This window comes from Podarcis vaucheri (genome assembly GCF_965113315.1).
Source record: "Podarcis vaucheri genome assembly, chromosome: 8".
In the NCBI taxonomy this organism is placed as follows: Eukaryota; Metazoa; Chordata; class Lepidosauria; order Squamata; family Lacertidae; genus Podarcis; species Podarcis vaucheri.
This window is the reverse complement of record NC_138766.1, coordinates 59,496,141-60,023,401: the sequence shown is the minus strand read 5'-3', so window position 1 is coordinate 60,023,401 and position 527,261 is coordinate 59,496,141. Positions and strand designations below refer to the sequence as shown.

At 41.1% G+C, this 527,261-nt stretch overlaps 13 protein-coding genes, 5 long non-coding RNA genes and 1 pseudogene across 76 annotated transcripts; 8 read left to right on the top strand and 11 right to left on the bottom strand.

Annotated features, from left to right (window-relative positions):
* Positions 1-2,486: 2,486 nt before the first annotated feature.
* On the bottom strand, positions 2,487-3,980 carry LOC309539807 (protein transport protein Sec24A-like; annotated as a pseudogene). Its single transcript has one exon. The product of its transcript is annotated as a protein transport protein Sec24A-like (transcript).
* Positions 3,981-33,559: 29,579 nt separating this feature from the next.
* Positions 33,560-74,839, top strand: CPA6 (carboxypeptidase A6). Of its 4 annotated transcripts, XM_082235333.1 has the most exons (12): positions 33,653-33,690; positions 39,404-39,444; positions 46,924-46,999; positions 50,956-51,080; positions 53,153-53,267; positions 53,661-53,762; positions 54,493-54,597; positions 57,627-57,737; positions 58,317-58,407; positions 64,008-64,210; positions 70,517-70,601; positions 74,575-74,839. In XM_082235333.1, coding segments are annotated over exons 2-12 (1,203 nt in total). In that variant the 5' UTR covers positions 33,653-33,690; positions 39,404-39,442; the 3' UTR covers positions 74,763-74,839. The 4 variants fall into 4 exon arrangements, with proteins under 4 accessions (XP_082091457.1, XP_082091458.1, XP_082091459.1 ...); XM_082235331.1 differs by lacking the exon at positions 39,404-39,444 and having other exon boundaries at positions 33,560-33,690; XM_082235332.1 differs by lacking the exons at positions 39,404-39,444; positions 46,924-46,999 and having other exon boundaries at positions 33,560-33,690; positions 50,937-51,080.
* A 12,107-nt stretch (positions 74,840-86,946) lies between these two features.
* On the top strand, positions 86,947-156,475 carry ARFGEF1 (ARF guanine nucleotide exchange factor 1). 2 transcript variants are annotated; one of them, XM_082233723.1, is made up of 39 exons: positions 86,947-87,582; positions 110,885-110,915; positions 113,242-113,398; positions 114,084-114,230; positions 115,356-115,535; positions 115,862-116,138; positions 116,467-116,580; positions 118,286-118,461; positions 119,132-119,265; positions 124,773-125,007; positions 127,497-127,599; positions 127,736-127,875; positions 127,982-128,090; positions 129,831-130,032; positions 130,957-131,068; positions 132,550-132,755; positions 132,835-132,919; positions 134,103-134,274; positions 135,825-135,976; positions 136,760-136,888; positions 139,179-139,337; positions 139,638-139,788; positions 140,860-140,950; positions 142,019-142,059; positions 142,146-142,315; positions 142,633-142,784; positions 142,886-143,058; positions 143,421-143,581; positions 144,755-144,885; positions 146,285-146,414; positions 147,142-147,277; positions 147,363-147,501; positions 148,657-148,723; positions 149,443-149,572; positions 150,860-150,999; positions 151,649-151,817; positions 152,686-152,824; positions 153,717-153,834; positions 155,133-156,475. In XM_082233723.1, exons 1-39 carry the CDS (start codon positions 87,459-87,461, stop codon positions 155,295-155,297), a joined length of 5,547 nt encoding a protein of 1,848 aa, XP_082089849.1. In that variant the 5' UTR covers positions 86,947-87,458; the 3' UTR covers positions 155,298-156,475. The 2 variants fall into 2 exon arrangements, with proteins under 2 accessions (XP_082089849.1, XP_082089850.1); XM_082233724.1 differs by having other exon boundaries at positions 86,948-87,582; positions 127,497-127,596.
* Positions 156,476-157,927: 1,452 nt separating this feature from the next.
* On the bottom strand, positions 157,928-216,557 carry CSPP1 (centrosome and spindle pole associated protein 1). 6 transcript variants are annotated; one of them, XM_082233747.1, is made up of 30 exons: positions 215,178-216,557; positions 210,209-210,359; positions 209,262-209,358; positions 202,277-202,374; positions 201,180-201,203; positions 199,799-199,879; positions 197,278-197,379; positions 196,347-196,759; positions 194,630-194,700; positions 192,470-192,563; positions 191,341-191,413; positions 186,494-186,684; positions 185,455-185,579; positions 184,986-185,067; positions 183,901-184,021; positions 183,632-183,779; positions 182,514-182,666; positions 180,455-180,567; positions 177,805-177,954; positions 177,054-177,203; positions 174,401-174,466; positions 173,228-173,288; positions 172,984-173,107; positions 171,857-172,002; positions 167,989-168,123; positions 166,671-166,726; positions 164,877-164,928; positions 162,507-162,613; positions 161,738-161,873; positions 157,928-158,145 (listed from the first exon to the last, which is right to left on the bottom strand). In XM_082233747.1, the coding sequence occupies exons 2-30, from the start codon at positions 210,308-210,310 to the stop codon at positions 157,949-157,951; spliced, it is 3,468 nt and encodes a 1,155-aa protein (XP_082089873.1). In that variant the 5' UTR covers positions 210,311-210,359; positions 215,178-216,557; the 3' UTR covers positions 157,928-157,948. The 6 variants fall into 6 exon arrangements, with proteins under 6 accessions (XP_082089873.1, XP_082089872.1, XP_082089874.1 ...); XM_082233746.1 differs by having other exon boundaries at positions 174,401-174,505; positions 177,075-177,203; XM_082233748.1 differs by having other exon boundaries at positions 177,075-177,203.
* A 287-nt stretch (positions 216,558-216,844) lies between these two features.
* On the top strand, positions 216,845-227,213 carry COPS5 (COP9 signalosome subunit 5). Its single transcript, XM_082233960.1, has 8 exons — positions 216,845-217,133; positions 219,032-219,266; positions 219,863-219,991; positions 222,509-222,574; positions 223,718-223,803; positions 224,788-224,899; positions 225,444-225,592; positions 226,830-227,213. Exons 1-8 carry the CDS (start codon positions 216,982-216,984, stop codon positions 226,912-226,914), a joined length of 1,014 nt encoding a protein of 337 aa, XP_082090086.1. The 5' UTR covers positions 216,845-216,981; the 3' UTR covers positions 226,915-227,213.
* Positions 227,214-238,425: 11,212 nt separating this feature from the next.
* On the top strand, positions 238,426-254,349 carry PPP1R42 (protein phosphatase 1 regulatory subunit 42). Of its 3 annotated transcripts, none has more exons than XM_082233954.1 (8): positions 238,426-238,559; positions 239,424-239,590; positions 240,225-240,363; positions 241,501-241,617; positions 246,133-246,250; positions 247,638-247,769; positions 250,587-250,746; positions 254,035-254,349. In XM_082233954.1, exons 1-8 carry the CDS (start codon positions 238,431-238,433, stop codon positions 254,111-254,113), a joined length of 1,041 nt encoding a protein of 346 aa, XP_082090080.1. In that variant the 5' UTR covers positions 238,426-238,430; the 3' UTR covers positions 254,114-254,349. The 3 variants fall into 3 exon arrangements, with proteins under 3 accessions (XP_082090080.1, XP_082090081.1, XP_082090082.1); XM_082233955.1 differs by lacking the exon at positions 254,035-254,349 and adding an exon at positions 248,882-248,992 and having other exon boundaries at positions 250,587-250,726; XM_082233956.1 differs by lacking the exon at positions 254,035-254,349 and adding an exon at positions 248,882-248,972 and having other exon boundaries at positions 250,587-250,724.
* LOC309538477 lies at positions 239,669-261,743 on the bottom strand. 7 transcript variants are annotated; one of them, XR_014222205.1, is made up of 6 exons: positions 261,585-261,688; positions 254,433-254,504; positions 250,767-250,838; positions 246,079-246,193; positions 243,134-244,629; positions 239,669-240,110 (listed from the first exon to the last, which is right to left on the bottom strand). It is a non-coding gene; the product is annotated as an uncharacterized lncRNA (long non-coding RNA). The 7 variants fall into 7 exon arrangements; XR_014222206.1 differs by having other exon boundaries at positions 244,497-244,629; XR_014222203.1 differs by lacking the exon at positions 239,669-240,110 and having other exon boundaries at positions 241,627-244,629; positions 261,657-261,743.
* Positions 261,744-261,895: 152 nt separating this feature from the next.
* Positions 261,896-270,332, top strand: TCF24 (transcription factor 24). Of its 9 annotated transcripts, none has more exons than XM_082234062.1 (6): positions 261,896-262,007; positions 262,418-262,484; positions 265,543-265,638; positions 266,826-266,897; positions 267,611-267,996; positions 270,203-270,332. In XM_082234062.1, the coding sequence occupies exons 5-6, from the start codon at positions 267,625-267,627 to the stop codon at positions 270,314-270,316; spliced, it is 486 nt and encodes a 161-aa protein (XP_082090188.1). In that variant the 5' UTR covers positions 261,896-262,007; positions 262,418-262,484; positions 265,543-265,638; positions 266,826-266,897; positions 267,611-267,624; the 3' UTR covers positions 270,317-270,332. The 9 variants fall into 9 exon arrangements, with proteins under 9 accessions (XP_082090188.1, XP_082090186.1, XP_082090189.1 ...); XM_082234060.1 differs by having other exon boundaries at positions 266,649-266,897; XM_082234066.1 differs by lacking the exon at positions 261,896-262,007 and adding an exon at positions 262,018-262,327 and having other exon boundaries at positions 266,649-266,897.
* Positions 270,333-274,727: 4,395 nt separating this feature from the next.
* On the top strand, positions 274,728-282,972 carry LOC309538473. The gene is made up of 4 exons (XR_014222193.1): positions 274,728-274,841; positions 280,284-280,735; positions 281,568-281,907; positions 282,357-282,972. It is a non-coding gene; the product is annotated as an uncharacterized lncRNA (long non-coding RNA).
* On the bottom strand, positions 278,352-279,936 carry LOC309538508. Its single transcript, XR_014222253.1, has 2 exons — positions 278,953-279,936; positions 278,352-278,885 (listed from the first exon to the last, which is right to left on the bottom strand). It is a non-coding gene; the product is annotated as an uncharacterized lncRNA (long non-coding RNA).
* A 579-nt stretch (positions 282,973-283,551) lies between the features above and the next one.
* On the bottom strand, positions 283,552-301,276 carry MCMDC2 (minichromosome maintenance domain containing 2). Of its 19 annotated transcripts, none has more exons than XM_082233795.1 (16): positions 299,507-300,121; positions 297,182-297,516; positions 296,939-297,090; positions 296,727-296,857; positions 296,577-296,636; positions 295,927-296,122; positions 294,857-294,979; positions 293,603-293,710; positions 291,244-291,372; positions 289,389-289,626; positions 288,876-289,081; positions 287,858-288,024; positions 287,313-287,492; positions 286,468-286,610; positions 284,700-284,809; positions 283,552-283,783 (listed from the first exon to the last, which is right to left on the bottom strand). In XM_082233795.1, the coding sequence occupies exons 3-16, from the start codon at positions 297,036-297,038 to the stop codon at positions 283,617-283,619; spliced, it is 2,058 nt and encodes a 685-aa protein (XP_082089921.1). In that variant the 5' UTR covers positions 297,039-297,090; positions 297,182-297,516; positions 299,507-300,121; the 3' UTR covers positions 283,552-283,616. The 19 variants fall into 19 exon arrangements, with proteins under 19 accessions (XP_082089921.1, XP_082089935.1, XP_082089922.1 ...); XM_082233809.1 differs by having other exon boundaries at positions 297,332-297,516; XM_082233796.1 differs by lacking the exons at positions 297,182-297,516; positions 299,507-300,121 and adding an exon at positions 301,240-301,276.
* Positions 301,277-302,037: 761 nt separating this feature from the next.
* LOC309538377 (serine/threonine-protein kinase Sgk3) lies at positions 302,038-356,257 on the bottom strand. 7 transcript variants are annotated; one of them, XM_082233894.1, is made up of 19 exons: positions 355,407-355,724; positions 327,661-327,768; positions 327,163-327,245; positions 321,913-322,117; positions 316,197-316,280; positions 316,006-316,078; positions 313,439-313,514; positions 310,781-310,868; positions 310,109-310,158; positions 309,569-309,626; positions 308,951-309,034; positions 308,736-308,867; positions 308,130-308,242; positions 307,848-307,884; positions 307,660-307,746; positions 306,454-306,549; positions 305,254-305,409; positions 303,573-303,662; positions 302,038-303,070 (listed from the first exon to the last, which is right to left on the bottom strand). In XM_082233894.1, the coding sequence occupies exons 4-19, from the start codon at positions 321,988-321,990 to the stop codon at positions 302,900-302,902; spliced, it is 1,473 nt and encodes a 490-aa protein (XP_082090020.1). In that variant the 5' UTR covers positions 321,991-322,117; positions 327,163-327,245; positions 327,661-327,768; positions 355,407-355,724; the 3' UTR covers positions 302,038-302,899. The 7 variants fall into 7 exon arrangements, with proteins under 7 accessions (XP_082090020.1, XP_082090018.1, XP_082090019.1 ...); XM_082233892.1 differs by lacking the exons at positions 327,163-327,245; positions 355,407-355,724 and adding an exon at positions 356,090-356,257; XM_082233893.1 differs by lacking the exons at positions 327,163-327,245; positions 355,407-355,724 and adding an exon at positions 355,731-355,949.
* A 9,720-nt stretch (positions 356,258-365,977) lies between these two features.
* Positions 365,978-378,983, top strand: VCPIP1 (valosin containing protein interacting protein 1). The gene is made up of 3 exons (XM_082236046.1): positions 365,978-370,221; positions 373,025-373,111; positions 376,623-378,983. Exons 1-3 carry the CDS (start codon positions 367,539-367,541, stop codon positions 377,495-377,497), a joined length of 3,645 nt encoding a protein of 1,214 aa, XP_082092172.1. The 5' UTR covers positions 365,978-367,538; the 3' UTR covers positions 377,498-378,983.
* A 10,091-nt stretch (positions 378,984-389,074) lies between these two features.
* On the top strand, positions 389,075-410,914 carry MYBL1 (MYB proto-oncogene like 1). 7 transcript variants are annotated; one of them, XM_082233791.1, is made up of 17 exons: positions 389,075-389,550; positions 391,037-391,200; positions 393,339-393,444; positions 393,533-393,604; positions 393,803-393,895; positions 394,562-394,782; positions 396,325-396,508; positions 397,871-397,945; positions 398,943-399,044; positions 400,198-400,431; positions 400,845-401,198; positions 402,172-402,317; positions 402,514-402,622; positions 403,132-403,248; positions 403,750-403,854; positions 404,469-404,645; positions 406,362-410,914. In XM_082233791.1, exons 2-17 carry the CDS (start codon positions 391,139-391,141, stop codon positions 406,488-406,490), a joined length of 2,286 nt encoding a protein of 761 aa, XP_082089917.1. In that variant the 5' UTR covers positions 389,075-389,550; positions 391,037-391,138; the 3' UTR covers positions 406,491-410,914. The 7 variants fall into 7 exon arrangements, with proteins under 7 accessions (XP_082089917.1, XP_082089914.1, XP_082089915.1 ...); XM_082233788.1 differs by having other exon boundaries at positions 389,078-389,550; positions 402,508-402,622; XM_082233789.1 differs by having other exon boundaries at positions 389,078-389,550; positions 391,034-391,200; positions 402,508-402,622.
* Positions 410,915-420,271: 9,357 nt separating this feature from the next.
* Positions 420,272-434,471, bottom strand: VXN (vexin). 3 transcript variants are annotated; one of them, XM_082234044.1, is made up of 6 exons: positions 434,391-434,471; positions 431,158-431,213; positions 425,867-426,035; positions 424,792-424,853; positions 424,028-424,116; positions 420,272-420,796 (listed from the first exon to the last, which is right to left on the bottom strand). In XM_082234044.1, exons 1-6 carry the CDS (start codon positions 434,452-434,454, stop codon positions 420,607-420,609), a joined length of 630 nt encoding a protein of 209 aa, XP_082090170.1. In that variant the 5' UTR covers positions 434,455-434,471; the 3' UTR covers positions 420,272-420,606. The 3 variants fall into 3 exon arrangements, with proteins under 3 accessions (XP_082090170.1, XP_082090171.1, XP_082090172.1); XM_082234045.1 differs by having other exon boundaries at positions 424,028-424,113; XM_082234046.1 differs by lacking the exons at positions 431,158-431,213; positions 434,391-434,471 and adding an exon at positions 429,745-429,801.
* Positions 434,472-439,172: 4,701 nt separating this feature from the next.
* ADHFE1 (alcohol dehydrogenase iron containing 1) lies at positions 439,173-459,939 on the bottom strand. The gene is made up of 14 exons (XM_082233888.1): positions 459,770-459,939; positions 456,828-456,865; positions 453,100-453,143; positions 452,648-452,701; positions 451,877-452,031; positions 450,043-450,239; positions 448,141-448,218; positions 446,205-446,310; positions 445,662-445,814; positions 444,918-445,016; positions 442,586-442,664; positions 442,366-442,462; positions 440,976-441,133; positions 439,173-439,555 (listed from the first exon to the last, which is right to left on the bottom strand). Exons 1-14 carry the CDS (start codon positions 459,922-459,924, stop codon positions 439,472-439,474), a joined length of 1,497 nt encoding a protein of 498 aa, XP_082090014.1. The 5' UTR covers positions 459,925-459,939; the 3' UTR covers positions 439,173-439,471.
* LOC309538510 lies at positions 446,365-448,126 on the bottom strand. The gene is made up of 2 exons (XR_014222255.1): positions 447,547-448,126; positions 446,365-447,282 (listed from the first exon to the last, which is right to left on the bottom strand). It is a non-coding gene; the product is annotated as an uncharacterized lncRNA (long non-coding RNA).
* Positions 459,940-463,230: 3,291 nt separating the features above from the next.
* Positions 463,231-465,403, bottom strand: RRS1 (ribosome biogenesis regulator 1 homolog). The gene has a single exon (XM_082233949.1). It carries the CDS (start codon positions 465,118-465,120, stop codon positions 464,044-464,046), a length of 1,077 nt encoding a protein of 358 aa, XP_082090075.1. The 5' UTR covers positions 465,121-465,403; the 3' UTR covers positions 463,231-464,043.
* Positions 465,404-469,868: 4,465 nt separating this feature from the next.
* LOC309538472 lies at positions 469,869-473,367 on the bottom strand. Its single transcript, XR_014222192.1, has 2 exons — positions 473,142-473,367; positions 469,869-470,103 (listed from the first exon to the last, which is right to left on the bottom strand). It is a non-coding gene; the product is annotated as an uncharacterized lncRNA (long non-coding RNA).
* Positions 473,368-527,261: the final 53,894 nt, after the last annotated feature.

The window sequence follows — 527,261 nt, the reverse complement described above, 5'->3', positions numbered from 1 at the left end:
CCGATGACATCTTGGATAGTTAATCAATCGGGTAGGTAGCAGATTGGAGGTGCAGGACCTTGGATAGCTCCAAACAGTCATCCTATTGGGACATGGTCTGGCACTCAAACTGAGGCAATATTTTTTGTCCCAGTCTCTGTCTGTTCCTGGAATAAAGAGCCTCTGGCCTGGAGTCTAATACTCCATGAGGTCCTGCCTCTGACTTCTGCCAGGAAGCAAGAAATTCAGGTCCTGAAGGCCCCAGTCTGGAGGGAGGCGGTCCCTTGGGAGTATCTGGCTCAGGAATTCTAGTTTAAGGGTCTCTGGCATAAGCAGTTCCTGGTTGATAGGCTCAGGCTCAAGCCCTGTATAAGGGCCTAGGTCTGGGTTTAACATCTCTGCAAACTAGTTACACTGCTGGTCCACCTCCTTGCCATAGTCTCAGTTGCTGGTTGCAGTCAGGATAATGTTAACATTCCTATTTTGCAGATGGAGTGCATGAGGGTTGCAGGAGAGTGCTGTGTCAAAGGCTACCTAGTGGAACATAGGACTCTGCCTTATGTCCAACTAGTTGAGTACTGTGTGACTAGCAGCAGCTCTCCAGGTTTCAGAGGGGAATCTTTCCTAGTCCCTACATAATTTTAGTATAAAATGTACTAAGCTTGATAATAGCAGAACACATTAATCTTGATTCCTCAAAGTAATTAATAATTCAAGAAATTCCTCAAAATAATTTGCTTGAATTAAAGGGAGGCATAAAATGAAAAAAATTGGCAGGAGAGTACCTAATTTCCCCCCCCCCCATTATAAAGAAAAAATAGTTGAAGTACCATAGATTTCCTTCAGAAGATATATCGTACTATGTTATGTCATAATATTATTTAAATAAACTAATTATAATAATTATAATTAAATGTATATAATTATAATTATTAATTATAATAAATTATACAATGGGAGCTAAGAAGGCACTGCGATTGAGGCTCTGCTGAATTTTGCTGGTTTGCATTTTTTATCAAATGTGCCAAGAACCTGTTGTCCAATTTTCCAAAGATTTGACAGATCAGCTGAAATTGCTGCTGGTTTCCTCATTTGTATTCTTCAGGACATGTCACAAGAACTGTGTTTCTCATTAGGAAGAGTATGGTGGTATCCTTGCATAATGGAAGCATGCTTTGTGTCTCAAAAGCTGCTAGAATTTTGACCAAAGTGAGAAGAGATTTATTTTTTTTTAAAAAGGGGGGGAATTCAAATAGATGACAAAAATGAACAAAACTCCGGTGTTGCTTCTGTAAATCAGACTTAATTTCAATATATAAATATGATTGCAGATTGGGAAGATATCTGTGTTTAGAATCTGAAGTCAGCCCTGGTTCATTTTGCATACTACTACTACATGGGTGTGTGTGGGTGTGTGGGTGTGGGTGTGTGGTGGTTATATATAAATATATATCCCATGCCTTTAACACAGTTGTGTTCCCAAGGCATTCTAATAGAAACATAATTAAAACAGCATACAATATAAATGGTGTGCTGGTGGAAGAGAAGTACAAGAGGGCATTGTTCCTTTCCATAGGATTGTGTAGATTAGGACTGGGGAATCTCTGTCCCAGAGGCCAAATTTGGCTCAGCCTGGCTCCCAATTTGGCCTGCCAGGCTATTTCTGGCAAACCATGCCCACCTACCCCACACCTGATGTTCTATGTGCTGTCAGGGTGGGGCAGGTACTGACACGGCTTCCAAGCAAGAATCTGGAAATTAAAGTTAGTCTTCAGTTGTTCCTTTGTTGGAGCAACACACACTTCTCCCACCTACCAGTGCCTTTTGCTCCAGGAGCTGGAAGCAGTTTGCATTGAAACAAATGCTTTTAAAAGGATTTTAAAAACCTCCATTATAGCAGCAGTTTCAATGCCATGAAAACTTGTTCCAGCTCCTGGAGTAAGACACACTCCAATCACCCATCAGCTAACACCACCAGTCAGCCTGTCGCCCATCCACAGCTGTTCTGCCACAGCTGGTGGGAGACCTGTTAACACAGAGAGCTCAGCAGAGAGGAATCTCCACCTAAACCAACTAACACCTCTGCAGCTTTGAGGGCCTTGAATTGCTTTGATAAATGCTAGATACATAAACTGGAAGTTTATTGTACCTCCAACCTTCCACACTCTGCCAAAGTCTTAGGTTGCTATGTAAATCTAAAAAATAGTAAATATTTGTAAATAATAATAATAATAATAATAATAATAATAATAATAATAATAATAAATTTATTTATATCCCGCCCTCCCCAGCCGAAGCCGGGCTCAGGGTGGCTAACAACAATAAAACAGTACAAAAGTACAGCATAAACAACATTCTAAAATCATTCATTATAAAATTAATTAATTCAAGCCACTGGCAGCCATTGGGCCAGAGCTCCGCGAAGATTGCCGAGGGAGAGAGTCAGGCTGTGCCCTGGCCAAAGGCCTGGTGGAACAGTTCTGTCTTGCAGGCCCTGCGGAAAGATGTCAAGTCCCGCAGGGCCCTGGTCTCTTGTTTGTCCCGGTTTGGAATGCTTTCTGCTTTAAGAGAGCCAGCACATACAATGGGAAGAGATGTAATGAAATTGGAGCCATGAGTCCAGGCTGCTGAATGGTTAGGACAGAGGACCGGTACGCAGACAGGGAATCTATTACAGCATTCACCAGTGCAGCTCGAGCATCACTCAGGCTAGCAGTAACTGACCGGTCAACAGCCATATTGGCTAGCAGCCCAGTAATTGCTTGCACGTCAGCTCCCAAATAAACATCACTCAGCTGGCTAACAACTGGTAAGCACAAAGTGTGAACACGAATCCTCCTTTCACCTTTACTAGATGTATAGAGGAGAGCTGACTGGAAGCAGACAACCTGCATGTCTGTGAGATTCTCCTCTACTGACATCTGTACTGCATATCCTGCATCAGGGTTCACATTGGGTAAAGACAACAGATCTGTTGACCGTACAAAGAAGTTGCCATGGAAGGTATGAATCGAAAGGCCTTTCGTACACCTTATTCACATGACAGCCTCAAAACCAATCTTCCGAGTCAAGTATCGTTTCAGCTCTTTCTGTAGTTTCTCCACCAGAAGAGGATTGTGAATACCTCGATATACAACCTAATGAAGCCAAGTCAGAGTACTGCTCGCTAAGGAGGAACAGGTCAACTGCAACCTGCTGTCCAGAACAGTCCAAGGCCAACTTTTTATAGAAGTCAGTAGATGGTGTAAGATGGATATCCTTTGCAGCGGCTTTTTGGTTAGGCTCTTCCCGAGGTTTGAGCGCACCCACTCCTACAGTTGGAAGTTGTGTCTGGAAGACAGAAATCCGACCACCAGTGGGGGACATCAATTTAAAGGCAGCCTGTAGTGCAGGTCCCAGAGCACTCTGAGTTTCGAGGGAGTTAGTGAACATTTGAGGCAAAGTTTTCAATAAATCTTGAATTAGCTCTTTACTTTCATTTAAGTTTACTAGTAGGTTTTCCGGCATTGGGATAAACACTTCTTCAGTATCTGAAACTATCAACATCTGGGGCTGGGAGAGACCTTCCTGAAGGCTATAGAAATGGATTGTGCTGTCAAATGTTATAAAGCCTATTTTTGTTCTAGTGTTTCCTGGAAGTAAATCTAGATTGTCCAACACGGTCTTGCATACAGTGTTCAAGTATCCTGTTTCTATTGCATTATGTGACACATCAAACACAAAGAGGTACACAGGAGGCTGAGGTGGACGTAGCATATTTTCAGAAGGAGCCATAAACTCAATTGTGGCATTTTGAACTTCAGGTCTTTTATGAGGTTCTCCATAAACTCTTGTCACAGGATATGTACACTCTGTAACATAAATTGCACTTCCATCTCCTTTGGTCAAGAAAGGACAAAAGGATTGATGTATGTCCTACAGCTACGACATCTCACAATTGTACTGGAGGTTACCACAGGCAATTGCGATAGGTCTTTGAAAGGATGAAGCAGCCTCCTCATTTCAATGCCCTGGATTATTAAATAGCAAATCAGCCTCCTCATTTCAATGCCCTGGATTATTTCTTGGAATCACTCAGAGTAGTTTCTGAACACATGGTGGTGATTTATCCTAAATATAAGCAATTGAAAGATGTGCTTTAATAATAGACTCACATAATTGTAGAGTTGGAAGGGACCATGAAGGTCATCTAGTCCCACCCCCCTGCAATGCCTTAATGTAATGCCATTAGGTTAAGCTTAATGAATTCGGGCTGTGTAATTTTATAGGTTTGGAAACTTGCATCTCTCTCTTCCTCTCCCCTTCCTCTCTTTAATACTTTAACAAGTGGTAGCATTTAAACAAGATGTTTCATCTTCAGTCTTTTAGAAGGATGCCTATTAGCAGGCCTGTACAAAGTTAGGAACATGTTTTACCAATAACTTTTAAATTGTTTTAATCAGTTGGAAGCACTCTGAACAAACCAAGAAAGCAAAATAAAATCTAAATCCCCTCTTCCTCGAAAGCCTTCTAAGTACAATAGTACCTAAAATATCAGACGGCACCTTGGGAGGATATAGTTGTTGTTTTCCAAATGTTTCCAGTAAAAGGAAACTTGCAGATTAGTATACAGACGCAAGATAAAGTACTAAGGAGGTAACCATAGTAACTAAAAGAATGCTGTTGGGGAAATGCCAGTCATATTAGACTTGGTCAAGTTCAATGAAATGATGTTTTTCCTCTTCCAAGAACATTCATTCACTAAATATACGATGTAATCTCAGTAACATAATGGGAAGTTGTTGGGGGGGGTTGTTTTGCTTTTTAATTCAGTATAACATGCACCAGCCAGGAAAAAAATCATTGTTAACTTAATGGGTGGGAAAATGTCATAGAGCTGTGTGAAAACACATTCCAAATACTTGGTTATTTATTTTCAAGTGGATACTTACTTTACACAGGCAAGTCTAGACATACAACTCCCACCCAGATGCTTGCAGGGAGTGCACAGACATGCATTATCATTGGTGTTATTCCACTAGGACAGGCTTCCTCAACCTCGGCCCTCCAGATGTTTTTGGCCTACAACTCCCATGATCCCTAGCTAGCAGGACCAGGGGTCAGGGATGATGGGAATTGTAGTCTCAAAACATCTGGAGGGCCGAGGTTGAGGAAGCCTGCACTAGGATAGCTTGCCCAAGGACTTCTCTAAACTTTCCCTGCACCCAAGTGTATGAAGGAGGTACTAAACCAGGCACTATGGGATGTAAAACCTGCAGGGGCATAAGCAGCTGGGCTGTAAGCCCTGATTCTGTGATTGTGGTATGTTGATTAGGGACTGAATAGTGTATATAACTTGGGCAACTATAAGAACATACTTTGTGTGAGCAGAAACAAGATTATACAGAACAATTCTTCTCTGGATTTAAGCGATAGGAATTGTGCTCATTAATTAATATGTTGTTTGTAAAATGCACATCCTGATTTGTTCCCAATATACTTAATGAAATGTATTTGTATCTTTAAAGCGGTGCATGAAGCTATTTAGGGTAAGACATTTGTAGATGGAATTGAATCAGGGTACTTATTTGTGCAGTACAGTAGAATAAAATGTGCACATTCTCCTTCTCCCCTGATACTCGCTGCATTGCTGTTCTGACATCTGAACTCTACCTTAGTATAATGAGATTTCCTGGTAAGCAGACTTGGGGCTTGTTATCATTTCTTTCTCCTTGACAGGGCTTTGTGAGCAAAGCAGTGATTCATTTCTGTAACCTGCCACACTCTACTGACATTATTTTGAGTTGAGCAGCAGGCAGACACCCCTATTTCAATACATTTGACAATTCTCAGGGCTTCCCTTTCCTATTAATTTATTCGCAGTTTGACTTTTCAAAGCAAAGCACTACAATGCATTTGTAGTGTCCTGTACTTAAGCAAAAGCTACCACCTTATAACCCTTCCCATGCTTTATAACCAGCTTACTTATCAAATGTTGCCTTTTGGCAGAAAGGCAGTACCTTCTTTGCATTTGTCCTTTTGCCCCTTCACTCAAAACTTGTAGAAATAAAGTAGCTTGCTGGAGTTAGGGCTTTATAAACTACTATCCTGCATTTATGGTCAGTGGTGAAGTAGACATGGCCCCATCACTGGTAACTTTCAAAAAAATTCAAGTGTTCTTATTTTAACCCCCTTTTTGTTAATTGCTGGCATAAAGGGTCAGCACTGTCAGGTATCAGCCAAGCACCCAGGCACAGCTAACAAAAGGCCCCTGGACCTGCTCTCTCTTCATCCTAACAACCTGTTTGCTTGTTCATCCATCTCTTGCTCTGGCTCAAACAGTGCTGTTGTGAAGGAGCAACAGGAGATGCTACTGCCTGCTTGTTCATTGGGTCTCTGCCTGGCATTGGTTGTAATGTTGGCGGGGAGGAGCTTCTAGTGATAATGACAGTGAGGAGGTGGGCTTACTGAGGGATGGAGATGTTTGAGGGTGTCTTGCCCAAGACCCCTCCAAAACCTGGAGCCAGTTCTGGTGTCTAAAGACACAAGAGGAACTCTCATTTGTGACGGATGCACCTGAAACCACACCACTGATTCAAATAATTGGCAGCTGCGTACAGACAACTTGATTTCATCTCATTTATATGCTGGCTTTCTTCCAAGGAACTCAGGGAACTCAAGCTGGGGTACACAGGGTTTCCATCCAGGCACTGACAAGTTCCAGACATCCTTAACTTCCAGAACCAACCCAGGACATTTGTTGCTGGAGGCAACAATTGTTTTAAAAAATAAAATCTGCCTCCCCTGCTCCACCACCTCCTCCACTGCCATGGGGAAAGAAAAGGGGTCTGAAGAGAAGCAGGCTACTGCAGGATGTGGCAGGTGTGTGTGGCTATGGGCGGTGTGGTAAAAGGATGTGGTAGAGAGGCAGGAGAGGAGCAACCACCTGAGGTGACTGCTGCCTTCTGGGCCTGCTGGCCTCAGTAGCATTGTTGCATTGTGTGCCTTCAAACCATGCCCCAGGGCTGTGGGTACCCTTATTTTGCTGCTCACTACTGAAAAACTGCAAATAATTTGACATGAATATTTATTTTTAGGAATCTAATTGCTTCCATATTTCCTATGAAAGAGATTATTTGTCTCTGGCATGCACAAAAGAATCATTTATCGACAGCAGACGTGTCTCACGATTATTCCCCTTTCTTGATGTTTCTCCAGGTGTCCGTCAATGTTCCCTTTGTATTTGTTGTTTTTGTACTTTAGATGAGATGCTAAGGAAATTTCAAATTAGGCACTCATTATCTTTTTGAAGAGTCCAAGTGAGTGCTCTTTTGAGGAAAGCACATGTACCCATTAACAAGATTTACAATGGATTATATGTTGAATACGTATTATCATTTAATATTTTTAAAGCCTATTTTCAGGATGTGCAGATGTGATGGATGATGATTAATTAAAAAAAGAAAGATTTCAGGACTGAATTGCACAATATAATTACTTACTGTTAACCATTTCGAAGGCTGAAACTAAGGTTTCAGGTTTGCTGCTGTTAAATAGAGTCATAAAGTACCAAATTTTACATCACACTCAAATGTCTTTTCCCCATGAATGTTTTTAGTCAATGTTATAGCTAAAATGTTTACAGTGGTACCTTGGTTGTCAAATGACTTGGCTTCCGAACTCCACAAACCCAGAAGTGAGTGTTCCGGTTTGCAAATGTTTTTTGGAAGTCCAATGTCCGGCGCGGCTTATGCGGCTTCTGATTGAGTGCAGGAAGCTCCTGCAGCCAATCAGAAGCTGTGCTTTGGTTTTTGAATGGACTCCTGGAACAGATTAAGTTTGATAACCAAGTTACCACTGTAATGGATAAGTTGGTTAGAAATTAATTACAGTACAGTGGTACCTCAGTTTACAAACTTAATCCATTCCGGAAGTCCGTTCTTAAACCAAAACCATTCTTAAACCAAGGTGTGCTTTCCCTAATGAGGCCTCCTGCCAGCAGTGCCCTTCCACCATTCAAATTCTGTTCTTAGACTGAGGTAAAGTTCACAAACCAGGACACTACTTCCAGTTTTACGGAGTTCGCAAACCAAATTGTTTGTAAACAGGACTGTTCTTAAACCGAGGTACCACTGTAATTAATTTGCAATCCTTATTTTAAGTGAAATTTAAATAGTAGATTAATTGATTAAACACTTTTAATTAACTGAAATTGAGCCCTTAATTAATAATACAGTATATATACTGTTTATAACTAGTTCTTATAAAATATGTAAGCTATTTATTTTAAAATTCATGTGCGGCGCAGGATGTCAAAAACTCTGGAGGAGGAACTAATAAAATCAGGAAATAGACCTTTGACGCCACTAGCAAGGTATGCAAAAAGACAGAAAACAAGGACATACTAAGCACCTCCATCTAAGGTGTGCTCTTCCTTCTCCCTCCTTTAACTAGGTCGCCTATGTGTCATCCTTAAATTAATCAAATGGGTTTTTTAAATTCAAATGCATATCCTCTTCTGTCTTCTTTTTTGTAAATGCATTTGTTTCTTTTGGTGATGTGTAAATGGGCACAGTATTATTAAAAGTAAAGGACCATGTACCACGGCTATACATTTGCAATATTGACCCCCTGTGATTGGCAGGCAGTATGAAGCCTCTGGATTGGCTTGTCCTAGTTATAAATAGTTTGAATCAAGCCTGAAATCAGACCTACCTTCCAATAACAACTTCCTCATTCTAGCACTCAGCAAAATATAATTTTGAAAAGATAGTATCTTCATCATCTTTTTGATTTGTTCAGGATAAAATCATGTGTTATATTTTAAAGTAGGAAGGCGATACAACAGGAATCATTTTAGTCTGCCACATAGCCGAACGTTTTGCTTCAGGGAACTGACTATGGTGTGTTTTTTATGATAAATAGTCTTGAAGGAGACTTATAGAATAATTGAACAGCGGAGAAGTAGCTATCCATAACATCATTTTGGACTCATTGGAAATAACGTAATGTAGAACTGTGAAACCTCAAGTGATTACATTCATCTCCCAAACTACTGAGAAATATGACCTAATTAGTGCCACCCTATTTTTCCACAGCTGTCCCAACACACTGAAACCTTCCCATTCATTTCTCCCTTCACACTTTGAAAAGGATATCTGAGCACCTAAAGTGGATCATTTTCAATGAGGCCTCATTAACGCTCATTCAAATGCATTGAACTTCATAACATGTTGAAATATTTTTGATATATAGGCTGAAGAACTGCCTATGATTATATAAATGGGAGCTGGATCCACAGATAGGAGGCTTCAAAGAAGCCAAAGAAATACTGTCTCTAAAAGCTGGTACTGTATTGTATATGATTTGGGGAAAACTTACCAGCGCTGCACTCTTTTTAAGTGTGCAACTTACTGAGCTGGAATAGTGCAGTGGTTATTAGCAGTGAGCTTGAAGTCCTCCCAGTTCAAATAGTAGGTTAGTGACCTAAGCCTGTTCCCTACCCCATCTGCAATATATTTTGAGGTAATAATATTAATGGCAGGGACGCGGGTAGCGTTGTGGTCTAAACCACAGAGCCTAGGGCTTGCCGGTCAGAAGGTCAGCAGTTCGAATCCCCGTGACTGGGTGAGCTCCCGTTGCTCAGTCCCTGCTCCTAGCAGTTCGAAAGCACGTCAAAGTGCAAGTAGATAAATAGGTACCACTCCGGCGAAAAGGTAAATGGCATTTCCATGTGCTGCTCTGGTTCACCATGCTGGCCACATGACCCGGAAGCTGTCTGCAGACAAACACCAGCTTTCTCAGCCAATAAAATGAGATGAGCGCCACAACCCCAGAGTCGTCCGTGACTGGACTTAATGGTCAGGGGTCCCTTTACCTTTTAATAATACTAATCTCTGACAGAACTTCCTGTTGCTGTTCTGTTCTTATTGGAGAGAAGCAATGGAAGTTCTTGTCTAGCATTCTAACTGCTGTGTCCTCTAAGCTTTTCACAACAAATGGGATCAGAACTGCTCTTGACCCACAATCAAACTCCAATTCTGCCACCAATGGCTTTGCCACCAATTCCTTTTTTGAAATGTGTCTCCCATGGAGGATGTGTAATTAATTTCAACCAGGTAAGTAACTGCCAGATGAAATTGTCCCGTTACCACAAGGCAAATCTAGCATTGCATTTGCAAATCTGTATAATTGGTATATTTGAAATTAAAATTCAAAAGTCACTGACATATGAGGATGGAAAAGGGAGCCAGCTCAACATGCCCAACAAAATTATTATTGAAACTGACTTTCTGTTAGAGACCCTCATTAGAGACCCCTGCTGCCAATGTGACAGACTGCTTATCACTCACACATGCCAGGGTCCACAAATTCATTTATTTATTATTTATTATTCCAAGTAATTGTATCCTGCCTTTCTATTGAAAGAAATCCTCACTGCAACCTACACTCTAATCAAGATATTAAAATAACAACAAATAATACAAAATAACCAATGAGAAAAGAAAGAAAATACCAGTTAACCTTAAATCAGGGCATACCTTCATGGGATACTATAGGATGGATCTTCTGTATATAAGCAGGACCATATATATGTTGATGTATAAGGGAGGGATGCGGAGCCAGACAACATTTATTCTGAATAAAATATGAATATTGGCGATTTGGATTAATCTTCCCAAATATATTTTTGCTTCAATAAACACACACACAGTTGTTTACATATGTGCCTTGCTTAAAAAACACAATGGGAATGTATAACAGAGTCCAAAAATTCTGTTACCATCATAAGATATGGGTAGCTGTGCAGCTAGATACAGAAATATTGCAGCTAATAAAATATAAGAATAAAACAAACATATGGCTTTGGTTCTCTATGAAAGAATATGAAAAAGTGCTGATCCCTTCATCTGTGGCACTGATCTTCCTACTGATATCTTGAGAGTACCAGCTCCTCAGCAGAAAAGCATCATGTAGAAAGAGCTCATAAAAAGCATATGGCTTGGCTCAACCCAAGTGGAAGCTATAAGCCAGCATCTTGCCTGTATTAGTAATACCTACATGTGTTTGAGAATATGATTGCCAAGTCAAACTGTCCAATATAATTGACAGCATGGTAGGCTCATGAGATTCTCTTCAATTGAATTTTACAGAGCGCTCATGTTTTGTTAATCAAGTGGTGTTCCTCCCAAGATAAGAGTTGTTTGCCAAACTTTATTTTTGAAGCATTTGTTTTTTTAAAGCCATTTCTGTCATTTCATGTAAATAGGTACACTCTTGATATATTCAGCCTGATAGAGGCTGTTTTGCCATTACCTCTTTACAGTCTTCTCCCCAGCCCCATATAGAATTCTCTTGAGATTTATGTGGATATGAACAGCATTTGATTTCATGTTGATTTCAATAATAAAGCCATATGGTTTTCATTTTATCGAGACTGAAAATAAATGAAGCACATTCATCACCAGCCTCTTTAAATTGTAAATCTCTTCTATTTGGACTTGAAGGCCAGTACTTTATCTTTGTGGCAAAACTCACTACACAAATATTTAACCATATGGTATGGTTTTTTTTCAGGGAGATATATTAACCATAGTTAATGCTATGGGGTACTCATATGTCACAAAAACACATATATAAAACGACTATTTAAAAATTAATTGACCTGAATCATGCAACACTTCTAGAATCCCTGATAACAAAACTGTTCCATGTGTGAGGAGATTACTTGTTGCAGAGAGACTGTTACTTGACCTTGGGGTATTTGGTTTATTTTTGGACACCTGGTTCTCCAAGAGCAAACATCAGTTAAAAAATCCAGTTAACAAAATTGCTGTTTCTGGTGACATAAACTTACAGGTCTAGTTAATATGCCCTAAGGCCTTTCTGAACCTTGTCTGAGGGCCTCTGAAGATGCTATGGCTTATGCCCAAGTGGGACAGCACTGCCTGAAAGCAAGGAGAAAGCACACTCTGTTGGGTTGCAACAGGCCACTACTTTCATTACCAGCTTAGTAAATATCGTCAGGTTTGGCAAAAACACCAAGGCTGAAACCACAATATCAGTTGTATTTCTAAGCCAAGAGTTGATTGGACTAAATTAAGAGGGAAATTGTGTTAAAAAGAAACAAAACACAACTTTCCTCCGCCATAATACTTTGTAATTGCAATATACCTCTTAAGCCTTCTGTGGAACCTGCTTCTCTCAGAGCTAGGATGAGAAACCTGTGGCCCTCCAGGTGTCTGTTGGGCTCCAACTCCCATCAGCCCCAGTCAGTATGGCCAATGGTCAGGAATTATGGGAGTTGGAGTCCAGAAACATCTGGAAGGTCACTGGTTGTTCACCACAATGTAGAGAATCACAGGTGCCCTTTCCTAAAAAACTTAAGTCCCAAAATAGAAGGAGGTTTTTGAGGGAAAAACTGATGAGGAAGAGAAAAGGCAGATAGGGAATATCTTAAACTGAAACAGTTTCCTTTATATCAGTTAATAGTAAGTCATAAAACCTGAGGCACCAAGTTTTATTAAAGTCCCCTGAACCAGCTAGTTTCAAATCATGGTGAACAGAACTCTGCAAATAGTTATGCTCCTTCATTTGGGAATACACACATGCTTAAAATTAGGCACTTGGGTGCAATTTTTGTGAAACTTACCAAATCAAAAGTATATTCGAACATGTATTTGAATCCCATAGATGTTTTGGCCACATTCAAATAAACTATTCTATAAAGCAGAGTGCAAAAGTATGACTGTGTTCTTTATTGTGATGAATAACACAATAACACAGACCAAAATGCCACAGTTTTGGTCCTGATCCTTGCTAAAGCCAAGCCATTCTTGCTATGGTCTGTGGCAGCATGGGAGATCACCTGGGAAACCTATGCATGCTGCCTTGAGCTCAATGCCAGAAAACCAGGGATGATTTAAATGAGAGAGAAAGAGAGGGAGGCTGACTGAAGTTAATGTTCAATATTCAAACCACTTTAAAGGTATCCAGGTCTTAAAACTATGAAAGTGTGAAGAATGACAGAAGGCTGGGATGAATCCATGGGAAGCTAAATGTGTATTTGCAATGCATCTAACGTGCAGTGTTGTTGTTGTTTAAAAAATGCATCAGCTGAGATAAGAGCACTGAGGAGGAATTTAACCCTTTCATCCCTTGCTGGACTCCTGACAAAAATCTCTCTTCTGAAACTAAAGCTTGCTTTGAGGGAGAAATCCCATATAGGTGCCATTGGATGGATTGCAAATGCCACCTAAATTTGTATTTCAACTTGTGTGAACAAATTAAAACTTTGTAGTACATTTCAAAATTTTCCTAACAGAGCTTTTTTTTTTACAGAACATATACATAAATAATAGAATACCTATTCTTATCATTTTTAAATGTATGTGTTTCCATTCTCCTTTTTTTAAAAAAAAGGTTTAGAAAAAGGTTAACTGCAGCAGAGTATGTGGATCTGATTATTTTGTAAACTTGGAAAACCTTAATATACACAGAAATCCTTAGCCCTGAGGCAAGTCAAAGGAGTTTATAATATGAGTAACTCTGGCTTGTATTCCCAATATATTGACATACTGGAACTAACATGGCCCGTAGAGATTTAGCCATATTCAAACTGTATAATTTAAACCACACACCAGGTCCATGAATTAATTGTGTAAATATACTGTTAGATAGCAGCATATGCTGTCCATTTGCATACATACGAAACTTGATTCTCCGGGTGTTCAACAGCATCATTGTCATAGATGTGAGAGGGCCTTGCAGCAATAAAACACGGGAGGTTCAGAACTAAGCAGAATCTATTTAGCAGATAAACATTAAAACATCTCTTTTTTCCAGTTTATAGCATTGCTAACCTAGGATGCCTGTCTTTGTTTCCTGGGAATCTGCCATGCAGCTGACTCACAAACAGCATTTGCATTGGAAAATAAAATTACTTTATGCTCAGCGGAGGTTTCGACTATGATTCCCAAGTTACAAAATGTAGTTTCAGAAAATCTTGATGCATAGACAATTCGATGTGGCAACAGACAGTGGGAAAGAATCTCCTGTGAAGTTGAAAAAGTTGTTGTGATCACCACACTGTTCAGAGGCTAAAAATACACCCTCTGCTCAAAAGGGAACATTTGAGTGAATCAAGTGGCAAGTTAGTGAGTCATCTCATGAAATAAAACTAAAAGAACAAGTGCTCATTGATATGCTGTAGGAAAATGTATTCCAAAAGAGATGGAGTGTGGGCAAGTTTGAGATCAGTGTGGGAGATATCAGGGCCTCTAAATCGCCTCAGAAGCCACCAGCTGCCTCATCCCAAAGGCACTACCTGATTGTTGTGCTGTGCTTTTGAGAACTGGTTTTTGCTTTTAAAGGTGGCATATGTGAGCTGGAGCAAAATATTAATGGGAAACTCTCTATTGTCAGCAGAGTTTGAATTTGGGGTGCTTCAAGAACATCAGCCTATTTTCCTCAACAAGGAGAATGCATTCTGTCTTCCAACATGATATTCCCTGCCCCTTAACAGTTTTACATGCTTATGCCAAGGGATGGGGAAATTGCCGAGGTGGTGGGGGGCAAAAATTCCCCTTAACTCCATTTTTGCTCAACACAAACTACTATGGTCTGAGATACAAAAAGAATCTATATCCACACTTCCAGCAATTTGTGGCGACATTCCACTGTCTATTGTGATCCTTGAACATTCAATGTCTCATCTTATTATTTTTCTTCTGCCATAAGCTACCCTTCCTCTCACAAAGTACAGTATTACATATTGAAAAGAGTGAAAAGCCAGACTGCCATCTGAGCCACCATGAATTAGATTGTGCCTAGGATCACCTATGTGTAGTTCTCATCCTCAGGGTCCTTGCTAGGCACAAACCTACCTGGGCACAAAACTTAACAGTCAGATGGGATTGCAACTTACTCAGAAAATAACAATCAATGTCTGTGATGCCCAGCAACTGGTATTGGGAGATAGTAGAGACAGAACATAGGAGTGCCTAGTACCTGTTGATAGCCTTGCCTTCTTTGATTTTGTCCAATCCTCTTTTAAGGCCATCAAAGTTGGTGGCCATCACCTGCTCCTTGTGCTTGCTAGTGGTCAGTTCACTGAATCTCAATAATGTAAGCATACATGTTGCATTATTTGATGCTCAGAAATCTTAAAAAGTATGTTTTACTCTAAATTCAAAAAAATCTAAATTGTGCTAGGTTGTTTTGTTTTTTAAGCACAAAATAATAGTCCTGTCTCTCTCTCTCTTTCTAGTTATTGATAGCAATCAATCTGACATGCTATGGCTTCAATGAGCTTTGTTAATGTGTTCTGCTTTGGTAAAACAAGCCATTTATCACTTTTTTCAGTGAATTGAAGCGCTAAGTTTCTGTGATGTATTACTGACAAGGTATTAAATTGACTTGTCCAAAGAAACTCTAGAGCATGAATATCAAATCAGGTTAGGAAACAAGGAAATAATATTTCCCAAACTGTAATCATGCCTTTTTTATTTTTTGAAGGAAATTCTAATGTGTTGGGAGGAAATGCGCGCTGTGTGTGTGTGTGTGCATATTCTGGTTACTCATCCATTTCATATTTTATGAAGAGAAATGTCTTCATTCTCCATCATGTGCATTATTCATCACTGTCATATACTTTTCATTTTATGGTTGAACTAATGATATCACCATAACATTTTGCTTCAATTTGAATTCAAATTTAGGTATGAGAGCAGGGGGGAGAAGTACTCCCTTGCCTTAAGGGGAAACATGCAGGCTACAAAGAGTAATCACTGTATTGTAAAATTATTTAACTGTAGTCATCATTGTATCCACCTGAACCCTTATATCTCAGCTCAAACACTCAGATCATGTACAGGAGCATCATTGGACATTACCAAAGCTGGAAAGGCTCATTTAAACAAGAAGAAACCAAGGCTTTGGCCTACTTCTGTGGAATATTCTGCCAATATAGATTCAAGCAGGGGTCTTCTGTTTCAACTTCTAAACACCTGCTGAAAACTTTTCTATTCTGTCAGGCTTTTGTAGGCTTACTAGATAGTTGAATTCTGATCTTAACATTTTTATATGGTTTTTCATTATATGACTGTATGTATAATTTTTGTAAACTGCTCTGATATTTTTTGTGTGAATAGCAGTTATAAATAGTTTTAGGGGGGAAAACAAAATAATCAAGCAGCAATGTACACACTTACTTGGGAGGAAATCCCATTGCAATCAATATGTATAGGATTACCCTGTCTCATCAACTGAGACAGTACCATTCTTGATCCATGTACAAGAAGTGAGTATCTTTTCATTATCTGGCCAGGGTGGAGAGTCTGTCTAGAATTAATATTAATATGAATTACGGTAATATTTGAACCACCTTATCATGACCAAAATAGTAAGTTGAATCCTTGATGGCCTGTTTAGCAAGACTTCTTTTAATACATGATATTTGGGCAGGAATTGATCATTTTGCATTATTTGTCTAAGTGTGTGTGCTTAAATTGTTCTAACTGCATGGCTAAATAAACTGAGACTTTCCCTCCCTGATTTATGGCTTAGTCAAAAGAGTAAAATTGCAAAGAACACATAATTGGAAGGTGTTAGCCTAACAGCAAGCTGCTGGTGGTCAGATACTATTCCAAAAGGAAAGTTCCAGAGTCTTGAGTGTACTAGCAAAAGATTTATTAACAAGTAGAAAGGACTTTCCTTTGGAAGGAAAAAAGTAGTCTAGTGTTGAATATTTACAGACAACCACCCTTATCCAGCAATTTCAACTCAGCTTGGCGACCCCTTGCTGGCACTTAGACCTCCCAATTTACGTCAAAGGGCATAAAGGAAGCTCCACATACGCAGATCAGTTTACATGCAGGAATGTTCTCTCCGTTAAAGAGAATGGGGATTCCGCCACACATGTAGGAACTATGCTCGTGGAAACATGCTTCTCGCAATTGCAGCATACATGTGTTTCAGGCAATATGATCAGAAAGACCAATTGTCCCCAATGGTCTTTCACCATTTATTCTGTTTGTTATAGCAACTTGGACCTTTCTGTTCCAACGGGAGTCTGACATCTCAACACCTTCAGCATTTCAAAACTCCTTACAACTATTCTAACAGAAAGACAATTAAGTAAGGCCTACTTCAGAAACTATACACAATGCTCCTTAATAAATAGGAGAGCTGTTCTCGAGCACAGAATAATAGTCTTTGTCTTTCTTTCCTGTGCAACTGGGAGAGCAGCTGGCTTTTATCAACGTAATTGCTCGGGAAAGCTACGAGAAAGGAAAGAAGTGCTGTCCACTTTGAAAGGAAGGGTATTTTGTTGCAGAGAACACATGCTAGATTACCCAACAGGCAGACTAGACACTAGCAAAGTTTATTATTGATCCCCACCTAAACCAGGGGTCATCCTACTAACATGGGTTGAAATAATGAAAGGAAATCAGATCCTGTCATATGTTGCAATAAATCTATGTTTTGGTTTGGCATTTTATTTAAAAAAAATATGTTATGGTTTAGTATTGCTTTTATTTTGGATTACATGGGGAGGTGCCAGAATCTTTTCAGTGCTTGGGGCCTCTAAAGGTCATAATCCAGACCTTCAGAGGACAGACTGGCTAAGAGCAGTCAGAGGCTGCAACCACTTGCTGTTATATTATTTATGCTTCACTGTTACAATTTCAGTTGTGAGACACACCTTCTCCGTCTCCATCAACAGAGCTCCATGCCTTTTGACATGTGAAAGTCAATAATGTTGATTGGCAGGTAGCATTTTACAGCAAGGGATATTAGCAGAGCAGAACTGGAGAACCCAGGGATTGAAATATTAATGTTTAAAAACTCTCTCTTAACTCCTGTCATGCCAAAATCATTGGCACTGGTGTTGAAATGGCTTTACAAAAATCTCAGAATTAATGCTGGAGTCTGAGTCACATAACTACCTTCTCCCACACATGGTGACTTTTATTTTTAGCCCATCATTAATTTATATGAAATGGGCATCCTGTGGAGAGCTCCAAAAAGATATTTTCTAGCCTTTGTCACATTTATATCCTGCCCCTCCTCCAAAGATCCCAGGTGGCACAGACAGGATTATCCCATTGTTGACATCCTCACAACAACTCTGAGAGGTAGGCTAGGATGAGAAGGCAGTGAATTAGATAACCAGCCAGTGAGATGAGTGGAAATTTGAACTCGGATCTCCCTCGTCCAGTTCAGAATCATCTTGTGGCTCTCTGGAAAAGGACTATCACATGGATGTTGCCACTTCATAGTAAGAGGAAACAATACTGCAAACCAGCTATAAGAAAGCCAGTAAAATTTGCCTAGATTCTTACCCTCCATGAGAGGGGCTGGAGGGAGAGAAAATAAAAGACTAAGTAAAAAGTAAGATCATGCAGAATCTATTTGTAAATGCATCAAGAGCTAGTGAGTTTATTGCCTACTTTTATTTCCCCAAATGAGTCTTGTTTGCCAAAGCTTAAAACATTTACTCAAAATTTAAGAAAGGTAGAAGAACCAACTGTCCTTGTTCAGTTTGAGGCTGCAGCTGATACAACAGCAAACTGTGTTTTATGCCCATTGGACTCCCAGGCAGATTCCACAGGCTTGGACTTGCAAATAAAAACTGCTGCCAGAGAGGTGCTCTACTATAGTCCTAGAGGGACTTTAGTGTGTATGTTGGGGTCTTATCCCCTCGCCGCTCCATCCTGGCAAGAAGTAGATCTGTAGTGGGAAGAATGTGGCCTGGGAGCAGTGCTCCCCACACTTCTCCGGGAATCTGTGTGCGAGCAGTTGTCAGGGGGAAGGGAAGAAGGGGAAAGTCAAAACAGACTGAGAGGTTGAAGAAAGGAGAGGGTGGGGAGAAAGAGTGCCCTGTACAATCTTTCAATGCTGCAAAGTATGCTGGGGTTTTTTCCTCAGGTTCCACAGACCACAAGCATGTGGCCCCTGCCAGATTATCAATCTTAACGTGATTTTGCAGCGCATGCCAGTTATGTAATACCAAGAACTTGGAAACTGCTGTGATAGTTAAACATCTCATGCTGGAAACATCAACTCCACCGTGTATTGAAACTTGGACAGGCAACATTCTGAACTTCACATGCAAAGAACAAACAGCATTTAATATTTGGGATGCGAGGGTTTAATTGAATGGTGTCTGAGTGCTTTGAATCCTCATTTATTCATTGGTTCTTTCGTTCATTCCTCTCTCCTCCTCTTTACCCTCCTCTATGTTCCCATGGGTGGTGTCATGAGTGATGGGTATTTTATCCAGAGAGAATGGCCCGTGCTGCTGATTTTAAAAATATTTTTAATTTCAAAAAACAAAAAACAAAAAACATTTCAATATGCCATACATAAAAATTTCCCCAAAGTAAGGCTGCAATCTTATGCACACTGACCTGGAAGTAAATCCAACTGAAAACACTGGGACATACTTCTGAGTAATCATAGTTAGGATTATGCTGCATGTCTCACTGATTTCAAAAGTGGTTATTGCCAGATACATGTGTTTATCATTGTAGCCTAGATCAGAGAAAATATTAAGTATTTCAGCCTTATAACACTCATAATTTTTTCAACCATTAACATTCAAAATGCAAAAAGGAATTATCTTTAATTTTGGCATTGTAATTAAATGTGCTTTGACTGCATTGGCTGTGCCGCACAAATAGCCAACCTGTGACTATCACAACAGTTGTGATCTGGTTTCTAATTAATTATAATTAAGTTCTTTTTTATGTAGTTGTGTCTTTTTCTGACCCAACGGGTTTAAAGTAGATTATGCAGTCATATTTCTGGGGGACAAAACTATTGATTTGCTGTATTTAATAGAGCAGTGCCAGAACTATTGGGCAAGCGGACTGCCTAGCTGGAAAAAAGTGATATTTTTGCAACTCACCATTTAATTCCATGGGGTTTAAAATAGATTTGAGCTTATTGAATGCCCTTTGCTCTTTTGATTTTTTAAGGAGAAAATAAAGTCTGTTTTCATTACACTGACCATATACTGCCCTCCAGTGGCTTCTTGTCAGAAATAAAACAATGAGCATATTTATTTAGCATTCAATTTCTTCAAATGCATCAAATTCAGCCTTCCTTGAAAATACAACATAAAAAATGCTGGGAAGTTCCATCTTCCATGTTACAGCACGGAGATAAATGAAATTTACATAGAAGACAGGAAGACCTCCACTTAAGAAGGGATTGGGTGTGCATTTTATCCACAGTCCACCCAGGCAGACAACCATTTGTCACATAATTGAACAGTGCAAGGCTTTCAGCAGGACTCCTCCTTAACATGTTCTCTCCTGATTGCAGCTAAAGACAGAGCTACAGTGGTCATCAGTAACTTTGCTACTACTTAGCCGAAGTTCTAGGTTGAGTAATATGCAATCTGTCCTAAGTGCTAGACTAAGCTATCCAGTGCAGTGCTACCACTGGTTATGAACTTAATTCATTCCGGAGGTCCGTTTTTAACCTGAAACCATTCTTTTTTAAAAATAATAATAATTTTTATTCGTTTTAAACACATTTATATTGTCATACATTTTACAAATTTCCAACTCTTATACAATCTTTTGGACTTCCGTCAGCTCCTTTGATGATCTCCCATCTTTAAGATTTCTCCTGCATTTCTTAAATTTATATTACCTTTAACCTCATAACCGATATCATCCCTAACCTGAAACCATTCTTAACCTGAGCTACCACTTTAGCTAATGGGGCCTCCTGCTGCCACCGCGCAATTTCTGTTCTCATCTGAGGTAAAGTTCTTAACCCAAGGTACTATTCCGGGTTAGCAGAGTCTGTAACCCGAAGTGTTTGTAACCTGACGTGTTTGTAACCTGAGATACCACTGTATTTCTTATTCCCTATGGCCATTTTTTTGGCTGGTTCAACTCCTTGAAGCCTGATGCATCAAAGCCAAGTCCCAGTAACAACATCCAAAAAAACGCCAAACAAAACTAAGACATCAAGAAAATGCCAGTAAGAGAAAAACAGTCAGGCAAAACTCTTTTTAAAACCTAGCCACTTCAAATAATAGACAGGGCCTGATGCTCTCCACTTAGCAAACTGAGGGCAGCACAATAGAAAAGGTCCTAGCCCAGGTTATTGCAAGACATGCTTACCAGGAGCCTGTGGTCTGGAGCAGGGCTTCAGATGAGAATCAGAACAGGTAAGGAGGGACAAACAGAAGAAGGTGGTCCCTAAGACACTCAGGCCTTAAGCCATTTAGAGCTTTAAAGGTTAACAGCGTCCTGATGTGTTTGCTGACATCAGTAGAGGCAAGGCAATGTTTCCCTGGACAGGAAGAGCTTGGGCTGAATACTACATCAGATGTTGCTTCAGCAGCAGGTACTCATGGACTAAGCTTCATATGGATACTTGTAGTTCTGTCTTCAACTTCACTGAAAGGTGCCTCTTGACTCCTTTCAGCAGATGGCTCCTCCAGCAGATGTTTACTCCAGTGGAAAAGGGGAGCCCCTGGCTGCACGGAAGCTTCTGAGATGGAGTCATCTGAGGAGTACAACACAACATCCTTGGGCTGGAGGGTCCTGGCTCCATGGGCTGTTCTTGTGGAAGCAGTTTTATTAGCTTAGGTGTTTCTGGAACAGGCTATTAGAGCAATTCCCTGCTCCCAGTCTGAGTCCCTGGCCTCATCCCTCATTGAGTCTCCAAGAAATTCAGGGTGAAGTGCAGAATGTTCTGTCTTTTTATCCTCACAATAAAGCCACAATATGTTCTGGCTGAGGGACTGTTGACTCTCCTAAGTATGAATGTTACAACAGTACAAAGATTTCTCCCTGGTCTCTCTGCAACACTCCATTCTATGTATTTCACTGCCTGTTCCACAAATCATTTTTATCAGAGACAGAACAAAGCAAGCAACCCGAATCCCACAAGGAATAGCAAAGCAATGCATTCTTCTGCAGAAACTAACCCTGTCAGATTGTCTGGATGGTTGGTTAAGGACCATTTGCACACCCTCCAATTCTTCCTTACTGCTAGTCAGTTCTGAAATGATAGAAAGAGTTTTTTGATAGAAATGATAGAAAGAGCTTATATGTTTTTCCATTGAATGTGAAATACCCTGGAGTTCATTCTTCTCATACTTATTCGCCTTAGCCTTTTAAAACCATTTATTTTACTTACAGCAGCCTCTGAATTGGGCTTTTTGTCTGAGGCTGATAAAAGACTGAAAGTATTATTATAAACTGAGCATCTAAAATCTGTCAGCTTGCTCCCTAATGATATATATTCCTTATAAAAAGGGGTGAAAGAGGCTGTCCTACTTTTCAAATGGCTATTATAAATAAAAAGACAAGGTGTTGCAAGTTCTGAGGGCTGAGAGAATGGTTCTTCTTCAGGTGGACAGAAGAAATTAAATGAATAGACTAGTCAATCTAGGTCAGAATGAAGCAAAACCTGCCATCTGACTGGAAGAAAAATGCTCCATACACCAAAATACTCAGGAAGATGTGTACACATAAAACAAGAGTATCTCAAGGTCATACTCTAGGTCTAGGGCACTTTTTATGACCATCATCTTGTTTTGCCATTTATTTTGTTTGATTCTTAGCGGGTTAGTGGGTTCTTAGCAGGTTCCCATGAGTGGAATTCTGCTTGTAGGACACTCCCTTTGGAGTGAGTGATGGCAGCTATTGTCAGTTCCTTCTTTCCCCTTCAGCCCCCTCCAGAAGGAGAGTTTCAGAATGAAAATGGTGTGGGGAGCTGCAGGGAGGAGAGGAAATGGCTAAAAAAAGGTCTTCCTCCTGTAATGTTCAAATGCTCCCACCCCTCAAAGCTTGGAATATAACCTTGGTGAGGAGTCTCTGTCTCCCATGCCAGGTCCTACCAGGCCAGGAAAAAAAGGCTATGCTGGACTGTTTAGGTTTGGAAGACTATGTTCCAGGACAACCCTATCACCCCTGTACTAGAGGTGACTATGGTTTCAGAACCAGGCAATGACCCTTTAAGGGAACAGACAGTTTCTCAGAATCTTCATAAGGCTTTTGCAACTTGCTGGAGCAACTGCTCCCTCTACACAGCTCCCTCTGTCTAGAAATTTAGCCTGGTCTCAGTGTGACTCTGCCTTGTGACCCTGTTACACTGGCAAGAAGTACCACTGCCATAGTTTGTTTCCCTGGGAGTTGGGAGCCAGGGGAGCACAAGACACCCCTTTCCTCTAGCTGGAGGACCTCAGACCCTTTCACAGGTGAAAGAAGCTCTTCGCTTCGCTGATCCAAACTGTGGACCCTGAGAAGCTACTGTTAGTGATCACTAAAAGCTAAAAGGCTTTGCCATTGCAATTAGCTCGCTCTGCACAGCTAACTGCATAGTTTTCCATATCTCTTGAATTAATTAAGACAGAAGAATTAATTTTAAGTGATACCAAACAGTCCCTTTTGCATTTAAAAAGCTAATAGTTGGGATTTGCATGTAATTCAAACTGTACTTTATCCAAAATAAAGTTATGGTGTTATTGTTATGGTGAAACAAGGAACACTATAAGAATTTAAGCACCACTAATCATTAGTCCTCTCCTAGATCTGTAGGGATTTGTACCACATTTACATAAACAAAACTTGTAGACTGCCAAACAGAGCACTGAGACATGAGGATGGACTCAGTAAGTTTTTGACTGACATTTTCTGCCCATTAACTTTAACATATATCATACTTATTCAGATTATTATCTTCATTAAATGCTGTATTCTTAAAGATTTTGTGGTCCAACATCATGCAGGAAGTGAATAAAAATGAAAGTTTAACCCAGGTGAAGATGACACTGGATATTTTATTTGCAATATTATTCTGCTGATTCAGTATACAACTGAAGTCTAAACTTGCATGAATATTTACTGAAACTTGTGAAGCTTGTAGCAAGCAGAGCTCATGTGGTTTGGAAAAAGATACACACTGAGCTTTTAAAACCACAAGCAAGCACACTGATGTAGATGGAGCTGTTTTAGCAGAGAAGAGAGCTGTCAAAATGCCTTCATCAATATGCATGAAGACTTTGACTTAACAGTGGTAACATTTTAAAGTCAGTTCTAACTTACGCGTTGGGATACAGTTCATTGAGGTCCTAGCAAGCTGGAAACTTTTATAAATTCAAAACAGTATCAGTACATGACCAATCATAACACCAAAAAGTATACACCCAATGTTCTCCCCATTATAAACTGGTTGTTCCTGTAGCATGGACTCCCTGTTAGTCACTAGAACATCACTGAGTCATCATTTTCTCTAAACAATTCCCTTCATAGAGCTGTGTGAAATAAGTGTCAGAAGGTGTGAACCAATTTGACAGTGTTAGATTAACTATGCATGTTCTTGGATTCCGTTGATTTGTCATGAGAGGAGGCTGAAATCTGGGTTACGTGATTGCAGTGATTATGAAACGTATTCTGATATTTTGGTAGCTTGCAGAAACCTCCTAGTTTTTAATGAAGCATCCATACATTTTTCTGCTGGGAAATGAAGCACTCTTTCCCTGAATTTTGGAAGGCCTAATATTATTTGCCTCTTACTCCCAGCAATGGTAGAAAATGGAAATTACACACTATTACAGCTATTGCTAATAAGATGAAATACACAGTCCCGTTTAGAACAGCCCTCTTGATGTGTGCGGTCAGCCTGGTAGCATTTGGATCTATGTACGGATGACACCAAGTCACCACTAAACTGCAGGTTTCCGCATCTACCTAGCCCAATGGTAGCCAACATGGTGTCCTTCATATGTTATGGGCTACAGTTCCTATCAGTCCCGGCCAGCATATTCAATGGTTACATGTGATGGTAGTTGTAGTCCACAACACTGGGTGGCACTACATTAGCTACACTGACCTAGGCAATGATGTGCCCTCCGGCACTGCACTGACTCTACCCAACTAGGTTGGCCATTGGACACCCTTGGAGAGGAAGGTGTATAAGAGTGTTTAATGCCCCAGCTAAGCCTTGCCTGAGCAACTTAGCCTTCCTGAGCTTTGGTGTTTATTCATTGTTATTTTGTCCTGCTCTCTGGCTTGCTCTGATTCCTTGTTTGCCCTGAAGATCTGACAACTGCTGCTTCTTCTGTTCTGGCTTCAGGTTCTCCTTCAGATCTGACTCCATCCCTTGAGTCAGATTCCCTGGAGATGCTCCTGGTTCCCAGTTTCTGGCATACCTCAGGCCACTGACTGCAGCTTAGCTTTCATACTGCCCTGACACTGGGCCCAGTGAGGAGATTTCACCCCTCCCATACCCAAGAATCTCCTGATCATCTCCTGATGATCTCTGCTGACTCTCCAGAGAGGAGGAGGCGTGTCCTGCCTATCTACTTATTCTGCCCAGCAACATCTCTGTGTGTGTGAGAGAGAGTCAGTCAGTCAGTGTATCGGAGAAAGTGAGAGTGTTAGAGATCCTAGAGATAAGATTGCTGCTAAGAGCAGCTGCAGACTTTCAGTGTAGCATTGATTTATGCTTAGAATATTCAGCTCTGTATATAGTTTTGTATCATAGTTGTAGTTACAGAATAAAAGGAAGATATTCTACAGAGCTGCTCTCCGAGTGGTTTATACTCTGCAAGACTCTGCAAAACTCTGCTGCGCAACGACTGTATTATTGAGACAGTGAATCCGGTGCTCTCAGCTCTAAGCTGTGAGTCCACAGCACTGTGACCTGTTCCTGTGAGAACGGAGGTCTCTGGCGGTGCTACCCAGCTCACCTAGCCCATTCGGGGTTGAGGTGCATGAGTCCAGTTGGTGCACTGGCTCTAGGGCGATGCTGACACCCAGATGACAATAAAATGCATGTAACTTCCAGGTCCCCATTCACCTTGGGAATTCACATTCATGACAGCATGACTAGCTTATATTCAGCATTGTCACAACTTCACAAAAGACAGTGGGTGTTCTTTCTTTCATATAGTGCAGCTCCAGGGTGTTGAAACCTGGCATTGCTATCATCCCTTTAAATAGACAGCTAGAAATTCAGATGCATTGTAGTAAAGGCCTCATCTGTTATTGGCTGAAGGTTTTCCAAGGTCGATAGCACAGTTGGCAAGACCTGTTATTGACTCGGGACTCTTTGGGAATCATGATATGTAAGTTGCAATTCCCGTCCCTATCTGTACATTATACAAGTCCAACCATTTTGCAATTATCCTTGAGTTTATACGTCATTAAATGCATTCAATTTTATTTTATTCTTGCTTGTTCTGTCCTGTGCTCTGATATACCATGCAAGAGTTTAGCACTCTTATGAAGTTTCCTTTAAAGGCCTCTGTTCATAGGGTAATCCTGTTAATATTATTTAGCATATCAAACACAGTGTGGGGTGTAGAATAGCCTATGCAGCTTTTGAAAAATATGCCATGTTCTGCTATAATCCTGCATGTCTGTAACAGTGAGTTCTATAAACAATATATTGGATTTTAAGCAAATACAGTAAGCTTGGTAAGATAGATATCATCTTGTCATATATATAAAACTACTTATGCTAAGGCTAGAGCATTAATAAAAGCTGTAACTCTATTTTGAAACTTCGTAAGTGTGCATTTTGCAATATTCTGCTCATCAGAGAAACTACGGTATATAAACTCCATTAATGGCAAAAGGGATAAACTACATTGTTTCTGACACTAGATGGCAGGAAATTATTCTGTTCCTAAGATGGCTTTACATTTCATGTGTGCTGCTGTAATAAGAGAGCTCAGGACTTTCAGAAGCTACCAGTGTATTTTTGCAATGCAACTTTGCTTTAATCTGTATTATGATGAATGATAGCATATGCTTCCCTTTTAGTAGGTTCTCAAAATTCATGCAAAGAATTTAGATATTGGTGAAGAATGGACACAATATTCAAGGGTGGCTAAACATGTGCGTCTTGAGATTTTTGGATTCTAACTCCCATCAGCCCAGCCATCATGGCCAATGCTCAGGGATGTTGGCAGTGAGGGGCAGATGGGGCTTGTCCACCTGGAAAGATAGCCTCTCTAGAAGAAGGAAAACCCTGCTCCTAAACCTCTGCTGTCTTGCAGAATATCTTCAGGAAAAGAAAAAGCTAAGGAGTAAACCTTACACAAATCCAGTGTGGACTCCCTAAGGCAGTTGGGTGGCACCTCATATGCCTTCTTTTGGCAACTCCTGCAACCAAGCTGATGCCAAACATATTGCTCTGCTTTCCTTCGGACCACATCAGTGAGGCCAAGAGGGGGGTCTTGTCTAGACAACCCAGGACCTCCATACACACTGCCCTGGCTTGTGTCCTGGGGAGGTTACTTTGGTGCTGTTAAGACAGTGATTTGACTTCATCTGCAGAGGGGCGCTCCATTGTCTCTCAGGACAGATGGATGCCAACAACGTTTTCTGAAATCTCAGGCTTCTGAACATGGCAACTCTCTCTTCCTCTTACTCCTTAAGATTTCCCTTTTTCACAGTTGCAGCATATATATGTGATACAATAGCTCAACATGCACACTCACTTGGTCTTTAAGTTTAAAGTTGTTGTCTCTGAGTCTGTCTAGATGTGATGATAGCAGACCCACTACAGGAGGAGGGTGACCATGAGAAGAAAGGGATAATTGTGGGATGGTTGAACTTTTCACATACCCAGTGGCCCCCTCCAACTTCCTCCTGTCATTTTTCTCTGTCTCTCCGGGTCATCTGTTTTTCCCCTAAGCCTAGGAATTGCACTGGACCAAAATTGACTGGGGAGGAGGCAGTGTCACGGAGTGAAGCTTAGGAAAGAAAAGGAGTCAGAACTTGACTTCTACCTGCCTCTTCTTTTCATGAAATTACCCACCATACCCTGCGCTATACCTGTTCAGAACCATCATGCCACCATTGTAGCTCATATCAGACCCAGAGAAGCCAGCTCCAATTCTGAAGACTTTGAGTATCTCCAGAAGCTTGGAAGGACATACTTTTTAACTGACAAAGTAATTTATGAGAACATGTGTAGCTTGGTGTTTCCTAATTTAAGCTTATGTGTAAATATGAAGTGTGGAACATTTTCTTTGTACACAGACTTCAGACGTTATTCTCAGTACGCAAGTTAAGACATACTATATGATAATATTAATCAAGCAGGCATCATCAAGTAACTTGGACTACCCTTGCAGGTGACAGATGGATTAACAACATCTGAGCATTGTTTCTTTTTTGCCTTTCTTTAATATAATTTTGTGTACACAATATACCTAATGCTATATTATTATAGGCACCATGTGTGTATGTTTACACAGTATTTATCTTCCTACTTGGGGTTTTAAACCAGGAATATAATGATAGGCTAGTATTAAAACCTTGCAGCTGTGAATAGTTTGAGTTGCGTGCTATTAGTCATCTGCATTATATTGTGGAAGTGAACCTAGAAACAGCGGCGGAGCAAGCCCATCAGGCGCCTGGGGCGGTGTGCATGCCCTGCGCCCAGGGGTGGGGCTAGCCGTCCCTGGGGCCGGGGCCAGCCACCCGTGGGGCAGGGCCAGCCGGGGCAGGATGCTCTGTGGGCCCTCTGAGGAGTCTGCAGGCGTCCTCCCACTCAGCTGCCCTACAGCTGAGGGTGAGGCAGCGGGCGGACGGTTTGGGGCAACACGGAATCTGCGGGAGCTCAAGCCACCGTGTCACTCCCAGGAGAGATGTGTGGCTCGGATGCACTGCAGGCCCCACAGTGAGTGCCGCCCGGCATTTTGTCACCCCCCTCAGTGGTGACACCCGGGGCAGACCGCCCCCACCGCTCCCCCCTTCCTCTGCCCCTGCCTAGAGATGCCTTTGTATTTAAATTATTCCATATCAGTATGAACAAATAAAACTCAACTTCTGCTGCCTTGGTAGTTTTCAGTTGTTCATGAAAATGTTTGTGCTAGTTACATTGAACCATTTATTTGTAATGGTGCCATTCTATAGACACTTGTACATTTAGTTTGAAATAGGCTGAGAACCACATGTTAACAGTTACTAACTCCAGTCTGCTCCCACCACTGGTCGTTGAAGCTAGTGGTATCCTACATCTTATGGAGAAATTTTCCTGTTTGATGCACTTTCTGTCAAAACGGCCTCCATCTGATTCGGAAACAGAAGCTGTGGTAAAGCTGAGGTGTGTACCCTGGAGACAGCCATTGCACATGCACAAATGACAGCACATGTGCAGATGACAGTTTCAGTAAATTTGATTTTGGCATGGGGAATCAGGTAATGTGCATCCTCACAGCAGGTCATGTGCATCTTCACAGCCTTCTAAGTCAGGGAACTTAGAAGGCTGTGAGAATGCACGTTACCTGATACATCCTCCAGGGCTTTTCCCAAGCAGAGAATGTGTTTGCATGAAGCCAACCTCTCCTTCACCCTCTTCATGCCGCTTCTAGTTCTGGGAGACAAGGAGCGGGGATGTTATGTACTGAGTTGAATAGGATCCAAAATGCAGCAGTCTGATTGGTCCTAGAACAATAGGATTCAGAATGCAGCAGTCTGATTGGTCCTAGGACAATAGGATTCAGAATGCAGCAGTCTGATTGGTCCTAGAACAATAGGACCCAGAATGCAGCAGTCTGATGGGTCCACAGGAGCCACCCAATCCAGCTCCAGGTGGAAGTGAATCCACAACCTGATTGGCCTACAGGAGAATCCCGGAATTAGCCAATCACGTGGGGCCCATTGTGTAAATAATGTATATAAAGCAGACATTCTGGGGGAACTTCCATTTTTTTCCTTAAAAGTATAAAGTGGTATAGAAATGAAAGGAACAACGACAGCAACAGCAACAACTAGCCTAGCCCAGGTGGTGGGCAAGCAGGAAACAAAAATATGAAGGGCTGTGGATATGAAAGTGAGCTCATCCACTGACCCTTCGCAGAGGAAATCCGATAAGGCTTAAATGGTTGCAGAACTGCACCCTTTGACCACATGCACGTTTCCTACAGCTACCCCCCAAACTATTTATTGATCTGCTCTGGAATGATTTCATAGCATGTGAAAACTTGCTACTGAATTAGCATGGTGTAGGGATTGGACTTTGGGAGGCTCCCGGAGGCAGGGAGTGGCAGGGTGGGATGCGGGAATCTGCAGTAACAGCTGAGGCCATTAAATAGATCTATATCTCCGGAATTGCTGAAGCTGGTCCACATCTGCTTGGTTTTTCGCCAAAGGAGCAGCTCACTTGGGTAGTATATATAGAAAGATTGAGTGGGAGAGGGTGGGGGTGGGAGAAGCTAAGCACTTCTGGGTAGGCTTTTGCAACCCTTGAAGTACTAGAACGGGGAATGAACTCTTTGCATCACACAAAAATAAAGGCACGTATGTCGCTTGATCTCTGCTGGCTGCAACACACAAGCCAGACACAAGTCATTCATCTGACTTCAGGAACACTTTTAGAAGACTCTTTGAGAACCAGCCTCAGAATTAGAACAGCATTTGGTGGCTTACCGTGCCTTTGCCATGTGGATTATGTTGTTTGCAAACTGTGAAATGCCAAGATGCCAAATCCTTTTGTTGCTGGAAAACACCCCCTTTTGTTGACCAGATGCCGCCAGCTATTTATTATTGTTGTTTCTCTGCAAGGGCTTTGCAAAGCACGAGCATGTGCTATATGGGATTAACCCTGCCGGCACACAGGCACCCACCACATGAGGCACTGCCAATTAAACTGTCAAATGTCAGGATAAAGCAATAGGTCAGACTGATGGTAAAGCTTTCGTCTTTCTGTGATCGGCGTGAATCTCTTTAACTAGTCTTTGAGTAACAAAGAAATAAAAAAACACCACCACCTTGGGATACATTTGTAAAGGTCCATACCTGTGCATTTGTTTCTCAGGGGTAAATAGGCAACCATCTCCTGTGATCTAAGATGCAGTCTGGTGGCATGTTGTACTATGCAGCACATTTAAAACACAGAATGATAGGCTCATACACTTGCCTTATTATTATCCTGGTGTCAACCTGGGGCCAAGAATGATTTAGGCTGCAATCCTAAACACTCTTTCCTGGAAGTAAGTACCATTGAACTCAATGGATATTGCTTCTCAGTAAGCCATAAATAGGATCACACCGTTAATAATTTGGTATAACTCTGTGCTGCTATACCATTCCCTAAGTTAGACATATAAAAATACTTTATAATCTTTCTTCATGTTTCTCACTGTGTTAGAGCAGGGGATGGAAAGAGCTCTTACTACATAAATGGTACACAAAGAAATGTGCTTTTGGCTTAGATCCAGAGATATGTGGGGAAACTTTTACACATGTAGCCAGGTTTTTTTTCCACTCTCTGCTGCATCATCAGAAGTCAAGGTTTTTAAAAGTTGCTTGAAAAATGGCTAGGAGAATTTGGGGGAGACAGAATTCTCAGTTTTGTGATATACATTTGTCCTTTTATCTTGTTGTGATCCAGTTTTAAGGCAATTTTACTGAATGTTGTTTCCATTTTTACTATTCTATTTTTATTATAAACTGCCTTAGAGAGTTTTTTTTTATTTTAAGTGGTTTTCATTTTAAAATACATAAAGATATGTTGTGTGTGTTTGAAGCTCTCTGCAGAAGATCAATGTTTTCTACAAAGTTGCAGGCTTTTCTTTTGCAGACCTAAAATCGATTCAAATTAGAAAATGCTGAAGATGCATTCACATATTCAAATACAACCAGGGAACAAAATTTTAAACCCCACAAAATAGTTTTATAGCTTCAACTCACAAAGAGAAAGCAGCAACAGCGCAGGGAATAGACTGAGCTGTGATCAAAGAAAACACTGGTCCAAATCACACATGTGCCATGAATTCCCTAGATGCCCTGAGGCATGTGACTGATTTTCAGCATCCCAGAAAGGAATAGCTGTATTGACCAATTGTTGACTTGTGAGCTAGAGTCAGGAACTGGCCTCCTTGAAAAGCTGACAGCACCCACCAGTGATGTTTGCCCTGGGCACCACTTAATATCCTACCTTTTCAGCATTATGAGCATGGGCGTAGCCAGGGGAGGCAGGGAGGGGCAGCTGCCCCCCTAAATCAATAAAAATACATAGCATAATGTAGGTTCTGCCTCCCCGTAACAAAAGGCTTGTCCTCCCCCCACAAAAATCCTGGCTTAGCCCATGGTTATGAGTTCACCAAGCACATTTCACAAAGCAATGCATTGTGGGAAATTAAAATGATGGGTCTCACCTACTCACCTTTGCTCAGAGAGCTGCTGCCCACTGGCACTGCTGCCAGGTGCATTAGAGTACATTTTGCACAGTTCCCTCAGAAATTATTATTATTTGCATACATACGTCCATGAGCACAGAGCTTTGCAGAGTACAAGAAGACCCAGGGAGCTTGCAGTCTAAATACATCCCTACACATCCACCATCGTCATCATTATTTATCATCAGTGCAAAGTTCAACTGCATGTTCTGCAGTGCCTCCCCCCCCCCCCAGGAGTGAAACTTTTGCCACCAAGAGCTCAGCTGAAATTAGAGCCCTTTAAGAATCACAGTTGTTTGGAGAGGCCACCCATGGGAATGTTTTCATTTTGTATGTTCATGTCAAATATCTTTTCATTCTATCTTTGTTACGTTTTCAGTATATAGATGGGTGATCTTTGTTTCAGCACTACTATTTTACATGTGTTAGCTGACAAAACAAGGTACAAGCCAATCCTCCATCAACAGTAAATATTGTTGTGAGTTCGGGAGGCAGGATTAGGCTGTACGTCTGAGTCCCTTCTAATTCCTGGATCCAGCAAGGATTCAGTTGTTGGAGTGGCCAGGCCATCTTCTTGGTAATGGCAACTAAGGAAGGGTCATTAGGGTAACAAAGGAAGTGGCTCCGTGCCAGACGTCAAATGGGTAGGCCCCTCTCCCTCAACCTGTTGATAGTCAGGAGGACAAAAGGACTAGCTGAGGGGTGTGTGTGTGTGTGTGTGTGTGTGTGTGAGAGAGAGAGAGAGAGATGGCTACCAGCAGGCAGAAGGAAGAAGGCTGAGAGGGAAAGCCAAGCTTAATTTCTTTTTATTATTATTATTATAATTTATTAAATAGTAAATTTTATTAGTATTTTCCACACAACAACAACAAAACACAAAAAATAACAATACACAAAAACAAGCATATTTAAAAAATCCAAATCTTACAAATTAATAATATAAACACTAAAAAGGAAAACAAACATTGACGTCCACCAATCCCACAGCACCTCCTTTGCCTCTCATTCTATCTTCCTGTTGCCAAGCTTAATTTCTGCTTGAATCCAAGGCTTAGGCTATGAGAGAAATTGAAGTCCTTCTCGGGGTGTTAATGCTGTGAGCCCCTCCAGTGTGGACTCAGGTTGCATATCTGTATCCTCATTTGCGCGCTTTGGACTCCGCTTCAAAAATTGCGCGCCTCCTCCATTGGTCTCCGTCGAGCGCCGAGCGCCCCCCCCCCCCGAGAAGCGCGCTCAACTTTCTTCCCAGGGAACTTGCCTGTTGCTCCAGCCGCAAAACAGCCAGCCGCCCCCCCCGCCCCTCCCAGAAAAGAAAAGCGCGCCGGGGGTGGAGGCTGCTCCACGCTGCTGCTCCTCCCTCCCGCCTCCTGGCTCTGGCGGGCCGGCTCCTTTGTACGCCCGGCAGAGGCGGAGGGACGCGCAGGGCAGCTCGACGCGACCATGAAACTTCAGGCGGCGGCGCCCGCGCCTTTTCTCCCGCTCCGCCCGCTGCTGCTGCTGCTGCCGCTGCTCCTGCAGGCTGTGGCAGGACGAAGCTCCGCTTACGGCAACCGCTACGCCGGGTAAGTGTGCCGAGCGCAGCCCTCTCCAACCTAGTTGCCTCTCCAGAGGCTGCTGCGCTCCAGCTCCCCTCATCCCTGACCATTGGGCGCGCTGGCTGGGGCTCATGGGAGCAACCAGGGCGCGGAAGTAGCGCCTCTCTTGCTCTCATCTTGCACTTTGCACGGGCTGATGGCAGCCACTGTTGGGGAATTGTGGATCGTTATAATTGCGCTCTTGGATTTAGCGTCGGAGGACCTTGATTGTTCATATCTCACTTATTTAATTTCTTCAGTCAGGGGTGAGGGAACCGTGGCTTTCGAGATGTGGTTGGATTTTCAGCATGGCCAGTGCAATTCTAGGGATGTCTAAAAGTCTCGTCCTCCTTGGCCGCTGGCCATGCTGGCTGGGGACTGAACTGAGTTCTGCAATGTACCGAGGATCCAAAGGATCCTTGCAGAAAGCCCTTGAGTCTTCAGGAATATACACCTGAAAGCATGAATGCTAATAGGCATTCTACTTTGCTGATAAGGCTCGGTTTCCAGACCCTTTTAGCATCATAGTCACCCGCCTCTGCAGACCTTCCAGCTTGTCAGTATCCTTGAACTGTGGTGCCCAGAACTGGAGACAGGACTCCCAAGTGGAGTCTGACCAAGGCAGAATAGAGCAAGAGTATGACTTCCCTTGATCTGGTTGTTAGACTCCAGTTGATGCAGCCTAAATTGCATCAGCTGCTTTTTTTTTTCTTTTTTTTTTTTTTTTTTGGTGCTGCATTATACTGTTGACTCTTGTTAAGTTTGTGGTCTGCTAAGACTCCTAGATCCTTTTCACATTAGATGATGTTGTGCAGGGCTTTTTACCCTCCAGCTGGAACCACCTCTCAGGTGCCATTATAAGAGAACAAGGGAGATATCCATGGTGAGTTCTGGCACTTCTTTTTCTAGAAAAATGGCACTGCATACAATAATTTGAATTTACAAATTGCAATGCATCATGGCAAACCACCGCTCTCGGAATTGGCAGTGCAAGCTGACCTATGTCAGACAAGTAAGTCCTGTTGAGCTAAACAGAACTTACTCCCAGTTAAGTGTGTACAGTATATAGATCATGCGTTTTATTAATACAAAAAGAAAATCAAGTTTCTGAAGGAAGATCCATCAAGTCCAGTATCTGGAAATCACAAATAATAATATAATAATAATATAATAATAATAATAACTTTATTGTCATTGCCCCCTCTTGGGGACAACGAAATTACTTGGCTGCTCCATCCACCCAGGTAGGGCACTCCACACAAATATAAGACTGAAGCCTAAGACTTGAAGCCTTAGACACACAGAAAAGTAGCCAGAACAGAAATGAAGATTCCTTTTGAAGTGAATTATTTTTCGTCTTCTAGCTCAATCCCCATAATTCCCACAAACTTGTGCACAGGGTTGCAACCTTAACGTTTACTCAGATGGAAGACCCATTGATATTAACGATGGACAACCTATGCTAATAAAGGTGGCCACTGATTAAACCAAAATGGATTGATCCAGATTGTTGTTATTAACATCTATAAGCCCCTCCACGGCATTGCTCTCTGTGTGACTCACAAGCATAACATGACAGACTACAATTAAATTTTGTTCTCTTTTTTTCTTGTACATGTTTTTGTTGCTAGCCATCTTGAAACCTTGGTGAGAATGCAGGGTATACATTCTGAAAACAAACAAATAAAATAAAACATTTTAAGACCCATAAGCAAGTAACCAAATAGGTGTGAAATGACCCAAGAACTAGGCTGGCATGATACTGGCAAGAGGAAGATGCAGGTGAAAATACAATACGTTCCACCCCCTACCCACCTCCCCAAGATGGAATGGCAGATAATACTTAGAGCAGGACGGAGCAGAACTTCACGTCCACGGCCAGGCTAGAGCAACAGAGTTCTCTCCATTCCAGTTGTGGAGATTGTCATTTCACTAATGTAGTCAAATAATTCTTTGAAGCCCAGAACAGCTGCTGTGCAAATCCAACTTCCGCTTTTGAATTTTTCTGATGCCTTTTACCAGCACTAGCTCCAGCTTAGAAGGGATGGGGACCCTGTGGCCTTTTAGGTATTTTTTGGATTCTGCTATCACTAATGATTAGGGATGGAAGGAGTTTTAGTCCAGCCACATCCGGTGAGCCAAAGGTCCCCCACCTCTGCTATAGTGGAAGCTCCTACCAACAACTAGTTTTAGTACAAATGCAAAATCCTTTCCTCAATAGCTGTAGTCTTAGCACTTCCATAGCTGGGAACTAGGGCAGATACCATGGCTCATGTATATTATGTAGAAGAAAGACTAAGAGATGGGGAAAAGATTTCATCGGAGGCCCTGGAAAGCTGCTACCCGCCAGGGTAGATAATACAGAGATAATCAGACACTATATAGAACACCTTCCCATGTCCCCAGCCAAAGCACAGCCAACTGAACTACAAATATGCTTCCTTAAGTGGTTCAGTGTTATATTTTTGTGTTTAAGTGCCTTTAAAAATTACACAGTTGGCATTAACAATTATGCATCCTGTATCACATAGTTTGCAACCTGCTTTTTGCAAAATAGACAAGATAGAAAAATAATTTTCACAAGTGACCCTGGAATACAAGAGAAATGTCTCATATTGGAAAGATGCTTTAAACAAAGTTGAGCATTGACTTTCATTATTGCAGTAGGCTCTTCTGTTAAATGCCAAGAATTTACCCACTGTATTTTTCTGTCTATAAGATGCCTCCATGTATAAGACACCCCCTATTTTTGGGGACTCAGATTTAAGAAAATGGGGGAGATGTATCCGTGTATAAGACGCCCCCTAATTTTTGACATTATTTTTAGGGGGGAAACCTAGTCTTATGCATGGAAAAATACAGTACTCCTTCCCCACTTTAATTCTGTTTAGTGTGGACAACCAGATAGTGCATGTTCTCAAAATAACTGGCTGTGGCTTCAGAAATTGCTTACCTTATAGAGCAATGCTAGTAAAACGATACCTTTTTCAGTGCACAATCTGTGTAGGATTCATTCAAAGTGGTGCTTTTTTAGGTGGTTCAAGATAAGCAGAAAGAAATCAGAATGGCCTTGCCCTTTTCATTTTTATTAAAGTACTAAGGCTAGGCATGCAAATTCCACAGTTAAAACACAACCATTCACTGAAGTTTAAAAAACATTCCATACGCTTTAGGAAAAGAAAGTACATGGAACGGGTAATACGATATAAAGGATTTCACCCCTAGGTCACTAGCAGTGACAGGGCACTTAACACATGACAGCTGCTTTCTGGTCTGAGTCCAGTGCCTACTTGCAGGTATCTTCCTGGTGAAAAACAACCCCCCACAATTTTGACCCTTCCTGATGATGTCAAGACAGGCCAAAAACTTAACGAATGCTTAAAGAAGATTGCTTAGGCTTGTGATTAGTAGCACAAGAACAAAGTTCACTGGAGGAACGATAGGCAAGCTAGAACTTCAGCTATTGAGGGGATTAAAAAAAATGTAGAGAGCAGTTGTTGCCAGTACAATGAAATTAGTACCCTTTGTGAACAATAACAGCAGGTCCACATTATTTAAGTTGCCTTTAGGCTTCGATGAAGCCTTCAGGTTTAAAGTTTCCCACCACATCAAATCCCTTTTGTAACTACCATAGTTAGTTCTCTCTCTGTCTCTGTTTTCCTCAGTCATACTGTAAAAGTGCTTCAGGGCTCTTGAACAATGAATCCATGTTGCTGTTACTCTTCTGTTGTGGTAAATGCAAACCTCTGTCCTCAGAGAAGTATAAAATTTGGGAGTTGGAAGGGGCCTTTGAGGTAATTTAATCCCACCCCACCCCCGCTCAGTGCAGGATTATTGCATCCCTGACAGATGGCCATGCAATTTCTTGCTTCATCTGTTCTATACATTTAAAGCAGTATCATGCTACCTTAAACAGGCATGGCTTCCCCCAAGTAATTCTGGGAACTGCAGGGTGCTGAGAGTTGTTAGGAGAACCTTATTCCCCTCACAGAGCTACAATTCCCAGAGTTCCCTGGGAAGAGGGATTAATTGTTAAACTACTCTGGAAACTGCAGAGGCGGAACCACAAAACTACTTAACAATAAAAGGAATACACAGTCTTAACCTAACTTCAGTGGGATTGCACTGGAGTAAGTTGGTTATGTAGCTTATAAATTACAATGTGCAATTTATTGTATTAAACAAAGTAAAATCCGATGATTGACATGAGCTTCTTTTTATAAAGTTTGTGAATACTATAATGCAGGATAAAAATAGATTCTTGCCAAACATCCATACTTTTTTGGAATTATTCATAAAAGTGTTCTCAAGCAGACACTAAAGAGAGATCCATTTATCATTTATCTTTTAATTTTAAGTGATAGTTTTTACTTTAAACATTAAAGGTTTTAGATACTAGTTAAAACTGGGCAGGCAGTATACCCTTGTAAAAGCTTTGTTATTATACAGTGGTTATTGGAAGAGTCACCATTTTCCAGAAGAAGATTTGTTTGGCAGTAAATTCTTCATCAATCAAAGATCTCAACAAGAGTCATATGATTGCCTTACAACACATTCCTTATACAGTTAACTCAGAAAAGTTTCACTAACTTCAGTGAGACTTAGTCTTAAGTAAGTGTACATAGGATTTCAGCCTTGGACTATGTACAGAACTTGTGTGGGGGGTAGGACTTCTATTCTGTTTATATAAGAAGAATAAATTGAATTCTGAAGATGGCTGTAAATAAGATGAATTTTTCAAAATAAAAATTTGATGCATTTATTTATAAAACAATGTATGCACTACTGTTCCCATCCAAAAAGGAACTGATGGCCAACAAAGTATAAACAAGTACAAAAATAACCCAAAACAGCCAAGTCTAAAAGCGGAATCAAAAAAACAAAAACAGCAGAGAGAGCTAGAGCTCACAATATATAAATTTAATCAGTAGCGGGCAGCAGTGCTCACCTAACCTCCTGACAGCTGAATTGCTGCTGCTTACTGGGAGGGAAAGGTAGTGGTGAGATCAGTGTGGTGGAAACACATAGGCAGAAGCAGTCCAGTCGTCCTGATAGTGCATTTGCAACCACATTGACCTCCTCATCCCCACGACCCTTCCTCTCTGTTTGTTTGTTTGTTTGTGCAGAGTGGTTGCATCCCATTCTTCAGCCATAAAGCCTCCTCAGAAGGCTTACATATACTCAGTTAAAACAGTTTCTTTTTGCAGTATTACCGTTGAAAAGATAAGGCACAAAAGAAAAAAGGAGGGAGGCCGGAGGAAAAAAGCAAACTCAAGCAGAAGTCAAATAGTAATTCTTATAAAACCACCTGGAACGGAGACAATTCAAGAGCAGCAGATGGCGTTGGACTTTGTTGGTCTCCATCATTGTTGATGGAATGAGCACTGTTTCCTATCTTCCCTGTTTAGGGAAGGTTTTAATGTTTGACGCACTATTGTATTTTAATATTTTGTTGGAAGCCGCCCAGAGTGGCTGGGGAAACCCAGACAGATGGGCGGGGTATAAATAATAAAATTATTGTTGTTATTGTTTACAAAATGTAAGTTCTTATTATCTCATTCATCCAAGCAGGCAGGTACAGTGCTCGGCTTGTCCTTATCTGCTTTGTTGCTTACACTTGGGAAAAAAAGAAAAAAAGTGTCTCTCTCTGGCCCCAACATCTGTAATCCTACTGTTGTAATCCATCATGATGTCAGAGCAGATCCTTCCTGAAATCCATACCTCAAAGGAACCAAAAGCCATGTAGGTTGAAAAATAGGTTTTCATTTTAACCCTAAACTAAGAGTTTTACCTTGGAAGTCAGTACTTTAAAATGAGTGTCAGATATGTTGTAAAAAAAGAGGTGTGGGCACTTGAAGTTGTGGGTGAATTCTGACTATTTTTAATTGGCAAACCGCTTTCATGTGCTACAGCCCATTTCCTCAGATGCATCAAGTATTAGCTCAAGTTTCTCCCTTTCAGAACTGGGTCCAGAAATCCTTGGAAGGCAAGACCATTAAATTGGTTTAAGTGTATCAAACCTCCCTTCCTCTGGGTCTGCACATTGCCACCTGCCCTCTCCTTCTCCTGCACGGTCACAAGGAGATTGGAAGTTTCAGCTTCCATTTTAAATGAACCACAGTTTTGTGTGTCTTTCATGGTTAGTGAAAATAAGCCAGCTTCACAAACTGTTGTTTGAAATTGGCCTGTTTCCTAACCATACTTAAGCTTAACATGACATGGCCTATTATGTTTAAGCAAAAGCAAAAGCCACAGTTTCCCAAAACCTTTGTAGCTGCACTAAAGAAAGAGGAGTATGAAAGCCCAATGCTTGCTGCAGTTCATTCTTGTCATGCTAAACTATGGTTTAGTGTATTATCCAAAATGGCTTTAGTACTGTTCATCAGACGCTCTCCTTTAGCAACTATTCATTTTTATCAACAGCTAAGGTTAGCTATTGGAGATCTAATTTTTAACTTGCTTGTTTCTCAGACATCCCCATAGTACCCTACCAGGCTTACTGCAGGAACTACAAGTATTCCTTGGGGTCTTGTTCACTCAACTCTGAACCTATAAATTGTTTTTGCGATCATTTTCAGCTATAAATTGGGTAATACAGTAATTCCCAGGTGATTGCAGGTTTTACTAGCTCTCCTCCAGTTAAGACTTGCAACAGTAACAACCATCTAAAACATTTTACCAGTAAAATGGCACAATACATGATGGGATCTCTCAACATTTATGTCTTTATCCTTTAAAGTAGTTGCAGGGTGTTCTGGATTTGAGTGGAGCGATGACTTTGGGGGGGGGGGTTAACCCTTTCCCCGTGCCATTTTCCTGATCTAAAGACCACCTCCGAAGCTGGTTTTGAATTGTGGAGGGAAAAGTAGAGGGCTTTAATAATACACACAACCTCTAACTGTATTCCTACCAATGTTAATAAAACTAAACACCCCTTTAGTTTTAGAAAGAGTAGCTAAGCAGTATTACAAAAGGTAAGGGAAGCAGGCCCCTAACCCAAAGTTTATGGGGGGATAATTTTCCTCCCCTATGCCACTGCTCTTATCAGATGAGTGATCCCTAGAACTACTTAAAAGTAAAAAATGCATTGGGAAATATGTCATCCCTGGCTCCTAGAGTGAATCCTTTCAGAGTAACACCCTAAGCATTTAACACAGTGTCTGGGGGTGGTGGTTATAAATCTAAAATACACCACATTGTTAAACTGTGAAACTTACTACCATGCCCTCCAACTTTTATCCAATGAAAATAGGGACGTTCCATTCCATGATGATAATTTTACCCCACACATCTTATTGGGCACTCTGGGCAGTTTCCAACATATATAAAAACATAGTAAAACAATAAACATTTACAAAAACTTCCCTATAGTGGATTGCCTTCAGACAGGCTTGGGGGTTGGATAACCCCGTATCCTCCAACATTTCTCCAATAAAAATAGGGACATGCTGAGGAAAAGCGGGAGATTCTGGGATCAAATCAGAAACCAGGACAGCTTCTGTAAATCAGGGACGTCCCTGAAAAACAGGGGCACTTGGAGGGTCTGCAGTACTACAAATGTTGTGGCAGCCTCCAAAATGTAGAACTTTCAGAGTAGATTAGACAGACTCATGGATGATAAGACCATGTGTACTACCTCAATATTGGAGGTAGTTCTGAATCCTGGTTGATGGGGAACACAACTGGGAAGAGTTGTGTTCTTGCACTCATGCCCTGCTTGGGGACTTCTCATAGACATCTAGTTGGCCACTGTGAGAATGGGATGCTGGAATAGGTGCGCCTTTGGTCTGATCCAGCAGTGTTCTTCTTATGTTCTTAACCGGGTTATTTCTTAGAAAGCCCTACTATGCTCACTGAAACTTGGGAGTATCTCACTAGCCCCCTTCAAGCTTTATACATGTGAAGTGGGGTTCCCTGTGATGAGGGGGACAGTGAGGCTGTGCTACTGGCTCCAAGAGCACAAGGCTTCCCATGGCTCCACACTCACCTAGGCATGGATTTCTGCAGAAGGAAAGCCTATGCTCATAGATCTCTAGGCACTGTGCAGTGGAACTCTTAATTGGACAGGGTTCCAGCCTCCAGGAAAGCCTAAGGACATTGGTGTTCTCTAATCACATAGGCAAACATCTGCACCTAATGTGCAGGTGTCAAAGGTGGGGGAAGCTACATTACCTCAGTTTGCTGCCTAATTAATACCTTGCTGTCTACCACTGTGGAACTTAAAAAGGTAAAGGTACCCCTGTCTGTACGGGCCAGTCTTGCCAGACTCTAGGGTTGTGCGCTCATCTCACTCTAGAGGCTGGGAGCCAGCGCTGTCCGCAGACACTTCCGGGTCACGTGGCCAGCGTGACAAGCTGCATCTAGCAAGCCAGCGCAGCACACGGAACGCCGTTTACCTTCCCGCTAGTAAGCGGTCCCTATTTATCTACTTGCACCCGGGGATGCTTTCGAACTGCTAGGTTGGCAGGCGCTGGGACCGAGCGACGGGAGCGCACCCTGCCACGGGGATTCAAACCGCCGACCTTCTGATCGGCAAGTCCTAGGCGCTGAGGCTTTTACCCACAGCGCCACCCGCGTCCCAATATGTGGAACTTAGTTCCTAGTAAAAATACAGAGGGACAGCCTATTTTAAATTCATCACTCACTGAAAAGATCTAATGGCATGTGCATTTGCTTGAGAAACGCTTGTTTTTAGATGCAGACATAGCCTAGCAGTGGTGCATTTATCCAGTTTTTCACCTTTGTCTTATAAAAGTTAACCAAAAGTATGCTGATCTTCATGAAATGTGTATGTGGCATATTACAAAGTGAGAGAGGCAAGTTTCTTTTCAATTTTAACAACTGTAGGAATAGCAGAAGCACAGCTGAAATAGTATTGGAATGGAACGAGGACTGCACAATGCCTCGGAGAAAAAGAAAAGAGATAGCGTAAAATTAACTATTCCAAAAAGATTTTATTGTGTGCAGTAAAGGACTACAAGCTGGCAGCTTTTGCTGCGCAATCAAATTGCATGTGCGGTGCTTACCTTTCAACTGGCAGTTAGGTACCAGATGTTGCCCTACAACAAAGGAATATCAGAGACAAGCCATACTGGAATATTCAGTGTGTTAATTTTAAGCAGAGATCGCTTGCCTTTTTTTCTTGTTTAAAAAGGGGGAAACTCTTACAATGTTACATTAAACAGACCAACTGTCATCAACATCACTCATGAATTATTTCCCTGTAGTTCAAGAATCTGACGCCGTCCAGATGTGTTGAACTCCAACTCCCATCAACCCCAGCCTGCATGGCCAGTGGTCAGGGATGATGGGAGTTATAGTCCAGTAACAGCTGGAGAGTCACAGGTTCCCCAAACCTACAGTAGCTTTTCGTGCATTCACAGGTAGTTGAAGAGGTCTTCGCCGGCACCCACAGGAACCCCTCCTCCTAGCTATCTTTTTTGTAACTCACTTTATTTATTTTTTACAATCAAGCAGTGTATAAATTTTATTTATTAAGCAAACAAACAATTTTTCAAAAATCAAAGTACTTAGGACATGAACAGATAAATCTGATGTTTACAAACAAAATATTTTCCAGCCCAAGTCTATAAATTGTTCTGCTAGCTGAGTAACTAATTGGACCAACCCATAAGGCATACATTTCTCAAAACTACGTAAATTAATAATCCGTGGGAAGCAATAATATTACCATTATGCCATTATTTAGGGTATCTTGCCTGAACCAATGATATAAATTATTATAGAGAAAATCCAGCCAAAGTTAAGCAGTCTCAAATCCCATTAAAACCAATGGGATCAGTTATTAACTTTGGAAAAATCTATTGTATGTTAACTTTCATTCCTAGTAAAACTTGTATAAATAACAGTTGCATCAGAAGCTGCAGTTTCAATAATTGACAAGAAGGAACGGTCTTAAGGAGTATGCAGAGCTGCTGCCTTGAATTTGCAGGATTGTAATTGTACATACATAAGGTATATAATGTAAATTTCACATTAGTAAACATATCTTATAAGAGTTAAAAATGCATACAGCAAATAATTAAAAAGTCTTTTGAAAATCTCATGCTGGATGAATGAATTATGTAAATAATTTAAAATATAGTAGATCCAATAGAACTACATTTTTGGCAAAATGAATACAGTATTTACTCACATCTTTTCCCCACATTGAGATAAGGTTTCCTGTGGAAGTTATCCCAGTGGTACAATCCCTGATTCCTAAATTCCAATTCTAGAAAAAGTCTTTGTTTAAAAAATATTGAAATCAGGAAACCAGGTAAACCATTTCATTTCGGTCACTTGATATTCTAGCCTTAATCCTAAAGTCATTAATAAGCCTTCATACGTTTGAGCCTAATTAAAATTACATATTGTTATTAAGTACATATCATCTCCATGGTGAAAAGAGAAAGGACTGTAATAAGGTTCAAAAGTCTAGCTATCTAAAGAATACCAAGTTTAACCTCTGGATTTAGCAACTGATCTGTAGCTGTCTTATTGCCTCCACACTTCTGACAGGCTAACTAGCTTGCAGTAAAACATGATGTGTATATTAGAATTTGTGTGAAGCAGCATGAAACTGTCATGTTCAGTTTTCTCTCTGCTTCAGACTAAACACTTAAGTGCTTTTATCTCAGCAGCTCACAACAAGACATGATACACAGTGCAGCTAAAGGGAAAACAAGATGTGGTCTCTGCTCATTAGCAGAAAAACAGATTTATACATTTCAAATTGGAGGGGAGGGGATATTATATTGCAACAGCCGAGCATAAAACTTGACTTTTCTCAAGAGGTTGACTGTTTGGTGCCAGCTTATTCTCAGATACATCAGCTGCATTTTAATATAACTTGTACCTTTTTCAGTGAAGCCACTATGCGGTTGTTCTGTCATCCGAACCAAATGATGTACACTGTACCAATTAGAAAACTCCAGTTATGTTTGTTCATGTATATTAATCAGTTCATGACTCCCAACACCAAGTCATGACTCATAGGAGGAAAACAGTCCTCAGGGTACACCTGCATGAGAAAATGTTACAGTATATGTACTAATTTGGAAGTATGAGAAGTCGTCACCTTGTGAAGCAAGAATCAAGAAGCTACTGCTTGCTCCCAGTAGGTGGGTTCTTAATGGGGTTGACTTGAGTCAAACTGCTTGGGAAATTTTCATGTGGGAAAACTGTGCAGTCCATACATTTTGCTCCATACAGATACACCTGAGACCAATGAGATAGCTGACCCTCAGGGTGCTGTGTATGTCAACGTTCCAGGAATACGAGTAAGAGCATGCACATAATTGCATAAAAGAGCCTTAGGTGGGCATAGCTGGGTTTGAATTAATTTGGAAGCAAGTGTGGATAAAATTCTTCAAGCGCATATAGCCTCAAGCTTGTAGGCAGTTATGTGCCTTGTTAACTTTATCTGGCATCAGTGAGAGTCTGGGAATCTGAAGCTCAGGCAATGCCTAAGAAAGTATGAGGCACATTTTGCAAATGTTGCCTGTCTGCGCTAACAACCACATTCATTTATTGATATGGAAAGGTGGCTTTAAAAATCCAGTATTATTCCCCCCCCCCCTCAATTTAAACATATTTTTCCAAATACCTGTGAGATTATATCTAGCACTATATAGTTCCCCCGTAGGGTCCTCAGTTTGAAAAAAATATATACACATTTGTAAGCTAGCCAGAGGCACTTATACGTAACCCTCCGTAATGAGGTTATGTGTGGGTGGCTGAAGTATAAGTATCATAGGGATTGGGCCTGGGGCTGTATGTCTGACTGCTGAATTAAGTAAATTACTGCTGGTGGTGCAAACAGTGAATAGCTTTCCTTTTCAGAGTCACTAATTTAATCTTCTCATCACCCTCTAAAGTGATTTATTAACTATAAAGCTATAATCTGTATACTCTTTAAAGCACATCCATATGCTTGGTTATAAGCAGCGCTGTCAGTATGTGGAAGAGAGGATAATGTTTCATTAAAACCTCAAATCCGACCACACTTAACCGAGACCTTCTTCCCCTTTTCTCCTCCAACCTCTATCAACTATGGGCTCATCCACACTCGTGCTTGCCCCGTACCTAGAAAACATGGTTCCTAGAGGTTTTCCACTTGCCACGTTACATTCCCTGGCAAACCCCACTGTTTACCGCTGAATCAGGAAAAACAGTTGACTTCTGTTCCTCTACACCAGAGGTGTATCCTCCAGATGCTGGCATCCTCCAGATGCTTTAGACTGCACCTCTGATCATGCCCAACCAGCATAGCCAATGGTCAAGGATAATGTTTTTTTTAGTCCCAAGCATTTGAAGGGCAATATTTTGGCTGCCCCTGCTCAACATCAACCTCCCTCCTGTTGTGGCCAACTCAGGTTTGTTTTTTGTCTTTTAATGGACATGGGCTGTGAACATACTAGCTGTCATGCCACTCACCATTTTTAATTCTTCAAAAGCAGCTAGGATTGGAAGAGAACCACACGAGGCTTGTTGCTCCAGAAAGTGCTTACATAACTTATTACCATACACACAGATTTCACTGATATTGAATGGCAATAAAGTGTGTAACAAAGGAACATGTGACCATATATATACTGTTGAACTCCAAACTTCCATCAACTCTAGCCAGTATAGCCAATGGTAAAGGGTATGGGAATTGCAGTCCAGAAAATCACCAGGAAGGCCACAGTTTTCTATTTCCGTATTAATCCATCTGAAGCAGGCACATACCCAATATAATTAAGATTTTTGTAGGTCACCAGTCACTTCCAATATCTGTTCCCTATCTGACAATATCCTTTGAGCTACAGTGCTTCAGAATCAGGTTTTTATCTGTTTACACATACTCCATCTCCAAGCTATTTCCTTTATACAATAACCCTTAAGTTTTGGTGTTTCTTTGTTAATACTTTTTTATTGGATAGGAAGAGATTATCTCTCCCCCCCCCCTTTCCAGAATTAATAAGAACAACAAGAAGCAAATATTCACAGCTTTTCATCCTTTTTAACAACTCAAAGCGGGAGAGTTCACATTTCTCCAGGTGATGGTATGAATTATTCAAGACATTGACATAAAAAAGGTGATACTGATTTGTGATCGGTATGTAAGCTGTAGTTAAATCTGCATCTACATTTTTATTGTTATCCTCCCTGCCTCTTACTTATGTTTCTTTTTGAAAAAAAGAATACTTAGGGTTTCATTTCAGTATTCCTTAACAGGGATAAAGTGCTACGGGTTGTTCCTGAGAATGAGAAAGCAGCAAAGACACTGAAGATCCTTTCTCAACAACTTGAGGTGAGTTTGGGGGCCTAGGAGTGCTGTGGACTGAGGGACAGAATGAGCAGAGTGTTTCATCAGAGGCTTTTAAATATGTTCTGAAGGATCATTGACACACATATCTCTGTCTCAATCTCTATCTATCTATCATCTATCTATTCATTCATTCCGGCTTGTGGTCTGAAGGCACTTGAGGCCACCAAGTTGCTGAAGCTCAGTACATCTGGGTCTGTTAAGAGCTTAGATGGCAGCTTACAGGCTTTCTGGGAGCCATATGCACATTACACTGCATTCAAAGAGGCAGTATATAAATGTAAGAACATGAATGAATGCTTAGGGAGGCTAGAAGAACTGAAGGATGGTGGTGGTGGTGGTTGTTGTGGAGAAATGGAGAAAAACATGAGAGAGATGGGCTGACAAAGAAAGTGAGGGTGAGACCAGAACAAAGCAATCCTGCGAACCCTTCCCACTTTTGTCTCTGGCCCCACCTACTGCCACTAACTGATTATCCCCAAAGGAAACTTCTTTGAGATTGTTGTTTTTACAATCAAGTGGTATATAAATTATAAATAAATGCAGGAATGCAGCTTGAGTGATAGGAATCCATAGCATAAGAAGCTACTTCATACAAGATTAGACTATTCGTCCATTTAGCTCAGAATTGTGGCAGGAACTTCCAAATTGCTTGCCTGATTGTTTTAAATGAAGACACTAGGGATGGATTCTGGAACCACCTGTTTGCAAAACATTCACTGTACGGCTAAGCGGTGGTCCTTCCACACAGAGTTTGTTCTGTGCTTAGTTACAAGCCATTTGCAAAAGACAGGGTGAGAGGCATCAGAAAAAACATCTTTTTATACCATATGAACCCTGTCTGATTCTCATACTTTGACACCATTTATATAGTTCTGTATTAAGCATGCCTCTAATATTATTCTAATCCTTTTAAAGCAACAAACATTTTTTACTTTTATGAGCAGTAGCTGTGTACAATCATGAACAATTTCCTCCAAAGCATCTTTGCAATGCTTTTCTAGCAGTACATCACTTATAAATAGGAGACTATTGTCTCTGTGTGTGTAACTTAGGGAAAAATAGAGTCTTATCAGCACAGCAAGAAATAAAGAACAAAAATAAGAGATGATGATCAAGAATGTCAAGAACCAATGTTATCATATGAGGAATTTCTGAGTATCTGTATTTTTAAATGTTTTCTGTATTTTTAAATACAGGCATGCCTGATACCAGATAGAAAATAGGTAGGTAGATAGCCTTCAAGCATGACCTCCTCAATAGGGATATCAAATAGGGTGGCCACTTATACATTGCCAAAATAGAGGAGATGTTTCACCATAAAGAGGAGCAGATAATATACACATACACAATCATCTTACCATCATGGGGAAGACTGTGATCAAGTGACCTGTGTGGTTGCTCAGTTTATGGACCAGGTGCTGATCATTGATGGACAAACCCAAGATCCCTCCTGTTCTCCCTTATTATGGCTCTTTATCTTTAAACTGGGACACGGGTGGCGCTGTGGGTTAAACCACAGAGCCTAGGGCTTGCCGATCAGAAGGTCGGCGGTTCGAATCCCCGCGACAGGGTGAGCTCCTGTTCTTCGGTCCCAGCTCCTGCCAACCTAGTAGTTTGAAAGCACGTCAAAGTGCAAGTAGATAAATGGGTACCGCTCTGGCGGGAAGGTAAACAGCGTTTCCGTGCGCTGCTCTGGTTCGCCAGAAGCGGCTTAGTCATACTGGCCACATGACCCGGAAGCTGTCTGCGGACAAACGCCAGCTCTTTCAGCCAATAAAGCGAGATGAGCGCCGCAACCCCAGAGTCGGTCATGACTGGACCTAATGGTCAGGGGTCCCTTTACCTTTACCTATCTTTAAACTAGGACCTGCAAACATTCCAATAGAGAACTATGCCCTGCCAGTCCTTCAAACCAAGGATTGTCCTCTTCAAAGTGGGACACGTAGCCATCCTGTGATGCAGCCAGTTGCTATCTGATAGCGGGCAGGATAACATCGCTTCCACCATCCCCAAACACCATGCAAAACAGCCACATATTTCTGCCTCTACAAATCTATCAGCACAACAAAGGTTGATAAGCTGAAGAGTAAAAGAGCCAAAGGATAGCAATAACATACAAATGGCTTTAATTTTATGATTACCTTCAAGGTAAATTTGAGACCTTAGAATGCAGACATGTTTTAAGAAGCACATACTGAGTGCTTCTGGCTTATGTTGTAAATCTAAGTCACCTATCACATTACCAACATTCTTCCTTCCTCAAGGGAAAAAGCAAATAAATTTGAAACCAGTGTAATAAAGTTGAGAATCTATCCAAGAAGGAACTTGTTTATACCTAAAGAAATGTAAGCCCACAAAAGGTTTATTCTAATTGGTTCGTTCTCAGTTTACCCTTGGCATTTTTGTGTTTTCCACCAAGTGCACACACTGTACTTAGGCAAATTTGTAAAGCTACTATTCTTTGACAAATTTATGTATTCTGTGCGATGCCTCGTTCAAATCTCTGCAACCATGTTTCCCCCCAGGAGAAAAATGGGGGAGGGGAGTGTGGGGCAATATAAGTTCTCAGCTTCTGTTTACTCATGCTGTGGTTTAGGGACAGGTCAACGATTCAGTTCCCAACATCTAGGGACATGAAGCGGACTGAAGTAGCCACTTTGGGGGCCAGCACCTCCCCATTTTGCCTCAGGTGGCAAAACGGGATGGGCTGCCCCTGCCAACATTTCAAGGCAGGGCTGAGAGAGACCCCTGTCTGAAACCCTGGAGAGCCATTGCCAGTCAGTGTTGACAATAGTGAGCTACACGGTGTGACTGTGTATAATACACCTTCCTATGTTCCTGTCTCCCCACACTTGTAGGAATTCAGCCTCACCACATGGTGGCTATTGCAAATGGCAAATTGTTTCAGCCTGACATAGCTAGTGGTGCTGAGGTTTGCCCAGTAAAATCTTGGAAGATTTCCACTGCCATTATTCCATGTGTCTTTTCTCATTGGGCCTCTTATTAAAAACCTACTTGGGGAAGAAGATACTCTAATCTTGCCCCTCAGAGAGATGTTCTTTTCCCTCTCTTATGTTTTCAACTGGCTTGGGCTGCGATTCCAGGCCACCTTTACCTCGGAGTAAGACCCACTGATCTTTGGTCTTACTTCTGAGCAGTGCACCTTAGGATTGTACAATTAGTTTCATTGTCTGAGTTTCAGTCTTTAGGACTTATGCCTTAAATACCCCTTGCTTTAAAACAAACAAACATTTTGCCCTTTCTTTGCCCAATGAACTGTCATCCAGAGCTTTTGCATGACACTTTTCCAAGGGATGTGTTGCTGTAACGCCAAATGCTTTCTACTTATTGACAGATTCCTTTCCTTCGGTTGACCTGTTAGAAGAATAAACTCTGAAAGGAACATCTACTGGCTACATCATCTGATATAATATTAAGAGACTACGCGGTATTTTGAAGAATTGTGTAGGAATCGGATGCAGAGAATACATTTAATCACTGGTTGAATTATGGTAGCCGTGTGGCAGATAAGAGTATTTGTTTTAGGGTTTTTTTTAAGATTTTCATTTTCAGACACCAAATCACTAAAGCAGCATGCACATATCCTCTGACATGATTTTTGAAAGGATGTATATCAAACAGTTATAGACTATAAATCTGCTTAAATGTACAGAAAAACACGTGGGCTAAAAATTAAGTTGAAGAAATTGTGCCTTATACACATTACCCATTTCAGCATAGGTGTTTTTTGGCTATTTCAGGATCAATGTTTAATATTAAATCTGCTTTTCTCAGGGTGTAGTAAGTACCTACACATGAGGATGATCTCTGACATGTTATTAGAGTGCATAAGAAGAAGATGACCTTTTATATAGTAAATTCATGTTCTCAATCTAGACTGAATAAATATGAATTACAGGTTGGTTCCTGCACTACAGGTAGACCTGTGGCAGCCTGGCAGCATCTCCTACATCTCAAAGGGTGCAGTTACAGACATACGTGTATCAAGGAACAATTCGCAAATTCTTCTACCTTACCTACAACAAGCAAACATCCAATATACGTAAGCATGGATTTCAGTTCCTCTAAGGCCACCTGATGCATTCTGCCATGGTTTAGGTCTGTTACATCTATTTTATTTAGAAATATGCTCCATTTAATATTGTGCCTTTTTAATTACAATGGCTGGAGAGTACACAGACCTCCTACAAAACTGTTATTTGAATGGAAGCATGCAGGAACTCTCTTGGGCAGACAGTTTAATTAAAGAGTCCCCTTTAGAATGAAAACCAGTATCTCTTCAGTGCTCCCAGGTCTGGTTTATTTGTTATATAAATGGTAATTATTGCCACTGGTTCCGCAGTCTGCTTAATTTGCACTTGAATGTTAAGTAGAAGTATGCTGAGTAGTTGCAAGCGCACACATGCTTTTAAATTATATGCTAGGGATACACTAGTCAATTTCCTGTCACCAAAAAGGCCCGTGTGGAGCACAGATTCATTATTATTGTTAATTCCTCTGCTTTCAGTAGGAATTGCACTTACCATTCCACATTGTCATGTTTTTAAACTCTCAGCGGCATTTGTCAGAGTTCTGTCTCTCTCAATAGGAGCCAATAATTCTAAGATCAGGATTTGTGTGTCAGGAAGATGGAGAAATTAGCTAAATAACCCTTATTTGGGATTTTTATACTGGAGGTGTAGTGGGAGTGTGTATCGAGATGCCATAATGCTGTGGCGTTGTTTTCTTTTTTAAAATGGCAGATTGATTTAACTAGATCATAGAATGTGACACTGTTGACATGTTTCTACTTGAGCCTTGTCTTTGCCATGTTAGGAAAAGACTCTTAATTCTAAAGTTAATGGAAGTAGCACACGCATGTGCACGTAATTGGCGCAAAGTATTCTTAGTGGAGACATCGCACAAACTTTGAACTTAGACTCCTGGAAGACATTGCTTGTTCATTTGGTTTTGTGTTGCTATTAGCTTTAACAGATGTTGCTATTACATGTTCCAACTTTTCTGTATGGCTCTGGGGGCTAAAACATATCTTTAAAAAACAACAACACAAGAAGTGAAGCTAGCAAGGTGCTTCTTAGAGTTTCCTTTGAGCTATCAAATATTCAAGGGAGGATATACGGAATGATTTAATTAACAAGCTAATTAAAATTCTATCCGACCCATCCTCCGAAAGGGAACCTGGGACAGCAAGATAGCAAACACATAACAAATTTTGTGGGCTTGAATATAAGCATTATTTATTTATTCACAATGCTTCTGTAATGCACCCATGGAGCAGTTTACAACAGCAGCATAATATCACTATAAAAAAATAAAAAACAAACTGGAGAATAAAGTCGATATACCAAAACAAAACAAAACCCAAACCCACCTCTCAGCCACACCAATAAATAAATTAAATAGGCTTTTAAAAATTAAGGGTGGAATTCAGTGTTGTGATACTACAAATGCCCTGTGTGCACAAGCACACCAGAACAATCTTCCCTCTCCTCATACACCTTATGGGAGTTCTCCTGGCCAATTTGGGGGTGCAGGAGGCCCATGGTGAGAGGAGAGGGGGCAAAGCCCTCTTGCACAAGTCCTCGGCCCATGGGAAAGCTGACAAGGTTTAGGCAAAGCTGAGTAGAGAAGCTAATGCAACAAATGGCTGAGCCCAGACCCACTTGCATTTTCAGGTTCAAAGATTAACGTATCCCAGATAGGAAAAAGAGATTAATCTTCTTTCAGTTTCACAGTAACCCTTCTTAGAAGTCTGGACGTAAAACAGGATCTAGCAAAAATGTGGAAGATACTAAATTTTTCATTTAAACTTCAATACTGGCTAATTACTTTACATCATGTTCTGTCATTCCCTTAAAAAAAACCAAAAAAACTCAGCATTTTCCAAAGTACTGTTATATTTCAAAACAACTAGCTTGTTTGACAGCACATTACAGTATACCAGAATGCTATCACAACCAATTTAGGCAGGCTTATGAAAGTGACACAAATAGTTCCTCGACGTGTTGCAATCTATGTAACTTCAGCTTACCGTAACAGTGTTATTTTCCTGCATTTTTCTGTGCCCTTTCTTCCTTGGTCTGCATTTATTCATTTTGCTTTCTTTTGACACAGCGTCCTCATATCTGATCTGCAAAAAGCAGTAGAAAAGCAAAGTGGTTTGGGGTCATCCAGGAATCGTAGATCATTACCAGGATACAGCTATGAAATATATCATTCACTGGAGGAAGTAGGTAACGTTAAAATGGTATCCCATGTATTCGCAAGTGCATGTCCTGGGGAATTAGCAAACTTGTGTTATTTCTAGAACCTTTTAAATAACCTTTAAAAAATATGCAAACTAGGAAACTCTATAATACGCATTGAAAACACTTTAAGGGATTCCTAGCCTTTGCAATATTGTGCTGGTTTTTCATTGTCATATATGATAAGTTTACTAGATATTTTTTTCAATGAATCCTGGGACACTTGTCAACTTCAATGGATTTTGTATGGGGGCTGATTTGTAAATCCGGGGACTGTCCCCGGGAAACGGGGATGTCTGGTAACCTTAATATATGATAAGGAAAATGATTCAAATTAAAAAGATGCATCTTGTCTCTTTTTGTTTTTGCTTTTTCAGATTCAAAGTTGGATGTATCACCTGAACAAAACTCATTCAGATCTTGTCCACGTGTTCAGTGTTGGCAAGTCATATGAAGGAAGACCACTTTTTGTGCTAAAGGTAAAATAAAATTGATAAAATGTTTGTGAAGTTATTGGCATATAATGCTGTAGGGCCACCCCAATCTTTGAGTGGTGCAAAATTGCAGTGGTTTCATGTGCTAACCTGGGGTTCGGTTTCCTTGGAATGAGTGACGGCGGAGACGGTAGTGTCTTTATGATATATGGTTTATTTACACATGCATATTTACAACCAAAATACAAAAAGGGTTCCTCCTGAAAGGTTCAGGATTGAAAATGTGCAGGTGTAACTGAGTCCCTGTTGAATCCAGGAACTCAAATGCCTATTGAATCAGGCATACAGCCTATCCAACCCACTAAACTCACAACAATAAACATGAATGGCCAAGGAAATTCTACCTAGGAACATAGAATCATACAGTAGAGTTGGAAGGAAGCCTGATATGTAATTCTTTTGAAAGTGTTCAGAAGGAGGGGAAAACATACCATCAAATTTTATTTTGTAAGATAGTAGAGCCAGGAGCCAAAGAATTGTGAAACTATTTCCGTGAGTCCAGTAGGAGATTTAAGCTTGTTTCTGCTCTTGCTGCTTCCTCCTGCGCTGCAAAGTTAAGTTCTTCTGGAACTATCAAAAGCAGTTTATGGTGCTCAGCTGTTTAAAGAAAAAGGAAACAATTCCACACAAGGGTTTGACACAAGTAGTAGTTTGGACGCTGGCCTGTGTTTTTTGTTTTTGTTTTCTCCTCACTTATGCACATTTACTATTGCAGCTCGGGAAAAGATCACGCCTTTACAAGAAAGCTGTCTGGATAGACTGTGGAATCCATGCAAGAGAATGGATTGGACCAGCATTTTGCCAGTGGTTTGTGAAAGAAGTAAGGATCAATTCCTCTGTTGTATTTTGGAATTAGGAAATTGTAAGTCCGGCGCATTCAGTTTGCTGCCTTTGTATCTGGAACTTATTTGTAATGGTTAACTAGGGTGAAGGTAGCCGTATCTGTCAGAAGCGAGCCGAGGCTATGGTGCTCTCAAACCTTAACCTTTGACAATATTGCTAGCAGCCATAATGCAGCTTAATCTGCTATCAGCCATTTCCTGCATAGATAAAGATGAAGCGCCCTGGTACATCCCAGTGAATAACTCCACTGCCATTGTGACTAGCTGATTTCTTGACTTAGGACAGCGGGGGTTGGCACTTATCGCTGGGCCTGGCCTGCAGGGCACGTGAGCCACGTATCTCTCCTGGGGGAGTGAAGTGGTGGCTTGGGGTCCTACGCTGCCCGAAACAGCAGCATGGGGCTTGCGTCCGCCAGGCGGACTCTGTGGGCGGCTCGCTGCGTCACCCCCCTGGGCGGATTGCTGCGGTGTCCCCGTGGGTGGCTCGCCCACCCCTGCCGCTCCTGGTGCCAGAGCAGCTAGCTACGCCCCTGCACACAGTAATGTAGCTCTTACATGTTGCTCTCTATGCACTGATATGTGGCAAATCTTCCAGTCCTTTTGAGATGTATGATGGTTGGGGAGCTGAACTAGGGCTAGGAAGACCATGGTTCAAATTTCTACTCAGCTATAATGCTCACCAAATGACCATGGCTCAGACATTGTCTTGCAGCTTAACCTTATCTCACAGGGTTATTGACAGGATAAAATGGTTTGGGATAGGGAGCCTTGCACACCTTCTCACTTCCTTGGAGAAAGGGAGGAGATAAAACTGTAATAAATATGAAATATGTTCAGCAATGATTAGCTTGCTAAGCATTCTTTTAAAAGATAGGGTGCAGTACCTACTGTTGCCACAGTGAGGCATGCCATACATGCTTTTGCAAATAACTATGGCAGTTTCCAAATCTTTGCCATGACATTGTGTGTTTATCTACTTCAAAACAATACAAGGAATACAGGAGGAGAATAAATATAGCATAACTGGAAGGTGTACAGCAAGAGTGGCTAACCTTTGGCCCTCCGGCTGTTATGGGACTACAACTCCCATCACCCATCACATTCTCAGAGTAGTTCAAGTGCCGATCTCTCTTCCCAGGGAGTTCTGGGAACTGTTGTTCTGTGAGGGGAATAGGGGGTCTCCTAACAACTCTCAGCACCCTTAACATACTACAGCTCCCAGAATTCTTGGGGGAAGTCATGACTACTAAAGTGCTACCATTATATGTATGGTGGGAATGTGGCCTAAATCTAGGGTCTAATGTTACCTAGCTGCACCATTGTGCTGGAGATGTCAGTTGAACGCTGTTTCTGGCAGCTAAAAGCTATTTTGCATTTTATAAAAATTGTACTCCTCAGCATTTCCTTTGGATGAGCCAAGTTGCTGTGTCAGTCTCTCTGAGAGTGCAATATTCCATAATTTCCAGTACAGTGGTACCTTGGGTTAAGTACTTAATTCATTCTGGATGTCTGTTCTTAACCTGAAACTGTTCTTAACCTGAAGCACCACTTTAGCTAATGGGGCCTCCTGCTGCTGCCGCGCTGCCGGAACACGGTTTCTGTTCTCATCCTGAAGCAAAGTTCTTAACCTGAAGCACTATATCTGGGTTAGCGGAGTCTGTAACCTGAAGCATATGTAACCTGAGGTACCACTGTACCACAAATATACCAATATCTCTAACCTTGCTGCAGAAAGTACGAACCTAATCAGTTCCCTTATGTAACAAGTGATGCTATGGGCTTTTTATGATTAAAACAGGTGTTTTTTTAATTCAGTTATATATTGTTTTCAGTTTCACATGCAATCATTACGGGGCATGGCAACTGAATTTAATTCTGAATGAAAAACATTCATGAACATAAATGAAGTTTTATAAACCTGATTTTGGGAGGCGGGGGGGGGGGGGAGATGGGCTTCACAGTAGAAGCTTCTGCATGAAGGAATTTTCAAACAACCATCACAAGACTGCTGTGAAATTATTAATCAATGGGGCATAGACACCCCAGAATCCATTAAGTTTTAATGCTCTTCCATGTATTTTACTTGCAAATATGAATTGTTGCGAGGCAAATATACTTCTGTATGCCATAATGAATCAGTTCAGCATCCATGGATCATAGTAGTGCTCAGACCCTGTAGACTGCAGTAGTAGACCTAGTTATCTGCAGATTGTTAGCTGTGCTCTTAAATCTCTATCTACTTACTATTTTATTTGTTGACCTAGGCCTGACTCAGGCTGGAGTGGGAGCTGCTTCCAGGTCATCTGGTTCCATGTTGCCCCAATAATATCTGAAGACAGGAACTAGATTAATGGCACTGGAATGTTGGGGGTTTTTACGCCATTCCAGAATAGTGGACTTTGGCAACAAAGAAGCAGAGCTTCTTTTTAATGGCATTATCCTAGTACGAGGGGATGCCTGTCTTAGTAGAACTTTGCTTGAGCACCAAAGTCTATCTGAGTTCTAGCATGCCTTATGTTTCTAGTCCTGCTCTGTGTGTCCCCCCCCCCAAGCATATATATATATATATATATATATATAACTAACAAGAAGCCGAAAGCACCAGCCTGAAGATGACGAGTGAGACCTCGTCGAAACGTCGCACAGACACCCCGACTCTTACACGGGAAGACACCCGAAGACACCAAAACCTGCATTCCTGTACCCGTGAAAATCTACGAAAGCATATATATATATATATATATGCAGGTTTTGGTGTCTTCGGGTGTCTTCCCGTGTAAGAGTCGGGGTGTCTGTGCGACGTTTCGACGAGGTCTCACAGACACCCCGACTCTTACACGGGAAGACACCCGAAGACACCAAAACCTGCATTCCTGTACCCGTGAAAATCTACGAAAGCAATATATATATATATATATATATATATATATATATATAGGGTTCAGGATGGTTCCTATGGGTTTTTGATTACAGACATTACTTTGATTATTCTTTTGCCCATTCATAGGCTCTCCAGACCTATCAAAGTGACCCAGCCATGAGAAGAATATTAAATCAACTGTATTTCTACATCATGCCTATTTTTAATGTGGATGGATACCATTTTAGCTGGACCCAGGTAAGTCATGTTTCCAGAATTAAGATATTAGTAGAGTTAGAATTCAGTATATATTTTTACTGATATCCTCCTTGTAGTGCAGCAGTAAAACTACTAGCACATTGCAGGATCTGGAATGGTTTAAAATTGAATGGGGGGGCTGCATGTTCAGATTTCCGCATTGCAGGGGGTTGTACTAGATGACCCCTAGGGATCCCTTCCAACTCTACAATTCTGTGATTCTACGAATGCAGTCAAGTACAGGTAATTTGCAACATGCTTGCATTTAACTTGTGCACGTTCAGCTTTATGCACTTGGCCAAATTAAAAAATAAGGAAGATGGCGGACATCTAGGAACAAGGACTTTGGCAATCCCACCTACCGTTGAACCCAATGTGTTTTGACTATACACAGTTCTGGATTTACAGACTATCCCTGGAACTTAACCCTAGCATATGTTGAGAGCCACCTGTGTTTCAAAATATGTGTTTGGGGAGGGAGTTCATGAAGTATCTTTACAAGAATTTGTTAATTTGCACATGATGCTTTTTTTACCAATATATATGTTGTATTTCCATGTTCTAAACAATTATGGATAGGATCGATTTTGGAGAAAAACAAGATCAAAGAATTCAAGATTCCGTTGCCATGGCGTAGATGCCAATCGTAACTGGAAGGTGAAATGGTGTGGTAAGTCTAGAATTAGCCTGTATTTGAATTAGCAAGCTATGGAGCCATTTTATTATCTAGGATATTAAATTGCACTGCAAATTTTTTATAGGATATGGTCCAGGTTGCGAAGCAAACCAAACCATGGTTAATGGTTTTACTATGAACACAGAGATCAGTCACACTTCACTCCTCACCTGGTGCAAGCAGAAAGAAAGAAGCAACAATCCCTGGCCTAGAATTACATCCATACTTAAATGCAAGTCCCACTGGGGCAGCTCAGTCAGCCCCGCCCTTTCCCCCCGTATTCCATTGGCAGTGTGCGTATATGGCGGGTGTGGGAGGGGGCACTGATGCAGGATAGAATGTCCCTATTTTTATTTGAGGAATGTTGGGGGATATGCCATCGGACTTTGCAGTTTAGCCCTGTAGGCCTCAATATGAAACTAGATGTAGGCATAATAACCCACTAGAGAACTACAAAGTTTTGTGGGTTTCAAATAATTGATGTGACCAGTGCTTATTTTCCTAAAAAAAATGTTTAGGGGTACTCTCATTTTCCTGTTGTTGTTTAGTCGTTTAGTCGTGTCTGACTCTTTGTGACCCCCTGGACCAGAGTCCGCCAGGCACTCCTGTCTTCCACTGCCTTCCGCAGCTTGGTCAAACTCATGCTGGTAGCTTCGAGAACACTATCCAACCATCTCGTCCTCTGTCGTCCCCTTCTCCTTGTGCCCTCCATCTTTCCCAACATCAGGGGGTCCTTTCCAGGGAGTCTTCTCTTCTCATGAGGTGGCCAAAGTATTGGAGCCTCAGCTTCAGGATCTGTCCTTCCAGTGAGCACTCAGGGCTGATTTCCTTAAGAATGGATGCATTTGATCTTCTTGCAGTCCATGGGACTCTCAAGAGTCTCCTCCAGCACCATAATTCAAAAGCATCAATTCTTCGGCAATCAGCCTTCTTTATGGTCCAGTTCTCACTTCCATACATCACTACTGGGAAAACTCATTTTCCTACTCATATTGAAATACTGCCCCTCAATGAGGCCAAACTTAGATTCACAAAATGTTTAGGGGTATGCATACACCTGCGTCGCCCCAGAAAAAAGCACGGTATGTGACTAATCAGCAGCCCATGTATGCAATTAATAAAAATTATAATAAAATTTATTACCTTACCATTTGTATAGCGCTTTCAAGTGTTCAAAGTGGTTGACGTTTATTATTTAGCTGTAATACATACAACATCCCTGTAAAGTAAAGTCACTATTGCTATTACCTTCCATATTGCAGATGGGAAGGCTGAAGCCAAGAGCGAGAGTAGATTGCCAATGGCTACCTACTGTGTTCAAAATGAGAGATGAAATTCAAAGCAGGAACTTCCTGATTCACAGCTCCACATCTTAGGCCCATTCTAATTAATTTATGCTTAATTAGTTCATATTATAGCCTAAAGAAACTGAGAGACTGCCTCACGGTTGCCTAGTGAATCTATGCCAGTGCCTCTGGTCTCCTTCATTCCTTTAATCCCCTGTTGCACAACAAAACAGAAGAGAATGAAGTGAGTAAATTCTTTAATTCTGAAACTCAGTTGCCCTTTTTTTGAAGACATGAAGAACAGATTTGCATCTGGTTGGCTCTCTTATCTATATATTGCTTGTTATTACATCAAATGTGTTCAACCCAGGCGGGAATTCATCCCTCATTTCAGTTAGTTTTTACCTTTCACATCAATATACACGTCCGTGCTTGCTCTGCTCAGATGGCACTCCCATGTGCATCCTTCCCCCCCCAAACGTGCCGTCCTATAGATAGCTGATTCTTAGAACAGTCCTTTTTTGATGTCAGTGATTTTTCAGAAGTAAAATGGAGACATGGAACTGCTGCATATTTGCCCAAGGATACAATGCAAGCCAACAACTATGACAGAATTAGAGCTTGAAAGTCCTTTGCTCCGAATCCCATGAACATTTGTCATCTTACATTGCCTCTCTCAAAGAGACCAAAAAAAAAAAAAACTGAACAGGGAAGTCATAGTTTGTATTATCTTGACCTGTTTTTATTCAGAAAAACAACCTTCACTCTGTGTTCTCATGGAGATGTCTTAGTTCCATCTCCAGTTTCCAGGCCTTGAAATTCTTAACAGGTGCCTGAGGGCAGGTAGGTTTTGAGCACGAATCCTGTTTTTGCATTTCTTCTGCACATGTTTGGCATTCAATGAGCGAGACTGTTTCTTTTCCTTTAAGGCAACATTTCTGTGTCAGCTCTGTTTCTCTTCCTTTCTGGCATAAGCACCTTGACACAGCGCCTACCTCTTGTGGCTCACTCCTTTCTCTAATGCAAGTAGGAATATCTCCAGATTTGGCTTTGCAGTCTATGGTACACATGGGATGGAGTTATTTGTTTCATTTGTGTCTCTAATTTTACTAGTGACATACATATAGGCACACCCAGACTGTTTATTTTTGAGAAGCTCAGTTGTAGATCATATGGTTTGAAAGCAAAAGGTCCCAGGTTTTAAATATACATATTTTTTTTATTTTTATGGAAAACAACAACAACATAGAAGCTGGTAAATTCTTCTCTGGCACAAATCCAGATTTGGGGTCCAGGGTTTCTGGTATCTTGGGGCCAGGGGAGCTGGGGTTATAGTTTAGTGGTGGTGCTCTTCCACTGGCACTACTGGACCCTAAGACTCTGTGTCTGAGTCTCTGGGTTTATGACAGAAGGAGATAATGCCATCTCTCTCAGCCTATATAGTTGGGACGTTACAGGTTATCCACTGTTCCATCTCTTTGCATCAATATGAAAGCCACTACCAAGTTTTTCAACCCATACGCTCTGTTTTCGTTCCTTCATCCATCTCAAGAAAGCACAACATATCGAGTTCACTTTAATGATTGTCTCCTGCAGTGGGAGATGAACAATTCGGCCATCTTCTGAAACAACCTTGTAGAGCAATTCTGTCATTTCCTGGATTTTTATTGTCTTGTTGTGACAGTAACTCTGGCATTTGACAATAGCTGACATTTACTGAATTCCTTTTTATCCTTCCCCACCTAAACTTGAAAACCTTATCTGAATGAAAAACATTAGATAATATAGTAATAATATAAAGAACTGCATAGCTGTGCATGGCAGCTAGCATTTCTCTTTTAATATTTGTGTTCCTCATAATTGCGGGGATGATACAGGAATAGTACACAGAGATTCTATTGGTTCGATAGGAAATTGGAACAGCTGCTATCAGCTTAGCCTACCAAAGTTAAGTATACAATTTACCTGAGTCAGCTGCAAATCATAGCTAGTAAAAGAAGATTGAGGTTAATCATCCCATATATAAATGCTGTAAAATAATGATCAAATCCATCTAAAAATAATAATTTATTGCTTTGTTTCTGTCTGAAAGAATCCTCTCCTGACTTTGTAACCTTAAGGAAGTAACCATCTGAGGTAGGCCATGCAATAACAGCTATATTGCATTGTGCCATGTTCTCAGGCAGTAGCAAATTGGTTTTGTGGCCCCATCAGAGAATCCCATCACGTATGAGTCTTGGAGTCTCTACTGCAACAAAGGAGACATAAGTCAGTGTGACCCAGTCCTCGATTAGATCTTGTAACTACCATTTACAGCAGTGGCCAGCGAACTTTTTCAGGAGGGGGCCGGTCCACTGTCCCTCAGACCTTGTGTGGGGCTGGACTATATTTTGGGGGTGGGAATGAACGAATTCCTGTGCTCCCACAAATAACCCAGAGATGCATTTTAAATAAAAGCACACGTTCTACTCATGTAAAAACACGCTGATTCCTGGACCATCCGCGGGCCGGATTTAGAAGGCGATTGGGCCGGATCTGGCCCCCGGGCCTTTGTTTGCCTACCCATGATTTACAGGTTGTGGCAGGATGGTCATGAATAGAAGCATCCATACCTAACTTTCTCTAGCCTGGTATAAACTCAATTTCATCTGTGCTAGTTAACATCAGTAGCAGCAACAGGAGGTAAAGATAAGTCTTTTAACAGCTGCGAAATTAGCCCTATGAATGAAGAACACCAATCCATTATATTGGCAAAGACCCAAAGCTGCCTCAAGAAAAGTTTTGGAAGAGCATCTAAACAGCTCAATTTGAACTAATGCGGGTCTTTTCAAGCCAGACAAGTCAATATGGGAATACTTTCCTGAAGCGAGAAGGTTTGAAAACAACTGAGTTATAGCATTTGATAAGAAATTAGGAGATGATTCTCTTGAGTTAGATTACTTGGTGGCTGTCTGTTTAGCAGAGAGTATACCACATGCCCTCGCTACCACAAAGTACCCATCTGAGCTCAGACAAAGATAATCTTTGCATTTTTTCACTGATGGCCATGAAGAGAAGTTCTTGTGTCTTAGTTCCTCAGACTATGCAAGTGCTATTTAGCTACTTCTGAGTTATTATGCTAATTATATAGCCTATTATACTTCATATTTTTAAGGATCATCATGCAATGCTGGTTCTCATCCCCTTACTATTTAAAGTACATTTTATGCAAATGGTATTTATTAAAAAGGAGTGTTTAATAAGCCCCTTGTGGCAGCAAAAATGCAGCAGTCAAGGTCTCATTGTTATGCAGAATTCCTGGAAAAAATATATTTTTATGTATTAAACCCAAGCTAGTTACACATTTTTATGTATTAAACCCAAGCTAGTTACACAAAGAGCATAAAGGACATCATGCTAACCATTAACAGATCAGAAACTGGTAAACCTCCCTGTGACTAAGCCATGGTTAGTGTTTTGGGAATGTTGCATCTGCACTCCTGTGGTCGTAACATACATGCTGGTAGAAACAAAAACTCCATCCACTTCTTTTAATTGGCATGGCTATTCTGAAGTATTGAAGCTACTACAAGAAAGGTTTCAGGCACTATCCAACCTGGTTTAAATAACGCCTTCAGTTTAAACAGCCTCAGTGGAAGGGCTCCAAGTTCTGATTTAGGCCAAATCCTTTGTCCAAACCAATAAGAAACACACCTGTGTGCAACTCAGTGTTGGAGGACAGAGCTGCTGTGTCACACAGCACCCCCCTGCGCCCATCAAAGTGAGCCTGTCGAACTCAGGTGCACTGTCCCTTTGCCAGGGTTGAAAGTGAGATTCAGCAGTCAGCCCATATATAATGGACTTCACCTTTGCCCAGCCCAATATATTTTGCTGCCTGAATGGTACCTCCACCATTCAATGTACAGAAACGCACTAGAATGGCAGTTCAATCTTACTTTCCACATGGGCAATAGGATAATGTCCTCCAGTGCACCTGAAGACAGTAGGATAGTTATGGGGGTGCAGGACAAGCCATGTGGCTCACACCACTCTGTCCTTCAGCAGCTCCTTCTGCTGCCCACCAGCATTCGCTGAAAGATGCTGTTACCTTACTCTCCCTAACGTCACCCCTGCCTTAGCCTCAGGCAGCAAAATGGTTTTGGCCAACTGGTCCTTTCTATTCCTTTTTTGTTTTGTTTTGTTTTGTTCAAGAGAGTTTATTTTAATAAAAATAGAGCCCAGCATGATATCTGTGGGCGTTTTCCTGGCTTGCGTCCAATTTAAATGTTGTGGGTTTAATTTGGGCTTCTTTTTCTTTTCAACACGCAGATGAAGGGGCTTCCACCCACCCCTGCGACGACACATACTGTGGTCCTTTCCCTGAATCTGAGCCAGAAGTGAAGGCTGTAGCTCACTTTCTTCGCAAACACCGGAAGCAAATAAAAGCTTACCTGTCCTTTCATGCATATGCCCAGATGTTGCTGTATCCCTACTCTTACAAGTATGCGACTATTCCAAATTTCAGCTGTGTGGTAAGTATAGGATTTGAAGAATTTTGAATCCTTGCAGATCACTTTGAATTTGAAGAAAGTACCGTACTTTTTCATGTATAAGACAATGTTTTTTATTTTAAAGTTATGTTAAAAAATAGGGGGTCGTATTATACTCGGATAGTGCATAGGGGGGACATGGGATTTGTTGCTGTCGCGAGCCGGAGATTGTCTGCGGCTATTGGGCGTGTTATTGGTGGCTGCGGCAAGGGGTGGTATTGACTAGCTGCTGCTGCGGGCGATTGGAGGGGACAGATGATGTGCGACTTGCAATGTGTGCGAGTGGCAGCATATGTCAGGCAGGTGAGCGATTTTCCGGATTCCCCCCTAAAAAAAGCTCAGCAACTCTGGGCAATCTCCCCCCCCCCATTTTCTTAATTTGGAGTTCCCCAAAATAGGGGGCGTCTTATACTCACCTCACAGAGTGTTTGTTGTGGGAGAGGAAGGGAAAGGACATTGTTAGCCGCCTTGAGACTCCTTAAAAGGTAAAGGGACCCCTGACCATTAGGTCCAGTCATGACCGACTCTGGGGTTGCGGCGCTCATCTCGCTTTATTGGCCGAGGGAGCCAGTGTATAGCTTCCGGGTCATGTGGCCAGCATGACTAAGCCGCTTCTGGCGAACTAGAGCAGCGCACAGAAACGCCGTTTACCTTCCCGCCCAAGCGGTACCTATTTATCTACTTGCACTTTGTGCTTTCGAACTGCTAGGTTGGCAGGAGCAGGGACCGAGCAACGGGAGCTCACCCCGTCACAGGGATTCGAACCGCCGACCTTCTAATCAGCAAGTCCTAGGCTCTGTGGTTTAACCCACAGTGCCACCCGCGTCCCTGGGACTCCTTAGGGTAGTGATAAAGCGGGATATCAAATCCAAACTCTTCTGCTGCTTCTGCTTGGTGTGTGGCTCTCAGTTCAAAGTAGTTATACTTCATATTTATGCATGGGCATATCATGCAATGTAATTGTTATATGATCAGTAATGAATACAATAAGCAATTTGCTTCATTTGAGGATCCAAGAGAGATAGTGCAAAACATCAGGAGTGTTGCAGAAAGATTTTGTGGCGCCGGGTCTGACAGGAGTTAGATGAGTGCCCAAAATACTGTGACAAAGGCAGCCAGGGATTTAAAAAGCCAATCAAAAATGCCCATGTGTATTTAACTTGAGGTTAGACTCTGTTTCCTTGCCTCCTTAAACTTCAGTCAGTGCTTTCACCATCCATATAGCTATGCTAATATCTGTTCTATGGGAAGAGAATGTATTATGGGAATTGCTAGGCAACAGATTACGTGCTCTCAGTCAGTGCTACTTGCAGTTGAGAAGGGAACCTCTGAAGCAATGCAACTGATTGCTTGGTCTAAGAATATTTTGAAGGATACCAAAAAGCCAAAGAGGTGCATCGGAGATCATTTGCAATATCACAGAGGTGGCCAGAGCATCATTCTTGGACCAAAGTCAGGGCTTGGTGCAAGAGAGCACCTGCTCTTCTCCATACTTGGCAGAAAGGTGGAGACTGTTTGGTCTCCAGTGGATCCCCTGTATTCTATGCACATTCTCTGTCCAGTAGCAAATTGCAGCACGGCACGAGGCACAGCAGGAGAACAACACCCTCATGTCAAGAGATATGTCAAAAGGCCATGTCACTCTGTTTTCACATTGGTGGTGAGGAAGAAGGAAACATGATGGAGAACTGCAATGAAAGGTCACAAGCCATCAAGTGCACTTGCACAAATATCAAATACCCAAGGACAAGGCAGTTGCACAGAAAACAAAAGAAAGGCGCATTTACCCATGCCGTCAACAACCATGTAAGATGTGATCTCAGTTTATTGTGAATGGCACTGAGCTGCAAAGCAGAATCACAAAGGATTTCCTTTCCGTTTCCATCCCCGGAGGCAAACTTCACAAGCACCAGATCCTCAGATTTATTTTGCATGTTGAGATTGGCCAACAGATGAAAGCTTTACCATGGGCTTCAGTATTCAGAAATGAGGGGACTCTTTAATAATTCCTGAGCTGAAGGCAAACAGGCTTCTGTCCAGCATACTAGACGGAACTGTGCAGCCAGCCACTCTTTGAATTAGTGCACTAAATTATTTAGGGCCTTGAAACTGGAGAAAAGGATACACAACTCCCCACATTTAAGTCTTGTCTTTGACTGCGTTTTACAGCACAGACATGTTCATGTGTAGTCTATTTCAGCCTTTTGGGGAGATGGTTATTTAATTTATAAAACTATTTGTTTCAGTAACCATGGTCAGGGGATCTGAAGTGAAGTTGTATGACAGTGGGATTGAGGTGGGATTGGACCCTAAGGGTCATCAGTATCATGGGATAGGGTTTGTCGAGGATTCACAGCAATGATGCTCTCAGGAGCAAACTTGCAATAAAAGTCATTTTATTTTGTTTAAATATAGAATTAAAAGGTATTCACACAGAGTGGTGCATGCTCTAATCTCTCGCTTGGACTACTGCAATCTGCTTTGTGTGGGGCTACTTTTGAAGGTGACCCGGAAACTACAACTAATCCAGAATGCGGCAGCTAGACTGGTGATTGGGAGTGGCTGCCGAGACCACATAACACCGGTCTTGAAAGATCTACATTGGCTCCCAGTACATTTCTGAGCACAATTCAAAATGTTGGTGCTGACCTTTAAAGTCCTAAATGGCCTCGGTCCTGTATACCTGAAGGAGTGTCTCCACCTCCATCATTCAGCCCAAACACTGAGGTCCAGTGCCGAGGGTCTTCTGGCAGTTCCCTCACTGCAAGAAGCCAAGTTACAGGGAACCAGGCAGAGGGCCTTCTCGGTAGTGGCATCCGCCCTGTGGAACGCCCTCCCACCAGATGTCAAAGAGAGAAAGAACTCCCAGACTTTTAGAAGACATCTGAAGGCAGCCCTGTTTAGGGAAGCTTTTAATGTGTAATAGACTATTGTATTTTAATATTTTGTTGGAAGCCACCCAGAGTGACTGGGGAAACCCAGCCAGATGGGCGGGGTATAAATGAATTATAATTATTATTATTATTATGTAAGAAGTCCTACTCACAGCAGACCCATTGAAGTTAATGGACATGGCTAACTTAGGTTCATTGATTTCAGTGGGTTTCCTCTGAGTAGGACTTAGTTGAATACAGCCCTTTATTTTTATTTATTATATTAATATCCCACCATGGAATTTGGGGCAGCATCACTCCCAGGCAGTCATTCATCCAGACACTGTTTCCAGTCATTCATCCAGACACTGTCTCAACAGAGACCTGAGCTGAAGCACAAAGTACTGGCATTTGGACAGTCACTACACACACACAAACACACATCCTTATCCTCAGAACACATCCAAAGGAGAAACCAGGGGTGCTTGAGGAATTTGATTTCTATAGATTCTGATGCAAATTGACACCTTCTGGATGAATGTGTGAATTGGTATGTATTATCTTTCTGATTTTGCTCTTCTCCAAATTTGCAACAGCAGCAGAAAAATAATAATCAAATTCAGATAAATATGTATTTTGATACATATTTTGAGATAGAATAGGTTACTTCAATACATGTTTAAATATAAATGTTCATGCATTTTTGTAAATATATATATATATATATATGTATATGTATGTATGAGATTAATGTGGAAACAGGACAAAATGAACCTTATGAATGAACATCTGCAGTACTGACATGGATCAGAAACAGACTGTTCTGTCCATCCCTGGTTTCCATATATGGATCAGCAATGCATAAAGTTAGTGACCTCTCATATGGCAACCTAGTTAACAGATGTGGAACTGCAGGCGCATCCCTATTTAGAAGCCTAGAATCTGTCTTCCCATGATAGCACAACAGAGCTCACTCAGCCTCCTGCTTCTTCTTCTGTGGTTCCCTGTATGAGAATAGCACTTAGACCAGAGAATAAAACTTGGGGGGAGAAGAAAGAATGGGAATGCAGCTACTTCTGTCTCCACAGTCCATATTCTTCCACTACCATCAGTCCTGTTGCCATTTATAATACTTATAAATAAATAACTGTAATGAGCTTTACAGAATGCAAGGGGACTGATCCCCACCTTGAGCTTAGAGTCTAACACAGAGAAAGCAACCAAGGAAGGATGCAGGGTTCACAGGGAAAGAACATCCAGTTCTTTCAGCTGCACATGATTAGGCTGCAAGCTTGAATTCAGTGGGGCTTCCTCTATGTAAGCAGGGTTAGGATTACTTATTACAGGATAAGTTGCAGGAACTGTGATACATTATGGGTTGAGCCAAAGGCTTTGAATGAAGATGGTGGTGGTATCAGACAGGTGTTTTGGGAGGTGATTCTAAGTTTCCAGGGCAGCAAGGGAGAAAGGGTGGAGTCTTTTGAGGGAGCAGGAGAACTAGTTCAGACAGCAGAAGGTTGTGAAGCTGGAGAAGCAAAGGTCATGGGCAGAATGTACTGAAGGCCATGGAGGACTGTGAAAGCACAGTCAATAAGCTTGTGCTGGATCTGGGAGTGGACAGGAAGCCAGTGTAAGGTTTTCAATGAGTGGCATCTCACAACCAGAGTGACAAATGAGGTGAATGGTTTTGGGAGCCAAACCTTGCTTGGGTGTGAGGGAACCAAGGTAAGGCAGCAGAAGACCAGAATGGAAATCATGCTGCACAGAAAAATCTATTGAAACCGTTTAGTAATAGATGTGTGACAGAATGGTTGTTATCCTTGTGGGCACGTAGCTACACACTTCTTCAACTATTTTACCAAGTACTGAATAAATTCCACCTATTTCTTCGTACCATGGCGGATATCTGCTGTGACTCTTCATAACTGTTACCGCCAGCTCTCTAGAGGTATCCAAAAATGTCAGCACATCTGGGCACTCTGTATATACTCTCTCATTTGATTCTTAAATGTAAAATATATAGCAATACAGAAGCAGAGTCTCAGCAGTTCCCTTATCTGTAACATCATAATTAAGTTTTTTGAAAGTTGGTTCCCGTCACAGACTGGCTGTTGCAACTGCAAAATATAATTCAGGGATATTTCTGCTTAGTGAATGGTTCTTGTCAAGATAAATCCCTTTCTTTTTCATATCCTGGACAGAAACAACTCTGCTACTGAAATCACTTAAATATAATGATATTCTGAGTATTTCAGTAAGCCCAGCCTTGTCGCTCTGGAACTGCATCTTCTTGAGTGTGAATTGGATGAAGATTCTCAGTAGACATCTGAAAAGTAGCCTTAATGGCATGAAGATCCTGGGAATCTGGGGCAGGTACCAGTGTACCACCACCACAACCCGTCAAAGTTAACCTGCAGGCATGGGAGAAGATAAAGATCTGGCATGTTGGACCAAAAGATTCCCCACTCTTGCACAAAATTAACTATTCTCATAAGGTGAATTGGAGACCCGTTGGAAGCAGAGCATGAAGTTCCAGGGAGGGATAGGACCTTTCTTTTTCTGCAGCCAACCCATGCATAGATTGTAAGCATCCTGGCAGAGGATCCTTTAATTGCCCAGTCATTCCAAGGATGCAGGTGGCGCTGTGGTCTAAACCACTGAGCCTCTTGGGCTTGCCGATCAGAAGGTTGGCGGTTCGAATTCCCGCAATGGGGTGAGCTCCCGCCGCTCTGTCTCAGCTCCTGCCAACCTAGCAGTTTGAAAGCACGCCAGTGCAAATAGATAAATAGGTACCGCTGCAGCAGGAAGGTAAACAGTGTTTCCGTGCGCTCTGCTTTCCATCATGGTGTTCCGTTGCGCCAGAAGCGGTTTAGTCATGCTGGCCACATGATCTGGAAGCTGTCTGCGGACAAACACCAACTCCTTCGGCCTGAAAGCGAGATGAGCGCCGCAACCCCATAGTCGCGTTTGACTGGACTTAACCGTCCAGGGGTCCTTTACCTTTTACCTTACCATTCCAATATGATCTTAGAAAAAAGGGGAAGATAGAAAACAAAACTTTTCTTCTTTGTTCATCCTTGTTCACTGCTTTAAGGGTGGGGGCAGAGGCATCCTTTCTTATGCCTCCTTTAATGCCATTGTTCGAATTAGTAATTAAGTCCACAAATCCTTACATGCAGTGACAGGCAACAGGTATATGGCAGCATACAAGACCTCATACAAGACCTCTACATGCTAAAATGTGAACCAGATTATTTATGCTGGGTTTTGAAAGCTTTGAAATGGGAATGAAGTAAAAACAAGTTTGAGGAACATTGTCCTAAATTGTTGGATGTCACTTTTGAAATAACTATAATTGTTTCTCTCATTCTCTCTCTGTTTGTTTGTTTTTTGTTTTGTTTTGTTCCCTTCCCAGGAATCTGCTGCTTTTAACGCTGTAAATGCCTTGCAGTCAGTTTATGGGATAAGATACCGATATGGCCCTGCCTCCAGCACTTTGTGTAAGTTTCTCCAGTGTGCTAGTTCATTGGTTTTGTATTTGTACTGTGTTAGTGTTGTTGGCTGTGTTGTAAAGATGCAAGCAAACCATTTCAAAGAGAACTTTGTTCAGTATGCTATGAGAAGCAAGAGACGGCTGCATGAAATTTACATTATATTTTTACACACCACCCTAATCTCTTTGAGTAGTGCGAGATTTCTGGGGTTCCAGACACTTATCTACAGTTTCTGTTTCCTTTTGGGGAATAAGGCACAGCAGAGACTGTGGTGTTTTTATCATATATGGTTTTATTTACATGCCACACACACACACACACACACACACACTTACACAACCTGCACCTAGATGGAGGGATTGCAGGACATTCACATCCTATGAGGGTCTAGCTTCCCTCTTAAGGGCAGCTTTGGATTCAAAGTCTCTTGGTCCCAACCTGTCACCTCCAACTCACATGGAATTCTGCCCCTCCTTCCCCTTCTTGCTGCCAGCTGGCTTCAAGGACCTCCCCCCAACCTAAAACCCAAAGCTGAAACCCTAAACTTGGGCGTTGTCTGCTACCATTGGCCTTTGCTTCTGCTGTTCACTCAGAGCTGGCAGTATTTACATTGCCAGTCGTTCTTAATGGCCCAATATTTTGCTCTCTTTGTTTCTTGCTAATGACCCTCCCAAGGACTTCCTGAGCATGGAAAAGTGGTTTGAACTGCCCTTTTGACACTACAGGATTCAGAAGTCTGGCAGCTTCCCTTAATACCCCAAGCATCAACTTATTCCTAACATTTACTAAATCTAAGAATTTAGGGAGATCTTGCCCCCACAAACTCATAACAGTATTTAGATGCCAGCCTGACACATGTCTTGTGCACAAGCAAAAACTCTTCCATGCATGTCCAGTGGAGGGAGCAATGTGCCCTTTATGTGCCAGACTCTTGTACCCCATGGGATTCCCACAGGACCTTGGATGGACTTTTCAGTAAGAATGGAGATTGTCCCTGGAAAGGAAAGCTGAAGAGCTCTCATGAGTGAGCAGAACTATGCATGCAATGCTTTGGGTCCCATCCAATGACTGAAGTGGGATTTAAGAAGCCTAACCATGTGACCCAGATCTTCTTGATGTACTAATAATTGTAGCAATGGAGTCTTAGGCTGGCAAAAAAAGCCCCAACAACCACCACTCTGCCTCTTGGAGACAATATAGAAGGATCTTTAGAGGGCATTGAGAAACAACTGTCATAATAAATGATGTTTGTGATTATTCAAATGGAGCTTTCAGTCCAGCTCAGTTTATGGCCAACTAGTCAGAAGTTAACAGTTGATGGTGCAAGTTGAATTCCCATTCATCTAAAGGGACACTCAGCCCATTCAGTGGTGTCTGAATGAGGACCACAGTGTGGATGGGCATCCAGACACGTATCTGAATGTGGGTCGGTTACAGGAAAAAAAAATGCTTCCTTGCACGGATCTCTTTTGCTGATCAGGGCATATGTATTTTGAGCTTACAAGGATGTCTGGGTTGTCTCTTATCACATATTTGTAGAGAATATTGATGTACTGAGAATTCACTCAGACTCTGGGTTATGTTCTTTTTGAATTCTGGGTTTAGATCACAATCATTTTGAAGACAATAAAAAACCAAAGTAAAATATCTTCAACAGGGAAATATTTTACAGAATATTAAAAATTCATCTTCTTCCCAGCGGAGTTTGGGATGTTTAAAGTCTGAATTTTCAATAACTGTCAGAGCCTGAATAGAAGTCTCCAGACAACTATGATAGACAAAAGAAATCCAGCAGCTTTATATAGCAAAGGAATATATGCTTCACTCGTTTAGTTTGTTCTGATCTGAAACGTTGGAAGAACGAATGCAGAGAGAAATAAATGCTTTTCTTCAATCTACTGAAAATTTAGTGGTACAAAATGAAAAGTGGTATGAACATAGCCCAAGGACTAGGGCACCTGTGGCCCTTCAGATGCCACTGGGATACAATTCCCTGACTGTTGGCTTGGGGTTGATGAGAATTAAAAGTGTAACAATATCCGTAAGGCCATAGGTTGCCACCGGTTTCCTAGACAAAGTATTAACAGGACACTTCATTCCCTAAGGCAACCAACACCACAATCCTATAAACATCTACCCATAAGTAACTCCCACTGAGTTCAGGGGGCTTACTGCCAGGTAAGTGGCTATAGGATTGCTGCCTTTTCTGTTTTTTCATACCAACTGGACGTTTGGTTAAGCATCCCCCGCCTTGCCCCAACTTCTAACAACATACTTCCTCATGCTGTTTTCAGCCACACAGCAACTGCCATGTCATGTTAGGTTTTTAAGTTTTAAAAAAAATAGATTTTAAAAAGATATTGTTATAGTTAATGAAGACTATAGTGGGAGGGCTCAGCTTGTAGTTAGCCGCAGATTGCGCCATTCAACCCTTGTTTAATTCAGTACTTCGGTGTGGGAAAGCACAACAAATAAGAACTGCACTTCACTCCTTCGGCACCAGTGGAAATGTGGGAGGTAGCGTGTTCTTTTTTCTTCTAGCCCACAGCAAGCTGAGTGCAGCTCGCGACAGGGATTAATGTTCTTCTTGAGAAATGTTATGATTAAGGCTGGAGTTCTGTACATATTTACCTGGGAGCAGGAAGTGGGGGATTTGATACAGTTGACGCTTAAAGATGATCTTGCCTGATTCACACTTTTCAAAACACTATGCAAACCATATCCATTCTTCACAGTTTGTTGCTGTTTTTATTGTTGTTCTAATAATATTTACATCCCTCCTTTTGCTCAAAACTGGGACTCGATGTGGAACACAAAAATTAGAACAAATACAGATAAAACACACAAATACAGCTGAAAACATATAAAAGGCTATTGAAATTTGCAGTTATCCAAATTTGCAGGGCAGTTCTCCAGCCAAGTAATGTGTACAAACATGCATATACTAAAGTTTGCATATAAAAGCATATATTAGTGAAAATAGCATGCTGGAATGCATATGGGGAAACTGCATTGCAAATATGTGTATAGAGCGCAAAACTGAATATAAAATGTGTATAGTGAGGGAAATTCACAGGAAAAATGCTGATCGATTTCCATGAAATGGAGATGTGGAGAACTGGAGCTAAGGCTAGAAAGATGAGAAACTGAAAGTGACATGTTTATCCATTCCTAGCGGGCAGTAAGTTTCATCAAACTCAGTAGGATTTAAATCTGACTAGACATGCATAGGATTGCATTGTTAGTAAATTGTAAGGAAGTTTTTCTTCCTAGCCTTTCCTTTCCTTGAGCCTGATCTTAGAAAATAAACTTCCATGTATCGTCTTACACACAAGGCAAGTTGAAACCTTTGTGAAAGGAGAAAGTAGAGAATGTTATCCATGCTATTTTGTTTTCCATTGTGTAATATGTAGATCTTCTTTAGAGTTAAAATTAATTACATCAACCCTGGTCCTCTGAGTCATTGCAGCAGTGGAGAAGTGGTCAGGTTGATTTGGTTACTAAGTCTTAAACTTGCCAGCACTGTCAAATGGGCCACTCCAGCATCATGCAGTGCTAAGAAGCAGCATAGAAATGGATGAAGATGGGCTGACTGTCTCAGGTCACTGCAAGCTGATAGAACCAGGTCTGCCAGCACAAAATTGCCTTGGTAGTCAGCAGTTTGAACTCAATTACAAAGCAGATATAGTGCAGCAAGGTGAAGGACTCCCTCTTGCCCCACCTGCAATATAGGTATTTTCACTGTACTACATACATCTACAGAATCAGGGGAAAGAGAGCTGATGAAACTGTTTTTGGATCAAATTTTAGTCCAACTTGCAAAGCTTCTTTCTCTTCGGCATCTCTGGATTTGAGGACATTAAGCGCCTTTGGAGTTGCTTAGAAAAACAACTTAAAATATAAACTTGTGGAATTAGCATGTTCTTTCATACACATCACTTAAAATTGCTTCCCCCCCCCTTCCTCTTCCTTTTTCCAGATGTGAGTTCTGGCAGTTCTATGGATTGGGCATACAAAAATGGCATCCCATATGCGTTTGCATTTGAGCTGCGTGATACAGGTCATTTTGGATTTCTACTGCCGGAGACCCTAATTAAACCAACGTGCACAGAGACCATGCTGGCTGTTAAAAATATAACCATGCATCTGCTGAAAAAATGTCACTAGGGTTTGCAGCAAAGGGCCAAAACTGTATTTCTTTTTAACTGTTATTGAAAATGTTTATTACTTAGACAATGTCAAGTCAATGGAGCCTAGAATCTGTCCTGCTGGTGGAGATAATAAAAGTGGGGGGAGGAATGACATTCACACTGCATGTAGGTTGAAGAGTGTGATACATATTCAGGGCTATGTGTATAATGGAATCATACCACTCAAGTGTAGACATTGGTTTTGAGCTGGAAGGAATATGGGTTGGCAAGGCTGAAGAAATTCAAAGAGCTGGGGATGAGACTATAGCAGAGACGGGGAACCTGTAGCCTTTAAATGTGGGACTCTAACTCCTGTCAGCCACAGCTAGCATGACCAGAGGTCAGGGATGATGGGAGTTGGAGTCCATTGTGATTTTCTTTGAACAGTGTATGAAAAATAAATGTAAGCCCTGTCAAGGAGGGGGTCGTTTTCCCAAGTCCTCCCTCCAAGCTACTAATCAATCACACACGGGCACTGAACGGGTTCCAGGCTTTATTGACTTCTTCTCTTCCACCAACTACAGAGCATCAAACAGCAAGTTTAAAACATGGCATGTCCCCCCCCCCCAGCAGGTTAATTCAAAGATTTACAGGGGCTGGGGAATGCTGGCAACCAGCCAGCCCCATCACATGCTCCCACTTTGGGGACTAATTGTTACCACCTTCCTGAGGGGCCCCACCCAGCACTACTTGCTCACAGGATCACTACTTCATGACAAGACCTGGCCCTCTGTTATTAGCATAAATAATTATTGTGGTGCTTACCACAGCAATTAACACATCGTCTCTGAGTTGGCAAGAATGGACTGTACAAGGAGTGTGCAACCTTTGTTTGTCAAAAAACTGTATTTCCTCAATGGTAGTTCGTTGGGGGCCATATACCAGAAGTGAAAGCAGAATAACATGGATGGGACAACTAATTTTCTCTTTCTGCCACTCCTTTCCCTCCCAACTACCCACCTTTTTTTCTCACCCTCTTTTTTCTCCCCCTTTTTCTCTTTCAGTCACCACTCCCCCCTCCCCCCCCCATATTTTTCTGCTTCTTGAAATTTGGCTGAGGGTCACAGGTTGCCCACACTTAGCCTGGAGAATAAAATATGTGAGCCTTATTGCTTAGGGGGTTGTGGAACAGTGATCCAGTCCAGCTGTAGTCTGGAATTTTTGCTGATGGACATCATTCTTGCTGATGGACAACATCCATATTTGGATATGCAGTAAGATGTGCTTTCCAGTCTAGAAAATGATGGAGCTTCCACATGAGGAACTCCTTCATTGGATTGGGGTGAAAATGTGCAACTGTACTGGCCTTTGCTCCCTTGATACTTCTTTTAACATCAGTTGTAAATGGAAATTTTATATATTTTGCTTTTAATAACACCGGAACTTGTTAAATAAAGCACATCTTTAACTAAAATGGCCTGATATTACTGCTGCTGTGATTCTGAAAGAGAAGGGATGGTCACCCATGACGTTCTGTAACATATATTCCCAATTCTTTTGGCTTGCAAAATTAAATTGCAAACTGCAAAAATACATCACCTTTATCCTCATTAATTTAGCTACCATGTAGTCACTGATAGCCCTTTTCTCCGTTAATTTTTATAATCATATTTTAGCCATTCAAGTTGGCAACCATCACTACTTGGACTTAGCCCTCTTATTTTGCCAAGTGAGGAATCCTGATCAAACAATTGACATATAATTTTATGTTAAAATATCCTCTCCAAGGTGCATTCGGAAGAAATAACTTCCTAATAGATTGGTGGTTCTTCATCAGTTATCATTTGCAGCAGTTTCCCTAGGAGTGTTCACATACCTTTTAAACAAGATACTTAAAAATGAACAGACGTATATGAGCAAACCCTCAAAAAAATGGATAGTTTTCTCTCTCTGATATTGGCTGACCGTTTTTAGCATTTCAATGGGCAGAAGAAAGAAATGTGTGCCCTGACACATTTTATTTTTCATCGGTTATTAACCAGCTAAAATGGAGAACTTTGACTCTAATTTATGGAGAGTTGCAGGCTAACCAAACCACTGCGCGCACACAAAAATGACTTCTGAGTGGAGTCACTGCAACAGCACCTTTTTATTCAAAAGGCAGATGAGTGTTTGGACCAGAAGGCCTTTCCCTCATTCTTCTTGACTGACAGAAATTGAGCAGTCAGGCAGAACCATCCAGCTGTCTTCATGTTGCAGTCCCTTGCAAAGTATCTCCCCTGGGTGAAAAATGCCAGGTCACCTATTGGATGGGTTGCCCCTCCATTAAGACATCAGGGAGTCTACTTATGAATAATACATTAAATCAGTAATTGAAAGAATCCCATTGAGGTACATGGAGGGGCCCTTGCACATTAAAAATGCAACATTAACAATGGTGGGGATAGCTCATGTGTGTTGTAAATTAAAAGAATACAGTATTTATTATTGGCCTTATACTGCATATTTTGCATTAAGGGAGACATGGCTTAAACCATTTTATCCCTGTGGTAGACTGCAACACCTCCTTTTTAAACAGTTACATTTCAATATATGTTCATCTTTTGCTAAGTAGGCTGTATATTGCTTTAAATTATGAATGAATTAGAGCTTATTATGATTCCTAAACTGGAATGCATTTTGTGTTTCAGGCAGGCAGAAGCACCATCAGGTTTAAATGTTAACTACAGATTATTGCGTTTTTGAGATGTGAACAAACATGACTGGAGTTAAGTGTGTGAAGGATAAGTACTCCTTTATCCAGCCTGCTGCTATTGCAAAGCTATTGTGTTCTTATGCCAACAAACTGTTGAAGACATGTCACCAAATGTATTGCTTCTAGTGAGGGGGGAATTCATTGTGAGGAGGTACATACATAACATCTGTCTATAAATTGGAAACATATTTTTGAGATTAAAATCAATATACAGTGGAACCTCAGTTTTTGAATGTAATCCGTTCTGGAAGACTGTTCGAAAACCGAGGATCAAAGGGCTGGCTGCAAAGTCAATGGGAAAAATTGAAGCCATTTGGCCATTTGGCTTCTGAAAATTGTTTGAAAACAGATGCATTCACTTCCGGGTTGTTGGCGAATTTTTCAGCTTCCAAGGCGTTCGACAACCGAGATTCCACTGTATAATTACAGATTTGGTTATTACTTAATGTGGCACACCATTTCTGAGAATCACCACACCCTGTAAGACTCTTCAACGGCATGTTATTGTTTTAGAAAAGGGTGTTCCAGCACTGTTGAAAATGACAGGTCTAGTTTTAAAAACTGAGAAGCACTTCTCCTTTCTAGAGAATATCATCCACTGTAGGAAGTGACCTACAGTTGTTGGGTGGTTATGTGTTTTTCCTCTTCTGGGCCTTCATATGCAACAGTGTGAAGTTCAGCTGCGCTCCTCCATCCCACTCCAGCAGAACTGTTGCAACACCCATTCAATATACACCTGGACCATGCAAAAGAGAAGCAACCACTAGCACAGCACTGTGAATGACAGCAGCTGTGATGGAGACATTGCAGTGCAAAAGCAAGGGGTACAACTGCTGCCAAGAATTGGGACTTTTGCACCTCATCCTGCACCACTGTCTCGCCATAAAGAATCATAGAGCTGGGCCATAGCATGGGGAAGTTTGTAGCCTTGTTCCTTAGAAATATTACTACATGCTGGAGTTGAACGTATTGTCAGAAAGGGTAAAAAAAAATATCAAAATCATCACCCATTACTGCATCCCACCTACGTTTCTTTTCACCCCCTCCAAAAAAAATTAGCTAATGAGGAAATCTGAACACTATACTAAATCTTAACCTTTGGTGGAATTAAAATCCTGAACCTGTTTTAAATATGTGAACTTTCTCACATACCTACGCAGGCTCTTTCACTCGGAAACAAGATGTCTTTCTGCACAGTGTGTACTGTATGATGTTTTATGTAATGGTACAAGTGTAGCATTTAATTGGCAAATCATACAGTTGCTAAAAGCAAGCCGACTGCTCCAAGTGTCTGCATTCTATCCTGGAATAGCACAGATATATGGCTTGGTTGATGTGATCCCTAATGCTTCCTGAGAATGCATGCACACTTTTTTTGAGGTACATGAAAAGCACTCTTTAATCCACTATAATATGCAGCTGGGAGGCTACCCTCAGGAGTAATTTGCCTCCATCATGGCTAGCATGCTGTCTTCACTCTGGGCTCTTCCTTTTCATTGCCAAGTTTAACCCTCAATGTAATCAGCCTCTTTTTCATCCAGGATTTGCAACAAACCCTGTAATTTCGGCACAGGGGGAAGGGTGGGGAGGGAGGGTTGCAGCACAAAATTGTCCACACTGTCGCCATCATTGTGCCCAGCCTGCAACGCGTTCCAATGGCCTGAGGTGTGGGCAAATGCACAGATACATTGCAGTACCTGTATGCAAAATGCAGCCAAAGAGTTGGCTAGGCTTCATGTGTGTGATGAGGCCTTGTTCTTTGCTGGGAAAAGCAAAATGCCACTTTGGGACATGCGTTATATTTCCAGACATCACAGATGCATTTCTGACGCTGACAGAAGCCCTAAAATGGATGACAATACTATGGTGTTACTAGAATGGTTTGTAGTGATTCTGTATGAGAAACCAACTCATAAAACCAGCGGATTGCGCAGCCAGTGAAGCAAGTCAGCATCTGTTTTCAAGAAGGTCACAATCTCTGGAGAATATTCCAATAACACAGGCAGATATCAAACAGTAGACTATGTGTGACTCTGTCTGGAAGGACACATATGAAGAAAAGTATTTTATTTTTTCAAAGAGATTCAGTATTGAAAGGTCCCGCAGACTGGGATCAGGAGAAGAAAAATGGGTCTCAGTAGCAAGCAAAGTGGACAATTCCTAACTCAAAAAATAGTATCAGTCTCATTATGTTCAGGGTAGGGGAGGCTACTATCAGGTAAATAGATACAGAGTTGAAACCTTACTCTTTAACTCATCGAGACTTTGCTAACTTTTGGTTAAATCTTAATTTATAATCCTTCACTAGATATTTAGCTCTCTGCTTCTATCTAATATTTGGGAGGAAATAGGTAATCAAGCCTATTGTCCCCCTATCGGAAGATCAATGCGTGAAACGGCTTGAGCTGGTTGCTCCAGCTGTGCCACATGGCCCTCAACAGCTACTGTTACCACTTTTGTAAGTTTAACTGCCTGTGCAACTTTTCTGACTGCTGTATGGAAAAGCACATGAATCAGACCTTTGTAAGTAAACCAAATTTTAACTTCCCAAATGTGAAGTTTTTTTCCTATGCTTTAAAAGAGTATTAGGCATATCCATGAAGGATAAATCTATCAATGGCTACTAGCCATAATGGCTATGCTCCCTGGTCGAAGGCAGTATGCTTCTTAATACCAGTTACTGGAAACTACAGGAGGGGAGTTGCTCTTGCACTTAGGTCCTGCTGGCAGGCCTCCTATGAGCTTTTGACGGGAGGTTATGAGATTTATAGTCTAAGGACATCTGGGGAAGGACGAGTTAATGGTTTTAAAGATCAAAAGCAGTATTGTAAACTGCTCCCAGAAACAATCTGGGAGTTAGTGCAGCTGATAAAGTATTGACATAATATGACATAAATACCCAGTCACAGTTGATGATCTTGCAGCTGTCTTTGGGCCTACTGTAGTTTTTGGGGCTGTCTTTAAAGGCAGTCTTACATACACCTCATTGCAAAAACACGGGAAGTTCCTTGCCCATAAATAACTGTGATTGAGTTATCCTCATCCAGGTATGCTTGCAAATCTCTTATGTATTTCTGAAGGACTGCGATGCAACACCAGGCAAAATGTGTGATCATAGTATTTGCATAGCTTTCACACTATTGTCAGGAAAACAAACAGCTCTTCCAAAAATTATTTTTAAATGGTTAGTATTAGATAGATCAGGTGCTTGGATGAGTTATTGCTGTGATCCCGCATTATCTCTTTTTAGACAAGAATTATTGTAGTTTCCATGCAATTTCACCTCCTGTGTTATTCATATTTAAAACATTTCATTCCTTCCATGCAACCTGTTAATAATGGGAAGGTTGAGATACCAGTTATTGCATTTTTTGACAGGAAATAAGTAGCTGGTCTTGCTGGAGGAAAGAATCATGCAGATCCAAATATCCCTTCTTTGCAGTTAAAAGCGGTAATTGCTCCAGTCTCATTGCTTCCCACCTTAATTCACATGACTTTATGACCTCTCCATCTGAGCCTTTCTACCAAGATATTAAAATGCCTTCGGGGATGAACAGCTGAAACCATCCTTGTTATTCATAGTACTATAATCCAAAAAGTAAAAGGGTAAAAAATATTTCCTGTGCTAAATTCTCATTCAGCATTTCATAATTCTTTGTACTTTAGTTCATTAAAATAGCAAAATAATTATAAAAATCAAGTTGAAAATACCTCAAAGAAATGCATAGGAGTCTCGCAAACAGAATTTGCACATAGAAAAATGGGTTGCTAAGCGTGAATATGACTTGCATTTTCCCCTTTCTTTCACCTTCCAATTTTCATCCTAATCAGTTTCCGCTCTACAAGACATCCATATATTTTATCCTGGCAACATCACGTCAGCTTCAGAAATCTTCAGATGTGCTTTGTGCCGGTAAGTAAAAAATCCAGTATTCCCCACTCAATATCCAAAATTATTTTGCAATCTAATAACTGGATCATTAAACTCAACACACACCATTTAAATCTTACTGTGGAGTGTGGGCACAGGCATTTTGGGTTGTATCCAATGTTGTTCCTACTTAGCATAGGCCCATTGAAATTAAAGGAAACAACTAACTTAGGTTCATTAATTTATTCTAGTAAAACTTTGTTGGATACAGTCCTCTGTTTATAAAGAGGTAGGATTTTAAAAGTATGAGGAATAAATGGTGAATTCTATTTAGAGAATCCTATAAATCAAGTTTCTCCAACTATGGGTCTTCATATTTTTGTTGGACTACAACTCCCATCATTCTGAGCCAGCATGTTCAACGTCTTTATAAATGATAAAGGAATTGTGGGGATGCTTATCAACTCTGCAGTTTACACCAAACTGGGAGGGGTAGCTAATGCTGCAGAAGATTCAAAATTACCTTAACAGATTGGAGAACAGGGCCCAAACTAACAATGAATTTCAGTAGGGACGAATGTAAACATCTGCATTTAGGCAGGAAGAACTAGATGGCTTTATTTCATCGGGAACTCACCAGAACTCAATTCTGGCACCTCTCAGGTGGGAGCCATTGCCATTATAAGAGAATGAGGGAGGCATTCATGGTAAATTCTGGCACCTCTTTTTCTATTAAAAAATAGCACTGGGGATATCTGGCTTACTAGGAGTACATGTGAAAAGGACCTAAGGGTCTTAGTGGACCAGACACTTACCATGAGTCAACAGTGTGATGCAGCAGCAAAAAATGCTAATGTTATTTTAGGCAGCATCAGCTCAAATATTGTGTCCAGATCAAGTGAAGTAATAGAACTCTATTCTATTCTGCATTGGTCAAACCACACTTGAATACTGTCCAATTCTCGACACCACAATTTAAGGATATTGACAAGCTGGAATGTGTGCAGAGGAGGGCAACCAAGATAATCAAGCCTTATGAGGAACAATGGAAGGAGCTGGGTATGTTTCTCCTGGAAAACAGACTGAGAGGAGACAAGACATCCATCTTCAAATATCTAATGGGTTGTCACAGGGAAGATGGAACAAGCTTGTTTTCTCCTGTTCTAGCGGATTGGACCCGAACCAATGGCTTCAAGTTACAAAAAAATATGGAAAATCTTTCTGACAGTAAGAGCTTTTTGGCAGTGGAACAGTCTCCTTCAGGTTGTGGACTCTCCTTCCTCGGAGGTTTTTAAGTAGAAGTTGCAAGGCCATCTGTCTTGGATGCTTTAGTTGAGATTTCAGCCTTGCAGGGGATTGGACTAGATGACCCTTGGGGTTCCTTCCAACTCTACGATTCTATGATTGTATGAATACCTCTTGGTGATTTCCCTCCCATGTTGCCACAACAGTGGTGACAAATCCTGGGCCTGATATGCCATACCTGGATCGGGGCCCTGCAACCCCCTCCCCAGTCTATTGCCAAGAATTCCTGCTTATGTATCCATATTAACTCATTCTAGGGCTGTTGCAAATATATTGTAAAGATACATTGTCTCGATATTTTAATGTGAAATCCACAATTCTCTGCCTCCACTGCAGGCTTCCCACAGGGATCTGGTTGGCCACTGTGGTAACAGGATACAGGACTAGATGGTCCAGCAGATGTACCAGAACCAAACAAAAAGCTTGCCAACACTGAATATGTAGAAGTGCACACACCACATACAATAGCTCATTGTCAAAACCAGTTGGTAATTGCAGAGTAATTTTTAAAAAAATCAATAGTAGTTTCCTTCCAAATAACCACAGTGGCACCTAAACAAGCCCTGCCTAAATTGCTTTAAATGAGAGGGAGATTGGCTAAAGATTAAAAGGGGCCATTGTTGATGCTGCTGCCATTGGAGTCCCTCCACTCCATGGACCAATGTTCTACCATTAAAGCTGCAGCATTGCTGCTACTTGCCTCCACTATTCACTCACTCCCATACTCCCATTGATGCTAATATAGCTCCTTTAGTAATTGCTGCTGCCCCTGGATAAACATATTGGTGAGAAAGAGTGAGTGAGGTGACTGACTGAAGGCAGAAGTGAGCAGACATGCTGCACCTTTCCAACCCATACTGTCAAGCGGGGATTGGTGTCATGTGCTCAGACCATCTTGACCCATGGAGTAACCTGACCGCTAAAATCTGTGCCAGCTGCAGTTTCCAAACGATTTAAAAAGGCAGCCATATATATAACACATTTCAGTAGGCTAACCTAGAAGTTACTAGGGCATAGGCTACAGAAGTTAGGCTATCCCTGCAGTGGCGTAGTGTGGGGCGTGCCAGGGGTGCCGGCCGCACCGGGCGCAACATCTGGGAGGGGCGCGAGTCCAGAGGGCCCAGCCCTGTCGTGCCCTCGGCCCGCCCCTATTGTCAGAGCGGCCGGCCAGCCTCTGCCTGCTCCTACCTTGCCTACCCGAGGACTGCGGCAGCGCCCGCCCCTGTGGCCACCTACCCCCGCCTCGCCCATTGGCTTGCCTCCCTCGGCCCCGCCTCTCTCCGATGGCCACGGGGGTGTCCTGCTCGGCGCCGGCACCTTTTTTCAGGATGTAGGGAGGCTGGACGGGGAGGTGGGGTCGGAAGCGGGCAGAGAAGGAGGAGAGCTCGTAGCCAAAAGGGCTGCACCGGCCAGCAAAGGGCCGGGGAAAGTTTGGAGAGGAGAAACGCACCGCCATGATTTCCCGGTGGAAGCGGCAGGATTAGGGATGGCGAAGCGTAATTACGCACGAATTTTGCTGGGTGAGAGCTTCGGGGATCGATCGGCGGAAATGGGAATCAATTGGAATATGAGAAAGAGAGAGAGAGAGGGACCATCATTCATAGGCATAGATTTGTAGTGTTAGGGGGCGCAAATCCACGGGTTAGGGGGCGCAAATTACTTGCCTTGCCCCGGGTGCTGACAACCCACGCTACGCCGCTGTATCCCTGTCCAGATAGCGACACAACTGAAGCTGATGGAAGGCACGTCACACTACTGAAGTCACTTGAGCTTCAAGCAACAGTAATGGATCCAGAAGTATCCCATGCCTACTACTTCAGAGGGAGTGCAATCCATTCCAGAATAAGCCACCCATTCAGTTTAGGGAACCGCCCATGAAGAACACTTCAGTCTTAACAGTATTAAGCTTCAGCTTTAGTTTCATCCAGTCCATAGCCAAGGCCAGACATCCATAGGCATTGATCCAATGATTTCTTTAGACCTAGTGGGATTATTATTTTTTAAAAAAACTTTTCTTTTAAAGTATAGCAGACCCCCTGAGTCACATCATAAATTGTTTTGGATCCTGGCCATGAATTGTTAACACAGGGAAACTGATAGGGCAAAGACAACCGCAGGGGAAAGCAACAGTGCATTTTGCAGAAATAAGGTACTATGCTATCAAGCCAAAAATTACTCCCCCTGCCCCATAAAGGTCTTTTATTTGTGATTGCCTGTCACTTATAGCCTATAATTTCTCCACGTTCATCTAGTGGCCAGGAGCCTTCTAACCTCTTCATTTTTCTTAGGCCAAACATTTATGAGAATTGCTATTGGTCCCTGACATTTTAGACTTATAAAATGGTGACAGATATTTTCACAACCCAGGCTTTAAGGAATTAAAAAGCCAGCCATACACACAGGCACACGAGTTGTAGATGGCATCTCAGTATTTCAGAGAATTCATAATTTTAAGTGTTTCAGTCAAATAGAAAAAAGCTGGCAGTTATTGGTACTCCTTATTTTTACTTTGACAAACATTTTCCGTGACTCAGGCCTTACATTATATTGTATTTATACTATGTAATTTATTAAATATACTAAAAAGCCGTGTCAATCTACTTAATAAAAACAAAATTAAAGCATGACTGAAGTTTTTTTGGCATCGCTACCTATCCAAAAGTGTAAATTGCAATTCTCAGACTGCATACATAGTATATTAATTTTATCTTTTGAGCACAAGTTGAATAGTCTAGAATTAAGACAAATAGACCAAAAGGATCATTAAATACCTGTAGAGTGGAGCATGGGTATCTGTGCTAGAGGTGATTGTGTGTGGATTAATTTAAACTAGGCTTCCAGGGACAATGCGCCAGGTTATTTGAGGAACAGCTTTCTCTATGTACCTGCAGCTACTTTAGCAACTGCATGGGCCCAGCAAAGAGAGAAATTTCAGAGTGAAATTTTAAAGCACTTTACTTTGGCTGGATAGACTCCCTAATATATTATGACAAAAATGTAAAAATAGTAGGTGCTTCTCTCCCTCTCCCTCTCTCCCTTTTAAATGTGAGACCTAGAAGCAGATCCACAGAGTGTAGTTCTACCTGAGGATTTCGGCAAAGTATACAAAAACTAGAAAGGTAGGGTAGGAAAACAGGTACAACATAATTTGGTTTAACTTGTATTGCCTCTAATTCTAATTGTATTAATTCACTCTTCAATTTTTGCCCTCAAAAAGGGGGACGAAGACCTGCCAGTTATTGAACCTTGACTTTTGGTATTGAAAGCATGTACGCTAGCACACTGCTCGCTGATGTCTTTCACAGCTAAATGAAAATGCTAGAAAACAAGTCTGGAACATGTCGCATCCAGGTATGTTTTAAAAATGGTTTTACCACTTTCTTAATGCCATTCCACTACACAAATTGTAGGGTTAGATGATAGGTCTGGTGGTTATCCATGCTTGGTGTAAAGCCATGATTCACAGCATGCAAACAGGCTTTCCTAAGGAAGTTCAGTCAGTTGCTAGGGCTATGTAAACTGATTACTGGCTATCTCTCAGCTTTTTTCTTAGGTGTGGCTTAACTGGACAACATGAAGAAACTTCCATTTGTTCATTCACCCTGACTGCAATTCCAGCCATACTTACTTTGAAATAATGGGCTTTAGTTTCCAGTAATAAATGAGGTGACATGGCTGTGTGAGTCCAGTAAACATATATAAGGTATATTGTGGCATCTTCAAACCCAACATATTGTGGCATAATTTTTTATGGAATAGAACCCACCATTAGTTGCATAAAGTGTGTGTGTAATATATGATAAATGTTCTTGTATATAATGTTATATTTGACAAAGAGAACTCTAGTCCACAAAAGTTTGTATCACAGTTTTTAAGGTTCCACTTCTTGGTTTGCCTCCAAAACGTTAAGAGCTCACAGTCAGTGTCATTTCTATGCAATCTTCGAACGACCACAAAAAAAGCACAGTGGCCGGCAAACCCTTTGCGATTTGCCCCATCACCACAGAGCGAGCAGTGAGACATATCTGCCCGAAAGGAGGCATGGAGGAGAAGGCGGGGCTCCAGTCCGAGGTAACAAGCAGAGCGGGGCGAGCTTCCTTTGGCTAGCCGGAAGGAGTCTCTGCCACCACCGGGAAGCGTCTGAGGGGAAATCCGAAGTGACAGGGGCAAAGGAGAGAGAAGCCCCCGCCGCGTAGGAACTCCGTGAGGGAGGCTGAGCGCGCTCTGGTCTGCAGCCTCGGCGCCGCTCAGCCTCTCCCCCATTGCTCTCCGAGGCAGGAGGCGGCGACGGCGAGGCCCCTCCCTTGCTCACACCTGTAGCGCGGGGCCGGCCGCCTGTCCCGGCTCAGCCTCGCCAGCGCTGCTGCTGGTGTTGCTCGCTCCCTGCGGCTGCGCCTCCTCCCGGTCTTGGAGAAACAGCAGCAGCAGCCGCCGCTGCCGCTTCCTCCTCTGCAGCCACTCGGGCCGCGGCGGCCTTGACGTCGTTTCCTTCCAACATGGCGAGCGCAGGAGGAGGTTGCTGCTGCTGCCGCCGCCGCTGCTATTGCTCCTACTGCCGCCGCCGCCGCTGCTGCTAATGGAGGCGGAGGCCAGCCGGCTCTGAGGGCTGCGCGTTCTCCGGAGGGCCGGTTCTCCTTTCCCTCCACCCCGAGCGAGGTCCGCAGTCGCCGCTCTTGCCCGAGCCCAGCCCGGAGGTGGGAAGAAGCTGCGCTTGGGGCTCCTTGGCCAGGGGTGCCGCCCGGGCAGCTGCGGCTTGAGGCACCGAACCAGCTCCCTCTTCTCCCCTCTCTCCCTGCGCCCCCATGTATGAGGGAAAGAAGACCAAAAACATGTTCCTGACCCGGGCCTTGGAGAAGATCCTGGCCGACAAGGAGGTGAAGAAGGCGCACCATTCCCAGCTGCGCAAAGCCTGCGAGGTGGCCCTAGGTAAATCTGGGGAGCTGCGGGGAGAGAGGAGGAGGAGGCGCAGAGGGTAGGGAGCCCGAGGCACCTGCAGAGGGGAAGGGAAGGGAAGGCAGGCCGGGGCCTGGCGCTGGATTAGGGCAGCTGTCATTGTGGGGACGAGGCTGGCCGGGGAAGGGGAGAGGAGTGGCTGGCTGGCTGGGTGCGCCGAGCGGGGCAACAAAAGGCGGCTGTTCGGAGCAGGTTTCGGGGAGAGGAGGTCGGTGCTGATGCATGAGGCGGGCCTTTGTGGTGAGGCTTGGACGTGGCGGTGGGAGAAGATGAAAGGCCGTGTGTTTGTGCGCTACGTTAGTCTCGGGGAGGGAAGTTGTCCCCCGTGCGGTGTGTGTGTTTTTTTTTTGGGGGGGGGGAGCTGAAGGCGCGTGCGTTATTGGGAAGCTTTGGCTTTGTTGACAAGGAAATGCAGGCGGTTGCCTTGACACACGGGGCTTTTCTCTTTCGCTGCCTCCTTGGCGCACCTACACACCCTGCATGAATAGGCAGAGAAGGTGTGTGGAGAGCTGACCTGGAAGAACAAGGCCGCCGGGGAGGGGAAGGAGGGAGCAGGTGACGGGCGGGAGGAGGAGGAGGAGGAGGCGAGGACGGAAGCCGAAGAGAGGCGGGTGGTGGAAAACAGGGACAGTGACACCCTGTCAACATTTAAAATTGATGCCTGCTCTTTGAATTGAGAGGCTGTTGTGTAGCGAGGGAGAATGACAGCAGGGAGGGATGCAGTGGTACAAGGAGTCTTTTATAATACATCAGCCCAGGAAATATAACGCCGCTGGGTGGAGGAGTTTCTTTCATGTACCATGTGGTTATTTCATTCTGAATAAAAGGAAATATTGGAATGACAAGGTGAGATACTTGTCCAGGTTATTAGATTGGGGCTTAAACCTTCCACTGAAGTTTTCAGAGACAATTGAATCGTTTTATTAGGACATTGTTGTTGTTTTTATATATTTATTTATACTCCACCTTTTTCCCTGTTAAGACTCAAAGCAGCTTACATATAAAAATGAGAGCTGCTAAAAACATAGAAAACCTGATACACAGTTATTATATGAGGGAAGGCAAAAATAAATAAATGCATCTATGGACTGAGTTGACCCATGCATCCAGGGACTGAGTTTAAAAGCAGGGAAGTAAAATATTTGTTAGATCTATAACAATTGGAAAGTCATTTCCCCTCATCTTTGAAATTGTGGAGATATATATTACAATGTGGTGTGGTTTTTTTACATTAACTCTTGTTTGTATAATATTCACTTCACAAATGTCTGTATTTAAAGAAAATGGCAATCATCTTAGTTTACTGCTTGTCTTTTATAACCTGATCCAGAGATCTGTGCATGTAAGCATCCCTTCTCTGAGTCAGAATCTATTCCCAAACCAGAGCTGCATCTACATCTACATATCAATTTGGATGTCCAGCTCAACTACTTTGTTTCATTGGAATGTGCAATCATATATGCAGCACCACCCACATTTTGTGTGTAACTAGAGCTGGATTAGGGCAATTATTTTCACACTTGTGGGTTTGCCATTAACCAATTTTGTGATTTTTTTTAACAGTTTCTGTGTTCTCTTTTCTATACTGAATTGTATTACTGCCTCTGTACATCACAGAACAGTATAGTTGCAGTAGATTCTTAAAAATTAAACTTAGTTCTAATGCAAGGCCTGAGGGGGAAGGTGAATAAAGGGCTCTTTAATTTACCTTACAGATTTTCCTTTACCACTTACTTGATTTGCATTAATAGTGAAGGGAGCTAAGGGAGCTGGGCATGTTTAGCCTGGAGAAGAGGAGGTTAAGGGGTGATATGATAGCCATGTTCAAATATATAAAAGGATGTCATATAGAGGAGGGAGAAAGGTTGTTTTCTGCTGCTCCAGAGAAGCGGACACGGAGCAATGGATCCAAACTACAAGAAAGAAGATTCCACCTAAACATTAGGAAGAACTTCCTGACAGTAAGAGCTGTTCGACAGTGGAATTTGCTGCCAAGGAGTGTGGTGGAGTCTCCTACTTTGGAGGTCTTTAAGCAGAGGCTTGACAACCATATGTCAGGAGTGCTCTGATGGTGTTTCGTGCTTGGCAGGGGGTTGGACTCGATGGCCCTTGTGGTCTATTCCAACTCTATGATTCTATGAAAAAATCAGGAGGCCAACAATACAGTATTTATTTGTATGCAAGACCAGTCAAGGCCAGAGTTCTATTGTATAGTAGTTATAATCATTGTTTGGCCAATCTCTGCCTCTCAGGCCTCAATTCTTATAGAGCATTTGTACATAGACACATTATGCGGACTGACATATTGGGCAGCTCTCTGTTGCAAAGCTTTCCCCCCTCTAGCTTTGATATTATTTATATGTCAAGTTTTAACTTTGAATGCAGGCTACCTTGAGAGGCCCTGAAAGTCAGCATACAAATACTGGTAATAAATAAGTAAATAGGTAGATCTCATGCACGATCTGTTGCTGTATAAACAAAGACCTGTCAGATCGACATGAGCAAGGCCTAGGAAAATTGGAATAATGGCTGGAAGTATAAACAGCAATGGAGTGATTAACTCAAGTTGCAGGTTAGTGTGACTTGGTAATTTACACAGAACATAAACATCACAAATGGAGAATAATTTATAAATCTATACAAGATGCCCTTTTTGTGATCTGATATTTCATGAAACATCCAAGACAGACTTGAACTGAACTGATTTAAAACTGGTTTCGTTTGTTACCTATTCACTATAGGCACTGTAATGACATAGAACTAATACCATAACTCCTGATTCATCTGAGCTTGACTTTGGCTTTGTCCATTTTATTATTTACTAGCTCCTGTTTATTGTTTGCTGTGAATTTTAACTGTGTAGTATGGTTTTTATTTATTCAGAATGTTCATTATTTATTATGTAGAAGATTTCAACTAGAGCCCACAAATATACACATGCTCAAAAACCCAACCAATCCTGTTTGAATTACTGGAACAGGCTTAACGTGGGGCTGGCTTTGAAAGGTACTCATAAACTTCAACTGGCTCAAAGAGCTGCAGCCAGATTGTTGACTGGGACTGGTTATAGGGAGCATACAACTCCTTGTTAGAACAGCTTCACTGGCTACTGGTCTGTTTCCAGGCACAATTCAAAGTGCTGCTTATGACTGAATGGCTTAGGTCTAAAGCTAAGCTATCTGAAAGACTGTATCCTCTTATATGAACCTTCCTGGGTTCTGAAATCTTTGAAGGATGTCCTTCCCTCACTGCTGCCACCTTCACAAGCATATTTCATAGGGATGCAGAAGAAGGCCTTCTCAGTGGCTGCTCCCAGACTTTGGAACTCCCTCTCTAGAGACTAGCTCTGGCAGGCTTTTGGGAACTGACTGCTTTTAACGAACTTTAGTCCCTGTCAGGGAATAATATGGGGTATAAATAAATATAATATCCCATAATAATAACAATAAACAGCCACGTGGTGGCCAACTGCTTTGGCAGTCATGTTGCCTGAAAAGCTGTTTATAGGCAATAATAACAATGAAGTAGAAATGCCTTATTCACAGGGTTAGAATGACTGGTTAGGAATAGCAGGAGCAACTGTTCTGAAATAACTCAACTGAAATTGAATTGCAAAAGAACATGGCTGTTCCAGGATCATAACTCATCACTCACTTCACTACAACTTGTACAAGAACACAATTATTTGTGCACAACTATAATTCATTTAGAGGTGCTTCTCCAGGAAGTATTCCCAGCCATAGTGCTCCATATTTCTATTTGTTTATAAAACAAAAAGTCTTACTCAAATGCTTACATTTGAAATAGGCCATTTGTATTGATCCCCCAATGTAATTTAACAATATGTAACAATATTGATATCCCAAATATACTAAGAAATAAGTGCCATTACTTGTGCCTGTGGGAACTGCATATGAGAAAATAGGGCTAGGGTTGGTGTGCAATTCTAACTCATGCCAGAATATAACATTTACCAAGAAGTAGGTCTTACTGAACTCAGTGGAACTTATGAGTAAATAATGCTTACTTTATGGCTGTCTTAGAATATTCTCAAACAAAATACAGTGGTACCTCGGGTTAAGTACTTACAGTGGTGCCTCGCAAGACGAAATTAATTCGTTCCGCAAGTTTTTTCTTCTTGCGAGTTTTTCGTCTTGCGAAGCACGGTTTCCCATAGGAATGCATTGAAAATCAATTAATGCGTTTCTATGGAAACCGCTTGCCAGGCTGGCGGTGCGGAGAAGGACTTTTCTCCCTACCGCAAGCCTTCAGGACAGGTACGGGAACAGAGGGGAAGGGGCGCAGCGCTTCTCCCCTGTTCCCGGGGCTTGCGGTGGGAGGAGGGTTTTTCCTCCCCACCGCCAACATTCAGAACAGCATTCTGAATGTTGGCGGTGGGAAGGAAAACCCTCCTCCCACCGCAAGTCTTCAGGACAGCCATCCGAAGGCTGGCGCGGGGAGAAGCTCTCTCCGCCCCACCGCCAGCCTTCGGAGCAGCCTTCCGAAGGCTGGCGGTGGGGCAGAGAGCTCTCCGCCCCACCGCCAGCCTTCGCAAGGCTGCTCCGAAGGCTGGCGGCGGGAGGAGGGCTCCCCGCCCCACCGCCAGCCTTCGGAAGGCTGCTCCGAAGGCTGGCGGCGGGAGGAGGGCTCCCTGCCCCACCGCCAGCCTTCGGAAGGCTGCCCCGAAGGCTGGCGGCGGGAGGAGGGCTCTCTGCCCCACCGCCAGCCTTCGGAAGGCTGCCCCGAAGGCTGGCGGCGGGAGGAGAGCCCTCCTCCCACCACCAGCCTTCGGAGGAGGTCCGAGGACAGTGGGGAAGACGCGCTGCGCTTCCCCGCTGTCCCGGAGATTTCCCTATGGGCTTTCGTCTTGCGAAGGAAGCCCATAGGGAAATTCGTTTTGCGAAGCGCCTCCAAAACGGAAAACCCTTTCGTCTAGCGGGTTTTCCGTCTTGCGAGGCGTTCATCTTGCGGGGCACCACTGTACTTCGTTCCAGAGGTCTGTTCTTAACCTGAAACTGTTCTTAACCTGAAGCATCACTTTAGCTAATGGGGCCGCCACGCCGCCGGAGCACGATTTTTGTTCTCATCCTGAAGCAAAGTTCTTAACCCAAGGTACTGTTTCTGGGTTAGTGAGGTCTGTAACCTGAGGCGTCTGTAACCTGAAACGTATGTAACCCGACGTACCACTGTATTACTTATGGAAAGAACAATATCAACTGATTATGGGGCAAATATTTATTACTAGCCATTCATCAATATTACTGCATGTGTGCACATGCAAACAGCATCTGAGAGCATATCTGGATAGTAATAGCAGTTAAAATACACATGTGTCTGGCCTATAAAAATGATAAGATAATTCTTGGATATCTTTTTTGTATATTATAATTAACACACATTTGTCCAGGATGTATATAATGCTAATTAAACAGAGTTCTGAATATTTAAAAACATAGTGCTCAGTATTTAAAAATAAAAAATAGTGCAGAAGAGAGACTACATAGGTAGGAAAAAAATAGTCTTGATTTTGTATCTGTTTCTATCAAATATCAATTTCAGTTAATTTTTATATGGAGATTGAACCTTATGAAAAGTTGTCATTTTCTCCCTGTCTCATGATAGAGGCATTTGTGTCTCCAACTAAGCAAACCTCTGCTTTTATGATAATACGCAATGCAGTCCTATGCATTTCTATTCAGAATTAAGTCCCACTTTGCTCAACGGGCTTATCCCCTTGTAAGTCTGTTTAGAAATGTAGTATTTGAGAATAAGTTTCATTGAACTCATTTGGACTTATTTTTGAATAGACACAAATAGAGTTATAGTTTTATTTTTTCTTATGCTGGAGAAATAGTTTTCAGACCTTGGATTTGATCTGCCTTATTCTAATTACATGTGGCCTGTATTTACTCCATTTCCCCTCTCAATGTTCCTTTTGTGTTTTTTTTGAAACTCATTCATTGAATGCCAAAGAGCTGTGCAAATAGCACAACTTAAACAAACCAGTGTTGGGGCAGTAGAACCATTAATATTGCTGTCTACCCAACATCTTACACAAGTTTGCTGTATTAAATGAGCAAAGCATGTTAATATAGATATTTCATTCCCTGTTATATTATACTTTAAATATTAGCCTTTATTTAACCATCTTGTTTCCTTCCAAGAGAGAAGCTCTCTAATTTTGGTAATTTAATAGCCCAATATTAACTTTTTTTATATGGCTTAGAATAATAAGATAATTGGTTTTGTGTGTGGGCTTTACAAAGAGCTCAGTTCTCATCTTGTTCATTTTTTTTTTTTTTTTGCTCCATTATTGCAGCATCCTTTGAAATGCTTCCACATGTTGTGAGTTTGGTGTTAATGTGTGATGGTTGCTAATGTGGATTAAAATGAAACCTGGTGTGCCACTTTCTGAAAGCCTATATTTAATCATGATACTTGAAGCGCTTGTAGCATACTTGGTTGCATTTTAACTTGGGTTTGTCATGATGTCTGTTGTATAATGAGAAAAATGGGTAGAGAGAATTAAAGGATGTAGAAGATTACAAGACCTGCTCTTGATTCCTAAATCCTGGTTGGTTCACTTGTATATCTTTCCCCAGTCCCATTTCTCCCAATGTGTATCTTCCTCTCTACAGTCTTGGATTGTATTAATAGTTCTCTCATCTCATTTCAAATATACCTTCCCATGCTTTGCATTTCTCTGTGTAATGTAAGAGGGCTTGCTTTTTAGTAGTGTATATAAAGTGAAGGAGTTCTTAGACTGCTGAAGCATAAATAGTGTAGATCTTGCTGTTGTAAAATTCCTCTTATTTCAATGGAGCTTATGAAGGCAAAGTATTTTCATTTGTTACGATGAGTCATCTTGGCTTTCACACTTCCTTTTCTTAGTTAATATCACAGTTTTTAACAGCATATATTTCCTGCTGCTACAACAGTCACCTTTGACTTTGCCCTATTTTTGTTCTTATCTTTTTACTTTCTCAATCCCCCCCCCTTTCTTGTTCTGTTACCTTACCCTACCTTACTTTACAGAAAGCTGCATGTGTATCCACTAAGGTGGAGGAGTGATCACTCATATTAATACTTAGTTACAACTTCTGAAATCAAACCTAAGAACTCCTGAAGAATCCTAATATATTGGAGGTGTGGTGCTAATACTACAAAGTGTGTTTAGGCTGTTTATATACTTGGTGGTCTATGAAAATAATGTGATTCAGTGATTTTTGCCCATGGAATAGAAATTGAGGAAGGAATAATAGTAGATGTGAAAACATTTTGATGTTGCACTTGCTTTGCAGTACATATTGCTGCCATCTGTCTATCTCAAGAGACAATAGAGTGGGCCTCCAAGGGTGAAGTCAAACTGCTGTGTTAGCAAAATCGAAGTGACCTCCCAGAGGCACAGGCCTGGGCAGTTAGTATGAGGGTCCTGGATTTCTCAGACGCCAAGACCCCCCTCTTGACCTCAGTGATGTGGTTCAGAGGAAAGCAGAGCAATATGTGTGGCCCCATCTTGCCTGCAAGAGTTGCCAGGAGGCGTACAAGGCCGTTTTATGGACTCCACTCCATATTTATGTAGCGTTTACTCATTAGCCTTTTCTTCTCTTAAAGATATCACACAAGGCAGTGGAGATTTAGGATCAGAGTTTTCCTTCTTCTCGATGGGCTACCTTCTCAGGTTGATAAGCCCCATCTGCCCCTCACCTCCCTCTACAACCTGTGCAGAAGCTTTCTTCTTGACCATTGGACCCAATATTGGTCTTACCTGCTCAATCTGCTGGAGCCTCTCTTCACATGCAGGGGAAGTCCCTAACACATTGAGGGTTTGAGACCTATTGGCTACCCTCACCAGGTTTAGCTGGTCAGTTGGAGCCGTTCCCAGAGTATGGCCACTGCCACATGCTGACAGCTTCTAGGAGCCACAGATGAGTGCTGAGGGCAGGGTGGGGACCAAAGGTGGATAAACTGCTTTAGAAGGAGCATGACATGACTCCACGAGCAACCAAGATGATCAGTGGTCTGGAAAACAAGCCTTATGAGTAATGGTTGAGGGAGTTGGGTATGTTTAGCCTGGATAAGAGGAGACTGAGAAGAGATATGATAGCCATTTTCAAATATCTAAAGGGCTGTCACATGAAAGATGGGGCAAGCTTGTTTTCTCCTGTTCTGGAGGGTAGGACTCAAACCAATGGTTTCAAGTTACAAGAAAGGAGATTCCAACTAAACTTCAGGAAAAAACTTTCTGATGGTAAGAGCTGCTCGACAGTGAAACAGATTCCCTTGGAAGGTGGTGCACTCTCCTTCCTTGGTGGTTTTTAAGCAGAGGTTGAATGACATTTGTCATAGATGCTTGAGAATCCTGCATTGCAGGAGGTTGGACTAGATGGCCCTAAGGGTCCCTTCCCACTCTACAGTTCTATGATTCTATATTGATCTGTTACTCCCGATGGGCGAGGTCAAACTTTTACTGCTTATAGCCAAAGACCTTGGCAGAAATTCAGAGTTCTAATACAAATTGCATTTGCAAAAACAGTTAGCGAAACTATTTTGTATATAAAACACATTTTGCTTTCCCCTTATTTATTTACCTACTAATTTGTATAGCTGCCCCAGAGCAGAAGTACTCTAGGAAGCCAGTGTGGTGTAGTGGTTAGAGCGTTGTGCTAGGACTTGGGATATTAGGGTTCAAATCCCCACTCAGTCATGAAGCTCACTGGGGAACCTTGGGCCAGTCACAGCCTCTTAAACTACCTCACAGGGTCCTTGTAGGGATTAACTGAGAATGAGGGGATGAACATGCACTCCTTGAAGAATAGGGTGGGATATAAATGCAGTGAATAAGCTTAAGGAAGCTGGAGGGGGCAACCAGACGGAGATGTCTGTCACCGGCCTGGCACCCACAGATCTCTACATGGTCACTCCTCTACCCCCTTCCCGGTCCCTGGCAATGAAGCAAAAAGAGGATGAGCAGAAGTTGGCCACTTCAATAGCATTGTTGCTAATATTCAGCTTGAGAAGTGCAGCACAGTGCTATGACAGCTGTATACCATCCTGCACTTTGGACCTTAAAATGGATGTGAGAATGACAGGAGAAAGAGTACACTGAAATTGATGACTGCTACAATGCAAACACAGCACTACATCGGCGCTGGATGGGTATCTGAAGGCAGGATATATAAAGAAGCCTCAGAGTCACTTATTTTGCAAGGCTGCCTTTTGCAGTCACACTAGAAAAAAATATGGGCTAATAATTTCTATCAACCTACTTCAAAGATGCTCTTGCTATATTGTAATTTGAAGCTGTGAGCTTTCAAGCAGTTTGATGTGTTCTGGCAAATAGGGCCATGAGATACTACCTAGGTGGTAAAGCTTAGGGAGACTTCTCCTTTGTTAATCTGGTTCCCTGTACATAGAATTTCACACAGGTTTTGTTTTATCAACATCATTAAATCAAGTTGAGCATTAGCAGACTTCCTCTTGATTTCAAAATGTCAGCTGATTGAAAGTCTGTAGTGTTCCAGGGTCAATTGCATTCATTAGTCTCTTTTGCCGTTGTTCCACTTTAAAGCCAGACATATATTTTGGGTGAACACCAGTTCTTGGAATGATGGGGATAGGCTGGAGTCCACTAATATAGTGAACATAAAAATAACAATTTTGACTTCTGCTATCTGCTTTATAGTGGCATCCCCCCCCCCCCAAAGCATAGGGCCCATCTAAATAAAGCAAATTTAGTACTTTAGTCCCTTAACAATACCAAAATGTACCTCACTCCCATACAAAGCCCTGCATAGAATGCATGGAGGTGGTTGTTTCAATCACAAAATAGGTTTCTACTCTGGAGAAGGGGAACTGTCAGCTGAATTTGAAGTCTCCTGTTTGGCAGCTTCAGTTTGTCACCTATCCTGATCTCTTATGTACTGGATAACATATCCCAAGTGGTCACCCCTTTGGGGAAAAGTTACAGCATTTGTGGCTTTTTAGTTCAATTGGAAAAAGGCAAGCAAAGGGGGACATAATGCAGTGCGTAGAGAAAATTGGATAGAGAGAAAACCAAGGCCATCTAGTGAAACTAGAGGATTCAGGACAAACGAAAGGAAGAACTACACCACACAGCCCATGGTTAACTATGGAATTCACCATCTCAATATGGCACCAAGAATCGGCACCAAGTTGGATGATTTTAAAAGGGATTTATACAAATTAATGGTATCAGTGGCTACTAGTCATGCAGGCTTTTTTCTATTTCTGGTATCAGAGCTGATGTGCTTCTGAATATCATCTGCTGGTGAGTGCAAGAGGGGAGAGTGATGTAGGGCTTGGGTTCTGTTTGCAGGCTTCCCATAGGTAGCTGGATGGCCACTGGAAGAACAGGAGGCTGAACTAGATGAGCTTTTCTATCTAGTTTTTTTCATTAATAATAACAAAGCAAAATAATAAGTACCAAGGGGCAGAAGAAGCTTTTCTCCACAGCTGAGCACCAGTATTTGAAATTTGTGACACACATTCAAAAATCTCTTCAAAATTTGTAATTTACATAATGTACTTGGCAGTGTTCAAAATTCCCATTGTTCTAGGTGCATTTTGCAACAGGGAATTTAATTAGCACCAGTAGTTTCTGAGCTCTGGGTGCAGTACTTCACCTAAGATTTCAGACTAAAACTGCAAAGTGGAAGGAAATAAGAACCTTTTCTGCCTCCCCACTTCCAGCTACTCTCTGAAGACTGGAGTAGAGACCCTGTTAAGAATATTAGGGAGGTAGATACGGGAAGGATTAGACTATCTGAAAAATGAACATAATATTTTAGCTGCAGTTCATTCGTTTTCAACTTTGTATTCTTGTTATTAAAAAAGTTTGCCTAGACATTCTGTTGTTGTGTCCATAACCAAGTTTTAAGGTGCCATTTAGCTCTTAGCTTTCATATCTCAGTTTCTAATACTGGTACTCAGTGTGTTTTGGCTCATAATTTGAATCCTTTGCAGAGACAGAACACTATTTGCTGCAGTGCTCAGTGTTCAAAGATGGAATAGAAAGGAGTTTTTGTGATATCTGATGTAATGAAAGATAAGTTTCCATTAGGAAGATGACTGAACTCGTAAATGTTTATGAATATAACATTCATGATTTCACTTGGCCTCAGAGAAAACTAGTTACTAAAGCTGTGATTCTTTGCACAATTACCTAAGAATAAGTCCCATTGAATTCATTTACTTGAGTTAAATTGTATCGAATTATGTTTTATAGGTTGATTTTGATATTTGTAGATTTTCATTTATTTTGAAATAGGACATTCAGCTATATTGACAGCTATCTTCTCTGTGTTACTGTAACAGGTTCCTTTTACTTTCTAGTATCTCACTAATGTAGAAGGAATTGCTATTTTTCCATATGGTGGTTATGAGATACCTCATCCCTTTCACAAAATGAGAGCTGAAGCTTTGAAACAATGGTCACAAAAAGCCTCATGCTGAAGTTCAGTTGATTTTAATATGAGGCAGAGTTATGTGCTTATGTAATTTTCTCTGTTTAAACAAAAATGCTTAGTTCAATCAAGCCTAGTAACTTTTAAAAAGTTTTTACCTATGGGACTTGAAACTTCATAGTCTTTTTGATTTATTGATTCTTGAAATTTTGTTTTATTTAAAAATATATTGCCTTTTGAGCACAGCAATCAAGGCAGTTAAATATTGTTTATAACAATGCAAAATTACTTAAAAGAATATTGTCATGTAGAAACATGCCTCTATGGCTTGCAGGTTTATTATGGCTGGTCTGCACAATTCTGAGTGCCAGTTCTGACTAATCGAATTTGGACTTTGGGACCCAGCAGTTGGTCTGGCTGCTTAACCTGAAACTACCTCATTTTGCATTGGCTCCTACACCACTTCCCACAACCAATCTTCAAGGCTGCCCTTACCTATTGGTAAATCTTCATTTAGAAGTTGGGACTAAAAGCTACACATTAGCCTTTTGCACTCGTGTGAAGACTCTGATTTCAAGACTTCAGTGCAAACTTCCATGCTACTTTTTTCTGTACCATTATTGATTAAATCTCTATTAATGTTAGAGGAGAGGGGGATATCAACATTAAAAGTTTATAAATACTTGAATGGCATTACTAAGAAATGCAAACTGACATATATATGGGCAGGGATACTGATGGATCCATTGGATGTCTGATCAGAAGGCTACAGTCCTAAGGACTTTCTTCTGAGTAAACATGTGTAGTGTTGGTGGAAGGCTTTGTTGAATTATCTATCCATAATATTCTGACAATATTGGACTGAGAATTCCTCTGCCATGTGTTGTTGTGAGGGGAAACTATCTTTTTAAAAGGTGTATTTTATTGATTTATCAAACTTAAACAGAATTACATAATAACTACAAGAAGTAATATTCCCTCCCATCCATCCTTATTGGATTTGTCTCTAAGTAAGACATAGCTTCAGTCTAGCTCTAGGTTTTCACAAGCATCAATAAAGTAATATATTGAAAGTGTCATCCCACACTTGTTGCATGTCCTCTTGGTGAGTGAAAGCTGTGTTCATACTGTGCATATTGAATAAAACAAAGCCAAACTCTTACTTCCTGTACAATGTTCACATAGTAAGGTGGTTTGTCCATGAATATCAAGCCCCATGTCTGTGAGATCCAAGCTTCAAATCTATCCAAATTGTATTTGCTTCCTCCCTATCTGCTCAGAAAAATGTCACATATCCAGTGCCCCACAAATAGCAGGGCAGCTTAAAGATGGTGATATTGAACTGAAAAATCAATGCCAAGAAGAGCAAGCACTAGGCACCTCCTTCCTACCTACCCTTCTGCTCCATCAGCCTATCCAGGCTGGTTTTAGTTGTGGGGTGGGTGGTGGGGCTGAAATCTTAGGAAGATATAGTTAAAACCTTGAGTAATATCTTACACTGGAAGGTTATTTTGTGTATTCTGAGTAGCTGAGGAAGCATCTGAGTTTTGCACTAATCTTTTAAGGCCTATTGATTCTTTGTACTATTTATTGGGCTCCATTGGGAATAGGCACAGTGCATGTTTTGTACTCTTACTAGTGCCCATGAGAACTTCCCACGAGGGACCTGCCTTTTGCCATTATTTTCTCCAATGCCTGCTGCTGGCATTTCATTAACCTTTCCACAAGAGTTCTGACATATCATTTCAGAATTGCAAATACACAGAGAGAAAACCCTTTTCACCAATTCCTTTTTATTATCACTGTGGATTGCATGGGGCGGGCAGGATAGAGGCATTGGATCAAAGATTTGCTGATACACATTTTACCTGACTTCCTCAATTTGGAATTCTCACAATGAATTTACTAGGATCAAAGCATTGTTGGGTGAATTTCTTCTTTTGACACATTTACAGGAATGTTTCTGCAACTGAATAAGGCATTCAGTTACCATATTTTTCTCTCTATAAGACGCACCAAATCATAAGACGCACCTAGTTTTTGGAGGAGGAAAACAAGGGGGGGAAATTCTGAATCCCAGAAGCCAGAACAGCGAGAGGGATCGCTGCACAGCACTCCCTCTTGCTGTTCTGGCTTCTGGGATAGCCGCACGCAGCCTCTTCAGGGCAGGGGGAGCCTTCATCCCCGCTGCCCTGAAGGCTCCCCGCTGCCCTGAAGAGGCTGCATGCGGCTAAGCCAGAAGCTAGAACAGCAAGAGGGAACGCTGCGCAGCGATCCCTCTCGCTGTTCTGGCTTCTGGGATAGCTGCAAAGTCTGCATTCGCTCCATAAGACGCACACACATTTCCCCTTACTTTTTAGGAGGGAAAAAGTGCATCTTATAGAGCGAAAAATACGGTAGTTGGTGGGCTGGGAGGGCTTGCTTCCAAGACCCATCTTGCCAAATGTTGGCAGTAGCAGCTGCTTTGATCAAGAGAGTCCTGTTGAGATATATCTCCCATGTCACTACTGCTGTGGTCCACAGAGCAGGCTGGAGTTGAAAGTTCCAAGCCATTCCATAAGTAAGGGGAGAAAGGTAGTTTCCTTTTTCCTTCTGAATTAGCAAAGTGTTGGATTTGGGAGAAGATAGGTACACGAAGCATGGCCCCATGGTACATGGGTAGGCAAACTAAGGCCCGGGGACCGGATTCGGCCCAATCACCTTCTAAATCTGGCTTGCGGATGGTCTGGAAATCAGCATGTTTTTACATGAGTAGAATGTGACTTTTTATTAAAAATGCATATCTGGGTTATTTGTGGGGCATAGGAAAAATATAGTCCGGCCTCCCACAAGGTCTGAGGGACATTGGACTGGCCCCCTGCTGGAAAAGGTTGCTGTGTTTTCACATACTAGCTTTCTTTTGGCTCTTTTTATTCTTTTCCTCATGCTTGTTCTTCAGAAATGAAATTTAGCATGCAAAGCCTAGTCTCATTGAGGTGCTAGTTTTCTGTATTTAGGCTGCACTATAATGTGCAGTGGTACAGTTCAAACAGATTTACTACCTTAGTGAGAACTGGACCTAAGGTTGACTTGTGCTGCTGCATAGGTGTTGTAGTAGGAGCTGCCTGGATGGGAAAAGAAATGTGGATAGAATAATAGGTTACTGTGACTAGATAGAAGCGAAAACAGTGAGTTTTCTGGAAGTTTTCATGGATCTACAGAATACTCTTTGCTATCATCAGTAAAGACCTGGGGAGTACTTCAACAAAATGTTTCAGGATATTCTTTCCTAACTGGAGTACTCTTGTTCAGGGGTCTAGCCAACCAGCCACAATCTCCTTTCATTCAGCCACCATCTCATTTTCAGGTCTGCTTTTCTAACTGATACTCAACAATCTGTGGCTACTGGAAGCCGCCATAGTCCAGGGCTCAGCTTGGGAAACATAATACTGTAGGGGTTCCTTTCTCTTCTTGGGGTCAGGAGGTAGAGAAAAGCTCTGTATTATGGGTGGCAGAAGAAAATGTAATTAGGGGAGTAGGGCAGGAGAAAGATGACCACTCCTGGAAACCTTGCAAGGTTGTCTTTGATACTAACGTTAGGAATTGAAGAGATGCTGTTTATCGTAGATAAAGGTTAGACATGACATTTCTCTTCTTTCATAGTTTTTTGAATTGCAAAGTAAATGCCACAGGCTTAGATCCAAAGTGCTCCATGTATGAGGGGAAGAGTTTCCACTGATTCTCTAACCCCACAGCCTACTATGCCTTTTAGTCACCGTTCTCCTAACCCACAGAAATGGTTTTTCATGGAGTGCAAGGGGCTGAAAAATCCTTGTGTTCTGCATGGTGCTTTGTGTCCAGGTCAGTTTTCTTAACTTTGGGGAAATGTTTGCTTGGTCCCAATTCTAAAATAACAATAAAGAAATGCACTTTAGTCTAACTTTCTGGCCCTATTCTTTGCACAACAAATGGCGTTGTTCTTTGTGGTTAGCTCAGTGTCTGTTTACACCAGGTTATTTCTCTAGTTGTCTTTCCTGCACAGCAGGTTTGAGCATTTTTATCCTATGGCCTTTGTTGTAAAACTTGTTCTTTATCACACTGTAATACTCCTTCTCACACTGTAATATTACTTCCTGGAGAATAATTATGGAAAAATTGTGTTTTGCTTCATGGTTTCTCCCTTCCCATATATAGAACACATATGCTATGGAAAACACTTATTTGGGATAATCCTCATACTCTTACATTTAAGATCCCAGTGTTGAGCTGCATCCTAGAAACCTTGAGAACCCATGAGAATGCAGTATTGAACTACAAAGAATGTTCATGACAAGTCATGACATGCCTGTTGTATCTTTGGTGCTTACTTGCTTGCAGCATAAGCAGTTGTTGTACCATAGCCACTGAATGCAATCCATAAATTCAAGCTATTTGAAAGCTAGACCACCTCTTTGAGAATGCATAAAACATGATGGGGAAAGAGTTTGTCTGGTTAAGTGAATCAGGCTCAGAAAGCTCCTTGCATAGTCTTGAATATATGGCACACAGAGGGTAAAATGCTCTGTGTGCTGTAATTTTATGTTGCTTTTCCCTGTTAATTAAATATTCTGTGTGTTTGCTGGAAGGCTGCTTAACTTTGGCCTTCTTGCTGCTTCTGTAGTCTCTTTTGGTTCCACAAATGTTGTCGGGAGGTCTGATAATCAATGTGTGAGGATGACATTGTAGAATTGGAAGAGACCCTGAGGGTCATCTATTCCAGTCTCCTGCAGTGCAAGAGTATCAATGCCACTGATATGAATTTCATGAATTTCCTGTTAGGACCGTAAATATCACTTCCAGCGCCATAAAATTCAGCAGCCAATATATAATTGGGCAGTACTGTGCATGAATTGGTTGATGTTGCACAAAGGAAGAAATGCTTTGTTAAATAATTCTGAATAGGAGTTTAAAAGCTATTATTAGTTGCAAACAAGTCCATCAAGCCTAAATAAAAATTACACTAACCAAACCACATGTCTTTTTGTTGTAATAATAATAATTTAATTTAATTTAAATTAAATTCTGTCTGTCAGTGCAAAGTTTCCCAGGATGGTACATAACAATATATTACATATACAAATCTATTTTGTTTAGTCATTTAGTCATGTCCGACTCTTCGTGACCCCATGGACCAGAGCACGCCAGGCACTCCTGTGTTCCACTGCCGCCCGCAGTTTGGTCAGAGTCATGTTTGTAGCTTCAAGAACACTGTCCAACCATCTCGTCCTCTGTCGTCCCCTTCTCCTTGTGCCCTCAATCTTTCCCAACATTGGGGTCTTTTCCAGGGAGTCTTCTCTTCTCATGAGGTGGCCAAAGTATTGGAGCCTCAGCTTCACAATCTGTCCTTCCAGTGAGCACTCAGGGCTGATTTCCTTCAGAATGGATAGGTTTGATCTTCTTGCAGTCCATGGGACTCTCAAGAGTCTCCTCCAGCACCATAATTCAAAAGCATCAATTCTCCGGCGATCAGCCTTCTTTATGGTCCCACTCTCACTTCCATACATCACTACTGGGAAAACCATGGCTTTAACTATACGGACCTTTGTTGGCAAGGTGATGTCTCTGCTTTTTAAGATGCTGTCTAGGTTTGCCATCGCCTTTCTCCCAAGGAGCAGGCGTCTTTTAATTTTAAAAATCTATACAAAAACCCATATAACCATATAACCAACAATATAAAACAAATATATTCCAAAAATGAAGTAGAAAAGAATCAAAATTAGAAAATGCAGTGGCATTTCAGTTCTCAACCCGCTTCATGTACCTGAGAAAACAAACACATCTGGAGCTGACATCTAAAAGGAAATTATGTTGAGTGCAACTGAAGCTCTGTGAGAAAGGAATTCCACATTTGTGGTGCCATAAGAATCATGGCTCTTTGCCACTGTCCCTCTAACTCTGGATATCAACAGAATTATGAAGTGGTCTCTCCTGAAGAATTTAAGGCACAGGCTGGCTGGAAATTGTGGTTGTGGTCCTGAAGATACTTGGTTTCTAGACCATATAGGACTTTATAGATCACGTCAACACCTTAAATTGAGCTCAGTAGCAACAAGACAGCCGGTGTAGATCCTTTAGGACAGGTGTAATCTGATCTATTGTGGTGAGCGGGTGGCGCTGTGGTCCAAACTACTGAGCCTCTTGGGCTTGCTGATCGAAAGGTTGGTGGTTTGAATCCCCGCAATGGGGTGAGCTCCCATTGCTCTGTCCCAGCTTCTGCCAACCTAGCATTTTGAAAGCACGCCAGTGCAAATAGATAATTAGGTACCGCTGCAGTGTAAAGGTAAATGGCGTTTCCATGCACTCTGGTTTCCATCATGGTGTTCCGTTGCGCCAGAAGTGGTTTAGTCATGCTGGCCTCATGACCCGGAAAGCTGTCTGTGGACAAACGCCAGCTCCCTTGGCCTGAAAAGTGAGATGAGCCGCATAGTCACCTTTGGACTTAACCATCCAGGGGTCCTTTACCTTACCATTACCTTTAATCTGATCTATTATAACAGATATTATTGTTAAACACCAAGTTCCTAACACGTGTGAGCTCATAGGTTTCCGTCAAAACTCTGAATCATTCTGGGCATTCTGTTTTATATCTAGATATATTCTTAAACTACAGTAGGAAGAGTACTTTAAAATAGAAAGTTATCATTATAAAGCCACAGGAAGTCACATGAGGCATAAGAGGATTTCCAGAACCTTAAGTGAACCAATGTCATTTTTAAAAGGCTTCACATGAAAAGGTGAAAAGTGTTCGAAACTCCCATTGTTCTATATGCATTTTGCAACAGGGTATTTCATTAGTGCAAGCAGTTTCTGAGCTCTGGGTGCAGTACTGCACCTAAGATTTCAGATTAAAACTGCAGAGTGGAAGGAAAGCACACCTAGACATTCTGTTGTTGTGCCCATAATCTAGGTTTAAAGTGCCATTTAGCTCCTAGCTTTCATATCTCAGTTTCTAATACTGAAGGTGAAGTGCATAATGCTATGTCAGATTACTGGAGTTAGTCAAAGTGAGTTTAGCCTGCATCTTTTTTATTCTACTTCACATTTAATTTTCAGCAACAGATTATTTTTGCAATTAAATGCTTCTGTTTTCCTGAAATTAAACAGGAATAAGCAAGTTAGTTGTATGTAGCTGCCAGCAAGTGGGTATACTGAAGTAATCTGTACGATCTGACACACACACCCCAAAAAAATCTGGAATATAGAGCAAACTAAAGCTAAATGAAGAGTTGGATTTAATGACCTAAGCCGAGTGTCTTCAAACTAGTATTGCATGCATTGTATGCATTTCCCCCCTCTTTCTTCGCTGAAATATGGGTTTGCCTTTGTGCTTGACATGCACTTTGGAGCACTTACCAGATGCCAAGGCAGAGCAAACCTCTGTCCCCATCCTGTGCTGTGTTGTTTGAAGGATTGTTTTGTGCCTCCATTTCTCAGCTCTGAGTTTAAAATTGGAGTGAGGAACAAGATACTTTCTTCTAACCTCATGCTGTGTTTCAGAGATGTACATCAGGGCCAAGATCCTACTCCTTGGAGGGAGATACTGGCAACAAAATTTGGGTGGACTAGCAAGCTCAGTCAAAGTTTGTTTATTCGTGATGAGGAACATAAGAGCATAAGAAAAGCCTTGCTGGATACAGTGGTATTTCTGGTTACAAACTTAGTTCGTTCTGGAGGTCCGTTCTTAACATGAAACTGTTCTTAACCTGAGGCATGCTTTCACTCATGGGGCCTCCCGCTGCCGACGCGCCACCGGAGCACGACTTCCGCTCGCATCCCGGGGCAAAGTTCTCAACCAGGAGACCTATTTCCAGGTTAGCGGAGCTTGTTACCTGAAGCGTTCGTAAGGAGGACAGTACGTAACCTGAGGTTCCACTGTGAAGCCAAAGTTCCATTTAGTCCAGCATCCTGGTCTTGCCAGTGGGCAGCTAGATGCCTATTGGAAGTCCACAAGCAGGATCTGAGTGCAACAGTGCTGTCTCCATTTGTGATGCCAAGCAACTAGTATTCAGAGACATACTGCCTCAGATAAAACACAGTCATCATGACTAGTAGGCATTGATGACCTTGTCATCTTTGAATTTGTCTGGTATTATGAGGTAATATTATGTGTTCTTGTCAAATTTTCAAGGTATTTTCTAACCATAGAGTTGAAACATTTTGAGTTGGATGGGACTACAAGGGTCGTCTAGCCCAACCCCCTGCAATGCTGGAATTATCACATGGTTGATTATCACATGGTTATGCTTTCTGGTTGATGTGTCACTGCCAAGTTTATGCCATGATGTGTCTGAGCACAGAGAATCCAGAAGTAGTTCTGCAAGGACTTCTTTGTTTTTTCAAACACACTGCCATTCATTCTCATTGATTCTGTTCAGTATTCCTCACAAGCAGATGAATGCCACTGTTAAGACTGGGGCTGGGATCTCTAGAATTCTGAATAAGTTTGGATTAAAATCAGGTATTTTGGAGTGTACTCATGCAGCCATTTCCACATTGATGTGAAGACAGTGTTGGCTCCATTAGAAGAGTTGAGCAATCCCTTTCTAGAAGACACTGAAGAGCCACTAGTTCACAAAGAATTTCACAATGCAAAAAACATGGTAAAGATAAACACATTTGACTGTGATGTTGGACTATTATAGTTAAGGAAGTTTTGGCAAATGAAATATTTTGACTAGCTGAAGAAATGGTCAGTTTGATCTCAAAGGACTGTACTTTTGGTTCTTGAACATTGGGGGGGGGGGAGTTGCTTTCTTACAAAAAGAATGGAGTGCTACTTTGAAGTGTGACCTAAATCCATTTGAAGACTTGTTGCTAGTTGATTATTAGTTGCAAATGGGAGATCTTGAATACTTCTTCAGACAGAAAAAGCATAGCTGGTTGTCATCTGGTATGAAGTCTGGCCTAGCTTGTGTGCCTCTGTTTTTGCATAAACAGATAAACATTTTTCCTGACATTAGTTGATTATTTTACCTTGGTCAGTGTATTCAATGTGGATAATGCTTAAAATTTCTTAAGTATGCTGGATTTAATTTCCTGTCAAATTATTTGATACCATGCAACACAAAGTCTATTTATATCGGTGTGTCTATTCTGAGTAAGGCATAGCTGAATATTACCACCCCATGTGAATAATAAAATGTAAGAGAAGAGAGACACATGTGGGAAATACACTGTGGCACCCTTGCCCACAGCTGCCCACCAGCTGGCAGACCTTCTTGAGAACTGATGAAAATAACTGATCTGTTCAACTTCCTTGCAGAAATTATGATAAAACGTAGATATGGCAAGCTATTGATCAGCATGTATGAAGAGCTCATAATTTCTTTTCAAAATGACTGTTGCTGGATGTAAAAGTGAGCTGTGGATGAATACTCCATTATCCTATGAGTTGAGCTATGGCTTGAAATGGCACAGGCACACAAAATACTGTTCTCTTGGCTAGACAAGGGCAGAATATCAGGCTTCTAGTATCTATACCAAGGTGGCTAATCCGGAGGCTAAATGGCACCTGCCGATTGCAGGGGCCACTGCTATAGACTACTATTCTCTTCCGTTCATTCTCAGAGAAAGTTCTAATGCTGGGGTGCTCATAGTCCTAAGTAGCTTGCTAGGCTAGAGTCCCTGCCATCTGTACAGGAGTTCCAGTTAACAAGCTCTGATACGGCTGACTTTTTAAACTACGTTTGACTGTAGTTTTGAAAGGATTTATTCTGTGTCAAATTCATTTACATCACTGTCATCATTTCCATCAGGTGAACCAGGCCATAAAGTATGATTGGTTTTTGTGATGGAAGCTTATTAAAGATCTAAGAAATTTGACATTTAATTGAAGAACAAATCTGGGCCTTTGTCTTATTGTGTTCTCCGTCTGCATTCCCTTGGCAGTTAATCATATAATGCTCCTGAGCATGAAATTAACAGTAAAAATGACATAGCTGATGTTCCATCTTTGGAAATGGGGGGAATTCTGAAAGTAAATTCTGAAACTTGGAATATTTTTAGAGTAGAGGATCTTTGTGCTTTGAGAATTGCATTTTAAAATGGTTTATGTAAACCATACTACTACTAGAATTTTGGGCTGTCTGTGTATAAAGTACAAAGAGGACTGAATCTCTAGGGTTCTTTAAAAACAAAAGGGTTGATTTGTTAGGAGGTTTAATTCAGAGATTTCCCACGAGCAGAATTCTGCTCGTGGAATGTCCTGCAAGAGAAAGTGGTAATATTTGCTGAACCCTCCTACCCCCATGCCCTCTGAAAGGTTTTTTAGATGGTTATTGGGCCTTCTGGAACAGAAGGCATGGTGAATTGGGTTCTACAGAGGGAAGAAAAAAATCAGCTAAAAATTCTCAGCCCCTTCCTTGAGTGGGAACCTTAGCTGGATCAGAGCACTTTTCATAAACAGAAAGGGCATGTCTGGATCCAACCCACAGGAAGGATTATTTGCAAATTTTGCATTTGAGCAGTGGTGTCCAAACTTTTTTCAAGGAGGGCCAGATTTGATTAAGTGAAGGGCTGACCAAAGAGCCAACCAAAGTTGTTGACCTTTGCAGGAAATAAACTGCTACAGGGGCAGGATTAAACCAACCAGCAGGCCGGATTAGGCCCCTGCAACGGACTTTGGACATGCCTGAGATAAAGCATAACTTATTTGTCATAAAACAAGAGTGAGGAAGCTTTCTCAAATAGAGGGGTTGCGTTCTCACCTGGGCAGCCTTCCAGGGACTGCTTGCCATTGATGGGCAGGGCCAGAAATAAAATGAGCGAAGGACCAAAAGTGAATTTTACCAATGTACAGCAGGCTAATTTCTGCACACACTCACCACTATCCACCCTTCAGACAACCATCAGGCGTTACCCGAGGTTCAAGGACACATACCAGCCAGGCGAAAACACTCAGTGGTATGAAATAGGTCTGGTGAGAGGAGTGGCCTGGGGAAAATCCCAAGGGCAAGATAGAAAAGAGGTCTGAAGAGCTGCAGTTTTCCCCAGGCCTGAAGTATATATATTTATAAAAGTATATATTTATTAAAAAATTAGAAGAAAAATAGAAATATTTGGCAATTTGAACAGCTATTTTGGTGGCACGGTTGGGGGAGTTTTCTATTATAATCTAGGAAGTCTACATAAAATTCAGCTATAATTCCAAAGAAATTGGCAATAAACCGATGTTCATGCCTGTTATGAATAAATGTTCTATTGTGAATATATTTTCTAGCTAGCCTGTTGTGAATAGATTAAAATTACTTCAAACTTCCCAGTATAATGTCTGCTTATGGCAATGGTGAGATCTGTATGGGGTGTGTTTATACACATGTGTGTCGCTATTTGTCCATGTTGTTGTGTAGTGCAGTATAAATTACATAATTTCAGACTGGAAAACAGTTGTGCCTGGAGGGTTGGGAGAGAAGTCTTGCCTACTTATTCACCTTCTGAACAAGATTTCTTAAGGATTTTTTTCTTTCAAAAGCACATAATACAAATTGTTTTACATCTTGTCCATGAATGTTTATGGGTTTTCAGGGTTCAGTCTACATTTGATGCTTGCTTGTAAGCAGGAAAACATTCTTTTTCAGTTTATCTTGAGACATATTCATAATTTAATTTTAAATTGTGATTGAAGTGGGCTGAATCATACTGTGGTATATGCATGTGTGTATATAGTAATGTAATCCTAATGTGTTCTTTGGCAGTTGAGCAGCACTGGAAATGTAGAACGATATTTATAAATGTTTATAAATTTTAGTTTAATGTAATTTAATGTTAGTTTATTTAGGTTAGTGTTGCTGTAATGTTTGTAAAACAGGTTTTTATTTCCTTTTTTTCTCCAGAGGAAATAAAAGCAGAAACTGGAAAACAAAGGTACTTTTTTCTTTATTAATCATGATTAATTGCTCTGAAAATACATTTAGCATCATTTGTACAGAGATGAAGTCAGTTGTCATTGTACCTTTGGGGGGGGGAGTTTTATGAACTATAGTAGGACCTCGGTTTACGAACTTAATCCGTTCCAGAAGTCCGTTCTTAAACTGAAACTGTTCTTAAACCGAGGTGCACTTTCCCTAATGAGGCCTCCCGCCATCGGTGCCTTTCCACCGTTCGGATCCCGTTCTTAGACAGAGACAAAATCCTCAAACCAGGACACTATTTCTGGTTTAGCGGAGATTGTAAACCAAATCGTTCTTAAACTGGACTGTTCTTAAACCGAGGTACCACTGTATATGTTTTGTCACTAAGTTACCATGCCTAGAGTGTATGACGTTCACTGCATACTTGCTGTAACTTGAAGAAATTAAAAACTTTTTCTTGTAGCGTACAAATTAATTTTCAGAGCACTTTCTTGCTAATCACTCTGACTTCAGTTTACACTTGGAAAACGTGTAAAGTATGTCAGCATGTTGTTAAGAATAATTAAGAGTATTAGCATCCTTTGTGAGAAACAGGTTTTTCATGCTTTGTTAGACATTTCATGGCTTCAGAACAGTTTTGAGATGGAAAACCTGGTCTCATCACATTTGTCCTTCTGACACAGGACCTCCCTATAGGCACCCAGTATGAAGGGAACTTTGTAGCTCTTTCAAATTTTAGAAAGCAAGCAAGCCCTAAACAAGGGTTACTTTTCAGATGGAGATTGGATTAAAACTTTAATTGCAAGTCTATAAAACAGTCTTCCCAATCCCCTGCAAATGAAACATGGTAAAGGAGCACATATAAAGGGAAACGGCAAAGAACTAAAAAGATACTCATGTCACAAGGTTCTAAAGCATGAAGGTACAAAATGAAATCCTTACCCAAATGTTAGCAAGCATAGCAATTAAGGAAACAATTTTTAAACCGCAAAGTAACATTCGATATAAACACACAGGATGTATAAACTGAACCAAAATGCCTCCTAGCAGTGGTCCAGAGGCAGTATATAATGATGATCTAACAGGTATAACAGTGAAATATGTAGTTAGAAAACCAAACTGGATACGTTCCAACCCATATAGGTATTCCTTACTGTAAAATGACAGCAGTGTTAATATATAGCCTCTCTTTCCAAGCTTGTTAAAGAACAGTATGTACAGGAACAGAGTGAAGACACATGCTATAGCAGTATTTACAATACCACTAATGCCATACCATGGTATTTACAAATACCATATCACAAGTCGGATTATTGGTTACCATAGAAAGGAACTACACCCCTACTAATATTGAAAAAAAGTGCTTCAAATCCATAAATTGAAGTTGTTAATGAGGGAGTGGGGTGCCACCTTAATACGGAATTGATAAATTTCACCCAAAAATTGCAGAAAAAGCATGAAAGCTTACATCCAGCGTCATGTGAACTTCTCCTTCCTTTCTCCCCCCCCCCAATGTGCTCCAGAGGGTTGGGAAACCCCCACAGTGCATTTAGAGGATCATGGGGTTTATAGGAGAGAGGGGAAGTCTCATTGCACAATTAAGTGGATGGATATCCTAAGTTAGGTACTGAAATAGTCTTGCAATATATATGTTTGTTCTTAGGAGGGATGCAAAAGCCTTCCATCAATAAAAGATAGTTGGATTTTGTATGCAAAATCCAACCTTACCTGTCATGAAATCATTACTTAAATACTGAAAAGCGGTTAGTCCTAATTTACTGGAGGGCAATCATCAGTGTCTCGGATCATGATAAAATGAATTGGAAAAAACCAACTGGATGCCGTTACATGTTCCTGCACAAGTAAATGATGGTACACATCTTTTTAAATCCTAGCTCTTAAGAAACATCAGTTTATATGTAACCCTTTACTTTATCCATATTGAGGTGCCTGTTATTCATATGGAGGACAAAACCTGTTCCATATCTAAACAAACATGCACAAAATCTATTTCACATCCAAGCCAGCGTGCACAACCAGCCAATCAGTTAGCTGACTCCAACTAATACATATTTTCTTTGAAAGCCTGCTAAAATCCATAACCTGTTGCTGTGTTCATTGCAAATTGTTACATTTGTCTTGACTTCATAGCAGACTGTTGCTAATGTCTGTCTTTATTTCGGTTCAGTTTTAATTGGTAAGATGAATTTTTGACTGTTAAAAGAGAAAAACTGAACTTACATCAAATATGTGGTGGTCAACTGTAGATGTGTCTATGTTCATATTAAATTGTTTTGCTGTTAACTCAACTGCCATTCTAATTGGATCTTTCTATTCAGTCCTCCTCATGGAGAAGCGAAGGCTGGTTCAAGCACTCTTCCACCTGTGAAATCAAAAACAAGCTTTATTGAGGCAGACAAGTACTTCTTACCTTTTGAATTGGCATGCCAATCCAAGTGTCCAAGAATTGTTAGTACGTCATTGGATTGTTTGCAGGTCTGTATTGAATTATATGCCATTAACTTTTTTTCTTAAATCTGTGGTTTCCTTTTATAAAGGAAGGAAATATAGTTGTTTCCCTAGATTATATTTTTAATTGCTAACACAGTACAACTAGTGAGGTTTAAGTTGTTTCATAAAATTTCAGCATAGAGAAATTGTTATTGCCTTGCTAAGAATCTTTATTAGGAAACAGTTGGACTGCTCACTAGCCTGGTTCAGATGTCATGGTTGATCTATTGTTTAGTCGTGGGGAATGTGCTATTGACGTCTTGTGTTTCCTCCTTCCTTTACACACCAATGTGCTTCCCTACTTCTTTGTTTGGGCCAACAGTAGTTTTTCTACTATGTTTTAATAAAACTGAAATAATGAACCGACTTCAAACTAGAGTTTCTGGTTGTCATTTGGAGACAAACTATATGCAGTGGTAACCATTACTTGCCCTAGTTGTAATGCCACAGTTAAAGACAGTCACTGTAAACTGCACTAGTGATGGAGTGCACCACTGCCTTGCTAGTTCCCGCTTGGATCTGTTTTCCCTCTCATCTCAAGTGTATCCCAGGATTTTAAGAAATCTAATACTCTGCAATGTTACTGTCAATGAGAATTAACCTGCATGGTGCAAAATATAATAATGTGTTAAGCTGGCTTGTTCAGTTGTACTTTTGCTTTACTCCCCAGAAACTTATAGCTTATGGACATTTAACTGGCAGTGCTCCAGATAGTACAGCGCCTGGGAAAAAATTGATTGATAGAATTATTGAAACAATATGTGGCTGCTTTCAAGGTCCTCAGACAGACGAGGGGGTTCAGCTACAAATTATAAAGGTAATCTGATGTCAACTGATCATTAGCTCTCATTAGAGTTTGCTGTTGAAATGAGTTCTATGCCCAAGACAGTGACCTGCAATTCAAGCATGTTGAACAAGAGCTGAACCTGAAAACATGTAATAGTTTGTTTAATCAGTTAGTACCTTAATTGGACAAGAATATTCATTCAGTGTTGCTTATCAGTTTCACAAAAACATTTTACGGTTAACAGAAATAGAATTGCTTTTTCAGGGCCCTATCTAATAGGTTTCAGAAAGGTGATTGGAATTGACAGCTACAACTAAGCAGTCATTTGGCTGGAATATGAGAGAATTAATTCCATGAATCCTTTTCCCTCCCCTCTCATCATGTAGTTGCTGTAATTAAAATTTATATCACTTATATGTTTAGAGTGAGGAACATCACACATAGACTCTAAAGACCTTTATAAAGTTGATAGTGGGTATTTGGGATTTACTGTGGAACTAATCTGTGCTCAGGAGCCAGGTGTCATCAGGAAGAAGGCTTGTTGACTGGAACCTTTCATTCCACATAGTAGCCTCTTTGAAATGAGTGCTAAAAGTGGGTTAGTAAATAAGAATTATTCTTGAACAATTTATGTCTGAAATGCACATTGAGTAGTTATGCAATGTTGAGTTGGAGGTTCGGTGTCTTGATTTACAAACTGAATTTTCCTTCCTTGTTCTGGGCATGGATTTTTCCAGTTTGCCTGAAACATGCAATTTAACATTTCAGGCACTCAGTTCTTCCATTAACTAGGTACATTGTCCTTATTCAATGGAAAGACAGAGATAAATGTTTAATGAATAAGATCATTAAATGCACAATCACACCATTGCTTAATTGCAGCAGTAAGGAGAAAATGATATGTGCGTGCTTCCTTGTGTACAAAGGTCCTATTTAAATGGTTATAGGAGCCATTGGCATAAGATCCATCTTCTTTAAATGCACTTAGCATGTGTGTCCTGGTCTTTATATATATGATGATGGTATGGCAGCAGTCTGGATTTGCTACTGTATCTTAAAACTGCACACTCAAAAAGCAGGGTACACATTAAGCATGATTAAATGAGGTGAGAGCCTCAGTATTTTCAATTGCTAACTTTATTTTTATATTTTTAGGCTCTACTCACAGCAGTAACTTCTCAGCACATAGAGATTCACGAAGGGACAGTTCTGCAAGCTGTAAGAACATGTTACAATATCTATCTTGCAAGCAAAAATCTCATAAATCAAACCACAGCCAAGGCTACTCTCACACAAATGCTGAATGTTATATTTGCACGTATGGAAAACCAAGCAGTAAGTATGTTTGCATTTCAAATTGATATTGATTTCAAATGCATATTTAAATTCTAGTATTCCTGTGCAACACTTGGATTGATTTGCCAGCTGTGTCCACGTTGTTTAATTTGAAATAATAGTCCAGTGAAAGACACACAATTTAGCTTGTACGAATTTCATGTATAGAATACAACTGAAGACCAGAAAAATTGAAAGAAGCCCTGAATTGTGCATCTTTTAATTTATGGATATTAACGTTTCATACTATCTGGTGTGTAGAGGAGCAGGCATGGTTGTTCTGATAGAAGAGATTTTCTTTAATACTTTATTTATTTATTTCATAGCTTCAAGAAGCCAAGCAAATGGAGAAAGAGAGACATCGGCAGCAGCACCATCTACAGCAGTCACCCTTAAGCCATCATGAGCCTGAATCACCTCAATTGAGACATATTTCAGAGCAGACTATTGATCAGCTCTCCCAGGACCATGAAGGGGACTTGGACCATCATGCAAATGATGTGGACAAAAGCCTTCAAGAAGACACAGAAGCAGAAAATGGATCTGATATTTTCAGTGCAGAAAATGAGCAGACTGAAGCTGACCAAGCAACAGCAGCAGAAAGTAATAATGGGTGTCTTTTTCTTGTCATAGTGGGGTGAAAGAGGGTATGAAGTCTTGAGAAATAATTACTACTTTTTCATTTAGCTAAAGTAACATGTAGATTGCTATCAGGTGGTGTTATAAAGTTCATTGATTCTTTACAAAGCTATGCTGTAGTCACAGTTGACATTCTACTTGTTTTCCAGTTAATTGCTATTAGCTCAGATTAAATAAATGCAACGAATAACTCACTTCTGTTTAAGAGCTATTTCTTTATAAAGTAATAAAACTGACTCAAATGGAATCCTGATATATTTTGAGTAATATATTTTCTGTTTTTATTTTGTAGCTCTGTCTAAAAATGATACAGGGCCATATGATGGAGAAAGCAATCAATATGAAGAAACGGCACAGGATATTGTACAAAGTATAGTCCAAGAAATGGTGAACATAGTAGTAGGAGGTACTATACTTACCTTTAAAGTGTATTGCTGAATTGAGAAGGGACTTGCAGGAACTTAGTAGAAGGAAGTAGTGGTAAAATTCCTTTGTATGTAGGGCAAGAAGTTGGGCTTTAAGTAAAATGATAATGTAGACTTGACCTTCACTTTAAAGGTTGTGCATTACTGAGGTCTAGTTCATATGTAAACAGTATCAGTCTTATTATGATTTATCAGAATGAGAACAAGTGGTGTACCTGTGCATGCTCTCCTGTTTCTCATACTCTAGTTGGTTTCACATGTTACAATACAGCAAACCAGCGCAAATGACGAATCGATAAGAGATTGCAGCTGTTTTGCTTCTCCTCGCTTGTTCTGCCTTTGTGCTGTGCTGAATCATGTATTGTCCATTCCCAGTCTCATGGGTTTACTTTCTCCAGACAAACTATGAAATGTAACCAATATTTGTCCTATAATTTATAGCTTGTGGTTTGGTAGGGCTGCACTGTAAGCCTTGGTACAGACAACACTTTAAGCCAAACCATGACTTAGCACAGTGCAGCAGCAAAATGACCATGGAGGAATAAAATGACCCTGATCTCCTCTCCAGGAGCCCACACATTTGCTCATTCATGTTAAACTATGGTTTGACTTAACTTTATGTGTGAACCAGGACACTGTAGTAGAATACTTTGCAAGGTTGTTTAAATAACAGTTTCCTATTACATACAAACTGGAAAACTATGGTTTAATCTCTCTTTACAAATGAGGATATGAAATCTGATTTCATAAAACCATGGTTTCTTACATCGAGATCATTACGTTTGAATTGAGCCTGAGAGATTTTGTCTTGCGGCTAATTATATCTTCCAGTCATTGTTGGTTCCTTAAACCTCTCTGTTATAGGACTTTGGCTTATTAAAGAAATTTAATCAGTGGAAATTGAAGAGTTAAATTACACTTTAATTTAGTCATATCTCAGTTGTTTCTACAGCATCACCTGTTTTTAGCTGCACTGGTGCTCATATTAGTAAGGCAAGCAGAAAAATGTTTTGGGGCAGTTGTGTTTCTGTTAAAGGGAAATTTCAAGTGATACTTGAGCTAATGAGTTGACCTAGTTTGAGTTATCAGGATTTGACAACTTATTTCTATATTTTTTTCACTCCTTCTGTGTGAGCTCTTCACAGCAGGTTTTCTTTCTCTCCAGAAAAACTTAATGAGATGTTTATTAGTTGTGACACTTTATTAAAATGTTTGATCAGAGCTGAGAAATTGCTATAAATTTTGGGGTTCTGGCCCTGTTTAGTGCTCATAACAAATAATGTATGTGTTACGGTCATAATTCAATAGACTAATATTATAAAACCCACATTAGCTCTAGGTAGCTCATTAAGCTAGTTTCCTGTAGTTACTGTCAGCAAAGCTGAACATTTGTTTTAATTCTTAGGTGCTAACATTAAACTCTTGATAGTTCTTTGTCCTGGTGAACATGATACTTTCTCAGCCAGGTGTTTTAATGTTGAAAATGTAATGTCTTTCCGATACTGATTTTATATAGTAGTATGGAACCAAGGCTATCTGTTGTCAGGCTGAAAATCTTCTGGTCTTGTATTTGACAATGTACATTAAAGACTTGACATTTTTATTCTGCCAATAATATTAATACACCATATTATCAATTCCTTTTAAATATTATGTTTTTTATTACATTGTTCTTTTATCCTGTAGATGTAGGACAAAGAACTGCTGAAAAGGTTATGATTGATGGACCAATGGGGACTTCAGAAGATGGAAGTGACAATGAAAACATCCAGGCAAATGGAATTCCAGGGACACCTATTTCTGTTGTTTATACACCATCTTTGCCTGATGACAGGTTGTCAGTCTCTTCCAATGACACTCAGGTATAGGCATGTTTGCTTAGTCTGAAACCCAGTACACCTTTTGAATATAATTATATCAGATTACAATTTAAATAGGGGGCCTTTTACAGAACATTGAAATGGTAAATGCTGTGTAAAGAGAGCTTGCAAAATTCTGTAATACAGATACTTTATGGCAAAGATTATTACTATGTCCTAGGCCAAGATTATGTGTGATATTGCAGTCAAATAAAATGCAGGAATAACCTTTGACTCTTGGATTTACAAGAGGATGAATATGATAGCTTTCATTTTTATAGTAATTTCAGTTGTATCAATTGGTAGCTAATCAATTTTTGTTTAAATTCACTCTCAAAGTCACTTCTGAGCTCTTTGAGTTTCTAAGAGTACATAACACAAAGGCAGATTTCTGATTTGCTGACTATAATTTTCCAGGCGCCAAAATGGTATATATCTGATCACTATCATTGAAGAATGTGGTGTAAATTGACTTTTTGAACCAATTCACTTCAGAAATGTTAGGCTTGTGATTTTTGAGCATGACAGCTGACTTTGAAAAGTACAGTAATAACTGCTGCGTTATTTGCTAGCAAATATTTTATCATATGCTTCTATCCCCAAGCTTGGTTTTTACTCCATACACACCTGCTTAATGCTAAATGGCTTATTAAAAACATGTTAATTTCTTTAGGAATCTGGAAATTCTTCAGGACCTACCCCTGGTGCTAAATTTTCCCACATCTTGCAAAAGGATGCCTTCCTAGTATTCAGGTCACTGTGTAAACTCTCTATGAAGCCTCTGTCTGATGGTCCACCTGATCCAAAGTAAGTTGAGATTCTTCTGCTATGAAATACTTAGATGATGTATATGCATCCGTAGCTGCACTTGCTCCTCCTGATGCACTTATCATGTGATGCAGTATCTAACACAAGATATTTAACAGTATCACTATCATTGAATCATAGAAAGCACATCTCGAATACGGTGCAACTGAATCAATGGAAATAAATGAAGCTTCTGGATAAATTATATTTGGAAACTTTGGGGTTTGGAAGTTCTGTTCCATGCACATGAAGTCCTCTCTGCAGTCAATTGGGTTTTATGAGGGTCTTGAATTGAGAGTAACTAAAAGTATCTTCATTTGGGCTACCAATCTTGTCTTCATGATTATGTTCCTTGTACCTCAGAATAGATACTACTGGGTAAACCCTTGTTTGAGAATAATAGAAGATGACAATTATTTAGATGACAAGCAGTTTTTCAGATGATACATTAATCACTAGTGCTAACATATAAAACGGAAATGGTGGTTTAAGAAATAATTGTTTTGGATTAGACCCAAAGAGGTGGGTTGAATCCTAGCATGTCCTTCCTGTCGTGGAATAGCCCCACAGGAGCCAGTCCTTCTCCTTTCGATCCAACACCCTGAATTATATGTTTATATAATTTATAGGCAGCCCAAATGGGCTGACTTCCATGGAAAATGTATTGGCAAATATTTGGTAAAAACTTAAAGTATATATGAAGTCTTTAAATTGATTTTGGCAATTTAACGGAAGTTTAAATTATTTACGCTGCAGGATATCACATGCAACATAACACTTCCATATTGGCATGTTAGTACTTAAGTGAGCTAAAAGGACACTGTACAAGTCTTTTTCAAATTTTATTTTAGACCAGCAATGTATAGAAATATTCCAGTATATATCCAATTTGATTTTCAGCTTTTCTCTGGCCTGTTAGGAATGCTTGCAAGCAACTTTTTTCCAGACTGTATGCTAAATTGCAATGTTTTGTGCAGTACACCTTTATTTTACCAGTCTCAGTTCCAGGTCAGCAGGATGTGTTGATGATTGAAGGCAAGCAGCAGCCTTTTGAGAGGTAGGGCTCCCATCATGCACTTCTGCTCCTGCCTTCATCAAGGTCAGCCAGTTACCATTAGCTCCTGGTTTCTTCATTCTTTGCCTTCTTTTACCTACCTTAATACTTTGATAGTATAGATAGCTTGGTTAGAGTTTTTCATTCCTTACCCATGTAAGTGCTCTGGGAGCTTTATTGGCTGAGGAGTGGGGTACAAATGCTATAAATAAATAAAGTATAATAAAATAGCCCAGTGTGGTTCCACCCATTTCTATCCTAGTTTCTGGGGACTTGCAGGATGGGAAGTCCATTGCCAGGATGTTTAGATCCAAGGTCAGTGGTCACCAGCAGAAGTGACAATGAACATCAACTGGCTGGAACTCAAGGCTGCTTATCTGACTCTCCAGCACTTCCCAAGCCATCTTCCCCTTCCTTATCTGAACAGACAACACAGTAGCCAAATGGAATATCAACAAGCAAGGCTCAACTCAACTCAACTCTGGGATCTCCAGAAGGAAACTGCTAATGAATTGGGCGGAAGTCAACATTCAGTTTCTCACTTCAGAGCACATCTCAGGCCTCCGACACATCCAGGTGGATTGGCTCAGCAGGAAGCTCAGAAGTTGGATCAGGTGAATATTTGGCTAGTTTAGATGTATTCAAGTCTCCAGGGCCAGATGAACTGCATCCAAGAGTATTAAAAGAACTGGCAGATGTGATCTCAGAACCACTGGCAGTCATCTTTGAGAATTCCTGGAGAACAGGCGAAGTCCCGGCAGACTGGAGGAGGGCAAATGTTGTCCCTATTTTCAAAAAGGGGAAAAGAGAGGACCCAAATAATTACCGCCCAGTCAGTCTGACATCAATAGCAGGGAAGATTCTGGAGCAGATCATTAAGCAAACAGTCTGTGAGCACCTAGAAAGGAATGCTGTGATCACCAATAGTCAGCATGGATTTCTGAAAAATAAGTCATGTCAGACTAACCTGATCTCGTTTTTTGACAGAATTACAAGCCTGGTAGATGAAGGGAACGCAGTGGATGTAGCCTACCTTGATTTCAGCAAGGCATTTGACAAGGTGCCCCATGATATTCTTGTAAAGAAGCTGGTAAAATGCGGTCTTGACTATGCTACCACTCAGTGGATTTGTAACTGGCTGACTGACCGAACCCAAAGGGTGCTCATCAATGGTTCCTCTTCATCCTGGAGAAGAGTGACTAGTGGGGTGCCACAGGGTTCTGTCTTGGGCCCGGTCTTATTCAACATCTTTATCAACGACTTGGATGATGGACTCAAGGGCATCCTGATCAAATTTGCAGATGACACCAAACTGGGAGGGGTGGCTAACACCCCAGAGGACAGGATCACACTTCAAAACGACCTTGACAGATTTGAGAACTGGGCAAAAACAAACAAGATGAATTTTAACAGGGAGAAATGTAAAGTATTGCACTTGGGCAAAAAAAATGAGAGGCACAAATACAAGATGGGTGACACCTGGCTTGAGAGCAGTACATGTGAAAAGGATCTAGGAGTCTTGGTTGACCACAAACTTGACATGAGCCAACAGTATGACGCGGCAGCTAAAAAAGCCAATGCAATTCTGGGCTGCATCAATAGGAGTATAGCATCTAGATCAAGGGAAGTAATAGTGCCACTGTATTCTGCTCTGGTCAGACCTCACCTGGAGTACTGTGTCCAGTTCTGGGCACCACAATTCAAGAAGGACACTGACAAACTGGAACGTGTCCAGAGGAGGGCAACCAAAATGGTCAAAGGCCTGGAAACGATGCCTTATGAGGAACGGCTAAGGGAGCTGGGCATGTTTAGCCTGGAGAAGAGGAGGTTAAGGGGTGATATGATAGCCACGTTCAAATATATAAAAGGATGTCACATATAGGAGGGAGAAAGGTTGTTTTCTGCTGCTCCGGAGAATGGATCCAAACTACAAGAAAGAAGATTCCACCTAAACATTAGGAAGAACTTCCTGACAGTAAGAGCTGTTCGACAGTGGAATTTGCTGCCAAGGAGTGTGGTGGAGTCTCCTACTTTGGAGGTCTTTAAGCAGAGGCTTGACAACCATATGTCAGGAGTGCTCTGATGGTGTTTCCTGCTTGGCAGGGGGTTGGACTCGATGGCCCTTGTGGTCTCTTCCAACTCTATGATTCTATGATTCTGTGATTCTAGGTGGAGTGGCAGCTGAATTTACAAATATTCCAGCTCATCCAGTATATTTTCAGCCAGTGCCAAGTCTACCTCTTCACCTGAGAAAGAAATAATCAGCTCTCTTGCTACTTCACCAGGTTTCACACTCTGAAAGAAGAAGCCTGGGGTGCTCATCTTGCCCTGGCTTCAGGGACTAGGCATTTCCCCCAACACCTGTTTTGCCACAAGTCCCATGCAAGACCAAGGAAGAAAAGATCAGAGTAATTCTTGTTGCACCATTTTGGCCACCCTGACCTTGGTTTCACAAAATCCTGCATCTCTACATCTCCCCCCCCCCCATTTTTACTACACAGTCAGCTGACTGTGGAATTTGAATGGGAACGTTTTACAAAAAGAAAGCTCTTGTCAGCAATGATAGACATTTTTCTTTATTCCAGAAGACCTGCTGTAATATGCATCTACCAAGCCACCTGGAAGGCTTTCCTCCTGTCATACTCCACCAAGCTTGACATTTCCACCATTCTGGAATTTCTCCAAGAAGGCCTACAAAAAGGTCTGAAAGTTAATAATCTGAAACATCAGGCAGCAGCGATCGCCTCAGTTCTTTCAAAGTTACGCTCCCCTCCCCTCTCCTCTTACTCCTTACTAAAATGCTTCCTCAGAGGTGCTCCACTAATTTGTCCCCCCACTATTGACAGATACCCTTTATGGAATCTACACAGGGTCCATTTTGCCCTACAATGCCCCCCTTTGAACTTCTCAGATGTTTCTCTCCAAATCCTGTCTCTCAAATTGGTTTTCCTCATTGCTATTGCCTCTGCCCACAGAGTCTCCAAATTAAACATGCTCTCTATCACTAAACATCTCTGTATTTTCCACGAGAACAGAGTAGTTCTCAGGCCTGATCCCTACTTTCTGCCTAAAGTCTCCTCTTGTTTCCACCTTCAACAGGAGATCGTTTTACCAACCTTTTGCCCATCCGTGGTATACGCCAAGGAAAGGGCCTGGCACTCACTAGATGTGTGTAGAGCCCTAAGGTCAATATAGCCAGAACTGAAGCTACACAGACAATCCAAGAGCATATTTGTCTCCATCCATCTCCCACTCCCTGGGGAATAAGGTGTCAACAACCACTCTTTACAGATACATCAAGGCATGTATAGTGCTAGCATACAAAGCCCAAAAAATCTATGTTCCTCATCATATCACAGCCCACTCCACTAGGTCTGCAGCCACTTTGGCCACCTTTCCCTCTCACACTCCTTCAGGAGATTTGCCGCACAGCCACCTGGGCCATGCCTTAGCATTTTACCAGACAATACTGCTTGGAGACATACACCTCACCTGAGGCAGTGTTCGGTCAGAGGGTCCTGCAGCAGGTGCTCCTCCCTAGCTCCTGCAGCTGTAGCTATTGCACATCCCATCCTGCTAACCTGTAACTGGAAATGGAGAAAAGTACAGCTTCACTCACCTGAAATGTAGTTTTCCATTACCAGTGATAGGTCAGCAGGCCCCACCTTAGGTAGTGGGCTGCAGGAGTCTTTTTTCCTTTCTATCATTTCATTATACCGTTCAAGTTGGTTGTGGTTTTTGTTAGGAGGAGGTAGGTTTTCCCTTCTTTATGACTCCTGCTTTCTTGAGCTTGGTGAGTCCTTGAACTGCATGATGGGAGCCCTGGCTCCTGAAAAGTTGCTTCCTGCCTTTGATCAGGGGGAGGAGCCACCAACCAATCCTGCTGACCTGGAACTAGGAATGGGAAACTACATTTCAGGTGAGTGCAACTGTAGTATTGGGTTCCCCCCACCCCACAAAAAAAGTACTGGACACAACTGATATGTAAATCTCCCATGCCATCAAAGGGAACAAAATTTATCCTTATCTTGTGCCTATGATTTAGAAATAAAAAGGGCTCTCCCCTTCTCCCCCTCTCAGTGCACAAAGAGGGGGAAAATATTTAGGAAAGCTGACATGAGTTTTTTGAGAATTGACAGGCTAGCATTTAGAACATTGTAACTGCTCCATAAAGGTCAAGGTGCTGTTCATAGCAATGAAAGTGATTAAACTACTGTTCCTGATTGGTGTATTGTGCCTGGGGTGTATGAAATACACAGTGTGCTCTACTGTAAACACTTACTTTCAGTAAATCATTGTGTAATGGTAGTTGTCTAATACATTAAGTGGTTGGTTTATATTTTATATAATTGCCCAGGATTTTCTAAAAATGGCTTAGAGACATTCTTAGTCGTTTTTATAAAGAGAAATATCTCCCACGAATTGTTCAAATAACTGCAATTATTCCTTCTAGGTCTCATGAATTGCGGTCAAAGATCCTTTCATTGCAGTTGCTGCTGTCTATTCTGCAAAATGCAGGACCTGTTTTCAGGACAAATGAAATGTTTATCAATGCTATTAAGCAGTATCTTTGTGTTGCACTGTCGAAAAACGGAGTCTCATCTGTTCCAGAAGTGTTTGAACTTTCGCTTTCTATATTCCTGACTCTACTTTCAAATTTTAAGACTCACCTGAAAATGCAAATTGAGGTAAGTTAACATCCAGCAATTTAAGCACCTTACTTGAAGTAATTCAGTATCCCTCTAGGCATCGCATACTGTTCAGTTAAAATTCATAAGGTTCATAAAATAACAATTTCGTTTTAGCCTCAAACTAACTTGACTTCGTTAGGTTTAATGATCACCTTGTTTTAAATAAACTCATATAAATTGAACCAAAACTGCTACTTATCAAGAGCAAAATTTACTGCAGCATTCAAAGAAAAGAATTGTAGATGTCATCCCTAAGCATTTTTTATTGCTGGCCTGAGTTTACTAACTAAGTAACTGTTAGTTGAGCATTTCATTTGCTACTGTATTATTGTCACCTGCCACTGCTCTCCTTGGTTTTACACATTATCTGTACCAAAATGTTGCTGTTTTAGTTTGTATTTCCGTTGTTTTTTCATGTTGTGTAATGTTTTTCTTATAAATCTTCAGTAAACATCTAGTTGGGGCAGTGGGGTGAGGGGAGAGAATAGAATTGTACCCTCATGCAGATGTTCAGATAGCAAAGTAGGGAATCAGGATCATCCATCCCCCACTCCATCTCCACCTGTCATTAATGTGTTGGACTTCAAGTTTGTGTGGCTTCACTTATGGACCCTTGACATAGTTAATCCCTTATCAGCATGATCTTTGCAGCCCAGATACTGGAAGCAGGGCCTGTATAGTGTGTGTGTGTGTGTGTGTGTGTGTGAAGGCCTCTATGCAAATTTGAAATAGAACACATGTGGGCATGGGGATTGATTTATACTCCATTTTTCTTTTAAAATCGTAGCTAAAGCTGCTTACAATAAAAAAGAAGATAACATAATAAAACAAAGCAATAGAATAATACATCCATTAAAATACTGAACAGCTTTAATTGAAACTGATGCTTCAGTCAAACCAGCATAAAAGCATTGTCTTAGCTCTCACCTCTAATTAGCACCAAAAGTACCTGAGAAATATAGGGTAAAACTCAATACATCATTTGACTCGAAAAGGTCATTGTAAAGCACCAAATTATTTTTTCATCATACAAATACTTCTTGCCAATTTATGAAGCTCTTACCTAAAATGAATGAGTTTCTTCATGGTTCCTGAAATACTAATAGAAAACATACTAAATTAAAATATATAACTGTGTAAATGTAAATATAAGTGATTTGCATATTGAAATGACAGGCGCTGTACAGTTTATTACATTCTGCCTCCACCTTTGGAAGAAGGCAGGAAGTTATCGTTTTCCAGTGGTGAAGATGAGAGTTGGTGATGAGGATTTAATCTTGTGTGTGCTCTGCCTTCTGCTGTTCATCTCCTATTTGCTATGTGGCAACAGGGATGGATACTTGTTACAATTGTTTGTGATAAAGTTGCAGGCTGTTTTAATACTAGCCTTGTGTGTTGGTCTTCCCATTTCCTGTAGGCACTGTGTGCATATATAAAATATAGGAAATTTCCATTTAGATGTGTCTCTTTGGTTGAAAGCGGGTACCACTCTTAAGAAACTTTTCTCAAAACTTCTACTCAACCATGCTGATGAGATTTATTAAAAACAATAACCTGACATGTCATATTCTAACCCATATAGAGGCAAAATACTTAGCTGCTTAGACAAAAGAATCTAAAGAATTGTGAAGTTAGTTCTGTGACTCTCAAAAAGGGCTCTAAGAGTTGTGGGTTGTTTGACATGACATTGGGTTGAACTGGTCCCCCAAAAAGTTCAAAAACAACAATATGGGCTAGTCATAAGTAGCTCTTTGGCTTCCGGCCATGGGAAAGTGATGAACACTTTTTTTTATATAGCTGTATCAACAGGCTTCACACAACTGACTAATGTTTTGGAGGCAGAAGATTCTTAAGTATGTAGCTATTGCCGCTTATGCCCTAGGTTGGATATTAATTAGCCTGAAAGCTGTTGTCAGATGACAAAAGCATTGTATTCAATGATGTTCCTTTTCCAAATGAAAAAAGGCACTTTAAGAACCAGTTGAGATGTTCTCTTTCATGGTTTATGAATCCAAGAATGAGCATTGAATCCATGCACCATTTCCACGCTACCTACTTCTGCACGCTGCCTTCAGTGCACAGATCCTGGATTTCTTAAACCAGGGCTGTCTTTTTTTTCTGTTTTGCTTTTTTCAACTTTGCCTAGCAGGACATCCAAATGCAATTTAACGGAGCTGATAGAATAGTAATTGGAGTGAATGCAATTACTGTTAAAATCAGACTTTGTGACCTACAAGAACTCTCTATGAATCATTTCCCTTGAATTAAAATGGTCCTGTACAACACATGGCTACATATTGTCCTGATGAAGGGAATAACATATTTTTATTAGCATCGGTGCTAAATCTATATAGCAAGATTAATATATGAATTCTATATATGTTAAGCTTTGCATGGGCCAGATGTTGGATTATAACAGTTAATGAATGAAGTACAGGGTTTGGGAAATAAATGTAACTTCTTTCTGTCCATACCATTTTTCCTAGGTTTTCTTCAAAGAGATTTTTTTGTATATCTTAGAAACCTCTACTAGCTCCTTTGATCATAAATGGATGGTTATACAAACACTGACAAGGATATGCGCAGGTATTACTCCATTGGGCATACCTATTTGCTTTTCAAAGGTTTAGGGTCACATGTCTTGCTAGTTTTGAGGGGTTTTGTTGCTATGCCTATATGTTTACCTAGCAAAGCTTTTCAATGTATAATTTTGTTCCTGTTACAGATGCCCAGAGTGTAGTGGACATCTATGTAAACTATGATTGTGATTTGAATGCTGCAAACATATTTGAAAGACTAGTTAATGACCTGTCCAAGATTGCTCAAGGAAGAGGCAGCCAAGAACTTGGAATGACCAACATTCAGGTAAAAACTATGGCATATCTCAGTATGTTTCTAGTAGTAAAAAAAAATTTAAATTAACATTGAATATTACCTAAATCTTTTTGCAATTATATACAAATTATTGCAGGAGCTAAGCCTGAGAAAGAAGGGACTTGAATGCTTAGTCTCCATATTGAAGTGCATGGTGGAATGGAGTAAGGATCAGTATGTAAATCCCAACTCTCAAACAACCCTAGGTAAGCTGTTTTGACATTCTTATTCCTTAGTGATGTGTTGACCTGAAATGCACTGAAGTTGATTTTCCTGTTTGCTAAGTACAGCGCCTGCCCACCTAGCAGTTCGAAAGCACCCCCGGGTGCAAGTAGATAAATAGGTACCGCTTACCAGCGGGAAGGTAAACGGCGTTCCGTGTGCGGCTCTGGCTCGCCAGAGCAGCGATGTCACGCTGGCCACGTGACCCGGATGTGTCTCCGGACAGCGCTGGCCCCCGGCCTATAGATGTGAGATGGGCGCACAAACCCCAGAGTCTGTCAAGACTGGCCCGTTCGGGCAGGGGTACCTTTACCTTTTAAGTATGACAACTTGCCCTGCTCAGATATGTAAATTACTGCAGCTACAGGTATGACCGGGCTTTGCATGCATGTGTGAAGTCTGCAAATAATAGAGCATTGGATGCAGAGAGACACCCGCAGAGGAAATGCTGGTGTTGGCACTGTTCTACAAACTGTTACACAAGAGACTTCAAACAACCGCATTCTTACCCAAGCACATATTTTGAGACCTTGGGCAAGAGATCATGCAATACCCTGTGATGACAGAAGCACACAATTACCTCTCCTCACATTTTGTTAAGTTGGGAAAAGTTCTTCCATTTGCAGTAGTTTTCCCACAGCCACTTGCCAGACGGTTTCCTACATCCTTTACAGATATGTAAGCTGTTTTTATGTCATCATATAATGTGCTGCAAAGATTCACAATGTCTAGAATTGCAGCGTGCTTTGATCTTGTAAAGGGTTGTATCATTCGTTATAATAAATACATCTGTCAGGGTACAGTGGTACCTTGGTTCTCAAACTTTATCCGTTCTGGAAGTCCATTCCAAAACCAAAGCGTTCCAGAACCAAGGTGTGCTTTCCCACAGAAAGTAATGCAAAACGGATTAATCCAGAATTTTAAACAGCAATTTAACATGAATTTTACTATCTAATGAGACCATTGATCCATAAAATGAAAGCAATAATCAATGTACTGTACATAAAACAAATAAGACAGTATTGTAGATGATAAAAAAAAATCCTTACCTGCACTGATGTTGGTCATTGTTTGGATGGGGGGCTTTTATCCATTTCTGCAGTCACACAATCAGTCAGTCAGTCAGTAGCTGAACTGGGTTCCACACAGTCACAAAAACAAATTAACCAAAAAAGCCTCAAAAACAAAAACACAAAATAAATAGCAAAAACCAAAGCACCAAACTTAATCCGTTCTGGAGTCCGTTTGACTTCTGAAATGTTTGAAAACCAAGGCGCAGCTTTTGATTGGTGCAGGCGCCCCGGAAACAATAGCCGACAACCGCACCAGACATTTGGCTTCCAAAAAACATTCAAAAACCGGAACACTTACTTCCAGGTTTTAGACGTTAAGAACCAAGGCGTTTGAGTACCAAGGCGTTTGAGAACCAAGGTACCGCTGTATTATTTTAAATCTTTCAACTTTTTGTTATTATTATTCTATAAAATTAATTTTCTTCCAACTTTCAGATCTGATATTCTTGTTTAGGTTCATTTTCAAAAAAATAATAATGTTAATGTTATGACTCTCTGTCACATAGAACTAGTGACGTATATCTTACTAAATATTATTAATAACTAGACTTTGAATGTGATGATGGACAGTTAACAAATCAGCAACTTCTAAAAATGGAACAAACATCAACTAACTTGTAAAGATCATTTTCCTTTGCTATTCTTGTGCAGGACAAGAAAAACCCACAGAACAAGACAGCACTGAAACAAAACACCCTGAGACAATTAACCGATATGGCAGCTTAAATTCCTTAGACTCCACAGCTTCATCAGGAATTGGTAGCTATAGCACGCAGATGTCTGGTACTGACAATCCAGAGCAGTTTGAGGTTCTAAAGCAACAGAAGGAAATAATAGAACAAGGAATAGATTTGTAAGTTTATTTGTTTAACCCATAATGTAAATTGTCAGAATGCAGGGGAGTCTCCTGATACCATTTTCTTTCATCTACTACCTTTTACTTCCTTTGTAGAAAGAATATTGTAGCATCTATTTTTCAAAGTGCAAACTTCACTGGAACTGTACTTACAAACTTTGCGGACTACAGACTTACAGGCCAATTAATCAGATTTAAGTCTTAACTGCATTCAGTAAGACTTATATTCTAGGATGTGCACTTGGGATTTGAGCCTCAGTTTGACTCTGGTTTTCTTTTGGCCTTTTACCTCACAGTTACTAAGGTGTTACCCAATTACATCTATGCTGAAAGCTTTGGTAGTTTTTTTTTTCATTCCTTGCTTTCCTGAGCTACTGCTAGAAATGGAGTAGGATGTGAATGCAGTTGTTTAAAAAACAAAACTCAAAAGCCAGAAATGTGGACAAAGATCAGGTGGAAACAACAGTGATAATAGATATAAAGTCAAGGAGAAGTAGAATATTAATATTGCATAGGCATTTAGAAGGAATTTAGAATTTACTGTGATCTTATTCTTATGTATATTAAGAAGTAGTTATGAGGAACTGCGAGGTGGAAATATGACAGCCTGATGTTGAAATATATTATGATTTTTATATCCTTTCCCCTCTCTTGTCAGCTTCCCACCCCACAAAAATGCATTCAAATATGTTAACAGTATGGTAAATTGGAACTTCTCCTACTAATTTACTATTGCTTAGGGATGGGTTTCTTACTCTTCAAATTATGGCTCAGATGCAGAAGAAGCTTCTCTGGGTTTTGATTTTTAAATGGGTCTTGGGATGATTGTGGTGCCAAGTTGTGAATCCCCCTCAGCATGCAGATGTTTTTGCCTTTTATGTGCATTTTCAGTGATTAATGAACATGTGATTTAACATACAGGTTTAATAAGAAACCAAAGAGAGGAATTCAGTACCTGCAAGAGCAAGGTATGCTTGGTACTACTCCTGAAGATATTGCCCAGTTCTTGCATCAAGAAGAAAGATTAGACTCTGTAAGAAAAATGTTATTAATGTCCAATGTATTTCATATGCGATTTGCTTTGTAAATACAATTGCAGTAGTTTGAGCTAGACTCCAACTTATTCCAATCATAACTGTGTAATGGTAAAGAAGTGTTTATAGCTACACCCCAGAGAGTTCATTTAAGCACACCCAAGGGCCTCACATGTCCAGCAGGACTTGTGGCAAAACAAATTGAAGCAGCAGCAGCCCTTGTACCACTTTCCCCACTGTGAGCAAGAGACTACATTCTAAGAATAGTCCTACTGGCTGTCTGGAATATGTGTAGCTTGCACATAGCTTAGACCTGATTATGAATTTGTAATAGATGGATAAATAATCCCATTTCAAGCATCTTAAGAGTTTCATCACAAATAAATGGAAGGCTTTCTCATCTGTAGTGTGTTATCTAAAATAACTGCTCTCCCCTTTCTAAATAGCTGGTGGCAGTGGGGGAAAGACTGCCTTTACTGGCTTCAGCAAAGTAAAATTATCCCGGGTTTCCTTGGTGCAGCAGGATCATCCTTAAAAGGACAAATACAGTACCCATATTTATTTTTAATTTAAATGTGAATACGCTTCTGAAATCTAGAGCATCTTATAGGTCAAGATGAATGTGAAGATGATCTTCTGGGCATGTATGATCTTGGTTGATTAGAACTTCAAATTTCAGAGCTTGAATGATGCAGAATCTGTTATGGGCCAGAACCTAATTGTCTCAAATGCTGTGGGCAACAGTTCATAGAACTGGGGGTTGGGGGAGTGCAGTAAAATAATAATAATAATAATAATAATAATAATAATAATAATAATAATAATAATAATAATAAAAAATTTTATTTATATCCCGCCCTCCCCAGCCGAAGCCGGGCTCAGGGCGGCTAACATCAAATAATCCAACACTCTAAAAAACATTTCATTATAAAAATTAATTAAAATCAAATTGATGGCAACCGTTAAGCAAAATTCTGTGCAGATTGCCAGAGGAGGGAGTCAGGCTGCGCCCTGACCAAAGGCCTGGTGGAACAGCTCTGTCTTGCAGGCCCTGCGGAAAGATGTCAAGTCCCGCAGGGCCCTAGTCTCTTGTGACAGAGCGTTCCACCAGATTGGAGCCGCAGCCGAGAAAGCCCTGGCTCTAGTTGAGGCCAGCCTAACCTCTCTGTGGCCTGGGACCTGGAGGATACCATCCTAATGTGAGGTTGCTCTCTTGCTTACATTGGCAGTCAGCCAGTTTCTTGCCTTTTTTTAAATGGAAGGAAGGTGGTTTTCTTCCCCTATCAAGCACTTCATTGGAGCTAATAAACTTTCCTGTGCTGTAGTGTGGATTGCAATAATCAGCAACCAACAGAGCAATGTATTTTGGGTGTTTATTTTTTTAATATTTAAAAAAATGAAAAATGCAGTATGGCTGGATCACTTTCCATTTGGTTGTATACATGTTGACCTGACCTGGAATTAATTATTTTCATTTTAGACTCAAGTTGGGGAGTTCCTAGGAGACAATGATAAATTTAATAAGGAAGTTATGTATGCATATGTGGACCAGCATGACTTTTCAGCAAAGGATTTTGTTTCTGCTCTGCGCATGTTTTTGGAAGGCTTTCGTCTTCCGGGAGAAGCTCAGAAAATAGATAGATTGATGGAGAAATTTGCTGCCAGATACTTGGAGTGCAACCAAGGGTAAGTGGCTTTCTCTTGCCTTTGTCTAATCTATAGCTGGATAAAGGGGGAAATTGATTATATATATTTTTTGTTTCAGGCAAACCCTCTTTGCTAGTGCTGACACTGCTTATGTCTTGGCTTATTCAATTATCATGTTGACAACAGATCTCCATAGCCCGCAGGTACATTACTTAGAACCTATTAATTATAACTTGAATCTACAAAGTGACTCACTCAGGTTTATTAAACCAGCACCATTTTAAGCTGACTTTACTTCTGATTTAAATAAATCTTATTTTCCTCCTGCATCTTAAGTCTTGATTGCAACCCCTTGACCCTGGAACACCTTCCCAAGAGTTCCAGATGGCTCCCATGTTGATGATTTTTAGGCAGGTGGTAAAAACTTACTTATTTCTTCAGGCTTCTGGCCTGTTTTAAATTCTTGCCTGCTGATTAGATTTGTCTGGGTAGATTGTGGGGTTTGTGCATGCGTCTTTTTAAATGTTCTGTCCATTTTTTGTATTGCGTTACTATGTTGTAAGCCTTTTGAGGGCCGAAAGGCAAGGTACAAATAATTTTATAAAGTCGACTGTTTTCTGCCACAGTAGGGGCATTTCTGTATATGAATGTGTTACAGTACTTTAGATAAGGAAACCAACATAATGAAACATACTTTTGCTTAGATGTTACCAGCACTATTAATAGAACAGATACATTATTCAAAGGCACCCACAGACAAAAGCTTGGTGAATGCTAGTAGGCAGGCCGTTCGAGTGCACAGTGTGTTGAATATGAACCAAGCCTTTTTCTTCAGAACTGCCCTTGGAGAGATATGGAAGCTGCCATTATCATTCTGATTTTTATAGCCCACTTCTATGTCTGTATGAAGTTGATGAAGTTTAAGAGCCAGTGTGGTGCAGTGGTTAAAAGCGGTGGACTCGTAATCTGGTGAACCGGGTTCGCTTCCCCACTCCTCCACATGCAGCTGCTGGGTGACCTTGGGCCAGTCACACTTCTCGGAAGTCTCTCAGCCCCACTCGCCTCACAGAGTGTTTGTTGTGGGGGGAGGAAGGGAAAGGAGAATGTTAACCATTTTGAGACTCCTTCGGGTACTGATAAAGCGGGATATCAAATCCAAACTCTTCCTCTTCTTCTTAATCAACAGTAGCAGAGACTGGTGGGTGATGGAGGAGAGAGAGAGATACCTGAGTGTGTGGACTAGATGGGATCCTTCCCTGGGTATTTTTTCTTGAAGTTTCCTCTCTTGGTAGATTCTGTGACTATGTATTCATACATCCTGGTGTAATTCCTACTGATGTTGCTTTCGTGGCTAATACTAAACTGCTCCCCCCCCCTAATTTCTAGGTAAAGAATAAAATGACAAAAGAACAATACATTAAGATGAACAGAGGTATCAATGATAGCAAGGATCTCCCTGAAGAATATCTATCTGCCATATATAATGAAATAGCAGGGAAAAAGATCTCAATGAAGGAAACAAAAGAGTTGACGATACCAACAAAAACAAGTAAACAAAGTAAGCCCCCACAGCATACCAAGCTTCACAGAATAATTGTTGCTTCTCACTTCCTTGTTGATACTGACAACCAACCTAATAAAACTATCTTGTTATAATGTATCTTTCAAAAAAATAATAATCAGTGAGCAAGTACATGTACACATCTCGTTACTCTTCTGCATTCTCTGTCTTTATATAGAGATATAAAACTGTGTGTGCAAATAAATGGCAACAGCAAAATTGCACTAAATTGCAGTATAGGAGGGAAGTTAAAATAAATGCATTTTCATATTTCATATAAATGTAGCTTTCTGTTGAAACCAGCATATGTATTGTGTGTTTTTTATTACAACCATGAATTTGTTGGAACTGAACCTGTTCTTGTCTAAATTTCTAGTTGTACAGGCATGTTTCAAACGGTTGGCCTTTCTTCCTCTCCTGCAATTGATAACACTCATGAAATCTGTAATAGTTCTTGTTGCAACCATTAACTGTTCACATTTCAGCTCTGAATATCAACATATTATATATTGGTGTCAATATTTTCAAGGGAGTAGGCAGAGTTTTGTTAGGGTGTAGCAAATTATCCCCCTCCTTCAAAACCAGTCCTTTTCCAGTTTTATTTGTATTCTTAAGAAAATCTATGTGTGTGGCTAAATCGTGGATGATAAATCACTTACGATAATGAGTGGGGAACTTGGACCAATGCTTCCATCATCCCTGGCCATTGGCCATGCTTGTTGGGGCTTATGATGTGCAGTCCAGCAACATCTGGAGAGCCATGGGCTCCTTACACCTTCTTTAGATTATTTCACTGGGGTGACATCAAGTGATGCCTCTTTAATTGTGCCATAGTTTTCCTCTATGCCTTGAGCATATCGCCCCTTTCCCAATTTGAAAACTGAAAACATCTTGTTTAAAAGCTTAAAACATTCCATTGTGTCTTTGTCTTGTGAGAAACAAGTCAAACCTTATATGGTAAAATGGGCAAAGGTTTTACAATTGTATATGGTAGGTTTAGCAAAAAGTGTTAGATCTGTTAATAAGAAAGTGGAAATTGGTTTCATATATGGTAGATGTCTGAAGCCAAGAGAGTACTGAGCAAAGATAAGGAATAAAAGAGAGCTAATAACACAGAGATTTGGAAATTGATCCACTCTTTTTTTTGTTATGCAAGAGATTTGCCAGTGGGTTTCCAGTAAATAATTATGTATATGTGCATTGTATTAATGGTTAGATTTTGTATGCCTGTCAGCGAAGGACAGCAATTCCTACAGTGCGGGTAGAATATATGACTGCATGGTTATTTAAAAACTAACCAAGTAAGAATGTAGGAAGGAAGACAAACATAAAACAATTTTTATAGGATGGAAACTATTTATTTATTGAATGTTGGCAGAGCACGTCCATAGGCACAAAACATTTATTTCTTTGATTAAAAACGTATCAACATGATTGTTACAAGTTGTGCATATATTGCTGGCGTTATAAGTATGTTTTTCTTTATATATTTGTTTTGTCTTGGTTTAGATTTTGTATAGAATAAAATGTTTTTAAAATGCTTCCAGATGTAGCAAGTGAAAAGCAGAGGCGACTTCTTTATAATTTAGAAATGGAGCAGATGGCTAAAACAGCTAAAGCTCTGATGGAGGCAGTGAGCCATGTTCAAGCTCCTTTCACAAGCGCAACACACTTGGAACATGTAAGACCAATGTTCAAGGTAAGTCTTATAAATATTCCTCTTTTGTACTATGACTGCATGCTTCCTCTAAATAGGTGAATATTTTACATTTTAAAACACTATTGAAGGCAGTTCTTTGCTTTCTAAGAACACAAATTTCACTAGCACCAGTGTCAATTACTAGCTAGCTAAATGCATAATAAATAGCTTAACGAGCAATCTTATGCACAAGGAGCTGGTAGAGAGCAGGGCAGCACAAACGAGGGCAGCGTAAAGTCACAGCAGATCCTGGGCCTGTTCGGAAGCCCAAGGGGGGAGGAATTTACAGAGTGGCAACACAAAATACAGAGAGCTGGCACGCTTGGTGTCACCGTGGCAACCAAGGCCAACTGTTGACATACACAGCAGACAGTTCCCAAACTCCCTGTCCAGAATAGACGCACTGTGAAGCCATGCAGAGAGAGCCCATGGATAACAACGAGAATACCCCTGCTTTGGAGTGTAAACATGGAAGTAGGGGCAGGGCAATTTGGTGACTCTAGCAATATGGCAGCCATAAATGCAGTGTACCCTGGCCATGCCCATCATAGGCCATACCAGACACACAGTAACAGTGTGACCAGGTAAATAAACCCGTATGGAAAACACCAGCATCCCTAAGCTTTATTTATTATAGATTTAAAACTAAATAAATGAAAAGTCAACAGGTGAATCAAGTTTGTCTGCATTATAGCTTTATAATGCTGTTCACATTTATCTGGACTACATAGTAATTAAAGTGTGTGCTGCTGTTTGAACAATTTATTTGTTTTTTTATTCTAGTTGGCATGGACACCATTCTTGGCTGCATTCAGTGTAGGTTTGCAAGACTGTGATGACACAGAAGTTGCCTCTCTTTGCCTAGAAGGCATACGATGTGCAATTAGAATAGCATGCATTTTTAACATCCAGGTAATACTGAATTCTAAGGTTCACCAATACCAAGGTTCTAAGTATTGTAAATATTTGTGATTATATAGTAGCATTGTGCCATAAAATACATGGTGTGATTTTCAAACAGTATAATGTTATATCTTACTCTGGTTTTAGCTTATTGGTGATTTTTTTTGTGGAATGTTTTAATAACAGTTTGCACTTACAATTATATTGTTTTATTCTTTTTGTAAACAGCTTTGAGCATTTTTGACAATTAAGTAGTATATAATCGTTAAACAAGTAAAAGTCACTTTAAAAAATGGAAATAATTATAGATTTCAAATGTCAATGAGATTAATATATACATGAGATTGCAAAGTGGATATAAGGTTATCTTCGGGCACCTTGCCAGCACCTTGTACTGTTTCTAATTAATAGTTTACTAAGAGAGAAAAGACATTCTCATACACAATACAGTGGTACCTCGGGTTACATACACTTCAGGTTACATACGCTTCAGGTTACAGACTCCACCAACCCAGAAATATTACCTCAGGTTAAGAACTTTGCTTCAGGATGAGAACAGAAATCGTGCAGCGGCGGCGCAGCGGCAGCAGGAGGCCCCATTAGCTAAAGTGGTACCTCAGGTTAAGAACAGTTTCAGGTTAAGAACAGACCTCCAGAACGAATTAAGTTCTTAATCCGAGGTACCACTGTATAGGCAGAAAGTAGTGGTTTCCCTGAGTTTCATCATGAGTAATTCCAGTTCTTTTATTATTTTGGTATAGGAAAAGCTTCCTTAGTAAAATATGTTGCTGTATCTTTTAGTACACCAACTACTAGGAATTCCAAACCTGTTCACTTTGGGGGAGCAATCACTACTGATTAAGCTTCAGCATTACCTGCATTATGTTGATGTATCTGGAAAACTGCTGAGTGTAGATCTCAGATCTATTTCTTCTGTATTTTGTTGTGTTGAGTGAGTTCATACCATAGTAGGCAAGTGTTAGGATTCCTGATTATCTCATTGAGATCATAACCTTTTGGGTTTTAATTTTGTTCATGTATGGAACAATTGTTTATTTTTATTATATGGATAGATATAGATATACTGCCTGTTAAGAAAACGTCTCAATAAAACCCATTAAAATGCAATAATAAGATAAATCCAGAAGCACTGAATCAGTAAAAAAATTAACTAAAAACGTTATGACAAATGGCTGGCATCAGATTATAGCCGTCCAAAATGGTAGCTGTTTTCATATGATCTTTGAAGAACTTGAGGAAAGTAGGTGACTCTCATAATTCAGTTTGCACACTCCTCTAGGAATGATGCACCGACACATAAAGAGAAAAAAGCCTACTTCCTATATAAAATCTGGTTCACAACATTTGTAGTATTTGTGTTTGAGTACCGTAAGGAAGGGACGCGGGTGGCGCTGTGGGTTAAAGCCTCAGTGCCTAGGACTTGCCGATCGAAAGGTCGGCGGTTCAAATCCCCGCGGCGGGGTGCGCTCCCGTCGTTCGGTCCCAGCGCATGCCAACCTAGCAGTTCGAAAGCACCCCCGGGGTGCAAGTAGATAAATAGGGACCGCTTACCAGCGGGAAGGTAAACGGCGTTCCGTGTGCTGCGCTGGCTCGCCAGATGCAGCTTGTCACGCTGGCCACGTGACCCGGAAGTGTCTGCGGACAGTGCTGGCTCCCGGCCTATAGAGCGAGATGAGCGCACAACCCTAGAGTCTGGCAAGACTGGCCCATATGGGCAGGGGTGCCTTTACCTTTTTACCGTAAGGAAAGGGACGCGGGTGGCGCTGTGGGTTAAACCACAGAGCCTAGGACTTGCCAATCAGAAAGGAAGCGGTTCGAATCCCCGCGATGGGGTGAGCTCCCGTTGCTCAGTCCCTGCTCCTGCCAACCTAGCAGTTCAAAAGCACGTCAAAGTGCAAGTAAATAAACAGGTACCGCTCCGGCAGGAAGGTAAATGGCGTTTCTGTGCGCTGCTCTGCTTTGCCAGAAGCGGCTTAGTCATGCTGGCCACATGACCCAGAAGCTGTATGCTGGCTCCCTCGGCCAATAAAGCAAGATGAGCGCTGCAACCCCAGAGTCGGCCACGACTGGACCTAATGGTCAGGGGTCCCTTTACCTTTACCGTAAGGAAGCAGCCAGAGTCTCCTGTGTTTCCCCTCCCTCCATTACATTGGCTTCAATATTGACATCTTGCGTCTCTATTAATACAATACTATTCTGTAGTAACTGCTGTGATATCTAGCAGTAGATGAACTAGGTAAATCTTGATGAATTAAAACACTCATTTTTCTTCCTATAGCTTGAAAGGGATGCTTATGTCCAAGCACTAGCAAGATTTACTTTACTTACGGTGAATTCTGGTATTACTGAAATGAAACAGAAGAACATTGATACTATAAAAACACTCATTACAGTGGCTCATACTGATGGAAATTACTTGGGAACTTCTTGGCATGAGGTAGATTATATTTTTAATTGCTATATAATAACTGAATGTGTAGAATATATATTCTCTGTGTATATATTTGCATGATGCATAGATAACTTTTTCATATACTAAAACCATATTGTCAAATTTAATTGTATATTGATATTTCTAAGAGTGTTTGTGTCAGTGTGAGATACCTAAAAGGTTTCTGGAAATTTGCTTATGTGTATGGATGAAAATTGCAAGGGTTTACTAACATTTGATGTTAAAAATGATCTGTCTTTCAGTAGATTGATTATTTTATTTTTTGTATTCTTTTTTAAATTCAAGATTTTGAAATGCATCAGTCAGCTTGAATTGGCACAGTTAATAGGTACTGGAGTAAAGCCACGTTACATCTCTGGGACTTCGAGAGGACGAGAAGGTTCTTTTACAGGAACAAAGGATCAGGCACCTGATGAATTTGCAAGTCTAGGAATAGGCAAGTATTGTAAATACTAACTACTAGCTGGCAAAATTGCTTTAAGTACATTATGTCTGCCTTGTTGCTGGTTTAGATTTGTTGGTGACAAATTATTTTCCTGTAGAAAGAAGAGAACTATACAGATATTATATACTATTGCCTGGTGCCTTCATGACATTTCCTTAAGTGCCAGGTGAAAACGTTTCTCTTTTTTTAAAAGATACTTCTTTATTCATTTTATGTACAATCTTTAGAACAGAAAATTTCACATCCAAGACGAAACAGTATATAACAAAACCTTGAGTCTCATATTTTCGTTTGTACTGATTCTTCTCAGATTCCCTTATTTTACTATTCCTTAATTATTTATTTCTCTATATCCAGGCCTTCGGCTGATTAACATTCTGTGGGCTTTTAAATGTGTTTGTGGGATGGGGAGTTATTGGTTTGTTTTCATTTTATTATGTATTTTGTGTTCCCATTTTGTATTTTTATGTTGTGAACCACTCTGATTTGATGAAGTGAAATATACAATTTTAATTAAGAAGAAGAATGGATGGTATCCAAAGTTAGCCATACTTGGAGTAAACCCATTAAAATAACTGAAGGGGACTAACATAGGTGTATTATTTTCAACAGGACTTTGCACTAGTACATAGTTCTTCCATCATATTCCATGCTGTTCCAGAGGGCCCTGTGATTATCAGGCGTAGCCTTTTTAGAAATATAAGGAGTCCAGTGGATATTTGGGGGGGGGGGAGAGCAAAAATTAGACAACCAACCTTTCTTGCACAAGTGAAAGTTATTTCTACTAACATAAAGTCACCAATCTTTGTGTAAAAGAGCTGTATGTGTCATTGGGCCTTCGTTCATAACGTTGACAGACAACAGCTCCTAACAATAGCCAGACGACATTGCAGTGGGAAGTGGTGTGTGTCCTAACTCTAGCACACAGATTTCATCCATTTCTACCATTATCTTCAGTATTGCTAGCAAATATAATTATTTCAATGTTTGCAAAGTTACTTTTTTCCCCTTTCCTCCCTTCAACAATCCATCCCTTCTTTTAAAAATTGATATATCTGCTAGTTGGAGGAAATATGGACTGGAAGCAGATTGCAAGTATTCAAGAATCCATTGGAGAAACTAGCTCACAAAGTGTTGTTGTTGCTGTAGACAGGTATTGTATTGTATTTGCCTTTTGCTTGATATTGTGGTGTTTGTATAGTAGCATAAATATTTTGGCTGCATTGGAAATAGTCATATTACTTGTTAGTGTTTTTTGGGGTTTTTTAAATGATACTACCTCTAGTAATGCTCTAGTAATGTTTGTTGATCCAAAGAACTAAATGATACAACTGAGTTAGTGAGGGCAAAATGGAGAGGGTTGGTAAGGTTGCGGGGGCAGAAAAGAAGCATGGGAGGACTGCAGATGGCTTTGCAATCCACTTTGCCCTTATTTGTACCTCTGGCATGAGAGGGGAAGCAAGGGGATGACTGCAAAACTTTGAGAGGATCAGCACGAGGCAGGCATTGTAAGCCTTCCTGCATTTTCAACCTCTGACTTGGGGATTTTGACAGGTGGGTTAACCACCTGTCAAAGCTGAGGTGGGGAGGCAACAAGGTCCCCCCCCCCTTGGTCTAAGGCAGGGGTCAGCAACCCGTGGCTCCGGAGCCGCATGTGGCTCTTTTACACCTTTGCCGCGGCTCCGGGGTGGATACTAGCGAGGGGAGGAGGCGCACTGTGTGCCCCGACACTCCCCACTGTTTTAAATGTCGCAATGGTTTTGCAGCTCCCAGTTTTTTCTTCTTCGGTTCAAGTGGCTCTTTTTGTCTTAAAGGTTGCAGACCCCTGGTCTAAGGGGAGCTTCGTGAGTTGTGTGTCTGGTAAATGGAGCTGTTGGCAAGTAATGCCAGCAGGGACACAGCTCCTTGTATATGTACAAGCAGTCACCATTTTGTGCAGGGGTTCCATTCCCAGCCCCTGCAGGCATCGGGGGAGTGTGCATAAGCATGCCACACACACCCCATTCTTCCCTTTCCCAGGTCCAAAAGACCCACACATCGGCAACATCAGTTGGATAGGCCTAAAATGGCTGTCCCCTGTGTATAAATATAAACACAAACACATATATTTATATGTCAGATATTCAGTGGTAGGGTTTGTTGACCTTTAATCTTTGTATATATTGAGGAAATCTTCCGTGAAAAATTCTTACACAGTTCTGTTAAATTGTGTCTTTGACAGAATATTTACAGGATCTACAAGGCTAGATGGAAATGCTATTGGTAAGTTTTGGATACTGCTTACCATACTAGTGTATTAACATTTGTTAAAAAATACATATTAAGTGGATTCTCTGTGGATTTAACAGTGGATTTTGTTCGATGGCTTTGTGCTGTGTCTATGGATGAACTGCTGTCTGCCACTCATCCTCGGATGTTTAGCCTGCAGAAGATAGTGGAGATTTCTTACTATAACATGGGGAGAATAAGGCTTCAGTGGTCTAGAATCTGGGAAGTTATTGGAGATCATTTCAATAAGGTATGCCTCATATTTACTAGCTCTTCCATAAAGCCAAGTGAACCTTTTAATCTATATAATAAAAATGCCCCATCAGCATTTTGAGTGCTGAAGATACCACCAGTTAATTACGACTTACTGAAAGTTAGACTTCGAGAAAAGTTTTAGAAAATAATTATGCTAATAAATAGTTCTACTTAGAGGAAGCGGTGCATTTTTAATGTTTTTGTATAATTTCCTGCTGGTTTTGCCATACAGTTATTTACAGATTTAAATAATTATGTATATTTTTTACTTTTTACATTGCGTATCATGAGTTTCTAACTTGGCTTTGCTAGGTTGGCTGTAATCCCAATGAAGATGTAGCTATTTTCGCAGTCGATTCCTTAAGGCAGTTATCAATGAAGTTCTTAGAAAAAGGGGAACTTGCTAATTTCCGATTCCAGAAGGACTTCTTAAGACCATTTGAACATATCATGAAAAAAAACAGGTAAGAAATGATGTGTAATGGGTGAGCTACCTGAAATCATTCTCTAGTGTACAAAACTAAAGCTTAGAGTAAATTGTTTGTAAATTTTGTGTCTGTTGTAGATCTCCAACCATTCGTGACATGGTTGTTCGCTGCATAGCCCAGATGGTAAACTCCCAAGCAGCAAACATCCGCTCAGGATGGAAGAATATTTTCTCAGTTTTTCATCTGGCGGCATCTGATCAGGATGAAAGTATAGTTGAACTTGCCTTTCAAACTACAGGTCACATTGTCAGTGAGTACCCATGTATAATTTACAGCCTTTTGCCAGGAGGTATAATATATTCTGTTCTTATTGTGTTGCTTTTTAGCTTCAGAATTTAATTGCGTGGTAAAACTTAAATAATAATACTTAATAAAAATCATTCTGCTTTAGAAGGTAAGGAACTTGTAGCCCATCGGTAGATGCCATTGGCCTACAACTCCCACCATCCCCAGCTGGCTGGGGGTTTTAGGAGTTGAAGTCGCAACATTATCTGGTTCACCCCCACTGATTTTATCAAGATAACATCTGTATCTTAAAAACCTTAGACGTTGTATACTGTGGTTTAATTGGCAGATATTCTAACTGTTCATCTGTACTTTCTTTCCTTCCAGCAATTGTGTTTGAGAAACACTTCCCAGCAACTATAGATTCTTTCCAGGATGCAGTTAAATGCTTGTCCGAATTTGCATGCAATGCAGCTTTTCCAGATACAAGTATGGAAGCAATTCGCCTTATTCGTCATTGTGCAAAATATGTATCAGAAAGGCCACAGGTATAATTTATAGGTGGTAGTAGTATTTATGTACAGCTTCATCTGCTAAGTCTTGACCATAAATGTTCTGGTATAAAATAGAGGAGAGAATTTCATGGGATGACGTTTGTTTCTGAATGTGATCCAGTTTCAGCCAAGCCCAGCGCATCCCCCCCCCCCCCCCGGAGACCATGGCATCTGGGGGATCTGGTCAGAAAAAAATCTCTCTCTAAAGATATTAATTCCAAGATATGTGTGATATATATTTTATAATCTCAAAATAGTATTTAATGAATTTACAGTATGTATTCCAGATTATTTAAAAATTATTTAGGAATTGCTTTAAAATTAATTTTAGGTGCTGTTCACCAATGTGAATTTAGGAAGCAGAATGAATAACAACAACAATAACCATAATTTTATTCCTTCCAGTAGCACCTTAGAGACCAACTAAGTTAGTTATTGGTATGAGCTTTCGTGTGCATGCACAGTTCTTCAGATACACTGAAACAGAAGTCGCCAGACCCTTATTATTTATACCCTGCCCATCTGGCTGGCTAAGCAAATACTGTGTCTTCTTCTTTGTATTATAAATCCAAAGGAAGTTTTTATAAATAATTTTTATAAATTATTTATTAAAAGCATATTTTTTTTATCCATCTGTCAGCAGGATGGAGAAGGAAACCATTTTTGGCAACTCCCCTCCCCGAATTCAGAGCAGATTGCGGGAAAGGGGGGATCAATTGGAAATTGCTTCGTTCCTCTGTAAACACCTTACATGTCAGCTGAGCTACTCCATTGGATGTCAAGCTGTGGGTGTAATAAATTATTGCATTTGTTAACATCCTTTTGGAAATTCTGATGAAAGCAATAGTTGGATCCAAGGTGGTCTTCAACTAAGTCTTATTCAAAGTAGGCCCATTGAAATTACTGAGCATTATAAAGGCAGGTCCATTAATTTCTAGAGGTGTCCTCTAAGTAAAACTTAGTTGTATACTGCCCACACAACTGCTGCTGTTTATAGAAACCTCTCTGAATCAGGGCCTGATATGTGATAGTTAAAGTAGCTTTACCTAGGAAACAAATTATAATTTATTTAGCATCAACTGGCACGATGATTTTCTGGGTATAGAACATAGAAATTGCATTTAATACTGTGTTTCTGCTGTAATAAACTTGTGTTTGCTCCCAAAGGCTTTCAAAGAATATACCAGTGACGATATGAATGTAGCTCCAGAAGACAGAGTCTGGGTGAGAGGATGGTTTCCAATTCTCTTTGAGCTTTCCTGTATCATCAATAGATGCAAATTAGATGTAAGAACCAGGTAACAAGCCATATTTGTAATTCAAACTTTTAAAACATTTTGTTTCACTTGCAAGTCTTCAAGCAAGAAATGGGTGGGAAATAACATTATTGCCATATAAGCAATCTGACTATTAGCAGGAGACAGCATCTTGGAAGGAACTGAAAAGCTGAGAATACAGGTCCTCATAACTGTTATGCAATTATATCCCTTTGTTTGCTATGGGGACTTATTTTCGCTTAGCAAATTGGTGAAAATCCATTGTAAATATGTAAATAGTTTGTTGTTGTTTAGTCGTTTAGTCGTGTCCGACTAAATAGAGACAGATATTTAGTGTAGCAGATATAGGTTCTCTCTGTAAGGGAGTAGATTTCTAAATGTAAATCTCTAAATTTACTTAATAACCATTCAACAGCACATTAAAATTTTAAACTTATTTACACAGAGAAAATGGAGTTATTTATATAGGAGGCTCTTAAAAAAAAAAGTATTGAAACAGCACATAGCCCCCAAACATCTTTCTTCACTGCAACAGAACCTTTAAGATCAGAATCTGAAAGCATGCATTTCAATCTCCAATCTGCACATAAAAGTTAGAAAGCAAAATAAAAGACTGTGGTCCTTTGCTGTATCTGGTATTGAATTGTGGAAGGCAAGTGGTTCTATAGACAGATTATCTCCTCTTATGTTCTTAAATGTGTGAATACAGCATTAAAACTGGGTTGTTGTTGTTTTGGAGATTAACGTTCCTCTGTGTCCAGTAAAATACATTCTGTTCAGTGCGTGTATATTATTGCTTCACCCACCTTCGCAGTTCTTCACCTACCCATCGGCTTGGAAAAATAAAGGAAATGGTGTTTAGAATTGAATTTCTAATGCAGCGAAGAACAATGCTGCATAGTCTTACCACATTTCATTGCAGAGGCTTCTGTTCTCGTGTGAAATCTTAGTTAAAATAGAAACTTTTGGAAGTTCTTTGCTTTGCAAAGGGGGATGGGAATAAAATCTGAATCTTCACCTCAGCTTTTTTAAAAAAATATCACTGACGTTTGGCAGAACTGAATCCTATTGTAAACTGCATTTTTGTAACGATTCATAATTCCCTGTGAACTTTAGAAGATAACTGCGTAGGTAGGAGTTTGTGTCCTCGCTTCACATAAATGCCTTTTTTATTTTTGTCCTTCCTTTCTTTCATGATGGAAACTTAAGATGGCATATATGTAGGATTCTCTGTGCAGGCACTATAAGGTTACTGCATCATATGCCTTCAGACCTTGCCCTATTGGGTACACTGTGCCTGTTCTTACTAGTTTCAAGATCCTCCTTCAAGTTTAAAAATAGATTTTAAAAGTCATTCTAGGAGCTGAGATGTTCTGTTTTGCTCAGGTTTCCCATATTTGCCATTTGCTTTTTATTCCAGAGGCTTAACGGTTATGTTTGAAATAATGAAAACATATGGCCATACTTATGAAAAACACTGGTGGCAGGATTTGTTTCGGATTGTTTTCCGGATATTTGACAACATGAAATTGCCAGAACAACAAACTGAAGTAGGTATAGTTTATGTCTTACGACTAGAGTTCTATTTATTTTTCTATTGCTGTCATAAGCTCTTTTGCTCAAACCTTTCTTCAGATAAGATGTTGCCCAGCTGGCTATATTGTAGAATTGTCATTGTGTTCCCCTGCCTCTGTGCTTCATCCCCATCTACAGATCTGTATATGGCGTCCCTTGATGGCAAACTTTAATGTTTAAGCACATGGGAGTTTATATCTGCATGGTGAATAGCAGTATAACACCTCAGTTAAATCTCTTTCCATAATGCCATTCTGAATCAGAGGGGTAAAGAGATCCCATCTCACTTTATTAAGCCCAGGACTGGATTGTTGTAAATAGTTGTTTTCCTTATTTAGACAAAACGTCTGCTTTTTAATCTTCTTGTGGTTGTGAAAAGCACTTTACTAACGAGATACTGGCGTTAGAAAGGCCTTTTCCTTAAAACTGGATTTTATCTTACTACGGCTGTTTTTAACAAATATCCAATCCAGTGCCATTTTTCTAGAAAAAGAGGTGCCCAGAACTCACCATGAATGCCTCCCTCCTTCTCTTAGAATGACAATGGCACCCACCTGAGAGGTGCCGGAACTGAGTTCCACCGTGTTGCAGCTGAAAAAAATCCTTGATCCAATCTCACTTGAGGGATTTGTCCCTACTTTGTTTTTCAACTTCATTCTAACTAATTCCTTCATTGCTAAGTTCCCTCTTCCTTTTTCCTAGAAAGCTGAGTGGATGACAACAACTTGCAACCATGCACTTTATGCAATATGTGATGTATTCACCCAGTATTTGGAAGTACTTAGTGATGTCCTTTTGGATGATATTTTTGCCCAGCTGTACTGGTGTGTTCAGCAAGGTAGGTGCAGGGAAGCTATTGTACACAATGAAACAATTTACTCTGTATAGCATGAACAAACCAATGCCTTTGTTTTGTGTTTCAGACAATGAACAACTAGCACGGTCTGGTACAAACTGCCTAGAAAATGTTGTCATTTTAAATGGTGAGAAGTTTACCCTTGAAATCTGGGATAAGACTTGCAACTGTATGCTGGATATCTTCAAAACTACGATTCCCCATGCGTAAGAGATTTCCCCCTTTCATTTAATTGGCATGAGAACAATGCATACTTTTATATACTTGTTTTATTGTCTATGCTTGGCTTTTATGGCATACAAACATAGGAGATGTGTCATACCAAGTCAAAGCACTAGTACAGAGTTTTCCAAACTGTGTTTCACATGAACACTCCCCACGCTTCTCCAGGGGCTGGAAAAGGGTTGGTTTAACCTCTGGTTTGCTAGTAAAACTGAATTACTGCGCCGCAAAATGATGCTCTGTACTAGTACGTCTAGCTCAGTTTTGCTGACACTGACTAGCAGTGACCCTCCGGGCTTTCAGACAGGGCGTCTCTCCCAGCCCTACCAGGGATTGAACATGGGATCTTCTGCATTCAGTGCATGTGCTCTGCCACTGAAATACAGCCCTTTTTGTTTCTGTATAGCTCCTCTTATTTGTGAATCTGCCCAAAGGGGACCTGCATATGCACAGGCCAAATCTGGATGAGTAACATGGGAAGCTGCCTTATTCAAAGCCAGACCATTGGTTCCTCTAGTTCAGCCATGGTAGATCGCAGGGTGTTTCTGGTAGATCCTGGCAGATCTTTGCCCCCCCCTCCAGAAAAGGGGGGGGACCAGTGTGGCTTCCTAAAAAAAGCTCAACAACTTTGGACCATCCAATGACAATGGTTAGATCACTGCCAGTTTTTTTATACTGTGAGTAGATCACAGTCTGTTGGGAGTTGGTCGTCCCTGCATCTAGTTCAATATTGTCAACGCTGACTGGCAGTAGCTTTCCAGGGTTCCAGGCAGCGTTCCTTCCCAGCCTTACTTGGAAATGCCAAACAATACAGTCATCACAGATTTCACCTTGTGTCTAGAAGAAGGCTATCACATCAGTGCCTGTTTGCCTTCTTTAATTTGTGAACAGTCTTGTCTTGACTGAACGCCCATCTATGGGGAAAGAGCTATCTCAGGCTGAGCTCAAATAGATTTCCTATGAATAGAATTTCATTCTATATTTATTTGTATAAGTAGCCTTGGAACATTTTATGTGTAACTTTTATCTCCTTTCCTGCTCATAATGCTATGCAAAATAGGTTTATCACTGTTCTTGTCTTCAAAATTTAAGATGTTACCGGTACTTCTGTGACCGAACTTGTGTTTTATTTTTTCAAGGCTTTTAACTTGGCGGCCATCAGGGGGAGATATTGTTCCTCCGTCTCCTGGAAGAGAGAAACAATTGGTATGTTTTCCATGTGAAAACGGCAAGGGAAATGCTTTCATACATATGTGTAAAATGTACCTTTTGTAGAACAAGAGAGGTTTTCTTTGACCATTTTTTTGTTGTAAGTTGAAGTCTGCAGGTTCCATGTATTTGCATTTGTGAACTGTAGATGACAGCTAACTTCTGAATAAATACCCATAGAATTGGTCTGTTACACTAATTTTCTCATAAATGTTGACTGGATTCGGACACAGTGTCAAACCATTTTTTTGGTATTACATGAACTAGCCTGGAGCTCAGCACTCCCCTTCCTCCTTTGCACTCTCTCGCCTTCGTAACAAACATTTGCCTTTGCTTCTGAATCCATGGCTTGCCCAGTTTGGATAAAAGGAAATGCAGGAGGAGGCAAAGAGAACAGAATACTGAACCTGACACCAAGTCTGTGCTGCTGTTGAGTCTTGTTATTGTGTGGTCCTTAAATATTCTAAGATGAAAGAAGAGTTCAGTTTATTAATCCCTAGAGCAGTTGAAATAATATTCATTTTTTAAAGTTCTGACAGCTGTGTTTATAGCAAAGCTTAGAATATGAACTGTACCCATGTCCTTCTAGGAGACATAATGACTGTCAAGTGGTGACTAAAATGTAGGTTCGCAAAAATATGCTCCCAAGTAGGTTTTCCTCAACACTGAACTTCGTTTTGCTGAGGGTGCTTTTTGCTGTTTCTTTCCATTTTCAGGATACACTATCTCAGAAATCTGTAGATATCCATGACTCTGTGCAACCAAGATCCTCAGATAGAAGACAGTTTCAGCCCATTGTAGGGCTACCAGCAAGTGAGGAGGCCAGCAAAAACAAGCCTCCTGCAAGTGAGTGGTTCCGTTTAAGGAGTTGTTTCCCAAAGGCTGGGCTGCAAAGGCCCTAGTTCAGCCTTTCTCAACCTGTGGGTCCCCAGATGTTGTTGAACTGCAACTGTCATCATCCCTAGCTAGCAAGGCCAGAGCTCAGGGATGATGGGAGCAGTATTCCAGCGACATCTGGGGACCCACAGGTTGAGAAAGGCTGCTTGATAAAAGCACTTCTGTTTATCCAGTGGGACCTCCCTATTCCCCACCTCCTTTCCCTGCTGCTCCATATATTGGGCTCTAGACTACTTCCAAAATTCCTTGAAGATTTGGGAATGACTTTTCAAGTGCTGCTTTTAAAAAGAGGAAGGTATGCCCAAAGCCTGCGCAGAAGTTTCCTTTATGATTTGTTGGCTCTGGGCTGTGCTTGTATAAAATGAGAGTGCTGATGCGTCCAGGACTGCTGCAGAATATATTTCATTCAGGTTGCCTATAAAACAGTTTTGCATTTTAAAATGATTGTACTACTTTACCTTGGACTGGATATATTAAGAAGATACAGATGCTTTTCAAAATGTCATTTATAGCCTGAAAATTTAAGCTTAGCTTTTTAGCAGCCTTTGTTTGCACTGATAAAGAAGAGGTAGCACAGGATACTTTATTTTATTATTTAAATTATTTATAACCACCTCTTCATTGTTCGGCCGAGCGATCTCGGCCCTGAATGGGAAGCCTGGACTTTGAAAGTCATCTAATCTTCCTTGCTGTATTATACTGTATTGTTTTAATTAGTGTTTTTATAGTTGTTTTGATTTTGTGTGGAGTGCCCTACCTGGGTGGATGGAGCAGCCAAGTAATTTCGTTGTCCCCGAGAGGGGGCAATGACAATAAAGATATTAATTATTATTATTATTATTATTATTATTATTATTATTATTATTATTTATTCACGTGATCCCAGAGCGAGGAATAACATTAAAATACAACAAAACAATAATCAGTTGAAATACAACTTAATATAAAATTAGACAACATATTATCAACATAACATAACAGCATCTGCCATGCAAGGGGTGCCATTTTAGCCAAATGCTTAGTTGGTTTTTTTTACCTGTTGTTGAAACTCCATTAGTGTTAGAGCTGAACACACCTGAAAGGGAAGTGTGTTCCAGAGTTGGGTACCACTATTGAGAACCACTAAATCATACAATAATATGTCTTGGCAACTGTACTGCTGTGCAGTGTAAGTATCTTGGGAGTACTTAAAAATTTGCTTAAATTGATCTTATTGTTTTGTGCTTTGTTTTAAAGAATTTCCTGACCAGAAACTGTTTGGTGCTCTGTTGATCAAATGTGTCGTTCAACTGGAACTCATTCAAACAATCGACAACATCGTCTTCTTCCCAGCAACCAGCAAAAAGGAAGATGCAGAGAATCTTGCTGCAGCACAGGTAAGTACAGTTTGCCAGTTCCAGCCTTTGGAGATGTGCATTTATTCTCCATTTTTTGGTTCAGTGGTCTGTTTTGTAACATCCGCTTTCTGCTGGAAAATTCCTGAATTTCCATGGAAGAAAATTCTCTTATCGAGAGCGTAGCCAAGTTTATATAGAACCTGGGAAAGAACTGCCAGTGACCTTTATGCTTTATTTCTCCTGCTTCTGGTGTAACTTTTGAAGTGCCTCTAATTCAGACTAACAGTACACAAAGAAACCTCTTTTTCTAGGTATAATATGCCACAAGTCTAATGGGAATGTCCTCGTTTGCCGTTTGACTCTCCTCTGTGCCCTGGGAGCCAGTGATGTAGATTTGTAGGAAGCTCACACACAGTCTTTCCCACCCATTCATATACATCCCCAGCCTCAAGGGATTACAGCTCAAAAAAGCAGCTCCCAAGTGGCATACTATAGAGATTTAACAATGTGTGAGTAGACATCAAGTAAAAGCAAAGTTCAGATCAATCTGCTTCTGAGGAAAAGAAACTAGAGTAATGCAATCGTGAATAGTTTTCACCATTTAGTTGCTGCAGGTATTGAGAAGTTTCATGATCATATTAAAACTATTTAGCAATATGAATGCCAATTCCATTTTTCTTTTCTTTAGAGAGATGCAGTAGACTTTAATGTTCACGTGGATACACAAGATCAAGGAATGTATCGCTTTTTAACATCCCAGCAGCTTTTCAAGTTGCTGGACTGTTTGCTGGAATCTCACAAATTTGCTAAAGCTTTCAATTCAAACAATGAGCAAAGAACTGCACTGTGGAAAGCAGGTAAAACTTAAGGAGTTTTAAGGACTTTCAAAAGAATATTATATTACTTTATAGGGATACGGGTGGCGCTGTGGTCTAAACCACTTAGCCTCTTCGGCTTGCTGTTCGGAAGGTCAGTGGTTCAAATCCTTGCAACGGGGTGAGCTCCCGTTGCTCTGTCCCAGCTCCTGCCAACCTAGCAGTCTGAAAGCACGCCAGTGCAAGTAGATAAATAGGTAGCGCTGCAGTGGGAAGGTAAATGGTGTTTCCGTGCGCTCTGGCTTCTGTCACGGTGTCCTGTTGCACCAGAAGCGGTTTAGTCATGCTGGTCACATGACCCAGAAAGCTGTCTGTGAACAAATGTCAGCTCCCTCGGCCTGAAAGCGAGATGCGTGCCACAACCCCATAGACCCCTTTGACTGGACTTAACTGTCCAGGGGTCCTTTACCTATATTACTATATTCTGATATGTGCAATAAAGAGTGACAAAGAGAAGCATGTTTAAATATAAATCCGTTTGCATTTTTGAAGCTTCCTGATCCAAGTAGATGGATGCCATAAGCATTATGTGAACTAGCTTGTGCATCCCCATTCTTTTCCCTGCCCATCTACACACATTGGGCAGTATTCTACTAACATGTCCCACCAGAGCAACAATTTCCACTTGTCAATGGAATGTTCTCCCCCTCTCCTCCCCCTGTGCACATCATCCCATGACTCTCCCTAAATCTGCTCCTCTAGAACAGACTAAAGGGGCAAAGGGGAGAGAGAGAGAACACTCTGTTTCACAAGCACATTACCTTGGAACTAAGTTGGATCCCACCCGTTACTCCAAAGTAGGCTTTCCGATAAAGGTGGTGAAATCTAAATAGTGATAATGTTTTGACAGGTTTCAAAGGAAAATCTAAGCCCAATCTGTTGAAACAAGAGACAAGTAGCCTTGCCTGTGGGTTACGCATTCTGTTCCGTATGTATATGGATGAAAGTCGCAAAGACGCATGGGAGGAAGTGCAGCGGAGACTACTAAAGTAAGGACCCATTCACAGACTTTCAAAACATGAAAGGGTACCGTTCAATTCTGTAGTATGCAAATGTGTTGAATATTTACTTGAAATGAAAATGTGCAGTGTGCAAAAATAATCCTGGCTCACATGATCCCCCACCCCCGGGTCCTGTCCATTCAGTTCCTTTCCATAGGGAGATCATGACTGTTTTAGTTGCGTCAAAACATATAAGTCATTCTGCATAATTAGCGGAGGTGTAGTCACGTTACTTGTTGCAGCAGAAACAACAACCATTTCATGCATCTGATAAAGTGGGCTGTGTTCTATGAAAGCTTATACCATCATCAGCTTATTAGTCTTTAAGGTGCCACAAGACTCTGCATGTGTTCTGCGTAATCACTCTATAATAGTAAGATCTGCATTACAAGCACATGTGCCTACAAGTGCACCTTGCATTTATGATTCTGTCATTTCAACATGATGCCATTCTTGTATAAACCATACAGTTTATCTGTGAGAATGAATTTCCTGTTCTCATTCAGCTGGTTTGTTTGGCAGTTCTGTAAACATTGATCTCTCCCACTACTCAGCCTTATCTGCACATTTTTCCTTTTCTTTGATCAGTGTCACTGCCCATTTTGAGATAGGACTACACCCAGTTTATGTGATCAGTGAATCATTTATTTATAGCTATTCCATAGAAGCCTGTAGAAGTTACATGTTTTATTTACTATTATTGATTTTAATTCTCTTTTGAATATTTATAAATACATGTTCAACTGTTTTTGTTGATAATGTTTTATTTTATATTTTGGCGAAGCGCTTAAAGGTTTTCTTACTTTTCTGACAACTGTAGACAAAACTCCTACTGTAGCTAATTGTTCTCACACCTGGAATTGTCTGTTGTGCTTTGCAGTGTCTGCAGTGAAGCTCTCAGTTACTTCCTTACTTTAACATCAGAAAGTCATCGGGAAGCTTGGACTAGCCTGTTACTTTTATTCTTAACAAAGGTCCTAAAAATAAGTGATGATCGGGTAAGTAATAATCTCAGATAGGTAAGGCATGCTGAATATTGATCCCAGGCCTCAATGGGATACTTTTGAAGACTGCAGAGTTTGAAAATGGAAGGGGGACTCTCCCCAGCCTGATTACTGATTAATCAATTTATCCTGGATTTAGTGTATGTTGGGTCCCTGCATCAAGTAGTTTCTGGCAGGCTTGGACTCTGGGCTTCAGTGTGCCCTTGATGCTGCCTTTCCAACATAAATTGGTTCCTTCCTGCTGCCTCATGGATGATAATTTTGCTGGAGGCCATGGTTATAGCAGAGAGGGACCCATCTACTGTCCCGAATCCCTTAGCTTACAGAGATACCACCACATATGCACAGTTCATTCAAGATACTAATGGAAAACATCTAAGCACCCCAGATTATTCAGGAACCCCAGATTCAAGAGACTCCGTGATAAATGTCCTACCCAATATGCTGTGTGCACCATATATAAAACGTAGAGTCCAAGACCTATATGTATTCTGAGGCCTTTGGGACATTCTAATCAGGGCCACTCCACTGAAAAAAACCCAAACTAATGTTGTGGGAGAGAGGGAAATGAATAATGATTAATGGAGATACGTCATGGTTGAGCCACACTCTGCCCTTTTCCTGGCTGTTTTTGGAGCAGACTCTGAACCAAATCTGATAAATGAATGTTGCACTCCACTGCTGGAATCCCAGTTTTTGTCAACAACTCCAGTGAAAAATAGTAAAGCAATTATCAGCCATAGAAAAGCACATAGCATCTCTTGCTGTTTTGTCAATGATCTGGCTCTATCTGCTCCAACAAAAAAGAAAAGGCAAGGTCATGGTGGGGATCATGTGTCCTTATGTGCATAGGATGGTGTACATTTTTTTTTAATTTGAAGGGTGTTAACTTCTCCCAGTACTCTAGAATTATTGTATTTGTCTTAGGATGGTTTCGTCTCTTCACCTTTCATCGCATTTTGAGAATCATTGTAAAGAAAGTTGTTGTTTTTAAAAAAAATCTTGAGGAAAGGAAACCAAAATGTTCCTCTGTGAAAGATTTATAGAATTGTTTTGGATTTTTTCATGTGTTTTTTTTTTCTTGAGCTAGGATAAGCCACTTAAATCAAAAGTAGCTAGAAACACCTCATTTCAGTTCTGCTGTTGCCTCCTCCTTTACTTTGGAAAGCCACTGCAGATTCTTTGTATTTCACTAATTCTTGCCATAATTATTGATGTAGCGTCTCTATGTAGTTGGGTTGTCAACTCATTTCCCCAAAACTAACAGGATTCCCTTTCCCCCCATTCAACAGTTCAGAGCTCATGCCTCATTCTACTATCCTCTCTTGTGTGAAATAATGCAGTTTGATCTGATTCCTGAGCTGCGAGCTGTTTTGCGAAGGTTTTTTCTGCGGATAGGGGTAGTTTTTCAAATATCTCAGCCACCAGACCATGGAATGGGAACAGCCAAGCAGTAGAAGTGTGGCTAAGGAAACAAAGGACCAAGATCACTTGCACTGAATGTCCATAAAAAGGGGCTCTCTTGATATGGAAGTGTGCATCTACGGGTTCACAATACAGATTAAAACTGTAATTTAGGCTTGCAACACTCTAATTCTCCAGTGGGTTCTCTCTCCCCCTCTCCCTCCACTGGCTTGTGTTGACCATAGAGCCAGTTTTACCACGGTCTTGTTGTCAGCCTGGACTGTGATAGCCTCTTAACTTTCCTAGACAGAGATATATATCAAAAGATGTTTTTGATGGGTGTGAATTTAAGATGTACCCAAAGAACTAACACATTCAAGAAGTTTGAACTTTGACAGAAGTACAACTCAGGAGGGCTGCATTTTGAAAAAGAAAAGTTTGTAGTAAAAGATATGAAAATATTGCTCATATAAGAGATCTAGCAACTATGTGGAATTCTTATTCTGGAGATTTTTTTTTTGCACACTCAGGCTATCTGAGATAAAGGTAATCATCCTTCTGTGGAAAAAAAATGTACAGAGATGCAGGTCTGTAATATAAAGTCCTAAACACTATATAGTTATTCCTGCATTCTTTTATTTCTTAGAGACCTGTACATTTGTTTACCAAATGCACTAGTAAGGGGTTGAGTTCTGATTTTTTCCATCTGTATCCCAAAAGCTAGCCTTGCTGCCTTTTGTCAAGAAAACAGATTGAAAATGTTACAACTGACTTTAACTGTTTGTAATATACCTGTGATAGGGCTTTTAAATATAATAAGCCATCGCAATGATCCTTCAGGACTGGAACTTGAATCACTGCAAACAAGTCTAGGTTTTGTCCGCTGTCACTTTTTTCCCTCTTTTTTTTTTGGGTTGTTTGATGTAGATTTCACTATGTACAGAATTTAATGTTGAATATATTCAAGTAACAAATCCGGCATGGTTTGAGGATGGTTTTAAATTTATTGGAAATGTATTCATACTGTGAATTGTGCTCTGATGGTTAAAGAAAAGATTGTCAAGCATTCTGTCTTACAGTGGATGTAGAAAAAATTTTCAGATGGAAAAAATGTATATGGTACAGCTCTGTAAAGTTTTCTATGTAAATTCTGTACAACTTTCTGTACAATATTGGTTCTCATCTGGCATATTCTAATCAGGTTATAGGTCAATAAAGTTTTTGAATTCTTTCACTGGTGCAATCAAAACAAATGCAATGTAAAAACTAATTGCTTCAGTGTTTCAACTTTAAAATCCTTAGCAGATTGGTCTAACTGCCTTTGGAAACGTTGCAAGCACAATAGTTGTGGGTATTTAATTGTATAGCTAATGATGTTTGTCAAATGGCCAGGGTATTGCTTCTACAAAAAGAAGAGAGGCATGTAAACTAATAGGACTAGTAGCCACTGACAGTCATCCACGGAGGATAAAGCTAATCGCCCTTTTAAAATCATGACCATCACCACGTTTCCAAATTTAAGTACTTCATTTTGTCTGTCCTGAATTTCTCATCCACTTAGCTGCACTGGATGACCCTGGGGCCTAGTCTTATGAGAGGGGGGGACTTTAAGGGATGTAGAAAAGGGGGGTACTAATAGCATATGTACTTACCCCAAGAGTATAGCATGGCTGAACTGGAGCTCCTATCTCCACTACTCCTCACACATCTGGTCCTGTGTTTTCAGTTCAAGAGCTAGAAACAAAAGAACTCGTGTTTTTCAGACCATGTCACTGGGCAAGAGTGAATGGGAAGCGTGAGCAGAGGAGGGTCTCACACTCTGGTTCTTTTAGAATTCATCTCCACAAGAATGGTTTTAAACGTTTTTCCTAGTAAAATATAATTTATTTTTTAATCTTACATTCATGACCATAAATATATTTAATAGTATTCACTACTGACATTTAAAATACAGAAGAACACAAGATGACAGGGTAATTTAGAATATTAGAACAAATGATTAGATAGAAAGTCTTGAAAACAGAGTAAGGGTTTAACCATGCTTAACTTTTGCCCCTCATACTTTCCAGGCACAGCTCTGTGTCTGAGCACTCCTTTTCCACCGTCGAGCTTTCACAGTGGTAAAAAGTGTGGGTTTCCATGGGGAAAGCTCTGGAGCAAAAAAACTGAGCGCTCAGACACAGAGCTTCAAAGTGTGGGCCATGCCTGCAAAGTGCAGAGGAAAGGTAAGTGAGGATAAGCCCTAAATCAGCAAAAGGAACACTTATCAATCAATTCAGATCATTGAATACCTATGAAATGCATGAGAAATCCAAGCCACGGCACTCAGGTCTGTTAAATGCAGAACACATTTCACACTCTTGTAAGACTTGAGGTCTGAGGTAATTTTTCAAACAAAAAATACCAAGCAGGTAAACTGGAAAGCTTTGCCTCTGTGCCATCTAGCTGAATAGATGCATGTTTGGCTCTAGCTTGCCAGTTTCAAGACGACCTAGTATGCAAGTTCCCCTTCCAAGTTTAAATCATATCAGTAACATACTGACCATTTAACTTCAGAAGATTGCAGCAGGTTGTCAAAATCTTGTTCACAAGATTTGTTACAGCTGTGCTTCTCTGCACACAGCATGTAAATTAAAGAACTGAAAGTGCAGTAGTGGAGAAACATTCTTTTGAAAGGCACAACTGGCTTCACTACAGATTTTATTCAGCCATGGGCTGTGGACAGCCCCTGCCAATTGAATGGTAAGTTCATCTCAGAAGAAAGCTTAGCTTGACTTGACTGCTCAGCCATAAATCTTCTAAGGGTTTCTGATGTCCCAGGTCTCAGCCACGGTTCGGTTGCCACTGTGTCCACAGAGCTGGGTCTTCTGTCATCGGCATTTCCCAATGGAACATCATCAGCTTGAGGAAAATAAATCAACTTTAGCTACTGGTACAGAAAAAGCACACTTTTACAATGATAACATCATTCTCTGACCTAGCAAGTTTCCAGACTTTACAAGATTCTTCTTCAGTACTGGGTGCTCAGAACAAAAATGCAGTAAGGTGGGTTAAAAAAATAAATACAGCCACCCTGGTTTCAAATATTCTCCACTTCCAGTGCCTAGTACAATGAGATGCATGTTCAAGAGATGCATGTTTGGTAACAGTTATCAAAAGAATTCCCCAAAGCTAATTGGATTGAGGAATAGGAATTATGCATTCTCAGGGGACTAGTGTTCCACAAGCAGAAATAGATTTCTGGCTGCACACCAGCTGTGCTGTGTGGGCAGAAGCTAGTTGTAAATGACACTGAAAGATGGTACAGAGTGATGAATGATTTGGAGGGGGAGCAACATTCAGCAAACAGGCTTCCATGAATCTGTGAAAAAGTGAATCCCTTTTACTCCCCCACCAATAAACATTTAAAATGTTCTGTAGCGCAGATGCCTCTGGACCTACTTGTCTCCAATCTCACTCATACCCGAGGGGCATCTCTCTCCTGTCTGCAAGTTTCAGACCAATTGCTCACAGCACACTAAGCAAGATGATGATAATTCCTTTTTTATACACCCCAAACTGTAACATGCTTGCAGGAAAACCACTTCAGTAAGACATTTTCAAATTTGGAAGGGTTTATTCCCTCACTAGGGGTGACCAAGGCTGCAAATGTCATTTAATTATGCCCCAAAATAAAGTTAGAGGTGTTTCCTTTTTCTAAAAAAAAACAAACTACCAAGGTGTTCAGGCCCCCTTCTGTTAAGCCTGCCAAATTACAAGCAAATGTATCTTAACTCATTTGGGGGAGGGGGCTGTTATGTCTGTAAATTTAATCCATTTTTGTTGAAAGGGGGTGCGATAGCCTTTCCCCCCAAAATAGTGAATGACAGGAAACAAAGCTGTTTTCAACAAATCTGCTCCTGGCAAAAAACAAGAGTTGAATCTGACAGACCACGGAGCACCTTAATGTAGACTTGGCTGCTTCCAGAAGTGACAGATTCAGATCCAAATCAAATCTTGTGGCCGATGCACACCCATACCAGAAAGCATATTCAAATATCTATCTATCTAACTAACTACTGAAGCAAGACACCAACTATGGCTAGTTACTCACCCTGACCACCACTTCCTTTCTATAAAGAAAATGTCAAAAATGAGTCCCGATTTTGTTGATGCAACATGCTAACCTATCAAGAAAGAATACATGATACAAGGGGGAAAGATTTTTAAACACTTTTGTTAGTTTCTACGATGTTTAGGAATGACGCCTACAGTATTTCTTAATTGATTATTCTTAATAACGATGAAGGGGTGAAAGAAATGAATCCCTGTCAAATTTGCACGTGACACAAAACTGGAAAGTAAAGTTAGCATCTCAGAAGATAATAAAATTCAAAATGGCATTGATAAAACAAACATTCAAAATGACATTGATAAAATAGAAAAAGTGAGTTGAAACTAGCTAAAAAACTCCAGTGACAAATGCAAGGTTCTGAATTTTGACAACAATGAAAGAACAACTGCACAAGTTTTGATAGAGAAGAAGAAGAAGAAGAGTTTGAATTTGGTATCCCGCCTTTCACTCACTTTAAGGAGTCTCAAAGTGGCTAACATTCTCCTTTCCCTTCCTCCCCCACAACAAACACTCTGTGAGGTGAGTGGGGCTGAGAGACTTCAGAGAAGTGTGACTAGCCCAAGGTCACCCAGCAGCTGCATGTGGAGGAGCGGGGAATCGAACTCGGTTCCCCAGATTAGGAGACTACCGCTCTTAACCACTACACCACACTCGCTCTCCTAGAGGATGCCTAGCTTGGCAGCAGTACATTTGATTTTACATTGCTGCTGTTTTTATTCTGTTAGAATTTTCATGCTTACGTCTTACCTTTTAATCTTACGGTTTTAATTTTTCAATGTACACCACTCAGAAAACTTCTGTTGCTGGGCAGCATGCATGTTGAAAAAGGCATCAATAAATGTGGCAAAGATCTCAGAATTGTAGTCAATCACAAGCTGAACATGAGTCAGCAGTGTGATGCAGTTTTCTATGTGCTAGACCTCATCCAAGTACCACACTTTAAGGGGGATTTTGACAAACTAAACTAGGTTTGGAAGAGAGCAGTCAAGAAGTCCTATGAGTAAGAGTTGAAGGAACTGGGTATGTCAGCCCTGAGAAGACCAATGGGAAGCTCTTCAAGTACCCAAAGGGTTGCCACATGGAAGAGGGCAAAGGCTTGTTCTCTGCTGCCCTTGAAGGAAGGACTAGAACTAATGAGGTTAAATTAGAGGAGGGGACATGTGCAGTTGAAGATTAGGAGAAACGTCTTAACAGTAAGAGCAGTCTGACAATGGAACCAATTAGGGGGCGGGGTGGGAGTGGCTCTCCTTCACTAGGTGCTTTCAAGCAGAAGATGGGTAGCCATCCATGCTGAATGCTCTCTGACTGCCAGCATCTAGCAGAAGGCTAGACTAGCTAGCTCACAGGGGATCCTCCAACATCACAATTCTCATTTTGTGGAATCTGACCTACGGCACACAAGCCACAATGTAGTGGGAGGACCTGTGTGCATAGCCAGTCACCACTCCAAAGTAAAGCTGATGAAGGCCACACAGAGTTTGTACCTAAGGGAGCCTCACTGGGGCTCTTGGCACCTCCTGGCCTCCCCTTTTGTTTGCTCCTGCTCTCTTCAATACCTGTGCTGCTGAGCGCAGAAAAGAGAGAACCTGGAGTCCCATCATTGCTCACCCCCAGTTCTTGCATCAGTTTAAAAGCTCTGCAGCAGAAGTGGGGAAGAACAAACAGAAATTGATTAAGGGCCTTTTAAAACTTTCCCCAGCCACCCCAATTTTAGGATAATTTTTTAACTGGTGATGGTAAGATCAGTTAAAAGTTTAAAGACCAGAGAGAGAATGTGGAAGGAGCTTTCAGTGGTCCAAATTGGTTTTATCCCCCTCTCCATGCTTCTCTTTCAGATTTCTTCTGGTGTTCTGCCTGCATAAAAGTGAAGTGAAATGCCAGTTTGGGCCCTTTACTGCTCTTCCCTAAACTTTCTTCTTGTCAACAGCATTGTTTCAAAGGCACAAAGCCTAAAACCTGGTCACATATTTCTCTGAAGGTGAGACGTGTTCTACGTAGGGCACTTCAACAGCTTCCAAATACTTGGATATGGCAATGTTGCAGAGCTTCCTTTTGCTGCGCAGGAAAACCTCAGCAACAGGATGCCAGCAATTAATACTTGGAGCCCTTCAAAGCAGTAGTGCTATTACTGTGGCAATTTTTGCTCTTCTATTTACTGGGTGGTATTCAACTCTTACTCAGAAAAGACTCATTGAAATTAATGAACATGACTTAAGGGCCAATTTTAACATGTCTACTCTGAAGAAAGCTTCATTAAATGCCACGCTGCAAATTTGATTCCCCCTATGCAGAACGGAATGTGTGTTCTGTAAATGTGCGTCAAATTCCTGACTGCTATGTCAGTGTCCTGGCTACTGCAATTCAACAAAATGACCATACCTATATGAATGGCCTTCTTTTGCAGCTCATTCAGCCTTCGCAATCGCTCTTCATTTCTGGCTTTCAGCTGATCTATATTAAGACTAGAGTTTGAGTGCAGAGAGTCGTCGTCAGTCGGCCCAAGGGCACCAGCATCCTAAAGATGTAAAGAACCATGAGATGCTGCATATGATATGTATTGGCTGAGGAAAATTTAGAAGGATTTCTACATAAAATATACACACAACTTCACCCACATAATGCCACTCTTCTTCCCTCTCTTGGCTTGGCACTAAGGCTGAGCAGACACTTCCCTAATATGCCTCCTTGCCTCTGTCTTCTCCTCTTCTGGGGTAAATTCCTCCTTATTTCCTCCCCCTTCCTGCTTTCTAGCCTCCTTTGTCTCTTCTCCCTCATATCCATCTCTAGTTTCCTACTTTCTCAGTCCTACCTCTTCTCTCTCCTTGTTTCTTCCCACACGCACTACCTGGTACAGGCCTCTGACATGCTCACAACCTCCATTTTATTCTGTCAAGTGCATCCTCCAGCCCCAGCATCTCACCTGCCCATTTCCATCCTATCCCACTCAGCTTCTGGTCAAGCTGATGGAAGAGCTGATTGGAAACCAGTGAACCTGACAGACCCATTGTTTCTACATAAAGGCTCTGAGAATGCAAAGCATTCATTGTGCTTGTGTCCCATTGGAAAGCCCGCAAAGGGGACAAGTTAGTCCCAACAACTGAGCACCACTGATTTCAATAAATGCAGCTAGTTGGATGAATTCTACTACCATTTTCTTTTCTCGCCTCCTTTCCCTTGCAGATACTGGCGGTGGTGGAGGTGAATTCACATTGAAGTCATGGTCTTCTAAAATAGGAAAGGTCTCACCATCAGTACCTAGGAGAAGGAGAATTAAAAATATTAGCACTTGGATTTTTAAGCAAAGTTCATTAAAAAAAACTTAATACACTCAACATGCTAAAGACAGGTTCATATCTTAAAGCACAGCTACAAAAGACTCATCTACACATGTCTAAATGAAATATACAGGGAAAGTTTATCTCTGAAGTGGAACTCATGCCCTGTTTGTGCATTTCCAAGAAGTATCTAGCTGCCCATTACTGGCAAGAGTGAAGCTGCCTTAGATTTCCAAACAGACTAAGTATGTGAGCATGTGTGTAACTATTCTAGAATAGCTAAATAAACCCTCTAAATAAAACATGTATACCGTTATGCTCAGATTAATTTTGTTCCATATATCCTACATAATACAGAAGCAGCAATAAAACATCGGGGTTCCTTTGTTTTATATTTTCTTTTTTCTGTTTTCTTTTTTTCTGTTTTCTTTTTTTGCAAAGCAGCTACGTTTTGGGAAGATAGCAAGTTTTGTCAACAGGATTTAATTAGTGCCCAAAACAAATCCTACCTATGTCTCTTTTCATATGTACACATCACTTGTGTTATTTAAATCAGTGTTTCCCAATCAGAGCCCATATGGTCCCCTGGGGGTCCAGGATATTCCAAGGGGGCCGCAGGTGAAAATGGTGTGAATGGGGAGCCACAGCACGAGGCTGGGGGCCACAGAGGGAAGTGAGAAGTGAAGAGAAAAAAATCCTAATTAACTGGCTATGCGCTTGGCCAGTCACAAGCAGGTAATGGGATGGCCCACCAGGCCTAATGCTCCTTTTTGCCACGGGCATTTTAGTGGAGCAATCCTGGTTTCTTTCCAGAGGGCGACTGTGATTGTTGAGCCTTCCATTTTGACCAGCAGAGCCTGTGATCCACAATCCCCAGGTCATGTAAGTTCGGTGGTGGGATGGCAATTGGTAGGGCTGGGAAAGCCAGAGATGCTTCTTGTTACTGCCAGTGCAGGGTGCAATCCATCCCAGCGCCTAGCGGATCAGGGTCTTTGGACATTGCCAAGGGACATAGTGCCCGTTGGCATTGGCAGCCTGGCTCTACAAGGCGTGGGGTGGAATCCACCCCAGCACCTAGCCGAGTGGGGTAGTCTGGTGTTGCTGACTTGCATCCAGTAAATAACTAAGTGTCTCCTCAGAAGAAAGCCACAATGAATTCAGAGGGTCTTGGCTTACTCCCAGGTAAGTGTATGTGGGGCTATAGGAAGGAAACAAGGTCAGGAGGAGGCCGTGGTTGGGAAAATGGTGGGAGACATTGATTTAAATTATCTGGAGAGTCTCATCTTGCATTAGGAGATGTGCTTTGAACCAGCATGGCACAGACGACTAAAAGAAGGAGAAGGGAAAAATGGTTCAAATCTACACTTGGCTAGCAGAAAGCTACACATGGAAATATATATGTATATAAGTTTGGATTTGCTATCACACTTTATCACTCCCCAAAGGAGTCTCAAAGCGGCTAACATTCTCCTTTCCCTTCCTCCCCCACAACAAACACTCTGTGAGGCGAGTGGGGCTGAGAGACTTCAAAGAAGTGTGACTGGCCCAAGGTCACCCAGCAGCTGCATGTGGAGGAGCGGAGACGCGAACCCAGTTCACCAGATTACGAGTCCACCACTCCTAACCACTACACCATGCTGGCTCTCACATGGAGACCCTCAATAAATCATTTATGGGGAGATTCTGTTCAGGCATCCTGGACCACATCCTACTCTCCAATATTATCCTCTCTCTCAGCAGATTAACTTCCAAATGGACTTGGGATTGTAGTCAACATAGGGCTAAGTAACTGTGTGTGCTTTCGGAAGTCGTTTCACTCCCCTCTCCTCCTCTCATGTGCCCCCTGTTCTGGAATTCCTCTAACCTTTGGGAACAGATTTGGAAAAGGACCAGTTTGCCTGCTGTGCAAGCAAAATCGTTCTATTGTTCAGTTGAATACAGCCACCCCTTTTTCAACTATAGAAAACAGGTCATTGCACACCAGGTAACTTAAATATACAAATATGAGCAGGTCTCTCTACCACCTTCTCTACCTTCTAACCACCTTCAGCTTTTCAGAAATTTAGGAAGACGAACGCCCTTCGAACCATGTATACTAGTTTGGGATCGGATGAACACTTATTACGGATGCCAATCCTGAACTGTACTTTTTCTTCAGCCAAAGAATGAGCAACTCTTGGCAGCAGTCTGATCAAGCACAAGAATTATACAAGAAACAAGTGCCTCTGAAAAGATATACTCACCAATAAAAGCACTATCAGACTCTAAAAGTGAGTTTGACACATCGTCTCTGACCTACCAAAGAAAAGCAACAGGAAACTTGCTTCAGGTTTTAAAAAAACTGTAAAAACACATCTAGCTAAATGAACAAGAGTGGTGAATGTCGCCAGACTGGAAGTTATTAAATCTCTTTGTAACACAAGAAGATTCTCCAACTTTTCCAAAATTAGAACAGTGCAGTGTAAGTGCTCAAGGTAGCAACAGCCTTTCAGAATGAATGACTACATTTCAAGAGTGGGCTGGGCACTTGAATAACATTGGCGTTCATGTACTGAATACCTACTCTTGTTTCCTAATATAGACAAATGCTACACAAACATCATATTACTGTATTTATGTAAACTTAAAAAGCACACCTTTCCCTTTTATGAATAGGTGTTTGTATTCATGAAAGGTAGGCTGATTCTGGAAGTAACAGTAACTTGCAGCTGACTCGAAGGTTTGGTTCTGGGGGTCCACACATAGATGCAGAAATACGTAAGGTAAGCCAGGCACCCCCAGAACCAGCCCCCCTGCAAGGTGGAGAGGTGCTTACCCAGCTTTGGGAAGGTGGCACAATGGCTCTGGCAATGTCCCAGAGCCTGCCTCCTGCCTTCCCAAAGTCAGGTAAGCCTGCGATCACAGCTTTGTGCTGGGGGGGGGGGGGAGGGATAAAGGGAAAGTAGGTTTCCTCGCCTCTCCATTTATTTATTTATTTATTTATTCCCCCCTCCCACATCTGCACGAAGCTGGAAATGCCCACTCACTCAGCGTAAGGAATGCTGAATGGTATGGCAGGGAAGATTCACGCTTGTACGCTATCTTACTTTCTGACTTTCGCTGCACATGCCTCTCTCCATCATCCATTTCAGACACTATCAACCTCACACCTTGCCAAAATCCCAGCCCACAGTTTTGCTTTTCTCCAGGCTGAAATGATGACTCATGTACTGAATAGCAACTCTTATTTCCCAGTGCAAATGATTGCTAAACAAATGCCATACTAAGACATTTATTACACTTTCTCCCCATTTATGACCTGCCTTTCTTATCATATAGTCAACACATCTCAGAAACATGTTACAATGTATAGTTAACACTGTGGAATTCGCTGCCACAGAATGCAGTGATAACCATAAACTTGGATGGTTTTAGAAGGGAGTTAGACAAATTCACGGTGAATAAGGCTGTCAGTGGCAGTATGCCTCTGAACACCAGTCGCTGGGGAACACAAGGGGAGAGAATATTGTTGCACTCCTGCTCCTTGCTGGTTTCCCATAGGCACCTGGTGGTCCACGGTGAGAGCAGGGTGCTGGACCAGATAGGCCAGCTGGCCTCATCCAACAGGCTGGACAACAATAAAATTTCAGCTTTCCATATCACATAGAAGTGATTAACAATAGGCAGCTAATGGAGGTGTTTCATCACTGGCGAATATGTTCTCAAAGGCTTTTATGAGCAAATTTCAACTTAGCCACTGCAGTTTTCATGAAGTGAAGTTTCCAGGTACTTCTGTGGCACCTGCATACAATACAATACTCAATCCTGGATGTTATTAGCACTTTTAGAACTGCTGGAGATGAGGTGATGAAGAGTTATTTGGGAGCAGCTAGCGCAGAAAAAGATGGGGTTATGTACTTTACAAATGAGCATCACTTGGAGGTGGGATTTGAAAGAAGGAAGGGACCTGTTCCAGACACAGGAATTAGTCTATGTATATTTGGCACTGTTCGCTACTTTGGAATAAAAACAAAGAAACCAGTTCCATTTCTGCTTACCATTCCTCTGTCTCTTGGTTTAAAGCCAGGCACAGGCTCATCAAAATCTAGGGCGGCTATTAAAGCAAAGGAAAGCAAGGATGAAAACAAGATTAAGAACAAAGAGCGTTAATGGTACAAAAGCATAATGCAGCACTTAAAATTCAGGGACTACAATAGGTGTTATCTTTATTAAAGCCATATATTTACTATCATACCAACAATAACAATAGCTGTTTTGCAGAAAAATGGCTACAGTAATTACCATAATTACAAAAATCAGATAAAAGGGGGGCAGAAAATTGCAGAAGGAACAAACACTGGATTCTTCACTGTATTAAATATGTATTTACCAGCTTACAACAAATAGATTCAAGGGTACACACACACACACACACACTCAACAGTACTGCAATAAAACTAACTTTATTTTTCATTCCTGAGGCCCCAGCTCACATAAAAACATTGCCAGGTACAGTGGTACCTCAGGTTAAGTACTTAATTCATTCCGGAGGTCCGTTCTTAACCTGAAACTGTTCTTAACCTGAAGCACCACTTTAGCTAATGGGGCCTCCTGCTGCTGCCGCGCTGCCAGAGCACGATTTCTGTTCTTATCCTGAAGCAAAGTTATTAACCTGAAGCACTATTTCTGGGTTAGCGGAGTGTGTAACGTGAAGTGTATGTAACCTGAAGCGTATGTAACCCGAGGTACCACTGTATTAGTATAGACCAATGAGTTAGGTAGTAATGATACACATACAAAACTTGGGTCAATACAACAGGACCGGCCTAGATTTAGTTGACCTCCTGAACTACATGGTTTAACTTCTTTAAGTTGATTGCTTGAGGACCTGTACTTTGTAGCAGCAGCAGCTGTGCATTATGGCATTCAGGCTTGCTCAAGACATTTTGCAGTCTGAAGCAAGATGGTGCTCCCTCCGTTCCACATACAGATGTAGTGAAATCTTACTGGCAACAGGGCAGCCTAACAGAGGGCAGTAGACTCACTTAGATGACACAGGGCAGAGAGTGTGGCACACACAGCTGTGTCCTCCAACACCTCACTGCTCTCTGCATCTGCCTGAGGAAGCCTATTGAGTGGGTGAGTTCTCTGGGTCAAACTAGGCAAGTCATTTATGGTTGCGTGTCCCCCTTGTAAAAAACAGCCATAGTAGGGACCTGATTTGGCTTGGGATTACCTTTGTATTTTATGCAGAAAACACACTCAATCTAGCACCAAATGCAGAGTAAATCTCCTACTAAAGGTCACCACATCCATTTTAGGAAGACAGTCCATAAAAAGACACCCTCAGTTTTGCTCAAATCCGCCCTAGCTTACCTTCTGCATTTTTCCTCAGTTTTTTAAGTTTCTTGTTCTGCTCTCTTAGCAATGCTTGCTGCTGAATGTCCAGGGCGTCATTAGTCGTGGGAGGATCAGGATACATATATCGTGTTTCTACCCGTGTGTCTGACTCTGTTACATAAAAAAAAGAACACAATTCGCATACCATGAATGGGCCTTCCAGGGTGGTATTGGGAGAGATCTGCTTAGAACAGCAATGGGGAGTCTGTGGCCATCATCCCACGCCACTGGCCACCCTGGCTGGGGCTGCCGAGTGTGGGGAGTCCAGGCTCTCCAATCCAGACTTGAATCCCTGATTATGTTCTCCCCTCTCTGGTGGAACCTATGTTCTTTTCTCAGGGAAACCCACTTTGCCAGATGTGGAAAAGCTATATGAATCTAAGGGTGGGCCAACAACCAGAAATGAAGTTGATGTTTAATCCAGGAGGAAGGATGTTCTGACAAAAACATCACTTGAAACCACCTTCTGAGGAGGCATGAGGTCCAACTTTTAATTTCTTGTGAATGTAGAGGCTGAAAACAACGCAGCCACAATGCTGACTTCTGCGGACAAGGCTGCTTTTGCTCAGTGAAACAACCAGGTTATTCATAGTGGGGTAGTAATAGGCTAGAGCCGTGGTTTTCAACCAGTGTGCTCTGGAACCCTGGGGCCCTTGAATGATGGTCAGAGGTGCTGCGGGCAACACTGGCCTCTGTTCCTCTTTCCTTCCCTCTGTCCTCTGATTCCCTCTTGCATCTCTGCCTCCCAAAGGCTTGCACAGCTGTTTGTTGCAGCAGCCCTGACTACAAGCTCCGCAGAGGAATGGTGCCTCTGGGGCTGGTCAGGGGATGTTTCCTAGGCCCCTATGGGGCAGTGTGAGGAGGTACCTCTTTTGGGGCTGGGGGGGGGCAGCTCAGAGAGCAGTAGTGATAGCCCAGAGGATTCTCAGGGAGAGGGGAGAGGAGGCTGAGGGTGGTTGAAAAAGGGTGAGAGGCTGCCAAGGGAGTCATGGACTCAAAAAGGTTGAAAACCTCTGGGCTAGAGCTATGCAGGCTAGAGCTATCCACCAGGCTACAGTTACAGATAGGTAGCCGTGCTGGTCTGCCATAGTCAAAATAAAAAATTTCCTTCCAATAGCACCTTAAAGACCAACTAAGTTAGTTCTTGGTATGAGCTTTCATGTGCATGCACACTTCTTCAGATACCAGGTATCTGAAGAAGTGTGCATGCACACGAAAGCTCATACCAAGAACTAACTTAGTTGGTCTTTAAGGTGCTACTGGAAGGAAATTTTTTATTTTCACCAGGCTACAGTGCAACTAGAAGCCTTGTTCCCTTAGGGATGTTGGAGGCTACTGAAATGTCTATGTTTCTATCCTTTGGATGTAGATTTCTTTAGTGCCCTTCCAATGCCTCTCTTATAGGCAAAGGTACTTGTTGACTGAAAGGGTGCTGGGGTCCAACACACCTTCTGAAATATCAGGAGTGGTCCTGCGTACTTCTGCTCTGGAATGGAATACTGGCAGGTTTGGAGTCTTTATGCACTCTCTTATGATGGTGAGAAGCAAGGTGGGGCGATATCTAGAGCGCTGCTGCATTTAGAACTGCCTTAGATTTTAGTTTCTTGGGAATATTAAATAAATAAATAATAGTTGTTGTTATATTTATTTATTTATTTACTTACTTGCTTATTTATACATGCATACATACATACATACATACATACCCTGCGCATCTGGCTGGGTTTCCCCAGCCACTCTGGGCGGGTTCCAGCAAAATATTAAAATACAATAATTCATCAAATATTAAAAGCTTCCCTAAACAGGTGTCTTCTAAAAGTCAAATAAAGGTAAAGGGACCCCTGACCATTAGGTCCAGTCGTGGCCGACTCTGGGGTTGTGGCGCTCATCTTGCTTTATTGGCCAAGGGAGCCGGCGTACAGCTTCCGGGTCATGTGGCCAGCATGACTAAGCCGCTTCTGGTGGACCAGAGCAGCGCATGGAAATGCCGTTTACCTTCCCGCCGGAGCGGTACCTGTTTATCTACTTGCACTTTGTGCTTTCAAACTGCTAGGTTGGCAGGAGCAGGGACCGAGCAATGAGAGTTCACCCCATCGCAGGGATTCGAACTGCCGACCTTCTGATCGGCAAGCCCTAGGCTCTGTGCTTTAACCCATAGCACCACCCGTGTCCCTAAAAGTCAGATAGTTGTTTATAATAATAATTATTATTATTTATTATTTATACCCCACCACTCTGGGCAGCTTCCAACAAAATATTAAAATATAATTGTTTATTAAACATTAAAAGCTTATGGGAGGACATTCCACAGGGCAGGCACCAATATTGAGAAGGTCCCTCTGCCTGGTTCCCTGTCACTTTGCTTCTCACAGTGAGGGAACTGTAAGAAGGCCCCCGGAGCTGGACCTCAGTGTCCAGGCAGAACGATGGGGGTGGTCTCCCTTAAGGCTTTGCATGATCTCCTTTGTAAAAAGGAGGGGTAGGAAGAAAGAAACAGATTGGATAAGTCAATTCTCTGTGTTGCCAAAGAAGAAAAATGAATTATTACTATCAGAATCATTTCCCCTCTTTTTCTGCTTCATACATGTTATTGTCTGGTGCCGTCTGGTGGCCAATTTGGATATTGCTTGAAGTTTCAGAAATAGCTGTGTGCCTTTTTTCTGTCCAGTGGTAGAAAGGACTTCCAAAGGATTGGTCTCCACTGAGTGGACTTGCTCAGAGCCAGGCAAAGTGGATGGTCTGTTCGTGCCATCCCAGTATATTCCCCACCCGCTTCTAGCAATGACAGAGAGTAGTGGGTGGAAGAGCTCAATGCTGAACCTATCTAAGCATACAGCAGGGTGAGGAATGGGGGGAGGTTTTGTTTACAGCAGATCCCTTTTTGCAGGATTCTTACGTATTGAATTGCTATGCTTTAAGGATTGCCACTGATAGCCACAGCACAGCAAACTGGCAAAGAGAAGTCTGGCAGATCAGGAAAGGCAAACGGTGGGGGGGACGGGACTGAACTTTTTGGGAGAGAAAAACTAAGTGATCCCAAAAGAATGAACCAAGGTGGCTGAGGAGGAAGATAGAAACAGAACAGTTAGCCAGAGCTCAGAGGAGAGGAAGAGGACATCTGCTTTGGGGTTAAATTGAAGGAAGAGTCAGAGGAGAAAGAGAATAACCAAATCTTCCAAGTCACGTGTAAGTGCCATAGGGAAATTAGGCAATACGACCCTTTAAGTGAATGTTTCCCACACCAATCTAAGAATGACATTTATAAGTCTCATGATATCCTTTCTCATAAAATATTACCAAACATATATAAAAATAGTGATCAGAATGTGCTCTAGTTTCTTTGAAATGATGAGAAAGTGTTTTCTTATTTAACCTGGAAAAAGAGTACTATGGATAATACATACACAGTCCTTTTTACACAATTATTATTTGTGGGAGAGGATTGGCATATACTGATTGTGGTTTTGGGTTTTTTTGCTGTCTGTTAGGTAAGGCTAAATCATACTTCAACATGTTCTTAAAAGATAGTCAATACTGGACGTATTCTGGCTGAATTCATGATTTAGACGTACACTGAACCAGCAAAGGTCTAATTGCTTGAGCATGCTCAGTGGGCATGGAATATTGACTGACAGTTGGTGGAAGGGGTGTGGAATGGGGCAGAAAACCAAGGGAGGAGGAATAGTATCCTTGAAGAGTGCTGTGATTAGCTAGAATCCTGAACAGAAAATTTGTTGCAGGTCCCACTTGTGTACCACAAGCAAATTAAGCAGTTTCCTTTCATTAGAATTCCTCCCTTTAAAACTGAGGAAGTGTCCCGTCGTAAGAAAGACAAGAGACTAACCTTTGTATTTAAGTTCATTAAACTCCCGGATATTCTGCACGTTGATAGGATCAGCGACATCTTTTGATGACGGTCGTCTGACTGGCGCTTGCATACGAAGCCTAGCCATCTCAAATACATCCATGTTGTATTTATCTTTCCTCCTGCTAAAAATAACCAAAACCATGCTTAGAAAACTAACCTCAGAATGATGTAGGTTCATTTATAAACAAAATGGAAATAAAAATTAGAGAATTGTTGAGACATCTGATTCAGACTGGAGTTTAGAAGCCAACCAAGAAAGAAATGCAGAAGCCCAGTTGAGAAAGCATACTAGTTACAGAGTCAGATAAAACCAAGGGAAGGGACAGGCAACATGATCTATACTAGCACTTTGGACAGAGACAGTTTGCCTGCAAAGTTTCTGCCCATTATGCCAAAAGTATGCTAAATGCATATCTAAGCTGGGCCAAACTTTGAGAGATAAAACAACAAAAACTTATATGACCCAACACTTACTAAATGCTACATCACAGTCCTAACATTTGCTTAACTTCATATTCCTTAGAAGACCCACAAACCTTTCTGGATACAATAAGTGAAGAAAGGAAGTCAGAATAAACCATGTGCCAAAGGGCCATTAAGTAAGGACGACTAGAGTCACGAGTAGCTTTAAGGTGAGAACAAAGTCCTCAGTCTTAGGCTCTCTTGTGCCTTATCAACAGATTTGTGGATCTAAGACCTGATGCAAGGAAAATTCATTGCAATGAAGCATTGGCACTGTGGCTTTAGTGTGGATGAGAAAGTCTTGAGTCCATCCCAGAGCCCACTGCTTCTAACATGAGCTCCATCCTAACTCTTGCACCAGGAAAGAGGCTACAGGGAGACTCCACTAATGGATTATTCTGCAATTTTCTCTTTGCACTTCAACAGCTGCAGAAGGTGCCAGGATCAGACCACCTGGGTATAACTTACAGAAGTGTGTAAAGCAACAAAGGTCAGCACAGCCAAAGCCCCTTTTCACTCCTTCCACTGGCAATTTTTAATCCCGGGGGAGCATCTTTAATATTTGCTCAATTATGTATTACCTGCCCAAGAGAAATTGCACACTTTACCAAACGCCAAAGTATAGCCTGAAAAACACTCACCCTTTCGCTGGCATGTCATCGTCATCACTGTGGACTTTCAACAACTCTTCCTGGAGTCGCCGCTCCTCACTGCGAAGCTGCTTCCTCATCTCTGACAGCTCACTTATTACATTCTTCTTTTCTTCTGTAATTCAGTACAGTAACAAAACAAAAATGATACAGAATACCCAAGGAAGCATTTTTCTTGGCCAAAAATCACAGCCAAAGAAGTGACATATTCATTCATGGCATACAGATTTCTTACCATAGGCACGTAGCTGGTTTCTTCTAGCTGGAACTGGAGGAGATGGGACTCTGGGAACATCCTAGTAAAACATTAACACATAAATTGTACTAAAAATGACTGCATCAATAAAATGAAAACAGTAACTTCGTATGGCTCATTTTCATTCAGTCTAAGAAACAAACATTCACAAGCTCAAGGAAGAGGTTCGGTTTTCTCATAACAGACATTGACATACCACATGGCAAACTGCTTTTGAGAACAAGAGGAGTTTCAAAAGCCGTCTCTGTGCACCATGAGGACCTAGGTGTGATGCAGGAGAGCAGTGACTGAATATGGAAAAAGCATTATGGGTTAAGCAAGGCTGCAACTTTTTTTGGTTACAGTGCATATCAGGGGCTGGTATGGCACAGGGCATGGATCCATTTATCAGGCACCCCTCCATATACTGGCCAATTTATCACCTAGTCTATCTGCTGGAGCCACGTTCTCAAGGCCAACCATGCCATGCTCTGCTCCTGTGGGTCCAGCCAGCAACCTGGGTATGAGGCAACTGGCCCCAGCTGCCCAAAGCTGGAAGTGCCCCTACTCCCTTATGAGAGTCCCATGCAAGCTATGTATCCTGTCCAATGCTTTCCCTCACGAAAGGCAAAAACCTTGCAGGAGTAGGCCAGCTATAACTACGAATAACATTTCTCTCCAGCCCTGTCAACCAGGGGCCAACAAATGTCCAGAGAAAGAGAACATACACCAAGAGAGGGAGGGAGGGAGGGTGGGGAAGATGGCAATGGCTGGAGATGCAGCCTGGGCTCTTATTGGTAGCTCAGGCAACAGATTGAGGGGGGAAGGTCTTCCCTCCAGGTTGCACTCTGAGTCCCACCCCCAGGAACCAATGCAGAGCCCCTATTGGCTTCTTGGAATGGGTCCTGCCCACGCCACGGTGTAGCCACATCAACCAACTGCATCTTTTCCCTGGCCTCTTGCACCCAAAGCAGCCCCGGGAGCTGGGGAGTAGACTATTCAAAGAGAAAGGAAAGCACAAAATGACAAAATTATCAGAAGGTTGCCAAGATATTAGATGTCAACTGATAATGGTGGTATTTTTCCTCCATCAAAACATCCCCTGGGGGTTGTCATGATGCAAAGTGCCAGAAATACATTCACGGATTATATTTGAATAAAAGGCAAACATACATGTGTATAATAAGACATACGGCTCTCCACTAAAAGAGCCCTTTCTTCTTTTACGACAGCTTTGTTCTGAGGAGATGGAATGAGAGGAGACGGTTGTCTAGAAATCTGAAAAAAATGGAGAGGGGTGAGAAGATTAAAATTTCCTACTTAAACAGCAACTCAAAGGTATTTATATACCAAGGAAAGTCTTCCATCTGACATAATAAGCTTTGTCAGAATCTATTTCCAAAAGCAAAGCCCACTTGGCTAATCTTTTAGGAATCTATGGCTACAAAGAGAGGGGTACTGGGAAATTAAAGAACGAAATGCACAGGAAATGCAGGGAAAAGCAAGCTTGCCCATTTACCCTAAAATCAGATAGATAGATAGATAGATAGATAGATAAAGTTAAAAGTCATTTGTTAAATGTATACTCCAATTTTTAAATTCTCTGTTGCTGCTAACGATAAGGACTCTAACTTCAGTTGATTAGGAACTCAATTGACTCAGTTGCACAGATATTTTTGGGAAGGTTTATGAACATTCCAACTACGCAGAAGTTTTTTTATTAATATTGAATACACAAAGTCTATGGGATATGTACAGTGATGCACCATTGGAGGAAAGAGATTCAGCAAAGAAGTAGGCAGCATAATCAAAGAGCTTGCCCCCTGTTGGACCATGTTTAAATCTTACAGTGTGGGTGGGGGGCGACTGCGAGGAACAGAAAGGAAATCAGATACTGACGGTATTGCAGAAGATATACACAGGTTTTTCTCTGCACATGTAATATCTGCTTAGCATATATAGATTTATCTTATCTTTCTTTTTATAGGATGAAGCCATTTCACATTATAAATACAGGCCCTTTTAGAGTTCAGTTTTGTACCCTTGGAAGAAAAGGGGTCATAATTGCTATGGGAGGCCCACCCACTGCACCCACGCACCTTCCATATGTTGGTCAGAGCATATCCAGGTCCTCACATATAAACTCCAACCACGCAGTCTGTAAACCCCATCTTCCCATTGTACTGAACACAGAGGACTCTAAGCATGTCCTACATATCCAGTCCCATGCAAAACTAACTGAATGCTTGTACAATATTTCTGAATGTTACCATTAAAGAGCTAATCTGAAAAGCTGAAATTCAGCAAATTAAAATATTAATCTTGATATGATATATCTTGGATAAAAATAATCTAGGTTATGACAGCCTAGAAATTTATCTCATTAAGCTTGGTGTGGATTAGATGGAAGGAGCTGGTGAAATGAAATTAAGGACTCCTTAACTGTCATTTTAAGAAACAGGCCTAGCCATATATGGATGCTCAATAGCAGTCAGTCAGGTGGACTGCAGAACCCTCTGGAAAGCTGTGTCTGTTGAGGGTGCTCATGACCCTACTCCCCCTACTCCTCACAGTTCCACCACCAAATAACAGAAGCATTAGAAGAACTCAAAGTTCAAATTGTTGCTTTGAACTCATGAGCCTTTGGTGTCTAATTCTTTTGAATTCAAACTATAAAAGGAGTATACTTCATTATATACATATGGAATATTTACGGTTCTTTCAACTGTTTTCAAAATTCGTGAAAATTTTAAAAGATAAAATGCTAGTAATATGAAAGCAGCGGTTCTCTGCATAAATGAAAATACTGTAACCGTGGTAGTTGAGGAGATGCCTCAATACAACACAAAACAAACAGTAATGGGTATCAATCATCAATGTACAGTCATAGCATGTGGAAGGCAGAAAATAGCAGTTGATGTTCAAGTTAATAACCAAACTAAAAAGATGTAGGACTTACATGAAGACTAGGTTTCTCCACGTGTGAGTTGATAAAGGGCAAAAATATAAACCAATCAGTATCAAAATATCTTTTCATCCCCACCATCCTATGTCGCTATGTAAGTTTATCAGTCAAAGCCAAGTACCATGCCCTGTCATGCTACTTGAGGATAATATATACAAAAAAAGTATCAGGTGTTATAACGATTGTAATACAACAAAACCAAAATACCAAACCAGCTTGCAAATATAAAGGGCAATTTTACTTAGTTCAGCAAATTAAAGTGCAACGTGCATATCAAAGCCTGGAGATACTTATAGACAGATAGTCAACTAGTGGCACAACTCTGCCAATAATGTATATAGTAATTGTGTCATAGCACAGTTGAAACAAGCAAATCGTTCTACAGTTAGTTATCTACTGGAAGCGCAAAGTCCTGTAAGTGGGAACGGTTGCAAGAAAGGCTTCTTCACATGGCCTTATGTAGAGGCAGGGGTCATATGCAAATAGTAGTCGCAGACGAGTACCTCCTCAATGTCCCACAGCAAAAGTAGTACAATAGATCAGAAGACCTGTGCTCTGGATGTTAAGCTGTGGCTATGATGATCTTATATTCTTGGTGTATCGTGTTGAGTGTATAGTATTATGGACTGATTAAGCTGTTCTGATTCCCCAACTAGGAGGCACTTTCGCTCATACAGAAGTTCACTCTTCCTCTCCCCCTCAGTCTATAGCTCCTCCACCCCTCAGAAAGCCATTCTGGAGGTTCCACACACACACCTAGAACCCATTTTTATGAGAACTGTAGACCCGGAGAAGGAGGAGGAAAAAATCACCCTCCTCAAATCCAAGCCAACAAGGAAATAATTTATGAAATATGAACACCTTTTCTTCTCCAACCATTACCTGTCTTTCATTTTCACTATTCTGCTGGAGCTGTTTATCCAGTCTTTCTTCCTCTTCTGCCCTTTTTCTCTCTCCCTCTTTTCTTCTTTCTTCAGCTAATCGATACAGTTCTTCATTTTTTAATCTTTGCTACGAAGATTTTAAAAAATGTGAAGTTGCAAAAAGCAAAACAAAAACAAAAAAACAAACCCCAGTATGTTTAGCAAACTTTGACTGCAATTTGAAAAATACAGACACTATAAAGTTATTTTTCACTTAAAAATCAGGAGCAATCACATGACTGCACTGGAGGTACATCTGCAAAAGTTGCCCTAACACTGCAGTGAATGTACAGGTGGTGTACACAAAGAACATGCACAATTAAAAAGAGCCTAACACTCAGAATGTCCTTCTTAGAAATGTGCCCCACTGAAATCAGTAAGTCTTGCTTTAATCCCTTTGTGGGATAGAAGTGTAATTTGTGGGGTGAATAATAATGAACAAATAAACATAATCCTCTCAGTCACTAATTAACTAGTAAGTCCTGAAGGAAGAAGTGAGTATCTGGTGTACAATGAAGAAAGATTACTTTCAGCCATTCCCTCCTTGTCATCTTTTAGCATTATGATTATTATACTGAGTCTTTTTTTAAAAAAAAATGAGATTTCACAAGAATTTACTCTATTCCAGGGGCACCTGATTCTCTTTAAGGAAGAAAACCTATCACATCTATAGAAGTCAGATACCAGACCTCTTCTTCTCTCCTTCGTTTCCTCTCTAGTTCCTCATCATATTCTCTCTGTATTTTAGCCCTCTGCTCAGCTAGCCTTTTTTCTTCCCTTTCTTCTTCAAGTCTTCGTTTTTCACGTTCTTCCTCTTCTCGTTTTCTTTTCTCCTCAATCTACGAAGGAAAAGACCAAATATTTATCGGCCAGAAAGAGCAGCTAAGAATATTCAAGCCTTTACAGAGATTATAAAATCTATTTTAAGATCTGCATCATGGCTGTAAGTGGAAGTCTACCCATCTCTACCCACGCACAGATAAAGTCTTTAATCCATTAAAATATTTTGCTTTGAGTCTTATTTAATAACCAGAGATTGCCTTGATACCATCTACCAGACAGACTTATGCCCCTCCTCCTTTCTATACAGGGTGCCAACCCCACCTTCTCAAGCCACAGGGAGCCCCAGCTGAAAAAGTGTCTTGGCCCCAGTCGACAAAGCATCAAGGCAAGTTAAGAAGACATGCAAGGAGAGGGAAAGTAACATCCACTTATTTAAAACTTATCTGACTAATAAGGGCACAGTAAGATGACTATGTGCTAGGAGCCAAATCCTGTAAGAACTTATCTCAGGAGCTAAATTCTAGGGGTAGGAAGTCTGTAGAAACCTGGTGTTCAGCACTATCCTAGAAGAAAAGCTTGAGGGGACATAGTAAACTAGACTAAAATTTATAGTTTTGGAGAGGGAATAAAAAGGAAATTTCACTATATATACACACACACAGTTCCACACAACACAGATCTAGCTAGTTAGAGTCAGCTTAGTTTTAAAAGGTTTAGGCTTAGCCTTCTGTAAAAACATCCACTCCAAGCTGTTTTCCTTGGTTATAAAGGTTAGACTGTTTTAGTGAAAAAAAGACTCAGTTGAGTCTTGTTTTGCTTGTGTTGCTTCCTACTGCAACACTAAATTTTGCAGTATGAAGTTCTCCCATGCAAGGTTCCTGCCAGCCAAGCCCTTTTCTATGTTATTCCGTTTCCACACATACCAGGGGCAAGAGGACTTCCTCTCTACCCCTCTTGGCATTCAGTTTGGTGGGCACAAAGCATGCTCATGCTCAGCCCCTGCTCCACTCCTGCCTCCACACTCAAATTTCCTTCTAAAAATTGGGTTTGTTTTGCAGATTTGGGGTTTTCCCCAAGCCTGACAATACTGGCTTTGTATGTGCAAATGATGCTCGTTTGGCTATATAAAAGAATCAGCACTTGGATAATGGATTCATTATAAACATACAGAATACTATATGAATGAATATATATCTCCAGAACCAAACGCCTGGCTGACAAAGACCACTTGACAACTGAGTTACAGAATCTCTCAAATGTGTTAATCGCCAATGGATACCAGAAAAACAGGGTTACGAAGCTAATCCAAAAAGAAACACCCCCCAAAAACCAAGACACAGAAGAAAACAATGGCATGGCCCTCCTTCCTTATATCAAGGGCACTACAGACAAAATCAGCAAAATCCTCCATAAACACAATATCAAAACAGCCTTCTGCACCAACCAAAAAATAGCCAATATCCTCAGAAACCCAAAAGACAAAATCCAGCTGGAAAACCAAGGGGTCTATGAAATACCCTGCAAAGTCTGCCCAGCCACGTACATTGGACAAACAAACAGACGAATAAATGCACGTATCGCAGAACACAAGAATGCCGTCAAAAAAGAAGAAAAAACTTCCTCTCTTTTCCAACACATGAAAGAAACAGGACACGAAATTAATTTTGCAGATTCCAAATTGCTCTTTAACATGGAACATCACCACAAGAGAATAATCATGGAAGCCATCGAGATAGAGAAACACCCTCACAACATGAACAAGCGTGACGACACGTCCCGCCTGCCAGACATCTGGAAATTAGCCCTCCCCACAAAAACCGACACCAGAACCAGAGGCACACAGAACGCCGTCACCAATCAACCACACCAGACCCAAACCCAGACCCTCTCCACAGACATATTACAGACTCCATCCAGTAGCCAAACTATAGTGGCACCTCCGGATGCTGCACCCCCCTGCAATCCCTACACAGATCTGGCTGGCACAAGGCACAAAACCACAGCTCGCCCCTATACACGAAGCCAAGCCAGAGCACAACTAAATGCAGCACAGCCATCTTCTCAGAAAAACTCTTCACAAGCTCAAGAGGTCAAGACACGAAAGCTTTAGCAACTAATCTACACTTAATGACCCACCCAGTGGTATTCAGAATATCACTCATGAAATCACCCAAGATATCCCTCAAGTAATTAAGGAACAAAAGAAGAAAAGGCACACTAATCTAGGAACTTCCTCTCTGCCCAGAACGTTGGAGGCTATACACCACACCCCTCAACAGTATTTATAGGAACTCAAACACCAGACTCTGCTCTGTTCCAGTAACAAGAAGCCGAAAGCACCAGCCTGAAGATGACGAGTGAGACCTCGTCGAAACGTCGCACAGACACCCCGACTCTTACACGGGAAGACACCCGAAGACACCAAAACCTGCATGAATATATATATATACACACACACACACACACACACACAATCTTTAAAATTTATTTTCATTAATACAGGTTTGCTAAATTAGAAAATATTTTATTTCACTTAATATTGATATACACACTCACCTGGAAACGAAGAAAGTTCTTGTACGATTCTTGCCGCCTAAGCTGCTCTGGTGTTGGTGTTTCACCAAAAATGTTACCACGAGCAAATGGAGATGTTTGTGTATATGTGAAACCTATTTTTTAAAAAGGAATAGTTTGCATTGTTAAAGCTGTTATCTCGCAGAAGATTTCAAACTTATGTTTGATATCTTGCTTTAAAGAATACTATAACGCTGGCGACATTAACCCAATGAAACTTGCCTTCGCAACATGTGAAACTCCCAACAAAACCAGTCAGCAGGTGCTGTAGCGTGAGAACAGCAAAACCTAAAACGCCTGAATTATCTGAGCTTAAAAATGAAAGAAAAAGGAAACAGCATCTGGTCCACCGGGAGCAAATTAAAATGATGTACAATGGTACCTCTGGTTACAAACTTAATTCGTTCCAGAGGTCCATTCTTAATGCGAAACCATTCTAAACCTGAGGCGCGCTTTCTCTAATAGGGCCTCCCGCTGCATGTTTGCCTCTGGTGCGCAATTTCCGTTCTCATCCTGGGGCAAAGTTTGCAACCCGGAACAACTACTTCTGGGTTAGCGGAGTTTGTAACCTGAAGCGTTTGTAACCCGAGGTACCACTGTACAGCAGTTTCCAGATCCTTGAAAGAAACTCTTTCCCCTATTCTCCTTGCCTACGCATGTGGACATGCAGGCTGTGGAACAGGCCACTGGGGGAATGGGAGGTCAATGAATACTTAAAACACTCTCTGTCAAAGCATAAACGACTTGCACCAGGCTATGTGCATGAAGCAAAGGGCATGGGGACATGTGACATATGTGCAGATCTTCCATTCCCCTTCTGAGCCTTCTGCTCAGTCTGTGCACACATCTCTGTACAGGTGTAGGCAATGAGATGGCAGAAACTGGCTCCTTTGAGCTTGTGGGAAATCTCTGAATTTGTGCACTATGTCCATGGTGTTTTAAGCTATAAAAAAGGTTTGCCTTATATTTCAGTTTATTAATATTTTAAAAAATAACTATTTGCATGGGGAAATTGCATCTGATAACCCCACATGCAAGAGTAATCTCAGTGTTTGATTTCTGAATTCCCCCTTAATTCTACTTTAAAAATACATTTGTAAATTTAGAAAGTAATTCTATTACAAAACTGAAAATCCTGGCATCTGCCTCCAAGCACTTCCATGTGGTTGACGAAACAAGAAAATATAATAATTAGGCTGTGGGTTATGTTTCTTCTCTCTAACCCAAAAAATGCATTTAAACATACTATATACCTTGCCATGTTCCATGCTTGTGAACACTGATGTATAATCCCATGTTTTAAAATAGTTTTCATTGTGACCAACTAGTAAGTAAAAATATAAAATACCCATGGGCGATCAAACTGCATGCATTGCATTGGAGATATCTGCACACCAGACTACTTAGCACTAGTTTTCTGGATCACGGCTACAATGTACCATATATTATGGTTGGGTTGCAGGTACTCAGTATATAGGTGGACATAATCAAGCTCTATCTTATTCCCAAATAATATTTTCTTGAGCATTTTTTACCTCTTTAAAAGAGCTCCTTTTTAACGTCACTAACTAAAAACCAAGTCAAGAATGAAACCTTTTTTTTTTTTTTTTTTTTGAAGACTGCTGCTTCTTTTCTTCCTGGCAGAATATTGGAACTTGAACACTAGTATTCAGATGCAAAAGGAGAAGGAAAGAAGAGACAACACTAATAGGAAATAATTTACGCATGAGCCAGTGATTATAATGCACACTAAGGAGCTTCCTGTTCTCTTTCTTCATTTGATGGCGGACACCGTGTAAATGCGCAAGGAACCCCTTGGGCATGCACAGAGTGCTTTCACAATGGGGAACAGGAATACAAAAATATTTATCAGTGCAACCATACAAAGAGTTTCTAGTACTGCTAACTAAACCACATCCAAGAGGATTCAAGGAAACATACAGGATTGTCTTCAGTGGAAAGTACAGCATAGGAAGAATGTACAGTCATTCATCAGGGACACAACACACATTCGCAACTGAAAATATGGTATTATTTAAACCTGCTATTTTATTTGAAGATTCATCTGTATTCTCAAGTCTTGGGGAGGCCAAACTTAGGTCAACAGATACTATAGCCCTTTTATCTTCATATACTCGTGCCTCTGGATTATGATATGCATCTTCATTTTGCTTGTGCATCATATTCAAGTCAGCTGAAGAAAAGGGGGAAACAGCCATGTATAATATTTTATTCCAATGTGAGGCATGTTTATGACACAGTTCCAAGCCAAGAAATGTTTTTCCAGAGCTACAGTTAAGAGGAAATACAAAGGCCACAATCCAAGATAAGAGCTGCATGTGCTGTGTAGTGTGTGCTTTATGTAAAACCTCACTAAAAATCCAAAACAATCTGTCATGATCCATTTATTATTATTATTATATTATATTATTATTATTATTATTATTATTATTATTATTATTATTATTATTATTAAAGAAGATGTTAGCACTACGTTTAAGCCATAAGTGGAAGGTCTCAGAACTCTAATGTATTGATGCATTGAGGTTTTCTGCTGTTTGCCTAACAGAGTTGTCTCCAGATTTATCATCTCTTCACTTGCAAATTATTTATGCTACAGCTGGCAAATAACAACTACCATTCTGATTAAAATGTATTTAATAAACACAATAAAAATTCCAAACTACTAGCAGGAGAGCCACAGTATTTTAAAGAAGATTAAAAAAATCTAGCCATAATTAGATGTTTATCCTTTATCAATATAAAACAAGAAGCAGACTCAATTGTGAGACTGGTAAACATGTTTAAGAATGACTCTAAAAAGCTTTGTGTGGGAGGAAGACTCCGTATTCATAAGCCTGTCCTCAGTGTACTACAGTATTTTCTCCTCCATTATACATCTTCCTTTTATTCCTATTGCCACATCTTGCTACATTTTGCCAAAAATATCATCCTTGTAAGAGCAGCTCCCACTGAAAGAAGCAAAACTACTGTTTGACTGTCTAAATAAACAGAGCTGATTTCTTCCATGCTGTAAATTCGCTGTAGTACATCCATTTTACTCTCCTGCCAAGTGTCATTTGTTTCTCAACAAATATAAATAAATATAGACATAAAGATAGATAAAGTAAAAAGAAAATCCCCTGATTTCAAACATACTTATGAGGTTTCCTTTTTTATCTCTGAGAGGAGCACCACCACCTCCTTTGCCCCAAGGATTGTACGCTCTCATTTCAGCTTCTAATTTGGCCTCATACCGTTCCTTTTCTTCCTTCTCTTGCCTGCGACGTTCTTCTCTTTCCCTTATCTGCAAAAAAGTATCAGCATTTGGCGTTACATGTCTCATTAACACGATAAAGATTAATATTGAATTCAATGTAAGTCTAAGCACTTACAAACAAATTTCCAAACAAATTTAAGCTTCTCACCTGTTGTTGTAATTCTTGCTGATAAGTTAAAGTAGCCTCTTTTGAGGTCTTTGGTTTTTCTTCAGGAAACATACCCAGACCTTTTGGCCTGTCATTTGCAATTCTTGCTCCAATTTTACTTCTGCATTCAAAAGAGTAAAAATGCAATGTGTTTTTAAAGAAAAGCTAAGCGTGTTACTAATTGAAATCTGTCTTTCTCAGGTGATACTTTATTAGTTTTCACTACACTGTTAATTTATGATCTAAAAAGCGGTTTCAGTTTTGCAGTTACATTCAGAAAGCTGGCAAATTTTCCACAATTCCATTTCAAAATCAAATAGCAAAACAGGTAAGAGGAGCAACTCCAGAATAGGCCCTACAAAATATATTCCAAGACAATAACGCACATTAACATGGCAAAGAACTTATAAAGCCACTTACTCTCAGCAGCTAGCAGTGCCTCTAACCAGACACTGGAGGGGCCTATTGGGAGTGTCCAGGGACAACTAGTATTAAACTGTATGGGAAACCACCCTATTAAAAAAACTAACCAGCAAACTGAAACTATCATGGGGCAAACCAAAGAGAATGCTTGCACCCTTGTTTGCCCCCCCCCCCTTATCACATATACAAGCCAAGAAGACAATGACCGATCTTTCCTGACAACATAAAAATCAATATGGCTAACAACACCCACGTCCCACAAACAAAACACACTGCTACCAATCAACTGCCACCAACCCTATCTTGGGCCCTTTGACCTCTTGCTCTGCCAACAAAAATAAGACACCTATTCCAAGTGACACTGACAAAAAAGCTCCACTCATATATGCAAAAATGAAATTTTAATGTCTCCTTCACCTTCCCCCTCTCCTAAATGTCTATTTCTCTACTTTCTTCCCTTCCCACCCCCTCAACCCCACATTGTATACAACAAAAAATGTCTCAAACTGATTTTACTTGATTTGTATCAGGGATGCTACAATTTAAAAACAGAATGTACTTTCGTTACCTATGGAAAATCTTTCAATAAAAACATCTTTTTTAAAACTCACATTCCCAAATAAAGAGCCAAACAATGCTAAACTAATCTTATCGATACTTACGCAGTCATAGGAGGAGGTCTGTGAACAGTATCTACAGGTGGAGGTGCAGAAGAAGGCTGCATCCCTGTTACACCTGGGCCATCTAAAACAATCAAGACATCCAAAACTTAAATCTAGTGTTTTACAGTTATTAAATCTAGTGTTTTACAGTCTGGACAGTTATTTTAATATGTTATTTTATTATCTGAAGAACATAAAATGCTGGCATGTCAAGAAACTGTGCAGCCAGTAATGTAAAGATGCATTTATTTATAGAAATATTTCTATAGCATCATATCATAAAATATAAAGATAGTGTAAACAGCTATAACATAAACATGATTATTATTTTAAAAACTGAATTTAATGGATTAATATGACTGGCTATCATCCTTACTAATAGGAAACTGAGCTAGTGAGTGCCATCTGAGGCAATAACCTCCAGAGAGTATATTACTATAGTTCTACACCACTTGGTTAATCAACTTACAATATGCAAGGCTGGGGTCCAAAGGGTTCCTGGCACCATAGTAGTAGTATGCATCGTCATATGGAGTTCTGTAGTTATCAATCAGAATTGGTGGTGGTGGTGGAGGAGGTGGTAACGGTGCAATCCTAAATCCAAACAAAAATGACAGCGTATTTTAAAGGTGGCTTTTTGAAGCATGCCTCACCATGAGAGAAGAAAAAGTGTGAACAAAAATATCTGGCCATTTTTTCCATGCAGGAATTCTGTCACTTGATCATAGAATCTTAAGCTGGAAGTCTCCCAAGGTGTATGCAGTCCGAACCCCTGCAATGCAGGAATCAGTTAACGCTTCTCACTGATACTAACATGCCAACTTTGTTCTAATCACTGTCCACTTTTGATGGTTGGTAAAGTGCACTGCTTCAGAATACCTAGGCTTATCACAAGGCAAAACGTACTTATGTCTGATTTATGTGCTTCTAGGACCCAATAACCACCCCACAGTGTCTTTGTATATGATACTTGTATAGCACTATGCATTTATAGCAGTTGTTTCAGAAGATTTAAAATATCTTTCACTCAGTGTTTCCAGTTGTAGCCAAATATTTAGCTGCTTGAAAAATGACACACACACACCCATAGCATGCCTACTGCAATATGAAGTAGTGCATGGAAAATGACTATGTGAGCTTCTACTGGATGGTACCTCTGATAAAAAACCCCCTCTCTATTCCATACCTGTGGAATGGTAGTGACATAAAATACCATGTATTTTTAATGCACTTTTTGCTCTTTTCAGAAACTTGATGCTTGATTGAGGTGGTGATTTGCATTTCCATCAGAACACTGGGCTGCTGCCCAGCACTTTGTCTACTTAATGTTTTTCCCTTTTTGCAGCTGCCACCAAAATTGAATGGAACTTTGGGGGGGGGGGAGACCACTTTGGGGTGATGCAGATCACGTTCCTGGCTTAAGGGTTAGCCACCCTTGCCACAGACTTAGATACCTCACATGTACCCAAGCATCAGACAATGGCAAAGAAAACACTACAGAAAGTCACCTGGGAGCCAACATTTCTCCAAGAGTAGTGGACAACCCTCTGTGGAACTCTTCATTCACAGGTGAGATAGGAGGTGCAGATATGGAGGTAGGTCCAGGTGTAGGAGTTTGAAATGCTGGTCTTGGTCTTTCTGGTGGTATTCTCTCATCAGATATTCGTGGTGTTAATCCCAGTTCTTTCAGTCGGTTAGGCTATGGAAAAAAAATGATTTATTATTTAGGTTATTAGGGTGCTCAAACTAGTTAATTACTATGAACCATTTCAGAAAATAACGTTTTCCAAAAGCAATGCAGTGCTTTAAATGTCACATTTAAGAACCCACTGAAATTTTAGTATAAAATTATTTTTCGCAAAGTAACTGTCATGCTAAACGTTTAGTTGAACATGCTAGTAAAAAAGATAAATGATAATCAACACTTGTGTTAATCTTAGAAAATTTGGAAACAGCTATTTCAAAGAAGAAGCAACGTACTATAGCATTTAATCGAAAGGAGAAAAATATTGAAACAAGCCCAATAAACATTTCTAAAAAACATTAGCTATTAAGAAACACCACCAAATTATCTTTTTATAGATATCCATTATATTAGACAAGATCTTATTAATGCTTTTTTTTTTTTTTGCTTTTCATTTTAAAAACACCACAATATAGTACACTCTATAACTCTGCTAAATAAAAATGTTTATTGACGGTTGGAAGAGGATACAAAAGAAAAAGAGGTGGTACCATGCACTTAATTCAAAAAGCATGTAGGTTTCAAAACTATGCCACTAACTACTCCATGGTTTCCCCAACAGTTACTGTGTAACTTGTTACTGAGGACATTTAAAACCTTACTCTGAAAACTAATGTAACATGAAAGGTCTCAGAGAGATTTGTGAAGATTGATTTCCTATTGAATTTCTGTATCACCATGTTTATGGCCAGAAAAATGTTGATAGCTCTGGAACCCCACATGCCTGAAGTGGGCACTATACACCCATCTAGGTAGAACAGTTGTTGACAAAAATAGCAATATGTTAAAATGTTTACCTTTTCTTCACTTAGCTGCAAGACAGTATATACAATATTGTTAGTACAACGCAAGTGTGGGCTACACCCAATTTCTAATAGATTTTTAATTGCAAATGTTTCTGCCTGATACAAGGTGAGTTGTCTAGTGGAATGCCTTGTAGCATTCTTTGGTCAGAATCCAAGGGGGAATCCTAGCAGTTGTTTCCCTCTTTTGGCAAGTTTTTCAGACTGCTTTTTGGACCTAGATGAATCTGGAGACTGGGAAAGGGCACTGTCTTTAAGGGGCAGAAATAAAGGCCTAAGCAAACAAAAAAACCCTGTATCCCTGCCAGATATCGAAGTACCGTATTTTTCGCTCTATTGGACGCACCGGACCACAGGACGCACCTAGTTTTTAGAGGGGGAAATCAAGGAAAAAAATATTATCCCTCCCCCCAGCCCCAAAGAGCAACGGACAGGCTGTGCGCAGCCTGTCTGCTTCTCCCAGAGCTTCTTGGGGCTGCGGGGGAAGCCCGGGTTCCCCCACCAGCCCCAAAGAGCAAAGAAGCCAAGACAGCGCACGGGATCCATAGCCGCGCAACCTCTCCAGCCAGGAGCTAAACCTCTCCAGCGCAGCTAAAGAAGAAGACAAGGCAGTCCAGGGCAGGCACTCACTGCCCTGGCTTCCTCTTTAGCCTTGCACAGCATCTTTAGTCTTGCACAATGGGATGGATTGCGCCCGCTGTCCACCGGGGCTGGACTAGATGACTCCTGGGGTTCCCTTCCAACCTTGCAATTCTATGACCTCGGAAGGTGTTTGGGGTCTCCACCATTGGAGGCTTTTAAGCAGCGGTTGGGGGACCATCTGCCTGGCGTTCTTTAGCTGTGATTCCTACATTGTGAGGGGGCTGGGCTAGATGACCCTCAGGTGGCCCTCCCAACTCTATACAGTCCTACAGTTCTGCAGCAGGAGATCCACAGCCACTTAGAATCATAGAATCATAGAATTGGAATAGACCACAAGGGCCATAGAGTCCAACCCCCTGCCAAGCAGGAAACACCATCAGAGCACTTCACACAATGCCCACACCATCAGAGCACTTCACACAATGCCCACACCATCAGAGCACTTCACACAATGCCCACTCCCAATTTTCATCTGAGAGACATGTGGCTTCAGTGTCTAGGTAGGTACCCCCCTACTTGCCACACTTCCCCCACCTCACTTAAGCTGAGGGAATTCCTGCCCAGAGAAGCTCCCAGGTGAGGCAAGGGTTAAGATCTACCTCTGGTAGATCTCTTGCGGCTGGAGAGGCACGCAAGGCTAAAGAGGAAGCCAGGGCAGTGAACGGGATGGATCGCGCTCGCTGCCCTGGCTTCCTCTTTAGCCTTGCGAAGCCTCCCACCCCCACCACCCCCGCTGGAGAGGGGCGCAAGTCTAAAGAGGAAGCCAGGGCAGCGAACGGGATGCATCGCGCTCGCTGCCCTGGCTTCCTCTTTAGCCTTGCGAAGCCTCCCCCCGGCTGGAGAGGTTGTGCAAGGCTTTTCTAGAGGAGGGAGAAGGGACTGACTGGCGGCGTCAGTCCCTTCTCCCTCTTGGGGAAAAGCCCGCAAGAGCCGCGCGAAGCTTGTGTGGGGCTCTTGAGGGCTTTTCCTGCCTCCTCCTCCCTGCATTCGCTCTATAGGACGCACAGACTTTTCCCCTTAGTTTTTAAGACGGGAAAAGTGCGTCCTATGGTGCGAAAAATACGGTATATAACAATTACTCTGTTTCTAACCAGGGACCTCTTGTATCATATGCCTGCACTTGTTCCTCTTAGCTAAAGCTCTACATATACAGTGGTACCTCAGATGACATACACTTCAGGTTACTTACGCTTCAGGTTACACACTCCGCTAACCCAGAAATATTACCTCGGATTAAGAACTTTGCTTCAGGATGAGAACAGAAATCGTGCTCTGGCGGCACGGCGGCAGCAGGAAGCCCCATTAGCTAAAGTGGTGCTTCAGGTTAAGAACAGTTTCAGGTTAAGAATGGACCTCCAGAATGAATTAAGTATTTAACCCGAGGTACCACTGTACTCCCATACTGAGCTATGTTAATTCTCAGAAGTCAGAGGCACATTGAAACGTATTTATATTTCCCCCCCCCCATAATCTCTTTTCTAGGGCTTAGCCCTAGAAAACTTTTAAAAGCAGCAGAATAATTTAAATAGATGGAAAGTACTGCCAACTTTAGGTCACCTAATACAATGTTGATGCTTATACCCTGCCCCAGTTATTCTTTTAACAAGGTATTTACATTTACTAGACCTTCTTTCATAGCCTCTTCTGAGGTTACATGTTCCACTGTGTGCCCTACCACAACAAATTCCCCAAAGCAATCGTTGTGTGTCCTGTGTGCAAAAATTGTTGGGTCCTCTGCCCCTTGTTCACATAGAAAATATGACTGACAGTACAGGACCTGTCCAGACACTGCCCCTTCCCTTAGAAAGACCCTTTGACCCTTATTTAACTCTTCATTAGCACTTGGCCCACAATCCAATTTTGCCCCATCGAACACACCTGAAAGGTTTGTGGCTAGCTTTGCTGAGGTGGGGTCGCTTGGGTTTTTTTTTACGGGGGGAAAACTAGCCTCCACTTCACAATGGGATTGAGGACATCTGGGAGTGATGTAACACAGCATTGTCCAAAAAGTGCTTCACGCAGCAGTCACTAGTTGAGCATGAAAACCTCTGCTTCCCATCAGCTTCAGATACTAGCCTGTTCAGAAACAGCTTCTTAGCTTAAGCAGGAACTATTTGGCAGGCCTTTATGTGGTTCGATAATTCTTGGATTATCAGCCTAGGAAAACCATAATATACTGAAATCCTACACAACTGGAACAACTTCAGAAACCTGTGAAAAGAGGCTCTGTGGACAGCAGGATTATTTTCACCAAGTGCTTTGACAGATATACATAAGATGAGTATCTTCAGTCAAGAGACTGTGTCAACTTACACTAAGAATATTCAAGTGTCACAATAAGCCATAATCTATGTCTTGCACTTGCACATTCCCCCCTCTCCACCTCCTTCATGGCCAGGAGAGGAACTTGGAAAGCTTTGTTTGGTTGTTTTCCTTAAACAAAGTGGCTTATAATTTCGTCAAAAATAGGGATCAGGACTGATCCAAACTAAAGTTAGCTTTAACAAGGCAACTTTCTAACTCATGGTTTGTAGTCAGCTTGTTTTGAAACTGATCATAGTTCATGGCAAAAAACGTTTCCCTGCTTTGGATAACATGCCGTGTTTAAGGGAAAGCAATAGTAAAGACTCCAAAGTTACCTTTCCAGCTGCTTGTCAGGGGAGGGGGAAATGCGCAAGCCCAAGGCTCACTGTGGCATACGCACATGATGTTAAGTCATGATTTATCATGGCACAAATGCATCCAGTGTTGAGTACCTATAAAGTTAACTCTCCTTGCTTACAAAGAGGCACTGCCATCTGGCTTTTGTTCCAGTCCGTTACTTGCCCCAAAACAAAGGCTTTTCATTTTTATATCAAAGTCTAGGAAGCAAAGAGTCCTAAGGAGTCCTCAAATCATGTTTGCAATGTTGTACAGCAGGTGCGGGGAACTGGATGCCCATTCCCATGTTCCTGGTTTTCCCCTTCTCAATTTTATTTTCACAACCACCCTGTGAGGTAGGTTAGGCTGATAGACTGTGACTTGCCCAAGGTCAGCCAGTGAGCTTCATGGCCATGGGTGAAGTTGAACCCTATGCTTTCAGGTTACAGTTCAACACTCTAACCACTGCACCACATCGACACAGATTCATCTTAAAACGATTAGCTAAAGCTGAGAAGGCCTGAACATTAAAATTTCTCACCTTCTTCTCAGGGTCTACAACTCCAGATGCAGCAACTGGGAGCTCAAGCTCTTTTTCACTATCAAAGAAATACACACAAAAGATAAGGACAGAAATATTGTGCATAACATTTGTATCTCACACTTTCTCAAAGGAACAATGGGTGGGATACAATGGGTCCTTTCACTTTATCATCAGAACAATCCTGAGAGTTAGGCTGACTTAAGAAGCAGAGTTTTAACCAAGGCCACTTAGTGAGTTTCATGCCCAAGCTGGGATTTGAACCCATGCCTCCCTAGTTCAAGCTGAACCACCCTCATCCAATGCACCCCGTATCTCTGGATCTCTCACAACAGAACAGTTAAAATAACTAATTTATGCTTTAATTTAATAATCTTTTCCTAATAGTCGAACATATAAGTTTTTGAAGAACCAATAGGAACTTGTTTCAGATTACATTGGTCTAGTGATTAGTCAACCATCTCCCTCATTATAATTCCCATGTGGATTCATTCCTACTTTCCATTACGTATATGTGAAACAATCTTCAAGGGACACATACTGAAATGAAGGGGGAGGAACCAAGGTTGAGGATTCTGTTCTGCCTCCCATTACAGTAGTACCTTGGGTTGCAAACGCTTCAGGTTACAGACTCCACTAACCCAGAAATAGCACCTCGGGTTAAGAACTTTCCTTCAGGATGAGAACAGAAATCGTGCGGCGGCAGCGGGAGGCCCCATTAGCTAAAGTGGTACCTCAGGTTAAGAACAGTTTCAGGTTAAGAACGGACCTCCAGAACGAATTAAATTCTTAACCTGAAGTACCACTGTACAACTACGAGGTACCTTAAGCTTCTATACAGAGTTAGGTTTCCATAAGCAGAAATGACCAGACAAAAATCATCCCTGTTTCCTTATCCTTGCATTAATTACCATTCTGAAGATGCAATAGGACATGCTTTCAAGAGATAAGAAAGCAATTTGGGAGGAAAAATGAAACTTTTAAGATTTAAATATCAATACATTATCCCAAACTATTAGTAATAAAAAGATTTTCCCTTCATATTTCTCACAAAGTTTTCAATACTTGTCACTCATCAATTTGAATTATTGTTAGTCCAGTAGCTTCTGGTTACCGTCTCTTATTTCTTTGTTGCTCTGCAATTTGTTCCATCAGTTCTCGCCTGTATTGCTCTTTTCTTCTCTGGATAAGCTCTCTGTCTTGACCACCTAAAAATGAAGATAGAAGCTAAAATATGTAAAAGTTGCTCTTCTAGTATCAAAGATACATAGATTCTGCTAAAATTGTGCCACAAACACAGCAGAACACTATCACCTGCAGCAATTCCACTACTCCTAAAATCACTACTTCCAAGGAAATGCATTTTCCAAACCTCTTCCCCCTGTTCTCCTACTTTGACAACAAAAATGAACTATAGATCTCTTCCTGTCTTGGGCACAATCCAGACTAAAGATGAATAAGCACAAATCCTAGTGAACATCATTGTGCCGAAGAATATATTGCACTCTATAGTTTGCAACTAGGGCTAAAATACTAATCACATTGAATTCAATAGTATTTATTTCTCAGTAGATGTGGCAGCTCAAACCATTTTCACATTAGTGTCAAAGTTGGAGAAATAGCTGAACACTTGTCAGAGTGAAGCAACTACAAAAGAATGTAGTCATGCCTTCACCGGGAGGCACTTAAGCTTGAGAGGAAACAAAACGTAAGAGATCCAGTTGCAAATCTTCCACATGGCTTAGCCCTTGAACTGTAATTCCAGGCAGAAGGCCTTCTCGGTAGTGGCACCCATCCTGTGGAACGCCCTCCCATCAGATGTCAAGGAAATAAACAACTATCTGACTTTTAGAAGACATCTGAAGGCAGCCCTGTTTAGGGAAATTTTTAATGTTTGATGTTTTATCGTGTTTTTAATATTCTGTTGGGAACCACCCAAAGTGGCTGGGGAAACCCAGCCAGATAGGTGGGTTATAAATAATAATTATTATTTATCATTATTATGCTATTAATAATTATTTATTATTTGTTATTTAATTATTTTGTTGGTGCTCTATTTCAGAAACAGCAATTTATTAAAGTGCTAGAACACGGCTATTTTTCTGCAGCTTTGTATTAAAATGTTTTCAGGACAGGAACAGGAGGGTGAAACATTTCTTCTAACGTTGTACTCTGGGGTTTTTACAATCTCTAACCTTTAAAAGCTACAGCGGTCACAAAATTAAAAGACGCCTGCTTCTTGGGAGAAAAGCAATGACAAACCTAGACAGCATCTTAAAAATTAGAGACATCACCTTGCCAACAAAGGTCCGTATAGTAAAAGCTATGGTTTTCCCAGTAGTGATGTATGGAAGTGAAAGCTGGACCATAAAGGCGGCTGATCGCCGAAGAATTGATGCTTTTGAATTATGGTGCTGGAGGAGACTCTTGAGAGTCCCATGGACTGCAAAAAGATCAAACCTATCCATTCTGAAGGAAATCAGCCCTGAGTGCTCACTGGAAGGACAGATCCTGAAGCTGAGGCTCCAATACAGTGGTGCCTCGCAAGACGAAAAGAATCCATTCCGCGAGTCTTTCCGTCTTGCAGTTTTTTCGTCTTGCGAAGCAAGCCCATTAGCGGCTTAGCAGATTAGCGCTATTAGCGGCTTAGCGGATCAGCTGTTAAGCAGCTTAGCGGATCAGCTGATAAGCGGCTTAGCGGATCAGCTGATAAGCGGCTTAGTGGATCAGCTGTTAAGCGGCTTAGTGGGTTAGGATCAGCTGATAAGCAGCTTAGCGGCTTGGGAAAAAGGGGGGGAGGAAAAAAACCCCGCAGGAACTCGCAAGACATTTTCATCTTGCGAAGCAAGCCCATAGGAAATTTGTTTTGCGAAGCACCTCCAAAACGGAAAACCCTTTCATCTAGCGGGTTTTCCGTCTTGCGAGGCATTCGTCTTGCGGGGCACCACTGTACTTTGGCCACCTCATGAGAAGAGAAGACTCCATGGAAAAGACCCTGATGTTAGGAAAGACGGAGGGCACAAGGAGAAGGGGACGACAGAGGACGAGATGGTTGGACAGTGTTCTCAAAGCTACCAGCATGAGTTTGACCAAACTGCGGGAGGCAGTGGAAGACAGAAGTGCCTGACGTGCTCTGGTCCATGGGGTCACGAAGAGTCGGACACGACTAAACGACTAAACAACAACAACAAACACCTAAAATCCCAACAAAAGGTATAACATATTATGGCAGTTATCACAACACAATTTCCCCCGCTAGGTAGATTATACATACCAATGATTAGTCCTGTTGCATATGGGACACTGCCAGCAGCAGCTTGTGCTTGCTCATTAGTGCCTTGGATTCTGACATGAGAAAGAAGTAGATAATAGGCCAATCAAAACAAACTACATTTAGTACGCAATCCTCCTGTCAAGAAACTCTAGTTCAGGGCAAGGTAAGTTGCCCCTAGTAACTCACTGGTTATCGAAAGAATCCAAACCTTAAATTTGCATCCCTAAGGATTGCAGATGGGTCAAAATAAGCAACTGCAAAGGTATCTAATGTGATTCCCAGGGCACATTACCCAACCATAAGGAGAAAATACAGTCGTACCTTGTTTTGCGGTTGGGATCTGTTCCACAGCCCCGAACGCTAGCTGAAAAGGATGCAGGGCAAAGGGCCGAGTCTGCGCACACGCGCAGAGCGGTTTGCACTTCTGCACATGTGCGAAGCACGATTTAGTGTTTCTGCGCATGTGCGAGCAGCAAACCCAGAAGTAACTCATTCTGGTACTTCCAGGTTTGCTGCGGAGGTTCACCGGAATGGACGCTAGACAAGGCGGATGTTCACAGAGGGATTACTATATCAAAAAGGAATGCACATTAAAGTCATGTGCTTGTAACTGCTAAGCTGAATCATGGATTTAGGTGAAATCTCTTATATGATAGCCTCTGCATAACTCCTATGTATTTTTACCTTTTCAAGCTGATATCTTTAGGCAATTTTGCTTCTGATCAAAGAGAAGAAATCACTCTTTTTAACCCAATGGAACTGAATATACCATTTTAGAAAAGATAGAAAACTAATGAAGTTGAGGTGTTGCTAATTGCCAGAAACAGAGGTTTATCACAGGTGTTTGCTGTATGGTGGTGGGAATTTGGGGCCCTCATCTATGCTAAAACACTCTAAAGCTCTGGACATCCAGATAACAAAAATCCTGCTTTCTCAGAAAGTAATTGTGAACCGTTTTAAAAAAACAACACATTTCTTATAACTGAGATTTGTGTCACTCTGACTACGTAACCCTCAGAGATAGTACAGTTGTCAGAGCTTATAGGAAAATGGCCAAGAATCAGAGTGAGATGAAGTCACAGAGGTGTGTGGATTCCAGGATTGATGTCCATTGCATATTTATGTTCTCCCCTCCCTTTCAAAACGGCTGCACAGCTGCACCCAGGATAGAAATTCAGACTTAGTATGGTAGAACATAATGCTCTACTCTAAATGCACAATCACATGCAGTAGTTGAACTGAACTGAAGTAATGGTATTACCACACCATATTCCAGTGCCAGCCTTAGCTAAAAAAATGAAGTTTACAAACATCCTTCTTCTGGGCTGGAGGTGGTTTGTTTCACTCAATTAACATATGGATAGAGACAGAAAAGGGAGACGGATCTATTTCTGTAATTTGCCAAACAGTGTGCACCTGTTTTGCACAATAAAGGAGAGGTGATGCTAAATGCATCATCAGCAGTCAGGTGTTCTTAAGGATATTAATAGCAGACTTGAGGAGTTGCTATGAATGAGCACAAACAGGAACTGTTCTTTCAAGTCTGGTAACGGGTTACGGGGAGATTTTCAGAAGGGCCACACCATTCTTTTTCTCTCCAGTATAATCCCAACAAAAATAGGACACCCTCATATTGGCTATTAGTTCTTATAAAAACCAGAGTGACAGAAAGGTTTCATGTCTAGTTTGGCCCAAAGTGCCAGGAAGTTAAAGTTACCTTTGAGCATGAAAGACCCTCAGTGGCTTTTTGTCATAGTCGCTTTCATATCGAAATCTAGGGTCCATTTCATCGTCTATTTCAGGATCATGACCTTCATCAAACCTGTGATGCCTTCTAGAAAAGGTCTCAGGTTTGCTATCCAGTCTTTGGTGCTTTCTGTTGGAAATGTTCAATACTTCATCAAGTTGTTTGTGCAACAGGGTGTCCCCATGTCCAACGTCATTCTTTGGTTTGTAGTGTTGATCTACTGATTGTCTCTTGTCTGACAGCTCTTCAAAGGTATCTGTAGAAGTGCAAGCATCTTTCTTGAAGAATTCTTCATCTCTTATTGGTGGCTGTAATGCTGGGGTATGTACTGCTGGCTGGGATCTGGTGACTGCAATGCCTTTTTTGTTTGTGTCTGTGTCATGCTGTTAACACAAAGACAAACATTTTTAAAGCCAAACACAAAGGAAGCCGTTAATCATTGCAATTTTAATAAGCCGTTTCAATGCCAACCCAGAAAAGCAGGCTTTAAATTAGGCTGCATAATGTTACTACCACTTATTAAATGGCAATATTGCAGTGCGTACTGTAGTGAATATCAGAATCAATGTTCGATTTTATCTGACTAAAATAAATACATAAATGCAAAGAAAGCAGGATGGAATGAGGGGCCACATCTTCACTGCAACTGGGTATTTTTATCCATCCCCCCCCCCAATTTTCATAGAGCTAAAAAGGGGAAAGAAGATAACAAGGGATGTGACACATGCAGCATCTTCCAAATAAAATCTTAAGAATAAAAACAGGATTCATTTTATATTTCAACAAGCTATAAATATTAGCCTGCCCATACCGTGCCATGCCCAGAATAATTCTAAATTTAAAGTCTAAATAATGGGTTTGTGAACAGTGAAAGAGTCGAGAATCTCTGTCTGTGGTTTACCTCTGCGTGCTTCTTCCCTACTCTTCTTAACCTTTCGTTCCAGTCTTCTCTTTCCCTGAGATACTGATTGTATTCTTTGTTTCTTTCAAGTCTTAACCTGTCCTAGAACAGATATTGGAAAGCGTATCGGATCTACAAAAGGTTTTAAACACCACAGAGACAGGATGATAATAAAATGATGCTTCTTATACTGTTTACAACATTTTATTAGTAGAGTAGTACTTATGAAACTCTGGCCTGGAAAGAAGGTGTTGCAAAAGAACTTTGGCTTTTCATTAACGTTCCTCTTTTGTTTTTGTATTAGTTCGTGTTTCAAATATGCTAAACTTTGATATCTTCTAGCATGTAAACTTATGAGACTTCAATTTAAGCAAAGCCGTAACTTCATTTTCTTTTTAAAAGTACCAAGAGATCAACAAAAATACTGAAACACAGTCAATGGCATGCTAATGCACACTGTACAACAATATTTGATTTTGTATCTCACATTTTATTGTAAATAAGCTGACTGTTGATTTTATATCTTATGATTGGAAAATAAACAAGTAGGGTTTTTTGTTTTTGTTTTTTAAAAAAAAAGCTTCCAAAAACATCTGAATCACAAGTGATCCTCCAACTAGAACTAAGGAATGTGATTTGGCATTAATACTGGAGAGTAATAAATTAAATAGTCTTTACTTTGTTTAGCCATAAAGAAATAAAATCAGTAAGAACCAGACTGAGGAATGCTTTCCCTAAAAAAGTTACAGCTTGATCATTTCCTTTTAACTAGATTGGTAGTCCATTGCAGAAGGGACCTATCCTCTCATAATTTGTATTCATGATGCTACAGAAATAATAGTACAGAGAGCTCCGAAATATAGTGGTACCTCTGGTTACGTACTTAATTCGTTCCAGAGGTCCATTCTTAACCTGAAGCACCACTTTAGCTAATGGGGCCTCCTGCTGCTGCCGCGCTGCTGGAGCACGATTTCTGTTCTCATCCTGAAGCAAAGTTCTTAACCTGAAGCACTATTTCTGGGTTAGCGGAGTCTATAACCTGAAGCGTATGTAACCTGAAGTGTATGTAACCTGAGGTACCACTGTACAGACAATTTGTTTGGGTGACATGCATATAACTAAATCTGCAAGGTGAAAATTAACCAGTTAATATGAAACAGTATGTGGAGTTTTCTTCCTTAGAGCAGGAGAATAAACTAGAGCTTCTATTTATGAGGAGTACCCAATATCTGGCATTCTCACCATCTCTTAAATGTCAAAAGGCCAAGTATCCAAGAGGAGTTTGTAGATGAGATATGACATAAAACAATCCACAGAAACAATACTAATGAAGATAAATATTTTGCACAACATATGTACTACTATTTATCTCAATTTTCAGAGTGCTGGTGCTATAACCGCCAAAACAACACAATCTTAGGAGTAAGAGGGAGGTGTCAACAGGAACAGGGAGAGAACACCCAAAATAGCTCAATAAGAACTGAGTGTATTCAGGAGCTACAGAATGGTGTTCAGGGGGAAAGACAGAAAACAAGGGTTTGGGGGGTGAGGAAATGGAACGGAGTGTCCTGAACAAGAGCACTCTGCAATGCAACATTTTGTCGCAAGTTCCACCTCTAAAAAAAGTTCCAATCCAACAGAGGCTCAAAAAAGATTTCATTTCTGGACTGAAATCAAGGCAGCATTCTAACTGATTTGAACGGTTGTACAGAACCAATAAGAGATCCACACACCAGGAGGATGGGTAGGGACAGTGGAGGGGGCAAGGCATGGCAGCTAGTCTAGCGACACATCCATCCCACAACTGAAGCGCAGGGTGGTAGTAAGAAAGCATTTACTTCTCCCCACCCATTTTTGTTCTTTTTTTTAAAAAAAAAAATCCTACTTTTCTTTTTTAAGCCACTCCTCCTCCTGAGCATAGCCATCCCTTGGTTCCAACGGGAAGCAGAATTTGTTATGCCGGCTCCAGGCCAAAATACAGACAGGGCCCTATCCTGCAGCATCTCTGGACAAATGGCCTCCATCTTATCCCTTCCTGCTTCTGAGCCTAACTCTGGCTACCGCAACCAATCAGCTGCAGAAGCACTACACCAGGCTTCCTCAAACTCGGCCCTCCAGATGTGTCTGGCCTACAACTCCCATGATCCCTAGCTAGCAGGATCAGTGGTCAGGGATGATGGGAATTGTAGTCTCAAAACATCTGGAGGGCAGAGTTTGATGAAGCCTGCTCTACATCCACAAAGCTGTCCTCAGGTATAGTGGGGGCCTCCATTGTTAACTTGCCCCTCTGACAGTGAGGCACTTCCACTGCTTTCCTAATTCCAGTCAGCCAGCAGTTTTCAGGTTAGGGACTGCACTGAAAGTAAAGGGCTGTGCTTTCTCCAGCGGCATCAAACTAAAACCTTCTGCAGGTGGCCTGCTAAGGTACATCATACAAAAGCTTCAGTTTTCAGAGGTGTGGAAATTCTATATATTAAGCTGCAAACACTATGCAATATTTACTGAGTTTTTGTGCACCTACCTTAGCAGACCTCCTGTCACCAATAGGAAGTGATAGTCCCTGAGTAAATGGGTCAACTTCACCAGATGTAAGGTATTTTTTCTGCACAAAAGAAAACCAATGACCATATGCATTGATCTGATATAGACAATGCCAAATAATTTAGTAAATATATATTTCAAAGTAGTTCAGCCTTACTATGTATTATGCATTGTATCCAATGGTGCCACTTACAGTATTCAGTTTACAGTAAGATTTCCATCAGCAAAAGGGAAACCTCCCCACCTCTCCCCCCAATTCACCTCTCCTCTGTTATTCCATCCATGCCCAGGCCCTGAAATCAAATCTTGGGAAATTGCCCAAAATTACTTCCCTCCTTGTTCCACTGAAGGAAGGCATACTGAGCAACACTATTAGATACAATCTTTTAAATTAATCTCAAATAATTTCTATGACAGAGCCAATTTATACAACCCAATTCTTTCAGCAAAATACAGGGTGTTTTTTTGCTTATTCTGAGCACAGTAACCTAACTATGGGCCAATGCATCATCATGAAACTACCAAAATTTACTTGAGTAGTACTGTCCTACGATCTGTACTTATTGTGACCCAGTATTTTATTATTCCACCACTCATTTTAATCTAAATTAGATAGTAAAAGCCTAAATCATGGTTATTTTATTGCACACACAAGGAATCTGGTGAATAGAAATATAAAACATGCTACTGCATTTTTAAAAATATGCATCATTTGAAGCTCCAAACAGAAAATGCTGTATTTGTGTACACCATTTGTATCTTAACTTTAAAAAGAGAAGTTAATAACAAGAGACACCATCAAGTTGAGTAACATGTAGCACAATCTTATGCAAGTTTTATCAGAAATAAGTCCCAGGGTATAAAATGGGATTTACTCTCCTGAAAGTGTACAGAGGATTGCAGTTTCTTTTTTGGTCTACATGCCAATAACTATTATATGTTTCCATATTATTGGAATTTTTTTGGCGTAGGCGGGTAAATCCAAGATAGAATTCCAATAAGGTATAATTGAATAATAAGGCCCTCTTTTTAAGAGCATTCCAAGATTAATCATTTAAATTAGCTCAAACTGATGGTTCCACGGTACAGAGATTCCTCAATATTAGCATGCTCTGTAGCAAACATTCATTAAATTAAAGCTAATGAAGAGGACTATCAATTGAGCAGTGAAATCAAAGGAAAAGACAATGTGGAAAGATGACATTAATGGAAATTATGCATAATTATCTTGTGATGAGGCAGCTCACAGAGCACAGCAAAGCACAAAGACTGATTTTCACCCCCAAAACTTTTCATTAGCAATTTACAACCAAGCACTATGTTATATTAATTTGAAAAGTAGCATGATGCAAGCACCCTACCTTCTTTTTTGTCTGTGAAATACCCTAAAAGTCAGGAAAACAGACTATTCATAAAGAACATCCTATCAAAATCCGTTTCATTGCAGTCTCACTCACCCTTCGGAGTGGCATGTGTGCATTTAAAAATATTTCAGAAAAATAGTTTTTGATTCTTGAGCAGCAGATTCTGAACATGTATATTAAAATGCTTCTGAAATACATTTATCTACTCTGCTGACCTTTAAATCTCTACTGAGAGTATATAATATATATAATCTGTATAAAATTGGAGAAAACAATCACTGAGTTTTCCCATCAGCCTTCATTTAGTAACCTCAGATATATAATCTATCCTTTTTGCCTGCACTTTTTGACATTTGGCTCTCTGATCCCCTCTATGTTTCAGTGCACTGAAATTGTTCTTTTCAAAGCTTATGCTAAGAATCTAACTGCTTCGTTCTCCTTGACCTAGCACTTTTGGCATCAACAACCTGTCCTCCCAGCTGCCTTTGTTTTCAAGGCATTGTCCTCTCCTGGCCCCACACAACTCCAGTTGCTTTTCAGCAACCCTTCTTCATCTTCCACCTTCCGCAGGTTTCAGTCCTCCAACCAGTCTACACACAATTTATGTAGTATTTCTCAGCATGTTCTTTGTTTCGATGATGCTAGGTGTTCTGCATTTCCTTTTATAACAACTATTCCTACGATTACTTATGCTGCAGCACTGGCTGTGGTTCTCCCCACCCCCAAGCCCCCACCCAGTGACTGTGTGGTCCCCATCAGTGAAGTCTTCCGTTTCTTAACCCCCTCCCCTTCTGCCAACACTACGTCATTCCCTTTGTCCAAGAGACAGCTTTGCCCTGTTCACCAGACCACCTACTTTTCCTTCACCAAATCTCCTGAAAACCCTCTTCCACTAATCTATTCCAAGAGCTTCTTGTCATTTATGTTCTGTACAGCACCCAGCACAATGTTGGGACTAAATAATGTGCAACATAAGCCACAGTAATAAATTCTAGAAATTAGTATCTCTCCGGTTCTTAGCAAATGCCAGCTTAAATGTACTTTTCACTTTGCCAGCCAGCACCGGAAATTTAATCAAATATAAAGTCCTTTACCTGAGAAAGGTAGCGCCTGTAGTCTTGTCGCAGCTCCTCCTTCAATTTGTGCTTTTTATTTTCATATTCTTCCCCGAGAGGCAAGCTTAAGCCATAATCTGCAAGTAAGCATTTCAGAACATAGGCATGAGCCACGCAAACAATGTGGATGTGCATGTGTTGCAGACTGGACACCAAGGACAGCATTCAAAGATAACAAATTTGATTTCTATGTAACAAAAGGACTTTTCACTGGTGATCAGGAACTTGTAATCCAAGTTCAGAGCACTGTGCTCTCAAGAAAACTCCAATTTAGCCTGGCCTTGTTAGGTGAAAAGAATTACCACCAATTATGGATGCAGGTGGCACTGTGGTCTAAAACTACTGAGCCTCTTGGGCTTGCCAATCGGCGGTTCAAATCCCCGCAACGGGGTGAGCTCCTGTTCCTCGGTCCCAGCTCTTGCCAACCTAGCAGTTCGAAAGCACGCCAAAAAGTGCAAGTAGATAAATAGGTACCGCTCCAGCGGGAAGGTAAACGGCGTTTCCGTGTGCTGCTCTGGTTTCACCAGAAGTGGCTTAGTCGTGCTGGCCACATGACCCGGAAAAACTGTCTGCGGAAAAACGCCAGCTCCCTCAGCCTGTAAAGCGAGATGAGCACCGCAACCCCAGAGTCGTCTGCGACTGGACTTAACTCTCAGGGGTCCTTTACCTTTACCCCCAACTACAAGGCCTGCCCATTAATCAATACAAAGTACAGTATATATTGTTCAATGATACAAAATAATTTTGCCTAACATAAAAGGCAATTGTACACTCTGCTCCTCCCCAAACAGTGCCTTTAAGAGTTCTGACATATGACGCTTTTAAGAGTTCTGACATTTGCTGTCCCCTATTCCATAGCTGAACCCACAGTACAGTACATGTATCCCCTTCCTAATCTTATCTGCAGGCAGCTTCAGAAAGGTAAAGAAGGGGATGCGTTCTTATCCAAGGTGAAAAACCTGAGAAGATTATCTCTTGACAGGCACTTCTAAAAAAAATGTGACTAAAGGATGGCCACTCTAGCTGGATGATGAAAATAGTAACCTTGTGTATATTTGCGATATTATTTTTGAGATACACTTAAAAGGGCAGTATTCAAATAAATTATACTCAGAGTAAACACATTAACATTAATGAACCCAACTTGGTCATGTTCATTAATTTCAATGGGTTTACTCTGAGTCAAACTTAGTTGGATACTATCAGACTTATTTCTTAAGCCACATATGTGATTCTATTTCACAGTGCATATGCATCTGGCAGAACTCCCAAAGCATATCAATCAGAAATGTAAACCTAAAGCATTATTTGTCCTTTAAAAAAATGCCAAAAGCAATTTTTCACATGGTTATGATGAATGCCTAATTTAAGGTTACCAGACGTCCCCCTTTCCCGGGGACAGTCCCCGGATTTACAAATCTGTCCCCATACAAAATCCATTGAAGTTGAAAAGTGTCCCAGGATTCATTGAAAAAAATCTGGTAACCTTAGCCTAATTCTCATTCATGGAGAATAAGGTTGTCAATGGCTACTGGCCACCATGTCTGTGCTCTGCCTCCATGGTCAGAGGCAGCATGCTCCTGAATACCAGTTGCTGGAAACCGCAGGAGGGGAGAGTGCTCTTGTGCTAGGGTCCTGCTTGAGAATTTCCCATAGACATCTGCTTGGCAACTATGAGAACTGGATTGCTGCAATAGACAGACCATTGGCCTGGTCCAGTAGGCTCTTCTTATGTTCTTACGTTTTCCCCTTTCAAAGTCACTAAAGAAATCTGGGAGCTGTGAAGCAATGGAAGCTGGCCACAAAAAGCAGTCAAAGAGGAGTGATTAAAGCTACCTCGGATTAAACTATGTAAATTTCAATTGCCTTTTTTTTTAAAGAAGCAGTGAAACAGTATACCGTATTTTTCGCCCTATAGGACACACTTTTCCCCTTCCAAAAATGAAGGGGAAATGTCTGTGTGTCCTATGGGGCGAATGCAGGCTTTTGCTGAAGCCTGGAGAGCGAGGGGGGTCGGTGCGCACCGACCCCTCTCGCTCTCCAGGCTTCAGGAAGCTATCCGCTAGCCGTGGGAGACGCAGCTCTCCCACGGCTAGCAGAGAGCTTGCTGACACCCAGAAGCTTGGGGCGCGCTGAGCTCAGCATGCCCCAGAGCTTCGGGTTTCGCACAGTCCTCCGCTAGCCGTGGGAGAGCTGCGTGACTTCGTGCAGCTCTCCCACGGCTTGCAAATAGCAGCCTGTTCTGGGGGCTGGGGTCGGGGGAAGCTCGGGCTTCCCCCGCCCTAGCCCCGCACCTGGGGGGGAAATAAATTTTTTTTATTCCCCCCCCAAAAAAAACTAGTTGCGTCCTATGGGCCGGTGCGTCCTATGGGGCGAAAAATACGGTACTTATCTGGAAGGAAAGTGTGGGTTGATATGCTATTTCGAAAGAAAATGATCTACAAACACAATGAAACAATTCATTAGATCAATGTATGCTGATCTAACTGTATCCATAAAAAAACCAACACCTTACAGTAACACTCCAAGGAACCAAAGAGCAGTATTACTTTAAAGAAAAAATTAGCTGAGCTAATCACTGAGATAATTCCAAAGGAGTGAACTATGTAGTTGTCTCAAAATTAGTTCATGTTTCAACACTGGTATATGCAGAGTATTTTCAAAGGCTGAAACCTTTAGACTTATATATAATTTTAAACATGTTTTGTCATCAAACAAAGTTCGAGTTCAGGGATTGAGATATGTAGTCCATATGTTGTTGGACTACAGTCCCCATAATCCTTGACTGTTAGCCATGGTGGCTGGAGACAGCAATATATGGAAGGCCAAAAAGTTCCCCATCTCTATTCTGGTTCATGGAAACTATGCAACTGAGGGCACATGGCAATGCACTTCAGGGCAACAATTTAACTTTTGCACCTCATAATGCACATTATACGGTGGTAACAAAAATGGCCGCATCCTCTTTTGTTGTTTGTGACATCACAGGACTATTTCAACCAAAGCTAACCCTATAACAGATCACTGCAGCTGACAGAAAGGCAGAGAGATATGTACAACGGCAAGACTGTAGAATAAATGTTTAGCTAACTGCAGCTGGGAACAATTTTGACTAGTAAGTAGCATCACATGTAGTGCCTAGTTTACGTTGTCAGCTAAAGCCCTGCATTAAGAATATGCTAGTTGCTTTCCCCCCTCTAATATAGTTTGCTGAAGTGTGGCATAAAAGGGTTAACATCCGCTAAATGGAACTCCCAATGACAGAGGTGGTTAATCATTAGATACCAACTGCTAGAACAAACAGAAGAAGAACATCACCATCATGTCCAGCTTGTGAGATTCTCATAGGCACCCAGCTGGCCACTGACAGAAAATACAGCACAGAGCTAGACAACCATTAGTCTGATCCAGCCACCCCAAGCTGGTGCCCTCCAGAACTTTAGGACTAAAACTTCCATCAGCTGTAGCCAGAATGTATCTTATATCCTAACATACAACAGCTTACAGATGAAAAAATAAATACAGAAGACATACATTTTTTGGTGCTGTCATGGTGTTTCCTCAGTGGCCTCTGAGAGTGAGCAACACTTAATTGTTATTTTAAGGTCATTTATAGTGATGTCATTTAACCTACTGTCAGATTACTGTCAACATAAGTCTAAACTTGAACATTTACAGTAAAAGTGTACCACTAGATTAAGCGCTATTTCTCAGACTTCTAAGCTTACCCATAAAATCTATTAGTCTTTCAAAAGTGGAAAAAATAGGACCAGCTTGCACTAAATTTAATTCCAAACGGCTGAGTCATTGGGAGATTTTTACAGACAGGAAGAAGTGAGCAAGATAACTTTTCTGGCTTTTATAGCATATGCAGCTATGTGGCAGAAGAATTTCATCATAACAAATGACAGTGCTGGAGGAACAAAGATATAACCATTCTACTTTAACCAAGGAGCCTTTTTACAGCAGATATTATTTTCTCCTGCAGGAAGGAAGAGCAGCTTAGGAGGGTGGGGAGTGTCAGCAGGAAAATGGGTTAAGCAAACCCTCCTACCACCAGTTAATATTGTCAATATTTAATGTAAGATTTCATTTTCTGGCAAATCTCTCTTTCTACTTTCTTTGGCTGATATTAATGGCTCTTATTTCAAGTGAGGGAAGGCAGGATGGATATCAGATTGTAGTGTTAGTTAGAACCAGTGGATAACTCATTGGTTCCTTAGATTAATAATATTTTATTATTATTTTTCAATTACACCACCTTTTGCACCTTAAAGTCCTTGCAGTTGGTTTCTTCTGCAGTTTGTGATCTCATCTCTTTTAGCACGCACCTGTACTTTACTCCAATTAAGCTCTAGTTAACAGGAGAACCTCTGCTTCTTAATGGCGGTGGTGGTTTTCGGCAGGTGAAGTACTTTTACACTCAGCGCCTTCCTGACCCCTGTATTCCATGCCAGAGCAAGAGTCAGGTACCAAGATGAACTGCGAGTGAAGCCCATTCCCCGTCCCTGGGTGGAATTTGCAAGGATGATTACCCTCAATCATCCTTGGGTTTTTTCCTTCGCCAACGATCTCCCGCTGTTGTGGGGGCTGCCTCCATTAAGGCAGAGCAGACCCAGAAGCAGGTTCCTTAGCTTAATTTCTCCATCTGAAAGGACATTGTCTGCTATGGTCTAAATACATAATTCCATGTATTTATAGTAGCCACTTTTCAGCAAGCGTGGAGATACTTTTACCCTAGATGTATATCTCTGGGTTCATGTCTCTCAATTTCTTAGTAGCAAAAGTATCCTTTATCTGTAACTTTTAACTTCCAAACATACACAATATATTGTGTTTTGCCCAAACATTCCTGCAAAGTAGGTCAGTGTCTTATTCATTTGGTCAGATGAAGAACTGGCACCCAAAGAGTGACTTGCCAAAAGCCGCACAAAGCAAGTCCGTGCCAGAATCAATATTTGAACAGAAAGCTGCCGAATCCACATCTTTAGCCACCAAGTGTCAGTGTCTCGTGTTACCTGTTTGCTACATGACACACATATTCGAGTTACGTATCTAGCTATTGGATGTCATTGATCAGACCATCTTGTAGCCTTGTCTTGGATAGACAGTGGAGACAGCTTCAAGGCCCAAAGACTTAGAAGGGGATTCTCACAGTCATAATCAGCTGTAGGGCTTTATCTGCAAACTTTAAACAAAATATTATCTATATGATTAAGGGGACCTAAAGTTAATTACTAAGTACCGTTTACAGTGCTTTTTTTGTAGAAAAATAGGTCCTAGTATACACCATGAAGTGCCGGTACAGTAACTGCCACGCTTTTTAGCAACAATAAAAAGAGATGCCAGTACTGCGTGCCCTTGAGTGGCCCCTAACCATTTGTTTAAAGAGCTTCAGTCTGCCTTTTGAGTGACAGGGCTTCCCAAGTGAAAGAGAATGCATAATGCCAGCCTCAGTATCGATCTAAGGTACTACTGCTGTTATAACTTGCAGACAGGACATGTTTTCCTCAGCTAGTGTGCTGGTACTTCTACTATCTGAATTGGAAAACCCAATTGCTTTGATATGGAGCAACATGGCTCTTACTCTGCTTTCTGAAAGAATGAACGCAGAACTTAACTAAAGGTCTACTTTAACATTACCTTCCTCACCTAAACAAAGGGTCTGCGATTTCAGTTTCTAATTAGTTCAGTACCCATTTCCATGGACATTTATATAGCAAGCTCAAATGTCATTACCAAGATTGGGGGGGGGGGGCGCCTTGATCACAGATGGAAGCCACAAAAAATAGCAGCATGACAGCATGTATGAGAATAAATTAAATTTAAGCAGCATAGAGCTACACGCTGAGAGAGACGAAAGGTGTTGCTAAGCAACGATAAACTTGCTGCAAGAACCCTCTGTAGGAGGTATCTGTCCCTAAGCCCAAAATGAAAAAGGAATTGGTGCATCTGCGGATGGAAATTGCAGAGGAAAAACAAGCAGACAGTAAGCTACTGAGAAAAAGAGACACCTGAAAATGCAGAGGCTGGGAAATGCAATATAGGTAGCTAGAATATTTATATATTTTAAAGAAAGCAATGTAATGCACATGAAAGAGGCAATGCCAATGAAAAGTGCAATCTTTCTAATTTAAAGAACTTAATGCTGCGAAAGACTATAAAAACTACTCCATTTCAAAGATATTAAAAGCTGTATATGCTCCACTTCGTATGTACCTCTAAGTATTTACTGAACGCCAAGGGTATATTCAGGGACACGGGTGGCGCTGTGGGTTAAACCACAGATAAATAGGTACCACTCCGGCGGGAAGGTAAACAGCATTTCCATGCGCTGCTCTGGTTTGCCAGAAGCTGCTTAGTCATGCTGGCCACATGACCCGGAAGCTGTACGCCGGCTCCCTCGGCCAATAAAGCGAGATGAGCGCCGCAACCCCAGAGTCGGTCATGACTGGACCTAATGGTCAGGGGTCCCTTTACTTTTTAAGGGTATATTCAGACCGTATTTTATCCATTGAGTAAGGAATCTCAGCTATTGCAGTTTATGAAAAGAATGGCAACCAAAGTAAGAAGGCAGGCCGTAATACTTTAGTGTTACTATGCAAGGGACACCCAAAGACCTGCCATTACAACTAAATGCTTCATAGCACAGTATCAGTAAAGCCATATTGCCTCAGAAACTATCTCTCCAAAAACACAACCCAGTTGCACAGGAATCCCTCTGTGTCAAGAAAAGATATTATTAGCTCTGTTGCAGTTTCTTATTATGAGTATATAGTACTATGTGCATAGTTCTCTTTCCCTGCTTCACATTGGTGGAAAAGACCACCACTTATATATATTTGACTTTGAGTAGTTTGGTGTGGGACTACATTAGGAAATAAAGTGACAGTAAATACAGTAATATTCTCTCTTAATGTAATACAATAAGCGTTTTTTAAAAATAAAATAAAATTGTGAATACCGTGTATACTAGTCTGTTGACTATTTGGTGGAATGTTTTCTTTAGCCATGGCTATTAGCATTTTGCTGGTCTCAGAAAGCTTCTCTGCACTTTTGTTCTGAAAAGGGAAAAAAGTGTAAGGCAGACAGAATTAACATGCTGTCACTATAATAACATTACAGTAGTACCTTAGTTCTCTAATCCGTTCCGGAAGTCCGTTCCAAAACCAAGGCATGCTTTCCCATAGAAAATAATGCAAAATCGATGAATCCGTTCCAGACTTTTAAAAACAACCCCTAAAACAGCACTTTAACATGATTTTTACTATCTAACAAGACCATTGATCCATAAAATGAAAGCAATAAACATTGTACTGTAGTCACACAATCAATCAATCAGTAGCTGAACTGGGTTCCACACAGTCACAAAAACAAAACAAAAAAGCCACAAAAACACAAAATAAATATCAAAAACAGACAGACCTCAGCGTAACACTGAAAATGGAAATGTGGCACTCAAATCGGAAGCGTAACACTCAAAAGGGAGCACGTTCGGCTTCTGAAAAATTTTTGCAAACTGGAACACTTACTTCTGGGTTTGCATTTTTTGGGTTCCAAGTTGTTTGAGTACCAAGGTGTTTGAGAAGCAAGGTACCACTGTATTTAGTTCAGGGATGTGGCACCTGTGGCCCTAGACTATAACGCACCATCCATGACAGTTGGCCATGTTAGCTGAGGTTGATGGGAGTCAGAGTCCAATAACATCTGGAGAGCCAGAGGTTTGACAACCTTGTTTTACTTTGTGGGTTGCATGGCAATGCAACAGAGGGACTTCAGAATTTCCCTAGCATTTTCTAAAGAGATATTGACACTGGTGAAAACACTATCTTCCAGAATTGTTTTACATACAGGAGCACAGTCATAATATTCTTCATCCATTTTTTTTAAAATAAAGTATCAATTTCCTACCTGCATTTCCATGTAAGGTGGATCATTGTCAAGCTTTGCTTTGTCTTGTGCCAACTTTGCTTTCTGTTCTTCAAGGAACTGGTCTAGGTCCTCAGGCATCATTTTTTCAATTTTGGAAATGATATAGGGTTATTGATCCATCAGATGCAACCTTCAACAACAGAAATTCATTTTTCTAAGAGCTACTTTATTAAGAACTTTGAATTACTCAGAGATCATCAGAAATGTGCAAATGAGACAGGGGGGAAAATACAACCTCTTTTTTATTATCTATTCTTTTCAAGATCTTACTGCAGTCTTACAACACAAGCAAACCACACATGTGGTTTCTGAATAATCAACAGGACAAGCTGACAAGAGGCCTGCCCAAACAAGATTGCTTAAAACAAAACCACACTGAAGTGTGTCAAGCATAAGATCTTAACAGCAGCCCAGCACAAACATTTTTCCAGGCACTCCAAAACTATAATCCAGAGGCAGTATAAGTGCAGGGATATCCTTTACCATTATTTCCCTCATTGATGGAGGTACCAACTAGCTTCTAACCCTTCCTTCTGCTTGCCATCACACACACTAGAGCAATTATTTTTAACAATACACATCTAGCATCGTGCATCATTACTGAGATTCTAATTCACTATGTTCAAATTATTCCAACAATTACATGTGAAAATTGGCAGTTACACGTTCCCATCTGTACCATGATTTATAACATATTTATAACATTATAACCTTTATAACATACAGTGGTGCCTCGCAAGACGAAATTAATCCGTTCTGCGAGTCTCTTCGTCTTGCGGTTTTTTCGTCTTGCGAAGCACGGCTATTAGCGGCTTAGCGGCTATTAACGGCTTAGCGGCTTAGGGGCTTTAAGAAAAAGGAAACAAACTCGCAAGAACTCGCAAGACGTTTCGTCTTGCGAAGCAAGCCCATAGGGAAATTCGTCTTGCGGAATGACTCAAAAAACGGAAAACTCTTTCGTCTTGCGCGTTTTTCGTCTTGCGAGGTACCACTGTATTGGTTGGCTCAATAAAGGCATTGCCTTAATATATATTGTGGAGTTTTCCCTTATGGCACAACAGTTAACCTTGGCCTGTTTGTTTGTTTGTTTTTTTGTAACATGGAAAAAAACCCAAATTTAGCCAGGATCCTAAACTAGAGGGAAAGGATTTTATAGCACCTGAAGATGGTATTTTATTATTAAAGGAAGAATTCCCTCCAGCCACTGGGTAAAGCTACCCAATTTGCATTTTGTTGACTTTTTCACCTAGCACAGCAGCTATATTTTATCTCTACCAATTTTTATATAATGACTGCATTTTTTTTTAATTCTCTACCTACCAGAGGAACGTGTGTGTTTCACCAAAGGATGGCAGCAAAACTAAGCAGCAAGGGGTGGTTGTGCATTTGCAGAAATGGAGACTCAATCATTATGTGTTTTCTCCTTCCCAGAAGGCCTGGGTTGAAATCTGATACAAGCGAAACACCTGAAAGGGTCTCATTTGAATGTTTGCTACCTCCTCCCACCTATCAGGTGCAGACAAAGATGGCTTTAATAACAGCCTTCCCCCCTCTCCTTTTTTTCATAATCTAGCCAGTGGAAGAATTCTGGGGAACTTGAAAATTTACACACTTTTGTGACATTATGGTTGGCCTAATAAAGGTAGTGCCTTAATATGTAGCTTTGAACAGTAAAAATGGCCCACTCTTCCATGAGATTGCACAGAATCATGAGCATATTGGTTTAGAAGAAATAACAAACACAGCTGAAAAAATGGATATTCTTAAATTGATGGAAGTGTTTGTTGTCATAAGTATACAATACTAATTAAACAGCAACCCACACGTACATATTAACTTGATTACTCATGTGATAGCTTTGCTACATGAAAAAGTGCGCACAGAATATGTACCACAGGTAATAACTATGTCTTTACCACTTACCGTACTCTCTCACATGAAGTCAATATGCAGAAAGTTCAAGTAATAATAATTGCATTCTAGGATAATTCAATTACAATCCTCCTGATACAGAACAATCAATGCTAAAAATAAGTTCCCTTTTGGAGTCCTCTAAATCCTTAATCACATTAGTTTGCATGCTGATAAAATACACGACCTTAGAACAGGACTGGTAGGACAGATTGTTATCTCCCTACACAGGACAAGTTTGAAAGGTGCATGGAGCCACTCACTTGTCAATCACTTGACATCAGCTGACCTATTTTGCCTGCTATTTTCTGCTGTGCTGTGAACCAGCCTCTGGAGACCTGTCCATCAGCTCATGATCAAACATTCATAAGTTCAGGTCAAAGCGCTGCAGAAAACAGTTATTTTAACTTGTTAAGTTCATATGTCTAGATATTACATGCTAAAAAAATGTCTACCATGCAGGTAACTTATTAATGTGCAGTATAAAAATGCTGTAAATAAGTAAGCATATGTTTACAAATTTATCAGTGAGAGACAAAATTTTCAATTACTCTCCCCTCACAAGCCAAGCAGCCGTTTGAGATCTCAATGCCAATTAGCATCAGACAATACATAAAGCCAATATTATAGTTTGGTCCTAGTATTCACACCAAGTTGTTATTATTTATTTAATTATATACCGCCCTATACCTGGGGGTCTCAGGACGGTTCACAGAATAATTGTAATCCCTGCAAAGGAAGAAGTTTGGCTAAAGCATAGCATAAGAGTTTCCTCATGAGCCCCCAGTGGGAAAAGATTCTATAACGAAAGGTCAGAACTCCTCTCCTGCCTCCCTGCAGCAGTATGATGGTTATACGTATTGGAACCTCTTGTGCAGCACTTCAAAAAGAAACTCTAGCATTGTTGTCAAAGTACGGTATATGGCAAGCAAGTAATAGTGAACCACAGAGAGAACTTGACCTTCAAACAGAGATGGCCTGGATTTACCAGAAATACCTTGTCAGATGGTACTGTTACAAAAATGGCAACAGCAGAGCTTTTTATCGCCACAAACACTGTCAGGTTATTTGAACAGAACTCCTGCTGCTCAGTTGTTGAGCATCAGTGCCAGTTGAATATCTACCCTTGAACTTCACCAACCACCTGCCTAATGTAAACCAGACTCGACAACAAGGTGGAGGTGATCGCCAAAGAGAACCACTCCAATAGGTTGCAGCAGTTGTCAAGCAGGGCCAATCCATCAGCATTCTACTGAAAGGTCAGTTCTGTCAGGCTCCTCAATCCTGGAACTGTTTTCATTCCAGCTGGTCACTATAAAAACTGCTATTTAACTTTGGTGTCTGAGTGCTTTACCCACCTCTTTCCTCCCCATCCTTTTTTCATTTTTGTGTCGTGTATTTTAGATTACAAAACCTATTTTTTGATAATATGTAAACTACTCTGGAAGCCTTTTTGGCTGAACAGCAGAGTAAAAATGCACTAAATAAACCATGCTAGTGACAAAAGGTCAACCTGCTTTTTCACCAGTCCAGTCAGGTCACTGAAAGAGCAGCCTGCATGGTCAATGAGAGTGGGAATCAGATATCCTTTAAGAGCTTTCTACAGTTAGTTCCACCAATGTCACCACAGGGAAAGCCTCAACTATGCCAGTGTTATTTAACACACCTGCAGTGCTGGAGCTAGAGGATATGCCCCAGGTGGCAGCAAATATCATTCTGCCCCGAGTCATGTCTACTCAGAAGCAAGCATTCAATGGGGCTTACTTCCAGGTAAATAAGTGTTAGTAAGAGAACTGCAATTTTAATCATGGCAGTTCATAAGTCAGCCCTACTGAATTCAACTGAGGCAGCAGCAGTGCAGTCTTTTGCCCTCTGCAGCAAAATTTATAAAGCCTGCACTGCACACTCAACAAGTGGCCCACCTGTTTCTAGACTGGTGCTGAATATATTGGAAATGCATCCCAACCTCAATTTTTACTTGGTAAAAACCTCTATTTGTTACTAAGGCCAAGAAGCCACCTTTCACAGCCATTTATTGCAGCCCATAACAATGAACCGAGATTGCCTCAAAACCACTCATTGAAGAAATCCATATGCAATAGTCTGACTAACAGATTCACTAGCAAACCAGTTTGTAAATGAAACAGACTTCTATTCACTAAATGGTGGAAATGATCACTGGCCTTCAGATATATTATTTGTTGAAACGTTTCACACTACCACTAGCCATTCCTTAATACTAAAGTTACAATCCCTTGTACACTTATTAGTAAGTACCATTGCACTGGGCCGCATTTGCTTTTGAGTAAACATACTTACAATCACATTGTATGTATTTTGGGAGGTATTCATAAAGGTAGACGCTTATGACAAAACTGTCTTGACCGTCCATAAGAAGAGTCCCTTGAACAGATGCTGTTCATTCATGGGCTGGTAACTTTACATATTTTCGTCTTTGAAGCCCTTCTTCACATCCATGCGAAATGGTTAAGGCGCCACAGATACCCGAGAGCAGAAACCTTCCCTATCTCCAGGCATCAACAAAGGGAGTCATAGGATAGGGGAGGTTGGGGAAAGAAAGAAAGGGTGGGCTCGGAAGAGAAGAGCAACTGTTGCTTCCACGCCTGCCCAGGGCGTCGGTCTCTTTAAGAAGCTATACGGCGTTGTTAGGCAACCAGATTACAACAAAACCCGGGGCCTCTCCGCACTCCTGGAGCCGCGCAGTCTGCGCTCCTCTACAGAAAGGCACAACTCCCAGTCCGAGGAATAAGACTTCAAGGTGCAACATTCCCCCCACCCCCCAAAAAAGAGGATTTTGCGCGCACAAAAACTCCCCCCTACCCGAGCGAAGCTCCTCGAGGAGAGCCCCAAACTCTCAAAGGATGCATGCGGGGACTTCCCTCAGCACCCCGCGCGCGCCAAGACGCCCCTTCCTCACCCTCGTCTACTTAGGGCGCATATTCCACCCCCGGGGAAGTGGGATGCGCTCTTCTTTGCGCGCACTTCCCAACCCTCTCCAGAGAGCGAGCCAAGTTACCGGACGGGTGCGTGCCTCTCTCTCTCGTCCGAGGTCTTTGGAGCTGCAGCCGCTCGGAACCCGCCCGAAACGCACCTCTCGCTCCGGAGAGGCCCAGCCGCCGGCGGGTTGTCAAACAGCTGCTACGGCAGCGCCTCCCGTCGCCTCGCCTCGCCGCTCCGCCGAAGTCGCTCCAGCCCTCCGCCTTCTCGGGGAGGAGCCAGCCTAACGGCCGGAGAGGGGACGGGGCTGCCGCGCACGAACAGCTCCCTCTGGTGCTTGTCGCCAAGAGGAAACCCGGCCTAAAACCTGTAGCTCAGGAGAACAGCGCGTTAAGGGGGTTTTGTCTCCTGGAAAGGAAAGGTGCTAAGTGCTACTCCTTTAGCACTCCTTTAAAGTGCCTCCTTTAAATCCTTTTAACATCAGGTGTTTTGAGAGTTGCGCGTGGTTGCTCAGCGGCGAAGGGCGGGCGCTCTGTGCATGCTCGGAAAAACATGTTGCTTTTGCTATCACTTCGTCGCGGAGTGAGTGCAAACGGCACAATCAAAGGCTAGCTAGGCAATGTTGTTGGAAACGGAGAGCAGTAACACCCCGCTTCTTATTAGGCGGACCCAGTTGAGTCTGGCCTGGCCACTCTGTGGGTACTTTGCGCATGTTTGTATTCCGCACCCTGGAATATAGGCGTGTTCTTTCACTTTCTAGAATGGCGAGATCTCTCCTCAATATAGAGGCATATAAGAACTCAATTTCTCTCTGCTCTTGACTATATTAGGGGAAATCGAGAAGCTGTTTCTAAGCAAATGAGTGTTAAAGAACCTATGCCCTATATTATTCCCTCAGAGAATTCTGGGCACTGTAGTTTGTTAAGGGTTGCTGGGAATTGTAACCGAGGGATAAATGTACAGTACTTTAAAAAGGTATAGTGCGTGCACAGTCTTAAAAGTATGGTGTGTACACAGAGTCAAGAACAACACGGTGATGCAGAATATGAGGAGTGCCTCAACAGATGAAAATGCATTGATTATGGTGGAGCAGAGAAGGGGATTGTTTACAAAATAGTATTCCGGCTTCCTTCGATGCGTTCTTATATGTTCTTTCAAAACGAAGCTCAGTAGAATAGATTAACAGGGAACGTTTCATAGAATTTTAAGAGTTGAAAGGGATCTCGGGTGTCACGTAGTGCTCAACGCAGAACCCACAATGCAGGAGAGGGGAATCCTGCTTCCCTGACAGGTGGCAGCCCAGCCTCTGGTTTTAAATTTCAGAGGTGAAAGCTATGAATAAGCGGGAAGGCATACCCCATAATGCGCCATTGGGATGTCATGTTTTTTAGATACCAGAAACTCACTTTAAAATGTGGAGTAGTTTGCCCTCACAAATAAAAGGCGGGCTTTGCGATGGCAGGGAAGACGTGGATATAATTTTTACGCGTCTTTCCTGGAATTCAGACGTGGGGTGGAAATAATTCTTTCGGGGCAGAGCGGGTTAATGACTGACTCGCGGGAGGGCTCGTGCCACGACGCCTCTCCTCGATGGGCAACCCCGTCCCTGCGAAAAGACTGGGATGGCCGTTCTCCGCGCGGGAGGCTAATTCCACCATTTCTCGCTAGGGGCGGGCGAGCCAGCTCGAGGCGTCGCGGAGCGGGCGGAACCATTCGCGGGGGACACTCTATCCCCGCCCAGCCCGCTTGCCCAGCGCCTACACCCACTTCCGCCGCGCTTGCTTCGCTCTGTTGCGGCAAGCAGGCCGGGAGGCTCGACTGCCCGGAGGGTCTATCATCGGCTAGCAGGGCCCGGCTCGGCTCGGCCTGAGGAACCCGGTGAGATGGCAGCGGCCGGCCCTTCCGGGAGCGGGATGGCCCAGAAGACGTGGGAGATGGCCAACAACATGCAGGAGGCTCAGAGCATCGATGAGATCTACAAGTACGACCGCAAGCAGCAGCAGGAGATCCTGGCGGCGAAGCCGTGGACCAAGGAGTAAGTGAGCGGGTGGGCAAAGCGGGGGAGGATCTCCTCCCAGGCTACTCTTTGCGGCTCAGTTCGAAGGACTCGGCCCGGACCCCGGTGCTGTTTGGTCCCGGTAGAGGAAGGGCGAGGGGCTGTGATGATGCACCTGCCCTAGATATTACCTCTCATGTAGGACTTGACAAGAAGAGGTAGAGGTGAGTAAGAGATCAAAATGCAAAACTCTGGACAGGTGCAGGTAAGAAAGATTGCCTCTTGGAGATCTTAAGAGAAGAAAAAGTAACAGGTCTTGACAGTCGTTTGTAAAGATGGGGTGAACGAGGGAAGGCGGGGAGTCAAAGATAAATCCAAGGAAAGTAGAAATGATGGGTGAATGCCCCATATCAACACACAGACACGCCATGATTCCTTCATTTTGACACTGAGTGAAGGCAAGGCGGGGGGGGGGGTTATGAAATGAAAAAACAAGCAGCCTCCCAAGAACAAATGTTACTAGCAAAGGAAACGTCTTAAAATGCTGTATGCTGAGAAGTCAAAGGCCTCTTCTGGGAGAAAATAAGTAACTCACACACTTCTGGAACTCCCCCTTCTCACAATTTTCTAGCTATTCCCAAATGTGTGAGGGGTCAGTCATTCGATCTTAATTGAAGCAGGATTATGTACCTGGGTTTCTCACATCCACACAATTTACTGCTGTACAACATAGGTTGCTGGTTACATTAAGAGAGAAACATTTTGTTCTTTTGAAATCTGGATCTATTTTATTAGTTTGAAATATTTATTTGCCACCCTATAACCATGTTCTCTGGGTGCCTTACAACAAATATAAAGGCAATTAAAATATGCATAATAAATCTATAAAATATATTTCATTAAAAATCCATAGCTCTAGTGATAAAGGCCTGGAACAATGAAAAGATTTTACTGAAATGACATCAGATTAGGCATGTGGTGAGCCTCTTTGGGGAGAACATTTTATAGCCAGGCTACCATAAATGAAAACACCTTTTTGTCAGTAGCTACCATATGCACCTCCTGAAGAAGGACCGTAGAAGATCTTATGGTTTAAGTAGGTGCATATGGGTATGTACTATACTGTTGAGTATATCTGTAACCTCTGTGTTTAGCGATTGCAATTCTCCAGCTTCACCTGGTATGCCATCTATTCCTGACCACTATAGTCCTTGTATTGATAACCTCAAAACTGGATTACTGCAATGTGCTCAATGTGTAGAGCTGGCCTTGGGCCTGGTACTGAAACTCCAGCTAGTGCAGTGTTGCAGCTAGACTGCTGAGGAAGGCAAATGGCCAACAGAATTTGACACCTCTGCTAAAATATTTGGCTGCCCACATGCTGCCAAGCCAGGTTCAAATTTCATGCACAGTATTACTATATAAACCCTGAAGAAATTGGGTCCAAGATACCTTAAGGACTGCCTGAGGCCTTACATCACTCTGAGAAGTACTCTTAGTTGTCCTCTTTGTTACAGATGCCCAACTTAATTCAGCTAGAAGTATTTAGTGTCCCTGGTCCCATGCGAAGATTCAGCAGGCATTCTCACTGCTAACTTTCAGATGTCTCAAATATGTTTTTATTAAGATAGTGCTTTACATTCAGTGATTTAAATTTTCCAAAGGTTGGCCAGTCATTTTTGTGATTATTTTGTATTTTTTATGGTGGCATTGTTTTTATTGCCTCTGCATACTGCTGTACACCACCTTGGTATTTCATATCTGGTTGATTTAAAAAATATTCTTTATAAACAAAATATTGTCCCGTATCATTTTATTGATTCTGAGTTTCAGGGTGAGCTCTCTTGCCTTAAATCATTTATTGTACTTTGTGTTTCTTCTTTTCCTTTTCTGTCATAATAGATATTGTGCTAAGCTCTTTTGTTTTTCCATTGCAGTCACCACTATTTCAAGTACTGCAAGATCTCTGCTCTGGCCCTCCTGAAGATGGTCATGCATGCTAGGTCAGGAGGCAATTTGGAAGTGATGGGCTTAATGCTTGGAAAAGTGGATGGCGAAACTATGATTATCATGGACAGCTTTGCTTTACCAGTCGAAGGCACTGAAACACGAGTTAACGCTCAGGCTGCTGCATATGAATATATGGCTGCGTATATAGAAAATGCAAAGCAGGTAAAAAGGGAAGACTGATTTCCTTTTAGCAAATTAGCATTGTGTTAAAACTGTTTATAATCACATCTGGGATTGGAGACGCCTCAGTTTGTAATTTATGAACAACATGTGTTGCCCTTAACCCCAATATGCTGCCACTTACACCACCAGTTGAGTATAAGTTTGGATCAGATTTAGTTCAGATACATTTTTCTCCTCTAGTTACCTTATTGAAGGGCTTCAATGTTGTGTTTTTTTATGCATATTCTTACTGCTTCATTTTCTCCATTTTATGTACATCTTAATTGTCTTAGAAATTTTAAAGAAAATTTCTTCAATTTAATTTCTGCTTTTGTTAAGTGAACAACAAGCTCATTATTTACAAAAATAATAATACGGTAGCTTCTGAGCTTCCTGCCTGGCCATGTTTTTCAGAAAACAATTTTGGAGTAGATGGGCTTTGTGTCTGATCCTGTAGGGCTTTTTATGTTCATACATGGCTTAATTTTGAAATATCTGTGGTTTGCCAACTGTCCAAAAGAGGGCAGTATTCACAATGATTAAATTCAGTTTAACCTGCTTTCTTCCTCTTTCCCTTTTTTAAAAACTTTGGTTAGGTTGGTCGATTAGAAAATGCAATTGGCTGGTATCACAGCCACCCTGGCTATGGCTGCTGGCTTTCAGGAATTGATGTCAGTACTCAGATGCTTAACCAGCAATTTCAAGAACCATTTGTGGCTGTGGTTGTAAGTATATATTGGAATTCAAGCAAATTATTTTTTTTTAAATCATATTTATTAAAATTTCCAATAATAACAGAATAAGAAAAATAGAAAAGATAAAGAAAAGAAAGAAAAGGAAAGACAAATTTAAGCCCTTATTTTCATAACCTTCTTTCTAGGACTCCCTCCTTCCCCTCCTGACTGTATTCCCCTTTCCCTAAGTTGGTTCCACAAGCTCTCATTCCCAATTTAAACCTAATATGTTATACCCATTAGCCAATTTAAATTTATACAATCTTAGCATCACTCATCTTTAACAAAATAGAAAAAGATTTTCCCCCCAAGATCTGCCCCCATTTCCTTCCACGAATTCCCCCTTTTAAAAAAAAAAAAAACACATGTTAGATCAAAATACCAAAGTTATATAAAGAATAAAAGATAGAAGATATAAGAAAATTCAAAAAGTTGGTTACATAGCCTTTGGATTCTAAGATTCCCCCTCCCTTCCCCGGTTTGGATTCCCCATGTCTATCTGTCTGTATGTTGTCAGCCTGGAGGAATTCAAGCAAATTAAATACGAAATAGAGTTAGACAGTAAATTTAAGTTCTATTGCTGGTTTTTTTTGTAACCAGGTAACTCCTATTAAAAAAACTGTTCACACTACTTGGAGACCTTTCTGTTTCTTATATATTGGATGTAATTTCTTTTATATTTTGTTCTATTGAGCCATAAACTCAGCTGCCCTTTTAATTGATCACAACTAATTCAAGTCAGTATTTGCAGGATCACTTTGTAACATTGGAAAACTATGCATATACTGAATTGCCTATCACAGGGTAAGAACTTCTCATTGATTAGTTGAAGACATGCTCATGGGAGCAGATTCTTCTATTAAAACAAATTACATTTACATTTTAAGGGTCTTGTGCAGGACCTAAAATGAAGAAGGATAAGGCTTCCCGAATTCCCTAACTCCTCTGCTGTCTGTATGGACATTGGAGTGTTAGGGTCCATTACTCCCCTTTCCAGAGTTCCCCTGTTCACCAGAGAGAATTTTGTTACTTACACAATGTGAAGCAGAACCAAGAATAGCTCTTGTTATTACACTTGTTATTACAACTAAGACTATTTTCAAGATAGTCTTTAATCAGGAGAACTGTATGTCTAAATAATTGCTTAAGAGAGTTTTAAGAAGCATAAATCAGGAGACAGGTCTATTGTTGGCTGGGAGGTGGGTACCAAATTTAGCCTCCCCAGCCTGTTTTTACTACTACTACACCTGAAGAACATCAGCTTGCAGAGAAGTCAGAAGGTTGTAGCCAGTTAGTGCTACATCTTTAGCTGCTTCAGAAGCCTATTTATTTGGAGGCTTGATTGTTGGTGGACTTGCTCCTAGGTGTGAGATTGGAGAGGGGGCAGGAGTTATGTGAGTGAGCTTAGCTTCTAAGTAAGAGGATGAATGCTGGAGAGCTATGTGGAGAGAGGATGAATGCAGTTCACAAATGCATATCTAGTACAATTGGTGGGTATTTGGTAATTATGCATTCATTGTTCCTTTATTGCATTTTCCCTTTGCCTAAATACTCTATTCACCCCTTAAGGGGCCTTAGGACCAAAAGGTAAAGGGACCCCTGACCATTTGGTTCAGTCGTGACCGACTCTGGGGTTGCAGTGCTCATCTCGCTTTATTGGCCAAGGGAGCCGGCGTACAACTTCCAGGTCATGTGGCCAGCATGACTAAGCCGCTTCTGGCGAACCAGAGCAGTGCACAGAAACGCAGTTTACAACAGCAACAAAATTATCTTGTGGTATTTCTAGACTTTGAACTTACATTGTGGAATGTCCAGTAGAAAAGTAAAACTTTTAACATATTGGGGTAGAAGCCAGTATTTGCTCAAACCTCTCCATTGTGGGCAGCTGTGTCAAATGGTGCTACAGTAGAAAAAGAGGGAATCATTCGAAATTGGGTTGAAGAATCTTGCACCAATGGAACAGTTTCTTCTATTGATTTTAGGTAGTTCTCTCATCATTTTGCAGCCCCATATGAAACGTCCCACAATGTTCAGGAGGTTTTCAGGAGAGACTTTATTGGAAGCAGGAGAGGAGGCAAGATTAGTTGTGCAAGCTTCCATTCATTCATGCAACCACTAAGTTTAAGCCACCAAGCTAGAATCTTTGAGTTTCTACAAAAGTCATATTATATTTATATTTTTTGGATAGGTACTAATCATCATTCTACTATAAAGGTTAAAGTGATCGGAATAATGCCCTTGATCTATAGCAGCGATGTCCAACTCTTCCTCCCTAAAAAGAAGCTCAACAACTTTGGCCTCCCTCCCCCCCCCAAAAAAAGAAGCTCCCCCTAACAAAAGCTCCTCCTCCCTCCAATGACAATGGGTAGATCACCGCCAGTTTTTTTATACTGGGAGTAGCTCACAGTCTCTTGGGAGTTGAAAGTGCCTGATCTAGAGTTAAGAAAATTGTGTTCAATTGCTTCTTAGAGTGCATTTTGTACAGTAATTCTCAAATGCATTTTACAGATTGACCCAACAAGGACAATATCTGCAGGAAAAGTAAATCTTGGAGCTTTTAGAACATATCCTAAGGTAACAATAATTATATAACCAAATGTATATGATGTAAGGATCCACCCTATGGATTTATTTTGTTTATTTAGCAAAATTTATATACAGTTTGATTGTAAGAAAAAATAACATTCCAAATGCATTACAAATGCTTTTTATTGATAATTAAAATTATCAAGCATCTAAAAATATTTAAAAGACTGTTAAAATCAATAGTAGCTAAAATATATATAAAACACATGTAACTTCTGCAGGACTGTGTAGGCTTGCCTAAACAAAAATGTTTTCAGCTGTTGCCAAAAGAATACAGTGAAGGTGCCTGCCTGATGTCAACAGGTAGGAAGTTCCAAAGTGTAGGTGCTGCCACACTAAAATAGTGATTTCTTACAAAGGCAAAATGAGTATTATGTGGCACCTGTGATCATGCCAGTTCCACATACGAGAGCAGTGTACTGGGCATATCTAGGGGAAGGGAATCCCACAAGAAAACTGGTCCCAAGCTGTTAAGAGCTTTGTATACTAAAAGGAACACTTTGAACCTGGACCTGTAGCAAATGGACAGTCATTGCAGATCTCTGAGCAGAGGTATTATATATGGACATGGTCTCACTTCTGTCAGCAGCCATGCTGCAGCATTCTGCACTAGTTCCAGCTTTCAAATCAAGTGCAGGGGAAGCCCCATGTAGAGTGCACTGCAGTAATTCAGTTTTGAAGTTACCAATGCTTGAACTACTGTAGTCAAGCTCTCCTGGTCCATAGTTTTCACAGCTGGGTAAAAGGCGCTTTAGCCACTGACAGTACCTGGGCCTCCATTTACAGAGCTGGATCCAGAAGCACCCTATATATATATATACCTGTTCCTTTAGGAGGAATGCAACCCTGTCCAGGACAGGCAGTTGACCAATTTATCAGACACAACAACTACCACTCGTCCACAGTGCCTCTGGGTCTTGCCAGGATTCAAGCTCAACTTATTTTCCCACATCCATCCCACCAGTGCATCCAGACACCATTCCATGGCCAGCCTGGCCTCTCCTGATTCAGATGTTATGGATAAATGAAGCTGAGTATCATCAGCATGCTAATGGAAAAATCTGGATCTGTTTATATGAAAAGATGTTGCCTTACAACTTCAGTATCATAATTTGTTTCTTTCTCCTTCAGGGCTACAAGCCTCCTGATGAGGGCCCTTCGGAATATCAGACCATCCCACTTAATAAAATAGAAGACTTTGGTGTGCACTGTAAACAGTAAGGAATTATTTCCTCATAGATAGATTTCAAAATGTTTTCCAGCTTGAAAAGAAATGTTTGAAAAGATTTGTGAAATACCCAAGGCTTCTTGGATAGTCATATATTGAGGGGGGTGGGAGGTATGTTTTCCTTTTGAAACAAAAAGAGGACAGTTGCTCACTAACAAACAAGAGGTTCCAGCCTTCCTCTCTGAATGGAGTTTTTCTCATGGAATACTCCACTGGAAGAAGGGGGAGGAGGCAATTTTCTCCTATTCTTCTCCCTGTAAACTCCAGTGCTCCCGAAAAAGTTGGTCCAGAAGTGAGGGGTACTCTGTAGAACAGCATTCCCAATGCATTGTGAGGAAATTTTATCAACAATGTGTTGCTTAAATGAGTTTTAGTAGAAAAGTTGTTCTGGGCAGTTTTTCCTCAAGAAGCATTAAACTTGATAAAAGTTTCCTTGCAGCACATTGAGAACTATATCTAATATGCAGCTGTCCACTGTTTTGTTTTTGGATTTTTCTATGGCTGTTGTTTATCCCCTCTCCACTTCTGTGTAGGTGTTTGTTTTGCCCTATTCAAAGCTCAGGCGAAGGGTTATGGTGATAGTTCAGTATCCGCAATACAATCATTCTGGTATATGTTTTGAGCATAAGACTACTGTGTGGCACTTTGTGGAACCAAGGCACGATTGATATTGCAGACATGAAATGCTCCCTTAAATACTATCATACTGGGTGTACTGGACTGTTTTAGAATAGAGGTAGAGAACCTATGGCTCTTCAACTCTTGTCATTCTGGCTAGGGCTGATGGGAGTTGGAGTCCAGCAGCATCTGGAAGACCACAAGTCTCCCCACTTCTTTTAAAAGGAAAGATGACATTATTTCTTGGTCACATTTATGTTCTTGGGATTTGTCTATATTTGAGAGTTTTTAAAATGTAACATTTCATTGTGCAGTTCATGTTGAAAGTTGTTCATATACTTTTCTTGCAAAACAGGTATTATGCTTTAGAAGTCTCCTATTTCAAATCCTCTTTGGATCGCAAGTTGCTTGAGCTTTTGTGGAACAAATACTGGGTGAACACACTAAGTTCATCTAGTTTGCTTACTGTAAGTATCTTCGTGACTTTTAACCCTGATCAGTATGGTGTTCCAAAAATAAGCACTTTGGAAGTTCTTTCTGTAGGCTGGAAGATAAAACGAAACAGGAACAGAGAGGTATATGGAAGTGGAACCCAAGAGAAGCCTGTGCAGTGTACATGTTCTGTGCAAGTGATCTTGTATCCAATTACAAATCAGTCAGCACAAATCTGTTGCAAACTTTATGTTGAATTCATTGCAAGGAAAGAAGCTGGAAAGAGGCCAACTTTCTTCCCTCCGGCTTTTTGCATCTTTTCAGAGAGTGCTGTTTATCTTGTCTAGCAACTAAATATTCTAAATTTAATTTCTAACTGGCTACTGCTAAAAGACAGCGTAAACTTTAAAAGAACTAAAGTGCTTTAAATGAATTTTAATTACATTATTGCCTTACGCACAAAACAAAGTCTAGTGGTTGTAAATGTTTTAAAGGTGGTTACTTGCTCAACATAGACTGTTCCAATTAGAAGCATTAATGGCAGTTAAAGAAACGTAAAATCTTATCTTCCAAATGCAGAATGCAGACTACACTACTGGGCAAGTATTTGATCTATCAGAGAAATTAGAACAATCAGAAGCCCAACTGGGTCGAGGAAGTTTCATGTTGGGTTTAGAGTCCCATGACAGAAAATCAGAGGACAAACTAGCCAAAGCAACAAGGGACAGGTAAGGTCTTCTCCTTAACTATATGATTTCAGAACATAAATTATTATGATTAAAATCACTTTAATCACTACCTGTGGGCTGTTGTGACATATCACTTGCCAGTTTCATGGATTATTGAGTTTTCTTTTTAAGTCTTTGGAGCTCCTAGATGTTCCACCATTCCATTTGTTCCACCATTTTTCTTTTTATGTCATCTTTAGAATATAAGCTTAAGTAAGTATGAGGAGAGATTGACACAATGGATCGATAAGTGGATCTGTGCTGCAACTACACTTGGAATACTATGTCACGTCAAAAAGGTTATGGTAGAGTTGGGAAAGGTTCAAAAAAAGACAACGAAAATGATCAGAGGGATTGAGGATCTTTCCTATGAAGAAAGGTTGCAACATTTGGGGCTTTTCAGTTTAGAGAAAAGTGGAGACATGATAGAGATGTATAAAGTGAGGCATGGTGTAGAGAAAGTGGATAGAGATGTTTTAGCATTAGAACTTTTGGACATCTAACAAAACTGAATGTTGAAAGATTCAGACAAAAGAAAGTGCTTCACAAAACACAGTTAAATTGTGGAATTCACTCCTGCAAGTAACAATGGCCCCTACCTAACAAGAGAGGCTTTAAAAAGGATTAGACAAATTCATGAAGAATAAGGCTATAACGGCTACTAGCTATGATGGCTATGTTCTCCCTCCACTATCATAGGAAGTAAGCCTCTGCATATCAGTTGCTGGGAATCATAAGTGAGGATTTGGTGCACTCATGTCCTGCTTTCGGGCTTCTCACAGGCATCTGGTTGGCCACTGTGAGACAAGGATGCTTTACCAGATGGACCATTGCCCTGACCCAGCAGGCTTCTCTTACGTTCTTTAGTGCATGCAACATGCAACTTTAGTGTATATTGAAACAATATACTACTTCTCTATGTATCTGTCTCAGATCTTTAAACTACTATTGACATAGTACAATAGCTGACATTTATTTTTGTTTTAGATTTGAGGTGTCAGACACATAATGTCTGAAATTGTATGTTTCCATATAAAGCATGTTTGAATTTACCTTTTAAAACAAACAACAGTTCAGTCAACTATCAGACGCTATGTCTGCCTTTTCATAACTGGATGGTTGTAGAGATTCATGGGGTTATGGGCACCGTGAGCTTCTTAGACATCTGAATAACTTGTAATATAGTGACAGAATTGCATTTAGCCAGCTTTAAATTTATGCCTTTGTTTTCCCCCAGCTGCAAGACCACCATAGAAGCAATACATGGATTGATGTCTCAGGTTATTAAGGACAAACTTTTTAATCAAATTAACATTGCTTGAAGTATATCACCGACCGATACGTATCTTCAGAATGGAGACAAACATACCTAGTTGGACTTGTTCAGTTTGGAGCTGAAGCCAGAATGGAAATCTTCAGTTAATTTGTTGTACTTTAAATCATCTCTACCACCTCTTTGCTCAATTTTAAGAACAGTGCTCTAAAATTTATTGTAATCTGTTCTTTACCATAAAGTTTTGGTTGTTGCTTCAAAAGAACAATAATTGTGACTGTTTCTGGATTTTGGAAGTTTAGAATTTATCTCTTTGTCAATCTGCAATAAAGATCTCTTTAAAATGGCCAGCTGCTTTTTTCATTTGCTTTGTTTCATTTTATCTCTGAAATTTATCATTCTTTCTCATTCCCATGTAGAACTCTTGAGCCAGAAACCGTAAATTGTCCCAAGCTTAGACCGAGCAGCCTCTCTACTTCTCAGTGCAAAAAACACTACAATTTGTCTCTGGTACATTATCTGCTCTGTACATGTCTTAGAGCAGAGTTCCTTCTTGAAGCTCAAACCTCTAGAATACAGACACAGACAAACACATTTGTGAACATGGTAGTTGTGGTTTTGTCTTGAAAGCCTGTGTAACTGTTTTATGTAGACTCCATAGGCTTATGTTTTCCAAGATCGCTTTGCACTTCTAGTCACCAACTTTGTTGTGTGGATTACTGCATCTGTACTGGAATAGTTTTAAATAAGTTTTTACTGTTTTGTTACTTGTTTGCTACTGTGGGCTCCTTTGGGGAGAAAGGTGAGGTATAAAATTTTAAAATAATGCTGTTAAGGCATGGTTTGAGAAACAACATTTTACCAGCAGTCATGGTGAGACTTCCTCTGGTATCGCTATCTGTTTTAGAACAGAAGCAGGGGGAAAGAGGATGAGTAAGAAGACCCTCTTGTGCAAGCAAGATGCCTCAACTGGATGTAGCCCCCCCCCCTTTATTTTTACATTGGGAATAGAAAAATCTCATAATTGGAGCATACTTTTCAATAATTTCAGAAACCAACTATTTAAGTGTCCATAATTCCTCTTGTCGCTCTTTACCTGTTGCTCTAAAACAAATTAGCATCTTATTTTAGTCAAGCCAATGGATGTAAGTAAGCTGCACACCGTATAAGCTGAGCCTAACACCCTTTCATAGGGCACAGATAGAGATCTGGGCACCCACTTTTATCAAGTCTATTCTGTTGAAGTATAAATACCCTGTAAGTGTATAAACCGTCCCACAAGACTAGTTTATTTCCTGATTTAAGTACTACAAATTTAAAATGTGGTCTAGTCTTAAGATTTCAAGGAACTTAGGTAACTGATAATGCTTGAATAAAAATGTAAGTGATTGGTGCACTGCTGAAAAAGGAAGCCACTTTCATTGAACAGTATTGTTCTGCAATGCATTCTCACTGATTTGAAGCTATCACTTTAAGATATGTTGGAGGTAATATACAAAAACTCTTCCAGCTTGGAGGTTCCTTGTTTTTAAAATCAACACAATGTCTAGCCAGTTTTTATTTTGAACAGTCACAATATTGAACAATACAATAGTACAATGGTATACAGTGAACACCTTTTGAAAATAAGCATGACAAGGCCACGAAGCTTGGAATTATTCTCAGTGTTTCGCAGTTTGAATATGGTATGTTGCAGAGATAAAAGATTACAGGAAAACTCTGTGAATGATATGATGCAGATGTAAGAATAATGCATGCACAGGAATTCATTTATGCTCCTGAAGTCTGCACTGTGTCTAAATTCGTTGTATAAACTTAAGTGAAAACATACTGTTTACCTTTCAGCATTCTTCTATATTTCTGGATTATTTTAAAGTTAGTTAAACTGCAATGGCAACTTTGGTGAGCAGGAGCAATAGCTTTCTTTGAGTAACTAGTTACATAAAACAGTGCTACAACTGCACTATTGTTCTCATATTTTGTATACATTTAAAGTATGAATGTGGATGCATCTGTAGACACACACATTGTATGTTTAAGACTTAGAATTGCTCCACGTATTTACTCATCAATACTTTTGAACTATCCAGTTCCTCCATAAGTATATACGTTACTTTATAAAATGACAAAAAACAAAACAAAAAACAACCTCTAGACTCATCTTCCAAGTTCAGGTTGTTTATATGATTTGTACTAAACTTGCATGATGGACTCCATAGATTTTCTGTAGTTCTAAATGTTTTAGCACAGCTGACTGAGTGAAGGGAAGCAGGGATTTACCTGGAATACTTCTATCTCATTGCTCTGTCTGACTTACGCTTTTATAATTATGCCGGTGGCGATGTCCTTTTACAGTAGATGTAGATCTGGGTGTCCTAGTGGGAGGTTATATATCTGAGGCAGTTTGTGGAAAAGAGACATGCATGCTTACTCGTGTGCTGGCACATCCATTTCCCCCTCTTCTTTTTTTTTTTAGGACCATATTAAAATGGAGACAGGATGAACAGCCCTACCTGTTCTACACTGTTTTTCAATTGTACTATTTTATAGTATTAGTGTATTGAAAACAAAATATAATATACATAATATTGAAATGATGACCTGCCTTACACAGTTGATCTCAGAAGTAAAAATATTGTAAAGGTGTCAGCAAATGAAGTGTTACACACATGGATAAAATGGATTAAAAATTAGTCTTTCTTTGATTTTCTCCAGGCTGCAGTTTTGCACAACTTTTTTGTGCAAACAAATCCTACTGAATACAGTGGAACTTACTTTTGAGTAAACATGCATAGAATTGTGCTATGAGACTGAGTATCTTAAAATTGCTTGATCACATTAGATGTGTAGGTACTGACACAGAACTAAAAAATATAGCACTTTGGGTTTTTTCTCATGTTCATAGCTACACGGATCACAGCAAATACTGTGTTTAAGACAGACAGGATGCAGAATGTGTTGCTGTTGTACTTGGAAGTCACAAAATCTTATCTCTTCTTGCATTCAGATCTACTAAAATTCCACTCTTTATCCAATGTTTTATTCAGAAGGCTCTTCTAGTGCCAAACTGGACGGCATTTCAGCACCAGCCAAAGACCATTTTATTTTCCCAGGGTTTTTAATTGTTGCTTTTAAGCTGTTTGGTGTTTGATAACTCTGCTTCTTCTATATTGCTCTTTTATACTGTGATGTTTGAATGTTGTTTTAATATTTTTGCTTTAGTATGTTTTGTTTGTAATTTTAATTCTTTTGTAAGCTGCCCTGGGAACTTGTTAAGGGTTAGAATATAAATCAAATAATTAAAAAAAATTGATACAAATGTATCAAAATGAGCTTGATAACTTGTTTTAAGTACTTGGAAGAAAGAAATTGCTGAACTGTATTTGATCATATCAATGATTAATGGCTTGACTGTAGATCTATTTTTTTTTTTTGCCGAGGCATAGGGACAACCAACATTGGGGAGCCTCTTGTAAGCTAAGCAGCATTCATATTTATTTTGGAGTTAAGCACTATTATGCTGAACTTTGAAATGACCTAATAAAATGGAAGGCAAAAAAATCCTTCAGGGCACATTTTGATTAACTACATTCACATTTTTCAGTCATATTAACAAAGAAAGTGGTTCAGTTTTGGCCCCTATTCTTTCATCATTCATAATGGAGACAAATGAATTGTTAATTTTATTATAAAATTGTCAGGGGTCTAGGAAAATGTCTCTGTGTGTTTTTGAATACTGGTTAAGGTTGGTGAGAGTTGTAATCCAAAATATCTGAATGATACTAAGCTGGAAAGGCTCTCGTGGAATACCCTTCAAAGACCTGCACCCATAAAAATGCACTTTGCACCTTCTGTGCTCTTCCCATTTTTGTGGGTGGGTTTGTGGGTGGGTGTGCGCGTGCAGCCACTGATAACCTTACATTCAGTAATGCAGTGGAGTAGGAACATCAGCAAGACATCTCCAGTACCTTTTCATAAAAGGAGTGATGACATATGCTGCTAACAAAGTATTTGTCAGTGGTGTAAGCTTGGATGGTGGGTCTAGCACATTTTTGTTAGATAGGCTAGACTCAGTAACTGACCCAAGCTCACTCTGCAAACTTCATGACTGATCATGGATATAAACACAAATCTTCACAGTCTTAGACCAGCATCATAGTCTAACATCCATGAAATACCAATAAAATGGGTGTTGTGCTATATATTGCTGCTTTTTTGGAAATATTAGTACAGCTTACTGTATTTTTATTCTCTTAGGAGTCATGGATATGGACCACTTTAGGGTGTGATTATGGGGTTTGACATGAGAGCTCCTGTACTTCAAATTGTAACATGTCATAGCCAATGTCCAGTAGTATGCACATCATATACAGTATAGGCATTAGCAGGGAAGCCTAAGTAATTGAGGCAGTTTCATATGAATAAAGATGAGCTAATTTGGGGCACGCACTATGTAAAATAATGTTTGAGAATAGTTTTGGATCATAATGGAGAGAAAGTGCATGAACCCTTTGAGAGGAAATTAAATTGTTTTAGAAACCTTCATTTTTACTGAAGTCTACATTCAACTCCTATGTAATTCATCTATCATTTCCTGTGTAAATTTCTCTGTTTATTTTAGACTCAGTTACCTTAGCACTTATGTATAACAGCAATGGCACTACTATTAAAAAGGAAATTAATATATGCGTTGCATGCAATCTTTTGTGATTGTAACCATCTGCATTTTCCCCAGTTGTTGAAAGTAACAGTCATTCATTTGATGTATCACTTGAATTTGGATTTAAACAAATACATTTAAACTAATGCAGTTTTACTGCTTGTTGTGAAAGAAAGGTGTTTGCTGGATGCTAGTGTTTTGCTGTGTTCAATAAGAACAGGAATGGGAGGGGAATGTTTACAATGTGGTGCCTTCTTGAAAACGCACTGTGTCCACTATGAATTATCCTAACAAATGTTGATTTTCAATAGATATTAAGAGCTAAACACTTTATTTATTAAAAGTAACGTGTGTTTACATTGAATTGTGATATTTATCTCTTTTGGTGTATGTGCCCATTTCACTGCCTTAACTGGTTCTGGTTTAAAAGACAGGTGGAGCTGGGTATCATCTGCATATTGATGAACACTCAACACAAACCCCCTGATGATCTCTCCTAACAGCTTCATGTAGATGTTAGAAAGCATGGGGGAGAGGACGGAACCCTGAGGCATCCCACAAGTGAGAGCCCAGGGGTCTGAACACTCATCCCCCACCACCACTTTCTGGACACGGTCCAGGAGAAAGGAGCGGAACCACTGTATAACAGTGCCCCCAGCTCCCAACCCCTCAAGACAGTCCAGAAGGATGTTGTGGTTGATGGTATCAAAAGTCACTGAGAGGTCCAGTAGAACTAGAAAACAGCTCTCACCTTTGTCCCTAGCCCACCGGAGATCATCGACCAGTATGACCAAGGCAGTTTCAGTCCTGTGGTGAGGCCTGAATCCCAATTGGAAGGGATCCAAATGGGCCGCATCCTCCCCAATAGAACAATATTTAACACACCCAATAGAACTTTAAAGTGTTTAATTTTTATTAGATTGTGCCTTTTTGGCAGCACCCAGATTATAGTAGCATGAATTTTATAAGCAAAAACAATTATTATCACAAAGTAAGGTTGTGTGGATAGTGGGGCTGATTTGAAGCTGATCTGATCTTAGTGTTTATTGCCTGCGTTGTCTGCACTGAGTTGGGCCAAATTATAGAGAAGTATTGGTAGCTTTGGGTTCTTTTCACATACATTGCTGGAAAAGCCTGGTTGTAGTACAGCCTCCTACAGTGCTAGTCTAGATTTTGCAATCCTGCAGCAGCCACTCAACTCAGCAACCATGCAAAACTGACTGGAGTAGCAGGCAGCCAGGGCACCATTAGTGGCTAGTGTTGGATAGGTTCCAATCCATCCTAAGCACTGAACTTCCTGGATGACCTTGGGCAAACTTTCAGCCAGAAATGGTGGGAGGGAGATCCTATGCCTGGAAAGAAGGGCAACAAACCCATCTTCCAAGGCCATTTGTGTGTGATGAAGTTTTGAACTGATCTCTGCAGCTCTGTGAGCATAAAAATCCACGCACAGAGGTAGCAAAGCAATTCTGCCTTGGCTTTATCTCTCTGTCCTCACAATACAACAGTCTTTGCATGACCAGGTGCCTCACAAGAGCTAGAAGTAGCATTGTGGGAAATTAATATAGCAGCTCAGGGAGAGCCATCCAGGGCTGCTCAGATAAACAGTCTCTCTTCCTCTCCTCCCCCTCTCCATACCTACATACATACTGCAGGCCCCTAAAAAGTCGTGGACTTCAGCAGCTGCCCCAGAATGCCAAGTGCTGGCATTGGGTCTGTCTGATATAGTTGTACCTTGACAGTGAACTAACTAACTAACCATATACATAAAATTTACTTTACAGAGTTCCTCAAAGACAAAGTCTTTTTGTATTCTGACAACCTGAAAATACACAGACAATATTTCAACGTTCTATGCCAGTAGATTAGAATCTTATTTCAAATCCTGATGAACAAATATTTTCTCTTAAATCTCACATAATATATTTTTAACTGAATTAGTAACAGAGACGGCTTTAGACACCTGCAAAAACTACAGCTACAAACAAGTCAAAGGTCTGAGGGCAAGGTAAGTTTAATAATATAAAAGCCCCTTTTTAAGGGGATATATTTCCCAGAACAAGAACCTTTAGGGCACAGTCAGTTTTGATTGCAAATTGAAATACAGGAATAAGTTTATATTGTAATATTTTCTGTCATTTGATAAGTAGGCAAATGAACTTCCAAATTTGAAAGATTTAAAAGTTTTATAGATCCTGCCAAATGCTAGGAAGAAATGGAAATGTTGAAGCTCATCTGGGATAACTCAAAAACTCATTAGGCAACATGTGCTCTTATAACAGCACAGAACCGAGGCCAGTGACAATTAAGCATATTTATGGTTCATTAACTTAAATAGGATTTCTTCATGTAACAACTGTTTTTAGAATTATATGTCCTAAATTATATGTCCTGCATAGATTTGTTCCGTGGGCTGGAGGGTCCCCAACCATCTTAGCCCTTAGCTATCCATTTCCAGCTGCGGCAGTGCCATACTAGCTTATGGACTTTAAAAAACAACTCCCTTGTAGACTCCTTCACCACTGGGAATAACTGCGTGTTTCCCCCAAATGTTTAAAAAACGGGAAACCCCTAGTGCAACCTGTCATCCCATCCCAAGTAATCCCTTCCATTACACTGGAACTGGCTATTGTGTTCCTGGTGTATTGTCACTACCGTTTATGACGTCACGTATAGCATTAAAGGGGGGGTGCATAAAAAATAATGTCACTCCTCTGCGCATGATGAATCCTGATTACACAAAGGCATTTTACTCTAGAAAAGCCTTTTTTTCTTGTCCACTTTAATACTAAAGTTGCTAAGGTGGCCTGAGAATTTTATATACTGTCCTAGCAACTGCAATACATTAACATTATACCATTTTCCTCTAATCAGCAAAATGGATGGGTTAAAAAAGAAGCAGTAACAGCAACTGAATAATTCCATTTTTTACTTAGGTGGTGGTATAGCCTTGTATGGAGTGTGCCATTTCACAATGCAGTTGGAGGTGTCCAGTTAAAAAAACAATGCGCAGATACAGCATGGGGAAGGCTAGATACAGCATGGGGAAGGCTTAATCTTCCTTCAAATTAAGAGTTCCTGCCTGCAATCTTAAGTGGAGCAGCTGAAGCAAAAGTTTACCTGCAAAGTTCATAACAGGTGTCCTCAGCCGCCAACGAGATGCTAAGGAGAAAGAAGCCCACCTCAGACTCATTGAAATGAATGGCACTTCCAAGCAAACATGCACAGGAATGCACTTCACAGCTCTCCCAAAAGGGAGTGCTCAGCTTTGGCTGGCTAAACCAATCATCTCGACAACAGATGAAACATTAGCTGAGGAAAATAATCTAGAAGGTCCACGAGAAGAACGGCGGGTTTATTATCATTCTTCAGTAATAGTACTGCGCGGAAAAGCAGCTCCAAACCCCGAGGTTTGGGACGGGGCAGATTCAAAAGGAACCCCAAAACAGTAAAAAAGGAAGTCTACCTCTTGGAAGTACGGTATATTATTTTTTTCCCCTATTGACGACGTCGTCGTCCGAACAATTTAGAATTGCATTAAAAATGTGTGTTCTGTAGCACACTTTATTATATATTCCCTATATCTTTAACAAAGCGGGGGGGGGGGGAGGATTCGGCCGTTAAACGATACGTCTCACACACACAAAAATGGAATCAAGTCCCTTTGTGAGGTAGCCGCGCGAACTCAGCTGCGCGCGCCGTTTCGAATGTCAGCGGCATTCAACCCGCCGGGAGAAGCCCCAATAACAGGCAATTGCTAGGCGGCGACCGCGCCGAGCAGACGTGAAATTGCGCGTGCGCAAACCCTTACCTTCTTCCTCCTCCTCCCGGCTCCTTTCCCCGCTTCGACCGCGACTCGGGAGCGCGCTTCGCTGCGCGGGTCGTAGGTGCGCTCTTGCGCCTCCCGCTGCCCGCGGAAGTGTTTGGACAGGCGACCTTTTCTGCCTCCATAGCAACGCGCTTGGCGTCTCCGTCCGTGGCGGCGAAGCCTCTTTGCCTGTGTTCACACGCGCCCTGCTGCGACCCGTCCCCTTACCTGTCGCTGGCGTTTGGCGGGGAAAGAGGTTGTGGGGAAGCGCTGGGCAGAAGGGCGTGGAGTTCGTGTGAGTGGGGAAGGAGACCCGTTTGCGTCGGTGTCGGTGAATAGCGGGGCTTCGGCGGCCCAGCCGCCTTCTTGAGACATCATATAATTTGCTAGTGTAGGCGCGTTAGCCCTTGCCACACTTCGTCCGAAGGGAGACGACAGTCCTTCTGAGGAGCCCGTATCAAGTGTGGTTTGTGTGTAGCCCCGTAGAAACTGCCCCCCACCCCTTGGCAATCTTTCCCTTCCGACACTTTTATTTCCCCCAGTCTGGGCTCGATCTGATAAGCTGAGAGAAAAGCGATTAGGGATGCAGGCAGATATGCTAGTGCTTCGTTTGCCATCTCCCCCACTCTTCTTTCTATATGCATGGGTGTAGCTGGGAGGGGGTCAGCTGCCCGCAAAAGAATACAAATCAATACAAATCTGAGGTTCTGCCCCCCCTAACAGAAGCCTCTCCCCCCCCCCAACAAAAATCCTGGCTAATTTCAGCATTTTTAACACGCCAAGATGATTCCAGCACTACCACCATGCATAACAGTAAATTGAAGTGTCCCTGCATGACACATCGCAGAATTATAAGGAAGTCGGGACCCCCAAAATCATCTAAACAGGAGGAGGCATTCGCTTGTTCTGTGGCATTCAAGACAACTTTCCAGAAAAGGGTGTTTCTGGGTATTGCCTTTTACCCAAAATTAATGGTCAGGCTGCAATATTTTGCAGCTGGGAAAATGTGATTCTCCCCACCCCTTCAGCTAGAAGCATTGCTACTGTAAGGACCATCTTTCATCCGCTGAATAACCCCTATACAAAAGGCAAACCAGAGAACCATGGGCGAAGCCAGAATTTATTTAAGGCGGGGCAGGCTTTATATTAGGGGGGCAGAGAACCGAGTTAACTAACTGCCCAGTTGTGTCACAGGTAAATATTTTTATATATTTACTTGATTTGAGGGGGCAGCTCACCCCCCTGGTTATGCCCTTGCTTAATCATCGTGCCCATTACACAATTTTGAAATTTCAAAGAGTTCAAATTCATTTGACCCTTAAATATAAAAAAGTGGTTGAAGTTCCATTTTGCTACCAGCAGTGCTGTACCATTTCCTGGGCCTTTTCTACTTGTCAAGCACTGGTATTTCTACAGATCATTTTAATTTAGAAGTAGTGAACAGCAGTAAATTTATTTCTTGCCCATATCAATAGGACATCTTTCTCACAACTGTTATATGAGGATTGTCCCTGGATCAAGATGAACACAATATAGCACTATACTTGTTTTTAAAAGGTCCTAGAATTCCATATTCTAGAGGCATTTCTGGGTAAAAAGCATTCCAATTTGATGAAAGGTTTTCAGATTTTAAAAATATCATAGTGATATCAATCTTTGCATTCATCAGATTTGCCAGTACAGTGGTACCTTGGTTTAAGAACAGCTTAGTTTATGAGCAACTTGAATTAAGAACGCTGCAAACCCGAAAGTAGGTGTTTTGGTTTGTGAACTTTGCCTTGGAAGCAGAACACATTCCGCTTCCTGTTGAGTGTAAATTGAACCCCCCGCTAAGGGAAAGCACGCCTTGGTTTAAGAATGCTTTGGTTTAAGAACGGACTTCCAGAACAGATTAAGTTCGTAAAGCAAGGTACCACTGTACTGAAATGAGCTTACCTGACTCAATTCTGTGTATCTTCTCACATATACAGTAGTGTTGGGAGCTCTAAGGTTCTGGGATCAGCATTTTCTAGTACTTTGTGAGGTGGGGGATCAGGAAGAAGAGGAAGCCCCAGGACTTTTTATTAAAGTACCCATAGTTTTTTGTAATAAATATATTTTTTTGCAGTATTGTCACTCTGTGACCACCAGTTTAATTATCAGCCAGAAGTGAGTCCCTTTAAAAGGAACTCAATTTCAAGATAGTTAATAGGACTTTAATTCCAAATTAGGATTATAAAGTCAGGTGTAGCTTGACTGAAAAGCTTTGAATAAAAGGTTGCCCCTATGAAATATATATATATATATATATATATATATATATATATATATATATATATACACACACACACACACATACATACACACACACACACACACGTACTTATAAGAATCCTAGATGACAAGTGCCATCTGAGCAGAAGTCCTTATCTCAAACAGAAACAAAGCTTATTCTGAAATACTGTAGTACTTGATCACTACTATGTTTTTCCCCTTCAAAACTACAGTCGTACCTCGGGTTAAAGTAGCTTCAGGTTGAGCATTTTCAGGTTGCGTTCCACTGCGACCTGGAAGTCACGGAACGGGTTACTTCTGGGTTTTGCCGCTCGCGCATGCGCAGACGCTCAAAATGACATCATGCGCAGAAGCGGCGAATCACGGCAGGCATGGGGTGTGTTCAGCTCAGGATGCGAACGGGGCTCCGGAACGGATCCCGTTCGCATGCAGAGGTACCATTGTAATGGTTTTATTCATATGGAATTTTATACAGATTTTAAAAATTAAAACACCATTAGCCTACTATGTCCTGCTTCTATATAAAGAGCTAGGATGTTAGTATAATAGTCTGTAGAAAATTTGGGAAGACATCTGTTACCATTAATCTTTTCTTTATTAGGAATATGACTAAGAATGTCTCTGAAAATGAGAAGAAAATCTCATTGTAATTAAATTATTTCATAGTAACTAGAAAATAATGTTGGAAAAAGAGTATACAATAATTTTATGACTCTGAAATATACTTTATAACTTTTTGTTTTATTTGAAGGCCCTGTGTGACAAAAAGGAATACATGGATATTGAATTCTTGGGAGTAAAAAACTGACTTTACTGCAAGATTATGGTTCGACTAACATTGGAGCTAATTGGTAAAAGCCTCAATCAGAAGAATCGCAGAGATGAGTCCTTGGCCCATTACTTGAGGAAAACGACTCATCTCAAGTTATCAAATAAAAATATAGATATAATTGTAAGAATACACTGATTATTTGAAAATACAACTTCTTTTTTATTTGTTATTTGCTTTCTGTTCTTAATAGCAATTCAAAGCATTTTTATCCTGCTCTTCAGCCAAAAAGTCTGCCAGAGGTGGTTACATAACTTCAATAAAAACAAAACTCTTTCAGTTAGCAAAAGAGTCAGGAGGGAATTTGTTAAATTAAATTTTATACCATTACAATAATCAGCTTGAAATTACTGACTAAAAGACAATAACACTTAGTTAATTTAAAGCACCTTTCATTTGTACTGAAAGTTTTAAATCAGAAATATAGTTTGTTTTAAATATATTTGAGTATAGTGGAAGTAAATGTATAGTTTTCAGAAATTTGCTTGAAATTTGGGAAGATCATAGCATCCCTATATTCTGGAATGATATACAATTCTAGTGTAATTGTCAGTTGGAAAATATGAGCTGAGATCTGAAGAACTAGTTCAGGCATTCCTAAGGGTTTGGCTACGGGCAGTTAGAACTTTCCATTTTCTCCTTTGAACAGCAGACCCCCATGCCCAATAATAAAGTGCTTCTGAAAGTTTCATCCATTTCAAAAGTACGGTAACTTGCTATGTAACATAGGGGGGAGGACAACTTCAGTGGCCCCTTAGATATTTAGAACAGCGTGCTATTCTTTAGTTCCTAGCCATCATAAATTAAGATAGTATCCATTCATTCTATATTTACAACTATAGCTACCAAGGATACCGTAGATAGTAAGATCAAAATGCTGAAGTATAAAAAAGCCCATGCAGTAGGAAAAGGCTGTATCTGGGAGCTGAAGCATTTTATTTATGAGTGAACTACACAGTAACACACTTTCTTCATTCTTTCTCTTAGGATGACCTGTCTTTGTGTAAAAACCTTAATGTCCTTTATTTGTATGATAACCAAATTAGACAAATACATAATTTGGATTTTGCTACAAACCTAAGACACCTATACCTGCAGAACAATTGTATTACACGAATTGAAAATCTAGCATCATTAATAAAACTTGAAAAATTGTAAGTTTAAAATTATTATTGGATTTATTAACTTATGTGTAAATTGATATAAGAAATATAGCTACTGTATATACTTGCTGAATATAGTCAATATTTTATTTCAAATATGATAATTTTGTTCTCATATTTCATTAATCCGAGAACACATTAACCCAAAGTTTGGCTAGTGATTTTATTGGATGAGTTAAGCATATGTTTGACTCTGTCCCACTGAAATCAGTTTGATTTTTACAGTTTTTTCCTTTGCCTGGATTATGCTTCAGATTAGCAATTGATAATATCTGGAATATTTCTTTACATTTTATTATTAATATTTCTACAATAAAGTAATGAATTATATAGGACAACGTTCCACCCTGCCTCTATACATTGCTTTAAAACATTTTCATTTTGTTTGGGTTGTTTCCAGGTAATTTTCAATAGATTTGCATACTCTGATTTCTCTTCAGATTTTATAAATCTTTCACCTTTTACAAAATAGATTTGCTTGTAGAAAACTCTGTGATGGTTCCATGGAGCCCTATGGAAATTGGGATTTTAGTTTAATACACTTTATTTGTCATAAAATACACTTTTTTACTTTTGGAAATGTGTGCATTATTTAAAACAAATAATGTACTTATATACTGTTAAGGTATCTGGGCGGCAATTACATCACTGTAGTAGAAGGCTTAGAGACTTTAGAAGAACTAAGAGAATTACATGTTGAAAGCCAGCAGCTTCCCCTAGGAGAAAAGGTTTTGTTTGACCCAAGAAGTCTTCATTCACTAGCGGTAAGAATATAGAGTTTCAGTGACATCTGGTGAAAGATATTGATTGCGAAAAAATTACAAGAATTATTTTTAAGTCTAATATCTGTTTGCCAAAGAGCTACATTCCCATAGGATATGAATGCAAAAGGGTTAATTTTTATTATTACTAGTACTACTATTTGCACATCAAAAATATGTGTAAAACAAAGGGTGTCCAATAGTAGTGTTCTATGGTAATTCTTTTTGTTTTGCAATATGTTCTGTAATCATTTATGTTGCATTCATTTCTCATCATTTGATAGAATATGTTTGTCATTCCCATTGCCAAGAACATTTGGTTGACAATGAGCATTTGCTCGGTTAGGTATGTTTAATTTAGAAGCAAAACCCTATTATAATTTTTGTAATCGTATGAAACAAACCAAGGTTGCAAGAAATGTGTAGATTGTTGGCTATAGAATCCTTTTTTAAAATTTCCATTTAAAACTGAGCAAGCACAGCTTAATTATAAGCATTATATGTATTATATATACCCATTAGATGCAGCAAAACCTGATCCTCTTGTATTCCTTCTCACTACTCATTTGTCATTTGACAACTTCAAAACTGAAGCTACAAAAAAGTACAGCTCTATATTTGTATTTTGTATGTATTTTCTTCCTCATCGTAGTTTTTTCATGGTCAATCTACTGCCATTTGTATTATGAAAGAGCATTAAAAGTACCCAGTTTCAGACTATTTAGATTGTATTGTGTACTGATTAATTCCTCCAGGTCCAAGAGCTTTTCTGATCATCCAGTGAAAATCAAGTTATCTCACTTCAAATTTTCGGCACATCTGATAAGATCTGACTTAGTGGGTAAGATCAGGTTTTCACAAGGCACAGCTGCAGAACAATGAGAAAGGCTCTCAGTCCCAGGGGAATTAACCAGTACACAATACAATCAAAATATGGGTCAAGCAAAAGTGTAGATGAGCCCAAAGCGTTCGTTATGAGGTGCTGATAAAACATACAGTTGTGTGGTGCAGTGCTATGCATGTTTTACTCTAGTGAGAAGTTAGTCTCACTAAGTTTAATCAGGTTTATTCTCTAGTAACCACATATGATTTCAGCAGTTAACTTTTGACTTTTCTTTTTAAATGTTAATTTCATTGCAGAAGTCTTTAACAGTTTTGAATATCAGCAATAATAATATTGATGAAGTGAGTGATTTAGCAATTCTGGAAAATATCTCCCACCTTATAGCTGTTGACAACCAAATTCACCATGTGAAGGTAATAAAGAGGAAATAAGATTGATAAGCATATATGGGAAATTAAGGCAGTTAATATTTAGTAATCTTTCAGTGGTTTGAATTATTTGTTTTTATGGGATAATTTAAAGTTAATATGCATGGATATATTTTTATTTTTCTGTGGCCTACAGTGATGAAGTCCCATTTCACTTTATGGCTTTTACAACACTGTTTATCACACTCATTTTTATCTGTTTATTTATTTCATATAATTTATATACTGCTTGATTGTAGGAAGCAAACCTCAAAGTGGTTTACAAAAAAAGATAAAACAGTAACTTTGTCACTAAAAAAACTGCAACCATAATTTAAAACATACAGAAAGTTAAAACCATAACGGAATAGACTAAAACATTTATCTAAGAGGATTAAACAGATCATGAAGAGCAAGGTAATCAATGCTTATTAGTCATGACGACTATATATTACATCCAGGATCAGAGGAAACATGTCTCTGAGTATCACTTGCTGGGAAGCAGTAGGAGAGGTCTACTGCTCTCATGCACAACTTTGGGCTTCCTATAGGCAACTCTTTAAGACCATAAGAAACAAGATGTAGGGTGCATTTGGCTTAACCTAGAAGGCTCTAATTACGCTTTTTAAAAATTAAAATACTAATCCATGTGGTTACTAGGTAAAGCTACATCCTAGGGTACAGATGTGATGCTCTGTCCTATGAACCACCAAACAGACAATTAGCACTGTCAGCTCTGCGATCCTAATCACATATACACATTCCAAGGTTTCACATTTTGTTCTATGCAACCAAATGGCATGTATGCCAAAAAATGGATCGCCTGTCTCCATGTCGCACAAGAGTACCCCCTTTATGCACATAACCATGGATTATGGTCTATAGGTTCAGATTATAAGACTCTCACTTTTAAATAACTAAAGTAGTACCATTCCTATTTATTTCGGAAAGCCTTACGCTGGTTCAGTGTTCTGGGAATATGGTTGTAAATCTTTAATTTATTCAACCTTTTGCCATTATTGATTATGACAACAAGATATCAAAAAGATGAATTCCTTCACTTCACAATTCAGTCAGGAACAAGAGAGAAAATATAGATTTTCTGAAAGAGATAATGGCAGACCGTCAGAATGATGACAAATTGCTGTCTACAGATGTAGTTAGGGCAGTTGAGCTAGACACAGCCGATAAAAATTGGAGTACACTGGTCAAATACAGGTTCTTAAATGGCCATCATTAATTGGGAAGAAGGCTGCTGCTAGTACTATGGATGTCATCTGAGGCTTTCACCTCCCACAGTTTGCCTAGAATATAATTTGCTCTTTAGTATTTTGTAGCAGACCTCTAAGTGATAGCATGACATGATCATTTATCAAACAGAGACTGCCCAAAAAAGTGTCTAGTCCCTTTAGTATAGCTTATTGAAAGGCTGTAAAGTGAAAGCACTTTATTAAAGACAGGAAGGCAATGAACAACTAGAGCGTATCCAAAGGGTAATCATATTTCAACATGGGATTAGTACCTTCTTAGATAAACATACAATGGCGTGAGCAGGTTCTGGATCATTTATCAAGTGAGTAGTAGTCAACAAAAATCTGGAAAATTCTGTGGGTACATTCATCAAAGTTTAGCTATTTACTTAGCAAGGTTCCAAGAAATATATACTATTTTACATTTTCAAAACCAGCTTTAGTTGATCTAATTTTTCAAGTGCATTCTAGTTTTTCAAGTATAGGAAGATGATTTCAATGGATCTTACAATGTAAATTTTGACATTTATGGAGACAACAAAGGCAGAGTTTAGGTTGATAAGAGATTAATGTGAGCCAATGTAATTGCATGTACTTGGACTTTGTTTCAGTTTGGGAAATAAAATGCCAAATTGTCCAGATACGCAAAACATTAGATATGTGAAACACTGTATCTGATATGAAAATACATCCTGATATATTTTTATATGTGAGAAATAATATGTGCCTTTTTATTTAGTAATCAGAGCAGAATATTATGTATATAACTATGAAAGAAAACAGTTCCTTGAGGTTAATGTTACAGAAGCAGAATGTTTCTATAAATAGCTCATTGTGGGAAAGCTTAAAAGAAAATCTCCATGTTGCTTTCCATCTTCTGCATGACTCCTCTGGCAAACTTGAAATTTAACAGTCCAAGGATTATGGATTTTCCCAAATATGAAATACTGGAGAGTAAAAAGAAACCCTTGCTCTCCTGCTCCTTGCATCTGGTTTGTGTGGATAACTGGTAGACACTAGAAAATATTGCTGAATAGCTTAAGAGGTTCTGTTGTACATTGAAAAGTAACATTTCCAACAATTTAATCTAGCTAGGACATGACATGAAGCTTCTGCATGTATGTCTGAAACTGGATAGAGAACCATACGTGTAGACAGGACCTGCCAATGCAGTTCCCCTCACTGATCCAAATCTGGTTCTGTGCAGGGGAAACCCTTTCAAAAACTTAGCGTTTGCCACTCATCTATCTGGGAGCAGGGCGGGCACAACACACCTTTTGTCATAGAACTGTTTGTGTGCATCCCTGTGTATTGAGCCACAAGTGTTTCGTGATAATCATTGTAAACGACATGCAGGAATGCAAATACAGTAATAATAGATAATAACTTGAGTTCTGAAAAAAGCCAGCGGAAGAGGGTTGGCAGGAGGTAAATTTCGTTCTCCACTCCTCACTGACAGTCCTCTAAGTAGCCTCTCCTGAGGGTGAAATACTCTCCAGAATAAGGGTAGCACTGTGGCCTGGGATGTGTGAAAAGGGAGTTGCTGAAAATGAGATGGAGGCATCTTCTTTAAGCAGGATCTCTACACAGAGAATGTGCTCTGCTTGAATTCCAGTGGTTCTCCCCACAGCCTACCTCATTCAGGAGAGTCCCTGACTCTCAGAAGACGCTTGTGAAGCTGCCGATGGAGGGGGAGCTGGTGGGAAGGAAAGCTGCCTTGTTGACATATTTATAACTCTCCCTTTGTCTGTAGAGATATCAGGGTGGCCTACAAAAAATGTGAGTTAAAATTAGCCATGGCAAAACAGTATAGTGAGCAAACTCTAAAAAAAAGTTGAAAACAAATAGAACACTCTAAACGGTCATCAACTTCCGCTGGCACTTCTCAGGATCTAAGTCACTGTAAAGGTAGTGGCATGTTACAAAATTTTCAATAAGAGCATAAAGAAAAAGAGAATATTTACACAGATGGAAGTGAAAATATTTCTCCACTGGTGGAAAAAGCAAATTACTTTCAATTCAGTTGCCAAGTGCTATTATTTCTGGTTGCTGACAACAGTATCCAGAAATGCAATAAGAAGGTACTTGAGCAGTGCATTTCCACAAGAAGTCCCATATCTGCCAAATCTTCTAAGTCATACAAGCCATGTTAACCAGTTTATATATTGTAGTAATATAAAAGAAAAACTAGGTCAGATTGCCCTTAATAAAAAAAGAAAGAAACCCATACTAGATAAAGGTTATGTAAAAACACAAAACTTTCCTTCTCCTAGCTCAGGCCAAGAAAATAACAGATGTGGAGGAAATTTATTAATTTTATTCTAAATAATTACAATAATCATGAAGGAATTATCTACCTGTGGCTTCCTCTCCATGAACAAACAACTCTGAATTCATTGGCACGTGAAGGGTTTTTGTATATAGTAGAGTGCCATCAAAACAACAACAACAACCAGTAGTAATATTCCAGTGCAATCTACCAAGGTTTCATATATATTCAGTCATCTACATTATGGCCGGCATCCAGAGATATACCTCCACATATGGGGAGTCTATTTTCTGCATGTAGGCCCTGGTGCAACTTGCATGAGGAAAATCAAGCCATATATACAGATTTTTTTGCATGTAAGCCCCTATGATTGAGCACATGTATTGTGCAACATCTTATATATATATGTATGAAGACCTGTGCAAATGGTAGCTTGAAAAGATTAGACAGATTCATGAAGAAACAAGCTATTGATGACTACTAGCCATGATGACTATGCTCAGCTTCCACCATTGGAGGCAGCATTGCTTCTCAATACAAGTTGCTGGAAACCAGAGGAGGGGAAGAGTTCTCTTTTTTTGCCCAAATCCTGTTGGTTTCCCACAGGCCTCTGGTGGGCCACTATGAGAACAGAATGCTGGATGAGCCACTGGTCTAATGCAGCAGGCTCTTCTTATGTTCTTATGTGTTTCTGGTGTTCTGGATTTTGGCCTATATTTTACATTTTACCTTTACAGTAGAAAGTGAAGATCAAAGGGTTGAAATCATGTTTAAGGAATAATTATTAGAAGGTTGCTTTTTGGCTTTATGTGTAAAGCATTGTGTTTCTTAATTTAACATACCACATGCCATCATGTGATTACTTTATAAAGGTAGCTGTGTAAATAACATTACTTTAGGAAGTTTACATTTAATTGAATAAATAGAATTATGAATCCACTTAGTTACAGCACTGAGCTAAGTTAGCAAAAGTATTGATTTTCTTTTCTTTGGTATTTGCAGGACTTGGAGTTTGTGCTGGGTGTATGGACCAACCTGCGCAAATTAGAGCTGAATGGAAATCCTGTTTGCCAGAAACCAAAATATAAGGACAGAGTTATACAGCAATCAAAATCCCTTGGTAAAATAATGTACTTTCAGAGAGCACTTTTCTTTTACCAGAAATTAATCCATGCATTAACACACTTACCTGGGAAAAAGTCCCATGATGTACTCATTGGGGCTTGCTTCTGAGTAGACATGTCTAGGATTGTGTTGCATACCATACAACAAATTTCCTGTGAATATGTAAGCTAAGTGGGTATAGGATTGTAGCCTTAGACTTCTATATAGGCCAACAGATGTTACTAGGTCACAAAAAAATTACTAGTTTGCCAGTCCCATATATATATTAGTTGTTAGCAACCTTCAAAATACATTTTTAGTAGAAATAACCTGCCTAGACACCTGAGGCAATTCTTACTCTCCACAGGGGTCCAGGGAGAGGCCTATAACAAGCCACCACCCAATCCTATGTACATTTACTCAGAATTATTGTTGAAATAAAACTCTTCTAAAAGTAAACAGTAATGATTCCAGGCAGACCTCCCATGACTGTTCCAAATCTTGGGTGCCACAGACAAAAAGGCCCTGTCTGAAATATCCAACTGAGAAATATCTGCTGTATTTCTTATGAAGAATGAAGCCTTCAAGCTCACATGGAGGAAAGCACACAGTCACCTGCCAGAATCAGACTGAGCTGATAGAACTACTACAGAAGCCCTTAGGATGCCACCCAGGATGCTGGCACAGCCACCCTCTTCCCCCATGAAAGCTTTCCTAGATCCTGCCAAAGAACTGGTAGAGCACCGGTGGTTGTTGTGCTACCCCACAGCAGGGCTCACTGAAGCATGGAGATGAGATTTTCTCTTGTGCTAGGAATCTAGCACCTATACCATAGCAGGTGGAGATTAGGGAAACAAACTGGTGTTTCAGGTCTGGCGTAAGCAGACACGCGGGTGGCGCTGTGGGCTAAAGCCTCAACGCCTAGGGCTTGCCGATCGAAAGGTCGGCGGTTCGAATCCCCGCGGCGGGGTGCGCTCCCGCTGCTCGGTCCCAGCGCCTGCCCACCTAGCAGTTCGAAAGCACCCCCGGGGGCAAGTAGATAAATAGGTACCGCTTACCAGCGGGAAGGTAAACGGCGTTCCGTGTGCGGCTCTGGCTCGCCAGAGCAGCGTTGTCACGCTGGCCACGTGACCCGGAAGTGTCTTCGGACAGCGCTGGCCCCCGGCCAATAGATGTGAGATGGGCGCACAAACCCCAGAGTCTGTCAAGACTGGCCCGTTCGGGCAGGGGTACCTTTACCTTTACCTTTAAGCATTGATGGTGAAAGAACAATTCATACTGAGGCAAAAGTTTATCCATGATTGACTTCCTAAGAATACCAGAGCCACATCTAGGAAAGGATTGGGTAAGCCAGAGTTAATCAACATTTTCTTGATACATGTTTACAAATATTACCTCTTCAGAGTCCCTCGATGGAAAAGAAATAAAAGAAATGGAAAGGCAATTCCTGATGAATTGGAAAGCATCCAGAGATGCCAGGAAGAAAAACAGGACAGAAAGCATGATGAATGAACATGCACCATATTTACATTTTGGTACACAAACTTTATCTTCATGATCATTTACAAAATTAAGAAAATAGGCTGTTTAGAAGGAAAAGGTTATAATGCTTTTAAGGTTACTGCTAGGAGTGTTTAGTCTTTTGGTGAATGCTGTGGGGGGATTTTTCAACTGGCATGGCCAATACTTCTTCTGAAGCAGTTCTCAAAAGGATTGCTCCTAGAAGCTCTCTTCAACAGGGTAAAACCCAAATGGCTCCCTGGAATACTGAGGAACCTAAATTCAAGGAGCAAGAAGAGTGATGGCTAGATGAATCTGACCAAACACGGTTACAAGCACATCTTTGTGTCTACTGTGTGGCAGTGGTTATGGGCTTACTTCTCTGCCAATATTACATCTTAAAGTAGCCATCCAGCAGAGCTTTCCTTTGTGGTAAAGGGTTTTCCCAGATGAAGGAGGTTGTCCCATTATTGGCCTGCTATGACAAATTTGCCAGGCACTTCAAGGGTAAAGTTACTCAGATCCATTCTAAATTGGATGCTAAGTTTGGGTATCCTATAGAGCCTTCCAGAGGACTGACTGGTCCGCTGTTACGAATCAGTTTCAAATATTGCAACACAAGGACATGGACAAGCTGCTCTAATGTATGTAGCCAACCATGTGCCTTCTTGACTCTTCTCCTGGCTGGCAAGAGCAAGCTGACAGGGAGCTTCAAGCATGCTCTGATGAAAGCAACTAGACCCATTTCTTTCTAACTTCATGCCAGGTTTAGTGACTGAAACTGCTTTGGTTGCCCTGATCAGTGACATTTGTCAAGAGATTAACTGGGAGAGTGTGGCCTTATTGATTCTCTTTGCTTACTCAGTGACTTTTGGTACTATTGGCAATGGTATACTGCACCCCCTGAGTTGGAAGCACTGCACTGCAGTGGTTTCATTCCTATCTCCAAGGACAGTTCCAGAGAACAGTATTGGATGACTTCTGCTTGACCTGTAGGGGTTGTCCTATTGAGTTCTGTAGGCTTAAATCTTGTTGTAGATGCTATTTAATATCTATATAAAGCCACTGAGAATAGCCATCAGGGGATTTGGAGCAACTTGTCATCAGTATGTTGATGACACCCAACTCTGTCTCTCTGTTCCATCAGTACCAGAAGAGGCAATGCAGGCCCTGAACCAGTGTCTGTCTGAAGGCAGTGTTGGGCTGGATGTGGATCAGTAAATTGAAGATGAATCCAGGCAAGCCACAGATACTGTGGGTGGGTAGTTCTCTTGCCCAGGAGTTGGCAGAACATGTACTTGATGGGGTTGCACTTGAACAACAAGGTGCATGGTTTGGGGGTGCTTTTGGAACAATCTTTGTCATTTACGACTAGGAGTGCTTATGCCCGTTTTGGCTGGTATGCCAACTACAGCTATTTCTGGATAGGGACATTCCAGCCATGGCTGTTATTGTAACTTCCAAATTGGATTTTAATGCACTCTATCTAGGACTGTCCTTGAAGGTGTTCCAAAAATTTTAACTAGTGCAGAATGCTGGTAGGGGTAGCACACTGTGAGCATATTACTCCTATTTTAAAATCAGTTGCCAATTGTTTTCTGGGTCCAGATGAAGTTGCTTACTTTGACATGTAAAGCCCTAAGTAGCCTGGACCACAAAGAATGCCTTTTGCTATACTGACATGCCCATGCTGTCTTCTTTGTAACCTCTAAATGGGATGAAATACATAGTGTGAGGACCTGCGGAAGGGCCTCTTCATTGGTGGCTCCTTGTGTGGAATTCCCTTCCCAGTTGGGCCATTACAGTGGTACCTCTAGATACGAATGGGATCCGTTCTGGAGCCCCATTCGCATCTAGACGTAAAACATATCTAGCGACGGCATGTCTGCGCGCACGCGTGTCGCTTTTCGCCCCGTCTGCGCATGCGCGTGATGGCATTTTGAGCGTCTGCGCATGAGCAAGTGGCGAAACCAGGAAGTAACACTCTCCGTTACTTCCGGGTTTCTGCGGAGCGCAACTTGAACGCGCTCAACTTGAAGCAAATTTAACCCGAGGTATGACTAGTTCAGATTCACTTTTTTTCAGAAAGCATTTGGAAGATGAGAGACCTGACTGGAAAAATAGCTTAGTTTGCTGCTGATAGTATTAGTAAATTGTTGTGTTGCTATGTTATGTATTTGGGGGTTGTGTTATTTTATGCTTTGTTTTTAAATTTTCTGATTTTGTTGCCCTTTGGCTTGTACGAAGTACAGTAGATAAATCTTCTAAAGAAATAAAGTATACTCATTCTTTTTGATAATGCAGTAAAATGATTGATGAATGGGTTATTTATCTTCTGTAGCAAATCTTCAAAATATTTTATAGGAACAATTTTGAACTACATTTACCCAGTATTTTAAAAGTTTATGTACTTTTATTGTGTACAGTTGAGCAGTTATAGTATTGCTGCCTGTAGAGAATCACTGTGTAAAAGTAGTTTTTTAAAAATAATCATCATCATTATTTACCTATTTATATCATTTTCCAGAGTCTTAGTTTGTAAAATGAGTAACAGAGCAAAGGCTCCTCTTTATCATTTTTCTGCTACTTCCAATTTTTAGCTGAAAATTCTGCTTGGATAATGTTCTCAGACACTTTGACATTAAACATGCACATCAGTAATGTTTATAGTTTATTTTTGAAAAATGCTATACTTCCATATATTATCCATGGTTCTGTTAAATTGTATTTCCACTTTATCTAGTTATTATATATTTTGCAGGTGTAACCATGTCTTCATTGTTTTGGTTAATATTTCAGGAAAAAAGTTTTTGGAATTAATTAATGCATGCATGTGTTTGTGTACCCTGCAGATAATAATGACAAAGAACACCCACATTTTCCTATTTACTATTTCCCAATGACCAAAGAAAAACCAAATTTTGCAATTTTGTCTGGGATGCATAGACCTCCTTATAGTAAAGAATCCCATCGAACCGTCCATGAAGAAGACAGAGTTGCTGAGAAAATCAGGTATATTTCTTGTAGCATACCTTTGGAGTCCATCAGTATATGAAACTTCTGCATAACTGAAAGTTCTACATAAATGAGGGGCTGGAAGTGCACTGTTTAGAGAGATGGGTTCACAGAGGTTAATCCACTAAAATTTATATTGACAAGATAATACATACTAAAAGAGAGGGAGGTTCAGCTTCCTGTGTACAGCTGTAGCACACAGGGACTATTTTGTTGATATTTGAACAATTTTTGTTTTTGAAATTCTTCCTTTTTTCATTTCATATTTTTTAGCAAAATTTTGATTTAGGCTGATCATATTTTGTAACTGATAGGGCCAAACTATATATGTGTAACATTATTTGTGATAGTCCTTTTTAAATTGGAATGTCATTTTGGTAGTATGCTGTGTGCACGCAGGGCGATGGGGATTTCCAGTTCATATTTGGAAGTTACTGGGGGCAAAAGCCCCTTATAGGGTGATTGGAGTGAAGAAACAGCACACATACAGTCTGCTACCACTTCTCTAATACCGTTTACTGTGAAAGCCTGGAAGGGAGGAGAGCTCAATTGATCCTTCTGCCAATCCACTCCTGAGTGGTACAAAATCACCACAATCCAATAACTCTGATATCCTACGCTGATACCTTTTGCTGATCTACATGGCAAACCGAATCAGTGCTGACTGTGCAGACTTTATATGCAGCTGATTCTAATGCATGTCTGTATTTTTTTTCTCAACACAGCTAGTAGCAGTGGGGGTGATTTTAAAAAAGGAATGGAGTATGAGGTTAAAACTTCCCAGAACCACTTCCTGGACCTAATGTAGGATTCTTGCACATGTATTTTTTAAAGTCAGGAGATCCTTGGCCTTAAAGCTGCTTGGGTTTTATGCATCATATATAGGATGTGATCCAAAGATATCTGAGTGTACCAGTAAACTGTCAAACTATCATTGAACTCAAGGATTCTCCCTTTGTCCTTCGCTAATGAAAGTGCAAATTGTCTCTTGCAGTGAGAGGAAACTGGATGCTGGACTCAGCCTAGTCCTCACTTTCCCCCAGAAACTATCAAAGCTGACTGCACTGATTTCCTGTTCAGCAATATATGCACACTGCAGAAGACCACAGGAGCATGGTTGAATTCTGAATGTGCCTTCCCTTGCCTGGCAGTAGCATTCTGAGCTCCTGTCAGGAGAAATCTCCCAGTGGAAACCTGTCTCCACAGCAGACCGCCCTAGCTGGGCTCTGCAGTTAGACAGAGAACAGACTCCTTTATCGGAATGATCTGGAAAACATTTGGATTGCCAGAATTAAGATAAATGGGGAAATTATTTATGTAAAATACAGAGTATACATCTGTGCAAAGAACACAAAAGAAATACAAGTATCAGGCATTGGGTAACTGAAATTCAGATAGGAAGTGTTCTGCATTTTCATTTGCATTGCACATATCTTTCTAGTCCTAACACGAGTATATCAAGCAGTTATTAAGAATACATTTCCATACCCACAGTCTGGGAGTAAGTGTCATTGAACCTGAGGTTTTGTTTCCTGAGTAGACATGCCACAAGATTATGCTGTACCCTCAAATGAATATTTTTTACTTATCTCGTAGAAACCAATGATAATACTGCAGTCATTGTATGTTCTAGTGGTATTACAGTTTGCATTGCGTAGGGATTTTTTAGATTTAACATTTAGGCTGCAATCCTGTGCATACTTAGAGTGCATTGATCTCCATTGAACAAAATTGTATTTATTTCTGAGTAAACATACATAGGATTGTACCATTGAACATATATACTGTACTGGGGACTATACTGTTTATTTAACATCTACAAAAAGCCTTTAGGAGCGAACCTCAGGATATTTAGAATGTGGTGTCAGCAATATGCTGATGCTATCCAGCTCTATTTCTTTGTTACAGTTGAATCAGATGTGGCTGTACAGGTTCTGAACCTGTTTCTGGATGTAATAACGAGAGCAAGTAATTTGAAATTGAATCCTGACAGGATGGAGGTGGGTGGTTCCAGGGTCCAGCAGTTGGGTGATGTGACTGTTCTGGATGGGGTTGCTCTCCCTTCTAAAGAAGGAAGCACACACTTTGGGAGTCTAGCTTGATTCATTTCTGTCTCTGGAATCCCAAGTGGCTACAATGGCTAGGACTAGGAGTACCATATATCGGCATTGCTGTACCTATTCCTGGACCCAAATAACCTGGCCATTGTGACCATGGATTGGTAACATCAAGAATAGACTACTGTAATAATGCTCTCTGTGTAGAGCTTTCCTTAAGCTTGGTCTGTAAGCTGGAGACTGCTGCTACTATGTTACACTGTGGAGTGTCCAATTACCATATTTTCCCATGTATAAGACTAGGGTTTTTTCCGTTTAAAAAAATGTCAAAAATTAGGGGGCGTCTTATACATGGGGCCATCTCCCCCCATTTTCTTAAATCTGAGTCCCCAAAAATAGGGGCGTCTTATACATGGGGGCGTTTTATAGATATGTGTGTATTGCACTACCTCTAAGGGAGCTGCATTGGCTGCCAATAAGCTACCAGGCCAGGTTGTAGGTTTTGGTTTTTGCCTATAAGGCCTAGATCACTTGGGGCTAGAAAACCCACAGGAGCATCTTTCTCCTTACTGCTCCGTTCAAGCATTTAATTCAGCCGAGGAGGCCCTCTTAGTTATACCAGTCTTGGTGAGCAAAAACTAAGGAAAGAGCCTTCTCTGCAGCAGCCCTCTTTTTATGGAACCACCTCCCCTCTGACAAGCACCAACACTGATGATATTTTGGTGCTTGTTAAAAACACAATTGCACTCAGGATTTGCTGGCCCTTTTTGTATGTTGGTAAATGTTTTTATTTAAAATGGAGGAGTCAGATACTGATTCCCTTAGGGTTACCAGCTACAATCATATTCATTTCATTATGATCTTGCTGTTTGAACAGTTTCATTGTGATTTGTGTTTTATACCTGTGCACACCAGCTCAGGGCAGATTGTAATAGGTAGTAGCTAAAATATTTTTATAAATAAATATAGCCATTTATAGTGCACTTCTATACATACTCTGTTTAGAAGAATGTGGGTATAGGATTGCAGCCTGAATGTACTGCCAGAAATAAATGTCTGTGGAACATGGTCTAGTCTAGTTACATACTGAACACTTATGCAGAATTTAACAGAAGCTTAAGCATAGAATATAAACACATCTATGGAGGCAAATGGCATTAAACTGTTATTGTATCCAGAATTATTTTCATCTTTAAAATAATTGCTTTACAATGTTTTGTTCATGTAGCCATTCATCCCTGAAGAATCCTCAGAATGTACAGAAAAACCTGTCTGAACCTCACCTCCTAAGACAAATGCCTCTTTAAGAAGATACTGGAAAAGCAACATCTTTTTGTGTTATCAAGAGAACAAATGAGTGCATCAAACCAACTATGAAGAAAAACTGAATGTTGTGGAGAAAGTTTTATATTTTAATCAGAAAACACTAAGGCATGTTTTAAGTTTTTCATTGCTGACACAGTAACTTTTCATAATACAAAAGCAATATTTTGTATAACAGATCCAATATATGTAACTTCATAAATAAAAAGTTTAAAGTAAAGTACACAGGTGTCTTAATGAGAAAAGGTGCATGGGGAAATCCCAAGGTTTGCAGAAAAAGCTTAAAGCAGAATAAAAACTTACGGTAGAAAAAAGACCCTATCAAAACAGGCCAATGAGGACTCCATATGCTCAGTTGGGTTGGACCGGTGACTGCTGAGGATGGAAAGATAGATGGACTTTTTGACAAAGGACGTGGAGCTATCCTATCAAAAGGAATCAACACTGCAACATTTGTTTGAAGTCCCCACACATAGGCACTATTTGCTGGCCCTTTTTGTATGTTGGTAAATGTTTTTATTTAAAATATCACACTTTCATAGAAGCCTGTGTACAACATAAAACCAATAATATAATAACATCAATACATACCAGTAGGTAAAAAATTCACAATTCAAAGGCCTGCCTGAAAAGTAGTTTTCAAAAGGTGTCTAAAAGAAGACAAAGATGACTCCTAATGGGCTGCTACAGGCAGGGCCTGTCACATTAAATGCTCAGTCCCTGGCAAAGGCTGACCAAACCATGGGTCTCTACCAACAAAACTGCCCCATCAGAAGAGCATCAGAAGATGCTCTACTGAGGTAGATCATAAGAAATTAGTATTGGCCCCACGTAGTTTAGGGCTTCGGCTTAACAAAAGAACCTTAAACCCGACATGGTAGCAAATTGGCAACCAGTGCAGTTTTCTCAGCAAAGGAGCAGTATATTGCTAGTAACCTGTTCCTGTAAGCAGTCTGGCCTCTGCATTCTGCACTACTTGCAACTTCTGGTCCAGATAACACAATCAAACCAACAAAGTTTGCTACAGTGATTCTTGAGGTTAGCCATGCATGGACTACTGTAGTCAGACTGTCTTGGTCCAGAGATGGTTGCAGCTGGTGTACCCAGCAATGCTAGTAAAAGCCACACAGGTCACTTGGGCCTCTCATGACAAAGATGAATCAACAAGTGCCTCTAGCTTGCAAACCTGCTCCTTCAGAGGGAGTGAACCCCATCTAGAACAGATTGGGCATAATGGAGAAATTGAGTTGGCTATCATCTGCCTACATATGGCACCGTTCTCCAAAACTCCTAGTGACTACCCTCAATGGCTTCATATAGCATTGGGGAGAGCACTCCATTGGATAAACTGGGTTGAAGAGCACTCTCCCAGCTCTACTCTCTGGACATGATCCTGCAGTTAAGAATGTGGCTACCGATACACATCTCCAGAAGTCCATGGACCTACACCATTAGAGTGACCGTTCTGACAACAATTCCAAAGTCTGCTGTCATTTCATGCAACACACAAGAACCAAATTAGTAGCATCTTGTGTAAACAGTACCTGCTCTCCTGCTAGCTGTGGTCCCTTGAGCTCTCTCTTTTTAATCAGTATCCTGTACCCATAATTTTGAACATCATTTGATTTGCTGTAATTTGCAAAATAAGTGATCTCTTTGTGTCATCATAGGTTGATTCACAGTTGATGGCCAAACTGGGTGAGATGCTGGAGACCTTGGCTGGAGGAAAACAGACTTAATTCTTGCCCTCTAGGCTGTTATTCTGGGGGGGGAAATGCCTCCCTGGTTTTTTCATCCAAAGGGCAAAAGAACAGGACCCTATGGTTGTGGAAACAGCTGGGGGCATGACTTGATTAGAAAAATGTCCTGCAAGGAAATATTTAAGCATCCTTAAATGGCTGCATTTAAAATGAAGGGGGGGCATCAGGGGACTGTTTATGCATCTCTCCTATATTGTCTAATTTGGCCCTCATTTAAATTAATCTGCTTGGAATTTAAGCTGATTTACATCATAGTCCTCAATACACTTATTTGGAAACATGTTCCAGTGATTTCAGAGGAACTTAATGCCAAGTAAATGTGTTTAGGAGAAGGTGCCAGTTGGCTTAAATTATTGTACTTCAGTTTAACTGGGATTATAAATGAATAAAAGCCAAAATTCCCAAAGGAAGCATTGTTCATCCTGAAAGAATTTTAGCTGCAGACCCAAATACTTCATCTGAGTAATCCCATGGAAATCAGTGGGACTACTGTAGAAACAAGCAGCATAAATTTTTGCTGCTTTTCTGTTTTGCAGTATCCTGCATCTTATACCATCTGTCCTTTAAATTACCGTAACTTTTCCCTAGACTCCACTTCCTAATTACAATTAATACCAAATATTTTAATTTTCTTGGCTACATAAAGGGCAACAAATAAATCAGGCTTTATTTTTCTGTCTTGCTGGGTCAAAGATTTGATTTATTGTGTCTATGTTATCACACAATCAAAATTTCATTCCCAGTGTTTGTTTGGGAAAATTCTACACCCTGCCTATTTATTTTGAATGTCTCTTCTCATTAATGTTGCTGAACTGTAATTTCCAGCCTCCAAATATCACTTTTTATTGTTCAGAGTCCCATAAATATATGGTTGTGTGTGTTTTAGGATATATATTCACATACATAGAACACTACCAACAAAGTCCCATTGAATTCAGTTCAGCTTACTTCAATGAGATATAGGATTACAGTCTGAATGTGTTTAGGGATAGATTTCAAATCCAGTCAAACACTGCTGTCCCAGATTTTGGCATTCCCATTTTTCCAGCACAATTTTCAGAGAAGAATTTGGTGAGGATTTTTAGATTATTATTTTTCTCCAAGTAAGAACAACTAACTTGGAGTTGGGGGTATTTCCAAAATGATGCAAGGATTAAATGGTGGAGTATCACAGTTAAAATTATTGGAGAGAACAAAGCAATGAGTTGTCCTTTCTTCCCACACAGAATATTTTGGGCTTCAGCAGTGCAGGTGGTTGTTTTTAAATTTCCTGTTAGTTTTGATTGAGACATTGTCACCATTGTGCAATTACTAAATTGTGTGTGTGTGGATGGGGGAGGGTGTCAATAAAATAAATGTTTAAAATTATATGCTTAGAGTGAGGTAATGGTGCATACACAGAATTCTATCTCTTGTTCTGAAATCTGGATTTATCATATGGAGTTAGGCCAGGTGGAAGCAACCAGATATCAAAATCTGGAACAATAATGGGACCATCTCTAAATATGTATATATATTCAAATTGCTATAGTTGTAAAAACTAATATTGACCATCTCAGTGTCCATCCCACTAATGAAGTAAGTCTGTGTACTTTTATAATATTATTGGATATCAAGAGGGTTTCAGAAATCTACTCCAGGCATGACTAGGGACTTGGACAGACTTTTCCTCCCTTCTTTCATTGTAAAGCAAGCCCATATGCTGTATTACAAATAGATTTAAAATTTTAAATGTGATTTGCCCCACAGCGTGCTTCTGCTTCTGTGGGGATGCCAAAGGCACATAGAATTAGTACTGTCATTACTAGAGCATGGCCCACAGTCTTCATATTCTGTGGTATTGCGCTCCACACACACTTGCCCCAAACATATGGAAAATCTGTTATACAACAGTCTCCCTAATAAGGGCTATAGCTGAATGCATGGAAAACCCAACAGATTCTCCTATTTTTGTATTCCTACCTGCAAAAAAAATTCTCAAATGGGTCCTGGGATTGGTGTTTCGGGAGAAATGGTATTAATTGAAAAGATCCAGTTTTGCCCCTTCTCCCCCTGCAAGGGGATTTTACCCCACCACCTCATACCCGTACCCCACACCATCCCCAAATCTGCCCTGGAGGGTTTCAGGCATGCCCAGAACAGATTTAGGGGGCATGTATGGGGAGGAAAGGCGAGGACATTCCATTGTGCAAGGAGAAATCCTTAGTACTACACTGAATACAACCCAACTGTTTAAAGCACTAGTGATGTTTGGTGGATATCATATAGCGAATTACTATCTACACACAAACATGCACATGGGACAGCTATTTAGCTGTACCATGAAGGTAAGATTTTGGGTCAGAATTCAAGGGCCCCAATCTTCCCAGATTTTGAAGGAAGAGGAGGCCCCTGAAAGACCATTAAGTTTTGGAGCCTAAAAATGACCAAACTGCACCACTGCAGCTAACTACAAATGATAAAACTATAAAATTAAAATTACCTTAATGCTGGCTATTTTAATGTGATGCCTTTCTCTACATGGCAACTTAAAAGAGTTGCTATCTTATTTATCTAGGCTTAAAATATCATTGTTTATTAATTGTGGGAAAGGTTATTGGAAAATATGAAGAGCCGTGACTTTCTACTCTTTGGCAAAGGTCAATACTGGCAAATTCTGAAAAAGAATAATGGGAGTAAAAGAAAAGAAAAAAGGAACTTATGAAAAGATTGTTTAACCTCCGAGCCCAACGTTTAAATTACTCCCCTCGAGCAAAACGGTTACTTTATCCTAACCCAAACAATTTTCATAAAGAACAATTTCAGCGTTTGTACCTAGAGAATATAGGCATTGCTTTCAATCGTGCAAACGCCTCCCAGGCTTCTAATGGAAAGATGATTAATTCACAGAGCTTGCAACTATTTCCTTGAGGAGAGTGAGATAAGGTACCGGCTAATGGTTTGTTGAGAGCGTCCGTTCGCATCTTGTGGTCCGTGGCTTGGAAACTTGGCTCAGGGCCAGCTTTGGGTTTTATTCTGAAACAATCCTTTGGATTTCATATCAAAGCAGCTTGTCCCCAGTCCTAATTTAAAGCTAGGAGTTAGAGGGAAAGGTGAGAGCAGGGTAAATAAAAATCTCCAAAGAATTTAATCGCCAGCTAATTTAATGCAGAAAAGTGTGTTTAATTAGTCGGGCAGCCATCCTGAGCTCTATTTATATTTATATCTTGTTTCCACATAAAGAACACAAACCAGTGAAACTCAAGGACTTCAAAACCCCACTGATTTCAACAGGAGAGATTTAAGTGTAAAATCGGCTCTCCCATTGAAATTGATGAGCCTTAAGCCCTTAATTCAGATTTTAATAACTGACTTCTATTGATGCTCAGTTAAGTGTTTAGCAGTTTTGCTCTGATGATTCAACATATATTCAGCAATTCTGTTGGAAGCGTACTCTAGTTCAGTATCCCAGTTCTCAAAATGTGTTTCCTGCTCTGATTTGCCAACTACAGCTTCTTTCAGAGATGATTTGGCCACCACAATGTGCACTATGGTAATCTCCAGACTAGACAGCTATAATGTGCCCTACCTGCGACTTCCCTTAAGAAACCTTAACTGGTCCCAAATGCAGTGATCAGGTTACCAACTAAGGTTCTATTTAGATAGCCAACTAATATTTACTCAGAGTAGACCCACTGAAATCAATGGTCCTGAGCAGTGCTATTTTTCTAGGAAAAAAGAGGTGCCAGAACTCAACATGAATGCCTCCCTTGTTCTCTTATAATGGCAATGGTGCCCACCTGAGAGGTGCTGAAACTGAGTGGTACATAGATTTTATAATAAAATGGGGTATTAATTTCCGCCCCAACGCCTAATCAATCTGAATTTTATTCCTGCTACAACTGTCTCATCCACACAGTGAGATCCTATAGCACTGCCTGGCTTTGTCGTTTGCTTTCTACTGTGGTTATTGCGAGTGCGTAGGATAAATTAGGAAGCACCATTGTGTGCCACTGCATATAGGACTGGACCGCTAGGTTTTGGCCCATAAAGGCTGTGATCATAATAAATTAAGTTCTAGGTGTCTCACGTGCAAGAAAATGAGTTGAGCGCTAATCCTGCTGATTACTACAGGGCAGGCACCCTGAGATCACCTCATGCATTGCTTTAAAAGAGAGTTAGACAAATTCATGAAGGATAAGGCTATCAATTGCTACTAGCCACAATGGCTGTGCACTTTCTCCACTGTCAAATGCAATCTTCCTCTGAATACCAGTTGCTGAGTTGCGAGCAGGGACGCGGACTTATAAAAAATATTGGGGGGGCCCGGGAAAGCTCGTGAAATGTAAATAAGCTCATGAATATGCAAATAAGCTCATGAATATGCAAATAAAGTGGCGCCGCCCCCTCGTGAGCGAATAGGGGAGAGCGTGCTGCTGCCTATTAATCAGCTCCGGAACAGCTGATATGCGGGAAACCTGGGGCTAGAGGCAGAAGCCCCCGCCCCCGGGGATTCCCCTGTTCTCGCGGGGGACGGCCGGGGCTCTCCAGCTAGGGCGCGCGGCTGGCTGGCTGGCTGGGGAGGGAGCAGGTGGGGAGGAGGCGGGGGACGGCGGCAAGGGCGCCCGAGATTATTGGGGGGGCTGAGCCCCCCCAAAATTTTTTTTGAGGGGGCTCAAGCCCCCTCAAGCCCCATGGAGTCGGCGCCTATGGTTGCGAGAGTGCTGTGTTTGTGCTCATGTTCTGCTTGTGGTGTTTCCTCTGGCTGGCCAGTTTGAGAACAAGAAGCTAAACTAGATGAGCCACTCCTCTCATCCAGGGCAGATTGTCTCATGTTCTTTTGCCTGACAGCATTAACAGTTTGTACGCTAAACTTCTAACTTTGCAGAACACTGACAGTGGGCATGTTTTAAAACCAAATAGCCATCCAGAGCTTGAGGAACTAATACTTTCATCTGTGGGGGGAGATGCAAGCAGAGGCCTAATGGACGTAGTCAGGCCTTTCGTTAGGGTGGCAGGCCTTTTGTTGGTGGGGGCAGAACCACAGTTAGCTATGTATTTTTATTAATTTTGGGGGCAGCTGTCCCTCCCTGCCCCCCGCCCCGCTACACCCATGCTAATGCCCAGCAGACCTCCAGATTTTTTCCTGCTTGATTCACCACCCCCTTCATCAAATAACGCGGTTGGGCCCAGTGTTGGATTTACATATAAGCTAAACAAGCTATAGCTTGGGGCCCCACTCTCTTGGGGCCCCCCCAAAAAATTAAAGGGAAAAAAGCTGGATGTACATTTCCAAAATATAAGATAAAAAACAAATAAACTAAAACCAACAGTTCTTTGTGTTGTGTAGGCTCCTATGAGGTAAGTAATGGGCCCTGCCTGCTAGCCTGCTCCCTAAAATATCACTGGTTTGCTCATTTCTATATATAGGGTGCCTACATTTTGCATGTGCAAATGGCTTTAGATACCTATGAGGTCTATAAATTACCAAATATTCAACACAAAAAGCAGCCACAATTTGTTGTTGACAAAGGACAGCGGGACATATAACGGGCCCCAATACCTTCAGAAGCTTAGGGCCTCATCAAACCTAAATCCGGCCCTGGTTGGGGCCCTAAACAAAACGCCAGGCGTAACTGACAAAAATCAGAGGTGCCCTCGCCTCAAACCTGCCTGGCTGAAACCCTGCCAGAGACCCATGCCTGGTTCTACTCACTAGATAAGCACTGCACTCTGCCCATGCCCAGGCGCCCTCTTCTCCTCATCAGGAGCTGGCGTCAGGCCAAACCTTGAAGATGGATGCCAGGCAGGACCATGTGTGGCTCAGATGAGAGCTGCGTCTGCTCAGCGGGAGGAGAGACCGGGTGGAGGAGGAGGAAGGTGAGGCCGCTGCTTTGCCGCTAGGCAGCAGCCCCGCTCTCCGTCGGAAGGCGCCTCGGCCCCCTGCAGGGGAAAGAGGTCGAGCTCGCCAGGAAGGACAGGGGGCGATGCGAGAGGAGGAGGAGGAGCAGGAGGAGGAGGCGGAGGAGCCCCTCGGAAGTCTATAAGAGAGACGCGCTTCTCCCCTCCCAGCCTGGACTACCTCGCTACTGGCCGGCCAGGCGCCTCTCTGCCCCGGGTGCTCACCCCAGAAGACCAAGTAAGTGCTTTCCTAATGTAACTTTCTGCTCTCTCTATCTCAGTAACGAACAATTATGCTGTTTTGTTATATTTCCTCTGGTTCTGTATTTGCGTGCAGTCTCACTTATTGTTAGAACCCAGTCACTGGGAAATCAAGCCCGAAACGGTTTCCTCAAAAAGTGCTGCTTTAGAGATGCATCTTGGTGGTCTGTCTGCCCTTTGAACATGTTCTCCTGGAAGTTGCCTCAGTAACTTCCCTGGGAATAAAAGTTACCCTGCAAATCGAGAGAAGCGGGCTCGCTCAGCTTTGGCGAACTCCGCAGGCTCAACAACAAGCAGGTACAATTTTAAATTGGATTGGCTAGCTCTCCCTAATCATCTTGCCATTACACTCAGGAGGGATTGAAAGTGATATTTGTTTCCTTGCAGGATTGTGCGCGAAGTCTTGCCGCTCTTGATTCGTGTCGGGAGTTATTCTAGGCTCAACTGAAGAAAGGTGCGAATTTGTGGGCTTTCGGAATAGGGAATATCTCGATCTCTTAGAAGCTCCTGGCTTTTCGGATGCGAAATCAGTCAGCTGCTGTTTTTTCAGTGCCAGAAAGTCAAAATGCGTAGTTGTAAGAAAGCAATTTGCGTTACAGATGTGGTGTATAAGAATGAATACTTTTCGATGTTCCAACGGTTTGAATAAAAACATATATATATATATATATATATATATATATATATATATATATATATGGATGGAATGTATTACAGAACCTTTCATCCCGATCTTAAAAATAGAAGTTATTTGTGTGTATTGAGGATCAAACCATTCATTAGCCGCAAATTGACCTCAAACCTCAAGAAAGTGAGAGTGGGGAAAGGCATATTTACATCCGGCTGCCCAATAAAGTAGTGAAAATCACACTGATGCTTGGGGAAATTGTTGTACCTAGAACATTGAATGGGAAATTCTGCACTACTTTTTCTTCCCTTGCAGTCCTATAAACATCTGCTCATAAGTAGCAGGAATTTAGTTCAACAGGGCATGCTCCTAAGTAAACAATGCTGCATACTAGCTTTATCCTTTTAGGTTTAATTTTTGTAATAAAAATACTTGGGCGGCAATGCTAAATTTAGTGCTTTCTTGGCTTTAAGCCTCATTCAAATAAGACTTCCAAATAATAAAATTTTTGATTGATGAATTTATTTGATAATAAGTCCTACTGATTTTCCCCTACTCTTTGTTCAAATAAATGTTAAGAATGGGAAGGTGGCAGTAATGCTGTTCATTACTCCCTAAACATCTCTCTTCATTTCTCCCAGTTAACTGATGTTACAGCCAAAGTGGTGTCTGAAGAGATCCTAAAAGCCCAATAAGGCACTACCTAGAATCCTTCTGTATCATCAAACATTTTTCAAATCCCTCAAGTGTAAAAGAGTTTAAGGGAATCCTCAGCTGTTCGCTTACAGTGTATTTGTTGGATGCTAACTAATATAATTTACTTGTTGGAATCCTGGACCAGGAAAGGAAATGTACACATTCTATAGCAGTTCAATGGGCACCGAATATTTACTGAGCATTCAGGCAAATTAATTTAAAAAACAACTATTGACAAAACAAATCAAAAGCAAAGGAGCTAAAACCTGAAAGGGAAAATATTGGGGGCATACTAAAACAAATGACAGGCAATTAAAATGCACTGATTACTTCCAAATCGGTTATAGGAGTACACTTAATTTTGGAGTGCCACCACTGGAAGTTTGGAGACCATCTTGACTGGTTTTCACTCTTGACTACTTGCAAGTCTATCTTTAGGATCTTGTTAAAAAGATACTGATGCAGATTTGCACTAAGGAAAATAAATGCATATAGGTTATAAACTGCAGGTGACACATGATGCACTAAATATCCCATATAGATTTTGATCAGTTATTTCCCTACATGTGTATAAATAGTGTTTATGGGAGATTCTGTGCCTCTTTTAGAAGGGATTTTTCTCTGTCTACTGTAAGAGGAAAACTGTCACCACAGAAACTGCAAATTAGTCTGTGCCTGTAAATTTTTCTGTGTGAACAGGAACACAGGAAACTGCCTTAAACCAAGTCAGACCATTGGTCTACCTAGCTCAGCATTTTCTACCCTGACAGGCAATAGCATTTCATGGTTGTAGACCACAGACATTCCCAGCCCTACCTGGAGATGTCAGGGAGTAAACCTGGGATCTTCTGCATGGAAAGCATTTTGGCAGACACAACATTAAAATTACACACTACTACATTTTAGACATTCCCTGCAATGTATGTTTCCTATTTCCTTTACATTCTGTCCCTTAGATTGTAAGCCTGATGGCAGGGGCTGTGTTGTTTTTTGATACCTTGTTCAGCTCCTTGAAAACATTAGGCTCTAAATGTTAAATAATAATAATTAATAATAATAATATCAGTAGTTTTGTTGTTTTTGATGACAGTCTGCTGCAATGACAGCATTCAGTTTTTTAAATAACTTAACAATTGCAACAGTACAAAAATAAGAATCAGACGCATTCATCACCCTAAGTTTTTGCAAAATACTTGAATGGAACAGGGAAAGATTCTGAAACTAGGAGAAACCTTTGAGATGGGAATACGGTTCTTCCAGTGGTCCCGATCCTGTTCTCACCATAGGCATAGAATGTGTGTTACGCTTGTTCCCCCTCCATTCATTTTTCCACTTGAAGCCCCTTCCCTATGTCCCATTGATGAGTTGCTGTTAAACCCCTGCAGAAACACCCTTCCACCCCAATCACACACTATATACAATGAAGTGCAAGACTGAGCATCAAAATAAATTTTTGCCTGGGATAGCAGAACAGTTTGATTCAGCCCTGTTAAGAACTGGGTTTCCTTTTGCAAACTGGTCCCTGGGTTTGCTACTAACCCAACTAGAATATACTAGATTCAATAAATACATAATATATACATGTACAAGGAGCACAATCTCCTCAAACTCGTTGCCAATGAAATCTGTGGGACTGAAGTATACAGCTGATCTGTAGTCCCTCTGATTTCTGTAATAATTTATGCTTGCTGATTGTGTGTACATGCAGACAACTGTATATATACTCAAAAGAGCTAATCGGAAGCACAAAACTGTTCATCCTCCCCTTTGTATCTCAGCCTTTTGCATACAGTATATACTTCAAAAAGCAACTCCTGCAGGTCAGAAGACCTTCCAGAGGAGCTTCTCTTGCAATGCAAAGCTTTGTGGAAGGAAATGAAAATGGGCAAAAGCTTCAGCATTTGCACTAAAGCATTTTAGGTATGTGTCTAGAAGTCTTTGGATGTTGGCCAATGTACCGTATATGCAAACACATATACATAGATATTCCAGGTATTTCTATGACTGTACACAATGGCCATGACTGAAAGAACCACACACCTAATTTTGAGTACCCAAGTGGTACAGTATGCACCCAAATGGCAAGGTGCTGTTTACAGAAGGGGGGAAATCCAGAGGATCTCATTCACAGATGCAAACCAACGTTACGATCATTTGCTCTTTTATCCTGACAAAAACACATTAAAAGGTCCCCAGAAGCTGTCTGCGGACAAGCGCCGGCTCCCTTGGCCTATAGAGCGAGATGAGCGCACAACCCCAGAGTCGTCCGCGACTGGACCTAATGGTCAGGAGTACCTTTACCTTTTTTAATTTGTAAATTAGTGTAAACTGGAAATGACAAGAAACCATCTCTTTTCAGTTTGTTTACTGTAACATATATTCAGTAAAAGCACCTTATTTTAAGGGTCCTGAATTGCAATCCTTCTCAATCAGAATTTTCAAGCAGTATTTCATGTTACATAACATCATCTGAACACTCATTTATGCAATTAAATAAGTAACTTTATTGTTACCAATGATTTCCAAAGTGGTGATATTTCAGTTACGTTGAATAAAAACAATTTCTCTTCAAAGTTATAGAAGTCATTCCAATCAAAACCTTGCCGAATAGAATTTATTGCCATTCGTTATTTAATTACCAGAATCTTTTGTGAAACAATACAAAACAAAATACTTAGGGAACAATCCACCCCCAGCATCCACCAGCCCAGAGGAAATAGGGTGTGGATCTTTCTGCCAAATGTTTATATTTTAAAAGGAAAGAGGAGATTGAACTAAAGTTTAATTTCTACTGGAAGATTTAAAAAGAAAGAATGAATACTTAACCTCTGGAAGAAGTGTATTTTTTTTTTATTCTAAAAGGACAGCTCATTTATTACCCACGTAGTAGAGTCAGATTCTGTGTAATTTGATTTTTCACACTTAATATAATAAGATATTATTTACAGAATGCAGAATTGGGCTCTGGACATAGTTTTAGGGGTGGTTTTTATTTAAGGAGAAATCCATCTGTTGAGCAAATATAATATAAGCTGTGTGATGCTGGCCCCACCATTAGGCAGAGTGAGGAAACTGTCTCAGATTTTATGAAAGGGCAGAAAATTCTGAGTTATTTAATATTTTTATTGTATTTTAATTACTTTCTTCCTTGGGAGTTGGGTGCCAAAATAACTTGTCCAGCCTTTGTCATTACACAATTTGACTTGGGAAAGAGTACTATGTGCTGTTCAGCTCAGTCAACAAAATATCTGCCATTTCTGTAGATAACTTTATTGGGCACCCTTAATGTTTAAGGTCACAGTATGTTGGTGCAAAAGCGGAAATTAATTCATTGAGTGAGAACACTGTTCAGGGAATACAATTCTAAGCATGTGAGTAAATTCTAAACTTGTAAGTTTGACTGGTGTTCCGCCTAAACGTATACTTTTAAAGTTACCTGCTTCTGATTGCCTCCTATTTTATTGCTCTCAGGTCAGCCACTGTTTTCTGAAAGTCTTTTAGAACTGCCTAAACTCTGTACATGACCACAGTTCTTGGCCACAGGTGATGTGAATGCCATTAGGCAGTTGAATGTGCATGCATACTCATACCCTTCAACATTTCTCCGGTGAAAATAGAGACAGCCAATTCCATAACGATTTTACTATTTATACCCCATGTATCTTACTGGGTTGCCCCAGCACTCTGGGCAGCTTCCAACATATATAAAAAAATAATAGAACATGAAACATTTAAAAAATCCCTATACCTATGCCTTTAGATGGCTCGGGGATTGAATAACTCTATACCCTACAACATTTCTACAATGAAAATAGGCACATCCTAAGGAAAAGTGGGACATTTTGGAATCAAATCAGAAATTGGGATGGCTTCTCTAAATCAGGTATGTCCCTGGAAAATAGGGACACTGGAGGGTCAGCATACGCCATCCATTTCCCTCCCACCCACGCTTCCTCCACATAGCCCCGGGTGCTGCCAACCCACGCTACACCACTGCCTAAAACTAGTGGCCAACCATGCAGATTGTACTCAAGAATTACAAAATCAGTTCTATACCGATTTAATGAACTGTCTGTTATGAGCTGTGTTCCCTGAAAACACAGTGATAAAAGCGAAAAACAAATTGTACATCCAAAGTGTTGCCGTAATACTAAAAAAAATCATCAGGTCAGAATGTAATGATAACAACATTAAAAATACGTAATTATGATCATCCTCTGAAGTACTTGGAAAGTAAGTGTTGTTGTTGGCTGCAGGTTCATCTCCACGAATGGACTATAGAAATGTATCGGAGAACTGCAAGGAGCTCGCTGCGCCCTGCTCCAACTCCAGCTCTCTGCCAGCCAGTGTGTCTGGCACAGATTCTTCAGCTGGCCAACGAACTGCAATAGCCTTGGGGAGGCCAGCAGCTGCAAACGCCGCCCGAGAGCGCAGCCGAGTGCAGACTCTGCGCCATGCTTTTCTGGAGCTGCAGAGAACCCTGCCCTCTGTGCCACCTGACACCAAGCTCTCCAAGTTGGACGTGCTGCTCCTGGCCACTACCTACATTGCTCACCTTACCCGCAGCTTGCAGGATGAAGAAGAGTTGCCCGGAGAGGGCTTGGGCACACTGAGAGGAGATGGCTATCTGCATCCAGTTAAGGTAAGCAATGCAAAACAAAGGGGTTTTCTTTTGCTAGGCCGAATCAAGGAAGAGCATGAAAGCTTTTGTTATTTGTTATTAAATTTGTCAGCTGCTTTATCTTGTCCAGGGCAACCCAAATCAGCTTACAACCAACCAAACAGACAGACAAAAAGTCCCACATGCGTCCATTAAAACCAAGAGAAAATTGAAATGCATTAAAAACATCCTGCCCACTTCTAAAAGGCCAACGGCCTGGTTATAAAGGAAAGTTTTTGCTTGGCACCAGATGTCTAATGATGGTGCCAGGCAAGCCTCCTTGGGGGAGAGCCTGCCACAAATGGGGAGCTACCACAGAAAAGGCCTGTTCTCATGTTGCCACCCTCTGAATGCTTTTTTGAGGGGCGCACAAAGAAGGGCCTCAGATGACGACTGCAGGGTCTAGGTCGGTTCATATGGGAAGAGGCGGTCTTTGAGGTATTGCAGTCCTGCACCATTTAAGACTTTTAAGTAAAAATCAGCACTTTGAATTGGGCTCAGAAACTAATTGGCAGCCAGCTCAGTCAGGCCAGGATTGGAGTTTTATGCTCAAACTGCCTTGCCCCGGTGAGCAACCTGGCTGCTGAATTCTGCACCAACTGAAGTTTCCAGACTGACTTCAGAGGCAGCCCTATGCATAAGACACTGCAGTAATCTAACCTAGAGGTTATCAAAGCATAGATGATAGAAGTTAGGATATCCCTGTCCAGAGAGTGATGTAGCTGGGCCACCATCCAAGCTGCTACAAGGCACTCACCACCACCAAGGCCACCTGAGCCTCAAGCAATAGAAATGGATACAGACATCCTAAGCTGTGTGGCTGCTCCTTCAGAGGGAATTAAATAGGGTTTCCATATTTCAAACAGACAGAAATGTTGTTGAGCTTTTTTTACCCAAAGTTGGCTTTTGGGGCAAAATTGCAAAAAAGCCATTTTTGAGCTATTTGTATGGGAAAATGGCAAAAGCAGCACCGCCAACATGGGCTGCCATGCGCCCGAATTTTCCAGGACATTTGTCTGGTTTCCACCCGGACACTGCTGCCGACAGCAGTATTCCGGATATGGGAAAATCCAGACGTATGGCAACACCTGCAGATGTAAAGGAGAAGTAGAACTCTTTGTCAGATAGAACTGAAAGAAGTCATCTTTTTAGTTCAGTGGAATCAAGAAAATGCCTCTCATTTACTTTGCGTTAAAGCAGTGCTTGCTCCTCCTGGCTACTGGCTCTTTAATTACTAATTTCCTGAACTGGTTCCCTCTTGGCTTAGTTCAGGGAACTGCAAATTTAAAGGGCTGGTAATCAGAAAAGACAGGCAAACTATTACTGTAAGCAGCTCTTCACTTATTTATTTCCTGTACTCATTCTATTCACTAGTGGTATTAAATTGGCCCTTGCTCATTAAAAAATACATATTCTAACATGCCACCCCAATCTCCATGAGCCGTGTGAAACTCCAGGAAATGCAGGTGCACCTTAACTCAGGATCTGTGTTTTCTTTTTGACTAATGAGGCACAGCGGAGATTGTGGTGTCTTTATGATATATGGTTTATTTACACATATGTACAACCTGAACCTAGGTGAAGGGTCTCACAGCATTGGCACCCTAACAGGTCCTTCCTTCTTCCATAGCCAGAGCCTTGCTCTCAAATGGTCAGCAAGCCTCATGCCCTGCCCTCTCTCTAGTTTATATCCCTGATAACTGTAACCCACAGGTCTACCCCCTTTTATCCCCTGAGGGATGAAAGAGGCATTCAGTTTATTCACTATTGAACACAGTGGATTACTACTATCAAGGCACAGAACTGTAAACTACAGATACCTGCACTCGTGTGTGTGTGTCTTCAGTATACAGTCGTACCTTGGATCTCAAACGCCTTTGCTCCTGAACAAATTGGCTCCCGAATGATCGAAACCCGGAAATGAATGTTCCAGTTTTCAAATGTTCTTTTGGAAGCTGAACGTGTGATGGGGCTTCTGTGGCTTCCGATGGGCTGCAGGAGCTTCCTGCAGCCCATCAGAAGCCACACTTTGGTTTTTGAACATTTTGGAAGTCGAATGGACTTCCAGAATGGATTCTGTTCAACTTCCAAGGTACGGCTGTAGTTTCATTCATCTCTTTTGTTTCAGAAAGCATGACATCTAAGCAGTACTAATCTATTGTGTACTTTTGTATACATTGTCTTCTAGAAATGGCCAATGCGATCAAGGCTATACATTGGAGCTACAGGGCAGTTTTTGAGTCACTCAGCGCAAACAGAAAACACAAATCAAGGAGAAACTTCAAAAAATTCACAAATGTAATGCTATGTTTTTATATTGAATGCTGTGTATTTATTATGCTGGATATATTTAAATTAAAACACTTCTTCCAGCAACTATGACCCTCCTCCCAATTGTATCTGACACCATTTGAAGTAGGTGGACAAGCTGAATTTGAAGGTAGTCACACATTCCTTTAGGTTGCTTTCTTTATGTCCAGAAGCAGTCTATTTGGGTGAGCAGTGCATTATGGTCCTCCTGCCGCAAACAACTGCCACGATTTCTGAAATAGCAAAATGTACACGCGTTGTACACATGATACCAACTGAGATTCATGAACTCCTGGCGAATGTAACATTATTTGAGTCAACAAGCAACCCATCCCATTTGTGAAGGAAATGGCTGAATGTAACGTGTGAGCTGACCCAATAGACAACTTGCAAGCATTAAAGCAACAAGGTTTGTGATTAACATAAGAATTATGGACTATCACAATGAAGGGATTCATTCTGAACATATCCCTCAAGAAACACAGGTGTGCATTCTTCTGGCTGTTCACATGCATCCAAGCTTTTAAGAACTTAAACAGAGCTTTGCCGGATCAGCGATCCATCTATTCCAATGTCCTGTTTCCAGAAATGACTGCACAGATTGTCTCACGAAGTGCACAAGCATGACATCAAAGCAACAGCCCTCTGCCATTGTTTGTGACCACATCTGGTATTCATAGGGTTCTTGAGCATGGTTTTGCAGTTGTGGCTAATGGCCACTGATAGATCAGCATGAGCCTGTGTGTGTGTGTGTGTGTGTGTGTGTGTTTATATAAAGCATCTATAGAGTTTACAGTGTAGTCTGGCTGATCTTGTAAAGAAGGAGCTTAAAAAGCAGATCTGTGTTTATATGAACTTTGGATATGAATTTCTGTGTTGCATCTTAAGTGTGTAGAATTAAGATGCTTCTGCAATAAAATATAATTTCAATAAGCTGCAAATATTAATTAACCATAAAATGCAAACTTTTTACACTATGAGGTTTCTATACTGCATACTGAAAATTTAGTATTTTTTGTTTCATTACAATTTGACCTCACTCTTTACAATTATTTTCACTGTATAATACCTGCCATATTAGGATAATACCAAATGTGGTTGATGAAGTGGACTCTTTTCCACAAAAACGCATGCTATAATATATCTATTTAAAGTGCCACAAGACTCTTTGTTGCTTTTCCGCAGAGGTCCAAATGACCTTTGGAAGCATCTACTGTTCAAGAGCCTTTTCTCAGATGAATTTATTTGCCTCTTTTCACTGATAAAATGAATGTGTGTTAATAGTCAAGTGAGAACATTACAGTAAACAAAAACAAAACCACAATGTAAGCAGCTTTGTGTATGAAATCTAGCAATATTATGGGTGTTGTAATATAATTTATTATTTGTGTTTATCTCTGCTTTATGGTCTGAACTGCATTAATGTTTGAGGGGAAAGCTTACCGTACTTCTATACTGCAACATGTGTACATGTTTTATAGCTTGATCTGTTCATTCCAGAAAACAGAGCTTGCATGCTCAGCTAGTTCAGCTAAAATATTTGCAGCATGTAAGCAAAGTGGTTAGAAGATATGTGCAGTAGAGGTTCACCTAGTTATCTTCTCTTATTGTATATGTTATACATGATTTTACAGAATTTTAATATTTATATTAAATACTTTAAAAACTGCTATGATTTGTCAGAATCAAAGAAATGAAACTGTTCCACAAGAAGCCAAAAATAAAATAAAATGCATTTAAGAGGAATATTTGGGAAATTCCTTTGCGGTACAGGAGTTAAGAATGTTATCATGTCTTATAATATTAGGATTTTCTTTAAAATAATAATAATGACAACTGATTAGCCTTTGACTCAGCCATCGCTATGGCTTATTCCAGAACCATTCCAGCTACCATTCCCATGCTTTAACTGTGAAAAATGTGACTTGCAGACACACAGTCTCTGTAGAGGAATAATTCCTCCCCATATTTAACAGTACCTTTTCTAAGCACTAGTACTTTATAAAACTGAACACTTCCTTTGTTATTGACATCATTCAGTTATTTCAAGAAAGACCATTCAGCAAGACCTGTGCATTTTTACTCAGAATACCTGGTTTCAGTTTTACTTATTCTAGTTGGTATGTGTGCATAGGACTAAGGCCTAAAATGCTTGAACCCTGGTGTGACTCCTCACTTCCATCATAGCTTTCCCTCCACCCCCATACTAAAATCGAAAAAGGAGCCTGCCCCTGCCATTTAATCCCAGCCTCAAAGCCTCACGAGAGCTGTTTCTGTGGGCCTTCTAGGCATAATGGCACAAGCGCATCTCCTGTGCATTGGTGCTGGGTAATTCTGGCCCATTCCTCAGTTCTCACAGAAACATCTTCCATCAAAATGCATGTGCGTCTCATGATCTGGAATACACACCTCATGATTTTTTGGCATGTGGGCATACAAAAATGTATACATTTATAGCTAACCAATCCATAATTTGGAACAAGTCGTGACTTTAATCTCATTTTTTTTTCTTCATGTGATTCCCCCAATCTCATTTTTCTCATCATTTGAGTCCCCCTCCCATCTGCCCCAAGCCTTTACTTTGCACAAAGGCTGCTCTGTTCCATGTGGTCTCTAAGGGAGCAAATGGAGATTGACATAGAATATATTAACACAGAAAATGTTTTAACTAGAGGGTATACTATTGTAATTACAGCTTATAAACATGAACCCAAAAGCGCATTGTATATAATATTTTAAATGTTTTGATTATATATGTGTATGTTTTTATTTATTTATATTTTGGGTGTGTTTCCCTTTGTCTGCTCTGTTGGCAGGGATCTGTTTTATTTAATCTTGTACAGCAGCATCTCAAATGAGGCTGCTATATAAACAATAAGCCACCCCATGGAGTGGGAGCAGCACCAAATAAAATTATGGGGGAGCACAGAATGTGCAAAGTACATGGGCGTAGCCAGGATTTTTAGGGGGGGGAGGCCTTTTGTTGGGGGGGGCAGAACCTCAGCTATGTATTTTTATTGATTTAGAGGGGCAGTTGCCCCTCCTTGCCCCCTCACGGCTATGTCCATGGCAAAGTATTTTTGGGGTGGTAAGTTGAGTGTCTTACATATTGAAACAAAATAAAAAAAATCCTTCCAGTAGCACCTTAGAGACCAACTAAGTTTGTTATTGGTATGAGCTTTCGTGTGCATGCACACTTCTTCAGATACTTACGTACTGAAGGAAGGAAAAATAACATTAATATATTAATGGCAAGAGTCTAGCAACAGGGGAAGGCAAGTGAGGTGGGGGAGACCTGGGAGAGCTCCTTATGGGGGGCACTTGTCCACCTTTGGTGCACCCCATGTTAGAGCACACACTTTTCCATGACGTGGAAGTGTGGTACCAGTCTTGTAGCCCCTTAAAGTCTTAACACGTTTATTAAGACAGGGTAGTCCATTAAAGGTTATGCCGTTATAAATGTGTCAGACCCTCCGAGTGTCCCTGTTTTCCAGGGACAGTCCTGGATTTTCCCAGATAATCTCGTCCTGGTTTCTGATTGTCCCGCTTTTCCTTAGGATGTCCCTATTTTCATTGGAAAAATGTTGGAGGGTATGGAGTTATCCAGCCCCAAGCCATTTGAAGCAAGTTGAGTTTTTTTTAATGTTTTATTCTATTTTTATATGTTGGAAGCCGCCTAGAGTGACTGGGGCAACCCAGTCAGATGGGTAGGGTATAAACAGTAAAATTATTATGATGGAATAAAGGTAAAGGGACCCCGACCATTAGGTCCAGTCGTGGCCGACTCTGGGGTTGCAGTGCTCATCTCGCTTTATTGGCCGAGGGAGCCATCATACAGCTTCCGGGTCATGTGGCCAGCATGACTAAGCCGCTTCTGGGAGCAGTACCTATTTATCTACTTGCACTTTGACTTGCTTTCGATCTGCTAGGTGGGCAGGAGATTATTATAGAATAGGGTGTCCCTATTTTCATCGGGGAAATGTTGGAGGGCATGACGTTAGTCTTAAAGGTGCCACCAGACTTTTTTTTTTTTTTACTTCTTGTCTTTACTGCCACCACTTTGGAAATCAGAGAAAAGCTATAGCTGATCTCTTCTTCCACCGCGAGAGGGTGCGAGATTCAAAACCCAAAATCTCTGGCGCGCAACCAGCATGGATTTCCCCCCTCCCGCCTCCCCGCCCCCGAAAAAAAACCTTTTTCGCACGTCTCTGGCAAAAAAAAAAAAAAAGCATTTGCCCTGTTGCCTTTTGGGTTAGCCAAGGTGATGAAATGTTGGACTCCAACTCCCGTCAGCCTCAGCAAGCCCGGCCCAACTGTCAGGGGGATGATGGGAAGTGTAGTCCAGCAACGAAACTAACTTGTCGGCCACCTCGCCCGGAAAAGAGCGAGCGCAAAAGGCGCGGGGGGGGGGAGAAAGGGCTGGTCACGTGCTCCATAGACTTATAATTCCGGTTCCGGCCACCCTCGCGCTCCTTTCTTATGGAGGTCTGCGGGGTTTCGCGTGGTCTGCAGAACAGGTAAGCCGTTTGAGGGCGAGAGGGGAGGGGAGGCGGCGGTTTGGGCTACCGTTGGCGGCGGCGGCTGCCTGGGCGAAAGTGTGTGTTCGCGCCGACCAGCCTGGCTGCGTTTCCTCCCTCTTCCTCGCCACGTACCTTGAACTCAGCTAGGCCAGGACTCGTGGCGGGTAGAGCGCGCAGGGGGCTTCCCGCCTTCAGCTGGAGGCCGAGGCGGCGGCGGGTAGGGGAACCATTGTGGGTCTGGAGGCCCTTTTTCATAGGCGGGGCCACGTCGCGCTCCCTCACAAAGAGGATCCCGCGCGGCTCCCGCGCCTGATAACTGGTCGGGGCGCGGCACCTTTGCCCACTTCTTGAATGCAATTGATAGCTGTCTGGCAGAACTATAGAATGTGTGGTTGTTTTGGGGAGCCTTGTTATGCACTCTCTTCTTTAGAGCCTCCAGCCCACTCTCCTATTCCCCCCTCCGACCTAACCAGTGAAAGGAGATGAAGGTAAAGTTGTCTATTCCATTAGCAGGTGGACCCTACTGCATATATCTAAAAGCAGTTTTTGTCATAACGTGCTATTGTCATGTTACCTATATTCCTCGTGTAGTAACTTGAAAAATAGAGGATTGTTAATACACGTCATGCCAGAGCTTCCCCAAATATGTGTTGTGACACAGTATGTAGGTGTTTCACAGCTCCCCCTGGGGCTGGAAAGGGAGCGGGCAGCCCGCTGAGTAGCTGCTGCCATGCTGCACAGAAGCCTCCCCACCCTGCCTGCCCGCACGCTTTCCTCTCCTCCCTGGTCGAGGCTGCTTGTCAGGTGCTCGGATCTGATGATCCATGCTTTCCAAGGAACCATTGGCGACTCATTCGCTTGCCCCGCCCCACCATGTGCTGGGCTGGGTGCTAGCCCTCCCCTCTTCTCTTGCAGCCCTCCTGCCTCTGGGCCAGTGCAGCACCAGGCCAGCATGAGGCCCTGGCCCAGGATGGAAGAAGTCTTCTCCCTGCAGTAGCCAAGACTAGTTGCCACCCACCCTCACTGGCTGCTGGATCCCACCACTTTGGCCTTGCACTTGTTGCAGAGTCCACCACCACCTGCTCTGAGGGAGTTTAAGTGCTGATGCTGCTATTTTCATGTTTGATTACTTAAATTGCAGTTGAATTACCCCCTAAAATGGATAGGTTTCTAATTAAGAAAAGTTGGTGAAGATGGCGTTTACAATGAACAGAATATAGCCGCTGTAGAGGAAACTATACAAGAATCAACTGTTGAACAGTGCTTTAGTACATAAGAAGTGTAAAGGAAAAAAATTCCAAGCCTCATTTATACAGTAAAGTTTACAGTATATGAAACGGGGATTCATTTTCTGGTAATGAAAACAATCCTTTTCCCCAGTGTCGTTTGTAGGGATATACTTACAAATGAAAGTATGGTACCAAACAAGTTGAAGTCATTTTACCTCAAAACACAGTCATTTGTCAGAAAAAGCAGTGGAATACTTTATTGAGGTTTCAAAACCTATAAAGAAGCCATCTGCATCACTCATAAGGAGAATGCAGACGTTAGAGAAAGCTTAAAAGGCAAGCTACTTGGTAGCTCAAATAATTACCAAAAACAAGGATCCACACACTATTGCAGAAACCACCATAAAGGAATCTTGCTGTGCTATTGTTCGAACAATGCTTGGGCCAGAATTTGAAAAAGAAGTTAATAAAATCCCTTTGGCAGATAACACAATTGGAAGATATGTTCAAGACATATATTATAACATTAAGCTGCAAATGAAGGATATTTTTCAAAATGATAATACAATCTTTACATTGCAACAGATGTCAGTAGCACAATTATTTATTTTTACATGTTTCATTCATACTGACAGAATTAATGAGCAATTCTTCTGCTGTCTAGAACTTCCAATAAGAACTAGAGGTGAAGATATATTTAAAACTTTAGATTGCTTCATGAAGGAAAGTAATTTGCAGTGGTTAAATTGTGTATGAATATGCACAGATGGCCCACTCTCAATGGTTGGTTCAACAAAGGGTTTTATAGCTTTAGCAAATAAAGAATAAAAATATAATTACTTGTTGCTTTTTACATCACGAAGCACTAGTCACACACTACTGGAAATGAATTAAGAAAAGTTATGGACAAAGTGGTTCAAATGGTCATTTACATTAAAAGTAGACCTCTTGAATCAAGATTATTTGCTCATATTTGTGAAGAAATGGGGGCAAGTTTTCAAAAGCTTCTACACACAGACATTTGTTGGCTGTCAAGAGGTCAAGTGCTTTGTCTTGTATATGAATTGAGGGAAATGATGCTTAAACTTTTTGAGGAAAATCAGCAAAAGGAATTCTGTGATCTCATTCAAAACAAACTTTGGTGTGCAAAATTGGCATATCTTGCTGACATATTTGAACATTTGAATAAAATGAATACCAGTATGCAAGAAAAAGGAGAAAATATATTAAAAGTGGTAGATAAAATTTGTTCTATGAGAGAACAAATAGAAAAGGAAAGGAAATTTTGAAATATTTCCCAAAACTTCTAAGTGCGAGCTAAAATGTGATATCAGCTCACTAATTGCTGACCATTTAACATTGCTCAGAGAGAAAGTTCATCATTACTTCCCAAGTGTTGAAATCCACGACTGATTTGATCAGAATTCCATTTCTTTAAACTGCAAGGAGAAACTTTTCACTTATTGAAGAAGAATTAGCTAAAATTATTGAAATCTGTTAATGATGTATGAGAAGGTGACTTGCACAGTCATGAGATGTTGTGTCCCCATACATTTCATTATTACAATTTATGCATGTATCCGAATCTCTTAGAAGGGGTTAGTTTAACCTCTGGTTTGCTAGTAAAACTGAATTACTGTGTCGTGCTATGATGCATGTCTAGAAATTGTGCCACCAACATGAAAAGTTTGGAAAGCTCTGCATTATACACAAATGCACAAGTAGTGTGTGTGTGCATGCAGCTGATATCTATATATATTTGAAAGTGGAGGTACATTAACTATGGCATTGTGAGACCCCCTTTTCCTTTGTATAATTTTTCTGGAATTGACCTATATTTTAATTAGTTGGTCTGTTGAAAACACAATGGGGAAAATGTACTTCTAGTATTGATTATTTTGAGTTATTTCCAGGCTGCCAAGTTGTTTGAATGATGATGAATTAGACAGCTGAAGATCATTACTAGAACTGATGTCTTCATAAATCAGTAGCATCAGCTGAATGTCCTAGCTATAATGATAAATTGCCTCTTTGTCAGTGGGGAAATTGGTTAGAGAGTTGTCTTATGGCCCTGACCCATGACCTCTTCACTGTGTAGCAATCTATTTTTGGCTTGATGGTACTAGGAAATACCATATACTCAGTTTTCAGATTGAACTGAGCCTGTAGGGAATATGTTGTGCTTGTTCACATAGCTGGAGTCCCAAAGCAAAGTTCACTTTAATCGTGAAATTTTAGTTCATATTTTATACCTGCCAGATAACATAAACCTTAAAAAAAAAAAAACCTCTTTGGAAACATGGTGTCTCTATAAAATCTTTTAACTTTGCAAGGAAACGCCACCCCATAATGATTTTTGGAACTGGGATCTAATGGCCTTCGCAGTTCCTCTCATCATATTCTGACAATGGAATCTACTGTTATGTTTACGCTCAGTGGCTTCAGAATCATTTGTCTGGGATTCAATTGTTGTTTCAACCAACAAGGTATAACAACATGAACCCTTAAGAATACTGCATATATGACATTTCTTTGTAATGAAAGCACACAAAACAGAGAAAATATATTAACAATTTAAACCAACTTACTTTAGCATCTGCTGATTGGATAAACTAAGGCATAGCTACCCTTTCCAAGAGCAACTCAATTTTAAGCTTAAGAAATGATTACCGGAAAGCAACATTTGGTACAGGTAGATTTCTATATTAGTACCATCTGCTTTCCTCTGCTCTTTAATTAAGGAGAGGAAATGGATAGATGGATTGCCTTGCAGTTTGTGTTCATGAATGGCAGTAGCCACATCACATCATGTCTGAAAGGTTGAGTAGACTTTGGCAAAATGCTTTGTATAGGAAGTAGCAATATGCTTTGAAGGCAACAGCTGCTGAGGATAACAGACGTTTGCTTGGATCCAGATTTTGCTTCTGCCATTGGGAGTATCCACCTAGTGGAGTTTCCATTAATAGGATGTGGTGGAGACAGACAACCTTTGCTAATCCCCCTATTACCCCTTCTAAAAATCTACTTTGGAAGATTGGGGGACCCTCCAAAACAGTCTGGGAGGGAGGGAAGTTTGTGGAAAGGAGTGGGGAAATGTGCAAAAGTTGCTCCTGCCTGCCAGTGCGATCCCTGTACTGGATCAAAAGCATTCCATGGATGAAAGGAGCATAGCTGTCAACCTTCTCTTTTTTGCGGGAAATTCCCTTATTCTAGTGCCGTTTCCCCTGCTATCCCAGATTAATAGATATCCCGTAAATTTCCCGGATTTCAAAGGAAGCAGCTCCTTTCCCTCCCTGCCGGCCAGGGAGGCTCCTCAGCTGCGTTGCTCAGATGTGTTGCTCACCAATAAGGAGTCTGAGAACGACTAGGGGATGGAGCTTGCATGCCTTGTGCCGATAAAATTGGCCGCGTTGCCTGGGGACTCGCCTTTGCTTCAGCGGTGTGGTTTTCTTGCTGCTGTATCCCTTTGCCAGGTCGCTGTGCTGTGGGAACGGCTTGAGGCTTCGTTTGGCTGCTGGCTGGGCTTTGGGCCTTTGGCTCGGAGGGGCTCAGAACTTACCTGTGCTCGGAATCGGATGGATACATCGACAGCACACTCACCCTTGCCAGGCATAAGGTCTGTCTGGAGCAGGGGCACATGGGGAAAAGAGAAGGAGCAGCTGGTTGAGTACAGTGGCGGGCAGCAATCTCATGGGGGGGGCTTTTGGATTTGTTTTGGAGGCTCCTTCGATTGACTGCTGTGGGGGAAAGGAAAGGAGCTGGTTGACTAAAATGGTGGGCGGTGATCTCATGGCGAGGGGGGAGGCTGTCACCGCCTCTCGTGTGTGTGTGTGTGTGTGTGTGTGTGTGTGTGTGTGTGTGTGACTAGTTAATGCAAGCTGAGGGGGTTTTTGAATGCTGGACGCCGTTTTGTTGCACGTGTTGTGGTGCATGTGATTTAGATTCTATTCAGTTGAACTTCTGGTTACAAAGTTGACATTTTTTCAGCAATGCCCTCCTAGTGAGTCTTCTTTTGTTCACTTCTTAAATTTATTTTGAGGCAGTGCACACCTATGTTTCTGGAACTGCAAACCTTTCCAGTCATGTGTTACTCCACTCAAATCCCACGTATGAATGTGGAAGAGGTAGGATTGCTACAGGAGAGCAATCTCTTCGCAAATTGCATGTGTGGCTACTCTGATGTGTTTCTTTTCTTCTTTTTCAAACAAAGAAAGATGGATGGAGGTGGAGAAGAAGACATTCCTTCGAAAAAAGCAAAGAGGCTGTGCAAGTATCGTGAGAAATGGGAAAAGGAATTTAGCTTCTTGAAGAAGAGCAGAGTGGGGCATGGTCATGCATTCTGCACAATTTGCAGTTGCAATTTTAGTGTCTCCCATGGGGGAAGGACCGATGTCACTCAGCATAAAAAATCGGCCAAGCACAAGCGCGGGCTAGAGGCACAGAAACATGCCCCGACGATGTCCGCATTTGTGACTAGCAATACCACAGAGGCTGACCAGGTCAGAAATGCAGAGGTTAAAATGGCCATGCTGTGTGCCAAACACAACATTTCTTTCACCTTCTGCGACGACTTTAAAAAGTGTGTAGCTGACATGTTCCCGGACTCTGCCATTGCACGAAAATATTCTGCGGGGAAAACCAAAACTACGCAAATCATTAAAGGTAAGTTGATCCATATTATGAAAACAATGGTACCACGGGTTAAGAACTGAGGTACTACTGTAATATTGCCAGCTTAGGAGTCCTAAGAGGCCGAAGTCTGGATCTTGGGGTCACCTTACAGCAGTTTTAACTACAAAAAGACTTGCTCTCCACTTCATACTGCTGCCTTAGGCTGTAGCATCTCATGCAAATTCAAGATCTCAAGTGTGAGTGATAAATTTGTGGAGTAAGTTTAGTCATCTGTTCTGTTATCAGGCAACAGTTGATTCAAGGTACAGCGGTACCTCAGGTTATATACGCTTCAGGTTACAGACTCCACTAACCCAGAAATTGTGCTTCAGGTTAGGAACTTTGCTTCAGGATGAGAACAGAAATCGGGCTCCGGCAGCGTGGCGGCAGCAGGAGGCCCCATTAGCTAAAATGGTGCTTTAGCTTAAGAACAGTTTCAGGTTAAGCACGGACCTCCGGAACGAATTAAGTACTTAGCCTGAGGTACCACGGTACACTTAAAAAGTTATCCCTGTTAACCTTAATATCCTCAAATCCCTACAGATTGGGACAGAGCTAGTACTAGTTTCTAACTTTTGTGTGCTTGCATTCAGCTATGGAAATTTAGAACAACAAATACAGGGTCAAATACAAGGTTCTAAACAGTCCATAAGCTCCTTGTATCTGTGCTGATTGTGACCTAAAATATTTCTAAAACACCCAACCATGATTATGCATTTGGTATAAAGTACCATTTCAATGGGCAAGAACCCCCCCCCCCCCGCTCCACATATTCAAGGATCTGTGAAAATTATTTTTCAATGATAAAATTATTCTTTTGCAGGGGATGACTAGCATGATGACTTGTACTTCGTGGTATGTTGAAAATACAGTCGTACCTTGTGTTGCGTAACCTCCAGGTTCCGGAATCTTTGGGTTACGGCTGCAGCAAACCCAGAAGCAGTCCTCCAGTTACGGAATTTTCGGGATATGGCCGGGCCTCTGGAACAGATCTCGTTTGTATATATTTCAGATAAAAGACAACTTTTGTACAAGCCAAACAATTAGTTACATAGTTGACATTTTTAAAATAGTATTTTCAGCTGGTTATCTATAAATGTCTTATTATTCTGTTAGTTTAGGTCTGTCAAGATGCCCTGTTGACCCCTAAAGTATGGATAATGGTAAGTGTTACTCTTTAAAATTTTAACTAAGTGCTTTAGTAAAACTAGTTTTTAATAGACACATAGTTTGAGTTTAAATTTACTTGTACAATATTCCTTTTCAGTAAACCTTGTTGGGAGGTTGATGACACTTCATACAACCTCAGATTGTTATGTATATGACTTTTCTTGTTCCCTGCTTTTGGGAAAAAAAAACTGGAGGGTTCATTCTGCAAGCAATTACAAAGCCATGGAAATAGTTTAATTTAGGAAATCGTGTTTTCCATTGTACAGTATAGATATTAAAAATTGCATTGCTGGCACAGTGATGATTTCCTTTTGCCGTTTACCCATCTGAATTTATACTGATGTGTATTTCCTAATTCTGAGATGCCAGTAAAGCTTTAAATGGCCCAAGTAACATAATTACTTAGAACATTATAAAGTTATGTTAATTGTTTTTATTGCAGTGGATGTTTTGATTGTGTGCCTTCCTGAATTCGGATGTATTCAGAAATGAGACCAGATTGTCAAATCGTTTTCAACCATGAAAGTGCTACTTGCAAGTTTGAGGTAGTTATTCACTAAACCTGTAATCCACGTATAAGAAACCAAACTTGACTGTTTTGCAAATGTTATATGAAAAAGAAATTTTATTTTATTGTAATAAGAAATTTTTGAGATAAAGCTAAGAAGATTACATTATGAAAGGGAGCCATTCTGTCTGAATACTGATGGCATAAGAGCAGCTCCGCTGGATCAGGCCAAAGGCCCATCAAATTCAGCATTCTTTTCCTGCTAGATGCAGTTGACAGTAATGCTTGAAATTCAGTATCTTTTGAAATTTAGAGAACTGATTTTCATTCAATCCTTAAACCACAAATATTTTATATTTGATGTTCTAATGTATGCCTTATATGCAACCATCTCCCCCCCCCCCTAATTGAGAACAAAGTGTTAGGGCTCATCCATGCTGCTGCTTGTTCCTTGACTACAAAGCATGGGTCCAAGAGGTTTTCCATTTGCCCCACCACTTTCCCCAGAAAACCTGATTGATGTTTGCTCCGATTCAGTGCTATAGAGTGGGTTTTCCAGTGGAAAGCAATTCGACAAGTGGAAGTGTGAACAAGCCCTTACATTAACGTACATCCATGGGACATACCCAAAGAAAGTAACGATAACATTGTTATTCAGGATATTGAAAACCCTTTCATTGTTTTAATATGTTCTTAATGTTGTTTTTAATGCCCTGGGACCTTACTGTAAAGAGAGGGTAATAAATAGAAAAATTATTAATAATAGTAATAATAATATATTTAAGAGACTATTTTCCCACATAGTCTATATAGCAATAGTGAGTTGAATTACACTCCATTTAAGACATTCATAGTAAAAGCTGCTCTTATTTTTTCATGAAACTTGGGAGGCTATAACAGGAACCAATGTCATACATCTCTTTTCACAAAATGGAAAATGTTTTCTTCCTCTGTTCCTCCCCGCCCTGAGAAATGCAAGACTAGAAAGGAAAAGCAATGTCTGAAATAGTAGAATTCTGTGACCAAGCATTGCATCCTTCATATTTCCAATGTTCTAATGTGACAACAGGGAAATCAGTTTTGCTGACTCTCAAAATGTATGTTTGACAAACATTAAGAACTACATGAATTGATCGTACAACTATTTACACATTCAAGTTTATTTTTAAAAATAGACCTCATTTTGCAGATAAACTAATCTTCGCTAATAAGAACATCTGTTGCAGGTCCATATGTAGCAACAAATTGTTTCAACTGTTGATGGCACTGCATCAAGTAAATATCCCTTTGATTCAGAGAGTTTTCACTATTGAGTTCAAATGGAAACACAGCATTTGGGGCCACACAAAACACAGAAGCACCTGTGAAAATAAAAGTAGAGGAATAAACTTATATAATTTATTTTAACTAGGAAATGTTAAAGTATAATTGAAAATGTGATTTACATCAATCGAAATTTCACATAGAAATATCCAGTGATAGGCATCCATGTAGGTAACAGGTTTCTGAACACAGTAAGTATGGGCAGAATGTTTCTCCATCTATAAGTACTTTCAGATGTTAAGATTTTTTATATGCAAAAATATAGTTGGTTCTTAGAATTGGGCTCATTCAATCTTTCTCTGTCACTGTACTAATAAATATATTTCTGGTTTTAAAGGTGGCCTGTCATTTTTTAAATGCTCTTTTTAAGGATGCTGTTTCCAAGGGAGCTAATATGAGTGCATGAAGACACACACAATTCAAATCCCAGTTCAACTTATCAACCAAAGCTGTTAGTCTCATATCCTGGGTGCATATCCAATTGAAATGGGTCCACATGATCAGTATCCTACAGGAGTACCTGGAGTTGTGAGTCTGAATAGCAGTAATTGAAATTTATCGCACAAAACCAGACTAGATGATGCACTGGACACTTCTCTGAATTCACTCATTACAGTGGCATCTTGGTCAAGATGGACGCAATATATTTTGTGTGAGAAAGAGGGGCTCTTTATAGGAACCAAGTGCAGGAACGTCAAGTGTCTTGTTTCTGACAGTGCCCTTCAGTGCAGACTCTTCAATAGATGGTGATGTCAACACAAAAGGAAGGGAAGAGAAATCTCATCCATGGAAATGAGACTTGGGGTGGACAAGCAAAACCTTGAGAGGTAACCAGACATTTGGTATTTGGAGCTCTGCTTTTCAGCCCAAGCAGAAAAGCACCCTGCATTTAAGGATTTTACGTGGTTATTTTAATAGCCCTCATTAAGAAAGGTTCAGTTAAAAGGTTTATACCGTATTTTAAAGTGAGAGATGATTCAAATAGTAATACAGCAATCAAAACATCTTCTTCAAGTACTTCTGTTCTTAAACTCAGCTTAGCATGTGCTTTAGACAGTGAAATCCTACAGCACAAACATAAATTTAATAATTTTAAATCAGTTGTACAAAATTTTAATAACAAAGTCTCTGTTGCCAGAGATGATGTATGAATCTTTACACACAGAGAAATGTAGCTGCTACAGACATGTATGGGGAGAAATGGGACTTGCGTATTTTTGATATAATTCAGGTCAATTACTAGTACAAATAGAGGTGTGGTTTTAGGCTGATGGAGCCATAGTGGTTAAAATAGCTATAGTGCACAAGGCAAATACCCTCTACTGTGCAAGCCCAATTGTTAATTAATGTATAATGTATACATAGATCTTTATGTATTAATGATAATAGAGAGGTGGACAACTCTATTAGATTACTATTTGTGAGGTTTGGAAGGAGCTTATGACTTCTCTTGAAAAACTGGCTATGAGAGTCAAGTTTAAACTGATACATCATATTCAGAAATTTAACAAAACGGAAAGTTATATAAAATGGCTTTTGAGCTCTTAAAACTTTATAATTTTTTTACAAAATATAGGATTAGTGCTGCTTGAAATTACACATTTGTTCACATGTAACATACAGATAAGCTATTGCAATTTAAGAAACAGGAACTGAACAATCACATGTCTAAAACTTGCAGAGCTAAATCCCAAATCTAGCTCTGGGATTTGGGATATAGTATAGAATTAGAGGAATGGCAAAAAATATGGACTGAAAATTTGAACTTCACGGCATGTATCACGTTGAAAGAAAACACTATGAAGATGGTGTACAGATGGTATATGACACCTGCTAGGCTTGCAAAGATGTACAAAACTTGTAATAAATGTTGGAGGTGCAAAGAGAAGGAGGGTACATTTATGCACATGTGGTGGGAATGCAGAAAGGTAAAGGGGTTCTGGGAAACAATATATGGTGAGTTAAAAAAAATGTTGAAGTATAATTTTGTAAAGAGACCAGAATTTTTTTTGCTAGGAGTAACCAAGAATGCAATAAATAAGAGGGATAGAAAACTTTTTCAGTATGCAATAACGGCAGCGAGAACCCTACTGGCCCAGAGGTGGAAACAACAGGAGACACCGACTTTGGAAGAATGGAGAGCAAAACTAACAGACTATGCGGAACTGGATAAGTTAACGGGAAAGATCAGATTTCAAAGAGACCACAAGTTTTTGGAGGACTGGGGAAAATTTAGGGAGTATTTGGAAACTGTATGTGAGGATCATATAACGCTAGTATGTTTTAAAGAAGCTTTGTGAAAAAATTAAGGAATATTGCAAAAAAGAAAAGGTAGATAGAAAAATTTATTTAAAGGTGATATAATAATTAGGAATGCGTAGACGAAGAAACAATTACGGATGATTACCAGGAGAATTGAGGGAGGTCCATTAAGTGAATTATGTGATGTGTAAATGGAATGTTATGAGATCATAAGAAAAACCTTTAATAAAAAATTATATGCAAAAAAAAAAAACTTGCAGAGCTAAGGGGAAATGTATTAGGAACATGGTGATGGTGGAATCACTGATCCTATTTTCTTTCCCAGCTAATGGAAGACAAAGGGATATTTTGGCTTATAGCCATCAGATTTGGGTTTGTCATAGTTACTTATGCAGAATTATTACACAGGTTAAATACAAATTTTGAAGAACACATACTTGACATGTAAATGAAAACCTACAAGATATTCAGTGCAGTTGCTGAGAGATTTGATCCATGAACAGGATGTGTTCTGATTCTGCGACTTGCTAAGTAGTAACCGTGAATCAGCCTTTCCGCTTCTGAACAGAGTTTCACATGCAAATTTTTGGAGAAAGCAAGGAACTAAAATGACATAAATTATTTCATTGGTTTATGAATTCTGTGGAAAAATCACTAGATTTACCAGTGATCTTTAAATGTCAGGTGTATCATTTTAAAAAGTATTTTCCAAGACACAATTTTCATTAAAATATTAATAATTTGTCAATTCATTATTCTTGACATATTTTCACATTACAAAGAACGTGATTTTAAAATAGGAAAAAATGTGGATTATATGAGTGGTTGCATAAATACAAACTCAACCTATTTCCTAAGCGTTTAAGACAGTTTACACCAATCACCATGGAAGTTAAGATACTCATGATTTAGCACGGTTGGTACACCGTTCTGCAGTCAAGTAAGTGTTGGGTCAAACACCTTCCTTGCTTCTTTTCACTTGTATTTTGAAGCCACTGTTGGATTTCACAGCTTTACTAAAGATGTAGATTTAGTGTAAGAAAAGTTCTCATTCCTATTCTGAATATTGGACATTGAAATTGTCTGAATTTGATAAAGTGCAGAAGAGTCCTTTAGCAAATATGTCTAGTTAGACACGTAACATATATTTTGTAAGTTGGTTACTTGTACAAATTGAAGTTAAAGTAGCAGAGGAACAAAAGGGATCTTAATTATTCAAATGCACATAATCTGAAATATGATTGATAGAACAGCAGCTTATCAAACCACCCCTCTTGTTTGGTTCAATTCATAATGTCTAGTTACCTCCTCATAATCTTGTGTTCCAAACTGTTTGGAGATAACATAGACTGTATCTTCTGGATTGATGGCCTTTTTTAAAAGGAGATTCACAACAGGAAGAACTGGATTGGAAAATGCTGATTCATTGCAGTGTATCAGAAGCCAAAAAGCATCTATAACGTTAGCTGAAATAAAGCTTAAATCCTAGACAAAAGCAATATTTATATTTCAGAACAGAATTTCATACGGTTTCCAGACAAAACCAGCAAGTGAATTATTTGGGATTGAGGGTATCTAGAAAAATGTAAAATTCAGTGGTTTTTCTGAGAAACACATTTTGGAACATTTCATTTAGCATTCTTGGTTTATTTAACGCATGCATGCACTCTAGTCCTAGTTTTAATATTGTAGAAGCTACCTCAATTCACTGATGAAAATAGATTGCATGACTGGAGGAAATCACTTTCTAGAAAGTGGCTGCAAATTTTGTATATCAGTGTCACTCTAAAAGCTATTAGCTATTTTTAATTAATGTCATTGTGCAATTCTAGCAAAGAAACGTTACTTACCATTTGGCCTATTAGAGTATTATCTCCTTGGATATGCTTTTTGCAAGAAGCATCCACATCAATAAATGACCAAAAACTGGTTTGAATTGGAAGGGTAACCTGCTGATCAATTTCTTCTCCATATTTCTTTCCAGGGATGAATATAGTCGTTGTTCTTCCTTCAAGTACTTGTAAAGTCAGACAATAAAGACTACTAAAATCTGATATATATATTTTTTAATTTCACTATAAATAGGTCTTTGAAGAATGAAAACAACATAGTGCCATTGTCTTAAAGAAGATAACTCACATGCTATATATTCAAATTACAGAAATGCACTGGAAGTGCTGCATATCAAAATGTAGCAGATAACAGGTTGATATACTGCTCCCTATTTTGAAGGACATAGAAATTGGTGAATAATATACTAATTTCTATCTTGGAAGGTAGTGGTGATACCCAATCTTTTCCCCTGTATCCACCACATATGCCCTCCCCCACATCTGCTCTGGGGACCTCCAGATATGACAGCAGTAGGTTTTGTGGACATGTGGAAGCTGCCAGGAGTGGAAGGGACCTTCTCATTGCACAAGCGGAAGTCCTTTCCACTAGCTACAGGCACAGTTGAATGTCACCTTAGTTATTTTTTTATTTTTTAATGATTAAAAGAATTATTCTTTATCAATACATTGCCCTGCTAGCAGACAAACAATATCCCAGTGTTGTGCTCTTTCTCATATGAAAACTACTACAAGCTGCATTTGATCAAGGCAAGTAAAGTGCTTCTGCATGAATTGTCATTTGCAAGCCCATGTGACTAAACATAGTGGGTTTACACACGCATACAAAATGTGATATCTTCTGAGGTGTAGAAAGCTGTTGCAGTTCTGATTTCTTACTGTGGAAAAAATACTGTGATGGACAGAAACCTGGCATAAGGGAGCTTTTAAGTCAAAGTGTATTTGGACATTTGGATAACTGAAATAAGGTATGCCAGATTTTAGGTACTACATTATACAAAACTTTCAGTTGGTTTACCTGACTGCAACTGTTCAAGCTTATCCTTCCTATGTGAAGATAATTCTCCAATGAAGCATACTCCCCCTTTGGCCAGCAAAGCACTATTAGCCTGAATGCTTGCAGTTCCAGTTCCATGCTTATCTTTGGACACAGTAGGAAAAACTTCACCAGATGGAATATGCCGTATGCCCCGTGGAACAAGACAAATGCTGTAGTTCATAACTCTAGGTGATGGGGAAAGTAGATATCTTAGTTATGGATGTGTAATACATTTGGAAAAGAAATCAAGTGTTTTAAAAAATAATTTTAGTTTACATGACATTGCAGTTCAGTAGAATAATTCTATCCTTGGAATAAAGAAGCATATGCATTGTTTTACCTCACATATTTTCCCTTAAAAGCAAAATAAGAAATTGGAACAACTGCAGTAACAACATTGTTCTTTGCACAAAGCTAATTAAAAGGGTATACACAGTCATTCTACAAAAGGGGGAGAGAATCTGCTTATTAAAGAAAAGAGCAGTTAGTTACCTCTCTAATATTAGCGAATCATTCGTCAATACCAAAATATCCAGGTAATCGGCTGTTAAGTCATTTCTGTCACTTGTCTGTACTAGACTTAACAATATAGCTAGTTTGAGAGTGTTGTTAATGCCTGGTGGAAGTACTTGTGAAGCAAAACTATTGGCCAGAAGAGCTGTAAATCTCCAACACGACTTTGAAGTCAAAGAAAGAAGATACTTAAATTTTTCACTGATCTGGGAAGGGCCTAATACAAAAACACACCAAAGCCAAATAAATCTATATGAACAACATATCTTACAATTTTTACAAATATATTCAGTTTCATATCTTCCATTTGTAATTACAAAACTAGAAAAACAGTTTTAAAAACACCCACCTTAAGCTCAGTCTTATGCATGTAAATTCACGTGGTTCCCAGCTAAGTGCTCATAGGATTGCTTCTCAGGTGTGAACACTTTAAAATCAGTTTCATTTTGTTAAATGAAAATAGGCTATTCCTTCAACAGCCCCTATTACTTGGGCCATTCTCTACTGTGTCTAATTATGTGGTCTCCCAATTCTGCAGTGCTTTGTTTGCTCAGGCTGTCAGTTGAAAATCCTACCTTGTATCCTCAGGCAAGATCCAAAAGAATATATCCATACCCAATTTCAATATGTATGGACTTGGTTCACAGTGAGTTAGCCCTCATGATGTCTAAATGACATTAAGTACAAACTATTGTTTGTACATTTACAGTGGTACCTCGGTTTACAGACGTTTCAGGTTACGGACGCGCCGAAACCCAGAAGTACCGGAACAGGTTACTTCTGAGTTTCAGCGCATGTGCAGAAGCACCAAATCTCGTCACATGCGTACGCAGACACAACGCTGCGGCTTGTGAACGTACCTCCTGCACTGATCACATTCGCAACTCGAGGTTCCACTGTATATAGTTTTATGTGGTTCCTTTCTACAAACAACAAGGCATTTTACAATGTGGTATCCAACCAAGTCATACTCTGAGCACCCAACTGCAAACAATGGACTTAACCTAGACATATCTAAGGGCTTGTCCACATTTTTGCTTATCCTGTGTCAAGAAAGTCTGGATCCGAGTGGTTTTCCCCTTGACCCATGCTTTCTAGGCACAGATCTGAGCAATTTTCATCTTGCCTTACTCCTTTCCCAGGGAAAACCTGCTCTTCAGTGCTCAATCGGAGCAAACATTGATCAAGAGAAAACCCAAATTGCTGTTTGCTCTGGTTGAGCATTAAAGAGTAGTTTACTCCAGGGGTGGGGGCAGGGAAGAGAAGCAGAAATGTGGCTAAATCCTAACTCATATGACTAAAGTCAGATACCACAGAATTAAGCACAGAACTACAGATGAAATGCAAGCCCACAAAGAAACCCAATGAACAAAATCTGCACAAGACGCCAGTACTATTAGAGCAATTTGTAAATGTAAATGTAGGAGAGTGCATAATTGATAGTAAAAGGCAATGTAGGTTTTATAAACACATTTAAAAGTAATTTACCGGTAAGTCTCAAATGTGAAGTCATTTAAATGCTGTTGGATCACAAATAAATAGGTAGAGGGCACTCTCTGACTACTATTACCATTCACTTAATTCTTATCCAACTGAAATAGCAGACAGAGTGCCCTCTAAAACACAGTGTGAATTGTGTGATCTGTATTTATTCAAACCAACTTTAACAGCTTGTTTATTCATATTTGAGAGGGAGAGAGGAAGAAGCAAATTTCAATCAAAGTCCCAAAAAGTTTGCTATACATATACATACACACACACACAAACACAAAAATCTCCACTTGTTCAATCAGGAACTGAATGCACACCTACTTCAACTATCCCCTTGCCTTACCTGTGAGATTACAGAGATGTACACTGTTGGCTTCCAGGCAAAGTGTGATTTGTATGCAGCTTGGCATACAGACTGGAATTCCTATAACTTTATACCTGTTTCCTATTTCCATTTTATTAGATAGTTCATCTATAAATTAGCAAATAAACATGTAGGGATGTATGTATCTGCTTAAGACATACCCTGCCTTTATTCATAAAAGCTAGGTAGTTAACAACAGGAAAAAAGATCACAAACAATTTTAAATGTTACGGGTACTAAGACTGCAATTCTAAATGCTCTTACCTGGGAGTAAGGGCCATTGAACTAAAGTTCAGGTAAACATGCACTGTAAAGGAGCAGCAGGAAGCAACACAACATGGAAGCAGTAAAAACTATTCAAAAACCAGGAACAGTTGAAAACCGGCTTAAATAAAACAGCCATTTGTTAACCAAACGGCTTACTGAAGATGAAAGTTTTCCCTAACTTGCAAAAAGTCACACATAGGATTGCTCTGCCCAGCTTACTGCTTTATGTAGTTTGGTCTATAAAGGCTAGATTACCTTTATGAGGATAGAAATAAGAGTTACCTCTAGGAATGATCCATTCCCACCATCTTCCTTCTGCATTTATAAGATTGAACACAAAGCTGCATTCATGTGACCAAATCCATCTACTTTTTAATTTTTTTTTATTTTTTTAAGTTTTTATTGACATGTTTTCCATAAGTAACAAAAGTACATTCAGTGGCTCTGTTTTTAAATTGTAGCATCCTTCATACAAATAAAATACAATCAGTTTGAGACTTTTTTGTTGTAGACAATGTGGGGTTGAGAGAGGAGAGAAAGTAGAGAAAAAGAAATTTAGGGGAGGGGGAAGGTGAAGGGGACATTAAACTTTCATTTTTGCATATATGAGTGGAGCTTTTTTGTCAGTGTCACTTGGATAGGTGTCTTATTTTTGTTGGCAGAATAACAGGTCAGAGGGTCCAAGGTATGGTTGGTTGCAGTTGATTGGTAGTGTTTTGGGGGGGCATTGTTAGGTTACATTAGCCATATTGATTCATATGTTGTCAGGGGCGGGGGATCAGTCATTGTCTTGTTGGCTTGTGTATGTGATGAAGGGAAGCACACTTGGGTAAAGGCATCCTTTGTTTGTCCCATAGTCATTTCAGTTTGTTGAGAAGTTTTTCTCGTACGGCAGTTTCCCATAGTGCCTGGTTATGAGACTCCTAGCTGCTGAGAGTAAGTGGTTTATAAGTTTTTTGCCATGTGAATGTGCATTTTTGCCTTGGAAGAAATTTAGTAGGACAAATTTTGGAGTTCCTTCTATTACCTGTTTTGTTAATTTACAAATTTCTTGTAAGACTGTTATCCCAAAAGCTTGAATTTTGGGGCATTCCTACTACATGTGGAGGTGTGTGTCAGTGCCAGTGGATCCTCTCCAGCACTTAGGTGAAATTCCTGGGTGTATCATCACCAGCTTATGTGGTATTAGGTACCACCTCTAGATAGGTTTCAGTTCCCTTCTCTTGCCTGAGAGGGACTTAAAGGGTGGTTTAGTCCACAGCTTCCACCATTGGGTTGGGTTTATTTCATTCAGCTTTGTTCCCATTCAGCTTTGATTGTGGTAAGGGGACTTGTAGTGTTTTGGAGTAGTGTTTTATATATTGCCAGTACTGTCCCTTTGCTACTTTTTCCATAATTGACCTATTTCAGCCTTGTGGTTCATCCACTTTTAACTTTGTTATTAGTGGTTCAACATGCAGTCAACTGTGTTCAGAAGGCTTTTAAAAAAGACTTCAGGCAAACTTTTAAAGCAAGAAAAAACCACACTTTCAGGGCATTTCATACAAAGCAGATATTGTTCAAGTTATTTCAATTAGATGTGTGCAGGAGAAAAATCTCAGTAGAATGTCTCAAAAGGACAGAAACAAACCATTTAAAAACAACAAAAACCGAAACACAGAAATAGGCTCCTATTTTAAAATCTGTGAAGATGAATTATGTAAACCAGAAATGGCAGACATCTCAAGAGAATAAGGGAAGTAGCTAGATTGAGGAAGGATGTTACAAAACCTAGTTACTTACAGAAAAGCTTTATCATATGAACTGAAAGGAGGAAGTCAAATTCCAAGGACAAGATAAGATTGTGTTTATTTTTTAAAAAGAGTCTACATTTTATTTTCACATACTCCCCTTTCCTAATATATGAGCTTCTCTTCATATACATTCACATTTGATTGATAGGCATATCTATTCAGAAAGTGAAATATTTATTCCATCCAAATGCTATTTTGTATAACACATGCTAGACTAACAGAATTCTGCCACACTTGTCAGCCTAATAATAAAAATTTACATTAAACACAAAACTTACCTCTTAGAAAAACTGTGAAAGATTGAAATCTGAAAGGGGTTTTACTGCTGGAAAATCCTTGAAAAGCACTAATTGCTTTAGCATCAACTATTTCAATAACCTGCTTATCTTTAAAAAAGAAAAACGTAAGATTACATTTTAAAAAATTAATCAGAAGTCCATCTCAAGCCATTTGCCCAACTGGGATTAGTATTATTAAAGAAACCCCACCCCACGTCACTCCGGATCCCCGAAACCGGGTTTCCCCGCAAGTAGGGGAGGCACAAAAGGTGCCAGCCGAATCCCACGTTCACAGGTTTCTCCCGCCTGTGATTTTTTGTGGGTCCCCGCCTTCGCTGTGGCGGCTACACCCTAATTTCCATGAAGCAAATTCCTCCCGATCAGAGGAATTCAGCCATTACCGGAGGCGCTAACCCGGAAGTCCCCCCCCCCATCCCCTGTTCAGGGCAGTAGTGCTGGGAGGTGGGCCGCACCCACAATTAAGCCTTGAATTTTAAAGGTGCGGCTTATTTGCGGGTGTGGCTTATATTTGGACCAATACGGTACTTTTTTCTTGTGCTGGTTTCATGTTAACAAAACGGGGGCAATTTTGTCCAGTTCATGGGGCAATTTCTTTACGAAAATCCTTTTAAAAAAAACACAACCCAGTTTTATGAACAAAAAGTACAAGGTAGTACAAAGGCACCTTTCTTCTCTGACCCATTATAGTTGCTTAAACCAGCTAATATCTCCTTTTCTCATTTGTGTTGACACAACGGAAATTTTAAAAAATGTTTTAAAATGGCCTCAGAATATGACGGTATATCTTAATGTGCAGTCCTTTCCTGAATTGTACAGAGTTTACAAGGACAATCCCCACAGACGTTTGGGGGTAGCCACCATTTCCCCTTCCCTTTTAGCATTTTGTCTTTAAATTATAAGCATGTGAACGAAATTCATCACTGAAACCTCAGGAAACTTTGTGAATTCAAAAATAAGCTTACTAATTAGATTTTCTTCACACACTATAAAATGCTAAGAGACTGGGCTAAATCTGTATTTCAGACACATTCGGAGTCTGAATGTGGGGAGCCTATCAGAGTCCCAATGCAACCATGGGGCATACATTATAAGCTTCACTCAATGTAGGGATGACTTTAAACTCCCTCCTCCATGCTTTTTCCTTCTCTTGTTGCCCAATAGTACACCTCACCATAAAAATATAGCTCTTGAAATGGTATAATTTAGGGCTAATAACTACTATATAATGTTTACCACCAAGTACTCTGTATTTCATATCTTCCCGCAGTGGTGAAGTACACAAAGTGCACACAAAATTGTTTCTCACTGTTGCAGATTCTGTCGCTCCAGGAGTATGTACTCTTATATACTGAAATCCTAGGGGAAGTGTATAAAAGACCATATTTAAAGTTCTAAACATTCACAAAGTGCTATATATTGGTTTATAATGGATTCCAATTTAATTTAATTAATCATCACCAAATGATCTCTGATAATGTACCTACTTGAAAAGAATATTGACATCCCGTTCATTCATTTGGGGCAAGTGCCAAAAAAATTGGCATCCCCTTTTAGAGTTGTTTGAATGGCACACTGCTTTGCCATCTTAATACAGAGTCCTCAGTTGACTATAATGCATGATAGTCAGATTCAGTTAAGACCTGCCATGCTAGTGGAAATAATTTTAATGGCTCCTGCTGAGCCTCTCCCCTCCCCTCCCCTCCCCCAAATCTCCACCAAATCCACTGTAGGGGGTCAGAACAACTCCCAGAACAGTATGCAGGGAGAGGAGAGGATGGAACGTTCTGTCCATGGAGAAGGAGAAGTCTGAATCCCACCCGTTGTCCACCAGCAAACAGAAATATTTGCATGATAGACAACAGAAGTAGAGTATAATCTTTTAATTTTTGGAATATACGATTGAGAACAATCCACTGAACAATCCACTGCTGAGTGGTATGGTCAATAGCAAATGAAATAGCCAGTGTAGTGCAGGGCACACAGATGCATCTAAACACAACAAACAGGCATAAAAGTTATGAACACAGAGATCAATTATCTTCTCTGCTTTCTCCTCTGAGTTCCCTTCTATAGCCAATGATCTGCTTGATAGTAGGAAAATCAGTTTGTGAAACGATGTTCATGCTTATCCAGTATGAGAAATCACAGGTCTATAACGCTCTCGCAAATATGTCAGCAACATGCAGTGTATTAGATTTTATATACAATGTCTTGTACAAGCTTACAGTATATTTTTTAAAAGCTGAATTTACTGGTGTAAGTCAGTAAGTTATAACAGAATTCAAGATTCCAGGTTGGTGTACCTTCAGAAAATGGACAGTTTTCATCACAACAAACAAATCTTGCTCCTTGTGTATATTTTGTTACAGTGGACACTGCAACAACTATTCCCTCTGCCATATAAAATCTCTGAGAAGTATAATCAAATGGAAATTTGCAAAGACTGAAAATATAACTGGGCAGGGAAGGTAAATGTGTTAGTTTCAGCACTATGCTCATCTGAAAAAAAGAGACACAGAAATACCATGATGATGCCAGTTATAAATAACAGATACTACAGTGGTACCTCAGGTTACATACGCTTCAGGTTACAGAATAGTGCTTCAGGTTAAGAACTTTGCTTCAGGATGAGAACAGAAATCGTGCTCCGGCGGCATGGTCGCAGCAGGAGGCCCCATTAGCTAAAGTGGTGCTTCAGGTTAAGAACAGTTTCAGGTTAAGAACGAAATAAGTACTTAACCCGAGGTACCACTGTACAGTGGAATCCTATGCATGCCAACTCAGAAGTCAACAGGGCTGACTTCCAAGGAAGCTTACTATAATTAAGATATGCCTTGAACGCATTTCAGAAGATATATTGCAACAAACTAAAAGGTCAGTGAAGCTATATTGTTTTATAAATACAACTAATTTCTTTAAAAAGTGAAATACGAAAAGCAGAGGTCAGACCTACCTGAGCTTCAGTCTGTAGCTGCTGAATTAGTGACAGTGTTTTAACTGCTGTAAAACACACCTATAATTCAAAACCCAATTCATTTCATAAGGCAACTGCAGTTTAAAAGAGTGATTAACAAATTTCACCAAAATATATGAGATTCCTTACAGACTGAAAAATTTGAGTGGCCTTCACAGGTTTATGCAAAATGTAATTTCCAAGGGTAGCATCCAACTCAATAATATCAGATGGATTTATCAATATAGGAAACTGAAAAATGGCATAACTTTGCTTTGAATCTGTAAGAGTAGAAAGTAAAAACCATCAACATTGCCCATATACTGATTTAAACTATAATTTTAAAAATTGCTAAATACTACCATTGTATAATTTGCAGGCATTCACAAATTTCTGAAGGCCACCACTCCTGTCAAGATAGATCATTGCAACTTCCTTCATTCTGAGAAGGTCTGGCTTCATTTTCTCTAGATGGTTTTATTTCAGTACTAAACCCTTAGATCACAAGTACAAACTATGGGGAAGAATTTGATATGTTAGTAAGGTCAAGACAAATGGAACATGCAGTAAGAATTCTGCAGTGACAAGTTATCATTAGCACTTACAGAAAATGAATTATATAATACAGAGGTTGGTGCCATGGCACCTGCATAGGCCTTGATTGATATCCCTGGGCAGGCCCCCACCCCAACTCTGAGCTTTCTTCTTTCTTTCTTTCTTTTTAAAGAAACTTATGAAGCAAATTGTGCAGGTACCCTTCCAAGTATTTTCTTTGAAATGAGTGCAGTGTATACTGTCCTCACAATGTATATGTCCATACAGAGATACGTCTCCTTGTGTTTAATGGAGCTTACTCCCAGGTAAGTGGGTACAAGATGGCAGCCTAGGCTTTGGTTGGGGTTGGCATTAGGGGAAAGAGGGTTCTTGTGCCTTTTAACAGCTGTAAGACAAGCAGAAATACAACAGGAAAAGCTTTATCATAATGACTCTCTTTAATTTCTTTGTTATGTAATGCTCACCATGACAGCTATGTTACACTACGCTATGCTCCCATGGCAGTCATTTTGTGATTGATGCTCATAGCACTTAACATTCAAAATCCACCCATGGTCCAAAAAGTTTGGTGATCCTTGATATAATGCAAAGCCTTGCTTAATTTATTCAGATACTGGAGAAAGATCCGAGTACTGGAATATGCTTTAGATTACAAGCCAAAGCATTAGTCTTGTGGACGTGTACTTAGCAATATGGGTGGAATCTTTATTACTTTCTTTTTTTAAAGGACAAATAAAATATATTCACTATGTTCTGGTCTTAAATAATTTATAATAAACTATTGCAGTATAAATCTTATAAAAGGAAACATCTTGCTGTATCAGTTTTGTCAAGAATTTAAATCCTAACATATTTCAGTTGGACTTCTATGTAATTAAGAGGAAATTAGATAATGCATAAGGAATTTGGGTTGGGCATCTGATGATCTTAACTGTAAAAACTACATGTTAGAAATATTCTACATGGCTTTTAGATTTTCCAGTACTCTGATTTCTCTGCAGTCCCAACAGTGAGCACTATATCTACACTTATTTATACTGGGGGTTAGGAAACTCCTGTTCCATCCAGTGAGAGTTTCCCTCTCAACAATGAAAACAGTCAGGGGGGGATGGGAATCCAGATTAAGACTGCAATGGGGGATAAAATACACTTACTCCCCACAAGTGTCCCAATTGTCCCACACAATTCACTTTTTAAAAGACATTCAGTGTGAATAGAGTTGCAATTAATTTGGCCACCCAAAGCCAGTGTACTGTAGTGGTTCAAATCCCCATTTGGTCATAAAGCACAAGGAACACTATTCAAAGAACTATGCTTGGTATAAAGTCAAAAATACCCATTCAAATAGTCCCAATTGTATGTTCTGTCTGGAGCAGTAGCATAATCTACCCACCAGAGAGCTCTGGATCTAACCCTATGCCACCAACTGGGCAGTTGCTGAACAATTTGAAATGAGGGGGGCTCAGCAAGAAACAGAACCAAAGATATCAGTGTCACACCTATGTATACGTGCCTCATATTCAGATTGGGTGAAATAATTTAAATGGTGATTTAAATCTAAGTTCTTAAGTGTCATTTTCCACCATGGATATAATGGGGTAGGCATTTCAATATGAAAAACAAAGAGTAATTGTAGAGCAAACACATATTCTAACGTAAAAAAAAACCCCAAAAGCTCAACAATTTTGGTTTTTTCCTTAAAAGCTCCATTTTTAAAAAGCACCCTCAGGTCCACAGTTCCATTATAGATGCTTTTATATCCTGGCCTCAAAACCCTTCCATTTCTGCACTGATGTTGCAATGGCCCACCCACTACATTGTCACCCTTTACTGCCATTACTAATGTAGCTCTGTCTCTTCTTCAGGCATGCCAAAACCAATGTGTTACAGTTCTCTTGCAATGGTGCATTAAAAAAATTCAACTAAGTTGTTTGTGTGAAAAGAATCTAACAGCACACTTGAACTTAGCCTCACACAAGCCACTGCATGTGTTGTACAATTTCCCTGTCTTGTTTTTCTTCAAAAGCATCCTTGGAAGTGGCTGTGTGTTCAAGTTGAAGACTAGCACAACAGCAAAAGGAGGAGCTGTTTAACCTTATGGGTTCTCCCCCACAAGCTGATTTTCAGCCTACAAGCAGGAGGATATAAGTGGCTCTATGTATTTAATTTAATGTTTAGGGAAGTTTTTAATGACTGATGTTTTAATGTATTTTTAACCTTCTGTTGGAAGCCGCCCAGAGTGGCTGGGGAAACTGAGCCAGATGGGCAGGCTAGAAATTTTATTATTATTATTAGTAGTAGTAGTAGTAAAAAGTGGTCAAGATCCTACCGCACATTATGTGCAGATTTGTGGCAAAACAGTTATCTGTACCCACCCATAGTTATGTGTGACTGAAAGATGACGGTAAACTGATTAAATGGGATTCTAGAGCCCTGTCATAGAGATGGCACTCCAGAGGACAAAAGTGGGGAAGTGTCTAGCCACCCCACCCCAAAAAACCTACTCTTCTCCCTACCTCCACTGAGTAGCACTGCTGGCAATAGCAGGCCCTAGAGCAAATGAACAAGCTTTCTGTATTTTCATTAACAATTTATGCCTATTACAGAACTTTTCCCCTCAGACTTGTTTTGCCCTCTCTTGTCCTCCCTCATATTTTTTCTAGTACTGCCCTTGCTTCCTTCATTAGCCTTTCACTCAGAGGAATAAAACCACTGAACCTCCACCCCTCTTTCTGTTCCTTGCGTCTCTCTGAAGGGGAGCTGATCCAGGCACAGAGAAGGAGCCAGACCTCAAACTTCCCTCCATATGAACACTCCTCAGAAAGAAACAATGGTCAACATCCACTTCAGGTGGACGCTGTCTCTTGCTTGGCAATCCTACTGCCAAATCTTATGTTTTCAAGTTTCTGTTCCACAACTCTGCTGTCAGCAGAGATATTCTCAACTCTGATAGGATAAAAAGCATCACAGGCACAAAATTTACCTCAGATTACATTTCCCCCCAATTACTTACTATCTCACCAAAACTGCAATCCTAGCAAATCTTACAAGGGAGCAAGTCCTACTGAACTCTCTGGATCCTACTTCAGGGGAAACCTATTTTGATTTAGGCTTGTTAGTTTAAGTAATCTTTGAAAAAAGTGTAACAATATCAACTAAGTGCATTTCAGCAGTCTTCATCAGTGGTCTAGGGTATTTATAAAAATGAAACAATTTTGCAGAAATAAAAAATCCAGGTTAACACTTCTAAAGCAATAATATTTCAAAAATAATGAACTCACACTCAGTGATAGGGTTTGATTTCTAATATTACTTAAAGGGGCAGGACAGAACATTCCACTTCAATCCTGTACATAATAAAGCACTAAAGTGCAGTGCCAATCTCATTTAAGTAGTTATATATTAGAAGCTAAAGCCTGTCAGTGACTCTGATTTTTTTGTTTTTGAAATGTGGTTGATTTTCCTTTCAGAAGTGCTGAGCCTGAAATGCACATTTTTATTTTGCGGAACTGTTGAGTTTTAAATAACACACTAGGCCACCGATGAAAGCGCTGCTGAAACACGTTTAAGACAGACAGTGGTTCTCAAACTTTTTTCTCTGGGCCACACTTTCAGAATACAAATTTGCTCGTGCCACACACATTGGAAAACAAAACAGCAGTGCTTGATTTATAACACAGAACGTGACTACTTTATTTCTTTGATTGTCCTTGAATCTTCCCGCCACACTTGCCCTCCTCTCCTGCCACACCCTTTGAGAACGAACCCCTGACCTAAGGAGTTGGTAGGAGTGCGTGTGTATGCATGCGTGTATATGTATAGTGATAGTATCCAATCGTTAATAAACAAAACTATTTTCTTTACACATTTTCAAAGCATTTGCACATTTTCAAAGCATGAAAAAAAGGAAATATCTGCTTCCCTCCCTTTTGTTGGCATATGTTTGTGAATGAAAGATGTATAAATAGACGAGGATATATTTATTCTGGATTAATTAGACCGCTGTATTAAAGTACTTGTATAAAAAGGAGTGGCTAAACTAAGAAACCTCCATCTAAACGTGTTTATTCTGAAGTAAGTCCCAGATAATTTGGTGGGTGCCTGCTACCTAGCAATAGCCAATGGGAGTGTTGCCATGAGGGTATTAGATTGAGGTGAGAGAAGCATTTCTTTCAGTTACTGGGGGCTGGATGGTAAATTCCTTTTGCAGCTAGAGTTGGGATCCCAGTAAAAGATGCACTAATCTAGCACAAAAGTGGGTCTTTTAGCTGGACACCGGTTGTGTTTGTTTGTCTGGAGCCTCTGCCAAGTGTAGTTTAATTCTGTTGGTTTTTATCTTTTCCTCTTTTGTTCCTAGTTTGTGCTAGGTATCTTCCTAAGCTTAGTCTCTCAATATGAACTTTCCTTCTAGGAAGGTTAGATATTTACTTTGCTTTTAAAGCAAAGCTCAGAGTCTGAGCCCCCTTGCTGGCATGGGCCCTGGCAACCTCATTGTGCCATTATAATCTGACCAAGGGTACTCAGTTGCAGTCTGTTTGCATTGGCTTGATACTGCAAGATCTCTTAGTGCCCAGATTTTGTTCTGTTTTTTGGGGGGGTTTGTTACACACTCTCTCTCTCTCTCTCTCTCTCTCTCTTCTTTTCATGATTCAAGACTTTAGATGGAAGTATAAAAATCCAAATAATGGCCACAGTGGAAACAAGACATGTGGACTATTTTCTTCAAGTTGTAAATTCCATATTTAATTAATTCCTTTGAGGTTTCTGTTTTCCCCAGCCACAAAATTCCACACTAGATTTAGGAGAGTTGGGCAAGTAAAAAAATGTGTCTATTGTGGCCAGTCAGTCTTTTTACAAATGGACTGTGTTAGCTTTTTTTTAATCCAAGCATGAACTAATCAAAGTATAGATCTCATGAAAGTGAATTTTAATACAATCAAATCGAAATATATTAGTTTTCTAAACACAAGAACAAAATTTCCCTTCTACAAATGCAGTCATTTTTTTCCTTATATATTTCCTTGGAAAAAGCCATTTATCTTCTACAAGAAGAGGAAAAACGTTATAGTCATTATGAAAAGCATTGCTATATATAAAAAAAAATACTTAAGGCTAATTTGTTCCACCTTTATTTAACCTAGAGAGCACATTTCTAGGTTTTACTAATGGAATGTATCAAATTACTTGAGTAAAGTGGTAATGGTTGCAATTCAGGGCCCAGTATAACTAAAGGTGGCAGAGTTTGGCCTTAAGATGGGAAATATTGTACAGATTCTTGCTTGGAGTTAAGAAGAAGTGATACCAATAAATCACCTTGGCTTAAAGAACAAGCAAATTGTGCAGAGTATGCTTATCTTCTTTAAAAAACAGTGCTATACAAAAATATTTGCATAGTAACATTTCAAGCACAAAGTCACTAGATAGCTTACAAAGGCCTTTAAATGAGAAACTGTGCTGCTTTGAAAGACAGACAATTTGGAACTATCAATGTAAACTTGGGGGAAAACAGTCAGTGTCCTTTCTTACAGAGAGTCAAAGTTAAGAACAGCTAACTAAAGGTATTGGTTCAAAAAGTATTTTTGTACAGCAGGTGTAACAGTCGTAAGGAAGTAATCCAAAATGCCCAGGTTCCTCATATTACAGCAGAAAAAGTTTGTTCAACATTTCAAATGAGGCACTAGTTGCACATATTTTTGAATCCGTTCACAATCAAAACGTTCCAGTCCAACTAAAGATGACTTGCAAGTATTTCTTAGAATCCAGAAATCTTAGTGAAATAAGTCTTCAGAAGGTGGTGCATAAGAAAATCCAATGAATGCATCATCTGCTTCCAGCACACTGGCATTTACAATATTATAGTCAGAAGAAATGCAAACTGAACAGGGTACCATTTCTTCTGTAAATGCTGTGTCAAAGTTTCTGATGTCATCTGGACCAGACTAGGAAATAAAACATACAAATTGTTGTAAGAAAAAGGTATGATTTCTACCTCTAGTATTTCGTATTTCAGTTCAAACTGGAAGGTCTATTAATTTATCAACAAAACAATTTATCAGCAAAATAATCAATGGTACAATCTTACCAGGGAGAGTGTCCCAGGGTCCATAGGATATTGTGGACCTCCCTCTCTATGGGTGGAAGTAATGGAGGGAACCAAAAATAAAAATAGTTGTCCATACCTTCTGCCCTGGCCAGGACAAGTGGGCAGGGCTTAGGAAATAGCAGTAGCTCCACCACAGATCTTTACACCCTGATAGGATTGCTTTGCTAGTGTTAGTATATCTCATCATTATGATTACTTTAAAGCTCTGCTTGAAACTTTTTTTTTCAAACTTCTTTTTGCATATTTTTTATTGCTGCTGTTTTTTATAGCTAACTGTAATTACTTCTTGAATGAGTTCTTATATTCCAGTTTACTGAAGTATGAACTATTGTACCTACCACATTAGGATTAAACGGCGGTGGGATCTTTTTTTGTTCGAGGTCAGTCCAGCTGAGAGATTCAAAGAAGGGATGCCTCTGAATTTCAAGCTGAAATACAAGATACAATTGCATGATACATATACACTTGTCTTATACCGATCAGAAAGCAGTCTTTTGCCTTTGTCAAGTACTTTGCTGATTTATATAAAAAGGGAACAGAAAAGACACCAAAGATAGAGGAATATCTTAAAAAGAGTAATTTGCCAAAAATAAAAACAGATAAGTTAGCAGTATTAAATGAAGAAATAACAGGGCAAGAAGTCTTAAATGCAATAAGTTAAGTCAAGCAAAAGTTGGGAAATCGCCTGGACTGGATGAGCTATCACCTAAGTATTACAAGAAACTGAGTGAACAGCTTGTGAACCCTCTAAAAGATCTGATGAATGAAATTCTAAAAATAGGGAAGGTTCCAGAGACATGGAAAGAAGCATACATAACACTAATTCCAAAACAAGATTCAGATTTGATGTCAGTTTAAAATTATAGACCTATTTCTCTATTAAACAATGATTACAAACTGTTTGCGTACATCTTAGCAAACAGATTAAAAAAGGCTTTAGAGGAATATATTCATAGAGACCAAGCAGGATTTCTACCAGGTAGACAAATGAAAGATAATATAAGAAATATTTTGAATAGAATAGAATACCTGGAAGTTAGAAATGAAAAACAAGTGGCCCTAATGTTTATAGACACACAGAAAGCCTTTGATAATATCTCTTGGGACTTTATGAAAAAAGTCCCAGAAGAGATGGAATTTGGAGAAAATATATGAGGGGAGTCCAAGCTATTTACTCAGAACAAAGAGCAAAACTAATTTATGTATGCTGCAACAGCAGCAAGAATCTTGATTGCACAATATTGGAAGACAGAAGAAATACCATCAAAGGAATGGCAAGTAAAGCTAATGAACTATGCAGAATTGGCTAAGCTAACAGACAAACTACAAGAGGACAAAAAGGACTTCAAAAGAGTCTGGGAACTATTTACAGTTTATTTGCAGAAACAACAGAATGGACTGGATTCACTGGCAGGATTTGAATAAACTTTCAAAACTTCATTTGAGTAACACATATTTTAGAGAAATGATAAGGGATTTTATTTTTGTGTAGGAAAAGCAGGATACAATAAATAAAACTAAATAACTCAGCAGGGGGGGGGTTGAGGTAAGTCCAGAGGAGGGGAGGGAGAATAATTGTAAAATAACATGATGAATAAGATTTGTATCATTAATTGTTATAAAATTCAATAAATATTTTTTTTTAAAAAAGAAAGCAGTCTTTTGCTGCCAACAAAATAAACCTTTGTAATATGCTAGAGTAATATATTTCACAAGGCAAATATCCTACAGGAGCATAACTACTTGGGTGTTACATATGTTTTCAGTTTATGCTGAGCTAGCCAAGCTGAAGAAATAGTCCTAATTGGAAAATGCATTTTGTTTACTTAAAGCAACTGCAGTAGCCAGACTCAGATTATTTAAATGGTTCCTATCAATAAATTTCCACACCTTTTAGGATTGCCTTGGCAACTGATAATTTTCAAAGGAAAGTCAATATTTAGAATTCTAAATTGATGTTATAACTCTAAGCTTGACATTGCCTATTGATTGATTGATTTCTTCAGATACATTACGTACAAAATCTTCTCTAGCTCCAAGTCTGTTTTGTCTCTCCTTCTCCAAAAGTTCTTCTAGAATAGACCAAGCCGTAAGACTGATGCCTGGCCTTAAATGTAGGGGTTTGTGGAGAATATTTTCATACATCTCAGCAACATCACGGCAGTAAAAGGGCGGCTGGAGAGGGCAAGGAAAACACACAGTTAGGATGCTAAACTAAAAATCACTAGGCTTATTCAAGAAATGTCGATAAATGAATAATTTGGAATGTTCACTCATGCTAGATTGGACAGAGTTCACTTCAGAGATCACAAGGCAGAATAGTCAAGAACACCTGTTTAATCTGTGTAGCTAGTTCATGTCATATAAAGGCAAGAAAGGGGCTTTTTTGACCACCACTTTGGACCACTTGTCTCTTGGATACTCATAAAGTAGCTTATGAAGCACTATCAGCCCTTCTTAATAGCTGATTTAAGAATTTTGCTGAAAACTGTTATACACCAGAACAATATAAATAGCAACTATATACAAAAATTGCTTGTAGTGCAAGCAATTGTGTGGCCTTTTGTAAGGTCAGTAAAGCATTTTATAATAAAGAAAGAAGAGGAAGAGTAACCCTCTCCAGCATTCTCCTAAATGCAGAAAAAAACATACTCTTCAGCATAAGTATTACAAGCCTGTAATAGATACATTTTACTCTGGTATCTAGGCGAAATACAAGAGCAAATGAGAACATGTTGCTTATGTCCTGGACATTGACACTGACAGCCTTTTCTAGTTAATTCCATTCTATTTAGCAATGAATAGCATCACTGCCACTTCAGTTGTCTGTTCCATCTGTGCTGGGTGACATAATCTGTTTACAGTAGAAAGTCAGGAAATTAACAACATAAAACCAAAAGCAGCACTAGACAATGCAACAAGATCTGCTAAGTATTTATCAAATTTTATTAGGCAGTCAAGCCCAACAAAACCAAGTAACCTGTTCATAAATATGAATCTGGAATGTAAGATGTGTTCTTAATATTGTGAATGATAGGAACAGTTCTGTGAAATCAGAGCATTGGTGCCTCTGAGTCAACATCCCATTTCCAACAGCGGAACCCCACAATAGGACAGGAAGACAAAGACTCTTCTCTGTTTCCCCACAACAACCGCTTTGCAGAGACATCTGGAAGTACTGCTTTAAATATGATGCGTGAAAAACATGAAAATTCTTACCAGACCATATAGCATTTCATACAAAACAGCACCAAGGCACCACCAGTCTACTGTGTTGTCATAGGGTTGCTTTCTGATCACCTCTGGGGCCAGGTACTATAGAGGAAAAGAAGTTTGACGACTAACTCAGAGATACAGCTCCTCTTGCCAAATGAAATATTGCATGAGAGAGTATTGTTACTTTGACAAAGGCAGCGCAAAAATGTCTTGATTATAATCTAGTAATATTAGAAATCACTAATAGCAGCACTGAAACACATTTCTGTGCACTCATTGCCTTTGCTCTTCTGTAAGCTCTCTAGAAAGCTTGGTCCACTGTTAAAGAATCCTTATACAGTTGTACCTCGGGTTAACCCAGAAATAGTACCTCGGGTTAAGAACTTTGCTTCAGGGTGAGAACAGAAATCGCACAGCAGCGATGTGGCGGCAGCGGGAGGCCCCATTAGCTAAAGTGGTACCTCAGGGTAAGAACAGTTTCAGGTTAAGAACGGAACTCCAGAATGAATTAAGTTCTTAAGCCGAGGTACCACTGTAGTCAGGTCTGTGAAGATTGTCTGAGGCCCAGGGTGGGAGTCTTGTTAGAATAAAGTTATAAACACAAACAAAAAGGCAGACAGTGCCTGGCTGGACCAGCCAGCCATCTTAGCCTCCTGAGGCACAGGGTATGTGTACCTGGCTGTCCCCAGTCTCTGCATGGGCCTGATTATAGTTAACTGTAACTTTGAGAACTGGTGTCCAAATGTACTTTCCCCCCTTCTTCCCTTTGTGTTGCATCTTTTAGGTTGTAAGCCTGAGGGAGGAGACCCTCCTTTTAAAAAAAATGATCTGAAAGCCTTTTTGGCTGAAGAGGGGGGTAACAATGCATTAAATAAATAATAAAATAGCACACACCCCAATGTTTAGCCTGTGTTCATTTTCTTACAATGTATACTTAAAATATTGTTTCCAAGTCTGTCACTACAAGGCCCATATATGCACTAACATTTTCCCCACTAAGAAAACATAGCAGCTGAAATTATTTTGCCCTTGTGACAAAGCCTATGAGTTTGCTTTTCAGTAAAAAGAGCACCAGCACAGAGTAGCATGTAGCTTGTCTCTTACATTGGTACAGACCCACTGATTCAAACACTTCCTCCCCACCACAGCAAGGTTTTGCAAAATGCACTGCAAAATATTTTCTTAAGTCATGCAAAGAAATTTACATACCTCTGGTGTACCACAAAATGTTGCTGTAGTTTCTGAAGTAGCAATTCCTTCTTTACAAAGCCCAAAATCTGTTAAAACAACATGCCCCTGCATTGAAAACAAACATTTTACTGTAAAATAATGCAGGTTGTTAGTGATCATATTAAAAATAAAACCTGGGGCAACAGGAAAATATATTTAATGCCTACCAGTGAGTCTAGAAGGATATTCTCTGGCTTCAAATCCCTGGTCACACGCACAAAAAGAAAGATAGTTCAGAATAGGATTGTAAGCAGCACGTTTAGCAAATAATACACACTTTCTTACATAAGCTTTTAAAAAGAAATCAGGCCTCTGTGGAAACCATGATTTGTGAGCATGAGAAACAAATGCACATACAATAATACAAAATGTTGGCATTCAGCTTTGTGGTCATTTAGACTACAACTAAATGTTGTAAATTATTACCTTTAATTATTATAAATTATTACCTGTATACAATGTTTATGGAGTGTAGGTAACCCAATGCACTGGCTATTTCAGCAGCATAAAACCTGGCTCTGTGTTCAGGAAAGGAACGCTCTTTTTGCAGATGAAAGAAGAGCTGCAAATATGCAGAGTGCAAGTTAAAAGAATGCAGCATTAAAAACAAAATAGATGGTGTCATTCTTAATGATAGATTAGTAGAACTGGCGATTTCCCTATGAACAACTATAAAAACAGTGAAAACAGATTCTCTATGTGCATAATCATTCACATCCTTCACATCCTTCCTTTAATCATTTCCTTATTTTGTCACATCTGTAGACCCAGCATACTTGGGCCACAGCTGGTAAATGAGGTAGATTTATGTTTAGATGTGGGGCTAATATAAACTGCTACTGTGATGGCGTAAGCTGGTTGTTCCATATGCTGAGAATCAACACCATATTTCCAGCAGACTTGCTACAGAATCTAAGTGATGCAACAATATAACCATCTTGAATTAAGTTGACTCAGTTCATTATTGCAGCTTCTAAGTGAGTCTAAACTAGCGGTTCTGTCGATTTCAATGGGCACCACATTGCCACAATACAAAGACCCAAAAATATACCTACCTCCCCTCCATTAACAAAATCCAGAACAAAGTAAAGCTTCTCTGTAGTTTGGAATGAATATTGCAATCCAACTAAAAATGGATGCTTCACATTTTTCAACAGCACATTACGTTCAGCCATAATATGTTTTTGCTGCAAGGAAGTGAAAGGTCAATAAGTAAATAGGAACAATTTGGTAATTGGGAGGGAAAAATAAAATATCTATTTCCTTTCACCTCTTTCCTGTTGAGAATAATCTTTTTCTGCAGCACTTTAACGGCATAGAACTTCCCATCCAGTTTTCGTTTTGCAAGAAGAACCTGAAGAAGAATTTGCATATAGTGTGAAAGTCTGTTCTTGCACTAAAGTGTTAAAAGTAAAGGAACACCACTAAATTTCAACTTCTTAGCTTTTCACAAATACACAGAGGGTGCAGCCTTTATCAAGACTATCTGTCCCTGTAGTAATAATAATAATAATAATTTATATCCCGCTCTCCCTAGCCAAAGCCTGAGAGCGGCTAACAACAGTAAAAATAACACAGTTTACATAAAATCACAATCAATTAATTGAAATACATTCTAAAATCAGTTCATTCTAAAATGAAGACCACTATTGCTACTCTTTCTGGCAGCAGCAGCCCAGGACCTGAGACAGAAGTTTCTCTCATCACCTGCCAGCTATTCCTTTTTCCCCTTGAGATGTAAAGGATTGAACATATAACTCCCTGTATGCAATACGTGTGCTATAATCCCTCACCTCATGCCATCAGCAAAAGCGGATTTCTCCACAAAAGAAGCTCAGGTGGAAAAGTATGACAGAAGAATACATAAAACAATTAAAATTAGGCCTACCTTGCCAAAGCTGCCCTTCCCAATAACTCTCAGGAAGTCAAAATCTGTTGGTTTAGCACTGGAAGGGATTGAGGAAAAAGAGGGTTACTTAAAGTAGTCAGGATGGTTTTATTTAGCAGTCCAATGACAGACATGGCACACATTCCAACCATCATTATTTCTCTTCCAAGTGACCATCCCTTCTATATTATCTGTACTCTCTTCCACAATTCCCATTTAGCCATCAGGCATCTACTCCTTTGCAGCCTCTCTGAGCAACAACCAATCCACATAGCATTTCCTGCTTTTATTCATCACTGTCCTCCACATTTGGTTTTGCTTGCTTGTTTTTGCTCAACATTTGTTGATTCCCAGAACTTTGTCATTCCCCCTTTAGTTTGCACTAAGCTCACAAGAAATATTCTATTGGTACTGATTTGGGGAGGAGGAACTTCTTCTAAAGCTGCTCAAAAGGGCAAATACATGCATGGAGCTGCTTGAATTTTTTCATGGTTAATAAATTCAGTCTAACGTTCGGTTTATATTTAACTAAAAACCTACTGAGGATTTCCAGATGGCCCCAGGTTGATATTCTGTGAGGTAGAGTTTGGCTGTTGAAAGAAAGAGGACACAAAAGAATAATAAGAGTCACATCAAGGTTTTAATTATTTTTATTTGCTAGAAAGAACATTTATTCCTACATTCTCAAGAGCAGACCTATCAATCTCAATAGATCTACCCTAACTATGACTAATGATTCTATAAGATCAGACAGCACTTTGTACACCAAGCACTGAATAATAGATGAACAAAATATGTATACAAGGCTTTAAAGTAAGTAGTGAGAGAGTTGGCCTTGAGTATTTCCTTAGAACTAGGATAATCTCAGAGCAGTTTTGATGATAAGCAAGCAGCATCTGTTGTTGTTATGTTTACTATTTTAACATCCTAGATGTGCTTGTAACTTGGCTGTTGGAAGACCAAAGGATCCAAACCAATATTATAAATATAATAGTCATAATCTTTACTGGAACACAGGATGCATGGCAATAAAATAGGCAGAAGAATAGAAAGTAGTCCAAGATTCAAATAGTGGAATTACCGTTTATGAAATATCATGTGGACTTACAATTCTAATTATGGATGAGGAGATACAAGCAGTGCTTTACTTTCCATTACACTGTACAACAAGAATCCACACTTTCTAGGAAGGAACCCAGAAGTTTTAATTACCTTTTGACTGTTCCTTTCATCTTCATCTTCAGATGGATCATAATGGTGCTTTGGATTGTTCATCTGAAGAAATGCTTGGACATCTGGGCTAAAAAAAGGGGTGGAGATTAAATCCATCCATTATAAATAATAGTACATTTATACTTTTTCAATGTGAGCAGAGGAAGCTTCTCTATTTCACTACTTTCAGAAAGAAACATTACCAAATTTCTATTTTATCTGCACATAAACATAAATAAAACAGGAGCAGAAACTATAATGACTACGTAAGACGGAAACTGAATCAAATCAGGGAGTTAATCTAACTGCATTATTCCCTGTTTTTATTCAATTTCCATGTTACAATTTCAGAGTTTGTTAATTAGAACCAAATTTCCACTTCCACTTCTAGAGTGTATACTAATTGGATAACTTGTGAACACCACCTGGAATAAGCCATTTCCTTTCTAACACCTTCAGCATTACTGTCATTTTCTGTTTCTAATTTGCTAATTTAATTAAAACTAAACTTAAACTAGCACAGAGAAAATTGCACACAACCAAATGCAAAGCAACAGAAACTCCAGCAGCAAAAGCTAGTGCCACGGTCAATGAACTCTGCTAAAAGCCTTCTTAAAAAAAAGAAAGAAGAAGAAGAAGAAGAAGAGGAAGAGGAGGAGTTTGGATTTGATATCCCGCCTTTCACTCCCTTTAAGGAGTCTCAAAGCAGCTAACATTCTCCTTTCCCTTCCTCCCCCACAACAAACACTCTGTGAGGTGAGTGGGGCTGAGACTTCAGAGAAGTGTGACTGGCCCAAGGTCACCCAGCAGCTGCAGGTGGAGGAGCGGAGACGCGAATCCGGTTCTCCAGATTACGAGACTACCGCTCTTAACCACTACACCACACTGGCTCTCCAGCTTTGTGTTAACAAGCTACAGGGAAGTCACCCAGGAAGTTGCCAAACTTGCCTCAGCTGGCTTATGTCCTACCATGGAATAGGTACTGCTCTGTATTCGTACAATTCAGGCATAGGCAAACTCAGCCCTCTAGATGTTTTGGGATTACAACTCCCATCATCCCTAGCTAACGGGACCAGTAGTCAGGGATGATGGGAGTTGTAGCCCCAAAACATCTGGAGGGCCAAGTTTGCCTATGCCTGGTACAATTCTTATATCCCTTGTGGATGGGTATAATAACAATGCCTCCCCCTTTAATCAGGGAACATGAGGAGGTACATTTGGAAAGAGGCACTCCTGGAGAGATACAGGCCTCTGACCGTGAAGGTTTTAAAAGCTACTGTCAGCACCTTCAGCTGGACCTGGAAACTAAAAGAAACCCACAAGGCTGAGCCAGAACTGGAACAACATGCTCCCTGTGACCCTTATTTCTCAAGAGAAGCTTAGCATGCTGCAGTATCTGAGGCTTCCGAACAGTCTCCAAAAGGCAGCTCAGTGTAGAGCACTGTGCAATAGCCAATTCAAGAGTGCATCAAGTTTAAATGGCCCCGGGAGGATTACAAATCAGGGAACAAGAGTGGGTGTTTCAAATCTTTAAAGTATGTTGTCCACATCCTTGGACAACAAGAGTTTAAAATACCTATCAGGAGTGGATCAGCAGATAATTCAGATACTGCTCTCAGACTTCACCAATAACAAAATTTGTGTGGGTAGATGCAAGAGATTTTATCTGATAAAATGTTTAAGAGATAGATTTATTTTAACATGAAAGCTCAATTGGCAACATTTGGGCTTTTTTACCACCTTAGCACAGAATTAAAATGGAGCTTTAAACTTCGCCCAAGTTTTCTTCCCATCTCTCCAGCAGCCTCATATTACAGAGCTCTGGATTAAAACGAGGAACACACCCAAGACCACTGTCTGATAAGGTAATGTCTAAATTCAATTGCATCGTGAGCCAGACCACATTTGTCAATTTCATTAAGCCACCAGGCTGGTGAAAGGAAGGCTGGCATCAACAGGCAAATTCCTCAGAAAGTTCTGGAATCAGTTTCTGAAGATGGACCAGTCAGAGAAGCTCAAATTTTGTACCCTCATTAAACTTATTGAAGCACTTCAGGAACATCTAACTCTGCATAGTGACATGTGGCTAAGAAAAACAGTACGTCCGGGCTTCTTTTCAGATTCTTTAAGGTACTAACATGTTTTGCCAACTAGTGAAACTGCACAGTCTAGAAACCTCTGTTTCTTCTATTTAGATAAAGTGTAACTTCAAAGTATTATTGAGGCTTGAATTATGATTATCAAAGGCAGGCACAATATTTAATTATAATTTGATATTTATGAAATTTACAGCTTTGAGAACTTTCCTTTGGGATGGAAAGGTAGGATTTTAAAAAATCTCATAGTAAGTCTTATTTAGGGAAGTCAATGACTGATGAACATTAGACTTTCCTTCCTGGAAGGAGCAAACCAGTCCATCTAGTTGAGCATTCTGTCTAATCATGGTCAGCCAGATGCCCCTGAAATACTCTCAAGGAAGACCTCATGGTGATTAGCCTTTCCTTTTTGCATGTGTAGCATCTGGTAGTCACAGGTGCATTTTTTTTAAACAAAACTGCTTATAGTGGAGTACTTAGAAGCAATTTGTAAATAGCTTCCTTATACGGTTGATAACATACCCTTACTTCTAGGAAAATATATGTGTGTGTGTTAACTTACTGATTGCAAAGTTCTGGCTGTCGTACTAAATTCTGAATGAATTCATTCAACCCTGCTCTTCTCTGCTTAATGAAATCTGAAAGAAAATTAGGAAGGACCATACATTAGATTTCTTTTTTTAAAAAATTGAAGTTTACACTTTTTTTCAGATTACTTCAGTGTTAATCAGTTCGATAATGTAAAGACAAAGGCCCACATGCTCCTGTTATCCTGACTGTATCCTCTAAGGGTCAATGGGTTGGTGAAACTGACTAGACCAGATTGCAAGAAGCTTCTGGTCTTCAGACAAATAAGAGCTCTTACAAAAACAATAAGAGATACACAAATACATGTGAATACGCACCAATCCTTTCAAACAACAGTTTTAGTTCCACAAATGTTCCAGACCATTAAAATGGTGGAGAGAAGGCTTGGGCCAATGACATGTTGGGACAGCCCCATGGTTGTCAGGGCAGCCATGAAGTCCTGAGCTGTCGATTGCCTCTGCATGGATGTCGAAGTCCCCCAAATCCAGCAGTACTGGAAGCCTCAAGACCAGCTCTTTCAGCAAAGGCAAGGACACTGCTGGGCAGCGTGGCAGGAGGTGAACCAGCAGATTCTCTCATCTGTCCTGATTGTCTAATGCTGGGAACACACACTCTAGATCCTGCCCCCACCCCACAACTGGACAGAGGGCCTGGAGAGAGAGAAAATTTCTAGGGACCACAGCAACTCCCCAACTCTCAAGTCTACCCAGATACTGAACTGTGTGGGCACAGCTGGGTGATGCCAACTGTACCCTGTTCACCCACCCAAGTCTTAGTGATACAGACCAGATTGGCCTGCTCATCCACAATCAGATAATGGATGAGGGAGGTCAGAGTTGACCTGGCATTCAGCAGCAGCAGTCTCAAAGGCTGACTTATACGACAACAGCAATTCCCCAGTTGGAGGAGGGTCTGGCACTTGGCACAATCACTAAGTGCCTGTGCTGTGTGCCCCTTACTTGGCCTGCTCCACCTCCCACAGCACACCTCTCCCTACCCTGTAGATACTTGCTTCATTACCCATTTATTATCCTATCATCCAATCTTTACAAAATTTAACAAAGAAAGAAATCTGGTGCAACATGTATGGATATAATATATGCAGTAGAAAGGACATGTTGAATGAATCAAGGTTGACAGCTGAGTTTGAGAAGATATAACAGAAACTTTATTTGCATTTAAATAAGCATAAATTGGTCTGGTTGTTTACAGAATTACTAAAATGGAAAGTAATTTACATCCCTTATATTTTATTAGCATTATACATTCCACAATGGACCAGAATATACCACTTACAATATAACAAATGAATGGTAGTGATGTGCATGAAACCTGCTGCATTAAGCACCATCATGGTTTTTTAAATAAAAACAACAACCACCCCTGATCCTTAATGCGCTTGAGTTGGCAGAATTCCACTGATTAACAAAGTCTTGATTTCAACCTGTTTCAAAAGTCTTAAGCTATAAATAGAATTAAGTCAGCACTGAACCAAGATTTTCAAGGGATCTAATCACAGATTTGTGCAGAGAGACTAAAAGGTCAAACCAGCCCTTTGCTTGGTAAGGGTTTGTGCCACATGTCAGTCCACATAGAATCAACATAAAATGTGCCCCAAGAGGAGGGTCATAAACAAACACTATGCGCTACAAGTATGTGGTACCAGCAGATCAGATGGCTCAAAAGCTAAGAACTCTAATACCCAGTCATACTGTATTACTATTAAAAATAACTTTAAACAGACACTATGTTAGAGTTTATTGGAATTATAAACACAAATAGCATTTCTTACTTTGCAGCAGTACTTTAGAATATAGACATGCCAGGAAAAACATAACACCTTCATCCACAAGCCATACAATGATGCAACTAATCCTGCATGCCAAAAATACCTCATTCCGTTCTCCCCCAAGCCCCAGAACTCTAGCCCGATCCTGTGCTCAGTGAAAAGCTGCTTTTAATTCTCAGGGGAGAATTCTATGTGGACGTTCAGGAGATGCAACCTAATGCCATACATTCACCATCGCCTGCATCATACATTTCTACATAAAATCCAAATGTCGCATGTGCAATGTTGTACTTGTAGCTTGAGGATTTTTAAACCCCTGTGGTCCTCCATTATTTACCCATCCCTTTTCTTGCAAGTGTATTTTCAGGTCTACAAGCAGATATATGACGTTGATTGCAAGGTAAATCAGCTTAATGTTTTCCTTTACTATACAGACAAATGTTTTCAAGGAAAGAAAATCAGATACTGCACTCTGGCAATCAGCTACTCTGCATTAATACTCTGTGGATTTTGAAAGACAGAGAACACACATTCACCAATCAATGCACGTCAGTTACACCGTGTGAAAATTACTGGCAAGTTGTAGTTAATGGGCAAGGATTTCCTATAAAGGCAAAAAGCAACCAAAAAAGTCCACCGACTTTTGGCCTATGGTATCTAACTCCAACCATTTAGTAGGCTTTAAAAATAGCCTCTGCAGACACTGTTTTTAAAAAGAGCAATAAAAGAAGAAAAGTACTTATGTGACTTACCTGGATCAAAATTGTCTCCAAATATTCTTTTAGCAGGAATCTTCAAGTTCATGGTGGGAAATTGTTTCCTTAGCTGAAATACACAAAACACACAGGTAGTTTAACTTTGGAGTATAGATACCTTCCAGACACAGTTGTATTGGCAGAGGGTCATTCCTTGATTCAATTTTAGCACAACTCCCTTTACTTACTGTATTATACAGTTTATCAAACTCAGCGTATCGCCTGAAGACGAACCATTCATTATTGCCAACTGAGACCAAAACTTTGTAAACCTGTAGGGATAGAAAAGTAAAATTAGTGAGAAATGCAAAGATTAAAATAACACAGTTGTGAGTTAATGAACCTGTGTATGTTTGTTGCTTGTTTACCTATTTAATCTTTGAGCCTGAGTTTTATACATAATTACAGGATAAGACTGAAAGCCCACTACATTCTCCAATACAGGGCTGCTGAACACATTAGGATTTTTCAACATGAAGATACCAAGAGCGTCAGTGCAGAACACCCAAAACAGAGTCTCCAAGTAAATGCCACAACAATAAGAGCTTATTGTTAAAATTGCATATATAGAACAGCATTTTTCAGCATTGCTATCTCCTGTTAAGTATCTTGGATCCCTGGACCCGTGAGAAAAACATGACTTATGGAATGGGATTTTCCTTTCTCCTTCTTCCCACGGTGCTCATCAAAGAGTCAGTCTTGAATGCTGGGGAATCATTAGAGAGGTGTGGAGGCTGCAGAAGGGTGGGAGAGTCAGCAAAGGTTTTGGCCTCTCTTCTACAAATGGATATGCCTTTTCACTTGTGCTAGATACTTTTTGATCTATGCCAGTAAAAACAGGCTATTACAATATTTCCAGGGCCTAACATCCAGGGAAACAAAATGTTTCTAGGGGTAGCTTTTAAATTAAACTTTAATGAAAGTGAAAAGTTGCAGATAGAAACTATAGAGTTATGTTAGATTTATCCTGAAAGGGTTGAAAATGTACAGTAGTTAAGCAATTGCTTAAAAAGAATGTAGTGCAAGAACAGTAACCTTCCATAATAACTGAACTGCGCATGATTAGAGAACATATTCTCTAGAAATTAGAACAGCCACTATTTATAGTGAGCAGGACTAGATGCTGCAAAGCTGTACATGTTATATTAAATGTATGGTCTGCAAATTTACAACGGAGACTCCTGATTCAAAGGGAACATTAATTTGCACACAGCTTTGCTAGGTACATTTTTTAAAGGCAAATTCTACTTTGTATGGTCATCTATTCTTAGCTACTTGCAAATCAAGGAAAAAAATAATAGTAGTATACATATTCAGTACGTATACATGGCAAAAGGACACCAGGGGAAACATCTAACCAATAATCAATGGCAATTTATTTTCACATCCATTCTGGCTATTTCTTTTTTTTTTAAAGAATATTTTTTTATTAACCGACCAATCACATCAAATCAAACCAAATTACATAAATTCCAAATTACACAGCCGAATTTTAAATTTTTGTTGGGGGTACCCATATTTCAAGTTCCGAAGGGGATCCAATCAACTTCTTGCTTCTTACTGCTGTTTTAATGTCCACAAATCTAACCTTATGATGTTCACAGTACTATTCAGTCCTTTCTTGTTGTTTTTCCACATCTCTTGTTGTTATTTTTATATATTTTTCCTTTCTCTTTGTGACCTCTGATAGTCTCCACAAGCTGGTTAGAACAGTTTCTTAATCCTGCGTGGATATATATTTTTTTATCCAGTAGCCATATCCAGACGTTTTCCATATAACATCACTTCCATTCATCAAAACAGTCTTAGCGTCATTAATCTTCACCAATCTGCCTCCTTTCTCAAAACCTCTGAGGAGATTCACCAGGAATGCAGTCTGAAAACAAGTCTGTTCTTCCTCCCGGCTATAAATCCTTTGGCAAGATAGCGACTCCGAATTAATTGCTGCGCCATTCCAAAAGCTCTTATTGCTTCTCGATCTCCATAAAGCATACTTTTGGTTAAAGTTTATCTCCACACAGACCTTAATCATCCTGCTTGGGTCAGTTCAACCGACGATTCTAATGAGGAGGGGTTCTTGTAAATCACATAGAAGGAAAGTAAAAAAGGTCCCGTCCCCCCCATTCAGTCCCGTTGTCAACATACTCAGCCTTTGGCGTATCTTCATCGTAAAATATTCCTGTTTCTCCAACCCATCGTCTTCTTTCGCAGAGGTTACTTAAATTAGCAGACTTCACTCCCCTTCTTCACTTGAAATATGTGCATTTGCTTCTTTTATAATTAATTATTCCAAATTGCTGCAGCTAGTGCGCGATCAGTGACAGCGTGTAGGAGAGCCGAGGTCCACAAGGGGGCATTCTGCCTAGGGCCCTCACCCCCTTCTTTCAAATTAGGGGGTGATTTATGGGCACAGCAGGCAAAGGCAGTGTTCCCCATTTCCTTGGGGCAACAAGGGAGGCTGCCTACTCCCATAACAGCCTCTTAATTACCCCGTGTGGGTCGAAGAGATGGTATTGTCGGTCATCTTCCAAAGCACCCCTAGTGGCCCCCCCCCATTCTGGCTATTTCTGCCAGTATAAGCATAACAAAAAAACATGGTAAATGGAATAGTACTATTACTACTACTACTATTAACCCAGTGGTATTTAACACTAGACAATATACAATAGATTCACTGTTTGGATTACTCAAACTGCTGAAAAAGACGGATGGGAGAAAATTGGATTTTTTAAAACACAAATGATGGAAATGTTTACAGATTAAGAAACTCTGGATAAGCATTTCTGGATGTAAACTCGAACTGCATTATGAAGTAATCAGATTAAGATGTATAAATAATAGTACAGATTAAGAACTGAAGTAGCTGGTAATGTGTTACTAATGGCATATTGATTGCTGCCAAGTGGAAACTCCCAACCATTCCAACTATAATGAAGTAGTTTAACAAGGTTTGTCACACAAAGCTAAACTGGAAAGAGTTTGATGTATAGTATGTGCAATTATAAACGGCATTTTTGTTGTCTCACGCCATCTATTTGCTAGGTACTGTCAGCCTTTCTCAACCTTGTGTCCCCAGATGTTTTTGGCCTACAACTCCCATCATCCCTGACCACTGGTCCCGTGAGCTAGGGATCATGGGAGTTGCAGGCCAAAAACATCTGGGGACACAAGGTTGAGAAAGGCTGGTCTACACCATCATAATTTAAGTTTTTATATGAGTTGCCACATAATGATCATACAGCAAAGTAAAAATATAAGTATGCAAATGAGAAAAACAGGTTGAATGTGTTGATTATTTGGGTTTTTGTTTTCAGTAAAAACTAACACATATTACTAATCAAGGTTTCTTAAATCAGGTGACAGCCCAACCTCTTAAGATATTATCCCAAAAAAATTGTTTATTGCTAGTAACAATCAGGAAGTGCAGCTCATTAATTCCACAGCAGAACCAGCATACCCTCTGGTTCTCAAAGAATTATGGGGGGGGGGGAAACCTATTAAATCGTGAGTTTGCACTTACTTTGGAATTCAAGAAACCAATTTAGAAGGCCATAATGTATGTTATGTGAACTCAGATCTCCCAATGGATTTATTTACCTCCTCACTTTAATATGGCCACAGGAGCTATAGTTTTTGTTTGTTTGTTTGTTTCTAAATTCATTGTGTGCTTTTGGTTTGTTGTTGATGTTTTTAAGAACATTTTCAAATACAAATATAAGAACTCAACAATTAACAAAATATCCTTTCTTGTTTGCATGTTGTAAGTAAATGTAAATAATGTTTTTGTCCTCACTATTCTTTACCTACTATCAAGAAGACATTCACTCTTAATTAGTCAATCCATATAACACTATATCCCTTAATCCATATGAAGCAGAGGACTCACATTTCATTTCCAAAATAAAAATATAGTTTAGCCTTTCCAACCTTCTTATCTATTTATGTTATGAATGGGAAACACTTTTCCTTCAGCGGTCCTAAAGGAGACACCTTGACCCTAATCCTTTTCAGTTTTCCCCAAATTAATTACCCCTCCATGGGATGTGGGTGGCGCTGTGGTCTAAACCACAGAGCCTAGGGCTTGCCAATCAGAAGGTTGGCAGTTTGAATCCCCACAATGGGGTGAGCTCCCGTTGCTCGGTCCCAGCTCCTGCCAACCTAGCAGTTCGAAAGCACGTCAAAGTGCAAGTAAATAAACAGGTACCGCTCCGGCAGGAAGGTAAACGGTGTTTCCGTGCGCTGCTCTGGTTCGCCAGAAGCAGCATAGTCATGCTGGCCACATGACCCAGTAGCTGTCTGCAGACAAACGCAAACTCCCTCGGCCAGTAAAGCAAGATGAGTGCTGCAACCCCAGAGTCTTCTGCGACTGACCTTAATGGTCAGGGGTCCCTTTACCTTTACCTTTAATTACCCTTCCAGCCAGCAAAACAACCTGCAGTGGGGGAAAAGGGTGTACCCGTCATGCTTTTTTCCCCCTACTCTATTCTAAGAGCAGCTTGTGGGAGGGGTTAATTAGGAATGGTGTAGGATGAAAGTATTAAATATCTCCTCTTTCACTGATCCACTCAATATTTTCCTTTTCACACCTATTACAATCCTGACGCTTCCTGTTAGTCCCATTTTGATATAACAAGGCCCATTTTTAAGTTCCATTTTGATCTAACAAGACTTCTGCTTTGGCTACATCAAGGAACAGTATTTTCCTTCGGAGGTAAGGAGAGACGGCTACAATATATTTGCATTATATTGATGGAGGGGGTGCCAGAGAGGGTAGGAAGAGTGCTATGATGGTCAACATCATTCAGCTGCAGAGGAAACTGCTCAGCAAAACAAAATTAGACCATGTTTTTGAAAGAAGTACTAGGTTGTTGTCATTACAATCCAGCAATTTCCAAAACCTACTGAAGAAGAATACTATTGAAATATTGTTTAGTCGAATAACAAAATACAGAAGGTTGTCCAATGCCAAAATTACACACAGAATAAAAATACAAATCACATCCAGAGAAGCTACTGGGATGGGGTGGGGAGAAAGAACAGGAAACAATGAAAGGGAAACAGAAGCAAAAGGCACCAAGACTAACAAAGAGGGGAAATAGTGTAATTTAATGTGTTTGCATTCAATGGGGTTTTTTAAATAAATAAAAAGATCCACTGTCTATGCTGTTGCTTTCTGCTTTTTATAATGCTGATCAGCAACTTACATAAATTTGATCTGCTATGCAGTTCAGATGTTTAAAAGCCTTTAACAACATAAGTGTTACAATATCCTTGGGTTCCCCTTTTTTATGTGTACTAAATTCTACAATACGCATAAAATCAGAGTTAACACATTAACCTTCACACCCAAATTTGCATATATGCTAATAGGCATGATTTGGAAACAACACTAAACATATTTTGTTTTAAGGGATCAATCAACATCAGGCTTGCTTCTTGTTTCATCTGAACTGAGTTAATCTGAACGATGGTTTGTTGAAACAAGCCAGAATAATAAACGATGCTTTGATTCTGGCTTGTTTAAATAAACTACCGTTTAAACCAGGCATAGGCAAACTCGGCCCTCCAGATGTTTTGAGACTACAATTCCCATCATCTCTGACCACTGGTACTGTTAGCTAGGGATGATGGGAGTTGTAGTCCCAAAACATCTGGAGGGCTGAGTTTGCCTATGCCTAGTTTAAGCTAACCACAGTATTTGGATGTGTAAACAGGGAGCACATACTTCTAATCTCTTCCTCATGCAGGAAGGGAGGGCAAACCATGTCAGCCCAAGGCTTGCTCACATAGTGCTAAATAATGGTTCAACATTACATCCAAACCACGCCATTAACTGAATATGAAATGGAGCACAAGAATAAGCCCCCATTGACTGAGAAAAGTGCTTTATGCTCACATACTTACAGTAAATCTTTTTTTCTTCACTCTGTGTTCATCAGAGCTGGGGATGCTAACACTTGGGCAGCTTTCCTTGACATCCATTATATGTTGTCTTTAGGCAAAAATTCAAGACCACCACACCAGGTATAGCAAAATGTAGAAAATGTCAGCAGTATTGATCTAAAACATGCAGCCTCTCTTGTGTAAATTTAAATTCCATCATGCAAACCTTAAATAAAACGAAACAAAAAGTTCAGCAGGTGACTGATTTGAATCATGGCTGCAAACTAAATTTTAATGATTTTCTAAATAAAGGTTATCTTTCCATTTTTGTATAAAGTGAAGATGATACAAGTGAGATGTCCTGGGAACTGGAGGGCAGTCAAGTCTTAAGAATAATAGCAGCGTGGCTATAGTAAGGCTTGGTGGTTGTATATGCAGACATAAGAAACGTACCAGTTGTGTTAGGTTCTTTTAACTCCAAAATACCACCATCACTAAAACATGGTTGGTAAATAACAAAATACTACTGTAACTTGTTTATGTAACATATATGATATATTCATAGAGCTTTTCATGCATTTTCTTATTAATCCTTACAAGAGGAATATAACATAGATTAGTATTATTATTACATTACAGGTAGGGGCACAGAAATAAAGGTTTGCCTAAAGCCACATGGTTAGTCTGTGGCTAAGATGAGATAGGAACTTCCTTGCTGAAACTTGCAGGCAGGCATTTGTTTGTTTATGTATGCTTGTTTACTCAAAATTAAATCCCTACCTGTGATGGGAATTGGTAAGAGGATACATTAATTATATTTACTCTTCTAGAGACCCACATGTGTGGGTTAACAAACAAAAAAAAAGTGGCTGGTGGTGCCTATTTTTAAAACCACGGGGCTAGCACACAGAGAGCCCTAGTAGCAGAGTATTGAATCCCATTGTTCGACAGATTAATGAAGCATAGGAATAGGCTATTAAATATTTAAATATATTCAGCTGCAAGAAGCAGCTGACTCCTCCACCCTCATGCACTGAAGCAGACCACACTTTGAAGTAAGTTTAAATATGCTTTACTTACTTAATTGTGGTCACAGTCATGCATTTTCCTTTATGCAACAGCAGTAAGATAATGCAGGTAAAATACTTCATTGAAATACAGCTAGGTTTGACTGCTAAAATCTCCCACAACCTACTCATACGATACTTCATTCGTCCTTATGGTAAGAAGGGCAGGATATAAATTCAATAAATTTTTACATGTGTACAAAAGGTGGTGTCAACACATTAAGGCAGGGAGTGCAATTCTGCTCCTCTTCTCTGCATTTTGACAGTGTGCAAATGACTCTTATCTCCAGTGAGTTGCTCTAGAGGCAGCAGTTTGAGGTTCTTGCTTTGGTGCTCTGACCATTTTGCTTAATTTATCCCCAATAAATTTATCTTTCTTTCTTTTTTCTTTCTTAAATAGCCTTATATATTTATAATAGAAAGGTAATTCTGAAGAACAAGAATATTCCTATCACCATCCAAAAGTGGTGGTTCAGTACCTAAAATGTGTTTTGTTATTAATCTAAAGTGGGTGAATTATCTGTTTAACTTGTGCTACTATAACAGGAAGCTTATTAAGACCTACTCTGTACACTAAGGCATTTAAAGAAGTATGACCAAATAGATCAAGGCAGTGCTATACTAGGTCAAATTTAAATGATTATATGCAGGCATCTAGAGCAACAACACAGATACAAAAATATGCAGAAAACTGAGTTGCTCCATTAGGAAAACAAAAAACAGTCAGACAGCCACAATCACAAAATAATGTTACATCAGGGCAAACTAAAATAATGGTTCTTTCAAAGTTTAACAGAATTGTTCTCCAGGCTTTATCTTAAAAAGTTGAGGAATGTAAACAGATGTTGGTAGAAGCTCCATCTGCAACATTTAAGAAAGTGATTGAAGAAGTTATAGGGCAAGTTGTGTCTAGGACTAAAGATCCCAGATATCAACAAGGCAAACTGGAGCAAAGTATCAATGGCTACCTCTCTCTTTCAAAAACCAGTAGTTATTGCAATCTTTCTCTAGCATTAAAAAAAAAAGCACTTATGGTCCCTTGTTAGGCACAGAGAACATGATTGTTATTATATTAGTAAAGCTGATACCGTTTCAAGTTGTCAACATATAATACCCAGTCTAAATAATATACACCTACAATAGTTCCCATCTTAAAATAGAAGTCTATGTTTCAATTGTATGTGTTCTCCCATTTTTCCATAAAGCCACTGTGATGTAATTCTCCTGTTAGGGAGACACCCATGTTTGTGTTGGCTGAAGTGACAAAGCACTTCAAAATTCAGTTATGAGGCTTGCTTTAAACATCCTACTAAAATATAGATTATGATGAGCCAAATTAGTTTTGTGCTCAGAATTATGTTGCTTCTGAGAAATTCAAGGTTATAAAATAGGTTTGTTTGGATTTAGCAGGCACTGACAGAAAGCAATACATTATCAAGAGCAATGAAAAAATATTTTCTATTGATCTACACTGGCTTACTCGAAAATTGAGAGCATGATCAAGGCAAATGTAAATCAATCAAATGTAGATCAGTCTCACTAATTTAAGAGTTAAAACATGTGATTAAATTGCTTGTATTAAAACACACACACAATGGAAAATTGCATAAATACAGCTAGATTGTGTCCTATTTTTCTGTCAGAATTATTTTGTGCAACAAAGCTAACTCATATTTGCTCACGTACTGCCATTCTGGTGTGTTAATCGGTTAATTTTTAGATTGGTTAATTTTTAGAGCAAGCCATATAAAATAAAAAAGCCTTTAAACAATATTACTTAAATAAAACAAAACTTTTCATTGAAATACAACATACTTCAATCCATTTGAATAACTTTAATAGGTATTTCTAAGACAAGCAGACTCTCAGGCCCACATTCATGTACACACTGTGAATAAATGTCCCCGATTTCTGTGCAGACACGCTTGTCTTTTAAACCATTTTTGTAGAGGGAGGGGGAAATGCAAGCAATTGTTTTCAGCAAATATGAGAAGAGCCACAAGAACCAGTATGGAATTCTGGACAGAGGATGTTGGACTTTTAAGACCTGTCTTCAGAACAGGCAACCATAGGTGGCATAAGTGGCATCCATAGGTGGCAAGACCGCTCCCCTTCCCAGGGGGGAGGCATGGTGATGCCGCCTGCATCATTGGGATTCCCGGCTGAGTCACGCTCCATGGCCGACCAATCAGGTTGACTGGGGGCATGGCTCACATGGATTTAAACCTCTGCGTGGCTGGGCTCGGTCTCCTTTGTCTACTGCGCCGGATCTCCACCCCCCCCCCGCCCTAATTTTATGCACTCTCCATCTTGGCCATGCTATGGACTACAGTTGGTCGCCTGTTCGTGGGGGGCAGGTAGGAATTTTCCCACTTAGCAAATTGGCACCAGCCATATGGTTTTCGCCTGCCTTGTAGCAATTGTCACAACTTTGTAAGGTTTGGCAGTTAGGCATTCGTAAACATGGTTTGTGGGGGGGAGGTTGTGGCCTTCATCTGCCCCTCCTCTTTAAGGGTATTCTGTTAAAGGGATCCAGGGGTGTGGTTCCCGTCCGAAGCCCGGGTATGGGCTACAGCCATGCCACGACTTCATCGGGGACCCTGGGGGGGGGGCCCTCACAATTTATGTACATCAATAGCGCTCCCCCTACCAGTGGTTGACCCTTATGAGACTACCTGTGTGACAGGCAGGAGAGATATAGTAGGTTCAGTTCCAATGCCTAAGCCAAAACCGCTCACATCTGTAACCAACAAAGTTGTGGCCTAATTTATCCCATTAACACAAAACATTGGTTTCTGTGTTTCATTAGCTAAGAAGCAACTCACCAGCTCTCAGCCACAGTTTCTAATCTACGAAAGGAAAGCATCAACCTACACCCAAAGCTGGTTGTTAGGACAAACAAGAATGTTACTAGCACCTTTAACACCTATAAAAATAATCAGCAACAATCACTTGACTTTTGTTCCCTTTATGAAGTATTTAAGACCAAGGTTCCCACTCAGAGGATAACTCTCAGTCATTTAGAGATAAGAGAGGCCATTCTAAAGATTACAGAGTTTCTTGTGGAATATGGAGAACAAAACAAAGTAATCAAGCTCAATTCATGAGATAATCTGGAAAAGATGGAAATCCATTAATAGTTGCTTCCTGAAAACAGGAAATAAGAACAGATGTATAAAGTATTGTAAACCACCTAGCATCCTGGCTTGAGCTGTTGTTTCTAGCTATCTTTTCTGCTTAAGAACATCCTTCTTTCAATTAACAGTCAGATCTTATTAATTCAGCCAAGGTTTTATTACACAAACAATCCAATAGTATTTTAAAATGCAAATATACTATGCATATTCATGTTTTCATCAAGAAATGAAGTGGAGTTCATACATAGAGCAGGAGGCTGAATTATCAGAGAAGTTTGCTAAGTATCCCCGCCGGCCCGCCAAAGTGGACATTGCAGCAACATATAATTAGAGAAATCATTAGTACCGAGAGCCCAGGTGGTATACTGGTTTGAATGTTGGGCTAGGACTTGGGAGACTAGTGTTCAAATTCCTATTCAGCCACGACCTTGGGCACCAGTCACTGTCTCTCAGCCTAACCTATCACACAAGGCTGTGGTGAGAATAAAATGGGAAGGGGGAAAACCATGTATGCCACCCCCTTGGAGTAAAGGTGAGAGATCTAATACATAAATGAACTAGCAGAGTGGTACACTGATAGGACCTCTCTCTCCAGCAGATATTGATTTGTGTGGGTATCATGTCCAATCCTTAGCCAAGCAGGAGAACTTCTTGCCTTGTCTTGATATACTTCTTTGACCATAACAAGAATGTAGGTTTTGAACTCGTTGGGGTTGGGGTTTTTCTGAGCTCTTGCCATGGTGGTCCCATCACTATGGATTTGACAACGAGAATAACGTCATTAAATGGAATCTGTACACAAGAAATGTCAACGTGGACCCTGCTCAGACAGCTTATTGCCTTTGTTTCCAGCGAGTTGCTAAACCCAGCAAACGACTCAAAAGTCAAAAGAATAAAGTGCCTCCAACTAAGAGAAGATTAAAGAAGAACAAGTACATGTTGTACCTGAACGACTCTAGGGCATGAATTCCAGGAATTAGCATTAAGTAACAGGCTTTTCCTAGTCCAGTTATGTAATGTAATTCAAGGCTAGTGAGACAGGGGGGAAATCTGCAGTGAATACTTGCTGATTTAGAAGGGAACTTCCTTGCAAAAGCGTGGTCTGTACAGACCAATGCTGCTCCCACATCTCATCTTGATTTGGTCCCATCTGTAAAAATCATAGCATAACTGTGGCATGAATGACTTTCATAAAGCATCTGCTAGAATCTCAAGGAGCATAGCAGTCTTGCAACTCTTCCCCTCCCCCATCAATAGTTTATATCAGGGGTGTCCAACAATCTACTGGTAGATCACGGGGTGTCCATGGTAGATCACTGGACCCGCCCCCCAAAAGCACAACAACTTTGGTAGATCACTGCCAGTTTTTTAATAGTGGGAGTAGATCTCAGTCTCTTAAAAGTTGGATATGCCTGGTTTATATGAAGGTTTTTCCATTATGTTTATTTCAACACGGGAGAAAAAGGTAATATGGAAAGTTTGGATTGTACATCTTTACAGCAAAGCACAACTGTTAACAAAAAGAAACTGTGAGCAAAGTGAGATTATTTGCAGGGATCCCTTACCTTTCAGTCTCTTGGGAGCAAGGTACAAATCCAGCAATGGGTAACGTCAGAGATGAAGAGGTTGCAAACCACAGCTTTGCAAAGATCAATTCTGGCTGCAGGACAGACCTACACACAGCAAAAATATTAAGTTAAAAGAGGCTAACCAATCAATATTACTTATTAGTTCTTTAATCAACTTTTGTCCATATTTAGTATAGCCCTATTGAAAATTTGGTAAATTGGTTATTAATTTTGATAGCACCTTCAATGAACCAAGCACATCCAAGTTCAGACTATTACTAATTCTTAAAGAAGCCTATTCTTAAATACCTTATCTCTGTTGGAATAAGCAACAGTCTTTAATTAATACTCATTGTACTGAGAGAAAAGGTCACCAAAAGGTTAATGAATCTATGCCCAGGAAGTTACGGTAAGTGGCCTTCTTGAGTTGTGAATTTAGTTTCTCTTTCGCCTTTACTCCTTGCTTCTGCAGTAACCAGTAATAGCTGATTATAGGTTTATAGTTTATGCTTACAGCTTCACCTGCCTTCCTTGTGGTGAGTGAAAAACCTACTCTGCAACAATTTATTAAATTAGACTTTCTATGAAGGCTGTTCATTCATAGAAGTTTTTTCTTTCAAAATGAATATGACATGGTGCATTTACTACAGAGTAAAAACAGGACAGCTAGACCACTCATCATGAGACATAAAATTATTACCTTGCATCACAACATGAGCGATTCCAAATAATAGTTTAGAAATGCTAGACAACTGTTAACTTAGTCAACTATGAAAACAACTTCCCATGGTCTGCACGTCCAACTTTGGGTCTTGCTTATACACCTGCTAGTCTGATTCTCTTGTTCCAAGCAAAGGCAAACTCCGGCCCTCCAGATGTTTGGGACTACAATTCCCATCATCCATGACCACTGGTCCTGTTAGCTAGGGGTGATGGGAATTGTAGTCCCGAACATCTGGAGGGCCAGAGTTTGCCTATGCATGCCTTGTTCCAACTGCATAATGTGTAGCCCCAATGACACTGATTGCCTTCTTGTCCCAATGGCACTGATTGCGCTGGGAGGGATATACGCCCAATGCCTATGGCAAGGCTTACCTACACCTGAAATCAATAAAGTTGTGGCCATTTTAAATCCCAGACAGTTGTCATGTCCACTCATTCTACCCCGTTAGAGGTTGGGCGCATAGGGGTGGGGACGGGAACCGTGCAGCTGGGCATGCAATCACTCTTTTTTAAAAAATAAATAAATCATTTTTATTGATTTTCCAATAAAAACAGCCAATCAACATATCCACATCCCATTAAGTGTTGCTGCTGGACAGGCTTTGCCTGACCATACACGACAGCTTCTGCAACACTGCTATTGTTTCTCCAGAGACAGAAAAGCCTAAAAGAGGTGAAATTGACAAGTTCCTTATCAGTTTCAACTCAAGGAACTGTGGAGGGTCTTCCCACATAGGAAAAATTGATCTAGCTTAATTTTTATCCCCACCCCCAACGAAAAACAAAAACAGTGTGTGTGCACAGCGGAAGAAAGGTAGAGCATTCCACATTTTTTACTTCATTTTTAAGAGAAATGGACAAGGTTCCTCTCTTCACTGAACTCTGGAGTATGTCTACAGTTTCAAGGCAAAAAAAATTAGTTTGCTTTAAAACTGAAGTAAATCTCTGTACTGAGTCCTGCTACAACACCGCGCAGAAAAGAGATGGTATTCAAATAAGTTTTACTCAAAGTAGATTCATTGAAATAAATGAATATGACTAAGTTAGATCCATCAATAGCAATAGGTGTACTCTGAAATACTACCCTATGTTTTTGTGTTCAATTAAAAGGCCTGAAATATCAGATCTGTGGGCTGGGGACAGGGAAACCTTTGGAGCATTTATAACCAAAGTAATTTATAGTCAAAGAAAATCTATTTGGAATTTTGAAACGAATAAGGGTTAATTGCTAGGCACAAAAATTCATAGTCACATTAAGGCTATGTGCCCTGCTAGCTTTAAAGCACCTGACTGCATGAATAATACAGCCAGTGGCTGATCTGTGACACTTCTAGTGACTGAATGTAGTTCAAAGGTCTCAAAACAGCAAACAGACTGTCTTGTAAAACAGACTGTGCAAGTTCCAAAACCGCAGAAATTACTGGGGAGAACCACAGCATGCTGTCAACTTGTCCTGGAGATAAATGGGTAGGAATTTATCAGGCTACATTTGCAGTCTTCAGCTACCAGCTTGTCTAATTGTTACTCGCCACACAGATTGCAAGCAAAGCAAGATTTTTTTCCAGTAAATAGAAGGGAGAACTGAAAACATCACCCCACTTCAAAAACCAGGAACTGAAACCATAAAGGGATGAATACACAACTGTGAAGGAAACTCACTGGATTTTTCAAGTGTGTCAGTTTAAACTGATCATCAGCCCCATATTTCTACAACTGAAAGTTTCAGTTTTCCTTGACCATGTGTGGATGCAGACCAGTTTCCTTTGTGCATTAAAGTCCATCATCCACCAGCAGAATTATCAAAATTCCCACCCACCCCTTGCAAGCCAGCTGCTTGTCACTGTTGTCCGTTTATGTGCTCAACTTCCTGCAGGAAGACTTGTCTCACACGGGTACTCAAACCAGGGATTAGCCAGTTACATAGCAGGAAAGGCTATGGCATCACCATTTCAACACAAGGAAACTTTACAGTTTCCCTATGTTGCATACTTTTGTATGAGTACTTAGTATAAACCTGTCCTGCCTTGCTATTGCTTCCCCCTGCCCCTTTCATTCTCCCTATGATGATTCTGCTGCCTAATGCAAATATTCCTCTTTGATTGAGACGCTAATCATTAAAGAGAGACCAGGAGTGTGTGCTTGTGTGTGTGGGAGAGTGTTTCTTGAGGCCTCTTTATTTTAAGAGTACACGTACTTAACATGATTTGCACTTGAACAAGTGGTTATTTTCTGCAACCAGGAACGTTAATGAGCCTCCTGAAGAAAGAACATCACAGGAACCATGTAGTATAGGAAGCTTGTATTGTTATGTGTTTGGGGCACTTTACAAGCTCTCCCACTTTTAAATTTAATTAATGCCTTGTTAAACTCATATAAAGGTAATTAATTCAATTTTAACTGGATCTTGGATTTATTGGCCCACCCATGCTTGCTCTGTCTAATATGCTACTAGAAAGTTGGCTCTGCCTAATTAGTGGATTCCTCTAATTAAAGGATTTTAATTAAGCAGTCTAATAGTCTGACTAATTAGACAGTAGCAGCTACTTGATGGTGGGGCTCAAAGGCTACTCAGAAAGTACCTGGATAGGTTAAGGAATAAACCTACACTGTTCATTAAAGTGGTCTACTGGGGGAGGGAAAGGAAAATCAGAGTTACAGCAAATCCCAAAAGTAGACACCAATATTCCTCAAGCAGGACAAAATACACATTTTGATCGTGGCAAGATCACAAATTGAATCTAAATAGCTACAGAGTGGAATGAGGAGAATCGTACACCAGCAGAAAGGAGTCTACACATTGCCTGAGAGTGTCCTACGTTTCTCTTGACGACCTTTTCTGGCTCACGGAGCAAAATAAATTATCTTCAAGGTTAAATTATGCAAATACCCAGTACATTCCGTTGCAAAGATAAGGACTGCCGAGTTCGAGGTTAGATAAAGAGGAAAGTGTCCTTGAGCATATGCAGAGCAACGTGCCACCACCGGAAAGTTGTGGGACTCTCACTCTCATCATCCATCTCCATTGGCCATGCTGTCTGGGGCTGATGATGGGAGCTGAAGTAAAGCGACATCTGGAGGGAACCAGGTTCACTACCCCTGCTCTACTGACATCCAAGTGTTGGTGCTGACCTTTAAAGCCCTAAACTGTCTGGGCCAAGTATACCTGAAGGAGTGTCTCCACCCCAGACAGTGTCTCACTTAGCCCAGACACTGAGGTCCTCCTCCGAGGGTCTTCTGCTGATTCCCTCACTGCGAGAAGTGAAGTTACAGGGAACTAGGCAGAGGGCTTTCTCAGTAGTGGCGTCCTCCCTGTGGAACACCCTCCCTTCAGGTGACAAAGAACTATACAACTTTTAGAAGACGTCTGAAGGCAGCCCTGTTTCAGGAAGTTTTTAAAGTTGTGATGCTTTATTATGTTTTATATATTCTGTAAGCCACCCATAGGGAAACCCAGCCAGATGTGCGGGGTATAAATAAAATAATAATAATAATAATAATAATAACAACAACAACCTACTTTTCATACTGTCCTCCCTTTGCTATGTCTAGTGGGAAATAAAGGCAAACAAACTGGGTACAACTGTTCCACAAACTTATATCGGTTTTCTGTCCGTTTAACTCTCAGGGCTTCTCCCTAGAAGTCTTATAAATGTTTATTCATGGTGAGGGTGCTAAGAACCCTCAAGTCTCTTTACTGCCAATCAGCCTCCACCAAAAAACCTGCTCATGGGAGTGTTCTCCTTTGATAAGCAGTGTAAATTAGGTCCCTCATAGCTCCTCTTCTTAAATTGCAGGTCTTTTCAACCAAAGGAAGCTAAGTCGTTAGATGGCTTTATGGACTCTTGTTTCAACGCTTCACCCCCATCCTAGGTTGGCCCCAGTGTACTGCTAGGACGAAGTCCATTAGCCATGAATATTACCTAAGAACCACAGTTCCCAGGATTGGGAATGACAATTAAAGCTGGTAGTGTAATCGACCTTCCTCCTCACACTAGATAGCTTCATTTCCTTTTACAGTGAGAGCTAAACTGAAAATTACATGGGGGACATGTGAGCCACTCTTCCAACTTTTTGTGTTAAATGAAAAACAGTACCAAATGCTGTGATTGAGAGCACAGGAATGGCGGGTGGGCAAAGGCTTGGAATCAGGGCTTGGAACCCGTGGACCTCCAGAAGTTGTTGGACTCCACCTCCTTTCATCCCTGACCTCTTCTGTCTGAGACTGGTGGCATTTGGAACTTCAAAAGCATCTGGAGACCAGGCCTTCCCCCACCCCTAGCTAAAATCTTTCCCTTCTAGCCACTGGTCTGCTAAATATTCCCCCTGGTATCTTTTCTTCCAGAAGGGGGAAAATAATGTCAGGCCATTCTTGGAGGCTGATCTGTCCCTACAATACTTTTCTAAGGTTCTCAACGCATGATGACTGGCTATGGCATGAACACAAGCTTGTGTCTCCAAACTCACATTATTTGCAAACCTCTGAAATGTATGCCGATAGGACTTACATACATAGAATCATGTTGGAAAGTGTCACCGTGTGGCTGAGGCAGAATTCTGGTCATCTTAATCCTCATGAAGATAGCATGAGATCAGAATTAACAGATTCCAGCACAGCTGGGAAAGCATTCCAGGAGGGGTGGTGCACAGCCAAAGGCATTTTAGAAAAAATGTTTAAGCAAATAAATAGGAGTTTATAGAGCAGTATGAATGTGAACATTTGTCACTACTTCATATCCCATATTCAGTAGATATCGGTGACATTTGTATAAATACATTCCAATAATGGTTGCAACAACAGTATGTTTAGGTGGGTGGGTGGGAGGGAGAACGTGCATGGGGAGGGGAGCCCTGCATTTCCCAGATCCAAACACGGAGTCTCCAAGTGGAGGGAAAAGGAGATATTCCTGCAAGGGGCTAGGAAGAAGATGTCAGATGTGCACAGCAGATTACTACCAGATGTGCATTTGCTGCACAAAACCAGCTTCTGTGAGAAGACCCTCGTTTGGAATGCCCAGCTGAGAGACAAGAATATGACAAATAGTGTGAGATAGTATGTGACATCTCTGCCAGAAAGAACACTCAGCTGCCAGTTTTGCCCTTGGACTGCAGACACAAAGGGATAGGAAGTATACTCTGAATCTTTTCCATCAGGCAGAAGACTAAAGGCTGCTGGGTTGTCTGTGTGAGGTTTGTGTATGTATGCACATATAGCATTATTATTTATTGCTTGAAAACTGCCTTGAGAACCATTTAATTGAAGGGCAGCTTATAATTTTTCAAAACAAACAAAGTAAAGAGAAAATCTAGATAGCAAAAATAAGTGGAATTTTATTTATTTATACAGTGGTACCTTGGGTTACATACGCTTCAGGTTACATATGCTTCAGGTTACAGACTCCGCTAACCCAGAAATAGTACCTCGGGTTAAGAACTTTGCTTCAGGATGAGAACAGAAATCGTGCTCCGGCGGCGCGGCAGCAGCGGGAGGCCTCATTAGCTAAAGTGGTGCTTCAGGTTAAGAACGGACCTCCGGAACGAAGTAAGTACTTAACCAGAGGTACCACTGTACATACATACATACATACCCAGCCCATCTGGCTGGCTTTCCCTAGCCACTCTGGGCGGCTCAAAACAGAATATTAAAAAAGAAGTTAAAACATCAAATATTAAAAACTTCCCTAAAAAAGGTTGCCTTCAGATGTCTTCTAAAAGTCAGATAGTTGTTTATTTCATTGACATCTGATGGGAGGGTGTTCCACAGGGCAGTTACCCACTACCAAGAAGGCCTTCTGCCTGGTTCCCTGTAGCTTCACTTCTCGCAGGGAGGGAACTGCCAGAAGGCCCTCGGAGCTGGACCTCAGTGTCCCGGCTGAACAATGGGGGTGGAGACGCTCCTTCAGGCAAGAAATTGAGGACAGTGCTCTCCTCTTAGTCCATCTAGTTAAGTCAAAAAGTCAACTAGAAATTTAACAAGTTGATATATTAGTTGGAATTCCCATGTTTCCACTTGTGGTTTTCTGAAAGCCACTAAAAACCAATGTGGGCAATTCACAGGGGTCTTTGTCACACGACTCCATGCAGTTCTTCCTTCCACTCTTTACAAGGAGTAGCACATTTCAGTGGATTGAATCACAACAGATTGAATCACAAGTAACCACGATGATGCTGCATGTCTGAATTATTTAACATCAGGTTTTCTAAATGTAGCTTCACTGAAGACTGGTTAAAAAAAAAAATCAGTGTCACAAACTGCACAGATTCAGCCCTGGACATCTGTTAGGGATTACTACAGAAGAGAAAGTTAATTGAATAATACAAAACACTATACTGAACAGGGATGTCTATCCACAAAGAGTGAGGAATGAGTATGAGTTAATTTGTTCGCATATGCATGCCCATCATAGAAGGCCAGAAGCTGCCTTATGCCAGGTCAGATTATTTGTTCGTCTAGCCTCCTATCACTCTGGGTCACAGCAGCTCTCTCAGATCAAAATGATCAAGGGTCTGGAGCAAAAGGTGGTGCATTCCTGCTAGAATAATATTTTCTAATTAATGCTAAAAGCTTTCTCATTACATTATGTACAAAAGTAAATATACTGACTTTTTATGTTCTCCTAAACAATGCTGTTCTGAGTTCTGAATGGGAATAGGAAAAATTCACCCTTGAACTAATTACCACCAAGGAAAATGCAAACACATTGCTCTTGTTTAAAAATTTTTAAGGCTCTGCTTTCACAAAATCAGCATTTTGGATTTCCCAAAACGAAACAACACCCTTTGAAGTGGAGTCAACAGAAGCTTATCAGTGTCCACATTGCAGAGGCATCAGTTTATAAAATCCTGTTTTTGAGGCATATCTGCCAGCATTCTTACCAACGTTACACCAAGTTTTAATTCAATGAGTCACCAGAAGTGTTTTTTAAAAACAAAACTTCAAAGAGAAACGGGCAGGCATGATTAATTATAAAACAGCAATCAAAACACTGAACTAGCAGCTCTCAAATACAAGCTGTGAATTAAGTAAATTTGGGAGGTTCTCTCACTGCAACTTAAAGGTAAAGGTAAAGGTAGCCCTGCCCGTACGGGCAGTCTTGACAGACTCTGGGGTTGTGCGCCCATCTCACTCAAGAGGCCGGGGGTCAGCGCTGTCTGGAGACACTTCCGGGTCACGTGGCCAGCGTGACATCGCTGCTCTGGCGAGCCTGCACCAGCGCAGCACACGGAAACGCCGTTTACCTTCCCGCTATAAAGCGGTACCTATTTATCTACTTGCACCCGGGGGTGCTTTCGAACTGCTAGGTTGGCAGGCGCTGGGACCGAACAACGGGAGCGCACCCCGCCGCGGGGATTCGAACCGCCGACCTTTCGATCGGCAAGTCCTAGGCGCTGAGGCTTTTACCCACAGCGCCACCCGCGTCCCCTTACGACTGTGCATTTTGTATTATGCTTTCTTATTTTTGAACAGATGTTGCAAGCCTCATCTCCACTATCTAGAAAGCTTGCTTTTGTCAAGGTAAAATGAAAAAAGCATTAGAAGAAACTTTTGATGCCCCATGAATACAATTCACTGTTACTGTATGGTTAAAAAAATGGTTTAGTTCAACCCAGATAGACCAAATTTAGGGAGAACTGTTAAATGAAGCACCTCTTTTCACTAGGAAGATTCACAAGCCTAGCACTGAAAAGTTGGCAAGGAGGGCTCCAGGTCAAGACTTTCCTCTTCTCCCAGGTATCTGATTGCGCTGATCTTTCTTTTTTAATAGTCATGGGGCTGTTTGTTGGCTTTGTTGTGTTTATGGTGAGCATGCTGAGGTTGTGGGATTTTAATTGTCTTTGTATTAAGTACATGGATATTTTAGTCATTGTTCCTTGTTGTTTTTTCTTTGATATATTATACTGTATTTGTTTATACCGCATTTCTGCTTCAAGTTGCCTTGAGGCCTTCTTGGCATAAGGCAGTGAAGACAGAACAACAAACAACCCTTTAAAGATGACACAGTCGCTGTGCTACGTGCTTTCCCCATGGGCCCACCTGTACCATCTAAAGGCTGTCAGCTGCATGGATGAAGCAAGTTGTGGGGGTCTTTTTCCGTGGTATCTGCTCCCCACTGGAAGGAACCCTACAATCAAGCCCATGATGTGGTTAGAAGCTTTTAAATACAAGAGAAGCACCACAGGGCAGCGGCAGAGGAATCCGCTCGGGCAGCGCACCCAGCAGCAGGGAAAGCCACCCATAGGGGCATGGCACACCACAGGGCCTCCGGAGTTTACCTGCCTTCTCCCACTCAGCTGCCCTACAGCTGGGGTGGGGGGGAGGCAGCGGGCGGACCATTTAGATAGCGAAGAGCCTGCATGCTCCCAAGCCACCACATCTCTCACAGGAGAGACACATGGCTCATGCACGCTGGAGGGCCTGCGGTGAGTGCCGCCGGCCTTTTGTCCCCCCTCAGTGGTGACACCCAGGTCGGACCACACCAACCGCACTCCCTTCCTCCGCCTCTGCCATAGGGTTGTTGATGTTTCTCATTTTTCCAGTCCTAAAGGTATCTGCAGCAATTTGTCAGCATTTTAGTCAGCTCATTTCTCCTGATAAACACATTTTTGTCTGCTGTTTTAAATAATGCACACATTGTTACTAGCAATTCTTCCTCATATAATGCATTCTGTATGTTATTTTTACTAATGTATACATTTTTCTACGCAGTCCCCCTAATGTAAACATTTTTGTAAACCTGGTTTGGAGAGCTGCATTGCACAATTTGGGTAAGTGCAAATTTTGAAGGTGCTTCAGTTCTCATAATGTTTTAGAAACTACAAATTTGAAAGATCTAGGTTTCAATGCAAACTGAATCAAATTTCTCCTCCATCCCTAATTCTAATCTCCCCTCCCTTTTACGCGCAGGAAGAGATTGAATTAATTGCATTGCAACGCAAATCTTTTACTGGGTCACCCAAGCACATATTACATTGCTACAAACATGCAGAATCCAACACTAATAAGATATTTTCTAACCCAGCAAGGATAAATGCAGTTTCTTTTCAGACTGCTGAATGCTAAGAAAACAGCTTTCCCCACAGCTTTTTTGTAAATATCATAATCAGTGTTTCCTTTTTACTCTAAGAATGGTATTTGGAAGAGTGGATAACTATCCTGATACTTTTGATGTGCCACTACATTTGCCAAGGTTGATAAGCAGCGATGAGAGTAAGCTGCACGGCAGCCTCTTTTGCTAGTTATGCAACTGCCCTGTTTTAGGTACTGCAATATTTATGAAAGTCCCCAGCAGATTTCTTTATGCTGTTGTCTGAAGCGCAATGCATTGCTTCTGCACCTCTCCATTGAAAAAATCAACACCATCTCCATAACTCAAAATATAATTTGGGTGCCGTCTGCAGTGCATTTGACAAAAGCCATAAATTAGTAAAGTAGGGAAATGTCAACATAAGTATGGTGGCAGGCGACGAAACAAAAATCTGAATAATTGCACTGACACAGCAATTACCAACACTTGAAGCTTTTCTTCAGGAGAAAATGTGCTTGACATTTACAGCAGTTTGGCCAGAAATGAAAAATGAAACTTAAGGACCAAGTGTACACTAGAGACTGGGAGCAGGATCCAACCCAGACAAACAGCTCACTGTTGCCTGCTTCCTACCTATTGCTAGACCTTGTGACAATTTAAAGGAAAAGCACTTTTCACAGAAGAAAACTGGAAAATATGATTGCAATTCTAAGCATGCTTACTTGAACAGTGTTAAAATAAACATGGATTTTCCCCCCAGAAAGAATTGGCTGTATGGGAGGAACGTGACTGTCCCACTCCCTTCTGCCCCTAGAAGCTGCTTCCTCTGGCACCCAAATCTCTCCTGAGGTTCAGGGGGTCTTGGCTAGGACAGGACTACTTTGGGTTACAGAAGAGATTGACGGCAGATTTAAATGCTTCCCTGATGGTTTGTGGGGTTTTTTTAACGTCCTGCATTTAGAGAACTAACCTATCAGGTATAAAAGGTTCTAGCCAAGCTCCCTTATTTTTACAAGCTGGGGAAAGCGGGAAGGAGAAGGGAAAGCAGGAGTTATGCTTTCAAATGTTTTCTCGCTTCAGTTTGAGTCTTTTAGTTATCAGCAGTATTTCTGGCACAATTAAGCAGAGGAATGTGAGCACTGTTGCAGAAAACAGCAGCACGCAGCACCAAACAGTTGGCAGTAGGATCAATCCTGTTTTTAGAGAAGAGTAGATGGTTCGGTTAAGCCATCTGTGCTCTCCCATCTGAACAGACAATTGGCACAATTGCCAGGAGCCTGCTTGGGACTTCACATGAATATTGCTGGTTTCTCAATCAAGTTTTTTCCCCCCACTCAGGAAAACATGCATATACCACCTGTTTGAAGTTCCTTATTCATCTAGGAACACATGCAGAATTTTAGCTTCCCAACGTTTATCGCCCTAACTAAAGTGAAGCGGAAAAATGAAGCAGTTGAATGCTAACTTAGAATGCCAGTTTAAAACAGTCTCTCATCACAATTACATACCACCACCACCCCACATGCACAAACACTGTGCATATCATAGTACCTAATACTGTAATGTACTGCTAAATCAGTAGGCATTATCCCAAGCATAAAGCACTTAATTTCTCTGATGCATTCCCTCTCTTTGGTATTCAGTTTCTAAACCACGTTCTTGAAATTATATTAATGAATTCAGCTTAGCAGGGAGCACTGTGAGGTCTGTGACTAATACATTCACCTGTGAGAAGACTGGTTACATTTGTCAAAGATGACATCGTAAACCCACCTTTGCAACATTTAACTCTGGTTGAAAATTTTAGCTGTTATCAAAGTTTGATCAAATTTGCTAATACAGTGGAACCTCGGTTTTCGAACTCCTCCGTTGATGAATGTTTCGGAACTCAAACGCCATAAACCCAGAAGTAAATGCTTCTGTTTTGAAACACGCCTCGGAAGTCGAACTTCCAAAGCGGCTTCCTTATTGAGTTTATTCGTATTAATTTTTCCGTTTTGAGGCTTCTGTATTGAGTTTTCGGTTTTCGAATGTTTCGGAACTCGAACGGTTTTCTGGAACGAATTACGTTCAGAAACCAAACATACACAAAATAATAAATATATTTCTCATTCCTGTTTCTCACTAAACGATGTGCATATGTAAGAAGAATCACTCTAGGGTAGGAAATTGATTGAGTAAACTAAAACCACATGGTCTTATGTGCTAGAAGATGCAGTATTATAACACTGCATAATGTTTCTGTATTTCTAAAGGAAGCACCATTGCTCCAAGTTACTTGACATGCATATTCCAGCACTTAGGAAATTATATTGGGCAGCCTTCCCTTAGGTGGTGTCGTCCAGATGTTTTGGACTACAACTCCATTCAGCACAGTTGTGCTGGCTGAGGCCACTGGAAGCTGCACTGCAAAAAGATCTGGAGAGTGCCTGCTAAGTGAAGGCTGATCTTGTGAAATCACTTTGATGCGTCTGGGTCTCCCTGTAGAATACTGAGGTCCCTTTCCGACGCCGCTGGATATATTTCGGCTCAGGGTCTTTTAGGGGTCGCGTAGCCCCTGAAATCCCTCCAACAATCGCTCCTACATGGAGCACCCACGGAGCACGTCCGTTGCAGGGAGAGGTAAAATCAGAAGTCTACTGTGAAATCACTTTGATAGGAGTGAAACTATTGATTAATTCAGCTGCCAGCAATCAGCCAGGCTTTAGGGCTACACTGCTGTAAAGACATCATCTAACATGCACAGAGTGCTCCTCAATTTCAAAGCTGTCCCCTCAATGCAAGCAAGGAAGCAGCTCAGTTTACACAAGGGAAAGCAAACTGATTTGCCTCTTCTACTAAACGGGCTGCATATATTTCAGTTTTTAATGTTTCTAAAAACCCATGATCTTTTCACATAAAACTATAAGCTGTGTGTCTTTTCGTTTGTTTTGCATTTCTGCAGCCATATTGCGAATATGAATTTACAGCTGTCGTTTTTTAAATGGCTGCCTTTCTTCTGTCCCACAGTGGCCATGCTCCAACATATGCTGAAAAATGAGAGAAGTACAAATACACTTTTAAGGTGAAGGCAGAAAGAACATCTGAGAACAACTTGCAAAGCTGTCCCCACACCCCAAGGACTTAGCCCTGGAGGTAGAATAGGATTTTAAAATGGCAAGGGTGCTCCCAAATCAGACCCATTGCTCTAAAAATATTATGTCTCTTTTCAGCTCTGGTGTCATGTGTGACCAGACCTTCACTCCTGCTTGTTAACACAATGCCTAAATTAGAAATTTAAGTAAGTGCTAATGCTTTCTTCTTTGCAGCTGAAACAGAGGAATTGAAGACAAGACTTAACTTACAAGACAAGTTCCAAATATTACAATGGCTGGGTCTCTAATTAGAGCAGTAGCACTCAGGCACATTCATGAGCTGTAAAGATGGGTTTCAGATTCCCACATTCAAGTGTTTCTTGTGCGAAAGGGTTCCACGCAGCTAAAGAAAAGCATCTCCTGCCCTCCAGGATCTGTGCTCCAAGCTCTGTACACTGAGTAAATTTTTGAAAAGAGATGCTGGCTGTACCCATGAAAGCTCTTCCCTATGAACAGGAATGCTGCTCTCCCTTGAGACCTTCACTCAATGCACAGAGGTTGGGCCCAATGTTGGAGATGGCGCCACTGGTCCAACACCTGAAGGCTACAGATTCCCTACTCCCTGCCATAAAGAGACTAAAATAAATTGTAAAATATACATAAAAGGCAAGAAAGAAATGGGGAAAATTAATAAATTTTAGGGACTGAAAGCAAAACAAGCAAAACAAGTACTATATGATGCAAGGTATTAAATGCATGATCTTCTACAAAATTCAGAATTGTGTGGCCCACAATACAAAGAGAATTCTGCTCTTTATAAAACAGAAATAGACCTCATGTAAGCACTTATATAATACTTTCAAAATACTCCCCACTCCACCCCATAAATGCCACATGAGCTTCTGCTGCAGTCAAGTACCATTTGCCTGGGGATAGTAATTTTACCATAAAGATTACTATATAATTACTATGTGTCAATGACAAGACACTGCTAGATTTAAAACTGAGCTGGTGCATTGTGGAACACTAACACAATCATTTCACGTAGGCATTGTAAAAAGCCAAAATTTGTTTGGTAGGCCATTTTGTGGCTACAACTCCAGTGGAGAGGTACTTAGTTCTGCCTAAAGCAGGGGTAGCTAACTCCCAATTTTTGGGGGGTGGTGGTGGTCTTGATACAGCTACCTAACCAATCTTATTATGACCTCCTCAACACCCCACCAATTATGACAGGTGCAGTGAAAAAAGAAACTGAAGTAACCTCAAAGCTTGGTGTCATAGGGATCTGGGAAGTTTACAGTTAAAGTGCAGAAAATGCCTGAAACGTTAAAGTTTGACTTGAAGGTGTCACAAGACACTGTTGTTTTTATTGCAACAAACTAATGCAGCTACTCCTCTAGAAACTGAGACTTCTAAGTTTCAAAAGTCTATTTGCCAGAAAGCACAGAGAGTATGGGTGGTTTTTCTAAAAAGAAAATATTAAGTTAAAAGCACCATTGGGTGGGGTACTCAGAGTTAGTCATGCAATTTGAGTTTAGATCGTGACTTATTAATGTATCAAATAGCAAATATTACATCAACACACATTTAAAACAGCTTCTAATGATACAATGTACAGTCATGCTACTATCACTCTTAGAAGCAACTCACTTGTGCTCAAGACTAGCGTGCTGAAATAAGATAAATGTGGGACAAAGTGTTCCTGTTCATTAAAGGGCTCTGAAATCACCTCTCTTTCATCTCAGGAGAAGTGACTGATATATTTACAGAGTTATCTGTGACACACAGAGATGGGGTAGTGTGAACTTATAAAACGTCAGCTGCGGAAAATGTAAACCAACTCTCATGATCACTTTAAAACAAGCAGTAGACTTCAGGCATGAAAAATAATTTGATTAACTCTAGGGATCATATGATGGACAAATAAAAGAAGGAAAATGGGAGGGGGAGAACTTGGTAGATCCAAAACAATGAGTAGCGAGAGAGAGAATTTAGTTCCTGAAGAAATCTCTCTTTCTTTATTTCCTGTGTGAAGGACATTTCATCATAACTTACCAAGAACAAAATGAAACGAACAAAAAACTTCACACCCTTACTTCTTCTTTTTAAAAGAAACAAAACAAAACGCATTTCTAGTCTACAAAGAGAATAAACTGAGGACCTACAATCTGGCACCTAATTATCTCACATATAATCTTCTCTTATAAAACGACAGAAACTTACAGCTACTGTAGCAGAGAAGATTCCAAACAGTAGTCAAGTCTGGATATGCTCAGACTTGAACTTGAAAAATTAAGTTGAACCAAAAAGAATGCAAAAGTAAGTAGGAAATCTTGCAGCCTATTGAGTTTATGATAGTAACAAAATGGTTCTCTCTTTAATGCTCAGTTGTGTACTATACATTCTAAATAAAAAGGAATTTGTGTGAAAAAATTGATAATTAGGTTTAGATCATTTTTAAAAGATATATAGCTTTCCAAAAAGATCAGAAACTTTAAAGGTTTGCTTATTTTGCCTTATAAAAGGATACTGAAAGTTCATTCTCATGACCATATTGATATGATGGTGATGTTGCAAAGGCACAGCTAACTGGCTTTTGGTCATGGTAATTAGCCATTTGTTTGCTTCAACATGGCAAGATCTCAGCTCCCTACACCTCCTGGTTGAATCCATCTTCTAAAAACTGTTGTCAAAAACCAGTTACTCCACTAAAAATAAACCCTCAATGCCCTCCATTACATTAGGAGGCTGAACTTTGTGTTAGAGTAATTATGAATTACGCAGATGGTGGTCAAATACGCTTCTGTGGAAGGATGCTACATCTTAGTAGGATTTTCCATTATCTTGGTATCAGAGACAGCTCTTTACTCCCCAAATCCACTCTGAATAGCGCTTCACAAGTAAAATACGAGAATGCTTGAAATTTATGCCAGCCCTGTAAGGCAACCACTGAAATTCCACAAACATCTATCTCCAAATAGGTTGCATTGCCAAGAAATGCCATCAGAGTCAAAACAAGGTGATAAGGAAATCTTACTCCAGCATATAACAAATGAGGCATTTAAAATAAATGAAGTCAAGCTGTACTTGAATACCTCTGGATAGATCTAATCAGACCTTCCTTGCACTAATAAGTGACTACTCGTCACTTTGAGCTGAGAATCTAGCAACCCATTCAACTTCTTTAGTCTACTGTTGCAAGTTCCTATCTATTTTGCATTTTCAACTCTTGCTATGAAATGAGGGGAAAACTTCCTCAGCTTCCTACTGTTCCCAATTTATAAGGTTGGCCTAGCAAACCTAGTATACCCAACCCATCTTTAATATTTAAGAAGTCAAAAATCACATGCAGATTAGGAACAGAAGACAGATAATTTAAAGGCTCATTCTAAAATCAGTATTATTAATGTAGGGCCAAACTAGATGTCCCATACTAGATGTCCCAAACTAGATGTCCCATAAGGGAGAATTCAGGTGATAACAAAATGAAAATTAGGCTGTTGGATCATGTTATAATCCTATTTGCTATCCTTGACGTTAACTTGTCCATGTTGCATCTGAGATACTTGCAACTCTGACAGCCATATAAATAGTGGAACTAAGGGACAGTGATGGGGCAGGCCGCATCACTTCTCCCTGATCCTAACTCCTCATTGGCCTTGAATGCTTTTGCCTGGTTCAAATGTGCCCTTTAACTCTGTCATGAATTTTTGTGTAGAAAGAAACCTACTGAAAGGAACACAAGTGAACAACACAAGCACGCTGACACCAAACTCTACATACATAAAGCATAATAGAAACACCTCTACCCGACCCCACCCCATCCATCTCCCCTCCCTCCACCCCCTTTCTTTTTTCCTTTTCTTTCTTTTTTTCTTCTCCCCCTAATGCCTCAACAAATGAAATGGATTTGTAAAAATGTTACATGGGAAAAAAAATACAAGGCATTACACTTACACTGTAAACAAGAGAACCCTTAATAAAATATTTTTTAAAAAAATAAAGAAACCTACTGTACAAACATAAAATGAACATTTGCTGCTCTGCCTGCTTTTGCTTCTGGCCCAATCCACCACTGGCATGTGGCCCCCAAAAGGTTGCCTAGAAAGGAAAGTGGCCCCCAGGCTGGGGGAAAATTCCCCACCCCCTGTGCAAAGCATAAAGGGTAAAGAGGATCCCTGACCATTAGGTCCAGTCGTGACCGACTCTGGGGTTGCGGCGCTCATCTCGCTTTATTGGCCGAGGGAGCCGGCGTACAGCTTCCTGGTCATGTGGCCAGCATGACTAAGCCGCTTCTGGCAAACCAGAGCAGCGCACAGAAACGCCGTTTACCTTCCCGCTGGAGCGGTACCTATTTATCTACTTGCACTTTGACGTGCTTTCGAACTGCTAGGTTGGCAGGAGCAGGGACCAAGCAATGGGAGCTCACCCCGTTGTGGGGATTTGAACCGCCGACCTTCTGATCTGCAAGTCCTAGGCTCTGTGGTTTAACCCACAGCGCCACCCGCGTCCCTTGTGCAAAGCATAGGCTACTTCCATTCCCACTTTATAGATGAACAGAACAAACAGGTGTTTGAACACAGTTTCTCCATGTCTAGTTTGGCTCTCACCTAAATGGATGGCTGCATAACTCACTCCCTTGCCTCAAAGTTGTTATACCAATACACACACATGCAGAAACTGGACACTCAACATACCTGCTTCTCACTTTTGCAGCCATAGTTGTGCATGAATGCAATTGTCTGTGACTGATTAACTTGCACGGCCTAGGAGACTGCCAATTTCTCTCATAGGCTCGAATAGTTTTAGCCCAAATTTAGTTTTTAATTTCAAGTTTGTTTTTCAGTATCTACCAGGAGAACAGCGGATTTGCAAACAAGATTAAAAAGAGTTGCTTACCAGGGTTTGACTTGGGGATGAGCAGCTTTCCAGCACTCTACAATTACAAGGGCACCACTGTTTTCATCCAAATGTAAAATAATTCTGGGATTCATAGCCATGCCAGCCTAAACTTTGCTCTGAAGAAAGTCTTTGTTTTCAAATAACATCAGTGTTTGGCAGCAGATGAGTGCATGAAGAATCCTATTCATCTGCTATGCAACGTACTAACAACCCTTCTTTTAAAAATGGAGGCACAATTCCTCCCTTCCCCTTTATACACACTCCGGTTCAAGTGCAATGCAGAATATTATTACAGATTAAAAATGCTTTCCTGACAACTCAGTAAATTACAGAAAAATGTCTATGTCCTATTGCTCTTTTCTCTCTACAGCTGTGTTAGTGCTTTGTAAATCCCCTCTGTAAAATCCAGCTAAGTCATATGTAGAGCAGATCCACTGAAATCAATTGACCTAAGTATCTGAAACACACTGATTTCAATTAGTCTAATAATAATATATTTTTAAAATTTGTACCCTGCCCATCTGACTGGGTTGCCCCAGCCACTATGGGACACTTCCAACAAATATAAAAGCATAAAACATCAAACATCAAACAGAGCCAGTGTGGTGTAGTGGTTAAGAGCGGTAGTCACGTAGTCTGGGTAACTGGGTTCGCTTCCCCGCTCCTCCACATGCAGCTGCTGGGTGACCTTGGGCCAGTCACACTTCTCTGAAGTCTCTCAGCCCCACTCACCTCACAGAGTGTTTGTTGTGGGGGAGGAAGGGAAAGGAGAATCATAGAATCATAGAATTATAGAGTTGGAATAGACCACAAGGGCCATCGAGTCCAACCCCCTGCCAAGCAGGAAACACCATCAGAGCACTCCTGACATATGGTTGTCAAGCCTCTGCTTAAAGACCTCCAAAGTAGGAGACTCCACCACACTCCTTGGCAGCAAATTCCACTGTCGAACAGCTCTTACTGTCAGGAAGTTCTTCCTAATGTTTAGGTGGAATCTTCTTTCTTGTAGTTTGGATCCATTGCTCCGTGTCCGCTTCTCTGGAGCAGCAGAAAACAACCTTTCTCCCTCCTCTATGTGACATCCTTTTATATATTTGAACATGGCTATCATATCACCCCTTAACCTCCTCTTCTCCAGGCTAAACATGCCCAGCTCCCTTAGCCGTTCCTCATAAGGCATCGTTTCCAGGCCTTTGACCATTTTGGTTGCCCTCCTCTGGACACGTTCCAGTTTGTCAGTGTCACTCCTGAAGGGGAGTGAAAGGCGGGATATCAAATCCAAACTCTTCTTCTATCAAATCCAAACATTAACAACTTCCCTATACAGGGCTGCCTTCAGATGTCTACTTTAAGTATGACTAATGTTGGATATCACCCATTGTAAGCTGCTTGAGTATTTATGTCCTTACACTCCTGTCTAGAGCCGATCTACCTGAAAGCCATCTCCTGTCTTCACTAACTAAAATGACAATGAAGGAGGTTGTGGACAGAGGCAGTAAGACATCAACTGCCTCTTCCACAAGAAACTTGTCAGGGTTCAAACAGAAAAAAAGAAGAAGTAGAGGATCAACAACTTTTACATAATTAAAAACAGAACTGTAGATTAATCAGATTCAGTTTTCAGCTGGCAGCAGCAAATACGTCCTCTGGGCAAATGATTTACAGTGTATATCTTAATGTTCCACATTCCTTCCCCTGGAAAATTGGATAACATTTAGATACTTAGATATAATCCACAATAGCTTATAGGTTGCTTTTAAAAACCAAATGCGCTGGCGTAGTAGCAAACTTCCAGCAGCAGGAAGCTTTTATAGTCATTGCAACCTGTGTCACTGCATACCTAGTTGACAAGCTGCCTGTTTATTTCAATAAAACTTCAGAACCATCAGGGTACATCTCACCTCAGTGAGGAAGACATTCTTCTTTTGCCAGGCTTTGGGAAGTGAAGAGGTGTAGTATTTCTGAGGGCAGCTTTTTATCATACCCTCTGCTGTTTTATGTTATTTCAGGGCTCATCCACACTTGCACTTGTTCTAGGCATGGGTCTGAGAGGTCTTTGTTTTGTCCTGAGGGTTGACCTTTGTTCTGATTCAGTGGTAAACAGCAGGTTTTCCTAAAGAAAGCAGTAGGAGAAAAGAAAAACCTCTCGGACCCATGCCTAGAAATCATAGAACAAGCAGAAGTGTGGATGAGTCCTTAGTTTACGCTGTTTCTATTTTGTGCTGAAGTTTTAATCATTTTTAAGACTCTGCATTGATGTGTTTTGATATGTTGTGCACCACCTGGCGTAGTATAGTGAAGGGCAGTATAGCGACACCTACATAAATACTCACTCTCCTTTACACACACAAACTCACCACAATTCATTTGCAACCCAACCCAAAGAGCAATAGGATTTGAAGTTGGCATGCATGCACTGACACATTTTTAACTGCTTCCTCGATCCTTTTGGTTGCCACATCTTTGCTATGTAGGCACCAAGGAAAGGGTGTGATACATCTTAAGTTTCTGGAGGCAGCTTAAACACACACAAGACGTTGAAAAGGACTTCCTACCCACTTGGCATGCATCCTTCTACTGTCAGTCCATTTCTCTACTCCAGCAGGCCCTGCTCATTTGGTGATTCAGATGCAGCTCCCAACCAGAAATCCAAACTTTTATCCAACCTTTCCCATAATTTCTACATGCTAGACTCATTATCCTCTTCACTGCTTTTTGTCTGCAGAGTCCATATGGGCCCTGGAAGAGCCATTGCGGATGGGGCTGCATTAACCATTGCCCCAGAGTTTCAGCCAAAAAAGCAAGGGCCTGTATTGTAATACAATACTTGATATTTACTGCAGGATGAGAGAACAGTGTCCAGGGGTAACACAGGATGCCATTCCATTGACATGTGAGGCAGGAAGTGAGAACAGCTATGCCCATCAGGCTCCTCCTATTCCCCAAGCAGCCACTACAGACCCCTGGTGTTTAAAAATGCTAAGGTGTGCAATCAAAATCATAGGTCATGAAAAGAATGCCTTAAAACCCCAAGTGTTAAACTGACATATTTAAGGGCGTGGAGGAAGCAGGCTTCCAGGTTTGAGGCAGCTGCACAGCCCACTCAGTCAATGGTAAGGGCTGGAATTATATTTTCCCTTCATGAACAGTTGCTTCCTGTGCAGCCGCAATAAAAGTCCAAGACTAAAGCAACCCTAATTTGGAACCAGGTCCGCTTAAAGCCACAGCAGATTTCATTCAGAAGATGAATTGCTAGAACAATAAGAAAACCTTGCCTCTCGGAGCAGTTTCATACAATGGCCCACCTGCTTTGCTTATTGCACAGTAAACAGTAAGGGAGAGCAAGCAGCTAACATGCCAAAACTTGAAGACAGTGAAGAGGACACAGAGATTTTACCTCAAACACCAAATATTTTCATTGCCTTCCTCTACAAATCAGTTCAGTTCAATGTTATAGTAAAATCACAAAGCTGAAGGATTAGACAGTGTTCATGAACAGCACCCACTGCCCCCAGCCCAGTACAGGGACCCAGTTCACATGCAACCTGCAAAACCATGAGTTTGTGTGAATGACCATGATTTGGTTTACTGTTACATCCAAAACCTTGTTCATGGTTTGTGTCACTCTACACACTCCAGGGCCTTTACTCCTTGTGGTTCATCTCAGGGAGACAAGCCACAACTCTAGGTTTGGATGTAATGCTAAGTCAAACCATTGCTTTGCCCTGGGTGCATACATGCATGCATGCATGCATACATACATACATACATAGTTTTATTTGTATGCCGCCTTTCCACAGCAAACCATGTTTAAGGGGGCTTACAACATGCAAAATGCAACATAACAAAAGTAGTCATAAACAATAAATATAACATTTTTAAAATACACAGCCAAACTAAACAATTTACACATAAATCACAACTAAATCTAAACTATAGATACTAGAAAGAAACAACAGCAACAACCTGCCACCACCAAAAACCCCCAACAACACCGAGGCATAGCAGCAGTAGGACAGGGCTCTGTGAGTCCACCAAATATTTGCTCATTTGTGCAGAGCCTCCGTTTGACTTAGCTTACATGTTAACTGAGCATTATGTTCTCAGCTTAACACCTGATTTTGTGATGTGTGAAGACTAAAGTCTTCACCGAAGTACAGCAGGAGACAATACCCTGCTAGATAGAAATAGCCATCTGAAATCACTGAACTTGAAAACAGGATCCTCTGCCTAGAATTACTAGGTACAATTAACATGAACCAAGTAGCCTGTATTCTTCTGTAACACCACTTTCATTGGAGCACAGCAGGTCCTTCCCCCTCACTGACCACTTGGGGACTGAACTTTTATGCACCACTTGTTTCATCTCAGTATCATATACCAAATATTTTAAATGAATTTAAAGAAATATAAAAAGATAACAGTAAGGGCTTTATTATTTATTTTTTTTAATGTCTTTTTAAAAATTTCTTTAATCTATCATAGTAGATTGTGACGATTAGCTCAGTTTTCTTTTAAATTTTGTGCACAAGAACCATTTCATGTAACCCAAGGCAAACCCTTGGCAGCGCCATACAGTAATGTTGCCATACCCCATTTCTCCTCAGGCAACAAGTCTCACTCATGTTATATATACAGTTATTGAAAGAAAACCTGCACGGTTTCAGGGCTAGCCTGATCATACAATTAAATATAGCAGTTACAAAGCCAAAGGGGGGGGGGCTGCCATGGAAACCACATCCCTTACAACATTTATTTATTAGCATTTACACCCCACCTTTTCCTTCACAGAGCTCAAGGTTCTCCTTCTCATTTACTCCCCACAACATCCCTCTCAGGTAGTTTAGGCTGAGAGGCAGTGACAGGCCCAAAGTCACTCAGGGAGCTCCATGGCTGAGTGGAGCTTTGAACCCTGGTCTCTGAAGTGCTAGTTCGATACTCTTAACCAGGACACATTCTACTCATGTAAAAACATGTCCGCGAGGCCGGACTGAGAAGGTGATTGGGCTGCATCTGGCCCCCAGGTCTTAGGTTGCCTACCCGTGCTCTTAACCACCACACCACACTGGCTCCTGAACTGCAGAAGATGCCATTTCCATCATGTGTATTCACATGCAGCCTTTTTATCTTACAACCCTCTACTTGATTTAAAGGAGCCTGGGGCATGCCGCTTAAATTGTGCGGTTCAGCCACATGTGGAAGGAAAACTCTTTGGCTGGGTATCCGGGTGCCAGCCAAAGCAGAAGTGTCGCCCTGACTGCATGCAACAGAGCAAGTTGACAATGTCCCCTGGCACTGCAGGAATTTTTATTTACCTCTTTTTCAAGTTCCGACACCTCTGTGTTTTCAGCTCTGTTTCTGTTCCCAGAAATGTCATAAAAACTTTTTTAGAAAACAGAAAAATTTTATATTCCTGATCAGACATATTTACAACAAGTTGAGGAAGATGGTGGGAAACCAGAGCTCTCAGACTTCCCTCCGGTCAGAATCTATCCCAACACCTCCACCTACTGTATAGTCTTCTTAGTAAAAGAAAAATATGTAACACTTCCCAGTAAATCACTCTTTCCTTCGGAGGATGTTACAAAGAGGTAAATGCTGTGTTTACTCCTAGAGAGCAGAAAGATTACCTCATTCTCCAAGAACTGGCTAGAGATAATTTACCAGAGGTAAACAATAATCTAATGGGGATAAGTTTGCTCTTCTTGCACAGCTCAGTCTGTGTATCTGAAGAAGTGTGCGTGCACACAAAAGCTCATACCAAGAACTAACTTAGTTGGTCTTTAAGGTGCTACTGGAAGGAATTTTTTTATTTTGACTATGGCAGACCAACACGGCTACCTATCTGTAGCTCAGTCTTAGACAGAGTTATATCCATACCTTAAGCCATTTGTGCCTAGGTGCCCCTATGCAAAGGCTGGACTGCCTGAGAATTGGGGGCAGTGGGAGGGGTGTGAGAAAGGTAGAGGGAGAGAGAGATGACTTATACTAGACAAATAAATTCGGAAGTAGTCTTCAAGAGACAACTGCTTGCATGAGACAAACAGCAATGTGGAAATAGTGTGGGAGTGAAGGGAAACATGGCAGCAACATATCAAAGTTCAAGGCCATTGCATCACCTCTGAAATACCCAAACAGGTTGAATGGCTATTTCAGCATGGATACTGTACCAGTGGATTTTTTGCAATCACATGAGGTTGGACTAGACAACCTCTGAGATGCCTTCTAACTCTAGAATTTTATTTTTTTTAATGTTACACTGATTGAGAGGGCTTGGAGCACATAATCCTGAACACTTACATCAGCCGTGGGGAAATATTGGCAAACTCCCAGTTCCCATCATTCCCAGCCAGCATGTCTGAAAGGTTGATGGGAGCTGTGGTCCACCAATATCTGGCAGCTCACAGGTTTCCTACCGCTGACTTATATGCTGACTCAATAAGCGAGTTACCATCTGGAACTCTTCATGTGCTTCAAGACTGTATGTGTAATTCAGCTTGCTCTGAACAAGGGTGGTCCTGTTGCAAAGAAACAGGAGAAAGCCTAAGCCAAGAGAAGTATTAGCAGTTCCTGCCATAAATCCTCTTCACAGTAGTTAAGGAGTATTACCCCCCCCCCGCAAAAAAATAATAGATCTTGTACACATATATGCCTAGTTATTCCCCCACACCCAGAACCAAGCCATAGACTGTGCAGGTAATGCCTCTAATTTGCCCATTAATTATCCCGTGCAAGTAGCAGATTTCATCTAGCAAGCCTACTCTTCCCCAATTACCGTATTTTTCACTCTATAACACGCACCCGACCATAACACACACATAGTTTTTAGAGGAGGAAAATCCGTAGGCATGCCACCCGTAGGCATTCCCTCCATAACACGCACAGACATTTCCCCTTACTTTTTAGGAGGAAAAAAGTGAGTGTTATGGTGCAAAAAATACGGTAAATGAAGCAGCTTCGATTGCATTACCTGAGAAATAAAAGCTAAATTCCTACAACAAACACAGTTTAGCTAATCATATCATGCTTAAGAGGAAAAATGACCCTCATGGCTGTTGCAAGTCTGTGGCATGAAAATTTAAATGTCATGACCAGTGACTGCTGACTACACCTATCTTCTGTTGTCCTATTAAATATTATTATTATTATTATTATTATTATTATTATTATTATATAAAACAAACCCTGTCTTTTGTAGTGCAACAGGCTTTTTTCCAGCCCTGTGATGATAATGAGATCACTTTTTGCACTTGAGTTAATGCTAATTCGATAAGCATTTTCCTATAAACAGACCCCTGCTGTACACCCAAGCTTTTTAACTTTATGGAATCTTCCAGGATTCTTATTCTTCAATACACTCTGACCCTGTGAGATCACTGTGGGAGCCAGACCTTTTCACGTTGGCTAGACCCCTTGCCTTTCTTCCCTGTTCCCTTGCCTCTTAGCCATGTTTGCTATTTTCCCACGTTGTAGGACTTGTGAGAAAGCAAGTGCCAGCCTCATTCTAAAAGGAAGTTCCCTGCTGTGTTGATGGAGGGTTTCTAGAAACCCAGGATGGAATCAGATCCATCCACAATAAGCCTGAGCCTAATCAGGGATAGGAAAACTTGAAACACAGATCAAAGAAAGAAAGAAAGAAAGCAGTAGTATACTGCCCTTCATCCACAAGTATCAGGGCAGTTCACAACATACAGGTACAGGGAGCTGTCCACTACACCAACTGGCAACTAAGCACCTCTTAAAATCCCCACACCCAGTCACATTTGTACCCCAACAAGTCACTGTGAAAATTCAGTCAACTGTATTGAGCTTATGTTCAAGGCAAAGTGGGTTGGGATAGCCTGTGTTTTGTTTTTTTGTTTTGTTTTGTTTTGTTTTGCCTTGCATTGAACTAACCACCTTTTCTGTTCCATAGCACAGCAGAGTAATTTTTACTTACCGGTACTTTCAGCCATTTTCTGCAGATGAATATATTAACAACAACAAATTGGGGTAATTCTCCCAAGCAACGACATGCCCCAGATATGCAAAATGACATTGATATTCAGTAGTCATGTCCACTGCAATGGCATCTTTCATGTCCACTAAACAACCCCAAAGGAATATTTCTGTGAACACGTGTAAGAAGGTGCAGGTTTACAGACATGTGTATGGACACATCAGCAGATCTGGCAATATAAGCTTTAAGACCCAATCTTTTCATTTCTTTCTCATAAAGAAATATGGCTGCTGACAGAATCTCTCTTCCCTTTGCCTTTTATAGGACTATTTTACTTAGTCCCTTTCGAGCTGAAAAAAGTTTTTTCAGATCTAGTTGTGTTAGTTAAAAGGGGAGGGGAAGTGACAAATGTTCAGAGTGTTAGCAATCAAACAGCTCTTTTATATTCAGCTCTGTAGAAGCTGTTAAGTGGGTAAATGTTTTTGATCTGCAAGCAGAATAGGAACATAGGAAGCTCCATCTAGAAGGCCCATCTAGCTTAGTATTGTCTACACAGATTGGCAGTGGCTCTCCAGGATTTCAGACTATGGTGGTCTCATCCAGCCCTACTTGGAGATGTCAGGGAATGAACAAGAGACCTTCTAAATGAAGCACACATGCTCTACCACTGAGCAATAACTCTTCCCCAAATTTGGAGAGATTGGGATTATTCATATTTATTAAACTGATCTGTGTCAATCTGGTATTTTATTATTTTGAGTTTATTGTCTTTAGTACCGCTAGTCATCCCAGAAAGGGCAGTATTAAACAAACATCCTAGTAAATATTAAATGACATTTTTGCTGCTCCTCTTATGCCCTTTCACGATATGCACAGAAAGATGCTGGAAGATTGCACTCTGAACCATTAAAATTTACAACAACTCAAATGTAGCTCAACAAACAGTATTTTGCAATAAATACAGCAAGAGGCTCAGGTTTATGTCAAACAGGCCCCAATAATGATAAGTAGGAAATATTTGATTTAAATCCCTCTAGAAAAGACCAGACACACAGTAACACACATACGTAACTAAGAGTCAAAGCAGAGGTGATTAGGCTGTGATCAGGGTGGAGAGTCCTATACATTCTGCATTACAATTTCTTTAAATAATTTTGAAAGAAACTTCTTAATCACTGTGGGCATACTTTGTTTTACACATCACCACCACCACTTATTTTTCAGAAAATCCAGTTGCTACGTAGAACTTTTAATAAGGGACAACAAGAAATATAAGAAGCTTCTGCATGGTTGACTACACAATGGATTTGAGAGAGAGACACCAAGGCTTTGTAAAACCTCTCAGTCCCTCAACAGACGCAAGCTGAGAAGAGCCCATTAACTGAACCAAACAGCCAGGAAATTTGAGATTAAAGTTCAGCAGTGTAATCTTATATTTACACTCAAATGGAAAGTAGGCTTCCTCTAGGATTATCTCCTCTTTCTTCATCCTGTTCATCAATTTCATAAAACAGACAAGGAAAAAAAGAGCCTGCACAGAAAGTCTGCCCTAAAGACTTAACTTGAGTAATCATTTACCTCTCTGGCAACTAACTGAGAGCAGAAGTATGAAAAAGTGTTTACAACACGCTTTTCAGACACTTTCCTATATTGTTCATGCCTTGTGACCAAGTTCTTCCGCATAAATTCCCACGTTACATTACAAAACAGACGATGATATGAATAACAGCAGCAACAACAAAGTAATAGAAAATTAAGAGCAAAAAAAGAGGACAGTAACGGTGCTGACGATAATACACAAAATAATACAAGATCACCAGTTAAGAGAAAAAGAGGAAAATCACCCAGTCATTACTTAGTATATAATGAGTGCTTGTGGGACATATGCAAGTAAAGCAGTCTATTCAGAGTCATTCTGCGGGTAGAATAAAGGAACTCAGCATTCACCCTCCTCTGGAGTACTACTACTACTAATAATTTAATATCGAACATTAAAAACTTCCTGATACAGAGTAGAAACCACATGCCACAGGCCTCAACCCTGACAATCCCCAGGGCTCAAATTAAGCCCTGTGATCTTACCTTAGTTGAATTGGATTGTTTAGGCAAGAGAAAAAGACGTTCGCTCAGGACCTCAGTACAGCACAGAAGCAAACAAGGTTTCGGATCTAAGCAGCCTCCAGTTCCGGTGGCTTTGACACCAACTGCACCACGATCCTGGGCAAGTCCACACAGAAGGAAACCCAGCTGAGTCCCTGCCACAAAAGCGCGCGCAGGACTGCAGCGCCAAACCTCCGGGTCCCCTTGATTCTCCAACCAGCAACGAGCGCCTTCTAACTCAATGGCCCCGTTTGCAACATGCAGAGCTATGCGTTTAACCCCTCCCTCCCTCCCTCCAGGTCGTACCTCCTCCTGCCCAGCCCAACATCGCGCTTCCCCGCCGAGAGATACAACAAACCCTCCCTCCGCCTCCTTTCCTCGCGTCCTTTCTGAAAGGCTCCCTGCCCTGGCTCGTTTCCTCACTGACGTGTCAGGCTCATGGAGCAGCAGGCGGGGAGAGACCCGCACGCAGACTTCCAAGCGGGAAGGCTCCCCAGTGGGCAGCCCCACCCAAGCCCAGCTCCCGGACTCCCCGCACTCGCACCACGGAGCTTTCGTCCTCCTCCACCACCACCTCCTCCCTGCCAGCGCCTTCCCGCTCCGCTCCTGGCGGTGCGCCGTGCAAGGAAGGGCCCGGCAAGCCCTGTCCCGAAACGCCAACCTACCTTAAGCTTGCAGCGGGTCCGAGGACGGCGGCTGCAACTTCTGCTGCTGCTGCGGCTGCAACAACAACAAGCGGAGGCGCCATGCAGCTTCTCCCGCTGCGAGACGCTCAGAATGGATGCAAGAGCCTGGCGGGGTCATCCGAGGACGAGTTTCAGCGTTTTAGGTGCATGTGACGCGGAACTGGCGGGACGTCTCGCCACCTGGTGGGCGGTTGTGGCCCCTGCAGGCCCCTGCTCGACGTAGGCAGAAATTCAACAGGTATATCACCTGTTTGCATCTTGTCACGGCCTCCTCGTGCCAGGGAAATGCTGGCTGTTAAAAGGAAGCATTCTCTTGAGGCCGTTCTTGTATCTATACTGTACTGTATTTGTACTGTATTTTAAAATTACCAGCAAATAGTTACAAAGATGGGGCCTGTTTTTTCAAATACAGTGGTACCTCAGGTTACATACGCGTCAGGTTACAGACTCCGCTAACCCAGATATAGTGCTTCAGGTTAAGAACTTTGCTTCAGGATGAGAACAGAAATCGGGCTCTGGCGGCGCGGCGGCAGCAGGAGGCCGCATTAGCTAAAGTGGTGCTTCAGGTTAAGAACAGTTTCAGGTTAAGTACGAACCTCCAGAACGAATTAAGTTCTTAACCTGAGGTACCATTGTAAAAGCACAGAAAATGGTGCTCACCTTTCAATTATTAATTTTTTTGGCAGCTTATGCCATTCTTGCTTAGACAAGCCTACCCAGGTGCTTAGAAAGTGGAGGTAATTTTAATTTATTTTTAGTATTTTAACTTTTGGATGATTTCAAGTGAATGTTTCTCAGTTTTATTTTTTTCTCTCTTTGTAAGGAGGTTTTTTTTTACAATCAAACTGTATAAATTTTATGGAATAAATAACTATAAAGCTATTGGCAGCCTAAAGAGAGAGAAAGAGGGCGAGGAACACTAAAGTTAACGATAAAATTAAAAGTAGCAGATAAAAGCAGCATCAGATATTTCTGTTCGTGGTTAACATGTTTTGTTTTGTTTTGTTTTGTTTTGTTTTGTTTTTTTAAAAAAAGACTTGAGGGTAAAAAGGCTCACTGCCTGGTACTAAAAAGATTACATTGTGGCAACCAGGAAGGGGCGTAGTTCAGTGGTAGAGCATCAGTGTTGTAATCAAAAGGTTGCAGGTTCAACCCCCGGAATTTGGGGATGTCCCCCATCTGAAACCCTCGACAGCTGCTGCCAGTTAGCATGCTGTCTACAATACCATAGTCTGATTCAAGACAGCTTCCTACAGATAGGATGCTGCCATCAAAAAGCCCCTCTTCCCAATCACCATCCACCACGCTTCAGTCAGTCAGCAACCGTCTTTTCCACTCAGCTGCCACGCCCTTTGAACCCATGGAAACAAGTGGACATAAACGAAAGTGATAAAGCACCTTCCTTTTTCTGTGAAGGTGCAAGGTGTGTGTATTATGTTTCCTTTCATCCACAGAATGTTTGGCAATGCCACTCGCTTTTCACAACAGCTTGAGTTACCAGCCTATGTAGAGCACCTTAGTTAGTTGACTTCACCTCAAGACTTATCTTTTAACTTAGGCCTTGTGGGCGCAGAGAATGGGCTTTAAATCATAGAATAGTAGAGTTGGATCATCTAGTCTAACCCCCTGCAATTCAGGAATCTCAACTAAAGCATACATGACTGATGGCCATCCAACCTCTGCTTAAAAGTCTCCAATGAAGGACTTGCTTGCTGAGATAGGCCAAAATTGAAATGCTCCAGTTTGCTGCTGAGATATATGTGAGGTTTTTTTCAGTTTTGCTGAATGAATTGGTTTAGTTATTGGTTTATTATATTTATTGTTTTAATATGACTGCTGCAAACCACCCTGTGAATACTGACAGCTAATGGGCAGTCTAAAAATACAGGGACAAATAAAGGCCATAGCAAGATAGGCAATTTCCAAGTTGTCTACCAGCTGCTGGGAACAACAGAAGGCTGTTGCCTTAATACAGGCATAGGCAAACTCGGCCCTCCAGATGTTTTCGGACTACAATTCCCATCATCCCTAACCACTGGTCCTGTTAGCTAGGAATGGTGGGAGTTGTAGTCCCAAAACATCTGGAGGCCGAGTTTGCCTATGCCTGCCTTAATGTTCTGCTTGTGAGCTTCCCAAAGGCATCTGAATGCCATTGTGCGATACCAAATCCTGGATGATTAGGAACATTGGTCTGATCCAACAAAGCTCTTCTTGTGGTCCCAAAGACTCCCAGTGTCACTGCTTACCACTATAAATTCATGTTGCTGCAGAGCCTCTCCACAAAGACAAAGTGGGATATCCTTGCATGTACATGGAAAATACAAAAGTCTTTTTAAAAAAGTAATATAAAAAAACAACAACCAGTTTCAGCCTTAGTTTCCTATCAGCGAAACAGGAACATTAGGCCATAGGTGCTTTGCTGGTTTCTTCTAATTTTTCCTTGAACAAGGAGTTTGGGTTGTGGGGACAGACTGTGCCTCTTTCAACAAGAAGAGTCTGATGGGGAAACAACCCAAAAAACATTAGTACACATCCAATGTGTAGCTGAGCCATAGATGTAGACAATCTTATGGCGATCTCTAAAGTTGTGGGAATGGATAGGTTAAGCACTGTAATGCACTTTTAAATGCTGTGGAAATTAAATTCAGGCTAGTTTCAAATAAAATGCATGTATGGGAAGCAACATTAGGGAATAATTTTTGAAACTCGTTTACTTTTAAATAATATAGATATATTTTGAAACTCACTTCAAATGCAGGGCAAGGTGTATTGCATCTGCATGCTGCCTGGATACGAACGTAAGCCTCTACGTAGGGCCTACAGGGATTGACATTTTATAATTTATTTGACAATTCCCTTTAACTATGGAGGTTTAATTCATTTAATTAGAATCTTAGCACAATCCCTGGCAATTCAACAGCCATATCCTGTGTTCATACCGCAACCGTCTTACCACTGCTCTCCTTCATTAAGTATGGATGAGTGAACATTTAGGAAACCGCTTGCATAAAAGGAGTGTTGATAAGAGTATACAGTATATTGAAAGTGATGATTAATAATCTCAATTAATGTAAGAAATGCATGATCAGAGGCAAAAAAAATAATAATGAAATCCTGGGCTGAGAGCTGTGTTGACCTCAGTTATTGACCTCAGTTAGTTGAACCAGAGTAGCCGTAACCTCCTTAATTCTTCTACCAAGGTCACCAGACAGAGTTTTGCAAGACTACTTTGCCATTTTATCTCCAAGGCTTTATGAACATATTTGCATGTATTCATCATCATCATAATAAATTTTATTTATAACCCGCCCTCCCCGGCCAGAGCCAGGCTCAGGGCGGCTAACACCAGTAAAATTACAATAAAAACATAATAGGAAAAAAACCAATTTAAAATACAGGTTAAAATGCAATTTAAAATGCAGCCTCATTTTAAAAGTAGCCCATAGATCAAAATCATAAAGGGAGGGAAACATAAGGGTCAGACTGAGTCCAAACCAAAGACCCTGCGGAAAGATGTCAAGTCCCACAGGGCCCTAGTCTCTTGTGACAGAGTGTTCCACCAAGTTGGGGCCAGTCCTGAAAAGGCCCTGGCCCTAGTTGAGACCAATCTAACCACCTTGCGACTTGGGACCGCCAAAGTGTTGTCATTTGTGGACCTTAAGGTCCTCCGCGGGGCATACCAGGAGAGGCGGTCCTGTAGGTACATGGGTCCTAGGCCACATAGGGCTTTAAAGGTCAAAACCAGCACCTTAAACCTGACCCTGTACTCCACCGGGAGCCAGTGCAGTTGGTAAAGCACTGGATGAATGTGATCCCGCGGCAAGGACCCCGTAAGGAGCCTCGCTGCGGCATTCTGCACCTGCTGGAGTTTCTGGGTCAGCTTCAAGGGCAGCCCCGCGTAGAGGGAGTTACAATAATCAATGCTTTTTAAATATATATATATATATATTTATTAGAAGTTTAGGAATTACAAAAAAAAAAAGAACAGGAGAGAAAACAACAAAAAAATTAACAAGACAAACATTACATTACATAAAAAGAATAACATAAAAAAAATACAACAATACAGTGAAAAAGAATAATAACATAAAAAAAACATACATCCAGTATTCCATATCTTTACCTTTCATTTACTTGTTTCATCGACCTCCTCACACCTCCCTTTTTGTATTCTAATTCAATTAATAGTTTCCGCAAATTCTTTCCATCTTTTTCAATTTTTGTTCTATAATTTATCTTAACGGTCTAACCTTATATTTTTCTTTTTGGTCCATTATCAATCAACTTTTACTTAATTCTTTATTACATTTCTGCTAAAACCATATAACTTCATTCCAGCATCCTTCTAACATTCATTAATTTTGCAATGTTTCTGTAAATATACTTTAAATTATTTCCAATCTTCTTCCACCGACTCTTCTCCCTGGTCTCGAATTCTGCCAGTCATTTCCGCCAGTTCCATGTAGTCCATACAATAATCAATGCTAAGGGGTATGGTGGGTTGCATCTGCCATGTGCCCAGGTTTGCTTGGCTCATGCTACAGGAGTATAGGACTGGGGTTGTCAAAGAACAGCAGCTTGCTCTGATCTCTGGGAGAGTCAGAGAGCTGGGTTCCGGCTTCATTCCCCATAAACTGAGATGGATCTGGCAGGGAACTGCAAGTGTGTTGTCTCAGGGTCTTCCTTGAGCAGCCCAGGTTCCCCTCCTATCTAGGGGCTGTGATTTTGAATGGGAGTGGAGGTGACAGCAATTATTGGAGAGTTAAGATGCAACTGGCCAACTCTTCAGGGCCTAGCTTTCCCACTTCTGTTATGAGCCCTACAGTTCACAGTGGAAATGCATCCCTCCCAGTAAACATGCATTGGCTTGCACTATAAATCTGCTTACAGTTTTCAAATGCACACAACTGGGATCTGCTGGTAGTTTGTGGTAGTGTCAGGGCTTAATTCCAGAATTACTGTGGCAATTGAATTCCATAATTTATTTACTGCAGTCAGGGTTAGATGTCATAGAGGACATCTGGATAAATGAGATCATACTGTGCCAGTAAAATATGAATGTTCCTCCAACAGTTCTGATACGCACATGGCGATGTGTTGTGAATCCTCCAGAATTGTTTCTTGCATTTGAACACTGAGTTTAAAACAAGAACAACCAACATAATTTATCGGAGGCAATATAATGCATGGTATCCATTTGGTAGCAAAATACATGGGGATTTTAATTTTAGTTGTATGTGCGTAAATATGCATCTATCATAGCAAGATGATTCATGTCAGACATATGGAAACTGGAATATGTACAAGGAATGACAAAAATTACCGTAAATAGTGGGTTATGCCACTCTGAATTAAATTTGACAGCTGAAGAATAATGAGGCTAGGGGTGCAAATGCCAGGGCCAGTTGTCCAGGAAGGGTCCACAGGAACTGATGCTGGCATCTTGTGTGTGTGTGTGTGAGTGTGTGTGTGAGTGTGTGTGTGAGTGAGAGAGAGAGAGAGTGTGTGTGTGTGAGAGAGAGAGAGAGGAGAGGAGTTATAACTTTCTATTGTTGCGGCCCAGTACCAACAGGATAAATGCTAAGCAGGGCAGATGCAGCCACTATCTTTCTCCCAGTGTCGCAGGGTGCAATATTTGCACTTAGAGGCATTGTGGTGAAATTAAGATGGCAATTTTTTTATAATAAAAAATCTATTTATTTAAAAGCATCTATAAAACTGCTTAATATTTTAAAGAACTCTGAGGTGTACAAATTAGTATAAAGGCATATAAAAACAAATTAAAGCAGGAAATTCAGAGAATTAAAACAAATTAAAACAGGTTCTGCCTTATGGGACAGGGAAACCCTGGGCAAAAAGGCATGTCTTTACAAGATGTCTGAAGCAACTGATGATTGCTGCTTCACTTATGGCAGAGGGAAGGTCATGCCACAGTACAGGGGCAATAGCAGAAAATGGACAAAAATGTCACCGCCTTGCATTATTCTGCAGGATGAGGTATCATGGGCAGACTTTCCCCAGATGGTCTAAGTGATATTACAGGTTTATACAAGAGAAGGCAGTCTTTCGGGTAACCTGGTCCTGAGTGGTTGCAACCACCCAATTCAGCACTTCTCATATTAATGCTGGACCATTTAAAAAAGAATGTAGAAAAAGTAGAAATAAAAACAATACTGCTGCCGTCACTGCTGGGTAAGCTTGTGGGAGGGGAACAGTTCCTTATCCTCCTTTTATGTGATCCCAGCTGTTAGCCTGCTACCAAACTGTTCCCTTATCTTCTTCCCTATATCTTGCTTCCCTGTCCACTTCTGGAGTTTGGGAGTCACCTGTAGTTGAAAAGCCAGGGACAGGAGCCTTGCTAGAAGAAAATGTGGCAACCCTAAAAGGAAGGCTTGCCAAACAGTTTTTATTGTCAGGGCCACAGCTGCTGTTTCAGGGTTTCTGAAGCAATAATCCTAATGAGAAGGGGGCTTCAGCCCATGCTGACCCTATCAGATCAGATGAACGACCCACTGGGTGGGGTGGAAGAGAATGTCTCTGCCTTTCCCCAGCGTGCTCTTCTGTCATTTTTGTGCTACGGAGGTGAAACAGAAGGGAGGGAAGCCATCACTCTGGAGCAGCCTATAGGTACACTCTAGATAAGTGTTGCACATGATTCAGCCATTCCCTTTGTAATTTCCTAATTGAATTTTTGGCCCTTGCCTGTCCTGCCAATGGATAAAAGGCAGCCATTTCTCTTGATTAAATTGCAAAGAACAGAAAGAACAAAGTGTTGGCGGGGGGATGATTCCCAGGGCTATTTGAATCCCTATATGCTGAGATCCCTGATTCTGTTCACAGGAGAAATGTAGGCATAAAAATGTGAATTCATGCTGCTAAATTCTGAAAACTGTCCCAGAGTGTTGGCATGAAGTGTTCAGTCTCCATCAGTAATGACTGGGTGCAACTCCAGGCTTGCAAACACATTCTAAATCTAGACTTATAATCTTGTGGTCAAGGTTATCCAGTGCTTTTCTTCTAGGAGAAAAAGGTGCCAGTACTACGTACCCTTGAGGACCCCCAGGAAAAAAAACACGGAGGTTATCTATACTGGGATATCCTAAAAACAGCAGCAGCAGTAGTAACTGCAGTGATATGTTTTTAGGTGCTTGAAGTCTTGCTAACAGAAGGCTGGCTAAAGCCACTTAGAGCAAAGGTGGGTAAGCTATATGCAACATCTGCTTTTTATCTGGTCCCTGAGCTGTCCGGGACTGCACCCCTGCTATCCCAGATGTGGTGATTTGGATGTTTCTAGACATGCTAGACCAAAAGAAGCAGCTGTGTTGCTAAGGCCCTGTTAAGTGAGAAACAGGAATGCCTTATGAGGCTAGTTGCCTCCTGTAGGATTGCACAGCTCTCGCAATTGCTCCACATCTGGAAACCTCTGGGAGCTTCCTGACAGGTGTTTATTGTGGGGTAGGGGGAAGCCATACACTTTAAATGTATGGTGTGTATGCAGCCACAGTTCCAACAACCAAAGTGGATCATTCTAGGTTGGGAATGTAATGTGACCTGCAGGTTGAAAAGACACTTGATTACCGGTAAATCATGATATATTTTAATAGCAAACACAGTTCTCTCAGTGCCAGCCCTTATGTAGCCAAAACCACACAATGCCTACACATGAGGGAGATATCAGTAGGCTTGGCACAGGCCCAAGGTTTGCAGAAGTACAAAAACAATTTAGGGGGAAAACCTAAAAGAGGTGGGGATTGCAAAACAAGTCAATGAGCATGATACCAGTGGGTATCAAATGTTGTCTGACTGTTGGCAGGAAAAACAGAAATGGGTGGAATGGAGTAAATGGAAACCTGAACAGGAGTACTCCTTACTGTAACATTTTGTTGCAGGACCCATTTGTAACTCATAAATAGTAATGCATACTAAGACTGTTGCAGAGCTTTGTGGTTTTGTATAATGTAGAGAACTATAACCTGAGATGCAGAAATGCAAAAGACAGAACTAATGTTACCTGAAATCTTAGGAAAACTTTAAAATGATTTTTTTCACCTAAAACTGATTTTAAAAAATCTCTCATGCCCTCCTCTTCCTTCATGGCATCTGATTTTAACTTGGAGTATTAGCCTGCCAAATAATTTCCATGTTTGCAAACTCCGAGACAGACTTCTCAGCTTACAGACGATACTCTTATTTGCTATATTACACCAGTCAGACCAATTGGTCAGACCAAGTTACCTTGACAGCTCTACTCTAAAGCAACTGTGCTCTAAACTGTGCTTTTCCAAAAGTAAAGATTAAACTCAGTGAAGTCTGCTACATTGTATAAACCTAGATGATAATAAGAAGATGCACCCAAATCCATGGAAGCAGGCTTCTGCAAATGAACCACCTTTTGAAATATGTCCTGCATGTATAGGAATACATTGTACAAGTGCTGTTGCTGGATTTCTGTGTCCAGAGCCCAGGTCTGCACGAGTGGCTCCCTTTGCTGAATTGGGATCATAGGCTCAAAGAAGCAGACAGCAAAGCCAGCTCTGATAGTGCCAGTTGCCTCATTTTGGGGGGTAGGGGGCTACATCTAGAACAGGTGACCAATGCTTTCAAAACTGGCAGCATCAAACCATCTCCCAAGTGACCATGTACGGCCAGATCTTTATGCAAAGCCCAATTCTACACACAAGCCTCTTTGGAATGTAGGCACAATATTTTCCTAATGGTTAGTAGGAAATGGTCTTTAATAGACTACAGAGCAACAGGACTGTGGTGGTTCAGAACATCAAAAGAAAAATTCTACTGACACATCCCTGCAGTACTAGCAGTTCTTTTTGAAAGGCTGTCCCCAGTGTGATGTATTGGTCAGGTCAGACGCTGCTTGGCTGATAGAGTCTAATGTGATCACAGCAGGAGCTGCTTAGGCTTCAAGGCCATGTCATTTCAATTAGAAAGGTGAAAAATAAAACATTTGTGTGACTAGGGTGACCATAGCAAACCACAGAAATGGTGCCTGCTTCACAGGCACACTAAATCAAGAGAAGTTACAATTTATCCTCAAATTACTGTAATAGTAAACATATTTCTCTAGAATAATTCAGAACCAGCAAAGCGGCTGTTAAAGGATCGCATATGTTTTGGATTTAGTATTGTTGACAGTTGACAGTATTGTTGACAGAATTCATGCGATAGTTTAGAAAGTCTGGACAATAGTTGTGGCTAGACAATGGGGACAGAGTATTGCCAGCACATAACTCAGGTGCTCAAAAGTTTGCACTGGTTTGCACCTTACACTACTGGGTCAGGTTAAAAGTTATTATATTAATTTACAAGGCCCTTAACAACTTAGGTCCAGGGTACCTTAAGGATGGCCTGATCCCTTATATCCCTGCTTGATCACCAAGGGCTTTGGCAGAGTCATTGTTAGTGGTTCTCCACAGCCCGGATGCATAGTTTGCATCAGCAAGGAGTTGATGCAAAGAGCCAGTGTGGTGTAGTGGTTAAGAGTGTTAGATTCGTAATCTTGGGAACCAGGTTCGCGTCTCCGCTCCTCCACATGCAGCTGCTGACCTTGGGCTAGTCACATTTCTCTGAAGTCTCTCAGCCCCACTCACCTCACAGAGTTGTTGTGGGGGAGGAAGGGAAAGGAGAATGTTAGCCGCTTTGAGACTCCTTCGGGTAGTGATAAAGCGGGATATCAAATCCAAATCCTTCTTCTACTGTTGAAATGAATCCTTTATATAGTTTGCATGGTTTGGAAGTGCTTGTTTTAAAGGAATTCACTAGTGGAGAATGAATGCAAAAGGGAACATTTTGCCTATGCAAAAAAGCACAAATAATCTTTAATAAAAATAGGGGTGGGAATATAAATGTTTCAATGTTAGCTCCACTGTGTGGACACTAAAAAATCTGCATACATGAAGAGCACTCATCTCACATTAAACACTTGCATGGAATTAAGCACTAACATTTAACATTCTTCTCCATTCAGCTTTTACACCACTAGCAATTATTAGAACAGCCCTAATCTCTGAGTACTTTTTGCTTTCTGTTATTTCTGCCTATGTTTACAGACAGCATAGGTATTCCCCCCTGCCCCCATTCTTAATAGTCTCACACAATCTCATTTCTGGGATATAAATTATATAAAAGGTAAATATGATTGTGCATGATGCGCAAAAAGTGGGCAGAGCAAAGTTTCTCTCTCACACATTATACTAGAACCTGGGACCTTCCAATGAAGCTAAATATTGAAATACTCAGGTCAAACAAAAATAACTACTGCTCCCAGCAAATGGCTGAACTATAATCTCACTCCCAGTAGTCAGTGGACTACTGTGTCAGAGGTACCATGCCTCTGACAAATATATTGTTGGGCAACACAAGTGGGGATAATGTTATTGCACCCTGGTCCTCCTTGAGGCCTTGCCATAAGCATCTATATGTGTATAGATTAAATTTTATCAATGTTTAATTGCTTTTTAGATTTCCCCCTATGTTTCCAGCAGTTCATATTTTTATCTGTAAGCCACCTTGAGTCCCATCAAGGAAAAAGGCAGGGCATAAACAAATATATAATCATAATAATCTAACTCGCCACTGTAAGAACAGAGTGCTAGATGGGCCTTTGGCCTGACCTAGAAGGGCTCCCACTAGGGGGAAGAATATGTAGTTATTTCAATTACTTAGTATCCATAAGGTATAGCTTGCGGGCTGAGAGAACAGCAAATCCAAGAGGCGACAGGATTTGTTTAGTCGAAAGCTGCAGTCTGATGTACATGCCCCGGAGAAATACCTATTGATCGCATCGAACTGAGCTACATATGTCACATTAAGCGGCTCGACAACTCTCTCCCTCAACCTCGTCAACTCGCTGACGCCATAAACCACGAGAGCAAGTCGTGAAGCATTCTGGGAAATGTAGTCGCTTTCGCGCCCCTGTCTATTCGATCGCGCTCGGCCCTTCGTGGCAGAAAACACTACATTTCCCGGTCGTCCTTGTGCAAAAACATCCCTCTTCATGGCTCTCGGTTTTTCCTGTACCGCGTTGCATGTTGGTACCGGTAGTCTTTTAATCACCGGGATCCCTATTCTACAAGACCTGACTTCCTGGGCGGAGGATACTACATTTACCGTGTGCCTCAGCCCGCCGCGCTTGCGCCGTGTGCATGGAAGGAGGGGAGGGGAAAGGCCGTTACGTTGCGGGCAACGGCCAGGGCAGTGAAGCGGCAGTCAGTGTTGGTGCCGGAGGCTTCCGCGTTCACTGTTGGGGCTGGTGCGCCGCGTCAGGACGAAGGGCGGCTTCTGTCAGGCTCTGTCCGTTACGGTGGGGAGGGGAGAGGGGGCATGAAGCTGTGAGGGGCCGCGAGCCGAAGGGAGCGGGGAAGGAGAGCGGCCGCAGGCAGGCGAGAGGAAGAGGAGGAGGAGGCGCGGAGCGATGTCTCAGCCGCCTCAGCAACATCCGCCTCAGCAGGAGCAGCAGCCGGTAGCCGCGCCGGTCTCGAAGAAGAGGGACCGGAGGATCTTCTCGGGGACTTGCCCGGATCCCAAGTGCCAGGCGCGGCTGTTCTTCCCGGCGCACGGGCCTCTGAGCAGCGGGAGCATCGAGTGCACGGACTGCGGGCAGCGCCATGAGCAGCGGCAACTGCTGGCGGTGGAGGAGGTGACGGACCCGGACTTGGTGCTGCACAACTTGCTGCGGAACGCGCTGCTGGGGGTGAGCGGGGCGGGGCCCCCCAGGAAGAACACCGAGTTGGTGAAAGTCATGGGCCTGTCCAACTACCACTGCAAGCTGCTGTCTCCCATCTTGGCCCGCTACGGCATGGACAAGCAGACGGGCAAGGCCAAGCTCCTGACCGAGATGAACCAGGGGGACATCTTTGACTGCGCTCTTCTGGGCGACCGTGCCTTCCTCATTGAGCCTGAGCATGTCGACACGGTAGGGTATGGCAAAGACCGCTCCGGCAGCCTTCTCTACTTGCACGACACCTTGGAGGATATCAAGAAGGCCAACAACAGCCAGGAGTGCCTAATCCCGGTCCACGTGGATGGGGATGGCCATTGCTTGGTGCACGCGATCTCCCGGGCGCTGGTGGGCAGGGAGCTGTTCTGGCACGCTTTGCGGGAGAATCTCAAGAAGCACTTTAGGGAGAATCTCAGCCGCTACAAAGCTCTCTTTCATGACTTCATTGATGCGGCAGAATGGGAAGACATCATAAACGAATGTGATCCTTTGTTTGTTCCCCCAGAGGGTGTACCAATGGGCCTTCGAAACATCCACATATTTGGATTGGCCAATGTACTGCACCGGCCCATCATCCTCTTGGATTCCCTGAGCGGAATGCGTAGTTCAGGAGACTACTCTGCCACTTTTCTACCTGGATTGATACCAGAAGAAAAATGCATGGGAAAAGATGGCATGTTGAACAAACCTCTCTGTATTGCCTGGAGTAGTTCTGGCCGTAACCATTATATTCCTCTGGTTGGGATAAAAGGTGCTGCTTTGCCTCAATTGCCTATGAAATTACTTCCTAAAGCTTGGGGAGTACCTCAGGACCTTATTAAAAAATACATCAAATTGGAAGATGATGGTAGTTGTGTGATTGGGGGTGACAGAAGTTTGCAAGACAAATATTTGATGAGGTTGGTTGCTGCCATGGAAGAGGTTTTCATGGATAAGCATGGCATTCATCCCAGTTTAGTAGCTGATGTACATCAGTATTTCTATAGAAGGACTGGTGTAATAGGAGTTCAGCCTGAAGATGTCACAGCAGCTGCTAAAAAGGCAGTGGTGGACAACCGCCTTCACAAGTGTCTCATTTGTGGTGCCCTTTCAGAACTTCATGTTGCTCCTGAATGGTTGGCTCCCGGAGGGAAACTGTATAATCTGGCAAAAAGTACCCATGGCCAGCTAAGGCCTGATAAAAATTATAGTTTCCCTCTTAACAATTTGGTATGTGCCTATAATCCAGTTAAGGATGTACTTGTACCTGATTATAACTTGAGTAATTTGACTGTCTGTAACTGGTGCCATGGAACATTGGTGCGTCGTGTCAGAAATGATGGTTCTGTTGTGTATTTGGATGGGGACAGAACTAATACCAGATCGACAGGTGGTAAATGTGGTTGTGGATTCAAGCATTATTGGGAAGATAAGGAGTATGACAATCTCCCTGAAGCTTTCCCAATTACTCTAGAGTGGGGTGGGAGAGTGGTGAGAGAGACGGTATACTGGTTTCAGTATGAAAGTGATCCTTCTCTAAACAGCAATGTGTACGATGTTGCAATGAAACTTGTTACCAAGCATTTTCCTGGAGAATTTGGCAGTGAGATTCTTGTCCAGAAAGTTGTCAATACCATTCTACATCAAACAGCCAAAAAGAACCCTGATGATTATACACCTGTAAACATTGATGGTGCTCATGCCCGAAGAGTTGATGATGTGCAGCAAGGACAAGACTTGGAATCTCAACTTCCAACCAAAATTATTCTTACTGGTCAGAAAACAAAAACATTGCACAGGGAAGAGCTAAATATGAGTAAAACTGAAAGAACTATTCAGCAAAACATTGCAGAACAGGCACCTATAATGCAGAAACGCAAAACAGAAAAATTGAAACAAGCACAAAAAGTGCCACCTAGAACATCTTCCACAGGTTCTGTTCCTGATGGGCCATCTTCTGCACCTGCTACACCTACAAAGACTCCTTATTCCCCAACATCTACAAAAGAGAAGAAAATACGCATAACAACAAATGATGGGCGGCAGGCCATGCTCACTTTGAAATCCACAACCACATTTCTAGAACTGCAAGAAAGCATCGCTAGAGAATTTAATATTCCTCCCCATTTGCAATGTATTCGAGTTGGCTTTCCTCCCAAAGAGCTTTTGCCACCCAAAGAAGGGCAGGAAAATGAACCTGTTCCTCTACTGCATGGTGACAGAGTAACTATAGAGATTCTCAAAGGCAAGGAGGAGAGCAGCCAGACCGCTTCAGTTCACTCGGCCCATGCTGTGAAACTTGATGATGTTGCTGTTACTAGTAAAATTGCTTCCAAGGAAATCCAAGAACAAATCGACAAGGAAATGTACTCTCTGTGTCTTCTAGCAACATTTATGGGTAAGGAAAAGACTTTTTTCACTTTTCAAAGAGTAGAGATATGTCTAACTCTGAATTTTATAAAGCTAGAAATCCATACATGATCTGACCAACTATTAGATAAATACAAGTTGGTGTCATAATTCATAGAATCATAGCTAGAAAGGATCCCAAGGGTCATCTAGCCCAACCCCCTGCAATGCAGGAATCTTAACACACGGTCAGTCCTCTAATTTGAAACCATACCAAACCCTGCTAAGCTTTGGAAATGTGCTAGTAGTTTTATTGCTGCACAACTGTTCCTCCTTTTTAAAAATAATGAAACTACTTTTTTTTTAAAAAAAGTACCTGTAACTACTGTTTCAGCCAGGGGTGAGAACTTGTGGCCCTTTAGACTTGCCTCTGCCAACGTGGCCAGTGATGGGAATGATAGTTCAGCAACATTTAGAAAACAGCAGATTCCCCAAACTTTGTTTTAGGGGTATTTGAAAGCCACTTTTCTCCTCTCCCAGCTTTATCTTATGTCTTCATTTGTGTAATGTTGTGCTCTGATAACTGGACTTTTCTCAGTATTCCTAATTTTTCCTCATGAGGAAATTTAATATTCTAGTAACTAGCTAGAGTTTTTGTGTGTCAGGATTCTCACTTGCTTCCTCATTTGCTTCCTTTGCTATAAATACTATACTTAAAGCATATATATGAAGCTGTGAAATATTTACTGCAACACCTCATCTCACTTCCTGTCTTAATTTAAAGCATAACAGGGTTTTGGTGAAGTAAAACAAACTTAAAAGCAGAACTGCTTGTCCAGAGAGTATATATAATATACATATTTCTGCTATTCAGCCAGCTCTATGGAAGGTTATATTTTAAGAAACCTTTTAAACCAAATTAATTGGCACTGTTGCAAATAAAATCAACGTATTGCAGTCTTTGACATTAACTTGCAGGGTGCATGACATCAAAAGTATTGCTTGGTTTCCAGTCAGCTGAGGCATTTTTTTAAAAAGCCCCCCCCCCCCATATAAAACTCCTGTGATAATTGCAGAATGGCGTAACATTTGCACAGTGCCATGAATGTTTTTGGCACTCGCAGTTGCATTATCTGTGCTGCTTTGAAAATTAGGCTTGTGTGTTAAGGCACTAAAAATAAAATGATGGAAATGACTGTTCAAAAGAAAATGGAAGTTTCTGTGTGTAACTTTATGAACGAAACTGAGTAGAAACTATGAAACAAAAGTGAAACTGGCAACTTTACTTCTTTTAACTGAGAACAAACCTTATGAAGTGTTGTGGTCATATGACTTTTGTTATTCAGAGAAAAATATCTCTTCAGCTGTAACCATTTCTTAACAACCACGTCTTTCCTAGTAGTTCTTGTTCTCATCTGAGTATGAAGTATAAAGGTAGTATCTAAAAGAGATTGTGGCTGCATGCATGTCAGGAAGCCTTTTAAGAAAAGAATATAGTGGTACCTCAGTTTAAGAACAGTCCTGTTTACGAATGATTTGGTTTACGAACTCCGCAAAACCAGAACTAGTGACCTGGTTTGTGAACTTTACCTCAGTCTAAGAACGGAATCCGAACGGTGGAAGGACACTGGTGGCAGGAGGCCTCATTACGGACAGCGCGCCTCCGTTTAAGAACGGTTTTAGTTTAAGAACGGACTTCCAGAATGGTTTAAGTTCATAAACCGAGATACCACTGTATTTAGCACTGGGGAAAAAGTCTGAAACAAAACTGTGGGTTACCTCATGTTCATGCAAGGGGGCTGGTTGGGAGGAAACATTGCATGGCAGAAAGGAGATGGGAAGGTAGGCGTTTTAGGATTAAACAAGACAAGCACACATACTATGTGAAGAGTAGTCAGGGTGAAGTTGGAACCTTTGTAGCAATTGCCTATTATTTCTATGGAAGAACTGTCTCATACTTGGAGGACTGTAACCTTGTTCAAACAAGCATGAATTGTTGTTATGAAAAAATGCTCGCTTGACCCTTGGAACTGCATTCTTCAACTCCCCTCCCTCTGCATGCAAAGAGGAGATTAAAAGTTTTCCCTTTTGAATTAACAACAGTTCCTCATAGTGTCCAAACAGAACAAGTCATGGTTCTCTATCTGTGATTGGCTAAAACAAATAGGATATCAAACCACTTCTTAAAATCCTGGTTTATTAACTGCTACAGTTAGAACAAGCCCCGGTTCTGAGAGTTAAGTTAATGTAGCTTGAGTTTTCTATTAAGGTATATTGGCAGAGTACTATTCTCTTTCATTGATGCTTAAAATCAAGGTTGTCTTGTATTCCTCCAAGTACCCAAGTACTCCTATACATTCAGTAAAATGTGTGTAGCTAAATGCTGTGTTGCTAATACTTTGTCATGTATGAAATGGCCCTTAGGTTCCCAGGGAAACTAAAAGAGTGACTCCTATTGAGATGTGATGACCGGGGAAGGGAGGCGGGAACCAGGGGAAGAGACTATTCCCCCCCCCCCCATTCTTTCTCTGGACCTTCATATCTCTAGCATGCTTTCCATTTGCCTTCATTGTAATATTGAAAGTGGGACCTGAAAACTTTATCTTTAAATAAAATTTTGTGTGTCTTCACATGTTACAGTATAGCTGAAGTATCACCATCCTGACTCCTCTAGAAGATGGTAGAACTCAACTGCGGTCTTGATTTCTTGGTTATGCTAGAATGTGGTAGAAAGTTGGAAGACTTTAGTGACATGCTGGGAACAGGCATTTGTATTTATATATAAATGAAGTTCATATTTTCCCACCAATTATAATTATGCTAGTTAACTAACCCTTTTTTCTGTTCCACAGGAGAAGATGTCTGGTCTTATGCAAAAGGACTTCCTCACTTGTTCCATCAGGGTGGTGTGTTCTACAATATAATGAAGAAAACAATGGGTATGATTTCTAACTATGTGCTTGTGTATATCATGGTTTTTAAGAGAAAATTATTGGGAAGCTTTAATTTCGTGTACATATGTATACATATAGTGGGGAGGGTGTTGCAACCATGCCATGTGTACCCCAAACAAGAAGGCAAATCAGGGTGAGACTCTGTCTGTTCAGGGCAGACTCTGTTGTTCCCTAGTTTGATTTTGCCATTAACAAGTTGTGTCAGGGCAGATCAGGGAGTTCTCATACTGCAAGTAGCTCTGTTACTTTCGTTTTTCCAGAAAGTTCAATACCATGCACAACATCTCCTTTGTTGTTTTCTTTTCTCAAAATCGAAACCAAACTGACTGAGGAAACACCCAGAGCTCAAGAGGGGAGATATGGAGAGGTGGGAGGATTTTCTGTTTTGACGGACAAGTCTAGCTTTTAATCACAATTTCACTCCCTCAAAAGGAGAGAACAATACATACAATTTGTATGCAATTCTGCTAGAAAATAAAACACTCTTAAAAAACCTCAACAACTTAAATGTTTCCTGGCACGAAGTCCACTGGTTGGGTCTGCCTGAACTTTGGCAAGCTTAATCCACTCTGGATGAGCTCCTTTGTCTGCAAATTACACCCACTTATATGAAAAGGGGGGGAAATATAGCTATTTTTTTAAATTCCCCTTTATAGTTATGGGAATAAAACAGCTTCAGGTTTAACAGATCAGATTCAACCTGAATAGCAAATCAAATCAGAATGACACAGAGCAGCTCAAACAGAGGAGGATGCTTTAGAATGCTACAGATACAAAGCCATTGATGTGATTGCGGCACACACTTGCTATAGTAGAGAGAAATGTATAATGCTTCAGGCTTTAAAGGAAATTGACAGAGTGGGTAAAGGTCTGTAAGGACTTCTAAATTAGTGGTACTGTTGTCACAATAGTTTTTCTTGTCTTCTTGAACTAAATTGTGTGCACGCTCATTTTCTTGATTGAGGAACAAAATGTGTTATAAGCCAAAGTCAAGAACTGAAAAGGAGAATGTGATACAATTAATCCTGAAACATAGAGCTTCAATCTAACTAGCTGCATTTGCTGGTCTCATTGTGCAGCAGGTCATTCCACTCCACCCTTTTACTTCTGTAGTTCAGAGAACTTTTCAGAATGACATACAGTGGCTCAGTTTGCACATCACATTAAGTTAAACCATGGTTTATTTTAAACTATAATGTGAATGAGCAGAATTCCCAGGGCACTTCTCACCTGCTGCTGCTGTGCCACTGACAAAACAATCCAGAGCCTAGCTTGTCATGTCTTCTGAACATGGGCTCATGGTTTGCTCCAAACAAAACACAAGTGGTAACCCAAGGTTTATTTTTAGGTTACTCCATGTGTTTTGTTTGAAAGAAACAATCTCAGACTTGAGTTCAGAGGATACAAAAAGGCAGGATCTCGATTGTTTTGTCTGCAGCACAGCTATGGAGAAAGACTGCTGCAGGAATTTTTTATCACTATGCACCAGTCCAATGCTTGTTCACCTTACAGTTTAAAGTCTTTGTTTATATTATGCTTTTCCTTCCATCAAGTCAGAATTGTGACAAAGCCTCAGAATTCATTCTCTGTGTGTATCCACCCCTTTCCACTGCCTTTTATTTTATTTTTTATTTCCCCCAAACCCATAAAGCTGAACACGCATAAATTGCAGGCTTACTGTACAATGTAATATGTTAATCAGAGTGCAGGATGTCAGGTGATTCAAACTTCCAGCTTCAAGCAGAATCTTATCTCCAGTCTTTGTGCTGTGGTCCAATAGTGTTAAGATCAGAGATAATTTATTATTAAATTTATTATATTTCTCTGCTGCTTTTTACTCACACATCACAAAGTGGCTTACATACAATAAATAGCAATAACATAATAGAACATCACAATTAAAACATAAATCATATAAAATAATTAACAAATCATGAGTAAAAGCAACCATCTTCTATAAAACGCTATTAACAGAACAACTTTAAAAATAGACACAAGCACAACCACAAGATAAAAAAAATGTGTCTGCACTTTGACAATTTACTATAAAAAGCAGGCAAAGGTTTATCTTCAATCTTAGTACTAAGCATCATAGTGTTAGGATCTAGGCTTGGAGAAAACAAATCTTGCTATTTGATGTCATATACCAATTGACTGACAGTTGGGTGTGGTTTGCCTAAAATGGCCTTGCAGGCCACATTCAGGGGCCTGGCAAGCCTAGTTAAGCCCATGGGCCAGCAGTTCTTCACTGCTGTTAACAGTGTTTCTACCAAATTCTGCCTCCTGCCAACCTAGCAGTTTGAAAGCACGTCAAAGTGCAAGTAGATAAATAGGTACTGCTCCAGCGGGAAGGTAAACGGCGTTTCTGTGTGCTGCTCTGGTTCGCCAGAAGCAGCTTAGTCATGCTGGCCACATGACCCGGAAGCTGTACACTGGCTCCCTCGGCCAGTAAAGCAAGATGAGTGCCGCAACCCCAGAGTCATTCACGACTGGACCCAACAGTCAGGGGTCCCTTTACCTTACCAAATTCTGCCACTTTGGTTACTTAAGGTACCTGATGACTTGCAGAAGATATTTTGCAATATTAAAATGGAAATAATGGAATGTAATATACATGGCAATCTTTTATTACATTTCAGTGGATGTATCTAAAGACGGCTTTCTCCTGTATAGTCATTATTTAAACTTCAGACTCTTGTTTTTCTTACAAATGTGCTCTAAATCAGAAGAGCAGGTAACAAGGATTGTATCTAGTGTAGTGACAAATGTATAATTGACCTATTCAGACTACATTGAATAGTTCCAATTCAAGTTTTTACAACCTTTTGTTGAAGATAATGAGAGAGAACTAAAGAGAAAGGATAAAAGTAGTGTTTACTGCTTAAGTCTTTTGTTATGGCATTTACTGCCCAAAGCAGCCTGTCTTTTAATGTCCCCTTTCACTTTTAGAAATCTGCTCTATAGCTCCATTCCAGAGGGCATTTGCTTTTCCAGAACTTGATTTTAGATGTAGCAGCTGTGTGTTTAACTTAAGAAATATATATTTTATCTACCATGATGTTTATATGTAACATCCAGGAGCAGTAGCAGTATTCCAATGTGCCATTGGGTAGAGTCTGTTACATTCATGTTTTGCTTCTGGATTTCCTAAAAACATCTGGTTGGCCATTGTGGAAAAAATGATGCTGGATTAGATGGTCCTTTAGGGTCTGACCCAACAGGTCTGCTCTCTTACGTTTTTGTTTTTTCCTTAGTTTTTGGGGTTTTTTTAGTGCTATATGGGTTGTGTCTGAATCAGAGGGTGACTCAGCAAAATTAATTGACATGACTGACTAACTAGGTCCAGTAATTTCAGTGGGGCCACTCTGAGTTGAACATAGTTGGATACAACCTTTTGTGCTTATAATGTGACCCTGGTATGCTTTGTTATCTGCTTCACAGCCATCATTAAGAAGCAATATATAAACTTAAAAATATCTCTTTCCCCTTTCTGTAGGTCTGGCTGATGGTAGGCATTGTACTTTTCCACACTTGCCTGGTAAGACCTTTGTGTACAATGCAGCAGAAGATAGAGTGGAACTTTGTGTGGATGTTGCTGGGCATTTTCCTGTGGGCGCCGATGTTGAAGACTTGGTTAAGGAGGCCCTAAGCCAAGTGCGAGCAGAAGCTTCTTCAAGAAGCCGGGAAGCAAGTCCTTCACATGGACTCCTAAAGTTAGGTAGCGGTGGCGTAGTTAAAAAGAAGTCAGAGCAACTTCACAATATAACAGCGTTTCAAGGGAAAGGCCATTCATTAGGAAGTGCAGCTGGTAGCCAATCACTTCATCAAAGAGCTAGGGAAGCTCCGCTGTTAAGAAAGCAAAGCACAAGCACAGACTTCAGTCCAAGTTCTGCTAAATCTGAGTCTTCAGTGTACACAGGTGATTCTGGAAACAGTGAGCTAATACGGATAGCTCCTGGAGTAGGAACCATGAGAGACAGCAGGCAGCTTGATCCTAATTTGATTGAGGCACAACGGAAAAAATTGCAGGAAATGGTTTCTTCGATTCAGGCTTCAATGGACAGACACATGCGGGATCAGAATACAGAGCAGTCGGCGACACAAGACTTCTCTCAAAGGAAACTGGAAGCCGCAAGTCCATCTATTAAAACAAGGAGCCCTCAGACTGGTTTGTCTGAATCCTTTTCTTTATCAAGTGGCAGCGGACATCTGAATGCAGAAACAACTGACAGTAACATGTCAAATGCAGTGGGAACAACATTCTCCACAAGATCAAAAGCACAGAAGGGAAATTCTGTGGAAGAGCCTGAAGAGATGGATAGTCAAGATGCAGAAATCACTAATACATTTGAGCCAATGGATCATTCATGAATAGTTAACAACTGATAAAATACAAGAGATTACTGTGCAAATGTAATGTTTGTTGGCTGGGCCACATAAGATTAGTAATTGAATCTTGTATGTTTCAAAGATTATATCTTACTCATTGCATGATAGCAAGTGTGTGATAGACAATAGCTTTTAATATGCCATTTTGCTGCCCAGGTTAGCTCTCAGTTACCTGTAAATTAGTTATTAGAATATGCACTGGGATGAATATCTGCTGTAGATGTGGGTTCTTTTTTTGTAATTTTATTTCTGTTAAAGTCTTAATCCTCCAGCCCATGTGAAATCATTATGTTTCAAAGATTAATATGTGAAAAGAAAATCTGACAAATGTAGTGTGTTGGTTGCAGCATACAGAGGCATTCCCTTAGATCTGAACACTTTGCATCCATTTAGATTTTCAGGTTTCTCAAAAACCCACATATATTTATTGAGATCTCTTTAAAAGTTGTACATTTAAAGAATGATAGGGCAAAGTGCTATATAGTATAAGATGAATCTAAAGCAAAGGTGATGCAGCAATGCATGGCGGACTGAGCCAGCACAGCTTTTTCATTGCCCTGTTGGCTAATGATTGCATGTTTAATTTTGAGTTGGTAAAGTACTATCGTGTGCTTTACATTGCAAAGGCAGTAGTATGCAAGTATTTTAAGAAACTGCAGCAGGCTAATAAGGAATTGCTTTTTGTGCAGGAAGATTTTGAAAAATAACAGTTGGTTATCAGTGCTGGCTATTAACACTTTCTAAGCATGTTGGATTAATGGAATTTAACAGAAGTTTCATCAGATTTTCAGCGATATAGTAACAGTTTCTTTTTGACTCCCTGAAATGGGAAATCCTTAGTGTTTCACTTTTATGCAAGTCTTCATGCATCACGTTGATTAAACTGTCATCCACTTAAACAGCATATTCATCAGATCTACAGTGCTATTTTTTACTAAGCAGCCATAGTATTTGCTCCGTAAAGATAGAATATTTATCTTGATACTGATGTTGCACTTTTGCCTCTTTGCTTATTTCTATTTTATGTGCATTATTACTGCTTCATCTAATGAAAATAAACTTGAAACAGTAAACGACTTATAATACAGAAGAGATACTGAAAAGAAATCTGAAGTGCTTAGTTATTGAAGCCAGTGTTTACTCAACATGCAAGTTTTACCTGGTATCCACAAATACTAAGTTTGTATTAATGTTTATATTCTGAAAATATGCTCACACTTTCTGCAGTTATAATCACACAGGAAACCTCTAAGCAATGCTATGATAAAATGTCCCAAGTAAGGGAAGGTTTATTTTTTATATGGGAAATTAACCGAAGGTAAAACTGCCTTGGTTCATTCAACTATATTAATCCATTCAAACACCCTTTTTGCTTTTCTCATTCAGGGACTAAATCTTTTGTTATTTCATGCACTGCTTACATATAAAACATACAAATACAACTTTCATAAATAAATGATTTCAAATATATAGTTTTGCTGCTTAATTTGGTCAAGAAATGAAATATGTGATGTAAATAGGGAATTCTAAAATTGATCATGCCACAGAACAGGATGCTTGAGGCGGAATATAAAAAACCACTGTAACTTCTAACAAACGCACAACCAGACTTGTGGCCATGGCCCAAAGTGTTTTCCATTTGCAAGGGATTGTGCAGGGGTGGGTGATACTGGACTTTCTGGCACAGCAATATCCCATGCCCCAGTTTAAAAGGTAGCTTTTAATATATTATGAGATGGCTTGTGAGACAAACCAGAATGTAACTACTCTTTCTCTGACCATATGGATATCTACACTGGATATCTAAATCCTGAAAATTCAGTTAACATCTCTGGCTTTTATCACATAAGCTTGGGAATTCCAGTATTTTTGGAAATATTTTTGTGGGGGATTTATAGCACAGAGCTACGGTTCCCAGGATTCTTTGGATGAGAATCATGGCCACTGCTAGCTTAAAACTGGCTTGGATTATAGGGTTGATAAACAGCCTGGTGGTTTGATATTTTTCTTCTTAGCTTGGAAATACTTTGGTGGTTTTTCATTGTGTGCAAAGGAGGATAATTGTCAGCGTCCTTAACGCAAAAATGCATGTATAAATGAGCAAGAGCTGTAAAGTTGGGAAGGCATGGGTGATTTTATAATTTAATGTGGTGTGAACTAAGAGTTAAGTACATCTTTTCTGTTCCTTGTAGAAATCCTTTCTCTTGAGGAATTGTGTTATGACTCTTCATTTTTCCCTACTCAGAAAATAAAAATACAAAGTTATTCACTTTGTATTCTTGCCCTTGTGTGATGTGTTGAAAAGGTGTTTGCAATGCTCTGTTTGTAAAATGAAAATAGTAAAGGATTAGGACAGGGCTGAGAAACCTGTGACCTTCTAGATGCCATTCAACTTAATCCACCCCAGCCAGCATGGCCAATATTCATGGAAGGCCACAGGTTTTCCCATCCTGGCTTAGGAGTGTTATGGAAAAAATACTGCTGTAGCTGTAAGTATGTTGGGGAAGGTTAACATTTAATTTTTTATATTGCAAGTGTGCAATGTAGGCTTATCTCCATCAGAGTTAATGGGATTAATGTGCACAAATAAATGGTGGTCTCATTCACTTTGATGATACATAGTTGCCACTAACGTGATATATTTCACTTAGTGAGCTTAAGCACATGCAACTAGTTACAGGATTGCAGCTTCAGCGAGTGATTGAGAGTCCTCTATAAAATGAATTTATGGAAAATCTCAGATGTGGCAAGGGGATGCCTGAAGTGCATTTCCTTTAGACATTTCAAAATTCTGTCTCTTATTATTCACCAACCGTCAGGCTTTCTGATGTGTGTGGGTCTAAAATTTGACAATTGAAAGGCCGTGGTTTTCTTTCAAACACTGTTAAGTCGGTCAAAGAAGCTTGTTCTTCAACAGCCAGTTTAATGTATATATATAAATATGAATGGGAAGTGGGAATACGGTAGTAGCACAGCAGCACCAATACACTGGTTTACTCAGGAGGGAGTAAATTCTGTACAATCAGAGAAGAAAAATGAAGAAGTAAGTGCATTCTAGAAATTTCTGGAATCGCTGCATACTGATTTGCTTTCCATTAGTAGTATTTTAGTGGGTATACAAGGTGCACTTACTACATTACTGTTCTATATTTCTCTGGAGAGTCAGCCCTTGGATGTTTCAGCTTTAAAAACTTACCGTAATTATTTCACAACTGAAAAAATGGCTGGCTCACTTAATTTCACTTTTGAATGTTTGTTGTACTATACTTCTACCCAGCTAAAAATAAAGTAGCAAGGTGTAACAAAGTTTCTGATTTTTACAAATAATATTTGATCTTTCCCCTTCTTTGCCTGTATAATGTGTTCCTCTCATTTAGCTTTAAATAATCTACATTTTCAGTTGAAATTGACTTGTTATAGGGGCAGTATTTAGTTGCTGTGTTTGTGTCCAGACATGACATCTATTCTTTGCTTTAGTAAAGATCACAGAAGACCATTGCTGCAGCTGTATACTAACTGCTATTTATTTTCCAAAACCAAAATGGTTTTTTTTCTGAAGGGACAAATTTGAGTATATCTGCATAATGGAGGGCTTTGATGACTGCTCTTCCCTCTGCGCATGCAACCCACCTAGATTTCATATAAGCCCAATGTGTGTGAATTATCTTCAATTTCCACCACTTCTAGTGGAACTCAATTATGTGTATGTGTATGCTTAGAATTCAGATCTAAGCTACTTTTTCTTTGGGTCAGTTTGACATGCTGGATGCTGATCAGACTGTCACAACCTCAGTTTGGGTACTGACATTCCAGCAAAAAGCTTTGTTCAATATATACTTGTGAATATCCCATAGTATTTTAAAGTATTGCATTTAAAATACTTTAAGGCAGCATTCCAACTTTGCCCCTATGATTGTAGTAAAGTTAAAAGACTGAACAGTGATTCGTATTTTTAGATTTTATTTTAATGAAGGTTATTGCCAGGAAGAGATATAGTGCACTTTTGGAAGTAATTGAGTAAAAAAAAATGTATAAATAAGCATTAGTACTGTATATATTTAGGAAACCTTTGAAAACAGCAAGTGCTTTACAAATTGAATACAATTAGAATAGCAATGATACCATGTTCACAATGCTGGCTGTTCAGCACACTCAGATTTTATTTGTGATTGCTGTACTAATTTTTTTTTTATCTGTATTGTATCAATAGTGTATTATAACAGTGTACTATATTACACTTTATTGTACAGTATTTGGGATTTTCTTTGATTGCTATATTAAAAACATAAGCTAAACAACTTTTTCCTAATTTCTATACCAACATTATTGTTATTAATACTGTGGGCAAAGGCCAGCTTTTTCTGTCTTTTGTCAGAGCTAGCTGCTATGGCTGGGTGGAAGTGAGCCACACGTGAGCAGCAACCATTGGTTTTCACCTGAACAGATCTGCAAGCTGTTCTTCCATAATTGTGTCCATGAATTTATTTTTTAAATCGTATTTCATTTGTTGCCATCTGGGTCCCAAAGCAGCTTAACAAAATGAAAGCGTACAAAACATTAAAAACCTACATTACACATCTGATATTAAAACTGCAAAAAACAGCATTAATGGTGCAAAGGCCTGGACTAAAATATTTTAACCAGGCATCCAGAACATATTGGGGATAGCGCCTGCCTAATTTATAGTGGGAGTAAATTCTGTAGAGTTGGATGCGATTCATCCCTTCCCATACCTTGAGTATGGGAATTTTATTTTTATTTTTTATTGACCACATGAGAGGTCAAATGTTGATGTAGCCAGTATGTTTTAATGATTATATCCCAGGATTGCAAGCAGAAGAGAAAATGGAAATAAGGCTGATGGGAACTATTTTTCAGAATACTGGATTCAGAGGCGGGAAAGAGCCTGTGGAGTTTCTGCTTCTAAATATTTATCGGGTTTGTACTCTCTTCCTCTCATAAATTTGCATGGGTAACTTACAGACTGTATCCATTAATACCTGGCTAGTCTTAAATTTGCTTCACTTCAGAGAAGCATACCTTCAGGAGATTTTTTGGATTACAGGATGTGGGCAAAGGGTCAAGGCGGAATGGCTAGTTCATGAGCTAAAGCTGTATGAGGAACCTGTGGCCCTTCACAAGTTGCTGGACTGGTTCCCATCATTCCTAACCATTGGCCATGCTGGCTATGGCTGATGAGCACTGGAGACCAACACTTGAAGGGTCACTGACAGTAGCGGATGGTGTGGTGTGCCACTGTTCACCTGATTCTCTAGATGCATGTGGTGCAGCTGATAGTGCGAGGTAAAGGGGCAAGGAAGCAGTGAGATCAGTGTAGTGCAGTGTTTCCCAACCACTGTTCCGCGGCACACTAGTGTGCCACGAGATGTTGCCTGGTGTGCCGCGAGATGTTGCCTGGAGGGAGGCGGGTGAGTCCGGCGGCGAGAGGCGAGGCGGCGGCGGCAAGGAGCCAAGCCGCGCTCTCCTTCCTGCCTCGCTTTGCTGCCTCCTCCCCCCCCCCACCCCCAAAGCTTGGAGGTTCCCCAGCAGGAAGGAGGGAACTTAATCCTCTCCAAGGGCTGCGGAAAACAGACATGCAAATGGGGGCTTGCCAGCTCTTCAAGCGCCGCCGGCTTTCTTCGGGAATTACCGCCAGCCGAGCCCGGTAACGCTGACAGGCCGAGCCGCGGGGCTTGGCAGCGCAGCCGGCAGAGTGTGGGAAAGGGCGGCCGCCACGCGCCGGGCAAGGCGAGACTCGACGGGGAGGACACCGGCAGCAGCGCCCCCCCCAACCCGCTCCGGGCAGGTAATTCACAGAGAGTGGACAGAAGGAAGCCTTAAAGGGCTTCAGCCTCCCAGAGTGGCGGGGAATAATAATAATAATAATAATAATAATAATAATAATAATAATAATAATAATAAATTGACAGGTGGTGTTTTTCTAGGTGAGGGGGTGGGGACTGTAATAACAAAAAAATCAGCTGTATATCAACCGCTGTTTTGCAATGAGGAATTGCAAATAAGGAAGATCAAAAGGAGAATGTTTTTTGGGGGGGACTCTCTTCCTCTTCCTCCCCCTCCTCTCGTTCTTGCTCCTCTTCCTGGCAAAAGGGCTGATGAGACCCCTTCTCTCTTGGGTGCCGGTGGGTGCTGTGACGTTGACGCTGCTGTGGCAAGTGCCTTTACTTAGCAGAGTGCATTCCCCTTTACACAGGAGGGGAGGGAAAAAAATTGAAACTTACACTTTCGTGCGTCCCTCCTGGCGCGACGCTGCGCGCTGACGTCACGGGGCTGTAATGGTGGTGTGCCTCGAGATTTTTTTTCATCAAACAAGTGTGCCTTTGCCCAAAAAAGGTTGGGAAACACTGGTGTAGTGCAAGTGCACCCGTGGAGCACTCCAACAGGTATGTTTCCCCTGTATGGACATTGCCATCTCCTGGCCTCTCTACTTCACAGCAAGCAACAATAAGTAAGCACTGTATAGATCAGGTGAGCAGCAGCACCCCATCACAAGGCCTCTCCATGTCACAGTTTTCCAACCCTGAGTTAAAAGGGGTGTGCAGAACAGCCTTGGTGCCTATGCGAAAAGCAGATTAATGAAAAGGGTGTATGGTGTTGTTTTCTTTCTTTGAAGGACAAGTGTTTTAGAAGTATCTATAGCAACACTGTTTGGAGTCCTCCTGTACATGTAGCTGAAACAAAACCGCACCACTCAAACTACGTGAGATGTACCAGCAGACGTAAGGGGTAACCTTGAGGCAGGCACAAACAATAACAGTGGAAAGAACTGGTAGGGAAAATCCCTAAGCAGGGCAGCTGCTACCCCCAAACCACCCGCTAACAGCTCAATGCAAGAATGACATGCTGCCACAGAAGGAACTGCCAGCCAGGTGAGATAGAGTGGAGTGGATGGAACAGAAGGATACAAAATATATTGGATAGAACTGTCTCATTCTCTGTATAGGTCACTTCCTGGTTCACTTCCTGATCCTTATGTGGAAGAAAATGCATTAATTCAGAGTTGTTAATCTTTGCTTAGCTATAATTATATATCAAAACATTTTCAATTAGGACTAGTCAAGTACTAATGTATAATGAAAACCATTCTAAAAGATTACCTAGTTGTTTAATAATAATAATAATAATAATAATAATAATAATAATAATACAGAGAATAATCAAAATCTGCTGGGGGACATAAGTAGATAACAACCATAAATGTCATGATATGGACTACATGACTACAAGCCTGGAAAACTTCCCCCACCCCCCTTCCCCAGCCTGCTCTTAGCCGCTAGTAACTACAGTAAGCTGCTGACAGCTTGTCTAGAATTGCATGGGTGTAATCATTGGGGAGTTGAATCTACAAATGTCATGTGGTGCTGCATTTGGGTGATGCGTTCCAAGTGAATGTGGATGGCTGCACTTAGAATTGTGCTTCAGTCTCCTTGAAGATACAGTGGTACCTCGGGTTAAGTACTTAATTCGTTCCGGAGGTCCGTTCCTAACCTGAAACTGTTCTTAACCTGAAGCACCACTTTAGCTAATGGGGCCTCCTGCTGCTGCGCCGCCGGCAGAGCACGATTTCTGTTCTCATCCTGAAGCAAAGTTCTTAACCCAAGGTACTATTTCTGGGTTAGTGGAGTCTGTAACCTGAAGTGTATGTAACCTGAAGTGTATGTAACCTGAGGTACCACTGTAACAGAATTCTGCCCAATGCTGTAGCTGAAGTGTATTGTGGATGTCAGCTGGGCATCCAATTCAGTTGGTTGAGTTGGGCTGCAGTGCCTTGTTTATTGCAACGTGAACATAATCCTATGTTTGGCAAGCATAGCCACAGAAAGGCATGTAGAATGGCATGTGAGGAGCCCAGAATGGTTCTTGCAGCATTGGCAAGAATGGAGAGGAGACAACTGCCCCTCGCAGCACATATTGATGGCTGTCCCTGCCTACCTACAGAGAGTTAGGTCCTGTTGCCAGAATGTCAGGATGAATTTCCCCTTTCTATAGGTACTAGAATCTGCATCTTGGAGCTGCAGCCTTGGTGCAGTGGCTCACTGGGCCAAATTGTTGTTAGGGAACATCTTTGAATGTTGCAACATACAGGGAGTTGTAGTTTGCTTGAGTTAGCTGTAATCTCTATGACTAGTGCAGTGATTCTTCATTGGCACAAACTGGCTACCAATTCCAGCTTACTTGCTGAGGCCTTTCCATAGGTTAGCGGTTTAAATAACATCTTGTCATCCTCATGCCCCTCTCAGCTGACCATACTAGAAACTCCTCCATCCTATTTATGGAACATGTAACTAATGAGTCTGCATGAAACGTTCAAAAATAGAAATGGTCATAATTCATGAGTTACAATATCCATCTGAGGCCGTATAGCTGTTTCCCTGGCAGGCTTATATGTGTATTGTACTGCAAGCTATCCTGTCAAAATAGGGTTTTGTTTCGTTTGTTTGTTTTATAAAGGCAGTGGAATAGAACTTCACAAAATGCATCCTGTTCTATATTCAAAATATTTTGGATCTCAACTAGAAACTTTCAGCTTATTGAGCAACATAGTACAGCCTTATCTGTAGTCAGCAGACTTTAAACAGCTGCAGTTCCTCCACTAAATGCATGACTCAGTTGTTGGAAATGTGGAATTGAAATATTGCTAGATAAAAAAAAAAGGAGTTGAAATATTGCTAGATCAGAAAAATGTAGTTATCGAGTCTTCGCACAAAGCTGCAAACACTTATTGAAAAGCATTTTGAATGATTCAGTATTCAAACACTTCTAACATCCTGTAAGCAAGCTTCCTCAGTAGACACCTGTTATAGAATTCTTGTGAACCTTTGGACAGTGGCAGTAGTGCATCATGGCAGATCTAATAAGAAATGTAAATTCATATAGGTCTTAAAAATGGGGTTGTTTATTGCACACTGACATGAATCAAAATAGACACATTTAACACTTCAACAGCTGTTGCTTCCATTGCATGGGGCTGATAATGCCAGGGTCATGGGTTCAATGCCTATATGGGCCAACTACATATTCCTGTATTGCAGAGAGATGGACTAAATGATATTGGAATCCCTTCCAGCCCTGCAATTCTGTGAATCCAGGTCAGCAACAGTACATATGCATTGTGTATAGCAGTGTGAGAAAATTAGCTAAATAAAATCACAACTAAACAGATACACACACAACATACATTCAGAAAGGAGGAAGCACAGAGGGCATGAGAGTGAGAAGGCACACTAGCCATGGGGGTAGCCAGGATTTTTGTTGGGGGGGCAGGCTTTTGTTTTTTTTTGGGGGGGGCAGAACCTCAGCTATGTATTTTTAATTGATTTTTATTGATGGGGGCAGCTGCCCCCCCTGGCTACACCCATGACACTGGCTCATTCTTTCCAAATGGGCTCACTTGGCAGACTAGGCCTCAGCTTTGTGCAGCTGAACAGGGAGAATCAGAGAGGCACAGTCACACACACATGGAGATAAGAAGTTCAGAACAGATCTAAAAATACAGCCATACCTAGATAGGTAGAGGAAGAGCAGACGTGGAGGCTATGATTAGAAGGGAAAGGGCCTCCAGAACATAGGAGACGGAGCAAAGGTTACCATGGCAGCCTCAGTGGACAATAAAACTGGCACAGGAGAACTGAGTTACGTTGAAGCTCCTGAGTTATGCAGGAAAACAGTTGAGGAGAACAGGGAAGAGGGAGTCCTGAAAACAATGGCTTGTTGTCAGCTGGAAGGAGGGCTGATTTGATTTCAGATTCAGATGATGGGCCCATAGCTGTCAACTTTCAGGTTTGAAAATAAAGGAGCAGCAGCCTCGAAAATAAGGGATCAGCAGCCTCACCTGTTCCGGGGACAGTCTACGGGATATCTAACAATCCGGGATAGCAGCGGGAAGCATCAGGAAACTGCGCTGGAATAAGGGAATTTCCCGCAAAAAAAGGGAAGGCTGACAGCTATGGAAGGGCACCACATTGTACCGAGGTCACATCCTGTGCATATGATTTGCCAACATCATCTCCATTTGTGTTTTCCTGAATGTCTGGGTAGCACTACTAATTATCCTGGCACTTCAAGATACAGTTGCCAGCAGTGAGCTCAGCTTCTCACAACTGAAACACATCAGAATGTGATCCATGGCGGATGAGAGGCTCCCATCCCTTGCTATCCCATCCATCAAAGAACGGCATTGCTCAAAACCCTCATCTCTCTGCATTTGCACAAGCCAAAGGCCAAAAAGCCACATTCTGAGTAGTGGCATCACACTATGTAACACAACAGATGTGTCACACATTTTACTTTTAATAAGTTTTCTGTTTTGTAGCAGTTCCTATCTCAGTAAGCATAATTAATTTTGGAATATCCATTATGTTATCTTTAAAAATAATAAAATAAAATAAAATAAAAAGCCATCCAGCTTACCCCTTACAGCTTTATTTTATTGTAATTTATACAATAATTTATATAGTGCTTCTAACGTTTGGTTGTATTTGAAGTGAACTAGCTACCTAGCACAAATGACATTGAAGTTGAAAAAGAAACATACAGTACTTTAAAGCTAATTGAAGGAAGATAATTTTTGTAGTTAGTACCCCAGAAACTAATAGAACATGGGGGGGGGTGTGTGGATGTTACAGGCGCTTGCTTTTTGCTTCTCACTGCAGCAGAGAGTACATAAAAAAACGCATCGGCTGAGCTCAGGTGGACCTTCCCCTAAGGCCGCCCCTGAATTCACATTTACTGTCGACTACTGAAATGACTTTTTAGAGATATTATAGAACTATTGGCAGTTGCATGGTTATATCTATTGCCGTCAAAACCAGCCTAAAAAAAACAACCCTCTTAATTTTAAATTGTTTACATACGCGGCTGTTAATAATATATAAACATAATGATAAATGCCAATGAAGAGTTTGAAATGCGTTAGCCAGTGCAGTTTTTCCCTCCAGGAATTGTACTGAGACTTTGTATACAGAAAACAGAAGCAGCGAACTCAACGTCCCTTCGATAGCTCAGCTGGTAGAGCGGAGGACTGTAGAGGCGCTGCTCCACACGGAGATCCTTAGGTCGCTGGTTCGATTCCGGCTCGAAGGAGACCTTGTTTTTTTCTTTTTTCTTTTGCTTCTCTGACAGGTATAAAATCTCTTCGCAGTGTTGCTATTCATTCCTTTTCTTAATGCCGTGTTTTTTTAAAAGGCAATTGTATTATCGTTAATTAATACAGATTTTTCTCTCCCGAGAAAGGCGAATTCACGAGTGCCCAGTCTTGTATACCGTACGGCGTAAGAGGAACGGATTCTCGCTACTTTTTACGTGGGGGAAAAGGAAAGCGGCACAACAGGCTGACTCCGTACATATCCCAGAGGGTATTTTGCCCGTTCCTGAGTTGCCTTTGGCTACTGCCCTTAAAAACGGGCCGTTTTCGTTTCGGTTGTTTTGTCCCCTCACAAGCCCTGCGAGGCGAAAGGACTCCCTCCCCCAGCATGCCTTGCGCCTTAGCCCGCCCTCGGCCCCTCCTCCGGCTCCCTTCCATATCCCGCCACCTCTCCCCTCTTACTGGCCGTTCCCCCTCCTCCCTCGCACCAGCCCCCCTGCTTGGTCGCGTGCTTTCTGGAGCAGCCAATGGCGTAGCAGTCCGCGTGCGCAGATTCAAACGGCGGCTCTGGAAAGAGGCTGGGCGCGAGATTCGGCGGCAGGGACAAAAAAAAGAAGAGAAAAGGAGCCAGCGAGGGTGGAGGCGGCGGCGGCGGCGCCTGGGGGAAAGCAGCCCTGCCGGAGGAGCTCCGAGCCGTGACAGCCGAGCGAGGCCCCAGGCGGGGGAATTGGAGCCCGGCTTCCCATCCCTTTCGCTGAGCGTAAGGCCATGTCCCCCATGCGGGGGGCGAGGCGCGGCCGGGGCTAAAAGGCAGCCGCGCCCCCCTCCCCGCCCTCTGGGGGCTGCGCGCCTTGGCCGGCGGTGACAGCCGCGCTCCCTTCTTCTCGCCTTCCTTATGGTGCGCGCCAAGGATGGCGAAGAGGCCGCGCAGGTGAGTGGCCCCCGCAGACCCTCCCGATCGCCCCCTCCCCAAGGCATCTCCAGCGCCCTGACTGCTGCCCGGGACTTTTGGGGAACCTGAGCCCTGCCTATCCGCTGGAACAGGGGGCTCCTGACAGCCCTCCGGCCGTCTCCACAGATCCCCTCGCCTCAGGAGATCCTCGCTGCCGTTTCCACGTGCCCTGACCATCGGATCCTTTGGTCCATTCACTCTTGCGCCCCAGCGCCTCGACCTGAGTCGAGCCCCCCCCCCCCCCGACATCATTAATATTATTCGCAGAGCACAAGGGGACACAGAATCTTGTGTATTCAGTGGTAATCTTTTCACTTGATTCTCGGGTATTCAGTAGTAATCTTTTCACTTGGTTCTCCACCTTGCCCCCAGCTACAGCACTATTCCAACACTCAGATTTCTTCCCCTTTGGAAATTTATACTGCTCTCTGGGCTCCACCCTATTTTCTTTGTTTTTGTGTTTTGGCATCGAGTCACATAACAATGACAAAAGAGCCTTTCATATTGGTAATTCATGTCCTCTTATCCTGGTAATTCCTTCTGTCAAGTATTTACTGTAGTGTCGATACAGTGGTTTTTTCTTTTTTTTATCCTTCCTCTGTATGAGAATAGTAGATTGTACAGCTGTTTCTAAATGAGACATGGCACTGTGTTTTCTTCCTTGGGAAGGCAAGGTAGAAAGCTAATTATTGTTGTTGCGGGGGGGGGGGGGCTGCAACGGGGAGGAAAGCAATGTCCATGTTGACCTTAAGGACCTGACAAGAGAGAGAGTGTTGCCTGCATATAAAGACATGTACAGTGTGTTTTATTCTCGTACAAACATTTTTTCCATATTTCTACAACAAATCACTCTGAAATTTACACCCTGTGTGATCATAGAATTAACATACAGATCTCAAAACAAGAATGTGTAATAATTTCATTCTGGTGTAGATAGTTTATGTACGGTATCGAACTAGATATCCAGGATAGAGGATAGAAGAACTATTGTGGAATTACTTATCTATCAGATTAAAGTTAACAATGGGTCTTACAAATGCAGTTTGGGTAGTGTGCTAATGGCTTTGACATTCATAAAACTGCCTTTTTACTTTTATTAGAATATTAAAAATGATTGAAACTGGATTAAGTTTTTTTAGTTTAGTTTGAATTGGCAGTCTGTTACTTTTCTCAAATGTGTTCACATGCACACACTTGTGGGCTCAATTTTAATTCTGTGTTTATTAGTTTTATTTGCAACTCTGGAAATGCTAGCCAACTATCTTATGCCCAGTTATTTGGAAATAAGCCACTTTTGAAATCAGTGGGACTTATGTCCAAGTAAAAATGGACAGACTAAGTCTAATGTGAATGACTTTTTGAATGTGAACATGGCTTAAAACGGGATATTATGGCCTGGTTCAAATGTAGTGTTAAGCAGTATTTCTTGTTCTTTGTTTTGTCAAAACTTTTATTTTTTTAGCAGAAAAACAAGACAAATGAAGCATCAAGAACTGCCCAACTGCTATCCTAAACATCTGAGTCGTCTCCTAGCTTTCAATGTATATAACATAAGATTTATTACTGTATGTGCGAGGCTCAACCCTGCCATACCCCTTTACAAAGCAGAGCAGTAATGTTCTTTCTAAGGTTTGTTTTTAACGTTGAAACCATGGGGTAGCATTCAACTAAATAGTTGTGCTTTTGCAGTGAGATTTCACCCCTTTTCCTCTCCCTATGTGCACTCCACACCACCCCCAAATCTGCTCTGGAGGAACACCACCACCACCAAACATATTTGAGAGGGCATATGGGGAGGAGAGAGGGAGAACATTGTGTTGTGCAAGGAAAAATTCTTTTGTGTTGATGGAACATTTTGTTTAGCACTCTGTTGAATACAACCCACTGTTTAGAACTTGTTTGCAAATCATATTCTGTGTTTAACTTGGAAATACTGTGAATTCAAATAATAGCCACATTTTTAGGGACTACTTTGAATTACTCATTCTCTCAATGAAGAAAGAGAATTTAAAATAGTGTGACTGCTTTCTACAGTAAAGAAAGAAATACTAGCTGAGCTAAGTTCCCTGAAGAATGACATCTTGAGAGAAGTCAGTTGATGTGGGCATCTCATGTACATGCTCATCATATACATATAGGAAACTAAGCATATCTCATAAGGGCCTCAGAAAAAGAAGACTGTTGTGTATTAGGAATGTATGCATAGTGTGTGTGGGTGTATTATATTACAGTACATGGGAACACTGTTCCTAAAAAGTTTACATGGGATAACTTATTTATCTCACTTGAATTTATACAGTGGTTTGTGACTTTGCATCATGGCACTAGTACCAGCTTCGTCAAAGTAGTGTTACTGTTTTCTACACTGGGGAAATCCTTACAGGGCATTCCTTACAGGGAAGTATCTTTAGGAAAAATAGGATTTCTTCAATACTATTTAGGAACAGTTGCTTCACTTCCTCTTGTGTGGATTCTCTAACAAGTGTCACACCAAGGAAGGCATCCAGCAATGTAAAAAAGGAAACCTTTTGGTGACTGAGAGTTATGCTGACATTCATGATTACATCATGGGTTAAGCAACCTATAAACTGCAGGTGTTTGTCTCCATAAACACTCAAAGCCTAAGTTAGATGAAGGCAGAGGAAATGTGGAAAGAGTATGCTTCAGAGATAGTGCTGCTTTTTATTATCCCAATATAGTTGTAAGCCCCCTTCTCTCTGTTCCACAGTGTCTGCTTTTACCCCAATCCTGTACACATGCATGTGTGCACATATATCTGTCTAGACTGGCTTTAAAGTATCCAGTGCCACCAAACCAGCCAGCTATCCAGGGGCTATCATGTACCAGTAGTACACTTGTTGTCTGTAATTTAAAAAGCATAGCCTTTTGGTGACCTTACACCTCACATGTATTGGAAATTTGTAAAATATCTATTTCTGCACATTTATTAGAAAGGCTGAAGGGAAGCAGCTGCTGAAACATTTGTCTAAATAGGGCATTTACAAATATTGATATTGTGTCACAATTAGATATTGTAAAGGGGATGGAGGTGAGAAGCTAGTGGGTTTTTCCCTGTTCTTTAATTGTTATACCCTCTTTTTGGAAGGAAGGAAGTGTGATACAACTATGGACAAATTTTTTGATGTAAACACCCAATAGTTTTGAAATTAGTTTTTTTTGGTCCAGTAGATGGCGCACAGACATCAAGGAGGTACAAGGGTGATGACGAACTTCTTCCTATTTCTTTTATTTCATCCTGAGTTCCCAGCTTAATGCTATTTGCTGCACAACATTCTTGAATAGAAATAAATTTAACATAGAAAAATGCATGGTGTGTTTCCCTATACACAGGGCCACCTTTAATGCAATCTGGACACTTGTTAGTTATGTTTGTGGTTTTCCAATAAAAATTTAACAAGTTCTTTTGTAGTCACCCTTCTTCAATAAGACAGACCTTATATAAAACAAATGTTACTAAGTTGAGAAACCCAGGACATTAATCTCAGGACCGTATTGGATCCTGCCTAAATGGAATATTTGAATCTTTTGCTTGGATGCCCTACATCTTTTTCTTAACTGAAAGCAGTGCAGGGGCTGTCAATGGGAAAACAATGAAGGAAAACTGTCCTTCCCTCATGCTACTGTTCCACAATTGGAATTGGGCCTTCTGTTGATGATTTGTTATTTTTTAAAAAAGATTTCTCAAGCTGTTGTGTAAGCATGGTTTCACTGTCAATGTTAACTTAATATTAGCTTGCACTTTGCAGTGAGGAAGATGATGATGACCTTCACTATGCAGATCATGACTATGAAGTACCACAACAAAAAGGAACGAAGAAGATATGTAACAGAGTAAAATGGACGCGTGATGAGGTGAGCCTTAACCAGGTAATGGCTTTTCTTTATGTTTAGATCTAATGCCATGTGCCTATTTATAAGTTTTTAAAAACTGTATTAACAGGATGAAAAGCTGAAGAAGCTAGTAGAACAGCATGGTACAAGTGACTGGACATTTATTGCTAGTCATCTACAAGTAAGTAGAAATTATTTCAATGAGATTTTTCTTATTTTACATACAAGAGTTCAAAAGCCACATGTGCATCTCCATTGCATGTGCCAAGATGTCTCCCACACTGAAGTCAACAACAAAGCTCCTAATGGAAGCTCTGGGTGTATAGTGGAGCCTTATGGAGTCTTCAGTTGACAGTGATTTTTTTTCATTCTTCTGCAGAATCGTTCTGATTTTCAGTGCCAGCACCGTTGGCAAAAAGTCCTGAATCCAGAACTTATTAAAGGCCCCTGGACTAAGGAAGAGGATCAGAGGGTAAGTGATCTATATTTTTCTTGATTATTAATTATGTTTCTGAAAGCACAGTAGGATTGCCCAAGAGTGCACTACCCTGCTTTTACCTTACTGCTTTTACCTTTTGGCTGACTCAATTGTAGGATGGGGTTCAGAGTCCCATTGTTGTGCTCTTAAGAGTTTACTTGGATGAAAACCAAAATATAAATTAGATTGCTTGAATATTTTCCCAATTGATTTCATTTCCCATAGGATAATGCTATCAGTTTTTCACAACACTGTCATGTATTTAACTATGATGTGTTAAAATGTAACAATTGGTTTGTTTTTCTTACATGTTAAAAGCTTTCTAATTTCACCCTGTACTTGGCCACACAGTATGTGGAAAGGAAGAGTGATATATTTCAGACTGTTTTCTAAAATGCATTTTCTTTCTTATTGGTTGGAAACTGTACAGTTTTTTATTTAAAAAGTCAGTGACACTCTGTCTTTTGGAACTTTTGAAATATAACTGTTTATCATTTTGCTTGACACAATCTTGTACTACTTCAGTATTACTATTTTTTTCAAGTAAAAATAGCCTAAATAAATGTAATTAGGATTCTATAATTCTTTATCATGAATATGGCTATTGTTTTCTTATATAGTAATCAGTTGCATACTGTTGCTGTTCAATTTGTGTTCCAGGTTATTGAGCTTGTTCAGAAATATGGTCCAAAGCGTTGGTCTTTGATTGCAAAGCACTTAAAAGGAAGAATAGGGAAGCAATGTCGAGAACGATGGCATAATCACCTTAATCCTGAGGTAAAGAAATCTTCATGGACTGAGGAGGAGGACAGGATCATCTATGAAGCTCACAAACGCTTGGGAAACCGATGGGCTGAAATTGCGAAGTTGCTTCCCGGAAGGTAAAATTGCACTGTTATTTCTAGGTTTCTGAAACCTATGCCAAAATAATTGGCACTGGCCTCCCCCCACTCCCAGTTTAACATGTTCAAAGAAGCTCCACCCTTCTCTATGCCATGTCTTAACTCAATTTTTTGTGCAGTAGGCTGCGCCATAGCAATAAATGTCCCTCTGCCTGGCCAATCCTGCCAAGCATCCAGTGTCCCCAACTGATCTCCATAGATTTCTCTTAAACTTGTAGAGCAGTACCTAGTAGTTCTCCCAGCTAGGCTCATTGGGCTGGTGTGTGTGTATGTATTTGGAGGAGGGGGGGTCCTTCCTTGCATATGTTTCTGGGCAGGCATGATTACATAAACCAGTAACCACTGAGGCTTAGAAAAGGAAAGAAGGGAGTTTGGTATATTAGATGTCCTGTGGCCTTCTGGCTCAAGTAACCAGGCAGCAATCTACTGAACTCCTTTAGTTTCTTCAAGTACCCATGATGTTGCTTGATATTGCAACATCCATCTTCCCTCTCCCATCACCCCCTGCCATGCCAAGAATGTTACAGAGCTAAGCTGTGTAAGTGCTCCCCAGAATCAGCATAGAAGGAATTGATAGTGTAAAAGTTTGTTTCTAAAGGGTGAACTAGGAAGAAATATCCAAGAAATGGATTACAGTGGTACCTCAGGTTACATACGCTTCAGGTTACATACGCTTCAGGTTACAGACTCCCCTAACCCAGAAATATTACCTCGGGTTAAGAACTTTACTTCAGGATGAGAACAGAAATCGTGCTCCGGCGGCACGGCAGCAGCAGGAGGCCCCATTAGCTAAAGTGGTGCTTCAGGTTAAGAACAGTTTCAGGTTAAGAACGGATCTCCAGAACGAATTAAGTACTTAACCCGAGGTACCACTGTATCTCGCAGTGGATTTTGTAGTATTTGTTGATTAAGTAATTACAAATGTCCTGCTTATCAAATAGCATACCTTTCCTCTTTTGTTCTTTTGTGCTCTGCAATTTATCTTGCATTTTGAGTTATTTTAAAATCTGAATTAAATAGTTGTTAATGCTATATTCAGAGCAGTTAAAGTAATACAGATTTCTTCCTCCAGACGGCTATGATTCCAATAACAAAGAAACTAATACTTGGGTGGAATCCAAAGGAGGAAGAGAAACATTTTAAAATTCTACTTGTGCAAGTTTCTGTTAGGAAGAATCCTCTTAGATCCCCCGTCCATTTCTATTAGTATGAAAAAGAAATATTGTACTGTTTTAGAAATATTTGAAATTTCCCTTTTTAATTTAGAGAAGTACTGAGAGGTATCTTTCCTTCTTAAGACATTATTTCTCTCATGTTTCTATCTTGATATAGCTAAGCTCTCAGGTCAATGCAATACGTAACTACATAATTTCTACATTTTGGGCACAATGCATCCAAAGTTAAATAGTGTTCATGGTTTAATTCATTTCAATAAGAGTTAAGAAGGTGATTAACTCTCATCCATTGAATACATGAGACTTTATGTTGCTTTACTTTGGCTGGATGTGTCCCATGATTTAGGACTGACAATTCTATCAAAAATCATTGGAACTCCACTATGCGAAGAAAAGTAGAACAAGAAGGATATTTACAAGATGGAATCAAGACTGAGCGACCTTGTTCGTCAAAACTGCCGCACAAAACTTGTGCATCTACAGACCATCTTCATACCCCAAATCAGTTTTACATACCAGTGCAGGCACATGTAAGTTCTTCAGAACCTTTTGTGTGTGTCGGGAGTTGGAAGCATATATTAAAATGGATGGTAATTTTTTTCTGTCAAGTGCTGCATTCTCTCCAGTGGTGAGTAGGACCACTGTTTTTATTTCTCCCAGCAGCCCTTTCTCTTTTCACCCCCCCCCTACACTGCCTCTCCTGCTCTCTCTTCATTCTTGGTCTTCGAAGAGATTAGTCTTCTGCAAAGGACTTTAGAAATTTGACTGAGGGCTATGGCTAGCCAGGTGAAAAATAAGGCAATGCTCCTGTACCTTTCAAAGTTATGTAAAGCGAGGGATTTCCCTAGATGAAGTTGGCATGACAAGCTAATCTGCTGAAATTCCCTCTTTTTCTGGTATAGATGTTTTCTGTTTCATTTATTTATTAAAATGCATAGTGATGGATGAATACTGATGGATATAATAAAAAATGGAGTGGTTTGTGTAAGAACCATCATAATAAATGACACTGAGTAATGTTTCCAAAAACAGATGAAGAATACTAACAAAACTATGTATTACAAATTGGGCAGGGTACAAAACAGAGGTTGGGGAAGTTAGTTGGAGTCCAGGAAGAGTTGAGTAAATGTTAGTTCTTAAGAGGTATTTAAAAGTTATTACTGTCTTTGCCTCATGAATGGCCCAAAGGAGGATATTCCTGAGGTGTGTGCTGTTGCTGAGAAGGCCCACTTCTCCTTGTGAAAACTTAGAAATATATTTATTTCATAAAATTTATATACTGCTTGATTGTAGAAAAAAACATTAAAGCGGTTTACAAAAAAGACGGGCTTGGTTTATGCCAAGGGAGGCTGTCTGCTACAGTATGTATCCTGGTCCCAAGTTGTTTAGGGCTTTAAATATCAACAGTGAAACATTGAAAGCTACTAGGCAGCTAATTTAGACTGAGACGCGTCAAGATACTCAGTTCCATCAAAGAGCATGTGCACTGCATCTTGACAACCCTACCAAGGTTGCTCACTCTGTTAAAACTTATATCACAAAGAAACTATTGCTGTTAAAAAAATTGTTGTTGAGGAAATATCGTCAGAATTTTTGTTTAAAAATCCAATGTTTACCGCCTCAATAAGCCTTTTTTTTAAACTCGGAAAATTATCTCTTGTCTCCAAGTGATACTGTGATAAATTAAAAGTGTGATAAATGGACATTGTGATGAAAGTGATACGGTGGATAAATTTTCTTTTATAATTTAATAACCTGAGAGTTCCTCATTTGTCTCAAATTGATCAGTTTTTGAAAAGAAGTATGTGTCAAATTTTAAAAAATTGCTGAAATTGAAAAATGTGTATAAAGTGTATAAAATCAGTGTATAAAGAACAGTTCTGATTTGTTAGATCCCAGGATATCAGTATGTTTCAACAGAAGGCAACTGCATTGACCATGTCACAACTTCTTCAAATTTCATTCAGGTAAGTTCTGTCTATAATGATGAATTTTAAAGCTTTTTATGAAAATATTTGGCAGATAGTATGCAAATGTTTTAGTTTAACGACTTTATCACCAGGATTGTGATGAGCAGCAGTTCCATTAAAATGAATAATGGCTTGTATATAATGTAATCTCTAGGAGAGCATTTTGAGAGGAATTCTGTGCAGGCGAAAAATGTGTCTATAAAATTAGTTTCAAAGGTTATGAGGTGTTCCCCCTTTTCTTTGTTGGGGGGGGGTGCAGATAGAGATTGTGTGGCCTACAGTGGCCTGGCTAGCACATTGTATTAAATAATACTGTAGTTTAAAACAAACTATTCTGAATACCAGTTGCTGGAAACCGCTGGAGGGGAGAGTGCTCCTCTGCTCAGGTCCTGCGACTTTGGAGAGTTGCAGCTGGGCAGGAAAACATCAATCCTTTCCTCCCTAGCTGCAACCCACAATCACCTCTCCTCCACTGTAATTAAGCTTCAAAAACCTCTTACTGTAGCCAACAGAGGGCTTCTTTGAAGACTACCTGTATTGTGAGGAGTTCTTTTGGCATGGGGTGGCGGAATAATCATCCCCAGTGAGCCTGTGATCCTTCAGAATTTCTCCTATGTTGCAACTAATCTTGAAAAGCAGTCAGGAGGAACAGTGGGGGGTGGAACTTATGGGCACCAGGAAAGGCCTCTGGGTGCATGTGAACCTGTGGGCTCTATGTTGGCAATCCATTTCTTTTTAAAAAATGGAACGCTTCACGAACCTGCATGTCATCCTTGCACAGGGGCCATGCTAATCTTCTCTGTATCGCTCCAACCCTAGTACATGTGCTGCCCAAGCGAGCACAGGCAATCCATGTTTTAAATGAGAACTTATCAAAGTTTAATTGAGTTTGCAGAAAATTATAACAGCAAATATGTTGCCATTCTCAGTAATGTGCCCTAAACATAACACTTTGTCCTTTGGTGTTGTCTTTTTCCTTCAATGTATGCACCAGCAGCCATTTGATGATGATCCTGACAAAGAGAAAAAAATTAAGGAACTTGAGCTGTTACTTATGTCGGCTGAGAATGAAATCAGGAGAAAGAGAGTCTCATCTGTAAGAACTTTTTGTATAAATATCATGATGTCATGATGGCTAATTATCTTTTACTGTCCATATTTTAAACAAACTACCCAGAACAGGATGGGGTTGTGCAGGGTTGTTAAGGCAGCAGAGAGCATTGTTGGCTGCCCACTCTCCACCTTAGAGCAGATTTATGCCACAAGGTGCCATAGGAAGGCACTGGACATAGTAAAAGATCCATCGCATCCTGGTCACTGTCTCTTCGAGCTCTTGCCGTCGGGACGGAGATACAGGTCGATGAAGACAAGAACGAGCTGTCTTAAGAACAGCTTCTTCTCCAGAGCGATCTCGGCCCTGAATGGGAAGCCCGGACTTTGAAAGTCATCTAATCTCCCTTGCTGTATTATACTGTATTGTTTAATTAGTGTTTTTATGGAGCAGTCAAGTAATTTCGTTGTCCCCGATGGGGGCAATGACAATAAAGATCTTATTATTATTATTATTATTATTATTATTATTATTATTATTATTATTGAATGAGCTTTATGATTCTGATTTGTTTCATATGTGTATTCTGCTTTCCCATTCTCCTTTGCTTATACAGGAATCCTCGAGCGAGCCCTCTTGGTTTTCCCTGTACAACTGGGACAGTGGGACAAGAGGGAGGGGCAGTTGAGATAGCTTGAATGACACAATGTGCTACTTAGGACAACTATCTTAGAGTTTTTAGAAGAAAGTTGGTGCTTTCAATACCTTTCATTGTTAAATTATGGAGGGCAAAGGAAATGTTGCAGGAAGGTAGCTGCATGCACAATAGTAGCTTCTGTGCTATTTCTGCCATTGGCTCTTTCTCTGCATACGGAATGTGTTTTCCTTAGAATCCCAGTATGCTTGAACTATAGCCTAAATGCCAATCAGCGTGGTTTAACAACCAGACCTTCTTCCCAGGGAACTCTGGGAATAGTAATTCTGAGAGGGGAATTGGAGTCTCCCAACCACTCTCACAACACTAAAAAAACCAACTACAGCTCCCAGGATTCTTTGGGTGAAGCAATGACTGTGTAAATTGAGGTGATACTGCTTTAAGTGGATAGTGCAGGTGGGACCTAGGTTGCCTAAAAGTAATTTATGTTAGTCATCTGTCATGTTTAATATCAATAAAAAGCAACACATTTTGTATTCTTAGCAAGCTGGAAATTTTTCTAACTGGTCTGGAGGCTTCATCATGGAAGATAGTATGACAAATGCCCTAAATGGCCTTGGGGAACAAACAAATGACTTCTATAATCTGGATGAAACCCAGACTGCAACAGCTCAGCAGAACTCGCCTACCAAATATTTGGCTGTGGAGGCAAATGCGGTTTTGTCATCTCTACAGACCATCCCAGAATTTGCAGAGACACTAGAACTCATTGAGTCTGTAAGTCTGAATCATCTTATTTCCAACCTTTAATAAACAGTTATTTTTCATAATATGCAAAAGAGAAACAAACAAACAATATTAACATTAGCACAATATATAGCATTTGTTCTATGTATTGCAAGTGCTACATAATAATAGTGTTTCACTATTAGCTGCTTTATTGGTTTTTGTAAAGAAAAACAATGCAGAATTAGGAATTAACATTCTGGAATAAGATGAGAGAAAATTAGGAGACTGAATTCAAACTAAAAAGACATGCACGTAAGGACTAGAGTTAAATTTAGTCATTTCGTGCTAGAATGACGGTGCATAGTTAAGCAGCTGATCCCACCAGTCCAATTCTGTTGAAATAAATAATTCTGTTTATTCCAATAAACACATGGCACAATGTTTCTTTCTCCCACTTATAGGATCCTGTAGCATGGAGTGATGTCACCAGCTTTGACCTCTCTGATGCAGCTACGTCTCCTGTCAGTCAAGCTCCAGTAAAACTAATGCGGATTCAGCACAATGATGGGGCCATGGAGTGCCAGTTTAATGTAAGTGTTGTACTAGATGGCAAAAAATCAAGTGACGACGAAGAGTCAGCATCTCCAACTACAGCCAAGTTCAGTACTCCTCCAACTATTTTGCGCAAGAAGAAGAAAACTAGAACTGGACTGTCACCATCAGTCAATGAACAGAACGATGGTTCATGTAGCAATGGTTCCAATTTTGCACTAAAACAAACACCAGTGAAAACACTACCCTTTTCTCCTTCCCAGGTAAATAAAATTAATGTAATTAAACTTGGTTTTATTGAATAGGTTAGGCAAGGTTGTCTACTAAATCCTATAAATCAAGAAAAGATGATGTTACACTGTTCATTCACTTGTAACAATTGTGTAGTTAAGTATGCAGCTCTTCCCTGCTCAGTGCATTGGTTCTGCACTTTTTAACTATAAGTGACTCAGACCTGTCTTGGGTTGTATCATGTCAGGAATTGAGATTAGCTCTATAAATGGCTTGCAGCTCTTCCATACAAATTAGTATTGTTTCCAGTGTTATCTGAATGGTGTAAATCCAACACAGCTTTAAGCCAACAATTTTACAGAAAATCACTGAAAATATTGGAATGATTACAGTGGTACCTTGGGTTAAGTACTTAATTCGTTCTGGAGGTCCGTTCTTAACCTGAAACTGTTCTTAACCTGAAGCACCACTTTAACTAATGGGGCCTCCTGCTGCTGCCGCGCTGCCGGAACACGGTTTCTGTTCTCATCCTGAAGCAAAGTTCTTAACCTGAAGTACTATTTCTGGGTTAGCGGAGTCTGTAACCTGAAGCGTATGTAACCTGAGGTACCACTGTACTCCAAAAGTTCAGCAAAAGGTCAAAGTAGAATGAAAGGTAGTTTTCATTAGTTGCAAAGACAGCAATGTGACCCTCAGATGAAGGGTGGTATAGAAATTTATTTGTTTGTTTGTTTGTTTGTTTAATGATGTTGTTGATATTAACTGATTGGCTTGTATCCAGTGATAGTTCTACACTTGTAAAACATACCTGGGAACAGCCCATTGTTCTTCTCTGACATAAGGGTAGAGAATCATTCTTATGAAATCTTCATAATAGCATGAAGCTGAATGAGAATTTGTCTTGTTACAAGTTGGACAGCTCATAATTGTGTGTATGGGGCAGAGTAATAAAAGCAAAACTGCTCAATTTTCATGGAACAATTTGTGTTCTTGTTTTATGTGCAGTTCTTCAACACCTGTTCTGGAAATGAGCAGTTTAACATTGAAAATCCTGCCTTTACATCAACTCCAATTTGTGGGCAAAAGGTTCTTATTACCACACCTTTACATAATAAAGAAGTAACACCCAAAGATCAAAAAGAAAATGCAGGGTAGGTATATGATTGATTTTAAATGGCTTTTAGATATGAATTAAAAACAAAACAGAACCTAGATGTGCTGAAGAATTACTTTGCAAATACCATCAAAGGAAAGTGGGGGAGTGGATTCAATCCTTAAAATGACTGATTTTGACTATCTAAATAGTAACACACTGCATAAATAACTTTAGTTCTTGGAAAGTTTTAGGACACCTACTATTAGAAGATCGCTGCTAGGTACAACACCAAGGACCCCTACTCCATTTAAGAATGCTTTAGCTGCTCAAGAAAAAAAATATGGTCCTCTGAAAATTGTGGTATGTAGAATTTTGGTTCATATTCCTTTTACGTAACTTTTGGTTCACATTGCCTTGGATACGCATACACACATACACATATCAGGACCTATTTTTTAATGTAATTGATTTTAAACTGTTTTAAATATTAAGTTTTAAATTGCTGTAACTCCTAATGGAGGGTGGGTAAGAAATCACATCATTATTAGAGTGGGACTTCTATTTAAATATAAGGCCATACTATGATAGGCCATGTTACTTTGCTTCAAACCAGTTGGTTGTTTCTTCCTTCCTTTGAAAGTTTAATGGTAATCCTTTGTACCAGTAGATAGGTATATAGAGAAGCATGGTTTGATTGGTTGTTAATGTTCTCATCTCTTTCCATAGTGTTGTGCTGGATTGCTTCTGGATATTCCATAAATTAAATAAGAATACAGTTGAATTACTTGTGCATTGGTAGTTCCATGATATTTAGGAGAAATCATCTCCTGACTTGCCTTCTGCTTGATGTATTTTACCTGTTTGATTAGTCACAGCCCCTTGCCTATCTGGAAGAAGATATCAGAGAAGTTTTAAAGGAGGAAACTGGAACAGATATCTTCTTCAAGGAAGAAGAGGATTCTTTCTACAAGGGCTGCAAACTAGAGGTAAGTTACATTACCCTTTTTCAAAGCTACAAAGAGGGTGAGGGCACCACCCACCCTTGTTGTTTTTTATGGGTATTATTGGAGGGAGAAATGATAGGGAGCAGAGAAGTGTGTAATTTCGCATGGGGGCAGGGAGTGTGTAATTTTGCCCCACTTTATGTTGCAAGCTTAGGTTGGGGAGATAGCAGAAGTGAGAGAGCTGTTGCTACCTGTAAATACATACTTGTATATTTGGCTTGTTGTCGATTGTATTTCTGTAATTTGGAATTGCTATTAGTCATTAATTTTATTTTGGTTTAATATTAATGTTTTATTTCTGTTCTGTTATAAAATGTGGAATTTTTCACTTTTTAATCTACTTGTGATTAATCCCCAAACTGCTTAGTGATTTCTGTGAAATGTGGAGCTGTATAATAATTTAAAAATACATAGTATTCTAGCATTGCAAGGATTATGGAAACGATTGTAGTTGCCTTTCTTTCTTTAAAATGTTGCTCCTAGAATCCTTCTGTGAAGAAAGTCAGGAAGTCATTAGTTTTGGATCCTTGGGAAAAAGAAGAGCTTGGTGTCCAGTTTTTCACAGAAGACAGTGTTCCAGATGTACAGGTGATCAGCATGAATTAAAATATGCACATATTTAAGGTAGAATGTAAAATAATTTGTTTCTGTAAGTCATAGTTATTTGAAATCCTCTCTGTTGACAAGTAGCCCAACCAAGCATGACACTGGCTTTAAAAATATTACTACCAAACTTAGATTTTAAATGGCAAGAAAAACAGCAGTCTTGTCTCATTTTGTAATGGAGCATTTTTAATATTATTATTTATAGGCGGCTTTTATGCTAGAAAGGTCTTTGTGTTAGAGATACAAGAACACATTTATCTGGATCCATAAAGTATTTCAAGCTAGAATTATTGGAATTAAGATGATACAGCCTATTGAAGTCATATGCCATATTGCCAAATGCTGGTTATTTTGAAGTATGCCACTTTTATAAGGTTGCTAAACTCTAAATGATAGGGAAGAACCTGCTGGGCCTTATAGTTTGTATTACAGACAGTGACTGTTTTAGGAATGTCTGATACATAAGTGACCATGCATGCACGTATTGCCCACAAATTCACTTAAACACGTGATGCCTTTGAATGTAAATGGGGGAGTTGCCTGTATGTCAGTTTTTTATTCTTCAATTAAGTTATTTGATTTAAACTTTTTTCTAGTCAGAAAATATATATACTACATCCCTCCTGATGATTCCATTATTGGAAATACATGACAATAGAGGCAGTAGGACTCCAGAGAAACAGGATTCCAGTTCAACAAAGCTGAATGTAGCAATGAAGAAAAAGCAGAATACTTGCACTTCAAAAAATGTCAAAACAGAAAAAACCTTCCAGGTCTGTATTCAATGCATCTTAATATTCTGCTTTATTTAGTTTAGCTATATGTTCTTTGGAAGATTACTTTTTACATTCTTTCCTTTCTGTTTGTATTTAGCAGCTTAGATATAAATAAGGAATTGAGGGTTCTTGATGCAGCTTATTTTCTGCAAGATGCTCACGATGCATCCATTACAACTAAAATTTCAATATTTATCAATGCAAATATGATGCATTGGTATTGAAATATGCAATGCAAATATGAAGGCTTCATTTTAAGTCCAGTAGTACCCATGTAGATTTTAGTGCCGTGCCCTCTTTGTAGACTTGGAACAGTACTGCTGAGGTTTCAGCATCCCACATAGTGCAATGATAATGGTGCACTAGAACCACATTGCAGAAAAACGTGGGCAAGACAGTTAAGAGTAATTCAGATGCTAGCTTCCAAACATGTTATATGTATTACTGTATGTGTACATGCATCTAATGGGTACATACCTTCTGGCCTCAGCCTTAGCATCCGTGTGTTGAATGAAATGTCAGGAAGGAGAACCCATCCTTGGAAAACTGTTCCTCCTGATGTGTTCCTCAAAACAGGCAGGACTAGAAACCATTTGGAAGTCCACTCAAATTTTGAAAGCTGTCAGCAATAAAGTTGTCTATTTGCTAGGAGCATGCATGCACTCTTTTTGTGAATAGAATTTTGAAGACCCTATCTGTCTTTAAATCTAATCATCATAATCACTTATCATGCATTTCAAGGGCGAAGTCAGTTTACTGGGCACAGTATCTGCATACAGAGGTTTCCTATGGGTTCAGTGGAGCTCTGATTTCCTCCCACCCCGTAGCGAAAGCTTCTGAATGAGAGGCCTCTCTGTGCCTTCCATATTCACATCCAGCCCTCCCCTTTGGCTCCGGTGCATAAGTAAAATGGATGCTGGTGTTCAATACCTACCTATATAAGAGTCCTCTGGAGATGGCAGTTGTACCTCCACCTGGCTGGAGCGCCAAGTGTGCAAAGTGGTTCACAGACATTTTCAGTAATGTTTGATTATATAGTATGAAACCTTTTTTGTTTTTGTTTTTAAATAATAGAGGAATCTGTTCAATGGCACCTTGCGGCTGACAATTTAAAAACTTTTTATTTTAAAATAGCATAAGCTTTCATAGGTGACAACCTATTTCATGGAACTGCTCAGCATCTGAAGTGAGTTGTTCCTACAAAGGCTTGTGCCATTTTGTAAAAAAGAAACTTTTCAAAAAAGCTTGGTACCATCAAACAGGTCTTTCTGTATTTGGAGTAATGTGTTTATATTGAACTGTAAAGTCTGCTGGTGTGATTATTCCCACATTCCAGATGAGGGGGCTGAGGCTGAGAATAGGAGCATTGTCTTAGGGCCACTTAGTGAAACTGAGAAATGCTGAATTATTATTGTTAAATGATACATTTTATTTTAAGTTTTGGTTGTAAGGATACTGTCATAAAATGGACTTTCCCTTCTTTGTGCCCCATACTCTCCCTATATCTGCTCCAGAGGGTCCCCCAACCCTATGGAGCAAATTTTCGGGGTGGGGGTGGGGCTGCAGGAGAGAGAAGAGGAAGCTGAAATTCTGTCATGCCAGGAGAAGTTACTTTTCCTGTGAGGCAGCCACAATTGGATTCCATATTTCGCTTATAAACAAATTTTTTTGATGTGACTTGAAAGTAACTGTTACCTGGACCATGTGTTGCAGGCCAATTGTGAATGGGAAGCTGTTGTTTATGGGAAGACCGAAGATCAGCTTATTATGACTGAACAAGCAAGAAGATACCTGAGCACCTATACAGCTACTGGCAGCACTTCAAGGGCTCTGATCTTGTGATGGTCGCTAAATGTACCAATCTACCTTTTTGCTTTATACTACAGACTTTATACTGAGATTTCCCCCCAGTAATGTATGTATGGATACTTTTTTGAGTTGAAGCTGCATTATAAGGAAGAACTTAAGTCTTTTTTTAAACCTTTTTTAAAAGCAAGTTTAATTGGTCTTTTAAAAGACCACTCTAAAGAAAATGGTGAAAGGAATATTTTTTTAAGCCGTTTTTAAAATTCTTTATACATTTCTCTTGTTCTTAAGAAGCTTTTAATGTAGAGTAGGTTTACAGGTACTCAGTGATCTGTAAAAGAAAAACATTACACAACTCCTTGAGAATGCTTTTGCTTAAACGCATTTGCTTATGTAGCAATTTTTATAAACACAAAAGAAAGACTAAAGGAAGAATAGAAAGTTGCACTACTAGAACTAGGTATGCTGCACAAAATTAACTACAGTGTTAAATGTATTTATTTGAGAATGGTGCTTCTAATAAGAGTAGACAAAGGGAAGAATTTAATTTTTATTAGGATAAAGCATCAGTATTCAGAAATCTCAAACTGAGACCATTGTTGAATGTATTGTACAGCATGTGGGAGCAGGAAGGCTTTTGTAAATTTGGAAGGGGGGTTGTTTTTTAATTTATTTTCATTTTAAAGCTTAAGGCTGCAATCTCACCAAGTGCTCGCATATTCCTGCTGCTTTGCAAAACAACACAAACTCAGGAGGAAGCCAGGACAAACTTGCTCTTGCTTGCAGATTGGAGAGGAGTAGTATCATAACACCCACTTCTCAGAGACAACACCTTTAAGCACTGCTGGCCCTTACTCCTCCTTTCCATTGTTGTAACCTCAGCCTTATGCAGTGTTTTTATACACAGTCCATTCTGCTAGTTTTTGAGATGAACTACATCCCCTTATTATCCTTTCCCCATAGAAGCAGCAGTCCTGACCAACTCCTCAGTCTTTTCTTGAATATGAGTCTAAAGCTAACCTGCCAGTTGAGCCCCATTCTCCTTCTAGTCTGTGAAGTCTCTGGGACTCTATGCACTGCCTTAATTTTGGTAGGACACTTAAGAACTTTCCAGTATATATCAGTCAGGGGCATTAAGAAGAAGAAGAAATCAATGTGTATTTTATTTCTTTTAGGAAGCTGCAATGGGATTACTCCTGCAAAGCTCTAACATGGGTAGATTGATAGAAGAGCTCTCTTTAGGTCAGAGGATGTGAGCAGCTTGTGACAGTGAAGAATCAGTCTCTTAAAAGATGATGCTCATATTCTCAGTTGCAGATTGTGCCTTTTGACAGGGATGAGAGCATCTTGCTTCTGGTGGTGACTGTTGATCCTACAAATAGCCCAGGGAAGGGAAGGAGAGCAAGGCCCCAATATCGTATGAAGTATCAGAATTGACTGTGTCTTGAAACATTGTACCTTGCAGAAGTTAACAAATGAAAAATGGGAGAGGAAGCTCAGTTGGGCTGGCCTTTTACAGCAGTTGCTCTGACTTGCTCTCAGTCTCCACAAATGCATCATATTTTACCTGAGGCGATAGATTGGAATGGTGGTGGTACCTGAGCTGTCTGTTGGCTAAGGGGTGTCTCTGAAGAGATCCTACTATTCCTAATCATATCAAAGCAGGAATAAAAGGAAGTGGCCCGTGGTGTGTCTCAGAAGAAGCACGGTGCAAGGTATAAACACATCTCTGTGTGAAAGAGACTTCCTCTTTTCGGTTTTTTTCCTGAGCTGTGTAAACACTGTGAAAGTGGCAAAAGGGAGAATGAGCATCCTTTCTGAAGGATGGTGGTGGAGGATCAGCTGCTATGGCAGGATGCGTGAAGTATCTGGGTTGCTCTGCGAATGCCAGCCCCAGAAGTGGGTCTATGCGGGCACAAACGATACAAAGGATTGCAGCCTCAGTGTGCAGATATATATATATATATGCAGGTTGTCTAGAAGCGGATGTTGTTTTCCTGGTAAATAGCTCCAGCAAAAATGAGAAAGAGTGAATTTTAACCTTGGTGCATGGAATAGCAGCGAGATTGCATGCTGTGAAATACATGAATTTGCATTTCATCTATTCGAGATTGCACTATTCCCTTTTAAATCATGTTGGTCTAATATAGTAGTTTTAAAGTTCAGCTTAGTTATACTACAAATATTACAGGACCCTGGTTATTAAAGGGATACATTGTGTAGGGACAGAACAAGAGGACATGCTATGTCTCACCTTGTAGCCCTATTTAGGAATCAACACCAATGCATTACATTACACCTCTAAAAGAAATAAGAGTCGGCTCATATAGTTATTTTTCTTGACACAAGCAGCCATGGGCTTTCCTTGGCCACATTTTGTGCTTGCTTAAGTGTGGAGAGATGTTGGTGTGAACTGGGCTGTAGATTGGTTAGTTGCAGTGGTTTCTGCAATTGTGCTTGGGAGAAGTGCCAACACAGTCACAGAAGTTGCTGTTGGCTCTGTCTCTGTACAGCTCAAGTCACCCTCAATTTTCCCCACCTACCCTGTGTGTGGGCCTGCACATGACTAAGGATGATCTATGGTTACTTGCGCTTAGGCTGTGAACTCTTTCTAAAACCATTAATGCCTGCTCTTGGATGCCTCAACGACCCCATTACAAAACTGTTTAAAATGAAAATTCATTTCCCCCTTAATATTTGTACATGCTTCTAATCTTCACAGGTTACAGCAGTTGCTTCAGTTTACCTGCTTTAGACATTTGCACTTATTTATGTCTGATTTGAAGGAATGTCTTAGTTTTGCTTGTTGTAGCTGTTGTTTTTTTAGTTAATTTCTTGCGAAACATAATGGTGTGCTGTCAACCTTAATACTGACAGGAAAATAGAATTGTGTACTGTAGGTGTTATCTATTTATAAATCTGACACTCTTCCTCTCCACTCCTGGGTGTGCTGCTATAGATACTAGCAGAATCTGCTTGCTGCTATGAGAGATGGAAAGAGCGAGCATCATATGCACTGTATGTAAAATGACAAATAGAATGATGGCATGTTCTCAAGCTAAACTGATATCAACTATTGCTGTGCATGGAGAAACACAATTACCAGAAAGAAACCTGATACCACATAACACCAAGAACTCTAAAAATGATATTCCTTATTTTAATATTGTGTGTGTGTGTGTGGTATGTAAAGCAATCTCTGACGTTAGCATACTTAAATACAGCTTAAGGCCCCGTATCATAGTTATTTATTTATTATTTTAAATGGATATTTATATATGGGAATATTCACCTCGCTGCCTTTAATAGGCACTCAAGGTTTTTATCCAGTTTTAAAACTGTTAGCGTTTTTTTCTGATCAGCTCTGTTGATAAGAGGATTATTCTTCCTCTTCAAAATGTGAGAAGCCAGTTTGGGATTCCCTTTGGCATTGTTGGTTTTGGTGTGTTCTCTCTTCAGTATGTTTCTTTAGAAGATTCCCCACCTGAAGCACAAAGGAGTTAAGTGATGTGATTAGCATAGTAAGACTGTAATTCAGAGAACCATTCCTACCGTGGCTTTTGACTTTTGCCTTCTTTTTAATCACAGCCTACCCACCTCAAGGCCATGTGGCAAGCTACAGTCATGATGGCTGTTTTAAGTAGTATGTGTGTGTTAGCCTCTTGTCCTTCTGGGTATACACAAGCGCTTAGCTGTATTTAAAATGTGTTCTCTGGATTACAACCATTATGCCAAGATCCAAAGAGTGTGTGCACCAGTGCTGCCTGGATTTTCCAATTCTAGCTTTAGTTTCTTGTGCTACGTTGGAAGATTCTCTGGAGAGTCCCTGACTTTCTGGAGTAGTTCTTGGGAGGACAAGGCATAGCAGGGGACTGGTTTGTGGGGGAACAAAGTTCCGCAGTGTACACACAAACACTGCCTGCAGCTCTTTGGGCTGACTCCATGTCTTCATCTATTATGCTTAAAAGATTTGCTGCTTTGCAGGAGGTATGCAAATTATTTGTATTTTTCTTTTTAAATGGTACCAAAGCCTCCAGTACCAAGGTTTAACATAGGTCTCTGGTAAGTAGTACAAACTGGAGCTGGTATTGGTTGAATCTTTCATTTAATTGCTTTCGTGTTGCTTTTAGCAAAAAGAAATAAATAAAAGGTTTTGAACCTTTGCCATGTTAGATATATTTTGATACTTTTGCAGTCTTAGGTGCATTTGCAATTTTTAAAATATATATATATATATGTATAAGTAGAATACTGTATACCTGCGGCAGCCAAACATGCATGTTGGAAAATGACAGCATCTGTTAATATTTACGTTTCTAAAGTTTTGACTCTAATTATAAGATGAATATCTTTGACGTTTTGTTGTGTTTTGTTATTTTACTGCAGATTTTGTTTCACTTAAAAGAATCTTGCATACAAAGCAGGAGACCTTAACACAGAAATAAAAACATTTATGTACATATCTACTGGACATTTACTTCTGGGAAATAAGTGTAATCTGTATTGATACTTTGTTTGATTCCTAAATGTGAATCATGCCTTCATATAGAGAATTACCCAACATTGGAACAAGTTACTTTAAGCTTTTTGATAGTATGGAGACTTACTGGAAATTCCATTTTTTGGCTTGCTCTGGGCTATGGGGGCTTCTTCTGACAATGGCAAGATTGGTATTGAGTGTGGAGGAAAGGATCAAGGAAAGCTAGATTGAGGACGTTGGGAGAAAATTGGGCAACATATGGGGCATGTACAGCAACAAACTAAGATCTCAGTTGACGGAATGAGGGATAAGAAAATGGAAGCCAACAGATAGTGTTTATAGATGTCAGTTGGGGATTTAAAATGGGTTAACAGATGGGTGAAGAGAGTTGGTGCGTCTGTAGGAGAGGCGGTGTGGGGAGCAGAAAGATGTCAGAAGACAGCCAAATCTGAGATACATTCAAAAGAATGAGAAACAAAAACTTTGCAGAGCAGAACAAAGAAAGTAGATAAGGTAAAATAAGATGTAAATTGAATGAAATAATGAAATTATTTGTATTTGTTTCTCTTTGAAAAGTTTAAAGTTATTTGACATTTTGTATGCTTGTGTGACATACACAAACCTCTGAAGTCTAAAAGCCTGTGTGTTTGTAAAATTTGATACATACCCCATAAAATATATCCATCCCCATCTTTGTTCAAGATACAGCAGGTCTTGTATGAGTGGAGAGCATTTTTTAAAAAAGCAATACGTCACCAAGCTGCTTGGATTGATGCATATATTTTCAGGTTGCAAAGAACAAAACAAGGTACTTTCCAGTTTCCAGATGTTTCAGTCATCTATGTCTGATTCATAACTGGAAGTCTGCCTTTATTTATATATAAAAGTCAACAAAAGTTTATGAGTGAGTTCAGTGTACTCAGAAGCACTAAGAAGAGCAGTATGGCAGTGTTCCCAGAGCCTGCCACACCAGAAGTGGACCAGATCAACTTGTGAGTGTTATCTTGGCCTGCCTTGGCAAACAGCCAGACGTTGTGTATGCTAGACACCAGATGGCATGCCATTATGAGCGTGACAAGTGGGTCATCTGGCACGCTCTTTGTGGGATTGTTGTTACTGCATAATTTTTGGCGGGAACAAAACTTCCTTTTCCCTTTTTGAAAAAAGTAACTGTTTCAATGGCTAATAGGTTTTTTACTGGAAGTATGCTCCTCCATGTTCCTTCTCCACACATACTCAAATTCTCTCTTTTTTGTGAACGGCTGTAGATGGAATACCTCACCTAACAATCAAAATTATATTTCCTTTTGTCCATGGTAATAGTTTTGATGTTTACATAATATATCTGTGCTGGAGAAACATCTGTATCCTCTGATCACTGAGTCTGCTGAGTCTGATTATGCACCTTTTCCACAATAAAACATTAATCTGGTTCTTCTTAAAGTGTTAAAATGTTACTAGCCCTAAGCAGTAGGGTAAGGGAGGGTTTTATATTGAATTTTAAACTGTGTGCAGCTGTTCCTTTTCTTCATCAGTCATATAGGGAAGAAAGTTATTAGGCAGAAATTCAACAGGTGCAACTTTCTTATCACATGGGGGTGATTTTTGGAGTGGTTTTAGCCAGGTGAAAAAGAGAGAGGGAAATCCTAGCTGAAGCAGATGTTAGTAGTCAAATGCTGTCAGCTGAAAAATCATGAAAAAGCTATTGTCACACCTCAAGGTGAAAAAGTTAACTTTTATGATGGCAGCAAGGAAAAGCTAGGAAGGCGCACCCCCCCCCATGGACCTGAGAACCTAATACGTAAGAAGCTGAGCTGTGGATTATTAATTTTTTTAAAAACAACAGAAACCTGTAAATGTTGCTGAGCCATCTCATAAGTGCTGTGACCCTGCCTTTAAAAGTTCACCGCACAGCTCTGCCTTGACAGCTCAATTCACACAACAAGCTTTCATGTCATTTCTTTTTGTCATAATGACTACAGAAAGGAGGACGAGGAAAGAAGACACCACCTGCTAAGGCCTTTCACAGCAAGCAGAAACTTGTGACAACCAACCTGGGTCCCCAGAGAGTCCCTTCTTTGCCAAAAAGCATTCAACCAATTTGAAATGATCTATGTTTCGCCAAAAGTTCCAGATGCTTTTTCTTCCTCGTGTTTATTCAGCGAGGGGGGAGGGATGCTATTAATATTACTTTTGCGTGTGTGTGCTTCTAGGGTTAAATTTTTAAATGAGGGAGTCAACTGAGTTTCTTAGTGAACTGAAGGAGTGGAGCATTGTTGGAGCATGTGTCTCATCACAGCAAGGATATTCTGATACACAAACGCTTGCTTTCCGAGCTGACATACATAATGACAACAAATCCCTACCTCTGCTTCTCCAGTTCAACCACCCTTAGCTGTTCAAAGGTCTCATGCTCTTTCAAAAGACTGCACTTTGTCCCATATGTTTGGAATTGCTTCCCAAATCACTTGTGTGATGAAATCCTTCCTCGAAACCCACCTTTTACATTTAGCCTTTGGTACAACTCCCTACTTCTTGTGTAACTTAAGATTAAGTGCATATACTAAGCGCACAAGAAATGATAACTCATTCTTCTCATTTTGGCCCTACCTCTCCTCCTGTCTCCCTTGTGCTGAATTTTAGATTGTAAGCAAGTTGCTTTGAGTCAAAAGCTGACCTCTTGTATTCAGAAAACACTGCACACGGATGTAAACCTTAAATAACTGTATCTGTATGTCAATTATAATAGCAGCTGCAATTTTTAGTTCTAGATGCCAGCTTCGGGTGGAAATGGATGTCTATTTCCTGGCCTGGTTGGCATGTAATGTTAAACCATAGCTAATGTTTAGCTATGGTTTTAAGAGAATTAGCAATGTGCTGGTACCCCTAAAAAGTCTCCACTCTCCCCTGCTCTGTACTGGAGCAAGAAAGCACAAGGCTTGGTTCATTTTTTTACATGTGAAGTCAGGCTCATGGTTTTTTTTGCTCCAAACTAACCATGGCTAATCCTTTACCTGTCTACTCAGAAGTAAGTCCCATTTAATTCAGTGGTACTTACTCCCAGGAATGTGATTGCACCGTACAATTATTCTCATCTCCATCCTCTGTGGTCTCCCCCTGTTAAAGTCTCGATTGTAAACTGGCATAGAGACCACTCATGCTGATTGTTACTCTGCCAAGCGCCAAGAGCATTGACAGTACTTAATAAATATGACTGCTACTATAGATTTTTTTTTGTGAAGTTATTTCATGAATGGGTTGTTTATCAGATTACAGCATTCATCCTGGCTGCAGGTGAGTTCTTCAATGCCTCAAAGAACTCTGTCAGATCTACACAAGAGCCTTTTGTGCTTGTCTTTTCAATATCTCCATTAAACGTGATTAAGTGTCTGCCAGCTATTGATTTCTCTGAACAATATGACAGCTGCAAGGCAGGTGAAATGTAGATTTTACACCAAGTGCCCTCAAGCCACCTCAAAAGGAATTAAGCTTTATTCCATCGGAATCGTGTTTAATTTGGTTGGTCCCTTGCCAGACTTGGTGCCCTCCTATAACCGACTTTCTTTCTTGCCAGTGGCCTATAATAACAAGAGGGGTGGAATTGTATTTGAGACAAGTGAAACCTAGACTGGTTGGTAGGCCAGGTGTTGGGACTTATCTGACCGTGTTGGAGTGATGGTACCTAACTGCCATGTCTGAGGTGGTTGTTTCAGTTGTGAACTGAGAAGGGAGACAAAAATAACTGCCTATTACCAACTTGGATGGTGGGGATACTGGATTTTTTTCTGCTAACTGTCATGTTTCTCATTATGCTACCCATGTGGGAAGGATCAAAATCCTACTGGGTTGTGGATAGGTGGGTGTATAGACATTATCTCTGTATATAATCTTGGAAATTAATGGACCTGTCTCAATGATGCCCTTTAATTTCAGTGGATCTATTCTGAGTAAAGCTTGTCAGCTTGTCAGCTGTATACGGCCCTTGGATCACTAACAGCAAAAACAGATTCTTGTATTACACAGTCATCTATTTATTAATGGGCCATAGGTTGCATAATGAGATAAATTTTGCAGAACTCAGTTGGGTGTTGAAGCATAGTGTTATAGGATTGAGGTGAGGCTCAGTGTCTACTTGGGATTCCCTTTACCCTTGTGGCTGATTCTATAGTTGTGTGACTGGAAACTGCAAAAAGAAAAGGACTGCTAAAACTGAAAACCAGAACATTAAGTAAATAGCCCAGGCCAGGTTGTGTTAGCATCTACTTTTGTAGTGTGAACTAGGACAATATCGTTTCACAAGAACTAAATAACTAGAGATAATTCAAGAGCAGCAAAAATAACATGTTTGTCTGCTTACCCCAACTTACACACAGCTGTAGGTGAGTTATCAATGTGTAAGTGTGTCAGAGTGGATGTGAGTAAGAAGACAACAGACAGCATTGGAATGGAGTCCGAAAACACAAGGCCTGATATTGCTCTCCGAGAATCGAAGGCTGCAGAGTTCCACTAAAAATACGATGGGGAGCAAAATCTGTTGGAGTCAACCTCTCTGTGTGTACACACTTAAAACCTTGTGACCTTATTCAAAGGAAACCAACCCAGGCCATGACCTTGACCTGCTGAAAGCTCTCACTGCTCAGAGATCATGGCGTGTGTATCATCTGGGGGATCAAAAACATATTTTAAGAGTATATTACAGGGGAGAGAGCACATCAGGAATGGCCAAGTGCAGGTCAAATGAGGGCACCCAAAGCAATTTCAATAGAGTGCTGCTGATCCTACCAACTTTTAACAAGGTGTAGTAAAATGTTTACTAAGTTCTACTCAAAGATAAGTGTGTGTGTTAGACAGACAGACAGACAGACGGGATGGTATCTTTGGTAGTGGGTTGCTTTGTGTGTCAAATCCTGGTTATAACTGTCCAATGTGCACCATAACTATGAAGCTTTTCCTGCTCAATGCCATCTACTTTACTTTGTGAGTTACTGAGTTTTTGTGGCGTACTCTTTTATCCTCCAGCACTCTGTAGATGAAAGTAGTTCTCCAAGGCTACAGAAGTTGGCTGTCCCCAAACTTAAATGATCCTATCCCAATAAAAGGCATTTCCTTTTTGAAGAAAGACACATTAAACTAAATTGAGCCTGATATCTAGAACATGGTATCTAGGACTTATCTGGTACCCGGACTTTTTATTATATTGTGGTACATATTATATTGTGGTACATATTATATCTGGTACCTTGCACTTTTTATTATATTGTGGAATTGTAGGAATTTTGCGTGATGTACTGTTTTAAATTTGGCTTTTCATTCATTATATCTGCTTGTAATTTATTTATTTTTTGGTACAAACTGAATAGCAAATGGTGGTGGTGGTGATAATACCATGCCATTTCTATTTTAGTGAATGGGTGTGCTTTTGTAAATTCATAAAAGTCATGTAGTTAGCATATATATTCACTTGCTTGTAATTCGCTCTAAACATCAGTGTCTGGAAGGCCATAAGTTGCCCATCCCAGTAAAGCCTGTTGAGGCTCCTTGAGTACGTAGAGAAGATTACCTGGTCTAAGAGATGAGTTACAATGGGTTCAGAGCAAGCGATGCAACTGAAGCTCAGTCAAGTCTGCCCTTCTGTACATTACATATTTAGGCCAGTGGCGTAGCGTGGGGGGTGCAAGGGGTGCCGCCCGCACCGGGCGCAACTTCTGGGGGGGGCGCGCTCGCTGCCTCCGGAGTCGCCGAAGAGCCTCGGGCGCAGGCTGTAGCGGAGCCGCATGTCTCGCGGAACCGACGAGCTGTGCGCGCGTCCGAGCTGAAGGCGCCCGGCAGGCAGCGGCTCTCAGCGCTCGCCGTGGAGGACGCGCCAGGCAGCCCCTCTTCACAGCCCCGCCTCCGCCGGTGCTGCTGCAGCTGCTGGGCCATTGAATTTTCCTCGCCTCTCTGCCCCCCTCCTCCTCCGGGCAAGCGGCGTTGTTTGGGCGGCAGCGCCAGCGGCAACTCGCAGGTTAGGGGTTGGGGGGGCGCAAATTACTTGCCTTGCCCCGGGTTAGGGGGCGCAAATTACTTGCGTTGCCCCGGGTGCTGACAACTCACGCTACGCCGCTGATTTAGGCTGCCAGGGGCCTCCTAGTACTATCATGTGCTTTTCACGGGATTAGTTTCCACCTTGGAAATAAATATGTATTGGGCAAACAGCATACCTTAAACTCGGATAACAGAGGCTGCGTTCCTATACCCACTTCCTTGGTGTAAGATCCACTAAATCCAGTGGTTTTTTTTCTGGGGGTACGCATACCCCTAAACATTTTGTAAATCTAAGTTGGGCCGCATTGAGGGGCAGTATTTCAATATGAGTAGGAAAATGAGAGTACTCCTAAACATATTTTTTTAAGAAAAAAAAGCACCGATAAACCTAATGGAACTTATTTCTCCCTGAGTGAACTTGTTTATCTGTAAAATCTGGGTTGTGAACCAACCAGAGTAATTTTTGTCCTAACCTGTAACATGGATTAAAAATGTTCACCAAATAGTTTGGGTGAGAAGTGTGCCAACTGGGCCACAGCTGTTTTAAACAAAAACAAAAACAAGCAAACATGGAGCGTATAATTGCTGCATTAGTTTTGGCCTGTTTCTGAAGGCTGCAACGAGGACAAAAGAAGGGCAGTCATCTAACCTGTGATACAGCATCTGTTCTACTCAGATTACCAGCTGTTCAGGCCGGCTGCGCCATCAAAGACTCCTGGGAAGGGTATCCATAGTGTTATGAGTTGGGGAGGGGGGAGTAGTAGGCTGTATGTAGACATATATATGGTTGCACTGTTAGTACCCTGTGCAGTGCAGTCTCGTGCATTATGGACTCAGAAGTCAGTCCCACTGTATTCAGTAGTGCTTGTTTCCACAAAAGTGTATATAGGGTTGCAGCCATAATGTGCTAACAGCCCTTAGCCAAGGCAAATTGTCCTAACCATAGTTTGTCATATAATTCTTTTTTAGTTTTGAAATACTCTTGCGGAAATGTCGTTAGTCAAACATGTTGAGGAACTGTGCTTGTTTTTAAAAAAGAAAAAGGTAATAAAGTAAAGCAGTGAGTGATTGCAGTTTTCTCTACTCTTCTTGCATTTGTCTGAAAAACAGGATGGCAGAAGTGATATCATCATAAAGTTACTCCTTGTAAATTCATATAGAGCAGCTCTCTATTCCCTGCCCCTGGGCCCCATGGAACTGTGTGCCTGAAGAGGACATCATTTATTTGGAACAATAAAACAAGTACTTGCTACATGTAAGAAAAAGCTTCATTAGTGTTAGGGAATATAAAATTAAACTACAACTTTGTTTTTTTAAACCTGACATTAGATATTTCTGACTTATAAATTAAATAAATTAGAGGAAAACATGTTTTAAAATACAACAATTGTTGACAGAATATATAATAACGCGCATTCCCCATCTCAATACTGTTTAAAGCTATTATTTCACATATAACCAAAAGCTAAAGTAGGGGCCTTTCCACATGCAATACTTTCCCGCTAACTAGCCACTGATGCACTGTTATTCAATGAATTTAGTTATTATGATTTCTGGCAACATAATGTTTTGGATGTGATGATACATGGCTGCACAGAGTGGTACATTTCTTTAATGTTTTGGTTTTTTTTTAATCTGAGGAAAAAATCAGCTGCTCAGGCTGGTCGTACCATGAAGCAGGTGCCTCAGGCGGCAAATGCAAGGGGACAGTGACAGTCATTCTGATCTTTAGTAAAAGTTGAAAGATTAATATGATCTGAAGAGAAGCCAGGGTACAGTCATTCTGATCATCTCATCTTCATGAGCAAGTGGTAAAGGTAAAGGGACCCCTGACCATTAGGTCCAGTCGCGGACGACTCTGGGGTTGTGGCTCTCATCTCGCTTTATTGGCTGAGGGAGCTGGCGTACAGCTTCCGGGTCATGTGGCCAGCATGACTAAGCTGCTTCTGGCGAACCAGAGCAGCACACGGAAATGCTGTTTAGCTTCCCGCCGGAGCGGTACCTATTTATCTACTTGCACTTTGATGTGCTTTTGAACTGCTAGGTTGGCAGGAGCAGGGACCAAGCAACGGGAGCTCACCCCATCACAGGGATTTGAACTGCCAACCTTCTGATCGGCAAGTCCTGGGCTCTGTGGCTTAACCCACAGTACCACCCACCTTGTGATAAATCTTTCAACCTGGGCTGTTTGTCCTACCTAGTTGCCTTTTTCCAGTGTATCACAAATAGGAAAGGTCCTTGACTGAGCCAAACAGGCATAGAGGTGGCTACCCCACATCTTCCAGCAGATTTCCCACATGTGTGCATGTGTCGCTCTGCTCTCATGCTGCATGCTCCCATTGTTACTGCTGTGTTGCAGCTTTTGCTTGAGTTGGCAGCAAGCAAACGTCAGGCAGAGCAGTGAGCAAACATCAGCAAGGTGCTGGAAGGCAGAATGTGTGCCTCCTAGATAGCTGCCTTTTACTGAATCAGACCACTGGTCCTTCTAGCTCAGTCTGCCTTGGCCAACAGTGGCTCTCCAGGGTTTCAGACAGCGGACATTCCCAGCCCTGCTTGGATTTGCCAATGATTGAACCCAGTACCTTCTGCATGCAAAGCTATGACCCTTCCCCACATAGCTTATCTTGACATCCCTAAGGTAGCCTACTAGCCTCAGGTGTGGCGGAAGATGCTTTTCTGGCATCAGTGTCAATGTCAGATTACACCGCCAGCTCCATGGCTTCTGTATGTCGAATGGGGAGGAGGGACACCATCTTGAACGTTGCCTCAGGCAGCAAAGGCCAGTTCTGGTAACGGCATAGTTTAGAACAACAGTTTCAAACCAAAGAACCCAAGAGTTCTTTGGAAGTTTAATGTTTGCATGTGTGTGAGAAAGAGTGGAGCAGGATCTATGAGAATATCAGTAATAGATAACAGGAAAGGCAGGTTGACCACCACCTTGAGTGTTGAGCATATGATATGGCGGGCTGGACTACAACCCCCATCATCCCTGACCATTGGCCATGCTGCCTGGGACTGATGGATGTTGGAGTCCAGGAATCTCTGGAGCGCCACAGATTCCCTCATCTCTGTGCAAGAGTGCACTCTCTGTTGATGTGGTGCAAAAGTAGGTGAACAGTTCATTTAGGTGAACTGAATTATTGCAGTAGAATTCTTCTGCGAATCCTCTGTCATGCTCAGAGGTTCCTAAGCAAACAAGTTGATTCTGAACCTGAAAGCCTGCATATCACTGATTTAAAGAAATCATTTGCCGAAGTATCGTCGCACGATAAATTGCAGGACTGTACTTTAAATGGCACAGTGTTGTTGACGTGAGGTCTGTTGAGGATACAGTAATTTCTCTTGGCCTTTTCCAACAAATCCAGATGAACCAGGACAGAATAAGAAATGCTGGGTTGATGCAATTATCACAGTTCAATCTGTTAACAAGAAGCATATCAGAAGCATGTGCAAAATATATGAGCTGAATTGTTTGCATAGGATTCAGTCTTTAAACTCGCCCACCTCGTCCCCCGTGGATTCTGTAGAAGTTTTGTTTTGTTTTTTGGGAGAAGTGTGTACCACACTACATCCGTTATCAGGTAAATGTGACAGCGTTCTGTACTTTGTTGAAGAACCCTCTGCTTGCACTTGCAAGGCTGAGGGTTGTCAGTCTGCCTCAAAGGCACTGTTTGTGGCCCCCAAATATTCCGACTTCTTTTTATGTTTCATCCATATTTTCCGCAGGAGGCTTGGTGTTCCATGCAAAATGCTGCCTGTTAGAGGTAAAGAGGCCTCCTCCGCTCCTTGAGTTGGGCTTATGTCATCTTCAGTATTTTTCTGCAAGGACCTTCTGTGCCTATAGTTGAAAGTGGGAACAGATTCAACATTTCAAGATTAAGTTCCTTCAGAATAATTATTTGGTGTTCACCGTTTTGTCAAATGATTTATTAAAACTTTTTTTCACCATTTTTGTCTTCTATTGTTAAAATACTATTTGTTAAAAATCATATATGTGTGTGTGTGTGTATATATATATATATATATATGCAGGTTTTGGTGTCTTCGGGTGTCTTCCCGTGTAAGAGTCGGGGTGTCTGTGCGACGTTTCGACGAGGTCTCACTCGTCATCTTCAGGCTGGTGCTTTCGGCTTCTTGTTACTGGAACAGAGCAGAGTCTGGTGTTTGAGTTCCTATAAATACTGTTGAGGGGTGTGGTGTATAGCCTTCAACGTTCTGGGCAGAGAGGAAGTTCCTAGATTAGTGTGCCTTTTCTTCTTTTGTTCCTTAATTACTTGAGGGATATCTTGAGTGATTTCATGAGTGATATTCTGAATACCACTGGGTGGGTCATTAAGTGTAGATTAGTTGCTAAAGCTTTCGTGTCTTGACCTCTTGAGCTTGTGAAGAGTTTTTCTGAGAAGATGGCTGTGCTGCATTTAGTTGTGCTCTGGCTTGGCTTCGTGTATAGGGGCGAGCTGTGGTTTTGTGCTTTGTGCCAGCCAGATCTGTGTAGGGATTGCAGGGGGGTGCAGCATCCGGAGGTGCCACTATAGTTTGGCTACTGGATGGAGTCTGTAATATGTCTGTGGAGAGGGTCTGGGTTTGGGTCTGGTGTGGTTGATTGGTGACGGCGTTCTGTGTGCCTCTGGTTCTGGTGTCGGTTTTTGTGGGGAGGGCTAATTTCCAGATGTCTGGCAGGCGGGACGTGTCGTCACGCTTGTTCATGTTGTGAGGGTGTTTCTCTATCTCGATGGCTTCCATGATTATTCTCTTGTGGTGATGTTCCATGTTAAAGAGCAATTTGGAATCTGCAAAATTAATTTCGTGTCCTGTTTCTTTCATGTGTTGGAAAAGAGAGGAAGTTTTTTCTTCTTTTTTGACGGCATTCTTGTGTTCTGCGATACGTGCATTTATTCGTCTGTTTGTTTGTCCAATGTACGTGGCCAAGACTCTCATCTCCAGAACCAAACGCCTGGCTGACAAAGACCACTTGACAACTGAGTTACAGAATCTCTCAAATGTGTTAATCGCCAATGGATACCAGAAAAACAGGGTTACGAAGCTAATCCAAAAAGAAACACCCCCCAAAAACCAAGACACAGAAGAAAACAATGGCATGGCCCTCCTTCCTTATATCAAGGGCACTACAGACAAAATCAGCAAAATCCTCCATAAACACAATATCAAAACAGCCTTCTGCATCAACCAAAAAATAGCCAATATCCTCAGAAACCCAAAAGACAAAATCCAGCTGGAAAACCAAGGGGTCTATGAAATACCCTGCAAAGTCTGCCCAGCCACGTACATTGGACAAACAAACAGACGAATAAATGCACGTATCGCAGAACACAAGAATGCCGTCAAAAAAGAAGAAAAAACTTCCTCTCTTTTCCAACACATGAAAGAAACAGGACACGAAATTAATTTTGCAGATTCCAAATTGCTCTTTAACATGGAACATCACCACAAGAGAATAATCATGGAAGCCATCGAGATAGAGAAACACCCTCACAACATGAACAAGCGTGACGACACGTCCCGCCTGCCAGACATCTGGAAATTAGCCCTCCCCACAAAAACCGACACCAGAACCAGAGGCACACAGAACGCCGTCACCAATCAACCACACCAGACCCAAACCCAGACCCTCTCCACAGACATATTACAGACTCCATCCAGTAGCCAAACTATAGTGGCACCTCCGGATGCTGCACCCCCCTGCAATCCCTACACAGATCTGGCTGGCACAAAGCACAAAACCACAGCTCGCCCCTATACACGAAGCCAAGCCAGAGCACAACTAAATGCAGCACAGCCATCTTCTCAGAAAAACTCTTCACAAGCTCAAGAGGTCAAGACACGAAAGCTTTAGCAACTAATCTACACTTAATGACCCACCCAGTGGTATTCAGAATATCACTCATGAAATCACTCAAGATATCCCTCAAGTAATTAAGGAACAAAAGAAGAAAAGGCACACTAATCTAGGAACTTCCTCTCTGCCCAGAACGTTGAAGGCTATACACCACACCCCTCAACAGTATTTATAGGAACTCAAACACCAGACTCTGCTCTGTTCCAGTAACAAGAAGCCGAAAGCACCAGCCTGAAGATGACGAGTGAGACCTCGTCGAAACGTCGCACAGACACCCCGACTCTTACACGGGAAGACACCCGAAGACACCAAAACCTGCATATATATATATATATATATATATATATATATATATATATATATATATATATGCAATTCTAACTGTATCCATGAGAGCAGTCTCCTAAGCATCATCTCTTGTTCAGATGTTTTGGACCACAGCTTTTATCAGCCCCAGCCAGCAAGGCCATGGCAAATGGGGCCGATGGGAGCTATAGTCCAAGATGTCTAGAGGACACCAGGTTGGGGAAAGCTGCTCTAATGGAATTCTCTGCACCTTCACCAAACTATAGTTCCCAACATTCCTTCACCAAACTATAGTTCCCAATGTTCCTTGGAGAAGCCATAACAATTAAACTGCCTTAAAAAAAGTCTGTAGTACAGAAAACCCTGATATTTCAGGCAAAATCTTTGGACGCCTGCTGTTTATTTAATGCTTTTCCACCCTTCCTTTCAGGACCCATTGTCCTTGCAAGGCAATGATCACTTAAATTTAAAGACATATGAAACATCAAAGCAGAAGAAGACCATATGAGCATTTGAGCATTAAAAACCAGCACAGCAGATTCATTAATCCTGGACCAGAATAAAAAACATATAATGAAAATAGAAAATAACAGTGCAATCCTATATGTGCCTGCTCAGCAGTAAATCCCATTGCATTCAATGGGACTTCCTTCTAGGTAAGCGTGTATGGGATGTTGTGGATTCAGTTTGGGATCTTGAGCATGCAAACTATGCTCTTCCAGCAGCCTTTGGACTCTTTCCCCTTTTACTTATTTACAGATACTCTTTAACTTCTTAAAAGTTGCATTTTGGGATGTCAGTGATCTTCAGTCTGAGTAGTGTGTCATTGGTTCTTATAGACTTTGAGTTTGGTAGCCCAAGTAATAGTTGTGGAATTAGAGGAGAGGGTAACGGAAAGAAACTTACTCATCTGCAAATACACTATCCCTCATGGCTGGTTCTGTGGCTGCAATCCATCTTGCATTGTGATGGGAGACTGGGGATCCCTGAGGCTGCTAAATTATAGGGAAATGGGGGGGGGGCGGGCAGAATAAAATAAAAATGTCAAGATGCAATAGAAACAGAACACAATAACAGCTAGCACACATCTAACAACTTGGCAGAAGAGGGAATGCTGACATCATAAATGCATGGCAGACATCAGTGGGGTGACCCTAATAGTTGAAGCTTGGACTGTTTGTTCACCCATAAAATAACAGTTTTCATAGATATACTGTCAGCCAATTTGGATTATTTTATAAAAGTGGGCAGGATATAAACTTTAAAAATCAATCAACAAATAGTGAGACTAGAGAGTGTGGTGTTGGGAGGCTGAGAAAAGATTATATCTGATACACCAAAGCCAATATCATCTTAATATTGCTATCCTTTCATATAATTTCTGGATTTGTATGCATCATGTAAAAAAAATTAATGCTTGTGTTGTTGTCCGATAATTTCTTTAGATTTGTTTTTACAGGGTTTGTTGTGTGTTTGCAGCCTTTGCTTTTGTTCTTTTTTGTATCGGAAGGAGGATGTGATTAATGTAAGTGCAAAGACCGCTTTTATAAGAAGATTAAGGATGTTACATGAATTTTTGACTGAACACTCACAAGACTTGTAGCAATCATCAGGAGTCACATGATATTGCACAGAGGTAGTTGGTTTTATATTACGTATGTGTTACTTACCAAAGTCTTTGCATCTGGCAGGCTACTGCTATAGCAGAATGGCCTTTGTTTAGAAATTCCAGCTGCAGTGAAAAACAGAAAGGAGAAACTTTGGGTAAAATGTACTGTAGAGAGAACTGGAATGTGGACTGTGCTCTGCCATCTGGGTCATTCGTCCATATGTGTATACATGCTGCCGATGAATGAAAATGGCTGCTTACCTGGTCACAAGTAACCATCATGCTGGGCTCCTCCCCCTTGGAAGGAACATTAGGATGAGGTGGCTGGTCGTGAGGAATCCCAGTCCGGCCGTTGGAGATTGGTGGGCTTTCCCACCATAGCCTTATTTGAATCCTGGCCAATCCAGCCAGGCCAGGTGGAAGGGCTGTGGGACTCTATAAAGGCTGACTGCAGCCGACCCCAGGGACCACTGTCCTCAAAAATGAGAGTGACTGGTTATGGCAGTGATGCCATAAGAAAAGGACATTAAGGCACAAGTCCAGAGACCCACTTAGCAGAATGAACAGGAGGACCCCAACCACATTATGAAGCAACACACACAACAATCTGAAAAAGGGGGCTCCAGAAAGACCAGAAACTAAAATTACCTAACTGCAGCACTTAGTGGAGGCGGAAATTTAATAACAGGGAAATGTAGCTTTTTCACACACTCCTTCTTGCTATGAGACCTCCGCTTGCCAAATCAGTATTTCAAATATAAGTGACCTCACTGGCAATAGTACTTGAAAGTGTGATCATAGAATTGTAGAACTGGGATAAGGAATAACCATTCTTTCCTGTGATATTCTGCCTTCTATAGGCATGTTTGAGCATCATATATTTCTCTGATATTCTTCCTTAATACTTTCACAATGGAACTGTCTTCCATTCTGATTAAAATGGACAGCAGGATTATCCACACAGATCCTTTTTCTGTAGGCTAATATACATCCTGCAGCATCCTGTGCTGCAAAAAAACAAAAACAAAACAAAAACAAAACTCTTCTCAGTACCAAAGGGCTCATTGTTTTTATTGCAAGGCCATACCTCTGGACAGTTAGTAAGCCTGAGTACTAAATATATTGCTGAGACTTACTGTGTCTTGCAGAACATTTGGAGGGACTAGGGAAGAATCCTTGCTGCCTGTTCTGCACATGACTGAATCCCTGCCCTTCTTCATCTTTGCAGAAGACTTGAATGAGATCACCTTGGTGTGACAGCAGCTCCTCTGTCCCCTGAAGATGATAGTCAGACACTGCTACCACCTACAGGGAAGAGGTGAAACAGTCTAATTACATGTGCCGTGTATAGATTCAATGCCTGAGTCTATGCATAACCTGCAGTAATTATAGTGTAGAATAAGCATTGCTGTCTTCTTTGCCCATAAAACAATAATTAAAAGTTCTGCTATATTATCATTATGAAAACTGTAACTAAGCTGATAGCCAGAAGAGGTAATACCCTATTATGTTACTCCTCTATCTTTCTACAGTTATCTAAAAGGCTTAAAGTTAGGAAGCGTGCAATAAAAGGGTTGGACAGAGAAATCTCTCCTTCTCTCCCAACCAGGAAAAAGAGAATATTGTCTAGTGTGCTTCCTACACCATTGGACTGACGATATAATTTGGAAACTAATTGGGTCCAGCGTAAGGCACCCATGAGGGTCTTGTTCTATGGGTCCTGATACTGTGCGATCCAGTTTACAGGCTTCTGCCTGCCTGCTTTGGATTCAATGGTCTCCTGACCACCATCATCAGGTCAAATGTTGACTCTGTAGCCTCTAACTTGTCCTGCTCACTGCTGGGCTCTGGGGTCATGGCAGACCCAACAGATCACGTGGAAGAGACAGGAGCTGCCCAGTGACTGGGCAACCCAGTCAGATGGGCGGGGTATGAGAAATAAGTTGTTGTCATTGTTTGGCTACGTCCCATGCGTGTATTGTTCTGTCTACTTGAAGGCAGACAATGCTGCTATGGAAAATGACCATGTCATTTGATCCATCCTAAGTGGCGCTGTGGGTTAAAGCCTCAGCGCCTAGGGCTTGCCGATCGAAAGGTCGGCAGTTCGAATCCCCGCGTCGGGGTGCGCTCCCGCTGCTCGGTCCCAGCGCCTGCCAACCTAGCAGTTCGAAAGCACCCCCGGGTGCAAGTAGATAAATAGGTACCGCTTACCAGCGGGAAGGTAAACGGCGTTCCGTGTGCTGCGCTGGCTCGCCAGATGCAGCTTTGTCACGCTGGCCACGTGACCCGGAAGTGTCTCCGGACAGCGCTGGCCCCCGGCCTCTTGAGTGAGATGGGCGCACAAACCCCAGAGTCTGTCAAGACTGGCCCGTTCGGGCAGGGGTACCTTTACCTTTACCTTTAAGTGACCCAATTATTATGGGTTCTGATGTTACTGAAGTAGGAAACTACCACAGAGGGGTGACAACTATGTTCCTCCTGTAATGCAAGGATAGTTCCTCTTGTATAACAATGAGACGCTATTAGCATATTGGCAGTAGAATTCAAGAGAAAGTTGTACAACATCTACCTTTATTTCTATGTCTTGAGATATCAACACACTCAAACGGAGAAGCAAGAGTATCTTGCCATTAACACAGACAGAGACTACTGCTGCATTATTCTTCCATATGTGTTTGTTTCATTTACTACCAAAACTATTTTCTTTTCTTTTTTAGAAAACAAACTATGTCCAAATCACTTGGGTATATGTGGGCCTAATGCCATGCAGTAATAAGTTGGGATAACTTATGTAGGTCAGGAAGCCAAGTCTGTGGTAGCACAGTTTAGATCCAAACAGGATTTCAAGCTTCTCTAGGTCATTATGAACACGCAAGGTAAATCTCTGGGATTATCTTGAAGTCACTTTTCTTTTCTAATTGTATCAGAAAAGCTAATGTGAGTTTGGCCATTATTCAGATGAATGGCAGTCTCATCCAAACTAAGTAGCATTAGAAAGCAGCTCCCTAAATATTTGATTTATGATTTTTAAAAGATATTATTTGTTTCAGCAGCAGCAGCTACTTGTTCCATTTGCCATGCAAGCTTTTCTTCTTGTGCTGTGGAGTCCAGCAGCAGAAAGCCTTGCAAAACACATTCAGAGGCTATTTTCATGTTATTCTTCAATAAGCCAACAACTAGAATTTACAAACAATGAGGGAGAGCTGGCTTTTACAAACAATAGAAAAAATTCTGATAAAACCAACAGGAAGGAGAAGGAAAATAGGAAAGCTGTGCATCACAAATGCATTGCAAAAAAGTTTTTGGAACTAAAACCAATTCAGCTCCAGAAGCCAAAACTAAATTAATTTGTACTATGCAAGTCTTTCACTTGCTTCACTGTTATTTTTTTTGCTTATTTAAAGAATTAATGTCTCCATTATAGAAAACTACAATAACTTAACAATCTAGAAAACTGAGCCAATTCAATGCTAAGCACTTATTTTGAAAATCACTCATAGAATGTTCTATCAGTGTCAATGGGAGAAAGGACTAAGCACCTCCTGAACTCTTCTACAACATTTAAAAGTTCCTGACTCTGGTTGGATTGTTGCTCATTATTCATTGGCATCAGTGGCGGAACTTGGAGTCTCAAATTTCAGCAGTGCCTGCACAACGCCAAAATTCAGTGCCCCCCTCTGTAAGATAATTAAAATGCAGTCAAACCAACTATTCATGTTTTGCTAGCTGGGCGCATCATAGGAGCTGAAGCTCAAAGAGTTTTCCTATAAACTTGCTAGGGAGAACTCTGTGAGAGACACTCCCACTGTGCCCAGACAAAGGGAGGGCATAGCTCTTTCCATCTCTTTCCGCTCTGCCAGCAATGTGACACCTACAAAATCTGAGGTCCAAACTCAGACCACATTTTGAGCTAGACTTAAATATGTCTTTGTAACTGAATTACCATTTTAAGTCTGTCTGAACAAAGCTGCTGTATCCATTACTGTTCAATAATTATTCTGAGTATATGTTATTTTTTACCTTTTACAAATCCATTTTGTGTTTGATTGTTAGCTTAAGGGGGAGAAAAGGGGAAAATACCAGGAAAATCAACTCTGCCTTAAAGCATCCTGGATTACGTAAGCTAAAGGGACCAAACTAGCCTATCTAAACTTCCTTGTAAGCTGCAAAGCGATGGCACTCTGCTGATCAGGGGGAAGGAAGGATAATATCTAATAAATCAGGCTTCCTCAAATTCAGCCCTCCAGATGTTTTTGACCTACAAGTCCCTGATCCCTAGCTAGCAGGACCAGTGGTCAGGGATGATGGGAAATGTAGTCTCAAAACATCTGGAGGGCCGAGTTTGAGAAAGCCTGTAATAAATATAACATCTCCTAGCATCTATTCATATTCCAAAACCTGCCTCTCGCCTTGGATTCTACCCATAGGGCCAGGTCTAGGAGGCCCTGGGTGCCAGGGAACCCACAAAAGTTACCAGAAGTCACGTCAAAGCCCCGACACAGCCTCCCAGATGACGTCAGAGGCCCTGCCAGGCCTCCAAATCTGACTCCTGGTAGAAACTGGAAGTCATTTTTGGAAGTCTCATGAGGTCTCGGACGTTATCTCTGAGACCCTGCGAGGCCTTGGAAAAGCCACCACCGCAATGTAAAGTCATGACCTCATGATGTCACGATGTCACATTCTATCACAGGCGCCATTGGGGCCCAAGTCAGCGCCTCTGATTCTACCTCATGGCTGTGGCACTCCCAAAATCCCACGCCCAGTGCAACCAAACTGGTTGTGTTCCCTTAAACCTGCCTCTGATAGTATGGACGTTCTAGCCCAACCGTTACCAACCTGGGGCCCTCTAGTTGTTTTGATGGAGACTCCCACCAGCCCAGTTTCACCAATCCTGGTGAATTCACCAGCCAATTCTGGCTGGGGCTGATGGGAGTTGTGACCCAAAAAGTCTGGAGGGAGGCACCAGGTTGGTGAGGACTGTTCTGAGTTTAGAAGATAGGCTGTTAATACATACTGTGATGGTGTGCACTTTGGCAGCAGGACTCACTCTCATCATAAGTTTCTCCTCGCTGATTTTAAAGGGACATAAGAAAGGGGAGCAGGGGAGGCCCTCATTTAAAATAGCTCAGTCCTATGCATCTTCAAAACAAATGGACCCTGCAGATCTGAGATGGGCATACAATGCAAAGAATTAACAAGAAACTGGTATGCTCATGTTTTGCTGGAAAGTGGTTGTGTAGGATTCCCCCAGACACATGGAGAGTCTTTAAAATCATTGCTATCAGGAAACAGTTAATGTTGAGGCATCTGAGGTTAATTCACAGGGATGGTCATATGACTGGGTAGCACTTAACCCTGCCCTGGCACACTCAAAGTGCTATTGCTGTTAAAGACTCTGGCAGGCTTCCAAGGGTGCTTGCTATTTTTGCCTTGTCTGGGATTAAACAAGGGCACCTATGAAGATTACCAGGGTGAAATAAGTCCTATCATCTCAGACTGCTAAGAGCAGGTAAAGGGGCAAGTTTTTTTAGGAATTAATTTTCCATATTTTGCATTGTAGGGGGGGGGGAGTTGGGCCTCAAAATCTCCCTTCATGTTGTATATATATTTGCCATTCATTGGTATGATTGCACATTTTTAGTTTGTTCAATTCATTTATTATATGTTTGTACTGCGATTAGATATCAGTTCCCAGGTGGTTTATATTATTGGCAGAGAAGCACAATTAATTTGAGCCAGGGTTCACTTACTTTTGCTCTAGGAGCTTATTTGGATGCCCAAACTCAGTCCTGGAAGGAACTCATAAACGAGTGCCTTTCTTTCCCACTTGTGAATCAACACAGCTTGCTTCCAACTACGGTACATCCAGGAGATACAGGTGGCTGTGAGGCTTCCAGATCAGAGTGCAATTTTCAGATGTGCTTGAGGTTGATATGTGCTTGTGGTTGTGTTATTGTGCCAGATGCCTGCTCCACCAGATCTTACGTTTGCCAAGGTGATATAAACATAAGAGCAGGTCAGAAGCTGAGATGTAGGGATATGTAACCTCTCTTGGCCAGCTGATTTTTCTCTGCACATGCCCTTCTAGACTGTTTATTGCGCAGCTGGGCTCTGTAACCAGAATTAAGCCCAGATGGATGAAACTTGTTTAAAATGGCCTGGTGCAAATCATTTGCAGATAGAAGGATTAAGTCCACTCTCTTCTGCCCAGTAATTCTCAATAGTGGGTTTGTTGTAGAAAAGGCTGCATTTGAAATTTCCTTAAAACCTACATGCAATTTATGAACCATGTCAGGTTTTGTGTTTTTTGGTGTGTGGGTGTTTTTGTACCAGTGCATATGTTGGTTCCACACCATGATCTTGAGAGATCTATGTTGTGCTTCAGTGGACAAGAAATACCCTCTTTAATAAGCAACATTTTCCTTACCTTTTTCGGCAGGATGCATTGTGTACTTTTGGCTTTTCTTCTGACTGGGCTACATGCTACAAAAACAATGGAAACATCAGCATGAACTGAAGAAATTGTTTAACTTTCCTTGTCAAAATGTAGCATCCCAAGAGAGCAGCTCAGACCCACCTGGCAGAACCTTGTCTGCACTGCCTTCAGTGGGTATTCCCTCCCCGCCCCCCACTCTGATCAGTAGCAGGTAATTGGGTCTGGGGGTTGCCATTTTAATTTCCCACAGTGCTCTGCGACAACACCATATGTGGGGCATTGTGGGAAGTTAAAATGGTGGCTCACAGCTGTCTGGCACTAATTGGAGTGCTGCCTCTACCAACATCTGCTGCTGTTATCGGATAAGCACACCAGGGCTCACTCAAAGAAGGAGAAGCCCACTAAAACAATTCCACGACAGGGCCATTTCACAGGGACACTATGCAGTGGAGCTGGCCCTGAGTGACATCAAAGATAGACTAAAGTGACCTTGCTGAGAGAAGTTGTGGGGTCAGGAGTGTTAGGGTTGCCCTCCTCCAGCATTTGAGATATCTGCTTGGAACTCAGTTTTTTTCAAATTAAAAAAATAATTCAGAGTGGTTGACAACATTCAGTTGAAATAGCACACACACAAACACATTTATGTGTGTGTGTATATGTCTGTGTATAATATGTACATAGAAATAAAACAGGAGATAAAACCAATTCAAATTCAGAACTTTCTTTGGGGGGGCTTTTTTTTAAAAAAAGCACAACACTGGCAACCAGGTAAGCCTTTCTTGAGAGCAATCTATATGTGGGTTCCCATTACTCTGGCACCAAGTAAAAGCTGTTTTGTCTGTTAAACTTTTAATTGTGGAATATAATTGTTCTGCTTATTCTGTAGAATGTTGTTGTGCTCCTGATTTAGTCTTATTTGCTTTGCATTTTCTTTCTGTGTTGTTCTGATCTGTTGCAACCTGTTAACTGGGATGAAAATAGCCACACACAAAAAGAGAGCCCCCATCTCTTGTTTTCTGAGGATGTGGCTTAAATCAGAACAGTACCCATTCCCAATCATTAAGGTGGTTCTTAATTTAATCAGCTAGTCATTCAAAAAAATAACTCCATACAGTCACAAAGCCATGGAAGCAACAGCTAATATTACATGGAGCAAGTGATGGTCCACATGCATCAGAGTCACATAAGTTTAAATGAAACAGAGGTGTTAGAAAGATTTTAAGCGTATGTAAAAGTATATGCAGTCTTTATATAGTTTTCTTTGCATCTTATTGAAAGCAGAGGACAATGAAAAAATATTTGCATATTCATTCTTTTTTGAATGCAGTTTTTAATTACATTAATGATGCTCCAGATTAAGTAGCAAGGAGTGCTTTATAAATATCCATCTGGCATCTTTTTAGCTTGCCCATTGTAATCTCCCCAGCCAAAATGCTGTACATCTGCAGGCGAGGAAAGCAGCAAATTGCCTTACCCAAAGACAAAGCAAGGAAAAGTTCTAACAGAGGTAATACTTCTTGAATAGGCTGCTTAAGAAACAGTTGTTCATGAAGATGGGAGCCAAGCTGACAATTCACTTTGGCCTGCCATGAAATAAAGGCATCAGGAGCTGCTTGATACTGAATCAGACAAATGGTCCATCAAATTATGTACTGAAGGGTACCGACACATCTTGTGTCAGTAAGTGCTTCTATGTATGTGAAGAGTGCCCTTCAGAAGGATACAGATACAAGCAGGTACACCTTAAGACAGGTACAAGTGGAACGGGGTTGCCTTGCTATAGTGCTGCATGGCTCAGAAAAACTTCACTTGCCAAATTTCCTAGCCAGATTTCTTTCTTTTGCATATCAGCTACAGGGGCCTTCACTTTCATGCGATCATCCTATCAGTCTGATGCCTTGTGCAGAAAACGTTTCTAGGACTGCCCCCCCCCGACCTTGCAAAATCAGATTTGTAGGATATCCTCTCCCAAATACACCTTCTGCCCTGACTTCCTTACAAATGATTCCCTTAAATAAGAACTAGACTTGGCCATTAAAAAAACACAACTACTTTGAAATCCTTCCTATTTCAGTCAAAGCTCGGGTTGCCCTCATCCCCCTGCCTTGCCTAGACTGTTGCCTTTAAGCAATTGTGCAACAGACAGATATGCAACTGAGACTAGCTTTTCCTGCATATTCAGGCCAAGAAGAGCTTTGCCTGTTGAATTTCTTCCTGCTAAAGTAATGTTAAAATAGTGGGAACCCTGCCAGAAAATCATTACATCCAGTTTTCTGACTCAGGCCTAGAAAATAGGGTGGATTAAAAGGCGAAAGATTTATACGATCTGAGAAGAAGCCAGAGCTCTCCTGGTATGGGTGTAGTGGTTTGGTGAAGCTGTGAGATAGGGCTTTGGTTGTACAATCAACATTGCACCCCATTAGCAGTAAAGGGGATAGTGGAACTGGAAGCAAATTTGGGGGTAATTTGAAAAGCACACACCACACAATGAAAATCCATTTTTATAAAGATATTTGTGTGTGCATGTGCGCATGTATGAAAGAACTCCAAGGATAAGCTTGGGCTCCCAATCATAATTTCATTTGCATTTTAATAAAACATCATCATAATAAATCTGAAAAGAGCAACTGGGGCTTGCAAATAAATATTAAGACTACACATTTCTGTACAGAGTTTCCCATGAGAAATCTATCTCCCTTCGGACACATGGTGTTGAAAAACTATTGTTCTCCTGAATGCATATTGATCTTTGCCTGACTTTTGCTCTTCGTAAATGCTAAGGTTAAATGTACAATCAGTCCCAGAACACAAATTTGAAAATGCTATCTCCTTTGACCCAGTAGGTCGTAGCCATATAAAGTCATTTTCTACATATTAACTATTCAGGGCTTCATTTTTCAATACTCCTAACTTTATGATTTCTCATCTTAATGGTAATATTGGATGCCTAGGAACAAAGCCACATGGAATTAAGCACACCGATTGCACAGTTTGTTTCTGTAGAAATACTTCCACTGCCTAGCCTATCTAGACTTCTGCTTTCATTTTCTCCAAGGAAAGGGCGAACAGAGGTGGGGGAGGAGTTGGGGAATCAGAGATCACTACACAGCAAGTACAATACAGTGAGCACACATCTGAATTTACCCTTTTGAAGGTTTCCCCCTAACATTCCATTTCAATAAACACTGAACCCCTGGCAATAGCTCTGGATGCGTGGTACTCACATTTGGAAGAAATCACAGTGAAGACTTCTAAATTTTCATCACTGCAACTGTAAATCTGGTGCATTTTTCACCTCTCCCTCCTGGCTGCCTATCGGCTTCATGCAACTGCTCTGAACTTCTGGTAAATAGGTTTCACTAATCCCATCTGGCTCTGTGATCATTGTCCACGTCCACAAAGGAGAGACTGATGCTGTGATCTCATCTCATTCTACATTCTTCATTGCAACATTTTCAACCCCAGTCTGCCTTTGTATGAATTCTGCTCACGCCAGGGTTTGATTTTGCTGTCCCTTAAAACCACAGCCATGCAAGTAATATTTTATTTGCATAGCCTCTCTCTGTTACCAAACAAGTTACAGGCACCTTCTGCCAGTAGTAAGTGGCGACCTGGAGGAATGCTTGCATTTTGTGTATAGACGAGGAATTATGAAATAAGACATTTATTATTATTAATTAATTTTCTATCGCACCCTTCATCCGAAGATCACAGGATGGTTTACAAGATTTGTGGGAGTGACAGAACCAGGCATTATTTTGTAGTATTTATTGTTCACTTTAGGCATATACTCATTTAAAAAATAAACATAGAATAATTTTCTAAATGAACAATTAAAAAAACACACCCAATATATGCTGCAATAAGAACATATTTTACTTTAAAGTGTTTCTTGTTTCACAAGGCAGTGGGATAAGGCCTTTCAGCTCTGAGATCAACGTTTTCAAATATAGATGCTTGGACTTAAGCACTCAAATCTACATTTAGCTCTTTTAATAGGTGGCCTGGTTTGCTGAGGTGTTGAGCCCTTGCAAAAACAAAAAAGCAAAACCAATAACGGACACCAGTTGAAACGCTACACCCACTTACACAGGAGTTAGGCCCCCCAAAATCACTGCCCCTCCCTCCCCCAGTTTGATTCTTATGTTTCCAAGAAGGAATTGACTTCAGGTGCCTGGGTTTAGCATTTTCATCCTGGGAATGCCACAGTGATGAGTGTCTTGTACTGTAAATGTTATATTAATCTTTTGGGAAAGGATCTTTTTAAAACAGTGGTTGAGCTACTAGTGCACACAAAAGCACTTTTTTTGTTTGTCGGTGTGTGAAATGCACAGGCAGGGTTAGTCTAGCTATTCTGGGTCAGAAACTGTAGCAGGTATTCGCAATCCCAGGTGCCTGATGTCCTGGAAATATAACTTGCTGCCACTACTACAATACAATAGAATTTTAAAGGGAGGACATCAACATTCAACTCACGAGCCTGAGCCAAATACTATAGTTCTTGCTTTATATGAGAGTTGTGGACTCACAAAGAAAGCAGGACCAACGCTAGTGCAGGATTTGTACCACTTGTTTCCAAACTGTCCCATGGTACCAAATCTGTTGGGAAGGGGGAGAAAAGCTGTTGTTCTAGAAAACACTGGAGTATTTAAAATGTTCAGGGAGCAATCAATATAATCAGCCCCAAGTTCAATTAGTTTTTGATTTATTGTGCCACATGTTCTGCTTGTATGACTGATGTCATTAACATCAGACTCGGCTGGCTAGTTCATCTGTCTCCGTCCAGTTTGTCCCGGGCACAAACACACTAAACAGATGGGGAATTTCATGGCCACAAATGGAATTGTTTATCCTTCTATTGTTCTTGTGTCAAGCAATCAAACCAAATCCATTACCAACCAATAAAAAGATCAGTGCACCATCTATTCAGCAGCGAGCTGAGCAGAGGAGGTTAGGCAGCAGGGATTTCAAACTTCTACAAATGGTCAGAAAAATGATCCACATTGACCCACAGGCAAAAATAGAAAGCTGAAACAAAATGTCTTTTCCACCACCTGCTAATTTTTGGATACTCCTTAAAGAAGATATCCCAGGAAAAGAACATCCACTTCCATTAAAAATTTGCCGTGCAGAATTTCTCTATCTGGAAGGCACAATATAATGGTGGTTTCTATGTATTAAATATTTTAAAACTTTTAAAAAGTTATATTTTATTGCAAATATACAAACCACATTTTTATTTCCATGTATGAAGATAAATATTTTAGTTCCCCTCTTGTATGACGTGGAAAGAAAATGTCTGGTGAAACAGTTGATGGACACATAACTCAGAAAGATGATGCTGTAACCTACCTGCTGAAATGTGTTGTGGGAACTGTTCTCCCAGACCCCTGTAGTGTTTATAAGCTTTTCCTGCACTGAAGGCCACCATTAGGTAATTATTATCCACATTCTTGTTCTATGTTCTTGGTACTTTTTGGTGGGGTCTTGATACTCATTACATTGGTGGAATGTAATCTTTCACATGGTAACCCTAACCCTTGCCCCACCATGCCTGCATAGGGGGAATATATGCGTATGGGCTTCCTGAATTCAAATATTTATTCTATGTGCGGATGTCAGGGGGTGGGGCTTGGAACGGTAGGGGTGGAGCCAGAAGTACAGTCCTGTTGCTCCTCCTACTGTGAAACCCCCTTCACATGTGATGAAGTCTTCCATTTCCAGGTAATTATATTGCTGTGAAGAAACAGTCTCACGCATTAGCACAGAATCTGTTTAAGTTGAACCAAGCTCAGTGAAATATTTTAACTGTCAGAGTTGAACAAAATGAAGGAATGTTGAAGGACCTCTGGACATTTGAGGAGTTCCCATAACTAATTATAAACCCATCAAGAATGAGAGAGAATGGCTTCCATGGCCTGTTGCCTCCAGACATATCTGAAACCAAGAACTGCCCCATTTTATTAACTGTGCATACTACTGCCATTGGTCCCGATTTAAAATCATCAGCAACTATCTAAAGAGAATAGGCCACCATCTAATATCCTTTCAACAGGCAGGGTGTGTGATCAAATCTAAGTCTTTAATTGTATCATTCTCATTGGATTTCATACTCAGTTACATAACAGTAAATCTGATCCTTACTGAGCTACCAGAGCCTACTTCTATTAACTTGTCGGTATGATAAGGATAAAGTGCAGGTATTTTTGGACTGGGACTGTGAACTGAAGTGTTGCACAATTAAACCATTGAAAAGAAAAATGGTGCAAAGCAAACCCAGGATTTTAAGGCATAACTTTGAACACAAGTTTGGCATTGTGAGAAGAGAAGAATATTATTTTATTTATAAAAGTGCATTTATATCACACCTTTTTTCTCCAAGGAACTCAAGATGATGTGCATGGTTCTTCCCCTCCTAAATTAATCCCCGCAACAACCTTAAAGGTAGGCTAGGACTGGGAGGCAGTGAGAGGACCAGAGTCACCCAGTGAGCTTCATAGCCAAGTGAAGATTTGAACCCAGGTCTTAGTCTGTACAATTAAAGTACTCCAGAGCCAGCACCAAGAGTCTAATTTTGTAATCTAGAGAGGAAAATGTTTTGTTCCTTTTTAATTAAATGACTGAAAATCTCCCTTATTTCCCCTGCTTTTGTGCCTAGAGAGAGAGCAGCAGCCATGATTTCCAATCTCTGTTTTGTATTGTAGCAGTTCTTTCTCTGAAGAACGAAGATACATACGCAGTGCAGGAGTCAGATTCTAAGCTGTGTCCACAGCAACACCAACTATGTCAGACAATGGCTGGTGCCCTTCAAGGGCCGAGAAGCAAGTGACACAACAATGGAAAGGGGGCAGCCGCACACTGGCGACCCTGACAATCAATCAATCTTTAAGATGTGTTACCCATTTTCGCTGCAGCTGTAAATCAGCATCTGAATGCCAAGTAGTGAACTTAAGGCCTCTGGGACCAACATTCAAGTTTGTGTATCTCATTAAAAGCACAACATTCAGCTCAAAGGTCAGTGAGGTGACTAACAGAGGGCCCTCACTGCTCCATGTGGATGAGACTTTTAAGCAAAACAAGCCCCTTCTCAGGGTAAGTCTGGCTGGAAATCTGCTCCACACAGAGTACATTTTTAAGACGTTCCTGTGAAAATGTGATGAGTAGTTGGGACAGATACATTAGCAAAATTACGTGCACAGATCTGTAAAGGTACTCTTATTAGAGAGCTAGAATTGGCTCTTGCAACTTCCTGCGAACATTTAGCCAATGGCAATCAGGTTTGCTGCTGGCCCTCAGTGTTTCATGACTTGTTAGGGATGGTGCATACTGTACACATGTACTTTCACATGTGATCCTGCCTTACGACACTGAATAAGAAAAGATCTATTACCCCAAATTTAAACCAGCATCAAATTGCTACAGCTATCGTGGCTTTAAGAGCTTTGGGCATTTGTTTCCTGAGGATGTTCAACATAAACAGTTAGAGATCCCCTCATTACATTTCTTAGAGTCTGTGACAAAGCCCTTCAATCTTGTGTTGTGTATATGCTCATCTTGAGCTGCTGCCTAAAATTGGGTTTTTCTGAGGCAAAAGAAGTGTAGTGGTGGCAGTTGTGTGTGTTTATTAATCACCAACAATTCAATTATGCTTTCTTTTTCCTTCTCTCCTTCTTTCATTTGACCTAAGAGCCCATGGAAAAGTCTGAGCTGCAAAAGCTCTCCAAGAGAGTGTGGACATATATTGACATTGAAGTTTGCATGCCTATTAGCTGAGTGATACACCGATCTGGGGTAAGCAGAAAGCATTTCACCTCCTCCCAACCTCTTTTACAAGCAATAAATTGACTTACAGACCTGCATCCGGTATTTGGCCATAAAAGAGTCCTTACACAGAATGGGTGGGTAGCAGTCTCATTGAGCCAAGAGTTCAAGGCAGTCATAAAAAACACAAAGCATCCTTTGTATGCAAGGGAGTTCTGAATGTGAAGTGGCTGTAGAGGACGGCACTTTCTGAACTTGTAAAGTTTTATTTTTGTATCTGTGATATCTGGACCACTTCATGTGACATGCTAGGACGTGAATTACTGTACAGTTCTTAGGAAGACAAGGGAGAACCATCAGTGATTAGTTCCAGTGACCAATAAAGGAAGCAGAAATATTTTGGATTGCAAATATATGTAGAAATGGGCATGATTTCTTCAATTTAGAATATGGAGTTACACTCATTCATATGACAGTCATGAGTTGAATTGCATCATGCGAGTTAGATGCAATTGAAGAAAGCATTCTTTTTAAAAAAGAACATCTAATACAGTTTCATGGAAGCTTCAAAAAGGGCGGATAATTCTTCTTCAGTCTGAGGACGGGGAGATAATTTAGTCACTCTTTCCTTAAAAAAATAAATAAATAAATAAATAAATTGAATTATGTAAAGGTTTTGGCAATCATCAACAGTTGAGTACACACTGATGACTAAGGCTGAAAGTTCTTTAACAACTTAGTAACTGAGTGGAGCATATGCCTTGCTACAGTTTAAAAGATAGGGTGGAGATCCTTTTTCGGTCTGACAGACACATTCCTTCACGGAGAACAGTGGTGGTCAAGGCCAGAGGCAAAAGTGTGAGGAGCAACAGACTAACCTTTATATAGTACACTGCATTCAAGCCACAAGTAAGTCAGAAGTTTCTACACACACAAACACACTCTTCCATCTTCCATCCAAATAAGGTATAGGTATTATTGTCACAGTCCAAAGACAAATTCCAGCCAGGCAAAAGCACCCAAGGAAAGAATGGAATGGGGCTGTTAATAGGTATGGCTTCATACGGGTATGAAGGGGAAATTGCCAAGAGAGAGTCCTGGAAGGCCTGATTTGGTTCACAGGACTGAAGTTCTCCACTCCTCGTTTGAGGCAATTCTATATATGAAATCTTATGCACAATGAATTTGGGAGGAAGCCTTCACATCTCCAAGCTAATCAGAGACCAAAAACTCAGTGCAGTGCAGTGCACAGCAGGTTTCTGAGGATAAACCTGTTTATCATTAGTGGTTCCTTCTTAGAGAATGTACAAAATAATGTATGGAGAAAAGTCAATATAAAAAGAAGAAGTCTCTGCCTCCTACAGTGGTACCTTGGGTTACATACGCTTCAGGATACATATGCTTCAGGTTACAGACTCCACTAACCCAGAAATAGTACCTCGGGTTAAGAACTTTGCTTCAGGATGAGAATAGAAATCGTGCTCCAGCGGCACGGCGGCAGCAGGAGGCCCCATTAGCTAAAGTGGTGCTTCAGGTTAAGAACAGTTTCAGGTTAAGAATGGACCTCCAGAACAAATTAAGTACGTAACCAGAGGTACCACTGTACTACGAATGCTCTGCATAGCATAAAGAAAAATGGATTACGGATTTTATCCAATTGTTACTTGTTTGCTGCCACAGAGAAACAAAGCCGAGAAAGGAAAACGTTTACAGTAAATGTTTTATTTTAATCCTCTGAGCCCTTATGGTTGCAGAGTGACTTATATTGCAAGGACGGAAGGATCAACATCCGCCAGTGGTCTGAACATTTCACTGCCCTTTCTACATTTGTGAGTATGTTTGAATGTGTGGCTTATAAGTATCAGTTTTGATACCTATGCAAATGTATACTGTATGTTTAGGTGAGGACTTATATAAGCATCACTTAGTGATATTAATAATAAGGATATTCCATCTGTTATATTCGCATCTTAAAAATAAATGATTATTTTTTTTAAAAAAGGTAAGTGTTTTATTTTAGGAGAAATGGTCTTTGCCATCTGTCTTACCTGAGGGAGGGTACCTTTGACTAAGGAAGGGATATCATCATTAGAATAACCAAGAGCAGTTAAGCCATCATCAACGTTCAGATCAAATAAGAATTTCCGGAGAGTGTCTGCCAAAACAAGACCCGCATCTTTGGTTTTGGCAGTGCTGATGTCAGCACCTAAAATAAAAAGAGGAACTTTGAGGAAATAAAAAGAGATCCCTCAGCTGTAGCAGTAGATGAATATACTAAATGTGCGCGCACACACAAAGCAGTCATTTCTCTAAAAATGAAATGAAATAAACTGAATGAAACTATTTCCCAATTAAAGGAGTCTAAAAATATGATTTAGATCTAAACTGGAAGAGAACAGCAGCAACAAAAAACAAGTTAACTGGCATGAGAACCAATTGCTCTGCCCATTATGCTTTTACTACCATCAGTCTGATAGGTGGCAATAGATTGTGGAAAACACACAAAGGCTGTGAGTGACCCATGAGAGGTATACTCACACTTAGCATTTTTATTGTGTGTTCACTAAGTATTGCTTAAGGCAAATATGCACATGCAGACTGAAGTTAGGATTGTGGGCCCCTTGCTCTCACTAATTCTTCTGATGAACACAAAACACCTATAGGACAGGAAGGTCATTGCAATGAAATCAGTGGAATCCAGGAATCACACATTGATGTTTGTGATATCAAAACTGTCCGTGCTAACCTTTATGAGTCAGAGGGTATTTCCAGACAGGTGTTTATTGCGAAACAGTTGCTCCTCATGCAAGTAAATATTTTGGTGTCCACACAACATAATTAGATTAAAATTGCCCATATCCCCATACCTCCATTTTATTCAAATTTACCCCATGATTTAAAAAAAAATATGGCAGTGACCCCACTATAGTATTATTCCCTTGTCTGGAAGCACCCTGAGTCGGTGCTTGTTTCTTCTTTTTTAAGTGATAAATCAACAAATTCCTTTTTTAAAAAATCCTGACTTGTTTTGCTTGTCAGTAAATCTGACACATTAGCTGAGTCCAGTTCCCAACAGTTGCTGTTTTGTGGGTGAGATTCAATTGTATACCGGCAAATTCAGCTTGTACATTTAAGATGGATTTGGTGCTCTTCTGCACCCAAACCTCACCCCAGCTTCCAATCCAGACCTAGGAGCCGCTTCTGCCCATCCACTGGGGGAAATACCACTACATTGGGGAGAGAGGGGATGACGTTGGTTCTAAAAAAATCCAAACCTACCAAAGCTCCTTATACCAGTTTGAGAACCCTCAAACAAAATAATATTGCATGTCTGTTGCATTAGACATAAAAAAGGTGTAGATCCTGGAAGGGCTGAATGACATCTTGCCTATCAACCTCGAAAGCATGTACTCTCACATTTTATCAACAGAATCATACCCATTATCTGTGCAGCCTCCAAGTGACGCTCTGGACACATAGGGGCTGTGAAAGTAAACACTGCTGGGGACGTGAGGACAACGGAAAGACCATGCGGCTGCAGGAAAGAAAAGCACAGCATGCATTAACCAGGCAACCTATATTGTTCCAAGTTCAGTCCTGAAAGTAGCAGCAATATCACTTTCAGGCAAATTAAATAGCAAGTGCATTAAGTAGTTACCACTAAAGGGTGGTCCACATTGTAATCCTTTGCTTTGTAATTCTTTACCAAGCCAGAAATAGGATAAGACATGCCATGGCTAGAGGGAAAGAAAACCTTCGTTTTAGTATGAAAAGGTAGGAACATAAATAAACTCTACAAGCAACTAGAAAATACTCAACAGTATTTTGAATATAATTGATTGGAGGAGGTGTAGAGAGTCACTAAGAGGCTTATGAATGCCTCTCTGACATTGCTGGTGTCTCAGTTGGGCCAAAGGGTTAAGAAGCACCTTGGCAATAACCCTTTCGTAACAACAACACCAGGGGAAAATTCCCTGATCCAGAATTACTTGGGTGTCCAAAAGTGTCGTATGCAAGTATGTGGAAGCTAATTTAGGAAGAGGTTGATAACCATTTTCACCTGAATGCACAAGCAGATATCCCTACATTTCTCATTCTGGAGACAAATAGGGTTATACCCTTTTTCACATGTGAAGTAGCTGCTCATCCAAATGGTAACCTCTGCATGTAGTGGATACAGGTTATGTATGGGGAAGACAGATCACCGCTACTTTTTCTTTTCTTTTATTACATTTTTATTTATAATTTTCATTTATATGCATTGCAACAATTATTTAATCAAGTTTTAACATTTTCAATTTCAGCTCCCTTCCCCCTCTTTCTGCGGTTCCTTACCAGATGTCAAAGAGAACAACAACTACCAGGCTTTTAGAAGACATCTGAAGGCAGCCCTGTTTCGGGAAGCTTTTAATGTTTGATGTATTATAGTATTTTAATATTCTTTTGGAAGCCGCCCAGAGTGGCTGGGAAAGCCCAGCCGGGTGGGTGGGGTATGAATAATAAATTATTACAGTGGTGCCTCGCAAGACAAAATTAATTCATTCCGCGAGTTTTGTTGTCTTGCGATTTTTTTCGTCTTGTGAAGCACGGTGTCGGAAAAGTTTTGGAAAAGCTTCAAAAATCACCAAAGTCTTCAAAAAGCTCAAAAAAGGTTACCACACCGCGTTCTATGAGTTGCTCCTCGAAGTCAAGTTGCAACTGTATTAACGGTTTTAAGAAAAAGGAAACAAACTTGCAAGACGTTTCCGTCTTGCGAAGCAAGCCCATAGGGAAAATCGTCTTGCGAAGCAACTCAAAGAACCAAAAACCCTTTCGTCTAGCGAGTTTTCCGTCTTGCGAGGCATTTGTCTTGCGAGGTACCACTGTATTATTATTACTATTATTTATCTTTGTCCTTTCCTGCATACTCCAAATTGCCTTAACTACTTCTTTTAATTGCCTATTGTCATATATATTTTAAAAATTGCAGGTTTTTACAATAATCCTGCCAACGTCTTGATCAGTTTACAGTTTGTTTGTAAACACTCAGTATACCACTTCCATTCCTTTCTAAAAAGTTTAGAATCTTGATTTCTTATTCCAGCAAGTTTCACCGTTTCTGTATCCAATCTTCTTTTGTTGGAACCTCATCACTTTTAGGGAAATAACATTCTTGCAGCTGTAGTTGCATACATAAATAAATTTCTATACTGTTTGGGTAGTTCTAAAGGGACGCGGGTGGCACTGTGGGTAAAACCTCAGCGCCTAGGACTTGCCGATCGCATGGTCGGCAGTTCGAATCCCCGCGGCGGGGTGCGCTCCCATTGCTCGGTCCCAGCGCCTGCCAACCTAGCAGTTCGAAAGCACCCCCGGGTGCAAGTAGATAAATAGGGACCGCTTACTAGCGGGAAGGTAAACGGCGTTTCCGTGTGTGCTGCGCTGGCTCGTTTCCCTAAAAAAAGGGAAATGTTGACAGCTATGCCAGAGGGACATTGCTATGCCTGATAACAAATCCTAAATATTGGATTCTTTTTGTGCCTGCCAAACAGCCATTTCATGCTTATGATCATATTTTATTCTCTTGTTAATTATGCTGTTTTAAATGTGGCTTTTTTGGGGGGGCTATTGGGCTGTTGTTTTTATTTTTATTATGTATTTTGTGGTTTTATATCTTGATTTTATTCTGTGAACTGCCCTGAGACCCTCAGGTATAGGGTGGTATATAGAGTTGCCTTGGCTTCCTTTGGAAGGATGGGATATACATTTAATGAAGGAAGGAATTAATGAATTAAATAGATAGATAGAGGATTATACATTTAAGCATATTTTAAACTGCTAAAGCCCAGTTTTAAGCGCTTTTGCTTGACAATGGAAAGGCCACATTGGACAGAACATTGTAACTAGCACGGATCATGCCCTCCCCATTGACAATGCATTCACATTTTATTGCATTTAATGGAACAAAAAAGACAACAGTTATGTGAGGGCAATAAAAATTGTTCTCAACTCACCAAAGATGTACCCCAGCATTTCCAAAGCCAATGCCGGCAGAAGCACTTGCCAGGTGCATGTTGGCCCTTGCTTCTTTATCTTCTGGATCCCTGATGGCTCTGTGCGGAACGCAAGTCTGTTATTCAAAAGGCAAATTGCATTGTAGGAGGCTACGAGGTCAACTGGTTTATTGTGGCATTGGTTTCATAGGCAAAAACCCTACTCGGTTGGGGAGAGGACTCTTGTTCAGTGGTAGAAAACATGTCTGCAATGCAGAATGTTCCAGGATCAATTCCTAACATCTACTTCTAATCAATCAGGTGATGGGACAAATGATCTGACCTTGTAAAAAGCAGTTTTTCACATGAAAGACAATGCTCAAAATCAAGTGTTGTAGGAGAAAATCCCTTTTTCGAAGTCAGTGGAACTCATTAAGTATCTATTAGTAATGATCACAGCAGGTGTCAGAAGAGAGTGCTATGACTTCTAGCACATGATTCCCATTGCATTTGTCTCAAATTAGTCGCTTTGTGCCATGAAGAAGTTTACGTCCTCTCTCTCTCTTTATGACTGGGACCTCAGTTGTGCAATTTTGTATGACATATGTCTGAGTTGCTTAACTGATCCTGACATGTTCTTTCTAAAATTTGCCCTGGGAAGCAAAACCCTGTTATTAGATGCACCCCAATTCTCAACCTCCAAATCATCCATTGCAGGGCTCAGTAAAGAAAATTATACGCACCCTAATAAAATAAAACTCTTACCTCTTTAAATATTTAGCAACAATCCGTAATGCATGGATGGCCCAGATATCACTGATAGGGTTGCTTCCTTGATACGCTGGGCGGTTCATTGGGTTTGAAGGACAAGGACTGCGCTGATTGTAGGGAAGAGCAGTATAGGATTCAAGTGCATGGCTGGCAGGTTGGTGGGGGAGGTAGAAGAGGAAACAGAACAATCTGAACTGATGTGGCTTGTCCCATTAGCATTTGGAAATCACTACTATTGAAAAACTAGAAGTGAGTGACTGTTCCTGATTATTCTGATTTGATTCTTATATCCCAAATCCCCAGTTTAGGGTTTGTAGCCTGGCAATGTACAGAGGGCAAAAAGTACCAGGAAATCAGAGAAAAGCAAAGCCCAAGGAATTCAGCTGACAACTGAAACATTAAGTCAGACTTTTTTCTTCCTCTTAAATGCTTAATTGAAAAGTTCATCAAAATATACCCACACCCAAGAAACATAAAAATGTCTTCCAAAAAAATAAATCTTATAATACATACTTACTACTTATAATACATACTTACCAAAGCACGTCAAATCCTCCATTAGCTGTCACATGCTTGGGCATATGGAGAGTATGCAAAGGGTCAATTAGGCCCAAGAAAGGCTTAATAGCTCTAGAAGCAATGCCTAAACATGAAAATTACCTTAAATGGATATATTGAAAAAAGGACTTTCTCAAACTATTTTGAAACAATATTAACATTTATTTAAAACACTGACCATACAAAGTGTTAGAACTGCCACAGAAACAGGGGGAAAGGGGAGAACTAAACATAGATGTAAAAGGTAAAGGTAAAGGTACCCCTGACCGTTAGGTCCAGTCGTGGACGACTCTGGGGTTGTGGCGCTCATCTCGCTCTATAGGCCAAGGTGGCCGGCGTTTGTCCACAGACAGCTTCCAGGTCATGTAGCCAGCTTGACTAAGCCGCTTCTGGCGAACAAGAGCACTGCACGGAAACACCATTTACCTTACCACTGGAGCGGTACCTATTTATCTACTTGCGCTTTGATGTGCTTTCAAACTACTAGGTGGGCAGGAGCAGGGACCGAACAATGGGAGCTCACCCTGCCACAGGGATTTGAACTGCCAACCTTCTGATCGGTAAGCCCTAGACTCTGTGGTTTAGACCACAGCGCCACCCGTGTCCTAAACACAGATGTACCTACTTCTAATAACAGATTAGCTGAATTCTTATTAAGAACATGTTAAAAAAATGAATCTCAGCAAGAATCTCTGAAAACAAGGGCCTTTGCTGTAATGTAAAACTGTAAAAAGCAAACACCGGTATCTTAAGTAGCTATGGAGATAAGCACACTTTGACCCCTGCCATTAGCCAAGAGAGCTGGGCCACTGGAAAGTAGCTGTTCCAAAAGAACATTACAGCAAGAGAGGTGACCAACCCAGTCCTATGCATTCAGTAGTGTAAGGAGCAGCTTTGGGGAGCTTGCTTCCCCTCTCTCTGCCAGAAAGAATGCTCTGTTCCAGCTGCCAATAGTCCTGGGATTACTGAGCTAAAGGGAAGCAAGCATACTCTGGTCTCTTACCATCAGCCAGTGCGTGGGTTTGATTTTGGCATTAATGGAATTATTGTCAGCTACCTTGAAGAACTGCCCACCTAGCAGTTCGAAAGCACCTCCGGGTGCAAGTAGATAAATAGGTACCGCTTACCAGCGGGAAGGTAAACGGCGTTCCATGTGCTGCGCTGGCTCGCCAGATGCAGCTTTGTCACGCTGGCCACGTGACCCGGAAGTGTCTCCGGACAGCGCTGGCCCCTGGCCTATAGATGTGAGATGGGCGCACAAACCCCAGAGTCTGTCAAGACTGGCCCGTTCGGGCAGGGGTACCTTTACCTTTACCTTTACCTTGAAGATCCTTTGATTGAAAGGGGAGGTGCAAACAACAGACTGACCTGTGGGGCCTGCCCACCTGCCAATCACACAATGTCATTATGACAGCACATGACTGACAGGTGAGTTGTCTTGTCCGCCTGTCAAAATTCCTATCATAGGGTTCCAACTTGGGATGTTGTCATAGCTTAATGTCTGCTGCTTTCTGAAGCAAAGTAGTTTTATTTTCCCTCCCCACCATTGAAGGGGGTGGGAGGCACATGGCTGCTGTCTGCTAGCGACGGTAGGAAGTGACTTCTCTGCTTTGTTGCTTTTGCTTGCAAAAGGTAGCCTTGCTTCTTTTCTTCCCACCACTACTTGGTGAGTTGGGAGAAACAAGGCTGCTTAGCAGGGTCACATCACACAACGTTTTCTACAAATGTATTGTCATCTCTTGGCCCTGGTATGACTTTAGCTGCAGCTTTCCACATCATGTGTGTTATAATACATTAGAAAATACTACTCAGCTGGGGGAAGTCTTCTTGGATACTGTAAACTCTGACGCAGTACCAAGCCATGACATTGAAGAAAAGAACCATGGTAACAGATGCAAACACATACAATTCTTACCAGTTTTTACTTTTAGTTCTTTATAATCGAAAATAGCAACCCCGGTGGTTTCACTTCCAGTCCCAGCAGTGGTAGGAACTTTGGAAAAGAGCAAATTAAATTTATTACTGTGTGCGCACATGCACAACTTCGTAAATCAACTTAGAAACTCAGATCCCAAGCGGCAAAATGGGGAGATTTTCATGGAGGGGACCAAAAAATGGAGATTCTTAAAATGCTCTTCCCTTAATATTCTGGGTGATGGCAGTCATTTTCCCTACCCCCAGCCCTGCTGCTAGTTCATCATGTACCATTCTGAGGAAGGATTCAGGGTGGTGGGAAACTGCTGGAAAGAGCAGTACCACTGTGGTAATAAACTGAGTGTGGTGGTGGGAAGGTCATTCCGCAATCTGGGGGCCACCACAGAGAAGGCTCTCATATGCTACCATTGCTGGCACTGGGCAATTGGGACAGATTAGGCATTCTGCTGGTTTACCACCCACCCTGCTGCCCTTTATGAAGGCCTCTGTCAGGAAAAAGAGGGGAAATGTGTCCCTATTCATTCTCCTTGACCTCTCAGCAGCTTTTGATACCATCAGACTTGGTATCTTTCCATCAGCCTTCCATCAGTTTTGGCTGGTGGCCCAGCTGTGCCCTTATCTAGGCAGGGATAACCTAACTTCTGTCTTCAATGCTCTGGTGACCTCTAGGTTAGATCAGTGTTTTTCAACCTTTTTGGGGCAAAGGCACACTTGTTTCATGAAAAAAATCACGAGGCACACTACCACTGTGTGCGGAGAGGGAGATATCAGAGCCCCGCTGCTCTCTATGGGGAATCAGATGAGAGCGGACTGCCTGTCCGCTCTCATCCGATCCCATCCGATCTGATCCCCACCCAGGACGGATGGAAAATAGGGTGGACACAGTCCGGCGCCCGCCTAGTGGGCGAAAATGTGAATTTTTTTTTTTAAAAAATCTTTTGAATTTTTCAATTTTTCCCACGACACACCAGGCAACATCTCGCGGCACACCAGTGTGCCGCGGAACAGTGGTTGAAAAACACTGGGTTAGATTACTGCAACACGTTATATGCCTCTGAAGACGGTTCGGAAACTTCAGCTGGTGCAGAATTTGGTAGCCAGGATACTCACTGGGATAAGACAGTTTAAATATATTGCACGGATCCTGGCCCAACTGCACTGGCTGCCAGTTAGTTTCCAGGCTCAATTCAAAGTGTTGGTTTTAACCTATAAAGCTTTAAACGGCTCAGGACTGTTTAATAGCTCAAGGACTGCCTTCCCCATATGCACTGATCTTGACCCTGAAATCATCATCTGAGGCCCTTCTTGTACCCCTTCCACAAGAAGTCTGGAGGGTGGCAGCATGAGAATGGGACCTGTTCTGCCTGGCTCCCCATTCGTGGAATGCTCTCCACAGGGAGGCTTGTCTAGCACCAACACCAGGTATCCGGTGAAAATGTTTCTCTATAACCAGGCCTTTGGCTGATTAAACACTCTATGGCCTTTTAAATGAGTTTGTGTGAGGAGGGTTATTGGGGTTTTTTGGGGGGAATTATTTATTTTGTGTTCTCATTTTGTATTTTTATGTTATGATCTTCGGAAGAAGTGGGGCATACACATTTAATAAATAATAATACCACTCTTCACACCACAGAGAGCAGCAGCACTGCCAAGAGGGCAGTGCTATTGTCCCATGTGAATTTATTTAATCTAGCTGATTGATTTACCACGCTAGTAGCCTGTTCTTTCTCCAAAGGGCTCAGAGCATCTTATTTTAAGTTCCAACAGACAGTCTTTCAATCAGCAGGGCTAAATCTGCTTTGCAATGAGAACCGAAGAACCAAAACCATCAGACAAGCTCAATCATCTCACAATCACACCCAATCAGGTCAACTTTCCTTACCTGCAATCAGCGGCTTGAGAGCAACTTTGACAGGCTTGCCTTTTCCAATGGGAGCATTGACATAATCTAAGAAGTCCGATTCTGGACTGGATGCATAGAGATCAGCAGTTTTGCAAGTGTCTATGACTGAACCTCCTCCTAAGGCAACATAGGAATCAAACTCCCCCTTTTTAGCAAACTCGATGGCATCCATGAAACTTGAAAAGAAAAGAACATGTGGTTCATTTTACCCTGCTCTACCCAACAGCTCACAGAGGGTCACAACGTAGTTAAAACCACAAAAGATCCCAGCATACACAACCCATCCATTGCACATGCATTAGTGTGCAAGCATGAAAACCATTTTTCTTCTCCTGAACAGCAGTTTTAATAGCCTCTAATATAGAGGGCATTGGGAACCCAGTGTTCAGGAAAGCTGAGGTAGGGAAAAAGCAATATTTCCACATGTGTAGTAGTTGGTGGGTTGGATCCTGGGTAAGATATATTTAGGTCCTAATGAAATCAATGTGAAAAGTTATACATTATCCTCCAGTATAATAATAATAATAATAATAATAATAATAATAATAATAATAATAATAATTTATTATTTATACCCCGCCATCTGGCTGAGTTTCCCCAGCCACTCTGGGCGGCTCCCAATCAAATGTGGAAAACAGTACAGCATTAAATATTAAAAACTTCCCTGAACAGATGCCTTCAGATGTCTTTTAAAGATAGAATAGCTGCTTATTTCCTTCACATCTGAAGGGAGGGTGTTCCACAGGGTGGGCACCACTACCAAGAAGGCCCTCTGTCTGTTACCTCACTTCTTGCAATGAGGGAACCGCCAGAAGGCCCTCGGCGCTGGATCTCAGTGTCCGGGCCGGGCTGAACAATGGGGGTGGAGACGCTCCTTCAGGTATACAGGACCGACGCCATTTAGGGCTTTAAAGGTCAGCACCAACACTTTGAATTGTGCTTGGAAACGTACTGGGAGCCAATGCAGATCTCTCAGGACCGGTGTTATGTGGTCCCGGCGGCCAGTCACCAGTCTAGCTGCCGCATTCTGGATTAATTGCAGTTTCCGGGTCACCTTCAAAGGTAGCCCCACGTAGAGTATACCTGAAGGAGCGTCTCCACCCCCATCGTTCAGCCCCAAGGGCCTTCTGGTGATTCCCTCACTGTGAGAAGTGAGGTTACAGGGAACCAAGCAGAGGGCCTTCTTGGTGGTGGTGCCCACCCTGTGGAACGCCCTCCCATCAGATGGGAGCCTATGCCCACTTACTAGGGAGTAAGCCCCATTGAACTCAGTGGGACTTGCATCTGAGTAGGCATTGTACAGCATTGCTGTAAATGGCAGCATTCATCATTCAGTGCACAAGGCAGGACTTTTTACACAATTGTATTATAGCAACAGAGCACAAATTTTTGCATGCGTAGTATAGTCAGGATTCCTGTTCAATCTTAAGAAATTCTGGTGGAACATAAAGAAATGAAAAGGAGAAGGTCTCTTAAATATGCTGGACTTGTGTGACTAGGGCTTCGTATGGGAATTGCGCTAAGGAAGCTACAGAAAACCAGCTTTTAAATTATCATTGTACTGGTATTGGAGAGGGGAGAACCATAGATTTCTATGCAGTGTTGTAAGATTACTTGTGAAATCAAAAATAGGTAAATTTATTTAAGGTCATGGAACAATGTAAACATCCATCCTCCGTGTTTTAACATCTTGGTTGCACAGCTGTAGAAGCCCTGTTGCTGCTAAGTCCTGATCTGAAGGCCTCTTTTTTGCAGAAACTTAGATGCAAAGTAGAAAAGGACAGGTTGCACAAATATAGGAGAAAAGTGGTACCTCTGGTCTGTTGGCTCCACCCTTACATTGTCGTATATTTGGAAATTTATACCATTTTTTGTCAGAGAATCCAAGACTGCTTGCATGGGAGGGAGACGACAAAGGTTCTTATCAGTCATCACACAGACTTTTTTAACACCCAAATTCTGCAGGTCCTTCAGTGAGGAAAAAGTAGTTAAAACCAAAGAAAAAGGAAACAAACAAACAAATAAACAAACCCCAATCCCAAAGGAAAAGAAACCTTCCAACACAAAATTCTACATATCCCACTTGTTATCTGACTGGTCACTGTGAGTCCCCCCCCCCCCATATTTTCCAGAACATGAGATTGCAATAGACAGTAAACTTGATTTATTTGTGTAAATTTGATTCCTTGGGTGGATTGCTGTAATTTATTTGTTAAATTTATACCCCTACCTTTCTACCAAATGGTGCTCAAGACAGCTTCCCATTCACTGGAAAAGAAGAGTCTGCTCAGTTTTTAAATAATGGCAATTAATTTAATCTCCATATGAAGATGATTCATCAGAGAGACAACATATAGCCATTAACATATGCAGTAATTTATCTGCCCACAATCCTAAACTTCTTGGTTGCAATAATGCAGAAGTTGGTCCCTGTCTTAAGCTCCACCTTGTAGATGCAGTAAACTTTAGGATTCAGAAGTATATTTTTTCTAATGTAGCTAAAACACACAATTATTTATAATGCTATTTTTTAATTAAAAAATCAAATAACAGTCCTGGTGATAATATGTAATTAATGGCTTACCATGCCTAGTTCTTTAGTAACTCCTTCTCCATATCGGATACTAGAAACAGCCATCTGTAAAAGCCAAGATATAATACATTTCAGAAAAGAGGTTGTATGGAGCTCATGTTTTAAAATAACCAATGTGTATTATATATTCAAGAAATAGTGGATTTAAAATGAGCACAATACAGTGGCACCTTGGTTCTCGAACAGCTCAGTTGTCGAACAAATCAGCTCCCAAACACCACAAACCCAGAAGTAAGTGTTGTGGTTTGAGAATGTTTTTTGGAAACCGAGCGTCCAAGGTGGCTCCCGTTTGAGAGCAGGAAGCTCCTGCAGCCAATTGAAAGCCGCGCCTTGGTTTCTGAATGGTTTCGGGAGTGGAATGGACTCACCGAAAGGATTAAGTTTGAGACCCAAGGTACCACTGTATTGTTTCAAATATAGTTGTCAAACTTAATTAAGTTTACCTCAAAAGCATAGTCTGTTTTCCCCGTAGCAGCATGTTCAATACCTGGAAAAGAAATTATACATCAAAGTTAGCAAGCCCAGGCACAGCACAGGAAGACACATCTTTGCTTATGTTTTAAAAAAGCTCCTATTAAATGGATATATTTTTTTTCTTTTGAATTGTAAACCCCAAGATGTTAATGCAGGCATCCCCAAACTCGGCCCTCCAGATGTTTTGGGACTACAATTCCCATCATCCCTGACCACTGGTCCTGTTAGCTGGGGATGATGGGAGTTGTAGTCCCAAAACATCTGGAGGGCCGAGTTTGGGGATGCCTGTGTTAATGTGTCATCTTTGGGATTTTTCTTTTTTTTAGTGTTCACCATTAAGATGTACTTGCTTGCTTCAAAACATGACATTGCTGACATGAAAACAGTGGCAGCCACATGTATAGCACCCACACAGAGGCCACAATTCACACAAAAGGCACTTCCATATGAGCACAGCTTGGCCACGAGCCAGGCACAGCCCCACATGTTCCTGAGGTGATTACATACAGCCAGCTACCATGTATAAATCTGCCCTTCATAAATATTTTCAACTAGAATCCCTCTAGCAGCTCTGAATTTTTAAAAAGAAGATAACAGTGAGGTGTTGCCAGGTATCAAATCATACCAATAATATGGAAACTGTATTCCTGACCTTGCAAGTAACATCTGTCTGTGTCTCACAAAATTTAATGTTGTTGTTGTTGTTGTTAAAAAGAAACTGAGCTCAAACAAAGGGAGGAAATTACTACTTCACCACTGGGGAAATCTGTAAGAAAAATAAGTCTCCAGAAAGACAAAATTCTCTGCAATCCAGCTAATGCAGTCTCTCCTCAAAACCTTCCAACTTGTCCTTGTTATAAAAAGTAGATCATATCTCTTACACGCTTTGCTTTATTGTTTTTTTGCTAGTAACACCTGTCTGATGAAGGATACTTAGTTTAGATACTTCCTTCCAGGATTTCAGAGGCCTGCTGGTCCAATAAAAAATATCATCTCACCTTTGTGAGTCTCATTCTGTGGGAGCAGCACAGCCATTGTTGCTGGGAATTCTTACAATGTCTCTTGCGTAGAAGTTCTAGACTTTCACTTTAATCTTTTAATTTCTTCTCAGAACTATCCTTTCAAATTTCATAGAAAAAAAACTACACGGTCACTAGCTTCTTCCACAGTGGGATGCACAAGGAGAGGCAGAGAGACACAGAAAGATGGAGAACCCCCACCACATACAAAAAGTCAAATCTTGCCCTTCTTACCCCAGTCAAAGAACAAACCACTCCTTCTGTCTGGTAGCTGAATTAAATATTTAGTGTTTGAATTCATGGCCAAGGAGTGAAGCAATGATAATGAGCCTACAGATACTTTGGGGTGCACTGGAGTGGTGACCCAAATAATTAAACCCATAAATATATTAAAAATCCTTTTTGTGCTCCCTATTCATGCTTACGTCTGCTACCCTTGGCTACTTTTCCTACCATCTTTCACCAGCCCTGTTCATGGTTGATTTCCCCTAATGTCTGAGTCTGTTGTCGTTTTTGTAATTAATTTGACATCCCAAAGACATGTCCAAGCCACTTACACTATTTTGTTTTGATGGTATGATAGATCTCCTGCTGCTTTATTATTTGGCAGAGCAAAGCTTTCATTAATGGCTTTATTGAGCTTGGAAAACTATATTGTTTCCCTTGGACTAGATATACTTATGAAGCATAGAATGTTTCTTTAGGAGGAGTCACAGTAAAGTCACGCCTTTACAATCTCACCGCGGTCAAAGAATGTTTATAATTTTGCAATTAAAAAAGCTGCTTTTCTATTAAAATATTCCAAGTGGCATGCTTAATGGCAACAAAAACAACAAGGCAACAGAATAGCAATATACATGTGGATTCTTCCATAACCTGCAGTGTTTACTTTGTAAATCATGTTCAGTTCTGCTTAATTCCACAGCACAAATCTCAAACAAGTGTTAGCAGATGGCGTATGTTCTGTTCATCCATAGAAAACTCAGAGCAATTCACAAACAGCTCCTAATGATCTCCCATTTGTGCACTTATCAGGGCCTCACCTCCTTATGCTTCACCATTGCCATGGGATTGGGTGCACTGAGACTACAAAATTCTAACTCATTTAAGACTCAGGTCCCATCTACATTGTACTTTTAAAGCAGTATGCAATCCCAAGGGGAACATGGCATGAAGGGTGCCCTCCCAGGTGCAGGATAGCCACTTGGGTGCTCAGAGCGGCACGCGCACCCTGCAGCCAATAGCGGAGTGAGCTGCCCATGGCAGACATTTGGCGCGCCGCCCACCCGTGACTTCCAAGCCTCCCGCAACCTGTCAAAACAAATGGGGAGGGGGGAATGCCGCTGGCAAAGAAGGGCAGCTCTCCCCCTTAACCCAATGGCCTGGGGTAGGCTTGGGAGTCGTGGGCAGGCAGCGCGCCGAATGTCACCCCCCTCACTGATGACACCTGGGGCGACCCGGAAGACACTTAGCAAATACTGTGGACTGGATCACTACTATGCACATATATTTGGGGTTTTGGGCTGGCTATTTTGTATCTAATTACCATCTAGTTGTGTGTCTATTGGGAAAACAAAACAAAACTCCACCTGGATTGGTCTGATTCTGTTTTCTCCTAAAGAAACCAGGGGTGAATGAATGTTAACTGGCACCCGGTGGGGGGGGCAGGGCAAACCTCCCAGTACGGCACATGTGCGGCGGTGCTACATCCAGCACAGGTGCCGGATGATTTGCAGTCGGCGCCGCTTGAGCACCATACAGACGGTGGCAGGATCCTCTGCTTGTAGCTGCAGCGGCGGTGGCAGAATCCTTCACTTGCAGTTGTAGCGGCGGTGGAGGGATCCCGCCTCCGTCTGTATGATGCTCAAGTGGTGCTACGTATGGCGCATGTGCGTGCATCATGCATATGCCATTGGGCAGTTTGCCGCCATCGCCGGGATCCTCTGCTTGCGGCTGCAGCAGAGATCCTCCACACACAGCTGCGGCGGTGCGATGGCAGCAGCTCATGCCGCCGTGCTAGGGGGTGGCGGGGCGAGCCTCCCACGGGGTGCCTTCTCGTCACCCCCCAAGAGATGGCACCCGGGGCAAACCGCCCCCGGCACCCCTTCCTCCACCACTGAGAGGAACTATGATAAATCTCACTGTTTCATTTTCCTTTCTTTCATTTAACGTTATCACCATTCAACAGATTTTTGTAAATTGTTGATTCATAGTTGGGAGCACCTGGCTGGCTTAAAGCTATGAACGAAGCTTCGCAACATCCTTGAGATGCAGCCAAGTGGCGAGGATGTATGATGCCACTGTTTCTCCTCTGTTTCTGACACAAACAGTATACATGTTGAGAGCCAGAAACAGATAAGCCATGGGGATGGCAACTTTGCCACACCTATAATCTGTTGCTATGAAAATGCTGCAATTTATCCCCCATAATGGGGAAGTGGGCACTGGTTTCCTGCTACAAGGGTGTGCAATGAGAATGGCGAAGAATTTTAAAGGAGATGAGTGTCTGGAACAAGAGAACCTATCTATCAAAGCTCATGATTTGCTTGAGAAGCCACTCCCCAAAACACATGAGCTTCATGTGTTGAGAGGTATTGTTGATCTAGTTTGCATCCTAATGGCTGTTTAATGGGAACTGGAATAATTGACATAAAGACACAAAATAAGTACAGCCTTACCTTGAGTATATGTGTGGGAATGGGCAGGACACATACATCTAATGAAAGGAAAAAGGGGAAATTATTTGTGTAACAAAGCACTGGAAAAGTAAGGAGTTCATCAGCATTGGCTGTTTACACATGGCAGTTCAAAGTGGATGGATGCATTGTGTGTGTGTGTGTGTGTTTTTAACCTGTCCCCAACCAAGTGGGAGCATACACTTTTCGCACATTTTATCACAATGTTTCTGAATTTCATTATCTGTGAATAATGTGATAAGTACAAAAAGTCCAACATAAAATTACATGTTACCCGATTGTGAATGCATTGAAGCACATTGCGTGGGGTTTCTTTTTAACTGTGTCATGACATTTTGCTGGATGATGCCATCTAGCACCAAAACCCCTATCTCCAGTGGCAAAGCACTCCTTAGTGGGATGCTGGTGCACGTCATATATTTTTTAAACAACTATTTTGTACAAGTCTGGTATATCAGAAAACTTGCATCTAAAATAAACCCCAAAACTACACAGGTAAACAAATGCCCACAGGTTTCTGGAACTCAAGGAGGGTGTGGAAGTTCTGAGGGGAGGGGATAAGACACAGTGTGAATACATCCCATCCCATCAAGCACAATCCACCAGTGTAAATGGAAAACACAGAGATCAAAGTTGAATTGAAAGTGCCCATGTGTGGATCGACATGCACAGAAAAATCGGATATGTGCAACCCATGTGTACATGAGTGCACAGTGTGTGCATCATATAAGGAACTAACATATCAATATAATGAATTTGTTAATATTGCACTGTTTCTCTTGCAAATGTATCCTGCCATCTAGTGTCTCAAGGTGGTGATACATTTTCTTGCTGGAATGCTCACCCGTTAAACCTGTTTACAAATGTTTGTACAAAGCTCCAATATAATTTGAAGACAACTTAAACCTATAAATAGAGCATGCCCATTTAGGCATGCCAACTGTAAAGTAAGATTCTCCACCTCTTGTTGTTTCTAAAGCTCATGAATGGAAATGCTTCTCTGCTCAGAACAACATTTCTATTTTACTCGTCCAATTAACACAGAATCAATAAATTGTTCTATTTATTGTGGATTCCTTCTGAGCACCCTACGCCAAGACCCAGAGTAGGTCTCACTGTTATTTTAGACCCAGTCCTAACCATCATTAGGGTTCAAGTGGAATTTATGCCCATGGAAAACAGTCCTTATGATTTGGCCTGACCTTATGCATATTTTCTTAAAAACGAGTTCACCCGAGTTCAGCATAAGCTACATTCTAGCAAATATGATAGGGATTCAGCAGTGCAGCCTGATGCTATGCCAGTTTGCTCAGTGGAAGGAAGTGTGTCCTATTCATAGGAGCAAAGGAAGTTGTCTCATATCAGGCAACCCTATTTCTGCATCTTACCCAGTACTGCCTACTCTGACTGGCAGAGGCTCTCCATAGTCTCAGGAGATTCCAGAGACTGAACATGGGGCCATTTTCATGCAAAACATTGTGCTCTGTCACTAAGCTATGATCTTTTCTGCTTTCGTTTTATTCATCTTCAGCAACAGCCTTGCCCCATTGAGAACATCACATTGGCTATTCTCTAAATAATGTTTCGGAAAACTAGGAACAGAACAGACTTCCTCTTGCCTTTTCTATTTTGTCTAGGTATTATTTGCTGGATCTCAAAGTTAGGCAAAGCTATTTTTAGCACTAACCAGAAATGATTCCAAATCATGGTTTTCAAAGCCACTTCATAATACACCATGGTTTAGATGCGAACTATGGTGCCAACCTATCAGTTCGAAAGCACGTCAAAGTGCAAGTAGATAAATATGTACCGCTCCGGCGGGAAGGTAAACGGCGTTTCCATGCGCTGCCCTGGTTCGTCAGAAGCGGTTTAGTCATGCTGGCCACATGACCTGGAAGCTGTATGCCGGCTCCCTCAGCCAATAAAGCGAGATGAGCGCCGCAACCTCAGAGTCGGTCACAACTGGACCTAATGGTCAGGGGTCCCTTTACCTTTACCTTATGGTGATAGAAGCCAGGAAAGGGAAGAGGGAACTGGTGTGTGAGAAGGAAGGAATGTGGAGGAGGATGCAGATTTGGGAGCACAAGAGTCCTTATATAAGTAAATTTATTTGGGGACTTTGTAAACAGATATTTTGAAATTTCAATGTGATTGAATGGGATCAAAATTATTTTTGATTACCTAGAGTCTTTCATAACATCTCCCAGGAAACATTTTGTTTGGGTCTTAATTTGTATGCATTTCCAGTTAGTGGCAGCAATATCCATTTATCAATTTTGTAAGGAGGTACTTTCTTTTATCTGTGCTGAATCTGCTACCGGTCATTTTCATGGGACAGCCCAAACTTTTGCAGTTTTGAGAGAGAAAGAAACTCTATCCATTTCCTCCACATAATGCAGAATTTTACATGCTCAAGCTGTATAATAGAAAATTCCTATTATAAACCTATGGATCTCCTTCCAAGGAAAAGCTCATCAGAAACAATGTATGCCCAACTGGCAATAATATATTTTTATAATGAACTCGTCGTACTAGGTCTGTAGTTTTGTTTCGTTTTTCTGTCCAAAGCTGCTATAAAGTTTCAGCAAACACCAAAGTCCAATTTGGTAATCTCTAAGTACTCTTTTGAAACAATCAGGTGTTTGAAAAAACAACAACAAACCTCTAGCTTTCTACTCTCCCTTTCACTCAGCAAAAAGGAAAACAGAAATGGCTACGTTAGTGGACAACTTCCAAATATAAGGTGGGGCATGTTTCTTAAAATTCACCCGTTTCCATGACTTTAGAACCTGCAGATTCCTCAAACCCTCGTTATGCTTTTGTAAGGCTGCAAAGGGGCTGAGCTTCTCCAGCTGATTATAACTTTGTGGGAAGCAAGTTAGGCGCTGTCACGCGAGGAACAGGGGAAGGCGCAAAACACTTACGATGCCCGTTGCAATTGCTTGAGCAAATATCCCACCCTATCGCGTCCTCCTGCCATGGCTGAAACTACTTGGGACCCCGAGGCATGATGGGAAGTTGTGCAAACCTTGGAAGGGGAGAGGCAGGAACGGTCGTTCCCCTCTAAGTATTTGCTCATTGGAGCCTTTCCCCGAACAGTGTTAGGCGGCCAGCGACGTATTTCGAAGACTTCAGGATTAATAAAATATTGCAATCGTTGCACTCTTTTCCCTTTGTTAATCTATACTCTCCAGCCTATTGGGCAGGATTTAACACTTTCGATCCGATCACCTTTCAAAACTTCATTCCTTAACTTTTTGGGTCTCTAGCTTGGTGCAGAAACAAGAGGGGACGGAACCCTCCCAGTGCGTTGCTGGTCTTTGCTAAACGGAAATCTGAAGCTCATTTCCAAGTTTTTACTTGCAAACTGAAACCAAATTTTGAAGCACTGTGAATAGATAGAACGTTCAGTCTCAAAAACAGCATTTCCACAAAATTGTTTTTTTGTTTCTTTATATTGTAAATAAGGCATTGGTGATTGTTTCTAGTTCAAGAAAAGCTGGTGCAGGTAAGAAACGTCTTGACGATCAGCAACTGATTTTTAATAGGGCAAGAGCCATAATATGAATTAATCGAAAGTTGCAGGAAGAGCATAAATAGCTACGCCCAGTAACTTACAGATGACTTGTGAGCTGGTCAAAAGGACTCTTCCCCCACTCACCCAGAACGTGAACAGCAGCCTACAGTGATTGCACACATCAGAAGTTCACTTCTATGTGCAAGACTCAGGTGGCCTCAGTGGCCCAGGGTGTCTTCCATCAGCTTCGGCTGGTGGCCCAGCTACGCCCCTATCTGCACAGGGATAGCCTAACTACTGTTGTCTGTGCTCTGGTAACTTTAAGGTTAGAGTACTGCAATGTGTTATACATAGGGCTGCCTCTGAAGACAGTTTGGAAACTTCAGCTAGTGCAGAATTCAGCGGCCAGGTTGCTCACCGGAGCAAGACGGTGTGAGCATATTACACCGATCCTGGTCCAACTGCACTGGCTACCAATTAGATTCTGGACCCAATTCAAAGTGCTGGTTTTGACCTATAAAGCCTTAAATGGCTCAGGACCACAATACCTCAAGAACTGCCTCTTTCCATATAAACCTACTTGGTCCCTGAGATCATCTTCTGAGACCCTCCTTCACGTGCCTCCTCAAGAGGTCTGGAGGGTGACAACATGAGAACGGGCCTTCTCTGCAGTGGCTCCCTGTCTATGGAATCCTTTCCCCAGGGAAGTTTGCCTGGCACATTCATTATAACACCTTTAGGAACCAGGCAAAAACATTCCTTTTTAACCAGGCCTTTGATTGATCTGATTTACATCCAACACCCTTTTAGAATGTGGCTTTTTTTTTGGGGGGGTAGTTATTGGGTTACTGCTTTTGGTTTGATTTTGTTATGGTCTTGTTGTGAACCACCCTGAGACCTCTGGGTATAGGGCGGTGTATAAGTTGAATAAAAATAAGAGACTGTTGGAATGTAATGGGCATTAGCTACAGCTCAGTGAGTGCCCATATTTTGCAGGTAAAAGGTCCTCCGGCTGAGACCCTGGCATCTCCAGCTGGGCTGAGGAACCCATCTGAAATCCCAGAATGCCATTGACAATCAGTGTCAGCAGTATTGATCTAGAATGAATAAATGACCTCATTTGAGTACAATTCAGCTTCCAACTGTATCAAGAACTTCTAGCCTGGAAAAGAAGTGACTGAGGAGATATGATAGCCACCTTCAAATATCTGAAGGGCTGTCACATGGAGCAAGCTTGTTTTCTCCTGCTCAGGAAGGTAGGACTTGAACCAATGGCTTCAGGTTTCAGGAAAGATTCCGACTAGACATATGGAAAAACTTTCTGACAGTAAGAGCTGTTTGACAGTGGAACAGCCTCCCTTGGGAGGTTGTGGACTCTCCTTCCTTGGAGGTTTTTAAGCAGAGTTTGGATGGCCATCTGTTATAGATGCTTTAGATGAGTTTCCTGCATTGCGGAGAGTTGGACTAGATGAACCTAGATGGGTCTCTTCCAACTCTTAAGATTCTGAAGTTCCATGGAACTGCATTTGTGGAAGGTATAAACTTGATTACTTGTGTCTTGGCCCATGAAGGAGAAAGCTATTGTGATATCTTTGCCGCTGAGTAGAAGTGTGAGGTGGTAAAACCAGGGCTATTCTTCTAGAAAGAGATGTCGGAACTCACCATTAACATCTCCCTTGTTCTCTTATAATGGTAATGGTGCCCACCTGAGAGGTGCTGGAGTTCCAGCTGAAAAAAAAAAGCCCTGGGAAAGTCCTGGTGGCAGGGTTAGCTGAGCCTCAGGCTGCCAGTTGCCTGCTGCTGTTTTACCGTCTCTAACTCTCAAGAGATTTGGTCTAAGTGCACCAGTACTTACAACTTTTCCAGAACATTTAGAATTCTGTATTTTGAAATCACATTTCGTTTAAAAATAGCAAACTATGAAGTTTGCTGGGAATAACTTGTGAGTAGGTATGTATGGGGTAGCGCTGCTACAATTCAATGGGGCTTGCTCCCAGGTAAGTGAGCATAGGAATGCAAGCCATGCGCATCCACGTACAGAAATAAAGTAGTTGGAAGACATGTCTATTTCACAAACAGCTTTACTAATATTGTGAAATGGCAGCAATTGGCAGTACAGTCACTAACTGCATTGTTCACAGAGATATTCAATTGCTGTATTATTTTCAGGCAGGAAACAGATCAGATGTGTGGTTTTTAAAGCAACAGTAACCTGGTATGGATTTTGCATTAAACTAGTATTTTAACCCAGTTAAATACAGACCTCATTACAAACCAGCAAAGCTCACAATATTTAGCAGGGGTCCCATCCTTTGAAAGCATTTGTACCAAAGTGAGGAAAAGTGATATTGTACTCCACTGGCAAAAGATTATCCTGCCCATTTCAGGTAGTTCCTTCCCCTCTACTGCAGCCCCATATGACAAAGCTATGTGTTCAGCAGGGGTCCCACTCACTGGAGAGGCTGCTCAGGAGCCTATAGGAATGAAAGTGGGGAGGAGGGAAGGAAGCACCCAATAAGCAAGCAGAAAGTAGCTTTCAAATATGACCCACTGATAGAACAGCCTTCCTGCAGTGCTCTCAAGAAGACTGTACAACTAGTAATCTTTTCATATACATTCCTCTTTTTAAAAGGTAAGGACACGGCAAGGATGTATGTGTGGTGTCTTCTTAACAGAATGGAATTATGGTAATCTCTGAATACTCAAAGCATCGTAAAATAAATCAGGCTTGTAGGGTTTTTCTAGATTAGAATCTATTATTTGAAAATTACATACTTCAGGTTTCTCCCAGGTTTTATAAGAGTTGAGAAAAACATTTCTAACCTATGAATTTAAGTTAGTGAGCTCCCAATTTAAGACAAGGACACATTATTTCTTATACAACATAAAATATTTATATAAAACACAAATTCAGACTCAAATCAATGAGTTTCTTCTGTGGCTTTCAAAAGAAACACAAGAATCCTAAGAGTCACATCAATATTTAAGATCCATGTAATATCAAACTTTGGATTGGATTCAACTACTGGGCTAAAAAGAAGTATGCATGAGGTCTGGAATTGCTCTGCTCTTTCCATATTACTTTGCAGGATTATCTGCACTCACATGGTCATCATTACAGATTTTCAGACACATGTTTGATTTCTTAAAGATGTTCACTTCAGATATCACTAAAAGTAAAGAAAGGATTCTATTTTGCATGGTCAGAATCTTAGAAATATTTCAGCACACCCTTGCCATGATTTTATGACTATTGTCAATTCAAGTCACAGTATAGAATAAAAAATGAACTGGATTTCTGTAACTTTTGGGAAATTATACACTCCATGAGATCTTCACATATGTCTTATGTAACTTTTCTTCTTTGCAGAGTGAAAAGATCTGCCTTCTCAAGGCCTCTCCAGCTCCAATTCAGTCAAATATTATTGCTCAGGGTTTGGATTGTTTTTTTGGAGGGATAAAAGTCTCAGCCCACTTTTGTTTCTTTGGCCCTACGAAGTTCTCAAGAGGGTCTTAGACCATTGTCTAAGTAGAGAAAATATCTCTGCAAGTGAAGGCCACATTTTCTTAAACAATAGTCACAATAATTAAGAGACAGTCCTGTAATTTGCTGAGGCCCTCAGTTCTCCTTAGATGATGCACACGGAGGGCAGCTGCTCCTGTCATCCTTGGTGGCCAGGCTCATTTCCTTTTCCCCTTGAAGCCGCCACTTCCCGGTCTCCCGGCCTTCCCTCTCCGAGCTGCCCCTCCACTTTTCTTGCCCTTGGCCCCACCGGGCCTCTGCTGCTGCCGCCGGCCCCTCTTGCCCCGCTGCCCCTGCTTCTTGCCCTTGGCTTTGGCAGCCTCGGCCTCGTCTTCCCGCAGCTGCTTGTTGACGGCGCGGGTCAGGTCCAGAGGCGTCTTTTTGCTGCCCAGGCTCCGGACCAGCTCCAGCTGCCTCTTCTTCTCGCCGTCGAGGTCTCCCAACACGGGCCCGAAGCGGCGCTTCTTGCCCCGGGCGCTTTGCGGGGCGCGGGGCTCCTTGGGGAGGCGAGGCTGGAAGCGGCCGACGGAGGCGGTGGAGACGCGGGCGAGGGCGGTGACTCGGCCCAGCTCGGAGCGGTCCTGGTGGCCCGTGGGGTGCAGCTCGGCGGCGGCTCCTCCGCGGTGGGCGCGCGCCAGGTTCCTGAGGCGGTTGTACTCGTTGCGCGCCACTTTCTCGCGCTTCTCCTGGCGCTTCTTGGCGAACTGGTCCTCGAGCGGGTGGGCCGAGTCGGGCACCTCGAGCAGCCAGCCCCGGGACGGGTCCCCGCCGGCCCTCTGGTAGCCCCAGCGCCTCCGCCACTCCTTGGCCGCCTCGTCCCACACCAGCGTGCCGCGCTTCTTCCGCGTGGGGCGGATGCCTTTGAGCCGGGCGAACTGCTCCCAGCGCGTGAGGGGCTTGGGCTTGGGCAGCGGCTTCTCCCGGGGCAGCCGCGTCGAAGGGTCCGGCAGCCGCGCCACCACCGGGCCCGCCCCTCCCTCGGCGCGCTCCGACGGCAGCGCCCACAGCTGGCCCACCAGCAGCTGCGTGTTGTCGCGGGCCAAGGCGCGCAGGAGGGCCTCGCGCTGCGGGCAGCCGGCCCCCGCGCCGCGCGGCGCCGGGTTCTTGTCCACCGCCAGCAGGTTGCCCACGTCGAACTCCAGCTCCAGCTCCTTGTGCACCGTCACGCTGCGCTGCGTCTCCGCCTCGCGCTCCTCGGCGCGAGCCAGCAGGTCTTCCACGGACGACGCGGCCATTTCCGCGTGGGGGGTCGCCAACGGTCTCTCTCTCTCTCTCTCCACGTGCGTAAAGAACGCTGCCCGGCTCCACGAAAGGTCAGAGGGATTAGTTCCGCTGTGGAGGGGAAAAGAACGGCAACCGGATGTATCGTCAGCGCGGCTTTCTTACCATAGAGACGAATGGTCATGCGGCAGCGAATGGTCGGCACGTCAACTACAACTCCCAGCATGCAATGTTGCAAACGGTGCTCGTGGAGAGTTGGATAGTGGGGGATGTAGTCGGATGGGGATTGGGAAGTAGTTCGATGGGGAAGTTGGGGTTGGTTTGTGACCCCCCCCCCCGACGGTAGTGGTGGTGAGAATGGGGAGGGCCGCAGGGTCCCCATCCCTGCCCTAGTGTGTGAATTGAAAGCGGCGGGTTACTCGTCCTGGCATTGTCGATGACGGTGCCACAGAGATGGCTGCCAAAATAAACAAGGAACAGCCAATTGCTGCTGTCGAATGCGGCGGTGGGAGACAGGGTTCGTGAAAAACTTTGGAATAGGCGTGCTCTGTCCCTCTTCCTGTACTGTACTTATTCCACAATTTCAAAAGTGCAATGCAGTTGGAAAGTATTTAGGCACATTCAGACTGGTCAGTGATTAAATATATTAGGCTGCAATCCAAACCACTTTCAGTCAGAAATAAACCCTAATGAATTCAGCTTTGCCCCATGTAAGTGGGGTTAAGATTGCAGTCTAAGAAAAGTAGAAAAAATTGTTTTTGTTCTTAGCCTTGGTTTCCACAGCAGGTTAAAAAATGGAAGTGTGATTGCGTGTATTTGAGCCAATAGCTTTTTCTTTGGAAATTATATTTGAAACAGGTTTTTCATTCCTAAAACGTTTGAGACCGTGGCACAGTTACTGAATCCCATACACATACTCAGTGCTTTTGGGGGGGGGCACAGGGGTACGCATACCCCTAAACATTTTGTGAATCTTTGTACTTTTGTCCATTTACTGTATTTATTTTTCCTGATCTAAACTATAAAATGGTGATTTTCTTGAGTCAAAATGAGAATACCTCTAAACATTTTTTTAAAGAAAAAAAGCACTGGACATACTTAAAAATAATAAAATCTTTCTCAGATCTATTTATGCTGTGGCTCAAAATCCATTTAAAATAGGTTTCAAGGTAATTTCTCCAAAACAATACTGTTAAGTACCACAAGATGGTACTGTGCTTTGACAATTAATATTTCCTCCTTGCTTCATGCAGCTCATGTTTTTCACCAGAACAGGAGATTCAACTAATTTTTATAGAAGATTCACAGAGAAATCCTATGTCTATTTGACTGTATTTTAAATATATTGTATGCTGCTTCAAGAACTTCAGTTAGTACATGGGGTATAAATGTTCCAAAGAAATAAACAAAACTTGTGCATACCTACTCAGTAAAGCCATATTGAACTCAACAAGATTTGCTCCCAGGAAATTATGGCTAGGATTGCAGTTTTAAGGCTCCTACTGTAAGTTCACCATATGCTTTTGGGTAGCACTGTAGCTAAATCCCTATAGTATTAAACATTGTCACTATCATAGCTTTGGCACAAAATGGTCCATAATCCTGTACAATATGCCTTATACACCCTCTCACTGAATGCATATATTAGTTTTCTCAGGGTTCCAGGTAGATGTGGATAGGATTGCAACCCCATCTTTTATTTCAACTTGGAGAACTGGTCTGAATTAAATCAGAAAGCATTACTACCATGAACAGAACGGTATGCCTTTTGCAGTATTCTAGCTATGCTACATAAATAAAGGGTGTTCTGTCTTTTCATTTGGAATGATAGGATCATTTTGTTTAGACATGCCTACAGGTTAGAGGAAACATGGAGTTATTTAACCACCATCCTGCATGGATGCAGAATAAGCCAGGTAGGTCTCCTTAAACAGGGAATTATGTAGATGATATCACTATGTACACTAACTGACCTCTCTTCTAAAGGGAGATGTGGCAAAGGGCCCCCGTCAGCTGATCATACAGGTGAGAGGAGGAGGCTTGTAAGGGATAAGGCATTTGTTCAAGTATTCTTTACAACAGGAATGTACACACTTCAAGCTTGTCAGATTTATTTTGTTTTGTTTGATAAGATCTACCTGCCAGAGAAAGATGCAAAAGAGATGCGTTTAGAGTTAAAGAACAAAGCACCTAATCTGAGCACATTTTGTGCCTAGAAATTTCAGTACCAGAACTATACTGAGCTCACAAGTCCTTTCACACACTGGTCCACTCCTGGTTAGCTTTCTTCATTTCAGCAGCCTAAGCGAGGTTGGTAAAAGTTTTGTCACTGCATATGTTAAACAATTTGGTGTTGGAAACTTTTCCTAATCTACTGCATATCAGCTCAGATTTCCAGCAGTAGCTCCCCATCTACTTTCTGCTCACCTCTGCTTTAGATATGTTCCTTTGCTTATAAATGGTTCTTAACCTCATAATTCTTGTTCCTCATTTCCAATGGCATGATCACTGCCACAGAAACAGGAGGGGAGCCATGGAAAATTACTTTAAGAGAGAATTTGAAAGAGTCATGAGAGGAGGAAGAAGAGAATAACATCGCCTAGAATGAATGATTTGAATGATTGCATTTCCTTCAATTTACTCAAGCTGTGCAAAACAGCACTGAGTAGAGTACATTCTTATTATGTTTTTGCTGATTAGTGAAATTGGTATGGGAGCAAATTGTGGATATTCAGAAGTCTTGGAAGATAGTGTTACTCACATTACAGTGTAGTACAATGGGAAAATTACCTAACAAGAAACTCATAGCTGCTAAATTGAGCTTCTACACGAGCATCTGTCTAGAAAGAAAAGAATAATGGAGTATTATCATGTCTCTTATTCTCTCCTGATCTTTGCCCCAGAGACAGATACATTATTGATCCATGTTTATACTCCATATGAACTAATCTACCATATCAGTGCCATAAAACAGAACTCAAGTCGTTTTGATAAAAAAAACTGATGGAAGCTTCAGAGGTTTTTTCCATTGATTCCAGCTGGAATGAGCCCTGTATTTTTTTAACTTGGTAACTACAGTACTATATTTTCAAAATGTTTCCAACCGAAAATGTTAGCTGTCTGAGTTAATTGTATCTCTCAATATAAAGCCATATAAATGTAAGCCTGAGTCATGAATATTCCTTTTTTATTTGATGTCCATGTCAGGTAAATATTTGAGGTATATAAGTAGAACATCATTTGATGCCTTTTAAATATATACCTTGAGGAGCTGCTCTTTCTTGAGTCAATACTGCACAAGGCAGTATGTGTGTGTAATACTTTACCGTGTAATAGCTTACTTCTGCAAGCTGCTGCTCTCTACTTGTTTTGTATTGCAATTCTCACCACCCCAGCCAGTATGCCTGACAGTCAGGGATGAGGAGAGTTGGAGTCCAATAACTTCTGGAGGGCTCTAGGTTGGGGAACAATGACTTAGTAGTAAAGCACATTCCATGTATGTAGCAGATCCCAGATTCAGTCCCTGGCATCTTTAATTAAAAAGATACCAGGGAGCCAAGCTTGGAAAGACCTAGAATCCCCAAAGGAAACCCACGAATTTGGTCCCTCCTTATGTAGGGGACATGGGTGGTGCTGTGGTTTAAACCACTGAGCCTTGGTGTTACCGATCGGAAGGTTGCCAGTTCAAATCCCCGCAATGGGGTGAGCTCCAGTTGCTCGGTCCCAGCTCCTGCCGACCTAGCAGTTTGAAAGCACGTCAAAGTGCAAGTAGACAAATAGGTACTGCTCTGGCGGGAAGGTAAATGGCGTTTCCGTGCGCTGCTCTGCTTTTGCCAGAAGCGGCTTAGTCATGCTGGCCACATGACCCAGAAAAACAGTCTGCGAACGAATGTCGGCTCCCTTGGCCAGTAAAGCAAGATGAGCGCTACAACCCCAGAGTCGTTCGTGACTGGACTTAACTGTCTGGGGTCCTTTACCTTTACCTATTATGTAGCCATATAATTTAGATAGCATCCACTTACGATCTACTCATGGAAGAACAGTTTCCATGTGTACTTGGAATAGGGCTCAAAAGAAACTTCCTGTCTTCAGTTTGTTGAAGTGAATGGAACTCATTTTGACACAGTAAGTGTTCTTTGCAGTGTGGCATCTCTGCTATAGTCTTAGCTGCATAAAGTTGAGATTTTTCAGTACAGGATAAAATGTGAGAAACTACAGTCATACCTCTGATTGAATGTGCTTCGGGATGAGCGCGTTCGAGTTGCGCTCCGCGGCAACCCGGAAGTAACGGAGCGCTTTACTTCCGGGTTTCACCGCTTGCGCATGCGCAGACGCTCAAAATGACGTCACGCGCATGCGCAGAAGCGCCAAAACATGACCTGCGCATGTGCAGACACGAGGACACGGGTTACGTTTGCTTCTAGATGTGAACGGGGCTCCAGAACGGATCCCGTTCGCATCTAGAGGTACCATTGTATATGGCATACCTCCACCAAACGCTTTAAGTGTTAAAGGAGGTTTTGCATGCACAACTGAGATGGGCCCTCAAGGCTTTCTTCAGTACTACAGCATAATCTTCTAATAATCTGTTTCCCCTGAAAGAATGCTGTTAATTAAAATACTAAAAAACCTAAACATTCTTGAGGGTTAATTACAAATATCTCTCAATTTCATTCTTTGTTATTCCACTGCTGGGTACTTCTGCTCAAGGTGAAACAAACCAAAATGACTTATCAGCTGGAGGAATATATCACACAATCACTTGCATTTGTAGCTGTATTGACAGCCTGCCATTGCTGCCATTAAGGCAGCAGCATCTCCAGATTTTGGTCCCTTAGATGTTGTGGCTGATGACTTCCGATGGTTGTTGTTCACAGTCAAGGAGGAGATTCCTTTGTGGTGGTTGGTTGCTTAACATGACAAACAATTTCATAGCAGCCCGGAGATCCCTTCTTACTTTCTCCTGTACCGGCAGGTGGTTGTAATGCGGACATACCCTGTTGAGCACATGAACACAATGTGTTTATAATTGAAAAGGCAGATTTACAACTTTGAGTAGAATGGCCTCACTTGCTGCAAGGATGGGGAACTTGTGGTCCTCAAGGAGCTGTTGGTCTCCAACTCCCATCAGCCCACGTGCAGCATGGCAAATGGTGGTTGAAGAACCATATATACTGCCTTGAACTCATTGGAGAAAAGGCGGGATATATATGGATTAATAAATAAATAACCTGCCTATGGTGGGTCTGCATTGAGGTCTCATGCTTGAGGTGTTATTGTACTTTAGTACTCAAACAGCAGAAGCAAGACCCACCCGGTTGTGTAAGAGAATCTGCCTCATAGTTTTTCAAGCACAAGCACAGACAAGAGTATTTGTGTGACTAATTTTCAGTTTATGCCGGACTCCTTGAGGGAAAGTCAGTGTGCTGCTGGTTCACTGTACTTCCAAATCATACCTCAAATGGTTATTCCAGCCTTCCTTTAAAAGGACAACCTTTCAATGTTGTTCTTTTTTTCTTCCAGAACAGGCACCATCAAACTCGGCCCTCCAGATGTTTTGGGACTACAACTCCCATCATCCCTAGCTAACAAGACCAGTGGTCAGGGATCATGGGAACTGTAGTCCTAAAACATCTGGAGGGCCGAGTTTGGGGATGCCTGTTCTAGAAGCTGGATAATAGTGTTATCTTAGGTTGCTGATACTATGGAAGGACAATTCAAATCTTTGTTGTAGAAGCAGCTCAAGTGAAATAGCATTGTCTTATTCTAGAAGGTCAGAAGGATCAAGGGTTTGGAAACCAAGCCTTATGAGGAACAGTTGAGGGGGTTGAATATCTTTAGCCTGGGAAAGAGGAAACTAAGAGGAGATATACTAGCCATCTTTGATATACGATAGATGAGATATATGAGCCAAAGGGTGGCGAGCCTTTTGGCTCGAGTTGTGGTTAGGCATTGTGTAAGCCTTATTATGGGACGGGAGGTTGTTGCCTCTGCCTGCCCCTCCACGTTAAGGGTATCCTGTTAATGGAATCCGGGGGTTAGGTTCCTGTCTGAAGCCTGGGCATGGGCTAGGACCATGCCACCACCCCAACGGTGACCTAGGGGGTATTCTTAATTGATGTATATCATAGGGCTCCCCCGTCTGGTGGTTGACCTTATGAAACTTCCTGCAGACGGGCAGGAGTCAGGATATAGTCTTGCTTCACCCAATTGCCTAAGCCAAACCATTCACATCTGTAACCAATAAAGTTGTGGCCTTATTTATCCCATTAACCCAATATACTTGTGTTTGTGTATTTATTTCGGAGGGAGCTGCAGGGCCCGGGGTTTCACCACACAATTAAGATTCCTGCTTTTCAGGTGACTGGACCACATGTCCCTTGGGGTACCTTCCAACTCTACAATTCTATGATAGCGGCTTGTAGACCAGCAACAGCTTTCCTGGCATTGCAGAAGACAGGAGTGGGTTCATGGAGAAGAGTGCATATTCGCTTATCAGAGAAGCAGGCAACGTAATGCTGCTAACCCTCCCAGAATCCAGTAGTGTTACAAAAGTTTTAGCTAGAATGGGACTAGGGCTGCCATCTTTTCCTGGCAGAGGCTGTGTCTTTAACAGCTGCAATGCAAGCTGAAGTCATTATGTTGAATTTCTGACTGACAGCCAGAAGAATAAAAAAACTAATGGTGATGTCAGTGAGGGCGGGTGGGAATAGGTCTTCAGAATCCCTATGAGTGAAGAACCCCTGATACCTGTTCACATGAGGCTGCGTTGTGATGCAAACTGTCAGACACAACTGCTGCTATGGAGCTATAAATGTTCTATGGCAGCATAGTATTCTGAAGTAAGGAACATACATTGGATTCTGGAACCTTGGTGTTAATGGAACAAAGAATATCCTGGATCTCCCCTGAAGCTGTTCTGTTTTGGAGTAGCTCAGGCTTAAAGTTAAGGAGGATCACTTTAAATGGGTGACGTCTAAAAGTCATACCTAATTTGCAACAAAAGATAAGAACAATTTGCTTAGAGGTGTGATAGTGAAATCACTGTGTACATTTCTGTGGGCAATGTACAAGCAGGTGAGATTCTTGAAATGCACACGTCCTTGGCTAGTTTAGTTCTTTTAGTTGACTCACAACTTGCACTGAAGTTATATTCTGGAGAGTGTGTGTAAAGCCAAAACTGCATATTAGAACAACCTGGAACTGCCTGTGGACAAGCACCCCTCCCTTTCTGAAGCTGGTGCCCTCTGTGGGCCTTGCCTCCCCTCACCCTCTGGGAGGCTCCCATGGGGCCACTGGAGAGCTCACAAGACCAGAACATTCCAGAGCCCACTAAGTAAATCTGAGAGCTTGAAAGCTTTTAAGCTTTCTGCCTTGTGTGCATTTAATTTGTGCAATTGCAGCTGGCCAGCTGCTAAGCCAAGTTAAACATGTGCAAGTTGTGAGTCAACAGTGTTCTTCTACAGCAGGGGTCACCAGCTTTTTTGGGGCCTGTGGGCACATTTGCAAACCAGAGAAACTATTGTGAGCACAAACCACGCACCACAACTGTGCATCATGCATGCACGGCAAACACACACTCTCCCCTGCAGCCAATAATTTGGCTTGGAAAAAGTGTTTTTGCTTTTTTAAAGCCTAATGGGGGAGGGGAAACCTCCCTGGAGAATGCAGCTAGGAAGCCAAGAGCTAACGTTTCCCCTCCAGCAGTAATATCCAGGAAGTGCTATGAGTTAGCTGGGGGAAGGAAGGATGAACATCCCTCACCAGCTACGTGACACCCCTATCCCTGCCAAAAATGCCCCTTCCCACTACAATTAGGATTGCAAAAAGTCTCCTGTTATCTTGAATACAATACTTCTTTTGAGCCTAATTTCTGCAGGAGAGCAGGGCCCTGTGGGCGCCAGCAAAACCCTCTGGGCGTATGTGCACTCATGTATGCTGCTTTAGCATCCCACGTGCCTCAGAGAATAAGTAGTTCATAGTTGCCGATGAATATGAAACTAATAAGAGACGATATCAAGTGTCCTGTGGTTACCGTTGTTCTTACTGATTAGCTGCCTGCCGCATGCATTCTTTTTCTTCTTTCCCCTCCTCCCTTTCTTGCGCCGGCCCCCTCGGCGCTTAGACCTGCAGCTGCAGCGCTTTCTGTGTCTTGCCATCTTTTCTTGGGATGGGCTGCATTAAGTTCCCAAGCGAGGGGCTTCCATCGGCCAGCTGCGCTGAGGTAGCCTGTCTGCTCTGATGGTCTTTGAGTTTCTGAGGGAACATGGCAAGCTGAAGCGCCTTAAGGCTCCTCAGGGGTTTGTGATGTAATAAGTGGACCTGGCTGCTATCCTACCTGTCAGCACCTGAGGGCACCAGCTGTAAGTAAAAAAAAACAAATGACCGGCAGATCATGGCAATGATAACTGATAACGCTGCTGGTGATTTTCCTTCCTCCCAAGCCTCTGATATGCCTTAAATTTACTATCTGAAGAACTCATTGCCACAGACAGCTCTAGGATGAACAGTTCTAGGATGAGTCTGTCCCATTCTCTTCTTTTGTTTTCTCTTTCCAAGCAGCAGAGAGTTCCTGGCAGCCCTTGGGAGATCATTTTTATCTGCTTCCCAGTAAGCCATAGGCATTTTATTACAAGAGCACTTTCTTGTATATGTGTAACTGTATATGGAAACTGTGTTCAACAGCCAGCCTTTTAAAGCTGCGGGTTTCTAGCTGCATTGCACTTGTAATTCGTAGAGGTGAAGACCATCAATGGCCATCAGATGTGTTGGTTGTGCTCTGGAAGTGGAGAGCGCTGTAGTATTCAGGTCCTGTTTACAGGCTTCCCGTGGACATCAGGTTGGCCACTGTGAGAACCTGATGCTTGGCTAGATACACCACAAGCCTGTTACAGGAGGCTCTACTTATGTTCTTAGGTGGTGACCAGAGAAAAGGGCTCCCCAACCCTTGACATGGCACGTTCTTTATGAAACTCCCCATCCTATCCCACCATTCTCTTCCTACCATAATAGGTGAAAGCTTTTTCATTTGCCCATACTTTTTAATCTTGTAGTTGAATACCTTATATTTTTACTGGTTTTGCTGAATCTGTAGTTGTTATTGCTTTAAGGTTGTCTTTGTATATTATATCTGTGAGTTTCTCTGAAAAATCAAGGCTAGTGAATTCTTCTTGGTCTTTGGCCTCAACAAGTTCTGGCCATTTAAAATCCACAAGGACCGGATTAACTGATTAATCTATTAGAAATCTCTGGATAAGTATAGACTGAACCCATTCAGTTAAGAAGTTATGTTTTCCTCTTTTCTTCTTCTTCGTTTAAATAGATGGATGACTATCGTAATGAATAAAAATGAACACAATGTTAGAGGTTTTTATTAAGTAATAAGTTGGATATCACGCATGTTGGTGAAGGAAGTCACACGGGCATTGGGGTATAAGGGGAGGTGGTTGCAGGGTTAGATGTGGGGAATTTGCAGAAATAATATATTCATGTTATGTATAATGTTGAAGGTGTATGGCAATTAACATGTAATGTGAATTAACTAAAAAAAATAAATAAAAAATAAAATTCACAAGGACCACAAAGTGAGAGCAAATGACCACGTCTCACTGAAAAGAAAGGATCCAAATAACTCATCTAAGACACCTATTTACAGAACACCCACTTAGTGATGTTGTGAGTGGTTTTTTTAATGGAATTTTTTAAGCTAATGAGGTTAACTTGCATGAGGTAATTTCCATTAGGAAATTTTCAGTTTGCATGTTTTGATGCCCTAGAGAGTGATCTAATTTAGCATGATTGTTTTCTTTTTATTTGGTAAGCAAACTTTTAAAAGTACTCCATGCTGATTTTTTGTTCCAAATTTTATACAATTGTTTGTTTTAAAATATTTGAGGGGGAGAGGGATTAAAGCACACAATGCAGCTTAAATGTTATATATTGTAGCAGTTTTAATGGAATTCAGTGGTACCTCTAGTTACAAACTTAATTCGTTCCGGAGGTCCGTTCTTAACCTGAAACTGTTTTTAATTAGAGGCATGCTTTCGCTAATGGGGCCTCTTGCTGCTGTAATTGTAAAATTCTTGTACCAGTTTAAAGACACATCTCTTAACAATGTTTAACTTAAGAAAACTAAAGGAGGGGTACTGAAACTGTTGACACACTAATAAATTTTAGCAACCCAAAGAACTATGCATGATATGCTGACCCACATATTTTCTTTGAATACTCACCTGAAAGACATTTAATTACAGCTATGAAACTGCCTACTATTGTATTTACAAATGGGAAGTTTTTACTGTTTGATGTTTTATAGTGTTTTTAATATTCTCTTGAGAGCCTCCTAGAGTGGCTGGGGAAACCCAGTCACACGGGCGGCATATAAATAATAAAAGCAGTGTTATTATTACATTAACTGAATTTCACCTGAAAACTTGCAGGCACAGTGAGCGCCATTTGATCTGCCTATTAACATTTGCACAGGCCTGTCATTTTGGTGGCATTAAGATAACTTTCCATCCTATCCTAGTGAAAGTTGATCACACTGTGCAGAGAAAGGTCACAGCAGCACTTCCTTCCCAGTTAAGTGGTAATTAGCATATTACTTGGTCTTTTGTTTGTCATGTCCTATTAAGTAATCTGTGCTGTTAGCAGTTATAGAAGTAATAGCCGTGTTTCTGTTCTCAACGGAAATTATGTTAAGCAATGCAAAGAGTGTAGTTAGCAAGTAACACATAAGTGAACTGTGCATTTCAAATTATTTTCTTATTCCATCTTATCAGGATGGAATATATTTCCAGGGATGATAAACGGTTGCTCATCACAGAAGAAGGTGTGTCATAATTGAAAAATAAAAATAAAACCTGAGGAAACCTGTGTTTCTTTGGGAGCTGTATCCACCAGGGCCGCCCTCTTTGACTTTTGCCTTATCTGGCTGCACTTTTCCTTCACTGGTGCTCCTAGCCTGAACCAGCATGATACTTTGGCTTGGGTGTGAGAAAACCCTGCCTCAAACACCTGCGTCTTCACAGAATAGCCCTGGACAAGCTCTTTCTCAGGGGTCAGCAAACTTTTTCAGCAGGGGGCCGGTCCACTGTCCCTCAGACCTTGTGGGGGCCGGACTATATTTTTTTTGGGGGGGAGATGAACGAATTCCTATGCCCCACAAATAACCCAGATATGCATTTTAAATAAAAGCACACATTCTACTCATGTAAAAATACCAGGCAGGCCCCACAAATAACCCAGAGATGCATTTTAAATAAAAGAACAGATCTACTCATGTAAAAACACGCTGATTCCTGGACCATCTGCAGGCTGGATTTAGAAGGCGATTGGGCTGGATCCGGCCCCGAGCCTTAGTTTGCCTACCCATGCTCTTTCTCATCTTAACCTGTTTTACAGGTGGTCAAGAGATTGAAATACATCAAGCCTGCAACTTGCACATATTTAACTTGTTCGCATTCAGCTTTGTGTGCTTGGTAAAAATATAAAAAATATATAATAAAAGGGTGCAAACATCTGGGCAAAAAGACTTTGGCAATCCCACCCACCATGGGAAATCCAATGTGTTTTGTCTATATGTGATTTTGGCTCTTGGTGATCCCTGTGATCCCTGGAATGTAACCCCTGTGTGAGTTGTGGGCTTACAGCAACAGTCTGAGCTTCTTCAGGAAAGGGAGAGAGACTAGGGCTTTTTTTCAGCCAGAACTCGGTTCCGGCACCTCTCAGGTGGGCACCATTGCCATTATAAGAGAACAAGGGAGGCATTCATGGTGAGTTCCGGCACCACCTTTTCTAGAAAAATAGCACAAATATCCAAATGACAACACAATGAAGCCGATTTACTGAAAGGTGTGTACTGGAATCTGAGTTAGTGTTTACGAAGTGAAATGTTATTGGTAGATTATTGTTGGGGAAATCTCCTTGTTGTTTTTAAAATCGTATTTATGTTGTTAGCTGATTTGGACGTTTGTGAGGACAAGTGAGGTACAAACAGGAAATGAAATTTCATCCACGCAAGATCAATATTAACAAGTACTGTGTACTGGATGGTAAATCAACCTACTATGTTCTCATAGCAGTAGTATTAAAACTGGGGACTGTGGAGGGGTCAAATAACATTTTTTAAAAAATACTAACATTTTAGCTGCTTCCAGAAAGAATGAGCACACATTTGTGTACTGGAGGGGACACAGACCTTTCAAATCTGACAGGGGTTCTCAGGCTAATGTGGTCTCTGCCTTGGTGACCATAGCTACAATGCTTACAGCAAGCTTTCCCAACCCGGTGCCCTCGAGATGTATGGGATTATAATTCCCATCAGTTTCAGGCAACACAACAAAGTGATGACAATGGTTAAGTTATAGCGTTACAAGGATGTGGGTTGCAGAATCCACAAAACGATTATTTTGTATTTAAGTCCCTGTGGCTTAAAACACAGCGAGATTGAATTTGGACCGAAGCTAGTTTGGGCATGGGGGGAAAGCATGAACACCACAGTCTTGTGTAAGAGAGAGTTTGGATTTGATATCCCACTTTATCACTTCCCGAAGGAGTCTCAAAGCAGCTAACATTCTCCTTTCCCTTCCTCCCCCACAACAAGCACTTTGTGAGGTGAGTGAGGCTGAGACTTCAGAGAAGTGTGACTAGTCCAAGGTTACCCAGCAGCTGCATGTGGAGGAGCGGAGACGCAAACCCAGTTCACCAGATTACGAGTCTACCGCTCTTAACCACTACACCACACTGGCTCTCCAGTGTAAAAAACAATAGACATGGATTGTGGTTAATGTCATGTGTATGTTGCTTCCCAAACCAGCAGTAGGAGCGTACCAGATATAGAAATAAAAGGGAGTTGAGCAAACCCTTGAACAACTCTTTTTAAAATTCAACAGGGATTGCAAAGGAATTTTGTCCTAATGGCAGCTAGGATACAGCACTGGCACACTTATTTTTCCTGCCATCCTTTCGAAAAGGATTTAGCTCTGTCACCCTCTTGGTTTTGTTGCTTTCATTGTTCCCGACAGACAGTTTGAGAAGAGCTGGAGGAGTCAAAGGGGATCATTTAGTCAGATGACAGCTCTAATTATGAATATTTAGGAGGTGTTTGAATGTGCTCACTTTTATTACCCCATTTCCTATCAATGACTGCATTGAAACCACTTGTCTCATTTTTCAAATCAAAGCTTCCTCAAGCAAAAGGATGAAGCTCAGGATAAGTGATGCTCCTCAGATATATATTATTTTCAAAACGAGGAAAGGCCATCAGTCAGTTCAGAGGATTTGAAAAAGTTTAGTTCTCGAAAGATTAGTCACCTCTCCTGTATCTCTCCCCCCCGCCCCGCCCCCGCATAGAGAGTAACTGTGCAGCTCATGCGAATCACTGCTCTTTTGTTATTTTTTGTTATTCTCACCCAGAGATAGATTTAGCTTTAATCTTTTTTGACAGTGGTTCTGTCTATTTCCTCAAAGTGCTGTTTTCCAGTTGGTATTGGCCCAAAGTAGTAGTAATGAGGTGACTTTGTTTCAAAAAGTAGGGACAGGATTATTTGGGCTTGTTTTCTTTACAGTGGTGGGTGTCCCAACCCACATAAAATTCACACATTAGTCTTGAGTAATTCAGTGTTAGTTGCTTTGGAAGATCCAGCAATAGCTGTGAGTATCCTGGGGGAATTATGTTGAAAGAATGATGCAAACCATTTCTCCTTAAAACAAAAACATTTAGGTGGGAATGCCTTTTTTCTTTAAATTATTGGATTTATATCTTACCCTTTTATCCAAGGAGCTCAAGCTGGTGTACATGGTTCTACTTCTCCTTGATTCCCACAACGAACCTGTCAGGTACGTTAGGTCAAGCGGCAGCAACTTGCCCAGCGAACTTCATGGCTGAGTGGGGACGTGAACCCTGCTCTCCCAGGTCCTAGTTTAACACTCTAACCACTACACCACCCTGGCACACTACCCTACACCTCTACATCCCCCCATGTTCTATAAAACCCTTGATCTTAAAAGTCAGTGAGAGCAGTGCGGTGTGGATGCTCTTTCGCCTTAATATGCAAGTACCCACAGTTGTATCTCTATTTAAATCCCACCTTTCTGCACATGATACTCAAGACAGAAAACAATAACAGTAAAGATGTACCAAAAGCAAAGGTAGCTGTTTTGGCCCACAAGAAAAAAAAATCCCCCCAAAACTCCACAGTAGGATGAACCAGAAAGACACAAAATATTGAGAGGACTTTTGTGTTCTCAATACTCTTCTGGAGAAAGGGCTGTCTTGATGTTAAAGCCATAAAGTCTGCACTGATTTCAGTCTTGAGATCATATAAACTTAGGGAAGCAGACTTAGTTGGCTTTTATTTATTTATTAAGAGACCACAGGGCAGTTTGCAACATAAAACACAAGACACATAATATAATAATATTTTAAAACCCCCCAAATAAAATACCCCCGTCCCCAGCGAGGGAAAGCCAAGCGCCTAGCCGGGCTGAGACTATGATGAAGGGACCTGCACTTTTTAATTGGACACAACACTGCTGCCCAATGAATCTCCAGAAATCCCATCACATGCAGCTTAGAGGGGCTGGACTATTACTTGCTTTGACTGAAAATCTCTGCAGTATCTTATCTATGAATAGAACTGCACCCAAGTTTTAGAGATCTAATAACCACACAAGGGATGATTAAAAAATAATAATCTAATCATAGGGAAACATGTCCCATTTGTGATGACTGGATGTCTGCTTGAATTTGCCAGCCAAAGCGGTTCACTTTTGCTAATCAAAATGATATTAGCTCAAGGCAATCAAATTGTGCTGCCCACTCCAGAGTAAATGAGCTCACCCAAATGGTGTGTCCTTTTCTCAAAAGGTTAGAGAGGCTCAAAAAAATATGAGGCCGTGGCCTTTTCTGGGATTTTCTCCTAAGCATAAAATACTGTGCAAGTGTTTTATGCTTTTTAAATTTTTAGGAGCAAGTTTCTCTTGCCTGCATTCCTGGCCAAATGATTGATTTGGCAAAGCACCACTAATTACCACACAAAAGATGGCCGCAGAACCCTTCATGGGCAAATGTGAGTCTAAAGAAGAGACATCATCATCATGATGACAATATGGAACACAGGAACATAAGAATATAAGAAGAGCCTTCTGGGTCAGGCCAGTGACCCATCTAGTCTAGCATCCTGTTCTCACAGTGGTTGTCCTGGTTCAGGGGTGCCAACTTGAATAAAATATGGGAGGGGAGGTAAGCCCCTCCCCACATAATTGATCACAATATGTGGCACATGCATACCATATGAATAATGTAATTATTATTATATTAGATATGAATTATATTATTCATATAATGTAAACAGTTCTGGGGGGGGGGTGTTAGTAGTATCGTAGTAGAAAAAGAAAAAGTTTTATCCCCCCTGCTTTCCATTCCGTTCCAACATACCGACTTAGATGTTATTCTTAGATGTTATCTTTCTTCCTCTCTGTCACTCTTGGCACCTCAGTGGCTGGCTTAATTGGCAGATTAATTACCCCTTCTTTGCTTGAAGTATGTCCAAGAACTTAAATCCGATTTTTTATCTTAAGAAATGGAACTAGGTGCGCTCGCGGAGACAGCGAATTTGTTCAATCCTCTTTTAAAGCCATCCGAATTGGTGGCCATCACCACCATTGGAGGGACAACATGCTACACAAAATTGGGAAGTTCAAGATAAACGGGATGGGTGGTGCAATGGTGCCCTCTTGCAGTCTGCCCTTGTCCTTTAAGCCTAGAGCAACTTTCTCCAGCAAGGCCCTGGTTGAGCTTGCTCAGAGATTTCTGCCTCACTTAAATCAGAACTGATGGCATATCTGATGGTATTAGAAAGAGAAGGTCTTCTGCAAGTCAGTGACTGCTATTCTGACATGGCGGGAGGAGCCTAGATTAAAAGGCAGGCACTATAGATTATTCTCATTCCTAGAGTCTATTCTGAGAAAAGCATATCGGATTTGGTCCAGAGGGATTTTTTTTCTGTGTTGCTGATTGTAATTCACTGGAATTTAACAAATGTTGAATATCATACCTCATTATTAAAACTTACTTTTTCCTTGCCAGGATGCAAATGTGCTCCCACCTTACACAATTCAAAATCTATTTATGGATCCATTTTCACTTTCAAACCTACTCTGCAAGATGGAAACAGCAAAGGAAAGTAACTGGCAAACTCTGAGTGGCACTTCTGTTTAAAATCGCTTTATGCACGCCTCTGTTTGTTGTTTGAGGAATCTCTGCATATATTCATGACAATTCCGTGTGTGAAGTGAGGCGTGAAAAGGAACAGACTGCAAATTCTATTTCGTGAAGACTTGGTTTGACCCTAATAGGAAAACCACTGTTAGAATTAAAATTAGTTTAAAACTGCCTCCGGTTGTAATAATGATGTTGTGCTACACCGTTCAGAGAATTTCTGTTGTATTTTCCTTTATGAAGATGCTCTTAAAATAACTGAATAGGATGTTGCAGGTTATACGTAGCTTCACTAGTTGTGTAGGAGGTGTCAACAACAGCGCTGTCTGAAATTTGATATTAATTTTGGATAATGTGAATCATCAACTAGTACAATCTCTTTATAAAATCTATATTTAGGCTAAAGTTTGCAATAGACTTGCCGCATCTGTATGTGTGTGTGTGTAGGAGATAAGAAAGCCATCCTAGATTTAATCCCACCACAAAAAATATTTTGAATGGTTAATAGTTTGATGATGAACCTGACTTATATTGACTGTGATGCCTGAGATCTGGCCAGCCTGACATTGTGGCTTTCATTTCTCAAAGGCCCAAACTCCATTTTGAGATTCAGAAACATGGTGCCTCGCTTCAGGTGTAGCCAAGCCGTCTAGACTCAAAGTCCCATCAGCCTCAGCAAGTACAGCCAATGATCAGAGATAATGGGAAGTGTAGTTCAGAAATATCTGGAGGCAGGAGCCATGTTGGCTTGCCTTCCTTGGCTTCTCTACTTTCAAATGCAATTGATACTTTTCTGATTCTAATGTTGCTGTTTTGTTTATATGTGTGGATTTTGGGGGTCTGTAGAGATGAATAAAGACAGACAACGAGATATTTTCTTTCAGAGAGCTTGCGTGTGTGCCAGATGAAAGTGAGAGAGAGAGAGAGATTCTCTTTCTCCAGCCTCACAGCATCTCCTTTTATTCAAAGTTACAACAAGCATGGCCACGAATGTGCTAGTGGCTGATTGGCTCAATACAACAGTGTTTCCCAACCACTGTTCCGCGGCACACTAGTGTGCCGCGAGATGTTGCCTGGTGTGCCGCGGGAAAAATTAAAAAATTCGAAAGATTTTTTTTTTAAAGTCAAATTTTCGATTGGGGCGCCGTCACTAGATGACCCCTGGGGTTCCCTCCCTCCCTCCCGCTCTGCGCCTCCCTCCTCCTCCGGGGAGGCCCTTCCTGGCTCTCGGCCAAGGCTTGGCGGCTGCCACTCACTCACTCGCTCGCCCACCCGTCCCTCCATCCCTGCACCCGGCCTCTCCCCCTCTGTCCCCGGCGGGATCCGTAGTCCCCTCGCCCTTGGGCTCCGCGCCCGCGCGGGGTGCACAAACTACGTTTCCCAGCGTGGCCTGGCGGGCCGGGCGTTTTGTTTGAAGCGCTCTTCTCCCGGCCATGGAATGAGCGCAGCGGTGGCGGCCGGGCGGGCAGGGGCTCTTCCGCGCAGACCCCGCGCAGCCTGCCTGTGCCCCCGTGGAGATCAGGCGGCAGGATGGAGCCCGGGGATCCCCGCGGAGGCGGAGCAGCGGAGGTGGAGGCTGCCCCCCAGGTAGGGCTGCGTCGGGTGTGTGTGTTATTTTTGCAATGCTGCATCCGCGCCGGAGGGGACGCATCGGACCGTGGGGAGACCCCTTGGCGGGCGTGCAAGGCAATGCATGCGTGCAGGCGTTGCATGGAGTGCAGTGCAATGCAATGGCAACGCGGCGCCCTGCATGCATGCATGCAACTTCCACCGGCGCTCCGGACTTGGCAGGTGAGGGGGGTCCCCAGTGGGCGGCAGAGAGAGCCGGGAGGGCGAAGGGGAGCCGGGGGGGGGAGCAGCGCTGCTCCCCGAGCCGAGCCCGGGGGAAAACTTCGGCGTCGTTGCGCCGGGTGTTGGAAGCGGAGGCTGGCGGGGGCCCCTCACCTGCAAAACCTGGTCGCCTCTCATATATTTCGTGCATTGCATTCATCGCCCGCTTTCTCCTCCAAGGAGCTCCCGGGGGCGCGCGTGGTTCTCCCCGTGTTATCCTCGCAACAACAGCCCTGCGAGGTGGGTCAGGCGAGTGGCCCAAGGGAGCACCCAGGGATTGTCCTGGCCAGGTGGGGTGATTTGAACCCTGATCTCTGCCCGGTCTTCATCCTCATTTAGCCCCCACATGTGCATGACTGTGCATGACTGAGGTTTTCCCCCCTCGTCTTGGCTATGGTGTGAGTCTGTGCTGTTAATTAATGGGGTTCTGCCTTCGGAGAAGATGAGCCAGCCCTCAAGGAGGTGATTATGTAATTTGCTAGCAATTCATGTCCCTCCCGGCGTGACGCTGCGCGCTGACGTCACGGGGCTGTAATGGTGGTGTGCCTCGAGATTTTTTTCATGAAACAAGTGTGCCTTTGCCCAAAAAAGGTTGGGAAACACTGCAATACAAGACAAAGAAACTGAAATCCTATTGGCTCATTTGTATGTAAGGCGGGCTTACATAGCTCCATAGATCTTTGGCACATGAAAGACAGAATGTTAGAGCTGTATTTAGACAGGCATATAAACTCTTAATCCACCTATGACTTAAGATTGATAATGTTATGACTAAGGTGTTTACTAATGTTTAGATTGTTATATAAACTCACACAATTAATTATACATTGAGGATTAACACATCATTGTGATTTACACATCATTGTGAACTAAAGGTGAACTAAAAGAGACAAGTGTGGTATGTAAGGAATGATATACAAAAGGATCTGTGCCAGGCACAGACCTTTAGCCTTGTGCGTGAAAGAGAGGGAGAGAAGCGTGATTGATTATAAACAGGTCTTATAGTCTGTTTTAGAAGCAAAGGGAAGATAGAAATAATTCCCAGAAATGCAGGAGGAAAGGAACCAATGTTTTACTATACTAGGCACATAGAAATAACATGTCTACAATATGTTTGGGTTTGATGTGATGTTTTAAGAGTATTTCATTTCTCTTTGCAATTGTGATAATTTGTGTTGTTAGCCACTGCATGCTTGCTCCCATTGAGAGGAAGGGTCAGATTAAGTTCTAGGAAATAAATATATAATAAATATAAACATCTACTTGCCCTCTTAGAAGTACCAATTCAAGTGTACATCAGTTTGTTATTAGGCAGAAGTGTGCTATGTAGCTCAGGTGTGGTGTCATGTATGCTCTGCCTGGATCTAATTGGATCTGGAGGTTGAAGTATGATCCTGCTGCCAAAGAGAGACTTAGAAGGTTTTAAGAGGCACCACTGGGATCTCTTTTTTGTTTTTTGTTCTTGTTCTACGCGTTGGCTTTATAAGATACAGTTCTCTCCTATACTGTTCAGCTTGAAGAGAGAGCGATTTTATTTGGCCCCACGTCACTGGGGGATTGCGATGTCCCCGCTTACGAGTCCTGGGGGGGCTGGACGTCACGTCGCGGGTGATCTGGAGTTGGTGGTTGAATTGAGGCAGTGGATCCGGAAGAACCTGTCGCCACGCCATGGTGCAGCCGAATACAACGTGCAGGAACCCACCGAGCACCCTGTGGAGTAGAAACTGCAGCGTAACCCTTACCCCATGTAATTAATTTCACTGGTTCACTCCACTCATTGGAGGGTAGAATTTTATAGCGCACCAGTGGAGCTGGAAGAATTTCCTTTTGCTGGAAATGCTTTTGAAGACGTGTGTAAGATTGGTGATCCTGTATGGAGATATTCAAATGATTAAGAGTGAAAAGCACACTTGACAACCAACTTTCCTTTTCTGAAAGTGAGTTTGGAATGCCTGCTTTCTTTTCCTGCCTGTTCAGTGCAGTTTTCAGGGTACGATGAGAGCGTTCAACTATAGCTTGACCTTGTGAATTATAAGGGATGCCAAACAGATGATGAATATCCCAAGTTTCACAAAACTTAGCAAAGCCTTTTGCACAATACGCTGGGGCATTGTCAGTTTTTATAGAATGAGGCTTGCCCATAACTGACATTGCACGAACAAGATGATTGCAAACATGTTTTACTTGCTCTCCTCTTTGAGGCGTAACCCAAAGGTAGCCAGAGTATGTGTCGACAGAGACATGCAGAAACTTCCAGGGTGAAAAAGGGGCAAAATGAGTTACATCCATTTGCCACAACTGATTTGCTTCCAGTCCACGGGGATTAACCCCAGGGCTGGGATGGCCAATCTGATTGGAGCATTGAGGACACTGCTGAATAATTGCACGCGCCTCTTCCAATGAAATTTGAAATTGGCGGCTAAGGGCTTTTGCATTTTGATGATGAAAAGCATGACTTTCTATAGGAGAGACAGGCAAAATCTTTAGCAAAGAATCTGCTTTTGCATTTCCATCTGAAATGAAACCTGGAAAAGGTTGGTGAGAGCGAATGTGCACTACAAAGAGTGGGTGAGAACGATTAGAAAGAAGCAGTTGCAAAGACAGGAAGAGACTCAACAAGTTATCATCTAATAAAGGACTTACATAACTGCCTTGCATTCTACATATGACGTTTGAAACATATAAGCTGTCAACAATCAAGTTAATTGGTTGTGAGGAAAAATAATGCAGAGCTTTTATAGCAGCTGCAAGTTCAGAACGCTGAGCAGACTTTTGTGGGAGAGTGTACAGGCTATGCCACTCCTCATTCTGTTGCCAAGCAACAACTCCTCTAGAAGGAGCCCCGTCAGTGAAAACAGTCAGGGCATTCAAAGGAACAGGGGACATGATAGAAGAGAAAGACATAGGGAATTGCTTGCTCATTTGCAGGCGCGTATCGGGTGGATTATGACAATCCACCTGACCCACAAAATCAGCGAACGCACACTGTAAATCCATGCTCGTGGAGAGAGCTGTTTCCCATTGTTCTAAAGGCATAGGGACAATAATTTGATTACAATCAACACCAAAAAGATGCTTACAACGTCGTCGTCCCTTGCTAATGAGCTGAGCAAGGAGATCCACTAAAGGGTTTACTGTGTTTCTTGGTGCATGATGTAAATAAAGCCATTCTAGTATATGAACTTTTGATGGACCTTTCTGAATAATTGCAGCAAAAGGTTGTACAGAATCCGTCATTATGACCAAATCAGGCATAACATTAGGAATCGCTCGATCCACCCAATGAATACGCATGAGTGCTTTCAACTGTGCAACAGTTTTGAGTTGATCAGAGTTCAAGGTGATTTGCTCACCTGGAGATTGATGGCCTTTTAAGGCTGAAAACAGTGGCCTTAGCACTTCAAGTGGGATTTTAAAATAAGGCCTTATCCAGTTAATATTTCCCAGCAATTGTTGCAGTTGTACATATTTCATTGTTTTTGAAATATGAAGTTCAGGGATTATTGGAATAGAATAACTAGCTATCATTTTATGTCCTAGATACTGAAAGGGGGGAGATTCCTGAACCTTCTCTGGAGCTATTTTTAAACCATACAAAGACAAACTGGTTATTAAATCATGTTTCCAATTAGGGGGAAGGACTGGAGAATAAAAAAGGATATCGTCCGTATAATGATGAATCTTAAGATGTGGGTACTTAAGACGAAAGGATTGAAGTGCCTTATCCACAAAATATTGGCACATAGTGGGGGAATTTATCATGCCTTGTGGCAGAACCTTCCAGTGATATCTCTTAGATGGTCTACAATTATTTAATTCTGGAATTGTAAAAGCAAAAAATTTGCGATCCTTTTCATGCAGGGGAATAGAGAAGAAGCAATCCTGCAGATCTATTATAGCCAATTGATATGAATGTGGAATCATATTTGGATTAGGCATACCACATTGCAAAGGCCCCATGGGTTCAATGATACCATTTATGGACCTCAGATCGTGCAAAAATCTATATTTCCCATTTTTCTTCTTAATTACGAAGACTGGGCTATTGAAAGGGCTGACAGAAGGTTCTATATGGTCAGCTAATAATTGCTGATCGACCAATTGTCTCAAAGCAATCAATTTCTCTGTAGTAAGAGGCCATTGCGGAATCCATATAGGATCAGTGGACTTCCAAGTAAGTGGAAGCACAAACTTACTCATTTATTTGAATCGTTGCTTGTAATTGTTGCAACAAATCTCTTCCCCACAAATTAAGATGGATTTTGAGCACACAGGGCTGAATATATGCAATAACTTCAGAGCTATCAGGCAAAGAGACAGGCAGCCATTGTGCGCTTTTGCAAGAAGTCTGATTGCCTCCCACGCCCCACACTTCAGGAGAAGTTTCAAGCGGCCAATTTTGTTCCCAAAAATTAATGGAAATGACCGAAACATCCGCACCAGTGTCTATCAGACCCTCTAATATTTTTCCATTGATTTTATACTTACGAAGGAGTTTCTCTCTTCCAATACGTTGGGTCACAGCTAGAAGCTGAGGGGAAAAAGATAAAGAGAGCTTGTGCAGATTAGTGTCAATAGCACAAACAACATCAGGTGGTGAAGGCAGCATCACCAAATGAGCAAAGGATTCACCCTTTGTTAACTGCATGGGCATATGGCTCCAAAATTGAACCATGATTGTGCCCACATAGTCAGGAGGCAAGGCACCTGGGATGACATGAATGCCTTGTTTTGCAGCAGAAAATTTAGGTAAAATTAAACCTGTGATATTAGAAGGAAGTGGACCTGCCATTTGGCTGGCCATGATTATGATTTCACCAGGCAATGCAGTGTTTTTGGTTTCTTGATTAATCAAATCAATGGCAAATTCAGAAGGCATATTTTTAGTAACTTTTGCAGCAGCAGAAACCAAAGGCTGACATCTCTCTATTCTTTGGGGCCCGAGAGACTGGGCCCACTGAAGTTTCCCTGAGACCTGCATTGATTCGCCCAATGATAGCCTTTCCCACACTTTGGACATTTTTTGGAAGGTCTGGTCGTGGTATTTGCATTATTATTCTTCTGTGCAGTCCCACCTTGGGCCTTGCACTGTTTTGCAAAATGACCTGGACGGTGACAATTATAACAGTTTCCTGTTTGTATCACGGAAGCGTGAAGTGCATTGGCAAACAAAGACATTGTATGAGATTGACTCCCTACTTCCGAACACGCTTTTATCAAATCTGCAAGGGAATATGTTGAACGGCTTATGATTGATTGCAGCATTTTTTTACAGTCTGTGTTAGAGTTCTCATAAGCCAATTTTTTTAGCAACTCACTTTGAGCCGTTTCATTATCAATCTGTCTGCAGATAGATTCCTTCAATCTATCCACAAATTGATGGTATGGCTCTGTATTCTGCTGTTTAACATTTACAAAAGAACTCAGTGGCTGTCCTGAGACAGGAATTTTACGAAATGCACGCTGCACGCAAGTTGCAGTGCGCTGAAGGTGTGAAGGTGACAACACGGCTTGGGCAGCCAGGGTCTCAAATGGAGGAGCGCCGAAAAGCTGGCTTGCTGTATGCGTTTGATCAGCCAGAGCGATGGCGGCATGTTTAAATTCATTTTCAAAAACTAAAAATTGCGCAGGAGATAACATCATCCTCATCAAATCTTTCCAGTCAATCGGAATTATTGTAAAAGAGGTAGAAATGCCCTCTATAATTCCCATTACATAAGAAGATTTAAGACCTGAATCACTAATGGCTTTCCTGAGATCTTTCATGACAGCATAAGGCAATTTTTCATGATAAACTTGCAATTGCTGACCTCCAGGAGCATTTTGATATGTGAGAGGAAAAATTAATGGCATTTCACCAGCCCATGCAGCTGTTTCTTCCAATGAAAAAAGCCCATCTTGCTTAGCCTGTAAAAGCCCAGCACGGACGGCTCCATATTGTTTTGGCAAAGCAGCATGGTCTAGAGACAAAGAGGAAGGGACAAAGGCATGCTGATTTGCTTGTTCAGGCAGAGAAGGGGGGCCGAGGGGGATGGGGGGGAATTTGTAAACTGAGACGACGCAGGAGCAAGGGAAGGAGAAAAGGGAGGGGGATTTTGGCTAGGTGATGAGGGAGACAAAGGGGGCAAAATCAGGGGGTATGGCGGGGGGGAAGTGATTTCTTCAGTTACCAGCAGTGAAGAAATTGAAAGAGAAGATTGTTCTAATTTCGCAATGGCGGTAGCACACTTTTGCCACGTGAGTAGGCAGCTGATTTGGGCACGTGGCTCAGAGAATAAAATTTTGCCGATTTTCTCCCATGTGCTAATTTGCAATGTGCCTTCTGCTTTATAAAAAGGACATTGATGATTTATTTCCTGCAGCAGCTGTTCAATCTCTTTTAGAGAAATTTGGACTTTGTCTATTGTCTGTCTTACTAACGAAAGAAGCTCTTTCGCGTGAGCCTTTTGCACCTTACTTAAATCCCCTCCCATACTAACGAATTAAGCGCTTTAGACTTTTTCCCAGTCGGATTAGTATGAGGAATGCTTTTGGCTCTAAAGGGATCTCTATTGGGATCTGATTACTTACCCTTCTTCAGGATCACGTCAAGGGGTCACCAGATGTGGATTTTGGGGGTCTGTAGAGATGAATAAAGACAGACAACGAGATATTTTCTTTCAGAGAGCTTGCGTGTGTGCCAGATGAAAGTGAGAGAGAGAGAGAGATTCTCTTTCTCCAGCCTCACAGCATCTCCTTTTATTCAAAGTTACAAGAAGCATGGCCACGAATGTGCTAGTGGCTGATTGGCTCAATACAAGACAAAGAAACTGAAATCCTATTGGCTCATTTGTATGTAAGGCGGGCTTACATAGCTCCATAGATCTTTGGCACATGAAAGACAGAATGTTAGAGCTGTATTTAGACAGGCATATAAACTCTTAATCCACCTATGACTTAAGATTGATAATGTTATGACTAAGGTGTTTACTAATGTTTAGATTGTTATATAAACTCACACAATTAATTATACATTGAGGATTAACACATCATTGTGATTTACACATCATTGTGAACTAAAGGTGAACTAAAAGAGACAAGTGTGGTATGTAAGGAATGATATACAAAAGGATCTGTGCCAGGCACAGACCTTTAGCCTTGTGCGTGAAAGAGAGGGAGAGAAGCGTGATTGATTATAAACAGGTCTTATAGTCTGTTTTAGAAGCAAAGGGAAGATAGAAATAATTCCCAGAAATGCAGGAGGAAAGGAACCAATGTTTTACTATACTAGGCACATAGAAATAACATGTCTACAATATGTTTGGGTTTGATGTGATGTTTTAAGAGTATTTCATTTCTCTTTGCAATTGTGATAATTTGTGTTGTTAGCCACTGCATGCTTGCTCCCATTGAGAGGAAGGGTCAGATTAAGTTCTAGGAAATAAATATATAATAAATATAAACATCTACTTGCCCTCTTAGAAGTACCAATTCAAGTGTACATCAGTTTGTTATTAGGCAGAAGTGTGCTATGTAGCTCAGGTGTGGTGTCATGTATGCTCTGCCTGGATCTAATTGGATCTGGAGGTTGAAGTATGATCCTGCTGCCAAAGAGAGACTTAGAAGGTTTTAAGAGGCACCACTGGGATCTCTTTTTTGTTTTTTGTTCTTGTTCTACGCGTTGGCTTTATAAGATACAGTTCTCTCCTATACTGTTCAGCTTGAAGAGAGAGCGATTTTATTTGGCCCCACGTCACTGGGGGATTGCGATGTCCCCGCTTACGAGTCCTGGGGGGGCTGGACGTCACGTCGCGGGTGATCTGGAGTTGGTGGTTGAATTGAGGCAGTGGATCCGGAAGAACCTGTCGCCACGCCATGGTGCAGCCGAATACAACGTGCAGGAACCCACCGAGCACCCTGTGGAGTAGAAACTGCAGCGTAACCCTTACCCCATGTAATTAATTTCACTGGTTCACTCCACTCATTGGAGGGTAGAATTTTATAGCGCACCAGTGGAGCTGGAAGAATTTCCTTTTGCTGGAAATGCTTTTGAAGACGTGTGTAAGATTGGTGATCCTGTATGGAGATATTCAAATGATTAAGAGTGAAAAGCACACTTGACAACCAACTTTCCTTTTCTGAAAGTGAGTTTGGAATGCCTGCTTTCTTTTCCTGCCTGTTCAGTGCAGTTTTCAGGGTACGATGAGAGCGTTCAACTATAGCTTGACCTTGTGAATTATAAGGGATGCCAAACAGATGATGAATATCCCAAGTTTCACAAAACTTAGCAAAGCCTTTTGCACAATACGCTGGGGCATTGTCAGTTTTTATAGAATGAGGCTTGCCCATAACTGACATTGCACGAACAAGATGATTGCAAACATGTTTTACTTGCTCTCCTCTTTGAGGCGTAACCCAAAGGTAGCCAGAGTATGTGTCGACAGAGACATGCAGAAACTTCCAGGGTGAAAAAGGGGCAAAATGAGTTACATCCATTTGCCACAACTGATTTGCTTCCAGTCCACGGGGATTAACCCCAGGGCTGGGATGGCCAATCTGATTGGAGCATTGAGGACACTGCTGAATAATTGCACGCGCCTCTTCCAATGAAATTTGAAATTGGCGGCTAAGGGCTTTTGCATTTTGATGATGAAAAGCATGACTTTCTATAGGAGAGACAGGCAAAATCTTTAGCAAAGAATCTGCTTTTGCATTTCCATCTGAAATGAAACCTGGAAAAGGTTGGTGAGAGCGAATGTGCACTACAAAGAGTGGGTGAGAACGATTAGAAAGAAGCAGTTGCAAAGACAGGAAGAGACTCAACAAGTTATCATCTAATAAAGGACTTACATAACTGCCTTGCATTCTACATATGACGTTTGAAACATATAAGCTGTCAACAATCAAGTTAATTGGTTGTGAGGAAAAATAATGCAGAGCTTTTATAGCAGCTGCAAGTTCAGAACGCTGAGCAGACTTTTGTGGGAGAGTGTACAGGCTATGCCACTCCTCATTCTGTTGCCAAGCAACAACTCCTCTAGAAGGAGCCCCGTCAGTGAAAACAGTCAGGGCATTCAAAGGAACAGGGGACATGATAGAAGAGAAAGACATAGGGAATTGCTTGCTCATTTGCAGGCGCGTATCGGGTGGATTATGACAATCCACCTGACCCACAAAATCAGCGAACGCACACTGTAAATCCATGCTCGTGGAGAGAGCTGTTTCCCATTGTTCTAAAGGCATAGGGACAATAATTTGATTACAATCAACACCAAAAAGATGCTTACAACGTCGTCGTCCCTTGCTAATGAGCTGAGCAAGGAGATCCACTAAAGGGTTTACTGTGTTTCTTGGTGCATGATGTAAATAAAGCCATTCTAGTATATGAACTTTTGATGGACCTTTCTGAATAATTGCAGCAAAAGGTTGTACAGAATCCGTCATTATGACCAAATCAGGCATAACATTAGGAATCGCTCGATCCACCCAATGAATACGCATGAGTGCTTTCAACTGTGCAACAGTTTTGAGTTGATCAGAGTTCAAGGTGATTTGCTCACCTGGAGATTGATGGCCTTTTAAGGCTGAAAACAGTGGCCTTAGCACTTCAAGTGGGATTTTAAAATAAGGCCTTATCCAGTTAATATTTCCCAGCAATTGTTGCAGTTGTACATATTTCATTGTTTTTGAAATATGAAGTTCAGGGATTATTGGAATAGAATAACTAGCTATCATTTTATGTCCTAGATACTGAAAGGGGGGAGATTCCTGAACCTTCTCTGGAGCTATTTTTAAACCATACAAAGACAAACTGGTTATTAAATCATGTTTCCAATTAGGGGGAAGGACTGGAGAATAAAAAAGGATATCGTCCGTATAATGATGAATCTTAAGATGTGGGTACTTAAGACGAAAGGATTGAAGTGCCTTATCCACAAAATATTGGCACATAGTGGGGGAATTTATCATGCCTTGTGGCAGAACCTTCCAGTGATATCTCTTAGATGGTCTACAATTATTTAATTCTGGAATTGTAAAAGCAAAAAATTTGCGATCCTTTTCATGCAGGGGAATAGAGAAGAAGCAATCCTGCAGATCTATTATAGCCAATTGATATGAATGTGGAATCATATTTGGATTAGGCATACCACATTGCAAAGGCCCCATGGGTTCAATGATACCATTTATGGACCTCAGATCGTGCAAAAATCTATATTTCCCATTTTTCTTCTTAATTACGAAGACTGGGCTATTGAAAGGGCTGACAGAAGGTTCTATATGGTCAGCTAATAATTGCTGATCGACCAATTGTCTCAAAGCAATCAATTTCTCTGTAGTAAGAGGCCATTGCGGAATCCATATAGGATCAGTGGACTTCCAAGTAAGTGGAAGCACAAACTTACTCATTTATTTGAATCGTTGCTTGTAATTGTTGCAACAAATCTCTTCCCCACAAATTAAGATGGATTTTGAGCACACAGGGCTGAATATATGCAATAACTTCAGAGCTATCAGGCAAAGAGACAGGCAGCCATTGTGCGCTTTTGCAAGAAGTCTGATTGCCTCCCACGCCCCACACTTCAGGAGAAGTTTCAAGCGGCCAATTTTGTTCCCAAAAATTAATGGAAATGACCGAAACATCCGCACCAGTGTCTATCAGACCCTCTAATATTTTTCCATTGATTTTATACTTACGAAGGAGTTTCTCTCTTCCAATACGTTGGGTCACAGCTAGAAGCTGAGGGGAAAAAGATAAAGAGAGCTTGTGCAGATTAGTGTCAATAGCACAAACAACATCAGGTGGTGAAGGCAGCATCACCAAATGAGCAAAGGATTCACCCTTTGTTAACTGCATGGGCATATGGCTCCAAAATTGAACCATGATTGTGCCCACATAGTCAGGAGGCAAGGCACCTGGGATGACATGAATGCCTTGTTTTGCAGCAGAAAATTTAGGTAAAATTAAACCTGTGATATTAGAAGGAAGTGGACCTGCCATTTGGCTGGCCATGATTATGATTTCACCAGGCAATGCAGTGTTTTTGGTTTCTTGATTAATCAAATCAATGGCAAATTCAGAAGGCATATTTTTAGTAACTTTTGCAGCAGCAGAAACCAAAGGCTGACATCTCTCTATTCTTTGGGGCCCGAGAGACTGGGCCCACTGAAGTTTCCCTGAGACCTGCATTGATTCGCCCAATGATAGCCTTTCCCACACTTTGGACATTTTTTGGAAGGTCTGGTCGTGGTATTTGCATTATTATTCTTCTGTGCAGTCCCACCTTGGGCCTTGCACTGTTTTGCAAAATGACCTGGACGGTGACAATTATAACAGTTTCCTGTTTGTATCACGGAAGCGTGAAGTGCATTGGCAAACAAAGACATTGTATGAGATTGACTCCCTACTTCCGAACACGCTTTTATCAAATCTGCAAGGGAATATGTTGAACGGCTTATGATTGATTGCAGCATTTTTTTACAGTCTGTGTTAGAGTTCTCATAAGCCAATTTTTTTAGCAACTCACTTTGAGCCGTTTCATTATCAATCTGTCTGCAGATAGATTCCTTCAATCTATCCACAAATTGATGGTATGGCTCTGTATTCTGCTGTTTAACATTTACAAAAGAACTCAGTGGCTGTCCTGAGACAGGAATTTTACGAAATGCACGCTGCACGCAAGTTGCAGTGCGCTGAAGGTGTGAAGGTGACAACACGGCTTGGGCAGCCAGGGTCTCAAATGGAGGAGCGCCGAAAAGCTGGCTTGCTGTATGCGTTTGATCAGCCAGAGCGATGGCGGCATGTTTAAATTCATTTTCAAAAACTAAAAATTGCGCAGGAGATAACATCATCCTCATCAAATCTTTCCAGTCAATCGGAATTATTGTAAAAGAGGTAGAAATGCCCTCTATAATTCCCATTACATAAGAAGATTTAAGACCTGAATCACTAATGGCTTTCCTGAGATCTTTCATGACAGCATAAGGCAATTTTTCATGATAAACTTGCAATTGCTGACCTCCAGGAGCATTTTGATATGTGAGAGGAAAAATTAATGGCATTTCACCAGCCCATGCAGCTGTTTCTTCCAATGAAAAAAGCCCATCTTGCTTAGCCTGTAAAAGCCCAGCACGGACGGCTCCATATTGTTTTGGCAAAGCAGCATGGTCTAGAGACAAAGAGGAAGGGACAAAGGCATGCTGATTTGCTTGTTCAGGCAGAGAAGGGGGGCCGAGGGGGATGGGGGGGAATTTGTAAACTGAGACGACGCAGGAGCAAGGGAAGGAGAAAAGGGAGGGGGATTTTGGCTAGGTGATGAGGGAGACAAAGGGGGCAAAATCAGGGGGTATGGCGGGGGGGAAGTGATTTCTTCAGTTACCAGCAGTGAAGAAATTGAAAGAGAAGATTGTTCTAATTTCGCAATGGCGGTAGCACACTTTTGCCACGTGAGTAGGCAGCTGATTTGGGCACGTGGCTCAGAGAATAAAATTTTGCCGATTTTCTCCCATGTGCTAATTTGCAATGTGCCTTCTGCTTTATAAAAAGGACATTGATGATTTATTTCCTGCAGCAGCTGTTCAATCTCTTTTAGAGAAATTTGGACTTTGTCTATTGTCTGTCTTACTAACGAAAGAAGCTCTTTCGCGTGAGCCTTTTGCACCTTACTTAAATCCCCTCCCATACTAACGAATTAAGCGCTTTAGACTTTTTCCCAGTCGGATTAGTATGAGGAATGCTTTTGGCTCTAAAGGGATCTCTATTGGGATCTGATTACTTACCCTTCTTCAGGATCACGTCAAGGGGTCACCAGATGTGGATTTTGGGGGTCTGTAGAGATGAATAAAGACAGACAACGAGATATTTTCTTTCAGAGAGCTTGCGTGTGTGCCAGATGAAAGTGAGAGAGAGAGAGAGATTCTCTTTCTCCAGCCTCACAGCATCTCCTTTTATTCAAAGTTACAACAAGCATGGCCACGAATGTGCTAGTGGCTGATTGGCTCAATACAAGACAAAGAAACTGAAATCCTATTGGCTCATTTGTATGTAAGGCGGGCTTACATAGCTCCATAGATCTTTGGCACATGAAAGACAGAATGTTAGAGCTGTATTTAGACAGGCATATAAACTCTTAATCCACCTATGACTTAAGATTGATAATGTTATGACTAAGGTGTTTACTAATGTTTAGATTGTTATATAAACTCACACAATTAATTATACATTGAGGATTAACACATCATTGTGATTTACACATCATTGTGAACTAAAGGTGAACTAAAAGAGACAAGTGTGGTATGTAAGGAATGATATACAAAAGGATCTGTGCCAGGCACAGACCTTTAGCCTTGTGCGTGAAAGAGAGGGAGAGAAGCGTGATTGATTATAAACAGGTCTTATAGTCTGTTTTAGAAGCAAAGGGAAGATAGAAATAATTCCCAGAAATGCAGGAGGAAAGGAACCAATGTTTTACTATACTAGGCACATAGAAATAACATGTCTACAATATGTTTGGGTTTGATGTGATGTTTTAAGAGTATTTCATTTCTCTTTGCAATTGTGATAATTTGTGTTGTTAGCCACTGCATGCTTGCTCCCATTGAGAGGAAGGGTCAGATTAAGTTCTAGGAAATAAATATATAATAAATATAAACATCTACTTGCCCTCTTAGAAGTACCAATTCAAGTGTACATCAGTTTGTTATTAGGCAGAAGTGTGCTATGTAGCTCAGGTGTGGTGTCATGTATGCTCTGCCTGGATCTAATTGGATCTGGAGGTTGAAGTATGATCCTGCTGCCAAAGAGAGACTTAGAAGGTTTTAAGAGGCACCACTGGGATCTCTTTTTTGTTTTTTGTTCTTGTTCTACGCGTTGGCTTTATAAGATACAGGATGAGTGAACAAACATGGAGAAGTGATATTATAATGGCAGGTCTCCTCCCGAAAGAAGAATCTACATGCATTTATACTCAATGTTTGCTTGGAATCCACAACATGTACATCTGCACATGCATAGGATTTTCTCCAGGCAACTGGGTACCTAGAGAAAGACTACCCAACTGCTGAGAGAAACACCTGCGTACATACTGTTGTACATGCGTGGACTATTTATTTATTTACCTGTTTAGTTATTTAAAACAGGAATAAGTAACCTGTGGCCCTCCAGATGTTGTTGTACTGAAAATCCTATGACTGTTGCTTACCATGGCCAGTGGTCAAGGGTGTTGGGAGCTGCAGTTCAGCAACATCTGGAGAGCCACAGCTTTCCTATCCCTGATTTCAGAGATTTAGACATCACCCTGCAAAACTTCCAGGTCAGTTTGCATGAGCAGAATAAAGCACAAAAATCTCTGCACCGCTGTCTCCCAGAACCAGGAGCGGACTGAAAAGGGTAACAAGAAGCCGAAAGCACCAGCCTGAAGATGACGAGTGAGACCTCGTCGAAACGTCGCCCAGACACCCCGACTCTTACACGGGAAGACACCCGAAGACACCAAAACCTGCATTCCTGTACCCGTGAAAATCTACGAAAGCAAATATATATATATATATATATATATATATATATATATATATATATATATAGATTTCTGAGTATACAAAAATACGTTCTTTGTCTCTTTTTCAAGTTGGTTTTCTACAGATCAGTTTCATTTGTTGTGAGACTTTAGTATCACATACAATGTTAGGTTAGGAAGAAAAGCGGGGGAGGGGAAAAATTAAGTATAGTTATAGCATTCAGCTGAGTGCACTTAGTTCACTCCTCTCTCATCCCTTCCACCCAGTTATGGTTTCTCCAGCTGGAGGAAGAGGAAGCAGTAGCAGTCAGGTAAGTAAGTAGGGACGCAGGTGGCGCTGTGGTCTAAACCTCTGAGCCTGGGCTTGCCGATCAAAAGGTCGGCAGTTCGAATCCCCTCAATGGGGTGAACTCCTGTTGCTTCGTCCCAGCTCCTGCCAACCTAGCAGTCCAAAAGTGCAAATAGGTTAATAGGTACCACTCCGGTGGGAAGGTAAACGGTGTTTCTGTGTTGGTTGCACCAGAAGCGGCTTAGTCATGCTGGCCACGTGACCCGGAAAAACTGTCTGTGGACAAACGCCGGCACCCTCAGCCTGTAAAGCGAGATGAGCGCTACAACCCCAGAGTTGTTCGCGACTGGACTTAACTGTCAGGGGTCCCCTTTATCTTTACCTTTTTAAGTAAGTAGGGACAGGCAATACTGATTTCCTACTGTTTGATTCACTGGCATGCAAGTGGATTTTTGGTCCTAAAACCAGACACAAGAACTTCAAATGAGCCCTGCTGAATTGGACTAAAGTCCCACCCAGGCCAGCATACTGCTCCCAGAGAGGTCAACCATGGAAAGCCTGAAGAAGGACATGAGCACTCTTCTCACTTGTGATTCCCAACAACTGGTATTGAGACAGGCACGGAACCTCTGATACTGGTGATAATATATAGCCATTATGCAGCCATCAATAGCCGTATTATCCATTAATCTGTTAAACCCTCTTATAAAGCCATCCAAGCTGGTGGTCATCACCACATCTTGTGTTACCAGATTCCCTAATTTAACTATGCACTGAGTGAGGAAGTACTTCCTTTTGTCAATCCTGAAACTGCCCCGTTCCGTTTTCTTGGATGAATATATCTCTTCTGCCTGTTATATGTTTACAGAGATACAATTCAAGCTGAATTATTCGGAATTTTTTTTGCTTAGCCTTACCTTTGTTGTCATCCTTGTTATTTAGTTTGCTATCGATTGATGTGTGCATGTTAAAGAAAAGGAACCAAATTTATATCCCATTGGTTCAGTGAAATGGAAATCTGTCTCCAGTGCTCAAGACTTAATTAGGACTGCACAGAGTGGGTGGATATAAATATTACTTACAGGTCACATCTTCATGGGAAAGCTTCTGAGGCTTTTTCTATCTGAAGCGCCTTCTGTCATTGCTTTCTACATTCACATCAGGAGTTTTCAACACTTGGCCACAATTTCTCAGGATGGATTAATGCAGGGGTGGAAACCTGTGGGAATGCCAATGTTGTTGGCCCTGGCACCCCAGACACTGGCAAACAAAGCAGTTTCTGTGCCAAAAGTGGGCCTAACCCCCGATTGAAATGAATCTAGAACATTGGTTTCCTCCAAGAGCACCTAGATCTGGTCCATAACCATCCACTCAGGAACCTTGCCCAAGAAGAGGAGATTCGCAACTGGCCAGTAGTTATTTACATTTTCTGAGTCCAGGGAGGGTTTCTTAAGGAGTGGTTTTACCACCGCCACTTTCAAACAGGCGGGAACCACCCCCTCTTGTAAGGAGGCATAGATCACCTCTCTGACCCAGTCAGGTGTCTCCGCCCTGCTAGTTTTTATCCGCCACAAGGGGCAAGGGTCCAAAGCGCAAGTTGTCAGTTTGACTGGTCCAAGCACCTTGTTCGCATCCTTGAGCCCACTACCCCTCCCCTAACACCCCAAGAGTGGATATATCAACAAAGACACAAAGCCTGCCTTGAGATTTTTCTTCAAATCCCTCTTGTGGGGAGAGTGCTGTTTCCATCAGGTCCCCCTTGCAGGTTTCCCACAGGCATCTGGATGGCCACTGTGAGAACAGGATACTGGACTAGATGGGTCACTGGCCTGTCTATGTGAATTAACTACTTTAAAAGCAACTTTTTAGGTCTTGCCTTCAAGGAATTGGGAATCCCACCTCTGTCGCCAGATAGAACAGGACAAAGGTTTCAATGCAAAGCATCCTATACTGACGTAGAAAGAAAACTTGAGTCATTTTTGAGCCACATGGGAGAACCATCCCAGGAAAGTCTTGGGTGATCTCCAAGTGTTCTCTTCTCTTTAATTTATATAGTGTCTTATTTTTTATTCTCTCTTCTTCTTTTTACACTTTTGTGTGCGAAAACTGGTGTAGAATGTATATGCCGATGAACTCATGCTCTTTCATGTAAATATTTTTTTTGGCACTCCCACCCATTCCTTGTAAATGCTTAGATTCTCATTTTCTCCACACTGTTAAGGGGCGGATGTGCTTGGTTTATTTTTAATTTTTAATTTGTACTGTGGCGCTGTGGGTTAAACCACAGAGCCTAGGACTTGCTGATCAGAAAGTTGGTGGTTTGAATCCCCACGACAGGGTGAGCTCCCATTGCTCGGTCCCTGCTCCTGCCAACCTAGCAGTTCGAAAGCACTTCAGAGTGCAAGTAGATATATAGGTACCGCTCCGGCAGCAAGGTAAACGGCATTTCCGTGTGCTGCTCTGGTTCGCCAGAAGCAGCTTAGTCATGCTGGCCACATGACCCAGAAGCTGTACTCCGGCTCCCTCGGCCAATAAAGCGAGATGAGCACCACAACCCCAGAGTTGGCCATAACTGGACCTAATGGTGAGGGGTCCCTTTACCTCTACCTTACTGACTTAGAATGATAGAATTGTAGAGTTGGAAGAGACCATGAGGACCATCTAATCCAACCCTCTGCAAAGCAGGAATCCTGTCCATAGCTGTCCCTGTGTGGGCTTAACAACCAACTTTCTGGTTAACAGCCAGCTACACTGACCCATTGTGTCACAGGAGGGCTTGCCCATCTGTGTTATAATCTGGCCCCTTAATCCAAATCCTCACTGGGCCTTCTATTCAGCAGCTAGAATTGCCGGCTGGCATTTTAGTTATTTTTCTGTGCTTCATTGCCCGCCTTTAAAATAAAATAAGAAATAAGAAGCATTAGCAAAATATTTAAAAGATAATGAGGAATGATCGTGCTAATAGCTGCTATTGAAATAATTATGTGAATGCATTTCAGTTAAAACTCACACAAATCCCTGGGGTTATTTTAAACTGTAGACTTGTATGAATTACAACAAAGATATGCATGAGCAGCCTCTGTATTTCTTCTACCCATGTGTCACTTCAGCTGCTTTGATGCTCGTTCCACCAGGAGGAACCAAACCTAAATGAACATCCCTGATAGCTAACAAACCCTTCCCTTAAAACCAAGCTTTATCCAAGCCTGCACTGTGAAATGCACCCTGGTGCACACAGAGAGAGGTTAGCTGATTGAGATGCAAGAAACACAAAAGCAGAGAGATGGTGAAGAATGGTCTCCGCTCCCTCTTTATCAATACAAGACAACACGATGGAATTGCCTTCTTTTTTTAACAACAACAAAATCAAAAGAACATGATTTATTCATTAGCTCCATTTATCAATATGGGCAAAGATTAGCGGAGAATGTAAAATAATTTCTTATTGATTTACTTTTTTATTATCAGAGGGTGATACCATTTTGACTGCAAGTGGCAAAAAAATCAAAAGTAGAAGGGCACCATTTTCAAGTGAGGTCATTCTTCAAGTGTGGATTCTTATATAGCCAAAAATAGCACCATCCATGCACAAAGGGGTCCATGCACCAGCAGGGTTGGGCTCCTGAAAGTACCAAAATCATGGTAGCTGTGAATACAGTGCCCACACAGAGGCACCAATTTGCGCAAATGGCACATGCCATTGTGACATGTGAACTGCTTAATGTTTGGTTTGCTATGTTAAGGTAAAATCTGCCATTGATAAATGATAAGACGGTGGTGCTTCTATGCAGCCGTGGAGATCTGCATGACGAAAGGATTTCCCATGATCTTTGATGTCAGGACTCAGGAGCAGCTCCACATGTGCCTGCGTTCCCATTGAACACTCAGAACTTTCTTCGACATGAAGAAGAAGTGGAAGCTCCCTGATGGGCAGAGTTCTGCATACATCGCATTGCTCCACTGTGTACTACACAAAAGCTGCTGGATTGCAACAGCCCCACAAAGGAACCTGACCTAAATAATGAGCTTTCAGCTCTAGACATCTAGAGATATTGGTTCTGGCACACAGATGGGATGGTTTGATTTGCTGTAGCACAAGTGACTGGGCAATAGCTGTAGGCCCATTCTTTTCTTTTGGCATATTAAGCCATAATCAATAGCTCCCCCTTTGTTTGCACAACATTTGAAATCCCTGGAGGCTCATGCAAAGCTCATTTGTTTCCCCCCTTTTGTTGCTAAATCATATTTCAAAATGCTCCCAGAGATTCAGATGACAGTTCTGAAATTGCCCTGCTGGGTTTTCAAAAGTCCACCCACTTGTTGAAAGTGACAAACTGCCTTGTGAGGTGCCTGAAGGAAGACCTTGTACACTTCAGGTTTTTATGTGGCTAAATCATCTATATAATTGCTGGCCGTTATAAAGTCTCTTGGAAATAAATGTCAACTAATTGGACAGTAAATATCATCTGGCATCGATTATTACAATGTACGCAAATGGCTTGCTTGGACGAGACCCTTTATGAAGAAATGGTAGGAGGCCGCTTGAGATTTTGCAGGTTATTGTTTTCACTCGGGTCATAATGAAATCAAGACTACACCCACCCAAACACACACAAAAGCAAGTATACAGAAGGAGTTAAAAAAGTCAGAACCCTAAAATTCACAAATTTGTAACAAAAAAAAAAAGCATTAAATGTCTATCATATAATGTCTTGATTTCTCTGCTGTTGATACAAATGAAGCTCCATTTTCTATTACCGACTTAGACAACTTTGGTTTTCTGCTGACTAGTCCCCAAGAACTTCACAAACCTCTTTCAAAGCACTGGACAAGAGGATGTCTTCAGAAGCTCTCCTCAAAGTACTATGATGTACTGTGCTTGGGATCAGCAAACAACCTTTTGGCTGAGCCAGGTTTTCACCTGCCCCACACCTGACTTCATATATGACATCAGGCATAGGGCAGGTAGGCGTGACTTCACCAAAATGACCTTGAGACTCAAATGGGGAGGTTTGGTGGGCTTAATAAGGTGTACAGGCCGAAGGTTCCCACCTGTGGTTTAAAGCTGAAGAGCTTTGCTTTGTCTTCTCCAAGATTTGCTTTGTGATGACAAATATAATTGGGCAAAAATCATTAGTTACCCCTTTCACACAGAGTGGCAACTTGTGCTATTGTTATAGCATAATGACCCAGCTCAAAGGTATGGGACCTTCCCCTTGAATGCTGCCTGTACATTGTCACCCTCCAAGGGGGATGTCACTAAATGTGTGGAACCTCTCTGAGTTTCACCACTTGTTTTGATTGTGAGCCTTTCAGACAAATATCTAGAATACACAGTTCTTCCTAATTCACTTCCTTATATTTATATCCCCTCTTTCTTCTGTCATGGAATCTGAGTCGGTGTGCATGTGCTCATCCAGCGACTGACAAAACTTAGACTTGTTTAGCTCTAGCAAAGTGGTAGTTTCATGTGCCTTCAGATCACACCTGGGGCCCATAGGAAGCCATATAGTCATTAGGAAGACACCCATCACTCACTTGTGTTAATTACAGCCCCAGCAGGCGCTTGGAGGAGCCATTTGGTTTGTTAAGAGAAATGACTGGATTATATGTTCATGCACTGATGTTGCCTTACTAACATTGGCTGTGTTGCTTATTGTTCACTCTGTAAGTTTGTTAATCAGTTGGGTTCTTACAAAAGCAACAAGAATCTTGAGAGTCCTCTCTTCACAAATGTATTGTATAAAGGCTACCCCAAACATTTCACTGCTCCAAAAAGTGGGGAACAGAAGAATACTGAGATGGCTGCTGACAGACTGTCAAGCTGGTGTTTGCTAATTAACAGAGAAAGTCCTTCAGTAGGAGTTAAGGGTCAGAGGATAATCGCTTGAGAAGGTAATTCACCTGCTTGGGTGGGATCTAAAGTTGGAGGGAGAGAGATTGAATTTGAAAGGCTGTGAATCGATTGAAGCAGAAGCAGCTCTCTTTTATTTGGGGACCAGAGGCCGGTTCAGCAGCTGCACTGTACACTTTAAGGAATATATTCATTTCCACTATGTTCTGCTTGTTTATTGAGAAATACAACAAATGCTACAAAGGTGCCTTAAATATCTTGCGTTCTCTCTCTCATGCAAGGGAATTTGTACCCTGTTACACCAGCCCTAGATCTTCTAAGCCTATATTGACAGAGCATGATGGTTAGGGAGCACAGGATCGTTCTATAAGAGATGGCTTCTGAAGTAGAAGTAATAAAAACAACAATTCATAGGGCATGATCTTCTTTGGGGGTCATCCAGAAAACCTGTTTATTCAGCATTCATCCTGATTTGCTTGCACAAAGCTTGCACAGTGATTAGATTATGTCCACCCTTTCTTGAACATTTGTTCTGATTTGTTTAAAGGTAAAGGTACCCCTGCCCGAACGGGCCAGTCTTGACAGACTGTGGGGTTTGTGCGCCCATCTCACATCTATTGGCCGGGGGCCAGCGCTGTCCGGAGACACTTCCGGGTCACGTGGCCAGCGTGACATCGCTGCTCTGGCGAGCCAGAGCCGCACACGGAACGCCGTTTACCTTCCCGCTGGTAAGCGGTACCTATTTATCTACTTGCACCCGGGGGTGCTTTCGAACTGCTAGGTTGGCAGGCGCTGGGACCGAGCAGCGGGAGCGCACCCCGCCGCGGGGATTCGAACTGCCGACCTTTCGATCGGCAAGCCCTAGGCGTTGAGGCTTTAGCCCACAGCGCCACCCGCATCCCACATCTGATTTGTTTACAGGACAGTTATATGGCAATGAGCATTCATCCTGCATTCATCTTGATTTGCTTGCAAGGTGTTTATGTCATCCCATTAATCATTCGTTTATCCCACAATTTTAAATGCATTTCTCTGTGACTTTTAAAGTCTTTCATTTTTTTTAAAAAATGGTGGGTTTTTTTGTTTGTTTTTTTTTTGTTTTGCAGTAGGATGACAGAGCTTTAATCCACTTTTAATTGTCCAAATCTTTAACTGGTATGCACTTGAATCCATTCCACAAAATACTGATGGTGGTCTGGAGCAGGGCTGGCACATACATGAGGCAAGGTGGAGAGACTGCCTTAGATGGCAGCCCTGGGGCAGCAGATCCTGATGTTGACCTTTCTCCCCTCCTTGCAACTTCTTCTCTCACCCCTTCTTCCCTAGCAGGGAGGGGGCATCATCATTTAGAGTCTGCCTCAGGGCCCAAAATGTCCTCAGGGACCTGATTTGAAGAGCACACTGATACTGTGAGCTTGTGTGTGTGTGTGTGTGTGTGTGTGTGTGCATGTTTTCAATAAGACTTCGTAAAATGCTGTTTGCCTCACCTACATGCTTCCATGGGCATGTCATTAGAATGTGGGGGGAGGCATAGGAAAGGGGATGCCTCCAGTTTCCTTATCCAACTCTCCCTCTCTGTGCTTTGAAATTCACTTGTTATCTGAGCCCAGCTAACATCCTTTGGCAGAGAAGATTTTCCAGATGCAGGAAGTGTGTCTGCTGGGTGAGTGGATCATACAGTTGGTGTGAAGATTTTGCAGCAGTCATCGCTACCAAATACATTTCTAAAGACTAATATTTCATAATTTAATTTACATAATTTTCATGACCACAATCTTGATAATCAAACACACTTATAAAACTACCAGAGCAAAATAGGACTACGTTATATATTCCATCTCTGGCTGTCATTGCCAACTGTGGGCAGGGAAATATCAAGTGTTCTGATGACATATAGCCTCGTAACCAATAATCTGAAGCTTCTCTTTCATAAAATGGTCCTGCAGCATAACAAAAACAGACGTGAGAAGTATTGACCTTTAAATGTTTAGTCAATTGTAGCAGAGATTTTTTTAAAAACAACAGTTCACTTCCCATCATGGATAGTATTGTGAATTTGTGCAACTGTTAAGGTATTATCAGAACAAAGTAAGGAAGCAATAGTAAGCAGCCACCCTTCCTTAAGAACAGACTACAGATGATGTTAATTTAGCAGAATTCCTACCCAAATCTTTTTTCTTTTTCTTTCCCCCCTGCATCATGGTAAAACTGAGTGGAGAGATTTGAATGTTCATAGGATTTAATTCCAAGCCCATTGGATTCATTGGATTCATTGACTTCAATTACTTGTAAATAAACCTTGCGTTGGAGGATGGCAGTATTTTATTGCTTCAGTGTCTAAAGAGAAATACTGGGTGACATTTTCAAACTGTATATATTATGAGTGTCAGTGTGCCTGCCTGTGCATTTGAAAATACAATTTCAAAAAAATCAAATGAATATTAAAAAAGAAAAAAAAAAACAAAGTGGAAAGGAAGACTCAAGATCTGTATTTTGCTTTGCTTGACTTTGCCTCCTGGAGGGTAGCCAGCTTATTATACCTTGAGAAATTCAGATTCACACATGTCTACCATCACAATTCAATGTCGAAACAATAGTGGGTTTTGGCTGTCAACAAAGTTGGGAATTTTCCAGCTTTAAATAAGTGAAAGTTATTAGTACTCAGATCCAGAGGTTCTGGTGTGCACACATGAGCTCAGATGGAGTAACATGTGACATGGGGCCGCTCCATTCATCCATCAAGTACTGGAGAATTCTCTTTTGTGTGGATCCCCACGCCTTGTGTGGAGCGACACGTACATTGGAGCCTTAGGAAGCTTTAGATCACAACCTGTCCACTGCGCACAGCAAGCTGAAATACCGATATTGAAAGTCTTCATATCCAACTTAAGTAGGCAGGAAAGTGGAAAAAAACCACACACAAAGCTCAATCTGGTCATTGGAAGGTGTTATGGTTCTGTTTAAGCTAAAGGTAACTGATTTTATTTCTTTTCTGTTTAGTAACAAATGCTTTCTCACCCAGAAACATGGTACCGTCTAAGAAATGTCAGAAGATGCAGTACTTTTTCTTGTAATGAACCTAAAAGTACTATAGTGACTGACTTTACTATTATTATTTTTTAAGAAAAAAATATATTGTAAGGCATTTGTTTTAGACTATCACACTATCTTTTATTCTTCCATTTATAAACACATTTCTCTGGTGTACTGGCAGAGGAAGAGAGGGGCGGGGGGAGCATACTGCCCCCCGGCACCACGATCCCGGTGGGGCGCCATCGCAGGCAGTGCACCACGCCTCCAGGATGCATGCCACGCCCCCTGGGACATGTGCCAGCCACACCCCCGCCTGCTCTCCGCCACTGCTCTGGTGAGCTATGTTAGAATTAAAAATGCTGCCTATGAAACAGGATGGTGCTGCCTCTCACAGTTCAGAAACTGACTGGACCTGAAGCCAAATTTTACTTCAAGATGAGGGATGGGGCAATGTCTTCCAGTGCACCTGAAGGCAGCAGGTGGACTGAGAGGCGCAGATTGTGAGGTGTATGCACAGCTCTGTCCTACAACAGCTTTTAGCTGCTCCCTGCCCCATGTCAACAGCTGCCTAAGACAGCTGCTTCACTCTGCCCAAGAGTGGGGCAGGCCCTAATGGGGTGTGATTGTCCTTTGTTAAGTTGATCACTCACTTTGTTGTTGTTTAGTCGTTTAGTCATGTCTGACTCTTCGTGACCCCATGGACCAGAGCACGCCAGAGCACTGTCTTCCACTGCCTCCCGCAGTTACTGGTTAAAAATACTTAGCTGATGATCATAGAATCATAGAGTTGGAAGAGACCACAAGGGCCATCGAGTCCAACCACCTGCCAAGCAGGAAACACCATCAGAGCACTCCTGACATATGGTTGTCAAGCCTCTGCTTAAAGACCTCCAAAGAAGGAGACCACCACACTCCTTGGCAGCAAATTCCACTGTCGAACAGCTCTGTCAGGAAGTTCTTCCTAATGTTTAGGTGGAATCTTCTTTCTTGTAGTTTGGATCCATTGCTCCGTGTCCGCTTCTCTGGAGCAGCAGAAAACAACCTTTCTCCCTCCTCTGTATGGCATCCTTTTATATATTTGAACATGGCTATCATATCACCCCTTAACCTCCTCTTCTCCAGGCTAAACATGCCCAGCTCCCTTAGCTGTTCCTCATAAGGCATCGTTTCCAGGCCTTTGACCATTTTGGTTGCCCTCCTCTGGACACGTTCCAGTTTGTCAGTGTCCTTCTTGAACTGTGGTGCCCAGAACTGGACACAGTACTCCAGGTGAGGTCTGACCAGAGCAGAATACAGTGGCACTATTACTTCCCTTGATCTAGCTGCTATACTCCTATTGATGCAGCCCAGAATTGCATTGGCTTTTTTAGCTGCCGCGTCACACTGTTGGCTCATGTCAAGTTTGTGGTCAACCAAGACTCCTAGATCCTTTTCACATGTACTGCTCTCAAGCCAGGTGTCACCCATCTTGTATTGGTGCATCTCATTTTTTTTTGCCCAAGTGCAATACTTTACATTTCTCCCTGTTAAAATTCATCTTGTTTGTTTTTGCCCAGTTCTCTCATCTGTCAAGGTCGTTTTGAAGTGTGACTCTGATACCTCCCTTGGTGAATAGTCCCAGAGTTAACTTAAGAGTCTTAATTGTCTTTAATCACTGAGTGGGCGGGGGTGGGGAGGGGATGTTTTTTCTTATAGGTGATAGAGCTAGTAAGATGGGTTAGAGCAGGGGTGCCCAAACTTTTTTCAAAGAGGCCCGGATTTGATGAAGTGAACAGGGCCAACCAAAGTTGCTGAGCTTTTTTCGAATTGAAGTTGCTGAGATTTTTTTTGGATTTTACCCCAGGACATATACTGCCATGGGATTAAATTGACCAGTGGGCCAAATTAGGCCCCCAAAATGGACTTTGGACACAGGGGCGTAGGAAGGGTACCATCATGGAGGGGGGTGACAAATTATCAAGGAACAATTACTGCCCTACTTGGGCGGTTCATAAAAAACTTTTTTTGTTTGCCTGCTCCAAAGGTCTTATCCTACTACACTAAGGATTATATAGCTATATATGAAATTTCATGCATATCAGTTAATATCTTGACCCTCCTCCACGAAAATAGCTGTTTACTTGGCCATTTTCCTGTGTCGTGAAGGCTGAAATTTCAGTTCAGTGAAGCAGGGTATATATTTAGTAAGATAAGACCTTTGGAGCAGGCATTTTCAAAAAAAAAAAAAAGTTTTTTATGAACCACCCTACTGCCCTACTCTCCGCTGGGCTTCCCTCCCCCACCTCCAGTCTCCGTTGTTCTGTCTTTATCCACTGTGTGTCCTGGCTGAGAGGAAAAACAGAAGAAGGATGGCCATCGGTCAGGGATGGTCTAGTTGAGATTCATGCATTGCCCCAGGGGTTTGGCTAGATGACCCTCAGGGGTCCCTTCCAACTCTACAATTCTCTGGTGCCGGTTTGTGCAGAGTTTTAGGTACAAGTTGGATGCAAGGGGTGCATAGGATTGCAGCCCATCTTATGCACCGTCTGCTCGGGAATAAGTCCCACTGATCATGATGAGACTAGATTGCTGCTGTGCAGTCCTGTTTTTTAAATAAATGTTTTCCTTTTCAGATAATACAGAGCATGGTGAAATCACAATAAATAAAACCTCCCCTTCAGTAGTTTCAAGCACTACTACAGGTTCCACATAATATCTGTACTGCATTGTTTACTGTGACAGCACCGGCACTTTGGAACTCCCCGCCTATTGCAACAAAGCACATGCCTTTGCTAGACTCTTTTCGGGCACCTGCTAAAAGCATTCTTCTTTAGGCAAGCATACCTAGATGCTTAGGAAGTTGAAGTAATTTTAATCTTAATATTTTAGCTTTTGTATGTTTTAAGGTAGGATTATTAATTTTTCTTGATTTTACTGATGTGGTGTTTTTTATTTTGGTAAACCTCCTTACAGGTTTTTTAAAAATAAATTTTATTAAATAAATAAACAACAAATATAAATAAAATAACACAAGCCAAAACACAATCTATCCTGTAGATTTAAGTATCTGTCCATAGCCACCTACTTGTTATCAGAGGCCCAGAATCCACATTCCTTTGCAAGAAAATATGAAACAATGTAAAACCATTTTTGCAGGCCAATAATAATAATAAAATATCAATGGAGGGGGGGGGGCAAGAAATTTTCCACACCAGGTACCACCTGACCTTCATACGCCTCTGTTTGGACATGCCTGGGTTAGAGTGACAGTTTTGTGGACAGACAGGAGCAGAGGTTGAGAGGGGAGGAAGGGGAGGGGAGGGGGAAACTGAGGTTCTTTAGGCAGTGTTGATGAAATGAGGGGGTGCAGCCTTAACTATCAAAGTAGGTCTTTGGGGACAAGCTATCTGCTTTTGTACTGACTGTCTGTGCTCTGTTTGGATGTATGTAAATATCAGGAGTATTAAAGAAAACCCCTAAACCTCCAGTGCTTTCATCTGAAGGCAACTAAACTCAGGAGTACCGCTGTGGAACTTCACTGCTCAGAAATAGGGAGCACATAACAAAATGTATGGTGGATTCTTTCACCCCTTTTTTTGCATGCAGTGTTCTTAGACCACAACAGTTTTAAAATGAGAAACAATAACTGATCACATACCCCCGGTTTAGAGTCTTCAGATGACAAACTGATTAAACGATCTTTCCGGTTTGACGCAAGCACCACAGCCATGCAGATATTCATCATCGCCAGCATGTGCCAAATGTGTGATCTGTCTTCTTAGACAAACAGGATTGCAATCCTGAGCACACTTATCCAGGAGTAAGTCCCACTGAAGTCAGTGGAGACCTTCTGAATAAACATGGATAGGAATTTGCTACAAGGCAGAGTGTCATCTAACTGGTGACCAGATCCTGAATAAAGCAGGACAGAATGATGAAATGATTCCTTAGTATATTCTAGGTATTTGTGAAATGTATACTTTTCCCTGGTTACCCAGTGATCTTGCTGACATTTCCATTAACGAGAAACCTACAGGCTGCTTGTGGGACAAGTGGACAGACAGGCGAGTTGAAACTGAAGCTATCTGGGAGGTCAAGGACTTCTTATATCCAGCAATACAAGTATGAAATGGTTTAGTGGCTGATTTGTGAATTATCTGGCAAGCATTGAGATTGCCACTCCTGAGTTCATCCTGCATAACTCACTGACAAGATTTGTTGCCAGTGCCACACTCAAAATGCCACCTCTTCAATCCATGAAGTGGACAATCACCTTAGATTAGAATCATAGAATTGTAGAGTTGAAAGGGACCCCAAGGGTCATCTAGTCCAACCCTCCGCAATGCAGAAATCCTGCCCATACCCACCCCTTGGTGGGCTCAAACCACCAACCTTCTGGTTAGCAGTCAGATGCACTGACCTATCCCTTGGACTATCCCTTTTTATATTCAATTAAGATGATCCATTGACCATCCCAGCAGAAGGTTTTTTGGCCATTGTATACAAATCTAAAAGATGATGCTGTTAAGGTGCTACACTCAATATGCCAGCAAGTTTGGTAAACTCAGCAGTGGCCAAAGGATTGGAGAAGATCAGTCTACATCCCAATCCCAAAGAAGGGCAGTGCCAAAGAATGCTCCAACTACCGCACAATTGCACTCATTTCACACGCTAGCAAGGTTATGCTTAAAATTCTACAAGGAAGGCTCAAGCAGTATGTGGACCGAGAACTCCCAGAAGTGCAAGCTGGATTTAGAAGAGGCAGAGGAACCAGAGACCAAATTGCAAACATGTGCTGGATTATGGAGAAAGCTAGAGAGTTCCAGAAAGACATCTACTTCTGCTTCATTGACTATGCAAAAGCCTTTGACTGTGTTGACCACAGCAAACTATGGCATGTTCTTAAAGAAATGGGAGTGCCTGATCACCTCATCTGTCTCCTGAGAAATCTCTATGTGGGACAAGAAGCTACAGTTAGAAATGGATATGGAACAACTGATTGGTTCAAAATTGGGAAAGGAGTATATTGTCTCCCTGCTTATTTAACTTATATGCAGAATTCATCATGCGAAAGGATGGGCTCGATGAATCCCAAGCCGGAATTAAGATTGCCGGAAGAAATATCAACAACCTCAGATATGCAGATGACACAATCTTGATGGCAGAAAGTGAGGAGGAATTAAAGAACCTTTTAATGAGGGTGAAAGAGGAGAGCGCAAAATATGGCCTGAAGCTCAACATAAAAAAAACAACGAAGATCATGGCCACTGGGCCCATCACCTCCTGGCAAACAGAAGGGGAAGAAATGGAGGCAGTGAGAGATTTTACTTTCTTGGGCTCCATGATCACTGTAGATGGTGACAGCAGTCACGAAATTAAAAGACGCCTGCTCCTTGGGAGAAAGGCAATGACAAACCTAGACAGCATCTTAAAAAGCAGAGACATCACCTTGCCAAGAAGGTTCGTATAGTTAAAGCCATGGTTTTCCCAGTAGTGATGTATGGAAGTGAGAGCTGGACCATAAAGAAGGCTGATCGCCGAAGAATTGATGCTTTTGAATTATGGTGCTGGAGGAGACTCTTGAGAGTCCCATGGACTGCAAGAAGATCAAACCTCTCCATTCTGAAGGAAATCAGCCCTGAGCGCTCACTGGAAGGACAGATCGTGAAGCTGAGGCTCCAGTACTTTGGCCACCTCATGAGAAGAGAAGACTCCCTGGAAAAGACCCTGATGTTGGGAAAGATGGAGGGCACAAGGAGAAGGGGACGACAGAGGATGAGATGGTTGGACTGTGTCCTCGAAGCTACAAACATGAGTCTGATCAAACTGCGGGAGGCAGTGGAAGACAGAAGTGCCTGGCGTGCTCTGGTCCATGGGGTCACGAAGAGTCGGACATGACTAAACGACTAAACAACAACAACATACAAATCTAATGTGCTCCTTATATCATCCTCTGTGGATGTGGCTGCCTGGTGGCTCAGAGGAAGGAAGAAAAGCTTTCAGGATCTAGGTTACAAAAACACAACTGTTGTATATTCCAGTGGGCCACCACCTAGGCACCGGATCACAACATGCATAAGAAGAAATGCTCTTGGAAAAGGCACCAAACCACTGAACCAATTCAGGCCAAAAACTATATTCTGAGAGCCTGAAGGCAAATCATCTATAGTTTAATTTAGCAATAATTGCTCATGGCCCCATGCTAGAAAATGTTAAAATAGTTTTCATAAATGAATCCAAGTCATATTCAAACCGATAAGGGTCTTTGCTCTCATGAGGGTTTCTTACACATATGGGTTTTGGGTGTTGTTGGGGTTTTTTTTTTTTGGGGGGGGGAGTCTTCTGAGCTGCAGTCTAAATTTGTTAATTGACTTTTCCTAGCCTTTTGTTCTTATATCTACACATCCAAATGCAGCCAGGGCAATCCACACATGGATTGCCTGCTGGGTCAAGAGCCACGTGGGTGGTTCCTAGGACTGCATCCCTACATGAATTGCAACTATGCTCCAAAACTGGAACTGTGCATGCAACACTGAACAGATGGCTGGCACTCTCAGCTTCCACAGTAACAATCACCTATTTGGGGATTAAAAAAAAAAAGGAGAGCTACAAAAAGAAAAGTCAACCAATCTGCTAGGAAAAATTAAATATTCTTCTTCTTTCCTGGCTAACCCACCTCTCATATATATATAAAAGTTTCTAAAACTCTTCTGAAGAGCAAAAATGATGTGTGGTCTTGTTTCAATTCAACTAACAAAACTAAGGCTGTGTGTGTACGTGCGCATGCAGTACTGTTTATTCTAGCTCCACCGCACTCCCAACACTACCATTTGAAGCCATGTACACAGGACATTAACTACAATCCACATATCTCCTATAGCTTCTTGAGAATTACTGCTCTTTGACATGTTTCCCCTCAAACCAGCTTCCATCCAATCTGAAAATGTAAGCCATGTTCACTTCTCAGCAAAGTTGAGGTGTGTACATTTGAGACAGCTGCTGTGCATGCGCAGATGACAGCTCCATGAATAGGCATTTTTTGTTTGCAGGCATGGAGAAACCAAACAGGTAACGCACACCAGGTGAAGACATCTCTGCCACCTCTCTGAGATGCACAGCAATGTGCAAATGCAACTTGAAATGCAGTGGGTGGAAACAACCTCGCTGTATTTTAAACTGTTGATGTGTTCATGGCCTAAGGATGACAAGATCTTTTGGAAACTAGTTAACAGTGGTTGCCAGAGTTATCAGGATCTGCTCTTATCACAGGTGCCCAATTCCATCTGTGAACATTGTTAACACTATTATAGTCCAATCCCATACATGTCTGTTCAGAAGTATGTCCCACTGTTTTGTTTTTTAAATCTTGTTTATTGATTTTTCACCAAAAAAACTTTATAAATTTTAACATATTTAATGAGGGTCGCTTAACTGGCCCATGAGCTGCCCCCAAACTGGCATGGCGCCATGCAGCGTGGGGACTCTCTTCCACAACTCCGGAAATCGCTTCTGCACATGCCCAGATGCCGGAAATCGCTTCTGTGCAGGCGCAATTTTCGGCATCTGGGCATGCGCAGAAGCGATTTCCAGCCCCATGGACATGTGCAGATATTATTTTTGGCATCGTGCTGAGCTGGTCCAACCCACAGAGGATCTCCGCGGGAGTGATCCAGCCCATGCCCAGTAAGCCTTGCCGACCCCAGCATTATCCATTGACTTCTGCAACCTCCCCTTCCATGCTTTCCATATTTACCCTTGAATGCTGCATATTTCACCTATACTATTCAATAAATTCATTTTAACCTATTTGTCTTAATAATTCACACTGCTGCTCATATTTCAAACCCTGCTCACGTTTTCATCTCTCCCTGGGTTTCAAGGAGGCTTACTCCTAGGTAAGGATTGCAGCCAAGTATTCATTGATTGTAATCTTAGTGATGATTTATTTTGCCTTGAACCATGACATCAAACCACAAGTGAAACATTGGAGGAATTGATTGTACCCCTTATAATTATTATGACCCCAGGAGATGGTGATATTCCAGCTTAGTTTCTTAAAACCAACATTGCTTGGTAGGTCCAAGCTCTGCAATGATTGTGGTTTTCTTCTGATTAAATGTTATACAAGTTTCAATGTTTTATACTATGTTTGAAGGTGGTAAGCTTTTGTAGGATGCACACTTTCTTATAATTTTGTGTGTTTCTTAATGTTGTTATGGTTGACCTTTTCGGCAAGAACAGGAAACAGACACTCCAGTCCCGTCTCAACATGGGATCAATAATGTCAAATGTGAGAGTGTTAATTACATGCTGACATGGGCGTAACCAGGATTTTTGTGGGGGAGGGCAGGCCTTTGTTGGGGGGGCAGAACCTCAGATTTGTATTAATTTGTATTGATTTTGATGGCTGCCCCCCTGCCCCCCCTTGGCTACGCCCAATGCTGAGTTTGTAGGTATGCACAAATCATTTCAAATACCTCTGGATCAGGACCACAGCCTTTCTAAATCTAAACTAAAATAAATAATTCAATTCATTCCATTCAGTAGCGGAGCTGAGTGTAGTGTTGTTTAGCGAAGGCTGAAGTGGCTGAAGTGTGGGAAACCTTCAGTTGTGGCTTAAGAAGTTGATAACTTCCTGGAGTAGCACAGCTAATTTTTCTTTCTGAATGCTACCTTTGTCTTGAAGATGATGGATGCTGGCTTAATAAAGCCAATCGATTAGGTTTTTTGTGTCATCCATAGAATGAACACAGTTTAGTTAATGGCATCCGATGACTAATAGATCCCACTTCAAATGTCAAGGGGGTGGAGTTAAAATCTACAACAAGTACTTCCAACTTGGAACTTCCTGAAAAGCTCACTTCTAGAGATATTGGCTATCTATATACACATCTCTCAACAAAGTTATTATTTGATGCAACTGGCCACATATGTATTTATTCAACTAAGTCATTAACACTCCTGGCCTTCAGTTTTACAACTGTTAATAATAATAATAATAATAATAATAATAATAATAATAATAATAATAATAATAATTTATTATTTATACCCCGCCCATCTGGCTGAGTTTCCCCAGCCACTCTGGGCGGCTCCCAATCAGTGTTAAAAACAGTACAGCGTTACATATTAAAAACTTCCCTGAACAGGGCTACCTTAAGATGTCTTCTGAATGTCAGGTAATTATTTATCTCTTTGACAACTGATGTCAAAGCGATTTTATCTGCAAAAAACTTTGCAAAAGCATTGCAGGAGGTCTTGGGGTTTCTACCAGGCCCCGGTGGTACAGGTGGTTCTGATAGATTGCGAACCACCTGAAAAAGTCTCCTGCTGCTGTTTTCTGCAGATGCAATGGAGGCAGCGAAGAAGGCCCTCTTCACCGTCGCCATTGCCACTTGGTAGGCTCGACGTTGAGCTCTAGCCCGTGTCCGGTCTGATTCAGAATGAGTTTTCCGCCACCGGTGCTCTAGCCGTCTCAACGATTGTTTCATCACCCTCAGCTCTGGGGAAAACCACGGGGCTGTCCGGGCTCCATGCAATCAGAGAGGGTGCTTCGGAGCCAGACAGTCAATAGCCCTGGTTAACTCCGCATTCCAGCGTGCCACCAGGGAATCAATTGAAAGCCCATCAACTTGGGATAAAGCATCCCCTACCACTCTCTGGAAGCCAATTGGATCCATTAAGTGGCAGGGGCGGACCATCTGAATCGGTCCCACCTCCCTGCAGAGGGGAAGAGTTACGGAGAAGTCCAGTTGCACCAGGAAGTGATCTGACCATGGCACTTCTTTTGTTTCGCTTTTAGTTAGTGTCAGATCACCAACATCCATAGAGGTGAAGACCAAGTCTAAGGCATGTCCACGGCTATGAGTTGGGCCAAACTTATTCAGGGACAGCCCCATAGAGGCCATGCTTTCCACGAAGTCCCGAGCGGCCCCTTGTAAGGTTGTGTCGGCATGGATGTTAAAATTCCCCAGGACAACCAAGCTAGGTGTCTCCAGGAGCATATCCGCCATGACCTGAAGCAGCTCGGGCAGTGAATCCTTGGTGCAGCGGGGAGGTCGGTACACCAAAAGGAATCCTGTACTGCCCCTACTGCCCAACTTCCAGAACATGCACTAAGAAAACTGGGTCTTCCCAATAGGATGCCTGGTGCAGACTAATGACTTCCTAAAAATCACTGCAACCCCCCTCCCTGCCCACATGACCTGGGTTGCTGTGCGTAAGAGAAACCTGGTGGGCAAGCAGCGGCAAGGACAGGCCCGTCTGCTTCATCCAACCAGGTCTCTGTCACACAAGCCAGGTCAAATCCTCCATCCACAATCAGGTCGTGGATGGCAGTGGTTTTATTCATCATTGACCTGGCATTGCACAGCAACATTTTCAGATCATGTCAGTTTCCCTTGCTGATTACTGTATCCTTCCGGTCAGGACCAGACCTGGAGGCAGGGAGAGTCCTCAAACAACGACTAAACCTGCCTCCTTGGTAATGACATGGTCTGGTCTTAGCATAACTCCTCCTCCTGCCCGTGATCACTGAGATCGGGTGTCCCAGTACATCCCCCCCCCCCGTGGAACCTGCCCCACCCAATCTATTGGCTGAGGCCCACTCCCAGGCAGCCATGACCCTTCCCCTTAAAAAGCAAAATACAAACTATATAATAATTTAACAGAATAATAATAATAAAAATAAAAAACAAAACAAAACAAAACAAAGCAAGAAACAATAGCGCTGACTAAATGCTTATCCCACCCCAAGCAAAAATAAAATAATGAAATAATATAATATTATAAAAAACAACAACCACCATTTAAGGTGCTGCAAATTAAAAGCAATTAAAACATTTAAAACCATTTTGTCCATTGCTGCTGGTAGCTGCTCAGGCCTCTAAACTGTAGTGGTGGTGCAGGCCCCGCCCCCTAGGCCGGATGGAGTTGGCAGGAGAGGGAGCGGTCTTCCCAGCACTCACACAAGCAGCAACAGCAGCCGTGTTAGGGGGACCACGATCAAATATTTAAAAATGAGAAAAGGTTATTAAAAAACAATTGTGGGATTATTATTATCAATTAAATTTGTATACTGCCCTTCATCTGAAGATCCCAGGGCAGTTACCCACACATCAGTCATGGTGGCCAAACGATCTCTGTCCAGGAAAGGGCATATTTGGTGTCCCAACCTAGGTTGATAATAGACACTCCTTAGCATAAAAATTACTTGGATCTGCAGTGAGAAAGACTGATCTAGGAGCATCCCCAAACTATGTACCTGTTCCTTCAGAAGGAACTGGTAAGCTTCCCAGATCGGAATCTCAGCCTTGGTCAAAGGTAACTGGCCTTTCTCCAGGCATTCGGCTGAGATCCTGGCTGACCTCCCCGTCTGCGTCTCCCGGCAGGATACAGGCAAGGTCTCTATCGGCGATCCCACTCAACATGAGAGGGACACACCCCTCCTCCCTGCTTCCCTCAGGGCGGGGAAAGAGTCAGACAGAAATCTATTTACATTGCTTTATTTCTGTCTTTCCAGCAGTACAGAGAAACGTGTCTGCACTCTCCAGTCTCCTACAGTAGAGTGAGAAAACTCCACCCCTGTACTTCCAGTACAGGTCAGATGACACTCTGAGCTAACATCCGGTGCTCAGTACAGTGAATAGACTGCCCCTTTGTTCCAATAGTACAGTCCCAGACATCAACATCCTGTTTTGCATTCCAGACACCTGCAGCTCGCTCTAGCATTGCTGCTTTTTCCTGACAGTGTTCAGCAGAACCATTTTATTTTATTTCATAAAATTTATACCCTTCTTGATTGTAGAAAACAACTGCCTCCTTCAAGGCACAAGGTACCACTCCCTTGCACAAAGATATGTTAACCAGTCCCTGGCCACCCCACCCCTTCTAGTTCGAATAAGCCATGGGCAAGGTCAAGAGAGCATGTTGTCTGCCAAACCACTGGAAACACCTGCCCACGTCTTCAGGCCTCATCAACTGAAACTGATGAAATGTGTAAAATAAGCCTGATGTTGGTACTTTTCACACTCAAGGGACTTACAGTAAGGATTCTATCGGACTAAAATATGGTAGTTGCTCTTGCCCAAGTTGGGACCGTGGTGGCGCAATACACAAAAGAAACTTGACTAATTAAAAACTGACCTATTCCGCTTCCAAAGTCAGAATAGAGATGCAACCAGTGTCCAGACACGTAACAAAACCTTTATATGATGAAAAAAGACCTTGGGTAATAACATTGTAAGTTCTCCTCCTGGGTATAGGTAACATAGCTTGCAGCCAATGAGATTCGGCTATTTCCAACTCCAAGGGCAGAATTATTTCCTGTGCATTTCATAAAGATTGCATATTTTCCCTTACTCAAAATGTGGAAAAGTTTTTAGAGGGTTTACCAACAAAAGCATCTTGAAAAGATATATCCTGCTTCTTCCTTTCAACTCATTTTAATCCTGAAGAGACTTTGGATAGAGAGCTACTGTTATTACACAAGGGGGAAATAGAGGAAGAAACTATCCTTTTCAAGAGAATGTTTTCAAATGTCAGCTTTCTAGTCTAGAAACCTCCAGTTTTTTAATCAAAGATCCTGGACAAAGTGACTCCTTAAATATCTTGGCCAATACATCATGATGTGGTGACTCACAATGCTCAGCTTATGTAGCCACATTGAATGCATTCTTATAAGGCAATGTGATGTCAGGAATGCAACCCACCTAGTATATGCCACAAAGAGCACATATAGTAAGTACATCCACATCTTGACATTTGGTAGGCCGATTCTAAATGTGGTTTTAATAATCCCAAGAGGATGAAAGAAAATGCAAGCAATTCTTAGCACCCATCCACTATTATTGAGCAAATAATTCTGCTTCTCGGCTACAAAATTGGAACCAAAGCCCCCCATTTCACAGAGCATTCATAGAATCATAGAATTGTAGATTTTGAAGGGACCGCGAGGGTCATGTAGTCCAACCCCCTTGGAATTTAGGAAGCTTTTGCTCAACATGGGGCTCAAATTTACAACTCTGAGATTAAGTGCCTCATGTTGTGTGAAGGAGCACCGTAAAGCATGTAAAACACTTTCTGCATTAAGGCTACATTTCTCAAAGCACACATTAAGTCATGCTGAATAAGGTGGAACTTCTTAGTAAACACACTTAGGTAAAATTGTTCTATGAATCATTAATAAAAGCTACGGAAATAAAATCCCAGTTATCTGTACAGCAGATTTTTGCATTCGTGCAGCACCTTTCCTCTTGAGTGATCTTTTCCTAATGATCTCTGCTCTCCATAAATTACATACACAAAAAGTACTATTACTCATCCTTCGCCAAAATGTAACAGCTTCAGAGATGAAACACAGCAACCATACTATCCCAGTAATGTTAATCTTCACCTTCCATTTTTCTTTCACTCTTTTCTTTCATTCTTAATAGGAAAGGAAGTTAAATATAATTTCACTAATTAAAACAGCAGGAGGAATTGTAAGGAGCCAAGCTTTAACTTTAATTACCTAATCTGGAATCTGACCAGTACTTGGGACTTAAAGCACTTGTGCAGAGTGCTCCAAGATGTTATAATAACCTCACAATTATTGCATGTGTCATCCAAAAGATTTCCCATGAAGCAGTGCTATGGGCATTGCATTGGGGCATTGGAATAAACTGTAGAATGAGTTTACTTCAGAGATGGTCCCAATGATTCCCTAGTATGTTCCAGGCCACACTTCTACACAGCCTGTGAAATGGGAGCAGAATTATTCAAGCAGAATTAACAGCTTTGCAGCAGCATAAATAACTAACAAAATTATTGTGGCAGAAGCTTTTGTGGACTACAGTAGTTCATCAGCTGAAGCAGAATTGTTTTTTCCTGTACTACAGATAAGCACTCTGAAATCCTAAGCAATGACAGCTTTCTCCATCTGGGAGTCTAGCAATAGTTTCATTCAACTATTAAAGTTAGCATAATCTGCTTCTTGGGAGAAAAGCAATGACAAACCTAGAGAGCATCTTAAAAAGCAGAGACATCACCTTGCCAACAAAGGTCCGTATAGTTAAAGCTATGGTTTTCCCAGTAGTGGTGTATGGAAGTGAGAGCTGGACCATAAAGAAGGCTGATCGCCGAAGAATTGATGCTTTTGAATTATAGCGCTGGAGGAGACTCTTGAGAGTTCCATGAACTGCAAGAAGATCAAACCTATCCCTTCTTAAGGAAATCAGCCCTGAGTGCTCACTGGAAGGACAGATCATGAAGCTGAGGCTCCAATACTTTGGCTCCAATAATTTCATGAGAAGAGAAAACTCCCTGGAAAAGACCCTGATGTTGGGAAAGATGGAGGGCACAAGGAGAAGGGGACGAGAGAGGACGAGATGGTTGAACAGTGTTCTGGAAGCTACCAGCATGAGTTTGACCAAACTGCGGGAGGTGGTGGAAGACAGGAGTGCCTGGTGTGCTCTGGTCCATGGGGTCACGAAGAGTCAGACACGACTAAACAACTAAACAACAACAACAACAAATGTTTAATTAGCAACACTAAAGGCATGTTGGGTTTACCTGGGAAATAGTTCACATAAGTATGTGTATCACTTGATTTTTCACCAACTTGGTTTGCTTAACCTAATGACTCTCAGCCGAATGCATTAAGTGTTACCCCTGAAAGATTTAATATTTGAGCAGTGGTGCATTCAGGTAATTTTGGACTCCCAACTTAATGGTCAAATAGGCGCTGTCTTTAGATAGTGATGTGTTTTAGTTTGCTTACTTGAAATGGTCTTATAAGGTAGAGGTCTTGAGTTGGAAATGTATGTTATCTCACTTATTTCAAAAAGGTGTTTAAATCAGCCCAACTTCCAGAAATGGGTTAGACATTCATTCAGTTCATGCTTTGAGGTGAATCGACCAAATCCTCAATTCACTAAGCCAATATACAAACTGAAAGACTGTGCTCCTTCAAAATTCACACTTTACAAGTTTTGAAATGCAGTCCTTCAATTAAAAAAAAGTGTATGAAAATGCAAATATCAGTGAAAAGTGCATGCAGAATATATGCAAAAATGCATTCAGATTTGAGAGAACTGCTTTATTAAAAAAAATATATGCTCAGCAAAATTGCACTACAATGTTTAGATTAGAAGAAATAGATGGGAAATGCATCTGAATATTTCAAATATATTCAAACATATGCAGAAATGGAGCAAACTGAACCTAAGACTGGAAAAATAGGGAAACAGATTTGTCCATACTTATCTGCTGCATTTGGGTCCCTCCAGTTCATTCTGCTGAGTGGGTTACTGGACTTCTGCCCCAAAGTCTTCTCTTGAGTACATGGCTGTATTTGAGTTGATGCTGAGAGATGCTGAATTTCAGTTCTTGGTAACTGAGTTGTGATTGTTCATTCACACCTGGAAGTCTGCATTTAATGAATTGGTCCACAAATGAAGAACTTACTATGGTGGTACCTCGGGTTACAGATGCTTCAGGTTACAGACGCTTCAGGTTACAGACTCTGCTAACCCAGAAATAGTACCTCGGGTTAAGAACTTTGCTTCAGGATGAGAACAGAAATCGTGCTCCGGCAGCGCAGCAGCAGCAGCAGCAGCAGGAGGCCCCATTAGCTAAAGTGGTACCTCAGGTTAAGAACAGTTTCAGGTTAAGAATGGACCTCTGGAATGAATTAAGTTATTAACCAGAGGTACCACTGTACATGGCCAATCTAGCCCACGATGGATACAATTGTGCCCACTTTTAATAAACCAACACATGCATGGAATTACCCCTTTAGATCAGGGGCGGCTAACCTGTAGCCCTTCAGATTCCAACATTCATCAGCTCCAGCTGCCACAGACAATGGTCAGGGATGATGGGAGTTGTAGTACAACATCTGGAGGACACCAAGTTCCCCATCCCTGCTTTAGATCGTAGAATAAAAAATGGAAACTCTGCGGACTTTGGTGGAGGCCTACTCATGCAGGTGAGATGAATCATGCTGCTTACACAGAAAATATATCTAGCAGAGTTGCAAGCTGTATTTTAGCAACTTCGCTTGTGTCAAGCTTTTCATGGATCTGCTTGGGTCTTTTTAGGACTAAGTGATGCCAAGGCAAGTTGTTAATGAACTTGTTTACAATATATATGTAAATCCCAAGAAGAATTCAAACAGAGGAAATCTCACAGCTCAGTGCTTCTTAGTATCTTGGAGTCTTTTGCAGGCATTTAATAGTCCTTTGATACCAAATATATTAATTACAATATTCAATATCAGGTGTTTGGCATGTCAATGACAGAGGTGGGCCGAAATCCTTCAGCTAAATCACACCAATTAAACCTGCAGTTCTAAACTTCTGCAGCTCACTCTTATTCATTGACTTAAGCTGCAACATTTCAGGTAATGACCTTGCTCACCTTCCCAGAGAAATCAAATCAATGACCCACTCTCTCACCCCCCTGCTCTAAAGTGCCTTCAGGGTTACCTGTTCACTGGAAATGTGCTTGAATCAAACTTCCTACATCGGCTCCAGATGATACCCAGTATTTTACTTGGAAATGGAAATCCAGGGTGACAGGTCCAGAGATGGGGAATAGATTATGGATGGAGACCGATAGAAAGGATTTAGGACAGCGGAAAGGCACTTAAAAGCTAGAGAAGAGTTGCATGTGAAGGAGGCTTTTCCATACAATCAGGAGGTCTGGGCCAATCAATTCATGAATTCATTGGGTTGTTTGTTCCCATAGCTTGGTCTGTCTATCTTCCGCCAACACAAAACCTTTTGTTGCGTTAGCAAGCCCTTTCCAAATCAGTGAGCACTGGGGAAACAGCACCACATCAATATGCTTGAGACAATATCAGAAAACAAGCAAGAAATCCCTCCTTGCAGTTATATATATCTTTCAAAACTTCCCTGAACTCTTCAAAATACTTTCCCGCCAAGTCTTGAGAAATTCTAAATTTGACTCTTTATCCACTTCTATCTTGCCTCCCTCAAAACTTAAAAACATTCTTATTATTTTGGGGGGCAGGGGCAGGAAGAGCAAATGCTTTATTGTTACAGCTCAGATGAAAAATTCTCAGCCGAATGACAAGCAAATTAACAATTTATTCTAAACCAGCAGGTATCCTGTTAACAAGGGCAGTTTGAGGTTCCCGTGTTATTATACAGCTGCTGAAGTGATTCAATTTCTCTTTAATTGTTATGAATTAACTGTGTAAATGGTCTAAGAGCTACACGTTGGAAATGTTACTTGCATTGCACACATGATTTAAATTATTTTTTGAGGACAGAACATCTGATGTGTCATCTTAAAGGACATTATGAAGGAGCCTGTGGTATAGAACTTGTTTCAGAAAAATTAGCTGGTTTTCAGTAGACATTACCCAGAACAGTGGCTGCTAAATCTTTCCCCCCATGGACTACTTGAAAATTGCTGAGGGTCTTGGTGGACCACTTAATTATTTTCTGCCTGTTGTACTCATCATAGTTCCATAGAATTAAAGCTGTAATACTATAAGATACAATATAAGAAAATAAAAGCAGCAATAAAATGCCATGAAAAATCAATATGAATATTTAATGTGCTGGATGGGCCAGCTCCCATCTTCAGCCACATATACACAGCCACAGTACACCTCAATGAAGCTTGCAGACCACTGATGGTCCACTGACCACAGTTTGGGAACTCCTGGCCCAAGGACATGAGACATTGCTAAGCATGGTTTCCATTGGGAAAGAAAGAAATCTACAAATTTCTTATTTAAACTGTTTGCTCCAAAAATATGGAGCATAGTTAAACTCTGGAATTTGCTTCCACAAGTAATGATGGCCACTAACTTGGATGACTTTAACAGAGGATTAGACAAAATCATGGATGATAAGGCTACCAATATGTCCTGAACCCCTGGCCCACCTGGCAGAAAGTCAGTATGCCACGCAAGGTCAATCCAAGTAGCCAAGTCTGAAGTCCAGCTGTCAGGATACAGTCCAGGGTCAAACCCAAAGCACAGTCCTGTGGTGGTCCAGGAGCATCCAGGACAAGGTCCATCAACCTGGGCATTTGAGCAGATACAGCACCTCAGCTCTGCTTCCCTTTTGTACCTTGTCTGCTGATTGCAATATCTGGGCTTGATGAGGCATGTGACCCTCACCTGTTCCAAGCCTCCTTCAGCTGAGGAATCACACCTCTCCTCCCAGAGCTAGAGAGCCCCACCTGGCTAGCTAGGGACTCACATGATGTTGCATTGTTGGGAGGAGGCCGAGCCCAGAGCCCAGCATGAAGCAGCTTCCTCACACACTCAGGAGGAGCCAGGCACTGAACCATGCCGTGCTTGGCCTCTTCTGCCACCTCAATATTGAAAGGGCTTGGCTCCCCTGCCAGCAGATATTGAGGGGGCTGAAGACACCTCTGCCCCTAGGAGTTGGTGCCCCTGCCCATGACCATCTATGAGCCCTTGTTTGATGGTGTTGAACCCTTGCCGCTGACATGTACTGGATCTAATCCAATTGTGTTTATGTTACTGATTGTTGAAGAGAGTAGACTTGATTGTCAGGAAGGCCAGGGAGGTCTCTGTGCATCCTTGAGAATATATCTGTACAGTACGTTGCCCTTCTGGTGCCGATTATTGTTACAATGCATGCATGAGCAGGCAAAGATTATACAAGTGCATTTCCCAGTAGCTCGTTTCAGGACTAAAGGGAGAAGTTACATTTGCATTCCTTAAAGAACTGATTGAGATTCCAAAAACAGATTGGAAAGTTGATGGTAAGAAATGCACAGCTTGAAAGTCTTTACTTCTTGGCAAGAAAGAATAGATCAGATTGGCATAATCTGTGACGTAGTTTCTAATGAAGTATTTGTAATAAGACATTTAAGCACAAGAGGCCTCTTCATCCCATTGGGAGGGATACACAAGAGGCACATGGTCAAAATCCGATCAGCCTTGAACAGACACTCTTCTTGAGTTGAATTTAGAATTGTAAGTGTGGGCAGTGGGGAGAAAGTACTTGAAGTGATAATAAAAGAAACCAGTGAAATAGGGGCTATAAGTGTTGCAAAGAAACAAACAAACTCTTGGGGAAATGAACAGAAGAGAAATGACTGTTGCATTGACATACAACTCAAGGTGGGTTTGTAGGTGATTCCAAAAGAGTAATATAGTTATAAACAGTGAAAGTCCCACGCAAATGGGAAGAGCAGAAATAGGAGCACTTGTTGCAGCAAGTATTCAAAGACTGAGTAAAATAAAAGAGTACAAAAAACATTTTGAGACTAATTGTTAAATTAAAAATATTAACAGGTAACTGGTTTTGAATGGCAACATTCTTAAAGAAAAAATATGCAATGTTGCTAAACTTGTTTACCTGACCTGTGGATTGAAAAGTAGCCAATATAATGCCAATTGTATAAAAATGGATCTGGGAGAAGCTGGGAAATTACAAACCACTTTGCCTAATGTTCACATAAATATGTGGAAGGCATTATTGGAGGTAAAGGTAAAACTATTAAACAAATAGAAGAACAAGTCCTGCTGAGGAAGAATCAGCATGGTTCTTCAGAAAGAAGTCTCCCTCACTAACCTTTGGGGGTTCTTTGAATCCGGCAACATGTGGGTGGGGATGACCTAGCAGTCATTATATATATTTGGATTTCTGAAAAGCTTTTGGCAAAGGACTCTGAGTAACCTTAGCAGTCATTAATCCAGAGCCCAGGGCCTCTGGTGGAATGGTAACTGATTAAGAACAGTAAGAATAAGGCAGGAGTAAAGAAGCTTCTCTCACAATGGAAGGAAGCATTTAGTGGAGTCCCACAAGGATCTGTATTGGGACCAGCGCTATTCAATTTGTTCAAAAATAATTTGAAGGGGTGGACAGAGAAGTGGTCTTATTTTTTCAGATTGTTCAAGATGGTGGAAATCCAAGGAAATGGAATCTTGCCAAAAGGGCTGTTGAAGCTGGGTGACTGGGTAACAAAAAGGCAAATGTGGTTCAATGTAGGTAAATGTGATGCATAACTGGGCAAAAAAACCTCCAGACTTACTGAACATTAAAGCAGCCAGCACAGATAAAACATCAGCAGTGGTCCTAGGGAAATAAATATAATGTTATGCCACCCAAAAGATAGCAGTGTAGGCACTAGAAAGAATAGGTTGGCTTGAACTCTTTACAGCTTATATTCTGGAGGACACGACTGTCTAGAACTCTGACCAAGTATCCTCCTGTTATGGGACCATGTTATACTGCAACATTTTATTGCAGGCCCTAATTGTACTATATACTTTTAAAAAATAAATGGATTAAGGGGAATCTCTTAGACCTGATTCTAACGTCATCTTTGCACTATAGAGACTAATTCCATGTGGCCTGAACCCATACCTCTTCCTCCACAAACCAGCACATTTACCGTACATCCTGCAGCTTGGGGACCATCTCTGAATTATTATGTAACATGATAATATATATTATGTCCCA

What these genes read in the sequence shown, in the direction of transcription:
- CPA6 (XM_082235331.1), top strand. Translation starts at nt 33,569, where the DNA reads ATGAAACTTCAGGCGGCGGCGCCCGCGCCTTTTCTCCCGCTCCGCCCG. An exon ending in TCCTTTCTCAACAACTTGAG is followed by an intron (nt 47,000 to 50,955) that starts GTGAGTTTGGGG and finishes CCTGCACTACAG; the next exon opens with GTAGACCTGTGGCAGCCTGG. An exon ending in TTCCAAATTTCAGCTGTGTG is followed by an intron (nt 64,211 to 70,516) that starts GTAAGTATAGGA and finishes TTCCCTTCCCAG; the next exon opens with GAATCTGCTGCTTTTAACGC.
- ARFGEF1 (XM_082233723.1), top strand. Translation starts at nt 87,459, where the DNA reads ATGTATGAGGGAAAGAAGACCAAAAACATGTTCCTGACCCGGGCCTTG. An exon ending in GGTGAACATAGTAGTAGGAG is followed by an intron (nt 116,581 to 118,285) that starts GTACTATACTTA and finishes TTTATCCTGTAG; the next exon opens with ATGTAGGACAAAGAACTGCT. An exon ending in AACAAAAACAAGTAAACAAA is followed by an intron (nt 134,275 to 135,824) that starts GTAAGCCCCCAC and finishes AAATGCTTCCAG; the next exon opens with ATGTAGCAAGTGAAAAGCAG.
- CSPP1 (XM_082233743.1), bottom strand. Translation starts at nt 210,310, where the DNA reads ATGATGCCTGAGGACCTAGACCAGTTCCTTGAAGAACAGAAAGCAAAG. An exon ending in AGACCTCCTCCTATGACTGC is followed by an intron (nt 184,022 to 184,985) that starts GTAAGTATCGAT and finishes TTTTGAATGCAG; the next exon opens with AAGTAAAATTGGAGCAAGAA. An exon ending in ATCTTCAAATAAAATAGCAG is followed by an intron (nt 180,568 to 182,513) that starts GTTTAAATAATA and finishes TTTAAAAAATAG; the next exon opens with GTTTCACATATACACAAACA.
- COPS5 (XM_082233960.1), top strand. Translation starts at nt 216,982, where the DNA reads ATGGCAGCGGCCGGCCCTTCCGGGAGCGGGATGGCCCAGAAGACGTGG. An exon ending in ATATAGAAAATGCAAAGCAG is followed by an intron (nt 219,267 to 219,862) that starts GTAAAAAGGGAA and finishes AACTTTGGTTAG; the next exon opens with GTTGGTCGATTAGAAAATGC. An exon ending in AACCATTTGTGGCTGTGGTT is followed by an intron (nt 219,992 to 222,508) that starts GTAAGTATATAT and finishes TGCATTTTACAG; the next exon opens with ATTGACCCAACAAGGACAAT.
- PPP1R42 (XM_082233954.1), top strand. Translation starts at nt 238,431, where the DNA reads ATGGTTCGACTAACATTGGAGCTAATTGGTAAAAGCCTCAATCAGAAG. An exon ending in ACCAAATTCACCATGTGAAG is followed by an intron (nt 241,618 to 246,132) that starts GTAATAAAGAGG and finishes TGGTATTTGCAG; the next exon opens with GACTTGGAGTTTGTGCTGGG. An exon ending in ACAGCAATCAAAATCCCTTG is followed by an intron (nt 246,251 to 247,637) that starts GTAAAATAATGT and finishes TTACCTCTTCAG; the next exon opens with AGTCCCTCGATGGAAAAGAA.
- TCF24 (XM_082234058.1), top strand. Translation starts at nt 267,625, where the DNA reads ATGGACTATAGAAATGTATCGGAGAACTGCAAGGAGCTCGCTGCGCCC. An exon ending in GCTATCTGCATCCAGTTAAG is followed by an intron (nt 267,997 to 270,202) that starts GTAAGCAATGCA and finishes ATTGTCTTCTAG; the next exon opens with AAATGGCCAATGCGATCAAG.
- MCMDC2 (XM_082233796.1), bottom strand. Translation starts at nt 297,038, where the DNA reads ATGAAGCCAGACCTTCTCAGAATGAAGGAAGTTGCAATGATCTATCTT. An exon ending in GCTTGAACAGTTGCAGTCAG is followed by an intron (nt 288,025 to 288,875) that starts GTAAACCAACTG and finishes TGACTTTACAAG; the next exon opens with TACTTGAAGGAAGAACAACG. An exon ending in GCAACTGCACTGAATATCTT is followed by an intron (nt 284,810 to 286,467) that starts GTAGGTTTTCAT and finishes TTTGTGCTGTAG; the next exon opens with GATTTCACTGTCTAAAGCAC.
- LOC309538377 (XM_082233892.1), bottom strand. Translation starts at nt 321,990, where the DNA reads ATGGATGTCAAGGAAAGCTGCCCAAGTGTTAGCATCCCCAGCTCTGAT. An exon ending in CAGCCAGAACTTTGCAATCA is followed by an intron (nt 310,869 to 313,438) that starts GTAAGTTAACAC and finishes CCCTTTTTTTAG; the next exon opens with CCCAGATGTCCAAGCATTTC. An exon ending in ATGAAAGGAACAGTCAAAAG is followed by an intron (nt 310,159 to 310,780) that starts GTAATTAAAACT and finishes TTCTTTCAACAG; the next exon opens with CCAAACTCTACCTCACAGAA.
- VCPIP1 (XM_082236046.1), top strand. Translation starts at nt 367,539, where the DNA reads ATGTCTCAGCCGCCTCAGCAACATCCGCCTCAGCAGGAGCAGCAGCCG. An exon ending in TCTTCTAGCAACATTTATGG is followed by an intron (nt 370,222 to 373,024) that starts GTAAGGAAAAGA and finishes TCTGTTCCACAG; the next exon opens with GAGAAGATGTCTGGTCTTAT. An exon ending in TATAATGAAGAAAACAATGG is followed by an intron (nt 373,112 to 376,622) that starts GTATGATTTCTA and finishes CCCTTTCTGTAG; the next exon opens with GTCTGGCTGATGGTAGGCAT.
- MYBL1 (XM_082233788.1), top strand. Translation starts at nt 391,139, where the DNA reads ATGTGCGAGGCTCAACCCTGCCATACCCCTTTACAAAGCAGAGCAGTA. An exon ending in TAAAATGGACGCGTGATGAG is followed by an intron (nt 393,445 to 393,532) that starts GTGAGCCTTAAC and finishes CTGTATTAACAG; the next exon opens with GATGAAAAGCTGAAGAAGCT. An exon ending in ACAGTGTTCCAGATGTACAG is followed by an intron (nt 403,855 to 404,468) that starts GTGATCAGCATG and finishes ACTTTTTTCTAG; the next exon opens with TCAGAAAATATATATACTAC.
- VXN (XM_082234044.1), bottom strand. Translation starts at nt 434,454, where the DNA reads ATGCACCAGATTTACAGTTGCAGTGATGAAAATTTAGAAGTCTTCACT. An exon ending in CACTGTGATTTCTTCCAAAT is followed by an intron (nt 431,214 to 434,390) that starts GTGAGTACCACG and finishes TTGTTTTTGTAG; the next exon opens with CATGTAGCCCAGTCAGAAGA. An exon ending in TGCCAGATGCAAAGACTTTG is followed by an intron (nt 424,117 to 424,791) that starts GTAAGTAACACA and finishes CCTATAATTTAG; the next exon opens with CAGCCTCAGGGATCCCCAGT.
- ADHFE1 (XM_082233888.1), bottom strand. Translation starts at nt 459,924, where the DNA reads ATGAGCAAATACTTAGAGGGGAACGACCGTTCCTGCCTCTCCCCTTCC. An exon ending in AAACAGACTATGCTTTTGAG is followed by an intron (nt 452,702 to 453,099) that starts GTAAACTTAATT and finishes TGGCTTTTACAG; the next exon opens with ATGGCTGTTTCTAGTATCCG. An exon ending in AGAACTAAAAGTAAAAACTG is followed by an intron (nt 446,311 to 448,140) that starts GTAAGAATTGTA and finishes TTTCATGTTTAG; the next exon opens with GCATTGCTTCTAGAGCTATT.
- RRS1 (XM_082233949.1), bottom strand. Translation starts at nt 465,120, where the DNA reads ATGGCCGCGTCGTCCGTGGAAGACCTGCTGGCTCGCGCCGAGGAGCGC.